Raw genomic sequence first — 524,244 nt, 5'->3', positions numbered from 1 at the left:
CGAGCTGGACTCTGCAGGATCCTCTCCCTGCTTCCCCTGAGAGTTGTCGATTGGGGGTTTGCCTGCTTTCAGGGTTGCCGAAAGCCGAATTCCTTCCCTTTGCCTCCCTCTGCACGGATTCTGATCCCACACAAGTCTTGTAGCTAACAGGGTTTATTCTTGCCAGCTTGAATTGTGGATTCAGAAGAATGCCTTGTTTATGGAGATGTTATCCGTGGATTTTTGGTTGGCTCTCCCAGTTGCGTTTTGCTGCCATGGTCGTCTTCCCTCACTCTACTAATTTTGCTATATATTACATTTATTGTCATCCAACCCTAAATCTTTTATTATTTACCCAAATTTTCTTTATAACCCAAATAAACTACACCTCTGAACTCTTTTTTTTTAAGTTTATTAATTTTTTATTTTTTGTGAGAGACAGAGAGCAAGTGGGTGGGGGGGGGACAGAATTCTAAGCAGGTCCCATGCTGTCAGCTCAGAGCCTGAAGCGAGGCTCGAACTCATGAACCTCGAGATCATGACCTGAGCTGAAACCAAGAATCTGAAGCTTAACTGAGTCACCCAGGCGTCCCTACATCTCTGAACTCTTAGCAGCTATGTCTGTCAGTCTTTTCCCTTGGGTGGAGAAACTGCCCCAACCCCTGCTATAAGCACTGAGCCTGACTCTAGTTCCTGACCTAGGCTGAAGTACTTTTTGTCTCCTAAGTGCCTGGCTGCCTCCCCTGCATCTCTACTAGGATCCTCATAGCCCTGAGGCTTCAGTCCTACTCATGACTTTAGGTTTCTATTTAGTTCAGGGCCACAGAGATTACAATCTTGTTTTTGAGCTCAGCACTATCATTTTTTTGTTTTCTTCTTTGTGTTTTATCTATCCCTGCTATGTGTTTACAGCAGAGGGAGTGCCAAGAGAGCAAACTCACAGAGCCATCTTGACTCAAAGTATCTCAAAAAACATTTGAATGCACAGTGCACGGTGAACTGATGAGCCACTATGGGGATACAAAAATGAGTAAGAAAGGCTCTCAGTCTCAGAGAGATGAAGAATCTAGTGAAAGAAGGTGACCCGTAACATGCCACCATGAAACAGACTGAAAACTTCTCTATGAGAACTGGTTAGTAGAGCTGGCACATCCCAGGAAGACTTGTGAGGGGGCCGAGGAGGGCTCCTCAGAGGTAGTAGCTTTAGAACAGCTCATTTAGAGATATGGTTGTGGGAGTGGATGTGGCAGTTTGGGGACACCATCTGTGAAACTGGAGCACAGGCTGCCTTGGTGGAGTGTGGAGGATGTATTGAAGGAAGAGGCTGGAGGTTTGAGCACAGACTGTGGAGTTCACACAGACTAAGTTCCAGTCCCGCCTCCGCCACTAACTAGAGGTATGAGCCTGGACAGTGCACTTCATCTTTCTGAACCTTAGTTTCATCTATAGAAAGGGAATAGAATATCCCCTGCCTCAAAGGGTTATAAGGAGTGTAACTGTTGGTGATGTATATAAAGACACAGTAAACTCTTTTTTAAAAAGCTTATTTATTTTGAGAGAGAGAGAGGGAGGGAGGGAGAGAGAATCCCAAGCAGGGCCTGAACTCATGAATTGTGAGACTGTGACCTGAGCAGAAATCAAGAGTTGGACACTCAACTGATTGAGCCACCCAGGTGCCCCAAGACATAGTAAACTCTTAGTAAGTAGTACTCATAACTATTATAAGCATTATGAAGGGTCTTGAATATTATGCTATTAACTTTTTTAAAGCTTTGTCAAGGTATAATTTACATACAATAACAAACTGAGCACTTTGCCATTTACTAGTCCTCCTTCTGTTCTCTGGAACAGTCCCTGGAATATTACCCAGACTGTAACGTCTCCAAAAATGTCTACTTGTTAATCTCGGGAACCTGTGACTATGTTAGGTGGCATGACAAAGGGGAATTAAGGTTGAAGATGGAATTGAGTTTGCTAATCAACTACCCTGGAGATGAGCATATTATTCTGGATCGTCTAGTGGGCCCAATGTAATCAAGAGAGTCTATGTGCATAGAAAAGGGAGGCAGAAGAGGGAAAAATCAGACTGTGTGAGATGACTTTGCTGGACATGCCTTTGAAGATGGAAGGGGCCATGAGCAAAGGAGTGTGGGCAGTCTCCAGAAACTGGAAAAAACCAGGAATCAGATTCCCCCCTGGAGCCTCTAGGAAAGCAGCCCTGCCAACACCTTGACTTTGACCCAGTGAGACCCACTCTGATCCTCTTTCCTCCCAAACTGTAGATAATAAGTGTTGTTTTATTTTATAACAAATTAAAAAAAATTTTTTTTAACATTTATTCATTTTTGAGAGACAGAGCAGAAGCAGGGGAGGGGCACAGAGAGAGGAAGACACAGAATCCAGAGCAGGCTCCAGCTCTGAGCTGTCAACACAGAGCCTGATACGGGGCTCGAACTCACAAACAGGGAGATCATGGCCTGAGCTGAAGTCAGAGGCTTAACCGACTGAGCCACCCAGGTGCCCCTATTTTGTTTTATTTTAAAGATTTATTGGGGTGCCTAGGTGACTCAGTCGGTTAAGCCTCCGACTTCAGCTCAGGTCATAATCTCGCGGTTCGTGAATTTGAGCCCTGCATCTGTGCTGACAGTGCAGAGCCTGGAGCCTGTTTTGGATTCTGTGTCTCCCTCTCTTTCTCTGCTTTCCCTCCCTTGCTCACGTTCTGTCTCTCTCTTGAAAATAAACATTAATTTTTTTTTTTTAAGATTGATTGATTGATTTTGAAGTAATCTCTACACCCAACATGGGGCTCAAACTCACAACCCCAAGATCAAGAGTTGTGCACTCCACCCACTCAGCCAGCCAGGTGCCCCAGAAGTGTGTTATTTTAAAACACTGTATATTCCTAGTAATTTGTTGTAGCAGAAATAGAAAACAAGTAGAGTCTTGAATAACTGCTTGTTGACTACCTGAATTAATGAATCAAGGACAACTCTACTACCTTTTTCTTATAATAATCCTAATTTTAGAAGAGAGAAAATTTAGTTTGGATCATGCCCTCTCCCCGTAAGCTACCCATATCTTAAATAACATGGACTTCTTGGGGTGGTGCTAAAGTGATTTTGAGGTTGATTGAAGAGTAAGTGTTCGTATTCCCCCAAAATTCCTATGTTGAAGCCTTATTCTCAATGTCAGAGTATTTGGAGGTGAGGCCTTTAGGAAGTGATTTGGTCATGAGGGTGGAACCCTCATGAATGGAATTCGTGCACTTATAAAAGGGACTCCAGAGAGCAACCTTGATCCTTCCAGCATATAAGGACACAGCAAGGAGATGGCTGTCTCTGAACCAGGAAGTGAGCCCTCATCAGACACTAAGTCTGCTGGTGCCTTAACCTTGGACCCCCAGCCTCCAGAACTGTGAGAGATAAATTTCTCTTTTGGCTTTTGGCTTGGAGGAGGCAAAGGTAAAACTGTCTTTGGTTGTCCCGAATCCAGGTGCATCTGACACCAGCCGCCTCCACCATGCTGCCTAAGTTCGACCCCAATGAAATCAAAGTCGTATACCTGAGGCACACCAGTGGCGAAGTCCATGCCATGTCTTCCCTGGCCCTGAAGATCAGCCCGCTGGGACTGTCTTCAGAAAGCGTTGGTAATGACATTGCCAAGGCAGCCGGTGATTAGAAGGGTCTAAGGATTATAGTGGAACTGACCATGTAGCACAGACAGGCCCAGACTGAAATGGTACTTTCTGCCTCCGGCCTGATTGTCAAAGCCCTCAAGGAACCGCCAAGAGACAGAAAGAGGCAGAAAAACAAGCACAGTGGAAATATCACTTTTGATGAGATTCTCAACATTGCCCGAAAGATATGGCACTGACCTTTAGCTGGAGAACTCTCTGGAACCATCAAAGAGATCCTAGGAACTGCCCAGTCTGTGGGCTGCAGTGTTGATGGCCACCACCCTCATGAAATCATAGATGACAGCAATAGCAGTGCAGTGGAATGCCCAGCTAGTTAAGGGCTACAAAAGAAAATATTTCAACAAAAGATCACTTGATAACCAATGGAAAAACAAACAAACAAACAAATTTCTGTTTCTTATGATGGACCCAGTCTATGATACTCTGTTATAGCAGCACGAATGGATTAAAAAGGCGTTTGGGGTAATTCCCGATTGGATGCACCATTAATATAGTAATGATTTGTTTTATTTTTTTTTAAGTTTATTTATTTTGAGAAAGAGTGTGAATGAGGGAGAGGCAGAGAGAGAGGGAGAAAGAAAATCTTAATCAGGCTCCTGGCTGCCAGCACAGAGCTTCACACTGGGCTTAAACTCACAAAACTGCGAGATCATGACTTGAGCCAAAACCGAGTCAGACACTTAACTGACTGAGCCACCCAGGTGCCCCAACATGGTAATAATTTAAACCATATTCCCTTTGCTACACCTCTTGGTGGGCCAACAGAAGGCATGCTGACCCCCACAAAGCAGCTTGCTTTCTTCTTCCCTCTGGGTGACTTCTTGGGCAAGGGTTCTCAAAGAGGTGGAGGGAACAACAGCTGGGTAATCTTACAAACTATAAATACCTACTACCCCCTTCTTTCTTGCCTCCCCAAGGAATCTTCCCTTCCTTCTCCTCACCCTCCACCCCTTTGAGAATCATCTTATTTTTTTTTAACTTTTTAATCTTTATTTATTTTTGAGAGAGAGAGAGACAGAGCACAAGCAGGGGAGGAACAGAGAGAGGAGACACAAAATCTGAAGCAGGTTCCAGGCTCTGAGCTGTCAGCACAGAGCCCGATGCGGGCTTGAGCCCAAGAGCTGAGAGATCATGACCTGAGCCGAAGTCAGATGCTTAACTGACTGAGCCACCCAGGTGCCCCAAGAATCATTGTCTTAAAGCAAATGCTATATGGGCAGAAGGGAGAAGTATACACATAGGGATATGCACAGAGAATTCTTCTGAATTAAAAAAATCTCAGAAAAAGAAACAAAGACCTCATTCTCATTTAGAGCTTGTTCTAACTCTTATCCTATGACTATGTTCAAGCTGTTGACTTTTTCCATGGCCGGATCTTTCCCAGAGCACACAAAAGCCCCAGGAAGACTGAACCCAGCTGTGAGTTTCTTACCTTCTGTTCCTTTCTGTGTCACCTCAGATCCTGGGAAGACCAGGATCTGTTAGCTAGTTTTCCACCTGAATGCTAGAGAACCCTCTTGTCTTGCTTGGTACCCAGTCATTCCCGTTTTGCTTTGGGCAGAGTTTTGTGTCCCAGAGTCTGGAATTTCATTGTGCTATGTCTTATCTGGGTCTTTAGTAAATGGATCGCCTTGGCTTCAGGCTTATCTTGCAAAAACCAGAAGCTTCCTTGGCCCTTTGCTGGGGTTGCCAGGATCAGGACTTCCTTTACTGACCCCTGTTACCTCTCTGACTTGAAATACCCTGTCTATAGTCCTTCTACCCCAGTACATCCTAGTCCTGTAAACAAAAAGGACTGTAGATAATCTTCATGTTCCTTCTTAGCTCTGTGATTCTGGGATTCTTCTGTCTCTACCATGTTTTCAAGTCAAATTCTTAATTTTTTGGATGAAGAAGTCATATCTCTCCACTACATTATTCTCACTCAGTCTGCAGCTTATTTTCTCTAGAAGTTACTGCTGTCAGGATAATTGCCATTTTGCCCATGTCTGCACCATACAGTTTGCCTTTAGGGATCCCAAATACTTCTACCATCATTATTAATTGGGTAAAAAACAAAAAACAAAAAACCTTCTTGCCTTTTAGATTTGTCTTTTAGATTATCTTCTCTTAGCTGCTCTGGCAGTTCCTTTGTTCCAACCCCAAGGATGGTGATTCACACAGCTCAGGTCTAGCTCATGGTCCTTAGTCCTGCCCATTCACTGGTGCAACTCCTTTTCTTAGCTGCAGACATCCACTCAGTTGGGGTGAGGAAGTGAAAAATGGACTCCATAAGGCCACAATGTTACCTTTTATAATGCATATTTTTTTAAACATTCTTGAAGACATTCTTTAAAAGTTTTTAACATTTATTTATTAAAATTTTTAAAAAATGTTTATTTATTTTAGAGAGAGTACAAGTAGGGGAGGCGCAGAGGGAGAGGGAGACAGAATCAGAAGCAGGCTCCAGGCTCTGAGCTGTCAGCACAGAGCCTGACGTGGGGCTCGAACCCACAAATCGTGAGATCATGACCTGAGCTGAAGTCGACGCCTAACCAATTGAGCCACCCAGGCGCCCCAACATTTATTTGTTTTCGAGAGGTAGAGTGCGAGCAGGGGAGGAGCAGAGAGAGAGGGAGACACAGAATCTGAAGCAGGCTTCAGGCTCTGAGTTGTCAGCACAGAGCCTGACGCGGGGCTCGAGCCCACGAACTAACCGTGAGCTTGTGACCTGAGCTGAAGTCAGACGCTTAACCGACTGAGCCCCCAGGTGCCCCTTCTATAATATTTTAAAACAAATGTTAAACCAGAATGTAATCAGCTCCCAGCACCAGAAAGGGCATCTTTCTCCACAAGGAGAAGGTGTGTGCATGTACCCACCACTGTTGGTCTTAAGACAGCATTTTGGCACCACGCAGGAGTAGAAGTTTGCAGATGATGTGTTCAGCCCAGCACTGTCCCTTCCTGAGATCCTTGGGAGTACAGTAGCTTCTCTTGAACCATATTCCTTTCCAGCAGGAAGTTTCTGGGCTTTTCCCATTGCTACCGTCAAGAAGTAGCCTGTGTGCCTGCCAGTCTGCAATCCCAGCACCGACATCCCTCTCACCAGCACCGTCCCAGGGAGCTCCTGATTATGCTCAGGGTTTAATGGCCCTCGAGGGAGGCCACATTGGACTCCTTGTAGGTTTAGGTTATGTTCTGTGTTAGCTATGAGGGGTCCCAGATTCAACCTGATTCCAATTCAACATTTCTAGGGGCTTAAAATCAATTCTGCCTGTCTGTCGTTGGGCCAGAGATTTTTCTAGAATCATCTGGACTCCCTTGAGTTGCTGCCAACAGGCCAGCAGGGAAACTCCAGCCCAGCCCAGGTTGACTGGCCCTGGGACACCAGTGTGGTATCCTGTGGTGTCTTCCACTCACCAACAAGGTCAACCACAGCCTGTTCCTTGTGTTTCAGAGTCCTTACAGTGGAACTGTTTGGTTCCTGCAGGAGCACAGAAAGAAAACAGTGAGGAGGAGGAGTGGGGAGAGAAAGACTCATGCAGAAGAGGGAGAGGAAGTGAGTGATGCTGAGGGAGGAGAAAAAGGCAAACAGCAACAGCAGCAACAGCAGGAGCAGAAAAAAAATAGGAATGTGAGGGCGGGAGGGAAAGGCAGAAAGGCAGGGTTCTGCTCATAACAATATTAACCCAAATTCCTGGGTAACATTTTACAGTGACCCATGAAATCTGTGTGAGAAAATAAGGAAGGAAGCTTGCAGTTTTAATTAATGGTAAAGCCTAGTGTTTCCATGGTCCCCATCCCTGGGAAGATCTATGGGCTAACTTCCCGGGTTTCCTCTGCAACACCCTTGGCAGCTCAGAACTGGGGAGACTAGCAAAGCCAAGTGGCTTTGCTGCACTCCTGCACCCCCATGCAGGCAGAGGGTCCCATGTCACAAGGGTTGAGATACCAACAGCTCTCTGAAAACAGTTCACTTTGTCTCTTTCTTTCTTGACTTTTCCCTCTCATTCTGCTTTGTGTCCTCTTTTGTGGACCCTCTTGACTCGAGAACACTTTCTCGGCCTTTTCACTAGAGTGCTGCAAAGATTGGATCCGCTCTCATAAAATGCTTTGCATATTGCAAATTACAACAAAGGTGATCATTGTGATGGCTGTAACCTAGGACGAAATTGCTTCCTCAACATACAAGCTGGCAATCCCTCAGTCTGACTGTCAGAAAGGGTGCTACTGGTATGTTTTCAGAATTTCTCGATCTCCTAAGCCAGTCAGAAATGTTAATAAGAACTTGGAAAACAATGACCTGTTCACTGGGGTTGACATGAAGTTTGTCCTCTCAGTTGGTCTTGTTTTTGGCTCTCTGGACAATGGTCCACCTTGCATGTTCACAACTCATAGCCTTGCTCTCCCTTCATTTAGTTAAGCAAGTATTCTAGGGCCAAATTCCCCAAGAGCTATGGATTCAGGCTCTGCAAATCCATTTAGAATAAGTCTAGTTGGGCCCAGAACATCTGGACCCCATATAAATACCGAGTGAGTATATATGTGTGTTAGGGGCATTAACATGAAATTTGTACAGAAATAAATAATGGAGTAGGAAGGAGGGCTTTCTGTATGATTCTGGTGAGATGACTCTAACAACAGGAGAGTAGAACAAATGACTGAGAAAAGAAGAGCTGATCTCTGGTAGAACTGTAAAGACCAAAATCTATGTAGCTACGCAGTGACTAAGAGGGAATGAAATACGACGTAAACACTCAGGCAGAGGGTTTTAGCCTGTCCAGGAGCAGAAGTAACAGGGGAAAGACAGCCTTTCATAGTCTGTAGGTATCTTCTTCTGCTAGGAGAGGCAGACATTTGGTGGGTCTTCAGGGCAACATAGATGGTTACTGAAAAGACATGAAGAGAGCTTCAGGTTAAACGGCACAATCGCAAGTCATCCTCAATCTGTGATTTATTTGCTCGTGTGGATGCACAACAGCTGTCTCTGATTAGAAACAGTAATTAGAACACTGCCTTCTTCTGTTTCAAAAAGTATTTGCTGACACGTGAGAAGCCCCAAGGACTGCGGCTTGATAGCAGTGGTAAGTTGTTAATGTAATGGTTTTGACCTTCTCAACTGGTCTGCTTTAGTGTCAGGCAATGCTTATCTTTACCAAACCTTTGCAAAGTACCGTTAGAGAAACTGTAGGCTTCTTTTTCCAGTAAAGGACTAGATGTTGCCATTCATCACTCCTCTTGTGTCTGTCCACAAGGAACAAAGAAGTAGGTCAAAACTTACCTACCCATCAGTCCCTTTGAACTGGCCTCTGCTGGAGGTCTCTCAAATGGCCACAGTTCGTTCTTTCCACCTCATTGTAAGGAACTGGCCTTCCCTCCGTGTCCACCAGGAGGAGTCAGAGAGCGTGCCCGTCTGGGCGATGCCCGGGGCAGCCTTGCTTCCCTGGGTTTGCAAAACTTCCCCCTGCTTCCTTTCTCGGACAGCAAATGCAGAGGTTAGTGAGCCTCAAGTTTGTTTTCCAGAGTGGGGAAGAAGGAAATGGGGGAAGGGAGCAGGCATATCAAAATGCACTTCCAGAACAAAAATGATTTCTGAAGCACATGGTGCTACCGAGGGAGAGGTGATGACAGCCTCCTCCCATTTCCGGAACAGCTCCCAGAGTTGTCCGTGGGCGGATTCACATGACACATTCTTACACCCAATTCCATTCTGTGCTGTGTTTGCTCCTTGTTCGCATCTCAGGAACAATGGATCTGTACATCTTTGTATCTGAGTTTGATTCCCAATTGGTTGTATAGCTGAATTCTAGGCTTCCCGGTTTGTAATGTATTTATGCCACTATTTATGCTTGTGAGTCATGAAAACTCATCAAACTAGCTTTACCTGTGCATGTGAACTGGAATATTGAATTGTGTGTATGTCCATGTGAACCGGAATACTGAATTGTGTATGTCCGTACTTCAAAAGAATTATTTATCATTAAGAAGTTGCTATTCTTCACAATGTTTTCGTGTGAAAAAATATTGCTGGAGGAAGTAATAGCAATGATGCAAATTTGCCTGGAAACTATTCTGAAACCAATTTGCCTTTCTGTGAAGTACAATTTGGGTTTTGGCATTTTTTGATTGATGTCTCTATATGAGGAGGTTTTTGGCTTTTTAGTGTTGCTGCTTTTCTGTTCTCACTCCTCTAGGAATCTTTGCCAACACACCACTGACATTTGAGGAAGAGAATAGAGACAGTTTGGCTTCTTGTAAATTTTTCAGTTTCCTTGGTGATGTAAATAATTATGGAACATATAAAAAGTTTTCAGCAAATTCAAATTTGGTTTTGAAAAAGCAGGTGCCGGAGAGCCTGGGTGGCTCAGTCGGTTGAGCGTCTGACTTCAGCTCAGGTCATGATCTGGCAGTTTGTGAGTTCGAGCCCCGCATTGGGCTCTGTGCTAACAGCTTGGAGCCTGCTTCGGATTCTGTCTCCTTCTCTCTCTGCCCCTCCCCCACTTGTGCTCTGTCTCTATCAAAAATAAATAAAATATATTAAAAAAAAAAAAAAGAAAAAGCAGGTTTGTTACCTGTGATAAGGGCTGCAGGAATGAGCTCAGCAAGAAATTATCTTTTCCTCTTAAACTCACTTTATTATTTTTATTAATGTATGTTTATTTTAAGAAAGAGAGAGAGCAAGAGCAGGGGAGGGGAAGAGAGAGAATCCCAAGCAGGCTCCATGCTGTCAGCACAGAGTCCGACTCAGGGCTCAATCTCACAAACCATGAGCTCATGATCTGAGCCTAAACCAAGAGTCAGATGCTTAACCGACTGAGCCACCCAGGCACCCCTGAGACACCAATTCTTTTAAAAAATTTTTTTTAATACTTATTATTATTTATTATTTTGAGAGAGAGAGAGAGAGAGAGAGAGAGAGAGAGCAGGGGAGGGGCAGAGAGGGAGAGAGAGAAAGAATCCCAAGCAGGCTCTGTGCTACCAGTACAATCTGATATGGGGCTCAAACTCACCAACCATGAGATCATGAGCTGAGCCAAAATCAAGAGTCAGATGCTCTTGAGCCGACTGAGCCACCCAGGCGCCCCTGAGACCCCAATTCTAATGGCAATATAAAACATGCTCTTTACGAGGTTCAGTAAAATTACCCAGGTGTGCGGGTGGCTTCAGGCCCAGCTCTGATAGGACAATTCCCTGCCATTTTCAGCTTTACTAGGAGACTCCTGTCCAATGGGTAGACCCAGAACCCAGGAACCTGAAAAGAAAGGCCGAATCACCTAAAACTGAGTGAGCAATTATCCAGATCTCAGATGTGGATTCTTCAAGTGGAGGAGTTCTCGCAGGAGAACATAAGCGCCTGCTTCTCTGGGAGAGGTCTGATTTAACAGTGCCCTCCTCAGTAGCATATTTTTCACTCTGGCTATTCTAAACTTTCTTATATTCTTCAAGTCCCCAGTTTCCCTATTTCCTTCCTTTCTCACCACTTCCTCTTTTAATCTTGCCAAATTGCCTTCCTCCACACCTCGTGGGGAGAAAAATGAGCTCTGCCATTTATTACCTTTTTCATATCGTTAAAATTACCTCACTTCTCAGGGACTCTTTCTTTAATTGTTAATGGGGATAACAACAGAACCCACCTTATGAGGTCGCTGTGGGGATTAAATGAGTTAATGCATAAAAATTTTTAGGCCAGCGCCATGGTGAATGCTTAGTAAATGTTAGCTCTTAGTATTACTGAGAAGACAAAGGTCAATACCATGAACTCCATCCAAACTCCTCTCCCCCTAAAAAATCACTGTCACTATCCATCACCACCTCCTTCTCCTTACCTCAGAGGACAAGACTAGCTTATTGTCTAAGTCTGTGCTCTCCACCCGTGTCTGGATTCCATCGTTTCCTATCTCCTCAAGGGAACTGGTTGGATGAATTCTTTTCTCCCTCACATGTTAAATGGATTCCTTTTTCCTCACTCCCTTTTCTCATTCTCAAACAGGCTCAGGTCTCTCCTAGTTTAATGTTTATTTATTTTTGAGAGAGAGTTGGGGAAGGGTAGAGAGAGAGGTAGACAGAGAATTGGAAGCAGGCTCCATGTGTCAGCGCAGAGCCCAACTGGGGGCTCAAACTCCATGAACTGTGAGATCATGACCGGAACTGAAACCAAGAGTTGGACGCTTAACCGATTAAGCCACCCAGGCTACTTTCTATTTCTATGCTATAGTCTTTTACATATGCTATTCCTTTGCTTAGAACCCTTTCCCTCCCTCCCACAGTCAACTTCTTCTCTTCCTTGAACAATCATTGCCAACTGCCTTGAGCAGGTCAATTCTACCTGCTATATATATTTCATAGGAGTATGTTCCTCTTTGCAGTATTCATTATAAATTGCAATTTTATATTTATTTAAAGAATCCTTTGATTTGTATCTGTCACCTCAGTAAGTCTCACGAAGGCAAAAACTATATGTATATATTTGGGGGGGGGAGCGTCATTGAAAAATGAATACAATTCTGTATCTCTGTTTGTAACACTGTTTCACTCTAATGTAATAGTATGACACCCAATGTGGCTAAGACAAAATTCATTATTTTTCTCCCCAAACCAATTTCTCCTTCATACTTACCCATTTAAGAATGCTTCCTTGGGGCACCTGGGTGGCTCAGTCGGTTAAGCATCCAACTTCAGCTCAGGTTGTGATCTCACAGTTTGTGGGTTTAAGCCCCACATTGGGCTTGCTGCTGTCAGCCTGTCAACACGGAGCCTGCTTCGGGTATCTGTCTTCATCTCTCTCTGTCCCCTCCCCTGCTCACGCTCTCCCTCTCAAAAAATAAATAAAAAACATTAAAAAAAATTTTTTTAATGTTTCCTTATTCTCTAGGGCACACAGACTCAGTTTCTTGCAGATATTCAGTTCTTTTTGCTCTCTTGTCTCCAACGTTTAGGACCCTTCAAATCCTCACTTACGCTGGATTCTTTTATAAGTCCTTGTATTCCAGCCTTTGGTATAGTGTCCTTAATGCTCAGTAAACATTTGTTAATATCAGATTTTGGGGATATCTGTAATGAAGAAAATGGTTGCAGCCATGATGTTGGGTGAGCCTTTAGAGACTGCCAAAAGGTAAGAAAGAGAAAGAGAGGGAGGGAAAAGCAGATAATGGAGGATGGCAGTGGATGGAGACTCAAGAGACACCTAACCACAGAAGGCTGGGAAACACCAGTAAAATAATGAAAGGAGCCCCTGGCTAATGTATAATAATTCATTAATCATTTACTGAGCATCTATTACCTGCCCAGTACTTAGATTATGGTGACACAAAAATGAATCAGAAGTTTTCTCTTTCCTGGGGTGCCTGGGTGGCTCAGTCAGTTGAGTGTCTGACTTTGGCTCAGGTCATGATCTCACGGTTTGTGGGTTGGAGCCCCACATAGGGCTCTGTGTTGACAGCTCAGAGCCTGCAGCCTGCTTTGAACTCTGTGTCTCCCTCTCTCTCTGCCCCTCCCCTGCTCACACTCTGTGTCCCTCCCTCTCTCTCAAAAATAAACACTAAAAAGAAAAAAAAAAAGTTTTCTCTTTCCTGAAGAAAGTCAGAGTCTAGTAGAGAAACATGTAAACAAAAACTTACACTATAATGTGACAAGTATTATAATAAAAGTTCTCACAAAGTGTTCTTTGAGCAAGAGCAGGTGGTGACTAAGACAGTCTCAGCACAGGGATAGGGAAAGGTGGGTGTCACAGGATGACTAGGACTTGAGGAGCCTGAGATCGGGGAATGACATACCGGGAGGATAGAACAACATCAATAAGCCGGGGCCCGTGTGGAACTGCAAATCATTTTGTTTAGCTTTAGTGTAAAGGTTGGGAAGGGAATATCCTGGGAATTCAGGCTGGGGCTACTTTGTGAAGAGTGCCTCAGCAAGTGAGGATCTTAGTCTTTATATTCTAGTTAATAGAGAATCATCAAAGTTATTATTTTTGTTTACAACAACTTCATTAGGTGTAATTTATATGCATTATAATATATAGATTTCAAGTCTACGATTCAACAGTTTTGAGATATATATATATATATATATATATATATATATCCTTATAACTGCTCTTCCAATCAAGATATAGAACATTTCCATTTCCATCATTCCTGAAAATCCCCTTTTGTGTTTTGCAACTGATCCCACTTCTTTCCCGAGGCAACTAGTGATATGATTTTTATATTACCATATGTTTTGGTTATTCATTGATATGTAAAACACCCCCAAACCTAGTGACTTAAAACAATAAAAATCATTTATTGGCTCAAAATATTGTAACTTAGTTAGGGTTTAGTGGAATCATTGTGTCTCTGCTTTCTGTGACATCAGCCAAGAGAGCCTTGACTAAGGTTGGAGAATCCACTTCCAAGATGACTCACATGACTGGCAAGTTGGGATTGGCTCTTGGCTGGGAATGCAGCTAAGACTGCTAATAAGGGACTTTGTTTTTCTTCCACACAGCTGTTTGAACTTCCTCACAGTATGGGTTCCAAGAAGGAGGAACTAGAAGGTGCTAGTCCTTAAAAAAAATATATATATATATATTTTTTTTTAATTTTTAAATTTTTAAATAATTTTTTAATGTTTATTTATTTATTTTGAGCGAGGGAAAGAGTGTGCACTCGTGCCCCCTCCCCCCATGCACACACAAATGGGGGAGGGGCAGAGAGAAGGAGAGACAGAATCCCAAGCAGCCTAAGTGCCATCAGCACAGAACCCAATGCAGGGTTTGAACTCACAAATCATGAGATCATGACCTAAGCTGAGTATCAAGAGTCAGATGCTTAGCCAACTGAGCCACCCAGGAACCCCTTATTTATTTATTTATTTATCTATCTATTGTCATCATTATTATTATTTAATGTTTATTTTTGAGAGAGGGAGAAAGAGACTGCAAGCAGGGGAGGGGCAGAGAGAGAGGGAGATAGAGGATCTGAAGTGGGCTCTATGTGGGGCCCGTACCCACAAACTGGGAGATCGTGACCTGAGCCGAAATTGGACACAGCACACTGAGCCACCCAGGTGCCCACTTTTTTTTTTTTTAATTTTTTTTAACGTTTGTTTATTTTTGAGACAGAGAGAGACAGAGCATGAACGGGGGAGGGTCAGAGAGAGAGGGAGACACAGAATCTGAAACAGGCCCCGGGCTCTGAGCTGTCAGCACAGAGCCCGACACGGGGCTCAAACTCACAGACTGTGACATCATGACCTGAGCTGAAGTCAGACACTCAACCAACTGAGCCATCCAGGCGCCCCCAGGTGCCCCCTTTTTAAAAAACTTAAAAAAAATTTTTTTAAAGTACTCTCCACCAAGATGGGACTCGAACTCACAACCCCAATATCAAGAGTTGTGTGAGACAGCTAGGTGCCCCTAAGCTGCTAGTCCTTTTAAAGACTTAAACCCCAAATTGGTACAGCATCACTTCTGCTGTATTCTATAGGTGGAAGCAGTAAAAAAGCCAGCCCAAATTCAAAGGGGTGGAAAAATAAATCCCACTTTTCAGTGAGGACAGTGGCAAAGAAGTCGGGTCATCTTTTCCCAGTATATCATAGATTAGTTTTGTTGGTTCTAGAATGTCACATAAATGGAATCATATAGTGTGTATTATTATAGTTCTGGCTTCTTTTGTTCAGCGTGTGTTTTGAGATTCCTCCATGTTGTTACATATGTCAGTAGTTCATTTTTTTTTATTGTTGAGTAATAGCTCACTGTTAATCAATGTTTATCCATTTTTCTGTTGATGGACATTAGATATTTCTACTTTTTGGTTATTTTGAATAAAGTTGGCATAAAAATTCTTACACAACACTTTTTTTTGAAGATATATGTTTTCATTTCTTTTGAGTAAATACCAAGAAGTTGAATTTTGGGTCATAGGATAGGTTTATGTCAAAAATTTTTTATTTTATTTTATTTTATTTTATTTTATTTTATTTTATTTTATTTTATTTTTAAAAACATGTTTATTTTTTATTTTTGAGAGAGAGGGAGTTGAGGAGTGGCAGAGAGAGAGGGATGGATAATCCTAAGAAGCCTCTGCACCGTCTGCACAAAGCCCCATGTGGGGCTTGAACTCACAAAGCATGAGATCATGACCTGAGCCGAGATCAAGAGTTGGATGCTTAACCGACTAAGCCACCCAGACACCTCTTTTTTATTTTATTTTTTAAGTAATCTCTATGTCCAATGTGGGGCTTGATCTGAAGACCTCAAGATCAAGAGTCACTTCATCTACCAACTGAGCCAGCCAGGAACCCTAGTATATGTTAAAATTTAAGAAATTGTTGGGGTGGGGCGCCTGGGTGGCTCAGTCCGTTGAGCGTCTGACTTTGGCCCAGGTCATGATCTCGCAGTCTGTGAGTTCAAACCCCAAGTCAGGCTCTGTGCTGACAGCTCAGAGCCTGGAGCCTGCTTCGGATTCTGTGTCTCCCTCTCTCTCTGCCCCTCCCCCGCTCATGTTCTGCCTCTCTCTCTGTCAAAAATAAATAAACATTAAAAAAAAAAAAAAATAAAAAGAAAGAAGTTGTCAGGGTGTCTGGATGGCTCAGTCGGTTAAGTGTCTGACTTGGGCTCAGGTCATGATCTCAGAGTTCTCGAGTTTGAACCCAGCATGGGGCTCTATGCTGACAGCTCAGAGCCTGGAGCCTGCTTCATTTTCTGTATCTCCCTCCCTCTCTGCCCCTCCCCATGCACACTCTGTCTCTCTCTCAAAAATAAATAAACATTGAAAAAAAGGTTAAAAAAAAGAAATTGTCAAACTACTTTCCAAAGGATTTTACCATTTTATACTCCCAGCAGCAATGTATGAGAGTTCCAGTTGCTCTAAATCTAGCCGACACTAGTTATCAAGTCTTTTTTTTTTTTTTTAATTTTTTAAAAGTTCATTTATTTATGTTGAGAGAAACAGAGCACATGAGCAGGGAAGGGGCAGGGAGAGAGGGAGAGAGAGAGAATCCCAAGCAGGCTCTGTGCTGTTGGTGCAGAGCTCGAACTCACAAACTGTGAGATCATGACCTGAGCTGAAGTTAGGAGTGGATGCTCAACCAACTGAGCCACCCAGGCGCCCCCATCAAGTCTTTTCATTTTAGACACTCTAGGAAGTATGAGTGGTATCTCATTGTAGTTTTAATTTGTATTTCCATGACAATAGAATTTTGCATCTTTTTTGTATGCCTATTAGCCATTTGTAGATTTTTTTTGTAAAGTGTCAGTTCAAGGTCCATCTAAAAATATATTATGTTGCTGTCTTATTATTGAGCTATAAGCCTTCTTTATATGTTCCAGATGTTTGTTCTTTGTCAGATGTCTGTATTGTGAACACATAATGGATTGGAAGACAATATTATTAAGGTATTTGTTATTCACAATTGATCTATGGAGTCAATGTAGTTCCAATTAAAATACCAGGGGGGTTTTCGGGGCACCTGGGTGGCTCAGTTGGTTGAGTGTCTGAGTTCAGCTCAGGTCATGATTTCAGGGTTTGTGAGTGCGAGCCCAGAATTGGACTCGCTGCTGTCAGTGCAGAGCCCACTTTGGATCCTCTGTCCCCTTCTCTCTCTGTCCCTCCCCTGCTCATCTCTTTCTCTCTCAAAAATAAACATTTATGAGGTGCCTGGGTGGCTCAGTAGGTTAAGCAGCCGACTTCGGCTCAGGTCATGATCTCGCAGTCTGTGAGTTCGAGGCTCGTGTCGGGCTCTGTGCTGACAGCTCAGAGCCTGGAGCCTATTTCAGATTCTGTGTCTCCCTCTCTCTGACCCTCCCCTGTTCATGCTCTGTCTCTCCCTGTCTCAAAAATAAATAAAACATTAAAAAAATTAAAAAAAAGAATAGGCAATTAAAAAAAATAAAATAAACATTTATAAATAAATAAATAATAACTAACTAACTAACTAAATAAATAAAATATCGGGGGGGGGGTTCATAGTAATTGGCAAGCTGGTTGTAAAAATTATGGAAATACAAAGGACCTAGAATAGTCAAAACAGTTTTGAAAGGGGTGCCTGACTGGCTCAGTCAGGAGAGCATCTAACTGTGGATCTTGGGGTTGTGAGTTTGAGCCTTGAGTCAGGTATAGGGATTACTTAAAAGCAAAACAAAACAAACACACACACACACACACACACACACACACACACACACACAATTTGATCTCAAGACTTACTATAGAGCTACAGAAATCAAGGCAGCATGGCATTAGTATGTGGAAAAATAAACAGGGCAATGAAACAAAATAGAACCTAGAAATAGACCCAAATGTATGTAGTCAATTGATTTTTTTTTAAGTTTATTTTATTTTGAGAGAAAGAGAGCATGTGCATGGGCAGAAGCAGAGAGGGAGAGAATCCCAGGTAGGCTCTGTACTGTCAGCAGAACCTGATGACATGGGGCTCAATCTTAGGAACCGTGAGACCATGGCCTGAGCTAAGATGGGGAGTTGTAAGCTTAACAGACTGAGCCACCTACACACCCCTAGTCAATTGCATTTTGAAAAAAAGATGTTGTGGTAGGCAGCCTCTAAGATGGACCCTAATGATTCCTGCCTAACACCCTTATGTGATCTCCCTTTGAGTGTGGGCTGACAGAAGTGATAGGGTGTTACTTCTGGGGTTAGCTTTAAAAAAAGACTGGGGCGCCTGGGTGGCTCAGTTCGTTAGGCATTTGACTGTGGGCTCAGGTCATGATCTCATGGTTTAGCCTCAAATTGGCCTTTCTGCTGTTAGTGCAGGACCTGCTTGTGATCCTGTGTCCCCTCCTCTCTCTCCCCCTCCCCTGCTCAGGCTCTCTCTCTCTCAAAAATAAACACTTGAAAAAAATAATAAAATAAAAATTAAAAAAAATTAAAAACAGAAAAAAGACTCTGGTTTACATCTTGGGCACACTCTTTCTATCTTGGGTGGCTTGCTATTGGTAAAGAGCTAGCTGACATGTTGTAAGGCAGCCTTGCAGAGAAGCCCATATGGCAAAAAATCAAGGTCTGCCCAGAACCACATGAATGAGCTTGGAAGCAAACTCTGCTCCTTGTGAATCAAATCAAGCCTTTAGATAAGCTGCAGCCCTGGCCAATAGCTTGCCTGCAACCTCATGAGAATCTTTCTTCCAGAGGCACCCAGGTAAACTGTGCCCAGATACCTTAACCATAGAAACACTAAGATAATAAATATTTGCTGTTTTAACCTGCTAATCTTGGGGGTAATTTGTTACACAGCTATAGATAATTAATACAGGGGCCAAAGTAATTAAAAGGGAGAAAAAGTCTTCAATAAATAGTGTTGAATCAACCTGATATTTTTATGAAAAAAAAACAAAAAACAAAAAATAAAGACTCAACCCTACCTCACACCAAACACTAATATTAATTTGAGGTAGATATTAGACCTAAATGTAAGGAGCACCTGGCTGGCTCAGTTGGTAGAACATGTGACTATTTGGGGGTCGTGAGTTCGAGTCCCACAATGAGTGTAGAGATTACTTAAATATTTTTTAAAACTTCTGCAAAAAACACAGAAAAAAATCTTTACAACTTTGGGTAGGCAAAGATTTCTTAGACAAGATACAAACTAACCATTAAAGTAAAGGTCAATAAACTGGACTTTATTAATTTTTTTCATAAAGGTTATTTATTTTGAGAGAGAGAGAATGGGGGGTGGGCAGAGAGAGAGACGGAGAGAATGAATCTAAGTAGGCTCCATGCTCTCAGCACAGAGATCAGTCAGGGTCTTGAACTCATGACCTGAGCTGAAATCAAGAGTTGCATGCTCAACTGACTGAGCCACCCAGGCACTTTATCAATCGTTTATTTATTTATCATTTTATTTTTATTATTTTCATTATTTTTAATGTTTATTTGTGAGAGAGAAAGAGAGAGCACACACAAGCGGAGAAGGGCAGAGAGAGAGGGAGACACAGAATCTGAAGCAGGATCCAGGCTCTGAGCTGTCAGCACAGGGCCCGATGTGGGGGTTAAACCCAAGAGCTGTTAGATCATAACCTGAGCCAAAGTTGGACGGTTAACCAACTGAACCACCCAGGTGCCCCTTTCAATGGTTTTCACATTAAGGCATTATACGATGAGATCTGTGCTTCAGAAAAGGAACTTAAATCTGGGAGCAGTGTAGAGGACTGTCCGTCTTTCTGTCTGTCTGTCTCTCTCAGACACACAAATGCCCAATACTAGTAATCATTAGAAGTGGTCAAGTCCAGTGAATTAAAATGGTAAATGATTATCAGAAATATCAGTCTTAGCTTATATATTCATTCATTCCTTAATTCTATCAACAAATATCTTCTGACTTTCTTTAAAAAAAAACTGTGTTAAAATATATATAACAAAATTTACCATCCTAACCACTTTTTTTCTATTGTAATAAGCATTTTTAAGTGTATAGTTCAGTAGTGTTAAGTACATTTACATTGCGGTACAACCAGTCTCCAGAATTTTCATCTTGGCAAAACTGAAACTCTGAAACCCTTTGTATGAGAACTCCCCATTAGCCCTTCTCTCCAGCTCCTGGCAACCACCATTCAATTTTCTGTCTCTATGAATTTGACTACTCTAGATACTTTGTTTAAATGGAAACACTAAGTGTTTGTCTTCTTGTGACTGGTTTATTTCATGAACCACAATATCCTCAAGATTCATCTATGTTATAACATGTGTCAGGTTTCCCCTCCTTTTGAAGGCTGAATAATATTCAACGGTATGTATATACCACATTTTGCGTATCCATTCATCTGTCCGTGAACATTTAGGTTGTGTCTATCTTTTGGCTATTCTGAAGACTGCTGCTATGAATCTTGGTGTACAAATATCTCTTCAATATCCTTTCAGTTCTTGTAAGTATATATTCAGAAGTGGAATTGCTTGATTGTATGGCAATATATGTTTTTTTTTTTTAATTTTTAAAAATGTTTATTTATTTTTTTTTGAGACAGAGCATGAACTGAGGAGGATCAGAGAGAGAGGGAGACACAGAATCTGAAACAGGCTCCAGGCTCTGAGATGTCAGCACAGAGCCTGATGCGGGACTCGAACTCACAGACTGTGAGATCGTGACCTGAGCTGAGGTCCGACACCCAACAGACTGAGCCACCCAGGCGCCCCTGTTTTGTTTTTTAGGAACTGCCATACTGTCTTCCATAGAGACTGCACTATTTTACACTTCTACCAAAGATGCACAAGGGTTCCAATTTCTCCATATCCTTTTTGTTTTTAATTGGGGTGCCTGGGTGGCTCAGTCGGTTGAGCATGTGACTTCAGCTCAGGTCACGATCTCATGGTCCGTGCATTTGAGCCCGGCCTTGGGCTCTGTGCTGACAGCTTAGAGCCTGAAGCCTGCTTCAGATTTTGTGTGTGTGTCTCTCTCTGCTCCTCCCCTGCTTGCACTCTGTTTCTCTCTCAAAAATAAGTAAACAATAAAAAAATAAAAGAGACTTTTCTTTAAATTTTTTTTAATAGTGACCATTGTAAGAGGTGTGAAGTGGTATCTCACTGTGTTTTTGATTTGCATAAAAGAATATTGACTTTGAGCATCTTTTCATGTGTGTATTGGCCATTTGTATATCTTCTTTGGAGAGATATCTATTCAAATTCTTTGCCCATTTTATTTATTTATTTATTTATTTATTTATTTATTTATTTAATTATATTATGTTATTTTTAAAAATATGAAATGTATTGTCAAACTGGTTTCCATACAACACCCAGTGCTCATCCCAACAGGTGTCCTCCTTAATGCCCATCACCCACTTTCCCCTCCCTCCAACCCCCCATCAACCCTCAGTTTATTCTCAGTTTTTAAGAGACTCTTATGGTTTTTGTCCAGTTTTTAATAGAGTTTTTGTTGCTGAGTTGTAGGAGTTCTTTGTATATTCTGAATATTAAACCTTTATCAGATATATGGTTTGCAGATATTTTCTCACTGGCTGTGTTTTATGTACCAGATAATTTTCAAGATGCTGAGAATACAGAGGAGGCTTCCATTCTCATGAAGTTTGCATTCTCTTGGGTAGAGATAGAAGGAAAACAGTAAAATAGATAAGATACTTTGAGAAAATGAGAAATACCATAAAGAAAATAAAATGGGGTGAGGCGTGTTTGGCTGGCTCAGTAGGAAGAGCATGCAACTCTTGATCTTGGGGTTGTGAGTTCAAGCCCCACATTGGGTGTAGAGATTATAAATAAACAGACGTTAAAAAATTAAAAGAAAAAAGAAAAGGGGTGATAAAATAAAGGTGACCAGTGGGTGGAGGCAGTCCACTTTAGATAGGGTAATCAGTTAAGACCTTTCTCTTAGAAAAGCTCTCAGTAATATTTTTAAAAGATCACTTTGGCTGGTCTTTGAAGAATGATTATGTGGTGAGGGGAGATGAAAAGCAAGGTTCCAATGACTGTTCTTTCTTCAGGCTCTTCTTATTTATTTATTTATTTATTTATTTATTGAGAGAGCTCACACATGCATGAGCAGGGGGAGGGGCAGAGAGAGAGGGAGAGAGAATGCCAAGCAGGCTCTGTGCTGTCAGCGCAGAGCCCCGACACAGGACTTGATCTCGCAGACTGTGAGATCATGACCTGAGCTGAAATCAAGTCAGATGCTTAACCAACTGAGCCACCCACGTGCCCACAGGCTCTTCTTTTATACCATAATCAGGCAGTTGTCCCTCCTATTCTCCTGTTTCTAAATTTGTATTACATCGCGGTCATTGGCAATTGGAGTCTAACAAAATGGATTTTGGTCACTTGTAGCAACTCCCTCCATTTCTATGTCATTCAGTGTGTGCTAGATTACATGTGTTAATGGACAATCCCAAATCTCCGTGTCTCAGAACAATACAAGTTATTTCTTGTTCATACTACATGTTCTCTGCTAGCTGGCTGAGGGTATTTGCTCTGTGTCTTCCATTTTATGGGCCCAATGCCCATAGCGTAACCACCAGTTGGAGCATTGTTAGTAGCTGTGGCCAATGGAAAGAGAAAATGGGTAAACTGCACACTGGTATTTAAAGCTTCTTCATAGAAGTGATACATGTCACTTACACTCACATACAAAAGCAAGCCCTATAGTCACTCTGAACTTCAACAGAGCAAGAAAAAAACAATTATATCATGTTCTAGGAAGTTGAGGGAACCAGAAATATTTGAAAATAATATAAATGTCTACTAATACTTCCAAGATCTCTACTAGTACTCCTCAGCACTCAGTAAAATATCTGTCCAAAACTTCCAGACCATATAATTCCCTACAGAATATAATTAGATATATTTACTCATATTAAAGAAATTTATTTCACTCATTTTTATAAAGAGCATTCACCGTGTAGGACATTGCAAACCTTTTACTGGTCTCTTGTAAAAACGGTACAAGTGACACGTTTTGTATTCTGAAATCAACTTTAACTTGCTGTTATCATTATAATGAAATATTTATATTTATATTTGTAGCATCTGATAAAGATAAGGATTGAACTAATATAATGGTGGAGGAAATGGAAATTAGGGTTTGGTCTTAAAAGATGTTTAAGTATTAGAAGTAGAACTTTTTGACCAATTGAATGTGGTAAACAGATGAGAAGGAACAGATAAGGAATTATCCTTATAATTCCATTAGGAGGTTTCCTAGACCGAGAGACTTACTGGAATGGTGGTGTAATTGCCTATGTAAGGAAAGGCAGTAGTAGCTGGTGTGTAAAGTGAAGGGATGGGTAATTAGTTTCACTTAGGAAATATTAAATTTCAGATGTCTGTGGGAAACTCGCTTCAGCTAAACCCTCTTTTTGTTAGAAACGTATGAAGATACTGGAAAAGAAACCATTGGAAGGAGACTGGGAAGGGAACATCTAAAATATTGTGTTATATAAATGAAGAGCAAATTTTGAGGGTGTCTTCACTCTGAGGTATTTAAATGTAAACAATTTTTAACCTACTTGAAACAAAACACTCCTCCACTCTCTAAGTGCCCCCTCCACTCTCTTAAGTATCTCTGTATCATCATTATTTTACTTCAGTAATGTCTACAGTTCAGCATTTTAACATTAGTTAAGAGAAAAAAAAAAAAAAAACTTGAAACGAAGGCGGGAGATAATGTAACAATATGCACCAACAGATGGGCAACAGTCACCGAAGTCTAAAAAAGATCTGCAGTGTAAGAATCTGTTAGTGTGCCTCTAGCACTGTCTAGGGGAGAAACAGAATAGTGGAGAAAAAAGGATTCAAGAGTGTGCTGTTGGACAGAGTACAGGACACTGGTTAGAATACAACCTTTACAATTAACTAGTAGTCACATTTACAGAATGCCTCCAATGCATCAGGGACTGTGACAGGTGTTTTAAAATATTTTTATCTCAGAGTAGCTGGGTGGCTCAGTCAGTTAAGCATCCGATTTCGGCTCAGGTCATGATCTCAGGGTTGTGAGTTCGAGCCCCACGTCAGGCTCTGTGCTGACAGCTCAGAGCCAGGAGCCTGCTTCAGATTCTGTCTCCTTCTGTCTCTGCCCCTCCCCTGCTCAAGATTTGTGTGTCTCTCTCAAAAATAAATAAACATTAAAAAATTTAAATATTTCTATCTCAGAATCATCATGACAGTCGAAGAATAGGTGTGACTGCCCCCAACCTGCAGTTAAAGGAACTGAGGCTCAGAAAGTTAAAAAACCTGTTCAAGGTCAACGTACAGTAAAGGAGAGATATGCAGGTTCACCCAGATGGGTCTGACTTCAAGGCCTGGGCTCTTTCAACTATAGCCAAAAGACCCCAAACTTGTGCATCAAAATCATTTGGAGAACATATTAAAACACATTTTCCAGTTTCCCACTCAAGATCGTTTCAGGAGATGGTAATATTAGTATAGTACTTTGTTCTCATGGATGTTGTTAGGATTGAATGTAATCAAGTATATTGGAGTGTTTTATAACTTCAAGTTTAACATAGTTTTGCTTATAATTTAATGGTTTTAGGTTTTTAAAGATTTTTTAAAAAAAGTAACCTTTACACCCAAGGTGGGACTCAAACTTACAACCCCAAGATCAGGAGTCACGTGCTGTACCGACTGAGCCAGGCAGGGGCCCCTTATGGTTTTATTACATGTAATCATCTAATTCCCTTTCTTTTGATTTTATAGTCAGAAAACAATTTTCTTTTCTTTTTTAATGTTTATTTTGCAAGAGGGAGAGTGACTAGGGGAGAGACAGAAAGACACGCGCGCGCGCGCGCGCGCGCGCACGCGCACACACACACACACACACACACACACATGCACACACACAGAATCCAAAGCAGGCTCCAGGCTCTCAGCCTCTGAGCTGTCGGCATGGAGCCCCACATGGGACTTGAACTCAGGAGCTGCAAGATCATGACCTGAGCCAAAGTCAGACACTTAACTGACTGAGCCACCCAGGTGCCCCAATACTTTTCTGATTAAATAGGCTTATTGACTATCTTGAAACAAGAAAAAGGTGCCCAAACTGTGTTTTGGCTCAGTAACCACATTGTTAATTAATACATTTAATTTCTACTTTATAAATCAGCACTCTTGTCAGTCTGACCAGTGCTAGTCAAATTCCCCAGGCTTAATCATCCCTTTGTTAACTGAAAAAATAGCTTTGAAATCAGAAGAGCTGAGGACAGAAGTTCATAGCAAAAGAGATATGAATTGTTCTAGTTGGGGGCTTTCTGGGAGTAAAATATCAGGGTTTGGCCTGGAGGTCAGGCTGTGAATACTACAAAATTAACTCCTTACGATCTAAGACCACCTTTTTTCAGTATTAGCGGATGGTGTTTTTCTTGGTTGCAATACACCATAGCTAGAACAAGTAGAACCAGAAAATGTAATATGGCCACATCTCTAGCCCCTTTAAAATGCCTCCTGCTCTGTCCACCCCCCACTTTCCCCAACAATAGCTGTAAGGTTAGCAAGAAAAGTCTGGTCTTCTATCCTAAGAGAAACTCCAAGCATTATTTCCACTCCCTAGGGGGATTTGCAGTTAAGTTCTACTTAAATTAGCATTATTTTCCACTGACCATAAAAAGCTGGTAGTTTCATTGTAGGCAAGTACTCTCACTGTGTGTTTGTTTGTTTTTTGCAATATTCACAAAAGCACTCAGCAGGCACTAAATGCACGCTCCATGAAGAAAGGTTAAGCGGTTTCCCCAAGACCACAGAAAGGGAACAAGTGAGGGAAGGGGGCACTGAGAGTGCCTCTTCACATCCAGTCACATTTCCATAATTACTGAAGTCGCCTCATTCCCAGCCCAAGAACCAGGCTTTCAAGGGGACATGAAAGGAACACCCTGGAGGTGAGAGCCAGGAAATCGGGAGAGGTGCCTTTCCCGGCATGCTCTGCAGCACACTGAGGGGCGCCAGACGTATCCCGGCGTGCATCGGGGAGCGCCCAAGGGCGATGGTTCTCGGCTCCTGGAGAGGCACGCGAAGTTAAACCGGTAGGTGTGAGCTTACTTAGTTTTGAGACCCGGCTTTCTCGTTTCCCCTTTATGAACGTAACTCCAAAGCGGCGAAAAAGGAGGTCCTTTAACTACCCTCCCTTTCCGCGTGCGAATGACTTTCGGCGCCGCTTCGAGCACGGTGCCAGGTGATTAGCGGTTAGGGGTGGGCCTGAGCTAAACACGTGACCAAACCTGGCAGCCAATGACTAGCCGGGTGGTCCGGCAGCGCGAGGATTCCGGGACCCGTGAGCGGAGCGGCGCGTGGGCCCGTTCCGGTCGGCCCTGGCAGGTACGCGCAGGCGCCTTAGTTGCCACGCGCCCCGTTGGTCCCACGCGCCCAGTGGCGTGTACTTGGCGCGAGGTGTTAAGAGTCTGTTTGGGTGTTTTTGTGGGGGGGGTAGGGGAAAATGGGGGGGCAGTGGCGTCACGTGGACGCCACAGCCAATCGCAGGCTGAGGCGCACCCATAGCTTTCCCCGGCGCCCCGGGGTGCGACGTGTTCAATGAGGTTCGGCTCAGTCCTCACGGCGCGAGCGCTCTTTCGAAGCGCGTGTGCAGCCTGTAAAATCTGGCCACGGGTTTTCGTTGCGTCCTGCCCTTCTGTGAGCACGGACGACAAGTTCTCGGCAAAATGGCTGCTGGAAAGAGTCGCCTAGCAGGGGGAGCGTTGGGGCCGCGTGAAGGTCACATGATGAGGTTGGCAGCGCGTGCTGCTGGCGCGGGGAAGGGGGAGGGTGGTAGGGGAGAGGCGTGGCCAGTCACGTGCCTTTGACTGAGCCGACCTGTGGTTTTCTTTAGCGTCTTTGCTGCGGTCTGATCCGTCTGCTTTTGCTCCTCCCACTTCGAAGCGTGGCAAGCCTCGGCGAGAGGCTGTATGGTGTAGTGGAATGAGCTGTGGTCTGGGAATTAGGGGTTCTGGCGTCTAGGCCTTTGGCTTCTTTCGTAATGATCAAGTCCTGTTGCCATTCTCGGCTTCCATTTTCTCATTTGTATTCTGTGTAGGATTTTTTTAAGTCCTCCCTGTGGTATGTGACCTCTGCCTAATCCCACAGTGTTATGCAGATAACAAAAGAATTAACAACGAAATGAGACGAGCCTGTCTCCCCACAAGAAGAACCCCCCCCCCCCACTATCCCTTCCATTACTGCAGTGATGTAGGAAACCTGGAGGTAATTTCTTGTAATATTTTGGGCATATTTGTCCATGTTTATCAATTGCATTTATACTCTGTGCCTTCCCACTCAGTCATCTGAAAAGTAGTCTGTCTTTTAGAGGGCTAGTCTATGTGTTTCCTGGAAAGAAATCAAGAGGTAAGTAGTATTGTTCTTTAACTGTGGAGCTTGGAAGCCAGTAGTTAGAAGGGATTTGCTAATGCCCCATAAGACTGACTAGAAGGACCTAGAAGTCGTCTTCTCCACTTGGTTGGCCAATATTTGTAAAATTGTTGAGGCTTCCTTGCCACCAGCCTTTGATGTTTTTCATGGTTTTCGCTCCCAGCTCTTCATTTTACCAAGGGTCAGGGCTTTAATGAAATGAGGCAGACATTAATTATGTATTTTTCATATCACTTCTTATGTTTTGTCCTACCCTTTGATGTATCTTAAAGGGCCTTTGAATTTTGTGGGAGCACAATCTGGAAAACCTTTTTTGAGTAATCTTTATAACAGTAGTTACCATTTTTGAACAATTATGATAATTAACATCTTTTTAGCTTAATACTTTATATATCTTGATTCATTTACTTTTGTTAACAAACCTATATAATGTGGGTACTATTTTCTCCATTTTACCAACAAGGAAAATAGCGACAGAGATTAACTTGAACTAGCTCATATGGCTGGTAATTTCACAGAATTCCAACCGTATTACCTTTTGAAAATTTGACAGAATGATTATAAAGTTCATTTGGAAGAATTAATCTGTAAAGTAAGAATCATTTTGAAAGTAAAGTGTGTGTGTTGGGGGGGGCTTGTACTAGTGATTATACAAATAAAACTGATAAAACAGCAGTAGGTCTGCAATAGAGTAGTGAAACAATAATAAATTTAGAAGTATATAAAGCTATTTAGTATTACAAAGATGGCATTTCACATTAGTTGAGAAGGAATTTCAAAATTGTGTTGGAACATTTGGCTGTTTGAAAAGAAAATAAAATGGAATCTTAAAATGTATATGAAATCAACGAATTAAATATTTAAATATAAAATGTGAAGTCAGGCGTCTGGCTGGCTTTGCTGGTAGAGCATGTGACTCTTGATCTTGTGGTTGTAAGTTTGAGCCCCATGTTGGGTTTAGAGATTACCTAAAAATAAAACCTTTAATAATTTTTTTTTAAATGTGTGTTTATTTTTGAGAGAGAGCACGCACGCATGAGTGGGAGAGAGGTAGAGAGAGGGAGGCACATAATCTGAAGCAGGCTCCAGGCTGTGAGTTGTCAGCACAGAACCCAAGGTGAAGTTCTAACCCATGAACTGTGAGATCATGACTTGTGAGCCAAGGTCAGACACTTAACCAACTGAGCCACCCAGGCACCCCAAAAATAAAATCTTAAAAAAAAAAAGTGAAGTCAGAGGGTTACTACTTTAAAAAAATGGGTAAACATTTTTCCAATCTTGAAATGGGATGAGCTGTTTTAAGCATGACTGTAAAGGCAGAATCCATAAAATGGTGGATATTGTTTGAATTAACAATGTGTAGTTGGTAAAAACATTATGAAGACAAATTTATTCGCTTAGTATTGGTTTAACATATTTATGGAGTGCTTACCATGTGCCAGGCATTTTCTCAGGTGTAGGGGATCCAATGATGAGCAATGCTAGGCAGATGGTGGGGGGGAAATTTTTGCATCATGTGTTGGACTTACAAGTATAATCTTAATATATCTAGTAGATGGGCAAAAGACGTGACTAGATAGATCACATACATAGAGAAATGAAAATAATAAAGATAAAAACATTATTTTTCATTTATAAACAAGTAACACAGAACAACTTGCTCCACTCTCCCCCACTTAGTCTGGCAGGTTTGCATGTATGTAATAAACTGTTAATATTGTATTGGCATAGGAGTGAGGAAATTCACACACATATGCTACAGTTAGTGCATGTTTATCTTTGAATATCCTTTTTGAAGGGCATTTTGGCTATCCCTATTGAAAGCATTAAAAACCTGTGTGCCCTTTGACTCACCAGCTTCTCTTCTTGGTTAATTTGTAAGTTTGTAAAGATGTTTATTTAAGAGTTGTCTTTGTAGTATTTTTTATAATAGCTAAAATCTGGAAAAACTTAAATGTTAAATAATAGGGGATTGGTTAAGTAAATATGGTACTTTTATAGAGGAAAATACCTTATAGCCAATAGGCATGATCTAATGACTTAAAAGCATATATTTTGTTAAGTAAAAAAAAGTTATGAAATTATATGCAGTATGATCACATTTTTGTATGATTATGCCTATATGTGTCTACAAGTCTAAAATTTACATAAAAGTCTGAAATGGCATATATCAGGGGCGCCTGAGTGGCTCAGTTGGTTAAGCGTCCGACTTTGGCTCAGGTCATGATCTCACAGTTTGTGAGTTCAAGTCCTGCATCAGGCTCCGTGCTGATAGCTCAGAGCCTGGAGCCTGCTTTGGATTCGGTCTCTTCCTCTCTCTCTGCCTTTACTTAGCTCACACTCTGTCTCTGTCAAAAATAAAAATAATAAACTGGCATACATCAGGGGCGACTGGGTGGCTAAGTCCATTGGTTAAACATCCGACTTCAGCTCAGGTCATGATCTCGCAGTGAGTTTGAGTCCCGCATCAGACTCTGTGCTGACAGCTCAGAGCCTGGAGCCTGCTTCAGATTCTGTTTCCTTCTCTCTTTGCCCCTCCCCCGCTCATGCTCTGTCTGTCTCAAAAATAAATAAACATTAAAAAAAATTAAAATGGCATACTTCAAATGTAAAGTAATGGTGATTTCATTTGCTTGGTAGGGTTTTTGTATGAATTTAAAAGAATAAACATTTTCTTAGAACCGTTTTAGATTTATAGAAAAACTAAAGACAATGTAATTTCCATATATCCAACACCCAGTTTTCCATGTTAACATCTTATGTATGGTATATATGTTATAAAAAATGAACCCCAATGAATATTGATTTATTATTAACTAAAGTCTGTAGTATAAGATGTCATTTTTTAATTTTTTAACGTTCATTTATCTTTAAGAGAGACAGAGTGCAAACTGGGGAGGGGCAGAGAGAGAGAGAAAAGAGAGACACAGAATCTGAAGCAGGCTCCATGTGCTGAGCTGTCAGCACAGAACCTGATATGGGGCTGGAACCTACGAGCTGTGAGATCATGATCTGAGCTAAAGTTGGACACTTAAATGACTGAGCCACCCAGGTGGCACCTCTTTAGTTTTTATTTTTTTTAAGTTTATTCATTTATTTTGAGAGAGAGTGTGTGTGTGTGCGACCACGGGAGGGGCAGAAGGAAAGTGAGAGAGAAAGAATCCCAAGTTTGATGAACCCAAGTTCAGTGCCGAACTTGAACCCAGAAACTGTTGAGATCATGACCCGAGCTAAAATCAGCTGAGCTCGAACCCAGGAACCATGGAATGGTGACCTGAGCCAAAACCGAGAGTTGGACACTTAACTGACTGAACCACCCAGGTGCCTCAGATTTCTTTAGTTTTATCTAATGACGTTTTGTTTTCTTTTGTATTTTTTTAAAGCTTATTTATTTATTTTGAGAGAGACAGAGACAGCATGAGTTGGGGAGGGACAGAGAGAAAGAGACAGAGAATCTTAAGCAGGCTCCATGCTGCCAATGTACAGCTCCATGTGGGGCTGAACTTATGAAACTGTGAGATCATGACCTGAGCCTAAACCAAGAGTTGGGCTCTTAACTGACTGAGACACTCAGGTGCCCCTCTAATGTCCTTTTTCTATTCCAGGATACCACACAAAAAAGTTTTTTAATGTACCAATGCTTTTTATTATTTAAATTCCAGTTGGTTAACTAACACACAATGTAATATTAGTTACAATATAATGATTCATCAGTTCCTTACATCACCCCTGTGTTCATCGTAATACTCCATCACTTATTTAACTATTCCCATTCCCCCCCCCCCCTTCCCTTCTGGTAACCATCAGCTTGTTCTCTGTTCTTGGTTTGCCTGTCTCTTGTTTTTTGTTTTTTCCTTTGCTTATTTGTTTTTGTTTTTTAAATATCTATTTAATTAGTCTCTACCTACAGTGTGGAGCTTGAACTCACAACCCCGAGATCAAGAGTTGTATATTCCACTGACTGAGCCAGCCAGATGCCCCTCATTTGTTTTGTTTCTTAAATTCTACATAATGAGTGAAATCATATGGTATTTGTCTTTCTCTGACTTATTTTGCTTAGCATGGTACTCTCTAGCTCCATCCATGTCATCATAAATGGCAAGATTTCATTCTTTTTTTTATGGCCGAGTAATATCCATCGTGTGCATGTGTGTGCGTGTGTGTATGTATGCCACATCTTCTTTTTTTAAATTTTTTTTAAGGTTTATTCATTTTTTAGAGACAAACACAGAGCATGAGTGGGGGAAGGGTAGAGAGCAAGGGAGACACAGAATTCGAAACAGGCTCCAGGCTCCAGGCTCCAAGCTGTCAGCACAGAGCCCGATCTGGGGCTCGAACCCACGAACTGTGAGATCATGACCTGAGTGGAAGTCATACGCTCAACCAGCTGAGCCACCCATGTGCTCCTCACATCTTCTTTATCTATTCGTCAATCATTGGACACTTGGGCAGTTTCCATAATTTGGCTATTGTTGATAATGCTGATATACTAATTCTTTATTATTGGATGAAATTCCAGGGAAGAAGGTGTGAGAGGGGAAAAGGAAATGAGGTAGGGAAAAAGTGAAAACAAATAAGGAATGTGCTATCAAGATGGCTATAGCTTCACTGCAAACAAAGCTGATTGCTTGATCTTCCAAGGCATCTCCAGAGAGTTCACAGGAAGTTATTGCCTTTTAGCACCATTACACAGCCACAATACTTTGAGTAATTATGTCTCTTTGAGATCCTTTTAGCTATGATAGCTTCTCAGACTGTCTTTTGGCATATGAAAATTTATTGTCATGTTTTTACTATCAAAACTTATCATCTTGATTCTTCCTTCTGCCTTTGTACAAAGCAAAAAGAGAGACATTGGCTACTTTGACAACCATAACACAAACTCCAGGAATGTCACTGACAGCATGACCTTTGTGACCAAATCCCACAATCGGAACCTCATCATTTTCTTCAATAAAATTCAGACAACCATCGTTGGGTACAGGGCTGTGATTTTTTTTTTTTTTTTTGGTCATTCTTGATCAGCTGGGCTCTGACATGCTTCCTGATGGCAGAATTTGGCTGTTTGGCTTCAACCTCTACTTTTTCCAGCACAATTCCCTTTGCATGGGAAGTGCCTCCAAAAGGGTTGGCCTACAGGGCTGTGCCCAAATGGGCTTGCTTGTACTGTTTACCATGCCACTTCTGATCCCCTCTGTGGCAATGGAGCTTCTTGGCAGTATGAAGACCATGACATTTGCCCATTCTGCCAGTGCCATGGGCCTGAGCAAAAGAACTCAGAATTTATTTTTGATAATCTTGACAGTTTTGAGGCATACTGGTCAGTATTTTGTAATGTGTCCCTCATTTGGGGTTTGGTATTTTTCTCATTATTGATTGGGGTTAGAGTACAGACTATCAGTATGACTTATTACTCTTGGTGTTGACCTTCATCACCTGTCTGTGAGTTTTTTTTAAAGCATATTTTGAAATACGTTTTTTTAATGTTTATTTTATTTTTGAGAGAGAAAGAGTGGAGGAGGAGAGAGAGGGAGACAGAGGATCCAAAGCAGGCTACATCCTGACAGGAGAGAGCTCAATACGGGCTCAAACTCAGGATCTGTGAGATCATGACTTGAACTGAAGTTGGATACTTAGCTGACTGAGCCACCCAGGCACTCCTGAATTTGTTTTTCAAATGTTTGCTTTTCTGTATTTCTTTTTCTGTACTTTTTCTTAAAAAAAAACAAACACAAAACAAAACAAAAACCAACTTGTGTTACTTGCAATGCAAAAAATGTTATAACCTTCTTTATGGTTATATCTGTCAATATTTATAGCATGTATAATCAGTACATTGAAAATTCTGATAATGTACAAAGAGGATAATGGAAGTTATAGTCAAAATAACTGAACAAGTTGCTGACAGGGCTAATTATAGAAAGGAATTAAAGGCATTAGTATAGTATGGCTTGTTTTAACAGTCTTTAAACTATTTTATATCTCTGTTCTAGGAAGAAAAGCCTGATAATCGTGAAATAGATCTAAATCCAAAAGTGGGGAAGCAATTAGTTATGCATGACAGGAGAAAAATATAAATAAGATCAGGGGCACCTGGGTGGCTCAGTTGGTAAAGTGCCTGACTCTTTGTTTTAGCTCAGGTTGTGATCTCTTGATTAGTGGGATCAAGTCCTGCATGGAGCTTTGTGCTGATGGTGTGGAGCCTGCTTGGGATTTTCTCTCCCTCTCTCTCTCTCTGCCCCTCCTCTGGTTGCATACTCTTTCTCAGAATAAAAAATAAATTAAAAATCTTAAGATTAGACCAATTAAGTTAATTTGTTCATTCAACAACAAATAATGAGCCCTGTCGTATGCCAATGATTATACTAAGTCTAAGGATTGAACAGTGAGTAAGTCCTTTCTCTTATGGAATTTATATTCTAGTTAGACACTAATAAATAATATGATTTCTGATATTATAAAAATGCTGTGAAGAAAATATTATGAGAGAATAGTGAGTGGTGGTGGTGGGTTTGGTGGTTCTTTTAGATAGGTTGTCAGGTAATGTTTCTACATTATCTCTGAACGCTTGAGCATAATATGAAGGCTTGAGCATAAAGAGACCTGAATGATAAGGAGTGTGCCATACCACCATGGATCATTTCAAATGGTGTGAGAGAATACTAATGCAAAGACTGAGGTGAGAATCAGTTTGTGATTTTCGAGGAAGTACGAAAAGGCTAGTGTGCTATAGTTGGGAGATTCTTGCTGGAGTAATAATTGGAAGTGGTGGTGGTGAGATACAGTGGTAGGAAATGATACTGGGTAGTTGGTGGTTTCAAATGGTATAGAGTCTGGTACACCAGAAGGGCTTTGTATTTCATTCTAGTGTGATGGGATTCATTGGACATTTTTTTTTTTTTTAATTTTTTTTTTTCAACGTTTATTTATTTTTGGGACAGAGAGAGACAGAGCATGAACGGGGGAGGGGCAGAGAGAGAGAAAGACACAGAATTGGAAACCGGCTCCAGGCTCCGAGCCATCAGCCCAGAGCCTGACGCGGGGCTCGAACTCACGGAGCACGAGATCGTGACCTGGCTGACGTCAGACGCTTAACCGACTGCGCCACCCAGGCGCCCCTCATTGGACAGTTTTATAAAGAAAAATGACACAGCCTAATTTATGTTTTAAAAAGGTCACTTTGACTGCTATAGAGATAAGAGGGATAGTAGGAGACCATATAGGAAGTCACTGGAATGGTAAGATGCAGTATGATGGCTTGGATCAGGGAGGCAGTGATGCAGTGAGAAGGGGTCCGATTCAGGGTACATTTTGAAGGTAGAACGAATAGAATTTGCTGATAGGTTAGTTGTGGGAGGTGAGAGAAAGAGGGAATCAAAGATGATAAATTTTTTAGCTGTAGCAACTGGTGCCATGTACAGAGGTGAAAACTAGAAGGAGTTAGTTAGTTTGGGGTTTACTATGAAGAGTTGAATTGGATAGTGTTGAGTTTGAGATATTACTAGATATCTAGTAATAACCACTGAGGAAGCAGTTGACTGTTTAAGTCTGGAGCTTAGAGTTAAAGTCAGGTCCGTGAATATAATATACATTTGGGATGCCATCAGTATATAGTGGTTTTTTTTTTTTTAATTTTTTAATGTTTATTTCTTTTTGAGAGAGAGAGAGACAGAGACAGAGCGTGAGTGGGGAAGGGGCAGAAAGAGAGAGGGAGACACAGAATCCGAAGCAGGCTTCAGGCTCTGAGCTGTCAGCACAGAGCCCCATGCGGGGCTCGAACTCACAAACTGTGAGATCATGACCTGAGCTTAAGTCGGACACTTAACCGACTGAGCCACCCAGGTGCCCCTGTATATAGTGTTTTAAAAATATGGGTCTCATAAGATCAGGCAGGGAGTAAAGAGGGCCAGTGACTGAGCCCTGAGACTCTGTTGAAAGCATGGACAGAGGAATAAGTTATACTTAGATTTCTTTTGTATCTTCATCACAATACTCAGCTTTGTCTATATGGTACAGTATTAAATCATGCCTTTAAGATGATTGTAATATGACCTCTTTCTGTTTTATGAACTGATTCTGCAGATTTTTGTCACTGCCTACCTGAAGATTTCCACTTTGTGTCCATTACCTGGGAGCATAAATTCCAACTTGCATAGCTTTCATACCAGACCCATCATTGTCTAACTCTCCCTCTCCCTCCATATCCTGCCATGCCCAGTGTGCTCTGCTTGTGTATAGCCCTGCACTTGCCAGGAGTACTCTTTCTCCTCTTCTTACTTTTTGCCTCAAACTCCTGCTCAGTCTTCAATGTCCAGCTTAAATTTGGTGCGTAATTTCCACAGAAGTTGTCTCCTCGCTGCATGGTGCTTCTTCAGCTCTGTCGTTGGTACTTTAATTTATAGCAGATCACCAAATCAGTTGATATTTTGACTGGTTTTTTTATTCATTTGTTTTTTTTTTTCAGTGCTTAGCATGTGGTAGATGTTCAATCATAATGCTTTGAAAAAGATTGGAAGTTTTGTTTTGGGAAAAGAGTAAATAATTACAACTAGATCTTATAATGCACAGTAGTATAGATTGTTAGCTGAGATTTTCAGGATTTTTTTTTTAATGGTCAGTTTTTGGTTTTAATGATATTGTGATAGAATTTAGCTAGTACAAAGTTTAATGAAATGGTGTCAGAAGTCTTAATTCAGAGACATTTTAGGAATGTTTTAATCTCTAGGGCTGAATAATGCTTATTTCTCTGGAGGCGAGCTTTTATAATAGATTCTTCCTTCACTTGCCTACTTTCCCACCCACCTTCTCAGTAGTCAGGAATTCTATTTTAACATTACACGTGTACTTTGAGCTCTTTGCTAGGAAGAAGCCTAATGTAAAAATCCAGTAGAATCAGCAGTACTCGCCCCAGGAATGTCCATTAAACTGTTGCATAGAGGGAGGCTTAGTGGTGTAAATTGTAGGTGTGAGGGTTTCAGTCTGTGAGCTCAAAGTAGGGTTAATTATTTTGTCATTCAGTCCTAAGCATGTATTGAACACCTACCATATATGGGCACTGTATGAGGTGTTGTGGGGGACTCACAAAAGAAATAAAAGACATGGTTCTCTGCACATGAATATCTGACAACTTAGTGGAAGAACTGAAACGTAACATTAAAAAATAATCTTAACAAGCGGTGTATCATTAAGTGCAAAGTACTGGGGTATAAATCAAGGAGTTTGCATTTCTTAAGTACATAATCATATTCTCAGGGTTATATGCAGTCTTATCTTGCATCAGTTTTCAACATTTTGATTTTCAAACTCTGCATTTTCTCCTATCCTTTAACATTTTTAGTTTCATTAAGATACTGATTTGGCTCTTTGTTGGATATAACAAAAGCCCTATGTTGGAAGAGATTGTCCTGCCAGTACTTGGATTCAAGCATTTTATTTTTTCATGTCTGCAAAGAAAATATTATACATAATTTAAAAAAGGTAGAATGTCGTTTATCCTTTATAAGTGTGACTGTGGCATACTTTAATAGTTGTTCTATGTGTAGGTTTTCCTAGACGTATTTTTCTATCTAAAGGTGGGGAGAAGATTATAGAACATAGGAAACAAATTTTGTGGGTATGTGAATAGGAGTTTAAAAATACTGATTTTTGTATTTGGATTACAAAAGCAGTTTTATAATTCAGATTTGAAGAATTAAAAAACCTAGATAAACACAAAGAAAGAGATAAAAAAAAGTTTTTAAAATATTTTATTTTTTGCATTCAACGTGGGGCTTCAACTCCCAGCCCTGAGATCAAGAGTTTATGCTCTCCCGACTGAGCCAGCCAGGCACCCCAGGAGATAAAAATTTTTAATATGCTATCACTGTTAACCTTACTGATATGCATCTAGGCTTATTTTATTTTATGCCTTTTTGTTTTAGTGGAAAGTTTTGTTCTTTTAGTAAATAAAATGAATAACTTAGATACCTTTAAAAGCAAGCGGCTATTGTCTTTCCATAAGGTTTATCTAATCAGATTAGTCTCTACACAGTTCTTCAGTGACTTCTCAGAATAAATGGAATCAAGTTGAGACAAGTTCAGATTCTTTAGCTTAGTACATGAAGCCTGCTACTGTATAGTTTATGTCATTTGCCATGCTTCTCCCTCATACATAGCTTTGATTTATCTGTACTACATGTACTACTTTCAGGCCTGTGGACAGGGGTTGGCAAACTTTTTCTCTAAAGGGCAAGATAATATTAAACTTTTTTTAATGTTTATTCATTTTTGAGAAAGAGACAGAGACAGAGCATGAGCAGAGGAGGGGCAGAAAAAGAGGGAGACACAGAATCTGAAGCAGGCTCCAGGCTCCAAGCTGTCAGCACAGACAGCTACCGCGGGGCTCAAACTCATGAACTGTGAGATCATGACCTGAGCTGAAATCAGATGCTCAACCAACTGAGCCACCTGGGTGCCCCTTAAGCTTTGTGGGTCTTATTGTTTCTGTCACACCTATGCAACTCTGCTGTGGTAGCATGAAATCAGCCATAGACAGCATGTAAACAAATGATTATGGCTGTGTTCCAGGAAAACTTTATGGGCGCCGAAATTGGAATTTCATTTAATTCTTGCATGTCATAAAATTTTATTTTAACTTTTTTTTCAACCATTAAAAATGTAAAAACCATTCTTAGTTTGTGGGCTGTACAAAAACCCATGGGAGAACATGACTTATAGGGCTGCAGTTTGCTGACCCCTGCTCTAGTGTACCAAACTTGCTGTGCCTCTGTCTTACTCAGTACCTCCTACGTTCTGTATTCTTCCCTAATGTGACTGTTTTGATCAAAACTACCTTAGATGTCGTAATCTCAGTGAAGTCACAATTTGTTTTAGATCTTTTTCTGGTGATGGAAATATTTTGTTCAAACCTCTGTCATTGTGCTTATATACTGCTGTATTTTTTTTTAAATTGTAGTAAAATATATATAAAATATACCATTGTAACCATTTTTAAATGTACAGATTTTTGACATTAAGTACATTCACATTGTTGTGCAACCAGTCACCACCATTCGTCTCCAGAATTTTCATCTTTCTAAGCCGAATCTCTGTATTCAGAAAATACTAGCTTACTGTTCTTTCCCTCCAGCCCCTGGAAACCACATTCTACTTCTGTCTCTATGAATTTAACTACTTTAGGTACCTCCCATAAGTGGAATCAGGCAAAATATTTGTCCTTTTGGAACTACCTTCGTTTAGCCTAATGTCTTCAGGGTTCATCCGTGTCATAGCATGTGTTAGAATTTCTTTTTAAGGGTGAATAATATTCCATTGTATGTAGATACCACATTTTTTTTTGTTTACAGCAGAATCTGAAGCAGGCTTCAGGCTCTGAGCTGTCCACATGGAGCTTGACACGGGGCTCAAACCCATAAGCGGTGAGATCATGACCTGAAGTTGGACACTTAACTGACTTAGCCACCCAGGCCCCCCTCTGTTTTCAATTGTTATGAGTGTATATCTAGAAGTAGAATTGTTGAATCATATTGCTTAATTTTTTGAGGCACTGCAGTGGTTGAACCATTATTATTGATGTTTTAAAATACTTTTTTGGGAATAATTTTAGATTTATAGAAAGGTTGCAAAGATCATACAGGATTTTTGTATACCCATGACCAAATTTACTCTAACGTTTACATTTTTTTCTTTTAAATGTTTATTTATTTATTTAGAGAGAGAGAGAGAGAGAGAAGTGCAAATGGAAAGGAACAGAGAGAGAGATCGAGAGAATCCCAAGCAGGCTTTGTGCTGTAAGTAAAGAGCCTGATACAGGGATCCATCTCATAAACTGCATGATCATGACCTGAGTTGAAATCAAGAGTAGGAAGGTCAACAGCTGAGCTACCCAGGCACCCCTCCCCTAATGTTAACATCTTACATTACTGTGGTACATTTGTCAAAACCAAGAAACCAATATTGTTATATCACTGTTAGTAAACTCCAGACTTGACTTGGATTTCATTAGTTTTTCTATTAAAGTCCATATTCTGTTCCAGGATCTAAATGAGGATACTGCATTGCAGTTAGTCTGTATGTTGTCTATTATACTTAATGTGGAGAGTGGTACATAACAAAAGGAGAATGTTTCTTGAATAAATTAATCACCTTTTAATTTCTCTCTCTCTCTCTCTCTCTCTCTCTCTCTCTCTCTCTCTCTCTTTTTTAATGTTTAGTTTTTGAGAGAAAGAGCGCAAGTGGGGCAGGGGCAGAGAGAGGGGACAGAGGATCCAAAGCAGGCTCTTCGCTGACAGCAGCGAGCCCAGTGTTGGGCTGTAACCCACAAATGGCGGGATCATGACCTAACCAAGGTTGGTTGCTCAACTAACTGAGCCACCCATAGGTGCCCCCTCCCCCCCCTTTTTTTTCTTTTTTAAAGTTGATTTATTTTGAGAGAGGGAGTGTGTGTGCAGGGGAGAGGTAGAGAGCGCAGGAGAGAGAGAATCCCTAGCAGGCTCTGCACTGTCAGCACAGAGCCTGATGAGGAGCTCTGTCCTACAAAACTGCAAGATCTTGACCTGAGGCAAAACCAAGAGTTGGATGCTTAACTGACTGAGCCCTCCAGGGGTCCTATAATTTTTCTCTCCTTTTTTTGGAATGTTCATTAACCTTCCTTTAGGTTTAGTTAACTGATTTATTTTCCCTTCTTCCTTTCCTTTTCCTCTACCACCTGTTTCTAAGGCCCATTCCAATTTTTTTCACTATTTTTGAAGAAAAGTAATCATGGTATATGGGGCAAAGACCATTAACTATGTACTCAAATTTGCTCTCCCTTTTTTGGGGGCACACAGCTAGTCAGATTTCCCCAATCACTATTGTAGTTTGAGTAGATCGCATGACTTACTTTCTCTAGTGGAATGTGAATGGTAGTGGGCCTGACCTCCCTCATGTGTTCTTTTGTTTGCCTCCCGTGGCTATATGGGATGTAACATCTGGGACAGCCTCGGAAGCCTTGTATTCAAGATAGAATTGTTGTCAGCCTCAGTCTTGGGATGACTCTGGAAGGGAACTGGCTTAATTAATGATCTGAATATTCACTCACCAGACTGGTAATTGGGGATCTCTTTGTGTAGCCTAGCCTAATAAGTATACTGCATGCCTACTTTTGATTTGGATTTATATGAACCTTGATTTTTTTTTTTAAAGTTTATTTATTTTGAGAGAGAGAAAGAGCAGGTGAGAGAGCAGAGAGGGACAGTGAGAGAGGGAAAGAGAATCCCAAGCAGGCTTCATGCTGTCAGTGCAGAGCCAGTCTTGGGGCTCGAGCCCATGAACTGTGAGATCATGACCTGAGCTGAAATCAAGAGTCGAATGCTTAACTGAATGAGCCCCACTAGGGGCCCCTGAACCTTGAGTGTTGATTTAATTAGCATTATATAATTATATTGGGAAGACTAGGGAATGGGAAGTGTGCATGTACATGGAGATGTGAAGAGGAAGGAGAGCTAGATCTCATATGGTGGGAAGTTAATAGTGCCTAAAACTGGAGAAAAGAAGAAAAAAGCATGTAATGATAAGGAGGTGTCCTTATTCTTGATTCTTGATTCATGATTTCAAGAATCAGCCATGAAAGTTGAAAATTTGACCCTGGGAATTGGGAAATTGTTATAGTGGAAGATAACTGACTTTTGTAAAAAGCCATTGTATGTATTATCTCTTTAGTCTCTGTTCATGGATAACTTTGATAAAACAAAACAAACCGGATTGAAGATCCGGGTAAAGAACAAGAACAAAAAACCCCAGATTCTGAGTCTTCTTTACAAAGCCACAAAAGGCTATCAGTCACTTTTTGCTAAATATATCTGGTGATAGCTTACCACTTTGTGATAAAACTTGTATTATTGTTGTGTGGTTTTAGAGGTCAGGGATTTTTCCTTGTACTGACATGACATCATCCGTCCAGAAACTTCCATTCCAGGACCCTCTAGAGCATATGGAATATTTTATCCCTGCTTCCATGACATCCTTCAAATGACCCTTTTACATTATCTTCATAAAAAAAATTATCTTCTCACATCTTAAATTTTCTAGGCAGTGATAATGAAAATCATTTTTGATTTTGAGACCAATTATCATCAAATCCTTGCAAATTCTTGTGGACTGTTCAGTGGCTCATGACTGATTTTTGGATGTCGATTTGTTGGTTCTGCATAGACTTTCCAGGAATTTGAGGAAGTTCCTCTGGGCTTGGTGGTGCACTCTCACATGCCACAGAATTCTGTCCTTACCAATAGCAAGGCAGTGTTCTGAAGAGAGCCCAGGTCTCCTACTCTCACCTCAACACAAATTCTTTTTATACTTGAGGTTTTGCCTGGAGTGATTGGATATGGCTTGTTTCTTTCTTATTTAAGCATGTTAGTCCTAATGTTGTGGGCTGCTACTATCAATTTTGTCATCCTGCTGCAAAACCAACAGCTCACTGCCTATTCTGCCCACATTCCTCTGGAGAAGGAAGTGATGGCCATTCTGGTCCTTTGTTGCACTTACAGCAAAGGCTGGATATAACATGTGTGAAAGAATAGAAGAATAGTTAGTAAATTGTAGTATTAAAAGTAGAAAATACAGGGGTGCCCAGGTGGCTCATTTGATAGGGCATCTGACTCTTGATCTCGGGGTTGTGGGTTCAAGCACCACACTGTCTTGAAGCCTCCTTAAAAAAAAAAAAAAAGAAAAAGAAAAAATACAAATTAAAAGCTCTGTAGCAACTTGGAAAATATGTTCTCAAATTAATGGTAAATGAAGAGTAGAACCCCAAGTGCCAAGATTATTGCTTTAAATTATCAAAAAATTAAATATATATAAAAAATATATATGTGCATATGGAAATTCAGAGTTATGGTTAGTGGTAAGATTGTAGGTATCTGAAATTATGTTATTTCTTGTTTTATTTTTTGTGTTCCTCTCTAGAAAGTAAGCTTTAAGAGGGTGAGGGATTTTTGTCCCAGAACAGTTCCTGGCCTATAGTAGTTTTTCAATAAATACTTGTTGATTATTTAATGAATTAATGGCTTTAATGTTTAATGCTCTGGTAATGCTTATTAAAATTAAACACAAAAAACTAAGAAAATTGTCAATGATTAAAAAAAAAACTTTTTAAATGTTTATTTTTGAGAGACAGAGTGTGAGCAGGGGAGGGGCAGAGAGAGAGGAAGACACAGAACCTGAAGTAGGCTCCAGGCTCTGAGCTGTTAGCACAGAGCCTCACCTGTGGCTGGAACTCAGAAACCGTGAGATAGTGACCTGAGTGACCTGAGTGAGTGACCTGATAGTGACCTAAAGTCACACGTTTAACTGACTGAGCCATTCAAGTGCCCCTCAATGATTTCAGTCTTCGTTTAATACATTGTAGGTTCTGCATATTCTCACCACCTTTACTGACCTCCTTTGGTCCTCTTAAAACATGATGCCCCAAGGGATACCTCAGTGCTTCAGTCAGTTAAGGGGCCAACTTCAGCTCAGGTCATGATCTCACAGTTCGTGGGTTTGAGCCCCGCGTCGCACTGACAGTTCAGATCCTGGAGCCTGCTTCAGATTGTGTCTCCCGCTCTCTCTGCCCCTCCTCTGCTCATGCTCTGTCTCTCTCTCTCAAATATAAAATAAAACATAAAAAAATAAGATAAATGTTAAAAAAGATGATGCCCCAAACAATATATTAGTCCAGATTTAGGCAAGCCGGTTTAGCATATAAAGGAATTATTTCTTCTCAGGATCTGGATGCCATACCTCCATTGTAGAGTTTTTTGCAGATGTGTCCCACTGTTGGCTTATATTGAACTTAATTTGTTGGTATTTAAAATTTTAGTTTTGCTAGGAGCATCTGGCTGACTCAGAACATGTGAGTCTTGGTCTTGGGACTCTTAGTTTGAACCCCATGTTGAGTATAGAGATTACTTGAAAATAAAATCTTTAAGAGAAAAAATTTAGTTTTCCTAATACATTTTATAAGAATTGCTAACTCTTTCCCCAGTGTTTTTACTTGCTGATACACTAGAACTGGCCAGCTTGCTTTTCATGTATTTTTGTCTTCCCTGTTCACTTTCACTAGAAGTGGTAATAAGTAGTAGAACATTTGGAGTGCCTGGCTGGCTCAGTCGGTAGAGCATGTAACTCTTGATCTTGAGGTTGTGAGTTTGAGCCCCATATTGGACATAGAGCTTACTTAAAAAAAAAAAAAAATTCAAAAGATGGGTAGCCAGAGAATAAAAGAAATAAAACCTCTGGAAATTTACACATTTTACAATTATTCTCCAAATAATTTAATGATGACTATATGTTTCCTAGGGGCCTTCTTCAGAATTCCTGAAAAGGCAGGAGGTAAGTACCTGGGTAAAAATCAGAAACTGATCTCTTGGGCACTGTCTTCAAGTGACATTGCAAACCTGTTTTTTCCCAGGAAAATGCGAATTATAGTCTTATTCTGATTTCCCAACATTATATTCAAATTCTTGTCAACTCCTATAGGCCCTCCATTTTCCTGGTTGTCATTGATTTTTATATTCATAGACTAGGGGTTGGCAAATTTTTTTTGTAAAGGACCAGATAGTAAATATTTTAGGCTTTATGGGCTAGAGGGTCTGTGCCTCAACATTTCAACTGTTCTCTTGTATCAGAAAAGCACCCATAGGTGATACATAAATGAATGAACATGGCTGTGTTTCAGTAAGACTATTTATAAAAACAAACATTAGACCAACCAACCAACAAACAAACACTAGGCCAAGTAGTTTGATGACCCTGATCATAGACCTTTTACCATTCATGAAGATAGAATAATAGAAATCTAGGTTGGAAGTCATTTTCTTTCAGAATTTTTGAAGTTTTTATTTATTAATTTTGAGAAGGGAGGGGCAGAGAGAGGGGGAGAGAGAATCCTTAGCAGGCTCCGTAGACTGTCGTCGCACCCATAGACCTATGAGGGGCTCCATTTCATGACTTTGAGATCATAACCTGAACCGAAATCAAGAGTTGGATGCTTAATCCACTGAGCCGCCCAGGCGCGCCCCCCCCCCACCCCCCAGTCTGAATGCCTCTTAACAGGTTGCTTAAATTCTCATCACTTTCCTTATCAGTACAATAAGGAAAATAAAATCTACCTCAGGCCTTTCTGAAGATTAATGAGATTAAGAATGTAAAGTGCTAAAAACAATGCTTGGCATATAGTAAGCACTTACTAAATGGTGATGTAATCATCATTTTACAAACTGAAATGCCTTTTTCAGTGGTTTTGGCAGGATTCCTATGGTGTGGAGTCTTTTTTTTTTTTTTTTTTTTTTTGGTGGAGTTTTGATTTCATAGACCAAAGTCCGGGATAACTTGAAGTGTTTGTTACTAGAAGATTTTAAGGTAAAGGAATGGGAATGGGATAGTCCTATAGCCCTGAGCCCTTTCTCTCTAGGGAAAATAGAGAAAATAAGAGTCACATAGAATTTGGTCTCAAGTCGTACTCCCTGAGTTAGAGAGGTCAGAGTACACGTGTACCTTTCTCCCCGCTGGGTGACCTCTTACCAGGATTATTTGTGTTAATGTCAATCATAGTGTTTTCCAAGCTGTTAAGTGTATATATATTTTCAAAATGAAAGCTTTTCAGCCCTGGATGTTACTTTTCAGTTGTGTTTTTTTTTTTTTTTTTTTTTTAAATTTTGTTTTTCAACATTTTGAATTTATTTTTGGGACAGAGAGAGACAGAGCATGAACGGGGGAGGGGCAGAGAGAGAGGGAGACACAGAATCGGAAACAGGCTCCAGGCTCTGAGCCATCAGCCCAGAGCCCGACGCGGGGCTCGAACTCCCGGACCGCGAGATCGTGACCTGGCTGAAGTCGGACGCTTAACCGACTGCGCCACCCAGGCGCCCCACTTTTCAGTTGTTTTAAGGTGTTATAACTGCCTTTTAATTTTATATAGTGCCAGTTCTTGCACCCAGCATTTTATATTGCCTCTGAGAATTTAAGATAATTAGATCAATAGAGGTAACCAATATTGGTGCCATTTGAAACAGCAGATTTTTCCGGATTGAAATATTTTTATTTTTTTGAACATATTTCATTTATTTACTACTGATAACAGTATTTTTAAATAACTCATTTGAGCAGGTTATTTTTCTTGGAGGTAACATTAATGGAATGGAAAACCTCTATGAATTAATATGCATAAAAATTACCAATGCTATGACTAAGTTTGATGTATTTAAAACAATTATGTCAGTGATTAGGTGGCATAGTCAGAAAGTTATAGCAATATGTAATCCCAAGGAATCTAATAAACTGAGGGAAAATGGAAATACTTCACTGATCAATAATATTAATTTATTGGAGCACTTGGGTGGTTCAGTTGGTTAAGCTGAAATATTTTTATATAGAAGCATGCTTTATTTCCTAAAATTCTCCTTAATTTTTTTTTTTTTTTTATGACATTTGCCTTTAAAGTGGCATGCTGGTAAATGTGGATAAGATCAGACTTCTGCATTGTCTTTAGGGGAAATAGGGAATCATAAAAAGTGTCTGTCATTTAAACATTTTTATTCTGGGGGCACCTGGGTGGCTCATTTGGTTAAGCATCTGACTCTTGATTTTGGCTTGGGACATCGTCTCATGGTTTGTGAGTTTGACCCCTGCGTGGGACTCTGTGCTAGTAGCGCGGCGCCTGCTTGGGATTTTGTCTTTGCCTCTCTTGCTAGCTCGCTCGCTCGCTCTCTCAAAAAGAAGTAAATAAACAAAAGGTTTTAATTTTGATGAGCTTAAGATTATGAGATACATCTGCCTTACATTAAAACGTCAGCAGCTTTAAATTCAGCTGGTTACTTTACTAGTGTTTGGTCCAAAGGTGTGAGAAATTCATCCCCATTCCTGGAAAAATAACCTACTTCTATCCCAGGCATTGTGTTAAGCGCCATTATCTAATTTAATTTCCTAAGTGGTCTCTTCGTCCTGACCTTGGTTTCTTACAGTATAATTTTAAAATAGCAGCTAGACAGGTGCTGTTAAATCAGAGATGGCTGTTAAAATGCTGTTAAAGTCAGGTTATGTCATGCTGAAAACCCTCCAATGGCATCCTATTTCTAGCAAAATGAAAGCTAAAATCTTTGCAGTGGCCTGTAGGGTTCTATGTTGACCTGGTCCCCTCTTAACTTCTCTGACCTCCATCTTTTACCATTTACCCTCCACTCTGCCCATCTCCTTAGCCTCCTTGTTTTTCCTTGATCATGCCCTTTCATTTCTGATGTCTTCTGTCTGGACCTGCATGGCTTGTTTCCTCAATTCTTCTATGTCTTGATTCAAATTTTGCTTTTTTTCCCTTTCCCTCTTTTCTTTTTGGTTTCTGTAGTATTTATTACTAGATAACATATCATATATTTATTTTGCTTGTTTGATGTTTCCTTTATTAACATTTAAGTACCACAGGGCAGAGATTTTTGTCTGTCTTGTTCACTGCTGTTTCTACATCTCATAGAACAATGCTGGCATACAGAGTAAGTGCTCAGGAAATGTTTGCTGAGTGAGTGAATAAATTGCCACAATACTGTGACGTGGGCACTGTTACTGCTTTCTTTCTGCACATGAAGAAACTGAAGGCCAGAGAGGTTAAATAATTTGCATAAGGTCACAGCATTCTTACCCTGCCTGCTGAATGGCTTTATCTCCTATTATATCTCACCATGTCTTCCTTACCTAGTCATAGACACTATTTTTGTGTGTGTGATTATCATGTACCTATTCAAGCTTCTGTGCCTTTCTTCTTGTTATTTCCTCAGTGGGAATTTTCTTCTTTCTTGCTCCCTACTTAGGTAGAACTTTGCAGAAAAAAATGGTGATTTAGAGAAGAGTCAAGGGTATGAAGTTTGGGGAGGTGGAAGAATGAATGCTGTGAACTAAGGTCATATGGTGGGAAACACATATAGTGTCAGGGAGAGTTTGGCTAGAATGAGATTTTGTTTAGGGGTGTGATAGAAGGTACAGTTAGAGAAGGGGAGAGCATTAAGGCACTGTTACAGGGAACTTTGAGCTTCTGACTAAGGAGTGGGTGTTTTTATCTTGTTGCCCTTGGAAGGTTTTTCATCAGAAGAGTGATAATGCGTAACACTGCTTTTATAAAAATGTTTGATTTTGCTGTAGTGATAAGAATGGCTTAGAGTGGGAAGAAGCTAAAATTAGGAAGAAGATATAGGAGATTATTATAGTGGTATAGTCCTGAAGTGAGGCAGTAAGGGCTGAAATTGAGAAGTGAGAGTGGAGGGGCTTCTGGGTGCTCATTTGGTTAAGGGTCTGACTCTTGATTTTGGCTCAGGTCATGATCTCATGGTTCTGGAGTTTGAGCCTCAAGTAGGTCTCTTCTCTTACAGTGGGGAACCTTTTGGGATTCTCTGTCTCCCTTTCTCTCTGCTCCTTCCCTGCTCACCATCTCTCTCCTTCTCCTATCTCAAAAATAAATAAACATTAAAAAAAGAACACAAAAACTTAAGATCCCCCCCCCCCAAAAGAAGTGAGAGTGGAAATTAAAGCACAGAGATGAGATAGTTAAAATATGGCTTCTAAAATTCAGATTCCTTGTTGTGGTCTACAACATGCTACATGATCTTACCTTTCTCTATCTCTGCAACCTTTCCTCCTGCCACCTTTCCTTTCTAAGGTGTAGCCACACAAGCTGTTTTTTTTCTTTGAATGGGCTGTTTGTCTTCACTTCAGTGCCTTTTGGACTTACCTTCTCTTTGCCTTGAGTGTTCTTCTCTAAGTCTGGTTCCTTCCTGTCATTCAGTTCACAATTTAAATCACCTCTCAGGTCTTTCCTGATAACCAGGTTTAAAGCAACCTCCCTTATTGCTTCATTGTTTTTTGCTATCACCATAGTATAAAATCATTACTTGGTTTTAAAGAAAGAGTTTTCCTGGCATATTTTTTTTTTCCTGAGCATATTCTTTTAATTTTTAAAATTTTTGGGGTGCCTGGGTAGCTCAGTGGACTGGTTAAGCCTCCGACTTCAGCTCAGGTCGTGATCTCGCAGTTCATGAGTTCAAGCTCTGGGTTGGGTCTTCTGCTGACAGCTTGGAGCCTGGAGCCTGCTTTAGCTTCTGTGTCTCCCTCTCTCTCTGCCTTTCCCCTGCTCGTGTTCTGTCTCTCAAAAATAAATAAACATTAAACAAATCATTAAAATTTTTTAAAATTATTTTTTCTTAAAAAATTTTTAGTGTTTATTTATTTTGAGAGCGAGAGAGAGAGCACAGAAACGGGAGGGCAGAGAGAGGGGGGACAGAGGATCCGAAGCAGGCTTTGTGCTGACAGCAGAAAGCCTGATAGGGGGCTCAAACTCAAGAACTGTGAGATCATGACCTGAGCCAAAGTCAGACAGTTAACGCAGTGAGCTACCCAGGGCCCAGAGAGAGAGAGAGAGAGAGAGAGAGAGAGAGAGAAGAGAGAATCTTTTTTTTTTAATTTTTTATTTAATTTTTTTTTTAAATTTTTTTTTTTTTCAACGTTTATTTATTTTTGGGACAGAGAGAGACAGAGCATGAACGGGGGAGGGGCAGAGAGAGAGGGAGACACAGAATCGGAAACAGGCTCCAGGCTCTGAGCCATCAGCCCAGAGCCTGACTCGGGGCTCGAACTCACGGACCGTGAGATCGTGACCTGGCTGAAGTCGGACGCTTAACCGACTGCGCCACCCAGGCGCCCCGAGAAGAGAGAATCTTAAGCAGGCTCCATGCTGCTGGTGCAGAGCTTGATGCAGGGTTTGAGCTTATTATGAATCTTGAGATCACCGCCTGAGCCGAAATCAAGAGTTGGTTGCTTAACCTAATGAGCAAGATCAGTATAAAGTATGATCGAAGGGGAGTATTTATGGCAGGAAATGATGGGAAATAAAAGATGAAGGGACTTTTTGAGACCACTGTGTGGGTTATCTTGAAAATCAGGACACCTCTCTCACTCAAAATAGATCAACATTATAAAAAAGTATGAGGCAGGGGCGCCTGGGTGGCTCAGCTGCTTGACTGCCTGGCTCTTGATTTCGACTCGGGTCATGATCTTATGGTTTTTGAGTTTTGGGCTTTGTACTGACAGTGTGGATCCTGCTTGGGATTCTTCTCTCTCTCCCTCTCCTCCTTCTTTCAAAATAAATAAATAAACATATATATATATATATATATATATATATATATATATATATATATATAAATATAAAGAAAATCAGGACAGTTAATGGACACAGGTTAGATGAAAAGAATTCATTTATTTAACAAACTTTGTATTGAAATAAAATTTCAGAAACATACAGGATCATTCTTTGAGGTGGGTGAGTAAATTTGCAGCAGTATGGTTTATTCATTCTTTACAAAGGTTATTTAACCTTAGCTGATCCTTATACCAGATTCTTTTCAAAGGAGAGGATAAAGTCCTTATCTTCACAATTTTACTAAAATTTTACCTATAGTGCTTCTTTATTTTTGGTGGTAGATAAACATAAAATTTACCAATTTAACCATTTTTAATAGTACATAAAATATTTACATCATTGTGCATCACTACCATCTGTCTCCAGAGCTGTTTTATCTGTCCAAACTGAAACTCTGTGACCATTAAAACCACTAATTTTCCATTCTCTTTTTTTCTAGGTCTTGGCAATTACCATTCTGTTTTCTGTCTCCATGAATTTGACTTTGCTGGGTATCTCATATAAATTGAATCATATAAAATATTTGTCCTTTTTTGCCCAGCTCATTTTACTAAGCATAATGTCTTCAAGATTCATTTCTGTTGTAGCACGTGTTAGAATTTTCTTGCTTTTTAAAGCTGAATATATTCCATTGTATGGATATACCACATTTTGTGTAGGTATTCATCAGTGGACATTTTGGCTACTGTGAATAATATTGTTATGAACATTGCAGTAGAAGTGTCTGAGTTCCTGCATTCAGTTCTTTTAGGTACACGCTCAGAAATGGAATTGCTGGATAATTTGGTAATTCTTTGTTTAACTTTTTGAGGAATCACCAATTGTTTTCCACAGTAACTGTACCATCTTATATTCCCATTTGCCATGCACAAGGTTCTAGAATTGCTCCACTTCCTTGCCAACGCAAGCAAGTTATTTTCTGTTTCTTTGATTATAGTCTTAATGGGTATGAAGTGGTAAATATCTCATTGTGGTTTTGATTACTAGTATTTTTATAGGAATTGCATGAGTCTGTAGATTGCTTTGGATGGTATAGACATTTTAATGGTGTTCTTCCCATCCATGATCATGTGTACTACCACTTTTTTTTTTTTTTTTTAAGTTTATTTATTTTGAGAGGGAGAGAGAGTGCATGTGAGCTGGGGAAGGGCAGAGAGAGAGGGAAGGAGAGAATCCCAAGCAGGCTCTGTGCTGACAGCAGAGATCCTGATGTGGGGCTCAGACTCGTGATGAATTGTTAGATCATGACCTGAGCCGAAGTCGGATGCTTAACTGACTGAGCCACCCAGGCAACCCTGTACCAGGGTTTTTAAATCTAGTAAATTTTTAAATCTAGTAAATCTAGTAAATCTCTCAGTTGTCTTCTGGGTATAAGCAAAGGCTCTTGATAATATATCACTACCACTTAGTTTATCACATGTTGATATAAATAGTGGTAGTAACTACCTTGTTATTAGAAGATTGTCATTAACTATTAAGTTATAATATAGGAAGCCACTTAGTTGGGATGACGGGCTCTAATTTTTCATGTAGATTTTTTTTATGATATGATCACCATTATAAATTATCCAAATGTTACATAATCTCTATCTGGAAGATGAAAATTATCATTGTATTTGTTTTCCTTGTTTTTTCTCCCAGTAGGAGGTATTTTTATTATATTTTCCAGTTTTGACCAGGGGTATGCTTAATAGTGGTCACCTTGCTTTTAACCTCTATTTGCTTTCTCCAGTTCGTTGATGCAGATGGACTTTAATGATACTAATGTAAGCCCTTCACTTGCTCACTTTAGCAGTCCCATAACCTTATGGTCACTCTGAATGGAAATATTTTCTGCTGTGGTTCACCTGATAAAAAGATGAGTCAAGGGGCGCCTGGGTGGCTCAGTCGGTTAAGCGTCCGACTTCGGCTCAGGTCATGATCTTACGGTTTGTGGGTTCGAGCCCCGCATCGGGCTCTGTGCTGACAGCTCAGAGCCTGGAGCCTGTTTCAGATTCTGTGTCTCCCTCTCTCTCTCTGCCCCTCCCCCACTTGCGCTCTGTCTCTTTGTGTCTCAAAAATAAATAAACATTAAAAAAAATTAAAAAAAAAGATGAGTGAAGTCAGTTACACTTTTGCCTAAGATAGAATATCAAGTTTTAATTTTTCTCTAAAAGAAATATGTCATAGGGGCTCCTGGGTGGCTCAGTCAGTTGAGCATCGTACTCTTGATTTTGAACATTGTACTCTTGATGTTGGCTCCTGTCATGGTCTCGAGGTTTGTGGGATCAGGCCCCACGTTGGGTTCTGCGCTGGCAGTGTGGAGCCTGCAAGATTCTCTCTCTCCTCTGTCTCTGCACCTTTCTATCAAATAAATAAATAAACAGAAAAAAACCTCATTCTCTTTAAAAATAGGAAAAGAAATACATGATAAATATCTCTAGAAACATGAAAGCCCAAAGCAGTTAACACTAAAAGCACTGAATAATGTGTTAATAGCTACATTAAAAAAATTGTTTTTAATGTTTATTTATTTTTGAGAGAAACAGAGAGTGGGGAGGGGCAGAGAGAGAGGGAGACACAATTTGAAGCAGGCTCCAGGCTCTGGCTGTCAGCACCAGACCCAATGTGGGGCTTGAACTCAAAGACAGTGAGATCATGATCTGAGCCAAAGTCGGACACTCAACCGACTGAGCCACCCAGGCACCCAATAGTTACATTTTTAATCTAAGTACGGAGTCATTGTAAGGGTTGCCAAACACATCTGGTAATCTGAGCAATTATAATTGTGTACCTCCAGAGGAAGTGTGCAGTGACATTTGGTATCACTTTTTGGAATTAGCTAGAAAGAGTTGGTGTGCTCAGTGCAAAATTTCTTCTGTCTTCCTGACAGTATACATTTAAGTGACAGGCAAAATGTTAGCCTAAGCTTACAAACTTCAGAATGGAAATCTAGATGATAAGGAGGTGAGCTCCTTAAAGAACTTTTTCACTTTTTATACTCTATGCATGTTACAGAATCTGGCACCTAGTAGGCACTTAGAAAACATTTGTGAAATGAAAGAATGTGAATGGTCAGTTGCTTTCAAACATTTCTTCAATCGGGTAAAATGGCTTGTTCATTTTTGGTACCCCCCTTGCCAGGCATTTAATTTGTCTCTTCCTCTGTTCTGCTAATCACTGGAACATTTTTCTACATTACAAGACTTGTTGACGTCATTTGTTGTGTCCTTTAATAATCCTTTGTCTCTTCTTTATCTTTCTTTAGTCTTCATTGTCACCTCCCCCCCCCCCTTTTTAAAGTTTATTTATTTATTTTGAGTGAGAGAGAGATAGGGAGAGGGGGAGTAGTAGAGGGAGAGAGAGAATACCAATCAGGCTCTTCATGATCAGTGCAGAGCCCAACACGGGGCTTGAACTCATGTTCAAGATTATGACCTGAGCTGAAATCAATAGTGCATGCCTAACCAACTGCACCACCCAGGTGCCCCATCTTTTTCCCTTTTGAAAATAATTTTGCTGTTGTTCTAGAGGAGATTAGGTGGGCAAAGAGAGAAGCACATCTGACTAGTCCACTGTGTGTTCAGTTTTTATTAACATTCAGTTAACATTTTAAACATTAAAGTTAACTTTTTTAGAGAGAGAGGGGAGGAGCAGATAGAAGGAGAGAGATTCTATCCTAAGCAGGATCTATGCTGTCATCACAGGGCCCAATGTAGGGCTCAATCCTATGAACCATGAGATTATGACCTGAGCTGAGACCAAGAGTTGGATGCTTAAGTAACTTAGCCACCCAGGTGCCCCTATTCAGTTAACACTTTAATATAAGCATTTTCCAGTTAACCAACATCCTTCTAAATTGAGGAAACATACCTTAAATTTTTACTATTCCCTACTATTGGAAACTTGGGTGTTAATATTACTGTTTTGGTAAACCATAATAAAAATTTTGGTGCCTAACCCTAGGGGCACCTGGCTGGTTCAGTCAGTAGAGTATGCGACTCTTGATCTTGGGGTTGTGCATTCAAGCCCCACATTGGGTGTGGAGCCTATGTTAAAATAAAGATTAAAAAAAGTTAAATTTTTTTTGGTGCGTAAAACTTTAAGTTTCGGGGTGTTTCCTTAGGAGCAATACTTAGATATAGCTTCTTGGTTGGAGGATATGAACATTTAAAGAACTATTAAGTAAAACTGTACGTGTTTACTGTTGAATATTTGAAGAATGTAGGAATATTATAAAAAAATTGAAGTCAGCTTTAATCGCACAATGCTGTAATATAACCACTGCTTTAACATTTTGGTGTATTCCTTTCTAGAGATCTATAGTGTTTATCTTAAACGTTTTTATTTTTGTTAAAGTTTATTTATTTATTTTGAGAGAGAGCTAGCAAGAACACATGAGTGGGGAGGAGCAGAGAGAGAATCCTACGCAGATCCTGAGTCGGGGTTTGATCCCAAGAACCAAACCGTGAAATCATAACCTGAATTGCTACTAAGAGTAGGATGCTTAACCAACTGAGCCATGTAGGTACCCCTTCACATTTTATTTTTTATAAAGATTTTTTTTTAAGATTATTTATTTATTTTGAGAGAGACAGAGATAGCACAAGTGGAGGAAGGGCAGAGATGAGGGAGACAAAATTCCACACAGGCTCCGCACTGTTAGCACAGAGCCCGATGCGGGGCTTGAACCCACCAACTGTGAGATCATGACCTGAGCTAAGTCAGACACTTAACCAACTGAGCCACCCAGGTGCCCCCAAAAAAATGAAAAAAAATTTTTTTAAATGTTTATTTTTGATAAGGAGAAACAGGGTGTGAGTGGGGAAGGGTCAGAGAGAAAGGGAGAACCAGAATCTGAAGCAGGCTCCAGGCTCTGAGCTGTCAGCACAGAGCCTGACACAGGGCTAGAATTCATGAGATCATGACCTGAGCTGCAATTGGATGCTTAACTGACTGAGCCACCCAGGTGTCCCAAGAAGTGTGTGTTTAATTAGAGTGAAACTCTTGTCTTGTGTCTACAGTTAATCTCCTCACATTTTTTCTTAAATTCGTTAGGCTTTTGTCCCCACTGCTCCTGTAGAGTTCTACTTTGTGACCATTTATCTCTACATTGCTAAATCCATCAGTCATTCCTCATTCCACATGGTCTGTTAGCAGCTTTGCCACAGTTAATTACTTTCTTGTTCTTGAACCTAACCATTTTCCCCACTTGCTTTTCCAGGACATCACATTCTCCTAGTTCTACTCTTGTCTCAGGGTCTGTCCTTCTTGCTGTGTGCTAGTTCTTCCTTACCTCCCTCCTTTCAATGTTAGAGTGCTCAGGACTCACACCTTGATTATCATCTTAAAAAAAACAACAACTTTATTTTGGGGCACCTGGGTGGCTTAGTTGGTTGAATGTCTGACTGTTGGTTTCATCTCAGGTCTTGATCTGAAGTTTGTGATATCAAGCCCTGAGTCAGGTTCTATGCTGACTGCATAGAGCCTGCTTGAGATTCTCTCTCTCCCTCTCTCTCTGCCCCCTCCCCCTCATGCACGTGCGCATGTGCGCTCTCTCTCTGTCTCTGTCTCTAAATAACCTAAAAAGAAATAAATTAAAAAAAAATTCTTTATTTCCTACTGAGAATTGATAGGGCATTTGTTATGATGAGCACTGGTATTGTATGTAAGTGATGAATCACTGAATTCTACTCCTGAAACCATTATTGCACGTATGTTAACTAAGTCGAATTTATTTACTTATTATTATTTTTTTATCATTTATTTTTGAGAGAGACAGAGCATGAGCAGGGATGGGGCAGAGAGAGAGGGAGACACAGAATCCAAAGCAGGCCCCAGGCCCTGAGCTGTCAGCACAAAGCCCGATGCGGGGCTTGAACGCACAGACCACAAGATCATGACCTGAGCCGAAGTCGGATGCCCAACCGACCGAGCCACCCAGGCGTCCCAACTAAGTGGAATTGAAATAAAAATTTGAAAAGAAAAAAATAAAAAGAGGGGTGCCTGGGTGGCTCAGTTGCTAGTGTCAGACTCAATTTCAGCTCAGGTCACGGTCTCATGGTGAATACATAGAGTCCTGAGTAGGGCTCCACAGGGCTTCCACTGCTTGGAATTCTCTCTCTCTCTCTCTCTCTCTCTCTCTCTCTCTCTCTCTTTCTCTTTCTCTCCCCTTCCCTCCCTGTCTCTTTCTCTCTCTCTGCCTACCCTGCTTGTGTGCTTTCTCTCTCTCTAAACAAATAAAAAAAGAAAAGAAAAACTACAGAAAAAATAAATTCAAAATAAGAAAACTTTTTTTTTCTCAGCTTATTTAGTCTCTTACACAAACGACTTTTGAATTTGTATCTTCAGGTTTGGCCTTTTCTCCTAAATCTGGACTCTTGCATTCAGTTACCTACCCAACATCTCCAGTTGGATGTCTAATAGGATTTTAAATTTGTCCAAAACTGAACTCTGACCTTTTTCTACCTCCAAATCACCCCCTTGGAGCAAGCAGTCACATGGTACTCAAGCTGTGGTTACCCTGTCTTGACTTAATTTATTAATTGTGTGTGTGAATAGCTTACAGAAATGGCTTAGAATTAGAGGGCAGTTAAGCCTTGTGGCTTAGCATACTCAGAAAATATGTGCAGAGATACTCAGGGCCTATAGTGGACGTTAGGTAATCTTCGTCTTCCCCCCATTACCCCTTTGATCTCACTTTAAAAAATTTTTTTAATTTTTTATTTTTGAAGGAGAGAGAAACAGAGTGTGAACAGGTGAGGGATAGAAGAGAGGGAGACACAGAATCTATTGCAGGCTGTAGATTCTGAGCCAGCAGCACAGAGCCCTATGAGAGGCTTGAACCCAGGAGCTGTGTGATCTCATTTTCAATTGTTGTTCCTCTCTAACACTGTTCTTTAGCCTTAATGCTTCCTTGTTATCCCTCAAACACTCCGGGAAGGCCTCCATCTGCAGGCCTTTGCCTGGAATATTCTCTGAGATATGGCTTACTCTCTTCTTTATTCAAATGTCACCTTCTCAGTGAGTCCTTAACCACAATGTTTAAACTTATGATCCTTTGCAGTGCTGCTAATCTCCTTTTCCTACCTCATTCCCATAGCACTTAGTCACCATTTAACATATATATTTTTTTATTTAATTTTATTTGTCTCTTCTCCCTATCCCCAGACTAGAATCCTGTATAAACAGTGGGCGGGACAGTGACTTTTATCTATTTTGTAGACTCTTGTATCCTCTGGTACCTATAAAAGTGCCTCACATGTGGTAGAGGTGACTCTTGAGTGTTAAGAACATAGCATAATGTTATTTAAAAAGTTAATGCAATAATACCTCATGCTCTTCCTTTCTGACGGGGGCTGGCACAATGGCTCCTGCAAGGAATGCTGGTGAGAATAAGAAGGGCCATTCTGCCATCAATGAAGTTGTTACCAGAGAATGCATTATCACCATTAACAAGTGCATTCATGGAGTGGACTTCAAGAAGTATGCCCTTTGGATCTGCAGTGAGCATGGAGTCTGCTTAAGACTCTGTCTGTCCCCCTATCCCTTTCTCCCTTGCTCATGCTCTCTCTAAAAAAAATTAAAAAAAAAAATTAAAAAAAAGTGTGCCCTTTGGACCCTGAAAAAGACCCATAAATTTGCCTTGGAGGAGATGGGAACTCCAGGTGTGTGCATTGACACCAGGGTCAGCAATGTTTGAGCCAAGGGAATAAGGAATGTTTCTTACCATGAACTGTGTGTGTTTGTCCAGAAAACATAGAATGAAGATTCACCAGACAAGCTCTGTATATTGGTTACCTTTGTTCTTGTGACTACTAAAAAAATCTGCAGATAGTCCACGTAGACGAGATCTATCTGCTTGCTGGTTGTCAAAGTTACAAGACCACACTTGCGTGCACATGCATGCATATACACAAACCAAATGCAGTTTTAGAACATGAGTAGAAATATATCTAGAATAGTACTAGTTCTTGATTTGGGGGGTTTCAAAGACATTTTTAAAATTTTATGAAAGTGGGGCACCTGGGCGGCCCAGTCGGTTGGGCATGGGACTCTTGATTTTGGCTCAGGTCATGATCTCACAGTTCGTGAGTTTGAGCCCCCATTGGGTTCCGTGCTATCAGCACGATCCTGCTTGGGATTCTCTCTCTTTCCCTCTTTCCTCTGCTCCTCCCCTGCTTGTTCTCTCTCAAATAAACTTAATAAAATTAAAAATAGCTTGCTTGCTTTCTAAACTTCTTTATTTTTCCATTTACTTATAAAGTTATAGATTTATGGATGTATATAATTAGTATATATGTGTATATTTTCTTTATTTTCCATGTTTGTCTTAGTTTACATAACTTAAAATTTTTAATGCAGTCAAATCTGTATTTTCTTTGTTTCTAAGCTTAGAAAATGGTTCTATCTTCTTCTCCTTCCTGCCCAGAGATTTGATAAATATTCACTTTTGTTTTCTTTTAGCTTTCTCCTCAAAGAATGAAAGGGTGTGTTAAGACCATAGTGTTGAAGGGGCACCTGGGTGGCGCAGTCGGTTAAGCGTCCGACTTCAGCCAGGTCACGATCTCGCGGTCCGTGAGTTCGAGCCCCGCATCAGGCTCTGGGCTGATGGCTCGGAGCCTGGAGCCTGTTTCCGATTCTGTGTCTCCCTCTCTCTCTGCCCCTCACCCGTTCATGCTCTGTCTCTCCCTGTCTCAAAAATAAATAAACGTTAAAAAAATTTAAAAAAGACCATAGTGTTGAGGAAATCATAGGCTTATAGTTAGAAACTGAGGGCATGGAAGTGGCAGAGATTGTTCAGGGGGAGTTTTTAGCCAAAGAGAAAAGGCTGGGACCATGGCGGGGGCCTCAGAAGAGAACCAACAGGTAGGTACGTAATTTGCAAATGATGTTAAAAAGGAAGTCAGTGGTAGGAAAATGAGAGAGGGACATAGCAAGAGTCCAGGAGTGATGCAAGTTTTAGGAGGGGTAGAGTGATCAGTAGTGTCATTTAGGTTAGGACAAAGATTGAACACCTAAGGATAAAAACTGAAAAGCGGTTATTGGATGTGGCCACTAGAAAATCACTGGTGACCTTTAATATTTTAGTGAAGAGATGAAAATGCAGTACAACTCTTAAGGGTTTGGCAGGGAAAGAGATTGGGTCACACCTTATGGGATAGGAAGAGTTGAGGATTTTTTTTTTTTTTTTTTTAAGGGGAAGAGTTGAACATATGTATAGAATGTGGAGATGTAGTTACAGGATAGGGAGATATTGTGGTTTGGAAAAAGGAGTTGATTCTGTGAGCAGTTGAGGGTTCTAGGCTTAAGGGTCTGGTAGGGGACTAGTTTTAGAAAGGAGAGATACCTTTTCCTTTCAGATGGATAGGATGGAGGTAAGTGGCTGAGGACATAGGACTAGGAGAGAGAAAATTTGGAGGTGATTGTGCCTGATTGCCACTTTTTAGCTATGTGATTATAATCAGTGAACAACTTAGGTTTTAGTTTTCTTATTGTAGAAGAATATTAATGCTTGCCTTGACTGTTTTATAGAGAATGTGAGTTAAAAATGAAGAACGTATATGTTAAAATGCTTTAGAAACTTAAATGCTATACAAAACTATGGCTTATTGTTAGTAAAGTGTTTTGAGAAAGGCATTTGCTTTTTAAAAGTATAGAGTATATAAAGCTTACTAAATCAAAATGTTTGAAATAGCAAGAAGGTGCTGAGGATTCTGGTGTTGTAGGACCAAAATGTGAGAGTCTTAGGCCTCTCAGTCTTTGTCTTCTATCTGGAAAGGTTTCTTTGCAAGGCAGGAACATGTTTTAATAAGAACTGCTGCTGATATTAGCACTTGAAATCATTTAAAATGTTGATGGTGGGAATAATTCGTGGAAAATGTGCGGGAAGAAATCTACCTAGAAACAACACGAAGTGAATTTTTCAATGGTTTAAGTTTGGGATGAAAAGGCAGAAATTCTGAATTTTCATGTGTGTCTTCTGCTTGTTCACTTCTGAAAATTTTTGAAAAAACTTTTGAAAAAACCGGAACTTCAAGTTTTTATGAAGTCTTAAAAGATTTGTTGCCTCAGATTTATTTGTGCTTAGCTTTTTTCCACCATTTTTCTGTGCCACCATAATGATGCACATGAATGTCCTGGCAGATGCTCTTTACAGTGTTAATTAACAATGCTGAAAAGAGAGGCCAACACCAGGTTCTTATTATGTCAGGCTCCAAAGTCATTTGGTTTCTAATGGTGATGCTGAAGCATGGTTACATTAATGAACTTGAAATCCTTGATGATCACAGAGCTGGGAAAATTGTTGTGAACCTCACAGGCAGGTTAAACAAGTGTGGAGAGATCAGCCCCAGATTTGACTTACAACTCAAGGATCTAGAAGATGGCAGAGTAATTTCCCATTCCGTCAGTTTGGTTTCATTGTACTGACACCCTCAGCTGGCATCATGGACCATGAAGAAGCAAGTTGAAAAAACTTCAAGTTTTTATGAACTCTTAAGAATCTGGTGCCTTGGGGCGCCTGGGTGGCTCAGTCAGTTAAGCATCCGACTTTGGCTCAGGTTATGATCTCATGGTTGGTGAGTTCGAGCCCCGTGTAGGCCTAGAGCCTAGAACCTGCTTCGGATTCTGTGTCTCCCTCTCTCTCTGCCCCTCCCCTGCTCGCACTCTCTCTCTCTCAAAAATAAATAAACATTAAAAAATTAAAAAAAAAGAATTTGGTGCCTCAGATTGATTTATTCTTAGCTCTTTTCCAGTTTATCTGTGTTCTCATGGCATATAGGTGTGAGAAGTAGGGGAGATGATTCATTTTCAGAAATACCAAATAAAAGCTGTGCTATCTAGTTAACAGTGGGTTTACAACCTATTGGAAATATGTACAAGTCCTGCCCACAGTAGAGACCCAAACCTTAAAACAATTTTTTTAATGTTTATTTATTTTTGAGAGAGAGAGCGAGCACGAGTTGGGGAGGGGAGAGAGAAGGGGACAGAGGATGTGAGGTGGGCTCTGTGCTGACAGCGTGTTGTGAGGCTCGAACTCACAAACTGTGAGATCATGACCTGAGCTGAAGTCGGATGCTTAACCGACTGAGCCACCCAGGCGCCCCATGTCCCAAACCTTTAGACACTTCACTTCCTGGTTCTTCTCCCCCTGTTTCTCAGGCTTATTTTAGTGGGCTTTGCTATGAGCATGTGCTAAAGAACAAATGGAAGAGGGACTGAAAGTCTCTGTGTCACCTCAGGGAATGTACATTTGTTCCAATCAGACTACGTTTTACCTTACATGGGCATAGGTGACATTTGGGTTAGGCTGTAATCTCTGTAGTACTCAGCCAGTGAGGAACCAGGGGAGGGACTTGCATGCTAGGAAATAAATTGTAACTGCCCTGAGTATGCCTGTCCATCAGGCACCAGCTCTTGCAAGAATGTTGATTAAAGCCTCCCTTCACTGTGCTCTGAGTCTTCATGTCCCTCCTTTGATTGGGTCAGTGGGCTTATTTCTAACACAGGTACAGGTATTTTTTTTTTTTTAATGTTTATTTTTGAGAGAGAGCAAGGGTCAGAGAGAGAGAGGCAGAGGGTAAGGGAGACAGAGAATCTGAAGCAGGCTCCATGCTGTCAGTGCAGAGCATGATGTGGGGCTCAAGCTCATGAACTGAATCATGAGATCATGACCTGAGCTGAAGTCAGACACTTAACCAACTAAGCTGCCCAGGTGTCCCTACAGGTAAAGTTTTTATGTGTAGGGAGTCTATCACAAGGTATTTAGTAAAAAAAAAAACAATAAAAAACCCAAAAACTTTGCTTTGTGCTTTTCTTAGCACTCTAAGTTCAGTTACCATTTCCATTCCTTTGCTCTTGCTTATCATCAGTCCTGGGTTTTTGTTTATGATTTCTGAGTGCTGGGGATGACTGGAGAAAACCATATAATTGAGCTAATTGTTCCATTATTGATAGATGTTGCTTAGTCTGATTTGGCCCTTGATGTTGCAGTTAATTGCCATGAACATTTCATGGGATATTGACTCTTACTCATTCTCTTGACAGAAAAGTTCATGGTATTGTTTCATTTTGTACCCTTATTAATTTATTAAGATATATTTGAGTATCTACCATATGCCAGCCAGTATGCTTATGAGTTGAAAATTTTAAGAGGGAAACAGTAACAGTGCCAAATACAGTACATTGGTATAGAAAAATAGGGGCGCCTTGGTGGCTCAGTTGGTTAAGCGTCCATCTTTGGCTCAGGTCATGATCTCTCATGCGTGTGAGTTTGAAACCCACGTTGGGCTCTATGCTGACGGAGCCTGGAACCTTCAGATTCCGTGTTTTCATCTTTCTCTGCCCCTACCCCGCTCACGCTCGCTCTCTCTTAAAAATAAATAAAAATTAAAAACAAATTTAAAAACAAGAGAAAAATAAAGACAGGAAAAATGTTAATTTGACTTGATGATTATGAAGTTGTGGTGACCTGGGGTGCCTGGGTGGCTCAGTTGGTTAAACATCTGACTTCAGCTCAGGTCATGATCTCTCTGTCTGTGAGTTTGAGCCCCTCAGTCAATGAGGAGTTATGACTAAAGGACCAGAAGATACTAGTGATGAGGAGAGGATATATCTGGAACATGGGGTCCCATGGGGGGACCATAAAGGAGGGGAACATGGGGACCATAAAGGAGGATGATCATGATCTGGAAGCTGCAGTAGAGAGGCAAGTGAGTGCCAATCACTGCTGGCTCTGTGGGGGTATGGACTGCAGTAAAGAGAGAGCTGTGAGAAAATCTTGATGGGAGAGCCAGGTTTAAGTGAAGGTAAATAAGTAGAAGGAACATTGTTCAAAAAGGTTGAGGGAGTCTGGGATTTGGTAACAAGAGAATGATTATTTTCTTGGGCATAATGGAAAAGATTTGGGCAAGTGATATTATGGAAGGAACCAGGGCTGAGGATATTTAGACAAGAAAGGTAGATCACGGTGGGGATATTACTGCCTTTGCATGTTGGAAGTTTTTGATTGGGCTCACTTGTCTGAACTTTGACACAAATTATTTTGATACTGAAACTGGTTTAAAATATGTGACTTGATCGCATAGAGGTGATAAAGGCTTTTATAAAGTTAATGGTAAGGGTAACAAAGGCCATATTCTGGGTGAGAGATTTCATATCCTCAACAAAGTTGAAGTCCCTCGTTAGGTAAAGGCTCCCAGGAAGAATGTGGTCAAGGGCTGGTTGTGTCCAAGGATTCCCGTGATGCTTGTAGAAGGGTTATAAGCCCATGCTGGGGTGGATGTCGTGACAAGGATCATTTTAGAATAGAGTGATTGTCAGTTTAAAATTGAATGGCTTGTGTATGTAAACTGGAAGCAAATGGAAATGAATAACTATGGTTTTAGGATGTTGGGATATGGGTTAATTTTTAAATTTAATTTAGTATATATATTTTTTTGGTGCTGTGACTCGGATTGATTTAAAAATAATTTTTTTTAATGTTTTTGAGAGACAGAGACAGCGTGAGCAGGGGAGGAGCAGAGAGTGAGAGGGAGACACAGAATCTGAAGCAGGCTTCAGCTGTCAGCGCAGAGCCCGACACGGGGCTTGAACTCACAAGCTGTGAGATCATGACCCGAACTGAAGTCAGATGCTTAACCGACTGAGCCACCCAGGTGCCCCTACTTTTTTATTTTAAAATGTGCTAGAATTTTTGAAAAAAATTAAAATTAAAGAGAAGTGAATATGGATTTTTGGAGAGTTTTTTAATTAAAAAAATTTTTTTTAATGTTTATTATTTTTGAGAGGAGAGCACGCGTGTGTGAGTGGGCAAGGGGCAGAGAGAGAGAGGGAGACACAGAACCTGAAGCAGGCTTCGCGTTCTGAGCTGTGAGCACAGAGCCAGACGAGGGGCTCGAACCCACGAACTGTGAGATCATGACCTGAGCCTAAGTCAGATGCTCAACCGACTGAGCCACCCAGGTGCCCCAGGAGAGTTTCTTTATGAATTATGAATCTTGGTTGCAAGTGACCAAAAACCCAAACCAAATTGGCTTGAAAAGAGAATACTTTGTCTTAGGTTACTGAAAAGTCTAGGGAAAGCACTGACTTCAGGTATGGCTTTTGTAGTTTAGATGATGTTGATGTTGTTAGCAGGACCTAGTCTCTTTCCTTTTCTGAATTCAGATCTGCTCTCCACTATGTGTTGATTTGATCTTTAGGTTTCATATAGCAGTAGGGTGACTAAAATAGCTCTAGTTGTTGTCTTTCCAGTTCTGGTGTAGTAGAAAGAACTTCTCTTCAATAACTCAAAAGTCCCATGCTTGACTGTCATTGACAAGATTAGCCATGTGTCCATCTTTGATCTAGTTATAGCTAGGGGAATGTGATGCCCTGATTTGCCTGTATCTGGGTGACTAGTATTTGTAGGTTTGGATCAGTATCTCTCCTGCTTTGGACCTCTTTATGTACAGAGGAATAGTCTTCTATGTCTGACTTTTCCTCTAGGTCTAGATTGCTTCTGTTTTAGAATAATCTGGATATCTGAGATTTTGTTAAGTTAGTATTTCTACAACAAATGCAGTCATTACTGAGCTTTGTTAAAGACACAGTTGCAGGTACTTTTGGCAGTTCCTTAGATGAATAAACCTAGTTTTTGTTTTCAAGAAAGTGATGGGTTATTGGTGTATGTTATGCTTCTTTCCATCACAGGTGACAAAGAGATATTTGGATTTCTTTAAGAACTGGATGTTCATTTCACACATCCACATGGTAAAAGGGAGCCTGGAATGCCATAATTAATCCAGGAAAAACAGTTTGGATCCACACCTCAGACAGACTGGAATATATGTAGTTAAGGAACTGGAGGAATCCGTTGAAGCTATAGAGAATATATTTTATTATAGCCTTTTCAGCATGTGAATTTGTCATTTTTCCCCTGCATTAGAGTTTCCTTTCCTCTACTCTCCTCCCTTCCCCTCCCCCTCCTCCCCTCTCCGTCTCCTCTACCCCTTCCTCTCCACTCCTCTCTTCCCTGTCCCCTGTCCCCTCTCCACACAACATGGGCTTGAACTCAGGACCCCGAGATCGGGAATTGCATGCTCTGCCATCTGAGTCAGCCAGGCGCTCCTCTATTGGGTTTTCTTAATGTCTCTTTTGGTCTCTGGTTATACCATTCCTGTTTCATTCATCCCCTGACTTCATCCTTTTCTTTGTATATGCTTTTCCTTACCTTGTGTCATTTCATGTATGCTTTCTGTTAAGTCCTTTTCTCTGGAAATGGCTCAGATTCTCTTCTTGATTCCTACCTATGCAAGTCCCTCCTACTGCTTCCCATTCAGTTGAGAGAGAGAGAGAGTGCATTTGCATCTAAGAGAATCTGTCTGTCATATCTTTTGGGCTAAGCTCTTAGCAAGCTCTTTCCTCCTAGGCTGATGGCCATTCTGCAGGATTGGTAACCTTTTGGGTCAGGTGCATGCCTGTGTGCCAGGGTTGTGTGGAATTTATATGGAGATTAGGAGATAACAGGAAATAAGAGGCCACAATACAGCTCCTTAACATGCAGGGGGCTGTTGGTGGAGCTTTTACCTTAAGGGGGAGCTGTGATTTTGTTGATCAATCTGGCAAGAACTAGATTATTTAGAAGAAGGCCATTGTTTATGTCAGCGAGGGCATCCAGATAGGCTCCATAAAGCACTAGACTTCTAAGAATGAGAAGATTTCTGTAGGAGGAGATTAGGGAGAATGATGTTGATAGACTATGAAGACAGGGAGAAGATGCTATAGTAGTGGAAATTGTAACTACAAAATGTTCAGGTAAAGTATAGGGCATATAAGAAAGATGAATCCAGAATATTGAGGTCTTGTTTATGCTAAAGCTAAGGAGTTTAGGAGGTCATTGTTTAATTGTTTTGAAGTTCTCACTAACCTTAAAATCACTATGAGAATTTACAAATGAATAAAGTTCAGTCTAGAGAAGTGTTGTAATTCATTTCTTGCAGTTAAGATGGTATGACATTTGAATTTGAATTTTGTGACATTAGTATTCTGTTGTTAAATATTTATTTATAAAACTTCCGTGATTTAAAAAAGTTTTGATATAATTCACATACCAAAAAGTTAACCAATTTAAAGTACACAGCCAGTGATTTTTAAGTGTATTCACAGTTGTGTACCCATTCTCACAGTCAATTTTAGAACATTGTCATAACCTCAAAAAGAAGCCTTATTCTCATTAGCAGTTACTTTCTATTTCCCCCAATGTTCCCAGCCCTGGGCAACTACTATTCTACTTTGTATCTGTATAGGTTCATACAATGTGAGGTCCTTTATGATTGAGTTTCATGTATCATAATGTTTTCATGTATTACCATGAAATACATGGTACATATGTACCATGGTACATTACCACACCATACATATACATATATATATATATGTGTGTGTGTGTGTGTGTGTATATATATATATATATATATGTATATATATATATACAGATATACATATGGTTATATTTTGAATTTCATTAATTAAAAATTTGTGGAAATTTGTTTTTTCTCCTGTTATATAAGTACGTACATAATACCCTATTTTGCCTTTTGCTTCACAAAGCCTAAAATATTTATTATCTGGTCCTCTACAGAAGACGTTTGGAGCCCTTGAGTTAAAGCATTATCATTAACTGATAGCTATACAATGTTGGACATCAATGAACTTTTCTAGGTCTTTGTTTCCACATTTATAAAAAAAAGAGGGATTGAAGAAAATCTATATGGTATACCTTCCAAATCTAATATTCCAATAATAATAGTACCTTCTGTATTCACTTCATATGATAATATTTTGAATGAGAGCTTAGGCCAGTTTATAAAGTATGAAGAAATGTTCTACTACCCAAAATATGAAGAAATACTTTATTAATACTTGATCACAGAAGATGAAGTGGTTCTGAGACACCTGGCTATACACATGCAGAGGAATGAAGTTGGACCCCTACCTCATACCATATACAAAAATTAATTTAAAGGGGTGCCTGGGTGGCGCAGTCGGTTAAGCGTCCGACTTCAGCCAGGTCACGATCTCACGGTCTGTGAGTTCGAGCCCCGCATCAGGCTCTGGGCTGATGGCTCGGAGCCTGGAGCCTGTTTCCGATTCTGTGTCTCCCTCTCTCTCTGCCCCTCCCCCGTTCATGCTCTGTCTCTCTCTGTCCCAAAAATAAATAAAAAACGTTGAAAAAAAAAATAAAAAAAAAAAACAAAAAACAAAAAAAAACACAAAAATTAATTTAAAACAGAACAGTGATCTAGGGGTACCTGGCTGGCTCAGTCGGTGGAGCATGAGATTCTTGATCTTGGGGTTGTGAGTTTGAGCCCCATGCTGAGTGTAGAGATTACTTAAAATCTTCAAAACATATATAATCTAAGCATAAGCTTTAAAATTATAAAACTTTTAGAACAGGGAAAATCTTCATGACCTTCGCTTTTGGACCCTATTAAGATACTGAAAAGACAGTCCACAAAATGGGAGAAGATATCTGCAAATCATGTATCTCATAGTGGATTAATACCCAGAATATATAAAGAATTCTTACAGCTCAACAACAGCCAAAAAAGCCAATTCAAAAATCGGGAAAGGATTTGAATAGACATTTCACCAAAGCAGATATACAAATGGTCAATAAAAGCAAATGGAAATATGCTCAAAGTCATCAGTGATTAGGGAAGTGCAAATCAAAACCCTAATAAGATACCACTTCACTCACACTAATATGGCCATAATCAAAAAGACAGCTACTAACAAGCATATATAAGTATTATCATATGGTATTTGTCTATCTGACTGATTAAAGTAATGTGCTGAAGTTTATCCATGTTATTGCAAATAGCAGGATTTCTTTCTTTTTTTTAATGGCTGAATAGTATTCATACACACAAGTATATAGTCTACACATACACACCCAAGTATGTATCACATTTTCTTTATCCATTCATCTGTTGATGAACACTTGGGTTGTTCCGTATCATGTATATTATAAATAATGCTGCAGTGAACATGGGGTGCAGATGCATACCTAGAAATGTATATGTATATGGAAATGGAATTACAGAATCATATGGTAGTTCTGTTTTCAGTTTAAGGAACCTCCATACTGTTATCCATAGTAGCTGTGTCAATTTGTAGTCCCACTAGTAGTGCACAAGAGTTCCTTTTTCTCCACGTTTTTGGTGGCGTTTGTTATCTCTTGTCTTTGTGATGATAATCATTCTAACAGATGTGTGGCATGGGAATGGACATCTTGCATGTTATTTTAACTCGACAGCATGGTATATGTATATAGTTTGACATTACTGGTGATTTAAATCATGTTAATTTTCATTGAAAGGACTTTGTTGCAGTACAAGTTTTGTAGGTAATCACTTTTGATATTAGGTTGAATTTATTGAGAAACATTATCAAGTCTATAGGAAAAGTTACTTTTTTTAAATGACTTTGAGAAGAGCTGCATTTTTAATTTTTTGTAATGTGTATTTATTTTTGAAGGAGAGAGAGACAGCATGAGCAGGGGAGGGGTAGAGAGAGGGAGACACAGAATTCAAAATGGGCTCCAGGGTCTGAGCTGTCAGCATAGACCCTGATGCGGGGTTCAAACTCATGAATCATGAGATCATGACCTGAGCCAAAGTTCAATGCTTAACCGACTGAGCCACCCAAGTGCCCCAGGAAAAGTTAATTTTTAAAGCTGTTTTGGAGTTAAGTAATAGTAATTAAGGGTAGTTCTTCTCATTCAGAAAAATTTCAGCTAGAAAAAATTGCAGTAAAGCTTAACCACTGCTAAGCCTGCCAACTTCTTAATGGTAAGGCAATTGGGATATTCATCTACTTCTGACAAAAATTCATGGTATAAAGGACAGTTAAGTCCATGAGAACAAAGTTAACTGTTTCCTCACCAGCGTTAACTATTGATACTACTGGTTGAGTAACACGTGATAGGTGTTTTCTGCAGACTGTTTTCTGGTGAATATTGCAGTGAATAACTGTAGGCTTTAAACACCCTAAATTTTCATGAGCTTTGTAAATTTTTCCAGTTAAGACTTTTTTCTGCCCACATGTATTTTTACCACCATCAGTTGTAATTCATCTTAGCTGATTCTACTTCAGGTTGTACTGAATTAGTGTTGTCCCAGAATCTTTGAAAATATTCTTGCCTATTGTTGTTCCATGCAGATTTTTCATACAAGCTAATTGTAATTACTTAGTTACTTCAATTAATTACTGTATTAACATCTCAAATAAATGATAATAACTGAGAAGTATTGGTAACTTTTGTTGATTCATCAAGAACCAAGGTAACACTCAAAATCATTTGCCTTGAGATAGTGTGATTACTTATTTATTTATTTATAAATTACTATAAATAAATAATCAATCTCTACACCCAATGTGGGGCTTGAACTCACAATCCTAAGATCAAGAGTTGGATGCTTTACTGACTGAGCCAGCCAGGTGCCCTGTTTCTTAATCTATAGAATTTTTTTTTATTCTTTTTTTTTATGTTTTTATTTGTTTTTGGCAGAGAGCCAGCGAGCGTGAGCTGGGGAGGGGCAGAGAGAGAAGGAGACACAGAATCCGAAGCAGGCTCCAGGCTCCGAGCTGTCAATACAGAGCCCGATGTGGGGCTCAAACCCATGAACCATGAGATCATGACCTGGGCCAAAGTTGGACGCCTAACCGACTGAGCCACCCAGGCGCCCCTAGAGTATATATATATATTTTTTTACTGACACAGCTACCACTGTCTTCAACTCTTAGAGCTATTATTCTTGCCAAAAGGCTTGTAATCTTAAATAAATTTATTTTTATAGATGCATTTCTTTGGCTGCTACAAACATGATTTAATTAACTCACTGTTGATATAAGATGCTTTCCTTGTTTGGCTAACAAATGAGCCACTCAGAAGTTTACTTTGATTGCATCTTCATTTTTATTTTTGTGAAGAAATTCAGCTGTGATGAGATCTACTATTTAAATTTTCTAATTTTTCTGACTGTGTTTTCCTGTGAGTTGGAAATATTGTGCTGAGTGCTTAGTCTGGTAATGTTGATGTAGATAGATTATATTCTCAGCACAGCTGTGGTGGCATTGCATGATAAACATAATGCTTTGCTATCTAATTTGATAATAGAATTATCTGTACTTCATTGTATTATGATATTTGAAGCTCACTTTTTATCTTGTTTTGACATGAAGGGTATGCTCTAGTAATGAAAAAATGGGGGCGCCTGGGTGGTTCAGTTGGTTGAGCGTCCTACTCATGATTTCTGCCTGGGTAATGATCTCATGGTTAATGGGTTCAAGCCCAGTGTTGAGCTCTGTGCTGACAGTGTGGAGCCTGCTTGGGATTTCTCTTTCTCCCTGTTTCTCTTTTCCTCCCCCCTGCTCATGCGCATGAGCATGTGCTCTCTCTCTTGAGCGAGCTCTGTCTGTAAATAAACATTAAAAAAAAATGTATGGGGGCGCCTGCGTGCCTCAGTCGGTTGAGTGTCTGACTTCGGCTCAGGTCATGATCTCGGGGTCTGTGAGTTTGAGCCCCGCGTTGGGCTCTCTGCTGACAGCTCAGAGCCTGGAGCCTGCTTCAGATTCTGTGTCTCTCTTTCTCTCTGCCCCTCCCCCACTCATGCTGTGTGTGTGTGTGTGTGTGTGTGTGTGTGTGTGTGTGTGTGTCTCTCTCTCTCTCTCTCTCTCTCTCTCTCTCTGTCAAAAATAAATAAACATTAAAAAAAATGTATGGCAGTAAGTATAGTGCTTGGGAAGCTTTCAAGTTATAACTTCCATCACTGTTATTTCTAGTAGTGTTCTGAGCAGCAGCACAAAACCATTAGAATGCCATATATGGTTTTGTAAATACAGAAGTTTGGCCTTGTAAAAGCAGCAAAGACAATATGTAAATAAATAAATGTGGCAATGTTTTAATAAAACTTTATTTATGGACACTTAAAATTGAATTATGGGGCGCCTAGGTGGATCAGTTAGTTAAGTGATTTCTGCTAAGGTCATGGTCTCACAGTTTGTGAGTTCAAACCCCACATTGGGCTCTGTGCTGACAGCTCAGAACCTGGAGCCTGCTTCCGATTCTGTGTCTCCCTCTCTCTGCCCCTCCCCTGCTGGACTCTATCTCTCAAAAATAAATAAACATTAAAACTTTTTTTTAAGTAAAAAAAATTGAATTATAACTCACATTATGAAACATTCTTTTGATTTCTTTACAACCATTTAAAAATGTAAAAACATTCTTAGCTCATAGACTGAACAAAAACAGGCTCTTGTTGGCCTGTGGGCTGTAACAGTTTGCCAACTTCTCCCTTAACCCAAAAGAATAAGTTTAATGGGAGGAAAATCATGCTGATGGAGTTAGGTCTCTGAGAGAAATAAATCATTCTTATCTTATTGACAATCCTTAAATCATACCATTTCAACTGGTTTATGTCAGGATTGATATCTCCTTAGAAGAGAAAAAAGAAAAGATGAAGAGATTAATAAGAGTTTATGTAGTTTAGTTTTTACTTATTTAAGAAAAGACTTGTACAATTTTGTGTTCTTAAATTTTAATTTTAAATTTTATTTTATTATTTTTTTAATGTTTAGTTTTGAGAGAGAGAGAGAGCATGCAAGCTGGACAGGGGCAGAGACAGAGGGAGACACAGAATCCAAAGCAGGTTCCAGGCTCTGAGTTGTCAGCAGGGAGCTCAATGCGGGGTTCAAACCCACAAACTGGGAGATCATGACCTGAGCCAAAGTCATATACTTAACCCTGTGCCACCCAGGTGCCTCTGTGTTGTTTTTTTTAATGTTTATTAATTTTTTAGAGCGGGGAAGAGAGATAGCAAGTCAGGGAGGGGCAGAGAGAGAGGGAGACAGAGGATCCAAAGCAGGCTCCTCACTGACAGCAGCGAGCCCTATGTGGGGCTGGAACTCACAAACCACGAGATTATGACTTGAACCAAAGTTGGCTTCTTTACTGACTGAGCCACCCCAGGTGCCCCACAATTTTGTGTTTTTTGTTCTTGCTTCACCTCTTAGATTTCTGAGTTTCTAATCGTAGGCTTTTTTATGTGAAAATATTATACGAATAGGAATTTTCTTTCCCCATAAGAAAAATGTTTTAAGATTTTTGACTTACTAGTAAATGTAGAATAAATTTAAAAAATGGGATGTACTTATCTTAGTTTTATTTGTAATTTTAATTTTGACTGATTTTGCACAAGATAGAAAATGAGTAAGTCTTTATATTTGTAACTTTCAGTTTCTACAATTCTTAACAAATTATGAGGTTGTAGAAACTTCAATAGAGTGGTATGAAATTGTAAGTAGATGGAGTTTATCCCCAGGGATGATTTAGAAAAACTAGGTATACTCTTATTATAGGTATCGTACAAAATCCTTTATGAGGATTGGGTGAAAACCAAATAATACTTTGTTCCTTCTTATTGTGTGCAAGTGTGTGGTAGTGATTGTTCATTCTTTTCAAAAAAATTTTTTAAATGTTTTTATTTTTGAGAGAGAGAGAGCGCGCACACGCGCTTGAGCATGAGTTGGGGAGGGGCAGAGAGAGAGGGAGACACAGGATTGGAAGCAGGCTCCAGGCACCGAACTGTCAGCACAGAGCCTGATGCAGGGCTCGAACTCCCAAACCATGAGATCATGACCTGAGCTGAAGTCGGACACTCAACCCACTGAACCACCCAGGCACCCTTTTAAAAAAATTCTTTTAATGTTTATTCATTTTTGAGAGACAGAGCACGATCAGGGGAGGGGCACAGAGAGAAAGGGAGACACAGGCTCCAGACTCTGAGCTGTCAGCACAGAATGTGATGCAGGGCTCGAACTCAAGAACTGTGAGATCATGACCTGAGCCAAAGCCAGGTGCTTAACCTACTGAGCCACCCAAGTGCCCTGGTTGTTCATTCTTTATTGTTAATTTTTAAAAATGTATTTTTGATAGACTATTACTAGCTTCACTGTTAGAGGTGCATTAGATTAATCAACGCCTTGGAAAGATAAGAATCAGTACAAATGTGAGTTTATGTTTTGATGAAGTTAGCTGTATAAATGAAAGTGATTTTTGATTATTTTACTGATTTTTTTGGTAATAAACTTAGCAATTATATGGATTTCCTATTTTCTTGATTTTCTTAAAAGATATTTTATCTAAATTAAAAAACAAATTTTTAATGTTTATTTTTGAGACAGAGAGAGAGCATGAGCTGGGGAGGGGGATAGAGAGGGAGACAAAGAATCTGAAGCAGGTTCCAGGCTCTGAGCTGTCAGCACAGAGCCCAGTGTGAGGCTCGAACTCATCAACCGCAAAATCATGCCCTGAGCCGAATCGGACCCTCAACTGACTGAGCCACCCAGGTGCCCCTTATCTAAATTTTTAGTATTTTATGTTTTTATTTATTTAGTTCTCTTTATTCATAAAGAATATTTATTGCTGAAAGATGAGGCACCCTGCTGGTTTGATTGGTGGAGCATATGACTCTTGGTCTTGGGGTTGTAAGTTCACACCCTAAATTGGGCATAGAGTTAACTTAAAAAAATAAAATCTTTTTTTTTTTTAAAGAATATTTATTGCTGATAGAACTTTAAGATTATATCTAATTCATGGAAGTTTAGCAACTGAATTATTACAGGGTCCTGGTTTTTAACCAGTTGGAATTACTTTGTAAATAACTATTTCTGAAGAATTTTATATACAGGATGTTTTCTGGATAGTTTATTGTTAATGGCTTTAAACCTTTGTGAATAAAACCTTTTTCCCCCCAATTGTGCCTGTCTATTGTTAATTTTTTTTCATCATGATAAGTGTACTCTGTAATCCCATCTCCTATTTCCCCATACCCCCATCCACCTCCCCTCTGTTTAACCATCCATTTGTTCTCTATAGTTAAGAGTCTCTTTCTTAGTTTGTGTCTCTTTTTTTTTTGCCTTTTGCTTGTTTGCTGTGTTTCTTAAATTTCACATATGAGTGTGTTCATGGGGCATATGTCTTTCTCTGACTTCTTTTGCTCAGCATTATACTCTCTATCTCTGTTCATGTTGTTGCCAATGCCAAAGTTTAATTCTATTTTATGGTTGAATAATATTCCATTACTATATATACCACATTTTTATCCACTCCTCCCTTGATAGATGCTTGGGCTCCTTCCATAGTTTGCCCATTGTAAATAATGCCACAATAAACATTAAGGGTGCCTGTATTCATTTGAATTAGTGTTTGTATATTCTTTAGGTAAATACACCCCTTAGTGAGATTACTGGATCATAGGGTAGTTCTCTTTTTAGTTTCTTGGGGAAACTCCATATTACTTTCCACAATGGCCACACCAATTTGCATTCCCACCAATAGTGCAATAGTTCCTTTTTCCCCACATTGTCTTCAACACTTGTTGTTTCTTGTGTTTTTTGATTTTAGCCATTCTGACAGGTATGAGGTGATCTCTCACTGTAATTTGAATTTGCATTTCCCTGATGATGAGTGATATTGAGCATCTTTTCATGTGTCTGTTAGCAATCTATATATTAAAAGACTTTTTTGGGGGGAGAGATCAAACCATTTTATTGAGGGGCTTTGGAAAAAGTTTGAAGGGGAGGAGGACAGTGACGTTCGATGTCCTCTGCCTGGCTGGCATCTTTCCAGCTATCTATTTAGAGAGTGTGTATAAGTGGAGGAGGGGGAGACAGAGAGAGAGAGAGAGAGAGCGAGAGTGAGAACGAGCCTGATGCTGGGCTTGATCCCATGACCCTGGGATCATGACCTGAGCCCAAATCAAGAGTCAGATGCTCAACTAAGTGAGCTACCCAGGAACCCCAAGACATTTTAAGTTTAAGTGGAGAATGGAGAAAACAACTTTAATTTTCAGGATGAATTTAAAAGACTTAAATTTAGGGTTTTGTGACAATTTTTATAAATTGTTATATATAAGTGTCTTGGTTATTGTAGAAAAATATTTAAATATATGTACATCATATGATGCAAGTAAAAGACACAGTTTTTGCTCTGTACATCAACTTAGAGTGGTTAATTAATTTTTAATTAATAAATTAAAAAATTTATTTTTTGATAGAATAAGCAGGGGTGGGGCAGAGAGAGGGGGGGAGAGAATCCCGAGAATCCCGAGCAGGCTGCACACTGTCAGTACAGAGCCTGATGGGCTCAAACTCAAGAACTGTGAGATCATGACCTGAGCAGAAATCAAGAGTTGGACGCTTAACCTACTGAGCCACCCAGGCTGCCCTGGAGTAGTGAGTTTTGAAGACTCAACTTTCTTTTCTTTTTTCTTTTTCTTTGTTTTAATGTTTGTTTATTTTTGAGAGACTACAAGTGGGAAGGGGCAGAGAGAAGGGGACAGAGGATACGAAGCAGGCTCTGTGCTGACAGCAGCGAGTCCGATGTGGGGCTGGAAGTCACGAACTGTGAGATCATGACCTTAGCCAAAGTCTGATGCTCAACCAACTGAGACACCCAGGCACCCCTAGAGTGGTGATTTTTGACGAATCTTGACTTTTCAATCTGTTGTGCTAAGTTTTCTAGTGCAAAATCTTTCTTGAGACTAATTCTTTTTTTTTTGTTTTGTTTTGTTTTTGTATTTATTTTTGTGAGAGTACAATGGGGAGGGGGCAGGGGAGGGGACAGAGGATCTTAAGCCTGCTCTGTGCTGACAGGCTGATAGCATCGAGACTGATGTGGGGCTTGAACTCACAAACCATGAGATCACCACCTGAGACTCACCCGACTGAGCCATCCAGGTGCCCCTTAGACTGATCTTTTTAAAAGTTTATTTTATGTAGTTGCTTTAAAAATACAGTACGTGACTAATATTTTTAAAGTTATAAGTTAATTTGTTAAGAATTAAACAAGGGCACTTGGGTGGCTCAGTCAGTTAAATGTCTGATTTCATTCAGCTCAGGTCATGATCTTGTGGTCTGTGGGTTTGAGCCCCTCATTGGGTTCTGTGCTGACAGCTCGGAGCTTGGAGCCTGCTTCAGATTCTCTCTGAGACCCCCCACCCCACTTGTGCTCTGTCTCTCTCAAAAATAAACATTAAAAAAAATTTTTTTTAAAGAATTAAACAATGGATAGAATACCTGGGTGGCACAGTTAAGTGACTGATTCTTGAATTTGGCTTAGGTCATGATCCCAGGATTGTGGGATCGAGCCCACGTGGGGTCCATGCTGAGGGTGCAGCCTGCTTAAGATTCTCTCTCTTAAAAAAAAAAAACAAAAATTGAACAATGGCTAACAGTTATTGGGGGCATCTAGCTGGCTTCGTCAGTAGAGTATGCAACTCTTGATTTTGGTTGCCTTGTGTTGGGTATAGAAATTACTAAAAAATAAATAAACTTAAAAAAAGCAACAATGGCTAAGTTATAGAATGAATGTTCTGTGTGGCACACGTACCTTGCTCTCTGCTTTAAATTGATTTACACTTTATTTAATCCTCTTAATAGGTCTTTGATGTAGGAACTGTTGTGTTATTTCCATTTTAAATATGATAAAACTGGGCACCTGGCTGGCTCAGTGAGAAGAACATGCAACTCTTCATCTCAGGGTTGTAGGTTTGAGCCCCACGTTGGGTATAGAAATTACTTAAAATCCTTAAATAGTTTTTTTTAATGTTTATTTATTTTTTGAGAGAGAGACAGAGACAGAGTGTGAGTGAGGGAGGGGGCAGAAAGAGAAGGAGACAGAATCCGAAGCAGGCTCCAGGCTCTGAGCTGTCAGCACAGAGCCTGATGTGGGGCTCGAACTCAAGAACAAGATCATGACCTCAGCTGAAGTTGGATGCCTAACTGACTGAGCCAGCCAGGCACGCCTAAGTAGTTTTTTTTTCAAATGTTTATTTATTTTTGAGAGGATTACTTCCAATCTTTAAAAGAAAATAAAGATGAGAGTTGCGTTGGTGGCTCAATTGGTTGAGTGTCTGATTTTGGCTCAGGTCATGATCACAAGGTTCATGGGTTCAAACCCCATGTCGGGCTTTGCGCAGGCAGCTTCCAGTCTGCTTTGGATTCTCTATCTCCCTCTTTCTGCCCCTCCCCCACTTGCACATGCTCCTGCTTTCTCTCTCTCTCTCAAAAATACACATTAAAACAAAAAGATGCAAAACTGAGGCACCAGTAAATTAAGGAATTTGCTTAAGTCACACAATCAGGAGTGGTAGAATTGGGATTCACTGGGACTCCAGAATCTTTGTTCTTAACCACTTCATGGAACTGCTTTGGTGTGTCTGCTGTTATCCTTCTTTTTAAAGCTTTAATCCCTTAAAATGTGCATTTCAGAAATCCTACTCAGAGAAATACCGTTACTCTTTGGAGTCTTGGTGTTTCTTCTGTTATTATTGCTCAACCTTATCTGTCTACCCTCCCATAACTTCTCCTCTTTTTCCAGTAGTGAGAATTAGTATAGATCAAGGGTAAATAAAACTAGTGAAATAGGGAAGCCAGGGGTCGTATTAGTTTTGGCTCTTGAGGAAAAAAGTATAAAAAGTTTTACATATATATAATTACTGAAAACATTAACTTAAAGATAAATGTCTAATTATCAGAGACACTTCCAAACAACTAACAAGCAGAAACAAAAGGCCAGGACCCTTAAATAACCTACCTTTTATAAACACCAATCTTTTCTCCCCTGTTGTTAGGTGGTGAACATTTTAGCAAGTTAGTGTCATATTGTGTCATTCCAGGTTACTGGAAAATTACTTCAGTAATCTGTGTGTGTACATTGGTTAGGGTTGTATTTTTCACGTTGAATCAAAAAAGTTTGAGAGGGACGCCTGGGTGGCGCAGTCGGTTAAGCGTCCGACTTCAGCCAGGTCACGATCTCACGGTCCGGGAGTTCGAGCCCCGCATCAGGCTCTGGGCTGATGGCTCAGAGCCTGGAGCCTGTTTCCGATTCTGTGTCTCCCTCTCTCTCTGGCCCTCCCCCGTTCATGCTCTGTCTCTCTCTGTCCCAAAAATAAATAAACGTTGAAAAAAAAAAAGTTTGAGAAATACGTTTATAGTGTATATAATACCAAATTTATTTTTTAATTTTCTGAGTTCCGTGCAGACTCTCTTCCTGTACACTTTAGTTCTTTAGGTTTGTTAATCTCATTTGATGAACTTCAGGTAAAAATATTTTGATGTTCTCCAGATTTACTTTTTTGCTAGCCCCTCTTCTCTTTCAGCTCTGATGGTTCTTATTTATTTATTTATTTATTTATTTATTTAAAAAAAAAATTTTTTTTTAACGTTTATTTATTTTTGGGACAGAGAGAGACAGAGCATGAACGGGGGAGGGCCAGAGAGAGAGGGAGACACAGAATCGGAAACAGGCTCCAGGCTCTGAGCCATCAGCCCAGAGCCTGACGCGGGGCTCGAACTCATGGACCGCGAGATCGTGACCTGAGCTGAAGTCGGCCACTTAACCGACTGGGCCACCCAGGCGCCCCTCAGCTCTGATGGTTCTTAACTGTTTTTGGGGGGAGATCATACACTCCTTTGAAAATCTTATAAATCTTAATGGACTCGCTCTAGAAAATTGCTACCATACATACGTTACACAAAATTCTCACAATTTTGGGAGTTTTATAAGACATCCTCCCCTAAGATCATTTATGGATTGATTAGAGTGCCATCTCCAGATGAGCTCTCTGAACAATTTAATATAATTCTTCCAAATACATCAATGATTTCCTAGTCTTTATCTTCATATGTGTCTCTCCAGAGCACTAGACCCTGATATCCATTTACTTACTGGTAATCTGGATGTCCTCTTGCATACTCTAATTTGTTCATGGGCTATTTTTATGTACTTATTTTTTACTGAAGTTTAGTTGATACACAATGTTACATTAGTTTCAGGTGTACAACCTAGTGATTGGACAAGTTTATACATTATGCTCTGCTCACAAGTGAGCACCAACTGTAGTCATATAATTCTATTATAATACCATTGAGTATGTACTGTATGCCATACCTTTTATTCTGGTGACTGATTCCATAACAGTAAGGAACAGTTATTCCATAACTCCAAACCTGTCTTTCTCATTCTGCACTATTCTAGTTTTATTTATTTTTATTTGAGAGAGAACATGAGCAGGAGAGAGAAAGAGAAAAATCGTAAGCAGTCTCCAATGGAGGGTTCATTGCCATGAACCTGGGATCATGACTTGAGCCCAAATCAAGAGTCAGACACTCAACTGATTGAGCGACCCAGGCCCCCACTACTTTTTATTTTAATCCATGAAACTATGTGTAGTTCCCTTGAACACATTCTTATTCTTTGAGACATTCTTTCCTCCTTAGCTTCTGTGAGGCTACTCTCACCTATTTTTTTCTTATTTCTGTAACATCTTCTCTTCCTCCTCCCTTGATTCTACTTAAAAAAATTTTTTTTGTTGTTAATGTTGGGAGCGCCTGGGTGGCTTGGTTGGTTAAGTGTTGGACTTCAGCTCAGGTCGTGATCTCACGGTTTGTGAGTTTGAGCCCCGTGTCGGGCTCTTTGCTGACAGTTCAGAGCCTAGAGCCTGCTTTGGATTCTGTGTCTCCCTCTGTCTCTGCCCCTGCCCCGCTTGCTCTCTCTCTCTCTCTCTCTGTCTCTCTCTCTCTGTCAAAAGTAAACATTAAACATAAACATTAAAAGAAAATGTTTATTTTTGAGAGAGAGAGTGAGCGAGCAGGGGAGGGATAGAGAGAGAGAGAGAGAGAGAGAGAGAGAGAGAGAGTCCAAAACAGGCTCCATGTCTTGAGCTGTCAGCACAGAGCAGATGCGGGGCTCGAACTCACAAACCTTGAGATCATGACCTGAGCCAAAGTCAGATGGGTAACCGATTAAGCCACCCAGGTGCCCCCTCTTTGATTCTGCTTATACTGCTTATCCTCTAAATGTTTATTTTCCCAGGAATCTGACCTTAACCCTTTGAGCTTTTTTCACTATATACATTTTGGACGAACTTTTCCAAATCCCTGGCTTCACTTACTCCCTAAAACTTTGTATATAACTAAAGTTCACACCTTTACTATCAAATACCTATTAGACGTTTCCACTCAGATCAGTGGTTCCTAAATACTTGGGGGATTACATATCTCTTTAAGAATTGGATTAAAGAGGGGCTTCTGGGTGGCTCATTCAGTTAAGCATCCAACTTCGGCTCAGGTCTTGATCTCTCTGTTCCCCAGTCAAGCCCCACGTCAGGCTCTGTGCTGACAGCTCAGAGTTTGGAGCCTGTTTCAGATTCTGTGTCTCCCTCTCTCTCTGCCCCTCCTGACTTATACTCGGTCTCTCTCTCTCTCTCTCAAATAAATAAACATTAAAAAAAAATTAAAGGGGCGCCTGGGTGGCGCAGTCGGTTAAGTGTCCGACTTCATCCAGGTCACGATCTCGCGGTCCGGGAGTTCGAGCCCCGCATCAGGCTCTTGGCTGATGGCTCAGAGCCTGGAGCCTGTTTCCGATTCTGTGTCTCCCTCTCTCTCTGGCCCTCTCCCGTTCATGCTCTGTCTCTCTCTGTCCCAAAAATAAATAAACGTTGAAAAAAAAATTAAAAAAAAAATTAAAAAGAATTAGATTAAAGATAGATCTTTCTCCCCAGAGAAGTACACACGTACCCCAAATTTTGCATACCAGTTTGGGATGTTCATATCCCTCGCCAGAGCTCCTCCTTGGACTCTGTAGATATCTGTCGTCTCCTAATTAATTTTTAGAAATGTTTGTTTATTTTTGAGAGAAAGATGAAGTGTGAGCAGGAGAGGAGCAGAGAGAGGGAGATACAGAATTCAAAACAGGCTTCAGGCTCAGAGCTGTCAGTACATAGTCGGATGTGGGGCTGGGAATCCTGAGCCAGGAGATCATGACCTGAGCTGAAGTCGGGCGCATAACAGACTGAGCCACTCAGGTGCTCCTGTGGTCTTCTAATTAAGTTGTGACCTAAGATGGTCCTAAGCTGCCTTAAATTCAGCATGTCCAACATTGACACAATCATCATTGCCTCTAACTCATTTTATTCTTACCCTCTCACATATGCCTCTAAATATAATCATTTGGCTTTTAATTATGTACTAATTTATTCATTCTGCAAATATGTGAATGCTTTATATCTAACACAGGGTCTAAGTATATAGCATTTTTTATTTTTTAATTTTATTTTTTATTTTTAAAAATTTACATCCAAATTAGCATATAGTGCAACAATGATTTCAGGAGTAGATTCCTTAATGCCCTTTACCCATTTAGCCCATTACCCCCCCACAACCCCTCTAGTAACCCTCAGTTTGTTCTCCATATTTATGTGTCTCTTCTGTTTTGTCCCCCTCCCTGTTTTTATATTATTTTTGTTTCCCTTCTCTTATGTTCATCTGTTTTGTCTCTTAAAGTCCTCATATGAGTGAAGTCATATGATATTTGTCCTTCTCTGACTGACTCATTTTGCTTAGCATAATACCCTCCAGTTCCATCCACGTAGTTGCAAATGGCAAGATTGCATTCTTTTTGATTGCCGAGTAATACTCCATTGTATATATATATACCACATCTTCTTATCCATTCATCCATCGATGGACATTTGGGCTCTTTCCATACTTTGACTATTGTTGATAGTGCTGCTATCAACATGGGGGTGCATGTGTCCCTTCGAAACAGCACACCTGTATCCCGTGGATAAATGCCTAGTAGTGCAATTGCTGGGTCATAGGGTAGTTATATTTTTAGTTTTTTTGAGGAACCTCCATACTGTTTTCCAGAGTGGCTGCACCAGCTTATGTTCCCCTGAGTATATAGTGTTGAACAAAACAGACATAATCTGTTTTCTCAAAGCTTACTCTATAGCCTAGTGATTAAAATCATGAACTTTCGGGGATGCCTGAATGGCTCAGTCGGTTGGGCATACGACTCTTGATTTTGGCTTGGGTTACGATCCCAGGGTCATGGGATCAAGCCCTGAGTTTGGCTCTGCGCTGAGCATGGAGCCTGCTTGAGATTCTTTCTCTCTTTCCCTCTGTCCCTCTCCCTTGCCCATATGTTCTTTCTAAATTAAAAAAAATAAAAGCGTGAACTTTGGGTTCAAACTATGACTCCTTAGTGCTTTATGACTAACAGTAAATTATTTAATCTGTCTATACCTCAGTTTTATCTCTGAAATTAGGATAATAGTAGTGCCTACTTCATTGGTTGTTAGTATTAAATGATTTAATATGTGTAAAATGCACAGTAAATGTTAGCTTTTATTATTTGTGGAGGAGATAGACATTAAATGATCCTAAATATATATATTGATGAAGGTCCTGAAGTAACAGAACAGGGTACTGTGAGAGAGAATTTAGATTTGGGGGTAGGGATACCATTGCTACAAAAGTTGGATTTAGACAGACCTGAAAGATGAATGTTAACTAGGTAAAGGTTTGTGGAGATTGGAAGCATTTCAGGTAAAAGAAAAGGTGGTGCGAAGGCCTGAGGTAGTAAAGTGTTTGGAGCATTTGATAAATAGAAGGTTATTGTACGTGAAGTAAGGTAAATTAGGGGGAGAAAGATGTGAATACACAGATCTGTAGTCCATGTTATAGAGTTTGGATTTTACTCTGAATGAAATGAGAAGCTAATGGGAGCTTATGAATGGCAGAGACAGCTTGAACTGATTTATCTTCAGAAAAGGTCACTTGATGCTGTGTGGAGAATGGATTAGAGAAGAGCTAGAATGAATGCCTAGAGATCAAGTTAAGAGTCCATTGGGTGGGGGAAAGAGTCTGTTGCAGTAGTCCAGGTAAAAGCTGTTGACATTTAGGACTAGGGTGGCAGCAATGGAGGTGGAGTGAAACATTTGGATTAGAAAAAATTTTTAAAAAATTTTTCTGTTAAGTTTGTTTATTTATTTAGACATGAGCAGGGGAGGGGCAGAGAGAGGGAGAGAGAGAAAATCCCAAGCAGGCTCTGCACCATCAGCATGGAGCCCAGTGTGGGGTTCAAACCCTGAAACCGTGAGAACATTACCTGAGCTGAAATCAAGAGTTGATTGCTTAACTGACTGAGCCACTCAGGTGCCTTGGTCTACATCATCTTAAGCAGTGGCCATAGGTAATTTTCTTAAAACACATGAGTTTGAGTATGTCCTATATCTTCTTATAATCCTTTGGATGACTCTTTTTTTTTTTGTATAAGATGAAGTTCCCAACTCTTGATTGCTAGGTGTACTGTATAAATAGGGTTCCCTTTGCCTTTTCTAGTCCTTATAGCTTTGCTTCTCTACAGATCATGGGCATTTTTAATTGTAGCCATGTTACAGTTATTGTGCTTCCTGAATGTGTTTCCTCTCTAGTTCCTCTGTCTTCACCTAGGCTGCTTTCTGTCTCAAATGCTTTTCTTCTGTACCTACCCTGCATGTCCTCTTTCATGCCTTACTAATTTCTACTCATTTTTACTTTCTCAGAATTCTTCTCTAACTTCCTCGGTCTAATTTAGCTGCCCTGTTTTTGTGTTTTCATTGTACCCTGGGCAGAGAGCCATATTTACTAATAGGATTCTTCATTTTGCTTTAGTTTTTGTTTATTGATGATTGGTTATAGGAGTATTGGGTGTCTGATAATTAATTGCAAGCTCTTGAGGGTAGGAAAGTCTGTCTTTGTGTTCTAAGATCTATACATGATGAATGCTCAATAAATGTTTGACTTGAGGAATTAGTGAATATTCTGGTCTTTTATATAGCGTGCCTTTGTACAAATTGTTCTCTGTTTAGAATGCCTTTTCCTTTGCTTTGTCACCTTCTGCACATCCTTTAACACTAAGCCTTACCTGATACCTCGGTGACAGTTCCTCCTTCCACCATGCTTCTATTCTATAGTTTTTCTTTTCAGTACCCTGATAAATATTTGACAGTACAGAGTAAAGATCAAATGTCCATTGATAGATGAATGAATAAAGAAGATGTGGTGTATATATGTATACACACACACACAAACATACACATGGAATATTACTCAGCTATAAAAAGAATCAAATCTTGTCATTTACAACATGTCTGGACCTAGAGGTTTAATGCTGAGTAAAGTAAGTCACTTAGAGAAAGACAAATAGAATATGATTTCACTCATATTTGGAATGTAAGAAACAAAACAAATGAGCAAACAGAAAAAAAAAAGAGCCAAAACCTAGACTTTTTATTAAAAAAAAAAAAAAACTTTTGTTTTTGAGAGAGTTCAGGAGGGGTAGAGAGAGAGGAGAGAGGCAGAATCCCAAGCAGGCTCTGCATTGCCAGCCTTGAGCCTGAAGTGGGGCTCGAATTCATGAACTGTGAGATTATGACCTGAGCCAAAAATCAAGAGTCAGACATTCAACCAACTGAGCCACCCAGGTGCACCAAAACAGACTCTTTAAAAAAAAATTTTTTTTTTTAATGTTTATTCTTGAGACAGAGACAGAGTGTGAACAGGGGAGAGGCAGAGAGAGGGAGACACAGAATCTAAAACAGGCTCCAGGCTCTGAGCTGTCAGCACACAGCCCGACGCGGGGCTCAAACCCACAAACTGTGAGATCATGACCGGAGCCGAAGTCGGATGCTTAACCAACTGAGCCACCCAGGCGCCCCCAAAACAGACTCTTAATACAGAGAACAACCTGGTGGTTGCCAGAGGGGAGGTGTGTGGGAGGATGAGTGAAAGAGGTAAAGGAGATTAATAGTACATTTATCTTGATGAGCACTGAGAAATGTATATAGAATTGTTGAATCATTATTATTGTTTGCCTGACACTAATATAGCATTGCACGTTGATTATACTTGAATAAAAAAATAAATGTTTGAGTGAATGTATATCACGAGCATCATGTAGTTGTAGATTGAATAAATATTTCCTAAGTGTCCGATTGCATTTCACAGTGTAGGTTACTTCTACATGGTGCTAATCTTACCTGTTGCATTGACTTGTACTTCGGTGTTTTATACAGGCAGTCCTATTTCCAAATTCTGGATAATTTTTACAGTTCTTTATTTACTGACTGTATAGATGTTACCTGCCATGTTTCCCTTTCTCTCTCATTAACTTTATTTTTACTTTATGACCGGCCTCAAAAGTCCACTCTTCTTTGTAACCTTCCTAGATTCCCTAGGTTGTGTGTGTTCCTACAGTATTCCTAGAAGGCTTTTTCCAAACTGCTAACAACAGTATTGCAATGTGATCATAGTGTGTCTTTATCTAGAACTTGAGCTTCTTGAAGGGACTTATTTTTATTCATTCCTTTAATCCTTGTTCAGTGCCCAGTTGGTGCTTAACAAATATTTATTAAGCTGATTGTATCCTTATTTATTTTATTTGTGCTTAGATAACCCAGAGAATGTTGGGTAGGACTAAGTCTTGGGATGAAAAATCTTGTCTCTGTTTAATTTCTATGATTCATGGTCTATATGCAGTAAAACCTTGGTTTGTGACATAATTCATTCTGGAAACATGCTTGTAATCCAAGGCACTTGTGTATCAAAGTGAATTTCCCCATAAGAAATAACAAAAACTCAGATGATTTGTTTCAGAACCCAAAAATAGTCCTATAAAAATGATTACGATACTGAAAATACAAAATATAAAGAAAAATAAATTAACCTGCACATACCTTTGAAAACCCTCATGGCTGCTGTGAGGGAGACAAGAGAGAGGAGGGTTACTGTGGAGCATGACTTTAACTATCACTGCTATCTGTTGGCTCAATGGAGTCTTTTTTTTTCTTGCAGCTTAAACAAGGAACCTGTCCAATGACACTTGCTTTTGCCTCATTTTGAGGATTTCATGGAAATGTGACATTGCATTGTCATTAAACAGACACATTGCTCGCACTGCTACAGTCTTACTCAGGTGGTGCTTTTTTATTCAGGTGGTGCTTTTCTACAAAATTTTGTACCGTTTCTCACATTTTACACATCTCCCTAATCTCATTTGAAGGTGAGGGTTTCCTCCGCCTTTTTCTCCTCCTCCTCTGCAGATGAGATTCAGACATAGACTTCTTAAAATCTTGCAATTTCGGCTACTTGCATAATACCTTATTCCTACTTCTTGATGATTTCTTCCTTAAGCTCCATTGTAATCAACTCCTTCTTACCGCCTTTTCAACCTGTTTCTGCCTGGGGGCCATTGTATATGCTTGCACAAATGTTGATTACAGTACAGTGTTAATAAACTCTTGTCGTATACTGTATTTAATGTAATTGGCAATAAGACAGCAGAGGAAAGGGTCTCTGTATGCAGGCAGCCTGACCTAGACTGAAGCAAAGCATTCCTAAGCTTACTCTTGTATGGAAAAGCAAAGGACTGTCCATAGGTGCTTTGAAGCGACAAAAAAATACAGTAGTGGCAGTTGTGAGCACCCCTTCTAATGTCCCGAAAAATCTGAATTCTGTCAAACACTGCGGCGTGAGACTGAGCATCCGAGCATGGGAGATGATCACCCGCAACCCCTCAGAGAGAGAGAGAGAGAGAGAGAGAGAGAGAGAGAGAGAGAGAACCATTGGTTCAGTTGTGATCATATGACACTTGGCATTGTGTACTACTCGTATTGCAAGTCATTGCTCATTTTTCAAGTTAAAATTTATTAGAAATGTTTGCTCATCTTGCGGAACACTTGCAGAACCAGTTACTTACAATCCAAGATTTTACTGTATAAGTAATTTGGATAATGTATTCAAGGTGCTTGAATAATCTTTATATTCTCTATTTCAATACAGCTTTCTCCTCTTCTTTAACAGGTGTTCCCTGCCCTCCAGTGGTTATATCATGGCTAACATTTTTTAATAAACATAAAGGTTATAAAATCCTTTTATGGTGTTTATTTTTAAATCATATTGAAAATCCCATTAGGTTTAATTTTCAGGTAAAACAATGCAACCCCCCCCCCCCGCCATTTTCCCATATTCTGATATGCCTAAAGCCCAACTTAAACTAAGTATAGCTTAACCTGCCTATTCTTTTGCCACAATGAGCCACTATGTGTCTCACAGTTTATTTTTTTATTTTTGAGAGAGCGTGGAGAGGAGAGACAGAGAGAGAGGGAGATACAGAATCCAAAGCAGGCTCCAGGCTTCACACTGTCAGTGCAGAGCCCAACTCCGGGCTTGAACTTACGAACCCCAACATCATGACCTGAGCCGAAGTCTGACATTTAACTGACTGAGCCCCCCCGGGTGCCCCGGTGTCCCACAGTTTTGAAGTATGTAGTGATTAGTTCAGAAGTTCACTCAGTCTGACCTTGGTTCTTGGTTTCACTACATTGTTCTCATGTAGCTATGACAATGTTCTAGCATCTTGCTTCCTTGCAGAAACTATCATCTTGTTTTCAGAAACAATGTCCCTTCCCCCCCCCCCCCCCCCCCCCCCCCCCCCGCCTCCCCAGCACACACTCACAGTAGCTTGCTAATCGTGTGGCTATTCTTCAGTGTGGATTGCTGTATCTCCTGGCTAATATCCTTTTCTTTTCTGTTACTGATGAGGAGAAGCTGACTCTTAATTTATTGGCAAGGTGACTTATACCCCATCCTATGCCTTTTGTAGGTTATTTTTTCTCAGAAGACCAAATCTTAGCTATCTAGGGACGCTGATGGCCTGCAGTTATTTCTAAATGCTTGCTGCATAGTTTTCAATAGTATATCATGAAATAAAGACAATGTAGTAAATTTTTCATGTATCTAAATTATTAAAAATAAAAGATTTATTATGAGCTGTACTTCCTAGATTTTTGGTCTTAAAATACCCATTATTTTAAGAAAGAATGGTAATAGTAGGTGGGATACTTTGTAGCATAAAAATTTCGGTCACCTTTGATGGTCAACTAAACATTTTTTTTTTAAGTTTATTTATTTTGAGAGAGCACCGTGTGTACCTGCACACGTGCTCATGACCGAGGGAGGGGGAGAGACAGGGTAGTGTGGAGCCCCATGGACTGACAGCAGAGAGAGAGCCTGATGTGGGGCTCCATATCATGAACTGTGACCTGAGCCAAAACTAAGAGTCTGAAGCTTAACTGACTGAGCCACCCAAGCTCCCCAACTAAATCTTTTTTGAGGGGAAATTTAGTGATCTCTAATGTCCCAGGAGTCTAGGAACTGCTGTGTTGACCATAGATCACTTCTCTGAAGCATTATGGTCTTTCATGTAAAGTAAGTATGGCTTCTTTTACATGCATTTGCAGACAGTTTTTCAGTGATTTTTTTCTGTCATAGGCTTCTTTATTTTTGCCTGATTCCAGCTGTGAAATTTACTTGCTGTCTCTCAGTCCTCTTTGGCTAGTAGTTCTACTTTCTGTTTTTGTAAGTTCTCATGTGTGTTTTAAATCTCCATGCAGCTCTAAGCTTAGGTAAATTTCTTCCTGTTTTTCCTTTTATGCTTTCCTAGATAAGATGTTTCTTTTAAGAGCTTAGTAGTACGTAGACATCTTTTATTGTTTATATTTCTTTTAGATCCATTCTTTTTTATTTTGTAATTCATCTGAAACTAGCTTCTTTTTTTAAAGTTTATTTTGAGAGAGAGAGCATGTGTGCATGCATGTGGGAGTGGGGGAGGGACAGAGAAAGAGGGGGGGGGAGAGAGAATCTTAAGTAAGCTCTGCACTGTTAGTGCAGGGCCCAGCTCGGAGCTAGAACCCATGGACCCTGAGATCATGATCTGAGCCGAAATCAAAAGTAGAGGCTTAGCTGACTGAGTCTTTCAGATGCCCCTGAAACTAGCTTCTTAAACTTTATTTATGTTACCGATTTCTGACATTTTTCTTTTAGGTCTTAGTAAAACACATTCACTTTTACTAAGGTGTCCTTAAAAATTTTTTTTAATGTTTCTTTTTGAGAGAGAGAAAGAGAGCACAAGTAGGGGAGGGGCAGAGAGAGAGAGAGGAAGAGAGGATCTGAAGTGGCCACTGTGCTAATGGCAGAGCCTGATGTGGGGGCCAAACCGCAAGATCTTGGAGGTTAAGAAAAGTTTTCTGAGGTGACCTAGCTTAGGCATGAAGGGTGGGTAAATAGCAGTTAGGTTTGAGGCATCGGGGAAGATCTTAGCAGAGAGGAAGAACATGATTATATGGGCTTAAGATAGGAGGCAGCAAGGGGCAATGGCATTTCTTAATGAAACTGAGCTGAAGTCCGACACTTAACTGAATGAGCTACCCAGGTGCCTCACCAAGGTATTCTTTATTTTATTTATTTAATCAAAAAAAATTTTAACATTATTGAGAGAGAAGAGAGAGAGATAGAGAGAGACAGAATATGAGCATGGGAGGGGCAGAGAGGGGAGAGAAGACAGAGAATCTGAAACAGGTTCCAGGCTCTGAGCTATCAGCACACAGCCTGATGTGGGGGTCAAACTCACAAACGAGATCATGACCTGAGCTGAAGTCGGATGCTTTAACTGACTGAGCCACCCAGGTGCCCCTCCAAGGTATTCTTTATTTCTGAAGATATTTACTGTGTTTTTTTTTTTTTGTAGATGAGTATATACAGATGGCAGTCTTTGTTACAACTTGTTGCTTTTATTATCAGATGGTAAATTATGGAATCAAAATATTTCTTCCATTGCAAAGAATTTGCCTTTGTTGGTTTTCTGAGTAATAGTCATTTGAAGACCATTCGGGCAAAAAACAGTCAATAAGTAATTAGACTTTCCTAGGAAAATATTCTTATCTCCAAGTATCTGTCAAAAATATTTATCCATTTCTCTAAGGAGAAATAATTTCTCTAAGGAGAAATAATTCAGTGATACTAGTTTTGTTGTTATTATTTTGGTACTAGTTTTTTCTAATTACAACTGTACCCCTTTGGAAAACATTGGTCAAAGCAGAATGCTTGTTTGCATATGTAACATGAGTATGGTTAAATGATATATTATGATCCTGTTTTCCAGACCCTAAATTGTTGGACATTCAGTCAGTATTTGATACTTGCACGGAAAACTGGGACCTGTGATTTCATATTCATTTATTCAACAGATAATATGTGTTTGCTGTTTCAGGCATTGGGTTAGGTACTGGAATAGAGTTGATCTAACAGTCTAGTGGGCAAGACATTAATTAATACATAGTTTTAAAAATAGTTAGATTTGTGGTAGGTGCTAAAAGAAATATAAGGTACTGTGAAAGCATGTTACAGGGAGACCACCTCTGATCTTGGAGGTTAAGAAAAGTTTTCTGAGGAGGTCACCTAGCTTAGGCATGAAGGGTGGGTAAATAGCAGTTAGGGTTGAAGCATCTGGGAAGATCTTAGCAGAGGGTGAAGAACATGATTATGTGGGCTTAAGGTATGAGGCAGCAAGGGGAAATGGCATTTCTTAACGAATGCTGATAACATTCTGTTATGTTTCTGTCCTCTTTTACATCCTTTTTTTTTTTTTTTTTAAACATTTTTATTTTTTTTTTTTTAAATTTTTTTTTCAACGTTTTTTATTTATTTTTGGGACAGAGACAGAGCATGAACGGGGGAGGGGCAGAGAGAGAGGGAGACACAGAATCTGAAACAGGCTCCAGGCTCCGAGCCATCAGCCCAGAGCGTGACGCGGGGCTCGAACTCGCGGACCGCGAGATCGTGACCTGGCTGATGTCGGACACTTAACCGACTGCGCCACCCAGGCGCCCCTAAACATTTTTATTTTTGAGGGACAGAGAGAGACAGAGTGTGAGCTGGGGAGGGGCAGAGAGAGAGAGGGAGACACGCAGTCTGAAGCAGGCTCCAGGCTTTGAGCTGTCAGCACAGGGTCTGATGTGAGACTCGAACCCACCAACTGTGAGATCATGACCTGAGGCGAAGTCGGATGGTCAACCAACCGAGCCACCCGGGCTCCCCTATCCTCTTCTACATCCTTAACGTCTCTCATCATTTTTTAAAACATGCTTTTCATCACATTACTATGCTGGTTAAGAAAGTTTTAAAGCTTTTTATTTAGTACATTGTTAGCTCCTTGAAGGCAGGATTTTTGCCACTTTAAAACAAAATTTTTGTTTTAATGTTTATTTTTGAGAGAGAGTGAGTGAGTGAGTGAGTGGGAGAGGAGCAGAGAGAGAGGGAGACACAGAATCCAAAGCAGGCTCCAGGCTCAGCGCAGGGCTCATACTCATGAACAGTGAGATCATGGCCTGAGCTGAAGTCGGGATGTTTACCCGTTTGAGCCACCTACGTGCCCCACTTTTTGCCACTTTTAATTCCTTAGTCCAGGTTTCAGATATTGGAGCTAATCATATTTTGCCCCTAGATAGGAGTTGGTTTTAGTTGCAGTGCTAAATGGTAGGCAAGGATGGGGTTGTGTGTAAGCTAGTATGATTCTCTTTTTTTTCCCCTTGTGCCTACTACACAAGTTTATTGCTAGTGAAGGAATTTTTTTGTAAAAAGCCATTTTTGTAAACTAGTCTGTATGTAGCTGGTTTTTATTGTGTTAAGATACTGTAAATAAGACCACAACCCAGGGATTTTGGGGTATGTGTGGGTGATGGTTTGGTTTAAAGATTTAAGATGCTCAAGACCGAAGATTTTAGTCATTTTGAGAATAGTATGTCACTAGTAGATACTGGAACTGAGTAAGTTGGATCTGAATAGATTGGATAAGGAATATAGTTTGTTATTTTTTAAAGTGGATCCTGTTAAGTTGTGCCGACTCTTCAGAGTTCTGGTTTACACATCTGAACAGTGCATGAAATGCTAGTCTTTCCTCTATCCTCAGCATATACAAGGCATTCAAATACTTGAATAGGAAAAATGTGCATGTAAGTGGAATAGGGCCTTTGTGTTTATAGAGCAATCTCGGAATCAAATTTGTGTTTATATTCCATGTATTCTCTGTCCCTACCTCCCTTAATATTTAGTAAAATATCTTTGAAAGCTCAACCAAGGGAAACCAAGGGAAAGATTTTTATATTAGGCTGGATGAACAAGGGTGAGCTATGATAACTGAAATGAGAGAATTTCTTTTTTTTAATTAAAAAAAATTATTTTAGGGGTGCCTGGGTGGCTTAGTCAGTTGAGTGTCCAGCTTCGGCTCAGGTCATGATCTCATGGTTTGTGAGTTAGAGCCCGCGTTGGGCTCTCTGCTGACAGCTCTGAGCCTGGAGCCTGCTTTGGATTCTGTGTCTCCTCTCTCTGCCCCTCCCCAACTTGTGCTCTATGTCTCTCAAAAAATAATTAAATTAAAAAAATTAAAAATTAAAAAAAATCATTTTAGAGGGAAAGCACCAGAGCAGGGCTGGGGTGGGGGTGGGGATGGGGAGTGGGGAGAGAGAGAATCTCAAACAAGCTCCACACTGTAAATGAATAGGCTGACTGGAGGCTGGATCTAATGAACCATGAGATCATGACCTGAACTGAGTTGGATGCTTAACCAAGTGAGCCACCCAGGTGCCTGAAATGAGAGAATTTTCATAGCAAGGTGAAACTCTGGAGTGTCAGCTTTAGCAGTTACTTAGCTTGGCACTCTAAACACTTGGGTTGTATAAAAATTCCCTTTAAAGGAAGAAGTTCTTTTTGTTGTTGTTGTATTTTGAGAGACATTGCTCATGTGAGGGAGGGGCAGAGAAAGCAGGAAAGAGTGAATCTCAAGCAGGGTCTTCACTGCCAGTATAGAGCCTGATGTGGGGGCTCATTACCATGAACCATGAGATCATGTGCTGAGCCGAAATCAAGAATTGGACACTTAACCAACTGAGCTGCCCAAGCACCCCAAAAGAAGTTCTTATATATATCTATGTATCCAAAGAATACAACCAAGGACCCAAGTTTGAGAAACACTGCCTTAAAAGTTGAGTTTAGCCGTTTTAAGAAGGTACTTGAAAAAGCAAACCAAGAAGTGGTTACTTGGTACTAGCATGTTAAACCAAAAATGGGCCACTGAAATGGTGTGCAGTATCATTTTTAGACTAAATGAAAACAACATAAGTTCTCAGATTTTTTTTAATGTTTATTCATTTATTGAGTGAAAAAGTTCATGTGCTCATGAGCAGGGAAGGGGCAGAGAGAGAGGGAGGGGGAGAGAGAATCCCAAGTAGGCTCCTTGCTAAAAGTGAGATCATGACCTGAGCCAAAATCAAGAGTCAGATGGTTAACCGACTGAGCTACTCAGACACCTGCTCCCCTGTTTTGTTTTTTTTTTTTTAAGTTTGAGAGAGAGTGTGTGAGCATAAACATGTGCACATGAGCAGGGGAGGGCAGTGGGAGGAAAGAGAAAACTCCAGGCAGGCTCCATGCTCAGTGCAGACCCTGATGTGGGGCTCAATCCTACAACCTTGTGATCATGACCTGCACTGAGGTCAGGAGTCGGTTGCTTAATCAACTGAGCCACCCAGGCACCCCTCAGATTCTTGGTGGTACATCTCTAGACCTTTACAGGTTAGGCAGACCCTACTTTGAAAAAACTATGGGTAGTTTTATCTTTTCCACTAGGAGATCCAGTGCTGAATCTTCAAAATATGCTGGTGGTTTGAAAAGATCTGGCATTGCATAATGTTTGCTTGTTGTAGGGAGGAAGAAAATCTCCACTTTCCCTGTCTCCCAAGATGTTCCTGAGATTCTCCAATGAGTGATACCACTTATGTTAACTTGTCTCTTTTGGGATGTAACTACCACTGCATATAGTTGTTAACCAGTAATCAGTGATTTACATCTTAGAATCAGATGCTTTAATGCTAAGTCAACATATTTTATTTCTCACTTTAATTTTGTATGAGGAAACCTTAGACCCTTGAGAGGAAGGTATTCTTGGAAGAAGTGGGAGATTCTGACAAGGCAGGAAAAGAGGTTTTTGGGCTCAGGGAAGAGGAGTAAGGTGTCAAAGAAACTGGCACTTTTCACTTTTGCCTAGGATCTTGCATATTATTCATTTGTTGTGCTCATGATGCTGTTGACAATGCCTGAATGGGGATTTCAGAGGATCTTCAGAAGCCTGTAATCTTTAGCCTACACATTTTCCAGTCCATACTAATTCCAGAAGTTTCTTCCTATGGTGCAGCAGAGGGAGTGCCCAATGAAGAGAAAAAAGACCCTTCTTCCTAATATGCCTGGAGTCCAGCTCTGATCAGTCCTGTTGGGATAAGCCTCTTCCTCTTGGCTCCTTTCTTTCAAATCCCTCATTCTTCTTCATAGTGTTTTGTATTAAGTCATCTAGCAATTAATATGTTCCCAATTCTTGCTAATTCTTCTAAGAGTGAAAGAATAGTTTGGAAATACGGACCACAATTTCTACTCTTAACTACGGACTTCTATTTTGCCTCTTCTAAGTTTAAACAACTCTCCCTTTTTACTTGAGTGTTAGCAGCTCAGAAGAAAGAGTGGCTGATAAGGGGTAGGGAAGAAAAAATAATTTTTGAAGTTTGGGAGAAATACTGTTCCTTAATTATTAGTTCAGCAGTGGCCTGACATAATATTCAGCAGTGTTCCCTTTGCACTTCATAGGTTAAATATCTTGAACAAACAAAAACTGAAAACACAGGATCAAGGCATGAAAGCTTAATCTGTGGTGCAAAATTCTTGTTTCCACCTTTTACTGTTTTATTAGGACAGCTTTCATCTTTAGATCAGGCAAGTTAGTGGCAACTCTTCTTCCTTTCCCATTTGGTAACGGAGTTTTCGGTCTCCTTCCTACTTTCCTAGTGTTCTTCGGTCGTGGATATTGCAGACTCAACCACCCCCGTCTCGGTCTTTTCTTCAAGGTTTCCCGACGGTCTGGCGCTATCCAAACCTACAGCACATTGGGGAGGACGATCACGGATTCTTTTGATGAGCTCGGGAAGCCCCCCGGGGCTGTGGAGTCAGATGTGGGTGGGGCTGGGTGCGGCAGGGGCGGGGCCGCCGAGGAGCCCGAGGGAAACGGTGGAGGGCACTTTTTTGAGAAAGCCCGCGGGCGCAGGTTTCACGGTTTTCACGAAGCCTTCGTGTGTGAGGCTGAGGGAATTGGGGTGCCTTCTTCCTCCCTCGCCTTTCTTGATTCTGGAAGCTTCATTAGGCTTTTATCGGTTCCTGGGACCCGGAAAACCAGCGGCTTCAGCTCCAGGGGCGGGTCCCAAGGGTCTTGTCGCTGCTCCGGGGCCGTTTGGCCTCCTGGTGTTGGGGGAGGGGCGAGGGAGGTGCTGCTCGCGCCTCCTTTTGCGCTTGCGCGGTGGGCTCTGAGCGGGTAGGAGCGCGTGCGCGGTGACGTGGACGTCCGGTGCGCGCGCAGGCTCTTCAGCTGGAGCGGACACACGGTGTGCGAACCGAACAGAATAACCCGCCCCCAGCGGGATGTGAAGGACTACGGATGAGGCCGGCCACGCCCCGCACGGTAACTCTCGGGCCTGGGTGGAGGGCGTCCTTTTACTACTGGCCCGATTGGAGTTTTTCGAGAGTTTGAAGCGCTTGTGGATTTGAACAGCGTGAGAAGCGTTCCTTGTGCGATCTTCGCACGCCCCAGCCAGGCCCGGCCTTGCGCGGGGCGCCGTTGGCGCGCGCCTGTGGCCCCCTGAGCGAGGCTGCGCATGTCACCTCGCGCGCGTTCCCGGCCTCACTTCCGCGTCGCGCAGCAAACTCACTGGTAACATCGACGCCAGAGAGAGCGGCCACGAGGCGGGCGGGGTGAGAAGCGCCCTTGGCGCGGCCCTGCCCTCGCGTGCGTGGGGTGCCGCACCGCATGGTACGCTCCGCATGATGACTTTCAGCGCGGCGCGGGGCTTTAGGTCGAGAGCTCTGCTTGTGCGCTTTGCATTTTAGAGCTCAGGTCTCGGGGTTCAAAAAACTCTGAGGGAAACGGTGCTGACGTCGCTTTTTAAGGAGCTGTGTGCAGCTTTTTGACACCTGCGTAAACGTCTCTTTAGCTTGTAATTTCCGGGCAAGTTGTTTGAGGCAGGACCGCGCGTGAGTTTAGTAAGGAAGGCGAGGAAGTGAGCCGTACGGGAGTGGGAACTCGGTAAACAAAGACCGGTGGCTAGTAAGTGCAGAAATGAGGGCGGGGAAAACAGGTGGGAAGAGCAGGTGTTATTTTCCTTTTTCCTCCGTGGGCAGCCTTTGGTTAGTTCTCTGTTTATGAGGTTTCCCGCGTTTGTTAAATCGTCAAGTAGGTGTCTGCTCTCAGTGGTAGGTGGGTCTGGGATATAACTAAGTTTATTTGAGCGCTAGTAACCAAAGTTGAGGGATGTGTGTGCGAAGAGTATGGAGAAGTTAGAGATCATTTCATACCGGATTAAGAGTGGAAAATGGTAATGTCTTTGAAGATTTTTGCTTTGCTTTGGGAACCCCGGGGATGCCTCCTTCTGGGGAGGGTGCAAGAAGGGGGGATGAGGGAGGTCTCAAAGGAGGGGGTGACTGATGGCAGAACGCGAGTGACCAAGGTACACCTTCTTCTGAGGGAAGACCACACTCCCAGGGTTCGCCTCGCCGAAGCAGACACGTGGATGAAGAGAACTCTCGCGCCCACCCGCGCGCCACCAGTGGGTGTTGTAAAGCTTCTCAGGCTTCTGCGGTGTAATCCCTGGCAAATACTGCCTGTTCTGCCTCTTCTTTTTGGGCACGACGCCGCGGCTAGGCTGCAGGGAAAGTGCCTGGAGGCGGCGTGACGACTGCTGGGAAGGGGGCTGGCCGGAGAGGGCCGGGTGGCTGGTTCTGTAGTCTCCACGGTAACAGAATGCGACTGGATCCCGCGGAGCGTTCGGCAGGTTCCGGCCGGCGGCACGTGATCTGTCGGGACTCTTCTCCGGAAGAGCTTTCCTTGCGGCATTTTTTCACGTGGTTGTCGGCCAGCTGGCCTCTGCAGTTAAAAAGCGGTGATTGTGGGCCCTTGATAGTCGACGGCGACTGCTCTTCCTGGGGACTGGCAGGAGCCCTTTTCACTTACAAGGGTATGGGGTCAGTGTTGGTGTTTCTTCCAAATGTGGTTATGTTTCCAGCGGTTATGTGGGTAGAGTGGGTTGAGTTCAGCTAACAGAAAACACATGTTTAAGACGAGTAAATTCAGTGCCCTGGGTACTCAAAACAGGGTGGCTGTTTGATACTATCCGTTTCTGCCATAAAAGTTCTTCAAATTCTGCTTATGTAACTGCTGGGACCTGAGAACTTGCTAACCCTTTGTTGTTAAAGGACCATTCTTAGGAATAGAAAATGTTCCTGTAGTTAGTATTAACTAATGGTATTTGGGGAGAGAAGGAAGGGGGCATACTCTCAGGCAAATACAGTTCTTGCCTTAACACCAAAGCATTTCAGGTAGTATTTGCGATTTCCTTTACAGGGCTGTGGTAATGATAAAATGCCCAGGATGTTGTTTGGTCTGGAGTAAGTGCTTACTAATCAGATAACTATTAAAATCAACCTAATGGTGAAGAATTGGTGGTTGGCTATTTTACTGTTTTTGCCACCATTTGCTGTCATTTTTTTAAAGTAATGGTATTTTGATTGGGTGTTATTTGGGTGGGGGAGTGGGGTGGGGCAGGGAGCAGTACATGAATCATTGAATTGGGTAACTACCTAATGAACTGTTGTATTTTGTAAGTTGCAGGAGGGTCATGGCTCTTGTAGTTAAACATTTCCCGAAGAGGTCACTGGTGAAAAGACTTTTAGGGTAGGGACTCTGAAATTCTAACAGTTTGTTTATGCCACTTGCCACATTACTTACCTGAAAACAACATTCTCTCTGAAAGCTTGTGTGTGTGTGTGTGTGTGTGTGTGTGTGTGTGTGTGTGTGTGTGTTCTGATGGGACTTATTCAGAATGTTAGAGTATTTGCCATCCACAACTAAACTTACTTCCTGGGCTCGTTATTATAATTTTATTACGTAGATAAATGCTTGATATTGAAAAGTTGAACTGAGGTTTTGTTTTGTTTTGTTTTTTGTAATTGTCTTCCTTAAAGCGTCTAGAGAGCCAGATATAAGGTATTTTAAAAATCTTGCCGGGAATAGATTTATTTCTGCATGAGTAACCTGATCCTTCCTAAAGTACATTTGATTTTTGTAGTTGGTTAAAGCCTTAGAGTGTTATATATGTGTCTGAAATAGCTGAATATATTGAATTGACTATCCTTTGATTATAAGATCCTATATAGTATCCCAGAAGAATAGGCATGCTTATATTGGGAGTCTGGTATGGAGGGGCACTTGGGTGGCCCAGCTAGTTAGGTGTCCAGGCTCTTGGTCTGATCTCAGATCTTGATCTTAGGGTCTTGAGTTTAGGCCTCTCATTGGACTCATCCCTGGGCATGAAGCCTACCTAGAAAACAAAAAAAAAAGATTGGTATGGAGTAAGAACTCAATTCCTTTCTCCCATATCAGTAGCAGTGTATAGCAAAATCAATCAATCAATCAATAAAACGGAGATTGTTTTGGTCATAAAGTAGGTCTTTGGTTTTTTAATGCATTTTAACTAACTCATGGAATACTTTGGAAGGTTTTTTCAAAAAAAACCACTTGGACAAATCACTAAGTCTGAAAATTATTTTTCCTGTTTTCATACACATTTTTACATTAAAAAAATTATGTTATCTGTGCACAGAGTTGAAATAGGGCAGGCTGACTTTTCGGTACTTAATTTTTTTTTTTTTGTTTAGGCAAAAGGAAAAATCTGAAATGTGTTTATGTGAAGTTAGCGTAAAATTTACTTCAATGCATTCTGTAACACTAAATGGGATTTCTGTCAGTTGAATATTTGACATGTCATAGATTTTTAAGAGTGCTTTTTTAAAGCACTAGTTAAAACTTCTTTGCCCTAGTTTTACCTGTAATCTGAAAACCAAGATTTTAATTTTAGTATTATAGACGGTAATGTTTAAGAAATTCTAAACCCTTTTTAATATTCATAGGTTTGGAATATCTAAAAAGATGTTTAGGTAGTTCTTTGCCACTAAGTTCTTAGTTGTATTAAGTAAATGTACTTAAGAATGTTTTACATAATTGCTCACAAAAATGGTGGTTTGTAAAAAAAAAACTTTGAACGTTATCAACTAAGTATAGGAATTTGCAGTTTGAATTACATGCTTTTGTACAGGTATTAGTTTTTGTGAATTTTCTAAACCTTATTTTTTAACGTTTATTTTGAGAGAGAGTGCATGGGGGGGTTGGGCACAGAGAGATGAAGAAGGAGAGGGGTTGGGGGGGGAGAGGGAGGGAGGGAGGGAGAGAATCGTAAGCAAGCTCCACATTGTCAGCGCCTGGAGTCTGATGTGAGGCTCGAACTCATGAACCGTGAGATCATGACCTGAGCTGAAATAAAGTTGGATGCTTAACCTACTAGGCCACCTAGGCGCCCCTAAGCTTTATTAATTTTATAGTCCCCTTATTTTTTACTTGTAGGTCTATTTTAATTTTGCTTTATCAGTCTCTGATGCTGCCTAAACTTACTAGTTTTAGGAAACCAGTGAACTTAATTGCCTTAAGCCTGAGGCAGCTTTTGAAAAGAATCACCCTAAATTTTCTCTCTTAAAAAAATAAGCTCTAAATGAGAGAAGAACTTGTTTTTTCATCTTTCCTGGGTATTAGTGCTTTAGTGTAAGGAAGTGGGATTCTATTTTTATATTTAGCCATAATAGGAAACAGTAGCCAACCTTTTTGAAGTCTTGACTTTTAAAATATCTATTATCCTTAGGCTAATTGTGAATATTTTAAGTTTTTTGGTCATGTGGCCAGTTCTCTAAAAAGAGGTAAAGTTCAGATCATATGATTTTGCTGCTTGTCAGTAGCTCTGATGAAAGATAAAATTAGACTTTTTAATTAAAGTGAGTAGCATCAATAAAAGGCTGATTTGATTAATTAAAATTACTGACCCACTTACGCAGGAGTAGTGATGTAGCATCTTTTTTGTGTAAATGCTAATTAGAGATAACTTTATATCTTGTAGAATATTTAGGTAATTGAACACATCAGTTGAATTTAACAACCTGACATTTCTGTATAACTTTTTATTGAGATATAAATCACGTAACATAAAATTCACCATTTTAAAGGGTACACTTCACAGATTTTTAGTTACTGAACATTTCTGTCACCCCCAATAGAAACCCCATACCCATTAGCAGTTGTCCCAGTTATCCCTCTGTCCTTCCCCTGGCAACCACTAATCTACTTTTCATCTCTGCAGATTTGCTTGCTTTAGACATTACATATAAATGAAATCATATGTGTGGGATTTTATTTTATTTCATTTCATTTTTTAATGTTTCTTTGTTTATTCATTTATTTAATAATAATAACACAATATGAAGCAGGCTCCCTGCTCTGAACTGTCAGCACAGAGCCTGATACGGGACCCGAACCCACGAACTGTGAGATCATGAGCTGAAGTCAGATACTTAACTGACTGAGCCACCCAGGTGCCCCCTTATATGTGGGATTTTAGTTAAATAAGGACTAATTTTAATTATTTTTCAAATATATTGTATGTTCACAAGGTAAAAAATTTACAGTGTTACAGTATGTTTTTTCCCACCCACCCAGTTTTCCCTTGATATAGCCAACACTAGTTCTTTTCCTATCTGTATAAATACATACATACTCTAAGCAAATACATACTCTATTCTTTCTTTAGCTTTTTGTTTTTAATTTTATCAGGAAGTGTAACATAATCTATAATTCTTTGGAACATTTTGCCCTTAATATATCTTGTAGAGTATGAGTCCATAAAACTTATACATTGTTTATGTTTGTTTATTTAATGTTTATTTTTGAGAGAGATGGAGGCAGAATGTGAGTGGGTTGGGGCAGAGAGAGAGGGAGACACAGAATCCGAAGCAGGTTCCAGGCTCTGAGCTGTCAGCACAGAGCTCGACATGGGGCTCGAACTCACGAGCTGTGAGATCATGACCTGAGCTGAAGTCGGACGCTCAACTGACTGAGCCACCCAGGCACCCCTGTCGTTTTGATATTTTCATGTTGCCCTGTATCATAGAGATTATGTTGTCTTACAGTCACAGCATCTGGTTAGATGAGAATGCTGGTTGATTTACACCCTTTCCAACACCTTACCAAATTTTTACTTTTGCTGGTGTGATGGGGTAAAAAAAAGTGTCAGGATGGTTTTAATTATGTATGTCTCTTATTCTGACATTACGTTTTCACAGGTATTTTCTTTTATACACTTTTTGATATAATACAGTACTGCAAATGTCTTTTCTATCTTTTATGATTAGTTTTTCTCTAGTTTTATTGTAAGAATGCAGTATATAATACATATACAAAATATATTAATCAATTGTTTATATTATGGTAAGCCTTCTGTCAACCATGGTTTATTAGTGATTGAGTTTTTGAGGAATCAGAAGTTACACACAGGTTTTCTTTTATTATTTTTTTTAACGTTTTTAATTTATTTTTTAGAGAGAGAGAGTGAGAGTGCAAGTGGGGGAGGGGCAAAGTAAGAGGGGGATACAGGATCTGAAGCAGGCTCCACACTGACAGCAGAGAGCCTGATGTGGGGCTTGAATCCACGAACTGTGAAATCATGACCTGAGCCAAAGTTGGATGCTTAACTGACTGAGCCACCTAGGCACCCCCATATAGATTTTCACCTGTGCATGCAGGAAGGGGAGGTCGGTGGTCCTAATCCCTGAGTTGTTCCAGGGTCAACTGTAATTACATTAAAATGAATTTTAAAAAGATAATTCAATAATCCAAAGTGAATGTCAGTACATTGATAGAAAGGCAGAACCAAAGTCTTGAAAGAATTTAGGAATATGTTTTGGGGATAGCATAATTATTCTTGTATTTTTAACTAAATAAACGTTTACTTGATTAAAGTGCTTTTGTTTTTTTGTTTTTTTTGTTTTGCTTGTTTTGTAGGCTGGGAAGTCTGCTGTGACTATGTGGTGACTACAATTATCTTACTACTGAGTTTCCCACTGGAATCATGGAGGAGAAACAGCAGATTCTATTGGCTAATCAGGATGGTGGTACAGTGGCAGGAGCAGCACCTACCTTCTTTGTCATCCTAAAACAACCAGGAAATGGCAAAACTGATCAAGGAATTTTGGTTACTAATCGGGATGCCTGTGCTTTGGCTAGCAGTGTGTCATCACCAGGAAAGTCTAAAGGGAAGATTTGCCTTCCAGCTGATTGTACTGTGGGAGGAATCACTGTCACCTTGGATAACAATAGTATGTGGAATGAATTCTATCATCGAAGCACAGAGATGATTCTGACCAAGCAGGGAAGACGCATGTTTCCATACTGTCGTTACTGGATAACAGGTTTAGATTCAAATATGAAGTATATTCTTGTCATGGATATATCTCCTGTGGATAATCATCGTTATAAGTGGAATGGTCGCTGGTGGGAACCAAGTGGGAAGGCTGAGCCCCATGTTTTGGGGAGGGTTTTTATTCACCCAGAATCTCCCTCCACAGGTCATTATTGGATGCATCAACCAGTATCTTTCTATAAACTTAAACTTACCAACAACACACTGGACCAAGAAGGGCATATCATCTTGCACTCTATGCATCGCTACCTGCCAAGACTTCATTTGGTGCCTGCAGAAAAGGCTACTGAAGTGATACAGTTAAATGGCCCTGGTGTCCATACTTTTACCTTCCCACAGACTGAATTCTTTGCAGTAACAGCTTATCAGAACATTCAGATTACCCAGCTGAAAATAGATTACAATCCATTTGCTAAAGGGTTCCGGGATGATGGGCTGAATAGTAAGCCCCAGAGAGATGGAAAACAAAAGAACAGCTCTGACCAGGAAGGTAATAGTGTTCCCAGTTCTCCTGGTCAGCGGGTCCGTCTTATAGAAGGTGAGGGGTCAGAGGTACAGCTAACAGATTCAGATCCTTTATCAAGGGGTCATGAAACATCAGGCAAGGGTTTGGAGAAGGCTTCTCTTAATATAAAACGGGACTTTCTTGGCTTCATGGATATTGATTCAGCATTGGGTGAAGTTCCTCAATTGAAACAAGAGGTTACTGAAAGGTAGGTTAACAGCTTTTCTATTCTTAGAGATAAAAAGGAATATTTTGGATTTAACATTGGTTGTGTGGAGTGCTGACTTGAGATATTGATAAATGCAAGCTACTATAAAATATACCATAGTGTTTACATTTTGTGAAGTGACAGCTTATTTTTTTGTAATGAGTATCAATTGGGTTCAGGATTTAGAATTATAGGCAAATTAGATGGTATTTCACAACGGGAACCTTTTGCTCATTTAGATTTAGAGTTTGAGAATATTTAGGCTTAGGATTTTTTTTTAATTTTTTGTATTTCATTTTTAATTTATTATTTTTAACGTTTACTTTTGAGAGAGAGAGAGAGCGCACGAGCGTGCGAGCAGGGGAGGGGCAGAGAGAGAGGGAGACACAGAATCCAAAGGAGACTCCAGGCTCTGAGCTGTCAGCACAGAGGCCAATGTGGGGCTTGAACTCACAGACTGCAAGATCATGACCTCAGCCGAAGTCTGACACTCAACCGACTGAGCCACCCAAGCACCCCTGTTTTATGTTTTTTTAAAAAATATTTTTTAGTAATCTCTACACCCAACATGAGGCCCAGGCGTCCCTGGATTTTGGCAATCCTAATAGGTGTATAGTAGTATCTCATTATCTTAATTTGTAATTCTCTGATGACCTACAGTGTATGTCTTTTTATACACTTAATTTGCCATCTGTATGTCTTCTTTGGTGAGGTGTATGTTAAGGTCTATAGCCCGTTTTAACCTTTTTTTTTTTTTTTTTAAAGCATTTGTTCATTTTTTGAGAGACAGAGACAGAGTGTGAACAGGGGAGGGGCAGAGAGAGGGAGACAAAGAATCCAAAGCAGTGTCCAGGCTCTGAGCTGTCAGCACAGAGCCCAATGTGGAGCTTGAACCCATGAACTGTGAGCTCATGACCAGAGCCAAAGTTGGACGCTTAACCGACTGAGCCACCCAGGCGCACTTGTAGTCCATTTTAAAATTAGACATTTTCTTAAGTTTTAGGAGTTTTTTGTATATTTTGGAAAAGCAGTCCTTTATCAAATGTGAGTTTTGCAAATATATTCTCCCATTCTGTGGCTTGTTTTTTTTTCATCCTCTTGATAATTGTCTTTCACAGAGTAGTTTTTTTATTTTTTAGGCGTTTTCTTATTTTATGAAATTCAGCCTATCAATTATTTCTTTCACGGATCTTGCCCTTGGTGTTGTTTTTAAAATGTCATTATCATACCCAAGGTCCTGTAGGCTTCCTCCAATGATATCTTTCAGAAATCTTACAGTTTTGTGTTTTATATTTCAGTTTATGATCCATTTTAACTTATTTTTTGTGAATGGTGGAAGGTCTGTGTCTAGATTCAGTTTTTTGCATGTGGATGTCCTGCCATTCCTGTACCATTTGTTGAGAAGATGATCTTTGCTCTTTTGTGTTGTTTTTTGCTTCTTTACCAAAGATTGGGTGACCACACTTATGGGGGTCTATTCTATTTATTAAAAAGTTTATTTTCATTTATTTATTGAAGTTTATTTTGAAAGTGAGAGCGTGAGTGAGTGGTGGAGGGGCAGAGAGAAAGAGAGAGGGAGAGAGAGAGAGTGTGAGTGAATCCCAAGCAGGCCCTGTGCTGTCAGTGCTGAGTCCCACAGGGGGCCCAGTCCCAGTACCCTGGGATCATGACCTGAACTGAAACCAAGAGTTGGACACTTAACTGAGCCACCCAGGCACACCAAATTCTTTTTAAGTTCAAATCCACATGTTCATTGCTGGTATATAGGAGAGTGCTCTTTTGTATATTAACCTTGTATTCTGCAACCTTGCTATAATAGCTTAGTAATCCCAGAAGTTTTTTGTTAACCTTTCGGATTTCCTACCTAGATGATCATGTTATTTGTGAACAAAGGTAGTTTTCTTTATTAAAAAAAATTTTTTTTTAATGTTTGTTTATTTTTGAGAAAGAGTGAGAGAGACAGACTGTGAGCCAGGGAGGGGCAGAGAAAGAGGGAGACAGAATCTGAAGCCGGATCCAGGCTCTGAGTTGTCAGCACAGAGCCCGATGTGGGGTTCAAACCCACGAACTGTGAGATCATGACCTCAGTTGAACTTGGACACTTAACCGATTGAGCCACCCAGGCACACCAAGGCAGTTTTCTTTCTTTCTCTCCAGCCAGTCTATATTACTTTCATTTTCATTTCTTGTTTTATTGTACCAGGTAGGATTTCCAGTGTGATGTTGAAGTGTGAGGGGAGATATCCTTGAACTTGGGAAAGGTTCTAGTTTCTCATATTTCATATGATGTTAGCTTTAATTGTTTAATGGATATTCTTAACCAAGTTGAGAAAATTTCCTTCTAATTTTAGTTTACTCAGTTTTAATCATAAATGGGTGGTGGATTTTGTCAGATGCTTGTTTTCAATTTTAGTGATATGGTCATCTGAATTTTCTTTTTAAGTCTGTTGTGATGGATTACATTAATTGATTTTCAAATGTTGAATCAGCCTTGTGTACCTGGGATACATCCCATTTGCTTATGATGTATAATTCTTATATGTTGTTGGATTCATTTTGCTATTTTGTTAAAGATTTTTGCGTCTGTTCATGAGAGATGACGATCTGTCATTTTCTTAGAATGTCTTTGGTTTTGGTATTAGGGTAATGTTGGCCTCAGAGAACGAGTTAGAATTATTTCCTCTATATATCATCTGGAAGAGCCTTTAGAGAATTGATTTAATTGCTTCCGTAATTGGGAAAATTCACAAGTGAATCCATCTGGGCCTGGTGCTTTCTGTTTTGGAAGGTTATTATTGATTCAGTTTCTTTAATAGAGGCCTATTCCGATTGCCTATTTCTTGTGTGAGTTTTGGCAGGTTGTTTTTTTTTTTTTTTCAAGGAATTGGTCCGTTTTCATCTAGTTTGTCCAATTTGTGGTCAGAGTATCCTTTATTATTTTCTTGATGTCCATGGTATCTATAGTGATATACTCTTATTATCACATTGTATATTTCTGATTGTAGTAATTTGTTTTCTCTTTTTATTTTTTCTTATTAGTCTGGCCAAGGGCTTACTGATTTTTTTGATCTTTTTAAAGTAGCAGTTTTTGGGTGTTTTCTCTTCTCCCAGGTCAGTTAAGCTCTAATAAAAACTTAGTAGGTTAGGCTCTGGTTAACTAGTTTCTCTAGAGGTCAGGCCTCATTGTTAGGAACAGAGTGCTTCCCCCTGCACTGCTGGGTTTTCTTTTTTTCATGAGAGGATATTTACTGTGAGCACCTGGTCTAGCTCCTGGAGGTAAAACTCATAAAAGTGTGAGGGCCCTTCTGTGAGAGTTCCACTGGGGTTTTTAACTTTCATATTTGTTCACACTGAGCCTCTAGCAATTTGTTGGTTATAATTCAGGTTTTTCTACTCCAGCACTGGTTCCCAAAATGGTTTTTACTTGTCAGTCTGTGTTCTACTAAAGCCCTGACCCCTGTATTCACCTATCTCAGTAGTTTGCCACTGTGTCTTCACCTCTCTTATGGGTCCAAAAAGAGTTGATTTATTCAGTCTATTTAGCATTTTACTTGTTTAGGACATAGTGGCAACTTCCAAGCTTCCTAACATGTGGAACTAAAACCCAGAAACTTGCCTTATTTGGAATGTTGGAGCACAAGTTTGGCAGAAATAAATCCCAGGTCAGTATTTTTCCTTTACCTTCCCTTTCTCACTGAATACAAATCCTATTAACAATTACTATTCTTTGAGTTTGGAATCCCCATGTTCATGAGTTTCCCTTGACTTGTTTATGGACAAGTCAGTGCTTTGTGTTTTCTAAGAATTGTTGTTGGAGTGAATGCTACTCAATTTACAGTTTTGTTTTTTTCTTTTTTAAAAAAAGCTTTTTAAAATGTTCATTCTTGAGAGAGAAAGAGAGCATGAGTGGGGGAGAGGCAGAGGGAGAGAGGGAGGCAGAATCTGAAGCAGGCTCCAGGCTCTGAGCTGTCAGCACAGAGCCTGACATGGGGCTTGAACTCACGAATCATGAGATAATGACCTGAGCCAAAATAGGATGCTTAACTGACTGCGCCACCCAGGTGCCCCAAGTCTTGTTTTTTTCTATCAAGGGAAAGTTCTTTTCAGTTTTTGCTTATCACTGGTATTTTTATAGTTGTAACTAGTGAATGCTGTCTATAATAGCTGATTTTCCAACCATAGTCTAATCATAATCACCCAACACAATTAAAAATGAATTTGAACAGTTTGCCCTCAGTTTACCTTTTTTTATTTAAGTAAAAATTTTTTAAAGTTCATTTTTATTTAGTTTGAGAGAGGAGAGAGAGAATCTTAAGTAGTTTCCACTCTCAGCACAGAAACCAGTGTGGGGCTTGATCTCATGAACTGTGAGATCATGACTTCAGCTGAAATCCAGAGTCAAGAGTTGGATGCTTAACCAGCTGAGCCTCCCAGGTGCCCATGATTATTGTAATTTTTGTGGTATGCTTTGAAATAGAGAAGTATGTTTCCCAACTTGGTTCTTTTTTTTCAAGCTTGTTTTGGCTATTTGAGATCCCTGGAAATGCTGTATGAAATTCAGCTTCTACAAAAAAGACCATTGTGTTTTTGATAACTGTTACACTATATCTGTATGTTGCTTTGGGTAGTGTTGTTACCTTAAAAGTGTTATGTTTTCCAGTCCATGGACATGGGATATCTTTCCATTCAGGTCACTTTTAATTTTTTTAATGTTTATTTTTGAGAGGCAGAGGAAGGGCAGAGAGAGAGGGAGACGCAGAATCCAAAGAAGGCTCCAGGCTCTAAGCTGTCAGCACAGGCCCGAAGTGGGGCTCGAACCCATGAACCATGACATCAAGACCTGAGCAGAAAAAGTCTTAGGCTTAACTAACTGAACCACCCAGGCACCCCTCTGTTTAGGTCTTTAATTTCTTTCAGCAATACTGTATACTTTTTTTTTTAATTTTTTTTTAATGTTTTTATTTATTTTTGAGACAGAGAGAGAAAGAGCATGAGCGGGGGAGGGGCAGAGAGAGAGGGAGACACAGAATCGGAAGCAGGCTCCAGGCTCTGAGCTGTCAGCACAGAGCCTGACGTGGGGCTCGAACTCACAGACTGTGAGATCATGACCCGAGCTGACGTTGGATGCCCAACCGACTGAGCCACCCAGATGCCCCTACTGTATACTTGTTAATGTAAAAAAGTCTTTGCTTCCTTGGTTAAATCTATTCCTACATATTTTACTCTTGCTTTTTTTTTTTTTTTTTTTTTTTAAATGTTTATTTAGTTTTCAGAGAAGAGCACAGGGGATGGGCATAGAGAGAGGGCAACAGAGGATCTGAAGCTGGCTCTGTGCTGACAGCAGAGAGCTCGATGCTGGGCTTGAACTCATGGAACCATGAGATCCTGACCTGGGTCAAAGTCAGAAGCTTAGCCAACTCAGCCACACAGGCGCCCCTGTATTTTATCCTTTTTGATTGTATTGCAAATAGGATGGTTTTCTTAATTTCCTTTTTGAAAAGGAAATTGCTGTGTTTTATATTGTGTATTGCTCAGTATAAAAACGTATTCATTCTTACATGTTGATTTTTGTATCCTTTGCTTTGCTGAATTTATTGATTTTCTTGCTATGTGTGTATTTTTTAGAGTTTTCTATATATAAGATCATGTTATCTATGAATTGACATAGCTTTATTTCTTTTCCAAATTGAATGTATATTATTTCTCTTTCTTGCCTAATTGCTGTAGCTGGAACTTCTAGTACTATATTTAGAAGTGGTGAAAGCTGGAGCATTGGGGTTTTAAATTGGATTTTGCTAAGTTGGTAAAGTTGATCATCTTTTTATATACTTACCAGCCATTGGGATTCCTCAGGTGATCATAGATGTGAGAGTTTTTTCTTGGACACCATTTTTCCCCTTTGATTAGTTTGTTTACCCTTTGGCAATACCCATGTTGTTTTAATTAGTATAGCTTTGTAATGGTAGTTGTCTGACTTTTAGATTCCACCTAGGGTCCTACTCTACTCCACCTTTTAAAAAAATTAGTCATTGTTCTTACCTGCTTTGATGTGTTTATTATTTTGTCTCTATTGCAGACATTATTCTTATAAATGTTGGAATGCCTTTCCCTCCAGTTTTGCCCTTATTTGTCAGACTTTTAATTTTTTAAAAGTAATTGGATACTGTTACTTCTCAGTTTAACTCTTCAGAGTCTACTGATTGCCTTAAAAGAAAATATTAAGTAAAAATAGTATTATTTTGTTTCAACCCCAACTATTACAGTCTGCAGTTTAGTTCTGACATTAACAACTGAGCTGGTGTTAGTTTCCACAAGTTTGAAGACATGGTCCCCTAGAAGACTGCCCCTACTTCAGATAGCTGCCTTAAGTGGTGTCTCCAAGTTACTTGGACTTCTTAACATTTGGCTGCAAATTCAGAGGTTCTCATGAACACCCTCAGGCTTACTAATTCCCTAGAATAACTCCATAGAACTCAGGAAAGGACTGTATTTATGACAGCAGTTTATTATAAAGGATGCAGATTAGAATCATTCATATGAAGAGATAGAGAGTGAGGTCAGGAGGGTCTCAAATGTAGAGCCTCCATGCTCTCTCCTCAGGAGACCTGTAGGGTGTGTCACCCTCCTGGCATATGGATGTGTTCACCAACTAGGAAACGCCTTTGAGTTTTGGTGTCTGCTTCAAGGTTTCAAGTAGGTGTGGACTAAGTCACTGGCCAGGTGATTGAACTTAATCTCTCCAGTGCCCTTCCCCTCCCTGCAGGTCAGGTTGCTTTGTAGCCCCAATCCTCTAATCACAGGGTGGGTCCTTCTAGTGACCAGTCCCCATCATGAAGCTTTATAGGACCTCACTGTTGAGCTACCTCATTAGTGTAGTCTTAAGTGTGATCCAGTGGGCTCATGAATAATACAGACACTTTTATTTATTTATTTTTTTAAGAGAAAGAATAGAGTGCCCACACCCATGCATGGGGAGGGGCAGAGGGAGAGAGGGAGAGAGAAAGAATCTTAAAAAGGCTCCATGCCCAGAGCATCTGATGTGGGATGTGGGGCTCCATCCCTGGACTGTGTGATCATGACCTGAGTGGAAATCAAGTTGAATGCTTGACTGACTGAGCCACATAGGCTCCCCTAGCAAAGACACTTGTATCACTTAGGAATTTCCAAGGGTTTTATAGAAACTCTGTGTTAGGAACACTGGATGAAGACCAGACAAGTTCATTATATGATAAGTATATACACATAATTTAAAAAGCTTAAATAAAACCACATGGTGAAAAAGACACTCTCTTGCTTCATTCCTCTTCACCCCCTACAGTTCTTCCTAAAGGAAATTTGATTTTTCACTTACAGTCATTTCTAGTGATATCTGTTTCTGTCTAAATCATATGCAATGCCAATTAATTATCATATTTACATGTTATCCAAGTCTTTCAGTTTTTCTTCCCTTGTCAGTACAGTCATCACAAAAATATCCATTTTTAATGCTGTGATACAAATTTTCTATACTGTTTAGCCAAATAGTATATCATAAACACATTTTCTTGTATAATTTTGTTTTTTAGTAATTGTTACCATATTTTTTCTTTCCCTTAGTTTTCTATATGCCTAGTGGTAATTCTTTTCAAATTCGTTTTAAAATTTATTTTTTATTTTTCTAATGTTTTTATTTATTTTTGAGGTAGAGAGTGACAGAGCATGAGCAGGGGAGGGGCAGAGAGAGAGGGAGACACAGAATCCGAAGCAGGCTCCAGGCTCCGAGCTGTCAGCACAGAACCCGACGCGGCCTCAAACTCACGAACCGTGAGATCATGACCTGAGCTGAAGTCGGATGCTCAACCAACTGAGCCACCCAGGCACCCCAGTTCTTTTCAAATTCTTAAGTTAAACTTGAAATTTCTCAGTTTACTTAGACACGCACACACTTTTCATCTAATTAACATAAATTTTTTTTGTCTCCTGAATACTATCTTGAGTTGCTCTTGTCTGCCTTTGTCAAGGCAGTTCTGAACTAGTTCTGAACTAGTTCTCTGAGACTGTAAAGGTTTGGGATTTCACTTTGCTGTCATCCTATTGACTCTTCATTTAACATTGTTTTATATAGGTCCTCCTATTTCCTGTATCTTCAGTTGTCTCTATTGCTTTGTGTTCTCTTTTTTTTGGTCAAGTACATCTTTTTGTTCCCTCAGAAAGAATGTATGGTATGTAGAATTTTGGAATATTTAAATAAAATCACTTCTGATGGAAATAGTAGTGTCCTTTCAACTTGCTTTGCCCTTTTCAAACCCTTAGTTTTCTTCTTGCATGGTGAAAAGTAACTTTGTTATATCCTCCTGCTTTATATATTTGGTTGGGTATAGAGTTCTTTGCTTGAAAATGTGTTCTTGTGTTCCAGTTACCTGTTGAGAAGGTTTTTTTTTTTTAATTTTATTTTTTACTTTTTAAAATTTACATCCAAATTAGCATATAGTGCAACAATGATTTCAGTAGATTCCTTAATGCCCCTTACCCGTTTAGCCCATCCCCCCTCCCACAACCCCTCCAGCAACTCCTCCAGTAACCCTCAGTTTGTTCTCCATATTTATGAGTTTCTTCTGTTGTGTCCCCCTCCCTGTTTTTATATTATTTTTGTTTCCCTTCTCATGTTCATTTGTTTTGTCTCTTAAAGTTCTCATATGAGTGAAGTCATATGATTTTTGTCTTTCTCTGACTGACTGATTTCACTTAGCATAATACCCTCCAGTTCCATCCATGTAGTTGCAAATGGCAAGATTACATTCTTGTTGATTGCCGAGTAATACTCCATTGTGTGTGTGTGTGTGTGTGTGTATATATATATATATATATATATATATACATTGTATATATATATATATACACCACATCTTTATCCATTCATCCATCGATGGACATATGGGCTCTTTCCATACTTTGGCTATTGTTGATAGTGCTGCTATCAACATGGGGGTGCATGTGTCCCTTCGAAACAGCATACCTGTATCCCGTGGATAAATGCCCAGTAGTGCAATTGCTGGGTCATAGGGTAGTTCTATTTTTAGTTTTTTGAGGAACCTCCATACTGTTTTCCAGAGCGGCTGCACCAGCTTGCATTCTCAGAGGTTTTTTTTAGTAAGCTGTGTGCCCAGTGTAGGGCTTGAACTAACAACTCCAAGATCAAAAGTCTCATGCTCTAGGAACTGAGCCTGCCAGTCCCCCCCAACCCCCGCCTTGAGAAGTTTGATGTCCTTTTGATTCCTGGTCCTTTCATGCTCTTAACATCTTTTGTTGATCTCTCATATTATGAAATTTCACATTGATAAGCTTTGGTGTGGTTCTCATTGTTGTGTGCTGTGTTTTTTCAATCAAATTCATGTTCTTTAGTTGTAGGAACATATTTAGTATTATTATTCTGGTAAATTTTCCACTTCAGGTTTTCGGTTGGATGTTCAATCTCCTGGATTACTTTATATGGTCTTTTTTTTTTTTTTTTCCCTGTCATTATCTTTTTGCTCTACTTTACATGAGGTTTTCTTGATTTAATATCTAACTTACTGAAGGCTTTTTTTTTTTTTTTTTACATTTTATTTATTTTTGAGAGAGAGAGAGAGAGAGACCGAGAACAAGTAGGGGAAAGGCAGAGAGAGGGGAAGATACAGAATCCAAAGCAGGCTCCACACTCTCAGCTGTCAGCACAGAGCCCGATGCGGGGCTCCAGCTTGCAACTGTGAGATCGTGACCTGATCCGAAGTCCGACGCTTAACCAACTGAGCCACTCAGGGGCCCCACTTACTGAAGTTTTTATTACAATCATGATTACAACCATGTTATGGTTTCTTCAGTCGGTTGAGCGTCCGACTTCAGCTCAAGTCATGGTCTCAACGGTTTGTGAGTTTGAGCCCCATGTCAAGCTCTGTGCTGACAGCTTGGAGCCTAGAGCCTGCTTCAGATTCTGTGCCTCCCTCTCTGTCTGCCCCAACCCACTCACATTCTGTCTCTGTCTCTCTCAAAAATAAACATTAAAAAAAAATCAGATTTCTATTATTTTTAAAAATTTTATTATTTAAAAACAATTTTTCTTAAAGTTTATTTTTGAGAAAGAGAGAGAGAGAGCATGAGTGGGGGTCGGGGGGAGAGGCACAGAATCCAAAGCAGGCTCCAGACTCTGAGCTGTTAGCACAGAGCTGGACTTGGGGCTCAAACTCATGAACCTTGATATCGTGACCTGTGCCAAAGTTGAACGCTTAACTGATTGAGCCACCCAGGAGCCCCTGATTTTTCTTTTTTTTAAGCTTATTTATTTATTTTGAGAGAGAGAAAAAATCTCAAGAAGGCTCCCCAGTGTCAGCACCGTGCCTGATGCGGGCTCCAGCTCAAGAACTGTAGGATCATGACCTGAACCGAAATTGAGTTAGTTGCTTAATGAGCCACAAGCACCCTAGGTTTCAATTTCTTAATTTCTTTCTTTCTTTCTTTCTTTCTTTCTTTCTTTCTTTCTTTCTTTCTTTCTTTCTTTCTTTCTTTCTTTCTCTTCTCTTCTCTTCTCTTCTCTTCTCTTCTCTTCTTTTCTTTTCTTTCTTAGTTTATTTATTTTGGGAGAGACAGAAACAGCGTGAGTGGGGGAGAGGCAGAGGAGGGAGGGGGTAGAGAGAGAATCCCAAGCATGCTCTTCACTGCCAGCACAGAGCCTGATGTGGGGCTTGAACCCATGAGATCATGATCTAAGCCAAAACCAAGTGCTGGACGTTTAACCAACTGAGCCACCCAGGCACCCTAACCCAGATTTCAGTTTCTAGGAGCTCTTTGTTTTCTTCTGCATTTTACATTTCCTTTTTCCAGTGGATTTCTTTTTTCTGTTAATCTAATAACCAGTTTTGTGGAAGGCATTATGTTATAGTTTCTTCTAAGGTGCATCAGTAGTTACCTGTACATATGTTTATAATAGCATCTATTAAGGAACATGTTGTCTCCTTGTATGTCTCCTGTACTGGTGTGTAAATTCCTTGAATGTAGTGACTGTGCTTTATTTGTTTTGGCAATAATCCCTGTGCCCAAGAAAATATAATAGCATGTTTTAGGTGCTCAGTAAATGTTGACTGAGTTTTATCTGTAGCACTTATAGCTTTTTAAATGTGTTTCAGAGTGATGGCACATATCCTATTTATTTGTTGCATTGATTATTATCAAAAAAGTAATCCTTTTTTTTAAATTGTACAAATTGTTGGTTTTGCTTATATTCTTGCTTAAATAATCTTTCACCTAATTTATTTGGATAGAGGCTTTTTAGAAGTATGAAATTTCAGGGTTCTTTGCAAAATCCTCCCACCAAGACAAATTTTCATGCATTATGCATAAAGTTTTTATTGGAAGATAAGGAGAGATCCTTTCTGAGAACCTTTCTAACTGAACAAGTTTAATTTCCCAGGAAAATGTGAAAGCAATTACTGCAGTAACAGCCAACATCTAGCTTCATAAAGTTCTCTGCTACTGAAAACAAAATTCAGGTGGTGTGACTAAGGGAAAAGAAAATACAGATTTTTTTCTACATCGTGGAAGTTATTATCTTGAAATTGAAGATAGAGAACTTTCATTAAATGTTAATCCTCAATTAATTGATAGAGAATGACATTTTTATATGAATTTATTTAAAAATTGACATAACAGGAAAAGGAAAAAGAGGGCTTGTTTTGCTTATTAGCCTTTTAAAAAAAGATGAAACTGGATTGCAAAATTATAAATTTGTTAAAAAGCCTTGAGTTGTCCCTTAAAACGGGTGGATTTTATTTCTTGTGCTTTTGATTTTAGCCATTCTGATAGGTGTGAAGTGATAAGTTTATGGCTTTGATGTACATTTCCCTGATGATTTGTGATGTTGAACATTTTTCTTGTGTTGGCCATCTGTAGGTTTTCTTTGGAAAAATGTCAGTTCCTGTTCTCTGCCCACTTTTAATTGGATTATTACGATTTTTTTAGTGTTGACTTGTAAAAGTTCTGTATATATTTTGAGTATTAACCCCTAATTGGGTATATTGTTTGCAAATATCCTCTCCCATTCTGTAGGTTGTCTTTTTATTTTGTTGATAATTTCCTTTGTTGTGCAAAAGCTCTTTATCTTGGTGTAGTCCCAGTAGTTTAATTTTGCTTTTGTTTCCCTTACCAACGGAGATGTATCTAGAAAAATGTTTCTGAGATGATGTCAAAGAGATAACTGCTTGTGTTTGTTTTCCTCTAGCAATTTTATGGTTTCAGGCCTCACATTTAGGTCTTTGTTTTGAGTTTATTTTTGTGTATGGTGTAAGAAAGTGTTTCAAGAAATTAGTGTTGGTGAGGATACACAGACAAAGGATCCCTTGTGCACTGTTGATGGGAATGTATGCTGGTGCAGCCACTCTGGAACACAGTATGGAGTTTGTAAAAAAAAATTTTTTAATAGGATTATCACATGATCCCTTAATCCTTTTATTGGAGGATTACCCCCCAAAATTGGATTACCCCTCCAAAAATGAAAATACTAATTTCAACAGATATGTGCTACCCCTATGTTTATTGCAGCATTACTTAACAATAGCTAAGATATGGAAAGAACTCAAGTGTCCATTCAAAGATGAATGGATAAAGATGTAAATACATACAATGGAATATTACTCAGCCATAAAAAAGGATGAAATTGTGCCATTTGCAATAACAAGGATGGATCTAGAGTATATAAAGCTAAGTGAAATAAATCAGGGAAAGAAAATATATGATTTCACTCAAAATTTAAGAAAGAGAATTTCAGAAAAGAATATAGAAGGAAAAAACCCTAAAAACCAGACTCTTAAATATAAAGAACAAACTGGTGGTTGCCAAGGAGAGGTTAGTGGCAGGAAGGGTAAAATAGATGAAGGAAATTTGAAAAAAGGTGTGGATTTTATGTTACATAATTTATAAATAAAGCTGTTAAACAGGTAAAGAAAAAGCCATTTTTCACCACTTAAGTGAAATTTTTGCAAGGGAGAAGTTCAGACAACTTCAGACTTCAGACAGATGTTCAGACAGAGCTTGGCTTGGGATTCTCTCTCTCTCTCTCTCTGCCCCTCCCCCACCTGCACTGTTTCTGTGTCTCTCAAAAATAATTCTATAAGCTTAAAAAATAAATTGTATGGGGCGCCTGGGTGGCGCAGTCGGTTAAGCATCCGACTTCAGCCAGGTCACGATCTCGCGGTCCGTGAGTTCGAGCCCCGTGTCAGGCTCTGGGCTGATGGCTCAGAGCCTGGAGCCTGTTTCCGATTCTGTGTCTCCCTCTCTCTCTGCCCCTCCCCCGTTCATGCTCTGTCTCTCTCTGTCCCAAAAATAAATAAAAAACATTGAAAAAAAAATTAAAAAAAAAAAATTGTAAACTGTTGTATTCTCCCAGGTTTGTGCAAGATTATTCATTATGTGTTAGATTTCATCAGGGAATCCATGGAGTTTTCATTTTTGGCAGGTTTCAAATCACAAATTCAGTTTCTCTTTTCTGTTTCATTGACCCCCCGCCCCATTTTTATTTCCTTTTTTTTTTACTTGCTTTTGGTTTAATTTGCCCGTGTTACGTTAGAATGGGGGTTAGCTGACTAAGACCTCGAGAACCATACCTAGCCTGCCATTTATTTTATATCGCCTGCAAACTAAGATTTTTATATTTTTAAATAGGGAAAAAGTAAAAGAAGAGTAATATTTTGTCACCTGTGAAAACGAAATAGAATTCAAATTTTGGTGTCCATGATTTGGAATCCAGTTGTGCTTACTTGTTTACATATTGTCTGTGTTTCTTTTATGTTACAGTAGCAGAGTTGAATAGTTGTAACAGATTGTATGGACCTCAAAGCCTAACATTTTTACTGTCTAGCACTTCACAAAAAAGTTTATCAACCCCTGACTGTTATAATTGATTTAGACCTTTTATTTAAAGGTATAAAATTTCCTCTGAGCATTGGTTTAGGTACCTTCTGCAAATTTTGATATGTTGTATTGATACTTAGTATCGATTTATAGCTTGATTCTCTTGTTAGAGAACATGTAACTTAAAACCTTTGAAAAAACAAACCTTTGAAATACAAATTTATCATATCTTTGCTTTATTGTCTAGCATATGATTAGTTTTGGTTAATACTAAGTGCACTCTTGGGGCCCCTTGGGTGGCTAAGTTGGTTAAGTGACTTTGGCTGAGGTCATGATTTTGTGGTTCATGAGTTCTAGTCCCATGTCAGGCTCTGTGCTGACAGCTCAGAGCCTGGAGCCTGCTTCAGATTCTGTGTCTCCCTCTCTTTCTGCCACTCCCCTGCTTGCTTGCTCTCTTTCTCTCTCTCTTTCAAAAATAAATAAACATTAAAAAAATACTAAGTACACGCTTGAAAATTTATGTATTACGTAGTGTTTGGTAGTTTTCTCAGGTAAGTATGACAGTATTGTTCATTTCTTCTTTCTCCTTAATTGTCTGTTTGTCCGTATGTCCTATCGGTTACCGAGAAAGGTGTGTTAAAATCTCCCACCAAAGTCATGTACTTGTCTGTTTTTCTTTTCAGTACTAAAAATTTTTTGCTTCAAGTATCTTGAAGCTATATGATAAGGTATATATACTTTAGGATTCTTGTCTTTTGGATGAGTTGAATCCATAAAACTTTTACAAGGTTCCTCTTTATCTTTGATGATAATTATTTTTAAAGTCTACTTTGATGTTATTGAGCCACATTGGCTTTCTCATTTTGTTGACCTGACTTATCTTTTCCCTTCTTCCACTTTGAATCTGTCTCTTTCTGTCCTTATATTCAAATTGTGTGTGTGTGTGTTTAAACAGCTTATAGTTGGAACTTTTTGTTCACTGTTAAAATCTTTTGACTTTTATTTAGGATATTTTGTTCACTTACATTTATTTTTATCACTAATATGGCTAGTTTTTAAGTATTACATCTTGACAATTCCATTTTTAAATTTTTTTTTTTTTTTTTAACGTTTATTTATTTTTGAGACAGAGAGAGACAGAGCATGAACGGGGGAGGGGCAGAGAGAGAGGGAGACACAGAATCGGAAACAGGCTCCGGGCTCCGAGCCATCAGCCCAGAGCCCGACGCAGGGCTCGAACTCCCGGACCGCGATATCGTGACCTGGCTGAAGTCGGACGCTTAACCGACTGCGCCACCCAGGCGCCCCGACAATTCCATTTTTAGAAGTTGTTTTATTAGTCTGCTCAGGTTGACATAACAAAATAGCATCAACTGTGGCTTAAACAGTGAAAATTAGTTTTCCAGCAGTTCTGGAGAATGGTTTGGAACCAAGAGAATGGTTTGGCAGGGTTCTATTTCTTTTGAAAGCTCTCATCCTGGCTTGTACATCGCTGCCTTCCAGCTTTGTCCTAATGTAGTGTGGGGAGAGATCTTTCCCTATCTTTATGACATTATTTAACTTTAATTACATCTTCAAGACTATGTACAATCATATTGGGAGTTAGAACTTTAACATAAGAATTTGAGAGGGACACAGTTCAGTGCATTGCAGTGTTTGTAAAGATTATAGTGTGTGTCCTTATTTTAAAAGTGGAATTCAATTATAACAGGACTTGGAGAGCTAATTATAAGCATAGTTCTTACAATTTGTGTCTTTGTATATATGTTATAAATTCCTCAAACACTGTTACTTTATTTGCTTTAAGCAGTCAGTAGTCCTTTAAAGAACAAATGTTTTATATTTACTCACATCTATTTTTCATTCATTCTTGGATCCATTTTCACATTGGTTCATTTCCTGTCCATTCAAAGAACTTCCGTTAGTGTATATTTTTAACTTCCTAAAAATTGAGATTAACTCACTGCCATAAAATTCACTCTTATATTTATTTATTTTTTTAATTAGAGAGAGAACTTGAGCTGGAGAGAGGGGCAGGGTGGGGGGGGGGAGAGAGTGAGAGAGAGCATGCACACGTGCGTGCGAATATTTCAAACAGGCACCACTCTCCACATGGAACCTGACGTGGGGCTTGATCATGACTGTCAAAATCAAGAGTTGAACTTGGACGCTTAACCTTACGAGCCACCTGGGTGCCCCAAAATTCACCCTTTTAAAGTGTACAGTTTAGTGGTTTTAGTATACTCAGTAGAATTGTACAGCCATGACCAGATACTTTGGGACATTTTCATCACCCCAAAAAGAAAACTCCTTGCCCTCTGTTAGTCATCACACCCCATTTTTTTTTGCATCCCCTCCTCAACCCCACCCCATCCACACACAACTGTCCCCATTTTGTCTATATGGATTTGTCTGTTTTGGACATTCATATAAGTAGAATTATATAATATGTGTGGTCTTTTATTTAGCATAACATTTTGAAGGTTCATCCATGTTGGTGTGTGTCTATGCTTCATTTCTTTTATCTCTGAATGATAATCTTGTATGGGTGTGGCACATTTTACTTAATTCACTCATCAGTTCATAGACATTAAGGCTATTTCCACTTTTTAATTTTTATTTTTTAGTTAATTTTAAAAATTTTTTATTTTTACTAAAAAATTTTAAGTTTATTTCAAGAGATATGGTGGGGGAGGGGCAGTGAGAGAGGGAGAGAAAATCCCAAGGAGAGGCTCTGTGCTATCCTTGTAGAGCTAAACATGGGACTTGAACTCCCAAACAGTGAGATCATTACTATGAGATCAAGCGTCACATGCTTAACTGAGCCACCCAGGTGCCCCCTACTTTTTAGCTACTATGAATAACATAAGCCCATTCTTTACCCACTGTATTGTTTTGGCACCTTCGGCAGTTGAAAATCACTTAATATAAATGTGCAGTTCATTACTAGACTCTGAATTAAGTTCATTTGAGCTCTGTGTTTAGTCTTATGCCGGTATCGTCACACTGTTATGCTTATTATAGCTTTGATAGTGAGTTTTGAAATTGGGAAATACAAGTTTTAGAGAACTTCATTCATATTTGTCAAGATTTTTGGGGTTATTTTGAGATCCTTGCATTTTCATGTGAAATGTAAGATCAGCTTTTGTATTTTTATACAAGTTCCAGGTGGGATTTTGATAGGAATTGTGTTGAATCTGTGGATCGCCTTTTAGGGAGTACTGCTGTTGTACCAATATTAGGTCTTATAGTGCATACACACAGGGTATTTTTTTTTTTATTAAAGTTGTCTTTAATTTTTTCCAAAAGTGTTTTTTAGTTTTCTTTGTACAGGTTTTATACTTTTTGGTTCAGTTTATTTCTAAGTAATTTAATCTTGCTGCTTGTATTGTAAATGTAAATGGAATTTTTTTCTCTTGCATTTGTGATATTTGTTTCTCATTTGTAGAAATAATGTCTGTCGGTGTATTAGTTTTGGATCTTGTAGTTTTACTAAACTCATTTATTAGTTCCAGTAGTGTTTTAGCGGTTTTCTTAGTATTTTCTACATACAAGATAATGTCATCTGTGAATAGAGAATTTCACTTTTTCCTTTTCAGTCTGGATATTTTTTATTTCTGTTTCTTTCCTGATCACCCTGGTAGAGGCCTTCAGCACAATTGAGTCTAAGTTGCAAGAGCTAACATCCTTATCTTGTTTCTGACCTTAGGAGGCAGTAGTTCTTGTACAGTCTGACTTGTTTCAGCTGTTAGAAAATGTCTTTATCTTTGAAGTCTTCTTTTGTTGGATACAGAACATTAGGTTGATTCTTTCATTACTTTATGATGGGTATCAGTCTATTGTTTTCTGACTTAAATTGTTTTTGGTAAATAGCTCATCTTACTGTTGTTTCTCTACCATAACGTGTCATTTTTCCTCTGATGTTTGTAAGGTTTTTCTCTTGATCTTTAATTTTTGGCAGCCTCCTCCTTACGCGCCTAGGTATGGCTTTCTGAAAGCCATTGTATTTATTCTTCTTGGCATTGGCTGAGCTTCTTGGATCTGTGGGTTAAAACTTTCACTTTTGGAATATTTTTTTTTTTAATTTTTTTTTTTTAACGTTTATTTTTGAGACAGAGACAGAGCATGAACAGGGGAGGAGCAGAGAGAGAGGGAGACACAGAATCTGAAACAGGCTCCAGCTGTCAGCACAGAGCCCAACGCGGGGTTCGAACTCACAGACCGTGAGATCATGACCTGAGCCGAAGTCGGCCGCCTAACCGACCAAGCCACCCACGCGCCCCAACTTTTGGAATATTTTTGTTCTTTTTTCTCTCCAAATGCTTTCCTTTCTTAATGCCTCTTAAAAAGTGCAATTACTGGTATGTTAGGTCATTTGATGTTGTCCCTCAGATTTTTGACCCCCCCCCCTTTTTTGGTATCCTTCTTTTTTTTTTTTTTTTTTTTTTTTTAAATATTTATTTATTTTTGAGACAGCACGAGTGGAGGAGGGCTAGTGAGAGTGAGGGAGACACAGAATCTGGAGCAGGCTCCAGGCCCTGAGCTGCCAGCGCAGAGCCCGATGTGGGGGCTCAAACCCACAAACCACAAGATCATGACCTGAGTCAAAATCAAGAGTCAGATGCTTAGCCCACTGTACCATCCAGACCCCCTTAGGTGATTTGCTTAATAAATTTCAGCTCATTCATGGATTCAGATGTGTTAAGGAAAGGATTGTGCTCCTCTGTGATAGGAACTTGGAATCTAAGTGCTGGGAGATTGTAGGTTCTCATTTTCAGGCCAGCTTCTGCATCACCACTTGTTATTCTGGGGGCGGGGGTGGGGTGGGGGGGTGGTAATTGGTAGGAATAAGGACTAGTTTTCTGTTTGGGTTTCTCTAGATTCTAGTCTGCCCATTCTCAGGCATTGAAAGTTTGACTAGTTCCTCTGTGTCAGACTAAAGATCCTTTGTGTATGACTGCTTTTTTTCTTCCTTCACTTTTGCTTCAGGCAGTGTAAATGGTACTCAGGGTTGAAAGCAGTAGTAATCTGCGGGTCTCTTAGAGAAGGCTGGTCCCTGTCTAGAATTTAGTTTATTTGCATTTGTGACTGTAGGTCTTCATTGCCTTTGAAGAAGAAGAAAAAGATTTTTTTTTTAATTTATCTGGTGTTTTCTAATTGTTAAGACACAACTGATTATCTTTGTAATCTTCTGCATTCTCACTGGAAGTGGAAGTCTTCCACTGAAGCATTTTTGAGTAAGGTCAAACGATCTTAAGTTGTGCAAGAAATGAATAACTGTACATTGTTTTATGGTTGCTTTTGTGTATTTGAGATAAATGAAAAATTTTACCAAGATAAGTGACTCTAATTGGATTAGTGAGTAGTATTAACATGTCCTCAAGATACATTGGTACAATTTATATGCTTTCATTGCATATAGGAAGGGGAAAGTAAAAAGATGAATTTTTTTTTTTTTGGTGATGAATTATAAACACTGAATTTACCTGGGTCGAATGTACTTGACTTCAGCTACCCTAACCTTTTATTTAGGAAGAGTTAATGGTTGATTCATTACATTGAAAGTGAGTTTTTCCGTTTCAAAGTTGAAAATAACCTGGCAACAACATTGTGAATATACTAAAAAGTACTGCTGGCTTGTACATTATTAAATGGTTAAAATGTTATGTTTTGTTTTTTTTAATTTTAAACATTTATTTATTTTTGACAGAGAAAGAGAGACAGAGGATGAGCCAGGGAGGGGCAGAGAGAGAGAGAGGGAGACACAGAATCCGAAGCAGGCTCAAGGCTCTGAGCTGTTAGCACAGAGCCCGACGCAGGGCTCGAAGCAAGATCATGACCTGAGCCGAAGTCGGACGCTCAACTGACTGAGCCACCCAGGCGCCCCTGTTTTATGTTTTTTTTTAATATTTTATTTTTTAGTAATCTCTACACCCAACATGAGGCTTGAGCTTAAAACCCCAAGATGAAGAGTCACATGCTCTATCAGCTGAGCCAGCCATGCTCCCTGTTATGTTTTATGTTTTATGAATTTTATCCCAAAACAAATCAAGCAGTTTGAAAGTACTTCCCTGTTGTTTATTGCAATTCTTTTTTTTTTTTTTTTTTTTCCTTTTAAGAGAGACCGTGCCAGTGGAGGGGTAGGGGGGAACAGAGGGAGAGGGAGAGAGTGAGGGAATCTTAAGCAGTCTGCACACCCAGCATGGAGCCTGATGTGGGACTTGATCTAACATCCCTGAGATGATGACATGAACTGAAATCAGGAGTTGGACGATCAACGGACTGAGCCACCCAGTTGCCCCCATGTTGCAATTCCTTTCTTTTTTTTTTTTTTTTTAAGTTTATTTATTTTGAGAGGGAGAGCGTGTGCATGGGCACAAGTAGGGTCAGGGCAGAGAGAGGAGAGAGAATCTCAGGCAGGCTCCTCACTGTTAGCACAGAGCCTGATGCTAGGCTTGAACTCAGGAACCATGAGATTGTGACCTTTGCTGAAGTCAGATTCTTAAAGTGACTGAACCACCCCAGGTGCCCCCTATATTGTGATTCTTTATTTATTTATTTATTTATTTATTTAAAATTTTTTTTTCAACGTTTATTTATTTTTAAGACAGAGAGAGACAGCATGAACGGGGGAGGGGCAGAGAGAGAGGGAGACACAGAATCGGAAGCAGGCTCCAGGCTCTGAGCCATCAGCCCAGAGCCTGACGCGGGGCTCGAACTCACGCACTGCGAGATCGTGACCTGGCTGAAGTCGGACGCTCAACTGACTGCGCCACCCAGGCGCCCCTTTTTTTATTTTTAATTTTATTTTTAGTTTTGAGAGAGAGAGAGAGAGAGAGAGAGAGAGAGAGAGAGAGAGAGAGACTGAGCATGAGTGGGGGAGGAGCAGAGACAGAGGGAGACGCAGAGTCCAAAGCAGGCTCTAGGTTCTAAGGTGTCAGCGCAGATCCCAATGTGAGGCTTGAACCCACAAAATGTGAGATCGTGACGTGAGCCTAAGTTGGATACTTAACCAGCTGAGCCATCCAGCTGCCCCACATTTCTTTCTTTTTTTTTTTTTTCAATGTTTGTATAATTTTGAGAGGGTACACGTGAACGGGGGAGGGGCAGAGAGAGGTGGGGAGACAGAGGATCCAGAGTGGGCTCTGTGCTGAGAGCACAGGGCCCATCCAGTTGGTGGCTCAAACTCATGATAATGGAGCTTGAAATCACGAACTGTGAAATAATGACCTGAGCCGAAACCAAAGAGTTGGACGTTTAACGGACTGAGCCACCCAGGCACCCCCCTCTCCCCGCCCCATATTGCAGTTCTTAATTGTAGTGGACACTGGTTTGCTCTTTATTGTCAGTGGTTAATTGATGTGTCGATTAGTTCTAGAATTTAATTTTGGGTCAGTGCCAGCTGACTTTCAAAATTGAGTGTATTTGAAAAATAAGTGTTATATCTGAGTTTTGATTTAGTGATACTGTACTCATTTTTATATATTTTTTATGAGAAATTGATGAAAGTTGTAAAAGTGTGATGGTGGTAAACTGCTTTTGAGAATCTTGTTAAGTTACACTTTTTTTTTTTTTTGATGAATGGCTCATAAAATCTTATGTGTTGCTTGGTTTCCAGTAGTCTCTCTTTTTTACTCCTGAGTCTTACTGATAATTTTGCCCTTTTTAACCTCCCTCCCTTGTCTCTTCAGTCTTGTTGCCAACAATTTTGAAGACGGCTCCCATGTAACATCACCATTAGACCCGGATGGAAACTTCAATGTTGTTATTAAAGAGGAACCTGTAGATGATTATGAGTATGAGCTTGCTGAGTGCCCAGAAGGGGTAACTGTAAAACAAGAAGAGACAGATGAAGAAACAGATGTATACTCAAACAGTGATGATGATCCTATATTAGAGAAACAGCTAAAGAGACACAATAAAGTTGATAACCTAGAAGCTGACCATCCGTCTTCTAAATGGCTACCCAATAGCCCATCAGGTGTTGCTCAAGCTAAAATGTTCAAGTTAGACGCTGGAAAGATGCCGGTAGTCTATCTGGAGCCCTGTGCTGTCACTAAAAGCACAGTGAAGATTTCTGAGCTCCCTGATAACATACTTTCCACATCTCGAAAAGATAAATCTTCTATACTGACAGAATTAGACTATTTGCCTACATACGTTGAAAATTCCAATGAGACTGACTTCTGCTTAGGCAAGGAATCAGAAAATGATCTTAGAAAACATTCACCAGAACTTGGGGTGGTACAGAAGTATCCCTTACTTAAAGAGCCTCAATGGAAATATCCTGAGATATCGGACAGCACTACCACAGAAAGAATACCTGACAGTTCAAAGAATTCTGCTGGAGACTCATTTTTCGGAAAAGAGGACTTGGGCAGAAGGAGAACAACTATGCTTAAGATTTCAACAGTCACCAAGGTTGTGAATGCTAATCAGAATACCCCTTCAAATGTCTCTGGAAAAAGAGGAAGGCCACGAAAATTGAAACTTTCTAAGGCAGGGAGACCACCTAAAAACGCAGGAAAGTCTTTACCTTCTACAAAGACCACTCCTATAGGTCCTGGGATTACCTTTCCAGATGTGAAGCCTGATCTGGAAGATGTGGATGGTGTTCTCTTTGTTTCCTTTGAATCAAAGGTAAGATCATTTTCAGCTTTCCTTCTAGGGTCAAATAGTGATTCTTGAATTATATACTAGTTGATAAATAACTCAATCTAGTTCTTTCAAATGCAGCTATTAATGTGAGGGTATATGTGTGCGGAGAGGAGTATCTCCAGAATGTTCGGTTTTATTACAAGGCACCACTTAAGATATTTTGCTTGAATGGACTTAAATAATTATGTATACTTAGATCTCAGTTTTTAATTTTTATACTGTGTTTAGCTGGAGTTTAAAAAATCATTGGCTCCTTGTGGCATTTACATTATCATGGACTTTAAAAAGCATAAATACATGAAAAGTTGACTAAATGTTTTGGGATACCCCATCCTCTTATACTCATCAATAACAGAGTATCCCTGGAGAACTAAATGTGGTCTTATAAATACTGTTGTCTCACACATGGATAGTTTCTTTATTTTACTCCCAACTCTTCAACTAGATTATTTTTCTTTTAGGTCTTTTTAGGAGGCTGGTATTTCAAAATTGGCTTACAGAGATGTTGAATTCTCTTTAGCTGGTCTTTTCCTCTTTCCTTGTTAATTGCTGAGTATGCAATATATATAAACTGTAGGAAATCAGTATGTAAATTGGCATAAACGTCATTTTATGTCAGCCGAGCATATTCAGAGTTTTTGACTTCTTTTTTTCCTTCTGATCATTTAAGTACTATTAGTATAGAACACTTAGAAGATACCAGAAGTATCAAAAAACATTCCTGGTTTACTTTTAAACTTTTAGAAATGATATGAACTTTTTTCTTATTTTAAATATAGGAAGCTCTTGATATTCATGCAGTTGATGGCACAACTGAAGAGCCCTCTAGTCTTCAGGCATCAACCACAAATGATCCAGGTATATATAATAGTATAAAAGGAGAGATACTTCCGATTTGGCTCTAGAAATGAAAGATAAAATGTTAGTTTTTCTTTAATATATAGTAGTTTATGTCATTGTTTGTTTTCTGAGTAGGTTGCAGAGCAAGAATTTCCCAGTTGGAAAAGGAATTGATAGAAGATTTGAAGGCCTTGCGGCACAAGCAGGTGATACATCCTGGTCTTCAAGAAGGTAATATTGTCTAAAAAAATATACAAGCCAATTTTCAATTTTGTTCTCTCCTTTCTCTCTCTCTTTCCCTTTTCTCCTTCCCCCTTTTCCCTGTTTTTACTCCTCTCCCCCCATCCTTAATTTCATTTCTTTTAGTGCCTCTCTCAGCTTGTGTTTTTCTCTGATTCTTACTCTTTTTTTTTTTTTTTTTAATTTTTTTTTTTTTCAACGTTTATTTATTTTTGGGACAGAGAGAGACAGAGCATGAACGGGGGAGGGGCAGAGAGAGAGGGAGACACAGAATCTGAAACAGGCTCCAGGCTCTGAGCCATCAGCCCAGAGCCTGATGCGGGGCTCGAACTCACGGACCGTGAGATCGTGACCTGGCCGAAGTCGGACGCTTAACCGACTGCGCCACCCAGGCGCCCCTCTGATTCTTACTCTTAAGAACATGTCAATATGCTTTTTATCCTAACAAAAATCTTTCCAACTCTGAAGATACTGTCTGTGAAGCATATAATATCTTATGCATGTAAAAAATGTATCATACTAAGAAAGTGTTTTCTTTTCTCTGTCTTATAACTCCATATTTTCTTCCCTCATTCTCATTTGTAAATTTTAGTTGTTTTTGCTTATGTGTGTTTTCTTTTGAGGGCAGGGTTCTACTTATATACTTAGTAATATGTTTAAGTGTGTAAATAGAATACTTTCTCATTGTGTGGCTGTAAACATATTTTGTGTATTTTATGTACTGATTGGGACTTTAAATATTTTACTGTTATATTTTATTGTAATAAATTGTCTTTGGCTTTTATTATGTTGCTTAGTCCTGTATTAAAAAAAAATTTTTTTTTTTTTTATTAAAAATTTTTTTTTTTTTCAACGTTTATTTATTTTTGGGACAGAGAGAGACAGAGCATGAATGGGGGAGGGGCAGAGAGAGAGGGAGACACAGAATCGGAAACAGGCTCCAGGCTCTGAGCCATCAGCCCAGAGCCCGACGCGGGGCTCGAACTCACGGACCGCGAGATCGTGACCTGGCTGAAGTCGGACGCTTAACCGACTGCGCCACCCAGGCGCCCCAAAAAAAAAAAATTTTTTTTTTTTTTTTTAATGTTTGTTTATTTTTGAGAGAGGGAGAGACAGAGTGCAAGCTGGGGAGGGGCAGAGAGAGAGAGGGAGACACAGAATCCGAAGCAGGGTCCAGGCTCCAGGCTCCGAGCTGTCCACACAGAGCCCGACGCGGGGCTCGAACTCATGAACCATGAGATCATGACCTGAGCCGAAGTCAGATGCTCAACCAACTGAGCCACCCAGGCGCCCTTTAATCCTGTATTTTAAGAATGAAATCTACTACAGTAATCCCTCTCGACCCTCTTATGTGCAGTCTCTCTTTCCATGGTTTCACTTACTAGAAGCAGATGATCCTCCTTCTGATGTATCGTCAGAAGGTCATTAGTAACCTAATGTTGTGGTACAGCACCTACCTTATTCACCTCACTTCATCACAATTTATCATCAAACATCATCACAAGAAGAATGTTGAGCACAGTGTATTTTGAGAAAGACCACATCCACATAACTTTTATTCGAGTTTATTGTTATAATTGTTCTATTTTATTGTTGTTTTCTTTTACTGTCCCTAATTTATAAATTAAACTTTATCATAGATATGTATGTATAGGAAAAAACATTATGTATGTGTGGGTAGGGTTTAGTACTATCCGTGGTTTCAGGCATCCACTGGGGGTCTTGGAATGCATCCCCTGTGGATTAGGAGGGACTACTGTGTATTTATTACCATCATAGTAACTCTGACTTTCCATTTACCCTGTAAGTGAAAGATTGTAAGCCATGCCTCAGTTTTTTAGCTTGTTGTATATCTGATTTTAGGTGTGCTTCTTGGAGTAGTTTATTCAGTTTTTGACTATTAGTTTTCCTTTCAAAGGAGCGTCTAGTTGATTTACATTATATAGCACATCACTTATATGAGAGTCTAAGCATTATATGGTAACAAAATGATTTATGAAATGATCATTCAATTTGTAAATTAGCTCATAATACTTGAAAAACTTCTGCTTTAATATGAGACTCCTTGTGACAGTGTGATCTTAAGGTGTACAAATCTCAATCCAAGTGATAAGGACTAGGTACAATGGATTTTTAATCGACAGTTACAGTCCAATCATAGTCTTACTGGTAAATAACATTTATTATAATTTATTGTCAGCTTTCATATATTTTTTTAAAGTTTATTTACTGATTTTGTGAGAGGCAGAGAATGCAAGCAGGGGAGGGGCAAAGAGAGAGAGGGGGACAGAGGATCCGAAGTGGGGTATGTGCTGACAGAGTTGCAGGGCTCAAACCCATGAACTGTGAGATCATGACCTGAGCCAAAGTCTGCTTAACTAACTAAGCTACCCAGGCCATACCTGTTGTCAGTTTTCATTTCTGCTGTTATATTTAATATTCTTAATCTCTGTCAGTTAATTTGTCTTTTATCTTTTTTCTTCCTTCTACTTGGATTTTTTTTTTGTTGTTGTTGTTAGTTATGTACTCTGATAATGTATAAATACCTGTCAACCTTACCTTTGTTTTAGTCTTAGTGCTAGAGGTAAGTATATTCAGTGCTACCTGCTGGTCTTTTTGCTTTGGTTTGTTTGCCTATTAATTCCTGGCTGGTTAAGATTTGAGTTTGTTTTTTCCTTCCCTTACATGCATTGTAGTCAAATCTAACGTTTTCTTCTCGGTGTTGGGGGTTCAGAGTCAAATGCTCCTGGAAACTAAGCAGGTTACCCAAATGAAAGAAGCCTCATTTTGTGGATGAGGTTGGACTGTGGCAGTCTAGAGCACAGGTGCCTCTTCTATTTTTTTTTAAATAATTTTTTAATATTTATTTGTGAGAGAGAGAGTGTGAGCTGGGGGGGGGGGGGGGGGGTTGGTGGTGGTGGTGGTGCGGGGTTGGCCAGAGAGAGGGAGACACAGACTCTGAAGCAGGCTCCAGGCTCTCAGCTGTCAGCACAGCCCAACACGGGACTTGAACTCACGAACCGTGAGATCATGACCTGAGCGGAAGTCAGATGCTTTAACCGACTGAGTCACCCAGGTGCCCCACAGGTGCCTCTTCTAAAGGGGCAGTCCCATCTGTAGATTGTTGTCACATGGGAAGGTTGACCCATTGTTTTCAGAAATTGTCATTGTTCAGTAGACTGAAATCAGCATATTTGTATAATGATGCTCAATTTCTAAATGATAGAAGCTGATGTTAGATTTTTTTTTTTTACTAGTTAAAAACATTTTTAAGTTTATTTGAGAGAGAGCGCAAGTGCGAGAGAGAGAGTGGGGAAGGGGCAGACAGGGAGAGAGGACATCCCAAGTAGTCTCTGCACTGTCCCCACAGAGACTGATTTGGGCCTCCATCCCACAGACTGTGAAATCATGACTTGAGTTGAAATCAAGGGTGGGACATGTAACCGACTGAGCCACCCAGGCACCCCTCAAGTGTATTCTTAGTTTTATTTTTTTTTAAACCATTAAATCTGTAGTCTATATGGTACAATTCATAAGGTGTGAGATAGAGCTCTATTTTGGATTTTTTTTCTCTATTTTATTTTGGCAGATATCCCGGATTCCTCATCCTTTGCTTCTTAAGACTTAGAATTTCAGAATAACTTCCGTTGGCTAAGTATTTGTAGTAACTGAGTGATGATGCCAACTCCAGGTCCTTTTAAGGTCCCTTTCTAAAAATTGATGATTCAAATAATTTGTTAAGTTTCAATTAAATAATGTCATATTTCTTTGCTTTTCTAGTAACTGTGGAGTTTCATTATTTAAGAATTTATTTTTTGAGAGAAAATGTGTGTATGAACAGAGGAGAGGGAGAGGGAGAAAGAATCTTAAGCAGGCTTCATGCTGAGCATGCAGCCTGATGCCGGCTTGATCTCAGGGCCCTGAGAGCATGACCTGAGCCAAAATCAAGAGTGGATGCTCAACCAACTGAGCCATCCAGGGGCCCTTCATTACTTGTTATAACAAAAGGACTTAAAAAATCTTTCTGAGCTGAAAACTTGAAACACGTGAAAAGACTTTTGAGCTTGCTTTGAAGTTGTGGAAGACATATTAAGCCTGAGAAGGTGTTACCGTTTTTGGTGTTAGTTTTGTTGCTGAAATAAGAGTCTTAATTTTGTTTTCCACAGAACTATATTTTTTGTCTCTCCTATACTATCTTCACTACATCCAAATTGATTTATTTTTTGTCAAACTGAAATTATCATCAGTTTTTGACCTTTAAAAGTACTTTTTGTAGAAGCATTTCTCATTCATTCTGCCAAGTCAGTTTTATGTCAATTTCATATTTTTAAAATTTTAGGTAAGTTTTATATTTGTAGAAAAATTAGGAACATAGAAGTTTCCATATACTGTTCATTCAGTTTTCCTTATTATTAACATTTAACATTAGTATAGTGCATTTGTTACAGTTAGTGAAATGGTATTGATATATTAGTATTGACCGAGGTCCATACTTCATATGGATTTCCTTACATTTTTGGTCCAGGATTCCATCTAGGAAATCTCTTTTAGTCCTCATGTCACCTCAGAATCTTGGCTGGGACATTATTCAGATTTTCTTTGTTTTTAATGTCCCTGACAATTTTGAGGAGTACTGGTCAAATATTTTGGAGCATGTCCTTCCATTGAGATTCATCTGAATTTTTTTCATGGTTAGACTGAGGTTATATGTTCATAAGAGGAAGATCACAGAGGTGAAGTGCCATTCTCATCCCATCATACAAAGGGTACATTTTATCAACATGATTTATCATTGACCTTTCCATTGACCGACCTTTGGAAGGAAGTCACTGGGAAGCCCATATTTAATGAGTGGGGAATGATGTTCCACTTCCTTTTTTTTTTTTTTTTTTTTTTTAAGTTTATTTATTTTGAGAGAGCTAGAGAAAGAAGGCAAGTAGGGGGAGGGGCAGAGGATTCCAAGCAGGCTCCATTCTTTCAGTGCAGGGGCAGATGCTGGGTTCAAGCTCAGGAACCATGAGATCATAACGTGAGCTAACATAAGAATTGGATGCTTAATCTACTGAGCCACCCAGGCGCCCCATATTCTACTTTTTGAGGATGGAGTATGTGGATAAATTATTTGGAATTCCTCTGCCCCAGAGATTTATCTTTTTTCCCCAATTTAAAAAAAGTTTTTATTTCCAGTTAACATCCTTTGTTATATTAGTTTCAAGTGTACAACTTTTATTTATGTATTTAAACTTTTTTAAAGTTTGTTTATTTTGAGAGAGAGAGAGAGAGCACAAGCTGGAGAGAGAGGGGAGAGAGGATCCCAAGCCGACTCTGTGCTATCAGTGTCAAGTCCGACATGGGGCTTGAACCCACGAACTGTTAGGTAATGACCTGAACCAAATTTAAAATCAGACACTTAACTGACTGAGCCACCCAGGTGCCCCCAAGTGTCCAATTTAGTGATTCTGCAATGCCACACATCATCCAATGCATTGTACAAGTACACACCTTAATCGCTATCACCTATTTAATTCACCCCCTCCATCCCCCTCCTCTCTGGTGACCAGTTCTTTATATTTAAGAGTCTGCTTAAATTCTCTTTCTCTCTCTTTTTCCCTTTGCTCAATTGTTTTGTTTCTTAAATTCCACATACGAGTGAAAATATATGGTATTTGTTATTCTCTGACTTACTTTGCTTAGCATTATACTCTAGCTCCATCCATGTTGTTGCAACCTGTTTATCATATCAATATTAATTTTTGCCAGTTATAGTGTTAAATTCCTTTATGGCAGTCTTTCTAGAGCTCTATGACTCTTGATTTTAGTTAAAAATACATTCTTAGTGTAGTGTTAATTAATGGTTAATTGGAGTTTTTCTTTTATATGTATCTGCCTTTTTTAAAGTTTAGTTTTGAGAGAGACAGAGGAAGTGTGGGGCAGGGGAGGACAGAGAGAGAGGGAGAGAGCAAATTGCAAGCAGCTGACAGTTTGGAGCCTGATGTGGAACTCGAACTCAGGAACCATGAGATCATGACTTCAGCTGAAATCAGGAGTTGAATGGTTAACCAACTGAGCTCCCCAGGCTCCCCTATATATCTGCTTTTCTTTTCTGTGTTGTTTAGTTATGTAGGAGTTAATTCCTCTTGAGTGTGTTTTTGTGGGTACTTTATATTTTAGTCGGTTTAGCTGGGGCAGGCTTTTTTTTTCTTTTTAAACTACAGTTTATCCTAGGTGACTGCCTTTGAACCTAAAGTGTAGCTTTTTTTTTTTTTTTTCAATTCTGTCTTTATGAGTCTTTTTTTGTAATGGTGTGATAATATGTTTTTAAGAACTAGCTCCTGATCTGGTGAAAAAGCAAAAACATTTAGGAGTATAATTTAGTTTAAAATGTCATATGTGGAAAGAATTTTATGCTTTTTTTGAGATATGCTTTCTGTGAATTATTTAGTTATGTTATGCAATGTAATCTTATAGGAAACCAACTAAGTCTATAGGTCTCATGTATGTGTTAATTGGGGAAGGATTTTCTTGCAGGACAAACATTTCAGGATAGTACAGATAAGCTAAATTGGGAATTACTTTGAACATTGTCTCTGTGCCATTGACTTCTCTACTTTTATGACTAAAAATGGATACGTTTATTATTTATTTATTTATTTATTTTTAATGTTTATTTTTGAGAGAGACAAAGCACGAGTGGGGAAGGGGCAGAGAGAGTGGGAGACACAGAATCCAAAGCAGGCTCCAGGCTCTAGGCTCTGGGCTCGAACTCACAAACCGTGAGATCATGACCTGAGCTGAAGTTGGACACTTCACCGACTGAGCCACCTAGGTGCCCCTGATATGCATATTTAAAATAGGTGTGCACTTTTTGTGGTTTTTAGGTCTTGCTGTCTCTTTTGGGGGTAGGTGGAAGTTTAAGATACAAGTAAACACAGACAAGAAAAGAGGAAAAATAGTTTCTAAATTTGATTGTGTGGGTCTAGATTTTGCATGTCTACCTACTTGGTTGTGTGGGTACATTTTTTATCAACTGAATTCCTTTCTTTTTACCATCAATGTAGGCAGCTGTTCTGGCTTTTTTTTTTTTTTTTCCCCCCCCAATAATGAGTATTTTTCTCTTCTCAAAGCACTGGGGTATCTCATTTCATCCATTTTTAGGATTCAGTTCTCATTTGAATTTCTGGCAGTATCTTGCTCTTTGGTTCCACTCTGCTGTCCCTTCCCACCTTTCCTAGTTAATTCTTATTCTAACCTAAGTGTTAAACCTTGTGTAAAATTTTACTGTATTCCCTTGGGCTTTTCAAATGTCATTTCTTTTTACTTACCTCTCTTAGGACTTATTTACCCTATTTTAACTACTAATGAGTCCATTGGGAGAATGACACTTAAAGCTCTTTGAATTTTGGGAAATGTCTTTTATCTCTATTACCATTTGTATTACAGAGTATTTCATAGAAAAGGTGCAGTAAATACTTAAAACATAAAACCCAGTGTGGTGAATTGATATTTTACTGATGAGGAAGCAAAAGCTAAGAGAAATTTAGCCCAAACACAAGATTAGAAACCAGTTGTTTTGACTCCTATTCTTATTTCTCCCTGATTTGTTAGAAACATGAGGAAAGAATATTTTATTTTTTGTTATTTCTTTTATTTTTTTTTAGAGAGAGAGAGCACTCGAGAGTGAAAGAGAGAAAGAGTGAGAGAGAGGGAGAGAAAGAGATCATCTTAAGGAGGCTCCATGCTCATTGCAGAGCCAGATGTGGGGCATGATTCCCTGACCCCAGGATAATGACCTGAGCTGAAATCGAGAGTTGGATGCTCAACCAACTGATCCACCCAGGGTGCCCCTATTTTAAGTTTTTTTTGTTCTTTTTCTTTTTTTAATGTTTGTTTATTTTTGAGAGAGTGCAAGTGAGGGAGGGGCAGAGAGAGAGAGAGAGGGACACACAGAATCCAAAGTAGACTTTAGGCTCTGAGCTGTCAGCACAGAGCCCGATACGGGACTCAAACCCACTAACTGTGAGATCATGACCTGAACTGAAGTCAGACACTTAACTAATTGAGCCACCCGCATGCCCCTAAAGATTGTATTTTTAAACAATCTCCCTACCCAGTGGGACTCGAACTCATAAACCTGAGATCAGGTGTTGCACAGTCCACCAACTGAACCAATCAGGTGCCTCTGGAAAGAAAATTTTATTAAAAAAATTTTTTTTAATATTTATTTTAGAGAGAGAGAGGGGGGCAGACAGAGTGCGAGCAGGGGAGGAGCAGAAAAAAAAGAGAGAGACACAGAATCTGAAGCAGGCTCCAGGCTCTGAGCTGTCAGCACAGATGTGGGGCTTGAACTCACTAACCATGAGATCATGACCTGAGCCAAAGTCAGACACTTAACCGACTTGAGCCCCCCAGGGACCCTGGAAAGCATATTTTATTGATGTTAATGTTATCATGTCATGTGATTAACTAAAACAACAACTATTAATTTTAAAGAACTGGACTTAAACTAAAACAGAATCGCGATCTAGCAATCTTCTGTTCAGATAAGTTCTGTGTGGAGGATACCCAAGTTGCCATAAGAATTTGTGGCTCATAACCTATCTAATGCCTTCACCTTTTAGGGGACCAGTAATATGTAAGCCTTTTGGAAACCTGTACCTATGATTTAAAAAAATTTTTTTAGGGATGCCTGGGTGGCTCAGTCAGCTAAGTGACTGACTTCGGCTCAGATCATGATCTCGTAGTTCGTGAATGTGAGTCCCACATCGGGCTCTGTGCTGACAGCTCAGAGCCTGGAGCTTGCTGAGATTCTGTGTCTCCCTCTCTCTCCTCCTCCCCCACTCACACTCTGTGTCTCTCTCTCAAAAATGAATAAATACTAAAAAAAAAAATAAAAAAATTTTTTAAAATTCTGTGTATTTTGAGAGATAGAGAAAACACTTGTGTGTGAGAGGGGAAGGCACACATAGAAAGGGAGAGAGAGAATCCCAAGCAGGTCCTGTGCTGTCAGCGTAGAGCCCAACATAGAGCTTGATCTTAGGAACTGTGATATTGTTCATGATGTGAGTCGAAATCAAGAGTCCGATGCTTAACCTGAGCCACACAGGTGCCCCTGTACCATCACTTTTTTAATGGCTATTACTACAATACAATACTACAATACTTAATACTTTGAACTACTTCAGTTTTGTTAACATTTAAGGTAAACACTTTTCTGCACAATAATATGAAGCCAATAATTCACAAATGAGGAAATCCAAATTAGAAGATTGTCACTAGTAACGGAAGAGTACATATTTAAGAATAATAGGATATAAATTTAAAGCAAAAGATTGGAACAAGTTTTTTTAAGTCCACTGATATCAAATGTTGTAGAGAAACGATCAGCAAGAGTTCTCATGCACTACTTACTGGAAGGCGTGTAAATTGAAAGTAATTTGGCATTATCTAGTACACAAGTTCCTAACCTAGTACATTTTGGCACAAGGTTATCTATGATTTATGACAGATAATATGTTCTTGAAATAGTGATCTCAGAATGGCCAGGCATGACCAAGGGTAATTAATAACTATAGAGCTAGTTGCCTCCAGCTACAAGCATCCCAAGGTTTATCCCAGTTTGTATAATTATCATTTTCTTATGTGCCATTACACCAGAAGGATTCAGAAGAAGTGTATCATTAAACTTCTTAGCAGTAAATATCAGACTCCACTCTACAGATGATATAGATGAGTTTATTAAGAAGTGTCAGATGATTTACAGAATCTTCTGAAAGGCCAGAGAAACAGACCCTAGGACTGTGCAGTCAGGAAAAATGCTCACAGTACATTTGCAGACTGCTCATATAGGCAGTCCCACAACAATGGACAATCACCACCATTTCAGTATAGACACGGAACACAGTATACTTATAACTAGGACCTTGGGTACTTTTACCTCTAAAAAATCCTTGGCCAGAGGCACCTGGGTGGCACATTTGGTTAGGCGTCTGACTCTTGATCTCAGCTTGGGTCATGATCTGAAGGTTTGTGAGTTCGAGCCCTGCATCGGGCTCTGGACTGAGGGTGCAGAGCCTGCTTAGGATTCTGTCTCTCTCTCTCTGCTCCTTCCTGTTGGTGCGCGCGCTCTCTCTCTCTCTCTCTCTCTCTCTCTCTCTCTCTGTCAAAAAACAAACTTAAAAATTCTTGGGCAAACACTGTTGCCCTCATTTACACAATTCTGCAGAGTATCTCTTCATGGTGTTCTCTCCTAAATTGAGGTCTTTCATGGGAACACCTGATTGGCAAAACCTGGGTTACATGACTGCATGCAAACTGCAAGGGAAGTTGTAAAGTGAGTTTTTAAAATACCTGCCTTGAAGAGGTTGGAGTTAATGGGTAAAACTATCTGCTAGAGGAAGGGTATTCAAAATATTTTGGGCAGCCACAAATATGTTGAGCACTCACAGCATTCAATACAATTGATAGATGAACAGACCCCATTATATAGCAATTCCATTCCTGGGCAAATGCCACAAGGAAAAGCTAAATGCATTAGGGAAGGTCTCACACATGCTCACTTGTACACAATATGTAATTACACTGTAAAGTATTGTTTGTAATTTTTTTTTGTTTTTGAGAGAGGGAGAGAGGGTACAAGTGAGGGAGAGTCCGAGAGAGAGGGAGAGAGAGAGAAGCGGGGCCCACCTGTAGTGGGGCCTGAGCTCACCCGATGCCAGACTTGAACTCATGAATTGTGAGATCATGTCCAAAGTCAAGTCAGATGGTTAACTGACTGAGCCATCCAGGTGCCCAGTAATATTATTGTTAAAAGTAGGAAATAAATAGACGAAGGGGTGTGTGAGATACAGGCTTCCAGTTATGGAATGTGTAGGTTATGGGGATGAAAAATACAGCATAAGAAATACAGTTAGTGGTATTGTAACATTGTCAACTATACTCTAATAAAAAAATAGGAAACAACCTAATTCTCATCTCCAGTAGAGTGATGAATAAATTAGGAGTACTATATATTCATAATCTGGAGTAGTGTACAGCTCTGAAAATAAATGATCTAGAGCTAAATCTGTCAACATGGACAAATCTCAGATCTAATATGTTAAGCAGATAAACCCCACAAAATTATAAAAGGATATGCTAAATAAATACTTTCCCAAAAGATTGCCTCTTAAGTAACCACAAATAAGCCATAATATTTATAGGCTCAGTTAACCATTAGTATCATTGATAATAATTAGGGGATTTTCAGCCATAATTCAGGCCAGAAGCTTAGTATGTGGCCAATTTGTGTTAAAGGCCCTAGAAAGTCTCTGGATCACAAAGGGTTAAAGCACAAATGATCTTAATTTTACTATGTTTATGTATTAGTTATCTATTGTTGCTTAACACATTGCCATAAAGTTATCACACATACTGTCTCAGTTTCTTTGGGTTAGGAGTTTGGCATGGCTTAACTGGGCCCTCTGCTTCCTGTCTCACAAGGCTTTAATTGAGATGTTAGGTCTGGTTTCTCATCAGAGGCTTGACTGGGGATGGATCTCCTTTCATTTTCTGTCAGGTTGTTGGCAGAATTTATATCATTGCAGTTTTAGTAACATGCACTCATATTATCACATACACACTATTCACACACATCCTATCCTTTTGGCCACATTCCGCCTATTAGAAATAAAGCCCAGGCCCTACCCAGACTCAAGGGAGGAGAGGAGAGGATTACACAAATATGTAATACCAGGAGGTGAGGATCATGGGTCACTTTAAAGCCTGCTGCCACTTTTTGATTTTATTTCATTTCTGCTCTTCCCTCTCTCCCTTTATCTCTAGTAATATCCCCTCTCTCCACCCCAAAAGTTAAAAAGAAACAAAACCAAAACCAACCAGTGTGATTTGTGGTTCTTTTTTCTTGTAGTGGGCTTAAAATTGAATTCAGTGGATCCGACAATGAGCATTGATCTTAAATACTTGGGAGTACAGCTGCCTTTGGCTCCAGCCACTAGCTTTCCTTTCTGGAACCTTACAGGAACCAACCCTGCTTCTCCTGGTGAGTGTGTAACATTCGTAAAGTCAACGTTTGATATAAATAAAAAACTACCTTTGTTTAGAGACATGTAAGATGCTATTCTTTTTTTTTAATTATTATTAATGTTTGTTTATTTTGAGAGAGAGAGTGTGTGCACCTCTAGGATGATATTCTAAATCTTTTACCTAGTGGCGTAGTCTTAATGGTTTATACATTTCAGATTAAGTCTTAGTGAATAATTCGGGGCACCTGGGTGGCTCAGTTGGTTAAGCATCCAACTCGATTTCAGCTCAAGTGATATCACTGTTCGTGAGTTCAAGACCCACATTGCAGAGCCTGCTTGAGATTCTCTCTCTCCTCTGTCTCTGCCTCTACTGCACTTACACTTTTTCTCTCAAAATAAATTTAAAAATAGCCTTAGTAACTAATTAGATATTAAATATTGGTTGGTTTGAATTTTGGTCATTTTTTTTTTTTTTTACTTTTTCTTTTATAGATGCTGGATTTCCCTTTGTTTCTAGGACAGGGAAGACCAATGACTTCACCAAAATCAAGGGATGGAGAGGAAAGTTCCATAGTGCTTCTGCATCTAGGAATGAAGGTAATCAGCTTTTTAAAAAAATTGCAAATATGTTCTGAAACATGTGGCCAAAGCATTGTGTTAAAAGTTAAGTCATGGTTGTTTTTTGTCCTCTCTTCTTTACATGCTTCAGATAAACTGAAAATAATTGTCTTGCTGATTTCTGTTCCTTCCCATGTTCCATATCCCTAGCCATGTCAGGCTTAAATAATCCCTGTACCCTTTTTAAATTGCATTTCTTTTCTGTAACTCCTGCAGTTCTGGTAAGTGTCATTCTCAAGTATTATTTCATAACTGTGTACTTAAGAGCTGTAGAGTGATTCCTTAAAACATTACATTTCCAAGTAAACTTCTAATCCAAACATTTCGACTATATGCGTATTGATCTTTTTTAGTGCTTTTCCCACTGCTCTTACTTGCAGTTTACATTCTAACCAGATAAATTTACCCTGTGTCCAAAATAGTTTTCTCATCTTTGAATTCTTGTACATTGTTACAATAATATAATGCTTGTCTGTCTACTACACTTGCAGGTACTGCAATCTGTTAATCTGTTAATCTCTTGGTGTTCTGTTGAGGTTTGATTTACATACATTTTTTGCTCTTATGTTTTTACTTAAGTGTGGTTTCTCTCAAGGTTATAAGTTGTCAAAGGTTGTAGACTCTTTCAGTTAATTATTACTATTGTTAGCACTTCACAAAAATTAATGATAAATATATGTAATGAGGTAATTTTAGGTAACAGATTTTAATGTAATTAATGTATGATTCAATCTCTTCACTTGGTTTTATATTTTTTTCTTCCTTCTAAGGAGGGATAGTTTGGAAGATTCAGTGGCTTGTAACTTAATGCTCTCAGCCTTTTTAAGTGTATTTTCCTAGAGATCTAAAGATTGGCCCTATTTTAAAGTATCTACATCTCTTTATTTCTAGGTGGAAATTCAGAGGGTCCCCTGAAAAACCGTTCTGCTTTCTGCAGTGATAAGCTTGATGAGTACTTGGAAAATGAAGGCAAGCTGATGGAAACAAGCATGGGTTTCTCTTCTAATGCTCCCACATCTCCTGTGGTATACCAGCTTCCCACCAAGAGTACCAGCTATGTACGAACACTTGACAGTGTACTAAAGAAGCAATCTACCGTTTCCCCTTCTACCTCCTATTCTTTGAAGCCTCATTCTTTGCCCCCTGCCTCTCGAAAGACAAAGTCTCAAAACAAACAGGCAACTCTCAGTGGCCGAACTAAATCATCTTATAAATCCATTTTACCATACCCTGTTTCACCAAAGCAGAAACATGCTCATATGATTCCAGGAGATAAGGCTGCCAAGAATTCTTCAAGTACTATCTCAGAAAATCAGGTGAATAACTTTGTTGTGCCAACTTTAGATGAAAATACATTTCCAAAGCAGATTAGTTTGCGGCAGGCCCATCAGCAGCAGCAGCAGCAGCAACAGGGAACTCGCCCTGCAGGCTTGTCTAAATCTCAAGTGAAGCTAATGGACCTGGAAGACTGTGCACTTTGGGAAGGAAAACCAAGGACCTATATCACTGAAGAGCGAGCAGATGTATCCTTAACAACTCTACTTACTGCTCAAGTAAGTATCTCTTGTTTCCCAGAAGCATATTAGTTTATGGTTGGAAAAATTAGGTTAGTGTGGGGCACTGGGGCTGGGCTTTATGGCAGGAGGATCAGCATTTAGTTACCTTAGTGATAAATAAGGAGATTCTGTTGTCTTCCATATTTGTTATTCTTTCTAACTAGACACCCCAGTGTAGATCCCCTCCTGCCAGTAGAGGGAGACAGTACATTTGTGGTTTTGGATGATGTGTCTCTCCTATATAAAGTCATCTGGCCATTCTGAAAGTCTCTAATTTCATATTCTAGCATGTGGGCAAGTACAGTTGCTTATTGTATTAAAACAGCTTTGAAAGTTCTCCTTAAAACATACTACATTTCAGAAAATTAAAAAATACTATAAACCTATGGAGAAAAAGCTTTTATAAAAGTTTTATAAAATTTTATATTAAGACTTTTTCACTTATTATCGATTCACTTATTTTAGAAGCCTCTGGTGTGTGTGAAATGGTACAATAGCAAGTGACTATTTTTTTGTCATGAAATTTGTGTACCTTACCTTTCATTTTTAAATTCTGTGACTAAATTCCTGACCTGAAGATGTTGGGATTGAATACACAATGTGCCCTTTATTATTAATCATTTTTAAAGACAGTTGTGCACATGTTATTCTATCCATTTTTGATTAGTTACTAAAAAGCACATGTCAGCAAACTATTTCCTTAAAGGGCCAGGGAGTAAATATTTTAGGTTTTGTAGGCCATACACACTCTGTTGCAGTTACTTGACTCTGTGCTGCTGTTATGCTGTAAACATGATGTGTTTCAGTGAAACTTTATTGATGAAACAGGCCAGATTTGCCTGTGGGTCTTGTCCACCTCTGCCTTAGAATATTATGTGTAATTTCTATTGAGAATAAATTCATCATTGTTGCTATTTTGGCTCATAATTAATTAAAATATTCTCTTGTCTCTGCTATGCATTAAAATGGGAGATTGTACGCAGTCCATGAGTTCGAGCCCTGCGTCGGGCTCTGTGCTGACAGCTCAGAGCCTGGAGCCTGTTTCGGATTCTGTGTCTCCCTCTCTCTCTGCCCCTCCCCTGTTCATGCTGTGTCTCTCTCTGTCTCAAAAATAAATAAACGTTAAAAAAAAATTTTTTTTTAAATGAGAGATTGTTCAGAGTCCTGGTTACATTCATGTTTTGTCCTTTAAATCTACTGCTAATCTTGTGCCATTAATACTGAGTATTCAGAGTCTGAAAAGACAGACCAATATATGACTTGTAAGCTGTTGGTGGTATGGGAGCATGATTTAATCAGTTTACAATTTTCTGTTTTAACTTTAGGCATCTCTCAAAACTAAACCCATCCACACAATCATAAGGAAACGAGCCCCTCCATGCAACAATGACTTCTGTCGATTGGGTTGCGTGTGTTCCAGTCTAGCTTTGGAGAAGCGCCAGCCTGCTCACTGCCGCCGACCAGACTGCATGTTCGGATGCACTTGTTTGAAAAGAAAAGTTGTACTTGTTAAAGGAGGATCCAAATCTAAACATTTCCAGAGGAAGGCTGCTCATCGTGATCCAGTATTTTATGATGCTTTGGGAGAGGAGCAAAGAGAAGAAAGAGAAGAGGGAGTCAGGGAGGAGGAAGAACAATTAAAAGAGAAAAAGAGGAGAAAGAAGCTGGAATACAGTGAGTATTAATTGAGAATTAAAACACTATAGTTTCATTTTTTAGAAAAGGTTGGTTATTTCAAATGATACTGTTACTTTAATCCTTTAATCTGTGATCTAGTAAGAATTTTGAGAAATTCTCATCCTTAAATGTTCTTTCTTTGTGACTTATATGATAACATAAACACACATGGACACAGACACACACCTTTCTTAAATATAATTTCTTAAATACAATTTTTCTTTTGTGGATAGGTTTTTTGTGCTAAATTTGAATCATTCTCTCATTTGGACTTCAGAATGCCTTTAAGTTTCACCCGTTATTGTGTTTCCCTTCTCTTCCCATGTTCTTTCAATATATAGGTGATCAGTATAATAACATAATTTTCTCTCCATTCCCCCCCACCCCAGCTTTTATTGAGGTATAATTGACAAGTACAATTGCATGTACTTAAAGTGTACAACATGAAAGTTTGCACATGTATACTTTGTGAGATGATTACCACAATGAAGTCAACTAACACATCTCATTATTTTCTAAAAGAAGAAATTTGCAAGAAGACTCTGGTCCTTGTTGGAGCTATTCACCATGTGATAGGAGTTTTGGGGATAGGAGAAGGGCATAATTGAGTTCTAAGCGTTACATACTATTTTGAAATGCTGATTTTTCCTTTTTCATAAAATATGTAGACCCACCAAGTTACATATTATACCATCCTTGATTTTTTCCTTCTGTATTTTTTTGTCCAAATATATTGAATATAGGTTTGCCATGTAATCGAAGATTTTTTTGCTTGCTTGCTTGTTTGTTTATTTATTTATTGGAGAGCATGAGTCGGGGAGGGGCAGAGAGGGGGTCAGAGGATCCGAAGTGGGCTCTGTGCTGAAAGGCTGACCCCAGTGAGCCTACTATGAGGCTTGAACTCTTGAACCACTAGATCATGAACCAAAGTCAGATGCTCAACTGACTGAGCCACCCAGGTGCCCCGAAGATTTTTTTGCTTCTTAGATAATTAGGGGACTGACACTCCCCTTTTTGGCAGTGTATATTTACATTTGCTATTGCTTGTCATATCAGTGTAAACGTCAATCACAGTGGATGTTTAATACTTGAGTATATGTTCCTCCAGGATTTTCTGTTAATACACTTGTGTGCATACATAGGGTCTTATAGAAATGAAACTACTGTGTATGTGGTATTATAACCTTTATAAATTTGCTATCATAAAGTTATGTTCTATTTTCTGTATCAACAAGTATAGATCTATATTAGAATTTTAGCTTTAATAGCTTCATATTATAGTCCTTATGTTTGGACATTTAGCCTTTTTGTATTTTATTGTAAACAGTACAGTGTTGAACATTCGTGTTCATGGTAGGCTATTGAAAGTGGAATTCCTGGGGCGCCTGGGTGGCTCAGTCGGTTAAGCGTCTGACTTCAGCTCAGGTCACGATCTCGTGGTCCGTGAGTTTGAGCCCCACGTCGGGCTCTGGGCTGATGGCTCAGAGCCTGGAGCCTGCTTCCGATTCTGTGTCTCCCTCTCTCTCTGTCTCAAAAATAAATAAACATTAAAAAAGTTAAAAAAAAAAAGTGGAATTCCTGTGACAGAGAACTTTAAAGATTTATAGATCTTTCTAGGGTTGTACCAAGAACACATTTACCATTAGTTGGATAGTGCCAATTTTTCCATACTCAACACTGGATTTTTCTCTAATGTTTATTTATTTTTTTGAGAGAAAGAGTGCCAGCAAGGGAGGGGCACACAGGGAGAAAAAGAATCCTAAGCAGGCTAGGCTCTGTGCTTGTCATCACAGAACCTGGTGTGGGGCTCGATCTCATGAAACGTGAGATGGGCCTGAACTGATAATCAAGAGTGAGACACTTAACTGACTGAGCCACCCAGGTGCCCCTAAGATTGATTTTCTTTTTCTTTTGTTTTAAATGTTTATTTGTTTTAGAGAGAGAGCACAAGCATGAGCAGGGGAGGGACGGGGGGGTGGGGGGGAGATACAGAATCCAAAGCAGGCACCAGGCTGTCCACACAGAGCCCAGCGTGGGGCTTGATCTCACAAACTGTGATATCATGACCTGAACTGAAGTTGGACGCTTAACTGACTGAGCCACCCAGGCATCCCCCTCAAATTGATTTTAAATCCTTCCTAGGCAAAGTGGTTTCCCTTTAAAAGGGTTTAGGATATCTTCTTTATTCTTTAAAAAAAAAAATTCTTCTTAATGTTTATTTTTGAGAGACAGAGAAAGAGTGTGAGCAGGCAAGGGACAGAGAGAGAGAGGGAGACACACAAATCTGAAGCAAGCTCCAGGCTCTGAACTGTCAGTGCAGAGCCCAACGTGGGGCTCGAACTCATGAACGGCAAGATCATGACCCTAGCTGAAGTTAGACATTTAACTTACTGAGCCACCCAGGCACCCCTTCTTTATTCTTTTTTTTTTTTTAATTTTTTTTTAACGTTTATTTATTTTTGAGACAGAGACAGAGCATGAACGGGGAGGGTCAGAGAGAGGGAGACACAGAATCCGAAACAGGCCCCAGGCTCTGAGCTGTCAGCACAGAGCCCGATGCGGGGCTGGAACTCATGGACCGCAAGATCATGACCCGAGCCGAAGTCGGCCGCCTAACCGACTGAGCCACCCAGGCGCCCCTCACCCCTTCTTTATTCTTAATGGTACAAATGTCAGAAAGATGCGTTTAGATAAAATCTTCTTAAAGTTATTACTGCCTGCTATTCAGTGGAATCTTTTAATCTGAAATTTCATGTCCTTTCGAGATACTTTTTTCCATCATTTGTTTGACTCTTTGCTTTCTCATTTTCTTCCTCTACAATTCCTCTAAATCATCCATAGTTGTTTTTTTTTTTTTTTTCCTTACCTGTCTTTTTTCAAAACAGACTGAAAAATTTCTTTGTCTTCTAGTTTTCCTGTATAATTTTGTTTGGCTTTGGTCTCAGTAACATTTTACCTCTAAGAACTCTTCCTTATTTCTATTCCTTTTTCATAACAGTCATAACAAAAGTACTTTCTCTCCTTTTCTCATCTTCCCTAACAGTACAAAAAAACTCATGGCTCCTAGAGCATAATAAGTCATGTTTCTTAATAATGTTCTATACCAATGGGAAAAACAAAAAATACTATGATAATTGGCTGGCTTTTGGAGTTTAATTAAGGTTAAGGATAAGACACAGGGCAAATGCATTAACCAAGAAATCAAACTAATAAATCCTACAGATAACACAGTTTTCATATTTATGTGGCTTCTGTAACTTACTCTTGTTATTTTGAAATGGAAAAGGGTTGCCGTAAGTGCAAAATGGGAGAAAACTCATTAAGGAGATATAGATAGAACTAAACTAATAATTCTATATTGTATTTCATTCTAAACCTTTTGAATCTTATTTTTATAAAGATCATTTAGGTATATGGAGGCAGTATCTTATTTAAACACTGAAATAGCAGTTAGAATAGCCTGGCACTGTTTATAAAATAGGCAGCAGAGACTAGAAGAAGACCCAAATGTAAATATTTTTCAGTTTACTAAATTATAGGTGACATTTTAAGCCAGTATGAAAGGATTTATTGTCAGTAGGTAGTGGTACAACTGGCTAGCCATATGGGGGAAAAAAAGATTCCCTAGTATAAATCTCCCATCAGATAATTGCAGATCATATTAACCTATTTTTAAGTCCATTTATTAATGTATTAGTATTTTTTTAATCTTGAAGATAAAGACATTCTAGCAACACTCTATATGAATGAGATCATATGGTATTTGTTTTTCTCTGACTTCTTTTGCTTAGCATTATACTCTCTAGCTCCATCTAGGAAATGGCAAGATTTCATTTTCTTATGGCTGAATAATATTCCATTGTGTATATATATATAGATACCACATCTTTACTCATCAGGACACTTGGGCTGCTTCCATAATTTGGCTGTTGTAAATAATGTTGCTGTAAATATAGGGGTGCATGTGTCCCTTTGTATAGTATTTTTGTATTTTTTGGGTAAATACCAGTAGTATGATTTCTGGATAATAGGGTAGTTCTATTTTTAACTTTTTGAGGAACCTCCATACTATTTTCCAGAGTGGCTGCACTAGTTTGCATCACCAACAGTGCAAGAAGGTTCCTTTTTTCCCCCCACATCATCTTCAACCCTTGTTTCTTGTGTTTTTGATTTTAGCCATTCTGACAGGTGTGAGGTGATATCTCATTGTAGTTTTGATAGCATTTCCCTGATGATGAGTGATGCTGAGCATCTTTTCATGGTCTGTGGGCCATCTGTATGTCTTCTCTGGAGAAATGTCTGTTCATGTCTTCTGCCCTTTCTTTAATTGGATTATTGGTTTTTGGGTGTTGAGTTGTATCAGTTCTTTATATATTTTGGATACTAACCCCTTTATTGGATAGGTCATCTGCAGGTATCTTCTCCCATTCAGTAAATTGCCTTTCAGTTTGCAGTGCAGAAATTTTTTTTTGAATTTTTTTTTCAACGTTTATTTATTTTTGGGACAGAGAGAGACAGAGCATGAACGGGGGAGGGGCAGAGAGAGAGGGAGACACAGAATTGGAAACAGGCTCCAGGCTCTGAGCCATCAGCCCAGAGCCTGACGCGGGGCTCGAACTCACAGACCGCGAGATCGTGACCTGGCTGAAGTCGGATGCTTAACCGACTGCGCCACCCAGGTGCCCCCAGAAATTTTTTATTGTACTTTTATTTTTACATTTGAAAAATTTTTTTTTTAATGTTTATTTATTTTTGAGATAGAGAGAGACAGAGCATGAATGGGGGAGGGTCAGGGAGAGAGGGAGACACAGAATCTGAAGCAGGCTCCAGGCTCTGAGCTGTCAGCACAGATCCCAACGCGGGGCTCAAACTCCGGGACTGCGAGATCATGACCTGAGCTGAAGTCGGATGCCCAACCGACTGAGTCACCCAGGTGCCCCACTGTATTTTTATTTTTAAAAAATATTTATTTTGAGAGAAAGAGAATGTGAGCAAGATAGGGGCAGAGAGAGGGAGAGCAAGAATCCCATGCAGGCTCCACACTTAGCAGAGAGATTGCCATGGGGCTCTGTCTTCACGACCACAAGATTATGACCTGAGCCAAAATCATAAGTTGGTTGCTCAACGAACTGAGCCACCCAGATGCCTGCAGAAACTTATTTTGATGTAGTCCCAGTAGTTTACTTTGTGTTATTTCCCTTGCCTCAAGAGACATATATAGAAAAGTTTTGCGACAGCTGATAATTACTGCTTTTATTGTCTTCAAGGATTTTTATGGTTTTAGGTCTTAACATTTAGGTCTTTAATCCATTTTGAGTTTACTTTTGTTTGTGATGTAGTTTAGGAAAGTGGTCCAGTTTCATTCTTTGACATGTAGCTGTCTATATGTTTTTATGTCAGCACCATACTTTATTAATTACTACTGCTTTGTAGTATAACTTGAAATCTGGAATTATGATATATCTAGTTTGGTTTTTTTTTCTTTTTTTTTTTTAATTAAAATTTTTTTCTTTTTCTTTTCTTTTTTATTTTTTAAAATTTACATCCAAATTAGCATATAGTGCAACAATGATTTCAGGAGTAGATTCCTTAATGCCACTTACTCGTTTAGCCCATCCCCCCTCCCACAACCCCTCCAGTAACCCTCAGTTTGTTCTCCACGTTTATGAGTCTCTTCTGTTTTGTCTCCCTCCCTGTTTTTATATTATTTTTGTTTCCCTTCCCTATGTTCATCTGTTTTGTTTCTTAAAGTCCTCATATGAGTGAAGTCATGATTTTTATCTTTCTCTAATTTCACTTAGCATAATACCCTCCAGTTCCATCCACATAGTTGCAAACGGCAAGATTTCATTCTTTTTGATTGCCTAGTAATACTCCATTGTATATGTATATACCACATCTTCTTTATCTGTTCATCCATTGATGGACATTTGGGCTCTTCCCATATTTTGGCTATTGTTGATAGTGCTGCTATCAACATGGGGGTGCATGTGTCCCTTCGAAACAGCACACCTGTGTCCTGTGGATAAATGCCTAGTAGTGTAATTGCTGAGTCATAGGGTAGTTCTATTTTTAGTTTTTTGAGGAACCTCCATGCTGTTTTCCAGAGTGGCTGCACCAGCTTGCATTCCCACTTAATTAAAAAATTTTTAATGTTGGGGCGCCTGGGTGGCGCAGTCAGTTAAGTGTCCGACTTCAGCCAGGTCACGATCTCGCGGTCCGGGAGTTCGAGCCCCGCGTCAGGCTCTGGGCTGATGGCTCAGAGCCTGGAGCCTGTTTCCGATTCTGTATCTCCCTCTCTCTCTGCCCCTCCCCTGTTCATGCTCTGTCTCTCTCTGTCCCCAAAATAAATAAACGTTGAAAAAAAAAATTAAAAAAAATTTTTTTAATGTTTATTTATTTATTTTGAGAGAGTGTGTGGGAACTGGGGGCAGGGGCAGAGAGAGAGAGAGAGAGAGAGAGAATGAATGAATTCCAAGCAGGCTCTGTGTGCCATTGTAGAGGCCAATGTGGGGCTCTAAGTCAGGAACTGTGAGATCCATGACCTGAGCTGAAATCAAGAGTTAGATGCTTTCACCTCTTTGGTTAAGTTTATTCCTAGATATTGCATTGTTTTTGGTGCAAATGTAAATGGATTTGTTGTCTGTCTTTTTTTAAAAAATGTTTTATTTATTTCTGAGAGAGCCCAAGCAGGGGAGGGGCTGAGAGAGAGACAGGGACAGAGGATCTGAAGCAGGTTCTGTGCTGACAGCAACGAGCCTGATATGGGGCTCGAACTCACAAACCACGAGATCATGACTTGAGCCAAAATCACACTTTCAACTGACTGAGCCACCCGGGTGCCCCTGGATTCCTCTTCTTAATTTCACTTTCTGCTGCTTCATTAGTATTATATAGGAATGCAACAGTTTTCTCTACATTGGTTTTGTATTTTGTGACTTGATTAAAATCACTTATTCTAGTAATTTTTTGATGAAGTCCTTTGGTTTTTTTATATATAGTATCATGTCGTCTGCATATAGTGAAACTTTTATTTTTTCTTTACCAATTTGACTGCCTTTTCTTTCTTTCTTTTTCTTTCTTTCTTTCTTTCTTTCTTTCTTTCTTTCTTTCTTTCTTTCTTTCTTTTTTTCTTTATTCTTGAGAGAGAGGGTGTGAGCAGGGGAGGAGCATAGAGAGAGGGAGACACAGAATCGGAAGCAGGTTCCAGGCTCGTCAGCACAGAGCGTGATGTGGGGCTCAAACTTAGAAACTGCGAGTTCATGACGTGTTTCACGGCTCATGACGTGAGCCGAAGTCGGACACTCAACTGACTGAGCCACCCAGGCGTCCAGACTGCCTTTTATTTCTAAAAAAATTTTTTTAATGTTTATTTTTGAGAGAGAGAGAGAGAGAGACCAAGTGTGAGTGGGGAAGAGGCAGAGAGAGAGGGAGACACAGAATCTAAGCAGGCTTCATTCAGTATTTGAGCTGTCAGCTCAGAGCCTGATGCAGGGCTTGAACCCATGAACCTGAGATCATGACCCGAGCCAAAGTTGAACGCTTAACCAACTGAGCCACCCAGGTGCCCCAGCGGCCTTTTATTTCTTTATTTTACTTAATTGCTGTGGCTAAGACTAGGACTTCTAGCACCAAGTTGAATAAAAGTGGTGAGAGTGGACCTCCTTGTCTTGTTCATCACCTAAGGGGAAACGGTCTCAATTTTCCACCATTGAGTATGATATTGGCTGTGGGTTTTTCATATAAGGCCTCTATTATGAGATATGTTCCCCCTAGATGTACTTTGCTGTGAGTTTTTGTCATGAATAGATGTTGTACTTTGTGAAATGTTTTTTCTGCATCTTTTGAAATGATCATAATGGTTTTCATCCTTTGTCTTATTGATGTGATGTATCATGTTGATTGGTTTGCAAATATTGAACCACCTTTGCATCCTGGGAATAAATTCCCACGTGACCGTGGTTTATGTTTGTTTTCAATATATCATCTGATTCTGTTTGTTAATACTTTGTTGAGGATTTTTGCAACTGTGTTCATGAGACAGATTGGCCTGTAGTTCTTTTTTCTGTGGTATCTTTATCTGGTTTTAGTATCAGGGTGGTAATTGACTTCATAGAATGAATTTGGAAGTTTTCCTTTCTCTTATATTTTTTGGAATAGTTTGAAAAGAATTAGCATTAAGTCTTTAAACATTTGGTAGAATTAGCCAGTGAAGTTATCTGGTCCTGAATTTTAGTTTTTTGGGAGTATTTTGATTACTGATTGACTTTCATTGCAGTTAACTGGGCTTTTAAAATTTTCTATTTCTTTCTGGTTTAGTTTTGGTAGGTTACACGTTTCTAGGAATTTATCCATTTCTTATAAGTTGTCCCATTTGTTGTCAAGTAAGTTTTCATAATATTCTGATACAGTTGTTTGTATTTTTGTGGTGTTGATTGTTATTTATCCCCTTTAATCAGTAGTTTTGCTTATTTGGGTCATTTTTTAATTTTTTTATTTTTTAAATGAGTCTTGCTAGAGGTTTATGAGTTTTGTTGATCTTTTCAGAGTCAGGTCTTGGCTTCATTGGTCTGTTCTTTTGTTTTTGTTTTTTTTTTTTTTGAGTTACTTTGTCATTTATTTTCTGCTCTATTCTTTCTTATTTCCTTCCTTTTGCTAGGTTGGGTTTTATATGTTGTTCTTTTTCTAGCTCCTCTAGGTGTAAAAGTTAGATTGTTTGAGATTTTTCTTCTTGAGGTAGACCCGTGTTCCTATAAACTTCCCTCTTAGAACTGCTTTTGGTATACATTCCAGATTTTGGACCACACTGTTACACTGGATGTTTGAATTATTTTGAAAACCTGATTCGGGTGGGGATCTGGTGAATGTTCAACTTAGAGCTCTCAGCCAACAAAATTATAAATCAAGTCTGTGCTTAAAGATATTTTATGGGGCGCCTGGGTGGCTCAGTTGGTTGAGTGTCCGAACTTTGGCTCAGGTCATGATCTCAACGGTTTGCGAATTTGAGCCCCACATCGGGCTCTGTGCTGATAGCTCAGAGCCTGGAGCTTGCTTCAGATTCTGTCTCCCTTTCTCTTTCTCTGCCCCTCCCCTGCTCATGCTCTGTCTCTAAGAAGTAATAAATAATGTTAAAAAACAAAACAAAGATATATTAAAACATATAATGATGCATGAGGTTGGCTTCTTAGAAACTTCTTGGAATTTCTTGAAGTTGTGCTCTGGAAAATGAAAAAGAAATTCAAGAAGCAGGAGATGACCTTTAGTGAAGAATGGACCCCGTCTAAGATGGGAAAAATGATCTTAGGATGACAACTACATAGCAAGACAAGGAAGCAACTAGTCTGATATAAAGTGGAAAATAATAAGATGCTGAGAAAACTATCTTTAAGGAGGTAATTGATTATTTTAAGAAATAACATGGTTAAGGCATGCCTGGGTGTTTCCATTGGTTAACTGTCCAACTCTTGATATTGGCTCAGGTCAAGATCTCATGATTCAGGAGATTGAGCCTGAAGTTGGGCTCTGTGCTGACAGCATGGAGCCTGCTTGGGATTCTCTTTCTCCCTCTCTATCTCTCTGCCCTGCCCTGCTTGCACTCTCTCTCAAAATAAAAAATAACTTGGATAATTCATTGTTAGGTGAAGGTCATGCAAATGATTTAACTTTTGAAAATAAACAGTATAGTTCATCATTACCATAACATACTTAAAAAAAAAAAAAGATGTTATCATTTCAGTAGATATTTTAAGGAAACACAATTAACACTGGAAGTTAAAGTTTGTATAGGAAAATTATGGTTCCACTATAAATCAGTAATTTTTTTTCTTTTTAAGTTTATTTCTTTTTGAGAGAATGAGAGCATGTGCACACCAGTGGCAGGGGAGGGGCAGAGAGGGAGGGAGAGAGAGAAGCATAAGCAGGCTGCACACTCACAGGGCTCTATCTCACAAACCATGAGATCATCACCTAAGTTGAAATCAAGAGTCAGTCACTTAATGGACTGAGCCACTCAGACTCCCCTAAATCAGTATATTTTTTGGTAGAATTTTGAGCAGTCTGGAAGGATAGAGGAAAACGGAATCTGTTCATCTGGATCAGGTGAAAAAATTTGGTAATATAGAAGTACATTTCCTCCGCTAAGGGATCAGTCACATTAGTTGACTCTGCAAGGATTAATCACATAAGGCATACTTTTGTAAGCTAATTGATTTTTTTGTTTGTTTTTAGAATTGATATAAATGAATATCTAAAAGTCTAAATACAGTTTTAGAACAGAAATTAGCAATATAAAGTAAAAGTGTAGCAGACACAAGTTGAGAGTTTTAGGAAGCTAATTTCCTTATCTTTCATCACACTGAGTCTTTAGCTACTGCTAAATCATGAAGTTGAGGACAAAATGTTTAATTTAGGATTACTGAAATAACCACCAAAACGGAACACAAATGTAAAAGTAATCACTTGTAGGGATGTGACACTGGGTATGGTGTAAGACTTGTTTTTCATTTTTGTTTTCTTTTGTACAGTTTGAGATTTTTCATGTTTATGTATTCATTCTGTAGCTAATGTATAAGTTAAAAGTTAATATTTACAATGCATGAAATTGAGGCATTTAATAATACATTTTTTCCCCTTGTAGTAGACTTAAAGATTTTCTGCTAATATTGGTCCACTAATCCATTGGTGTGAACAGAGGGAAATTACCATTATTAAACAGTCTTTATGCAGAGCACTTGATAGGGTTTATATCATTTAAATCTTGGAACCTTTTATAAGAAGGTTTTTTCCATTTTATAGATAAACTAATTGAGTGCTTAGGGAATTTATGTAACTCCTTCCCCAAGGTCACCTTGGTTTTAAGGGAGTGGTAGAGATTTGAACCCAAGTTTATCTGACTTAAAAGTCTTCATGTTATTTTCCTACTGTATGCAGTATGACTTTTGAAATTTGGCCTTCACTTGATTATCATATATTTATGCTTTTGTTTGGTCAAAAAATGCTGATGATGTGAAGGTACTGTGCTTAGTTAGCTACTGTGGGTGGTACCAAGAGAAAGGATAAAACATGGCATTCCTGCTTTCTTAGCCCACTTAGAGTTTTGTTGGAGATGTGTATCTACAAGTTACCTATGTAAAGGGAAGATCAATAAAATTGCTATCTGTAGCCAGACTGATTAGGAAAAAAGAACACACAAATTACCATTATCAGAAATGATAAATGATATTACTTACAGACATTCAAAGTTTAATAAAGGAACAATTTTATTACAGTAAATTAGATGAGATGGACAAGTTTTTTGAAAGACACAAAGCTACCAAACTCACTTAAGAAATAAGTAACTGCCTGCCCCCATACTTGTGAACTTGTAGGGAAAAACTCTACAGTAATGACTCTAGGTCCAGATCCATTCACTGATGAATTGTCAAAACATTCAGGAAGAAGTAATGCCTATCTTATACAAATGCTTTCATAAAGTTATCTCATTCCATGAGACCAGCATTACCCTGAAACTAAAACCAGCAAAAGACATTACAAGGAAATGGCAGAGTAATATCTCTCATGAACATATGTAAAATTATAAATTCAGTTTTAGCACATACAATCCAGGAATGTATTTAGAGGACAGTATATCCTGATCAAGTGGGATTTACCCCAGGCTTGCAAGGTTGATTATCCATTTGAAAATAATCAGTGTTGTTCACCATTACCGTAATAGACTTAAAAAGTGTGTGTGTGTGTGGGGGGGGGGAACATATTAACATTTCAATAGATATTTTCACAACTTGACAAACTCAGTTGACAAATTTCTGGTAAAAATTCTTAAGCACATTAGGAATAGAAGGAAACTTTCATAGTCTGATAAAGAGCAGCTATGAAAACCTGTACAAGCAACATATTAATCATGAAAGAGTGCTTTCTTCCAGTGATTAGAAATGATGAAGAATGTCTTCTTTTGCCTTGTCTATTTAATATCATATTGGAGGTCTCAGCCAGTGGGGTAAGGCATGAAATAGAAAATGTATCCAGATTGGAAAGGAAAAAGTAAAATTGGCTTTATTCATAAACAGGAAAATCCTAAGGAATCTACAAAAAACCTATTAGAACTGTGTTAGTTTAGCGAGTTTGTAGCATACAGTAATATCAGTAGACTGTATATTTATATATATGGTAGTAACAACTGGAAATTGAAATAAAAAGTACCATTTAGAATAGCATCCAAACAACTCAAACATTTAAATATGAAGCTGACAAAAGTTGCCTAAGACTTTTTTAAAGAATTTTTTTTTTTCAACGTTTATTTATTTTTGGGACAGAGAGAGACAGAGCATGAACGGGGGAGGGGCAGAGAGAGAGGGAGACACAGAATCGGAAACAGGCTCCAGGCTCTGAGCCATCAGCCCAGAGCCTGACGCGGGGCTCGAACTCACAGACCGCGAGATCGTGACCTGGCTGAAGTCGGACGCTTAACCGACTGCGCCACCCAGGCGCCCCAAGACTTTTTTACTAAAAACTGGAAAACCTTGTTGAGAGCACTTTTAAAAGACCTAAATAAATGGAGGGGTAGACTGTTGTTATACATCCGAAAACTCTTTTGGTAAGGTAGACTTTTCCACAAATTAATATTTAAATTTGATGCTATTCCAGTCAAAATCCCAGCAGGCTTTTCTTGTTAGAAATTGGCAACTTGTTTATAAAATTTATATGGAAAAGTAAAGTATTTAGAATAGTCATTTGATAAACAATTTTGATAAAGGCAAACATAGTTGGTAGACTTAGACTATCTGATTTTAAGACTTACTGTAAAGCTGAAAAGTAATTTGGGTAAAAAAAGACATAAGGATCAGTGGAACAGAAGAGAGAATTCAAAAGTTGTTACACAAAAATACAAGACCAGTGAGTTTTTGACACAATTCCGAGTCCTTTTAATGAGGAAATAATGATCTTCCCAACAGGTGGATCTGGAGCAATTAATTGGATAGCTAGAAACAGCCCTTCCCTGCCTCCAAAAATAAAAAGAGAACCTCAATCATAACTTTACATTATAGATAAAAATTAGCTCAAGATCTAAAAGTTAATGTCTTAAATTAAATATAAGTGCTTTAAGCTATACAATGTCTAAAAGAAAATAAAGGGAAAAAATCCTTTGTGACCTGTGGCTCATAAAGATTTTTAGAATAGGACATCAAAACCACAATTGTAAATGTCAAAAAGTGTAATGAAATTGAAAAAACTTGCTCTTCAGAAGGTCTGTTCAATAAAAGAGAAGCCATAAACTAAGAGAAATACTATAAAAAACATGTAGCCAACATAGGACATGTATCTATAATAAAAAATTCTTAAAACTCATTCAGAATACTTGAAAAACTCAGTAAGAAGGCAGTCAGCAGAATTTAAAAAATAGAAAATTGAAACACTTAACAGCAGATATATAGACACTAGATCAAGCACGTGAAAAGATGGTTGTCATCAGTCATCATTAGGAAAATGCTTATTAAAACCATAAGGTAGCCCTCCTCCCTGATCAACAGATAGCTACATCTTCTGGTGTAGTGACAGCTGTGTCCCCAAGACAGGATGGGAAAAGTCAGTGTAAACAGGTATCAGAGGGCCTCCTTTCAAGGGCAACCTGGGCTATACTGAGGACCAGATTGTTTTCTGCAACTTTAACCCTCACACCCACGCTTCCACCTTTGATGCTACGGGTAACATTGCCATGATTGACCGCTTTGCCAGACTCATTTCCTGTTATGAGAATAAATTTGGCTACGGTAACTGAGTGGTAGACGTTATGGTATGCATGGCTTCTAAGGAATAAGAACCTCCTGGACCAATAGCTCCAGCAAGATCTAGAAAAGAGAGGTGGGGAATCCTTGCCCCAACTCATCCCCCAAGATGCTGAGAATCTCCCGATGTCTGTACAATTTCCACCTCTGATCCCCCGAAGAAGAGGAGGGGCTTAGGGAATCCCTACCATGTTATATACTGTGTTATATATATTAAAGCCTATTGTACCCAGCCAGAAAAAAAACCTACAAGGAGATCCTACCATATACCACTAACTGGCTAATGTTACAAAGAGTGACCATCCCAAATGTTGATGAAAATATAAGCCTTTGGAACTCTTGTGCATAACTGGTGGGAATGTAAAATGGTACAGTCACTTTGGAAAACAGTTTGCTAGTTTCTTAGAATGTTAAAAATATGTCTGTCAAACAATGGAGTCATTTCATTTGTATGTATTTACTCAACAGAAGCGAAAGTGTATGTCACATAAAGTCTTGTACATAGGTATTCATAACTGTTTTGTCTGTAATAGCAAGAACATTTGAAACAACCTAGGTGTTCATCAACAGGTTAATGGATAAAGACATTGGTATAGATAGAAACAATGGAATCTTACTCAGCAATAAGATGAAACACTATTGATACACACTCAGGAACAAGATCAATCTTAGAATAATTACACTGAATGATAAACACTTGGCTTCAATCTCACCCCCTAAAGTTAACATTTTTATTACATCTGTGTGAAAAAGAAATAGAAACTAATACATAAATTAGTGGTTGCCTGGACAATGGTTAGGATGGATGTTGGACTCAGAAGGAAAGATGGAGGGATTACAAAGAAGTTACCCAATTACAGTTACAAGGAGTTCTTGGAGGTGTGATGGTTGCCTTCACTATCTTCATTGTAGTGATGGTTTCACAGGAGTATATGTATGTCACAGTTCATCATGTTGTATATGTGGTACTAAATTTATCAATAAAACTGTAAAAAAAATAGGTTTACTTATATAGGAGTATTGAAGGCTGTTGAATACTGAAAAATGGAATTTATTGTACAATCTATGTTAAAGTTTTATATACCTTTACGAAGGGGTACCGTGTTATTTAAAATGATGTGGAATATTTCAAAACACATTAACAACATGAAAGAAATTTTCTATCAGGAAATGCTGTAAAGCTGATGAAAATTCAACATCCATTTAAAAAAATTTTTTTTTAAAGTTTATTTATTTTGAGAGAGCATGCACACATGCAAACAGGGGACAGGCAGATAGAGTGTGGGAGAGAGAGAGAATCCCAAGCAGGCTCCATACTGTCTGTGCAGAGCCTGTCATGGGGCTCCCATCTCACAAACCGTGAGATCATGACTTGAGCCGAGATCAAGAGTTGGACACTCAACTGACTGAGCCACCCAGGCACACCTCTGTTTTTATTTATTTTTATGGTGATAGAATGCACTCAACATAAACTTTACCATCTTAACCAGTTTTAAAGGCACAGTTCAGTGGTACTACATATGCTCACACTGTTGTGTAACAAGCATTATCACTGTAACTTTCCTTATGTTTTGAAGCTGAAACTGAACCCTTTAAAAGAATAATTCCCCATTTCCCTCTTCCCCCAACCCCTGGCAAACACCATTTTACTTTTTGCCTTTATGATATTTGGCTACTTTTAGTACTTAATTTAAGTGTAATCATTCAATATTTGTCTTTTTGTGATTGGAACACTGGACATTTGAATCTAATAATGTGGTAACTCTGGAATCAGATTCTCCTCCTTTCCCAGGGTTTATTTATTTTGTTACTGCTTTTGTTTTGTTTTGATTGTTGTAGGTAGTCTGTGCTAATGATCATCTTGAAGTATATGTAAACTTGTGTTTTCAGATCTTCTCTGAGCCTTTTTGTTGGCATGCATAGTCACTATCTAATTTTTCTTGTATTTGCAGTTGATTTTGAATGTCCTTGTCTTTAATATCTGGCTCTTCAAAGGGGAAAAAGTGAAAATTGATGGGGGTGAAGGGTGCTGGTTCCTTGGAAGTCACTTAAGACAGAAGAGGAAGGGCTTGCAGTATTGCGGGGAGGTGCAACAATAGTGGCTGCCTACCTACCTCTTTGCACCTCTGATCAGAAGCAATCAGTGGTCAGAGCATAGACCCCTGATGGAGGATAGGACTCTCTTTGCCCACTCTGGCTCCCTCGAGCTTTGTGCAGGCTACTTCAGGAACACACGTGCCACTGCCTGCTAAGTGACTGGACGATAATGAAGATGGGGAATGGGCAGTTGCTACTGTGCTAAGAACTGAAATTGACCACAGTTAAGGACCATTTACTGTCCCAAGTCTTGCCTCGGAAGTTGCAAGCCTCCAATAGACTTTAGGATTCCAGAATAGTTACATTAGGCAGATTTTGCCTGTGCAGTTGTTTATATATGGGCAGATTTCCTGGTGCTACCTGTTCTTTCATCTTCCCAGAATCCTCTCAACATCCATTCTTTATTTTTTTTAATGTTTATTTTTGAGAGAGAGTGAGCGAGATTGTGAGCAGAGGAGGGGCAGAGAGAGAGAGACAGAGACAGAATCTGAAGCAGGCTCCAGGCTCTGAGGTGTTAGCACAGAGCCCGAAGCGGGTCTCGAACTCAGGAAACGTGAGATCATGACATGAGCCAAAGTTGGACGCTTAACCAACTGAGCCACCCAGGCACCCCTTAACATCCATTCTTGATTTTCAGGGGTGGGTAGCAAGTGAAACGATATTATAAAGATGTCACTTCTCATTTTTATTTGTAATTTCATTACAATCTAATCAAAATCTTGACAGAGTTTTTTATGTGAAATTTGAAAAGCCAGTTCTAAAATTTATATGGAAATGCAAAGGACCTAGAGATAGCCAGGGTAAAGCCAGGGTAATCTTGAACAATGACAAGGTGGCAAAGTTTGCTGTATTGGATATCAAAACTAATAAAATGACCACATGTAGTACAGGGTGATGCTGCCTTGAGTATAAAGTAAATAGGTCAGTAGAACAGAATGGAGAGGATACAGTGGATTCAGATATATATATATATGGACACTTAATTTGGAGGAAATGGCAGAGGAATATGGAAAGGATGATCTTTTAAAACTGTAGTAGCCTCATTGAATATCCACATGGGAAAAAGCCAAAACTTCATTTATTTACTCATTATACATAGAAATAATGTCTGTGAGATTATAGACCTAATTGTGAAAAGCTAAATAATCCAACTCTTGTAATATACAAGAATATATGTATGATCTCACATTAGGAAAAGATTTCAGTATACTAGAAGAAAATAATCATTAAAGATTAATACACTTTATTAGTTAAAAATGAGAAATTCATATCTTTAGGACGTTAAGCAAGTGAAAATGTATGGTACAGTGAGAGAACAGATATTTGCAATATCTGACTAAGGACCTATGTCCAGAAAATGTAGAGATGTCTGTATATTAATGAGAGTTAAACAGTCCCATAAAAAATAGTCAAGGGGTGCCTGGGTGGCTCGGTTGAGCGTCCAACTTCGGCTCAGGTCATGCTCTCTCAGCTCGTGAGTTCGAGCCCTGCATTGGGCTCTGTGCTAACAGCTCAGAGCCTGGAGCCTGCTTTGGATTCTGTGTGTCTCTCTCTTTCTGCTCCTAATGTCTCTCTCAAAAATAGACATTAAAAAAAAAAAAAAACACTTTTTTTTTTTTTAATAGTCAAGAGTTTTAGAGGTACTTCATAAAAAAGGATGTTGAACATCTCATTCTTGGTCAGAGAAACACAAAGCAAATCCACAGCAAGATTCCATGGCATGCCTGCCAGAATAGTTAAAATTAAAATTTTATGATGGAAATGTTAATTGGTATAACCACTTGGGAAAATAGTTTGGCAGTATTTTCTAAAGTTGATGATTCACATGCCCTAGATTTAATTGTTCGCAAAGTAATCAGCAGAAGTACTTTTTTTAGGTGTGTGTGTGGTACCATGATTCATAGAAGCTAAAACATGAAAACAACCCCAGATATTTTAATAACATTAGAATGGATAATAGTATGAATAATCAGAGTAGTACATGACAGTAAAAATAATTACATAGGTAGCTGGAACAGCATGGTTGCATTTTACAAATAATATGTTGGGTGAAGAGGAAGTGTAGGCAGAGTAATACATCTCTGTGGTTACATTTATATAACTTTCAAAATTGGGCAAAATTAAGCTGTGATATTAGGGGTGTGTTATTTGGCTTAAAAAAGGAAAGTGGAGAGGAGGCTATCATGTAAGTGATTCTCCTATGGAAAGGAATTGTGACTGAGAAAGGTCATGCAAGAGCTCCTGGGGTTGTTGGCAGTATTTCATTTCTTGACCTGTATAGTGTTAACACAGGTATATATTTGTTAATATGTTTTAAGTTGTATATACCTTGTTTTTGCACTTAATTGGGTATTACATTTTACAATAAAAAGGTTTAAAACACATACAAAAATGGAGGGAGAGAAATATAGTATGCTGATTACTAGCATAGCAGTTTTCTAGGACTTAGCATAGCAGTTTTCTAGGACTTCTGTATCTAAAACTGTTCATTTATGGCACAACTGCTATGGTCCCTGCTAAGAGTGACAGGAGGTAAGATACAATTAAAATGAAGTCCCATGTCTAAGAAGTTACTGTCAGTTTGACAAAACAGGTATGTGGTAAATATATAGATATGTATTTACTGTAATTTTAAGTGCCACAGTAACAATTGTGCCATAATGTTTTAAGTGTCATGAAGAAAGGCTTATTGAGAACCTGGAAGACAGTGATAATGCTAGGAGACCTTGGTGAGGTAACATTAGGAGGTATTTGAATAGAAATTAGGGGATACGATACCACTTTTCTTCATAACAGGTTTCTGTTCTTGGCTCTGGATATATGCCATTCTGGTTCTCCCCTTAATTCTGCCTTTGGTAGCTCCTTTTCTCCTGAGTTTCAGGTGAAGGGTAGGAGGATCACTAGTATATTGTGAAGGGGAGCAGAGAAGTACTGTTATCTTGGATTCCAAGCTGCGTAAAGGAAGCAAGTGGACAGTGGGCTGATGAAGTATAAGGAATTGATTTGTTCTTTGTGGGGAGTCTGTCCATTTTCATGACTTCAGATGTAGTCTCTGCCATTGACAGTTCTGATTTTTTAAAGTTTTTATTTATTCACGTAAGAAATCTCTACACCCAGTGTGAGGCACAAACTCACTACCCAGAGATCAAACTCACATGCTCTTGGGACTGAGCCAACTAGGTACCCCAGCATTTCTGATTTTTATTGTGTGCCCTGTTTGATGATGTTGCTCGCACTTCAGTCTTTCATGTCCTGAACAGAACTGAACTTTACCCTTCCCAATCAGCTCCTTTTATGAATTCTCTTGTTTACAATAAGCACACCATTTTCCCCTTTGTCTGCACTTCAAATTTTAGAGTTGTCTTTGATTTCTATGAGGAATTAAGATATCTTAAAATATTTTAAGAGGTTTCTTCTGAAATACTGTGCTACCTATTTTGTAGCCATTTTCAAAAGAAAAAGTTGAAATGGAACCTTTACTTAGTATAATCCTTACTTACAGAGGCTTAAAAAATCCTTAAAGAGATTGAAAGCTGTCAAAGTCTATAGTGTTTGCCCTGAAGGCACTTTTATTTTTATAATAGAATTAATATGTGTATGAAATAATTAGCAACACTAAACAATAAAGTTGTTATCTAATTAGTGGTATAGCCTTTGTAAATACCCATTTCCATTGTGAAGGCATCCCTGGTTACCCTTTTGAAAAGTGCAACACTCCTCCCTCAAAATACGTAGTCCTACAATAATAATCACTATACATTACCACTTACTTCCTGTCTGCTTTTTTTCCCCCCTCATAAGCACTTAACACAACCCAGCATATTTTCCTTATTAATCTTGTTTATTGCCTGTCTCGCTGTCTTCCCCCAACTTAAATGTAAGCTCCATGAAGCCCAGGATTTTTGTCATTGTTGTTCATTATCGTACCTGCAAAGTCTGATACATAGTAGACATTGAAATACATCAATATTTGGGTGTTAGAAGCCTTTGTGAATTATGTGATAAATGAATGAGGTTATAATAGTTGGATAATAGATGTTACCTGAAACTAGGTTTGCGTCTTGTTGGTTGTCCACCCAAAAGACACAACCAGGCCAAAGAACAGGGAAAGAAAAGGTTTTACTTGTAACAGGTAAGGAGAACAGCAAGAGTATGTTTCCTAAAGTAGTGTCCACTCAAACAACAAAATTGGGTAAGTTTTAAGCTAAGGGCACATGCATATTTGTGAATGGGGCTTGACAAAGGAGAGTTCTGTATAGAATTGGGGTAAAAGTCATCCTTCATGGACAGAATCTGGGTCCTAGTTGGTTGAAGCCATGAGGGTCAGCAAGGGTTGGCATCATCAATTCTCTGCTCCAGTTAGTCTGCTTTCAGAGTGCTCAAAGGGGTTTAAATCCTGCAAAAACAACTCAAGAATGTGCTATAGGTCAATGTTTACTTTTGAAACAACACTGAGAATTTTACCATTGATACAGTTCAGCTGTTTCCTGGTCTGGTAGAGACCAGCTTTTGCATTCACTTCGTTCCCTTAAAATCCTTAACTATGAGGTTTTTGCGATTCTTTGTAGTTCCAACCCCTAGGAAATTCTGCAAGAAGTGTGCATGGGCAAGTAATGCTGATATGGCATAGATCACAAAAATGGGTGGGGCCCTAAAATGACTTATGTTAAGAAAGCCATGTCTGTTCTTTTTTCCTCCAGGATCCCTAACCTTATCTACCTACACAGAAACAGCTATAACTAGCTAAATAATTGGGTCAATCACTTTCTAGCTCGGAAGATTTTATTCTGTTTTAATCTCTACATACTCAACATTTTGTGGTTATGCTCTGAATGATGTTAGCCTTAGGAACCCTTTAGATAGTTGTTTTTTAGGGGAGTCTTAATATTCACAACAAATATACTTTATGAAATCAGGTTGCAATTTCGATTTCTGCTTTATTATGAAAGATAAATTGAGCTAAATACTTGATTTAATTTTTTTTTTAATGTTTATTTATTTTTGAGGGGGAGAGGGGCAGAGAGAGAGGAAGACAAAATCTGAAGCATGCTCCAGGCTCTGAGCTGTCAGCACTCAGCCTGATATGGGGCTTGAACTCATAAAACATGAGATCATAACCTGAGCCAAAGTCGGACGTTTAACTGTTGAACCGACTAAGGCACCCAGCCGCCCTGAGCTAAGTATTTGAATTAAATGTGAATGCTACTCAGTCAACGTTTTATGTTACTGCAGGCAAAGATTTTGGATTTTAGGTTTGGAACCAGCTACATTCTCTCTGAGGACCAACCATTAAAATGCAAAATACAATTTTGGTTTCTCTGCTGCTATCTTTGGGAATGGGAAGTTTGCTTAGAGAATAAAAGCTGGTTGCCTCTTAACCTAGATCCTCCATTTAATTTGATTAAGTAATGATACATGTTTTACTTTGTGTAGACCTTCTTGACAGTATGATTTCATCTCTGGTTCCATTGCTTTTCCATTGATCTATTTTTGCTTCTTTGCTGAGATCAGGCTGTCTTTTGAATACATGTTGTTACCAGAGGGCACAGTAACAAGCTGTGTCTCTGGAGCCAGATTGACTGGGTTTGATCCTGGTTCTGCCTCTTGTTGTTGGACTCCTGAACCTCAGCTTTGGCAAAATGGGAATAATAATGTCTCTGGGGCTATTGTGACAATTAAATGAGCTAAAACATAATTAAGTGTTTAGAATAGGTGCGGAGTAAGGTTCAATAAATATTTGTTTTATTTATAAAATTAAAGAGTGTAGTATAGAATGATTTTTCCAGGATAACAGAAGGCCTTTTCTGATCATGCTAAATCTAATAGCATCTGTTAACTCTTCATTCCTTACCCTGCTATATTTTTTGGTGTGGTGCTTACCATTACTTGATATTAAATGTTAAATTTGTTTTCTCCTACTGGATTGCACACTCTGTGAGGGCAAGAACTTTGTTTTCCTCATAGCTACCTATGTTCACTCTAGTGCCTAAAACAGTATCTGACTTAAAATAGGTATTCAACAAATATTTGGTTAATAGATGAATAAATTAAGGTGTATGATGGCAACTAAAGATTTTTTTAGGGGGCATCTGTTAGGTTGTTTTCAGGAGTTACTGCTTTCTGTGAGGTAGAACATTTTGTTTTGGCGGTGCCTGTGAACTTCTGTTGCCAAAGGCACCTGAAATCTCATTCTTCTTTTTGTTAAGCTATATGTGAAACAGAGCCTGAGCAGCCTGTTCGACATTACCCGTTATGGGTGAAAGTAGAAGGTGAAGTAGATCCAGAGCCAGTTTATATCCCAACGCCTTCTGTCATTGAGCCGATGAAGCCGTTGTTGTTGCCTCAGCCAGAAGTTTTACCTACTACTGTAAAGGGCAAACTGCTCACTGGAATTAAACCTGCACGGGCATACACTCCCAAACCCAATCCTGTGGTAAGCCCAGAGTTTCATCTTTTATTGCAAGCTACAAAAATTGTTTGTAAAGATAATGGATTTCAACCATATTTTTGGTTTATATTCTGTGAATCATTTTGCTTTCAAGTAATATGTCTGTAAGCCATCGGTCTTTCTGATTTAATCAGCCTAATTGCTGGCACAGAGATGTCATAAAAGTAGAGTGAATGGTAGTAATTCTTAAGGATAGCCAAATCTCTCTTCAAGAAGATCATAAAAAGTTGTGGGTTTTTTGTTTATTTTGTTTATTTTTTTTTTAATTTTTTTTTCAACGTTTATTTATTTTTGGGACAGAGAGAGACAGAGCATGAACGGGGGAGGGGCAGAGAGAGAGGGAGACACAGAATCGGAAACAGGCTCTAGGTTCTGAGCCATCAGCCCAGAGCCTGACGCGGGGCTCGAACTCCCGGACCGCGAGATCGTGACCTGGCTGAAGTCGGACGCTTAACCGACTGCGCCACCCAGGCGCCCCTATTTTGTTTTGTTTTTAAACATGACCAGCAAATTTTTAAGGGAGAGGGAGAAAAAAAGCCTTCTGAAAAAACTTCTTATTCCAATAGTGTAGAATAATTAATTCAGATATACTACATATTGTTAGTGGGAAAGCATTAAGAAAAGTTTTAAGAAATAACTCATCTTTTTAAGGCTATTTTTTTAATATACAGGTAACAGTAAAGTTCAAGATTTAAAATAATTGTTGGCATATGACTATGAAGATTGATAGGTCAAAGAACTGATGGTTCTGTTAAGAGCTTAAGCATTTGTGATTATTAAATCCATTTCAGTCTTCCCAGTCCATTAAATTGACGAAAGATGCTTTAGTACAATGCTATTCAGTGTGGTCTCTGTGCTGGTCTCAGTGCTGATCCAAAACTATTTGTTATGAGTGTGATGAAATACCTCTAGAAAATGAGAGTAAATATTTAGAAACTTAACAGCAACTTGAAGAGTAATTTTATGTGTATTAAATCTAATACTAAACAACTTGGGCTTGTATTTTGCATATCTTTTGTTTTTCTAGAAACTTATTTTACAAAAGGATCAGTCTGTGTTGGACTGGTAATTAAGAAATAATCCTTCATTGCAGATAATTGGAGAAGTGCTACTCTAATGGAATGTCTCATTTCTTGACAAAGAATCAAATCCTTTCTGACTTTGCAAGATACAGCCCATAATAACTGTACTTCTTAAAATTTGCATTTAAAAATTTCAAATGTTGTAACAGAAAGTTTAAACATCTTTTTCCTTTTGGAGGCTAGCATATTTTTTTCCTCCAATATATGGAATGTTTTGTTGTATGGAATTTACAGATTCGGGAAGAGGACAAGGATCCAGTCTACTTGTACTTTGAAAGTATGATGACTTGTGCTCGTGTTCGAGTATACGAACGGAAAAAAGAGGAACAGAGACAACCGTCACCATCACCATCCCCATCATTGCAGCAACAGGGCTCATGTCAGTCTAGTCCCGAGAACTGTAGTGTAAAGGTGAATTACTTACTGCATAATTTGTCTTTTTAAGTTCCGTTACCCTGTTGCTGGTATTAGAATTTACCTTGCTATCAGAATAATTTAGAGTAATTCTTGGAGGGCAGAGAAGTCTTAACATGATGTGCTTATCAATTTGTTTCTCTGTGTATCTGTTCTAGAGAATAGTCCCTTAAAGTTAAAGTACTAGTCTTTCTGATGCTGAAGTAATTTTTAAAAGTTCAAACATTTGTTTTTTATTAAATTATTTATTTGTAATCACCTGGATTTATATCTTTCTGCATTAGTGAATTTTCTAAATAACTGAAACTTGTTCCATTAAACATTAAATATTTTTCCTTTACTGCAATGCACTATAAAGTGTGGTGTAAATTTGATGACTCCATCACTGTCACAGGACATTAGAGAGCAATACTTGTTTTTGCTGAGGGTTGTACAATATTGAAAGTAATGCAGCTGTACATATAGATGTGAAGCTGTTGCCACTTAAAATCTTTCGCTGTTTCAGGCTTCTTTGAGAGATTTAATGTTTATGTTCTTGTCCCTATTGATAATAATTATGTGTTGAAGTATTTGTGTTATTCCTTTCTTTAGGAGCCTGATTCTGAACAGCAGCCCTTGAAACCAATCACCTGTGACCTAGAGGATGATTCTGATAAATCACAAGGTCTGTATGAAAATTAAGTCTCGTTTTAGAGTAATCGTGGGGGAGGGGGGGGGGCATATACCAGAAGTACCAATCCAGAATATTTTTACTACCCCTTTTTTTCTATTAAAAATAGATAAGTGTTTTCCTATTGTTTGGTCTGTTTATCACTCCTAAGAAAATTCATTCATGTTGATATGGTGGGTTGTTGCAAGAGACATTTAAGATGAGGTTTTTTAAACCTCTTTCCAAGCCTCAGCAACATTGGCATCATTATTGAAAATTTCCCTCAGGCTCTCAGTAGCTGCTACAGTGGGGGAAAGGAGGGAATATTACTGATTTATCTACCAAAGGCTAGAATTACTGTAATGGGAGGTAGTGGCTATGGCATTACCTACTTGTTTTTAGTTTTGCTTCTTAACAATGATTTTTTTTTTTAAATGGCTTGATATACAAAATGATAATGTTTTTATGTCACACTGAGATATGTGGAAAAGACTGCTGGGGTGGAGAGAACCTGCTTGAGAACACAACCGCCTTGAAGTCTGAGGGGATCTGTATCCTGACATACTTGTAATGAGCACATTGGTTGGGAGGCTCTGCTGTAGAAATCTAGATGTCTAGTAAAACAGACATCCAGTTAACATGTTGCTACGAATATAAGTACCTGAATGATCTGCATACAATGTAGAAATGGTGCAATCATATCTAAGAGGCACAGAAGTAATTCAGAAGTATTTGCAGTAGAAACTATAGGTAGACCACACTTGTTTTTGTTTTTTTTTTAAACTACAATATTCTCTCTTTTGCTGTTCTTTAGGATTGACTCTACCCATCACATATTATAAAACATCTTGCAAGTATCTTTGCTTTGCTGTATGGATAGCAGAACAGTAAACTATAAATATTTTTAACCTTGGTTATGGGTCATGCTTTGTTTGCAACATAACACTTTCTTACATAATAGTCATGGCATTTTGAGCACCTGGGAGGCTCAGTTGGTTAAGCTTCTGACTCTTGGTTTTGTCTCAGGTCATGATCTCACAGTTTTAGGAGTTGAACCCTGTGTCAGGCTCTGCGCAGTGAGTTTGAACTCTTGTGTTTGTCAGTGCAGAGCCTGCTTGGGATTCTCCCTCTCTCTCTCTGCCCCTTTCCCTGCTTATGCTCCGTTTCTCTCAAAATAAAGACATAAACTTAAAAAAAAAAAAAAAAGTCACAGCTTTCAGAACAGTCTCAAGGTGGGACTCCCTTTTTTTTTTTTTGGAGACCGCAGGGGTCCCTGGGTGGCTCACTTGGTTAAGTGTCTGACTTCAGCTCAGGTCATGGTCTCACGGTTTGTGGGTTCAAGCCCTGCATAGGGCTCTGCACTGGTGGTGCGGAACCTGCTTGGGATTCTCTCTCCCTCTCTCTGTCTGCCCCTTGCCCACTTGGGCATGCGTGCACTCACTCTTTCTCGCTCGCTCTCTCTCTCAAAGTAAACTTAAAAAAAAAATTGTTGGAGACCCCAGACAGCAGAGTATCTTATCATAGTCTGATTCTCTAAAATACTTCTTTTTCTTGGAAAAGTCCCAAATTTGTGAGTGTTAAATTACCACTGAAAGTACGTGGGATTCAGACACTGGGCAAGTTGTTCAATTTCTATGCCCTTGGCACTTTTCTGAGAACTCAGGGAAAATAAGAATTTTTCAAAGTTCAGTACAAAATTCTGTGATGCAGAAGTATCTTTCAATTCTTTATCAGAAAGAAGCTGGAAGTCTTCCTGCAATGAAGGAGAGTCCTCTACCTCCTATGTGCATCAGAGGTCACCAGGTGGTCCCACTAAACTGATAGAAATCATCTCAGACTGCAACTGGGAGGAGGATCGGAACAAGATTTTGAGCATCTTATCCCAGCACATCAATAGCAACATGCCACAATCACTTAAGGTGGGCAGCTTCATCATTGAGTTGGCTTCTCAGCGAAAGAGCCGGGGTGAGAAGAACCCTCCTGTTTATTCTTCTCGTGTGAAAATCTCTATGCCATCATGTCAAGACCAAGATGATGTGGCTGAGAAATCTGGATCAGAGACTCCTGATGGTCCATTATCCCCTGGGAAAATGGATGATATCTCTCCTGTGCAGACAGATGCCCTGGATTCAGTAAGGGAGAGATTACATGGAGGCAAAGGTCTGCCTTTTTATGCAGGGCTCTCTCCTGCAGGGAAGCTTGTGGCCTATAAGCGTAAACCCAGTTCAAGCACATCTGGGCTTATCCAGGTGAGAATTATCTTTAATCTGGATGTAGCACATTTTTTTACTTAGGTAACATCTTGATTTTTCAGAGCCCTTAGTGGGCTTTATATCATTTATCTTTACATTTCCTGGGAACTGGGTGACAAAATCTTCTCTTTTTGTAATAGGCCTAGTTTAGATGCATACCTAGAGTGAATTTTTGGCACATTTACAAATAGAAATGTAGAGCCCTGTTTTAGCTTGTGATTTTAGGTCTAGTCTTAGAAAGTTCCTACTCTTACAACTTTATTCCTTGGGATCTAGTGATACTTTGACAACTAAGCAAGGATAGTAAGGGGTTCAGTCTAGTTTTTTGTTATTATTATTAGCACATAGCTTTCAAAACAAAACAAGGTGAAATTGGTATTTAGTAGCAGTATATGTTCAGAAACTTGGAGAAGATTTTAATTTTGTAGAGTGTCACTCAAATGTATAAAATTTAAAAAAAATTGAGCCACAGTTTACTTTTTTTCCCTTTATTTGGTCCATAGGATTTTTGCTAATCACTGTGTAATATAAATAGGTACTTGCTGTTTAGTAATTCAGGCAGGTTATGTTAGTAAAAGTACACTGGCATCTAGAAAATCTTTGCAAAGAGAGGTTTTGAATTAAAATGTAATTATAGTAAAAAGGTTTTCTCCTTGCTCAGTAACATTAAATGCACTTTTATATCAGAGTAGCAAACGTATATGACATTCTTGCTAAGGTTACTTGACTTTACTAGCTTGACCACTTCCCTGGGCTAAGGACTATTTCGTTAATAATATGACTGATAGACTTAATTAAAAACCTTTTATTGCAGTTTATTCTTGATGGTGCTACATAACTGCTTCTGTTGGTCTTTCTTAAACTCCTAATAATAAGAACAGTGTTTTCTTCTTCGTTTATTTATTCATTGATAATTTTGAGAACAGAGACTTATCTGAGCTCATTTCTAGTGAGACTTGACCCACTGAAATAAAGGTATAGAAATTTGTGTTCTCCTCTCCTGTCTAGGACTCAGACAGCCATCATAAAATGTGAACTTGCATAAGCAGTCAGGTCACTGTAATGGAGACTTTGGGAAAGCTGTTGAATAGTCTTCAGAGCAAGTCCCAAAGGAGCAAATAGGGGTATCTGGCCTAGACCTCTAGAAACCCTGAAAAATGATAGTAAAGTTTCCTTTAGTCTGGAAAGATCACCTTCTTTCTGTCAGACTCAAGGCAGAGATGTTCCTAATCTGTATGGGAATAATCACAGTTTCATGTACATAGTGAAGAAACTATTTTGTGTCTTTGAGGAGAGAGTGGCTTGTTTTAGCTATTCGCTGTGCTGATTTCCTATTAATTTAGAGACTAGGAGTTTCTCCACCACACTTCACCCTCTCTCCCTTTTAAATGATGGGAAGGAAGGACAGAAGAGGATGTCTTCTCTAGTCTAGGACTTTGAGAACATGGGTAAGAAACTTGGGAAGTTTTTGTTCTTTATTTTTTAAAACAATCTTGCTGCCCCAGATGGGCAGTATCAACTCAGGCAGTAGAGAAAAATCTTTTTTTTCTTTTAATTTTTTAAATGTTTGTTTATATTTTGAAGAGAGAAAAAGACAGAGAGAGAGAGAGAGAGAGCGAGCGAGCGAGACACAGAATCCAAAGCAGGCTCCAGGCTCTAAGCTGTCAGCACAGAGCCCGACACGGGGCTCGAACTCATGAACTGTGAGATCATGACCTGAGCTGAAGTCAGATGCTTAACTGACTGAGCCACCCAGTCGCTCCATGGAAATGAAAAATCTTTGTTTCAGTTATTGATAACTTTCTTCTGATGGTTCAGTGATTGTTTTTAAAGTTATAAGTGAGTTTCTCCTAGCATGTATCTTGAGCTCAACTTTTGTTCAAGAGATGACAATATCTTCAAAGTTGAGTTTTTTGAAAACTGAGGGGACCTTGTAGCTTAGGTATTATAACGATGGTTTTCTTATAACTTAAAAGTAGACTCACTGTTTATTTTGCAAATATGAAGGATGCTTGAAAGGACCCTTGTGAGAGGGCTTCATTATGCCTCCCTGGTTTTTTTCAGAGAGATTCTGTGAAACACAGTTACTTAATTTTTGCTGATTGTTAATAGTTTAGCCAGAATTGCTTATTAAGTAAAACAGTTGGATGATTCATTAGATTTAATTGTATCTCTCGCATATGTAAGAGCAGATATGATGAATTTTTAAGATTCTGTTTCCAAACTACCCAAAATAAAGATGAGATTAGTTCAGAATATCAGATGGCAGCTTTTTTTTTTCACCTTCTAATAACTCAGATTATATGACAAGTGGAAAAAGTCCATTTCTTTTTCCTTTTACATCTGAATAATAGACTTTTAAAACCTTGTAAAAATGAAACCCCTGTCAAGGGAGATAAGTTAGCAAGAGAATTTTATCTTTACAGAATTTCTCTTTGCCACTTGTTTCAGGTTAATGGTAAGAGTTACCCGCAGGCTAAGTTGCTATTGGGACAGATGGGGGCATTGCATCCAGCCAATAGGCTAGCTGCTTATATCACAGGCAGGTTGCGACCCTCAGTCCTGGACCTCTCAACCCTCAGTACTGTCATCTCCAAGGTAGCATCCAATGCCAAGGTGGCTGCATCCAGGAAACCACGTACCCTGTTGCCTTCAACATCCAATTGCAAAACGGCATCCTCCTCCGGCGCTACAACAAATCGCCCTGGGAAGAATCTGAAGGCATTTGTCCCGGCAAAAAGACCAATTGGTAAGTTGGACTGTATGTATGTTCTAGAAAGGCTTGTGACTTGGTGCTTGACCAGTGGATACAGGTATGGAGTTTGTGAAAATGAGAGAAATGTAGAACTTGGCATTATTCTTATTCTTGATGTCTGTCTTGCCTGAATTTTTTTTCTTTTTGGTAACTTCCCTGATGACCTATGATACTAGATAAATTGAATTGTAGTTAAAATTATTTCCCAAGTTTTAGACTGGTTGTATAAATATAGAAAAGACTTAGATTTTTAATTTTGTTTTCAAAAAAGCAAAACATATTCTTAACTACTTAACTCAGTGTTTCTTTTATGGGCACTGGTACTTTTGTAACCAATCATATGTATGTTCCTTGAACTTACGAAACCAGGGGGGTAGCAAATCAAAGTGGGTTGAGTTAGTGGTATAGGCTTAGAATAAAAGGTTCTTGTTAAACAGAAGCTTGGAAGTGTTGCTTTAATGTATTCATCCCTGTTCAATGAATGAAAACCTCTTTTGTTTAACATTTCAGTGCTAGAATCTGTTAATAAATTACCTTCTTGAAAGCATTTGTGTTTTCAGTATTTAGAGTATATATAGTCAGTTTATTGAATCCTTCTTTTTGTTGTTTCAATTCTATTTAGGATTATTAAGTAAAAGCTTCCGTTCTGTATTCTTATTCCTCTGACGGGAAGTTGAAATCTCTGGCTGAATGCTGGAGTTGTGTGAAGATGGAGGACAAGCATTGTATGCCTTAAAAAGAACCCATTTTACCTTTAAAAAAAATAGCTTTTACTGGTGATTTTCAGTCCTATCTTGCCCTCTTTTGAAACTGTCTTTATACATTTTAGAAATGTGTAAACTGTAACTGTCTAATAAGAGGATAGCAATAATAAAGAGGTGGAGGTGCTAGGACAGGAGGAAGTGGTGGAAACCTGTTTTAAAATTAGAGTTAGGGCAAAAAATCTTAACTTTCTTCACTGTTTTAGATGGTGAAGTTGTGAGCTGTACATTATCTTTTTAGTGTCCTGGCAGTTCGGCTTTATTGCATAGCCAAAAGAATTTTAGCAGGAACACACAATTTTAATCCTTTTCTTAGTATTATAAAGATTTGGTTTGGGTTGAGGGAAGTGTTTGATTTTTGTGGGTGGAAATTGGCACGTATATTGCAGATAGGTAGTACCTGTAAGAAATTGACCCAGTGGTGCACAATAAATGTTGATAAACACAATCACTAAGAGGATAAAATATGAGAACTGAAGATTTTTGACCTGCAAATTTTTATTTGCAGCGGCTCGACCCTCTCCTGGTGGTGTGTTCACACAGTTTGTGATGAGTAAAGTTGGAGCCCTGCAGCAGAAGATACCTGGAGTTAGCACACCCCAACCCCTAACAGGGCCACAGAAGTTCAGTATCAGACCTTCTCCAGTAATGGTCGTCACACCTGTGGTTTCTTCTGAGCCAGTTCAGGTGTGCAGCCCTGTGACTGCTGCTGTCACTACTACCACCCCTCAAGTATTTTTAGAGAATGTTACTGCTGTGACACCTATGACTGCTATTTCTGACGTGGGAACTAAAGAAACTACTTATTCTTCTGGTGCCACCACTGCAGGGGTTGTTGAGGTTTCTGAAACTAATGCCAGCACCCCTGTAACACCTACCCAGTCTACAGCCACTGTGAACCTTATCAAAACGACTGGGATAACTACCCCTGTGGCTTCAGTTGCTTTTCCTAAGTCTTTGGTAGCATCTCCTCCAACTATAACTCTTCCTGTTGCTTCCACTGCCTCCACCTCCATAGTCGTGGTGACCACAGCTGCATCTTCCTCCATGGTGACCACACCAACTTCATCTCTGGGCTCTGTTCCCATTATACTCTCGGGAATTGATGGGAGTCCACCAGTGAGCCAGAGACCAGGTAAGGCCTAGATGTTACTAGCTGGTTTACCATACAGCTTTGTATTTAACTTTATGGGTTTTTTTTTTTTAATGTTTGTTTGTTTGTTTATTTATTTTGAGGTGGGGGAGATAAGAGCTGGGGAGGGGCAGGGAGAGAGAATCCCAAGCATCCTCCATGCTGTCTACACAGAGCCTGACATGGGACTCCATGTCACAAACAGATCATGACCTGAGCTGAAATCCAGAGTCTGACTCTTAACTGACTGAGCCACCCAGGCACCCCAACTTTATTTTGGAGATAAATTGAACAGCCTTGACATGTGGTTTACTGGGGTTGGAGATTTTCCCAGGAGAATGAAAATACTAAAAAATATCATAATGGAAATGTTGGCTGAAGGATACTGAAATAATGTATGTGGAAGTTGAGCTCTGAGCCAGTAGAGCAGCCATCAGGTTGGGCACAGGAGGAGGTGCACTGCTGTGTGTTGAGAGCTAGGAGTGCACATCTTTTGAGTAACCCTAATGTAGGTGTTCCTTTTTCGGGGGGTGGTGCTTCTTTGTAATTAAAAAAGCGAGATCAGAGAGCTTCTCCCATGCTTCAGCCAAGCTAAGGGCTTTTTCTCCTTAAGGTTAAAATTCTAGGTCCTTTTGCTTAGTAAAAGTCATTTGTGAATCATCCCAACTCTCATATACTACTGATATTATTCTACTACTTATTATTATATATGAACCGATTGAGATTGAAATAAGGCATATTTATTTGTTTAGGAATGTATATGTTTATCAACTTTTCAGTTAAAATTTTTCTTAACGTTGCCTTAGGTTAAGTGAATTGGAAATAGGACTATCCTACACTTTCGTAATTATTATTTCCTAATTGAATCCTAATTCAACCAGCTAAAATAAATGATTCTCTTAGTGGACTCAAAGAGAATTACTATGTAAAAGAGTGAGAGACTTTATAAGATTTAAGGGGAAATAAATAGCCAGCAGTAAATCTGTCTTGGTTATTGATATTTTTCTTATTAAATACTGCCTTTATTGACATGGTCCAAATTTCTGTTGATAGTTCAGAAATGAAGTGACTTTGGAATTAGTTTATAGAAAGGAGGTCTTTTCAAAGTTTAATTGAATCACAGTATTAAATATGTTGTCTTCTGCCTTCTCCCCACATGTAAACATATAAAAACTGGTTAGCTTAATAGGTAATTTCGGAAGTGAGATCATTGTTGATTGAGTTGTTTTAATTTCCTGCTGAATCTCAAGGTTTATATCTTGTCATTTTATCATATTTTCTAAACAGTATGGGTTCTGATCTTTCTTTTTAATTCTGTCATGAAACTATAGTTTAGCTTTTTGTAGTTCATTCTCAAGATTTCAGTCACTCAGAATATACATTCATGTATTTTGCTCTGATTTTCATTTGTACTATTACTATTACTATTTTTATTTAAATTAACTCCTTTGTTTACTTAAATGTATTTTTCAAAGCAATTTTTCTGTAATTGGAAACTAACATTACTTGTGGTAACATAGGGTTAACTCTATACCTTAGAAACAATAATAATAAAAAGAATTACATTCTAGGTAGCTACCATTTGTTAACATGTGGCTTGCACTCTCTCTCTGTTAGTGAAGAAAGCTAGAAAATGCTGATGTGATATCAAAGACTGGTGTTTGCTTCTGTATGTTATCAGATTAAAATTGAAAAATTACTTTCTCACAATGTGATATGGTGTTATTCTATATTCATATACCACCTAAAAATACCTTCTCTACTACCAGTTGAGGAAATAATTAATTTTAACAAATTTTCTTATCTGCTCTTTTTTTAAATGGAGTGGACTCAGATAACTGCTACTTCTAAATGTGTGTAATTTTGTTCTGGGCTCATAAAAAAGGATCCCAACTCAGACACTTAGACATCTGTAACTTTTTCATTTAACTTCCCTTCTTTTTCTCTTTTCCCTTCTCACCCTCACCTGCATTTGAATAAACAATCACATATTTAGTGTGTGTATTTTAAAGGCTGCTTTCAGTCTCTGGGCTGGAGTACTTTGGATTTGAATCACTTTCTAAAATGTACCTTGAATAGAAATGGTCAGGAAATTAAGAATGCTTTAACATTCTTCTTACTTCACATGAGATAGATGTTTTTTGTTTAAATTGCACACTTTCTCTGCCATGAACAGTTTGGTCTTTGTGTTTCATTTCATTTTCAAGAGTAGTTCTGGATCTTCTGTATAATTTGTCCTGTAAATGTTTGGAGCGTAACTTTCTTTTAGAAGTTTGATATGTTTTGTGGGCAGAGCGCCTATCTGATAGAATATCACATGTTAAGGTGATTTGTTTGGTTTGTTGATTTTTCTCATTAGTGATGAACTGAGGAAAATATTTATTAATGTTAAGTAAGTTAAACTAATTTCATTGGTGATGTAAAATTGGTTTTATTTATGCTTACTATTACTGTTATTCCTACCTTTTTTATCCCCATAGCCAAAAATCTGTCTGTAGATTATCCCTACTATTTTTTTCCATGTCTTAAGTATTTCTAAATAATCTCTTCTAAACATTAAAGTGCATCTTTTGATACTATCAATGGTTTGAACATTTTTTAAGTTCACATCTTCTGCATTAAATTTTTGCTTTTTCTGTTTGTTTTAAAACTATTCCTTTGCCTCTTCCTAACCAGGCCCTATATCCCTGCTTTTTTGATGTCTCTCTTAATTTCATTCCATTTTGGGGGGGGGGGGGTATGTATTTTTTTTTCCTTTTGAAAAATAATTTACACATATCATTACACTTTGGTTATTTGTCAGTGAATTTTAAAAACGAAGGAGTTTTTTTTATACCTCATGACTTTTAGTCCTTGACTTTATCTTACTTGAGTATGACCTAGGAAATGAAGTCATAAGTCCAGTAAGTGTGTTAACAGCCTGAATTTTAAGGTTAAAGAAGAGAATTTTATCTGAATGATCTGTTTAACTTTAATGGGAATCCAGATTTAGAGGCCTGCTGTGTTTTTCGTTAGGCCAGAGACATTATCTCTGTAAATGCATTTCATGACAATTGATGCTTGCTTGCTTTTTTTTTTTTTTAATTTACCATTTTGAATATAAGGCCCTATAATGTCTGGTTGATAATTAGATTTTAAGATAAATTGTTCTCAGCCATGAGATTATTTAATATATGATAGAGGTACAAGATTTCACCAACTATATAATTCATATTAGAATTTATTTGTAGGGTGGTCAGATCCCATGTCATAATAATTTTTTGCTACATGTATTAAAGGAAAATTCTGATGTTTTCATTTCTTGTTTTTCAGAAAATGCCCCTCAGATTCCAGTGGCTACTCCCCAGGTCTCTCCTAACACAGTGAAACGTACTGGACCTCGATTATTGCTGATTCCAGTACAGCAAGGTTCTCCTACTCTTAGACCTGCCCCAAACACACAACTTCAGGGGCATCGGATGGTCTTGCAACCTGTGAGGAGCCCAAGTGGAATGAATCTATTCAGGCATCCTAATGGGCAGATTGTTCAGCTCCTCCCTTTGCATCAACTTCGAGGCTCTAATACTCAACCCAACTTACAGCCTGTCATGTTTCGGAACCCAGGTATAAATTTGGAGATCTTTCTAATGAATTTTTCTTTGGTGGAATCATTTAGCCATATGACTTGTTAATACACTAAGATTTTTTAGTCTCAGAGTTAACCTGTCCAGAAAGAAAAGCACTTGTAAGTCTTGATGTGAGTAGTGGTAATTAAAAAAAGTTTTTTTTTTTTTCTTCCCCTTTTACCAGGCTCCGTGATGGGAATCCGGTTACCCACTCCTTCCAAACCTTCAGAGACTCCACCATCTTCTGCTTCGTCCTCTGCTTTCTCTGTTATGAATCCTGTAATTCAGGCTGTTGGGTCTTCTCCAGCAGTGAATGTTATCACTCAGGCACCATCATTGCTTTCTTCTGGACCTAGTTTTGTGTCTCAGTCTGGTACATTGACCCTGAGGATTTCCCCTCCTGAACCACAGAGCTTTGCAAGTAAAACAGGCTCTGAAACCAAAATAACCTATAGCTCAGGAGGGCAGCCTGTTGGTACAGCCAGTCTTATTCCTCTCCAGTCTGGTAGTTTTGCTTTGTTACAGCTCCCTGGACAAAAGCCTGTTCCCAGTTCCATTCTTCAACACGTTGCTTCTCTTCAGATGAAGAAAGAGTCCCAGAGTGCAGACCAGAAAGATGAAACAAGCTTTTTAAAAAGAGAGCAGGAAACTAAGAAGGCCCTGCAGTCAGAAGGAGAAACTATAGATTCTGAAGCTAATATAATAAAGCAAAACTCAGGAGCTGCTGCCTCAGTAGAAATCCTGAGTGATTCTTTAGGAGATGGGGGTGATAATTTGGATGAAGAATCCCTTACAGAAGAAGGTCCTATAACTGTTAAATCTTCTGAGCACTCCTATATCACTGGGTCACACATAGGTGAAGACTATAAAGATGGAGATGAGCTTGGGATTCGAAATCATAAGAGTTCCAAAGAAAAACGGACTGTTCTAGAAGTTAAGACCATTTCCAAAAAAGCCAGCAATGTGACAGTCCAAAGTGCAAGTAATGTACAGCTTAAAAAGCTTGGTGATGTGAAAGTGGAACAGCAGAAAGGGTTAGAAAATCCAGAGGAAAACTCAAATGAATTTCCAGTCATCTCTAAGGAAGAAAGTAAGCTCGAATTATCAGGGAGCAAAGTTGGGGAGCAGCAGTCTTTTCCACAGCCAGAGGCCAAGGAGAAGGGATGTGGAGACTCTCTGGAGAAGGACAGTATTAGGGAGAGGTGGAGAAAACACCTGAAGGGCCCTCTGACTCAGAAATGTGTTGGAACTAAGCAAGAATGCAAGAAAGAGGCAGATGAGCAGTTAATTAAAGAAATAAAGACTTGTCAGGAAAATTCAGATGTGTTTCAACAAGAACAGAGCATCTCTGATTTACTTGGAAAAAGTGGAACTACTGAAAATGTCAGAGTTTTAAAAACTGAATGTGATTCTTGGAGTAGGATTTCTAGTCCTACAGCCTTCTCCATTGTTCCAAGGAGAGCTACAAAAGGGAGCAGAGGGGAAGGACGTTTTCAGGGTCACTTACTGCTGTCAGGAGAACAGATAGAACCAAAGCAAGAGAAGAATGGTGGACGAAGCAGTGCCGACTTGACTGTTTTGGATTTGGAAGAGGAGGACGAGGAAGAGGAGAATGAGAAAACCGATGATTCTATTGATGAGATTGTGGATGTTGTTTCTGACTACCAGAGTGAGGAGGTTGATGATGTAGAAAAGGTGGTGAGCCCATTTTTGTTGTGACTGAAACCTCAAGAATTTAAATGATTTATTAGAGACAGTAGCTTTCCCAGAAGATCACTAAGACCTGATACATTGAAATGGATGCCTAGGTTTAGATTATGATTAAATGACTTTATAGTTTTTAGGCTGTGTCAGTCAGGTAACATTTATTGAGCTTATATTGTTCTTTGAGACTTGTCTACTAGTATGGGAAGGCTGGCTTATTCCTTTGGGGGATAGATGCTTGAGAGTCCCTTTCAAGTTAGGTTTTAAAAAAAATTCTAAAACTACTACTCTCATTTCTTCTCAGTTTTTTTTTTTACATTTTCCATGTGAAGTGACTATAGCCTATCCGGTAGACATATAAAAAACTGAATGGGTGACCTTAGAACTTACCTACCTGCATTTAGAGAGATGTTTTTCTTTTTGGAGAAAAATGAAAAATACCATGCAGTATTTTAATATAATCCTGCCTTCAGTTATTTTTTTAATTATCTCCTAAAATTAGTTTCTAGAATTTATATTCTGAATTTGCATCATTTTCCTTTGTAATATGACCTTTATAATTTCACAAAATTTTTCTGAAGCCATTTTTGTAGGCTTCCTATTTAAGGTTGTAATCCTACCTGAGAAGCAGTATGATACAGGGCAGGAGTTGGACAAACTTTTTCTGTAAAGGGCTGGATTGTTAACATTTTAGACTTTGCAGGCTGGATGGCTTGCTGTTGGAATTGCTCAGTTGCTGTTATAGCATGAAAGCAGCCATAAACAATACTAAGTGAAACAGTGTGGCTGTATTCCAATGAAACTTTCATTTACAAAAAGAGGTGGCAAGCTTTGATTTGCTGATGCCTGACAGTGGGGTTTGATGTAAAACATAAGGATATTATAGCCAGCTGCCTATAGGGTGCCCTCAAATCTAAACTGTGTCCCTCTCTTTAGGAGCAGATAATATGGCCCTTTGTGGTGATTTTCATGCAGTTGGTTGTTTTAGAATCTCACTTCCATGAGATTCAGCCTCTGTATTATCTGGTCTTTCTCTGTTAATGCCTAACTGCCTTAATGCAGATAAAATATAACAAAAAGACTCCTATTTTAAAACTCTAAAATGTTTAACTATTCTAATGTTCCTATGTTGGTTTTTTCTGTACCTCAGTCGTCTCATTTGTAAAATGAGGATCTAGCTCTACAATTAGATGATTGTAATATACATTTGCCTTATCTATCTGTAGCCTCATCTTTTTTGAGGACAGGTACCTGTAGGTAGCTGAAGAATCTGAATTCATTGAGTTTAAGAATTACAGTTCTGCTTTTTGCAGACTCTCCCATTGTAAGTCAGCCTGGGTAAGCATCAGACCAAAGACAGTCCAACTTTAAAACCAGTGAAAACTATTGCTATCAGTAAAACTGACTTATAATAGAACTTTTATTGTGTCTTAATCAAGGGTGGCATTGCTTGGATTTCCTAATAGGGAATCTGACATACAAGGTACAGTGACCTTTTTCAAAGTAAGGGCATTATATTAAATGATCTCTAAAATCGAAATTCTACATTGTATTTTTGCACTTGTGTGACACGTTATGATATCTTTGTGCATGTGATTATTATATTGGAATAGTGTAAGGAAAGTAGTGAGTAGCCTATTTAATTTCAGTCTTCCATTGTGAAGTTTATTGGGTATTATTTACAAAGCCTGCAGTTAAAGTCATGCAGTAGGCAGACATTCTTCAGTTTAAATATAAGGCATTTACCTACATTATTATTCAAACTCTTTAGATTCTGTCAGGACACTGTTGATTTAGCTTCCTAAAGTTAATATATATTATTTGTATTGTTTAAATTCAATATACATTGTTGAAATTGTGCTTAAATTGGGAAACATAAATGATGACTTGCATTTAGTGTCTATCAGCTTATGGAACCTATAATTCATGGGGGTAAGTAATTTTTCCATCAAGTGTAAACAGAATTAATGAGGTTATTGGGATGCTTCGTTTTGAGTTGTGTCTCTCAGGTATACTACAATTATAGATAACATATTCCTGCTTTAGTTTCTGGCATAGTAAACACTACTTTTAAAGGTGGACTTAAAAATATCTGTAGATCCCAAAATACGTATGTTCTACTGTTTACATAAAATACACAATAAGCTTCCATGATAGGTGCTCAATAAATGCTTACTGATTGACTCTTTTTTTGTATTATCAAGTATGACAAGCTTGGGGTTTTTCCGTACTCGAAATTCTTCAAAAGCTATCCTTGTGCGGGATTGAGAGGCTTAGAAGACTGGGCTGCATTCTCTATTCATATCTGCATTGAGTCTGTCTTTGTGGGTGATAACAGGGTTAGCCATGAGGCACTCTTTTTTTTTTTTTTTTTTTAATGTTTATTTTTGAGAGAGTGAGACCGAGCGTGAGGAGAGGAGGGGCATAGAGAAGAGGGAGACACAGAATCTGAAGCAGGCTCCAGGCTCTGAGCTGTCAGCACAGAGTCTGATGTGGGCTTGAACTCATGAACCGTGAGATCGTGATCTGAGCTGAAGTTGGATGCTTAAATGACTGAGCCATCCAGGCACCCCAGTCCTGAAGCACTCTTAAAATAGAACCTGAATTTTTCTCGTTTCTCCTTTTCCATTCACCAGATTTTACTTTATTGCTCATTAATCTTAAGATTTATGAAGCTTTAATATTTCTGTAACCTGAATTTTTCCGCTAGAAATAACACTGAAGCATCAATATAGTCTAATAATGTCTGTCTAGTATGTATCTATGATTTTTAATGCAGTGCTTGGTTGTTAGTTTTAACATATGTTGTCTTCATAACTTAATTCCTTCTTACGATTAACAAGTTTATGATCACCTGTATTCATGGTATAAAGTCAATGTTGGGCCCTGGTTGATTTTATAAGGGGAGCATTCAGTTGAAAAGTTTAGGTGTGCTTACTTCCCAATATTTTATTGACTTTTGGAATGCTTTATTTCAGAATAACTGTGTAGAGTACATTGAGGATGATGAGGAGCAGGTGGACATAGAGACTGTGGAAGAGCTCTCTGAGGATATTAATGTTGCTCACATGAAGACCACAGCTGCCCAAACGCAGACTTTTAAACAGCCGTAAGTCTTAATTTCTCTTTGGATTTTTGTTTTTTGTTACTGTTTTTGTGACCATAAACAAAACTAAATGTTCCGTTTAGGAACTCTGGGTAACTGACCTGGTTCCTTTGTTCCTCTAGCTTTTTTCTGACTAGTAGATGAGGAGGGAGCTGGAATTCAGAGGTAATTAACTTGCCTTGGTTATTGCTACAAGACCATGTGTGAATGTGAATAACCTGTGTTTTTGGAGCCTGACACGTTGGTATTAAAATACTAGTTTTGTATGTAGCTATTTAAGCTTGGGCAAGTCGTTAATCTGAATCAGAGTTTTTACTGATTAAATGAGGAAAATGCTCCCAATTTGAAGCGTTCTATAAGATAATATATGCAGCTGGAGTAACTGACACTAGCGGACTACTCAACAGAGGTTAGTTCCTTTATCTTTTAAGAATAGGAATTAAATTCTAAATTTGGTTACTTTACTAGTTGAACAGGTAAGATACAGTTAGGAAAATTTTTACCTGTTCACATGATGAGACCAAAATACAGTATGATGACTTGCTCAGGAAAGTTTATTCCATTAGTAAGCCTTGTATTGGGGATTGTGGGGTGTGAGAGAACGATGGAAAAGAAGACAGGAGTTCTTATTGTGTGCCAGACATTGTGCTTTTTTCCTGGTATCTCATTCATGATGTAAACTAGCCCTGAGTTGAGAAAGAGTAATTCTTTGTCTCTGGTGATGCTGAGAAGGTGTAAGGATAGAGAAATAGGCCTAGTAATTTTCTTCATTCCAGAGCTATTTGGAGGCTACTTCATTTGCCTACTGGTTAAGATTGAAATAGTTTAAGTCTTGTAAAAACTTATTTAGGTTTAAAGTTAGCAGTATTGCTGGATAGAAGTTCATTTATACTAAAATTGATTTTCTGAACATGAGCAACAAACAAAAAAATGTTATCCAAAAGATGCCATTTATAATAGTAACAGAAAACCTGTTAGGGAGTATTAACAAAACCTTTGTAAAACTTCTATAAAATGTTATTGCAAGACATTGAAGATGAATTCAATAAATGGAGAGAAAGAATAGTACACAAAGAGCACACACTGTAAAAGAGCGGATTGGTAAACATTTAATTTTCTCTCTGTCGGCACACCATGAAAACAGTGAAAAGACAAATTCAGACTAAGGAAAATATGTTTGACATGTTTGACAAAGGATTAGTATCAAGGACATGCAATAATTATTTAAGTCCTTAAGAAAAAGTTGATGGAGTAGATAAGTACATAATGGATATTACAGGCAGTTCACAGAAGAGGAAACCCGGATAGCCAATAAACACATACAAATTTGTTCAAACTCACAAGTAATTAGAGATATACATGTTAAATCACAGTGGCTTCATTAATTCAGATCCATAAGATTAGCAAGTAATTGCGATTTCTGATAGTACTGTTGTGTCTAGTTGTGGAGCGATGGGAACATACTGCAGGTGGAAATGTAAATTGGTGCACTTTGGAGAGTAGTGTGACATGACTAAAGTTGACTTCCACACACTTCTTCCACTCAGCAATTCCACTCCTTGGTATGTATACCCTGGAAAAGTTCACATGTATGTACAAAGGGACATGCATGGGACTGTACATTGCAGTATTGTTTGCCATTGAGTAAATTTGGAAATAACCTAAATAGTTATTAGAATTCTGAAAAAGAAATTTCACACTTTGAAAATTCACACTTTGGAATACTGTATAGCAGTTAAAATGATTGAACTAGAACTGTGTATCAATATCTTAGATGTAATGTTGAGTGAAATCAAATGAAGAAAGATTCACTATATTGAGGGGGGTGCCTTAGTGGCTCAGTTGGTTAAGCATCTGACTCTTGATTTTGGCTCAGGTCATAATCTCTTGGTTTGTGAGTTTGAGCCCTACATCAGGCTCTGTGTTGACAGGGCAGAGCCTGCTTAGGATTCTCTCTTTCCCTTTCTCTCTGCCCCTCTCCCCTGCATCCCCCCCCCCCCCCAAATAAAAAAGAAAGATACACTATAGTGTATAATGTTTAAAGTGCTACATAATATTACTAGTAAAACTGCAAAGCTATGCATGGTAAAAACTCCTTTTGGGAGTGTTCACCTATGAGAAAGGAGAGGAAGGAATGTGATTGGGTGGGCTGCACATAAGATCTCCTGTATTTTTGAGATGTTTTATTCCTCAGGCTGGGTGGTAGTTACCTGGTTGTTCATTATGTGTTTTGTTGATATAGTTTTGTATGTATGAAATATTTTATGTTTGAAAAAGTAATTAGCTAGCAATTGTAGGGACTGTTTGGCACAGAGGAAAAAAAGCATACTGTTGAATTAAATTATATTGCCACATATATATAGGGCCTTGGCAAAAAGAAGCTGGTTACACTTTAAACAATTTGGGATGGTTTTGTTTAGTGTAGCTGTGAAATAGGTCTTGGGTTACTATTTCAGTAAGACATTGGAAAATATTGTCTTTACCTAGGTGCCGTACCCATATCTCTGCAGATGAAAAAGCTGCTGAAAGGAGTCGAAAGGTATTTACAGTATGTTTAATGACAATTATCTAATAAAATTGATAACATTTGTCATTAGGGTTTAAAATAATGTTAGTTATATTAGGTATGACTTTTTTCATGGCAATTTTTTACCAGTGAGTTAATAGAATCTGCTCCTTTTTCTTAATGAAATTATAGTATTAAAATGCTTCCCCCCCTTTTAATTTTCTACTACTCCCAGATGATAGAATATTCTAGAACAATTAAAATGGTTATGGAGTTGATGAAAATTGACGTGCTTACTTGAAAACGAATCCTATACTCTTAATTCTTTGTGTGATGTGAAAAAAAACCTGGCGGTTTTTTTTGTTGAGATTCATGATTTTCAGTATCCTAAAAAATTATTCTCTGAAATGATGGGTAGCAATTCATGGAGCCATTAAATTTGGAACCTCCTTTGATTTTCTTAGATGTCATTATACCATAATTAATCAAGGGTTTTTTTTTTTTCTTTATCCTTACTAACATTATGAATGAAACAGAGTTTGATTATTTAAACCATTTTCCAGTTGTTACTCTGTCTTTTTGATTTAAGTGGTAAAAACAATTCTGGAGATTGGGGTTGAGGTGGAAAGTGGTATTTAAGTCTTTTCAGAAACCACTGGGTGATTAGTCTGGGTTTGTTTGGGGGGGGGATACATAAATTACATTATTGTAATAATTTTGCATGTATTACTATATTGTATTTTTTCATTCATCCTAAAATATTTTCAGGTGTAAGAATTTTCATTATAGCTTGTATTCACAAGCCATTGTTTATACCCTAATTATTATTACATGTAAATCATTTGTAGTGTTTTGCTATATTTAAACTTGATATTAATTTTCTATCTTGTATCTTTTTATTTTCCCATACTATATAATGCACAAGGAGTTTGACTTTAGGGAGACCATGATTTTATATAAGAGTTTTGGAGTACTATCTGGATTGTGATAAAGGCCAACGGTGTAAAAAAAAAAAAAAAAGGGTAATTAGAGACATCAGAAGGGGAAAAACAAAACCAAGAAACTGTAGAAGACAGGAAATGTCATTATTACTCGCTTTGAGTAGTAGTCACATTGTCTTAATATGGTAGCCACTGTTAATAATTTTTTTCAAACTTCTATAATCTGTGAATAAAGTATGGAAGACTTGCAGTTTTGAAAAAATGTGTAAGTAGAAATGACAAATTGGAAGGTTAAAGAAGAGAAATAGACGGAAGAAGACGTGGAAGGATATGAGTGCTTGATATCCTCGTTTTACAAAGAGACACTGTTGATGAGAAGTTGAGATAGAATTATACTCAAGTGACAAAGGGATCAAGAGAAGAATTAGAATTAATGATACATCTATATTAGGAAGATGGGATTGTAAGAGGTGGGACAGTGGTGTGAGCTAAATCTTGTGCATAGCAGAGAGTAGATAGATAGCATTGAAAATTAGGAAGTATAAGCTTGGGGCACCTGGGTGGCTCAGTTGGTTAAGCGTCCAACTTTGGCTCAGGTCATGAACTCATGGCTCATGAGTTTGAGCCTCACGTCAGGCTCTGTGCTTACAGCTTGGGGCCTGGAGCCTGCTTCAGATTCTGTGTCTCTCTCTCTGCTCCTCCCCACTAATGCTCTGTCTTTCTCTTTCTCTCTCTCTCTCTCAAAAATAAATAAACATTAAAAAAAAAGAATAACCTAATCTTGTTTCTTACATAGAGTATAGATTTAGGAACTAGAAAAAGCCTAAAAGAAACAGAAAGTTGTTGTTTTTAAGGATCCAGATACATGTATAGGGCACAGTTGGTTTTCATTATAAGCTCTTCAAATATTTATATTTAAAACCCTATATGCGTCTATTCTTTTCAGTGATAAGTAACTTGTAAAAGTGAAGTAGAATAAATAAGAGAAAGACGTCTAAGGCATACTGAGGGTCAAGAAGGACTTTGCTGAAAAATGCAAAGTTTGACTTTTAAATGTTAAGTTTTGGAGGATAGGGTGGGAGGAATGGGTGCAAGCCACCATCTGTCTGTGTAATGGCAAAGTGGTGTGAGATTGCATAGTGTGTTTTGGAAACTTCTCGCACTTTGGAATGGTTGGAGAGAAAGGTGATTTAAGAAGAATGATAGTTGATCGGTCACCAAATTGTAAATGATCTTAAAGCTTTTAAGAAAAATATTTTAAACCTGTTTTCCATCAGTTAAGATTCTGTTGAAATTTTTATGTAATTTGTGTCATGAAAAAAAGTTTTAATAATAAATTACTTGCATAAGCCTTTTTTTAGATTCCCTTGCCTCACTTTCTCCCTCATTTGAGAACAATTGAAATTTGAGCTGAAAAGTGATTTACACTGTTGAAGTTAGATTTGCAGCAGGATAGACTTATAGTAAGATGACCAATATTGAAAGGTTGTTAACAACAGTCCAGACAGAAGATGCTGGGTATCTGGTATGGAACAGAGCCATTTAGGATGGAAGAAGAGGGCAGGTACAAATGAAAGATAATCAGGTGGCTATCTTTTGTTTGCATAGGCTCCACCAATTCCTCTAAAACTGAAGCCTGATTACTGGAGTGAAAAACTACAGAAAGAAGCAGAAGCTTTTGCTTATTATCGCCGGACACACACTGCCAATGAGCGTCGCCGGCGTGGTGAAATGAGGGATCTCTTTGAGAAATTGAAGATTACATTGGGATTGCTTCATTCTTCTAAGGTTTCCAAAAGTCTCATTCTCACTAGGGTAAGTGTTCTGTATAAATGACCGACAAACGAGAATTTGACAAAGAGAATCTTCTAGAGCTACTATGAGAAAGAGAATCATCACCCTAAGAGGGAGATTGAAGTAGAGCTTGTATTTAACATTTGAATGTGGACTAGTGAACTCCCAGCAAATCCTGTAAGGAGAAGAACCCTTAAGCTGCTGAGTCAAAGTAGTTTTTTATTGGAAGTCAAGTTCTTTTTTTTTTTTTTTTCCAACGTTTATTTATTTTTGGGACAGAGAGAGACAGAGCATGAACGGGGGAGGGGCAGAGAGAGAGGGAGACAGAATCGGAAACAGGCTCCAGGCTCTGAGCCATCAGCCCAGAGCCTGACGCGGGGCTCGAACTCACGGACCGCGAGATCGTGACCTGGCTGAAGTCGGACGCTTAACCGACTGCGCCACCCAGGCACCCCGGAAGTCAAGTTCTTAATCGGCAGAACTATCTTAACTTCAGATTAAGTCAGAAACTCTAGTTGACTCTAGAGTTGAATCTCTTTTGGTGTTCTCCATAGCACTAGAACAGTTTACTACAGTGAAGGGCACAATGTAAGTGATATTTTAACATAGTTTTTAACAATTGCCAGCCATTTTAAAAGGAAATCTGAAATATCTAAGGTAATTAAATTGCTTTTGAGTAGAAGTTGGAGGAGTATAAGGCAAACATTCATATTCCTGTAGAACACAGTTATTTCAGCCAGACTTTACTTAGACTAGGAGGTGATTTTATTTTTATTTTTTAAGATTTTTGACGTTTATTTTTTTTTTTAACGTTTATTTATTTTTGAGACAGAGAGAGACAGAGCATGAACAGGGGAGGGGCAGAGAGAGGGGGAGACACAGAATCTGAAACAGGCTCCAGGCTCTGAGCGGTCAGCACAGAGCCTGACACGGGGCTCGAACTCACGGACCGTGAGGTCATGACCTGAGCCGAAGTCGGACGCTTAACCGACCAAGCCACCCAGGCGCCCCAACGTTTGTTTATTTTTGAGAGAGCGAGAGAGAGAGAGAGAGAGAGAGAGAGAGAGAGAGGCAGACTGCAAGCAGGGGAGGGGCAGAGAGAGAGGGAAAGACAGAATCAGAAGCAAGCTACAGGCTCTGAAATGTCAGCACAGAGCCCGATGCGAGGCTTGAACATGAGATCATGACCTGAGCCAAAGTTAGACGCTTAATCGACTGAGCCACCCAGGCACCCATTAAAATTTTTTTTTTTAAAGTTTATTTGTTTTGAGAGAGAGGGAACAGGAGCGGGGTAGGGGGGACAGAGGGAGGGAGGGAGGGAGAGAGAGAGAGAGAGAGAAAGAAAAGAAAGAAAAGAAAAGAAAAAAGAAAATCCCAAGCAGGCTCTGCACTGTGCTCCAATGTGGGGCTTGAACTCACGAACCTCAAGATCATGACCTAAGCTGAAATCAGGAGTCAGATGCTTACCTGACTGAGCCACCATGCACATGCCCTGTAGGAGGTGATTTTAAAGTGATTATTACAGGCGCCCGGGTGCCTCATTTGGTTGAGCATCCCACTTTGGCTCAGGTCATGATCTCCTGGTTTGTGGGTTCGAGCCCTGCGTTGGGCTCCTGGAGTCTGCTTTAGATTCTGTGTCTCCCTCTCTCTGCTCCTCCCCTGCTTGATATCCCTCCCTCCCTCCCTCCCTCCCTCCCTCCCTCTCTCTTTCTCTGTCTCTCTGTCTCTCTCTGTCTCTCTCATCTCTCAAAAATAAAATCTTAAAAGGAAAGTAAAGTTGATTAAAATCAAAGCAGAGTAAAATGTTTTATATCTCCTTGTAGTAGTAGAAATACCTGTGAACCACTCAGTGATGCTCTTTGGAAATAATCATGTTTCTTAGAAGAATAAGCCAGAAAACCTCCTGCAGTTTAACAGATAAGTTTCCGAAGCATCAAGAATTGTTTCAAATGACATTATAAAGTTTTCTAAAATACTTGTCAAACTTTTTTCATTAAAGAAATTGAGTAGGCCTTACCTGTTCTTAGGAAAGAGTGAATCAATTTACATGACATTAATTTCTTGTTTGTAGGCATTCAGCGAAATTCAGGGACTAACAGATCAGGCAGACAAATTGATAGGACAGAAAAATCTCCTGACTCGAAAACGGAATATTTTGATACGGAAAGTATCATCTCTTTCAGGTGAGATATGTGAATGATCTCTGGTAAAGAATATAATATAACGTCTTTAGTGAGGAGTAATCCTTAGTAGACTTTTCAGATATTACTTAGTTTATGGCTTGGTTCCCAGAGTTAACAGTAGAGTTACCTTTTGATTGGGTGAGGTGTTTCTTCTGGAATATAATCATTCTTGCTTTCCATAATTTTGGGGAATATAGTTAAATCAACTGGATTTCAGTTGACCCTATTTCTCATTATGTGGGGTCACATAATGAGCCGTGTGATGGTTTATTCCTTATCAACCTATAGGTAAGACAGAAGAAGTGGTCCTGAAGAAGTTAGAGTATATTTATGCAAAACAACAAGCACTAGAGGCACAAAAAAGAAAAAAGAAGATGGGATCAGATGAGTTTGATGTGTCTGCCAGAACTAGCAAACAGCAGGAAGGATCTTCTGCATCATCTGTAGATGTTGGACAGATGTTTATAAATAACAGGAAGGGGAAACCTTTGATTCTTTCCAGAAAAAGAGACCAGGCCACAGGTAGGAGGGACATGTTTTGCTTTTCTTAATGTAGGTGAACATCAGTTTAATTCAGTGGACTGAGTCTTTTTTTGGCCATAATTTTAGATTTAATTAAATGAATTAAAGATGGGTTGTATAAAAAATATTAACCACATTAGATTTTAGTTTCTAACTTTATACATTCAAGTAAATCCTAAGAAGTTACCAGTATGGTAACCTGTAAAACCTACTTTTGATAGCAGTCAGGTTATTCTAATGTTTCAGCGAGTATTTTTTTTTTTTTAATTTTTTTTTTTTTCAACGTTTATTTTTGGGACAGAGAGAGACAGAGCATGAACGGGGGAGGGGCAGAGAGAGAGGGAGACACAGAATCGGAAACAGGCTCCAGGCTCTGAGCCTTCAGCCCAGAGCCTGACGCGGGGCTTGAACTCACGGACCGCGAGATCGTGACCTGGCTGAAGTCAGACGCTTAACCGACTGAGCCACCCAGGCGCCCCTCAGCGAGTATTTTTTTAAGTTGTCATCTTTTCAGACTTTAATACGTAAACTCTTGATTTCCCCGTAATTCTGTTCACAAGTTGAGGAAGTTTGGGTCTTTATTTGTCGTGCTGAAACTAATAAATTGAAATTAAAAAAAAAAATCAATTTTGTTGAATCAGGCTCCATTTTCATCAGATTGCCCATCAATCAGTTGCTGTTAAGGAGCAAAAGTAAATTGGTTTTAAGTTCTTGTTCTCTCCTATCTTGATTTTGGAAATGAGGCTATATTGATTTTATATTACTTGTTTATATTCTTAGAGAATAGTGTATCCTTTTTTACTCTTTGGGTGGCCCATTGTATCAACCAGGATATCTAAGAGAAAAGTAGTGATGGATACTAAAATATGAGTTAGTTTTAACATTGCAGATTCAAATGATGTTATTGCCATGAAAAGATTTTAATGATCATTTTGTCTAGTCCACCTCATTTCATAGATGGAAAAGCTAGAGGTTTGAGAGCTAGAAACTTAAATTACTTTGTTAGAGGTGTATAAGGAAAGCAAGCCTGGGGATAGGATTTTGCATGCCTTTATCCTGATTCACTGTCAAGACTATTGGGACCATTGGTTCCTTAGCTCTTTTCCTCAACATAAGTTCTGTCCCTTAGGAGAATCCGTGGACAGATAACCCATTACACAGTGAAAAGTGGTCAAAAAATAAATTCCCAGTTGAGGTACCCTAACTAAATTTGAAATTTTACCCTTTGCTTTTTAAGTCAATGTGTGGTTTTAGGGATATTGCCTCGGCTTCTAGGCTATACTAGCATTAATTGCAGACCTTTTATCCTTAACCAATTTCTCATTTTCCTTACAGAAAATACCTCACCCTCTAACACTCCACACACCTCTGCCAACATCGTGATGACTCCGCAAGGGCAATTGCTCACCTTAAAAGGTCCTTTATTCTCAGGACCAGTGGTAACTGTTTCTCCTGCTCTCTTAGAAACCGATCTGAAGCCTCAAGCTGCTACCAGTGCTGTGGCTCAATCAGGTATGTTGTAAGTATTGTCCTCTATGGGTAGTAAAAAAGTTATCCCTGATATCTCACTGTGAGAGAGAAAGCCTTTGAATGTGTTCTGTAACGATAAGGTCTCTTATGTTTGCATGTGCCTTGGAAAGAGATGACCCTCTTTTAAAATTTTTTTTTTTTTTTAACGTTTATTTATTATTGAGGGACAGAGACAGAGCATGAGCAGGGGAAGGGCAGAGAGAGGAGGAGGCACAGAATCCGAAGCAGGCTCCGGGCTCCGAGCTGTCAGCCTAGAGCCCGACGCGGGGCTTGAACCCACAAACTGCTAGATCATGACCTGATCTGAAGTCAGACGCTTAATTGACTGAGCCACCCAGGCGCCCCTGACCCTCTTTTTAGAACATGTTTGGCTCTATTGATTTTTTTTTTTTTTTTTTAAACATGGGATTGGGAACTCTTTTGTGATTTTTAGTTAATTCTGAGTAGGAAAAAACACTGAAAATATTTGAAAGTAAAAGGAAGATGAGGAGTCATTGTTTAGTTTTTGGCATTGACAAATACTTACCAATCTTATGTGGTATTCTGAGATGGTGCACTCCTAGGTTACCAGCCAGATTCAATTTGAGCATGACTCCCTTTTGGGGATAAGGAGTAGAGTTGGAAAGGAAGTCTCACTTTGATGATTTAGGTTTCAGGCACCTAAATTTCTGTTAAGGCAGAAGGGTATCTTTATCAGTACTAATATTGTTAAACTCATTCTGGAGTGGTCATCTTTTCTTTTACAGTGCTGCCTCTAGGGCTTCGTTTTTCCCTCAGAGTAGCAGTTAATTGGGTGAACAGAATCAAGATGCATGTCTGCCTCAGTATAAAGAATTAACCGGGGAGCTTTCCTATAAAATATTAAATAAAACTTTTAATATCAAAGAATATTAACCAGTCCTTTGGTTAGTCCTTTTACCTATTTTCTTAGGTTGTTTTTTTTTTCCTTTTTTTCCTAATGTTTATTTTTGTGAGTGAGAGAGAGCATGAGTGGGGGAGGGGCAGGGAGAGAAAGAGGGAGACACAGAATCCGAAGGACGCTCCAGGCTCTGAGCTGTCAGCACAGAGCCCGACGCGGGGCTTGAACTCATGAACCACGAGATCATGACCTGAGCCGAAGTCAGACGCTTAACCAACTGAGCTACCATGCGCCCCTACCTATTTACTTGTTAAGCTAGGTCTCCATAATTTGAAGAACTAATAGTTCCTTTCATCTTTTTGATAAAAGTAAACTGGTGAATTTTGACTACCAACTTTCTGAGAGATCTCAGGTCATTGGGTATGAATGAGAGAGGAATGCTTACTGCTGTAGAACTAAATGAATTTTTTTCCCCCCCCAGAAAATGACGACTTATTTATGATGCCAAGAATTGTTAATGTGACATCATTGGCCACAGAGGGAGGTTTGGTAGATATGGGTGGCAGCAAATATCCTCATGAAGTTCCTGATGGCAAGCCACCTGACCACCTGAAAAGTACTGTCAGGAATGAAGATAACTCCTTTGAAGATTCGGGTAGAATCTCTTCCAGAGGCAACCATAGAGATGGCAGAGTGGCACTGGGTCCAACACCAGTTTTTCTGGCAAATAAAGATTCTGGTTTTCCACAAATAGTTGATGTTTCCAGTATGCAAGAAGCACAAGAGTTCTTACCCAAAAAGATTGCTGGTGAAATGAGAGGTATTCAATATAAATGGAAAGAGTGTGAATCTAGACGGGAGAAACTGAAGCCAAAGGAGTCCACATTTCATAAATTGAAGATGAAAGATCTCAAAGACTCCAGTATAGAGATGGAACTGAGAAAGGTAGCATCAGCTATAGAGGAAGCAGCGCTGGATCCCGGCGAACTGCTAACTAATATGGAAGATGAGGATGATACTGATGAGACACTGACTTCTCTGCTCAATGAGATTGCCTTTCTTAATCAGCAACTAAATGATGACTCTGTTAGCCTGGCTGAACTGCCCAGCTCTATGGATACGGAGTTCCCAGGGGATGCTCGACGGGCTTTTATCAGTAAACTTCCTCCTGGGAACCGAGCGACTTTCCAGGTTGGCCACTTGGGAACTGGTTTGAAAGAGTTGCCTGATGTACAAGGGGAGAGTGACTCTGTCAGTCCTCTCCTCTTGCACTTGGAAGATGATGACTTTTCTGAGAATGAAAAACAACTTGCAGAACCAGCATCTGAGCCAGATGTCCTTAAGATTGTTATCGACTCTGAGATAAAGGATTCCCTCCTTTCTCACAGGAAAGCCAGTGATGGAGGGAAGAGTACTTCTGGTGTCCCTGCAGAGCTTGAAAATGTGTCCTCACCTCCCATCCTACACATGAAGGCTGGCCTAGAGAACAACAGCACAGATACTTTGTGGAGGCCTATGCCAAAGTTAGCACCTCTAGGTTTAAAAGTAGCTAATCCTTCTAGTGATACAGATGGTCAGGGTCTCAAGGTGATGCCTTGTTTGGCACCTATAGCTGCCAAAGTTGGACACAAAATGAACTTAACAGGGAATGACCAGGAATGCCGGGAGAGCAAGGTGATGCCTACATTGGCACCTGTTGTGGCCAAATTGGGCAACTCTGGGGCCTCACCAAGTTCTGCAGGGAAATGAACTTTCCTGTCCTCAGGCAGAAGCCAGGCTATGAGGGAAACCTCCTTTCTCTGTAGGCATCTGTTTATTTGTGTCATGGAACTGTGATCCTTGACTTTGATGCAGTGGATGATGGTAGAGAAAGGGGGTAGGGTGCTGACCTCGGTATAAGAAATTACTACTATGAAATTCTGATCATGTTAAAATGTGTTACCTCACTTGTGGTGCTGGGTCTCCTCATCCTCTCTAAGAAGATGTGATCCATTACTGAACACGAGGTGCCCCTCTTACCCAAGGAATTCATAACAAGACTCTAGGTCCATAGTGGTTCCTAGTTCTTCCCTCCCAGAGAAAAAGCTGCTTGAGACTTTGCAGTTGTTATGGGCTGAGTTGTAGTGGATAGCTATTGTTTATGTGGCTTAAGTCTGAAATCCAAGGAATGTGATGCACTCGGGCAAAGGGATCCAGAAGAGAGTTTTTAGTTGGTGGTTCGAGTAGGGTGAGAGAGGATGGGTACCATGGAATACCAAAGTGAAATGCTTTGTGTCATTCAGCAAAATATTCTCTTCTGTCATATCCCAAGTAGCTTCCATTTCCTTATCTTTCAATCAGAATTACAAATCCAAGCCTTCTGGTAAAGTAGGAATGCTTTTAACTTTTATTACTGAGGTGATTATTTTCAGATGTTAAAATACTAGCTCTCCCTTACTGTCTGAGTGTTGAAAAGACATTTCACGGTACCAGGGGTTTCTACCTGGGATACATATTTTGGAAGTAGGCATGGAGGGAGCCCTCCCCTTTTCACATATCACATCACTCAAGAGACAGCTAGAATGAAAAGCATTCCCTGCCCAGACCGGAGACCGCGGCCAAAACAGAAAAAATTGTGGGGCTGGATATTTCCCAAATCAAACCAGCCTCCTGGTGCTTGAAGGTTTCATTCACTTTTACCTGCACAGGATGTAAAGGAAAGAAAAGTCACAGTAGGCACTCTTTACCAGGGAAATGAGGCAGTATTTGAATCACAAGATATATTTTTTATTACCTGCTACCATGGATTCAATGATCTGTAGAGCTTTTTCACTCGTAAGCTGTCAGGGTATGAAGGACTGACAGCCTGTAAAGATAAAGATATTTATATTTTTGTATAGTTGTTTTCATAGATTTCTCAAAGGCTGAAGTTTTCAACCTAGAAGATGAGATTTGTATTGAGTATAGAAATGATGTTTCCTATCTAGTTTGTAAATAATCATGGTGCACTTGAGGGGTCTCTTAGAAACTCCTGGGGGCAAGAATCACTATTCTGAAAATGTATAGATTGGGATTTAGCTGCTGCATTTTGCCTTTCTTAAATAATTATATTTTGGAATGTAACCCCTGTTCTGTCTTCATTGACAGGATTTGCTTGTGTTGTGAAACACTAACACAAGAGCTTCCAGTGCCTGGGCTGTGCCTAGGTGATGCTATTTCTTCTACATCCCCCTTGCCTTCTTTATGCCAAATCCCACTCAGCAGATCTTCAGATGTAGGTTGTTGAGGCCAGCTTTGGAATAGTTCTAGCCAGTGAATTAGTACTTCCATGGTTGGTTCCCTTTCTAGTAACTCTGGTAATTAGATTGAAAAGGGTGGAAAAATTTCCTCTGCAATTGCAGTGGGAGCAAATTCTTTGTTGTCATTGTGCTACTTGCCTTTCTAGACCTGCTCATCAGCATTCAACCTTCCCTCCTCTAAAAGTTACTGAAGAAGCTTGAAGTAGGTAATGAGTGCCCCTTAGCTTCTCATTATCCCTCCCACTATTTACCCAGCAGAGTTCATTCAATGCCTTAGCCAAGGAGTCCAGCACCTGTCTCCCCTGCTAATAATTGACCTTGGAGATCCTAGTATTTTAATCCAGGTATAGCAGTTTCCCATTATTAACTTGCTTGTCTCGTCCTCACATTTCCTCCTGACTTCCCAAGGCTCTTGTTAATGGCTTTTGAGGGTCAGCCAAGGAGAAGGCAAGTGAGTGAATAATCCTCAGGAAAAGAAGGACCATTCTGCTTCTGAACACTTTTCCCTTTTTAGAAGAAAGTAAAGAGGTAATAATCAGTTCTTAATGCAAAGATATTTGACTCTGTTCATGAGAGATGTACAAAGATGGAAATGAGAGATGATTCCAGGTCTGCAAGAAGGCTGTAGATGTCATTACAAACTCCCAGGATAATGGTGTTTTCAAGACCTCTTAGAACGAGTAAGTTGTGAAGGCTAATTTGAAGGAGGGCTCTATCTTCAGAACAGTCCGGCAGTCTTGACAGAAATCTCAAATCTCCAAAAACTCCTACCCTTTAACCTTACCCCAAGAGAAACTGATCTATGAAAATGACATGTGTGATTGTGAAAGATGTAGTTGAGTGAGAGGAGTTGAGGAACTGGGAGGATAGTGAGCTCTCACCCTAACACTATAAGAAGCATGATCTCAGTAGACCAATAATTCGCCTTTTTATACATCTGTAAATAAATGGAATGTTTTTAAGAATATAATTATGTCAGATTTAGCCTTTTCTTTTATATATTAAATATATATCTTTCTTTTTCTGCTTTTGAAAAATGACTATTTTTTTAGAAACGTAAGAACAGAAGTTTGGTGAGTGGAAGGCAGAATGTATAAACTTGAAATAAATCAGTTATAATAATGAAAGGAGGACTTGGTGTTGGGAGGTTTGTGCTGAGTTGGAGTAGAGAAATCTAATACCCGGAGTCATTTGAGAGAGGTACCACTGAAGTAATTTTATCATAGGAATTCCTTACTGTTTTCAACGTTTCTGACCTGCCATTTGGAGAGATTTTTGCTAATCCTTGTAGCATGTTTTACATGGAGACTTCAAAAATTTCCACAAAATGACAGCAAATGTTCGTCTCAAGAAGTTGTTCAACAGTGAGGAAAGACTAGCCTCATAATACCAATGTGTGCAAGGTAATATATCTGTTACCTTAGAGAATAACAGGACATAAACACAATCTCAGGGGCTAAGGACAGATGTTTTTAAAGCAAGATATATGTTAACTAGTATCACGATTTACAAAAGATTTTATTTATTAAAGGGGTCCTTTAGACGTTGCACTACTCTAAGATCACATGGTACAGTGTTTTGTGTTTGTTTTTTTTTTCTCTTCTAATTCTAATGGTTTTAGATATTAAGAAGGAATGGGATCAGGTGAATTGAGAGGTAAATGCACTTTGCAGATGGGTCTGAAAAATGGTGATAACCCTTGTTCCTCATGCCCACATTAAAAAACAATGCATAGAGTAGGCTGCACATTTTCAGGTACTTCTGTAGAGAATGATGGATAACAAGAATCTGAGTACATTTCTTGCACAAAATGGTTGATTTTGAAGAAAGTGGTTGTAAGGGCATCAGTACTTCATGTTACTGTTGTATTACCTCTAATGAAATTTTACATAAATATGAATGGCTGGAAACAGAGGAGATTAAAGCTGAGGTATACAAGACTCACTGCCATTTGGAGAAAAAAAAGATCAGTCAAAAATGCATTTTTGAAACTAAGAGGGAAATAATTTGATATATACAACTTTTAAGCTGAGGCATAACTGACTGAACTGCTCTGCAGAGATATACAACCATTGAGTAATAGTGTAATGGAGGCGTGTGTGGAGGGTGAGAAGGCTAAACCACAAAATGATTTGGGAATTTTGAGACAAATCTAAGCTCTACTAAATTCTTCTATCAATACAAACTCTGCTATTAGAAGAGATTTTGTTAAATAAGAAAGCAGTCTTGGAAGCATTGTTTTGAGATCCATTCTGTTTCCAACTGCAAGCATCAATCTCAGCTGTCCGACAGTGCCTTGCATGTAAAGGTGCTCAATAAATAATTGAATTGATGAGCAAATGTTTACTCCAGCCTGTTAGTTTTCCAGGGTCTTATAATTGCACCTTTTTGCATGTTAAGCCTAGGGTGAATTTTAAAATCTGATCTAATGAGCATAGTGCAAAACAGACAATTGTATACATCCATTCCCAGACAGAATTTTAAAATCTGACAACCATGTATGTTTAGGACATACACAAGCAGAATAAAAAGTGAAATAGTGTATGGATGGTGAAATACTTAATATAAGGGTCAACTGCATTTGGAGGGTGGGTTGGGAATTATTTGGAAAAAAGGGAAGAATGGTTTTATTCACACTGGACTTGGGACTGCTATTTTCTGAGGAATTAACCATGGGAACAGTCTAGATCCTATTCCCATATTGACTATTCAGAAGCTGCAGGGTACCTAGACAATAAATGTACTAAATGGTGAAGAATTGATAATACGTGGTTTTGGCCTTAGACCGGGAGTACCCAGATTCTAGACTTAGAATATCTCATTACACTGTTCTCAGTTTTATCACCTCGATCATTTTAGACAATGAAATTAGCTTGGATTTGCCTCTACAACTTGAGCTTCAGATGAGAGTAATTTGGGGAACATTTTCTCTAAGGGGGTAAACCAGGGTACCTTTGGAAAGGAAATGACCAATGACACTTTGTAAGCCCATTCACCTGGCCACAAGTGGTAAGTGAGAAAACCAATAGTGGACACAAAAATCTGGAGAGAATTAGGGAGACTCTTGAGTGTGGAGGCAGCAGTTGGTGGGGCATGTAGCACACAAGTAAGGACAGCAGGTGGCACTATTTATTAGTGTTACATTGGCTGCTACCCCCTTGGAGGTAAAAGTAGCAAGAAATTTAAAGAACCGACTCCCCATTTAATACTCTTGGTGGTTGACCCTTGCTTCTTTCCTTGAGATTTGAGAAGTAAACGTGAAAATCCCATTTTGTGTGTAGTGGAAGGGTAGGAAACCTCATGCCATCTAGGTGCCTTTCCTGATTTTTGTTTCAACTCGTGAGCTTTGCGGATCTCATTTTTAAGTACATGGCTACCATACACACAAGCGCATACCTCTGCCAAATGGCTATACAAGGAATGGGTTTAGGGGTCCTAATCCTTTTGCTGACATGTCATCTCCCCCAGGGGTTCCAAAGATTTGGATAGGGTGAGACATATCCGTGTACGTTTTCTCTGGGGCCCAAGTCTTTTGGCTCACATTAGCCTTTCCATAGGTAATTTCTTGAAGTAGCAATGAGGCCAAAAGGCTTCTAGGAAATAAACTCAGGTTGAGACACCTATGGAATATGAGTGTTTCTGTGCGCGCGCCACTCCGCACCCCCAGGATGAGCTCGAAAAAATGTATCACTAAATATAGTGCCAACAAGCTTGACCGTGACCTCGCCAAAGCAACAGTACTAGGGAAAAGGAGCAAATCTTGACATGAACAAATAAAAGATCCGGAGCAAGAAAGTCTGTTAACTCCAGGTGAGAGAGCGTGGTGAGACATTGGAGCCTAAAGGAAACATGTTATTTCATAGGCACATTTCACTTGTCTCTCCCTTCCCTCGCACACCTGAAGCTCAGTTCATGGCTGTCATCTCCCGCCCCTTTTTCGATCATGGCCAATCAGGTTGCCCAGTTCAAAACACTTCTTAGCGATCTTAAGAGCTATTCAGGAGTCATTTGCACGCAGGTCTACGCGCCGGGAAGGCGGTGAGCAGAAACGATTCTAACCGCTTTAAATCCCAGCGCTTGGGGTCGATGGGAGCAGGCCCTTAAAGCTGTACCTCAATCTTGTAATTTTGAGCAAGGAGTTGGTTTTGGCTAAGGTCTCTCGGGCCTCTCAAATGCCAACCGCAGCACCATGGGGGCGTGGTTAATGTCTTGTTGGGACTCAGGGAAGTGCAGTTCTCTGGAGGACGAGGCCTGATAATACCATAAAAGGCTGGTTGTCTCACTTCTGAAGGCACGTTCGTTGACCTTCCTTTAGGAGCGATACCCGCGATTGCCCTGTGCGGAACCCTCAGTTCTCGAGTCTTGTCTCTGCTTCCTAGCTTCATTGGCTCCGCCTCCATAAGCCTTACTGGTCCACTCTCAGAACGCCCTCCTGGATGCAGACCGCACCCCCTCGCCTCGACTCCGCCTCACCAGCCCGTAGGTTGGCCCAGGCAGTAGTTCGCGTTTTGAGCCGTTCGTGCCACCATAGCTGCTGCTGCTGCTGCCGCCGCGGAGCTGAAATCGCCGAGCGCGATGCCTGAGGGCGCTGTGAGCGGGGTGGCCCCCGCGCCCTGGGGCTGGTGAGGCTGGGCCCGAGCGGGGGCGCTGGCGAGTAGCTGGGGCTGCTGAGGGAAGTGAAAGAGAAGGGTCCAGTCTCCTGCGGAGGGCCAAGGGTCGGGGTGGGGGAGGGAGGCTCCCGTGGCAGAACCGGTTGCCGGGCCACAGCGAGCCCCGCCGCGCCGAGTGTCCCCACGGCCGCCAGCTCAGGTGTCCAAAGCCCCCGGCGGGACTCCTCAGTGGCCTAGGCGGCCTCCTTCTTTAGACACCGCAGTTGCCATGGGAACAGTTGGGCATTAACGGGGACCAGACCAACCACTAGCCCTGCTAGGGCCAATCCCATCCCTCCGGCTAAACGCCTTTGGCAGGCGTGGGCCTGGCATTTCTTTGCAGCTCAGGCTTTCCCCACCCCCCCCACTCCCCCCTTTTTCTGGGTTTGTCCTTCAGATGTAACAAACAGCGCTGTGCTAGAAGGCAGGTATGAGAGAGAGAGGGTAATACCTAGAGATAATAGCTGCAGACACGACTAGGCAGAAGGTAAGGTGGCCTCTGCCATCTCAGGTCAGTGGGAGGGCATACTGGAAGGACCTGTGGAGTGGGAAGGCAGTGCTGCTTTTGAGACAAGTCCCAAGATTGGGCCAGGAACTGTCCCCTGGGGCTCCTCATCATGATGGCTGTGGAAGGGTCAACCATTACCAGCCGGATCAAGAATCTACTTCGATCCCCATCCATCAAATTACGCAGGAGTAAGGCAGGAAACCGGCGAGAAGACCTCAGCTCCAAGGTGAGTCCTGGTATTGGGAAGCACCCCTTTCCAAGCCTCCCCTCCTCTGCTCCGTGTTCCTCTTTTGCCTTCCTCTTTCTTAGGAAAGAGGAGAACTAGAAGCTCCTGTTGGCTCTAAAGGAGCAAGTGTGCCCATTTCTGCCCCTTAAGAAAACAATGATTTGGTTTTAGGTTAAAGGAAGCAGCAGTGGGCATGGTGAGATTTCTCCATGAAGACGAATAGGAGGAAGGCAAGCTGGATTCAGTTGTGGCCTCACTACAAACTAAGTCTGTGCTTGGGGAAGCCAGTTCATAATTGATGACTCCGTTTCCCTTCTTGGAAGAGGGTAGTGGGACCACATATCCTGTGAAGGGCTGAGTTGTGACTAATGTAGCTGCAGGTGTTAGTGTCACAGCTGAGGTTATGCAAGACAGGAGTAGCAGAATGAACACCTAGTTTGAGGAATTGATTTGGTAAATGCGTTTGCCTGGGGTCAAAACAAATTTATTTGCCTTTTCTAGAAACCTAAATTAATTTAACTGGAGCCTCTTGGCTTCTTAGGAATGATAACATGCAAGGAGCCTGGTATCTACCAGTAAAACAGACCTCCTGGTTTGTCCTTGAACAATGCCTATCTCATTCACTCTCTGCCAAGAGCCACATCCCACCCTGCTGCAGAAGTTCCTCAGAGGCCTAGTCCCTTTCCATCCCCTCACTTGTCTGAGTATTGGCTTTATGCTTTCTTCAACTTTGTTGAGCCTCCACAATTTTGGGAATACAAAAGTAGACTAAATTCATTTAATCCCTAAAAGAATCTGGGACTTTGTTCCCACAGGATCAGATTAGACTTTTGTGTCATATTAGCAGCCTATAAACACAGTAGCCTTGTGTGGTGCAGGATTGCTACAGGGAGAGGCATTTGAGACAGCAGCATTTTACTGCCTTGCCTGTATCTCTTCAGAGATGAATAAAGCCAGTGAGGAATGATTTAGAGTACTAATATACAACATGGCAGGATTGTAGGAGGACTTAGTTCAGATCTCTGTCCTTTAGCAGAACCTTACTTGGATTTGGTCAGAGGGAGAACAGCTTTCCTGTATGTTTCAGCAGGATGTTTCAATTCAGTTGAAATTGGCTATAAGGTTCCATGGCAGTGGAGATAGTGACCTATATTAGGAGTCTAATAGGAGTTCATTGTTCGTATTCTGCAGAGGTAGGAGTATGTGCCTGGAACTTAGACACTGTCTTAGATTTGACAGTGTTCACTCACTTACTATGTTGGATCATTCTTAGTGCTGCAAGTGCTCTTATTCTTGGCTGATAACTTGACAGTGACTACCACTATTAGAGCAATCTTCTCATATCTTTTGACCTCTTTTTCTGGCCAAGAGTGGTATAGGTAGTAGAAATGTATGATGGGAGTTTATTCTTCAGTGTTAATACTGAAGAATTAGTAAGTAAGTTAGTTAATAGTAAGTAAGTAAGTTAATACTTACTATAATTTTGGTCTGGAATCCAGAAGGTACTGTCACCATTCTTTAAAACTTCCCGTATCACTCATCACTAATGCATTCAACAAATGCTTATTGTGTGCCTGTTATGTGTGGAATCAGTGATGAGTAAAATATCCTGGCCATCCAAGAGCTTGTGGCTAGGGGCACCTGCGTGGCTCAGTACCTTAAGGGACCCTTGGTCTCAGCTTAGGTCTTGATCTCAGGGTTGTGAGTTCAAGCCTTGTGTTGGGCTCTGCCCTGGGCGGGAAGCCTACTTAAAAAAATAATAATTCTAAGAGCTTGTGGCTAGTCAGACAAACAAACAATTACAACATGGCATGTTGAGTGCTTGTCTTAGAAGTAAGCCTAGAGGTGTTAAGGGCAGCACAGGGGAGGGATCAGCTTAGGGCAATTAGGAAAGACTTCAGAGAGCTTGGGATGCTTGAACTGTGAGTCCTGAGGCAAGAGAGGAGGAGAAACTCTCTAGGAAGACAGTGAAAAAGAGAATCCTTGTGGCATCACCATTAAACATCCCTGTTTCAAATAGGAATTCAGTGGTTCTGACTGCTTTAAATGGCTTTGTTTGTCCTAGAGCTGTGAATGAGGGGAATACTTAGCTGAAGTTGAATGACTCTTGAATAGTCTGACAGCAAGAGGGCTTATGTTTCTTTTTTAGCACCCAAAAGTATTTGCTGTCTTTGTGTGCCTAGGACCCTACAGATGCCTGACCACCCCCCACTCCTTATTGAAGACTCTACCTAAGATGACTCTAAAAGCCTGCCCTGTAGCAGTCCATCTAGGATCTGATGTATAAAGCTTAGTGAGCTGCTCTAATGTGCGTTGGCTGTGGGTAATCATGGTAGCAGTCAGAAAGCTTGTGATTCACAGATAACTAACTCTGAAATAAAATTTGAAGACCAGAAGACATAGGCCTTTGAGGATGGTTGTAGGGGGCAAAGAAGGTGGTGACAGAGGGCCTTTATGGAGCTCTTACCTCAGATAGCCTGCTGCTTTGAGTCATATTGTTCCTCCTGTCTAAAGTAGCCTTTTCACCAAATTCTCCACTTACTTTTAGATCCAACTCTATATTTGCTGGAGCCATAGAGCCTTCTCTGAGTAGCCCCGTACCTTGGGACCAATCTCTAATTGTTCTTTTATGTATGTCTTCATTTCTTTCTTTCTTTCTTTCTTTCTTTCTTTCTTTCTTTCTTTCTTTCCTTCTTTCTTGTGGAATTTTAAAATATTTATTTATTTTTGAGAGAGAGAGAGAAACAGAGAACAAGTGGGGGAGGGGCAGAGGAAGGGAGACACAGAATCTGAAGCAGGCTCCAGACTCTGAGTGTCAGCACAGAGACCCAAGGCAGGGCTTGAACCCATGAACCATGAGATCATGACCTGAGCTGAAGTTGGAGGCTTAACCAACTAAGCCACCCAGGCACCCCTGTATGTCTTTCTTTTTACTTTATAAAAAACTAAAAATTTTTTTTTCAACGTTTATTTATTTTTTTGGGACAGAGAGAGACAGAGCATGAACGGGGGAGGGGCAGAGAGAGAGGGAGACACAGAATCGGAAACAGGCTCCAGGCTCTGAGCCATCAGCCCAGAGCCCGACGCGGGGCTTGAACTCACGGACCGCGAGATTGTGACCTGGCTGAAGTCGGACGCTTAACCGACTGCGCCACCCAGGCGCCCCTCTTTTTACTTTTTTTAATCCTTATTTATTTTTGAGAGAGAGAAAGAGTGTGAGTGGGGGAAGAACAGAGAGAGAGGGAGACACAGAATCCCAAGCAGCCTCCAGACTCTGAACTGTCATCACAGAGCCTGACAGCGGGCCTCAAACTCATGAACTGCGAGCTTATGACGTGAGCCAAAGTCAGACACTTAACCAACTGAGCCACCCAGGTGCCCCTGTGTGTCTTTATTTCTTATGGTCAAGGGCCTTGCTTTTTATTTCTTTCACATCACAATATAGTGTAAGGTATGCAGTAAATACTAAATGAATAAATGAATGAAAAGAATAAATGAATGATGTCAAATATAGTGGGGATAAACGTGGAATTCCAGAAGAATAGGAAATAATTAGGAGCAGATTTGTGACCTCTTTAAAGAGAAATTGAAATTAGGAGTAATGTTGAAAAAGAAGTAGAGATTTAGCCTATTTAGGAGTGAAGAGCCCAAGTGAGAAGGGGAAGTACATATATGCAGAAGGTAGTGCTCATGAAAGACTTTTTAATTCAGGAGAGACCTAGTTGAAAATATGGCTTAAATATGGTTAGAAGCTTGAAATGAAGCCAGTAGAAGTGGGGGTTGAGAGTATTGACTGAGAAATGGGTAATTGAGAGCTGGGATTTGTATTAAACTTTCTCTAAGGGAAGGAAGTCTCTGCACTGAGATAGAATTGGAGAAGAGTAATTTGAGGTTTTATGCCAGATCTGCTGAGTCTCGATGAAGTGTAACTCAAAGTTATCAGTTGTAAACACCTTTCAGCTTCAAATCCTGTACAGTTGTCAGTTCTGCCTTTCATCTCAGCTGAGGCTGTGTTTTCCTTCAGCATGTGTGTGCTCCGGGGAGCTAGCCCTCCCCCTCTTTTCTTCAAGCTTCCGGAAGATTTTTATGTGGAAGGAGCTGGGTCGTTTTTCTGTTTTAACAAAGGACAGAAATGGAATGAAGCCGAGCAGGCATGATTTCATTGAGGGATACAAAAGGATTGCCTGTGCTGGAGAGCCGTTAGATTTTGAAAAAGTAAGTGAAGAGGTTTTGAAATCCTCCTCCTCCTTAATAGCCATTTATCCAGTCTGGGGTATGTATTATTCCTTTGAAAACAATGGGCAAGATGACTTGGAGCTTTCTTCTAGTTCTCTGTTTTTATGGATACAGCTCTAATGTTTTCTCTGTCTCATTTTTCCCCACAATTTGCTCATGTCTCATTGTATGGTGGAGCCTTTTCATACGTGGCTCTAAGAAGAGTTTGTGTAGGGGATTTTCATGGAAGAGAAAAAACTGGCAATAATCTAATTTTCGCTTTTGCTTAGTGTTTGAGTCCAGGTATTAGTACTGAAACTTTTTTTATTATTAAGTTTATTTATTTATTTTGAGAGAGAGTGTAAGCATGAGCGCAAGCATAAACGGGGGAGGGGCAGAGAGACAGGGAGGGAGAGAATCCCAAGCAGGCCCTATGCTGTCCATGCAGAGCCCAACGTGGGGCTTGATCTCATGATCCTGAAATCATGACCTGAACTGAAATCAAAAGTCAGACACTTAACTGACTGAGTTAAGGTGCCCCAGTCCTGAGACTCTTTAATCTGCCTCCTTGGTGGTGGGGAAGCATTTTCATTTTCAAAGCATTCATGGATCAGTGGTTCAAGCTTGATGGCTCTCGACTTAGGAGAGGAGTCAGGACAGCAGTGAGATAGGATATTTGTGCAGCATTTCAAAAATGCGTATTCCTGGGCCCCATTCTAGCTATATGGAATCAGAAGCTCTGGGAATAGAGTTTAGTGGTTGTGGATATATTAAGCTCCACCAGAAGTCCACTGCTGGGTTACGAACCCCTGGCTTAAGTGCTAGGACCCCGAAGTCTGTTGGCTTCATACCCAAGTCCTCATTGAGGCTTCTTGAGGGTATAGAAAGCTAGTCCATTAAGTATACTCTTTTCCTTGAATAGTTATCTCCACTGTGTCTTAGACGGATTGCTCTGTAAACTATTATGTCAGAGATAGATCTGAGAGAACTGCCCTGTTGTAGGGTCAGATATGAGGAACTGATAATTGCCTTACTAAGACAGATCAGCAGGAATTTCCTCTGTGGGCAGGAATAGGAAACTTTATGATAATATCCCTGAGTCCTGGCCAGTTTTTTATGTCACCATTCCACTACCCACTTCCCTTGGCACTCATAGGAACCCAGAGTTTTTAGTGTTTAATACACACTCCCTGGGCTCCCCACCTACAATTAGATGACAAAGGATAGAGGGCCCCTGTGGGCAGGAGCCCTGCCGCTCACCAGCCTTTGTGAATGACCTTGGGCAACTTCTTGCTGAGTCTTCTGTCACTGATATATTCCTCAAGTAAGGCTTGTAAAGTGTCTTGAGATCCTCAAAACAGGTGGTGTGCAATGAAAAGTGTGAGGTGTTCTCCTGGTTTTGTTCCTTTGATCTCCGCTTCATTTCTCCTTCCGGTGCCTGCAGCTGCCCTCAGCCTTCAAAGTGATTCTCACTGGAGAGAGAGAGGATTCTTCTCTCACCAGCCCAACTCTTCCTTTGCTGTCTAAAATAGCCCAGGCTGTAAGTTGTCTTGCAAAGCCTTCCCTCATCTACTTGGTCTCACTCATTTCAGAGTCTGACGGCACTGCTGCTTTCCAAGTTTCTTTTCCCCCCTCACTTGTAATTTAAGGCAGGTGTCCCCTGTTGGATCAGTTTGAGTCACTGTCTTATTTCCTGCCCATATTTTGAATGTCTTTGGGGCCATTGGGATTTCTCTGCCTTCACTTCTGTCTTCTCTTTGTCACCTGTGTGTTTTCATTTCTTGACTCGTGAGAAAATGTTGGTAGAAATGAGCCATCAGCCTGACTTCTGTGACCTCTCTGTCAACCCACTGAATCTAAAGTTGGGCTTGTGGCTGTTATCACTGCCCCTTTGTTTGGAAGACAGTCCAGGGCTTGAAATTTGGGACTTTGTTTATTCAACTAAGCCTCTCTGGGAACGTGGTCTGTTGCATTGTTGTTCTCAGAGTATCTGTTGGTTTTACTCTATGGCTGACTGCAATGTTGGTAAGAAAACAAGCTACAGTGTTTTCAGTAGGATTTGTTGTATTATACATCACATTCCCACTGCTACAAGTTAAGTCTCTCCTCTGGGCTCCGTTGTTTAATGCCGGACAAGGCCAGGTTTTCTGTCAGCTTCCTTTTACAGCACTTGTCAGTAGAGTTGTGCAGTGAGAACCCACCTGCTTGGATGTTTGCTGAATCGAGTCCACATTGTAGGTTTTTTGTTTTTTTTTTTAATTTTTTTTTCAATGTTTATTTATTTTTGGGACAGAGAGAGACAGAGCATGAACGGGGGAGGGGCAGAGAGAGAGGGAGACACAGAATCGGAAACAGGCTCCAGGCTCTGAGTCATCAGCCCAGAGCCTGACGCGGGGCTCGAACTCATGGACCGCGAGATCGTGACCTGGCTGAAGTCGGACGCTTAACCGACTGCGCCACCCAGGCGCCCCTGTAGGTTTTATCTTAACTTCTGTTACCTCTTAAAATTAAAAGAAAGCTCCGGTAGGGGAGGGCCAGAAATAAAGTGAGTATGACAGACACATTGGGCACTGTGGATCTTTAGGGTTGGTATTTTTGAGTGTTCACATTTCCCACACCTTGGTTTCCTTCTTCCCAACAGTTATATCAGCAAGTCTACAATGCTTCTTAATTGGCTATATCATTTTCCTCTTGTTTTGAAGGGCACTTACAGAAGACTGAGTTCACATCACAGGATGGGTATCTCCTCTTAGACTTCTAGGGAGTAAATTCCACCCCCTCTCATTTTATCACACAGAATGTTTGTAATGCTTTTTGTTGCTTCTCTGGTCTATAAAACTGTTTTTTTTTTAGACTAGATTTCTAAGTTTATATACTTTAATCTCTAACTAAAACTGGAATGAAGCTGAAGATGGTTTCCCTTCCCTGCCCCTGCTTTCGTAGCTGAGATTTAAATTTACTTAAGATCTTGGAACACTTAGTGAAACCACATGGCTGATTTTTTTTTTTTTCCACTGTGTCACATTCTCTTTTGGAGGAATCCTGAGAAGGGAGTTTCTTAGGTTCTCCTGGATTTGAACATTGCTTCTCATTCATGCTGAGCGCCCTACAATTTCTAACTTCCCATATGTCTCATCACGCTTTGAGTTTGATATTCCTTTAGTGGTGCCTCTGCTCATTTCCCCATACACTCAGCTGACTCTGTTAAAGGTGCTGGCACTTCAAAAACAAAACACACTTTAAAAAATTATGAAGGGGGCGCCTGGGTGGCTCGGTCGGTTAAGTGTCCGACTTCAGCTCAGGTCATGATCTCATGGTCCGTGAGTTCAAGCCCCGCGTTGGGCTCTGTGCTGACAGCTCAGAGCCTGGAGCCTGTTTCAGATTCTGTGTCTCCCTCTCTCTATGCCTCTCCCCTGTTCATGCTCTGTCTCTCTCTGTCTCAAAAATAAACAAACGTTTAAAAAAAATTAAAAAAAAATTATGAAGTATAGCAGATACAGGAAAGTTTGTGAAGTATTATAATATAATATTGTATGTAATTCTAATATAGTCCCCCACGTAATCACCACCCAAAGTCAAGAAATGGAGCACTACCAAGGTGTTGGCAGTTTCTGAGGATGTGATGCTAACAGTGTCATCAAGGTAGGTAAGGGTGGAGATGAGGTTTATGTGTTATGTGGTTAATATGTTGTTTTTTTTTTAATTTTTTTTAACGTTTATTTTTGAGACAGAGAGAGACAGAGCATGAATGGGGGAGGAGGGTCAGAGAGAGAGGGAGACACAGAATCCAAAGCAGGCTCCAGGTTCTGAGCTGTCAGCACAGAGCCTGACGCGGGGCTCGAACTCACGGACCGCTAGATCGCGACCTGAGCCAAAGTCGGATGCTTAACCGACTGAGCCACCCAGGTGCCCCTAATATGGTTTTTTAACTTAAATCCCAAGGTCTTGATCTTGACTATGTTTTTGCTTTTCAAGTTTCTTGTTTTTCCCCATCCATTATGAATTTGTGCTATTCAACATTCTCAGGCAGTGTGCTTACTGGAACCACTTTTTCCAACTTCTGTTGTCAGTGCTTCCTTTCCTTATCTTACTCTCCTAAAATCATACTAGAAATAATAATACTTGTAGTGGTAATAATAACTAACATTTATTGGCTTTTGCTATGTATGTACTGTGCTAAGCATTCTACATATATTATCTCATTCATGTTTTACATCACCCTACAATAAACACTGTCACTGTCACCATTTTGTAGGTGAGGAAACTGATGCTGAGAGGTTAGGTGGGTAGCTGGTGGTTACATAGCCAGTAGGTGGCGGGACTAGGATTCAGACCTCGGCTATCTTAACTACAAAGCCTACCTTAATCTTTTTTTTTTTTTCTAAATTTCTTTCTTTATATATATTTTTTATGTTTTATTATTTTGAGAGAGAGAGAGCACATGTGCATGAGCGGGGGTGGGGTGGAGAGAGAGAGAGAGAGAGAGAGAGAGAGAGAGAGAGAGTCCGAAGCAGACTCCACTCTGTCAGCACCAAGCCCGATGTGGGGCTCGATCCTATAACTGTGAGACCATGACCTGAGCCAAAATCAAGAGTCGGATGCTCAACTGACCGAGCCACCCAGATGCCCAGCCCACACTTAATCTTGATTCTGTGCCTCTCCCAGGGAGTCTTCATGTGCACAGTGTGACACTGAGCATATAAGTATGCCTAGTATTGCTATAGCCAAGAGTTGCACCCTGCGTTCAGCTTGGAAAAGGGCAGTACCTGAAAAAATACACCTTTCCCCCAACTTTCCCCATAAAAGTTGATATAATGAATTTCTCAGACTGTTGTGGAGTCATCACTTGGTAACCCTCCTTTATACCTCTACATCCTTGCTTTTCTTCTCACCCCAACTCCCGATTTTCACTCCTTGCCTTGTGGTACCATTAGGAACAGTTCAACTTGTGGTTCTGTGGGTACGTGAATGTCAAGTTGACAGGGTGCAGTTTAGTGGCATTAGATGACCTTAAGCTGAAAGTAGTTGCTGCTTCTCTCTGGGGTTGGAGCGAGTGCAGTGGAGACCAACAGATGCCTTGCTTGTTTGGGTGTGTGGGATTCATGGCCCTTGAACCTGTCTTGCCCTTAGTTGGCAGTTGATTGTGTAGCTCACACTCCTGATTACTTGCTAGTTCTACCTACCCCAAACCTCTCCTTTTTCTCTGTACTCCACCTCTTTGTTATTCCTGTGCCTGTCCCTACTCACAATGACCGTATCTTTGAAGCTGTGGAGAATCGCTGAGTTGAAATGCCTATGTTCTATGGGGAAAAAACTGGATCTAAAAATGCCACGTGCCGGAGCCAACCTGGATGATGCCAAATGGAGTTCAGTGAACATGAAAAAGAGCAAAAATGAGGTCATTTGCCCACCTGACTCTGGTTGAAAGGCTCCAAGTTTGCTTAGTTCCTTGAGCAAGTGTCTTGCCTCACCTCATCTCAAATTTGTATTATTTTGATTTCTTTTCTCAAATAGGCAGTGATGATAACATCATGGGTAAAAAAGCACGGGATCTTAATACATGCTTTCCTGCAGCTGCCCCAGTTAGTCTGAGGAGAGGAAGCCCCAAGCCAGGTGGATTGGGTGGAGGGCAGCCCACAGGCAGTTTGTGATCATGGGGGAGGAGCTCAGAGCATGCTCAGAAACTCTGACCCTTGCCACCTCTCAACTGCTGCGTTGGAGAAAAGCAAGCAGCTGCTTGTCAGAACTAAGTATGCAACAGGCAGGCTATGGGCCTCCCTCTGTTAGTTACCCTGATGCTCATTGGTCAGGTTCTGTTTGGGAAAGCACACAACATCTAAGATTGTTTTCATATGACATATAACCTGTTGCGGACTTTTCTAAACACGTCCTTTCTCCTCATGATGTCCTTCCTTCCCCAGGCTTTTTGCAAAGGCCCCACAGCAGCTGTCTTAGACGCTTTCCCTCATAGCAAACCCAGAACTGGCTAGCGAACATGGTTTCTAAGAGTTAATGTGCAGACAGAGGAGTGGGTAGGGGCAAAAGACAGTGGTCTTGTTAAAATGCAGATTCAGATTCAGGCCTACCCCAGAACTCTGCAATTTTACCAAGCTCCCAAGTGATGCCTGTGCTGCATTTCCTTGAGCCAGCCATATATTGAGTAGTCAGGCGTGTGTGTGCATGTGTGGGGGAGGGAGCTGGCTTCTCTCTCATTTGTAAAATTAGAATACTGATGGCTTCCTCCTTGGGCTGTTGTGAGGATTAAAGGAGATTTAATGAATGTGAAAGCACATTGTAAGGTCTAAATAAGTTTATAGCTGTTAAGGGGTTGCTAATATTATCAGGGTCCATGGATTTCTAGAATATTAAGGAATTTTTTTCTAATTTTCTGGCAAGATTTTATTCCTTCAAGTTTCCGTTTGTGAGAAGTTCTTTTTTGCAGGTTCAGCCTCTCCTGTTCCAGCATTGAATCATCCTCCCTGTGTAGCTTTTTATTGTGACCTATCCTCAGTACCTTTTTCTTGCCAATATTCTAACTTGTATTAACAATCCTGACCAAAAGGAAGGCTTTGCAAATATTTTTTTTTATACAAACGACTGTGTAATTTATTATTTCAGGGCTATGAATATGAGTTTTGGGAACTAAAAAAGTCAAACCAGTAAACCACGGGTGGATGGGGATGAAAGTCCTAATTTACCTAATTTACTATGTCTGATGAGAAACCACTGGAGTGATGAGCGTATTTTTTAAGAGCAATAGCTTCTCTAAAGATAACTTTTTTCTTCTTTGGGAGCCAATTCATTTGTATTGAGAAATAATTCAGGAAATGAATTAGTCCTAGAGCTTCCTTTCAGACTAAGAATTCAAAGGCAGAGTGAAAATGTGTTAATTTTATAACCCATTGTTTTAAGTGTCTAATGTAATAAGAGTGAAATATTCTCTTTAATGTTTACTTAAAGAAGATATCCACAAAGATGTGGGGAAACAAGTGCATTCGTACCCTTACACAGTTGGTGAGAGCGCACACTGATCCAGCCTTCCTAGAGGGAAGTTTGGTAATATCCATTAAGAGAAGAGTTAATAGATTCATATCTTTTGATCTAGCAGTTACAATTCTGGGATCTGTCCTAGGGATCTGTTCTATGCAAACATTCATACCACACAAACGTGTATATAACTGCTTTTTTTTTTTTTTTTGGTGTTATTTACAATAGTGTAATCTTTGAAATAATTCAAGTAACCATCAGTAGGGCATTGGGATACATCATAAAATGAAATACCTTCACCTTCCTGAAAAGAGGTCAGTCTATATGTACTGATGTTACTGATGTGAAAGGGTATTCAAGATATATTAAGTGACAAAAAGCAAATTGTATAACTGTCTTTTATGTTAATGACTATTTATATTTTTGTTAAAACATGTATGTTAGTATATGCATAGAAAAATAAGTGAGGCTATAAATACCAAACTGTTGTTAATATTGGTTACCTCAGGGAGGGTTAGTAGATTATGGTGGACATTCACTGTCTGCATTTCTATATTTCTGTAATGTTGGAAATTTTTACAGTGAGTCTGTATTATTTTTGTAAGTAGAAAAAAAAACCCAATAAAGATAAAATCCTCTAATTGAAACATGTGTATTTCATATTTAAATCTAAAAATTTAAATTTAAAAATCTATGCTCATTCAAGCACAAAATTATGCACAAATGTGAAAAATATATGTGAAATAATAATAAACTCGGGTTTTTTTTTAAGTAATAACAGGACATAAAAATGTTTTCTCACAAATTCATCATTAACTTGTTGAATTTGAAATAATCCATTGTTTGTATCTTCCAGAAATATTTCCTTGGTTAGCTTTGGTAAACAAAATATTTTTTAATACTTTCTGAAGTGCATGTGCTTTCTGAGAAGATTTTTTACACAAGAAGTATAGAGAAACACAAGGAAGAAAACAAATTCATAATTTCAACATCCAGAACAACTGCTTATAGCTACATCCATTTCTGAGTATAAAGGACAGGTAAAACTCTTTTAAAATAATAATATTATCACTTTTATTTAAAAAGTTATCTCTGATGTTTTTAGACTTAGTCTTTAATTATAATTTAAGTCAGATTTGTGAAGAGCCATGCTGTGCGTGTATTTACTGAAGTCAAGGACAAAACAGTTTTGTTTGTAATCATTTAAAGCACATGGATTATTCCATTCAGTCCTTCCCCAGTCTTTCTGGAAAGGTATCAAAATCTTGCTTCCTGCTCCACCTTCTAGGGCTGGCTGTGAGAGATGGGGAATTCTCTAGGAGTTTAAAGAACTTACGGGGTAAGATGAATCGAAGACTTTTCACAAATATTTTTAAAGCATTAAAAATAGACTCAACAAATACATAGTAAACACTGTGCGCTGTGCTATAAGCATGGAGTTGTAGATACAGCCTCTGCCTCCCAGGAGACTAGTAGGAGAGAGATGACAGATCCATAAAGAACTTCTGTACAAGGTACTAAGTAGCACATACCATCTCTGAATGATGCAAATTAAGTGCTTCTGTAAGAGTACCAATGAGGGAGGAATCATCCTGGCCAGGGTGATCATGCAAAGAGTCACAGGGGATGTGATATTTGAGCTGGTCCTTGAAAGGAAGGGTAGGATTTCAGTAGGGGGTGGTGGAAGGGAAGGGCATTCCTGGTAGAATAAGAATGTAAACTAAAGCCCCAAAGCACCTTTCCAGAATAGTGAATAATCCAGATTGACAAATGCACATGATTCATATAGATGAGTAGTAGGAAATAGAAGAAAGGTAGGATCAGTTGACAGAGAGCTGTGGTTGCTAGGCTAAGACATTTATAATTTATTTAGTTAGCAGTAGGAGCCATTGAAAGTTTTTGAGCAGGGGAGGGACATGATCGAAGCTCTGCTATAGAAAGATTATTCTGACAGGTTGAGGGAAGGGAGGACAGGGTCTGCAGTAAGGAAATTGATTAGAAAGCCATTGCTATATATAGGAATGTGGTGCTGAAGGCCTAATCCAGGGTGTTGGCGTTTGGATTGGAAAGGAAGTGAGCGTTTTATAGAGAATAACATGTTGAAGAAACCTTCTTTCTTCCCAGGGGAGTCTCATGGCACAAGTTGGCATGATTACCGGGGTACCAAGAGTTCTCCCCATTCTCCTTTTTGACCCAGATTACGCATTCACTTCGCACACTTAGTCCAGATAAGGAACAGTTAGTATTTTCCCTGGTTACAAAGTTTGGAAACCATGAGATTAAGAAAACTCAGGCGTGTAGAGTTGGTGAATGAGGAGGGATCAGACCCTTCTTCAGATGATCAGATTTTTAGTTCACAAAGCGTTGTTTGTGGTTCTGGTCTTGCTGTAGAGAGGACTGACTCTAGAGAGGAAAAAAACTTTTTTCCCTTGTTCTCATTGCTTAAATTGAGGTACCTTCTATCCTTGCCTTGCTGATAACTGGAAGAGAGAGAGAAGTGCCTGCTCTGTACCAGGCACTGTGTTGTTAAAGCTGCTCTTTGAACTTGGGTGGATGCTGATGGTTTTATTATAATTGAGTGCTTTAGCTAGAGGCCCTGGTTTCCAGAACTCAGATTTGAGGTCTGATGCTGCCCTCACCTTGTCCGCCATTTGCATACGAAATTGGATTCTCCTGCTTCTGATATTGTAATGTCCGTTGCCTGGGAAGTGAGTGTCAGCTGTCCATGTTGACTGTAGGTTCTAGTGCTGGCTGGACATGAGCAAGCTGTGACCAGGTGGGATACTCTGACATTGGAAGACCTCTATTTCTTTTTCTCTGCCACCATTCAGTGAGGAGAGGTCATAACCCATTTTTTAGATCCATTTTGGCTACTGATAAAACACGCTAATTAAAAAAATTTTTTTGATGTTTATTTATTTTTGAGAGAGAGCTCAAGCAGGGGAGGGGCAGAGAGAGGGAAACACAGAATCCAAAGTAGGCTCCAGGCTCCTAGCTGTCAGCACAGAGCCTGACACAGGGTTCAAACTCATGAACCATGAGATCATGACCTGAGCTGAAGTCAGACGCTTAACCGACTGAGCCACCAGCCACCCCAAGACCTGCTAATTTATAGGGATGCCTGGCTGACTTAGTCAGTAAAGCATGCAACTCTCAATCTCGGGTTGTGAATTCAAGCCCCACGTTGGGCATGGAGTCTACTTAAAAAAAAAAAGAAAAGAAAAAGACTGGCTAGTGTTTTAAAATATGTTAAAGGTAGCAGGAGGCGACCTTATTGCCCTCTGCATCCTGTGCCCTCTGCCTTCTTCCTTGGTTCTCAGACCTGTCCCTGATGCTACCACAAAGGCATGGTGACTTCTCATTTACTCTTTCACAGATTGCACCATTTTGTTGGTTTTGGGGAAACTGAACTTCCTCCTCAGATCACCAAAGTTTCTGGAACCAGGCAGACAGACCTAGATCTAAATCCTGGTTCTTGCACTCACTACTTAACCTGATTCCTTCATCTATAAAATGGAGATAATACTAGTCCTTTATAAAGTTGTCAAGGGTATGGGGTGGCTGGCTGAAGCATGCAACTCTTGATCTTGGAGTCATGAGTTCAAGCCCCATGTTGGGCATAGAGCTTACTTAAAAGAAAAACAAACAAACAAACAAAAACTTGTCAAGGGTATTCAATGAGATAATCTTGTAAAGTACTTAGCACAGTTCTTCTGCAGAGTACACATTCAGTGAAGGATAGCTCTTACAGCTGTAGATCCTGTCTCTGCATAAGACCATTCACACCCCATGGGTCTGGATATTCTTTTATTTTTATGTTTATTTGTTTACTTTGAGAGGGAGTACACGTGTGTGAGCACAAGTGAACACCAGTGGGGGATGGGCAGAGAGGGAGGGAGAGAGAATCCCAAGCAGCCTCTGTGCTGACAGCGGATTGATCTCACAAACCCGTGAGATCATGTCCTGAGCTGAAATCAAGAGTCAGACACTTAATTGATTGAGCCACCCAAGTGCCTCGGGTCTGGCTATTCTTGTGAAAATACTTGGAACGTTGTTTCCTTCTTAGTCCCAGGAGGGACTGAAATTTGGAAATAAGAAGGCAAAATGCTTTAAGAGTTCCCTACCTGATTATTAGAGCCCCTTGGAGAGCTTGAATATGCAGATTCTCAAACCCAAGTCTATATCTATTGATTGAGAATCTTGTGGAGGCAAGGGATGGAGATAGGGCAGGATTGATATCTGAAAAAAAAAAACAAACCCTGTTAAACCCTATGAGTAATTCTATCGGTAGGCCAGGGTTGGGAACCTTTGTTCTCTAGTCTTCAGGGGTTTATGGCTAGAGGTCACCTCCTCCCAAGCGGTGGCAGATTTACCTTCCTAGAAGCTGAGGCTATTTTAATCCCAGCACCAGAGAATTGGCTCAGCTCCAACGAATGCTGAACTCTAAGCTTGGGAGCCTGGTTTTTCTGTCATATTGGAAGTTATTTGTTTCTGGGAGCCTTTGTGGTACAGACATTGGAACTACAAATCGGCCGGACAGGATAGAGACCAGGAGCAGAGTGAAGAGGCAAGATGTGTTCTACAGTCTTGGAGTGGCCATCGTGTCCCTTCCTGCCTCTGACCAGATGGCACTTTGGACTCTGAAGGAGCAGAAGTGAGTGAGCTTGGGCATGATACCCGCCTCCCCGCCCCCCCTTCCCAGGCTAGTCACTGGGTCTCCGTCCAGCTGGCTAAGTCTCTGCACAAAGCCTGTCGGCCTTGGGCTTCCTCTGTGGCTTTTACATAAGCAGCAATTCTCAGAATCTGGTTGAGAATCTGCTTTGTGAGATTAGAGTGTAGTGTGTGGGCAAGAGACAAGCATAGTTATTCTTAACCTTTGGGAAGGGAGGGAAAGGCGGAGAGTGCTCTGCCATGGACAGGTCTGTGGACATGCTTGTTTATAGAAACAGCAAGCCCATGGTTTGGCTGGAATGACTTCTAACTCAGGTATTTATAACTTGTATTAGTGGGATTGAGAGGTGGAGAAAGAGAGAAGGGGGAAAAAAGAAATTGGTGGCAACAAAACACGGCAACAAACACAGAGATCGACTTCCTCCCAGTTGCTGGAGTTTCTTTACCAATTTGAGATCAGCTAAATCCTAGATGACCCTGGTCTTTAGTGGCTCTGGCCTCTTAGTTCTCTTTCTTAAGGGAGCAGCTGCTGACTTGCCATCGAAGGCTCCCTGTAGTGGCCTCTCATACTAAGAAAAGAAGAGCAAATCCAAACCAGTCATTAGTTCATGGGCTCAAGCAAGAAGCCCTTCTCTAGCAGTGCCATTGTCTTGGCTCCACAGACTGGATCTTCCATTGACTAGTGCCTCTGCTCTAGCTCTTGTGGACTGATCGGATCTAGGGATGAGAGAGAAAGAGAGAGAGCGAGTAGAAAAGCTTAGACCGCCCTGCCCAGGGTTCCTGGGATCACGTGTTTAGAGATTTGGGCCTCTTGGGACTTTGTGCTGTGTGCCACCCGTGTGGCAGATGGCTCTAGACTCTGGAGAGTCCTTTTTGTGCCTCTTCCACTTCTTTTTGGCACTTCTATCAACTACCCCTCTTTTCTGGGAGCTCTCCCCTTCCCTGGCTTCCTGGGTCTCCTGCTTTCTCTCTAATTGCCTAGCATCCCTACTCTAAAGATAGGTGTTCTCCATGGTTCTGTCCTTAGCCTCTCTCTCCCTTCCCATCTTCTCTTGTACTTTCAGTGATGGTTTTCACCTCCATGTGAGTATTTCTGAGATGCCCATTTCTAGCCCTGATCTCTTTCCCAAGCATTTAATTCCATGTTTATGTTGCTAAAGTGAATGTTTGTGATTCCTGCTAAATATCCCTCAAGTGTCTTAGATTTAGCACGTCTAAAACAGACATCCTTGGCTCCCATCCTTCCTCCTTTGTCCAGACCCAGGTCTGCTTTCTGATCCTGGCACCATTTCTTTTCATGTTCCCTGTCTCTGAGATTCAGAATTTGAGTCTTCTGTCTTCTTCCTTCACAGTTGTGTGGTGGCCATGCTTGCCAATTCTATTTGCTTTATTACTTTTGAATCCATCATGTCTTTTCTGCTCTCACTATCTTCATGCTAGTCTAGATCCTCATTACTTCTCATCTGAGCTACTGTAACAGCCTTCTAATTGGGCTCCCTGCCTGTATTGTCTCATATACATCATCGCCAAAACATAGCTTTGATTGTGTCTCCAGCTTGATACCCTTCAGTGGCTTCCCAGAGCCTACAGATAACCCCACTTAGTTTGGCATTCAAGGCCTTTCCTGGTCTGGTTACAGTCTACCTCTCCTGACTTACTCTCCTAACACAGTCTGCTTTCATCATTGCTCACCTGCTCTGTTATTTCCTTCTGCCAAACTTTCGTTCATGCAGCTTCTTCTACTGAGAATTCCTTCTCTCTGTATTTCCACCTGTCAAGATCCTACCCTCACAGCAAGCAAGGCCATGGTCAAATACCATCTCACCCTCCAAGAAAGCTTCCTTGTTTCCCTTCCCTGATCCTGTTCAGAAATCATTTCTTTTCCTCCTGTTTGAGCACTTTATATAAATCTTTCTTATGACCCTTATCACATACCAGATTGTTTTATATTTTCCCTAATGGATTTTGAGAGTAGAGGGTAGAAGCTATGTATTCTTCGTCTTTAGATCTCCCATAACATCCTCGTGATTTTCAAACTTTTTTGAGAATGACCCACATTAAGAAATACATTTTTTTTCAACTTTTTTTTTTTTATTTATTTTTTGGGACAGAGAGAGACAGAGCATGAACGGGGGAGGGGCAGAGAGAGGGAGACACAGAATCGGAAACAGGCTCCAGGCTCTGAGCCATCCGCCCAGAGCCTGACGCGGGGCTCGAACTCACGGACCGCAAGATCGTGACCTGGCTGAAGTCGGACGCTTAACCGACTGCGCCACCCAGGCGCCCCTACATTTTTTTTTTAAAGAGAGAGAGAGAGCGTGTGCACAAGCAGGGGAGAGAAATAGAGGGGAGAGAGAGAATGTTAAGCAGGCTCCATGCTCAACATGGAGGCCGACGGTCATGACCTGGCCAAAATCATGAGTCTGACGCTCAACCGACTGAACTACCCAGGTGCCCCAAGAAATACATTTTATATTGTGACCCAGAACACACACATCCCTAAACAAAAGTTTCATGATCAATACTTGCCCTTACTACATGCCATGGGATCTATTTTGTGTTCTGTTCTGTTTATTCATTATGCACTAAATCAGTCAATTTCGAGTCTCATTAATAAGCTGCAATCTGCACATTGGAAAATTTTATTCTATCTAGTATGAGTGACTGCCCTGTCTATTGCCTTTGAGCCACCTGTTTTTTCCATCTACTTTAATGAGAGCCAGAAGAGCACTTAAACAGTTGGCTTTAGGCTTTCCTTCTCTCTTGGGAATAGGCTATTATGAAGTTATCCCTTTATCTCATTAAGTTGAGGGATAATTTTGCTTTCCTTTTTTCTCTCAGGAGGATACAATACTGTCCTGCCTAGTACATGCTGGGAGTGGTGGGCATTCAAGCCCTCCTTTGCAGTATATCTCTAGTAATTCTGCCTTCCTGCACCCTCACTTCTGGGGACAGATGACACCCTGTCTCAGGTTGGTGTAGGCTTTCCTCCATCTCAACACTCTCTACCTGCTAAAGCAGAGGCTGGGTCGCATCTTGAGTATTTTCTCTGCTTCTAGGCTATGTTTTGCCTGTGGAGGAGATCACTGTAGATTATGACGTGGGTGCTCTCTTCTGAGTTTTTACTTGTGCATGAAGCAATATTCCTAGAACTGTGTGGCTGTGTCAGGGTACCAGCTGCCTGGAGCAGTCGTATCCCAAGTCACTGGACATAATCAGTTACCTGGACTGGTGTGTCTTTTGGGCTGTGTTTCACTGGCATTTGGGCTGTGAGGGTTTATAGCTGAATTTTCTGTTAGAACTTTAGGCCCCACCCCAGACTTTGAGGATAGCTATTTTCTCATAGGACCTCTTCCTTGCCTCTGTTTCTGAAGTGATGCTGAGGCCGCAACTCTCACACCAGTGAGCTTGCTTCCTTACGTGGAAGAATGCTATAGTGTTCACGAGGGACTAGGTCACTGGTTCTTAATGTATGGTCTGAGAATCCCTGGCGTCCCCTTTTAGGGGATCTATGGGATTTCCCCCCCCTTTTCCAGTTACATATTCAAATGAGGCCAGATTTTCTTCATCTTCACCTAGAATAGCATATCACAACAGATTGAATGCAGATGTAGATAGGAGAATCCAGCTGTTTACTATTAAACCAGACATTAAAGAGATTTGCAAAAATGTTAAATAGTGCCACTCTTCTCACTGAATTTTTTTCTTGTTTCGGAAAACAGTGTTTTTTATTTTTTTTTTAACATTCGTTTTTGAGACACAGAGAGAGACAGAGCACAAGTGGGGAAGGGGCAGGGAGAGGGAGACACAGAATCAGAAGCAGGCTCCAGGCTGTGAGCTGTCAGCACAGAGCCTGATGTGGGGCTGAAGCTCATGAACTGTGAGATTGTGATCTGAGCCGAAGTTGGATGCTTAACCAACTGAGCCACCCAGGCTCCCTGAAAATAGTGGGTTTTTTTTAAATTTTTTTTTTAACGTTTATTAATTTTTGAGACAGAGAGAGAGAGACAGCATGAACGGGGGAGGGGCAGAGAGAGAGGGAGACATAGAATCGGAAGCAGGCTCCAGGCTCTGAGCCATCTACCCAGAGCCCGATGCGGGGCTCGAACTCACGGACCGCGAGATCGTGACCTGAGCTGAAGTCGGACGCCCAACCGACTGAGCCACCCAGGCGCCCCAATAGTGTTATTTTTAATAAGAATATTAACATGTATGGATTCATTATTTTAAAATGAGTTAACAAATATTTTAAAATATTTTCATTATAATTTCTAATATACTGATAAAAACAAAAGCTCTTTGGGGTCCTTGATAATTTCTAAGAGTATAAAGAAACCAAAGAGTGTATGAGACCAAAAAGTATGAAAATTGCCAGGCTATGTCATTCTGTGGTAACAAAATCACCTCAAAAATCTCCCTGGCTTAACAGATAGCTCATTTCTTGCTCATGCTCATATTCAGTGTGTATCAGCACAGGGACTTTGTTCATTAAAGTTACTCAGGGCCCTAGGCTGAGGGGGCCCTAGCCTATCACCTGCTGCCATGCTTAGCAGTCAGGAGAAGGGATACACACAGTGGTTCTTGAAAGCTTCCCCTGGAAGCGGCATGTCAGAGCATTGTGCAGTCTTGGAAGCACTTAAGTGAGAAACCTAAATCAAACAAAAACTCATATTCTTGAGTTCTTTGTACCGTCTCCCCCAACATTGTTGGGTAAGTGTCAAAACACCATTGCTTAAGGATAAGGAGAAAAGTCAAGGGTGTGAATTATAGAATGATGTTGCTTGTGAGGTACTGAATGCCATGCCACGTCCTAGACCCTATCTTTTCTCTCTTTTTAACATTTACTATGTGGGGCACCTGGGTGGCTCAGTTGGCTGAGCGTCCAACTTCGGCTCAGATCATGATCTCGTGGTTCGTAGGTTTCAGCCCTGCGTCAAGCTCTGTGCTGACAGCTCAGAGCCTGGGGTCTGCTTCAGATTCTGTGTCTCCCTCTCTCTCTGCCATGCGCCCCTTCACACTCTAGCTCTCTCTCTCTCTCTCTCTCTCTCTCTCTCTTTCTCTCAAACAAACAAACAAACAAACAAAAAATGAATAAACATAAAAAAAGACTCCTTAAAAAAATTTACTATGCAATATTTAAGACATATAATAAAGACATATGGAATCATAGAATGAACGTGTGCCCACCATCAGCTTAAGAAATGAAATACCTGTACCATTAAGCTCCCTTTGTGCTCATCCTCATCTGCATAGTAAGACAGACGGTAAGTATGTGGACAGAAATATAATCAGCGTTGGGTCTGTACCTGAATTAAGTGCTATGAAGAAGATAAAACAGGGTAAGTTAGGTATAGAGTGATAACTGTAAAGCTAGTTCGGAAAGTCTTTTCCTACGAGGAGATCTTTGAGCAAAGACCTGCGTGAATTAGCTGTGTGAATAGCCAAGCAAGGGAAGAGCATTTAAAAAAAATTTTTTTTTTTCAATGTTTATTTATTTTTGGGACAGAGAGAGACAGAGCATGAACGGGGGAGGGGCAGAGAGAGAAGGAGACACAGAATCGGAAACAGGCTCCAGGCTCTGAGCCATCAGCCCAGAGCCTGACGCGGGGCTCGAACTCCCGGACCGCAAGATCGTGACCTGGCTGAAGTCGGACGCTTAACCGACTGCGCCACCCAGGCGCCCCGGGAAGAGCATTTTAATTGCGGGAATAGCATATGCAGAACCTGAAGCTAGAATCTGCTTGAGGTGCTTCAGGCAGCCAGGGTGGCTGAGGTGGTGGAAGAGGGGGAGGGTGAAGGAAACGAAGTCAGACAGGGAGCCAGAGGCCAGATGATTCAGGGTCTTATAAACAGGGTAAAAGTATTTGAATTTGAACTTAAGGATGAGAAGCCCATGGGCTTTGAGCTGAGTAATGACGTGATCTCATATATTTTAAAAGAATCACTGTGGCCTGCCATATTGAGAAAAAGACTCTGGGAGGCAAGGCCTGAAGCGGAGAAAATATGTGGGAATTATAGCCGTAGCCCAAGTGAGAGATAACAGTGACCTGAACTTAGTGGTGTCTTGTTGAATGTTTATAACCTCTCTGAGGGGACAAAAAAGAGCCCTGGTTTGTAAATTTGCTGATTTTCATGGTGTAAGTACTCCCGCTGTGTTGATTTCAAGCTGTCAACGTGCTGTCACTGAAACAGGAGGTGGGAGGGCACCCGGGTGGCGCAGTCGGTTAAGCGTCCGACTTCAGCCAGGTCACGATCTCACGGTCCGCAAGTTCGAGCCCCGCGTCGGGCTCTGGGCTGATGGCTCGGAGCCTGGAACCTGTTTCTGATTCTGTGTCTCCCTCTCTCTCTGCCCCTCCCCTGTTCATGCTCTGTCTCTCTTTGTCCCAAAAATAAATAAAAAACGTTGAAAAAAAAATTAAAAAAATAAAAATAAAAAAAATGAAAGAGGAGGTGGGAAAGGAAGTGCACCGTCAGCTGTCGTGAGCCAGTGGAAGCTGGCTTGAACTTGGGTGTGGTTAGCTGGTGGTATGTTTGCAGGGGGCGCTCAGGTCTGTCATTTGTTATGGTAGAAGGGAGCTGCGCCACCTTTTTGGAAGGAGAGGATATGGAGGTTATGACGGGGAGACAGTCCATTTATAATTTCCGTTGTGCTGGGCCTTTTAAAATAAGCCTAGATGTTGGAGGCCCTGCAGGAGCCTTGGACTCTCTGAAATCCTTTGAAAGTGGAGTTCAGCCCAAAACCTCCCTGCAAACAGGAAGCTGGTTTGAGTTAGAACATAAAATAAAAACCAGCTGATGCCCCTGAATGTTTTTCCCCTGCTCCTCCCACTCCACAGAGCCAAAGGAAACTGCCTTTTTGTTTTTGGATAGTTGTTCAGAAAGTCAGAAAAAGCCAAAAACCATAAATCCTTTGAAAACAAGCCAACTTTTGAGCCCAGGCAAACTCCTGCGCATGGGGTTTCCTAGCCCGGATGTCTGTCCCACTGCCAGGAGTCCTAGGAGGAAAGTGCGTGAGGAACACAAAGTTGCCAGAGATCAGAGCCTGGAGCCCAGGCCCAGCGGGAAAAGATGGTCTGTAGCAGGTTTCTCCAACTGGAGCTTCCAGCCCATTTGTAGGTCATGAAATCAATAAAGTGGGCCATGACCAGAATAATTTTGTAATGAAACAGAGTGTAATAGAAAATAAAGTATATCACATGCAATAAGAGTAAGTATTATTTTGTGAAACTTTGATTTCGTTTTTATGCACATGCACACATGTACGTGTATCTATATACTGGGCCATAACATAAACTGTCTTTCTTACTGTGGCTTGTGGCCAAAAAATATTTGACCAACACTGGTCTTAAAGGTGTGAGTAACTTACATCTCCTTCCTGCTTTAGCTTGCTGTTGAAAAGTCCAAGCTAGTTTCAGAATGAATCTTCTGTGGAGCTGGATCATCTGCCCACAAAACACCTACCCAAATTCCTGTCAGAGGGAAGGAAAGCTGAGAATCAACAGACTGGTCTGATTCTTTGGGACCAAAGCTGAGGCATAAAGGAGGGATTGATGCAAATTTGGATCCAAAGGACTTGCCTAAAATGATTCACTGGAAGAGAATAGAAGTTGAGCAGCCTTTTAGCTCTCTGCGCTTGATTCTGCTGACCTTTTCCATTTTTGTGGGTAATGCTAGCCTTGGGTTCCTCTCTCTCTTTTCTTCTCTCTCTCTTGTAGGCAGTTGGTACAGCAGGGATGTTTCTGAGAACCCCTCCTTCTGGGTTAGCTGGAGGCACAGTGCCAGGATGGGGAGTGGTGCCCTGAACTGAGTGTCCCCTGGACTTCCCCAGGGGTATTTGTGCTCTCCAGTCAGTCTGCCTGCTGCTCAGCCCGTTCAGAAAGGTGACTGGGTGCCAGGGCATCATGAAGCTGAGAAAAAGTGAGGAAGGAGGCATAAGGTAGGGCGAATGACCAAGAACACAGAGAGTAGGGGACAGTTAATTTATCCCACACTAGGTTTAGTGCTTCAGGTAGGCCCATGGTAACTGACAAGTCTGGTGCTTGGCAGGTGGCTGTGGGTTGGTATAGTGCCCTGGGAATAAACTGCCTCTTTCGGTGAGTAGACATGTATTGGAATTGCTGGTCCACATCCCCAGGAAGCACAGAAGACTCTTGGGGACCTTCCTGGGGAACAGGCTTTAACTATAATGTCCTAGGAGATTTATTTTGGTCTTTGGCCACCATAGGGGATTTCTTTCCAACTAATTCAAACTAAAATGGTCCCTGGAGATAAGAATTTATACCATCCCTCTGGAAGGATTTTGAATTCTCCAGCTGAGACGATAAGAGAGGAGGAGAGATCCTAAAGCCACCTAATTGATTCTGGGTTTCCCCTCTCTAGAAACTGCCCTGGACTAGGAGTAGACCACCCTGCTACAGACATAAACACCTCTGACGTGTTTCTGGTTCACACCACCTAAGGCCTCCGAGACTCGTAGCAGAGCACAGTCTAGCCTGTTTACATGACCTTTCTGCATTCAGATGCCTATCTCTTTGAGTCAATGGAGAGACCAAGGACATGTCTGGGGAGGGCCAGTGCAGCGAGTCCAGACTGTACTAGAGGGTACTGGACCTGGAGTGACAAGCAAGATGTTCTGTAGCAGAGAGTGAGGTGGGGTGAGAAGAGGCTCCAGGGCAGCCTGAATCTCCCATGGGATCATCTAGCAGAAAGGCCAGTGAACTAATTGAGGTTAGTCCAGTGTGTGCCCCGGGGCTGTAGCCAGTGTAGGGTAACAGTATGGATGGTGAGAGTGATTGTGAATGTCCCATGTGGCCATGTCCTATCAGAATCTCTGAGCACTTTACACATATATCCCTTGCATCTCTGTGGGAGTTGTGGCTTAATAATAATAATTAGAGCACTCTGAACATCTGTGCTTTGTAAAATACAGCATTAAGCCATGTTTCTGTCTCTCAGGCGCATAGTCTGAATGAACTGGCAGATGTTGGTGGGGGGAGGTGCAGTTCTCTGATGGAGGGGAAGAACACGATGGGATGCAAAGATCAGGGATCTTATGAGTCACCTAATTGCTACCTAACATTCCTCTGACTCCTCATTCCTCTGACTCTGACTCTGATCAGAGTAGCCTTTCTTTCATGCCTGCCAAGGCACAAAGATTAGTAACCTCCTCTGAATCTCATAGACAGAAGAGGCCAGTGTGGGGACCCAAGGCTTTATCTTGTAAATGGAGCCTTCGTGGATTGGGGGAGTGCTTGTTCCTCCGTGGCCATGAGCTGAGCTTTCGCACTTCATTTTATTTCCCATGGTCCCCACAGAGTGAGCCCTCTTAAAAGCCTTCGGTACACACTGGCTGTTCCCCATGTGGTCAAGGGGCCTGTGCCAGACCAGAACCTGGAGAGGTCAGTGGCCCCATTCTCTTGAAGAAAGCAGTCGGCATTTGCTGGACGGTCGTGGGTACCTTCAGTACCTCCTTCCCAACTTGGCTCTGTCCATGTGTCACTTCTCTGTCTTGCTCTAACAGGTGACCTTGGAGAAGGTGCTTGGAATAACAGTGTCTGGAGGCAGAGGACTTGCCTGCGATCCCCGATCCGGTTTAGTTGCCTACCCAGCTGGGTAAGTAAGTACATTGGAAGAAGTCTTATTGCATGGGAGTTTAAAGCCCTGCTAGTAAACCTGTGAGGGCGGGCAGGGGTTTTTGGTATCTTTTGGGAGACGTGTCCTGGTTACTGTTTTGGTACCACTTTTGTAAAGGAGTTACAGAGCCAGGTAAAGTCTCTCTGTTGAATGTTGTCCTTGTTGCCATCCTGTCGTGCTTTTTGGCCATCCACCCACACATACAGAGTCACACTTTATCTTACACGCAGTTCCCAACACCATTTTTAATATCTCCCTTCTGGTCACCTTCGAAAACAGCTTTATTGAGTTGTAATGTACCACACAATTTGCTCATTTAAAGCGTAAAATTCAGTGTTTTTTTTTTTTTTTTTAGCATATCTACAGAGTTGTGCAACCATCACCACAGTCAATTTTAGAATATTTTCATCACCCCAAAAAGACTACATACTCATTAACAGTCACTCTCCATTTACCCCCAAGACCTGCAGTCCTAAACAACCTCTAATCTACTTTGAGTCTGTATAGATTTACCTGTTCTGGATATTTCATATAAGTGGAATCATTCCATATAAGTAGAATATTTGGCTTTGTGTGACTTTTTTAACTTAGCATAATGTCTTTAATGTTCATACATGTCATGGTAGGTATCAGTACTTTGTCTTTTTATGGCCGAATAACATTCCATTGAATGGATGTCCCACATTTTTTCTGTTCATCAGTTGATGGGCACTTGGGTTGTTTTGACTTTCTGGCTATTTTATGAAAAGTACTGCTTTGAACATTTGCCCATTCTCATCACTTGGAGAGATGTCAGTGCCATGGGAGAGCTGTAAGGTTCGGCCTCCTGGGTGACTCATTTGGTTAAGCATCCAACTTTGGCTCAGGTCATGATTTCACGGCTCATGAGTTCGAGCCCCACATCGGGCTCTGTGCCTGCTTCAGATCCTCTGCCCCCCTCCTCTCTCTCTCTGCCCCTCCCCTGCTTGCATTCTCTCTCTCTCTCAAAAAGAAATAAACATTAAAAAAAAAAAAAAAAAGGAAGAAATAAAGGTGGAGTTTTGGGGCTGGTGTTCTTTCCCTTGCCACCTTTTTACTCCTCTGCTCCTGCAGGTGGGAACCCTCCAGCCATAGTTTCTTTAGGCTTTTGCAGAAGTGTTTCTTTTGGAGGCTTGGCAACTTTGCTGCTTCTGGGTCTCTCTGTCAACCCCTGTTCCTTCCAGCAAGGCGTGGGAGCACAAAAATGGGAAGGCCACACTGGTCTCCCTTTCTTCCCCCACTGTCAGCTTGGGAGTGCCAAGTTTCCCAGTGTGATTTCCACAGCAACTCTTGTACTTTTTGTACCACTATGTGATTTTCTTAGTTTTATCATCTCATCTAAAATCTACTTTTATCAAGAACTTATTCTGGGGGTGCCTGGGGGGCTCAGCCAGTTAAGTGTCCAACTTTGGCTCAGGTCATGATCTCGTGGTTTGTGAGTTCGAGCCCTGTGTCAGGCTCTGCGCTGACAGCACAGAGCCTGGAGGCTGCTTCGGATTCTGTGTCTCCCTTTCTCTCTGCCCCTCTCTAGCTCACACTCTGTCTCTGTCTCTCTCTCATAAATAAATAAACAGTAAAAAAAAAAAAAAAAAAAAAAAGGAAAAAAATAAAATTTATTCTGTGCCAGACACTTTGTTAAGCACTTTGCAAGGAATGATTTTATTTAATACTTAGAGCAACCCTGTAAAGTTGATACTGTTATCCCATTTAGAGAAGGAAACTAAGATACAGAGATGTTAAGCGGTTTGCTCAAGGTCACACAGCTAGTGAGTGTCTGGTTGGGATTTCAACCCAAGTAGTCTGACTACAGAGCTCTTAATCTTAAAATGGCATGGGGTGGGGGAAGATCTGACTTTCTGCTTATTTTTAAAGGTTGCTTTTCGTGTAGCCGTCTGCCTGCCGTACGAATGAGAAGAGCCCAATTTATGGGCATCTCAATCTGTGCCAGGGAAACTTCTGTCCCTGAGTCCTCGGGCCAGTGTCTCTCCTGAGTGGCCCTTTGGCATTTGATGTATGCAGTGGGGGTGCTGTGGGAGCTACACTGGCTTTACTCTGTAGAGGCTGAGCTGGCCTCCTTCTCCCCGACCAGAAGCAAGTTGATGAATGACCTCTGTTGCTGCCTACCCAGTGCAGCCTGCCTCAGGGGGATTCCACCCATGCCTGCCCCTGCCTGGGAAAGCTGGGCTCCTTCTTGTTGGAGATGGGGTTGGGGCTGGATGTGAGGTAGGCAGGAAAGACCTGGGCTGCTGCTTGGTACGTGCTGAGCCTCGCGTGCCTGCCCTAGGGATTGTGGATGCCTGCTCCCCACCTCTTTACCCCATGCCCCTGTCTCCAGGCCTGGTGCCTTTAAGGATGTGTGCTTCTGTTTGTGGGCAGGTCCCAGCCTGGCATGTGTGCCTGGCAGTCATTAGCCTTCCAGGTGGTATATGGAAGCTTCCCTTCTGTGACATCTAGTAGGTTCCCTCAGTGTGCTTGGCTTGGGCCAGCCCTGGGCAGTGACTGCCGTGATCTACTCCCTGACCTTCTACATTCCTAGAACTTCAAGTTCTCCTTTTGTAAATGGCGTCTTTTTGAGTGTTTTCATTTTGCTGTGGGCTAGAGCTCCCTGTTGCTGCTCTGGGGTGTCTGGGGACCACCAAAGTGTATGTGAGCCAAGCAGGCTCTTTCCCTTCTTCTTTTCCTAGCTGGCGAGCCTAACCCCACCCCCACTCTCTAGTTCCTACTGTGCTTGTTGCTCTAGGAGCTGCTCAGGTATCCTAGAAACAAGAAGAAAAACAAAGCTCAGAAAAGTCTCCCAGAGGCCTAGAGGCAAATATCAAACCAAAACAAAGTTTTCTGAAAGGAAATGAAACAGCTCCAAGAGGGTGGGGTGGAGGGGGATGTGTGTCAGGCAGAGGTGGGTGAAGTCTCTGGGCAGAGACCCCTCAGTTTTAGTGGCTCCTGCCTCTCTTCTCCAGAGTCCTCCTCCCTTTGCTGTTCTCTCCACAGAAAGCCTACCCTTCACCTGTCACACTTCCAGCCCCCCTGCTGCAGGAGGCCAAGGGGTCCCCAGATAGCCTCTTTGAGGGATTCAGTTTAGTTGAACATCCATAGTTGATTTGGGCCCCTTCTGGCCTAGTGGAGGATTTAGGGGCTGTAGAGCCCAGCATAGTCCCCATTGCCACGGTGGGAGCCAGTCAGTTCTGAGAATGGCTTTCCCTTGACTGCCAATGCCAAAGTTCAGGGTCTGGCCTGGGTGACTGCTCTGGGCAGGGCAGCTACTGAAGTGGAGGTGTCCTGGAAAGATAACCTGCTCTTTCCAGCAGCCCAGAGGAGGACTCTTGGTCGCTTTAACTGGGGAGGAGGAGGGGAAACCTATATTTCCTGAGAAGACCCTCCATTCCCTCAGCCCATATTGGAAGTTATGCTGAGGTCCCCAGCTCCAAAGCATTGGACCAGGTATGATACCACAAAAATCTCTCCCTGAACTGCTGAAGGAGCACAGAAGTACCTTTGTACTGTCTGTGGCAAGCCCTGAGTGGGGGTTTGCCAGGGAGTGTGTGGGACTATGGAGAGACCAGGTGGCCACGAGAGAAGATGCTTGGACTTTGTGCCCTGGTGGATGTGAGTCTTGTGTGTGAGGGGCACTCACAAGCATCAGTCTCCTCATTGCCAGTCTTCTGGTTGTTCTGTAAGTCTCACACCTGAAACTGAGGCCCCTTACTTCTTCCTCAAATGGTTTGGTCATAGATACCTTCATTCATTTGTTCAGCAGATATTTGTTGAAAACCTGCTCTGGGCCAGGTGGTATTCCAGGCACAAGGTATATAGCCATGGATAGAACAGGAAGGGTGACTGTTTTGTGGGGTTTAGGTTCAAGAGGGACAGGCAGACAGTATGCATGTAAACAAATAAATGAGCAAGATAATCACAGAGATGGTAAGTGTTCTGAAGAAAGTAAAGCTGAGTGACGGAAGGGAGAGTAAGTGAGTGGTTAGTGGTTTGTGTGGCGGGGGATGGGGCCGGACAAGGGGCTACTTTAAGACTGGGTGGATAAAACTCAGTGGGAGGTAGAATGCAGCTGCTGTCTGAATGACAAAGAGGAATGAACACATGAGGATCTGACACCAATGTGGACCAGGTGGAGGAAATCTCTAGTGCAAAGGTTCCAGGGAAAGGAGGGATCGACTCACTTGTTTGAGGAGCTGAGCAGTGGCAGTGGTGGCTAGATCATAACGAGTGAGAGAAAGGTGGTCAGACACTGCACTTTGACCTGGCTTGTAAGTCTTGCAGCCCACGGAGATTTACCTTTTGTTCCAGAAGGGGATATGTTTAGAGTCCTCTGGGTAGAGAGAAATGCACTGGTAGCTCTACACAGGTAACCATGTTATTCACTGGGTTATTACCATCAAGCCTTTCTCGTGTTTTTGAGGAGGGACTTGTAAAATGTCCCAGAAACAGAGATGCCAATGGATCTCATGACCTGGCCTAAGAGGATTACTTATTTGGAAGGTATTGGATTGCAAGTACCTAAAGAGGACCATAACTGAGGATGCCTTCGGAAACACCCTCATTCATTATCTCTTAGAGTAATTAAAGCTATACAATTTTCCAGAGGGACAGTTTATAATTCCATTCCTGGCTGAGGACCCTAATGAATCACTAGTGCCCAGCAGGTCGTGTATGGGATGCCATAATTGGGGTTCCTGTTGTAAGTGCTGACCCCCTGGATAGTGCTTTCCTTGTTAGTGGTGTACCAGAGTACCCTTCCAGAAGACGGACAGCAGCACCATGCTGGTAACTCTGTCCGTTGTCTTCTTCAGTTTCCACAGCAATTCCGTGAGGTAGATATTATTCTTTCTGTTTTACAGATGAAACTGAAGGAAACTGAAGTTCAGAGAAGTTAAGGAATATGCCCAGGATCACACAGTATGCTAGTAGATGGGTCTGCCTGACCCCAGTTTTCTTGTTGTTTCCACCATCATACTGCTGCCCTCAAGTGTTAGCCCTAAAAGCTTAGGGGAGAACCATGCACCTGCCCCAGGTCCCTAGTTCTCAGTTCTGCTAATCAGGAGGTTCCTTGGCTTTGAAATCTGATAGCTACTGACTTAAAGATATATTCACTCATTCACAAATATTTATTGAGTGCCTATCTTCTAGGCCCTGGGGATGTAAACAAAACGGACAAAAATACCTCCTTCACTGAGCTGGCAATCTAGTGATGCAGATAGATCTCTTCCCTCCCAAAAAGTTAACTTTACAGAATATTACAGGTTGATGTGTGCTTTGGAAAAAGTGTAAGCAGTGAAAGGGAATTGGGAATGGGGGTAGGGTATGAGGTTGTAATGTTAAATAAGGCTAGAGAGTGACATTTGAGTTAGCCTTGAAGAACCTCTTGTCCCTCTGATTTTACCTGGTCTGAAAGAACTTCAAGGCACAGGGTCACTGCTTGAATCTACTGTGTCCTGCTCCCTGTATGTGCTGCTGTGTTTGTTGCTCATCCCATGGTTCTTTCATTTCTGCCTTCTGGAGGATGGTTGGTAGGAGGTGGATCCTGTGGGAATGCCTGGCTCTTCATGATGGCAGCAGGCTTGAACCTGTCCAGAGAAGGGGTGTGTTGAGGGCTTGGCCCTTTCTGGTTCAGAGGAGTTCCTGGGCAGTGGGCCCAGCACCTGGTACTGGTGCTCCACCACGTGACTCCCGGGCTGAGGCCCCAGGGGACTGAGGCCTCACTGTCTCCTTGCACCTGCACCCTGGGGTTCTGCATTACAGGACTCAGGCAGGCGGTTGGGCCAGCCCAACCCTTGTCATGGATTCTAGCCAACAGTGCTGCAAGGGCACACATGAAAATGACTGCCTGTTGTGCTGGGTGAGGTCAAGGGCCCAGGAGGCCGGAGGCAGAGGGCCAAAGACTGATGCAAACTGCACCCCACCCTCTTCTTCCCTGCAGATGGGGAGCTTGCTCAAGGTCAGAGAAGACTGAGGTGGCTCCCACATCAGTGTTGTTGGGAGGACCTCAGCCAGTGGGGCTAGTGGGAACCTTGGATGTCTTTGCCAAGTTCTGCCGTCATTTCAGCACCTGCATTATTGTCCCCACAAGTGGAGCTGTGACCATGGGGTTGGTCTCTTTCTTCCTCTATGTTGGGAGGTTTCCGTATTTGAATAATTAAAAGTTTCAGTTTAGAGGTCTATCTCTTGTCTATCTCTTGCATGTTTCTCTCCTTTGCTTAACTCCTCAATGACGTACCTGAGATTTTTCTAGGCTAATGGTGTGTGTGTGTGTGTGTGTGTGTGTGTATGGCAGGGGTAGGGGGTGTTTAGAGAAGGGAAGGGTTGCCTCACAGTCAGTAATCTTTCTCTCTACATTGTGTTTTTACACACACATGCTGCTCTCTTTCCTTCCCCCACCATGGAGCTGAACTTGCCAGGAGGAGGAAACAAGATGTCGTGGTCAAGCAAGACTCAGAATTTGTGTTTGGTGACTTGGAAAGCATTTTAAGCAGTCCAATGCACTGCCCTTGGAAAGTCACGATGCAGCTTTAGGATGATGGGTTTAAGGGAAAACTCAAAAGCATATCATAGAGCCCTCATCACCTACCTTTTCTGGATTTGGAGTGTGGTCAGCTGGAATATGTGTCGGGTCAGGTTGAGTCAGATCAGCCCTCAGCTGAAGCCCTTTGCCATGGTTTATGTATAGCTATCAGAAAGCTAGGTAACCTGTAACCACTCAGACTAGAAGTCCCTGCTAGAGAGATGAGCCTCCAGAGACAGGCCTCCTCAGTAGGTCGGCACAGATAATAAGAAAGTTAGAAAACATCAGTTGGGTGGAAAACTTGCTAGGCTTTTCATGATGGTGGCAGGCCAGGGTGTACATATGAGTAAGTGAGTGAGTGTGTGTGTGTGTGTGTGTGTGTGTGTGTGTGTGTGTGAATTTTTGCACACTGAATAAAGTATTAAAATCCAAATATCTAAATCTGTGAACTTGGAACTATAACTGCTATAGTTTTCATCTGCCCTGTTCTGATTTTAAAAAAATTCTGTAGCCCAAATCCTTTTTCCCCTCAAAGTGCCCCACTCTTCTTTCCCTTTTCTCACAGGCTCCTGTCCAAGCACCGTGCATGTTAGGTCAATGTGTTTCCCCTTCTCTCACCTTCAACTTCACTTTCCTCTTCTTTCCTCCACTCACTTGCAGTCTGCACTCCTTAGAGCACTGCTTCTGGAGTCCTGACTCTCTTCAGCTTTAGCTGAGTGGCCTTGAGCCAGTTACCTCACTGTTCTGATCTCGGTTCTCCATCTGTATAGTGGGGAGAATTGTACCAGCATCACAAGGTTGCTGTAAGGATTAGCTAAAACCAGACATCTAGGCTGCTTGGCAGAGTGCCTGCTACTTAGAAAGTGCTTGATAAATGGTAACTCTTATTACTGAGCCCTGCTGCGTGGAGAGCAGAGGACCGGCTACTAAAGGAGTTCATGTTTAAAGTTCATGTTCAGAGTTCACTGAAACTCTTGTGTGGTGCATCTTAACTTAGCCAGGAGATGTCACTTCCATTTTCTTTCCATGCTTCTGTGCTGCTGTCCTAGACACTTGAGGTGATTTCTCTCCATGTTTCCCCCATCCTTTCCTTGCTACCTTCTAAGCTTGTTATCCCTTAAATGAATGAAGATGCAGATATTTTCTTTCCCCAAGCTTAATCCTGCTCTCCTTTCTTGGCTGCCTTCCCAGAACAAAAAATAAAGCTTTCTTTGAAGTTTTTACCATTACTGAGGTCCTAACAGGACTTACCTCCATTCTTCCAAAGGAAAAACCTGGCATAGTCTCTTAGCACCTCTTCCCCCACTGCCAGGAGCCCCCTTTCAGCTTCCTTTCCATGCTTAAGGAATAGTAATATTAGCATTTGCCATTTGCTTGGCTCCTACTCTGTGTCAGAAAAAATCATTTAATCTTCACAGAAGTCTGATAAGCTAGATCTGAGTGTCTCCTTTATTATGGATAAGTAAACAGGAGTGTGCCTTACCCAGGGTCCCAGGGCTGTACATGCCAGAACAAGGGGTAGAACCCTGGTATCTACCTTCAGAGCCCACAGTGCCCCTCTGGCCCCACACTGCCTCTGAGGATCCAGATGTCCTCAGTCCCTCCCTCCATAGAAGACAGGTGGGGTGTGGAGTAGGGAGAGCTGGGCCTACGGATGCCCCAGAAGACCAAGCTAGTGGACCAGGGGAGGCATTCTTCCATTTAATAAGTGGTTTTTGAACAACTGCAATAGGGCAGCCTCTGCTGGGCACAGGAGACAAAGCTGTGAGCAGAACCAGACCCAGTTCTCATTCTCACGAAATGCACAATCTGGTGGGAGGGTCGTTAAAATAAGTGTAAAGTTGCAGCAGTGATAAATGTTACAAAAGATTGATACACTCTACTTGCTACAAGAGCACTTGCTACTGAGGCCATTTGACCTGAGATCTGAAAGAGGACTAAAGATTAACTAGTTGGAAAAGGGAGAGAAGAATGTTCTAGATAATGGAAACAGTTCTTGCAAAGGAGCACAGCAAGTTAAAGAGAGTGAAGGAATGTGGTTGGAACATGGTTCATGGTGAAGCTGAAGGGTGGGCAGGGGTCATACCACCCAGGGCCTTCATGGGCACTTTAAGGAGTTTGGTTTTGGAAGCCCCCCAGGGATGATCGTCCAGGAGTGACATGATCAAATCAGACACTCACGTGTGTTTGATGTAAAGAGCATTGAGAGTCAGGAGACCTGGGAGTCCTGGATCTGCTCTCTATAGGAGTTTTCTGAGCCTAGGTTTCCTCATCTCAAAATCCTGGAGGGTTGGACTCAGTGATGTTTAAAGTCACCTAGCACAGTGCATTTAATTAAAAAAAAATTCATGTTTATTTATTTTTGAGAGTGAGAGAGAGAGAGACAGAGTGTGAGCAGGGTAGGGACAGAGAGAGACGGAGACACAGAATCTGAAGAAGGCTCCAGGCCCTGGGCTGTTAGCACAGAGCCCAATGTGGGGCTCAAGCTCATGAGCCATGAGATCATGACCTGAGCCAAAGTTGGATGCTTAACTGACTGAGCCACCCAGGCGCTCTGCACAGTGCATTTAATTCCTTCCGTCCTTCCTTCCAGCTCTAAGGTTCTATGAGTCTGTTTTGCAGGAATTAGGTTCCCTGTATCCTGGACTGCCCGTAACAGAAGCTAGGCAAGTGTGCATGGATGTGTGTGTGTGTGTGTGTGTGTGTGTGTGTGTTTGGGAACAGGGGAGAAAGAGTGATGCGGCACAGAGTTTCCAAGGGCCTTTGACTTTTGTCATATATTTCAATCCCTATGACATGGCATTGCACAAGGGAAGCAGGAGACTAGAGATTGGTATAAAGAGAGAAAGGAGAAAGGAATGAAGAAAAGGGAACAAGGTAAGATGAGGAGATGGGGAGAGAAGGAGAAAGCAAACAGCGAGGATTGATTTGGGGAAGGGGTCAGAAGAGAAGATGATGTGACTCAGGAATTCCAAGGCTTCGTTGCTCAGCCTGGCAGTTCTGGGCATATCTAGTACCTCAGAGATTCTGGTGACCCCAGAGATTACTTGTAGAATTTGCATATTGAAGTGGTTTATGGAGCCTAACGTGCCAAGCACTCACTAGCAGCCTGTACTTGCCTTTGCTTCAAGTTTTAGCAGGCATTGGAGTTCCTATTAAACAAGGTTGGGTCTGGGGGATGTCACCCTCTGCTCAGTGTCTCCCCATGTAGCAGGCTTCAGGCTTGCTCCTGTCAGCTACTTACAGTACTCATGAAGTAGTAAGGTGGAAGGGGCAGCGGGCCCAGGCCTGCTGACAGTCAAGGAGCCTAAGAGAGAGCACTGCCTGCCTATGGCTTCGGGCTTCCTGCTTTGACTCCTGTCACCTGGCCTCCTCTCTGGAACTGCCTCTGGAAAGTCAGTCTGAACCTGATCCCATCCAACCTTGCTGCCTGGTCAGAGAGGGTACTCCCACCCTTCTCTGCACAGCAGGCAGGCGGGCGGAGTTCCAGATTGTCTTCTGGCAGTCTGGAGTGCCCTTCTCAGGCTCTTTGCCACAGGGGATTCTCAGGGCTGGGCACAGGAGTTCCGAGGCACTGAACAGGCCTCCCCAGGGCTCTCTCTGCCCCTCCTTCTAGTCTTACTGAGCCTTCCAGCAGCTCTGGCCTCCTGCCTCCCACCTCCTTCCTCATCTGGCACGTAGAGAGTATGGGGCCAGCTCCTGCCGGGTACACATGTGGGCTCACACATGAGAGGCCTTACCCCTCCTTGGAGCACAAACTCTTGTCATACATGTGGCTCTAAGCCTGTAAACTGGCTGCTGCTGTGCTCAAATCACGTGTACTCTTCCCTCCTGCACCCCTTCCTGGGCTCTGTGTAAGGGCTGTGGGAAGGCCTGTGTCCTTGCTGCCCTTTGTGGGTATGGCCAGAGATGTTACTGGTATTTAGGGACCTGGTGGGATAGGCTTCCAGGGAGCCTTCCCCCTCATGGGGCTGCAGAGATAGGCCCTTGTGAGTGGGGAAGGGAAGCAAGAAGAGGTTGCCAGAAAGCAGTTGCCCTCAGTAGCAAGCAGAACCCCTCTCAACTTGCACTCCACAGCTCCCTGTGCTGAGTGATGGGAATTCCCAGGTGGCCTGGGTGCCTCCTAGGGGAGCTGTGGCTTGGAGTAAAGCCTGTTGTCTCCCCTATCTCCTCAGGTGTGTGGTCGTGCTGTTCAATCCCCGGAAACACAAACAGCACCACATCCTCAACAGTTCCAGGTAAATGGGGCTGGGCCCTCAAGGAGCACCTCCATTTCCTGGGAGTTGTGAAAAGGGCACTGTCTGGGGTCTTTGAGGGTCTGAGGACTGGGACCTGGTTGGGCCCAGGATCAGATAGCAAAATGCCACTATGTGTGCCATTAGTGTCTGCTCACCTTGCCTCTTGAGGGGACTCTGTGGGAGCCAGGTTTAGGCCAGGCTGTCAGTGCCCCTCTGAGCCTGCCTCATATCCTGCAGGAAAACCATCACTGCCCTGGCCTTCTCTCCTGATGGCAAGTACCTGGTCACTGGAGAGGTGAGTGAGGATCGGGGCTGTAGTCCTCTGAGGTGGGTGGGTGGCCTGGCCTCAGCAGAGAGCTACAATCCTAGGCCTCGTTAGGGCTGCTGGCACTTTGGCTTCCTGAACAGATGCTAAATCCTAGTCTTTGCTCTGCCTGAAAACAGTGGTTCTTAAACCTTAGTGAGAATCACCTGGTTTGCTTGGTGAAGTACACATTGTCAGGCCTGCCACCAGGGTTTCTGAGTTTATAGGTCCGAGATGGGACCCCAAAATTTACATTTCTAACGAGTTGCCTAGTGCAGATTCTGCTGGTTTGGGAAGCAGGCTTTGAAAAACCACTGCCTTAAAATATTCCTTATCTCCAGAGGCCCCCTGCTGGGCACATAAGGGATGCCTCTGTGTTCTCACGCTTACAGGGAGGCAGATGAGGCAGAAATAGGCATGAGTGGTAGTGGTTCTCAACCCTGGAGACCCATCAAGAATCACTCAAGGAGTTTTGAACAAATACAGAGGTGCACACCCTGACACAGATATTGAACAAAATCTGGGCTGTTTTCTTCCTGATGATCACTGTCCTGAGATATTTATCATGTTTTTTAAAATACCTTTGCCCCATAATAGCGCTCTCCTCTTGACTCTTGGCCAGGGGTCATTAGAGAGATTTTATTGAGTAGCTGGGGGGGCGGGGGATGAGAACCCCCACCCTGAAAGGCTTGGGGCGTCTGTATGCCTCTGGCCCTCACTTCCAGTTCTTGCCTCCCTGCAGAGTGGGCACATGCCTGCCGTCCGGGTTTGGGACGTGGCTGAGCATAGCCAGGTGGCGGAGCTGCAGGAGCATAAATATGGCGTGGCTTGTGTGGCCTTCTCCCCTAGCGCCAAGTACATTGTCTCCGTGGGCTACCAGCATGACATGATTGTCAATGTCTGGGCCTGGAAGGTGAGTAGACTGGGCGGGCTGGCCTGACAGCCTCATGGGAGTTCATGGACCAGTCAGGGAGCCAGGAAGCTGCTGATCTGAACCCCTTCACTCCACTCTGCTAATCTCAGTCTCATTCTAGAAAATAGCCTGAAGCAGAAAAGAAAAACTGTGTAGCCAGGTGTGTTGGTAGAAAGGGGCTAGCTTTATGCCTTTGAGGGTCTACAGAGGAAATGAATCTCTTCAGCTCCTCTAGAAAGAAATTCTTCTCTCTCCCTTCTTTTTCTGACCAAAAAATCTTGGAAAGGAGCCCTTTTTAAGTACAAATCCTATCTAACCCCTCCTCCTTCCTTTAAACCTCTTTCTTCTTAGCCCCAAGAGGCAGAATTTTGATTCTTCCTTTGGCTTTCCCTCCAGAAAAACATTGTGGTGGCCTCCAATAAGGTGTCCAGTCGGGTGACAGCAGTGTCCTTCTCTGAAGATTGCAGCTACTTTGTCACTGCAGGCAACCGGCACATCAAATTCTGGTACCTCGATGACAGTAAGACCTCAAAGGTGAGCTGCTGAGGCTGGAAGTGGCCCAGAGCCAGGGCCTGCTCAGCCCACCCCAGGAGACCCTGTTCACTTGGGCCCCTCTCTGCTTACCGAGCAGCCATACAGAAGTTCTGGGTGAGCCAGATGCTGTCCGGGCCAAGGAGTAGTCTCAAAGAGTGAGGGGGCCTTGCTGCTTCCCCTCCTTCTCCCCAGGGTCTAGTTTGCAGGGGCAGGCTCTGGGGTGGACAGGTGGCAACTGTGGTGTGTCTCCACAGGTGAACGCCACTGTGCCCCTGCTGGGCCGCTCAGGGCTGCTGGGGGAGCTGCGAAACAACCTGTTCACTGATGTGGCCTGTGGCCGAGGGAAGAAGGCCGACAGCACCTTTTGCATCACGTCCTCAGGGCTGCTGTGCGAGTTCAGCGATCGGAGGCTTTTGGATAAGTGGGTGGAGCTGAGAGTAAGCACCTCTGTCCCAATGGGTAGGGGCTGCCCGTGTGTAAGCTCAGGGGAGATCTGATGCCTCTGGCTCCATACCAGGGTCTAGGCCCTCACGCATGCAGGAGGGGACCCCAGGAGAGAGAAGCTTGTGGGAGCCAGAGCTTGGCCTAGTTCCAGCCCTTGGAGATCTCTATAACTGCCTCCTCTCTGCTTTCTCTTTCCATCTTTCTTTCCTCTGCTTCCCTCTTCTCAGAATACAGACAGCTTCACAGTAAGTGGTACCTAGACCCTCCTGTCTTTCTCATGCTGTTTCTTTCTCTTTGCTGGGCTTTTCCTTCTTTGTCCTCTTTGCCAAAACTTCTCGTGCCTTAGAAGGGTCCCTGACTCCCATCCCCCAATTGCACGTGGCTGTAGGCCCTCTGGCCACCTGCTGCTGGAGGGAGGGGTATCTCTAGATGACAGCTGAGGGGCTCAGGCCAGAGCTGCTGGGGAGCTTTTTCCTCGCCTCTGCCTTGGCTGGTCCTTCCTCTTGGCAGGTGACTCTTGAGGAGGGGTTGGGCAGGTGACCCTTGCTGACCTGAGCCCTTCTGCCTGCAGACTACTGTGGCCCACTGCATCTCTGTGAGCCAAGACTACATCTTCTGTGGCTGTGCTGATGGCACCGTGCGCCTCTTCAACCCTTCTAACCTGCACTTTCTCAGCACGCTGCCCCGGCCCCACGCCCTGGGGACAGACATTGCCAGCGTCACTGAGGCCAGGTGAGCTGTGTGGGCCCCCTGCCTCCATTCAGAGCCTCACCTTGGGCCCAGCCTTCCCTGGCTGTGCTTCAGGAGTCAAACTGAGGAGTGTATCAGTGCCCCCATGATTGCCAGCACCACCTCTGTAGACCAACAGATTTGGGCTTATTGATACTAGTTGCAACCGAGGAGGCTGCACACCGTGGGAAACTGGCGAGTGTCTTAGGAAGGGGGGAGGGTAGGTAGGGCTTATCGTAAGATTTGGGCTTGTATTAGATGATTTTAGGAATGGTTCAAGGTGTTGAAGTTTTGCTCTGGTTAGATGCTGTCAGGAAGTTCAGGCAATTCTACAATTGGACTTCTTAATCATTTTTATCTAAAAGGTGGAAGGGAAGATACGGGGCTAAAGCTGTAATTGGTAAAGAAGTAGCATTCAATCATGATAGATGGGAATGGAAATGTACGGTCATTTTGTGGTTTATACAGTGACGTGTGTTTATCCGTCCTCAGACACAATTATAGAGGGGTCTTGTTTTTGTTCTGTTCCATCATGGCCGCAGAGGTACCTTGTCTGACTTTCGTGTTCTCTGACACTGTGTTCATCACGAGAACACTGAGGTCCAACAACTAGTGCCAGGTCAGGGGTCACCTCCTGGCTGACAGCTGTCAGAGACCTTTTTCTTTCTCAGGCAGCTGCCCCCTGCAGGTCTGGAGAGGGCTCCTCATGCTCCCTCTGCTCCTTCCTTTGTTCTTTGGCTTCTGTTTTCATTCTTTTTAGTCCTCCATTTCATCACCTCCTCACTCACTGTTTGCCCTGTCCTCTTCCCCACAGTCGCCTCTTCTCTGGAGTGGCCAATGCCAGGTATCCAGACACCATTGCCTTGACTTTTGATCCTACTAATCAGTGGCTGTCTTGTGTATACAACGACCACAGCATTTATGTTTGGGATGTGAGGGACCCCAAGAAAGTGGGCAAGGTGTACTCAGCTCTGTACCATTCCTCCTGCGTCTGGAGTGTGGAGGTATGTGGGCTGGGCTGGCTTGGGACTGACCAGGTTTGCTGGGGTACCATTGTGGGGCAGGAGGTGGGGATCCCTGAGGATGCCTTCATATTCCTGCTGCCTCCTTTTTTCTCCAGCAACATCCCTGTGTATCCGCATATCTTCATGGGTCCTGACGATTGAGCTTGAATTTTACTGCTTATGTATCTCAGGCTTCTTCCATTGTATCCCTGTCTATCCCCAGCTTTGCCTCATCCTGGGCTGGGTGATCTTGGACAAGTTACTGAAATTGACTGAACCTCAGTTTCCTCAACTGTAAACTGGTGTACCTGATTACTCCAGTTGTCCTAAGGATTAAATGAAATGATATAAGCGGGAGATGTTGAAGAGTGCCTGGAACATAACGGGAGCTTTGTTAAGGTTTTTGCCCTTAGTGATAATACAGAGTATCTAATAGTTATGGCTTGCTTCCTATGTGACAAACACTGGGCTAAGTCTTGGCCAGCATCCTCTCTTTAATCGCATTCCCTTCCATCTCCTTGGGCAGGTAAAGGACTGCCCCCTACATGGAGATCTGACTTTGTTCCCTCTGCCCCTCAGGTCTACCCTGAAGTGAAGGACAGTAACCAGGCCTGCCTGCCCCCAAGTTCCTTTATCACCTGTTCCTCAGACAATACCATCCGCCTGTGGAACACAGAGAGCTCCGGGGTACACGGCTCCACCCTGCACCGAAACATCCTCAGCAATGTGAGCCCTGAGGCCTTAGGGCATCTACTCCCTACTTAATGCCCCCATCCCCTCAGCTTTCACACCCCCTTCTCAGGAACTGGGTCCCTTCCAGCTCTGGTTTGGCTGGGCTCTTTGAGCCAGGGGTTTATCTTGTCCAGCATTCTTCTCCCTTTGCAGCTGTACTGGGTCAGGCCTGCCTAATTCACCTGCTATTCTGACATGCTCCCCTAGGACCTCATTAAGATCATCTATGTGGATGGGAACACTCAGGCCCTGCTAGACACCGAGCTGCCCGGAGGAGACAAAGCTGATGGGTCCCTGATGGATCCCCGTGTGGGCATCCGCTCTGTGTGTATCAGCCCCAACGGACAGCATCTAGCTTCTGGGGACCGTGTAGGCACGCTCAGGTAATGCCAGGCCTGGAGTGGTACTGACTGCCTCCCACGGCACAGGCCAAGGGAGTTAGGTCCTGAAGGACAGAGCTTTAGAAAAATTGGCTCTGAAAGATTGGGGAACAAGATGTCTATATACACGAAAAGATAGTAACTTTACAATGAAGAAACCCAGCAGAAACCATCCTAACCAAGTGAGTAAACTTAACATCCTCATGTCAACCTCATGAAGCCCATAATATGATGTGCTAAGATGGACATAGCATGGTTTCTGTGGTATTCTTGCCCCAAATGCATAAACTCAGTTCAATCATGGGAAAACATCAAGCAGACTAAAACTGAGGTATGTAGGACAGAGTAGTCAATACTTTTCTAAAGAGTGTTGAAGAGTGATCAATACTCCTCAAAAGCATCAAGGTCATGAATGATAAGGAAAGACTGAAGAACTGTCACCAACTACAGGTGATAAGGAGAGACAACAATTAAATGCAATTTGGACTCTTGATAGGATCTTGGATCCAGAAAAAAGGCTTTGTGGAAAAACTGGTGAAATTCAAATAAAATCCTTAATTAATTAATTAATACTACTGTACCAATGTACATTTCCTGCTTCTGGTATTTGAACTGCCGTTAATGTGAAAATTCTCTATACTCATTGCAATTTTTCTCTAAACCTAAAAGTTCAAAAATAAATAAAAATACAATTTTAAAAACAGGTTAGAAGGAAGGTATAGCAGAGAATGGAGGGTGAGCCTCTCCTCTGGTAGCCTGTCAACACCCTCTTCCCTCTCATCTTTGCAGAGTGCATGAGCTGCAGTCCCTGAGTGAGATGCTAAAGGTGGAGGCCCATGACTCAGAAATTCTATGCCTGGAGTACTCTAAGCCAGACACAGGTAAGAAGGATGCCTGGGATCTAGCCCAGAACGGCACAGGGCCCCTCCAGTCCTGCTAGTGCCACTTACGTCCATCCTGGCTCTTGGATGCGGGACTGAACATCGTTTGAATCACTTGGTATTGCAGGTTTAGAGGAGGACAGCTCCATGCCTACTGCATGGTTCACTTGTCTCAGAGTTAAGGGGCTCAGTTCCTGTGGTCCTTTTGCCGGGCCCACATAGGGGTTTGCTCTGGGCACTCATGGGCTGATAGAGTTCTTTCAACCCCAGGTCTGAAGCTGTTGGCGTCAGCGAGCCGGGATCGGCTCATCCATGTGCTAGATGCTGGCCGTGAATATAGCCTGCAGCAGACGTTGGACGAGCACTCATCCTCCATCACTGCTGTCAAGTTTGCAGGTGGGGGCAGGGCAGTTGAGACACATCTTGCCACCTACCACCAGTGTCTTCTACCCCTATCTCCTGCGTCCATGAGAAGGGTGTGCCAGTTGCAAGGATGTGTGGGACAGCAATTGGGAGGCCTGGAGCTGGATGGGAAGACAGGTGGAATGTCGACTATCAGTCTAGGTGACTGTGAGCCAACCAGGTTGGCTGAGGGCAGAGAGAACAGAAAGCTTAGGTTTGGAGGAAGTGTCCTGATTTAATTGGTTGTCCTGGTCATGTGGAATAGTTCAGCAGTGGGGCAGTATGGAGGGAAGGCAGAGGAAGGGCTGGCCCCCTTGTGGTGAGAGCTGTGGTAATAGCTAGGCCCCCCTCCTCCATAGCCAGCGATGGGCAAGTCCGCATGATCAGCTGTGGAGCAGACAAGAGCATCTACTTCCGAACTGCACAGAAGGTGAGGGTATGGGGCTTCCCTGAATAGGGCAGTGGTTGGGGAATCTCAGTCGTTCCCTGAGCTGAGATTGTAAGAGGTGAAGGGAGGCGAAAGCCGGGCTCTCTGGGCCTAGTGAGCCCACATGTTCTACCCCTTCAGTCCGGAGATGGAGTACAGTTTACACGGACGCACCACGTGGTACGGAAGACGACCCTCTATGATATGGATGTGGAGCCCAGCTGGAAGTACACGGCCATCGGCTGCCAGGACCGAAATATTCGGTGGGCGTCCCCTTCTCAAACCATCTAACCACCTTCCTTTGTGACCTCCACCCATGTGACCTGAGGGGTCAGCTTTAAGCAGCTGTCTCCCCATTTCTGTCTTTTTGTCTAGGACTTTGTACCCCTTGAGCCTGTAGAAAGAGCACTTTGCCTTACCCAAGAGGTGGTAGCCTCTTTGGTGTTGGGGAGTGGCTCTCAGAACAGGGCTGGAACTGAATGCTGGGGTCTCTGTCATCCAGGTGTGCTTGATTGTGGCCTCTTCTTCATGTGAACAAGAGTGTTTCTTTACAGGATCTTCAACATCAGCAGTGGGAAGCAGAAGAAGCTGTTTAAAGGATCACAGGGTGAGGACGGCACTCTCATTAAGGTAAGGGCCCAGCAGGGTGGGCTCTGGACCAAGAAAGGAAGGACAGGGGTAGTGGGTGGAAAGGGACTGGTGCTTCCCTTGTCCTCTGCCAGCTGTGTGTCCCACTCCTCAGGTGCAGACAGACCCCTCAGGGATCTATATCGCCACCAGCTGTTCTGACAAGAACCTCTCCATTTTTGACTTCTCCTCAGGCGAGTGTGTGGCCACCATGTTTGGCCACTCAGGTAAGTGTTGCCCCAATAATCTACGGCTGGAACTTTACTCTTTCCTCCTTTAGTTTCTGGGGACCTAGCAGAGCTACTCGCCCCACCCCTCCCACCAACCATTGACCTCCCCTGTTGGGACAGAAGCTTGGCGGGGACTTTAGAGTGGCTCATAGGCCGTATTCTTTGTTCCTCACAGAGATTGTCACTGGCATGAAGTTTAGTAATGACTGCAAACATCTCATCTCTGTGTCAGGGGACAGGTGAGCAGAAGCCAGCTTCCCTGAGACACAGATTTTTCCTCTGTGCCACACATATACCCAGCTCCCTCCCCTCTTTTCACATCAGTGATGTCTCTGGGAAGTAGGGCTGAGCAGGGGTCTTTCTTGGCTGGGCCTGATGTGGTGCTAGAGGGTGGCCCTGGTTTTCTCGACAGCCCATGAGGAAGGGGAACTAGTGGTGTGCTACCTACCCCAGGCCCTACCCTACCCCTCCCTCACCCAACTCTGTGGCTCTATCCAGCTGTATATTTGTGTGGCGCCTGAGCTCTGAGATGACCATCAGCATGAGGCAGCGTCTGGCTGAGCTGCGCCAACGTCAGCGAGGGGGCAAGCCACAAGGACCATCTTCTCCCCAAAGGGCTGCGGGTCCCAACCGGTGAGAACAGAGTATGGTTATGGGCGAGTGGTGGGTGGGCATCTAGACTGCTTGCTGTGATCTCCGTGGTACTCCTTTCTGCTCTGGACTTGACATTCACCTGTACCTCCCAACTCCTGTACCCCCCCCCCCCCAACACACATTTCTTACCTGAACACCCATAAAGGTTGGCCTCTACCTGCATTGAGTCTCCTCTCTCCATGACCTTCCTTGTCTTGGACTTAGGCATGAGGCCCCATCGATGCTGTCTCCTGGACCAGCTCTGTCATCAGACAGTGACAAGGAGGGAGAAGATGAAGGCACTGAAGAAGAAGAACTGCCAGCTCTGCCTATCCTTGCCAAGGGTACCAAGAAAGAGCCAGGTGTGTGAAAGTCTCATGTAGGGCCAGAGAGGCACCAGTTGGCACAGTGGCCAGATATGCCCTTTCTGGTACTGTGGGGGTGAGATCAGGGTGAGCTGAGGAAGCCAGAGCATCACTGTGGCCACACAGGTATGGGCTGATGTGGAGCCAGGGCTCTGGGTGGGTGGGCTGGAGATACTCTCTCTGACTGCCTGTCTCTGTCTAGCCTCAGTGCCTGGCCCAGTCCTGCCCCGAAGCCTGTCCCACTGGGAGATGAGTCGGGTGAGTCACCATCGTTATAATGCCCTTCCAAGGTTATAAGAGGCAGAGGAAGGTGAAAGTGGGCTCTCTAGGCCTGCCCACATGCTGCACCCCTTGAGTTTAAAAAAGGGCCTTGTGGGAGAGTCTGAGCAGCTTGACTGGTCCCAGGTTACAGATGATGAAGCCTAGGGGTCTCCCTCCTGCAGTCTGGGTGGGGTGGCCTGCAGGGGTGAGTCGCCACTAGAAGAAGTGCTCCACTTGTTCAGCTGTCTTGAGGCCTGGGAGTAAACATGAACAAAGAACAGGTTGAGGTGGGGAGTAGAAAAGGGGTGTCCGAGCCAAACTGTTAGAACTGCAAGAGGGGCTCCTGGGTGGCTCAGTTGGTTAAGCGTCCGACTCTTGATTTCGGCTCAGGTCACGATCTCATGGTTCATGGGTTCGAGCCCTGTGTCGGGCTCTCTGCTGTCACTGTGGATCCTGGTTCGGATCCTTTATCTATCTTTCTTTCTGCCCCCCACCCTCTCAAAAATAAATGAACATTAAAAAAAAAAAGAACTGAAATTCAAGAAAATCAAAGATGCAAAGAATAGAAATCTGAAGAAACTAGTTTTTTTATATACATATATAATTTATTGTCAAATTAGTTTCCATACAACACCCAGTGCTCATCCCAACAAGTGCTTTCCTCAGTGCCCATCACCCACTTTTCCCTCTTCCCCAGCCCCTATCAACTCTCAGTTTGTTCTCAGTATTTAAGAATATTTTATAGTTTGCCTCCCTCCCTCTCTGTAACTTTCCCCCCCGCTTCCCCTCTCCATGGTCTTCTGTTAAGTTTCTCAAGATTCACATATTAGTGAAAATATATGGTATCTGTCTTTCTCTGACTACTTTTTTCTCTTAGTATGATACCCTCCAGTTGCATCCACATTGCTGCAAATGGCCAGATTTCATTCTTTATTATTGCCAAATAGTATTCCATTGTATATATAAACCACATCTTCCTTATCCATTCATCAGTTGACGGACATTTAGGCTCTTTCCATAATTTGGCTATTGTTGAAAGTGCTGCTATAAACACTGGGGTACATGTGCCCCTATGCATCAGCACTCCTGTATCGCTTGGGTAAATTCCTAGCAGTGCTATTTCTGGGTCATAGGGTAGTTCTGTTTTTCATTTTTTGAGGAACCTCCACACACTATTTTCCAGAGCATGGAGGAACTAGTTTTAAAGACCCCACGTTAGGAGGTAAGCTCAGAACTTCCAGAGTAGTTATTTGGAGGGAAAGGGCTGTGAGAGGACTGGGCAGCTACTTCAGGGCAGCCAGAGGCGGATACAGACTTTCTGAGCAAGCCCCACAGCAACCTAGCCCTCACTTGGGCCACATCAAGACTTCAAGGGGCAGCGCCTTCATTGTTAGCAGCAGCTCCATGGAATAATAGTGGCATGGTGCCTCTGGTGCCTTCTGACCAGGCCAGGGGCTCAAGGCTGGACTATTGGTTTGTCCTTGGTGCTGTGAATGGACTTAGAACTGTCTTCTGAGTAAGGGATTTTGTAGAGATTCCCAGCTCCAAGGTGTCCATGACACCGGGCGAAGGCTGAGACTAGAACATCTAAGATAGGACGTAGAGTAAAGCTAAGAACACGAATTCTAGACCCAGACTACCTGAGCTGTAACCTGCAGTCAGGCCCTTACTGTCTGTGGGACTATACAGGTTACCTAAGTCCCCTGTGTTTCAGTTTTCCCATCTGTAAAAATGCGGAGAATAATACTACTGACTTCATAAGGTGGTTGTGGGGATTAAGTGAGCGAACACATGTAAATAAAATGCCTGGCACACAGTAAGTGATATATGAGTGTTCACTGATACTATTGTATGGTGGTTGTTAACTTCCCCCTCCTCTGCCCCACACCAGGCACAGGAGACGGTGGAGTTCCTGGCCCCAGCTCCTGTGGCCAATCAAGGACCCAGAAGAAGGAGCCGCTGGGCTCAGCCAGGCGTCGAGCTGAGTGTCCGCTCCATGCTGGACCTGCGGCAGCTGGAGACACTGGCCCCAAGCCCTCGAGACCCTAGCCAAGACTTGCTGGCCATGACCCCGTCTTGCCCTGGGAAACATGGTCAGCAGGTCCCTCCTGAGACCTCACATGCTAGCCAGGTGAGCCAGCTTTCTCCCAGCAACCTAGAGATCTCCAAGCAGCCTTAGGCAGCCTTATGCCAACAGCTGGGGCCTGAGCACTGGGCCATCTATGCTTGCTCTGCTCCTGTGGCACATTGGTAGCCTGGACTGCAAAGGTTCAGGCTGGCTAGGCTGTGTGGTGTGGCGATTGGGGTGGTACCCTTTGCCCTGGGCCAGGTTTCTTTAAGGGCTCATGATATTAAGTGGTGGCTGAAGGTTGACAGCCTGGAGTGTGACAGAATATTGTTATTCCAGAAGCTCAAGAACAGTAGCTGGAGCTATCCTCAGAGTTGGAATATTCAGCTTCCCCCAGAACTTATACACACCAAATCCTTGCCCACCTCCGCCTCTTTTCTCAGACCTTTTCTCATGTCAGCATCCTCAGTAATGCCCCTTTGTGTGTTCCCAGAACGAAAAGCCCCCTCGGCATCAGGCTTCCCAACCCTGTTCCTGCCCCCACATTATTCGATTGTTGTCCCAAGAGGAAGGGGTCTTTGCCCAAGATCTGGAGCCTGCACCCATCGAAGATGGTATTGTCTACCCGGAGCCGAGTGACAGTCCCACCCTGGATACCAGGCAAGGGTCCTTCCCTCATCAGACTTCAGAGGCTATGCAGTCTTCCCTTCCTGTGCATTCTTTATATGGGAGGGCTGGCCCAGGATACTCAGGGCTTCCCTGCCACTTCGCCCCTGCCTCATCCCCAGTCCCACTCACAGGTTGGGGAGAAGGAAGCCAGATGTCTGGTGGGGCTGCTCACCCCTGCTAACTTCCTCTTCTTTCCCCTGCTGGCCCTCCTGAAAGTGAGTTCCAGGTGCAGGCTCCAGCCCGAGGGACCCTGGGAAGAGTGTATCCAGGCAGCAGGGCTTCCGAGAAGCACAGCCCTGACAGTGCCTGCTCTGTGGATTATAGTAGCAGCCGCCTTTCCAGCCCTGAGCACCCCAACGAAGGTGAGGCTGCAGCTTTGAGGGAGGTCAGTGGACTGAGGTGGGAGTGGAGGCTCTGGCGACAGGTTGGTGCAGCATGATGCTTCTGTCCCTTCCCCACATCCAGACTCTGAGAGCACGGAGCCCCTGAGTGTGGATGGCATTTCCTCAGACCTTGAAGAACCAGCCGAGGGTGATGAAGAAGAGGAGGAAGAAGAGGGAGGCACTGGCTCCTATGGGCTACAGGAAGGCAGTCCCCATACTCCAGACCAGGAGCAGTTTCTAAAACAGCACTTTGAGACTCTGGCCAATGGGGCTGCTCCAGGTGTGGTCAGAGGGCCAGTATGTGGTCACTGTGGTCTTCTCTCCTTCCCTCCTTGCCTGGATGAGAGGGAGGGTACAAGGGTAGGCCATGCCCTGGGTTACCTTCTAGGGGAGGCAGGATGTGGCACCAGGGCTTGCTTCACTTCATAATTTCTGTCACCCGGCAGGGGGCCCAGTCCGGGTACCAGAGAGGACAGAGTCTCGGAGCATCTCTTCACGATTCCTGTTGCAAGTGCAGACCCCCCCACACAGGTACCTCTCCCCACAGCAGCTCTTACTCTCCTACAAGGAGCTCTGGCTCACTTGACCCCCCGGCCCTCCCCAGAGGGCCAGTCCTGGCTCTGGGGCAGCATGCCACCCTCCTCTCTCCAAGGCTGCTATCTTCCCATGCTCAACAGTATTTTGCACTCCCAAGTTTGGGACGGCTGGCCTGCTGGCTTTGTGCCGTTCCTTCTCTCCCAGTGCTTCTCCTCATGTTGACAAAGGGGACTCCTAAGCCTCCTCTGGGCCTTCTTCCACATTTCCTCCCTGTAGGGAACTGTCTCCATCTTCCTCAAGCCTGGCGCTGCCATCGAGACCAGTCCAGATGCTGCAGGCTTCGGGTGAGCAGCTGAGAGGCAGTGGTGCCAGTCCTCCAGGAGCACCCCCAGAGGCAGAGCCCTCCCCTGGAAATGGTGGCCCCCAGCAAGCAGTTCCTGTGCTTTTGCCACGACGCCGTCTCAACCCGGATAGCAGCTGGTCTCCCAAGAGAGTGACTGCAGCCAGCCCCTTGGGTGGACTCCAGAAAGCCCAGTCTGTGCAGAGCCTGGTGCCACAAGGTGAGGAGCCTGGTGGGCTCAACTCCAGGGTGTGGGGAGTGTGGAGCGCATGAGCATGCTAGAGGAAGGAGGGCCTGATTTAGCTCTGATGTGTCACTGTGCTTGCCACTGGGTATCCCTTAGTGGGTATGTGTGGGGCATAGCAACTCTTAGGGAGCTGAGTCTTTGCACCTGGGATGTCTTCCTCACCACCTGACCTGTATATCTCTGTCTTCTCTGCAGATGAGGCCCCTCCACCAGGTCCATTGCTCTTACGGGAGATGGAAGCCCACGCGGGCCTGCGCTCCCTGCCACAGGCTGATGGCCGTCTTTCTCAGCCTCACTCCTACCAGAACCCCACCACCAGTTCCATGGCCAAGATCTCCCGCAGCATCTCTGTTGGGGAGAACTTGGGGCTGGCAGCCGAACCTCAAGCTCCTGCTCCCATTAGAGTCTCACCGCTCAGCAAGCTAGCCCTGCCCAGCCGGGCTCACCTGGTCCTGGACATTCCAAAGCCACTGCCTGATCGTCCTACCCTGGCCACCTTCTCACCTGTTACCAAGGGCCGGGCCCCTGGTGAGGTGGACTGGCCTGGCTCCCCAGCAGGCCTGGGAAAGGCTCACAGTACATCTGAGAGGCGGGCCTGTTTGGGGGAGGGTGCCCCTCCCAAGCCTAGGACAGAGTGCCAGGCTCAGCCTGGGCCCAACAGCCCCTGTGGCCAGCAACTGCCGGTCAGCCCCCTCTTCCGAGGCCCTGAGAACTTGCAGTCCCCAACCCCTGAGAAGACTCCCAGCCCCATGGAATGCTCAGGGGCAGCCCTGAGCCATGACTCAGGTGTGCACAGCTCTCCAGCTCTCATCTCCTGCCCCATCCTCTTTCTCCTGTCTCTGCTGTCTCCTCTCTGGCTCCATCCCATTTCTGTGCATCCAGCCTCTGGTGTTTTTGTCCTGTCTGCCCCTGTCTCAGTCCATAAGTCACACCCCTGATGGTGAGACACTCCTGTCAATCTTCATGATCTCCTTGTGACCCATTTGACCCTTCAATGCTTCTGGCCCCTGGGGCTGGGGCTGGCCCTCCTCTCTGGACCTCGCTTTCTGTGTGGTATTTGGGGGAGGGGCGTTGTTGGGGAGGAAGGAGGCAAGAAAAGGGACAGTGGGCAAGTGGAGGTGGTGTGATCCTACAGGTAGGCCTCTCCTGCAAACAGTGACCTCTGGGTGGGAGGCCTGAAAGGGCAGCTTTGCTGGGCCTTACTGAGTTGTATCTGTCCCTCCCAGAACCAGCAGTGAGCCTGGAGCAGTGCGAACAACTTGTGGCAGAGCTCCAGGGCAATGTACGCCAGGCTGTGCGGCTCTACCGCTTGGTACGTGTTGGGCACCTACCGTGGGGGGAGACAGAGTGCTAGCTGTGTATCCAGAACAACCATGCTAAGGCTCTTCCACTGACAGATGGGTGGAGCAATCAAGAACATTCTGAGCAGAGTAGCTGAGGGAGGTAGAGGCCATTAGGCCGGGGCTCTTGAATTGCGGACCTATTGGCCCTAAGAGCTGGAGACTTTCTCAGACTGGGGGGGTAAGGGTGGAGAGACCATCTGTCCTAGTTTGCTCAGGACCATCCCAGTTTATGTCTGTTGTCCCAGTATAATTATTCATTGTATCCCTTGTCATATTCAAAAACTATTTGGCCAACTTAGACATAGGGGCAGTCCAGCAGGGCCTTCTTTGGAGGCAGGCTAGACCCAGATGGGGCCCCTCCCCTTTATACATCCATTGACAGGATGTTCCTCCACTGTTCCTCCAACTCACTTCCTGGGTCCTCCTGCAGGTGGCTGGCTGCAAGACGCCCTCAGCAGAACAAAGTCGCATCACCCAGCTCCTCAGAAACACCTTCTCTTCAGTGAGGCAGGAGCTAGAGGCCCTGGCTGGCGCAGTGCTGTGCAGCCCGGGTGGGAGCCCTGGGGCTGTGGGGGCTGAGCAAACACAGGCCCTGCTAGAGCAATACTCAGAGCTGCTGCTTCGGGCTGTGGAGCGGCGCATGGAACGCAGACTCTAGTTCCAGAATCCTATTCCAAGTGAATGCTTCCCTTATTCCAAACTGTAGCCCCTGCTCCACTCTCCAAAACCTGTGGGGATGCTTGGAGTGGATCGCAGGGATCAGTGCTCAGAGGGAAAGCAGTTTTCCCAGCTACTCCTCATGGGGCCCCTGTATTTATTAATTTATTTCCCTGACTGTCGCCTCACTTTCTTGGAACCCCTGCCTCCACAGCCCCTTCAGTGGCTCATGCAGGGTAGGTCTTAGATCTTTGTCATCTTGGTGCTGTGAGGAGTAGGAGGGCAGCCTGCCCCATCTGGGGGAAATCGGGAAGGGCTGGCCCTCTCTTCTTAGAAGCCATTTGAAATTACTGCAGGGATCAGCTCCCTGGGGTGGAGCACACACAGGGTATTTGGTGGGGTGGAAGTGAGAGGCCACGTGGCATTCAGTGCCCTTCAGCCAACAGCGGAGCTTCACCTCTACCTCCACTTCCCTTCCCACACCAGCTGTACTCCCCTGGCTGCCAGAGCAGGGGGTTATGTTTTCCCCACTTCCTGGCAGTTGTGTAGGGCAGAGCCCTCTAGTCCTCCAGGGCGTTCCTAGCCATCAGGAGGCTTGAGTTGGTGTCAAGGCCTGAGCCCCCACATTCCACTCCCATTCCCCCTCTAAGAGAGCCCTAGCATTATCTCTCTCCCTGTGCCCCCTTTCTCTCCTGGCCAGAACTTGTGGAGACAGCTGTGGGATGTTGCTGCAGGACAGTAAAGCCCTCTGCTGGGCAAACATAAAGCCCTGGCCTCCTCTTCTTAGCCCCTTGGTCTTCTCTATCCTTCCAACCCTTGTCCCCAGCAGGCTCCTAGACCCAGAGGCCACCTTCTCCTTGCATCCTGAGTGATGCCCAGTCAGAAGCCTGTGTTAGAACTTCTCTCATGGTTTACAGGGCACCAGCCCACCTTCTAAGGACCTTAGCCACAGAACTGTACACACACACACACACACACACACACACACACACACACACACGTTGAGTGTTTATCGCTAAAGTACTTGGCTGGCTGATGTGTGCCTGGTTTCCCTTCATGTACTACTCCTGCTTCACCACCCTGGCTCATATGCAACTATCAAGGAGCACAAAAAGGACTGGAATGTAGTAACCTGAATTCTGGATTCTTGGTGTCCACAACCTAGCTGATGTGAGATGGCTTGTTGGTTCCTGGTTCAGGTGGAAGGAGCCTCCTCAAAGGCAGTGCTGGGCACCCACTATGCTCTGGATGCTGGAAGTTGAGGGGCACGTGGGAGTGCAGAAGGGGCCAAGAGACACATTGGAAAGGTGGTAGGTGGGACAGGTACGTAGTAGAGGGCAGGGGGTAGATTAGAATTAGAAGGGCAGTTGTTAGGGGTGAGGGGAAGGAGATAGGGTACAGTGGGCTAAGGTAGAGTAGGACCAAGTAGTGAAGCAGTGGTTGAGGAATTGGGGTGAAGAACACGTGTCTCTGGGCCCTGCTGCTTCCTTCTGCCTCAGGTAAGTCAGTGTAGCTTTCCTGAAGCTCCAGGCCACAACAACCTATTCTCCCATGGACAGGCCCTGGGGCCCTGCTGGTTCAATAGGCAGCAACTTAGAAAGTTGGTTTTTGTAGAGTGCCCCGCTCTTGTTTGCATCAGCCAGAGTGCACCAGAACAGATGAAACCTAGTTCACCACCCCCACCCCCCTTCTGTACTACTACCACCTGCATGGCCACACTGCAAAGAAGTCCTGGCCCCAAGAACCCCTGCAGCCGAGGGTGGACCCTGGCAGGGCTGCAGCTGCCCTTGTGAGGGTTAGAAGTCTACTACCACTCCCCCAACCGGCACAACAGCCACAGATCAGACCCGGGCCTGGCTCTCTGGTCTGGGCTCTTGGAGATCCTCAGCCAACCAGTCCTTCAGAGGAGGGAGCTAACACTATCGCTAAGGTTTGTGAGAAGGTGGCCGCCCTTTCCCTACCTCAGCTGAGCGCTTAGGTGGGAGAGGGGGTCTTGTGGCCGCCGGCGCCCGTCCCCTTCTGCATGTCTGAGGCCACCGGCAACTGCCCCCCCCCCCCCCCCCCGCCCCGAACAGATTTTCCCTGACCCAGTTTTGAAAACCTCCTTATTTATAACTTTTATACTTTGTTCAGGCCATGGGCGCTTCCCTCTTCCCGAGGTCTCACGGGGCAGGGGCCGTTTTTAACTCGTCCATTTGTATTGATGTATGAACTCATCAATAAACACAATCATTTGTTAAATCTGGGATGCCAGCGAGTGCGGCAGGCTGGAGACGGCACAGCTCCTCTCCCGCCGCTTGGTTAGCAGGGTCCGGGTGCGCTGGGGGCGGGGGAGAGGATGGCGCTCCAAGGCCGCGAGGCTCCGCGGCGGGGGGCGGGGCGCGGCGGGGCGGGGTCTCAAGGGGAGAGCGCGTGGCCGCAGAGCGGCGGCGGCGTCATGGCGGAGGCGGCTTTGGACGCGGTGCGGAGGGAGTTACGAGAATTCCCGGCCGCCGCCAGGGGTGAGTGGGTTCGCGCAGAGGCTGCGACCGCCTTGCGTCCACCGCCGGGCTGCCTCAGGACGTGGGCGGGACCTTGGGCATGTGGGGAAGCAGAGTCCGGAGTCGTGTGCGCCCTGGCCCTCCTGGGCCGCCGACACCACATTTCCCCCTAGTTCGTGTTTTCAAGGAGCGCAGACGCTCGTGCACCTAACTCGTTGCTGGCCCCACTCGGATCACTCGTCTGCCCCAGCCTCGCTCCTACCCCCGTGCTGGGGCCTCAGCTCCCCTGTTCCGGTGTTCGCAGGTCCTCGTGGCTTCCTGGTGTGTCTTGATTCTACTCCCAAGGTTTGGGCCAGTCTTCACCCTGGTGTATTTCCCACGGTCAACCCGCTCGGCATAATGGGGCAGCCTTCTGTTGCCTGTCGTGAAGTCTTGAGGTGGTCAGGTGTTCCCTTTCAGAACCCCAGCTGGAACGCTTTATTCAGGAACATACTTCTCCAAGGTGGTGCAGAGCTTTGGGAGAATTGTCGGCAGCTGTACAAGTAATCACTGGCTCTTCCCCTGGTTGGTTTTTATTTTGCTCCTTCCCTCATTAATTAACACGGGCACAAGGTTTAAAAAGCAACGGATTTATAATGTGAGGTAAGCACCCCTCCCATTCGAGGCCCCAGTTTGAATCCTTCCAGAAATAATGTTTATATCTACACATACACACACGCAGCAATATATATATTACCCTTCTGTTTACAACTGTTAGTCTGCTAAACACTTTTTTGCACTATTAGGTATCTTGAAGACCACCCCATATCCTTCTTCCGCAATCTTTTTCACCTTGTGTACTTGTGGTAATTTACTGAATTAGCCTATTATTGATAGACATTTAGGTCATTTACAGTCTGTCTTTTTGCTAGTGTTGCAACAAATACTAGGAGCACCTCAATACTAAGCACCTCAATGTGTGAGGCTCTGATCAATGTGTTTAGGATACATCAGTGAATAAAATTTCTGCCCTCCCATACCTTACATTCCAAGTGAGGAGACAGATCATTAACCCTAGTCACACTAAATGAGTAATGAGTAAATTATATAGTAGAAGAAATGGATTAGAAGATAAGTGTTGTGGGGGAAAAAATTAAAGCAGAATAAGAGGTCTCAGGCCAGGAGTTGAGTGGAGGATATAGGTTGAAATAAGATGGTCAGGGTAGGTAGGCTGCCTTGATAAAGCCACATTTCAAGCACAGGCTTGTAGAAAGGGAGTGAGCTGTACAGACATCTGAGAGAAGAGCATTGCAGGTTGAGGGCACTGGGGCAAATGCCCTGAGGTAGGAGTGTGCCTGGTGTGTTCATGGAACAGTGAACCTGGAACCTGGAACATGCCAGTGTGCCTGGAGCAGTCATTCTGCGCATGTGTGAATATTTTTGTTGGTTAAGTTTCTAGCAGAAGAATTGTTGGGCCAAAGGAATTGTTTGAATCCCTTTTGAAATCCTCTCACATCAAAGCCTCAGAAGGGAGCAGTAGTCATTATCTACAGGAAGTCTTTTAATTGGTGAGGCAGTGAAAATTCAGTAATGGCAGGAAATACAAACGGTGAAAAGAAAGACAGTTTCCACGCATTTTAGGAATTCCAGTGGGAAAAAAAAGAATTCCAGTGAGAATAATAGATTTACTGAGCCCCAAATCACCCTCCCAAGATGACTGCTTTTGATGGACTGGCATGACTGGGAAGGCCCTTTGCCAATTTGCTCTCCCTTGCTCCCTTATCTGCTTGGCAAGTACCATCTTACCTCTCTGGCCAGTGAAGCAAGCACATGTTCCAGCTCTTCCCTTTTATGTTTTCTTGGGCCTACCAGGGTCTTCCCACCCAGTTCTGATTTTTGAGCTAAAGACATTTACTTTTCAACTGAATGTAAAGCAAAGATGACTGGCATGGAGACCTCAGAGGTGAAAATTAGTGCAGTGGCTGCCCACTGGGGCCAAGACATTCAGGCTAGATCTCAAGGATGAAACAAACAAAGCAAAGCCCTGTGTACCCTTTATAGAAGCCAGGAGAAAGGCATTCCCGTTTGTGGGAGCAGTAGGAACAAAGTTTGGCACCACCTGAGTAGAGAGTGTGGTAAGGGGCAGGCACCAGACAGGAGGAAACCAGACTGGAAAAGTAGGTTGGGCCTGATCATGTATCACCTTGAATGCATGCCAAGGCACATTATAATTTGTAAGGAGCAGTGGTAAGCCATCAAAGGATTTTTTTTTTTTTTTAACTAGGGGTATGACAAGATGAGATTGTATTTTAGGAAGATGATGGGGGCCAGGGTGAGGGATGCTTTGAGAGGGAGTGGAATGAAACCTCAAGGAAACCAGTTAGTTCACTGCAGCGATCAGCCAGTCAGGAGATGTTGGAGACTTTCTTTCAACCATTAAGCCAGTATTTGTTGAGCACCTGCTGTGTGTTAGGGACTATTCTAGGTCCTGGGGGGTATACCGATGAACAAGATTTGCATCTTTACCCTCATAGAGCTTACGTTCTATTCTAGCAAGAGAGATCAATAAACAATTTGGATGAGTGAGATATATAGTATGTTAGGTGGTGATGAGTGAAAGAAGGAAAAAAGGAAGAAGTGTAGGATTGTTGGGGACAGGTTACAGTTTAAAAGGGTGGCCAGGGAAGGAAACCTCACTGAAGTGACATTTGAGGGCCCAAAGGAGGTTATTTGAATATGGATACCAGCAGAGGAAAGAAGAAGGGGGTGGTTGGTAGAATCAATAGGACTTAGAGACAATCCATAGGGGTGGACAGAAGTGAGGGAGAAGGAAGAGCCAAAAAGAATAGATTTGTGAGAAGTGATACAGGGCCACTATAGACATCTGTGCAGATGGCACACTGCACAAGTATAAATGCACATGGTAGCCTTGGATCTTCTGAGGATGGTGATGCTGTTCAGGAAGATCAAAAACACAGTTCAGCCCTTACTTTTCCTCCTATGGTTTCCTGTAGCATCTTGTTTTCACAGTTAGGTTGTAATCTTCTTGAGATGGCAATAGGATCATCCCTTGATACTCTGCATTGGCTAAACCAAGTACTGAGTACATTCTAGAGCTTGGTAAGTATCACTGTTGGAGGGTGCTTTCCAGAGCCTGGCTCACCCACACCAGCCTGTGGCCTTGGGGCCTCAGCACCACTCATTCTGGAGTTCTATGTACTGCCTCCATGTTTCCCTTTCCTAATGGATGCCATGAGGTTGGACACTGCAGAGTGGGAAAGCTGTGGGGTTCACTGTGTAGGGCTGGACATGGTCCCAAGGAGGGTGTGGGTTGTGGGCTGAGCACCATCCCCTGGTCCATCCTGGTGTGTTTGTGGGTGCTTCATGCTGTCTGCCTTAAATGCTCTCCTCAATTTTCAGTTCCTGGTTGTCCAGGGTCCCTTGGTCATCAGTGGGCATTATCCAGGGATAGTAGTGTGTCTTGCCCAGGGAGGGCATCTTCTACACAGGCATTGGGGCAGCAACTGGGTGCTGTTGGGTTCATAACCCCACCCTACCCCCACCCCTTCTTTCCCTCAGAGCTCAGTGTGCCTCTTGCTGTGCCTTACCTGGATGAGCCCCCCACTCCACTCCACTTCTATCGGGACTGGGTCTGCCCCAATAGGCCTTGCATCATCCGCAACGCCCTGCAGCACTGGCCAGCTTTGCAGAAGTGGTCCTTCCCATATCTCAGGTGGGGGCTGCCCCTGGGGGGATGTTGGGTGATACTTTGTGGTATTTGGACATGGGCTGAAAGTCCTTTCCTCCAGAGCCACAGTGGGCTCCATAGAGGTGAGTGTGGCTGTGACCCCTGATGGTTATGCGGATGCCGTACGAGGGGATCGCTTTATGATGCCTGCTGAGCGTCGCCTGCCCCTGAGCTACGTGCTGGATGTGCTAGAGGGCCAGACCCAGCACCCAGGAGTCCTCTACGTGCAGAAGCAGTGCTCCAACCTGCTCACCGAGCTGCCCCAGCTACTGTCTGATCTAGAGTCCCACGTGCCCTGGGCCTCCGAGGCACTGGGTGAGTGGAGGCAGGGGCTGGGCAGGGAAGAAATGGGAAGGACAAGCAGGAGTCAGCCCTGCTTGCTGCTTCTTCCTTTGGTGATGACTTGGCCCATACTCTTGGCCCCTCAGGTTCAGGTGCTATGCACTAAATGCTCAAGTCTCCAGGCCACAACTTTGTTTTTGTTTTTGTTTTTAATTTATTTATTTGTTTTGAGAGAGAGAGAGAGAGAGAGAGACAGACAGACAGACAGCGTGAGTGGGGGAGGGGCAGAGAGACAGGGAGAGAGTGAGAATCCCAAGCAGGATCCACAGCCAGTGCAGAGGCCCACACGCGGCTTGAACTCATGAAACTCCAAGATCATGGCCTGAACCAAAACCAAGAATTGGATACTTAACTGACTGAGCCACGCAGGCGCACCTCCAGGCCATGACTTTGCATTGAACTACTGGACATTGTCACCCTTCTTCTCCCACAGGGCAGGAGGCTCCTTCTGGAGCTGGCCCTCCTCTGCCCCTTCTCTCTGTTCTCTCCCTGTGAGCTCCCTGGCTCCCCCAAGGTTCTGGTGCAGCATCACTGTATGGTGGTTATTCCCAGCCTGGCCTTCGAGGATGGTCCCTTTTGACTTGATCTCTTACCTCTGACCTGCAGGAAAGATGCCTGATGCTGTAAACTTCTGGCTGGGGGATGTGGCTGCAGTGACATCCTGTAGGTATCAGGGGAATACAGAGGTGGGGGAGGAGGGAAGAGGAGGCCAAGAGTGGAAGGTTGGGTCTGGACGGAAGTTTGACTGTTTTCTAAGATTTATTCTGGGGTTCTGGGGTTTGGGTGTAACAGCGCCTCCTGATAGCTCAGATTGGGGAGGGTCCCCATGGCAGTGGGGCGTGGAGGAGACTGTTTCTTCTAGGTCTCCAGAAAGCTCTCCTGAAGGGCAGCTAGGTCGGGGTGAACTCAGGAAAACTGTTTGCTTGGATTCCCCCCTTGGTAGAGATGAATGTCAAGCAAATGTCAAATCCCTGATGGAATTCTGCCTGACTCCTTGGCATCCCCTCGAGCCGGCTTTGACTTTGTGTGATCTTCTGTTACACCACCTGTCACATCTGTCTTGTGGTCATTTGTCCCCTCCTGTGTCCTGCCCCTCATAACCTTGCCCACTGGGCCTTCTTTGTATTGGCAGTACATAAGGACCACTATGAGAACCTCTACTGCGTGGTCTCTGGAGAGAAACACTTCCTGCTACATCCACCCAGTGACCGGCCCTTCATCCCCTATGGTAGGGGACTCAGCCCTCAGGGGCTGGGGGACGGGTGGCCCAAAGTAGAGGGAGGGCAACAAGGGCCCTGGGCAGGCTGGTGTGCCAGGCCGGAGGTGTGGGCACGGTGTTTCCACTGCACTCAGGGAACAAGGGGGAGGAACTGGCAAGCTGCAGGCCACTTGAGTGTCCCTGTACCTTTCTCCTTCTGGTTTCAGAGCTATACACACCAGCAACCTACCACCTCACTGAAGAGGGTTCCTTTAACGTGGTGGATGAAGAGGCCATGGAGAAGGTATCTGCCTTGTTCCTGGGACCTGGGGAGGGAGAAGGGTAGGAACCGTGTCTCTGAGAAGGCACAAAAGAGCTGGAGAGGTGGCACCTTAGTCTGAAAAATCCCTAAGTCTGGGCCTTCCCAGTGCTGAACAGGGCAGAGCTCATGGTGTTTACCTTTGGAAGGGACAGAGCTGGAGGGCCGGGGGCTTTGGGACTGTTCCCTGGCATCCACTGTATCCCTAGGTACCCTGGATCCCCCTGGACCCATTGGCTCCAGATCTGGCCCGGTACCCCAGTTACGGTCAGGCCCGGGCCCTTTGCTGCACCGTACAGGCCGGTGAGATGCTCTATCTGCCGGCCCTGTGGTTCCACCACGTCCAGCAGTCCCATGGCTGCATTGCTGGTGAGGAGCTGCCCAGTAGGGCTGCTGGGGGATGGGTTTGGGAGGCAGTAGGTTTGGAGGGGGACCTTCATGCTGAGGTCTCCATTCTCCCCACAGTGAACTACTGGTATGACATGGAGTATGACCTTAAGTACAGTTACTTCCAGCTGCTTGACTCCCTCACTAAGGCCTCAGGCCTCGACTGATGGAACCCTGGTGAACGTTGCCAACGACAAGTGGTGGAAAAGGTCGTGTCCCTCCCAGGCCAAGTCACTTCCAGAGGCAAACTGGAGTCAGAGTCTGCTGACTCCTGGCCCAGCTCAGCTTGGAATCTGCATTGGAGGATTTGGGGAGGTGATCTGGAGGTCCAGGAGGTGCCAGGCAGGTCTGGGTGTGAGCTCCCAGGAAGTTACCACACAGGTGAGGCAGCTGCCTGTACTGGAGGAGGAGTGGGACTTCTGGTGCAGCCTCTTACCAGCACCGTGGGCGACTTACCACCTTGGAGCATTGGTGTCCTGTCTGTAAAACAGAGACAATGATGGGTCCTACCCCATGGGGTGTTGTGAGGCTTGGAGAGAGATCTTTAAGGACCATAAGGGGCTGGCACAGAAGAAGTGTTCAATAAAAGGTGGCTTTGATTCATATGTGCTGAGACTCCCTCTTGAAGTTGCCTTCTGTGGTCTGGTGAGGGCTGGAAGGTTCAGGTAAACATTTCAAGGTGACCCTGATTGGGGGTGAGGCCTGGGTCCAGGCTTGGGACTGAGGACCTCTGCTGCCAACTCCCATGATAGCCACTGCAGCCCCTCTCAGGGCAAGCGGGTCTCATTTTAACTCTGGTGCAGACCTCCCTGTCTCGGCCTCTAAAGCTGTGCCTAGCTTTGCTCTGGCCTTGTTTGCTCTCCTCCACCTCCAGGGAAGCTGGTGGGGTCTGGTGCCGAGGGTCACCCCTGTTTCTTCCACAACAAGCATAGGTAGGAGGGGACAGAAACCCCTGCCCATCCCCGCCTCAGGGTCTCCACACACTCAGACTCCCTCCCTCCCTGCACCAACCCAGACCTGGAAGAGCCCCTTTCCCGGAGAGCCACTCAGAGGCCTCATCATCCTAGCCACCCAGCGCCGAGGGTGGAGGCAGCCAGGCACGGGGCTTGGGAGGGCTCTTTCGTGAAACAAACCTCGCCCCTGCCAGGCGGTGATGGACCTGGGGCACCCGCTTCACATTAGCCAAGTGCTTCAGTCAGGGCCGGGCATTCCTGTCCTACAGGCACCGGAGGTTGTGAAAGACCCTGTGACAGGGGACAAGGCTTATCCACTTGGTGCTGCCCTGGGTCCACTCCCTGCTTTCCAGATGTCAGTGGCCCTTCTAGGTCCAGGCACAAGAGCAGGGTTGGGTGGGGTAGGTGCTGATGGTAACGCCTAGAGGGAATGGGTCTTCATGGGTGGTAGGCCCCCATTACAGGGGCCATGTAGGTTTAAGGTTCCTCATTTCCTTGACAGGTGGCTTGTCCTGGAGTGAGTGTGAGGCTTGGGTGGAGCGGAGGCGGTTGGGAGGGACCAGGGAGGAGCTTGGGGCCAACTGGCACATTGTTGGCTCTGCGTTAAAAAGCCGACAGTCTTCGGTCCTGCGCCCACTGCCTGTCATTTGTGGCTCTTGAGGACTGTCTGTCTCATGGCTCTGGTAAGACCTGCTGGGGCCCTGGGCCCCCAGGCTGACCTTTGTTCCCTCTGGGGTCTGGTTAATGCTGATTCTTAAGAGGAGCTGTGAGTTTCTCCAGGTGTAGAGAGGGGAGTTTGCCAGACTTGGTCCAGGGTGGTGAGCAGAAGCCAGGGAACGGGCTGGGTCTTGGGATAAGGGTCATCCTGAGTTCTTCCTGCCCTAGAGATGGGCTCCAGGCAGAGTTCTCAGGGCCATGGATTTGGGCTACTGTCCTGGGGTCCCAGAAGGAAGTGGCTGCTCGGGTGCTCTTGACTCAGTTGCTTGGAGGGTGGGGGCCCCAGGGCAGACACTGACAGATGAGCTTCCCCGGCTCTGCCCTTCAGCTCCATCCATCAAGACCCTTCTGAGGCAGGGCTGAAGGCCAGGATTAGTTGGCACAGGCTTTCCTGGCACACTTGCCATGGTTTATATCCCTAGACTCATGATTGTGGGTTTGGATGGACCTGCTTGGGGGTCCTCTTTAGCCTGACCTGTAGCACCTGGAGGACTTGAAAACCTGTGTGTGGTCTGAGTTGCTAACTGCTGTTCATAGTCAAACAGAGAGCCCATTTCCAGAATTGAGTCCTGGCCAGGGGTGGAGAGGCTGAAAACCAACTCTGTGTTCCTCACTTCTACCTCTCCAGATACAGGGTTTGCTTAACCAGAACATGCCTCCGTTTAAGCTGCTCAACCAGGGGAGCAGCCCCACCAAGGGGCCCATGGCCAGGCTGGGTCCTGACATGCCTCTTCCCCTCCCTCTGTAGCCTTATATTCTGCTGTTTCCCCCTCCCCCCTGCCCGCCCCATCACGGGCCTCCTGCCAACTAAGACCGCCTCAAGGCAGCTTAGCAAGGGGTAGCTGGAAACGTGGGGTGGAAAGATTTAAAAGACACTAAACCAGTAGCTAGAAGCAAGTAAGCTGTGGGGTAGAGAGCATGAGTCGAGCCGTCCTGGTGCAGTCTTGGCCCTGGACCTCAGGCAAGTGACTATGTAGGCTTTCTGTCTTTCTGTGCTTCAGTTTCCTTGTGGGATTGGTCATAATTAGTCCCTACACACAGCATAGTTGTGTGATTAAAGTTAATGTACATAAAGCCCTTGGGCCAGCGCCGGCCCAGAGTGTTGTGTAAGTGTTGGCAGGCATCATCAGTAGATACCATAGCCTCCTTTCCATTTAGAGCTCTGATGGGTGGAGGGCAGCCATGTGGCTGGGAAGGGCTGATCCCTTTGGTTCAGAATTAGTCCTGGAGGGGGTACTCTGGCCTCTTCTTTGGCCCTTGTTGGCTTTGGGCCCAGCAGCCTGCAGCAAGCCTGACCTGTCCCTCCTCTGCAGGCAAAGGTGCCTGGGACCTGCCTGCTCACCATTCGTGTCCTGCAGGCCTGTGGCCTGCCCTCGAAGGACCTAGGTGAGTGCTGGGCCCAGGGAGGACAGTGGTTCTGGAACTGGATTCAGACTGGGACAGGGCAGTGGGAAGAGATACAAGTAGGGCTGGGCGTGAAAGGGTCCTGGAGAGGGTGTCGAGAGGAGGTGCTGGGTGGAATGTGGGATTGTGCCTCAGCTTCTTGCTCTTCCTGCCTCCCGACTCAGTCCCATTCTGAGGGTCTCCAGGCCTCCCAGGGCTGCCTATAATGGAAGGTCATGGCCTCTGGGAAGCTGGGCTGGGTAAGGCTCTTGGCTGTCAGCAGGCACTTGTCCCTTCTTCCTGCAGTAACCCCCTCTGACTGCTATGTGAGTCTGTGGCTGCCCACGGCCTCTAGCCATAGGCTGCAGACACGCACGGTCAAGAACAGCAGAAACCCCATCTGGAATCAGAGCTTTCGCTTTCGAATCCACAGCCAGCTCAAGGTGGGCCAGGTGTCAGCCCCTGCCCTGCCCGTTGTCCCTGCCAGCCCTTGCTTTCTGCCATGGCCCCACTCACCTTCCTACCCCACTCCTCCTTCCTGCAGCCACTTACTCTGTTCCCTTCCAGAATGTGGTGCAGCTGCAAGTCTTTGACCAGGACCTTCTGACCAATGATGACCCCGTGTTGTCGGTGCTATTTGACGTGGGGACTTTGCGGGCTGGGGAGTTCCGCAGAGAGAGCTTCTCACTGAGCGCTCAGGCAAGGCTGTGCCCAGGGCAGTGGAAAGCCTCAGCCCAGGGAGGGGAGATCCTTTGCAGGGGAGCTGGGTACATGGCCCTCTTTTCCAGTGAGTGGTCCAGGCTTCCGTGGCATCCAGAGGCTACTGTCAGGCAGGAGTTGCTGTCCACAGGAATAATCCCATCCTTGATCCTCTTTCTTGGCCCCTCAACCAAGGGCAGCTTTTGGGAGCTACCCAGAGAAAGTGGACAGAGCAGGGTGGAGTTGGACATTGGCTCTCACCACCTCTCAGGCCCCAGCAGCCCCACTTGGCATGTGTGTTGAAATCTACACTCACAGTCCTCAACCTCTCTAACTTTGTTTTCTTCCTCTCTCCAGGGTGAGGAGCGGCTAGAAGTTGAATTTCGGCTACAGAGACTGTGAGTCAGGGGCCACTGGGCACTTCTTGGGTGGGAGTGCTTCTTTGGGGGAAGGGCAGAGTCCAGTGCACCCAGAGCGTGCCCAGAACTGACACTCTTCCCTCTGAGACATCCATTGGTGGTAGAGGAATGCCGTGGCCCTTTGAGGGGTGAGAACCTGGGAGCCTGGACTTGCACTGAGGGTCACTGGTATCCTTTTCAGGACAGACTGTGCTGAGCAGCTTGTCACCAATGGCATTCTGGTGGTAAGTCGAAGCCCCTCCCTCATGCCATCTGCTATCCCCCTTCCTGAAGCTTGGGCCTCCCTTGGAGATTCATGGGTAGAACTGAGTTGGGGGGGGTCCCTGGGATTTTGGTTCCTTAAGAGGATACAACCTCAGGCAAATGGTTGGTGACTCAGGGCCAAGGTAATGAAGTGCTGAGGACCAAAACTAGGGTACTGGGAGGTGGGGGCCTCTAACAGGGCAGGGGTTCAAGTCTGAGGGGCTTTTTTAATGACTCAGGCCCGGGAGCTCTCTTGCTTGCATGTTCAACTGGAGGAGGCAGGGGACCGGAAGGGTAAGTCTCCCACCTACCAAGATAACCCCCAGCCCTCTGCCCTTGTCTTCCTCTTTCTTTTTTTTCTTTTTTCTTTTTAATTTTTTAATGTTTATTTATATTTGAGAAAGAGACAGTGTGCCAGTGGGGGAGGGGCAGAGGGAGACGGAAACAGAATCTGAAGCAGGCTCCAGGCTCAGAGCTGTTCTCACAGAGTCTGACTTGGGGCTTGAACTCATGAACTGTGAGATCATGACTGGAGCCGGAGTCGGACGCTTAACCAGCTGAGCCACCCAGGTGCCCCTTGTCTTCCTCTTTCTATGGGGATCTTAGAAGGGACCTTACATTAGCTGCCCTAGACTTTCATAGGCAGTGGTAGAGATTAGGGGCAAATCCATGCTGGGGCTCCCCAGGACCTGTGTCCCCTTAGTCCTTGGAGAGGCTGTGATGGGGGCTCCATCTCTGAGCCTTGGCCTGTGGCAGTCCTCCTCCTCGGGGTGGGGTGGGAAGTACCCTTTAGGCCCCTTATGCAAGACACTCTTGGGCCTTTGTGGGCCAGGATCTTATTCCCAGCCCCTCTGCTCTGGTTCCTATTTCCAGAGTCCGGGGGAAGAGTTCAGCTCATGGTTCCTGGGTCCTGTGAGGGTCCGCAGGAGGCCGCTGTGGGTGCTGGCTCCTTCTGCTTCCATTGCCCGGCCTGCTGGGAGCAGGAGCTGGATATTCATCTGCAGGTAGTGTGCTGCTGAGGTGGGGCCTGCAGAGTCTTTCTCCCTCTTTCTTCTAGCCGGTCCTTCTGCTCATGCTGAGCCCCTCACCCCCTCACTCCCTGGCAGAATCAGGCACACTGGGAAGATTATGGGGTCGAGGTTGGCCTCTTGTCCCTCTTCCTGCTGCTGCTTGTCACTCCCTGGGGCAATGGGTGAGATCGCTGCTGGAACAGAAGTGATTCTTAGGTTTTCTTTCATCCTTCCTACAGGATACCCCCCAAGAGCACCTGAAGGTGCCCCTGAGGGCCTTGCCCTCTGGGCAGGTGGTGAGGCTTGTCTTCCCTACGTCCCAGGTACTTGATCACCCGGAGGAAGAATGCCAGAAGCATAGGCAGGGCTGGGCCCCATGCCTTATAGGGGGCCTGCGGTGGTAGGAGCTTCAGTCTTAGGGCCATGCCCTGCACAAGTGCTGAGCCAGGTTCTGAGGAGAGAGGGGTCCTCTGAGCAGAGCTGCCTTGAAGCCTCAGACCTTGTCCCTGTGGAGATGGCCGGAGGCCCGAGGGAGCATGGGAGCATCATAGGGTGTGGCTCAGGCCAGGATGAGAGGAACATGGTGGCCAACTTTTGTGACTGAAGTGTTCATGGTTTTTAGGAACCCCTGATGAGGGTGGAGCTGAGAAAAGAAGACGGGTGAGAGCCGGCTAGTCCCGGGGAGAGGGCGTGGGGGAGAGCAGGCAGGCACCTGCACTTGAACTTGAGGCACAGAGAGGGCCAGGAAGCCACAAGAGAGAAGTCATGCTCCCTTTGGGTGGTGGCGATTGTGGGTGGACCATAGCTAATAATCTTCATGAGACAAGAGAAGTCACCCACCCTGGCCCTTCTTCACATGCCTGGAAGACTAGCCACGAAGAGGTGGGAACACTGTTTCTTGTCTCTGCTGGAGTCATTTTTGGGTGGGTAATGGAGAGAAGCTGAGAGGTGGAAGTAGATCTGTGGTGGTGGGTCCCACCCGGGGGCCTTTTTAGGCACCAGCATTTATAGTTGTGGGAATCCATTTTCTTGCATTCCCCAAGTGTCCCCACCTGGGTCTAGGTGCACCTTTTCTCCATCATACCCACACATGTCACGCTTCTGTCCAGACATGGGCAGGAGTGTGGTTTGGGGAGAGGAGAGAGAGATTGAGAAGTGGGCTTCTCAGGTGAGGCAGACCCGGCTTCCTTTTCTGTAATGAGGCCGGGAGCTGCCTGATGGTTCCTTCCTTCCCACCCAGACCCAGGGAGCTGGCTGTGCGGCTAGGCTGCGGGCCCTGTGCCGAGGAGCAGGCCTTTCTGAGCAAGAGGAAGCAGGTGGTGGCCAAGGCCCTGAAGCAGGTCCTGCAACTGGATGAAGACTTACAGGAAGATGAGGTCTGTGGGCTGGGCTGCCTTGGATGGGCATCCTCAGTCTTCCTCGAGCCCAGAGCTGACTGTTTCCTAACCAGACCGGAACTTGGCCCTGCCTCTTACCTACCTGCCCTGCTGTGCCTCCCTCTCACTTGATGTTCTTGGCAGCCTGATGCCATCAAATGCAGAGCATTGCACGAGGCACCTGGAGCTTATAAGCTGCCCCATTGGGCTAGCTTTCCTTCTCGCTTTTTTTTTTAAGTTTATTCATCCATTTTGAAATGGAGACAGTGTGAGTGGGGGAGGGGCAGAGAGCAAGAGTCCCAAGCAGGCTCTGTGTTGTCCTCACAGAGCCCAACAAGGGGCTTAAACCCATGAAACCGTGAAATCGTGACTTGAGCCGAAACCAAAAGTCAGACTCTCAACTGACTGAGCCAGCCAGGCACCCCCTTTCTCATTGTTTCTTGATTTTTGGTCTGGTCCAGGTTTTGGGACTTGGGTCCCATCTGACTCATCAGTGAGCCATGTAGCCTGAGGGCAGCCTGCTGGGGTCAGATCAGCTTGGGACACCTTCTAGGGAAATGACTTCTTCTAATAAGAGGGAAACGGGTGGATGTTTGGGAGACTACAGCCCTGATCAGACCTTGACTGACCTGGCTATCCTCTCTTCCAGATCCCCGTGGTAGCTGTTATGGCCACTGGTGGTGGGATCCGGGCGATGGTTTCCCTGTATGGGCATCTGGCTGGCCTGAAGGAGCTGGGTCTCTTGGATTGCATCTCCTACATCACAGGGGCCTCTGGCTCTACCTGGTGAGCTGGCAGCACGTTGAGTGCAGGAGTTTGGGGGTGGCAGTCGTAAGGCTGTTGTGGACCCCATAGGCACCTCCGACCTAACTGGGAGAAAGGATGTGCCAGAGAGGAACATGCTTGGGGGGACCTTTGGAAGGTACCTGCTAGTCTGTTGTTCTAGGATAGAGAGTCCGAGGTATGCGATGACCTCCTGGGCTTTGGCTTTCCCAGGGCTTTGGCCAACCTCTACGAGGACCCAGAATGGTCTCAGAAGGACCTGGCAGGGCCCACCGAGTCACTGAAAACACAGGTGACCAAGAGCAAGTTGGGCGTGCTTGCTCCCAGCCAGCTGCAGCAGTACCGGCAGGAGCTGGCCGAGCGTGCCCGCCTGGGCCACCCGCCCTGCTTCACCAACCTGTGGGCCCTCATTAGTGAGGCCCTGCTGCACGATGAGGTACAGGGGGGCGGGTGTGTGGCCAGGACATGGTTCAAAGATGGGGAACCGCCCTGGGCAGCAGAGATGGGAAAGGCCCCAGGCACCAGAAAGCACAACTTTAGGTTCAAATCCTCTCCTTCTACCAGCCCCATGACCATACTCTCTCAGACCAGAGAGAGGCCCTGAGTCAAGGCCAGAACCCTCTGCCCATTTACTGTGCCCTTAACACCAAGGAGAAGAACCTGACCACCTTTGAATTTGCTGGTGAGTAGCCCCGAGTGGAGACGTGTGATCTCGCAGCTGGCAGGGTGCCTGTGTGTAGGAGATGGGTGTTACACCCTCCCCTTCTGGGCCAGGTCCCATGCCTTCCAGAGATTATTAATCATCCCACCAGAGTCACTCAGGCTTTGGGATGGGGGTGGGCCTTTAGGTCCATGCTCAGGGTGCCTGTAACCAGCCTGAGCCTCTAGGTCCCCAGGCTTCCCTGGTGTGAAGCCTGTGGTGGTTGAGGATCCTGGAGTACTGAGCCCCGCAGTGAAGCTGTGTGGTCTCCTCGCAGAGTGGTGTGAGTTCTCCCCCTATGAGGTTGGCTTTCCCAAGTACGGTGCCTTCATCCCCTCTGAGCTCTTTGGCTCTGAGTTCTTCATGGGGCGCCTGACCAAGCGGCTTCCTGAGTCCCGAATCTGCTTCCTGAAAGGTGAGAGGCCTGGGAGGTTAGGGAAGCGGAGATAGAGGGGAGAACGGGCCTGGCGAAGATGGCAGCCCCCCCCCCCCCCCTCCCCAAACCCACCCTCAGCTCAGTCATGGGGATGCTTCCCTGTCTAGGATGGGCCGTGGGCAAGAGTCAGGTTGTGATTGGGTGGGGGCTCTCTGCCCCTCATGTCCTTTCTGTTCCTCTTGTGTCCCCTTTCTCAGGTATCTGGAGCAATCTGTATGCAGCCAGCCTCCAGGACAGCTTATACTGGGCCTCAGACCCCAGCCAGTTCTGGGACCGCTGGGCACAGGATCAGGCCAATTTGGGTGGGTGCCTTTGCTCCTTGTGAGCAAGTGGAGAGGCCCCCACAGGGGCTGGATCTGGAGGATGGTAGGGGTGGCTCTCAGGCCTTTGGGAGTCTACAGAAGCTGGGGTAAAAGTTTAGGGGTCCCAATTTCCTAAAGGATGCCCTACTTTCCCCCTTGTTAATTGAGCAGACAAGGAGCAGGTTCCTCTTCTGAAGATAGAAGAGCCTCCCACGGGGACCGGCAAGATTGTTGAGTTTTTTACTGACCTTCTGACACGGCGCCCCCTGGCCCAGGCCACACATAATTTCCTGCGTGGTCTTCAGTTCCACAAAGACTATTTCCAACAGCCTTACTTCTCCACCTGGAAAGGTATCTCTTCTCTCTCTGGTCCCAGCTTTCCATGGTCTGCCCATGACCACCTGAGCTTTGGGTCCCTGGTCCAGACATCCACACTCTCCAACCCGTGGGCCCCAAGCTCCTTTGAGCTTAGTTCACTGGGCTGCTTGGATCAGCTACCCTTTTTCCTCTCATTTGTGGATCAGGGCCCATCTGTGGCATCTTGGGAAGTGACAGGCCTACTTTTGGTGGGTGAGAAGAGGGACCAGAGGGCAGAGTCGGATTCTGCCAGTAGCAAGGAGCTAGCATTAGGCCAGAGGGATCTGGTGGCCTCAGCACCAATGATAGCTGCTTTTCCCCCCCATTCCCTCAACTTTTCCAGCCACCAAACTGGATGGGCACCCCAACCAGCTGACACCTGCAGAGCCCCATCTTTGCCTGCTGGATGTTGGCTACCTTATCAACACCAGTTTCCCACCCCTTCTGCGGCCCACAAGGGATGTGGACCTCATCCTGTCACTGGATTACAACCTCCAAGGAGCCTTTCAGGTGAGCCGGGGGCAGACGTGGGAGAGCTTGCTGCCTTAGGCCTGGCCTGACATCCTGGCTCCTGCCTCTGGGGATGTCTGCCTTGGAGTCTAGTATGTGGTCCAGCTTCTCTGAGGGGCTGTGACACTCTGTGAACAGTGTCCTATGAACTGTGGATCCTGTGAATTTACCACCAGGGGGACTTATTCTGCTCAGGAAGCCAGATGGAGAAGGAGCTGGTGATGCCCCTTTGTGGCACCTGCCACCTCCATTCAGTCTAGACCTCTCGATCCCTCTGCTCTGAGTTTTTGTGTTGGTCCGGTGAAGGTTTTTGCAGAACCTGGGAGCAGTTAGCCCCGCGCAGCTGAGGGGTTGGAGCCCCTTCCTCAGTCCGGCCCAGTGCCAGAGGTTTTGAGTTGGTGTCCAGGTCCCACGCATCTCAGCTGACCCCCACTGGCCCAGTGTTGGGGCCCAGCCATCTGACACCACTTCTGCTGCCCTGCAGCAACTGCAGCTCCTGGGCCGGCTCTGCCAGGAGCAGGGCATCCCTTTCCCGCCCATCTCCCCCAGCCCAGAGGAGCAGCGCCAGCCTCCGGAGTGCTGCTTGTTTTCTGATCCAGACCGCCCCGATGCCCCAGCGGTGCTGCACTTCCCTCTGGTGGATGCCTCCTTCCGGGAGTACTCTGCCCCTGGTGAGCCCCTCCATCCTGTCTCTCCACAGTGCACCCCACCCCCCTCCCCAGTGCATGTCCTGTCCCTGCCCTGCTACACTGTCTCCACTAGGCATCCAACGGACACCTGAGGAGAAGGGGGCCGGAGAGGTGAACCTGTCTTCATCCAACTCTCCCTACCACTACTCGAAATTGACCTACAGCCCAGAGGACATGGACAAGCTGCTCCACCTGACACATTACAACATCTGCAACAACCAGGAGCAGCTGCTGGAGGCCCTGCGTGGAGCTGTGCAACGGAAGCGTCGGCAGCACCGGCCGTAGTGATGGCGCTGCCCCCGCCGGGACTCCCTGCTCCCTTCCCGACACTTTGTCAGACTCACTCCCTGTCCACCTGGGTGTTCTGGGTGAGTCGGGGAGAGACCGTCATCACCAACAGTTCCAGAGCCTCCACAGCATGGATGGCCCTGCCCTGGCCCCCTCGCGCTCTCAGGGGCTCTGCCAAGATATGTGCCTGGCCCTACCCAGATAGGGCCCTGCAGCCACCAGCACCCTCTCCACATACTTGCAGGTAGGTTGAGGGTTTTAAAAGGGCTGAGAGCCCTGTCTCCTCAGGCTGGAGGTGGTTTCCTCTTCAAGGAGAACATTCAGAGGTGGCCAGAGGTAGACCTGGGGGCTGTTACTGACCATATTTGCAAAAGTGTTCAAAGCTATGTGACCCTTTCCCTTGCTACTTTGAATAGTTGTACAGAGTGAAATAGAGCGGTTTATGTATCACAGAGGATCATATAATGTGAGATGTTAATGGGTTATCTGTCGTTGCTGCCAAGAAGAGACAGGTCATTCCATGTTCCTGGTTGCACATAGCAAGGACTGGTTTGAACATCTCCCCAGGGGTACCTCACCGAGCTAGACAGCAGGTCAGTCCAAACCTCCCCTGAAGAGAAGGCCATGTCTGCCCTGCTGAAGCCACGCTCTCCAAGCAGGGAGGCAGCCATTTTGGCCTGGGTAGGGGTGGGGGTGGTGGTGGAGGGAGTCTCTGCTACTGGAGCCCTGGCCGTGCACAGGTGAGCAGACTCCCTGGCAGTGACACAGCACCCCTGTCCCACGGTGGGGATGGCCACCCCCAGGATCTGAGGAGCCAGAGGCAAGTCCTAATGGCATAACCTCAGCAAGTTGTGACCTTGGTGAAGGCTGCCTCTTAACAAGGAACCGTCTGTTCCAGAATTTGGTCCTGAGGGGCCTGGCAGCACCGTCTCATTCTGTTCCCCTAGAGGCTGTCCTTGTTTGTAGCCTCGAGGTTTGGTGCCATCTCAGGGTTTGCTTCAGGGCCCAGACCTGTTGGGAGAACAAAGCAGCAGAGTGAAATTAGGGCCTAGCCTCCCCAGAATCTTTGTCAAGCACTGGTATGCAAGGGCTCTGGCCTCCCTTGGAACTAATGTTGACGTGGATCCTGGAAGCTGACAGGCAGCTGCAGGACTGACAGTGGGGTATGGGGCATATGGGAGAGGACTGGGTCTTGTGGCCGAGCTCCCTGTGTCTGCTCTCACCCAGTGATTCTCGGGCCCTGTCCTGAGCATGGGGCTAGAGTCACAGGAGAAGAAATGATTGCCCTGGTAGGCTTAGAAGCCACCATCCAGGATGAAGCCTATTCCTTCAGCAACATGTGCTCTGAAGCCTAAAGTGGAGCCCGAGGGCCCTGCGGGACGGGCTTGCAGAACTGCCAGAGACCATACCCGCGGCTGCCCTCCGCTGTGCTGTGAGTGCCCCTCAAGCCCAACAGGGTGGGGTCTGTCTCTGTGCACGGGCATGACCGCCTGGCTTCTGGCCCACTCTAGGACAGTAAGGCTTTCCTTTCTCATTGGAGCAGGGAAGGGCAGGCAGAGAGCAGGGTACGGCTGTCCTGCAACATGGCTTCTGTCTTAGGAAGAGGAGACCAAGGGGTGAGAGAGGTGGGAGCCCTGGAGGACAGAGCCAGGCAAGCTTTCTAGCATGTGCAAAGGGACCCCTGAGGGGCCTGTACCTTGGGCTTGGCCTGGGCAGGAAAGGCGGTGGGAGCCTTGGGCAGGTTCCTGGGCAAGGCCAGCAGCCTGCAGCAACTCCATGGGCTGCAGCTGACCGTCAGCACTCACATGCGGTTCCCTCACTGAGGTGGTCAGGGGCCAGCCTTGGAAGCTGTGGGGAAGAGGAGCCTCAGGGCCTGGCCTCTGTTGCCATTACTGAGTGAGCAGAGGTTTACACCAGGTGAGGCGGGTGCTAGGGTTTTCTATTGCTGAGGGTCTCAAATATGGGTGTTACCCCTCACCCTAGCAGTGCAGGTCTGAGTCTCTGGCTCTTGGGCTTGAGAGGGCAGCATCTGTGCTAGTGATGGGGCTTAGGACTCGCATCTGCCCGTATACCCAGCTGTCCTACCTGAGCGAGGCGGCTGTCTTGGGCGCCCTCTCAGCAGTGGGCTCAACAGTGAAGCCCAGAGGTCTGGCTCGGTGCTCCAGGCTCAGACAGTGGGCTGCAGAGCACAGAGAGAACAATGGTGAGCCTGGCCCAGATGCTAGGCTCTGCAGACAGCACACTTCCCTGCATGTTTGCATCTCTGTTGAAATCCTAACCCCCAGGTGATGGTATTGGGAGGTGAGTAGGTCATGAGGGTGGAGACCTGACCAAAGAGTAACCTTGCCCCTTCAACCAAGTGAGGACACAGCAAGAACTAGGACACCCACAAGACGACTCTTACCAGACATGCAGTCGGCTGGTGCCTTGCTGTTGGACTTCCCAGCTTCCAGAACTGTGAGAAATAAACGGTTCTTGTCTGTAACCTGCTCAGTCTGGTATTTTTGTGAGAAGCAGCCCACACAGACTAAGCTACAACTGCTGCAGGAGGCTCTGTACACACCAGGAGGGGTGGTGCAGGCCCCCCAGTGCACCCCATCTCCTAGAAGGCTGAGCACAGGTGGGCTAAGAAAGGCTCAGCCTGGAGGAGATCCAAGATCCCTTTGGGATTCTGGAAGGACAGGCTCAGAGAGATCCCAGGGGGCCAGAGACTGAGGAATGGAGCCAAGAACCCAGAGAGACTGGGAAGAACAGGAAGGGACTCCCACCTGGGCAGTGACATGACCGGAATACACTGTCCAGGTGGAGCCTGTCAAACCACATGGACCAAGAGATTCCCGGTGCAGGGGTGCTTTCCAGGCATCCCTTGTGATAGAAGTGGGTTTGGCCGTTGTCCGTAGATACCCCAAGGGCAGAACATTCAGAGCTATTTGAGGACTGAAAGGTTCGAGAAGGTCCCAGGGTCGCACAACAAGCCTAGGAACACTTGGGTGTCAGAGAGGCACACTCCACAAAGGGGGTGGCAAAGGACCAGGAGGCAGCCAACAGGTCAAACATGGCCCTACTTCTACAAATTGTGTGATCTTGGGCAAGTTGTTTACCCTTTCTGGGCCTTAAATTCCTAGTATCTTTTCTCAAAGTCCCACTTACTTCTCCGGCTGTAGAGAGGATGGTACCTCTATAGCCTGAGAGGATGTAGGAAACCACAGCCTGGGGTCCAGGGAATCCGTGCCCCAAGTCCCACCCCAGGCTTGCCCTGGTGCCTACCTGCCGTGCCACTCAGGGCTCGATGCCAGCTCCAGGCATGCTGTTCTGATGGTGCTGCATACGGGATCTCCACCCCACTGCTCAGCCTGCTGGGCAGAGAGCCATGGGTCAAAACTCTGCCTCCCATGGGGGGGACCCCCTACCTCGAGCCTCTTGGCTGCTCTTGTGAGGCTGTGCCTGCTGGGTCAGGATGGCTTGGGGCCATTGTCTGTCTCTCCATGTGGCCCTCACCTTATGGAGAAAGCATATTTCCTGCCACTCCAGTACCTCAGCCTCTCACACTGGGCTCCTGTGAGATCAAGGGTGTCCATGGGGGCCACGTTCTGAGAAGAGAGGTGAGAGGGGTCACAATGGCCATGTCCACTCTTCTCCATGGGCCTCTCTGTCTTCTGCCTTGCCTGTATTCCACTGCCCAGTACTTCTGCTGCAGTCTTCTTATCCCAGAAGAGGCTCAGGGAACTGCCCCCCAGGGTCCCACAGCAGCAATCCCAGGGGCTTGAGCTGGGCTGTGGAGAGAAGGGGGTGAGGTGACATCAGCCGAGCTTGGAGGGGAGGCTGCAGCCTGGCCTTATCAAAGCCTGACCGTCTATCTCCAGAGGCTCCCAAGCAAAGTCCTGGACTGGTCCAAGGTGTCCATGGGGAAAAGGGAGCCAGGGAATGACATGTAGGGAAACCAGGAAGAGGAGGAAGAGGGACTCGCTCCCCACCCGGGGGGGAGGGGGGCAGAAGCTATGAGGTGTCTTAAGAATGAAACTATCTTGGGGCATCTGGCTGGCTCAGTGGGTACAGCATGTGACTCTTGATCTTGGGTTTGTGAGTTCAAGCCCCACATTGGGTGTACAAATTGCTCAATAAAATATATAAAGGAAAAAGAATGAAACGGTCTTAAGACTCAGGGGTGTGGGGCCAGGGTGCCAGGCCTTGATGGCCCCTCGAGGCCCAAGTGGTTCTGTGGAGGAGAGCTGCCTGGAGAAGGAATCTCCTGGTACTGACCTGCCTCTCTGCAGGCCATTGCTGCTTGAGCTCCAAAAATCCTTCCATGGTGGGGGCACCCTTTGCATCCTGAAAGTCCAAGAAGGGGCCCAGGAAACATCCAGCAACAGAGGACAGGACCCCTCTGGAAGGTGGGCTAGGAATCTACCCCTTTTTGACCACTTCATTCCTGGGGAATCTCGGTTCCTCTGCCTGGTGTCCCCAGCCCCCAGGGCCTCAGGGCTGGCTGTGGGGTGTGGGCCTTACCCCTACAGCCCCAGCCCCACTGGGCTCCTGCTGCCTGGCTGCACATTCCAGGAAAAGAGTGGTGGCCAAGGGTGTGTGTGACCCAATGGGGACACCTGGCTGCAGGTCCCTTGTCTCAGCCAGCTGTACTGGCCCCCAGCTTCCGAGAGGCCTATGCTGGAGGGAGGTAAACTGGTGGCCAGCACTCCTGGGTTTCAGCCCTGTCCCCTGCTGCAGCAGCTTCTGTTCCACCTTGGAAAGGGGAGTAAGGTGAGCCAGATCAGCCTCTGCCGCCCCAGATCCCTCCCACCTGGAGAGTCCCTATCTCCTCATTGGGCTTCTCTTCCCACGTCAGCTCAGGAGACTTCCCTGTCATCCTGGTCCATGGTGGGGCTCTAACCTACCAGGACATGGAGGTGACAGGGCCCTGCAGCTGGCTGGGCAAAGAACAGGTTTTCCTGGGGGGTCAGATATATGGGCTCCGTTCATTGGGGAGGTCCCGACTCTCAGGCTGAGACCAGGATGCTCCCACTCCCAGTCCTCAGGTCCTTAGATCCCAGTGTACGCTCACCCCAGCCTCCACTCACCCCTGTCTCCCTCTGCAGTTGGGCAAACTTCTCTTGCTGGGCTGCCAGTGACTTTTCTAAGTCATGGTGTCCATGGAGCAGCAGCTCCACATCAGCCACCGAGTGCTGGGGAGAAGTAGGTCAGGGTGAGGCCCGGCTCCAAGGGGCACCAAGAGCCGCACCCTCCCCGTCCACAGCCTGGCTTGGCTGTTCAGGGAGCAGAGGAGGACTAGGACCTGCCCTTGGCCACAGCTGCCATCGCGCAGCCTGTCAACGGTGGGGCCTTGGCTCACCCCGCAGTTGGGGTCCAGCAGCAGGCCCTCTCGGGAGGCCAGCCAGGCCTCGGCCTGGTCCAGCTCCTGCCGCAGCTTCTGCAGGCCCCAGTTCTCCTCGCAGCGCTCCTGGCGTAGGGCGCAGGCCTCCGCCAGTGCCTGCAGCTGCCCTTCCAGCTCCCGCAGACACCCTGTCACCTGGTGGGAAGCGGCGCTGTGGGCCAGATGCTGGAGCAGAAGCCCCGAGGCACGGCGGGGCTGGTGCCCAGCAGACAGGTCCCGGAAAGGCCCAGACCCTTCCCCTCTCTGCTTCCCTTGCCTGCCTTCTCCTCCTGAGGGTTTCCATTCCTGCTAGGGGTTCCTTGGGTTGTTGGGCTCCCTCCCCAGCTCAACCCCTGGCCCACCTTTGTGCTCCTACCTCGGGGGACATGAAGTGGCCACTGTCCACCAGCTGCTGTCCTTCCTGCCGTATGTCCTGGGCCCGAAGGCAATATTCCTTGATTTCTTGCCCCAGCTCTTCCTGCTGCACCAAGAGCTGCTCGGCCCCCACCAGGTCCCCAGCCAGCTCCTGTGATGAAGCCAGAACCTGCTTCTCCTGAGCCCATGCTCTGGGGGCAGGGAGACAAAGCTGCTGTCAGGGCTGGGAGGGAAGCCTCAGGAAGCAGGGCAGGAGCTGGGCACGGGACAGGGGAGTCTAGCTCCCTGAAGAGCTGGGGTGACCCCCACCCCGCAGGGCAGAGCTGAGCCAACAGCAGGGCAGGGTGCCACTTACAGCAGTTCCCTACAGCGGCCGAGGAAGGCATGGCCCCGGGCGGCCTGCTCCAGCTGCTGACCCTGCTCCTGGGCCTTCACGTCCAGGGTGGCCCAGGCATCTTCCATCTTGGCCACCTGCTCAGACAGGCCCACCCGAACCACAGGGTATAGCTGGCCCAGTCTGCAGGCCTCCATCCGCATCCGGGCCACCTCCTTCTCCATAGCTGCCAGCTCCCTCTGCCACCAGAACACATGATCAGGCCTCACCCTGGCAGCCCGATGGATGCTCTTCATTTGGTCCTCTCTGAGGAGTCCTGATCCGCTTCCCGGACTCTCCCAGGCCAACTCCACTCTGTTCCACCACCTGGGCAAGCACCTCCCGGCTGGGAGGGCCTTCTCTTCCCCCCTCTGTGGGCTCCCTACCCACCACCTGCAGGGAAGGGCTCTGAGGGGCAGACAACGGGCACGGGCCCTCACCTCCAGACACCTGTGCTGTTGCTGTAAGGTCTGCACCGATGACAGACTGTGGCCACAGATGTCTCTCGCCATCAGGGTGACCTTCTCCTGCATCCAGCCCTGGAGCTGGGCCACTTCCTGCTCAAAGCCAAGAACTTCACAGGCTGTGGCCAGGCTCTGTGAGAGGAAAGAGGGCTTGCTCTGAGTTGAGCTCATTCCTAGGACCTTTTCTCGCTGGAGACATGGCCTTGTGGGCCACGTCCTTTTAAATAAGAAGGATCAGGGCGCCAGGGTCGTTCAGTTGGTTCAGTGTCCCACTCTTGGTTTTGGCTCAGGTCATGATCTCATGGTTCAAGGGTTTGAGCCCCATGTTGGGCTCCGTGCTGACATTGCAGAGCCTGCTTGGGACATCATCTCCTTGCTCTCTGCTCCTCTCCTGCTCACACTCGCTCTGTCTCTCTCAAAATAAGTAAATAAATACATAACTAACAAGGACCGTGGGCTTGGTGATTCAGGCATGACCACCAGGTACAGAAAACGTCCTCAATGTGGCAGGTGCTCAATGAATGTATGATATTACTGATGACGTGGCAGGGCCTCAGGGGGCATTCTGTGACAAGAGGGTCTTCGTTGTACAAATCACCAGAAAGGCAGAAATGGGGCCTCTGAAGCAGGGGGGGAGGGGATGGGTCCATCCACGGGGGAGGAGGGAGGAGTTTGGTTTTCAGGGAGTGGCTAGGAGGAGAGGGTCAGCTCAGGAGGCTGCCGAGGCTGTCGGGGGCTCGGGGGGCAGGCTGCTTTCACAGAAGCAGCTGTGGCTGACCCTGGTTGTGGAAACAACAGTGAAGCCATCACACGGGGCACGTAGGTTAGGAGAGCGAGGGAGTGTGCCGAATGAGCCAGCTAAGTGCCAGTGGTTAAGGAGAGATCAACGTGGGATGTATCTTAAAGCCTGAAGCCTATGTTTAGGGAGGCTTTGAGGGGATCTGAAGCCGGCCACACCCGCGTTCTGTTTCTCCCTGGAGGTATGAACTGCACCAGCAGGAAACCAAACTGGTGGAGAGGGCTGGGGTGCCGTGGAGGTGCAAGATTTTGAGACTTCCCATCTGCTTAGTATTGGGATTAGAGGCAACTACCTCCCTCTACACACACACACACACACACACACACACACACACACACACACCCCTGGGCGGGCCTGCTTGTCCCTGGCTCAGGCAAAAGGGACAGGAATATCTGTGCACTCGGTGCACTCACCTGTGTGCGGGCTTTCATTGCCCTGTCCAGCCTCTCCCAAGTCGCCTCGATGCGACTCCTCTGGGCTTGAATCTGAGGCTTGTGCCTGCGTGCTGTCCGCTCCAGGGAGCCTGCCAGCTCCCTCAGGGCCTGCACCTTAGCCTGGCCCAGGCTCTGAACTTCGTTTCTGAAAGCATCAAACTTCTCTTCCAGCACCTGCGAGAATACAGTGCCAGGGAGGGTCACTCTGGAGGTGGTGTCCAGGAGCACTTGAACCTCATGAAGGGCTGGGCGGTACCTGCCAGGTCCCTCATCAGTATCGACTGAGGCAGTGGCTCAAGTCCCCGGGCTCTGGCTCTAGTTCCCTAGGGATCCTCCCAGAGCCCGGAGACTCCCTACTTCCCCTCAGCTTACCCCTTCGCCTCCCTCTCACCCAAGTGCACACTTTCTTTGCCCTTGCTCAGCAGTCTCAATCCACTCTTCCTAGGTTTGCTCATGAGTGACTTGCCTTGGCAGCCTCCAGGTCCTGCCCGTGGTCCTGGGACTCAGCGGTGGCCACCTTGCTGGCCAGCCAGGCGTCGAGGAGCAGGGCCTCCCGTTCCAGCTGGTGGAGCTGTAGCTGCTCCTGCAGACCCTGCCGCCTGCCTTCCACCCTCTGCAGCAGCCCCGAGTGGGCCTCCCTCGCTGCCCGCATCCAGGCCAGCACCCTGGGGCTGTGGCAACAAGGACAACCCAGCTGGAGCCCTTCTTCCCTCATGTCCCTCTGTAGGAAGCACCCTCCCTGCACTGCCCACCTTTCTGGGTTCTGTCTGCTCTCAAGGAGAGCTGCTGTCTGCTGTAGCCTCTCAATTCTCACGCTGAAGCCCTCTAGGTCCCTCGTGGTGGCCTCCAGCTGCCGCAGAAAGGCGCGCGTGGCCTCGGCACTCTGGCCCACATCCTCGATGTCCAGGACACGGCCCTGCTCTTCCAGCCAGGATTCTGCCTCCTGGAGCTGGCGTGGCACAGAGGAGGTGTTCCCTAGGTGCTGGCCTCCAGGGCTCCCAGCTTGGAGCTCATAGCCTCAACATTCAGAGCAGGGGTTCTCACCCTGGCTGCACCCTGGAATTATCTGAGAGCTTTTACACTCTCTGTGCCTGGCTCTCAACCCTAAAGATTTCTGGTTTGGTCTGGAATGGAACCTGAGTATCAACCCGCATTTCTTACAGATTCCAGGTCACTCTGATACAGAGCAATGGCTGAGAGTCATTGGTTTAGAAGAAATGGCACATGCACTAAAACCAAACCCAGGGAGGGGCCTGTGTTCCGGATAACATGCAGCATCGACAGCTTGGGGGCAGGGGAACACTTAGGGCAGGTAAGTGAAGATGCACAGAGAGCCTGGAGCCCCACGTGGGGGTTACCTTCCAGGCCTGTGTACGCTCCGGGTGTCCTCATGCCCAGGTCCTGCCCTTTTGCATCTCACATCGGCCCCTCACCTCTGTCAGGAACTGCTGGGCCTCCTGAGCCTGCTGTAGCAGCAGCCGCCTCTGTGTCACCTGTGCCCGCAGGGAGCCCATGGCATTCTCCAGCTGCTGTACCCGGACAGCCACGTCACAGGCCGAGTGCCCAGCCCGCACTAGCTTGTGTCCTGCGTCCACCACGGCCTGAGTCAGGGACTCGTGGCTGCTGATCTCACTCTCCAGGTTCTGTGGAGGCGGAGGAAAACATGACCAGGATGCTACTGGACGCTCCTCAGGGGGCCCCAGAGTTATGCTAGAAGCCTCACAGTCTCCCACAGACTCACCCCCAAATTGTTCCCTGTCCATATGGCCAACAAAGAACCTAGGGTACCCCCAAAGCCCTGCCAGAGGCACAGAGCTCCAAGCACCACTGGCTGGCTGAGTGGTGTGCTCAATCTGAGGGCAGCCCCTCCCTGCTCTGGGGGGGGATGGTTCCCACACCTGGTGCTTCTCTTGCAGGTGCCACACGGCGCTCAGACTCTGCCCGCAGTCCTGGGTGGCGGCCAGAGGCAGCCTCTCCTGCACCCATGCCATCTCTTCTTCAGCATCCCTGAAGAACTGCGAGAGGCGGCTCCGAGCCTCCAGGGCCTCTCTGCGCTCCCGCAGGGGCTCCTGAAGGCTCTCAAACCTGCAGCAGTGGAGGCGGGGCCAGGGCAGGTAGGGGCCATGGTCATCAGTGTCAGCACCAGACTGTGGCCCAGAGCTCACCCACTCCGTGCCCCTCAGTGTGGGGTTAGGGGGAAGCCCGGAGGAGAGCAGCTGGAGGGCAGGGAGGAAGGGGCAGGGAGGAGGATGCATGTGCCCGGACCTACCTCCGCAGCAGCTTCTGGGCCCGGTCTTCCAGATCTGGGGCGAGGCAGTGGCCTTCCCGTGTCAAGACCTGAGCCTGGCCCAGCAGTAGCTGCACCTGCCCGGCCTGCCTGTCTACTGCCGCCTCCAGCCCGCCCTGAGCCCCCAGGAGCTCGTCCAACCCGGGCTGGTCCCGGCCCGGGATGGGGGCTCTCAGCGTGACCTCCACAGGCTCCAGCCAGCTCTCCAGTTCTTCCACACTCCGCCGGAGACGCAGGGCCTGGGGCAGAGTGCGAGGTGGGCACAAGAGGGAGAGGCCTAGCGCCTCCCCCACACACACCATGGTTCGCAGGGCCCACCTCGCAAGCTTCCTGAAGTGTGGCCGCCTTCCTCCGGCTGTTGGCCTGCAGCCTGTCCCAGAGCTCTCCCAGCTCCTGCAGCCGTTCCCGGATGGTCTCTGAGGCTGGGTGGCCCTCCTGCAGCAGCCTCTGCCCCTCCTACAGCAACACAGGGCACACTTCATGGACCCAGCACTGCCGGTGCCCCGGGACTTGTGCTGGCTTCCACCGCCAGCCTCAGGGCTACGGGCTGCATGCTAGCCGTGCGATCTTGGGCAAGTTCTGTAACCTCTCTGAGCTCATGTTCCTTATCCATATGATGGGGATGACACTGGTTGTTCTGTTTAAATGTTTTGTTTAAAATATTAAAAATTCTTAACAGGACCCTTAACATGACAGGGAGCCAGCCTGGGGTCAGGACCTGCTCTCTCTAGGTGGGAGACGGTAAATGGAAAAGGTGCTACACTTTGACTCGTTTACCCACAGGACTGCTAGCTGTGCCTTTCTCTGTCCCCTGATGTCTTTCCCAGAGAGCTTTAAAAACTATCCCATCAAAACGTCATCTTTAAAAATCTTGAAAAGGCACTATTTTTGGAGAGGGTGCCCCAGGAAAGCTTCTGCTTCTCGCTACATTTTGGTGCTTAGCATGGTGGTTGTATACAGAATGCACTCAGTGAAGGTCAGCCATCTATTACTATGGTTCAGAGCCACTGCCGGGGCTCTGTGGGGTCGCCCCGTGCTCTGGCCTGCAAGACCGTCCCATGGCCCCCAGGGCCTCACCACCTGCAGCCTTTGTTGGTGGTGGACACTTGCGTCGAGCTCAGCCTGGAGACTCTTCTGCTTCCACAGCTGTGTCTGCAGCAGAGCTGGGTTCCTCCAGCCCTCATCCAGGGCCACCGAGTCCTTCTCCCTCAGCCACATGGCCACCTGGACACATAAGGAGGACCAGGCTCGGCTGCCTCAGGCTCTCCCCTTGGCCCAACCCTCTGGGCTTGCCCTCTCCTGGGGGCGGCTCCTTCCCCCCCACAACCCACACCCCAACCCCAGGCCAACCTCCAAGGAGTCCTGCAGGAAAGTCTGCAGTTGCCCGAGCTCCTCCAGCTGGCGGCGACGGCTCGCGGCTCGCTCTATGAGCGCCTCTTTCCTGCCAGGAGGAGGGTCTCGTGGGTCCTCAGGTCCCCTCATTGGGGCTGGGGTGTGTGCGTGCCTTTCCAGCCTGTGACAGCCCTTCTTATGCATCAATACACCCTGAGGCCGGGGTCTCCTTTGAAATGGAGCGCCATTCTACTTCCATCTTCACTAGTGTCTGTTAGGGGCTGAACCGCGTCTCCCACATTCTTATGTTCAAGTCCCAATTCCCGGTACCTCACAAACTGACTGCATTTGAAGACAGGGTTTTAGGGGCGCCTGGGTGGCGCAGTCGGTTAGGCGTCCGACTTCAGCCAGGTCACGATCTCGCGGTCCGTGAGTTCGAGCCCCACGTCGGGCTCTGGGCTGATGGCTCAGAGCCTGGAGCCTGTTTCCGATTCTGTGACTCCCTCTCTCTCTGCCCCTCCCCCGTTCATGCTCTGTCTCTCTCTGTCCCAAAAATAAATAAACGTTGAAAAAAAAAATTTAAAAAAAAAAAAAAAAAAAAAAAAAAAAAAAAAAAAAAGAAGACAGGGTTTTAAAGAATTAAGTTAAAATGAGATCACTGGCTTTGGGCCAATCTCTCTTGATCTAAAAGTCTGAGAAGCTGGATGAGGTAGAGGAACCAGATGGGCTTTTATGAGGAAAAAAAGGCAGAGCCTGTGTCTCAAACTGTGCCAGCTTCACTTTTAAAAAATTTTTTTTTATTTTTGAGAGAGAGAAAGAGACACACAGAGACAGAGCATGAGTGGGGGAGGGACAGAGAGAGAGGACGACACCGAATCCGAAGCAGGTTCCAGGCTCTGAGCTGTCAGCACACAGTCTGACATGGGGCTCAAACTCACCAACTGTGAGATCATGACCGGAGCTAAAGTCGGACGCTTAACCGACTGAGCCACCAGACGCCCTGCCCGCCGCCCAGCTTCATTTAAATGGACACCGGAAATCTGCCAACCTGCCTGAGTGGCAAGTGCCGTGCTCAGGTATCAGGGGTACCTTCTCAGTCCTCACCACAACCCTCAGAGGCAGGTACTGTTACCCCCTCCTTGTAGACCCGGGACTCCGTGAGGAATCTGCCCCAGTCCCACCATGAGTGGGCAACACACAGGAGCTTGGGACTACCCGGTGCTGCAGGGCCAACGCCTAACCACTATGCTCGGGTCCTGCCATTTCATGTGGCAATTCTCCAGTTTCCCAGTTCACCCTTCTTTGTACAACTCCCTTTTATCTCCCCTGGGTGACCACATGCTGTGCTGGGCAGGAGTGCTGGGGGCTTATCCCACCCACAGCCCGGAGCCAGAGGTACCTCAGGAGCAGGGCCTGGCACTGGCCCAGGGCCCTCTGCGCCTCTGGGTGCCCACCCCGCTGCAGGCTGTGGGCTGCCGCCTCCAGGGCACTGATCTTTTCAGCCTGTGCCTCCAGACCCCGCTCAAGCACCTTGTGCTTCCACAGGAGGGTCTCCACATTGGCCGAAGGGTCCTGGCGGGAACAGGGAAGTGGATTCTGTCCACAGGGCTGCGCCTCCCATCCCAAGCTCTCTGCTTTCCCACCTACACCAAACACTCACCCACACGGTGAGCACTCTGCCCCGACACACCCCTCCAACTCCCCAAGGCCGGATGTGGCTTCAGGACAGGGATTCTCAGCCAGGGAAGGAAGGTACTAGGGATGAGAGCCGCTGTCACAATTTGCCAGGCAGGTGGAGCTTTTTCATGTAACAAGAATGCTCCCTCCTCTGCGCTCCCGGTAAGACTGGGTCAGCGCAGGACAAGCTAGCCCCCAGGTTTTCTGAGGTCTCCCCTGAGTCAGGTTCGCCTGCCACAGGGATTGGGACAGAGGTTGGAAGAGCAAACCTCGGTACAAGGGAGTGAGGAGGGCAGAGGTGAGAAGTGCGGGAAGGAGCCAAGGATGGGTCTAAGGCCAGAGGCTCACCCTCTAAGCTCCCATGACATCCCCGTGGGGCCTAGCCCCAGGCACACAAGAACTGCAAACATGCATGGGGAATAGACTTTTCAGTGACCCCTTCCTTGGCCTGAGGAGCTTACACAGCACCGGTTGACGTGACCCCTAACACTGCTTTTGTAAAGCCCCCTCACTCCTGCTGGCACCTACCCCCAGAACCTCACTAGCTGGGCAGTCCTCCCGGCTGCAGAGCCAAATTTCCACCTGCTCCATAGAACTCAGAACCAGCTGTCAAGAAAGGAAAAGGCAAAAGGAAGTGAGCAGAGGGTCCAATTACTGCAGGTGGACCTATTTGTGCCCAGAGGAGACAGACCAGGGACCAAGAACCTGGTTCAACAGAATGAGTCCACGGCAGGCAAGAGCTGCCTGTGCAAGCTGAGTGGTGGGTGCTAGGTGGTGGGAAAAGGCCCTGGTATGGCAGCCTTTCTGGGTTTGGCTTTGACCAGGGGCAATGGGGGTAGCGCCCAGCCCAGGGGTGGGGGCAGGATGGAGGCTGCCTACCTGGAGCTCCAAGGCCTGCTGCAGCTGGTGCTGGTGCCCCTGCCAGGCCCTCTCCAGGGTGTTCAGCTCCTGGTCTAAACCAGCCAGGGCCTGGAGGATGTCGGGGGTGGATGGGTGCCCATCTGCAAGCAGTCGCTGCCCAGTGCTTCGGGCCAGGCTGAAGCTGTCTCTCTGGGAGTCCAGCTCGGCCTGTAACAAGACTAGGTTCAGATCCGGGAGGCTGAGGTTCCATGAGTGGGAGGGAGGAGGCCCAATAGGGAGGGGAGAGGCGGGAAGACAGCAGACTGGGTGGGATGGAAGAGGAGAAAGGCAGAGGCAGGTGAGGGAGAAAGAACCCAAGAGAAAGTTGGGATGAGTATACCGGAGAGGGTGGGGAGGAGGCGAGGTCCCAGGATCCTGACCCTCACCTTGAGCTCCCAGTGCCCCGCTATCATGCGCCGGGCCTCTGCAGGGCTGCGGGGGGGGCTTTGGGCATCCATCTCAGCCCGCAGCCTCCGGGCCCAGACCAGAAAGTGCTGTAGCGCGGCTTGCAGTTTCTGGGCTTGGTGCAAGGCATCCAGTGACTCCTTCCTGCCCACAGGGTTCATCTGCTAGTCCTGGGGCCTTGGAGCCCCTCTCCCCCCCACCCCCACATGTGCTTTCCATCCCTGAATCCCCTTAGCCAGAGAAGGGCCCACGGGCTGGGAACGAATAGAGTGACAATACCAGCGGTTATACGAAATGGATGGAGGAAGGCGCTCAGGGGAAACCAGGGTCGGGGAGAGTAGAGACAGATGTTGCAGGGGCTGAGTCTGTGAGGGCAGTGAGACAAAGAGGCCTGGGGGTTTGTACCGCTTCTGGGCCCCACTCCGGAGCTGCCACCAACTGTCCGTCATCTCCCTCTGCTTGTGGCTGAGGCTATGGGCTGCCCCAGGGCTTCTCTGGCAGAGGCGGCCCACCTCACACTCTAGGGACTGTGGGGGAAGTCAGACTCAGGGGCTGGGGCATGGAGGCAGGTTGCACTCAGGGGAGCCCCGGCTGCAGGAGGGCCCCAGCCAACAGGGGGGGGTACCCACTCTGCTGGCTTTCAGGTACCGAAGCCCTCCTGCCCTGTATATGCCCACCACGGTCCCACAGAGGAGGCACCCCGGGCCTGGGCCCACCTCCATACCCAGATGCACACCTCCACCTGGGCCTGGATGAGGCCCATTTCCTGCTCCAACTCCTTGTGTTTCCATATCAGCCTCTGCACGCTCTCCGGATCTTTCCCACAGTCCAGGGCCTGGACCAGGGCGGCCTGGGAAGGAAAGCAGCATTATTGGCTTCGCCTTTGCCCCCGCTCCTCCCTCACTGCAGTGGGTCACCGGGGCCGTGGGGTTTCTGTGTGAAAAGCAAGTACCCAGCCTGATTCCCTTCCCAGTGCCTTCAACTGACCAGAGGCCCCTTCCTTCTGTGAAGGAGGAAGATTCCCAGGAGAGACTAGGGGATGGAGTTTCTTCTGATCCAGTAATCTCTGTTTGTGGGGGGAGCCTCCTGTGACTCATATTCCTCTGGGGAGAGCTAGGCATGGACAGACAGGACAGGCCTGGCTGGCTAGGGCAGGAACTGCAGGAGTAAGGACAGCAAGGCAAGAGCCCTTTGCAGGCCCAGAACAGGGCACCATCTGCGCCACACGGGGCTTCCTGGGAGGCACACAACCTCACTTTCACCTCTGGCAGCATCTAGCCCACGTTTCTCCGTGGTTGCTGATGGGCTCCGGGGCAAACCTCCTGCATGCTTTGCACTTGCTCAGGGACAACAGAGGGAAGGGTGCATTGGGGGTGGTGGCGCTCTGGCCTCTTGACTCACAGCGTTTCTGGAAGCCAGGTGGGCCAGCCTCCAAGCCTGCAATGGGGGCTTCTGGGGCCGAAAGTTGACATCCTGAGAGCCCCTGGCACAGCCCCACCCCCACCGTGATGGACCCCTAGCAGTATCTCCCTCCAGTAGCCCAAGCTGAAGAGAGAGAGACCAAAGGCGAGACACATGTAGATTCCCGGTAAGCGTGCCCCCAGGCGGCTGCTGTGGTCTTTCACTACTTACCTTTTCCCCAATCCGCTCAGTGAGGTCATCCAGCTTTCCCGACAATGTGTGTGTCTCCAGGGCCCCTTCAAGCTGCTGCTGGTACCGGAGTAGGTTGTCATGGAAACTCTTCCACCTGGCAAGGAGGGTGTAAGGCTGAGTCAGGTGGCCCTCCAGCCCCTGCCTCCCTCTCCTAGCCCCACCGCCTCCCGCTCCAGGACTGGCCTGTTGTTCAGCTGGTGTCGCCGCTGGCAGACGGTCTTGACTTGCTCAGGGCACAGGTTCTGGAGCTTCCGGGACAAGTCATTGATGCTCCTGATGTGGGTGTCATCCACTGTGTCCTGTGGGGTGAAGGCACTGGCAGCACCCATCCCAAGCCCTGCCTTGGCAATGCAGTCAGCGCGTGGAGGGGCTGCCTGGGCCCGAGAGAGGGCGAGGAGCAACATGTCTGGGGAGCGGAGACAGCTGCACCCCATGCCAGGTGCAGTGAGCAAGATGCACTTGGGGCCTGCAGCCCCGGTGTCATCTCTAAGGCTAGAAAATATGTTCCTGGGTCAGAACTGGGCAGGGCGGGTGGGCAGACACGCGGTGACTAACAGAAGCTTTTAAGTTAAAACACAGCTTCTCAGGATGAGAAAAGCAAAGCAAGGGGTGGAATGAAATGGTGAGCGTGGGTCTCCTTGTGTTGGAGTGTCTCCACCCCTAGGAGTCACCAGGCTGAGGCTGCCACTGCTCCGACACTGAGAGGGGTTTACAGGTCCAGGGGGAGAGGTCCCTGGCAGGGAGAGGGTTGCAGGTGTCCTGCCCCTAGGAAAAGCAGCTTGAAGAGCTTAAATTTCCAAAGCACTTCCCTAGGAAGTGTCTCATGCGAGCTGGGCAGGGAAGGGGGTTCCTCTCCTACAGATGCCAGAGCAGAGCTTAGAGGCTAACGTGACTCATCTGTGGCAGAGCCAGGATTTGAGCCCAGCTCCTTGAGTCTCTCTGGCCCTCTTTCTACCCCAGCGTCTGTCAAGGTGGCTGTGAATTCCACCACCAGAGAAGGGCAGCATGGGTTGGGGCACTGCAGCCTGTCAAATGTCATACACACTTACCTCAAGAGGGAGGAGGTTAGCATGTTTGGTCTCTAACACCTGAGTAGGACTACATTTGCCTAAGTTCTTTCATCTATTCCACATAAGAGAAATAGATTTTGGGGGTGTGTGTGGGGGGTGCGGTGAGGAGAAGGTGAGGGGCTGAATGAGGGGTCCCAGCAGCTGCAGCTGAAGGATTACCCACTACGTGCAGGCACATGCGCATTTTTTTTTATTTTGAAGTAATTACAGATGCACAGGAAATTGCAAAAGTAGAATGGAAAAGTCCCACGTACTCTTCCCCCATCTACCCCCAAGGGGAACATCTTATATAACTGTGGCATAACATGAAAACCAGGAAATGGACATTGTAACTTTTTTTTTTTTTAAGTTTGAGAGAGACAGAGACAGTGCGAGTGGGAGAGGGGCAGAGAGAAAGGGATAGAGAATCCCAAGCAGGCTCCGTGCTGCCAACCTGGGGCTTGAACCCACAAAACTTCGAGATCATGACCTGAGCAGAAACCAAGAGTTGGACGCTTAAGTGACTGAGCCACCCAGGTGTCCCTAGACGTTACAACTACTAACCAGACTACAGGATTTATTCAGAGTTTGTCAGTTTCCACATGCATGTATCTGTGCGTGGAGGGGGGAGGGAGGAACAGTTCTCTGCAGTTTTATCACATGTGTAGATTTGGGTAACCACCACCACACATACATGCTTCCTTTAGGAGACAGGTGTTATCCCCATTTTAAAGATGAAGAAACTAAGGCTTGGTGAGATAGGGGGCCTGGCTAAGCACATGCAGATAGTAAGCACCGAGCTGGGTAAGACCCACGCGGGGTCACTACTCTGAGCCTTTAAGTGGCCCTTGGGGATGAGTTGGCTGACCTCTGCCCCGCAGGGCCCCCATACCTGGGCCCAGACTCCTCGGAGCTTGCGGAGTTGCTTGCGGAGCTGCAGACAGTGCTCAAGGTCCCGGCCCAGGTCGCCCATGTCCACCATCGCCTCCTGCCGAGGCCGAGAGGTGAGGGTCTGTGGGAGGCGCTCTGAGTCCCAGCCCCACGTGTGCTCAGCCCCTGGGGGCAGTACTGGGGCAGGTGGAGATTTGGGGAACTTCCTGCTGGGGCTCCCGCCTGTCGGCAAGCCAGGGAGCTGCAGGCCTGGGGCTCCTCACCCCCACCTCTCAGCCCCTCAGCCCCACCTCCAGCTCTGTCCCTGCCTAGCTGCATCTCACCGTCTCCTGGATCCAGGCATCTGCAAGGTCTGCTTTCTGCAGAAACTCCAGGAAGTTCCGTTTGTTCTCCAGGTCCTGGCCCCGAAGAGCCACTGCCTGCCTTAGCTTCTGCCAGTGTTCCTGCAGGACCCACAGCCTCTGGGAGACTTCTCCTACCTGAGGGTGGCTCTGTGCCACGAGAGCCTCGCCATCCTGGAAGACAGGACACCCGGAGAGCTTGCCTGTCGCCCCTCCCCATGCTTAAGACCTTTCCCTTGGGCGACCGAGAGTCCACACTTTGGGGTAGGACTGGGGCCAAGGGCCTGGCTGTTACCTTGGTAACAGAGATTATCACCTCCTCGTGGGCCTGGACTTCAGCCTCAAAGGCCTGGTGTTTCCTCAGATGTCTCAAGTTATCTTTCAGGTCCCCGGGACGGATTGGCTCTTTCAGCTGCTGGACTCGCTCCTGGATCCAGACCTGAGCCTGGTGGGGGTGGGGACGTGTCCCATAATGCTGATACTGCTTCAGTCCACAGAGATGTCCCACATATCTACTCTCAGCTGTGCCCAGGTAGTTGACTGCTGGCCCCAAGAGCTGAGCTAGGCAGTGCCTGGGAAATGAGATCCAGTGCTTCTAGCCCAGGAAGACACGTACCAGGCCCGGCTGGTGCCCCGCCCCAGGGAAGAGGTGAGCAGGGCCCTTGGGTGGGAACTCATTTTGGAGGCGAGGCTGGCTTTTTCTTAGGCCCTAGATACTCGGTTCCCTGCCCCTTCCTCCTTTCTTCTCTTTGCCCTAGCCCTCACGAGCTCAGGAAGCAGTGGGGTCTCTGCTCATAGTGTCTCTTAATCAAATGTCCTGGGTCCCAGCAAGGCCTCTGCGAAAGCCATTTGACCTTCCAAACTTCAGTGTCCTTATCAAAGGGGTGCGGTGAGGCCCAAATGAACCTATGAAGGTGAATGTCATCTGTACACTGTAAAATGTGGCCCGAGCAAAAGGCAATGGGTTGGAGGTGGCCCTCTGACCTGGGTCACGGCCGTGGTGAAGCCAGTCAGCAGCAGAGAGGTGTGCAAGGCACGACCCCGGCTCTCCGCCAGGTCCTTCACTCGAGCCCGATGCTCTAGCACTGTGCGGAGCCCATCCTGCACCTTGGGACCCCCAAGGGTCTTCGCCTGCTCACACAGAGCTGCCTCCTGCGGGGCAGGATCAGAGACACAGTCCACTGCTTTCTCATACTGGGAGGCTGAAGCAGGGGCTGGCTCACAGGGAAGCCTTTCCCTCAGCTCGACATGGCCCAGGGCTGGCTGGTCCTCCCAGAAAGCCAGAACCAAGTCCCACAGCTACACAGTGACCAAGTCATGTGGAGCCAGGTATCCCTGCTGTGCCCCTCATCCAACTCTGCTCAGTCAGTTCCAACCAGGCACCCCTACTACTACAGGCTGCCCCCATACATCAACATTACCTGTGGGTATGCACCAATCACTCCGTGTCCCCCATTTACAACTCTCCAAAGTTCCTGGACTCTGCCTCCTTTCCCTCCAGTCACCCCCAATTTCTGACCATGCCAAGTTCTCTTTGAATCTATTACCTGCTCATCTTGGGCAGTCAGAACTTTCTGGAAGATCTTGTGTTTGTGCACCAACTGCTCTGCCTCTTCCACTGAGCTCCCCAGGGCACTGGTTTTCAGGGAGACCTGGATCAGCCCATGGAAAAGTCAAAGAGGCCCTCAGGGACTGTCCACACAGCTGGGGCTCCCCACCCCCATTTGCAGCCATCTGTGCTAAGGCAGCACACAGCCTCTGGGCCTCCTATCAGGGAAAAAGCCAGGGTCCCGGGAATCAAGGAAGCCAGTGGAAGGGAGAGGAAGCAGGAAGGAGGGAGCATGGGGATGTGTGCTACAGGGTGAGGGGGACCTGCCTCTTGGGCTGTGAGGATCTGATCTAGGAGGGTACACTTCCTGAGGAAGATCTGCTCCTGGTACATGGCTTGTAGTTTCTTTTCCTTCTGCTCCCAGGCCTGGAACATCTGTTCCCGCTCATCCTGCAGGCCTTGCAGCATTTCCTGGACCTGGGGATGTGCATGTGGGGAGCCTGCGTTGGGGAGAGCCGCATGGACAAGATCGAAGCAGGTCCTGAGGGAAGGCGCTGAAGGGAGGCTGGTGTGGCACAGTGGGGCAGGGTGTGAGGTCATCAGGCTCAGACTAGGTCAGGGCAAGCTGGGGGGCATCAGAAAAAGGGGCCCACCTCCTTGATGGGTGTCCCTGCAGCCAGAAGCACCTGCTGGCCCAGCTTGGAGGCCCTCTGGTGCAGTTCATCCCGGGCTTCCAGCTCTGCCCGAAGCTGTTGGTGGGCGACGAGTTTTAGAAGGCCACTGCTGGGCTCCCTGGAGCTCTCCTCTCCCTGCAGCTCCTGCCACGCTCTGGCCACCCAGGAGGTGTATTCCTGCACCTGGGTCCCCAAGAGATGGAGAGGGAGAGTGGGGTGAGATCTGGGCTGGGTGGCAGAGAACCGGGCTCTGAGGCCCAACTACAGTCTGCCCAGATGTACTCAAACATCAGAGTAACTGAGCTGTCCCAGGTCAGAGCCTCAGGTGAGGCTCATGGGGCCTTTTGTCACCAGGTTCCTCTGCTGTCGTCCAACCTAATCCTTCCAGGTCCACTAAACATCTACATTTGCCAGACTCATCACCCTTTGCTTTTGGTGCCCCTCCTGCTCAGAAACTCCTCCTCCCTTCTCTTCCAAGCCTCACCTGCTCTTCAAGGGCCAAGGCCTTGTTTGTCTCGTGAAGCCTTCCCTGGCACCATGACCTCTTGCCACTCACCTTGTCCTCTGGATTTCTAATTTAATACTTATAACCTGCCTTCTGTTGATGTGTGTACACATCACACAGAGCTAGGGGGGCCTTGGATCTTTGTCCAAACATCTCATTGTGTGGATGAAGAAGGGTCAGTGACACAAAGTACAGAAGTTTTGCAAACTCCAGGTACTCACAAATAGGTATGTTGATGCTCTTCTAACTCATGTCCATACTGGGTTCCCCTCTAGAGCTGGAGGACCTCGTTTATGATGCACATGCACCATTATACATGCGTGCGTGCAAGCGCGCGCGCGCGCGCGCACACACACACACACACACACACACACACACACACACACACACACACACACCGCCCAAGAGTAAGGAGCCCTCACTGATCTGTGGAAACGGGCCAGGAGGCACGCCCGCTGCAGCTGAGTCCTGCGCTGCTCCGAGTATAGCTTCAGGGCCTCCCAGGACTTCACCAGAGCCTGCTGCCTCTGCTGCACCGCATGGGCCTGGGGTCCCCTACCCAGCTTCTGTACCCTGCTCGCAGTCTCCAGCAGTTCCTGCAGCTGGGGTCAGGGTGGAGCATACGGAGGGAAAGGTCATGTCCTCCTAGAGGCTGAAGGGCCAGCCTGGCCCGCAGACTCCTCCTTGGGCCATGCCTGGACATGCACGGTAGGCCCAAGTGGAGGCCCCGTGGGAGTGGGGAAAACCCAGGGGAAGAGACAGGCAGGCCTGAGTGGCCTGTAGGGGCCTGAGTGGGAGAGGCCGTCAGGCTGGCTCACCTGCCGCCCAGTGCTCAGGAGCTCATGCTCCAGCTCCTCGTGTCTCCTCAGCTGGGCCTCCAGCCCACGCAGGTCTGAGGCCACATCATTGGGGAGGCTTGTGGTCTTCTCCTGAGGAGAGGAGATGGCCAAGGTCATCAGGAACAGAGGGTGGGGCACCGAGGCTGGGGCGGATCCACTTCTAGAAAGAATTCCCTTCCTCCCTTCAGGATCATACCTGGACCTGCCTGAGGGCTTCCGACAGATCTCTGTGAACTCTGAGGGTGACCTCGGCATCTTGGAGCCGGTGGCCCTGGGCCTGGGTCAGCTCCCGCAGCTCTGACCAGGAAGCTCTGTGCCCAGGTATGTGGAACAGCAGTAGGAGGTCACCCATTGGCCCGGCATCTCTTTCCACCATTAGCTAGTCTGGTCAGCCCTCCTCTTCTCTGGGCTGCACCCGGGACTGGCCCAAAGCTCCCCTTTATAACACCCTTCCCTGCCACGGGGCCTGCCTGCAAACCTGCCTCCCGGAGCCTTTCTAGCTTTACCACGAATTCAGCCCTTCACCGCTGCCATGCTTACTACTTGATTTCTATGCTTTGTGGTACTTCTTCCACCTCGTATATTCCAGTCTCAGTATGTCATTCAAATTATAAATATTTGAGGGCAGAGGCTGCATCTTCTCTCCTTTTTTCATTTACTCAGCCCACTCTCAATGAGCTCCTAAGGCTTCCACCATGGCCAGTGTCCATGTTGGGGGTCATGGACAAATCATGGCGTTGCCTCAAAGCCACAGGCTGCAGGGAGTGGGGCACACGAGCCAGGTGGCAGGTAGGCAGACTGCACAGCTCCTACCCCGAGTCCTGGGAGCCAGTGGTTTGGAAAAGTGTCCCTGGGGGTCTGGGCAGGACTTCCTGACCTGCACACCCAGCCTTGCCTCCCTCCACAGGCCATGGTCACCCGGGGTTCGCTCGGCCTCCCTGGGACCGGCTCCCTCTCCAGATTCCTTGGGGGCAGGCAGAGCCAACATGGCCCCAGAGCATCTTACCTGCACTTTGCACTCCAGAAACTGCCCACACTGCTCGCTCCCCCCAAACCCGCACCCCTGGCCTAGCCCACTGGCCACTCACTGCAGGTCCTGCTGCCTCTGGTGGGCGTCGGGGGCAGCACGATGCCCAAGCTCCAGCAGGCTCTCTACCAGCTGCTGGCAGGTTGCCACCCGCTGGCCACCCAACTCTACTTGGCGCTGAAACTTTGCAAACTTGGTGTGGAGGTGCTGAGGACAAGAAGGGAGTGGGTGACAGAGTGGCCCCCTGCTGGGGAGGCAGCAAGCAGCCCAGGAAGCAGGTGCCTCATGACCGTCGGGCAATGAGGGGTTGGACAGCCACCGTGCCCGCACACTCTCCTCAGAAGGCCTGTCCTCAGCCAGGGCTCATGACCCCCGTGGCCCCCTTCTCCACAGCCCCGCCAGGCTGTCCCGTTGCCCTCAGTCTCCCGCCACAGGCTATCCACCGAGCCCTGGCCTTCCTCTCACCAGGACGTGCTCATGGTCTTCTCCGAGGCTCTCCCCTTCCCTGGCCACCTGCTTCTGGCTAGCCAGCCAGCTCCATAGCTCCTCGGCCTCTCCCATGAACTCATGCAGCTTCAGAGTCCCCTCCAGCTCCCGGCCCCTGTAGGGACAGCCCGTAGTTCCCACAAGTCAGTTGCATAATTCCCCCGGGGCAGCTGGCCTGGCTGAAGGAGGGAATCTGAAAGAGTTTATTCATGGTCTCTGCCCAAGCCTGTCGCTCTGGATTCAGGAAGAATCCAGCCTAAGAAGGACAGTGCAGGGCAGCGGAAGGCGCACATGTGGGGAAGAACAGAGCGTAGGGAGCCAGGGGCTGAGTTCCACTGGGCCTCCCTGAGGACTTGATGGAAGGAGGTAACACACAACAAGGACTCATCTGACGCGTCTCCGTGGGCCTGGGGCCATGGGTTCCTTCCAACTCAGGGTCACAGTACAGGAACAGTCAACTGGGGCTAGACTCCCCGTACCCAGAGTGGGTACGGTACCCCTTACCGTGTGATTGCCAACGCCTGCAGCGCCTGCAGCTGCTCCCGAAGCCTCTCCCGCACCACTTCCAGCTGCTCAGGGGCCCCGGGGCCAGTGAGGGTGTGGGCCTGCTGGTCAAGCTTCTCCATGGAGCTCCAATAAAGAACCAGCTCCTGCTGTAGGGCCTGCCGGTACACGTGGACCCGTGCCAGGCTCGGGGTGGCTCTGGGTGGCTCACTCATGTATACATCCATCTACCTACCCATCTGTTCCCCCACTGATCCTCATACCCATACATCTACCCATCTACCCACCCGATGATCTACCCATCCATTCATCCCCAACCCATCTGTCCAGCCATGCGTCCACCATCTACCTACCCGATACTGATGGAGCTCTTACTGTTCCATCAAAGTGAAGACATGATGGTGCCCTCAGAGGGCTCACTATTTAGCAAGGAAGGGTATATGCTGGGTAATTGGAGGGAAAGGGTAAAAGGCTGGCTAAAAGGAAGGGAGGACACAGGAGGCTCTGTACTATACCCCAACAATACAGTCTACACAGAGGGAAAGAGGTGAGTGAGCTGCCCAGGATGCCTGGGACACCAAAGCTCCACGAGGTCACAGCTCCAGGCACACCCCGTAGGAATGGCTGAGAGTCCTCAGTCACAGGACACGGAAACACTGACTGTGAGGGCTATACAGAAAACAATGCCCAGATAAGAGGACATTTCAGTGCCATCCAGAGCCAGCACTGCTGCAGGATCTAATGCTGTGTGACCCTGAGAGTCCGATTCCAGAAAGGAGGAGGGTGGTCCAGGCCTCTCTCCCTTTAACTAGAGAATGCTTGTGGGGGAAGGTAGGTTTCGGGAGGGCATTTAGTTAACTCAAAGAATGACATTCAAAGTGTGTGAGGGAGAATTCTGCGGAAAACATGGAGAGGGTTAGAACAGGTGACCCCAAGCGAGGACAAAGTACTGGGGCAAGAGAGGAAGAAGAGAAGGCAGAGAAATCCTGAGGCTACAGGGGTATAAACTGGTCAGGGGACTACAAAAGGGGGCAGGGGTTCTTCAAAGTGTTGCCTCTGAAGAAAGGGAGCACTGGGGAGGAGCAAGGGTCTTGCATGATTTGGGGTTGGGCAGGAAAGGAACTGGCCGTGTTGTCAGGAAGCAAGAGCAGGGCTCTGTGCCTCTTAGTAGTAGATGTGCCTTTTGGGAATGTGACAACCCTCTCCTCGTGGCTCATTGACACCCTAGTGCAGACTGTGCGGAGGATGCCTGGAACATGGTACCTGGTGCTTCCCAATGAGCCTGGAAGTGGCTGCCTTGTCTCCACCATAGTCCTGACTGCTCACCAGTGGCCATTTCTCCTTCACCCAGTCCTCCAGCTCTGATGCAGCCAGAAAATACTGCCAAGAATTAAGCTACTTCACCTTGACGATCTCACATAGGACCCTCCACCACCCCTTGTGGACATGATGCCAGGCTCTCCAGCAGCCAGCACAAAGAGGGTTCTGTGCCTACATGGGGACCACCCAACCTCCTGGGCCAAGGTTCTCACCACTGATCCAGTGCCCCAAGAGTCCCAGTCCTGCACACCTCACTCACAGAGTTTGCCTCCCTTATGCCACTTCCCCTGATCCTGTGAGCTCTCTGCATCTTACCTGCTGGACAGCAACAGCCTGCTGTAGGCACTGGGCCTGCACCTCACATGTCCGCTCCAGCTCTGCCCAGAGGCCTTCCAGCTTCTGGCACTGCTCCATGACGCGCTGGGCTTGGGGGTGACCCGAGGCTGCGAGACTCCGTCCAGAACCCAGCACCCATTGCACCTGTCCCTGGTGGGCTTTCACCTCTGCCTGGAGCACCTGCCACAGAATAGCATGAGGAGATGCCGCCTCTGGGGTTCCCTTTGTCACGGGGTGCCTGGAGCGGAGCCGTGGATGCGGCTCCGGGCCCCACCGAGACAACACTCCTGGGCAGGGGATAACTGAGGGCAGAGACTTGGAAATCAGGACACCCTGAGCAGTGACAGAGGGCTTCTAAGGTCTAGGAATGGGATGTCAGGGATCCCGGGAGAAGATGGGGGGCGCTACCTCATGCTTGTGGCAAAGTCTCTGAGCATCATTCAAGCATCCGGTGGAGCTGGTGGAGCTGGCTCTGGGCATGTGCTCAGCCACCCAAGTGAACTCCAGGTCGCTCAGCTGGTAGAACCGGTACAGCTCAAGTGAGGCCTGCAGCTGTACGTGCCGAGTGGCCAGATGTTCCTGCAGGGACTCGAATCTGGGTGGACACAGAAGAGATGGCGGATGCTGGGAACAGACGGGGACAAGACCCTCGGTGCTTTGTGTAGCCCAGCCAGGGACTCACGAGGAACAAAGTAGGGATGGGGCAAAGCCTCAACTGGTGAGGGGAAAGCGGCTGGAGAGGGCTCAAGGCCCAAGCTTTCACCCAGATGACCTGTACTACTTCCGATTTGGGGTGCTGGGCATGCCTAGCTGGGGTCTCCGGTCTTCCTATCCCAGAAACGACCCCTCTCGTAAGGGACAGAGATTTGAGGAACCTCAGGTCCTGCAGATGCCACCGCAGGGCTCCCTGGGTGGAATCAATCCTCACGTTCACATGGTGGGGGTGGCACACAGCGGGGTGAAGATGGAACAAGCAGGCGGGTACCTCTGCAGGTACTTCTGGGTCTCTTCCGTGACGGTCTGGGAGGTGAGTCCCCGCTCTGCCTGGGCGACGAGGGCAGCTATCTTGCTGGCCAGCGCCTGGCTCTCGCTTTCCAGTTGGCAGTGCTCTTTCTGTCGCCGCCGGCTTGAGCCCAGGTCCTGCCCTGGTTCTGCACTCTGCAGAGCCCCCTCCAGCTGCTCCATCTTCTCCTTGGCATCCTGAGGAAGGTGCAAGGTGCTGCACTAGCTCTGGAGTACAGGCATGCAAGTTTGTGGACTCTGACACCACACTGCTTGCAGCTTAACAGATTCACCGAGGAGCTGCTGACTCTACTGTTGTCCACCTCCAGCCTTCCCCCTGAGCCTCATGACCACTCCTGTCCCCTCATGCTTCTTCCTCCACGGGGATGCAAGTTGCGCTGACCACACACATGGGGTACACAGGAGACGATTCTATATTGGCCTACAGGAGGGCAAAGCCAGGCTCAACTTGCCATAGGCTAGAGGCCTCTTAAGACTGCAGGACTTCCCAGGGCTAATCCAGAGTTAGTAGAATACCCCAGACTCCTGCTCCGCAGCCCGCCCCCCCCCCCCACCCCGCTCCTGTCCTGTCTGCTCCCACCCTGCCTGGCTCAGTGCAGGCTTAGTCTCCTTCCCGTGCCCTGTCCCTCCAGCTGACCTGCAGCAGCTGCAGAAGCTGGGCCTGCTGCCTAGCTCTTTGGAGCTGGTCCCCACGCTCTGCCATCTTGTGCCTCAACTCTTCCCACTTGTTACTCAGGCCCTGGAGGCTTCCCTGCACATCTTCCTGGGCATGGAGCCTGCTGCTCAACAGCTGTCTCCCAACCTGGGGTGGACGCAAAGACCAAGGGAGTTTCGTTGAGTTGCTGGTACCATGAGCGGCCACAGCAGGCTGGACCCAGGTGGCAGAGGTGGGGGAAGGGGTAGCTGGCTACAGGCTGCGTTCCACAGGCTTCCAGGGCTCAAGAATTTCACGTGGCCCCAAATCTGGACAGAGGGGAGAGGGCTTTCCTCTGATACCACCAAGTAGAGCAGAGCTGAGTGGGGGGAGCAGACATCAGACTATGGTAGAGAAGGCTTTGTTCAGGTAGACGTAGCAGGCATTGGAGCTGCCCTAGGAACTGGGGGTGGGCTGGGCTGGGCTGGGCTGAGCTGAGGTTGGTGGGGAAGAAATGATGGATACTTTCTGGGCTGGTTTGGGTGCCAAGACAAAGAGGTACCCAGCCGAGCAGAGGAATCTGGGGGATCCTAAGTCTGAGGTAGCAGTAAAGAATCTGAAGGGGAATTCTGGGCTGGGAGTCTGAGGAGGAAGAGGCCCTGTGCCCTGTGTCCACTGCCCCCACCTGCTGCAGGGCCTCCATGTGCCCGTAGGTGGCCAGCAGTGCTCGCTCAGCTGCTCTGTGCAGCTTGAGTTGCTGCAGGATGTTGCTGGGCTCTTGGGAAGGCCCATGTGCTGCCATCAGCCCCTTCTCCTCTATCCACAGCATCAGCTCTGCCACATCCTGTTTCCATTCCTGCCCAAGAACCAGGAGAAAATAGGTCTTACAACCAGGTCTGAGGGGGAGGGGTCTCACAGACTCCCAATGGCCCAGATCCAATCCTAGTGTGCAAGGTGGGGGCTGGGGTTATTGCTCCCATGTGGAGACAGGGAAGCTGAGATCAGGACGGAAATGTTTCTCCCTCACATTACTCCCTCATAGTAGGAAGATGCCCGGGGACTGATGGCCTGGGCCCCATGGTGTCCTATGCCCAGATAAGAGGAGCACTTGAGCAGTCCCCGCTCCCCCAGCTCACATCAAATGATGTGTGATCATTTCTCTCCTAATAGGCTTATGGTAGAGGAGGCCTGTGGACTGGTGCAGCTCTGAGCCCCTATGGGGGCTGAGCAAGTATCCGGCAGAGCCTAGGTCTGCAGCTGGTGCCCGTGGCCCATGCATGAGCCTAGAGTGTGGCCAGAAATGATGGGGAAGGGGCACAGCCAGATGAGGGATGGCAAGGAGGTCTATCAAGACTTCGGGTCCAGTCTTGACTCTGAACAGTGTGGCCTCAGCTTGTTTTCTTCATCAGGAAAAATCCGAGCCATGATGCCTGTCTCACAAGAAGCGCTATGAGAGTCAACGACCTAACATGTGGGAAAACGCTTTGGAAACTATCAAGGGCTCTGCAGAGCGCACAACTGTTAGTGCAGTGATAGACTCCTAGGCACTCCTCTTGGGGAGGCCTCGTGCACCTGGGCTGGCCCCCTCACCTGGAGCTGGAGGGAGGCCAGCAGCTGCCTCTTCCTCTGCTCACTCCTCTCCTGGACCCCGGTCCACCGTCCCTGGATGCTCTGCAGCTGCTCTCTGACCCTGGAGGCCGGGTGGAATGGGGGAGGGTCTAGGGAGGGCTCCACTCTAAGGCCCACCGCAGCCCGGGGTGCACCCTGCCGCTCCTCCACTCCCCACACTGTACCCCGGCCTCAGGGCGACAGGCTTTGTAGGCTGAAAAAGGGTGGTAGGCACTGCCCAGACCGGCCTTGCTCACTTGCGCGCAGCAGGGTGTTGGCTCTGGGCCAGCTTCTCGCCACGTGCCCGCAGAGCCTCTGCTCGAGGCCCAAGGATGCCCAGCAGGTGTCCAAACTCTTGGTGCTGCTGCAGCAGGCTCTGGGCCATCCCCACATCCTCCTGGGGGTGCAGAGACCTGGGGTCATGCTTGGGATGACAGGGGTCAGCACCCTATCGCCCACTGCCATCCCAGAGCCACCAGCACCCCTCCACCCCTGCCTACTGACTTCAAAGCTCCCTCCAGTGATGGGGAAGCATCACCACAGCCCTGTATTCCAGACTTCCTACCCCAAGGTGGTCCTGCCGCAGGAAGGCCTCGTGGCTGGCACAAGTGGCAGTGAAGTCATCTACATCTCTGCCGAATCTATGCAGCTCCAGCCCCTCCTGCAGCTGCTGCCGTCTCTGCTCCCAGGCGGCCTGCAGTCCCCAGCCTCGCTGGCTCAGGAGCCTCAGAACACGGGCCACCTCTTCGGAGTCCGGAGAGTCCGAGGCTGCAATGGGCTGGCCCTGGGCCTCCAGCTGCTGCAGCCTATCCAGGACGACAGGCAGAAGGTCAAACCCCATCTCCTTCTCACCCCCCTTCCTCCCCTCTCACTGGGTCATTCATTTTGGAGCTCTGATAGAAGGGCAGCTGGCAGGAGGTCTGAGGCCGGTTAGACCCCTGGTTCACTTGTTCCATGGGGCAGCTGTGCCCTGGCCCACTAGTGATGCACAGAACGTAACAGGCCTAGCACACTACTGAGGTCTCAATACTTTCCTTGCTCCCGGTTTGTTACACCCTTGCTCCGGGGGACCATCCCAATGCCGATGCAAAGTCAAGTAGAAAAATCACTCAAACCGCATACATGCCTGACTGCAAGGCCACTGCCAGCCCATGAGTATTTAGAAAGGGCCCACAGGCACCCAGCTTGAAGGCTCCACTTCCTCTGAGCTGATGCTGCCCTGAACCATTCGTAGAGTCTTGAGCACAAAGGACGGGATGGATTTAGTGACCACTTGGCTACCTGTCAGGGTCTCTCATGCAGGGCACAGCCTGTAGACTGTACCGGGTGACCCTGCCTGTCTGAAGACCTGTAGCATCATCCCTGCAGGAGGAGAGGCCTTGCCATGCTGAGGAGTTGGGTGTCTTAGTCCCATGGGGGGAGGGGAGGGGAGGGGTTCCTGAGCCATCTGACTCCAGGGGTTCCCATTCTGGTTACCCAGAATTGCTTGGGAGACTAGGCTGTCCTGATTTCAAACAATCCATCAAGTTCACCTGGATGGGGTATGGCCAGGTCTACACTTGACAGAACCTTCCAGGAAGTTCAGATTCTGCCCTGCATCCCTCCCTGAAGCATTCAGGATGCCGGACCAGTTGGTTACATCCCCCTCCTTCAAGCCTGCCCCAAGCACCTGTTGGACACCAGCCTGGACTACAACCCTGAGTGATGCCCTGCTTCCTGCCTCTCCCTCTCTGATGTCCTGCCCCCACAGGCCTTAGCCAGCCTGAGGCACATCCTATCCCGCCTCCCGTCCGGACCTCTCCTGCTGCAGCTGTATCTCCTCCAGAAGGTCTCTGTGCTCCATCAGCAGCCTCTGGGCCGAGGCCATGTCCACCGCCTTCTCTTCACTGTGCAGCTGAGCCCAGACGCCCTCTGCCCACAGCAGCAGTTGCTGGCTGTCCTGTAGGAAGCTCTGCCGTGTCCGTGCCTCGGCCTGGGCCCTGGCCTGTCGGGCCACGTGCTGCTGTACCTGCTCCAGCAGCCCCTGCAGCGTCTCCACCTGTCCTCTCAGGCACTGATTCTCTGTGGGGCCCGCCTCTTCAGCTCTGGGAGATGGGGCCCACGGCCCAGTCAGTGCCCTGCCCTGGTGTCCGGGCTCAGAGTCCCCAGGCAAAGTGGTGTTGACTCTGCACTCCTGCCTCCCCCTCACCGTGGGACAGCAAGCCTGTGTGGCCTGCTCTTTCCCCATGAGCATTTTCTCACGCCGTGTCCCCACCTGTGCCCCTGCCCTTCAGACAGCACATCCAGCCTGTGCTCCAATTTCTGTCCCATTCCTCATGCCACAACCCTGCTCAGTCCTCCCCTGCCTCCCAGGGCCCGAACCCAGGCCGTACTTGATGGTGATCCTCTGCAAGTGGTACACGCTTCTCTCCAGTACCGGCATCTTCTGCTGGGCCAGCTGCAGGACGCGGTGGCTGTCCTCTGACTGCCCCAGCTCCAGGGTTTCCAGCCGGAGTATCAGGTCTCGCAGTTGGACCTGTGTGGATCTGAACTTGTGCAGAAAACTGCACACGTCCGTGGTGCGTGCCAGCTGCATTTCCTTCTCTTTCTTCAGGGCTTCCAGCTGCCCCCACCTGAGCAGAGCGAACAGGGATGTCTCTGTCACAGGGACATCTCCACAGCCATATTGGGGCCACGGCTGGGGATTCACACAATTGCTGCTGCCGGGCTGCCTGTCCCTATGCCCTCTCCTGACATGTCCGGTGTTTCCTCCTGGCATCTCCAGAGGCACATCAGCAGGCGTGCAGGCCTAGGCAAAGCATCCAGCCTATCTCCACTGCTCTGTGCTCCCTCCGTCTTACCTCTGGCTCAGTTCCTCCTGCTGTTGCTGAATTCTGGGGGCATCTTCAGGACACCTCTGCTTCAGCTGCTCAGCAGAGCTGCTGACCTCAGTCAAGCAGCCCCTTCCCACAGCCAGGGCAGTGAGGAAGTTCTGGGGAAAGGAAGACCCAGGCCCTGAGTTTCTTCTCTTCCCACACCGCACACAAGACTACAAATGACCTGATATACTCTGCTGTGCAGGTGTCTGAGCAGCATCCCTCTGGAAGGACTGGGGTCTCTGTCCTTAAAGGGCTGGGAGGGCCCTTTAAAAATTCAAGGCTAGGTATCCAAATTATAAAGCAAGAAGTAAAACTGTTATTATTTGCAGATGACGTGGTATTATATATAGAAAACCCTAACGATTCCACCAACGAAGTGTTATAATAAATGAATTCAGTAAAGTTTCAAGGTACAAAATCAATATAAAGGAATATTTTGCATTTCTATACACTAATAATGAATGAATCACCAGAAAGAGAAATTAAGAAAACAATCTCATTTACAATTGCATTAAAAAAAAAAACAACAACCTACGAATAAGTAACTGAAGAGATAAAAGACCTGTACACTGAAAACTTCGATTAAAGAAATTGGGAAAAAAAAAACCCACAAATGGAAATATATTCTGTGCACATGGATTAGAAGAATTAACATTGTTAAAATGTCTAAACCACTCAAAGAAATCTATATATTCACTATAATCCTAATAAAAATTCTAATAGCATTTTTCACAGATATAGAACAATCCTAAAATTTGTATGGAAATGCAAAATCCTAAAATTTGTGTGGAATAGCCAAAACAATCTTGAGAAAAAAAAAAGTCTTTCTCAAGACATCAGTTAAGGCATCACGCTCCCTGATTTCATACTGTATAGTTTACTATAGTAAACTGTAGTAATTATTTATAATGATCAAAATAATGTGGTATTGACATAAAAAGACACATGGATCAGTGGAACAGAATAGAGAGTCCAGAAATAAACCCATGCACATACAGTTGATTAATTTATGACAAAGGAGCCAAGAATGGGGAAGAGATAGTCTCTTCAATAAATGGTGTTGGGAAAACTGGACAGCCATATGCAAAATATGAAACTGGATCCCTACCTTACACCATACACAACAATAAATGCAACACCCAAAACAAATAATCTGCTTGCAAAACAGGCAGAGGACCTGAATAGACATTTCTCCAAAGATGACATACAGGTGGCCAACAAACACAGGAAAAGATGCTCAGCATCACCCTTGATCAGGGAAACAGATCAAAATGACAACAAGATGTCACCTCACACCAGTCAGGATGGCTGTTTTCAAAAAGACTATAAATAGGGGCACCTGGGTGGCTCAGCTGGTTAAGCATCTAGCTTCGGTTCAGGTATGATCTCATGGTTCATGAGTTTGAGCCCCACGTTGGGGTCTCTGCTGTCAGTGTGGAGCCTGCTTCAGAACTTCTCTCTTTCTCTCTGTCCCTCCCCAGCTTGTGCATACTCTCTCTCAAAAATAAATAAAAAATTAAAAAAAAAAAAGGGTTAGAGGGACTCCTGGGTGGCTCAGTTGTTTAACCATCAGACTTCAGTTCAAGTGATAATCCACAGTTTGTGGGCTTGAGCCCAGCATCGGGCTCTGTGCTGACAGCTCAGAGCCTGGAGCCTGCTTCGGATTCTGTGTCTCCCTCTCTCTCTCTACCCCTCCCCGGCTCACACTCTGTCTCTGTCTCTCTCTCAAAAATAAATGAACGTTAAACAAATTTTTCTTAAATAAAAGATTAAAAAATGGCTAGAAATAAGTGTTGGCAAGCAGGTGGAAAAAAGGAAGCCATTGTGTTGGTAGGAATATAAACTGGTACAGCAACTATGGAAAATAATACAGAGGTTCCTCAAAAAATGAAAAATAGATCCAGCCTATGATTCAGCCATTTCATGCCTGGGTATTTAATCCAAAGAAAATGAAGACACTAATTTGAAAAGATAGCTACATCCCCATAGTCATAGAGGCATTATTTACAATAGCCAACATATGGAAGCAACCTAGCGTCCAGTGATGGATGGACAAAGAAAATGTGGCAAAGGGGTGCCTGGGCGGCTCAGCTGGTTAAGCTTCCAATTCTTGATTTCAGCTCAGGTCACAATCTCACTGTTTGGTTCGTGAGATTGAGCCCCCAGTCTGGCTGTGTGCTGATTGATATCAGGGAGCCTGCTTGGGATTCTTGCTTTCTCCCTCCCACTCTGCTCCTACCCTGATTGAGAGCTGGTGGGTGTACACATGCTTTCTTTCAAAATAAATAATAAACCTTAAAAAAAAAAAAGAGGGGCACCTGGGTGGCTTAGTTGGTTGAGCGTCTGACTTTGTCTCAGGTCATGATCTCATGGTTCGTGAGTTAGAGCCCCACACCAGGCTCACCAGTCCACTTTGGATCCTCTGTCCTCCTCTCTCTCTGCCCCTCCCCTACTCATGCTCTCTCTCTCTCAAAAGTGAATAAACATTTATTAAAAAACAAAATCAAAACCAAATGCGATATACATATATACCACTGTACAAAAGATGGACCTTGAGGGCATTATGCTAAGTCAGAGATAGATAAATACTGTATGATCTTACTTGTATGTGGGATCTAAAAAGCGCCAAACAAGATAGATACAGAGGACATATTGGTGGCTGTCAGAAGTGGGGAGGTGGGCGGTGGGTGAAATGGGTAAAGGGGGTCAAAAAGTGCCAATTTCTAGCTATAATGTAAGTAAGTCATGGGGATGGAATATATAGTTTGGAGACTATCGTTAATAATCCTGTGTTGCATTTTTGAAAGTTGCTAATAGAGTCCATCTCAAAAGTTCTCATTACAAGAAGACAATTCTGTAACTATGTGTGGGGATGGATGCTAACTAGACTTACTGTGGGGTACATTTCACAATACACACGGACATACCATTATGTTGCATACCTCCAACTACTATCAGGTTGTGTATCAATTATACCTCAATAAAAACAAAATAATTCAAGGCCAGATCCCTTGCTTCTTCTTCCCAGACAGGACTACAGTTAACATGGAGAAGTAGGACACAGGAGTGAATAACGGAGAGGCAGGAGCAGGCGGGGAGGAAGAAGGACAGGAATACGGAAAGGCCGCAGGGCCAAGCAGCCAAGACGCCCACCTTGGCTCCACAGGGGCAGTACCTTATACTTGAGCCGCGTGGCTTCCAAGTCATCCGCCTGGGGCTGCAGCATTTGGAGCAGTGCGGTCTGGTTCTCCAGCCATGACTGCAGCTCTCCACATGAGTCATAGAAGCCAAATAGGGCCACTGCCTCCTCCAACTGAGCTCTGCGGTGCTGAGGAGAGGCCGGCCCAGAGGTTGGGGCAAGGGCCAGTTTCCCCCTAGGGCACGCAGAGCAGGTCCCCCTATCCTTCCCCCCAGGGCGAGAGAAGGCCCCTGCCCCACTGCTGGGCCCTGTGCCCTCTGTTGGAGGTCCAGGGGAAGGAGCTGACAAGCTTGATATCAGGTCAAGGGCCCGGGTAGAGTGTGTTCTTTTGATCTAGCCCTTGGCTCTTAGGGACAAGCCACATTTCTGTGGGACCTGGCTCTGCCTAGCCCCGCCCTTCTCCCCTCCAGGCTCTCCTCCAGCCATCTGCCACTCCCAGCTTCACTTCCAGGCTCCAGACACTCTGGTCTTTACTCCTCCAGGGCCTCCTGCCTGCCTGGCTATAGGTACTGCCCAGGGGATGGTCGCCCCCATCTCTCCTGCCCTCCCCCTGTCTTTGCCTGCTCTCAACCTCTCCTTGTTCCAGTCACAGCCTAAATGGCCTCCCCTCAGAGATGCCCTCCCTGACTCCCAGCCTGACCTGGGCTTCCATCACACCCACCGCCATCTAATGACCTGTTTCTCCTCTTCTCTGCCTGTGTAAACTCCTTGAGGGCAGCGAGCACGTCCAGTCAACTGCTCTGTCTCTGGACTCCCAGTTCAGGGTCCAGTGCAGAGTAGGTGTTCCATGAACATTTCTTGAACAAGAAGTGTTAGTTACCTTTGCCAGGGCCCCCAGGCCCTCATAGTCCTGGTTCAAGCAGTCCTGTGTCTGGAGTATGGTGTTAGGGTCAAAGTCAGGGTCAAGCTCAGCGGAGAGGACCATCTTCTGAGTGCTTGGGGGCCCAGAGTGGCAGGAAACCTCACTCCAGGTCCGGAGGTTCCTCGGGCCTTCCTTTGGAGAGCTCAGGGCAGATACCACCTGTGCTGACAGGACACAGGGCAGTGTGTCCAGAGGGGACTCCCCTAAACACGAGGCTTGGCAGGGTGGGGCCAATGGTTGTACCTGGGGTGGTTCCAGGAGGAACCGGATTAGTGCATGGACTGGTGGACAACATGAGCAAAACCAAACTATCCTCGGATGACTTCTACAAGCATGCAGACAAGATTCCACTAATCGGACTGGGGCAGCCAATAAGAAGTTGCTGAGGAGGGGTGGGGCACCCCCAAGCCTGAAGCTAAGATTCCCAGGTCAGGGGCCACAAAAGCCCTCCCATTTCCACCCTGTGTGTGTGGTCACGGGAGACGGGGCATAGTGCTCAGACCACATGTGCATTTGGTGCTGGAGGCCTGTAGTTCTGGGTCCCTGCCGTCCCACACGTACGGTAAGCGACACTTGGGTTGCGGCCGCCCGTGCCTGCTCGTCCAATCGCCGTAGCTCCGTCCCGAAGGCGTGCAGGCTACGCTCCAGTCGCTGGTGGTGCAGCAGCAGGGCCTCTGCGGCCGTCTGGTCCCGCCCGCGGGACGCGCTCTGCAGAGCCGACTGCTGCTCCCGCAGCCACGAGGCCGCGTCAGCCGCATCACTGAAGTACTGCGGGCAGGAGGGCAGGCTGGGCACGGGCCGACCCCACACGCCTGCCCGGCCCCCCGCATCCGCAACCTAACTACCTCCTGGACGAGCATAGCCGCGTGCAGCCGAGCGCCCCGCCTAGCTGTGGAGACCCGGAGCCGCTGCCACGCGCCCTGCAGTGCCTGGGCCCGCTCCCTGGGGTCTGGCCGCGTGGGGTGCCCGCAGGCTCCCAGGTCACATCCCCTCCGCACGAGATCAGTGCACATGGCCTGGTGGTGGCGGAGCTCGGCTTCCAGGGCCTGGCAGGGTGCAGAGCTGGGTGAAGGAAAGGAAAGGGAAGGGCCAGGTGGGGACTGGGGCAGGGCCCAGGGTCACACGGACCTTGTGTTTCTGCAGGGCTGCTCTGATCTGGCTAAGGTCCCGGCCCAGGGCTTCATCCTCCACCAGCTGTTCGTGCTCCCTCAACCAGGTTTCCTCCTCCTCGCAGTTGTGCAGGAACTCTGCCTGCTGCAGGGTCTGCTCCAGCAAGGTGCGCCTGAGGGGTGGCAAGGGGCACCAAAGGGACTGGGGGGGGGGGGGCTCCCCACCAGGCTCAGACACTCCCCCTTAGATAGGAGTTTTCTTTTTCCTGATAACAGGGGAACAGAAGACTTAGAGGTGAAGGTCAATGTGGAGGAAGTTGCCAAGTCAGCAGTATTTTAACCAGGGCAGGAGGTAGATTGGGTTCCAGAAAAGTTCTAGAGAAGGTAGGAGAGCTGGGTGAGCTCTTACCGGGCCCTTAGAAGAGACACCAGGCTCCCGTGAAGCTGGGCCAGTGCCTGGGCCTTGGCCTGCAGCACCTCCACAGTAGTACCCAGGGAGGAGTCCCGCTGCGAGGTCTGGAGGCCAAGATGGCGCACATGGGCCCCGTGGGCTGAGACCTGGGCCTCCAGCAGGTCATGCTTCTGCAGGAGCTCCACTGTCTCAGCCAGCTGCTGCCCACAGGCCGTGGAGCTGGCCAGCACCTGGCCAGGGATGGACAAGTGATCACCGCTGTCCCAGAGGGCTGGGTCATAACGAGTGTTGATGCTGTGTCACCCAGGGGCCTGCTGGTCCAGGGCCCACCTGTAGCTCCTTGAGCTGGTTGGAGGCAGTCTCCACCTCCTGCAGCAGGCTCAGCACAGCTTGCAGACCTGCCATCTGCTTCTTCTGCCCTTGGAGACGCTGAAGGAGTTGCTCCCAGCGCCCAGTGATCTCCAGTTGCCTGGAGGATGTGAAAATAAGGGGTGGGGTGGGGTCTTCACTGAGCTGGGATAGGGAAGCCACCTTGGGGTCTACACCTGGTGGGGGTGGTTGGCTGTCATGGAGGAGCCTGAGCCCAGTGACTGGGGGCTTGGAGCATTCTAGCCTATGGCTGTCGGGGCACTGTGTTCCTGCTTCTTAAACACAGGCAGAGAAGCTAGATGGAGGGTCTGTGTGGCTCAGGCCAACAGGGCCCCCAAACCTTTCCAGTCTCCATCTCTGATGATAGCAACTCCATCCTTCTAGGTGCCTGGGCTAAAGGGCTTGATAACTGAATTTCTCACACCCTGCATTTGATCTGTCTGTAAATCCTCTTGGATTCAAAATATATGCAAAATCCCACCATTTCTCATCACCTGCATTGCTTCTCTGGCCTAGATTATTGCAATAGCTGCATAAGTGGTCTTTGCTTCTGTCCCTTCAGTCTGTGCCTGACATGGCATCCAGAACGATCGTTGTCGAACAGGAGTCAGATTGTGCCACTCCTTCATTCCAGCCCTCCCATGTTGAATTCCCCATCCTTCTGTGAGTAAATCCCATCTTTACTGTGTCCTACAGATCCCAGCATGATCTCTACCCCCACCCTTTGCCCTTGTACCTCCTTGACCTCAACCACTACTTGTTCACTTTGACCAACAGTGGCCTCCATGCTATTTTCCAAACATGGCAGGCATGCGCCTTCCCTATGCCTGGTATAGTGTGTCCCCGTATCTCTACAGCTGGCCCCCTCTTCTGGTCTCTGCTTCTTCCTGGTCTTTGCTCAAAAGTCAATCTCCTCTGGCCACCTGATCTAACCCCCGCCCCCCATGTTGGCACCTCATAATCCCCCCCCTTTTTTTTAAAAATTTTTTTTTCAACGTTTATTTATTTTTGGGACAGAGAGAGACAGAGCATGAACGGGGGAGGGTCAGAGAGAGGGAGACACAGAATCGGAAACAGGCTCCAGGCTCCGAGCCATCCGCCCAGAGCCTGACGCGGGGCTGGAACTCACGGACCGCGAGATCGTGACCTGGCTGAAGTCGGACGCTTAACCGACTGCGCCACCCAGGCGCCCCTCATAATCCCCTATCTTGTTACCATTTTTTTTTATCACTATTGCACGTACTATCTATCTATTTTAATTTGTCTGTTTTCCTTAGTAGTGTGTAAGCTCTGTGAGGGGAGGCATTATGATTTCTCCTCCTCACTACTAAATCTCCAGTGCCTAGAAGTGTGCTTGGGACGTAGTAGACAACAAATACTTGTTCAGTGAATGAGTTGATAAGAAGTATCTAGAAAGGGCAGTGCTTTACTAAAAAATGGGGAATTGAGGGCGCTGGAACTTCAGGCATCAGTGGGAGTTAGATCTTTTAAAGAGAGCCCTGAACCTATAGATCAGACCTCTATGGCCAGGAATGGGCACAGGTAAACATAGGGATATGATAGGAAGGCCTTAGCTTGTTTTGAGGATGATTTCCGCACCCCAGGCTCACCTGCGGGCCACATCTGCCCAGCCATGGTGCTGCTCCTGCTGAAGGATGTCTGCGATCTCGGCCAGGGCCTGGAAGCGCCCCTCCTGGGGCAGGATGCTGGCCTCCAGCATGCCCAGTCTCTGGGCAGCTGCGTCCACTGTGGCCAGGCTGGCTGGTGGGGCGGCAGCTGTGGCCTGGTCCAACATTTGCTCTGTGTCTGTCAGGAAGTTCTCCCTGAGGGCTGCCTTGCGCTGGAAGCGCCGGGCCAGGGTTTCCAGCCGCTCTAGCTGTAGGATCCTCCGCAGCAGGGCCTGGCTTCTTGAGGCCTCTGCCCGCTCCAGGACTGCCCAGCGCTGGGACAGCTCTGCGGGGCCCAGGCCCTCGTGAGGCAGGAAGAGCCTGCGATTCTGGGCTCGGAGTGCCGTCTGCAGCCGGAAGAGCAGGGCCTCTGTGGCCCCTCGCTGCTGCAGCCGTGGTGGCTTCTCCTGGGTGCGGAAGAAGGCAAAGGCCACCAGTAGCTGGCGCATGGCAGGCAGGGAGTCTGGGAAATCCCGTGCCTCCAGCTGCACCTGCTTCTCCGCAATCCAGCGCAGCAGGTCGGCCACCAGCTGCTCGTACTGGGTCTGCAGCTCCTCTGTCTCCTGGAGCTGAAGCAGGATCTGGGGGAGGCACGGGAAGGCCTCGGGCAGCACCTCGGGGCAGGCCCTGGAATGGAGGTGCTCCCCTTTTGGATGCTCGGTGACTGCCAAGGTTGCCCAGGTGGGTGGAGGCTCTTTCCCCTAGCTGAGGTTGCACTAAAGTGGGGTCCTCCCAGCCCCCAGAGAATCAGGTTTGCCTGCATTGCACACTTAGACCCAGGAGTGTGGGGCACCCGCCCTGCTTTCCTCCATCTTATTTTACCCCATTTGGCCTCACTTCTGGGGAGTACTATTCCTTTTCTGAGCCACCTTTCCCTTTCCTGAGGCCCCCACATCCCTAAAACAGCTCAGAGCCCTTGGCCTGGATCTTCTCCCCCATGCCCAACCGAGACATCAACCCTGAGAACAGCCTCCCCAGGCTTCCATGCCTGCCGCCGTGCCCAGAGAGTATGAGAGCCCCGAAAACATGGACTGCGCCCAGCACAGCTGCTTCTGTGCTTGTCCTTGCAGAGTCTGGCTCTCTGAGCCTTTCAATCTCATTAGGGGCTTAACAGCCTACGAGCAGGGGGAGAGGGGAGGGACTGGAGAGGATGGCGCTCACCTGGCTTTCCCTGTTTGCCAGGCACTGTGCTCACACTCCCAAGCACTCATAGCAGCCTTCTGTCACCCCAAGCATTATGGGCTCCAATGGACAGAGGATGCACGGTAAAGTTAGGGGACACGGCCAAGGCCACACAACTAGGAAGTGGCAGACGCAGGCTTTAAACCTAGGTCTGACTCCAGAGCCCATGCTCATCTCTCCTCGAGGCCACCTCTGCTCTTTCACCAACCTTAGCGAGTCTCCTCTGGATGGTCTGCTCGTGGTGCAGGCGGGAGAAGTGGTGGTAGTAGAGGGAGACGTAGGTCATGATGGAGCGTTCATCGGGCTGGAGAGCAGCCACGTCCTCGGGGTCCAGCAGTTGAGCAATGCCCAGCTCCTGCTCAGCTACGCGGAAAGCCAAGTCGAGGTTGTGTAGTGGGCGCTCGGGGCGCAGGGAGCAGTAGTCAAGCAGGTCTGGCCTGGACAGAAAGCAGGCAAAGCTCTTCACCAGAGAAATTTACTGCTTGGGTTTAAGTGGACTTGTTACAAAGGCAAGCAAGCTCCTATTGGCCACCCGGGTATTGGTTTCCCCTGCCGGTAACCTGAGACCCTAATGAAGGAATAGGGCATCTGTAGAGAGAGGAGGGCTAATTTCGCTCAGGGGCCTGGCTTGTGGGTAGGGAAAGAAGCTCAAAAGGGCAGGTACTTGCGAGGGAGAGGACTGAGAATAGAGTCAGCGATGACACAGACATTGGAGAAAGGCAGGGGTCAAGGCAAACCTGGCCAATTCCATGAGATTTCCTAGGAAAGGGCGAGGGCCTTGGCCATCAGCCATCTCTACTCCCAGGCCCAGGGTTCAGGGCCCAGAGGGATGTGGGAGATGAGCAGGTTGAGGACCCAAGCCCATTCTCGCTAGTTGGCTTGGTGGTGAAGACCTCCAGGAGGGAGGCTGAAGCCGGCCTCAGGCCAGGTCAGGCTGGGAGGGTGCTGGGTCTGCTCTCCCTCACGCACCTGTGTGCATGGATAAGGGCACTGAAGCCGAGTCCGTCACTCCAGCTGCGGGAGAAGTCGGTGATGTTGACATTGGCATAGCAGGCCGTCTTCCGCTGGCACCAGACCAACAGAGCTTCCTTGGCAGACAGCAGGGCTGCGCTGGCCCCAAACTCCTCCTGGAAGGGCAGGCAGGATGGTGGGTCAGCATGCGACAGCTGAGAAGGCAGTGGAGCCGGCAGGCCGCCGGAGAGGCGGGTTAGGCCTGGTTGTGATCCTTCTCCCCCCGCCGCCTGGAGGCAGGTGCAGACTGCCCTCTATTCGGAGCACCTGATTTTACTTGATTTCATTTGTGGTGGGCAGGGACTGGGGCTGAGAGAGAAAGCTTCTTCTTCCAAAGAAGTGTGTTTCTCGGCCCTTCTGATGGGTGGGGCATTGTGCTAACTGACCCTGGGTCCCAGGGAACTGAGGCTGGGGTTTGTTAGACTGGCTCCAGGTCCCCTTGGGCTGCCTTCCAGCCAGGTCCAGGGCCCATGCACAGGGCTCTCCACCACTCGCACGCAGCCCTAGGAAGCCGGCACTATTTCCACTCTAGGGATGACATGAGGAGGTGCAGAGGAGTATTTAGGAAGCTCCCCAGCATCCCTCCACCGACAGGACAGGGACTGGCCTGACCAGGAAAGGCTGGCAGCTCACCCGTCTACTGCCTCGATGCCTCACACGGCTGCTGAGGGTAGAGTCTGTGTTGCTTCTTCACGCTGGGCAAGGATATCTTCACGAGGTTTCAATCCCCTCCCACCCTCCTTGTTCCTCCTCCTAAGAATTTCCTTTGTTCTGTACTCTCGGGTCCACCTGCCCCCACCCCTGCCCCACCCTCTCTCTTCTCAGTGCTTCTTTCCCACCTCCTTTCTCCCTTCTACTTCCCCTCCAGCCTCCATTCCTGCCTCAGTGGTACTCTCCTCCCCCCACTCCCTCCCTCACACCCCAAAGTTCCTTCCCTTCCCCTCCTCCCCCAACTCGTGCTTCCTTTCATTTGCTCCACTTCTCCACCAATTCCTATTTATAAACTCAAAATAGCAGGGCAGGCTGCATCTCCTCTCTTGCCCTTAGGGCCCTGGAGCTTGGGTGGGCAGCAGTGTAGGGTGAAGTGTCCAGGTCTAGAGCAGATGCCCTAAGCAGCTGGACTAGGCTGGCAGACACAAACTAGGAGAGGTTCTAGGGATGGGCATGGGAGGGAACAGAGTCAGTCTGGTCCAATTATGTCTGTTTTTCAGGGAGCAGAGCCTGAGCGGTCAGGGAGCAGCGTGACTGGTCAGGAGATGATGCACCTGCTGCCCCCCCAGGGAAAGGGCAGCTGGGGCACCTGGAGCTGGCTTGGGGGACCAAGGAGGAGAGGGTAGCTACGTGAAAGGGCTTGAGGCCAGCTAGAAATTCATCCATCCATTCAGTCATCACATAGGCCCTAGGCTCTGGAGACACAGCCAGGCAAATCTCCTGTTTTCCCGGGGCTCACAGTCAGATCATGGGCTTCAGGGGTCCTCCGGGATTTGAGCCAGATCTGTGGCTTCTTTTCATTCGGATTTCATCCTCTAGGTTGGCTTTTCTAACGCATTGGAATTGAGTCTTAGGTGGGGTTTTGGAAACCCCAATTGGAAAAGTTATGAAAATTGATAAATATAAGGACTTTATGTTTTTACTCTTTCCAATTCAGTCCTGAGAAAACAACAGCTAGAACAGAGGAGGATAGGGGATGGTGTCTTTGGTCTTCAGGTGACTGGGGATTTGGAAACTTCTGGAATTGGGATGCTCTCCACACGTTTAATTTCTCCCAACAGCATATTAGAGGTGTAATGGAAGTTACAGGGTTTCGGTGCCAAGTAGGGAACAACCAGTCAGGAACTGGCACTGTTGTCACCAGGAAAGGCAGGCACTGGCAGTCACCTCAACCCCCTACTTGTGAATGGCTTGTCCCAGACTGAAGTTTGTGAACCTAGTTGTCACTTCAACATATTACAGTCTCTCTGACATTCTCAATCCTTTGCCCATGGTTGAAGAGTGGGTATTAATTGTGTGAATGCCAGGGTCTGCTGTGGGGACCCTAAGAGTCAGGTGGAAAACTCTGTCCCCAGGGACCTGAGGGGAGGCTGGGGCTGGGCTGGGTGGCTGGGCGTTGGGGGCTGGGACGTACCCTGTCCAGGCAGATTTGGGAAATCTGGAAACGCAGAATGATGACCCAGATGAGTCCCAGGATGAGTGTCTGGTCTCCATCCACGATGTTCTCTGGCCCAATGAGGGGTATTGGCACCTGTGGGCACAGTTGGCTGGGCTCAGCTGTGAATCCCATGTGCCAGAGGAGTCTCAGAGTAACCGAAAGTCCAGGGCACCACCTGTTGCCAGATGGCAGGGTCCTGGAATCTGTCCTGCCCCAGGACGTCCCCAAGCGAGAAATAGGCAGGGCACAGGTGAGGCAGGTGAAGCTTTTCTAAATGGTTGCAGCTTTGGACTCAAGTCCTCCTGGGAAAGACCCCAGCCTGGTGAACTGGGCTGGACCACTGGGGTGGGGAACTCCCTGTGTGTGGTCTACAGGTAAACACGGGCCAAGATCGGTGGTTCAGCCATGGGGGCTGGAAATGAGGAGTCATAAATAGTCAATAAATGAACTCAATAGACCACAGCAGCTGTCTGCCTCAACCTCTTAGGGCATCTTGGAATCTCCAGAGGGTGCTTGGGTCCTTGGTTCCCACTTCAATCTCAGCCCTCTTCATTAGTGTTCCATCTCCTGTTAAAACGGCAGATTCCCAGGCCCCACCGATTACTCTCTTGGGCCAGGGCCCAGGATTCTGCATTTGGACAAACACCTCGGGTTCTTCCCACGCACTAAAGTTGAAAACCTGCTGCCCTAGATCTTGCCACATGGACAGGGAGGAGGAGCAAATGAGGGGAGAAAGGAACAGAATAAACATCAAAGCTGCACGGGACCTGGGCCCCTTTACCTTCTGGATCCATCTTCCTCTCCTGGATCCCAGGGCTCCGAGGACTGTAGGATTCTTGCAGTTCTTGGGATTATTAGCACAGGCCTTGGGGCCTTTGTACTGGCTGCCCCTGCTGTCTGAAAATATTCCCCCCAGTAGCCACATGGCTACTTCCCTCTTCTTCTAAGTCTTTATCAAACAGCACTTTTTCAATAGTACTTTCAATGGCCACCTTATTCAAAATCACAACCCAAGGACTAATTCCTCCCGCTCAAACACACATGCTTGGCCCCCTCACCCCGCTTGGGTGGGGATCTTGGTTTTGTTCCCTGGTGTCTCCCTAGCAGAACGTCTGGCATATAGTGGGTAATGGATAAGTATGCATTAAATGGAGAAAGTAGAGGAGAGACTCCCATAAGACCTGGCGGGAAGCTGGCTTCGGCCAACCACCTGCCTGGTGGCTGAGGCTGCATCCCTGGGTACTCCCGTGGGTATGCTTTGTTGTGTCTGTCTGGTCTCTGAAGGGCCCACCCCATGCTCAGCCTTCTCCTGGCACACCTGAGCCCTTCTGCGCTCACCTCAGCTTGGAGTTGGAGTTGGAGCATCTGGTCAGTGGGGTGTTGGAGTCTGCTCATACCAGCTTGGGAAGGCTGATCTTCCTGATTGGTATTTGGTGATACCCCACCGGTAGCTTGGAATCAGCCGTGGTGGGGGTATCAGTGCCACAGAAACCGGCAAGTGCTACAAACGAGGGCTTTTATTCCCTCTGCCCGGAGAGCTGATTGTTAAACATTTACCGGCGCCTGGTGACCTGGGTTAAAATCAGTTGTCTTCCCTGAAACTGCAGACCCCTTGCAGTCGGGTCTGGGTTTTGCTGATTGTGGTCCCCAGAGCCTGGCATGGAGTGTCCAGCAAATGACAAGGTCTCCAGAAATGAGTGCACCCCACATCCTGCTACTCATCAACCCTGTGTTGGGGTAACAGTATGTACAGTGGAGGCAAGCTGTCACCTTCACAGACTATGCATCAGTGACATGCTATGTATCAAAGCTCGGGGGGAGCTGCAGAGCCTCTGATGAGGGCCATGGGGCTCCTACTCTTCCCACGTACCTGGAGGGGAGGGGGCTGGTTCACAAGCTATTGTCCCTGGGGCCAGAAAGAGCATGGCATTCTGTGACTGTCAGCTGTCTGCTCCTCCCTGTGCTTGGGGACCGCAGTGCCCCTGTTATTTGCTTTGGTTTCTTACCTCCCTGGCCTCTCTCCAGCATGCCAGGCTCCCAGGGGCTATGACTTCCAACCCAGGACTTAAGTGACACTCAGGTTCAGCCCAGCCAGTTCGAGCTCAGTGGCTTGCAGCCTCCAGGAACAGCCACCTCATGGGTTCAGTCCTCGAGGCCAGGAGCCCTATGGGCTTCCCAACCTGGTTCTCAGTATAAATGACCCTTGTCCAGCCCCCGACACTGGCCATGAGGGTCCTTCCATGTCCCTGGAGCTTTTGCCTCCTTTTAGTGACTATTTCTTTGGGCTCTTTCTTTCAGGAGACTCTGCCTCCCTCCTATTTGCTGTGGTCCCTCGCTGCTAAGTGATCCAGCTTCTCTAAGGAAGACCTGCACCCTCTGCTGCCTGGCTCAGTTTCCAGGGTTCTTCTCCTATGTTCTACCCTCAGCCTGCCTCCCCCAACCCCGCATCCAGGATCTGCTGGCCCACTTACCATGGGTCTTGCCTGGTAAATTTCCTTATTTAGGAAAGGAGAAGTTAAAAGTACACGGAATCTGCCTGCTGAGAATTCTCTGATTCCCTCATTTCAGTCAACAGCATATTTCAGTCCCGCCCACGGGGATGAAGGCTGTTTCTGCTCCCACCGGTTTGGGGGCCTTCTAAACTGGGAATACTGTTCAAGGAAGGGCTTTGCTTTCTGCATCTCTGTATCCTAGCTGCTATTCCCGGATTCAGGCTCCAGATCTTCTGCTCTGCCCTGGCCAGCCCAGGAAAGAAGATCTGGTAGTCCAGCCTGTCCCTGCTGCCCACCCCAGCACCTGGCCCAGAAGCCCTCTCTCCGGTGCCCACCTTGGCCCTGAGGAAAGCCAGAGCTCGGCTGCTGTTCTCCAGGAAGTGTACTCGCATGCGGCCCCGGCTGGGGGGTGGCAGGGCCTCCCCTGAGATGAGTTCCAGCAGCCGCAGTAGGTGGGTGCCATCGGCCAGCTCTGTGTACAGGTTCTGGATCTTGATGCCCACCTGGGAGGGGTGGGGAAGAGGCACAGGGTCATCCCCCCTCACCTGTCTGGCCTATCCCAGGACCTGGGAGGTACAGCCCAGAGGGTCTTCCTTAAGGAAGGAGCACCGGACTCATCTGTGTTTTGGGGTCTGCGAGACGTCTCAGCCACATGACCTCACAGTGGGCCCCCAGAGGCCACTGACCAGGGAGCTGGGGGGACAGCAGAGGACGGCTGTGGGACACAGCCAGCTACACTCACCCGGCCGTGCTGGAAGATGTTGTTGATCCAGTTGGTGAAAGTCTTCTCCTGCATCCGCATGTGCTGTGCCTGGAGCTTGCGAATGTGGCTCATCTCATACGCGGAGTCCATGGTGGGACAGGGCTGGGAGCACTACCGTGGGGCTCTGTGGCTGGTCCCCTGCTTCAGGCACCCTGTAGCCCCAAGGAGCTGCTGGGGACTATGGGGCTGACCAGCCCTGGGGCCTGCAGCCTTATGGGGACAAGAGGCCGCTGGATATTTCTCTGAGCTGGAGATGTTGAGGGGCATGGAGGTTGGAGGAGGAGCGTGAACTGTCCCCACATCTGATGGTGGGGGGGGGGTTGCAGCTTGGGGCCCAGCCAGGTAAGGTCCTGGGGTTCCCAGCTGGTGCCCTGCACTTGAGTGCCTCTGAGCCCTTTGCCCCACCCCACTTTCCAGATTCTTGGGACCACAGGGATGGGCTGCTGCCCCTTGGGATGAAAAGCGCAGGTAGAAAGGAAACAGGAAACTGCTCACCTTGGTGTTGTCTGTGCCTGGAAGGAGACCCTACTGGACGGATGGAAATGGCAGATAGCAGGGGCTGTGTGGGGAGGGAGAGAACCACAGGAGAGGCCAAGGCTGGAGCTGGGGCCACGCCATGGCCCTCCTCTTGAGCGAGTGGGGCAGGGGTGACGGCACACAGCCGGCATTGTCCTCCCACCTGCCAGAGGGCATGGCCCAGACTGGGAGGGGGTGGCTCAGGAATGCTCCAGACTGTTGCTCCAGATCTCCTCCTTCATCCTCCTCCCACCTCAGATGCCCCCAATGTCAGGTGGGGGTCCTGGCTGTCAAGATGCAGAGGCCCATGGGATGGGCCTCAAGTTGGCTCTGGGTAAGAGTGCCGTGGGGGTGTTACAGTCCAGGTAAAAGGCATCCAAATGGCAGAGCCTCTGGTCAGAAGCTTCTGCACCCACGGTCTGGGACTGCCCTTCTGCACCCCTGCAGGGCCTCTTTGTGAGCACCCACAGGGGTGGGATGGGAGGGATGCTGGGCCATAGCCCTCCCATCCTGTCCAGGGGAATGCCACCATAGATGGAGGAGAGTCCTTGGACTCTGGGCTTGGCTTTCCAAGCCCTGACCTGGCCCAGGGCCAAATGGTGGGTGCTCCCTCATGCCCAGGGGCCACTTTCTGAAGTGAGCTCTCCTCTTGGGAAGGAATAACTTGGAGCTGCAAAGTCTGTGGAAATAACAGTCTTCCCCAAAGCCAGAGACACAGTGTTCACTCTTTGGAGCTTCACGGTGAGGCCCCCAGCACCTGTGCTTCCACAGAACTGGCTAAGGCTCATGGCTCATGGCTCAGGGCACGAGCTGTGGAGGCAGGGGGAGCCTGCAGGCAACTCTCTTTCCTTCCCTGAGCAATCTTGAACTGCATGCCAGAGAGTTCTAATTTGAGTGGCTTCACAGAATGTCTGGCTAAACTTGGGGTAATAGTCACTGGTCTGGGGTGGGTGTCTGTAGGTTCATCCAGCAGCCCAGGAGACTCTGAGAAGAGGCTCAGGCCACTGTCCCTGACAGCCAAGGACAATGAGAGGAGCAGCATGGCAGCCTGCCCTTGACAGTTGAGCAGGACAAAGCACCCTGAAACCTCAGGCCCGTGGCTGGGAGTGAGAGACATGGTGCTCTTGTGGGGGGGGGGGGGGTGGGCAGCTCCCCTGCATCTGGGAGTAGCTTCCTCCTCTACTGCCCTCCCCCTGTGAGGTCCCTCCTGCCACTGGCTGGCATCCTGATGTTGGCATGAGCCCGGGGTTCTTCCTCGCTCATAGCCCCAGATCCAGTCAGTCCTCTGTGGGGGGTGCTCCATGCTCCCCAAGAGCTCCAGGGTCTACCCTCCTGCCCCGTCCTGCACTGCCCCTGCAGGGCCCCATCACCGTCCCCTGCCTCATCACTCTGCCTGCACATCAGCCTATGCACCGCCCTCCCCCGCCCTCCCCCCCCCCCCCCCCACCGCCTCCCCGTTTACCTCCCAGAACTCAGCCTTGCTCATACCCATGAAGACTCCCCATTGCCTGAACAGGACCAAAGCTTGCCTGCCCACATCTGGGCTTCAGCTGCTCTTTCAGCTTAGAACGTCCCTTCTGTTTTCATTGTCCACATTCTCCTGTCCTATCAGCCCCAGTTAAAATCCTGTTTCTTCTAGCAGGTTCTCTGCCACCTGCCCCCTCCTTCCCAGCTTGTTTCTCCTCCTATGGAGACCCTTGGCCTGGGGCATCTTGTATGATGTGACCACCAGAGGGCAGGCTGGAGCGCATGATGCTTTGCACACAGAGCTCAATAGAGGTGGTTGTATTCGGTTGTTGAGTGGCGCTGGGGAACTGCATTTCTTCCTCCTGAGCTTGAATGCGGCTAAGCCACTGTGTGTGCAGCAAGCACTGGCTCCTCTTTTGCTGTAACTGATTGCAGCCCCTGCTGAAATGAGAATCCCTTGTTAGTACATAGTTTTGCATTATTCATGTTGCAAATAACTAAAATCTCAAGTCAAATGTAAACAGTATAAAAGGAATGTATTGGCCCAGAGGTCTGAAATGTCGACAGGAGGAGGACTTTAGGTGAGGAGTTTATTTTTTATTTTCTTACGTTCATTTATTTTGAGAGAGAGAGAGAGAGCACAAGAGAGTGCAGGGAGGAGCTGAGAGAAAGGGAGAGAGAGAGAATCCCAAGCAGTTTCCGTGCTGATAGCTCAGGGCCTAGCTCGGGGCTCTATCTCCTTAACTATGAAATCATGACCTGAGCTGAAATTAACTCTGACACTTAACTGACTAGGACTAGGCACTCTGTTGCCCCAGGTGAGGTTTGATCCCCAGTTCAAATGAGGCCACCACAGGCCTGGACTCCCTCTGCCTTTTTCAAGGCTTCCTTCACCTTCTTGATCCAGAGGGTGGTTGCTGAGAGCCTAACCTCTCTCCCCTGTCCCCAGTCTCTGGGAGCCCCTCTCAATGCCATTTATATTGTTGTACCAATAGGCTTGCTTCTTTACACTGCCTGGTTCAAAGAGAGAACACCCCCTCAAGAGCTGGAAGGGAAGTCTGAGGGGCTTGGCTCTCATGGGCTTGAATTGAGGCCACATGTCCATTCCTGAATTTGTGACCAGAGGATGAAATACTCTAATTGGCTCAAGCCAGTCAGGACCCACCTGGAGAGGGGTCTATTTCACCCAAAGCTTGTGGCTCAGACTGAGTGGGGGAGTGCTCTGAGAAGGAAATTCCAGGTCTGGGTCACCACAAGGGTAGATGGGTGACAGCAGGAAAAACCCAGGTGTCTGCTCTGGGGATGTGTATCTGCACCTGTGAGGTGACAAGAGGCAGGAACAGTGCCAGCCAGGGGGCTCCAACCCTAGCACTACTGCAGCTTCAGGCGCAGGGACTTGCCTCCAAACTGGAGAGGACGTCGTGGCAGGTGCTCTCTCCTTTGAGAATGCTCAGTGATGCCCTCCCTAGCCTCGGAAGGGTCTGTCTCCGTGGTTCCTCCAGTCCAGCTTTCCAGTCATCCTCACTTGGGGCTTGGTCCTGGACCTGACCTCTGCTGGGGAGCAGATGGAGTTGCTTTCCGGATAAAGATGGCCCATTTTGGGGAATGTCCTGGCTTAGAGGACACGGGAAGAGTGGGGGTCACAGGGATGGTGCGCAGCAGGAATGCACCCTCCCCCTAATGCCTTGGATCCCTGCTTTACTGCTGAGACAACTGCCACACAGTCACGGGAAAGCCAGAGCCAATGGAGGAAAGCTAGTGAATTTTTCACAAGTTTATTGATCAACAGATTGTGTCTTTTTTTATTTGACACCTGGAAACAGGATTACAAAAAAAAAAAAAAAAGCATTGTGTATTAACTGCATTGGCTAATTGACATGTAACCTGATACACTCTTAAATTAGGCCCATGTTCACCTGGATAAACTCAGTGGTTATCTGTCCTAAGAAGGTTATTTCTCTGCTACATTCCACGGAGGAAATACACAGTGCCGCTGTTAAATGCTTCCCTTTTCTTCAAGACAACTCGTCTGGGGTACTGCTCTGGGAGTACCGAAGGCGTGTAATGGTGCAAAGTGGGGAGGTCCCAGTGGTGGCAGTCGGGCCATGACTGGTGGTGAAACCCCACGCTGGACAACGGACTGCGGTACGAGACCTTCCTGGTGTGGTGGAGAGGCGGCTCCCGGGGGGAACCGGCGGAACATGAAAAAGGGCTGTGCTCAGCGGCAGTGGGGCCAAGGTTCTGCTGAGGCTTCTCCAGTGGGCTGAAAATGGGCAGGGGTTGAGAGGAGGACGGGAGGCATTGGCTTCTCCTCATGTGCTCTCTGACCCACCTGGAAACCCAGTCCCGGACACACAAGAATTCAGCTCCTCAAAGGCCCGCCATCCTGCAGGAGGAGTCACACCTCCAAATCCAAAGATGTGATTGCTGCATAATGACAAGGGCTCCAAGGGGAACCCAGTCCAGCCCTGGAGGGATGGGGGCCAGCTAAATGAACGGCTCTCCCCACCGAAGAGCGACCAGTCCTGGGCCCTGCATAACGCAGTAAGGAAGGTATCGGTGTACAATGCTGGGCTGGAGCCTGAGGCTGGAGCAGGTTGGGTGTCCCCATGTCACCACGAAACTGGAGGTTTTTGATAGGTCTTGGTGCAACGTTTCTTTGCAGATAGGTTCAGGAGGGCCTCATTAGTAGGCTTACGACTTGGAAGCTGTCTTCGGGAGGATCAGCCTGAACTTGCTTTTTCTCTTGAACTCAAGGCTGCAGAGGTTTGTGTTATGCAGCATCTTGTGAAAGCAGAGTTTCTGCCGTGGAATTGTGGAGAGCGTGGGGAGTGTCACAGCACTAGAGTTTACCTGCCTCCACTACCCCGCCCAGCTGCAGACACTCCGGGGAGGGGGTGCTTTGAAAACTGGGTGGTGTGGGGAGGGCCACGTGCTGGGTCAGTGTGAACAGATTCGGGAGGGCTCTGCCGTCCCCCAGCCCTGCTGCACGAGGAGGGGTTCTGGACGCAGACTCCGGGAACTTTGTGCGGGTCCTGGGAAGATACGGGTCCTCAGCCTTAGCAGCCATCCCTAATGTCCTCCAGGGACATTGCTCTTTCCAATCAACTCTTCGTGATGACTGACTTCATGTTGTAAGAGATGTTAAGAAAAGTGGGCATGTGACTTTTTTCTTTCTCAGCAGGGAAAGCATGCAGCTGCCTGATGTTGTCCCACCTGAGCATATGGGGTAGGGATCACAACACCACCAAAAGAAGTTTCCTTTCCTGTAGAAAGCAGACACCTCAGTCTGCTGGTCCTCTAATATAGTTTTCCCGTATGTCTCTGCACAGACGACACTTGGCCATATCTGCATATATGCATGCTGACAAGTGTCAAGAACACATACTCATGTGGTGTATGTATGTGTATGTGTTTATATATGACAACTGAGAAGATTAAAGGAGCAGGATAGTTCTGAGTGGAAAATCAGCTAACCTTGGCACCTCTAAACCTTTGGACCGATGAATTCTCTCTTTTCTGTTTTGCCCTTTGGTGGGCTCCCTTGTGGGTACACCCTGGGGCAGTCCTCACGCGTTCACCAACCCATCTGCTAAAATGAGAGTAGTGACATTATAAACCTCTATAGGTTTCTAATGAGTTTAAAAGTGCTCATTAAGACTAAAAATCATATTATGAATTTATTTCTCTTAAAATGACATTATTTAAAAAGCGAACTAGGGAGTGCGAGGGCTGGCATCTGGATAAATACTCCCCCCCCCCCCAAAAAAAATTGACTCTTAATTCTGCACTTCTGACCCTGATATCACAGGTAACATCAGAAAAAAAAAATGTGGCTTTTGGAAGGCTCAGGCGGGACTGTTCTGACTTCATTTCACTTCGGTGCTGGTGGGGCCCCATGCCGTGCAGCCATCACCATTTTGCGCCTCTCTTTTTTTAATTGCATAAATAATGATGAAATGAATACCCAAACTGCAGCCCACGAAGGAGGGAAGGTGGTAGTGAGCATTAACCACTTCCATCTGACAGGCAGTGGAGTGTGTGGACCAGAGAGGTTTATACCAGGACTCAGACAGAACACTCAGGAATCCACGTGCGGGATGTGCCCCAATCCTGCCTTGTGAGGGGCATGCATGGTTTGAACCTCACAGCCTTTTAAAGAAAAAGGTTTCATATGAAAGATGCCATCCTATTTGTATAAAGGCTTTTCCTATAAGAAAGAAAAACTGGACATAATAAAGATGCCTATTTCTTTCTTTCTTTCTTTTTTTTTTTTTTATAAAAATAGCGTCTAAAGCTAGAGAATGACCTTTTCTACCTGACACCCTGGGGCAAGCTCACCTCTCGTTCCCTTGTGTCCCTAGACCGAGCACGCTGCAGGCACCAAGACATGGTTTTGCTGAATTTAAATCCTGTCATCGTCCAAGGGGCCTTGGGGACCTGTCACCACACTGATGACTACAGAGAACCACCTCATTCCTTTACTATAGTTTGAATATGATAAATAGACTTTGCTACAAATTACTGGACAGACCAGTAAGAAAAACCAACCTTCAGACTCCAGTATGATTTGAATACTAGAAATCTTGCCAAGGGCTAATAAAGGTTCTGATTGCCAAATTCCTAACCAAATGCAATTTTGCTGGGAAGGGCCCAGGTTGGGGGAGCCCTGGGTGGGCTAGTCAGGGGGTGTCGGGTGTCACAAATGCTCCCTGCTGGCCTGGTTGCCTGTGCTGCTAGAGCCTGCAGGAGGGACGGGGGTGCACACAGGCAAAGGGGACTCTCCTTTCACACCCAGGGGAAGCAGTCTTCTCTTTGGTAGGCGGTCTGGAGAGAGCAGAAACGCTCTGTGCTCTGTTGTTTTCCACTCTCAATACAACAGGAAATGAAATAAATAAGATCAACTTTGCTCCTTCTGGGTGCCCTCTAAGGGACAGACAGGGGCCAAGGCAGGTGCACAATGATGTGGTCCAGTGCGGAAGGCTCCCCCTGCTCCAGAAAAGCCCCCGGCTCACTCCCTGTGGCTCTCTGGCTGTGCACAGCCCGCTTCCACGTCTAGGTCTCTCCAGGCCTCGGAGTACTCTTTGGTCAATTTCTCTTTTTTCTTAACCCTTCAATCTCCTTATCCACACCCTCCTCCCAATATTTTAATAGAAACTCGGGGAATTTTAAAGGTGAAAGAACCTCATCTAGTGTCCAGTGTGTGCCCTCCTCATTCCATAGGTGGGGAAACTGAGGCACAGAGAGGGCAGTGCCTTGGGTAGGGTCAGTGAGTCAGCAGTGGCACGGGCCTCAGGCACAGGTCCCTGATGCCTACCCCCCCGCTGCCTGCCCTGTGAGCGGCCCACCCCTCAGTCGGCCTTCGGCAGGGACTTCCTGTGGGAGGGGGGCACAAGGTGGGGGGGCAGGCTGTTGGGCAGCTCGTAGCCGTCGAGCTTGATCTTGATGAGGTGCTTGGCCAGTGCGAACTCCTCCTCATCCAGCATGCCGTCACAGTCACAGTCCGCCAGCTTCCAGATCTTGCCCAGGACGCTGTTGGGCAGCTTGGATGTCACCATCTCCTTCTTGGCGTTGACGCCCGATATCTTGCCATTGACAGGCGACAGGGTATAGAAGAGCTCGTCGTAGACGGGCTTGTCTTTGGCCACCACCCATTCCTCCTCATCGGCGCCCTCCTTGGCACCCTCCCCGTAGCCCTGGTTGAAGGGGCCCTCGGTGGTGCCGTCGAAGGCGCCGCCCTGCACGAGCTGCGTGGGCATGCTCATCTCCTCCTGGCTGATGAGGTGCATCAGGGACGAGATCTTGCTGCTCAACATGTTGTCCACTGCCTCGATCAGCTTGGGCTTCAGCGAGTGGAATTTGGTGAAGTCGTAGTTCTCGAGCTGTTCCTGCAAAAGGAAAAACCACAACTTGGTCACATGCCCTTTCTTCAGGAAGCAGATAGGGTCGGCTGTTGTCATGGGGGACGCCAAAACGCCGGGGCAGTCGGGGGGGAGTCCCCGCAGACCAAAGAGTTCAGCCAGCTACGGGTCGAGGAGGCTGACGAAGTCATCCAAGCAAATGCCACCAACAAAATAACAGTCGTAGCTGAGCAAATCCAACATTTATAAGAACAAGCCAGGAAGGTACTGGAAGATGCTCGCAGAGATGCTGACTTGCACCATGTAGCTTGTAATATAGTAAAAAAACCTGGCAACATTTATTACCTTTATAAACGGGACAGTGGTCAGCAGTATTTTTCTATTATTTCTCCAAAGGGGACAAGTTGTCCATATGACCTCCTTGGCACCTGCAAGCTACAGCATGACTTGTCCTGGACTCCGTATGAGGATATTGAGAAGCATGATGCTAAAATCAGCATATTGGCCAGCCAGTGGCCCTGCCTCCAAGCACTGAACCCGCCTTCCAGGGACTGACTGACTGAGAGAGGTCTCTGACAAACAGCTCTCACAGCAAGGACTTATCACTATCACCTCCTTGTTGCCCTGATTTTCTGCCTTGATGGGAGGGGGCATGAGAATTGAGGTCTTGTGGGGGAATCATAAACTTGAAAGGAGATACTGTGTGTACATAAATGCTGTCATAATCACTTTCATTTCCGATGGTAATGAATCATATCAGTCTCTTTTGGTATCCTCTGGGTTACTGGTACCCAACCAGTCACTTTCAGAGTATTGGCCAGTAGACTTTCCTTCTCCTTTAACTCCATCTGTTCTCCCGTAAGTCAGAGCATTGGAGACAGAGGGGTGTCTTCTACCCACATAAAGGTTGGCAAGGCTTTTTCCAGAGAGGACTGTTTTTAGTCTTTTTTTGTAACTGGAGGTGTCTGAGATTGGGTTGAGGTTGAACATGGCAGGGGGAGGGGGAAAGAGAGGGAGAGAGGCAAACCATAAAACAGACTTTAACAATAGAGAACAAACTGAGGGCTGATGGAGGGAGGTGGGTTGGGGATGGGCTAGATGGATAATGGGGATTAAGGAGGGCTCTGGTGATGAGCACTGGGTATTCTATGTAAGTGATGAATCACTAAATTCTACTCCCGAAACCTATATTACATTATATGTTAACTAGAATTTAAATAAAAACTTGAAACTTAAAAAAAAAAAGGAAGCAGATAGGGAGTGGGATAGCGGGAGTCAGAATTCTCCTCTAAGTAGACATCCCATTCCTGGGCTGTTTCAGAGCTTTCTCTTTGGTGGGGACCCCACATCTGAATTCACCAGATATAGGAATGGTTTTCAGAATAAGAAACAAGATGCATGGAATGCAACTTTTTTTTTTTTTTTTTTTTTTTTTAATAGTAGCTAATCTTTGGCTAGTGGCCACACAAGTGATAATCCTAGGGCTTTTAGGTAAACTTCCTTCAACCTTGCCTTTTTTTTAATTAAAAAAATTTTTTTTAATGTTTACTTATTTTTGAGGGAGAGACAGAGTATGAACCCAAGAGGGGCAGACAGAGAAAGGGAGACACAGAATCCGAAGCAGGCTCCAGGCTCTGAACTGTCAGCACGGAGCCCAACATGGGGCTCGAAGCCATGAACTGTGAGATCATGACCTGAGCCAAAATGAAGAGTTGGATGCTTAACTGACTGAGCCACTCAGGCACCCCTCCTTTTTTTTTTTTAAGTTTTTATTTATTTACTTTTGGGGGGGGCAGGAGAGAGGATCTGAAGCAGGCTCTGAGAGGACAGCCTAGAGCCCAATGTGGGGCTTGAACCCATGAATCGTGAGATCATGACCTGAGTGGAAGGCAGATTCCAAACCGACTGAGTCACGCAGGGGCACCTTGCCTTTTTTTTTTTTTTTAAGTGCTCTAGAGATTTAGCATTTTATCTTTTAAGGTGATCTTATGATACACTTCTGTTGGTCTTTACAACAATGCTGGGAGTAAGGAAGGGCAACTTTGAATAACTCTGTTTTACGGACAGCACACAGGGTGGACTAGACCCCATGGCTCCTGCCTCTTGACTAATGCTCTTTGTACTGTAACATGAAGCTTGTCAGAGGGACTGATTTAGGTAAAACAATTATTTAAGGATTTTGTTTTTGGATCAGTTAAAAAAATGTAGTTTAAGGTACAAATAAGTAAAAGTTGAAACTGCTAAGTAGGAGAAGAGTAGAGATGGGGAGGGCAAATGGAAATCCAGCCAATAGAGCTGAGTATCACCAGCCAGCTCAGGGCAGGTCCAGGCTCCACAACCCAGGAGAACAGGCCCATCAGCAGACAGAAGTGCAGAAACATGTGCACTGGGGAGGGTCCTAGGACAACAATTGCCTGATTTAGAGGAGAGCTGACTATAGATGCCACACAAGCCCTGTGGATAGCTCTGTAGAAATAGTCCCTCCTACTCTGGTTCTCCTTGGTTACCCATCCATCCATCCATCCATCCATCCACCCATCCATCCATCCTTTCTCCATTGACCCATCCAACATTTACTGGGAATTTGTTATTGCCAGGCCCTGTTTTGGAGCCTGGGGATAATATAACCATGAAGAGCCATAATCTCTGCCCTCAGGGAGCTTATGCTATAAAAGAGGGAGAACGTTCTAGTTTTCTAGTTTTTTTTAGATCCTTCTTTCAAGAAGGACTTGGCTTAGCTTACAGTGAAAATATGGTAACATGAAATAGAAGAAAGTCGTTAGAAATGGAAAAGCTAAGGGACACCTGGGTGGCTCAGTTGGTGAAGCACTGGATGCTTGTTCTTGGTTCTTGAGTTCTGTGTCGGGCTCTGTGCTGACAACACAGAGCCTACCTGGGATTTTCTCTCTCCCCTTCTCTCTCTCTGCCCTTTCCCAGCTTATGTGCTTTCTCTTTTAAAATAAGTAATCTTAAAAAAAAAAAAGAAATGGAAAAGCTAAGTAATTAAGACAGAGAGGAAAGGGACCATTATTACATCAGACATCTAAGGTGAGAAAAGTTATTCTCCTCAGCTGCCAGGGGGCACACCCCCTCATTGTCTGAGGGAACACACCACCTGTTTGTTGCAAGAAAACAAACTTTGTCTGAATTGTGAGAGTTACCTGTGACTTTTTATTATCTTTGAAAAATGTCTTCAACAGCAGTTTTGCCAAATAAATGCAGAAAATTCCAGATATGCAAGTTTTTATATGGACTTTATGTAAAGTATTTCTGTTAGGAAAATTCTAGAAGGCCAGCAAGGGGCCATCCAGGTGTACAATTTTCTGGAGACGAGGCAGGGAGACTCTTGAGTAAAAGGGGTTTCATATACCCCTCAGACCTGACTATTCTGGGGAGAAGTAATGTGATAGGCAGGGAGGGGGAAAAAAAAGCAAAACTTTGTGCAATCATAAATATCACACTTTTTTGTTGTAAAAATTTGGGGAAAAACTGATAGACCAAAAATGTAAATCACTTATAACTCTATCACCCAGCAATAACTTCTTAAAAAAATTTTTTTTAATGTTTATTTTTTGAGACAGAGATAGAGACAGAGCGAGCGGGAGAGGGGCAGAAAGAGAGGGGACACAGAATGTGAAGTAGGCTTCAGGCCCTGAGCTGTCAGCACAGAGGCTGATGCAGGGCTCGAAACAATGAACCGCGAGATCATAACCTGAGCCAAAGTTGGATGCTTAATTGACGGAGCCACCCAGATGCCCCCCAGCAATAACTTCTGCTAATGTTTTTTGAGCACACATTTCTAGCCATTTTTATAAATATACACATGCACATAAACACACACACACACACACACACACACACACACACACACTTTAACTGAACTAAGACCACACTGCTTGACAACTTGGATTTTTAAGAAAAAATGTATCTCATCTTTCTGTGATAATAACTTTTATACAATCTTATTCTTCATCTTAATAGCTATCTAATATTGAACTGTACAGCTGGGCCATTTTGCCTTTACCCTGTCCCATGTGGTTGGACATTTAGGTTGTTTCCAATGGAGAGTCAAAATTGTGGTCTCTAGAGTGTACCAGCAGGGCAGACATCCTGTGCTGTTGTTTAGAAGCAGAGCCTTGAGCTTCACATGGAGGGACAGAGCTGAAAGCCAAACAGCTTGACAGACCTCTAGAGAGGTGCCTCCAACAGTCTTCTTCTCAGCAAACTCTGGGGCCGTCAGGTCTCAGTGTGGTGTGGGCTTGGTTTCTAGACACATTCTGATTTGTGTGTCGCTATCCTGACAGACCGGGGTCACCTGCAATTCACTCCAAAACCAGCTCTAAACAATGTTACCAACACTTTGGGCTCTTATGGCCAGTATCTCAGTCAGCTGGGGGAACTGAGAAGAGAAAGCCCAGGAGGAGAGAGCAGGCAGCCTACACAAAAATCTGAGTGCTGCTGGGGTAAACAAGTCTGGATTCCCCTGGGTGCATAGACACCTACCCTATTTCCTCATGAATGAGCCTGCGCTCTGGGCGCACACAAAGCTCCTGTGTCTGGCCAAGCAGACGAATGAGGGCGGTGTCTGCCTGAACTTTCCACCCGCCTGCAGGGTTCGCGGATTCAGACTATAAACCTCTGGAAAGCTGGCAAGAAGAAACGGCCACATGTTTGTAGGGGTGGACAGGAAGTAACAGCAAGCAGCCACCCTTGCCCGGAGGGCACATAGGAAATCAACCCTAAACTCTCATCCCTGGGGTACCCCTCACCCCCAAGGCCTGACCAGGGAGTGTGGGGTACAAGTTAAACCACTGCCATCTCTGACCCTCCACCAAGTTCTCTCCAAAACAGAAATCTTTTTATTGGGATGAATACACACTGGGGAATTTAAAGATTTATCCTTCAACAGTTGTATCCATCAAAGCCACTGAGCCCTGGATCCTGGAACTTCTCCCTCCCAAGCTACAAAGGTCAGTTCCCAGCCCAGTTGTCGCTGGGCTATCTCTTGCCCACTTCCTCCCAGAATTCACTAGAAGCAGTTCTCCAATTTACAGGTGGGCTGAGCAGGTGGGGGACGGCTCTGCTGCCCTCTGCTGTTGAAACGCTGCCACCTCATCAGCTGAGGGGGCCAAATTCTCTGAGGGCAAGTGAGTCTGCAATAAAAGTGGCTTTGCTAGCATTCTCCTCATTCTCCAGTCTGCACCTATCAGTGTGGTAAATCACATTCCCTCGCAAAAGGATGCAGGGCAGACACAGGCTGCTTCACCAGCAGGTCGTGGGCCTCTCCCAGCACTGGGCAAAAGCCTTCACAATACACTCAGTTTATCGCTACAGCTAAGAGTCACCCCAGCCAGCCTGGTCTGTGAGAGCACAGGGAGAACAGAGACTTAAAGCTGGCATTGGCGAGCTCTCTGAGTGACCCTGAGATGTGGAAAGATCATAAAAAAGTGATCTCCACACTTAGGTCCCCAGTGTTGTCCCAGATGTAGTCGATGTGAGCTTAAACACCTGTGTTGAAGGGGATGTCAGATGCTCAACAGACTCAGAGATGACAGAGGCCCTGACCCACACCATCAAGCCCCCAAAGCTTCCTGGGTGACAGAAAACTAGCTGGAAGTATCAGGCGATGGTAAGCATGCCCTATGGGCTCCAGGCCTGCCTTGTTCCTCGAGGAGTCCCTGAAGGGACTGGGGTGGTGTGACTAGGGCCTGGCCACTCTCCCATGAAGGAATCCCTTCCAGATTCCAGGGGCTTGCTCTGAAAACTGCTGGTCTATTCATAGGTCCTGTGGCTTTCTGGGTTAGGTCAGCGTCTGAGAAATTCACTACCCTACTGCCTGCTATGATATAAACACGCACTAACTTCTCAGTGAGCTCATCTAACACCTGTTCGTTGGGCACCTGCTACATCCCAGGTGCTGGTGGTATGGCAGTGAACGAGACACAGATCATTGAATGCCTCATGGAGATACAGCTTTATGAGGGAGACGGCCACTGTATAAATAAATCAACTGCTTGGAAGCGCAACAGTGTTAGTGTCGTAACAAAGAGCACATGTCCTAACAGGAGGCTTTGCTGCCAAAACTCCATTGCCGGCCACAGTCATCGTGGCAAATACTGTAATCCAGCGCAGGGATTTTTGTTATTTGTTCACTGATTTATTCCAGGGACCTAGAACAGTGCCTGGCCATGGTAGACTTAATATTTCTTGGTGACTGAGTGAATGAACACAGGTGAATGAGGATACCTGTCAGGTGGCACTCCTTGCATCAAGTCCTAAGGCACTCAGGTGTCTAATGAAGGGGCTAAGGCCTCTCCTGAGATGCTAGAAGAGGGGCACATGGCTTCCTTGTGTTCTTCCTCAGGGACTGCCCTTCTGCTCCAGCTGAGAGGCCTGGGCTTCCTCTGACATGGCCAGGCCCAGGCTAACATGGTCATGAGAAGCTCTCGTAGCGGTTTGCTACCTGCTTTATGGGAGTTCCTCTGGGGACAGGTTGCAGGTCCTGAAAGGAGGCTTACGGTGGCTTCCTGCTGGGCTCAGTGGTGCCTCAGGTCTTTGGAGCAACATGTTCCTGTGGGTGGCAGGCTAATGAGCCACAGAAGCCCCATTAGGCCAGAGTACACATGATGTATTTATTCATAGCTTTCATTTCAGTCAAGGAACCAATTTCCTTTAAACATATCTGAAGGATGTGAGGTGCCTGGGTGGCTTAGTCAGTTAAGTGTCCAACTTCGGCTCAGGTCATAATCACATGGCTCATGAGTTTGAGCCCTGTATCAGGTTCTGTGCTGACAGCTCAGAGCCTGGAGCCTGCTTCAGATTCTATGTGTGTCTGTCTCTCTGTCCCTCACCTGCTCACGCTCTCTCTCTCTCTCTAAAATGAATAAACATTAAAATTTTTAAAAAAAAATATCTTAAGGATGCAAGGAAACATGTCCCCTCAGTTTGGTCATGTGGTGTAGGGCATAACCCAAGGGTGTGAAGGTGAACCCGCTTGGGAAGACTGCTCCAGAGGCCCCAGTAGCCCAGCCATCTTGTGATTGGAAAAAAAAACCCAATTCTTCCTCTGAGTACAGGGATACCTATTTCATTTCAGGAAGAAAAAAAGATATTCTGGATTTATTCTGAAGCGAGCTAAGTCATATCTGTCCAGAGCATATATTCCACATGCACTTAGCACCCTGAACCCTGCCATCACAAAAGGATGACCCACTCCTATGTTAATGTGTCCTTTACAGAAAGTTTACATTAAAAAACTCCTCAAGGTCAAAGCTTCCCCTCCTGATGCCTGTTGATCTTTGCCTCCACTCCATGATCTCTCCTTCTCCTACGCCCTCCTGAGGCAGCCAGGCAGCTCACAGGCCCACCTTCCAGCTGTATATCTCCAACGACTCTTCTTTCAGCCCCGTCTTCCTCTGTGGCTCAAGGCAAAAGATGAGAACTAGAGATCTCCAGGGTATAGCCAGCATTGCAGGGATGCTCTGTTTGGCCTATGTAGTACTTTTTGAAAGTCTGAGCTAAAATTTGAAAACCAGGGGACTTTACGCACAAATCTAGATTTGCAACTTCTCGTGAACCATCCAGGCCTATGTTCCCACAAGGCGGTGGCCATCGGGGCAGGTCAGGCCTTCTCCACCCACTGAAGCAGGGCACAGACGTCCCAACCGGCCCCCGTGGTGGGTCCCCATAAGTCCTCATTGTACTTGCAGACTCGTTTTCCTCCTGCGAGAGTCATATTTCTCAGAATCCACATCTCCATCAAATGTGGGAAAATGAGAGGGTCAAAGAGGGCAATGTGGGTTTTCTTTCCCTGGTCTGCTTTCCAGAGAGGACTGTGGCCTCTAGTGCAGACAGGTCCTTGCAGTGGAAAAAAGCTGGTTAGTCTGGCTCTGTGAGGAGCCAGGTGGGTGGCCTCACTTGGGAAGATATGGTCAGCATCGATGTGTATATCTAATACCACGGCAGGGCGGTAGACGCACTGGTCAGGCCAGGCTGAATGCAGCACCCATTCAGGCTCATCTGGGGCTGCCCAGGCACAACTCAGGGAGACCCTAAAATCAGGCCCAAAGTTGCCCAATGCTGACTCGTAAGCACAATCTTTAGTGAGCACAACTTGCTGTGCCCAGGGAAGGCCAGCCATGCCCCAGGAGCCCTCGGAACTCTGATGAGGGCTCTGAGCCTGCAGAAGCACTGTTGCCTGAGCATGTATTAATTACCACAGTGCCTCGCAGCGCACGCTTGCGGAGGCTGCCTGGGGTGACCTCTGAGGTTAATGGCAGTTCTTGTTACCTTAAGGTTCTGGGATTCCCCAAAACAGGTGTCACTTAATGCCAACACATGGCCTGAGAGGGATGCTCATCTGATTTTTTCATGTGACCTAAATTTACTTCTTGAAATGTGTCCCTTTTTGGTTAGTTTTGGGGGCCAGGCAATCTCTGCTTTACTCTCAGAAGCCTGTTCTCATGGATCACCATTAGGAAGATGCATTCATGGCGTTCTCTATCCTAAACCAGGAAACCCTAATGTGGACCCAGCAACCAGCCAGACAAGGTCACATTGATGTTGCAATAGGCTCCCAGTACCTGCATTGCCTTGACCTCTGGGAAGTCCCCGGCAGAAATCTGGTATTCTCGCTGCAGCTGAAGGTAGATTTCTGGCAATCTGCTGATAAGCTCTCTCTTCTTGTTTTCCTTTCCGAATACACTTGGCATTTCCTTCTTCAGGTGGCTGATGATGTAGGCATGTACCTGAAGGGGTATATGTCAGTAAGGACGTGTTACTTAGAACTGTACCAGAAAGACAAACAAGATGGCATCATAATACATAACAGGCTCCCATATTCAGGGCCACAGCCCTCAGGACAGGAGGGTAAGGATCTGGGTGCGGGGGGGTGGGGGTGGTGGACGTGGTGAGACACAAAGGACACATTACAAGTCTGTTTCTGGGCATGTAGAATGTGAGGTACATGAGGGACCCCCAGATGGCGCTGTCTAAGGGTGCCTGGAAAGAGGGCCCCAAGCTCCAGATAGAGCTAGTCTGGGTGCTGGATTTGAGAGCTGGGGCAGAGGTGGTGACCAGAGCCACAGGAATGGTTGTGACCACTGAGGGAAAGTGAGCCAAGAACCCCCTCCCCCCCAGAAGGACCGGGATGGGGAGGAGCCAGAAAAAGACCTCAGGAAGTGGAATGTGACAGATAAGGGCTGTGGGAGGGGAGAGTCAGGAAGAGATGACACCTAAATTGGGTCCTGAAGATAGGTAGGAGGGCTGTGGCTGTCCAGGAGAGGGAGAGCATGGATGGCGGTGTGGCAGTAACACAACAGGGGCCGTATTTGGGGCAGTGCCGTGTATGTGGCTGCTACACATCTCAGAGGCGGGGAAGTAGACCACTGCGCATGCCAGGAGCTGTGTAGGATTAGAATGAGCATTGGCTAACCTCACGTGGTGCTGATGGGCTGATGACGTTTCTGGGAGACCAGAGAGGCCAGAATAATGCCATGAGTGCCCTGCTTCCTAAGTGGGCTGGTGGTGCTTGCCTGGGGATAGGATGGGGCGACAGGCTTGGGGAAGGTCTCTGGCACAGTTCAGTTGTGCCTGAGGGGCTATTCCGTGTCTGCGTCTATGCAGAGAGTGAGCGGGGTGGGTGGCGCCTGGGCTGAAAGACTGGTGATTAACCACAAGACCTAAAAGAAAGTTTCAGCAGGGCTGGTGCCCAGGGGCACCAGGAAACGAAACTGAAGACTGATGTAAATGTCTGATCTGACGTAAATAGTTAATCTGCATGGAAATCTGTACCCAGTGGACAGTGAGATGAGAGAATTCCTGTAATCTCCCCATGGAGGGTGTGAACTCTGGGATCTCTACAGGTGGCACTGAAGGAGCCTAGCTGGCTCAGCCGGAGGAGCATGCAACTCTTGATCTTGGGGTTGTGAGTTCGAGTCCCATGTTGGGTATAGAGAATACTTAAAAATAAAATCTTAAAAAAGAAAAAAAAGATGGCACTGAACTCTTTTCTGCACAGGACTAGCTGCATAGGACCACCTTCCTCTAGGAGAGGAACCCCTGGGGAAATGAGGCGGAGGCTCCATAAACCCTGATCACCTGGCACTAGCAGGACCAGGACTGTCACCCGAGGGGTGGTGAACCCCCCTTGGATGGCTCTGCTTGGCTGTGTCACCCCCTTCCTTAACATTTCCACTCTTTTTAAAATTTTTTTTTTCTTTTTTTTAAAGTTTATTTATTTATTTTGAGAGAAGGAGAGATTGCATGAGTGGGGGAGGGATGGAGAGAGAGAATCCCAAGCAGACTTTGTGCTATCAGCATACAGCCCGATGCAGGGCTCCAACTCACAAACTGTAAGATCATGACCCGAGCCAAAATCAAGAGTCAGACGCTTAACTGACTGAGCCACCCCGGTGTCCCTTTTTAAAAGTTTTTTAGATGCTTATTTAACTTTGAGAGAGAGAAAGTGCAAGCAGGGGAGGGGCAGAGAAAGGGACACACAGAATCCGAAGCAGACTCCAGGCTCTGAGCTGTCAGCACAGAGCCCAATGAGGGGCTTGAACTCACGAACTGTGAGATCATGCCCCGAGTGGAAGTCGGGTGCTTAACCGACTGAGCCACCCAGGTCCCCCGAACATTTCCACTCTTCTGCTGATTTCCAACTTTAGGACGTGAAGAAATGTTCATTACAAAACCTCTGTTTGTGTATCAGAATTCTACAGAGTAATTTAGAAGTCAAGAAAATAACTAAAAATAGGAACGGATGAAAAGCAGAACAGTGATTACCAAAAGAAAATGACTATGCAGCTAGGGAAAATCCTATTAAAGAAAACAGACTTCTGTAATCTTGTGGAAGAATGGAAATTGAATAAAGGGGATAAGCAGAGACATCCTCTAGCTCAGCTGAGAGCCTCTGTGTATGGACACACACTGGGCACAGCCAAAAACATTCTGCTACTTAAAATAAGTATGTAATGTAAACGCTGACATGCTCAGACCAGACAATGCTAACTTTCCCATCTATATAAAGGTCATTTAACAGAAACACACAGTGTCCTGCCTGGCTACTGATCACAAGTACAGATGAGAAGAGATGTGTCTGAACCTTTCTGTTACTAGTAAACTTATTTACTTATTTTTTCACATTAAAACAGCTTAAAATTTTTACATGATTCTTTGGGATAGAGAAACCCCAAATTTGGGAATCCTTTATTTAGAGTGTTGGACTTTAGCTGCATTCCTGAGGGTATGATGAATAAGTGGTAAGACTAGTAATTTCCCTGCCTTGGACAATGAATGTCTGGCTCAGTTTGGTGGGGTTGGGGTAAGGCCGTGGCTAACATTGAAGGACTTGGAGGGTCTGCCACACTCCAGTGGAGAACCAGCTGCTCACCAGCCATCCTTGTGTCATTTCCTTGGCCTCGGTCCTACTGGAACCTCTGGACTGGGCCTATGGATACCTCTCTCTTCCATGCGCAGGCCTGCCCCACTCTGGAACCAGCCCCAACTGAAGCAGGAGGTCCCAAGCGGCATAGTCTACTATCTACCAGGGCTTTTTACTGAACCCCACCCCAGATCCCAGCCCGGGGGCTGTGCCAGACCCCTGCAGGGCTCCCCAAGCTTTCCTCACTACCTCCTAAGGTGAGCCTTTTGAGTTGCCAGGCCTCTGCTCAGGGAGGCTGACTCCCCACGCAGCCCCCAGCTCCAGTAGGATTGGCACCAGTAGGACTGGCACCAGTTTCTAACACTGCTTCACTTGGCCTGACTCTGGGTGATGTGCACCTGCCACAGTTCTCCACCCACAGCCTGGCACCTGCTCTCTCACCTCAGCCCTCATGGTGTTCATTGGCTGATGACCAAGGCTCCCGGATGATGGGCTGCCATTGGACACCAGACCTCCGGTGCCCTGACAGGAACTGGCCGGTTCTTGCACCAGGCCCCCATTCTTTCCTCCTTCCACTTTGTCTGGCACTGAGTCAGGACCCTCAGGTACCTTGTTCATGCTTGCAGTCTGCTCTCAGCCTCAACCTCCACTTCCAGAATGTTCTACTGGCCTATTTTGTGAGAGTCTCCTGTTGTGCTGCCTCTGCATGGCCAACCCCTCCTGCCCTTCCATGGACATCCTAAGACAATAACATAGGGTCAGATACTATTGTACGGGCCCTGCCTTTAAGAAGCTTATCAAGTCATAAGGTAAATTATAATCCTTAGAGTCATGGAACATTAAATCTGGAAGGGACCCCCTGTACCTAACTGAACTCCTGGTTCCAGGAAATTCATATGACTTACTCAAGGTCACAGAGCCAGTTAGGAGGTGCAAAGCCGGCACTGGCATTCAACTGTCTCATTCCTGTCCTTACAGACTTAATTGCTTTCTGTGGGTATGAATTAAAAAATGTTACTAAAGGTGTTGGAAATCTGGAATTGAAAATGAACTGTGTCCTATGGGACAACAGTGTGGGAAACTGCGACTTGAGGCTTTTGTTTTGGCTTAAGCCAAAAACTTTGGCTTTTGATTGTCCCTAACTCCCAGGGACACCATGGGAAGGGCATTTAGTCTCCCTCCCCCCCACACACACAAATGCATATATTATGGCACACAACACTATGAACACCACATAGGATGTGGGTGAAGACGGCACTCTTCTGGCAGGATGGCACCTTGTAATTTTCTAAAGACTTTTGGTAAACAGAGGGGACAGCCTGGAGGCTCATTCCTGCCCTTCTGTGTCAAAGAAGTCTTTCCAGATAAACACAGGACTGAGGGCCAGACCAGGCGATGGTCCTGGGGAAGGAGGTGGAAACAGTCTGAAATATTTTCCTCTTTATAATGACAGAAAACTAACTGAGAAGAAGGGGGAAAGGAAAGACAAGAGGGAAGAGAAAGAGGAGAAGGAGAGGCATGATGAGACCTGGGGCTGGAAGGCCAGGTTCACGCCCTGCCACCCCTGCCTCTTGTTGAGCAATGCCAGGTGACTCTAGCCCTCCACCTCAGCTTACTCATGCACAGACTGGAAGTTTTAACTCCTACCTCACAGGGTTGTTGGTATGAGAATCAAAAGAGATCATGGACTTGGATACACCAGAAAGAGGAGTAAAAATGTTGCTTGTTATTGCCTAATGGCCAAAGACCAACAGCTGGAGGGTTCGTAATGCCAGAGAAGGCTTGTGGTTCTTTAGTTCTTACTGAATAATGAATAAACTCTTACTGAGTTATTAATAGTTACTGAAAAGTTAATAAGTTCTATGTATTTGAATAGTAATAGGATGAATCTGGGTCCCAAGAGCTTCATTCACAAGTCAGTGACATTGAACTCTGGTTGGCTTTTGAACATTCTTATGTATAAAACTGGGAAAGCCCCACTTCATCCAATGGTGATGACTGAGGATAGATCAAGTGGATCACAATGTCAGTTTCTTTATGGGCTATAACTCAATGAGCAAAAAGAGATGTCCTTCCCTTTATTATTAAAAAAATTTTTTTTTAACATTTATTCATTTTTGAGGGACAGAGAGAGAAAGTGCATGAATGGGGGAGGAGCAGAGAGAGAGAGGGAGACACAGAACCTGAAGCAGGCTCTGAGCTGTCAATACAGAGCTCCAAGCAGGGCTCAAACTCACAGACCGCGAGATCATGACCTGAGCTGAAGTCAGACGCTTAACCGAATGAGACACCCAGGTGCCCTGAGATGTCCTTCCCTTTAAATATACATGGATTTATATCTAGTTCACATATATACTCTGCTACAATTGCATTAACTGTGTCCAGTGACAAGTGTTCATATATATCCAAGGTGGAGAAGCATGTACTCAGAGTGATATTAGATATATCCATCCTGGGTGTGGAGGGCAACCCCAGGCAGCGAGTGCTGGAAGCTTCCAGTGCTTATGGTCAGTAGGAGTGGAAATCCTCATGGAATTTGGGGAGCAGTTTGGAGGGGAGGATTCAGGCTGGGAGAACATGGTTCCACACTATGTGTAGGTCATACTATGTGACCTCATCTGTTAGCTAACACAACCTGTTGGAGACCTGCATCTTTGTAGGCCCAGCTTAAAACTTGCATAGAGCATTTAACATCAGGGGATCAGCATATTTCAAAATTGGGCTTATGGGGATATAGAAAAAATCAGTTAATGCAGTAGAGACCCAAAAGGTGGACCCATGGGGTAGTAAGACTGTGAGACTGTAAGAGGTAGAAAAAGGCAGCTCTTGGTTCCCATGGAGCAGGGGGTTTGTTAGTCTGTTGCAATCAAAGCTGGCACCCACAGCACCTGATTCTGAACAGCTTAAAGGGGACTCAAGGGGGCCCACCCACTCACTCATTTGAGGTCAACCTTCAAAGACACAGGCTTCCCTACATGGACACAAATACTGACACACATACCCACAGCTGACGGAGCTATTTTTAAAAGTCCCTTGGTAGGCTAAGCATTAGTGGGTCGCCATCGGCCACCGTAGAAGGATTTTCACACCTTAGCCTGGGTCCATTTGGCGAATTTCAAAACATCTAACTTCTCTACAGAAGGAATTGGCAGTGCAGACAGATTGGAAAGCTGGGCCCTGGGTTTTACACGTGACTGGAGAACACGCTTTGAAGACAAAACTAAGTGCCACAGAGCTAGGGTGAACCCTGAAAATCACTGACCTCTCCTTTTCTTTCTCACTTTTAGCTGTTCCTTCCTTAAATGTTTTTTTTGTTGTTGTTGGGTGAAGATCTGTAAAGGGGTGGGAACTTTTCCTACTCTTGGGCAATGTTTATAAAGGGTGGAGTCCTCACTTTTTATTTTTGTTCGTTTATTCCATAAGCATTATTATTTGGGATTTGTTTGCAAGAGTCTAATTTCCCTACTTTGGCTATTTTAATTATAGCTGAATAAAACTGAATTCTATATTTTAAATACTTTTTTGGGCTTTCCCAAAATAGCCCAAAGAATCATGAAATGAGCTTTGATTAGCATTTTAGATTGTAAACAGTCTTCAAAAAAGGATGCATATTGATATCATGAAGATGTGATCTTTGAGGTTAACCAAAAAACCCACTCTAAGGTTTTCTCATTCCTTGAAATAGAGAGTTGTGAAAAAAAAAAAAAATATATATATATATATTAAGAAGAAGCAGGGAAACCATTACATTTCAAGAGATCTTTGGTAAGAGTGCCATTTTTCAATTATTAAAGTGTCCTTTTTAGGACACCTTGAGTTTGATCACTGTGGAACCCAGCAGGACATTAGTGATAACACTTCTTTACTTCTGGATGGGATGTGACGTCTGTTGAATTAAGGTGTTCTATAAATAGATACAGGGCACACCCCAACCCAGATCTGACATCTCTTAGGTGACATCTGAAAACTTATCCTTCGCATGTTTTCAAATTGTCAGCTTGATGAACCCCTAAACTTTGCAGGGTTCCTGTGGATAAACAATTTTATAGAATACACAGAATGGCAGACTAATGCAGAAAGTAAGGACACGATGAGAAATTATAGATGTTGTCCACTCTGCATTTCAGGTAAATGGTTTCCAGACCAAGGAGTCAAACTAACTACGGCTTGAATTTATATTTTACAACTTATGGGCTGTAAGGCCTTGGGCAAGTTACTTCACCTTTCTGAGCTACAGTTCCCTTGCATGAGAAACAAAGATAATGCCCAGCTTTGTGCAGTTATTGGCGGGATCAGATGAAATAACACATGCAATACAAATTGTAGAGCTTCTGGAATACTGCAGACCCTCAGTAAGGTTGGCTTACAAAACCGGATCAAGAGAAATAAAGATCAGTATACCAAAATCAAAGAGCGTTTTCCTGAAATACAAACGCTAAGAAGAGAAAAACTCAGGCGACTGACTCCTTGTCCATTTAGGCAACAAGTTTACAAATGGCCATAAAATCGCAGATGGTGTAAAGCAGATGACATTGGTTAGTGGCTAAGGCCACTGCGTTGAGTTCTGCTTCTTATCTGCCTGAGAGTGTTTCCTGTCCCCCTTCGCAGGATGGTACCGCCCAGCACACTGGCACTGAGAGGCTCAGCCTGGAAACATCCCTACTTCACACATTTTCCTTTATGAAAAGGAACAAGCCAGATACTATTCTTAGGAAGAAAAAAAAGACAAGCTTTTTTCCTAGAAGTAAGCTCAGCAAGTTGACCGCCCCTGCCCCCCACCCCCTGCATCTACACAAGGCTCTCATTATTCCCAGTGTCAGTACAGAGCAGCATTCTGTGGCCACGCTGATCCATTCAGAGGGCCTGATGCTCAAGGAGGGCAGAGAAGTCCCAAGGCACTTGGCACGCCCAGTGAGCTCTTTGCTCTTTATTTATGTGACCGAATACAGCTGCGTCTTGAGTCACTAGGCCTTCAGCAGTGACTGGTAAAATAGAAATGTCCATGGGCATTTATAAATAGTTAAAAAAAATCTTGAAATCTCCAAAGCTATCACATGATATCTCTGCTTTGGTTATAAAATAATGTTGGGTATTGTGTATCCTGAAGTGTAAGTTCAGCTGTATCAGCTGAAGAAGAGAAATATCACATGCTAAGGGGTTACCAAATGGGGAAAAAACAGACTTCCTGCCACTAAGCATTAGGCCCAGGACTAGCACACAAGAGAAACCAGCAAAGCTGCAAATAAGTGGATTTACAAACTGGTTAGCACCACTGCCTTGCAGAACTGGAACAAGGTGGCTGGAGCTCCAGAAAGGAAGCAGCCTGGAAGAAAGGATAAAGAATGGTGGCTCGCGGGTGCACGGTGACTGGGAATCAGCTGGGCGATCCAGGAGTCCGTGTGAGCATGCTCCAGGAGTGATGGCAAGCAGAGAGAAAAAGAGCAGATGGAGGTCCTACATGTGGAGCTGTAGCAACCGGGGAGGCATCTCTTTGGCTATAGAGAGATGCTGCTGGGTGAGCATCCTGGCATGAAGATAGAGGCTGCTGGGCAATGATGAGGAGGCGTTAGAAGGCCAATCGCCTGCCCGCCTGTCACCCTCAGAGAAGGCCTCTTGCCTTTCCTGGCCAAACCCCCTCCTCAGAGCATGGTGTCCACACCTCAATCAGCACACAGCTCACCACTCTGTAATGGGCGGTTTGGGGCCTCCTCTTCTACCATCCAGGCTCCCCAGTCCCGGCCCAGGGGTGCTGAGCAATACAGACTGAATGAGGCAAGGGGTAGTGGATTCTAAAAGGCTGGCCTGCTGGACCCCAAGGCCAGACCAGAAGTCACTCTCTGTGCAACAAGAGGATAAGGGAGGGGACATGGTTTTTTTGCCACCAGAAGACAAAGGGGGAAGTAAACTGGAAGTACCCTGACCAGGGTATGAGTGGATTTGGAGAGGCAGGCCTGTGGACTGGTTTCAGCGGACACGACAAAGGCACAGGGCGAGGCTGAGAGCAGGAGGGCTATCTTTTGGTTCTAGTGTTGTTACTCATGGATTAGATGACTCTGGAGAAATCGTTTATTCTACCTCATCCTTCTAAACTGCAGGAGTGGATAGACCTCTGGCTTCGAAATGTGGCTGGTTATCAGAATCACCTGGGGAGCTTTACACACACACACACACACACACACACACACACACACACACACACACACGCACACACTCACATATACACACACAGACATGCACAGACACACTTGAATCAGAAGCTCCTGGGCAGGGCCTGGGGATTTACATTGCTTAAAGCTCCAGAGTGCTTCTGATGATCATTGAGACTAGACAAACTCTGGGGGCACTTACAGCAGTAGAGGAACAGGATTTTTTTTTTTAAAGCCCCAACATGGGGCTAGAACTCACAGCCATGAGATCAAGACATGAGCTGAGATTAAGAGTCGTACACTTAATCTCAACTGAGCCACTGAGCCACACCAACTGAGCCACTGAGGCGTCCCAAAGGAATATGATTTTATGAAATGTGCACACAACTTTTAAAGAACCGTCTTTTTTTCCATACTTTTTCTTAGAGGAGTCATGTGCTGTTCTCTCTTCAGAGACGTGACAGAATCAATGACAGTACTCGAGGGTGGTTACCAGATGACCACTTACCCTGTTGTGTACCCACCCCTGGGGCTGCTGAAAGGTTCAGCTACAAGGTGGAAGAGCCCAGAGGCCTGGCGGGCATGCTTACAGGCTCCCAGCCAGAATGGGGATGGGGTGCCACCCCCAAAGCAGCACACTCCATGGGCCAGGCTGAATCTAGCTTCCTGCCTGGCTCCAGGCAGTAACATCGGGTTCTGCGCCTTAGACCCAGGGTGACTAATGCTGGCATCTCAGCACCATACTGGTCCCACCAATGCCACCCCTCTGGTTCAGCTGGCTACATTCCCATTGGGCTAAGAAAATAGCAGCTTCCAGGTGGTAAGTGCATGATCCCTCCTGTGTGCTCTGCAAGCCAGGTCACCCTGAATCCTCACAAGCACCCTATGATGTGCTTTTACTGGGTCCATTTTACAGATGAGAAAACAGGTTTGGAAAGGTTGACTCATTTGCCTAAGACCACAGAGTAGGAGCCAGAACCTAAACAGACGTACTGATCTTGAGGCTCCCTTCTTAACCTCTTCTGTGCTCCATTCCTGAGGTCCCCTAGAATGGAACCTCTCCCATCCCCACCTTCCCTCAGAGAGGAGAGAATGGGAAGCATCCCCTGCTGCCCACCGTGTCTCCTTGGCTCACCTTGGCCAGCCTCGCTCGCTTGATGAGGTCATTGAGTTTGCGCACGGCCGCCTTCTGCGGAAGGCTCTGGATGTCTCTGAAGAGGTCCTGGGCCTCGGCCTCGAAGAGCCGGCGGTTATCAGTGTTCTGTAGGGGCTGTGCCCAGAAAGAGCCGATGTAGACTCGAAGAACCTCGGGTGTGTTGATGACCTTGCCCAGGGACCACATGAGGGCCCCGTAGACGCGCATCAGCTGCTGCGTGTCCACTTGGTCGGCCTTGTTCAGTACCACGCGGATCTTGTCATCTTGGCCGCGGAAGGCCTTGATGGCCTCCGAGAACTCGTCTGAGATGTCCAGTTTGTGAGCATCGAACAGCAGGATGATCCTGTCGACTCGCTCTGCAAACCACTGTAGGACCTGGCAGAAGTCATAGCCTAGGTGGAGAGAAGGGCACGTCAGTGTGGCCGACTGCTCAGAAGACGCATTTACTAGCAGAGCTGGGGACTCACTGGTTCTCTGGCAGCTGCCAAGGACAGAGCACTTCTTTCCAAGGAGGCAGTGGAGGCTCCATGGACTGAAAATCACTTCAAATGAGTCCCCTGGGGCTGGATGCATTCAGGAGATAATGCTGAGGACCCTAGGAACCCTTCCCTGGGAAGAAACAGGAACTGAAAAGGTGCTCATGGGCACTTTGATTGGGCATCGCTTACTTCCTTATCTGTCATTTCATTTAGTCCCCACAAGTCTCTCATTTCACCTGGTACAGTCCTGGGGATGAATGGCAAATTTGATCAATGGCTCTGTAAAACCACAGGCCCTGGGTCAAAAGTTCTCCCTTCTACCAAAGTCTCACTTTTCTGAAAGAAGCAGAAATGGTGAAGGAAGAAAACCCGGGGGCCACTTGAGGTCTCATGGGGGGGTCTAGTAAGCACAACAAAAGAAGAATTATCTTCTCCTAAGTTTTTAAGAGTGTTAAGGAGGCCAAAGGTTGGCATGCCCCAAACTTTGACCAGTATTTATCATTTGGACTATTTATATCTTAAGTAAGTTGTAAATATTAAAAAAAAAAAAATCATGTCTCACAGCCATTGTGTGAAATGTCTTTTGCCAATTTCTTTTTAAAAATGGCTAGGCCCACAACAGACTCTGTTTAGTTCGGTTTGGCCATGTGCCAGTATACTCCAAATCGTGCAGCTACATAAACACTCCTCACAGGCCATGGTCAAGGCCTGTTTTGGGCATCTCCCTGGGGAGGCAGAGGCCCATGAAAAGCAAATAAGAGGAGACTAGTGCCACCAGGTTTATTTATTTAAAAAATTTTTTTTTTAATTTAACATTTATTTATTTTTGAGAGACAGAGGGAGATAGAGCATGAGCAAGAGAGGGTCAGAGAGAGAGGGAGACACAAACTCCGAAGCCAGGCTTGGAGCTGTCAGCACAGAGCCTGACACGGGACTTGAACCCACGAACCGGGAGATCATGACCTGAGCTGAAGTCAGACGCTGAACTGACTGAGCCACCCAGGCGTCCCGACCAGGTTTATTTTTAATCTCAGTCTGATTAGCTGTGGACTCAGTCTCAGTGCAGCCCAGTTAAAGCCCAGATGGCAACTTTCCTGACTCCTATTTGGTGCTATCACCCCTTTTAATAGATTTTGAGAACTCCCAAACACACATAAAAGTCTCGAAAACAATATGATGAATGCTGATATACCCAACCCATAACTTTAATAAATTTTGACACTTGGCCTTGTTTGCTTCAGATACTTTAAAGAATTTAAGTCTACTTTATTTATATTACAAAATACTCATACAGCAGTGAGGATGAATTGGATTTTCACTTGTCAACACAGGCCAATCTCCAAAAGACTGGTGAGTAAAAAATCAGGTTTCAAAAGAATGTGTACAGTAGGATAACATTCACTTAAAATGTTAAAAAAACAAAGCAATACTCAAGAGCCAATGGTTACATACTATACAAACATACAAAAATATTAATACCAAATTTGGGATACTGACTGACTCTGAGGGATCTGAGGTAGATAAGAATGTGTCTAGGGAATGATCTATTTTCAAAAATAAAGGGGGCCGATTGACTAAAGTTTCCATAAATTTGAAGAACAGGTGTAAGGGGAGTAGTTGAAGAAAGAAAGGATTCAGACACAATTTTAATAAGGAAAACAAAACATTCAGAAATGCTGAAGCCCCCCGTAGACCCCTCCCCAAGCACATCCCCCAGAGGAAAGCACCGCCCTATATATGGTGTTTATCATCATTACATGTTTGTATATTTCCCGTTTGTGCTTTTCACTTCTCTATTCTGTCTTTCCTGGTGGCACTCCCTGATTCCCTGGGGACAAGGAAGGCAAAGGTAATTGTCAGAATGTGGGCCAGAGTTTATTTTGATCACTATCAGTAGTCAGGTTAGAACAGAGGAAGATCAAAGACCTACTGAACGGGGTCACACTGTAGTATGTAAGGGTTCAGAGTCAAGATTTCACTCTGAGCTCTGTCCCTGCAGGGCCAGAACATAAGGCCTCCCAAAGTGGTTCTGTCATTTGAGACAGACTTGGGTGCCAGAGAGCCCCAAACCCCAGGTAGGAGACCCTCAGCAGGTGAATGATGATGCTATGCCCTGGTAGTCAGGTAAGATGTTTTGGAAGTGACCACTAGAAGGAGCTGCATGTGGACACTGGAGTGGATGCAAGTTGAGTTTTGCTGAACACCCTTCCTATTGGGAGGGGTGGGGTCCCCCGCGCATCACAGAAGCTGAAGGTGTGGCAGACAGTCCCTTGCCCCACTCGTTGGCAGTCTGCGGTACAGGCAGGTGATCTAGAACCAGAGAGTCATCTCCTTCCACCAGAGGGGGGTGTTAAATCTTGACAGAAGGATGCAAAGCCACAGGGAAAATGAGAATTTATTCATGGCAGAGGAGCTGAGTTGACAGTCCAGTGGTGGTGGATTCCTAAGCTAGTTTTCGAGACTAGCTCTCCGACATACCCATTAACTCGGTGAACAACCTGATTTTCTGCAAATTTCCTTTTCTGCCTCAGGTAGCCAGAATTAGCTTCTTTGATTTGCTACCAAAAACCACGGCTGGTGCATAATTTTCTCCACATGTGAGTATTTCTGTTCAGAAATACTCTTACAATCAGTGCCAAGAGAGACTTGCCACTCCCCTCACTGTCACCACTGGCACATGTGTGAATTTAGCCATGGAGACATGCATCTCTTCCTCCAAGGACCGCCGGATTGAGTGGCTGGCCTTGACATTACCACGGATTTAAACTTCCACTTAAATTTGGGCTCCTATAGTTATTTTAAATGTCTTTTTAAAAGACATCACTCCATGAAATAAGTCAGTCAGAGAAGGACAGATATTATATGTTTTCACTCATATATATGTGGATTTTGAGAAACTGAACAGAAGACCATGGGGGAGGGGCGGGGGGGGGAGTTACAGAGAGGGAGGGAGGCAAACCATAAGAGACTCTTAAATACAAACTGAGAACAAACTGAGGGCTGATGTGGGGAGTGGGGTAGAGGGGAAAGTGGGTGATGAGCAATGAGGAGGGCACTTGTTGGGATGAGCACTGGGTGTTGTATGTAAGTGATGAACCATGGGAATCTACCCCCAAAACCAAGAGCACACTTTACATACTGTATATTAGCCAATTTGGCAATAAATTATATTAAAAAAATATAAAGATAATCTTCATTTCGAAAAAAAGAAGAAGGCAAAAATCACACACACAAAATAAAGAAGTCAAAGACATCATTCCAATACTTCATGGAAATAAAAAGTTAGTGGGAATAGAGCTGCCAGATGTAAGTTTACTGTAAGTGAAGCCATTACTCATCTTTGGAGGAATGGCTGCATGGCCACATTTTCTTGTTTTAAAGTAACAAGGAGAGAGGTGCCTGGGTGGCTCAGTCAGTTAAGTGTCCGACTTCAGCTCAGGTCACGATCTCATGGTTGGTGGGTTCAAGCCCCGCGTCGGGCTCTGTGCTGACATCTCAGAGCCTGGAGCCTGCTTCGGATTCTGTGTCTCCCTGTCCCTCTGCCCCTAGCTTGCTTGCACTCTCTCTCTCAAAAATAAATAAACATTAAAAAAATTAAAGTAATGAGGAAAACTTAAGGTACAGGTAGATAGAAATGTATTCTATTAGTCATCATGCAGGTGTAAAAGGATTATTTGTTACATATTAGGGAGTATAATCAAAGGTGAAGAAATCACTAAGTGTCTCAGACACTAAGTGTCACTAAGCAAAGAATTACCACAGCTGGGAGAGGTTGGTCAGCTCATTTTTCTTCCATGCACACTTGTTGTTATTATTATTTTACCATTTTAACCATTTTTAAGTGTACAATTTATTGGCATTAAGCACATTCACATTGCTGTGCAATCCCCGTCTCCAGAAGTCTTCATCTTCCCCAAATGAAACTTAAGTACCCATTAAACATTAACTTCCCTTTCCTCCCTCCCCCCAGCCCTGGCAGCCACCATTCTATCTTGTCTTTATGAATTTGACTACTCTAGGTACCTCATATACCTGGAATCGTACGACATTTGTCTTTTTGTGACTGGTTTATTTCATTTAGCACAATGTCCTCAAGGTCCATCCATGTTGTAGAATTTGTCAGAATTTCTCTCCTTTTTAAGGCTGAATAGGTCTTGCTCAATTATTCTTTGTGATTTAAGATAGGCACCAAGTACCTATCTACCAAAAAGTTCCAGCTGATTTTATTTTACTTTTTAAAAGTTTTCTATTATTTATTTTTACACTTATTTATTTTTGAGAGACAGAGTGTGAGTGGGGGAGGGGCAGAGAGAGAGGGAGACACAAAATCCGAAGCAGACTCCAGGCTCTGAGCTGTCCGCACTGAGCCCGACGCAGGGATCAAATCCACAAACAGTGAGATCATGACCTGAGCCTAAGTCAGATGCTTAACTGACTGAGCCACCCAAGAGCCCCATTCCAGCTGATTTTAAAGAAATGACTTCAAATTAATGATGTCATTTAATCTGCCCGCTGAAGGAAAAGTGACTCAGAAGGATCTATAGATCATTGATTCTCAAGATGTGCTCTTGTATTAGATTCATATAAGGCGCTTGCCAAAGTTTAGACTTGTAGACCCCTCCCTAAAAGCACAGAATCGGAATCTCTGAGGCTGGACTTGGTGATGTACGTTGTGCAAACCCTCCAGATGATTGCCATGTTTGGCGGTTTCAGGACTGAGTACCAAGGCATGGGATGGTACAGCTGTGTCTACATTATTGTTGGTCAGCAAAACACATTTAAAGTAGTTTCTTTTTATTCTAAAAAGGTACCAATAGATGGTTAGATGGTGCATCACAGAATTGAGGAAACATGGAATTTAAATCTGCTTATTTGAAGATGGATTTTTAAATTAAAAAAAATTTTTTTTTTAATGTTTTTATTTATTTTTGAGAGACAGAGTGTGAGCGGGGGAGGAGCAGAGAGAAAGACACAGAATCTGAAGAGGCTCCAGGCTCTGAGCCGTCAGCACAGAGCACAACGTGGGGCTCAAACTCACAAGCCGTGAGATCACGACCTGAGCTGAAGTCAGACGCTCAACCGACTGAGCCACTCAGGCGCCCCTAACATGGATTTTTAGATTTAGGAAAGTTATCCTGTCTTTGCTCACACTGGACCTTAGTCCCGGTGAGCCCTTCCCCTCTGGCTTAGGATCTAGAAATCTAGCCTAAATCCTTATCATCCTTCAAATACACCTGGCCAAACCTTGATTCAGTTCCATGTTACTTAACTTCCTTAAGCTCCAATTCTCTCATCTGTAAAATCGAGCTGTTGAGTAATTATATGAGAAAATGCTCTTAATATGCTCAGTATAATGTTGGGACTTTTGTAAACTCTCAGTAAATATAAGCTTTTATTATTGTTTCTGTGCCCTCCCCCCAACCCCAACCCCTGCTTTAGGTGAACTCAATTGCTTCCTCATCTGAGCTCCCTGAACCTCTTGCTTACACTTTATAATCAGATGGATGTATGGGTCTCTCTCATAGCATCATAAATTCTTTAGCCGCAGGGGCCATGTCTTCCTCATGGTCGCACAAGACATGGTTAAGAGTATGGGCTTTGTACTGGCCTTACTCTTTTTCAAAACTTAAAAAAATTGAGATATAATTGACATATAACATCATCTTATATTAGTTTCAGGTGTCCTAAGAAATCTCCTGACAAAGTGCTTCCAATTAAAAACAGTAACAACAACAATAAATCCTGAGTCAAAAGCAGTTCATAGGAAACAAAGGGAAGGCAGTGGTCAGATTTTTTTCTTTTACTGTCGTTCACTTAGGATAAAAGATTTTTGAGGCTCCCCTTCCTAACCTGTTCTTATCTTCCAGTGGGGGAAAGATCTAGGCACCAGCAAAGAATACGGAAAGAACCAAACAAACAACTGCAGTGAAATTTCCTGATGATAGTATATATATGGATTTCCTCATTCTATAATTTCTAAGAGAATATTATGTGCTTACACGCATGATTTTCTATTACCAAATCATTACTCAGAAACTTAAAAAAATAACCTAGTGGTTTTGTTTACTGAACTTGTGAGAATACATTACAAGTTATTTAAGATAGACAAGTCAATACATCATTAATGATAGGAAACTCTATGATCAATTTGTAAAGAGGGCCATGCATATTTCTGCTTTAACCGGAAGTATAAGAGTGATCACAGTTGGAAAGTTATAGACAATAATAAGAATAATGGGTAGTGCTAATAATATGCTTACTAAGGCACTGTTCTCATCAGTATACATATATTCATTTACTTAATCTTCACATAAGTCTAGGGTAGGCACTATGACTATATTCATCAAGATTACTGTTTTTGCAAATACATATTTCTATACTATGTAAAGTTAATGCAAATTAAACACAATTAGAAACAAGGTGGTAACTAGGTGATGGATGTGTTAATTAGCTTAGTTGTAGTAATCGTTTCACTATATATGTACATTAAACCATCATATTGTACATCTTAAATACAGTTTTTGTTTGTCAATTATGCCTCAACGAAGCTGGAAAAAAAGAAAAAAGTACAGGCTTTGGACTCAGCTGCCTGGGGTCTAATCCTGGCTCCATCACTTACTAGTTTTGTGAGCTTGGGCAAGTTACTTAACCTCTCTGTGCTTCATTTCCTCATCTGTAAAAATGGGGCTAATAATGGCATCCACATACCTCATGGGGCTTTGGAGTTAACATACGAGAGACATTTAGAATCATTCTGACATCTAGAAAGCTCTCCAAAAGCTTTCAAGTTATCTACTGGTTATTATTTTTTTTAACGTTTATTTACTTTTGAGACAGAGAGAGACAGAGCATGAATGGGGGAGGGTCAGAGAGAGAGAGAGGGAGACACAGAATCCGAAACAGGCTCCAGGTTCTGAGCTGTCAGCACAGAGCCCGATGCAGGGCTCGAACTCACGAACCGTGAGATCATGACCTGAGCCGAAGTCAGACACTTAACCGACTGAGCCACCCAGGCGCCCCTCTACTGGTTATTTAAAAGACCTTTGTAACAGGTGCATGGTGGGAGCATAATATATGTTGAAAGATGCCTGGTTGGGACAAAGCATAGTCTTCAGCCATGGAGAAAACACAATTAATTAGGGGAAAGGTGACAGGGCAATGATGCTTGAGCAAAGTGAAAGAATCAGTGTTCAGAAGACAGCTAATGAAAGACACAACTGAGCACAGAACTGCCCACATTTTGTAGAGCTGCTGGACCCTCAAAGATCCAGAGGCCTTTCTTTTCTTGTTTGTGAAACAGATGGAGTTCTACCAGTTGGTCTTAAAGGCCCTGAGTTGCTCCTAAAATAAAGCTATGATTCTAATCACAGACACTCCCTGGCTTACAAAAGTCCTGTGCATAGCCAGACTGGCCAGGATAACCAGAGCATACACTGGACCCAGTGGGGGGAGAGTAATGAATTTTCGAGAAGATTCTGTTACAGAGGGTGGTCAGGTCGCTATCATCACTAGAGTTCAGCCACACTATGCTAAGGGGGTCTGGGAAAGAGCTACCACTTAAAACAAAGTTGAAAACCAGTGGCCTTGAGACTGAACAAAGCCCTCGGCTCTATTTTGTTTGGCCTACATAGTGTCTTTACTTTTGGAGTTGACTGTTTTTGGTCCAGACACGCACTGTTATTTTTTACAGATAGCCCATTCCACCTGGCACCCACTTCTGAGTGGAAATACCACAGCTCTGACTCAGACCAACCTTTGCCTCTGAAAAATCACCCCAGCTCCTGGGCTCCTGAGAGGGTCTTGTAGCTCTCCAGAGAACTGTACCATCTGAGGTCACAGGTGTTTCCCCCACTGGGCTGTGATCACCCAAGGGTCGGGGGCCTTTTACCCTGCTCTCTACAGTACCAAGACAGTGCTCACCAAGACCAGCCCTCAGCAAATGCTTCCTGAAGGACTGTTTTCTGTGGAAAACTGTTGCAAATTCCCCAAACTGGCTTTAAACAACCTTTTGGGACACCTCTCTCTCTGGAACTTAGAAGTGCAATAAACATTTTGAAATTTAACAATACATTTTAAATGAAAAGTCAAAAGTGGATGAACTAATAATGATCAAATGTCCAGGATGTGCTTGGAATGGTTGCTGAGGGACATATGTCTGTAGAACAAAGGCTGCTAGCTTTATCCATAATAGCCCCAAACTGGAAACAATCCAAATGTCCCTCAGCAGGTGAACGGATAAACTGTACAGTGGAATACCGCCCAGCAATAAAAGGAATGAGCTACTGACACACAGCCGCTCGGGTGAATCTCAGAAACACCATGCTGAGTGAGAGAAGCCAGACGCTAAAGAATACACACTGATAGGAAATTCTAGAGCAGGCAGAGCCAAGCTGCAGTGACTGGGAGCACATCAGTGGTTGCCTCTGGCTGAGGGCGGCTGGGACTGACTGCAAAGCGGCACAGACAAAGAAGAACTTCTCAGGGGGATGGAAAGTTTCTATTCCTTGATGATGGCAGTGGTTACACGGGTGTGCATTGGTCAAAACTCACCAAACTGTACAATCAAAATGAGTGCATTATTATGTTATACTTCAATCAAACTGACATAAATAAATGCATAAGAAAGGAAGGGAAGGAAGAGAGAACAAATTCAAGGCTGCTAAACTTATTTAAAGATACACATCTCCACAAACTGCTGAATGGACAAGGAAGTTGAAATCTGTTCATCAAGGGGACTGCACAGTGCATCTTGCTGAGCATAGCGTTGAATTTAACTAAAGCAGGAGCCCTATGCTTTGGTTGAAATCAGTCTTCACCAAAGAGGTTATTGTAAAATTTGGCTCATCCACTGGAACTTTGAGAATTGTGTAATTTCACAAGTGTCCTACCTTCTGGCCAAGGTGATAAGAAAGTTTCTCACAGTGACGGGTCAGGGATGAGAATCCGTTTCAGCTAGGTAGAATGCAGCAGACCCTGGGATACATTCAAGTGTGTGTGTGTGTGTGTGTGTGTGTGTGTGTGGCGGTAGTGCATGTATGTGTGTATTAATGAGTATGTAGGAGGGCACAGGAATCAATATCATAACAGATTGTCCCATGGTGCTCAATGTATTTTTAACATTTATTCATTCAATTATAGACATTTCAATTCTATAAGACTTTTTTTTTAATGTTTATATTTATTTTTGAGAGCAAGTGGGGGAGGGGCAGAGAAAGCAGGAGACAGAGAATCTGCAGCAGGCTCCATGCTGTCAGCACAGAACCCAATGTTTGAGCACAGCTCAAACTCATGAACTGTGAGATCATGACCTGAGTTGAAATCAAGAGTTGTACACCTAACTAACCGAGCCACCCACACGCCCCATCAATTCTATAAGACCTTCTAATGGAACTTTTATTCGTCTAGAACAAAACAAGAGATGTCATCAATCCAACTGGTTAAAAATGTAGTTTCTATTTGCAAAGGGACCCACAAGCTATATAGCTGAGAAAGAGAATTTGTCCTGTGGAAGATCCCAGCTTGGCATCCTGGCTCCACGTTCTGGGAACAAAAGGAGGGGGCAGGAAGGAAGGGGCCACTTCTATCCAATCAGGGGCTTCCATCACAGCCCCCATGGAAACCATGGTCTCCATCTGAAGGCACCCACCAGGAAATGACACCTGAGATTAGAACAGTTGCCCCCTGGCTCAGGTAAATATAGGGCGGGGGCCCTGAGAAAACAAATTTGGCAGTCTGTTTTTAATAGAACAGGAAAAGAAAAAATGCTTAAGTTCCTTCCCAGAGCCAAGTTGCTAATTACATGAGTTTTAAACAAGATGTGTGTCAATAAAAGGATGCAAGATAATGCAGGACAGCCAGAACTGAGGCCAGGTTCCTCCTGCCCATGCCCCTGGCCCCATTCTTGGGGTGGGCAAGGCCACTTGCCCAGTTGGACATGGCCCAATACTCTGCTCAGACCTCTCCTCTTTGGCGGGGCACTGGCCTGCCCCTTGTAGAACTAGCAGCTCCTGTCAAATGCCAGGTCCCTCATATCCCTACTGCAGCTGTTACTGGGCTGATTTGTTTGTGTAACACTAGCCTCTCTCCCAGAAGTCCCTTAGGTGTCATATCCATCTTTGTGTCCCTCCAGCACTTAGTCGATTGTCCAGCACAGACTGTCCACACAGCCATTGTGAATGTGCCGGTGGTGCCTCTTAACTGTAGTTCTTGTCCCCGGGATCCTTCCCTTCCAATCTCGTCCTCACATGATTCCCACCCCTTCTCAGAACTCAGAGACAATCTCCAAAACTTTGGGTGCCCTGATTCCTTCTAGAGCAAATGTTTACAAATTCTCCATGACTAGTCACCACATTACCCCTCCAGCCTTTTCTCAGGGGCTCTTGCTAAACCTCACCCTCCTCTCCCCATAAACCACACTGGGCTCTTTGCTGTTCTCCAAAAGCATTCTGCAGCCCCCTGCCTTTCCACCTTTGCCCAGACTTTCTTTAGCTCCAAATGCCCTGCCCCTTCTCCATCTCCAGCTACCTATCCCTCTGGGACACCTCTCACCTGAGTAGAATGGATCCTCTCTCCCCATTTCTTCCTGAGAAGATATGTGTTCTGCCGCAGCCCATCCACTACACTAAATTATTAGCATCCTGAGAGCAGGGACCAAGTCTTAATCATGCTTGGAACCCAAAAGCCCACCACAGGATACTTTGTACTATCTAAATCAGGTTCCCTGCGACATATTCTTATAGCACCAATGATTTTTCTTTCATAACCCTTATACTTTCCAATGATATATTTATTTGGTGATTATAAGACAGAAAGTCTATGAGGGCAGAGACTCTCTCATTCCATTCACCACTGTATACCCAGTACTCAGTACCTACTATTGAGTGTAGTAGGTATTCAAGAAATTTGGTTTATTCCTCCAAAAATGAAAATCAGAACTACCATATGATCTAGCAATCCCACTTCTGGGGATTCAGAAGAATTAAATTCAAAAGAATTTAAATCAAGATCTCAAAGAGGTATTAGCATTCCCATGTTTATTGTGGTACTATTCATAATAGCCAAGATATGGAAACAACCTTAATGTCCTTTGGCAGACGAATAGATAACAAAAATGTGGTTTATACATACAACAGAATATTATGCGGCTTTATTTTTTTTTTTAATTTTTTTTTCAACGTTTATTTATTTTTGGGACAGAGAGAGACAGAGCATGAACGGGGGAGGGGCAGAGAGAGAGGGAGACACAGAATCGGAAACAGGCTCCAGGCTCTGAGCCATCAGCCCAGAGCCCGATGTGGGGCTCGAACTCACGGACCGCGAGATCGTGACCTGGCTGAAGTGGGACGCTTAACCAACTGCGCCACCCAGGCGCCCCATATGCGGCTTTAAAAAAGGGAGATTCTGCAACATGGATGGAGCTGTAAGACATTACACTAAGTGAGATAAGTCACTCACAGAAGGACAGATACTGCATGATTTTGTTTACATCAGGAATCTAAAATAACCAAACTTGGGGCGCCTGGGTGGCTCAACTGGGTAAGTGTCCAGCCTTGGCTCAGGTCACAACCTCATAGTTTCTGAGTTTGAACCCTGCATTGGGCTCTGTGCTCACAGCTCAGAGCCTAGAGCCTGCTTCAGATTCTGTGTTTCCCTCCCTCACTCCCTGCTCCTCCACTGCTCGCTCTCTCTCTTTCAAAAATAAATAATAATAATAAAAACATTAAAAATAACCAAACTTGGGGCACCTGGGTGGCTCAGTCGGTTGAGCGTCCAACTTCAGTTCAGGTCATGATCTCACAGTTTGTGAGTTTGAGCCCTGCATCGGTCTCTGGGCTGACAGCTCAGAGCCTGGAGCCTGCTTTGGGTTCTGTGTCTCCCTCTCACTCTGCCCTTCCCCTGCTCATGCTCTGTCTCTCTCTCTCTCTCTCAAAAATAAATAAACACTGAAAAAAAATTTTTTTTAAATAACCAAACTCATATAATCATAGAGTGGAATGGTGGTTGCCAGGGGCACGGTGCAGGGGAGGGGGATGGGACGTTCTTAATCAAGGGGCACAAAGTTTCAGTTAAGTAAGAGGAGTAAGTTCAAGAGATCTGCTGTATAAGATGTGCCCAGAGTAGGGGCGCCTGGGTGGCACAGTCGGTTAAGCGTCCGACTTCAGCCAGGTCACGATCTCGCGGTCCGTGAGTTCGAGCCCCGCGTCAGGCTCTGGGCTGATGGCTCAGAGCTTGGAGCCTGTTTCCGGTTCTGTGTCTCCCTCTCTCTCTGCCCCTCCCCCGTTCATGCTCTGTCTCTCTCTGTCCCGAAAATAAATTAAAAAAAACCAAAAAACAAAAAACAAAAAATGTTGGGGGAAAAAAAAAAAAAAAGATGTGCCCAGAGTTAATACTGTACTGAACGCTCAAAATTTAAGAGGGTGGATTGCATTTTAACATTATACATATATACACATACATACATACATAAATAAATAAAATATGAAACAGTAAAATAAATCTGATTAACAAAGTGAATTAACTTGAATGAGAAGTGTAACTGATTTTTAGCACATTAGAGGGTTTAGTTGCTTAAATAGTTCTGTGGGTTTCTAAAAAAAGAGCTGTTACTAATTGTAGGAAGTACAAATCATCTCAAAATAAACATCAGATATCTGGGATTGCTCAGGTATTAAATATATATTTTCAAAAATAGTCACTGTTAACAATAGCAGCCACTTCAGTTAAACATGTGCAAGGAGTCCTTGCATCATTTCCAGGCTGAGTTTACTCTGCAACTGGAAAAGGCTGTTTCTGAAAATGTGATTGGGGGTAGGTACAGAATGATAGCAAAAAATTAAAGACGGCAGTCAATATGACTGAACTCTCTCAATATTCCTGCACTGCCCCGAGAGCTTTCTATTAGCACACTCTCCATAATCCTCACAATAACCCCATGAAACAGGTGCTATTATTGTCCCCCTTTTACAGGTGAGGATACAGAGAATCAGAGAGGTTAAATAACTTACCAAAGTCACACAGCTATTTCCTAAGAGCCATGTTTCAAACCCAGGCACTTGCATCCCACAGCCTATGCTTTTATCCATGAGCCCAACGTGGGGCTCAAACTCATGAACTGCAGGATGGTGATCTGAGCCGAAGCCAGATGCTTCACTGACTGAACCACTGAGGCTCCCCCTTTGTGATATTTTTAAAAGTAGTTTTATAAGTGTTCTACAATAAATATATATTATTTTTGTAATAGGAATAAGCAGACTGTAAAAATTATTCGTCCATATGTGACTCGGATAACAATATTACTAAGGAAGGTTTTCCTTTTCTTCTATAATGGCGTTTCTACCTAGGGTCTGGATTTCTAGCCTTTTCCAGCCTGTCACCATCTCAAGAAGGCCTGTGGGTTAAGTAGTACCTTTGCCACTACACATAACCTCCGGGGGAAGAGGCAGTCCTCCATCAGCTGTACTTGCCTGAGCCATGGAAACAAGCTGGTAAGGAGAGGAGTCACAGACACTTTGCTCTTGCTGGCCTCTCTACTTCCTTTCACCCCTAGCCAGCTCTCCCCACAAAGCTGATCAGATGTGCAAGTGGTTTGGGGGTAAATAGGGGCGGGGAAGGGGTCGGCAGTGAGTGGGGGTCCAGGCTCCCGCTGGGGGTGGGGAGGGGCTGATACTAAACCCTGTCCTGGAGAACCAACAAGATAGCCAGAAAAGAGAAACAGACAAACTCCGTGACCTCCATATCTGCACACACTGTGGAAGTTCAATGAACTCCAAGTGTTCAACTGGTAGTGGCCACCTCTGAGAGACTATAACTGGCTACAAGAAGATCCCTGTGGTTACAGAGCTCCCTGTTTCCCTGTGCCTGGCCTGAGGGGGTTTGGCCACTGAACATTCCACAGTTTAAATAAAACCAAGGACCAAATCTGTCCTTGGATGGTCTTGGTGTTGTTTATTTTCTATTTCCTCCCCCAACTCCTTCTTCCTTTGGAATTTAGTCCAAAACTCTGTGAACTAACTTATCAGGGTCTGTTTCCTCCTAAAATAAACAAGCTAACCTCATAGCCTGTCTCTTTTTCCTCTGGGGATGTTGTAAAGATAACGATGGGACAGATGGGGGCCATGTGACCCTGAAGCTCCTTACATCAAGGATCACACCATAGGGCAGACAGGTGGGGAATGGAGAAAGGTTCCATTTGAGTATTGGGCCTGATGAATGCTGTGGCATCTGGTCATGTGACCAAGTCAAAGGGAAAATTGGGTTTCATATCTTGTTTTCCTTATCAGGCTAAAAGTTAGGTTAAGAAGCAGGTCCATTTAAAGAGGAATGAGCCCTGGAAAAAGACAGCAACATTATGAGGCATTTTAGGCTCTCTGCTTACAGAGGGAATTTGCTGAAAATTGACCAAAAAAATCCTACAAGTTCTGGAGCCTGGTTCAGCCATTTCACTTTGCTGGGCCTCAGTTTCTACATATATCAGATGGGTTAGTTGATCAGTAAGAATTCTTTCCAGATCTTAAGTTAACTATACTAGGTATCAGCTAGTTACATTACCAGCATAAGAATGTAAAACCACTCATGTGGCTATAGGAATACTCAGTGACTACATCTAATGATAAAATTATCATTAATTATGAAAATAATCATTAATTAAAAACTTGTTACTTGTTAATTTGGCACCCAACTGCAAACAACTTTAGGCTGGAAGAAATTACCAGAGGAAAAGTCACAGAATTGGAGGCATTCAAGAATGCTTAAGAGATCATCAGATCCAACCTTCTAATAATACAAGTAAGAGAATCCAGGAATCAAGTGTCACACCCATGGAGACTGCCCATTCCTCATTTTCCAATGGAGGCAAAATGCCAGTAAGACACAGTCTCCACCCACGCGTGATGAGGCTAAATATTTACAAACACAGCTCCTACCTCGACAATACATCTTGTCATTTCGTGGTTCAGAAGGGCAAAAAGACAATATTTCTCCAAGCTACCATTTTCTAAAGAGAAATGTTAAACCAAGAATATGACAACTGGTGGGGTCAACAAACAGTTGCAAGCCACTTTTGACCCTCGATACCCTGCCCTGCCCTTTTCCTCCTTTTAAACAATTCCAGTGTTGCGTGAGTGTTCTGTGAGCATTTGGACAACAGCCAGTCATGAAGGCCAGTGCCAGCAGCTAAGTTATCAGCTAACCTGCTCCTAAAGCCAAACTACCCAGAGGTAGTTATTTCTGGGTTTATGTCACAGATAGAAAGACAGATCAAGTCAGTGGGGACCATATTAATCCACACTGGGTTCTTTACTTAAAAAATGGCTCAATTATTTTATTAAATAAAAGTACACGTAGTTACCCAATGCTGTTTCAAAATGGTCAAATGCCTCCAGAAAGGAAACACCTTGAAAATATTTGTAAATATGCAAAGGTGCTCAACCACACTGATAATAAGAATGAAAATTAGAATTATAATGAGATACCATTTACCTATTAGATAATGCAAAGATAAAGGGAAGATAAGGGGAGGGGAATCAGTAATGCCCTGAGTTGGGGAGGGTGTGTGGTGTAAACAGGCACTTTTGTATCGTTGGTGGGAATGTGAAGAGGTACATCTTCTAGACAAGGCATTTTGTCAGCAGCTAACACAGTAAAAAAGACCACAGTTCCTTTTGACTCAGCAATTTCACTACTAGAAGTGCATCTATTTTTTTTTTCAATTGAAGTATAATTGACATGACATTGAAGTATAATTGACATTATGTTAGTTTCAGGTATACAACATAGTGATTTGACAATTCCATACAGTACTTTTAACCTCTGTGACTTATTTTATTTTTAAAGGTTTATTTATTTTTGAGAGAGAGAGAACATACGTGTATGTGCAGAGGGGCAGAGAGAGAGGGACAGAGGATCTGAAGCGGGCTCTTCGCTGACAGCAGAGAGCCCGATGTGGGACTTAGACTCAAGAACCATGAGATCGTGACCTGAGCCGAAGTCAGATGCTCAAAGGACTGAGCCACCCAGGAGCCCAGTTTTTAGAACTGGAAGTGTGTACCTCTTAATTCCCTTTATCAAGTTCACCCATATCCCACCCACCTTCCCTCTGGCAACCAGTTTGTTCTCTGTACTTAAGAGTCTGTTTGTTTTTTGTTTGTTTTGTATCATATAGTTCCATTTGCACCCTACTGTGCAAACTATATATTTGCACTGTGTGCAAAACTATATTCTACAGCACTGTTTGTAACAAACTGCCAATGATCAGAAATGGTCTGGATGCCATCCGTCAAGAGGATACCAGCTGTTAATTTGGGCACATCTACACGATGGACAAAAGAAGCAGCTCTAAGGTCCTGACACAGACGCGCTCCAAGATTTACTGCTAAGTGGAAAATTCTTGGTGCAGAGCAGTGTGCAGGACTCTCCTGCTCTGGGAGGAACCGAGACACTGCTGGCAGAGTTTGCTCTGGAAGAGGAACTGGGGGTGTGGCTGGGACACTCTTCACCATCTAACTTCCTGAAACTTGAATTTTTCATCTCAAATATGTACACACACTTGTGCAACATGGCGCTATACTGAAGAAGACTACAGAAAGGTGAAATGCTGAATGATGGTCTGATTTGCACTTTACTTTGTGATTTGGATTTAAGCAGGAGGTGGTTTTGTGAAAGAGGCTAAAATAATCCTGGCGAAGTGGAGGTTTCTAGAGGAAACTATGTCATGGAGCGTGTGAGAAATATCCCCAGATACCAGAAAGAAGATTATGGAGAAAAGAATTGGAAAAGTGACAAGAGCTGGGGCCCTTGGCCACAAAAGGACACCTTGTCCAGGTCACTGTCTTCAGCAGGTTTTCCCAGCTCCCTTCCTGGGCTGCCTTCCCCGGGCATTCTTTCCATAGGCCTATTGTCAAGTTCACATATTTCCTTTATCGTTCCCTCTCCGTTTTGGGTTTCCTGGAAAAGCAAGGTCCTTGCCGGACTGAGTCCCAGTACCTGCACTATCAGCTCTCCCTGGGAAAACGTCGGAGCACGTGGCCGAGCTAACTTGCACGCTCCGTCCATCTATTCTGGGACCACCCAATTAATTCCATGAAGCGAACAAAGCTAAACCGCTGCCGAATGGTTAATAGTTGTTATGTCACTTTATCCTCAAACAGCCCTGGGAGGGAGAATTTGGTCCCTTTATAAAAGCATGAACTGAGGATCCCACAGTCAAGTGGGGGTGCCAGGATTTGAACTGAGGTCAGCCTCCGCCAGGGCCCACAGAGAGCTTGCCTGCATCACACCGCCTCCCTCTCTGCTTCCCTGGGAAACAAAAATGCCCCTATTTTCAGCATGCATCTACATCCACTGGCTCAACAGGCCTAGCCGCCTAGTGCCAGTGCGTGAGACCTGACTTCCGGCCACACTCTGGGACCTCTCGCACAATGCATGCTTCATTACTAAAGTCTGTGGAACACTTAGGTATTTACACCAATTATTCAGACCCTCACAAGATCTAACTCTGTGAAGAAAGTATGTTTCTTCCCATTTTACAGAGGAGGAGACTGAGGCTCACAGAGGTGGAATAACTTGCCCAGGTCACCCAGCTGGTAAGTGGAAGTGCCAAGGGAAGTGGAAAAACGTCACAGGCCAGTGTTGCTCCTCACTATGCAGCTCCACCTTCACCTATAATCCTGCATTTTCTCATTTAAAAATTTTTTAAAAAATATTTATTTTTGAGAGAGAGAGAGAGGGAGAGAGACAGACAGTGTGTGAGCAGAGGAGAGGCAGAGAGAGAGGGAGACACAGAATCCGAGGCAGGCTCCAGGCTCTGAGCACCCCCCGATGCAGGGCTCGAACTCTCAAACCATGAGATCATGACTTGAGCCAAAGTCAGATGCTTAACTGACTGAGCCACCCAGGTGCCCCTATTCCTTCATTTTCAATCTATCACTCCCACCCTCCAGTCTGGGGGTCTCCTTTGGTGCACAGTGACTGTGGGGAGAGGGCTTTTCCCACACATAACAATCAGGATGGAGGTTACATGACAAGAATGTCCTCACTGGGCACCTGGGTGGCTCAGTCAGTTAAGCATCCAACTTCAGCTCAGGTCTTGGTCTTGTGGTTCATGAGTTCAAGTCCCCATCAGGCTCTGTGCTAACAGCTCAGAGCCTGGAGCCTGCTTCGGATTCTGTGTCTCTGTCTCTCACTGCCCCTACCCTGCTCATGCTCTCTCTCGAAAGTAAATAAACATTAAAAAAAAATAATAAAAAAAAAGAATGTCCTTATTATAGCAGTAACTTTTGAACATCTGAAAATGTAAATAAGAAATCTCTTCTTTATTTTTCTTTAGAGGTTCCTAAAACTCCTAACTTTCAAAGAAGTCTAGAGATGTTGGGGGTGCTCCTACATGGAGTGAAGGCACAGGCAGAGGACAGCAGTGTCAGGCCAGGACTCCCTGTCAGATGCCCAAGAGGCTAATGCAACAGCAGTCACCGGATCGCCCAGGGACCACGGTGGGGCGGGCAGTTACTTCCGCTTCCTTTCAAAGCCCTCGCCTGGGAGGATGTTGGTTAGTTACAGAGCCCAGCTGAGTGCTGAGCTGCCCCCACCCCATCCAAGGACCCCACCCTCACCCCATCCTCCATCCTGGCCTCCGAGAGGGCGGCGTTCACACTGAAATACAAATGTGGGGCACAACTCAAGTCCATTTTGGTAGGTTTCCCAACTTTGTAATCATCTCTTCTTTCACTTGGCTTGGGGGCGGGAGAGCACATAGGAAAGGGCAGACTCAGCACCACCGCAGATTCCTAAAGTGGGGATCTGCCTGCAGCAGAACTCCTGGACAGGCTGCTTTCCAAGCTCCACTGCACACTCCCCCATGGTGTTTGTGCTGAGGCCAGAAGTAGCCTGTTAACAAGTTCCCTGGAGCCTGAGTATCCCAGCAGGAGGGTTTCATTGCATCATTTGGACTCATCAGCTCCAGGGCAGAAGGGGGATGGAGAGATGGCGACCTAAGGACAGGTCCCACCGAAGAAGAAATGACCATGACAACCAGGGAAGAGAAAACCAAGCAACCAAACAAACCCAAAGGAGGGGAGTGGCAGACCCAGGGCTGGTTCTGTTACTGCTCAGTACAAGAACTCCCAGACGCTCAGAGCAATAATTCTAGGTAATCAAGAAAAGGTTAAAAAAGTTAATCCCTCAATGGCTTCTGATTTCTTTCAGAATAAAATTCATGTGCTTCCCTCAGGCCAGCAGCTCACGCCAGTGGGCCCCCCCCACCCCCCCGACCTCAATGCCCACCACTTCCTGGCTACTTAACAAGCCTCTAGCCTTCCCTGGACCTGTCAGGTCTTACCTACCCTTGGCCTTTGCCTACAATGCCCTTCCTCCAACTCCCTGCCAGGCTAGTCCTTTTACTCTTTAGGTCTTAGCCTGAATGCCACCTCCTCAGAGACACCTCCCCTGACTCCCCATCTAAAGTAGGATCACCCCTGCTGTGGGACTCAGCAATTACTTTCTTCAAGTCTTTGTTTGAGCTTGCATTTGTTTTGTATTTCTGCTCATCCATTGCCCTCCCTGGTGTAGACTGCAGGAAGGTGTGACAGGGTCTATCTTGTTCTATTAAAAGTGCCTGATACCTGACACATAGTATGTGCTTAAGAAATGGACCAGGAGATGGGGTGGCTCAGTCGGTTGAGCATCCGACTTCAGCTCAGGTCATGATCTCATGACTCGTGAGCTGGAGCCTCGCGTCGGGTTCTGTGCAGACAGCTTGGAGCCTGGAGCCCGCTTTGGATTCTGTGTCTCCCTCTCTCTCTGCCACCTCCCCTGATCATGCTCTGTCTCTCTCTCCTTCAAAAATAAACAAATATTAAAAAAAAGAAAAAGAAAAAGGAGAAATGGACCAGAAGGAACCCAGCAGAGTTTGGTGCATGGCAGACATTCAATATAAGAAAACCTCTTTCGCTTTCTACTATCCTTTGAATGAGAATGCAGGGCAGTGTGTATGGGGTCTCCCAAAGACTACCATCAAAAATCGCTGAAGGTAAAAAACCTAGGAGGTTTGGTGTTTGTAGGGGGAGTGCATCAATGACAAAAACATGCCCCATCTGGTATCCTTCCCCAGTGCTGCCTTCTTGTGCATGTGTTTGTGTGTATGTGTGAGAGAGAGACAGAGAGAGATTGAGAGAGATGTTCTCCTGGTTTGTATCCTTGTCTCCTGTGGTTAAAAGCACACACTCTGGAACAAGGCTGTCTGGTTTGAATCCCACTCAGCCACTTACTAGCTGTTTTGATTATTAGTCACTTTAAAACTAAGTGGCGTAGGGGTTGCCTGGGTGGCTCGGTCAGTTAAGCATCTGACTCTTGGTTTCAGCTCAGGTAGTGATCTCACAGTTTCATGAGTTCAGGTCCCGCATCTGGCTCTGTGCTGGCAGTGCAGAGCCTGGTTGGGATTGTCTCTCTCACTTGTGCTGTCTCTTTGTCTCTCAAAATAAACTAACTTTAAAAAAAACTTAGTGGCTTAAACAACAACTTATTACTTTCTCAGGTCTGAGGGTTGACTGGGCTCAGCTGGGTGGTTCTAGATGGAGGAGTGTCATGAGGTGATAGTCAGATGGTAGTTGGGGCTGGAACCATCTGAAGGCTCACCTGAGCTAGTTGTCCTTGATGGCTTCTTCCCTCACACCTCAGCTAGGCTAGAGGCGGCCTGAGCCTCCTGGCCTCTCCATGTGACTAGTCTGGGCTTCCCTCACAGTATGGTGGTTTTGGGGTGGTTAGACTTTTTAGATGTCAGTTGGCTGCACATAGATCCAGCTGGAACTTTCAGGACTTCTGAGTTAGATGTGGGGTCATGAAGCATCACTCTTGCTGAATTCTCCTCAAAGAGTGAGTCCGAAGGCCACCCTAGATTCAAGGGGAGGAGACTACATGAGGGCATGAATATGTGGAGGTACAGTTCACAGTGGTGGGGGTGGTGGGAGGATGAGGCTTCTTTTGAGAGAAGCTACCACCCTTCTGGAAAGCCGTTTACCTCTTTGTGCTTCAGTCTTCTCTCCTATGAAATATGATAACAGCTCCTACCTCAGAGCTTTCATGAGGAGCAAATGAGTTAATATTATATGGAAAGCAATTTACAATGCACTGTGTAAGTATTAGCTATTATTATTATTACTTAAAGGAGTAAGGAGCAAACCTTTTCTCTGATTAACCTCTGTATCCCAATGTCTATGAAAGGTTTGATGATCATGAGTTGCTCTCTACAGGATAGTAAGATAAGTGACCTTCTCTCCACCAAAAAAAGTTGTTTTTCATTTCAAAGGCTAGGTAGGTTTGAAGTTTTGGTAGAAGCAGTCGTTCCTCGCGATCCAGTGTGCATTTAAAATATTCATAAAAACTAAAAATAGTTACCAGGGCTTGGTAAATGCCATTCTGAGTCACAGTGATGACGGGCTCCCATTAGGGACAGAAGCAGCAACACTTGTGGTGTGGAATTTCCTGTGGCAGCGGCGGAAAAGGAGCCATGAATGCGTTTGTCAGCAAACTTCCCCGAAACAAAAAGGAACCAGGATTTCCTGTTGGAGGCCCAAGAAACGAGTGATGTCCAAGACCTCACACCCCAACTGGCCTTAGCACTGGCCAGAAAACAGGATCTGCCAACAAATCATCGGTGGTCAGCCCCATTCCCTGGGGATGGACCCTTTTTTTGCTGCCAAATTCAAACAAAGCTCTGAAACAAGTCATTGAGCTCAAGCTCTAAATATAAAAATGGCTTCATGAGGACATAGGTTCTCTTCTACAGAATTCTTTAACATATCAACCCTTTACCTCACACTCCTCAGTGTTTCGTGCGGCCTTCAGGACAAAACCCAGTCTCCTGTCACACGTGCCCACTCACCACACGCCCATGTTCCAGCCACATGCACAACTCATGTTCCACCAAAGGACCCCGGCTCACACATCTTCCCCTGTTCTTGCACACACCCTTTCTGCTGCGTGGGAGAGGGTAACAATAGTAAGGAAGGGCAGCCACGGTTACCTTTCTCTTGACTATGAATCAGACAGGTGCTGTGGTAAAAGCTTCACTCCATCATCTCATTGTGTCCATACCCTATCTCATAAGGCCCTGAACTTGCTGGCTGATGAACTCACTGACTTACCTGGAAGCTCTGATCAAGAAGTGCTGTCTCATAAGGTGAGATACATATAGATCAATGAAATAGAATTGAGAGAGCAGAAATAAACCATAGGTCTAGACAACTGATTTGTCCTTTTTTTTTTTTTTTTAAGAGAGAGAGAGAGTGAGCATGAGCAGTAGAGAGAGAAAGAGAATCTTAAGTAAGTTCCATGCCCAGTATAGAACATGACGTGGGGCTCAATCTCATGAGATCATGACCTGAGCCTAAATCAAGAGTCAGATGCTTAACTGACTGAGCCACCCAGGTGCCTTACAACCAACTGATTTTCAACGCGGGTGCCACGACAATTCAATGGGGAAAAGTATTGTCTTTTTAACAAACGGTGCTGGGACAACTGGATACACACATGCAAAATAATCAAGGTGGACCCCAACCTCACACCATAAATAAAAATTAACTTAATATGGACCAATGACCTAAATGTAAGTGCTAGCACTATGAATCTCTTAGAAAAAATATAGGATTAAATTTTCATGAGCTTGGGTTAGGCAAAGTGTCAAAAATCAAAACAGATAAATTAGCTTTCATTAAAATGAAAAAATTTTGTGCTTCAGATGATACCATAAAGACAGTGAAAAGACAGCCCAGGACATGAGACAAAATATTCTCAAATCAATATCTGACTAGTAGAGAGGATACATAAAGAATATTAAAACTCAACAATAAAAAGACAAACAATCCAATCAAAAATGAGCAAAGAATCTACATACACATTTCTTCAAAGAAGATCTACAAATGGCTAACAAAGCACATGAGAAGATGTTCAACATCATTAGCCATCAGAGAAATGCGAATTGAAACCACAATGAAATACCACTTCATACCTACTGGGATGCTTCTAATCAAAACAACAGTGTTGATGAGGATGGAGAGAAACTGGAATGCTTATATTGTGCTGGTGGGAATGTAAAATGATGCAGCCTTTTTGGAAAACTAAGCCATTCCTCAAAACATTGAGTTACCATATGACCCCAAAATTCTGCTCTTAGGTATATACCCGAGAGAATTGAAAATGTATGTTTTCACAAGAACTCGTACATGAATAATCATAGCTGCATTATTCAAAATGGCCAGAAAAGTGGAAACAACCCAAATGTCCATCAATTGATAAATTCATAAAATGTCACAGAGCCATACAAGGAAATGCTACTCGACCATAAAAAAGGAATGAAATACTGATACCCATTACAACATGGATGAACCCTGAACACACTGTGCTAAGTGAAAAAAGCCAGATACAAAGGCTACATATTGTTTGATTCCATTTATATGACATGCCCAGAATAGGCAAATCCACAGAGACAGGAAGTAGATTAGTGGTTGCCAGGGTCTAGGGGGTGGGGGAGAATTGATAGTGATTGCTAATGAGTACAATGAGTTCTTTTTGAGGTGATGGAAACATTCTAAAATTGGTTGTGGGGATGGTTGCACACCTTTTTAAATATATAAAAAAACTATAAAAATATACATAAAAAACATATATAAGAAATATTTAAAAATATTTAAATATATAAAAAAAACCACTACTTGTTAAAAAAGAGAGAGAAAATGCAAAAGAAAAAAAAAAACAAAGGAAGAAGGAGAAGAAGTATCCTTTCTCTTAGCAGCTTCACTGACTACCTACCGTCCACTACACACTGGGGGGGTGGTGGGGTCCCCTACTCATTGAACTTCTTTACCAGAACTCCTGTAACACACAGGATCAGAGTAGTTTCTTTGCAGGTCCATCCACCCCAAATGAGTATGAGCATCTGGGCCAAGGCCTGTGTCTAACTCATTTTGAATCCTGGCATCCAGGACAGTGCTTAGCACCTCGTGTATAATCTGTATAAATGTGTGTTAAATGAATATCTCTAGCATGCCCCTAACATTACCCATCACTTTTCATACCATCACTTCTTCTAAAATAAAAAAAAATCAAAAAGATCACACACACACACAACGTCTGTTATTTTAAAATTTTCTTTCATCAGGGGTGCTTGAGTGGCTCAGTCGGTTAAACATGCAACTCTTGACTTCAGCTCAGTTCCTGATCTCACAGTTGGTGAGATTGAGCCCCATGTTGGGCTCCATGCTGACAGCACGGAGCCTGTTTGGGATTCTCTCTCTCTCCCTCTCTCTCTCTCTCTCTCTCTGCCTTTTCCCACTCACACATGCTCTCTATCACTCTCTCCAAATAAATAGACTTTAAAAAAATAAAAAAAATTCTCTTTCATCTAATATTTTTTAAACTGGATGATCAATTAGAGTGCTATCCCTCTATGGCTAGAGGGACATATGGTTTCAAAATTTAAAAGTTAACCATCAATAAAATAACCAAGGTATGTGGGGAAAAAGGTAGGAACACTTATCTAAAAATAGAATATTCAGTCCCCAAACAGCAAACTCTACATTTCAGATAGCTTGACAAAAATTTGTCCTACTCTATGAGACAGAAGACTTCAAGAGGTGAGAAACCAATATAAACCAATATAAAGGGTGATTAAACTCAGCCTTTGAAAACTCCTTGGCCTTCAACAGTAACAACAACAATAATGCAATAATATGATGCAAGTAATAACAGCTAACATGTATTGAGCACTTACTGTGTGCTAGGTGGGGCACTGTTTTCTGCTTTCTACGTATTAACTCAATTACAACAACATGATGCATGAAGTACAGTTACCTTCCTTTTACAGAGAGACTCACAACTTCCCCGAGGCCATGCAAGTGGTGTACATGGCTGAGCCGAACTAGACCCAGGGAGTCCATTTCGATTGTCCATGCTTCCCACTATACTACATTCAGGACTTCAGTCCCTTGACTGGACCCAGGAAAGTGATTTGTTTGATTCTGGGTTTACAGACTGGTTGATGTAGGCAACAGAAAAGACCTCAGGGAAAAAAATAAAATAAAATAAAATAAAATAAAACAAAACATGAATATTCAGGACCTGAAATCCATGTGTAAATATCTGACAGCTGAATATCTATTATATTATATATTCCTTATATATCAGGTGGGACATATCTGAATAGACAATGTGGTCAGTCCAAACTTGTAAAACCTTGCCCCACCCCACTCGGAAGACCGGTTTCCTCTGAGCTTTCAGCCACAGTCAGCTTGGAGAGTAGGGCAGCTCTACCTCAGCCCCTATTGTTGAACTTGGTGTCTCATCTGTTTCCTTCCTGTACCTCATGACTATTTACAATGATTTATTAATTCACCCACCTGCTGATCTTATCAGACCCTCCCATCAGAATTTAAATTCCATAAGGGCAGTGACCATGTCCATTTTTTGTCCTGCTGTTGGTTGAATGGGTAGTAAGTGTACTGAGGTGACAATCTGGTGCATCAGTGACTGGCTGGCTGACCACACTAGGCAGCAGCCACTCCAGGCAGGGGCGTACCTTGTTCACCTTTATGCTCTCAGTTCCTAGCTTGGTTCACGGCACATAAGAGCTTAATACATCTCAGAGGAACTTGTTCCTTAATGAACTGCTGTCAATCTAGTGGGCAGTCTCTATTGGTGTGCCTCAGAGCTTGCTCTTTCTTGAGCCTCTCTGCCCAACTTCTAGATCCAAGGGTGAAGGTCCAAGGACATGCTGATGAAGCCTGGGAATGCCCCGAAGCTGGGAGGAGCCACAGTGGACAAGGAGAGGACCTAAGAGAGCATGAACTGTGGTTAGACCCAAAGCCCAAGAAACAAAACAAAAAAATCAAGAAGCCCTACATCAATCATGGGGTGGGGAGTTGGGGACAGGAATAGCACCTATGAGGGCCACGTGTCCAGTGAGCTCATGTCACCGCAATCTCTGGTGTTGCAGAAAAGCTGGGATGCTCCTGAGCTATATCTCATTCTTTTAGGGAAAAGACTCCTTCCTCTTGTGTATGTGTCTGTTGTCCCCCTGGGCCCTGTGGGTCCCTAAGCCTGAGAGAGGAAGTCATTTTTATCAGGCAGCCCTAAATATTCTCTCTCCTTTCTTGGGCCACCTTCAAAATCTGGCTTTTTGTCTTCCAACTTCCAAAGGCCTGTTAAATAGGAGTGTCTGTACGCTCTTGATTACAGTTTCTTTGTATCTTTGCTATTTTTCCTGCACTTTTATTAATTAATTCCAGGTTGGATTTGCACATCCCCTTTCCCTGGGTCTGTCGGGTCTTTTGTGATATTATGTTTTGGGAGCTTTTGCTGAGTTGTCAGACCCTTGAAACTGCTTATTCACATATCCTGTCATATGTCTTCAGATGCCTTTTTTTAACCTTGAGGGCCTTCCTTTATGTTGCTAAAATCAAGAGGACTTTAGGGTGTCTGTATGTAAATACTAAAATATCAGTCAATGATTTTTGAAGCTAATGTGATTGTTCTGTTATTTGAAGCACAGTTCGATTCCTTCTGTTGAATGTACTACCATAATTTATTGTTTACTAGCAGGACACCTTCTGCCCTTTTATTTTTTCCTATCTACTCAGTTGTATTTATTGACTTATAATGAGAAAGGTTTATACAGTGAAGGACTTAGACATCAGAAGAAGAAACTCTCAGATTTTTAATTGACAGGGTGCTGTTCCTGGAGGAACAGATAGGTTTGTTGGAAAATTAAGACCAAGAGTTTTTTCTTTAAGAGTTATTTAGATTTTTTTAAAAATTTATTCATTCATTCATTCATTCATTTTTGAGAGAGAGAGAGAGGCAGAGAGAGAGCAGGGGAGGGGCAGAGAGAAAGGGACAGAAAGAATCCCAGTCAGGCTCCACACTGTCAGCACAGAACCCGATTCGGGGCTCAAACTCATGGACCATGAGATTATGACCTAAGCTGAAACCAAGAGTCAACGCTTAACCGACTGAGCCACCCTAGGGTCCTCCAGGCACCCCTAGAGTCATGTAAATTGTTAAAAGAGGACATTTGTGTTACTTTTGTTTACCAAAGTGAAGTCTGTTGAAGGTATCACAAAACCTCATGCTTTCAGGAAATCACAGGAGTAATTATTCACTGCCAAAACAGAGCCTCCACATGCTTACATGCTAAATAGATGGGCAAGTACACCAGGTGCTCCATTAGGTTTCTTTCACAGTGTTCTCCTTGTCAGACCGGGACATTATGATGAGAACCAGAACCCAGAGGTTTGTACCAGGAGTTGGGAACACACTTGTGTTCATGCCACGTCTAGAAATAAGTCCTAGATGATGTTTAGGTTCAGCATGAATAAACAGTATTTTGGAAAGTAAACAGGCCAGGAGCCAGAATAATAAGAGAGTAGGAATGAAAAGAAGGATGTGTGGGTAAGTGTGCTCTCTTTTCTCATCACATAAAGTCAAAAACCTGGATGTTGTCATGAGGGGCAAAAGATGTTTCCTGAAAGTGACCCGACTCACATTTTACTCATACCTTTCAAGCAAATAATTTAGAAAATCTTGAGAATCCAAACATTCTTTTATTGGCTACAAGAAAAGAATCGGGAAAAGCTTGTAGGACTTTTAGGTAGCTATTACTTGATTAGCATAAAATGATTATAAATATATCAGAACATTTTTTATCCATGCATGATGGATATTCTTTATGCCAGCCAAGAAAGCTACAGTTTAATCACGGAACTCAATCCTTTGTTCCTAAAGATTTTCTGCTAACTATAATTAAACCAAGGAACATCTGAAGGATAATGGGTTTACATATGGAGTATACTAAACATTGTTTCAAAATCAATTATCCTGGTGGGTTTTATTTATAGAGCTTCCAAACAGATTTAGGTAACACTCCCCCCAAATGTTGACTGTGCATTCTTGTTTTACTGTGAAAACCCAGCAGGGAGGCAAGGGGTCCAGTGATCTGATTTCTAGGGCCGGTGTTAAGATTCTGATGAGGACAAGGATGGGCTGAGGCACATTCTAGTTGGTAAAGGTCACCTCTTCCTTCCTTCCTTCCTTCCTTCCTTCCTTCCTTCCTTCCTTCTGTCTTCCCTTCCTCCCTCCCTCTTCCTTTCTCTCTTTCTTTCAATCTTCATTGCCTATTTTACCCATTCCCCCATTTGGGAACCATTGGTTTGTTCTCTATAATTAAGAATCTATTTTTTGGTTTCTCTCTCTCTCTTTTTTCTTTTACTCATTTGTTTCTTAAATTCCACATATAAGATATGGTATTTGTCTTTCTCTGACTTATTTCATTTAGCATTATCCTCTCTAGCTCTATCCATGTTGTTGTAAATGGCAAAATTTCATGCTTTTTTATGGCTGAATAATATTCCATGGTATATATACGCACCACATCTTCTTTACCCATTCATCTATTGATAGACACTTGGGCCGCTTCCATAGTCTAGCTATTGTAGATAATGCTGCAATAAACATATGTGTCAATAAACGCATGTGTCACTTTGAATTACTGTTTTTGTGTTTTTTGGGTAAATACCCAGTAATGTGATTACTGGATTGTAGGGTAGTTCTATTTTTAATTTTTTGAGGAATCTCCAAATTGTTTTCCACAGTGGGTATGCCAGTTTGCCTTCCCACCAATGGCGCACGATGGTTCCTTTTTCCCCACATCCTCGCCAACACTTGTTGTTTGGTAAAAGTTACTTCTGACATAAGAGTGGATCTGCCATGTTTTGCCTCAAACCTGAGACCACAAAATATGAACTGTCATGTAGAAATGTCGAGTGTTTCTTCCCGTCACCTACGACTTTGGCTTAGAGAGGAGCCATGACTGAACACTATGTCCTCCTTCTGATCACAATTCTCCCTCTACTCAGCACCAGATACAAGGGAACCAGAGTTATGTCAGGAGACAGGAATGAGCCAGGAAGAATGGAGCTGTGGGTGAGGTGAGATTATATTACTGAACCCTGTGTTGAGAGTCCCCATTTTTGCTATCACCACTAACACATCAGGATTCCTTCCTATAGCTGCACCCTCACTGACCATCTGGTCCCTAGAGCTCTGGACGCCTGGGCAACACCGTGGGGGTTCCTGGAGGATGCCAATGATGATGTGGAGCCAGCTTGTCAGTTCTAGTCCCGCCTTCCCATTCGACTCCCAGCAAGGTAGCACAATGCTTCACCACTCCATCTGCCATCGGCCTTTTCCTATGCTGATGGGGAGATCTCTGGGTGTGGTACAGTCAGCACGTCTTCCTGGGGGTGCTCAGCAGTCACCGGCCCCTCACCGCCTCCCCCGCAGCCTCACCGCCTATCCAGCATGCTCTCACTCTCAGCCAGGGCTGCAGAGCCCTGCAGCTAGAGGGTGGACCCACAACATCTTCAGCTTTTGGCGACTGCCTGAAGCACCCATCCTCTGAGCCTATTCTCCAGAAGTAGCACCCTGTCAACAATGTTTACTGTTCACTCCCCAGATGTCAAGCTCAGTCACCCATCTGCCTAGCAGCTGGGGAAAGAGTTCTCGTGATCGTTGGAAGGCTCTGCTTTCCCAGGGGAGTGAGGGCACGTGCGGTTTACTTTGCCAGGGCCGAGCTTCTGTCAGTGTGTGAGTATGAGCAGGTTTAACGTAGACAGCAATTCCCCCAGGATTAGCCTGGTGCAGACATACAGCTCAGCACACAGTGGCTGTTCTCACACTGCTATTACAGATACGCACCTAAAGAGACTTTTTTTTTTCTTTTTAATTTCAGAGAGAGAAAGAGTGTGCGTGCGTGAGGGAGAGGAGTGGAGGGAGAGAAAGAGAATCCCAAGCAGGCTCCATGCTTAGCACAGAGCCTGATGCAGGGCTCGATCACGACCTGACCCGAAATCAAGAGTCAGAGGGTAAGATGACTGAGCCCCTAAAGTGGGACCTGCTTGTTGAGGGTTAATTCATCAACTGCACCAAGGGACAAGGAGAAGGCACAGCAGCTGCTACCTTTCCTCTTTTACAGACAAAACACCCATAAGGAAGTCAAAGCCCCGCTAACAAAGTCAATAGCAGATGTTCCAAATGTCCTGCGGGGTCACAATTTGTATCTGCCACCTCATCCAATGTTGACATAAGCGACCAGTGAAGGTGGTGGTGTGATTTATGAAGCTGGACGGATGGAAGCAGGAGGAGTCTGAATCAGAATGTAGCACTGTCTGCAAAAGTGTCAGCTAAAGCAGCTCTAAAGCAGTATAGACTCTTTGGAGTTAATGTGCTGAAACTGACTCCAGCCACCAAATGTCCCAAACACAGTCTGGTACTCAAGCTTGGGAACTTCAGCCACAGTGCAGAACGCTGTCATTGTTTGCAGCTCTCGGTCCCTCCCCACCAGCTGCTGTATCTGTCAGGGTGGCAGGGTCCGCCGGAACACTGCCCGCTTGGAACCGTATGTGCTATTTCTGTGCACAGGATGTGAGGAAGTACTGGGCCAGGATATGAATCAGATTCCTATAAAGTGTTAAAAAGAACTGGTCTTCAAAGCATCCTGAAAGCATCACCCCACGCTACACTACTATAAAGAATCTGTAGTCTGAAAGACACTTGTAATTGCTCAGCAAAGAAGAAACCCTGAAGAATGCGGGTGATCAGAATTGGCCAAGTGGTAAATGCAGTAAAACATGGATGGCTCAGAAAAGCTGCGGGACACGGGTTTGCTTTATTTTCGTTTTAAAACAAAACATTTCATCTGCAGAGCAACTTTTATGGTGCCAAAGGAGTGGTCCTAAACTGGCTCTTAAAAAAAAAAAATCTATTGGCATTGAGGCACAAAGGTACAAAAATGATGTCTATCTGTGGCACTATTTATAACAGTGAAAGATTATTAGCCATCACAAGATCCACAAATTGGTTAAATACACCATGTTATGTCCCTTTGATGGAAACGAAACAGCTGTTAAGAGGAATAAAGTAATTTGGACATACTGGCATGGAATGATGTTTGTGAAAGACCATTACGGCAAAAAATCAGGTGGTAGAAAATGTGCTTGGAAATCACATTTCTGTTAAAACTAATATGTTCGTATATGCACAGGAAAAAGTCTCTAAGGAGCTGGAGAACACCAGTAACAATGGTCAATTGTGGCAGATTTTGTATGTCCCTATTCATTGCTTGAATCCTTTATAACAAACATTACCTTTATGACAGAAAATATAACTAACAGACATTTATGAGAAAAGAATAGTATTATGCTGGGTTTTTCTATAAGCAAGGTACTTGGAGGCCTCAGGGAGGCCTAATTGCCCACGGAGTCCCTGACCGAATGGGTGAAGGCCCAGTAAAGCGGTCCTGAGCTCTCTGAGAGTCCGTGGAGGCTGCAAAGTCAGCATTCCTGAAATGCCATGAGAAAGGAGGGCTTGCAGACCTTGGGAGCCTTTCTTTACCCATCTTGGGACCTTGCTTTCTAGCTCCTGGGAGTGTCCCCGCAGCCTACGTAGCTGTACTTCTGCTTCATTAGGGCGGGGGGAGTCCACTGCCTAGCCAGAACCCTGGGCCATGACCCCAGACAGGTCACCGCTCAACCCTGGCACTTCTAAACACAGTTTTACTGACTTGCTATTCAAGGAGTTGTGAAGACTTATCAGGGACAAGTGGAAGCAGCAATTCATCTGCTCTGTCTTTTCCCTCCTAGCAAAGCCTTGAAGGACTAGACTTTGTTTCAAGGGCCAGGGGCACCTGACCTGCCTCTGTGACTGCGGGAATCCAACCTAGCACCCTCCCGGCCAGGCATCTCCTCACTGTGAGCAAGCTATGTCCTCGGGGTCGCCCCTGATGGCCCCTTCTCCAGGAGGGCGGGGGAGAGAGCAGGCCCATCTGTTTAACCACAGTGCACAGGGCTAGACAAGGTTAGGGCTTAGCCTTGTTTTCAGGTGGCTGAAGAAGCCCAAATTCACCATCCTTAACAAGCATTTTCTACTCTCTCTTCATCTCTGAACACCTTCTAGTCTCTCCTTCCCCACTGCAGGCCTCCCTTAGGTAGTTCCTACTCACCCTCCAGGTCTTGGCTCAAATGTCACTTCCATGGGGCATCTTTCCCAACACCCCAAGGCCAGGCCAGGTCCCCTTCCACCCTCTACACGAGGCCCTCATCTCAGAGCACTTATCCCAGTTCTCTCTCTCTCTCTCTCTCTTTCTTTCTTTTTTTTTTTTTTAAGTTTATTTATTTATTTTGAGATAGAGAGAGAGAGTACAAGCAGAGGAGGGGCAAAGAGAGAGGGGGACAAAGGATCTGAAAGGGGATCTACACTAACAGCAGTGAGCCCGGTGAGGGGCTCGAACTCACGAACTGAGAGATCATGACCTGAGCCGAAGTCAGACACTTAACTGACTGAGCCACCCTGTCACCCCTCAGGTCTCATTTTCTGTTTCCCTATGACGACTCGATTTACATCTGTCTTCCTCATTAGAACATTAGCTCCTTGAGGGCAGAAACTAACCATACCTGTTTTTGCTGCATCCCCAGCATGCAGCACAGTGTCTGGCTCCACAGATACCAATAAGGGCTGACTCATCACAGGGGTGCCACAGAGGCCACGGGCCATGTGCCAACAGGGAAGGGAGGACGAGCAGGGGAAGGGCTTCTCTCCCTGGCCGTGACTACCTACCTCCTTTATTCCCATGTCTAAGGGAATGGTTAGTAGTGATATGCATGTCCCCTCTGAGAAGATTTACACGAGGTAGGCACTAGTGGCAAATGGCAGTGTTTAAAGGAACGAAGAGATTACCAGAAAGTTTTTCAGTTGAAATGAGAACCTTTGATGCCATGCATCCTGGTGGCTTCTCAGAGCCCTACAGCTCTGGACACCTGGGCTTCCCAGGGCTGCTGGAGGCATCCTGGTTGGGGGGGGGGGTGGGGTGGGGTGGACAGAATCCGACAGAAACAGAAACCCTCCCCTGGCATGATAGCAAGCCTCAGCAGCAGCAGAGGAGGGTTGGGACAGGGGTGGGCACTGACCGCGGCTGATGCGTTGCTTCTCCCCAGACAGGATGCCGGGACTGTCGATGATGCTGATGCTCTTCAGGACCTGATTGGGCAGCTGGGAGCACATGAATCTGGAAGAAAGGGATCAAAGGTGGGATCAGGAACTACATATCTCTGAGCTCTGAAGAGTTCCTTGGCCTCTCAAGGTTACCAACATGGTCTGTACAGCGGGAACTTGCAGGGCATTGACAGCACCTCCACTGGGGCCATGGGGACGGGATGCCGGACCCTTGGGCAGGTGTAGGAAGGTGCCTTTGGTACCTGCTGCCACCAGCCACCAGATCCTTAACTGTTAATTTTGATTTGAGCTGACATTTGCTGAACACTTAGATGTTTACAAACATCGTCTCATTTGTTCCTCACAGGAACCCCTTGAGGAAGAAATTCCTGTTACCATCAGAGAAGGTAAGTAACTTACTCAGCATCACTCAGGGCTGGGCCTTAAGCCTAGGTTAGCTTGACCCAAGCCCGTCAGCCTCGCCTGCCCCTTCTCCAGGCTGCTCCTTGGCCAAACATCCCGGGCTTCTCCTCCCCGGGGAATCTCATGACTCCTCCAGGGTCACTGCCCACTGTCCAAGCTCCCTGCCCGGCTGCTGCCCACTCCCTACTGGGACAGTAGAAGTACCAGTGGCCTGGGGGCTCAGCATCCAGGCCGGTGCCCATATGGCTTCAGGCCCAGCACAGGGCAAGCACCTGTGGGCAATACCCCAAATCCTCCAGGTGCTTTGGAAACCAAGGGATACCCTAAGAGTGGACAGAGTGGCAGGGGCGGGGAAGAGTCCTGGCCAAGCATCTCAAGCCTCTTTCCTTGGCCCTCACTTGCCTGTCACCGTCTCTTGCTTCTCATCCCGATCCTCCTGCTGTCAGCTGCCCTGGTTTCGGCCTCACGGAAGCAGAGGGGAGTGGAAGAAAAATATGGCCTGTGGGTCAGCAGACTGGGTGCAGGCTCAGCTCAGGCTTTGTCAGAAATTTGCTGTGGGATCCTGGACAAGGGCTTCCCAGCTCTGGGCCTGTGTCCTTATGTATAAATGGAGACACTTGGACAGGGACTGGTGAGGTCCTTTTTAGCTGTAATACTGAGTAACTCTAGAGTAGCAGAAGGAAACACTTTGATACTTTTTCACCCAGGCAGCAGGGCTCAAGGTGGCTCTCTGGTAGGCACTGTGTCTGTTCTAAGGCACACACTGCAGATAGAGTGCCTCCCCTTTTCCTGTATTGTAAATGGCTAACTTCTGGATCTGTGGGCAGAAAGCTGGAAAATCCTCTGTGAAAGCTCAATTCTTCCATTCAGGGGAACTGGTGGGATCACTCAGAAAGTAAATATGCTGGGAATGCAGGACAGGGATGCCATGCTGGCCTTCACAGTGCACACGTGGCCGGCACAGCCCCACGGGGAGGGTGGGGGCGCAGCCGCATGGCGAGGGGTGGGCAGTCCTGAGCAAGAGGTACAATTACTGACATTTCAAATCAGCTTGTTTTGAAGGTGCTCAGGACAAGTTTCCTACACATTCTTTCCTACCTTTTCAAGTCAGCCCAGGAAAATGTAGGAAAAGATACTATCATCATTTTGCAGCTGGAAAAATTGAAGCACAAAGGAGTTATGACATCTTGAGGTCATATCGTTAATGCATGGCTGGCTGGAGACCACAGACTAATATTTCTGATGTCAGCTGAGTAGAACTGAATCCATAAAGTTAAAAAGCTCACAACGTTAAAAATCAAGGGCCAAGTTAATTTAAGAAAAGCCCCTCATTTCTGATTTTCTCCTGCCCATCGTGCATCCTCCAGACCTGTAAGGAAACCCCACTGCCCAACACTGGGAGAGCAGACCCATGAGAATAAAGTACACAGAGATCATGAAGCATTCATTCTTTGTAAGTTCACAAAGAAAAAAAAAGTAAACCACCGCATGTAATGCTCTAGAATCGAGGTAGGAACAGAGTTCTGAGCACATCCGCGGTAGACCGCGTTTCTTGTCAGTAACGATTCAGTCTCTTACCACAGTCCCATCCTTTTTATTAGATGGCTTGAGGTATTTGACAGTGCCGAAGAATCGCACATATGCGAAACTATTTTACGTAAAGTATTCCTGTGAGAGGCTGACCTTTCTCCAAAACCACAAGCTCACACTCAATATCAATTTTTCCAAAACACAAAACCCCTAGATTCTAGTGTGAAGGTAACAGAGGGATTCAAAATTTATAAACTGTCCACTCCCTCTCTGCAAAGTGACAAACTTTCGATAACTCCCCTGCCTCCTGACTCAACAGCAGAGACAAAATCTGTGAGCCACAAACCAAGATGTGGTCAGATGTGGTGACATTACCACACAATAAACAAGACAGCAGGCTGAGTGGCCCACAGGGGTAATTGCAGAAAAAGGGAGGAGGGGGAAGAGGAGGGAGGAAGGAGAGGGGCAGGGGAGAGGGGGGAGAAGATGGGGGGTGGGGGGAGAGGAGCAGGGAGTTCTCCAGGAGCATCCTGAGAGGGCATGGTTGGGTTTATGTGTGTAAAAGCAGACTACACTCCATGAAAGAAAGCAAGGAAGCCTCGTGGGGGAGGGGGAGGGACTGGGGTGATGGTGGTGGGGGTGGGGGGCAGGGGTGGGGAGGTAGGGGGGAGCACAGAGCAGAAGTCAGCTTTCAGACCCCCATGTGGGGGCAGGCCTCATACACTGGGGTTGGAACCACACATATTTTCTTAAATAATTATATTGTAACCAGAAAAAACCCTAATGCAACACTGTTACAACAATCTTGTCTAACTTTTCAGCTTTAAGAAAGGAAGGTAAAAGCCAAGGTTATTTACTGGGTGTCTTCTCCTCCGCCCTCCGTCAGGCCTTTCTTGTTTATGTTTGTGTGCTGAAATATTCCCAATCACAGATTTGCTATCCCAAGATGGATTTCCTACCCTTGCCAGAGTGACTAACATAAATGTACCTGTGCCTTGCTTTCTACATTTCACACAAAAGATGCAGACATGTGCTGGCTAAGCCCAGGAGCCTCACAGAAGCCGTTACGGAGTGTTTCCTCATTCACGGCTGACCTGATGCATCTTGTTCTGATAAGAGGAGGGGAGGATGAGCCCAAACCCTGTGCTTGATCCCCATTCCCTGACACTCCCACACCCCAAAGGCTCAGGGGTAGCAGAAAGGGGGCTAGATAAAGGAATAGTCTGGGCTATAAGGTCTTGTTGCCTAGTAAACCAAGGAAGTGAGAGGATCAGAGATTTTTAAGTTGCCTCTAAATGCTAGCATTCCAATTCGATGATCAATATTTAAAAAGAACCAGGCAGTGCCCTAATACTGCTTTTGGTTTCCAAGCAATATAGGGATATCTAGCAGTCACAGTAATAATAAAATGGCACAAACATTTACTGCCCACTCACTATGTATCAGGCAATGCTCTAGATACTTTCTGTAGACACTAACTCATTTAATCCTTGCCACAACCTGAGATGTAGGGGCTGTGCACCGCCATTTATGCAGGAGGAGACTGGGGCACATGCCAAGTCACATGGCCGTAAGGGATGGAACTGGTATCTAACCCACTAGTTTGGACTCAGGCCCAGGTTTTCGACTACTAGGCTGCTACCAGCATTTCGTGCATTTGAGCCACTGCTCTGTGCCTTATCATAGAGGGCGACATTCCAAAACAAGGGAGTGACGTGCTGTAGCCCTGGAACTCCCCACCCGAGGCTCCCTTGTGACTTGCTCTGGGCCCACTGCTGGAGGGCCTGGAAGCAGAAGCCCTTGCTTACTCATGTTGTAAGCTCTAGGTGTCTGAGCAATTCTACCAGCCCGAGAACCCCCAGGTTGTCATCAGGTTCAAATAAATGGATGCTGACAATGGAGAGAGTATCGTGCAGTTTCAAAGCATCTTCTTCAACCGCAGCTCACTCACTGATTAGAGTAAGGCATAGTAAACAGCACACCAGACACGAAAAGACTTTGGCAACCAACTCATGATAATTGTTACATTAAAATATCATAGTTCTTGTTACATGGTCCTATCACAAACAGCTGATATAACCTTCCAGGAAGAATTTCACATCCAGACTATAAAAAGCCCACAGTTACCTCTTAGATTGAATCTTACAGAATTACCACTGTTACAGAATTACTTACATCTTTTACAAGTAAAAGATGGTGGAGTATTGGCAATTTCATGTGGTCCAACCTAAGGATGGAAACTTTTCTAAACCAAGCCTCTCTTTCCTGACTCCCACAGCAGGGAATGCCAGGTGCAATGCATCAGTGCTGGGAAAGTCTGCCTGAGTCCAGGGACAAAGACTGGTTTTCTGGAATGTCAGGACCAGGCCGTACAGGCAGCTGCCAATGAAGAACTACGGTTGATGACCTGGCAGCTATCACAAATCTTGAGGTTAAAGATTAATGGGAAGTGCTTCAGGGGGACTATTATGGATAAGCATGCCATAAAACAAAGAAGTAAACAAACAAAGCCAGTTAATCACTCAGATTAAAAAAAAAACAAACAAATTTGCTGGTGATTCTTGGCAAAAGTCTATTTTCCTTAATCTCTGAGGCTAAATTAGCTGACAGAGCCAGCTTGTATCTGGACTGATGCTGTATACTTGAACTACATCTGTTAAAAAAAACTCCCAGTGGGACTAAGTGACTATGTAACATTCATATATTTAAAAAACAAAACAAAACAAAACAAAAACCTCCACTGCTAAAGTCTCATTTAATTACAGAGAGGCAAAAAATACAATATAAGTCCAAAATTACACATAAGTATTCTATTATTGCTAAATCATCATGCAAATGTGAGATAGTGGGGTTTTTGTTTTTATCACCACCATCATCAGGACTGGCTAAATGGACGGGAGCACGGAAGTACCCTTCAGATTCCTTTAGCTCAAAATCCCTAGGGCCACTGATAAAAGTTACTTTTCAAAAGGAAACAGAGGCAATGAGGAAGTAAATGAGATTAAGAATTTCTTCTGTGGATAACTACAATTATTTTTTTAAGTTTATTTATTTTGAGAAAGAGAGAGCATGAGCAGGGAAAGAGCAGAGAGAGAGAGAGAGAGAGACAGAGACAGAGACAGAGAGACTCCGAAGCAGGCTCTGTGCTATCAGCACAGAGCCCTATGTGGGGCTTGATCTGGGATTATGACCTGAGCCGAAACCAACAATTGGACACTTAAACTACTGAGCCACCCAGGCGGCCTGTGGATGATTACAATTTAAAATTAACACTAAACTAGATCCTAAACGAAAAACAATGTCTGCAGCTATCTGGACTAAAAAACAAACAAACAAACAAACAAACAAAAAAACACAACAAAACAAAAAAAAAACCCAAACCACCCTGTTTAGAAAAGTAGATTAACAGAAAAACATAACATCCAATTCAAAAGCAGACTGGTTGGGGGGAAATGTCAGATGCCAAATGTGACTTCTAGAACTGACCAAAATACCCTGGAGCCTCCCAGGACTCGTGCCCTCGGGTGGGGCTGGTTGTCCATCTGCTCCTGTGTGAGCTGGAACTGCCTCCTGATAACAGGCTGTGGAGCCATTCCCACGAATGGAGCAGCTCCACGACAGGCCTGACTGTGGAATCCCTCTCGAAAGTAAGGTAGCGTGGTGGAATTTCAGAATGTTGCATTGAAGTTGTTTTCAGGGGCGCCTTGGGTGGCTCAGTCGGTTGAACGTCCGTCCGACTTGGGCTCAGGTCATGATCTCACAGTTCGTGAGTTCGAGCCCCACATCGGGCTCTGTGCTGACAGCTTGGAGCCTGGAGCCTGCTTCGGATACTGTGTCTCCCCTTCTCTCTGCCCCTCCCCTGCTCACGCTCTCTTTTTTTTTTTAAGTTGTTTCCATAGAACTCTTGTTGTTCTAGACTCAACTCCTTTTACTGTTTGAGTATGGAATTTCTATAATTGGAAGCTGCCTTCTGGGAATTTGTCTTCTTTTCTCAAAAGTGTACGTAGCCCCTCTGTTGCTTTCTTAGAAACCAGCCTTACATGTTGAAATGCAGGCTGCACTGGCTCGCTTAATGCTTTGAGGCTGATGTCACCTTGTGAAGTGCTAACTAACCTCTTTTAAAGATGCCCTTGGGGGCAGATCCTCAAGCCAATGCCCCATAGTGAGAGGGCCAGGGTAATGAGACCTATCCCGTGGGTGATGGTAGTTGCTTGGTGGGTCTAGGGAAAAAATTCTCCCCTGTGGACAACCAATTCCCATTCCTACTAAGTACGGTTATTTTGACCTCGTTCCCAGAAAGTATGCTGTGTAAAAAGAAGTTTGCCTGCCTTTACAGCTAGCCTTGCTGGTGTTCCCATAGGGATGCTGTAATTACATACGTACATTTGAGCGCCCTGTGCTAACTGATTTAAAAAAATGTTTATTTAGTTTGAGGGAGGGAGGGGGAGGAAGAGAGAGAGAGAGAGAGAGAGAGAGAGAGAGAGAGAGAGAGAGAGAATATCCCAAGCAGGCTCTGTGCTAGCAGCACAGAGCCCAGTGTGGGGCTCAATCTCATAAACCCAGAGATCATGACCTGAGTCGAAATCAAGAGTTGGAGGCTTAACAGATTGAGCCACCCAGGTGCCCCAAATTGATTTTTTCTTACATAAGCCTGGGGGAAACAACAGCACTGTTGTGTGGCTATGTCTTAGTCATACTGTTTACTCTTAAGTGCGATGAGGTACATCCCTTACACGTGAGCCTCACATATGCCTGGCCACCAGCATGGCTAGAACAGAAACTTCTTTGCCAGGGCTTCATGAGGTGGAGGGTGGTAGGAGCGAAGAGGAAACTGAATTCTAATCTTGCCTCTGCCTTTTCTTGGGTAAGTCATTTTACTTCTTTGCTTTCAGTTTTCTCATTTGTAAAACAGCCATGGTAGCATTGTTTTATTAACGCAGGAAAAGTAGTGTATACGAAATCATTTATCTCTAATTTGGGACATAGTCATCACCTTTATCATTATGGTTAGTGGTTATATTAGGGACAGCCTTAAAAGTTAGGGAGCAGCAGGCAGTGATTCTCAGTCCAAATGTCATGCCATTCGGCAGTTCGGTGGTCACTAGTTGGGACTCTGGGCCATATGGCCTGAGCTCCAATCCCAGCACTGCCGCATATCAGCTGAGTGACCCTGTGGAAGTTAGATGAACTTCTAGGCATCAATTCTCCCTGTCTACATTGGGGATAATAGCAGCATGCATGTCACAGAGTTATGGTGACGATTTACAGCTAATATACAAGTAAAGTATCATATCTGATACCCGGTAAATGTCATATATTATTTGCTAGTAGTTTTCTATGTATTCTCAATTTAATTAACACTTGATTATATAAGGCATGGATTATTTTCAGCAAGTTTTAAATCTCAGATAATGGACCTTGCCATTCAAAATTTTTTTTTTTTTTAAAAAAAAGTTTATTTATTTTGAGAGTGAGAGAGAGAGAGAGAGAGAGCGAGCGAGCACAAGTTGGCTGGGGGCAAGAGAAATGGAGAGAGAGAATCCCAAGGAGGCTCCACACTGTCAGCACAGAGCCTGATGTGGGGCTTGATCTCATGAACCATGAGATCATGACCTGAGCCAAAATCAAAAGTCAGACCCTTAAATGACTGAGCCATCCAGGCATCCCCCCAAATTTTCTTAAGTGCTTCTTTTCCATACTCTCCATACTCAGATATCTGCTGTAGGTTTAGGACTTGAAAAAAGATAAATTTGTTGGGAAAGCAAATCATCTGCCAAAAGAAAACAAGCCAACAGCCATTCTTCCAGTGTTTTCCTTTGTGAATATGGACTCCATAAAATAGTAATTTGAAAAAAGTGGCAGCTTATTTCTTTTTTAAGCCTTTGTTGGGCAAAAAGAGAGTAAGACTAAAGGCAGTGGGAATGAAACCACAGGATCCCAGGCAATCTTCCATGGAGAAGGACTTTGTGCCCTGCACTTTCCAGGCCTCTGGAAACATCTGGGGCCAGTCTTGAGACAAGAGGCCTGGCTGTAGCCTGCTCTCTGACCAGGATGCCCCGGGAGGCCCTGATTGGGGAGCTTCTTGCCCCACCTCCCCTCAATTGTCTCAGGAGACCCTCTGGTGCTCTCCCACCTGGGTTCTAACCCCTACTTCTCCCCCAGGAGAGGCTCTGGTGGCAACCAAGGCTGTTCTGGAGATGAGGAGGAAGTCCCTCCCAGAGCATCCTACGGGTGGAAAAAATCATCTGGACAGTATTCTGTAAACCACTGTCAGCAGTAAGATGGAATTTCTCTTTGAGCCCATCTACATCATCTGTGCATTTCTATTTATCCCACTGCCATGCTCTGTGGCTGCCATTTGGATGCCTCCTTTAATTTGTGATAAGAGCATAAGAAAGCCAGTAGAGCCCAGTTTTTCCCAGAGGCACCTGGGCTGCCCCTGGCAGAGCCACCTGGGCTTTTTGTGCCTGGGCACAAATTTATCCCCTCGTCCTTGTGAATGGTGCCTCCTGGAGCTGGGTGATGGGTGCCTCAGCCTCTGGGAGGATAGCAGTTGGCTGGAAGCCTTTATTCTTATTTTCTAAACCATCTAAAAAGAAGTATAGTTCAGGACTTTTGTCTGTCAGCTCTTCCTAAAGGGGTTGAGATGACCCCTCCCTGGCTTGGCACCCCCACAAGCCCACTCCCCCAGAGTAACCGGTCTAAGGCAAGAGACTCATAAAAGAGGGGAAGGGAGAGGTGAGGGGTATGGCAGGAGAGAAGAAAGGGAAAAGGTTTAAAAAAAAAAGCTAGGAGTGACAAAGAGAAGGAAGGAGAGGGAGAGAAGAGCAGGTCATGTCCAAGAGCGCACAGCTGCTTCCAGGACACCTGCTTGCCTCCACATCCCTCTGTATCACTGGGAGATCTGGAGAAGGGTACAGGATGGTATAAATAAAGCTCATCTCCAGTTAAGACAGACTCTGAGGTGTCCCATGACTTCACATCTGTAATATCATGAGCAAGTAACAAAATGAACTTTTCGTGTGGTTTTACCTTTATTTCCCCTGCCCTTGCCTTAACGAGTAAGGAAGCAGCTCAGAGTGAGGGAGTGAGAAGCCTAAGGGGCAGCCAGGCAGGCAAGGTGACCTGTCCTGGAATAATCAACAGGCTGAACGTGGGGGTCAGGCGAAACCCAGGGGTCATCTGGGTTAGGTTCTCTGTGCAGGACGCCCCAGCATACCATGCCTGAGAGGTGGCCATGCAGCAACCGCTTAACATTGTCAGTGATGGGGAGATCACTTCCTCACAAGGCAACTGGATCCATTTCTGTGCAGGTGAAACTATTAGAAATTTATTCCTTGTACTGTGCAGCCTTACAATGTCTAATCCTGGGGATTAGCTCTGTCCTCTGAAGCTACCCAGAATGGGTGATAAATGATCATTTTCTATGATAATCTTTCAAATATTTGAATACAATAAGCATATTCTCTATAGCTTCTCTGTTCTAGAAGAGACATGCTCCATTCTGTTTTTGAACCTTTATATGTAATTGGCAAGAATTCAAAGAAAAGGTTTAAACAAAGGTTGACCAAAGATAGCAGTTTGCTGGTCCTTACCGATTCAGGAAAGCATTTCCAAAGCGACTAAGCTTTCGGAAGGGCTTTTTGGGGTCCACGACTAAAGCGTTGCCTGGGGTGCTGCCCTCAGTCTCCCCGTACATCACAGCGATGAAGGAATCGGTGGTGGGCTCTGGGCCAATCCTCATGCCTGGGAAATCTTGCTCCAGTAAGTATCTGGGAGGGAAAAAGAAAAGAAACTTGGCATGTTGTCACAAAGCAAGAGGCCAGGAAGCTTCCTGGGGCTACCAATTTTTAACATAATCATTTAAAGCCCTAGGAATATAGACCCCAAGAAAAGGAGAATGACTGGCATTTTACTCTTTTACTAATGACAAATTTTCAAAGCTTAAAATTGACAACCTAAGTCTCCCCCCACCCCTATAAGAGGCTTTGTAACGGGTCAGACATCTTGTAGACTTCCAGGAGCTTCTGAAAATGTACCTTTCCTTAGCACAGTTCCCGTTTCAGGTTCCATGGGCACCATAGGCACCACCCCAGGGAAGTGTACCCAGCCAGCTCCCGTTGCATCCTGCTAGAGCCTGCTCAGGACCAACTCCGTTTGGGAAGCGTTCCTGTCCTTCCAGTGTGGTGGGCACACCTCTGTGGGCCCAGGGCACCCTGTGCCTGCAGCCATCATAGTGTTTACCAGGGGCACTGGACTTCTTTGTTTGTGGGCCCTTGCAGGCTGGCCCGTGTCTATGGCTAGATGCCTATTCCCAGCACCCAGCACTGCACCTGCCCACAGAGGGCACTCAGTGTAGTGAATGAAATAATGAACCCTCTCCCTCTTTGTCACTAGCAATCAATGTAGCCGTCACATCCCCCCTTGTGCATTTTACAGCTCCCTTGGGTTCCTGGAGGTCATGGCCATGGAAGATGATCTCCAAAGAATTCAGCAGCAACAGAGGCTGCTATGGGCGATGGGGTTGAAGGAGGCAGGGGGCAGGGGTTCAGATTAAATACTGCCAGGGCCATTACTAGCCTTATGTGCGAATTGGAAAAAGATGCTCCTTCCTCCAGGTAGACCCAGCCCTGCACTAGGATTTACAGCTTGGCAAGCTAGCTGGATTCCACCCCCGCCCCCACATGCCCCTCTGCCCAAGTGCCTTCATGTGGCTTAACCTGTACAACTGCACACAGTGGGCCTAGCAAATATCATTGAGGGCTCTTATTTTAGGGGGCTGAGAAGACCAACCCATGTGATACAGGCCAAAGACTGGCTCAGTGATTTGGCTGGGGTTGTGGCAAGGTAGCCAGAAGTAGAGTGGTGGGGAAAGTCTGCTTTCTGTGGGAAATGCTTGAGCCCTAACACAGCTCCCCTCCACCACCAGCACTTCATTCAGCTGAAGCCACTCAGAGCCCTTCCCTGCCTCCCTTGCGACCAAGATTTCCTTTCCACGAGGAAGGAACACACTAAAGAGTAGTTATGGCAGGGAGGTGAGCAAACACTATTCCCTCCTTCCTTTGCAACCAAGAGGAACATGAAGAAAAGAGTATTTTGGAATACATTTCCCTCATTCCCAAGCAACAGGTGGAAATGCAACAGCTTCAGAGAACACTCCACAGTGACTGTCAAAAATTCTGGGGTGGGGGGGAGTGGTGGAGAAGAATCCCTGTTTGAGGTGATTAAGGCAGAGCCATGTCCCAGCCCCTCCAGGGAGATGATCCGTCACCCTGCACAACTTTCTCCAGCTCCCCAATCCTGCAGCCAACAATCTATTTGGTCCTAGCCTGGAGTGCCTAGGCATTTAGGCCCCTAGTCCTAGGGGTGCCTGGGTGGCTTAGTCGGTTAAGCATCTGACTCTTGGTTTCAGCTCAGGTCATAATCTTATTGTTCATGGGTTTCGAGCCCCTTGTTGGGCTCTGCGCTGACAATGCGAAGCCTGCTTAGGATTCTCTCTCTCTCAGCCCCTCTTCTGCTCACGCTTTCTCTCTGTCTCAAAAGAAATAAATGAACTTTAAAAAGTAAAATTAAGAATAAATGTCCTGACTGATCAAATTTTGGCCCAGAACCTGTGATTTTATTTCCAGGGATAGAAGGAACTGCATTACCAACTGTCCAACACAATTTTGCCATCTTTCTAAGAATAAGAAATTAGGCCACCCCTTACACTTACGTTTTTTATGTAAACAAAATTGAAATTCCTTAGCGATCTTAGCAAGCTATATTCTAAACATCTAATTGATTTCATTGCTAGTTTCAATGTCATCCAAAGTTTCTATCTTTCTGTGAAGTTGTGGAGCACCAGAATAGATAACATTTAAATATGTCCCCTACATTTTGAGGAAATGTGAAAAACAATCGGATAATAGCACAGCATTTACCAAATACTCACTATTTATGTGGAGTACAAAGGCCCTCCACATGCACAGTTGTTCAGTTGTTCTGAGTGTTGTGATCCCCGTAACACTCTGAGGTGGGCATATTTTACAGTTGGGAAAACTGGGGCATCAGAAAGGCTAAGCAACTTGCCTAAAGTCACACAGTAAGTGTTTCAGTGGAAATGGAATGCAGGCAGGTGGACCCCAGGTCTTGTGCTGTCTCCAGATAATGTTTAATTAAAAAAAATTTTTTTTTAACATTTATTTGTTATTGAGAGACAGAGAGACACAGAGCATGAGCAGGGGAGGGGCAGAGAGAGAAGGAGACACAGAATCTGGAGCAGGCTCCAGGCTCTGAGCTGTCAGCACAGAGCCTGATGTGGGGCTGGAACCCACAAATCACAAGATCATGACTTGAGCCGAAGTCAGTTAACCAACTGAGCCACCCAGGCGCCTCTTGTTTAAATTTTTTTTAATGTTTGTTTATTTCTGAGAGAGAGAGAAACACAGCATGAGCGGGGGAGGGACAGAGAGAGAGGGAGAACACAGAATCTGAAGCAGGCTCCAGGCTCTGAGCTGTCAGCACAGAGCCTGATGTGGGGCTCGAACTCAAGAACTGCAAGATCACGACCTGAGCCAAAGTCAGATGCTTAGCCGACTGAGCCACCCAGACGCCCCATCTCCAGATAATGTTTAAACCTGGGTTTGAGCTGGTGGTTTGCTCAGAGATGAGGAGCACAAGAGGGGTTCAGGGCCCTCATGCAGAGGGTGGCACTGGCCACAGGCAGCACCATCTTGTATCTCCTCAAAAGTGAGAGATAAGAGCTCTCCCAGCTGTCTTCCGGCATGGTCCTGGGGCTGCCCTAACAATGAGGGGCCAGCTCTCCCCATTCTCCCTAGAAAAAAGCTGCACAGAGAAGGAGCTACTTTTCAGAACATGTTCAAATTTAATTTTTTAAAATAATTTCAGAACTTTTTCAGGCACCTAGTAGACTAATAAATAAATACGCTTAGGAACAGAAATGTTCATGTTTACAAATTCTTGTGAAATTCCTCACAAATCTTAGAAATACTGGTGGAAGTCAGCAACAGCATCTCACGTTCTGTGAAACTCCAGCACTTGTAGAGTGTACGTAGAGTGTGTGGATTTCACATACACACATGAATGTGGAATTTAGGTTTTACAGCTCCTCTGGGATCTCAAGTCTGAAGTCATTCATCAGCAGAGCTAGAATTCAAGTCCAGAGCACACCCCTCCCAAGTCCACTTAGACTTCAATGCCCCAAGGCCTGGATGAAGCTATATGCCAGGAGATCTGAGATCTGTGGGACAGAGGAAGGAGGATGACTGAGGAGAGGAGCCAGGGCTTAGAAGAACAGCAGCCAGTGTCACCAGGCTCCCTGCAGCACACACAGTTCTCACAAAAGGGTTATGTTCAAGTATTGGTTTGAAGCTTGACAGGCACTGTCCCATAGAATCAACGTTAACAGCAATGGCTGGCTTGCAAAGTTCATACACACCAATAAAATAGGCAAAGCAGTCAAGAACTGTAGCACTACCTTTTGGGGGAAAACCCGATGTTGAGTTCCACGTTGGGGGACTCTTTGCAATCTTGCCCCTTCTCACAGCCTTCCTAGGCATGGGCAGGGGGAGGGCCCTCCAGCTCCAGGACCAGGGAGGTGAGGATGGGGCTCAGGCAGGGGTGGAGGGGCCAAGGGATGCTGTAGTTCAGCTATGGGTCCTCAGTGGGGCAGTAACTCACATGTAAAGGTGTATAAGTCAGGCCATCATCGCCAAGGAGAGTCTTAAACACTTCCTGATGTTTTGTTTATATAGAAGCACAGGAATCCCCACTAACTTTGGAATAACAGGGGTTTCAGTGAAAACCCTAAAGTATGAAATTGTTTAAAGAAAAGTGGGTGTAAAAAAAAAAAAAAGAAAAGCAGGTGTTTCTTTTTTTTTTTTTTTTTAAGTTTATTTATTCTGAGAGAGACAGAGACAGCAGCACAAGTTGGAGAGAGAGAGAGAGAGAGAATCCCAAGCGGATTCTCTGTGCTGGCAGTGCAGAGCCCAATGCAGGGCTCAAACTCACAAAAACTGTGAGATCATAACCTGAGCTGGAACCAAGAGTCAGAAGCTTAATCTACTGAGCCACCCAGGCGCCCCCTTACTTTCAAGTCATGATGTGATCAGAGCTAGAACTTCCTAAGTAGCAACCCTACCAGACGGAACTTTAATACATTATTTTTCAAGTATACTTAAATATACTTTGGTATATATTTGACAAAGAAATATTTGCCTTCTACAGCAGAGAAGCAGAACTAGGAAGAGGTATTGTATAGCTTGCTTACATTGTTAATTCGCTTAGTGATACTTTCTCCCACAGATAATCAACAGCCAAAATTCAGTGTTTAATTTCATTATGAAAGCAATACCAATTAAAGACATAATGTATTAACACTGAAAGAGCTCATAATACTCAACACTAGTGAAATAGTGTAGTAAAATAAACACCTTTGTATATAATCAGGTGGTCTAACCTCACTGAAAAGAAATTTGATACTTTGTGTCAAAAGCCTTTAAAATGGGGATAGTTTTACTTTTTGAAATCTATCCTTAGGAAAAATACTAGATACATGAAAAAGATTTTTGGGTGAAGATATCCACTGCAGCATTATCTGTAATAGCAAAAAACTTAGAAAAAAAAATTGTGTTCTCTTTCCATGGCTCTCCCATAATATAAAGTTCACTTATTGTATTTAAGACTTCATATTCCCTATGTCCACCTGGTAGAGTTATGCTGCAGGAAAGCAGGGCTTTTAGTCTCTGTTGTTCACTAATGCTTCGCACTTGCTTGGAACAATTTCTGGCACACGGATGAGGTAATGAATGCTTGAGTGTCTGATTCCACTGGCCTTTATACCACCTTTTCAATAGGCCAATGCTATTCCCACCTCAGGATGGCTTGGAGGGCCCTCCCGCAGATATCTGCATGTCACATGGCACTTCCCTACCCTGACAGAGTAGCCTCTCCAGTCTGGTCCCCCTGCCCACCTCCCCATTACCTTCTCAGAGCACTTATCAGTAGCTGACATTCTGTCATGTTCTTGTTGGCATGTCACTGTCCCAGGACGTTAGGAGCACTTTGAGAGATGGGCCCTCGTTCGTCTGGGTCACCACAATATCCTAGCATTTAACATGGTGCCTGGCACATAGTAGGTGCAGAACCAGTGTCTGGGGACCGACCAGCTTTCTCCTCGCCCTCATCCAGGTGGCCATCTGGCTCTGGCCTCCGTCCCTCACTTTCCTGCCTCCTCATCACACCTCGTGTGGACTCTGGCCACTTAGTTCTGCCCAGCTGCCTCCCAGCCTCCCTCTCCCCCATCTGTCCTGCAAGATCAGATTCCTTTTCTTTCTTTTTTTTTTTTTTAATTTTTTTTCTCAACGTTTATTTATTTTTGGGACAGAGAGAGACAGAGCATGAACGGGGGAGGGGCAGAGAGAGAGGGAGACACAGAATCGGAAACAGGCTCCAGGCTCTGAGCCATCAGCCCAGAGCCTGACGTGGGGCTCGAACTCACGGACCGCGAGATCGTGACCTGGCTGAAGTCGGACGCTTAACTGCGCCACCCAGGCGCCCCTCAGATTCCTTTTCTAAAGCACCACTTTAACCCGACAGCCTTCACCAACAACCCAGTCCTTCCTGGATGACTTCCATTCCCCCCACAAGCCACCCCCTTCTGCCTTGCCCTCTGGGTTCTTGCTCCTCAACTACTACAGGCTCTGTTCCCTCCTTGATTAGTCTCTTCCAGGGAAATTTCTGCCCCTCACTTCCCTTATTTCATTCCCTCTGTTTGGCAGGGAATCATGTCTCAGGGTCTCTACTCTCTATCCTACTTACTCTGTCAAGTCACTTTGCAAAACATCTCCTCCTGTGGGCAGTCTTCCCTCCCTGAGCACTCCAGGACCTTTTTTTTCTGGCCACTCCCCAACTTCCCTTCTCTTGGGAGCACCTGGGATTGGTGTTATTTGTGGGCCTATCTCTTCTTTCCTGATAGGCTGCCATTTCCTTCAGGGCGCACGATCTACATACTCAGAACTCTGGAGCCCCAAACTCTCTTAGGAATCATTTGGCTCAACCCTGGGTCTTTATAGATGAAGAACCTGTGGATTAGAGCAGGCAATGACTTGCTGGTCAGACTCGCTCTGTGCAGGGCTTGGAACCTGGGGCTCCTCCCGCCTGGCCTGAGGCTCTTTTGCTTTTACACCAGGCTCAGCCCCATTGCTCTGGGCTTCCACACAGCCCCCCTACAACCCTATGTAGGACCTGTCGGATACATGAGTTAATATATGACACTCTAAGCTGACTTCCCACAGGAGTTTTACATTGGAGGGTGGTGACACTCAGATACACTTATGTCACACTGCCGGGCAGGCAGGCACAATCCTATGCAGTGAGGGAACTAAGAACAACCAGAACACAGAATATCCGACACGAACAGCGTGAGAAGAAATCGATGAGGTACAAAACCAGCCACCTTGAAGAGTCTGAGTGGATCCCGAGGTACGATGTACAAAAACAGGTCACCCACAGGCACAAGGCTGACCAGCTGTGTTAAACTTTGACATATCAGAGGCTTTCTCAGAGCTATAAGCTCCGGAGACTTGGTGGTGTTATCTGCAAAAACAAGAATTCAAAGGAACAAGAGGCCACAGGAAGACCCTAGAAGAGCATCACCGTAGTTCAGAGCCAACAAGCCCACTACACAGGCATCCTGTGCATTAGATGGATTTTTTTTTGTCCCAGGCTCCACCTTGTTCTCCTTTTCCTGTGTTCTCAGAAAGGGCTGCCACTTCCAGTGGTGATTACTCCAGGAGTCTCGAGCCAAGCCGTCAACGTGGAAAAAGACAGACAACTGGGATTCCAAGTAGCTGGAGGGAGGGGTTGGCGGGGAGGATGGGAGATCTGCCATCTCCTCATCCCTGTTTGTGGAAGACCATGGCGTGGCCTTGTCCCAGTGGCTCCTGGGCACACTGGCCCAGCCTAGGTTCAAGGAGCTGATCTCATGCAAGAGCATATGTGGGCAGAGTCTTTTTCCTTCTATTGCTTATGTTAGAAAAAAAAAAAAGATTTTTAATGTCATAGGAAAAAAAATGTCACTTGTGACAAGGGGAAAATAAATCTTCAGGACAATGAAAGTCCCTCAAAGTACTCTTCTCAAAGACGGGCTTAAAAATGGGGTGCCTGGCTGGCTCAGTCAGTAGAGCGCACAACTCTTGATCTTGGGGTTGTGAGTTAAGGCCAATGTTTGGTATAGAGATTACTTTAAAAAAATAAAACCTTTTGGGGCACCTGGGTGGCTCAGTCGGTTAAGTGCCCAACTTCGGCTCAGGTCGTGATCTCACGGTTTGCGAGTTCAAGCCCCGCGTCGGGCTCTGTGCTGACAGCTCAGAGCCTGGAGCCTGCTTTGGATTCTGTGTCTCCCCCTCTCTCTGCCCCTCCCCTGCTCATGCTCTGTCTCTCTCTATCTCTTAATAAGAAATAAACGTTTAAAAAAATTAAAAAAATAAAACCTTTAAATCTTTTTTTAAGAACGACTGAAAACAAACAAACAAGGTGCATTATTCAATGATAGACTTCCAAAACTGTAGCTGCCAATTTTGTCTCCCCTGGGTATTCATCCAGGCATTCTGTCTAGGTTCTGACTTATCCTTAAGATAATAGAAAAGGCATTAATTATTTTAGTAAGACAGTAGTCTCCCCTTACAGAAGGAATACATTCCAAGCCCTGCAGTGCATGTCTGAACCCTATATGCACAATGTTTTTTCCTGTTACACACACCTATGATAAAGTTTAATTTATAAATTAGGAACAGTAAGAGATTAACAAAAATACCAAATAATAAAAGAGATCAGTTATAACATTAAACTGTAATAAAATTATGTGAATGTGGTCTTTCTCTTTCCCTCAAAATATCTTACTGTACTATTCTCACCCTTCTTGTGATGACATGAGACGATAAAATGCCCATGTGAGAGGAGGTGAGGTGACCGAACGCAAGCATTGTGACACAGCATTAGTACCATATGTCAAAAGGAGGATCATCTGTTTCTGGACTGCGGTTAAGTGAAACCACAGAAAGTGAAAGAGTGGATAAGGGGTTGGGGGGGCTACTGTATACCTAACTTTCGAGGACTTGTTATGTGAAGTCTTTATCTGAAAAGACTATTTTATCCTAAGCACTTTATGGGGTAGGTTCTACTTTTATCTCCATTTTTACAAGGAAAAAATTAAGGCTTGCGTACGTTAAGTGGCTTTGTAGAACCTAGATTTCTTACTAGTCCCCCAAAAGCACTACCTGCGTGAAATCAGAGCTTGAGAGGCTGAGGGAGCCTGCAACAGGTTACAGGAATGAGCTCTGTGAATCATAGCAGATATACAAGTCTAAGACTTTTTAGTAAGTATTCAGTAACCAACTAAGCATTCTAAAAAGTAATATGCCACATCTATTTGGGGTGTTTAACGAGCATTATTTTTAAATTCTCAAACCAAAATCTAGAGAAATGGCCTGTGTCATGATGAGATTTTTAGGAATGTTTGTGCATACATTGGCATCTGTAGATAGTTTAAGAGTTCGGTTCACTGATAAGGACTGGGACTTTTTTTTTTTTTTTAATTTTTGTTTATTTTTGAGAGAGAGAGAAACTGCGAGCAGGGGAGGGGCAGAGAGAGGGAGACAGAGAATCCGAAGCAGGCTCTGTACTGTCAGTGCAAAGGCTTCAAACCCAGGAAGTGTGAGATCATGACCTGAGCCAAAGTCGGATGTCCAACTGACTGAGTCACCCAGGTGCCTTGGACTGGGACATTTTTAAAAAGAGCATTCAACTAACTGCAACAGTCATTTTTTTCTTTCTTTTGAGTATTAGTTACTAAGGCTTTCAGCCAAATAGATGTGAAAGAAATATATAAAGCACAGCTTTTCAGTTCAGTGGAGAAGCAGTTGTATTTTCTTATTTTAAAATCCAAGCCTGTGAGTTTAAATACATTTCAGTTTAGAGTAAGTGTTGGAAAGCTTTACATAATGTGTTCTTTATTGATAGTACTCCATCTACCATTTCACTAGGAGAGTAACCGAAAAGAAAGGGTTAGTCCTTCAAGTTTGATTTGTGTTGAATCTAGAAATGATGTTTCTAAAGCAGTTTCCTTTGTTTCTCTTCATGCTCAATACCAAGAAATGGAAGAGAGAGAGAAGAATCAAACGTGTTATCGCAAAAGTCTTATAAAATGGTCAAGAATATATAATGGTTTCCTAGTAAGTTACCACCACCACCACCACTTCTGGATGCCACCAAACAACAGATTATTATGAAACCACACTGTACAGTTTGTTTATAAGGCATTTCACGCGTGTTTTATCTCTTCAGCCTCACTGTGGTTGGAGCAGGTGTTTTAGCCCTGCTTAGGACAAGGTAAGCAGCTTGCATGAGACCGCATTAGCACAAGATGATGACTACTTTTAACATTTTGATATATTTCCATCCAGTCATTTTTCTGTGAATTGCCTTGTGCCATCAGAAATTACTTGAAAACAGGGGCACCTGGGTGGCTCAGTCGGCTAAGCGTCTGACTTCGCCTCAGGTCATGATCTCGTGGTTTGTGGGTTTGAGCCCTGTGTAGAGCTCTGTGCTGACAGCTCAGAGCCTGGAGCCTGCTTCAGAGTCTGTGTCTCCCCGTCTTTCGGCCCCTCCCATGCTCATGTTCTGTTTCTCTGTGTCTCTCAATAATAAATAAACGTTAAAAAATTAAAAAAAAAGAAATTACTTGAAAACAATTTTTTAATGTCTGCATACTATTCTCAGATGAATTTCCTATATCCTTACACTTGGGCATTGATATAGCTTCCCATTTCTTGCTATTATAAATCATGCTGAGATAAATATCACAAACATCTCACGTCGTTCAAAATTTTAATCTTTTTGAGTTACTGAAAAACTAAGCCAGGCCAAGCCTCGTTTCCATTTTAAAACTCTATGTCTTCCTTAACTGTAAAACCTAACTTTTATTTTCATTTTTGTTTTTCCCTTAGTTAAATCATGGACATCTTACGGCCAGGGCTGCTTGTTCAGATGACATCATCTTTGAAACTGCTGTGCCTACGAAGGAATCTACATTAGCCTGTGGGATCAAGAAACTGGAATTTGCTGGATAAAGCTGTTTCACAGTTCTATTTTTCCAGCTATGAATGCTATTTAAACCATGCAGGGCTGAGATGTGCTTAAGGCACACTGCTGTCGAACATGTGCCTGTACCTGGGGCTACTCAGGTCTGCCTTCCATGCTATTCTGGAAGGAGGGCAGGAGAAAGAGAAGGAAAGAAAGGGAAGGAGATGAAAGGGAGTGGAGGTTCACTGGAATAAAAGGCAACATGCTTCTCCATTTTTTACAGTCCTGTTAATTTTTCCAGTCATTCATTTGCTCATACATGAAGATCTGTTAAGTGTCTTCTATGTTCGGTGTTGTAATTTATGAATGTGATGACAGACTTTGTTTAGGTTGATCTGGGAGCACTGGAAAACTACATGAGGAGGCTATAGAACACAGCACTTCCCAAAGTTACTTAACCATAGAACCCTTTTTGAACACCTATTAACAATCTCCCATAATTGCCTTTCATAGAACACAGGGTTAAAGGTAAAAGAAAAAAGCTCAACATCTGTTCTAGTTTTTTCTTTTCAAGTGAAATTCTTTTCAAATTATAATAGAAAGATAATTTCTTAATGTGATTAATTTATAAAATATTAAACCAATAACTAACATCATATCTTAGGGTGAAATAACAAAAGCACTATCATCACAATTAGAAGCTTGATATGGATGTGGCTTCCTAGTACAATAAAAGATGAAACAGGCGAGGAAAAAAAGTAATCATGAATATAATCGATACAGCTGTCTATCTAGAAAACCCAAGAGAATCTACTGAAAATGTCAGAATAACTTCAATCAAATGAACAGATACAAAACAAAAATGTGTAAAAATCAGTAGCTATCTTGCATACTTGCAGTACCCATCTAGAAAATATAAAGGAAAAAAATCTGATTCATTAAGAGTGAAGGAATATAAAACACCTAAGAACGCATTAATAAGAGTATACAGAACCTCTATGAGTAAATCAAACACCTTTCTGAGAGGTATAAAAGGTCTGAGTAAAAGCCATGCTGAGTTCCTGCTTGGGAAGAGCAAATACCAAGATAAATGCAGTTCCAATACAAATGGATCCCAATGGGATTTTCTGGGAAGAATCTAATAAAGTAGTTTTAAAGTTCTTCTGAAAGAATAACAGGAAATGATGATTGACAGTATTTAGAAAATAGAGAGAAATGAGATCAGAAGGGTCTGTGTTACCATTTAATTAAAGAATGTTTTAAAATGACAATCCTTAAGACAGTATGGTCTGGGCATAAGACTCTACCAACAGAACAACACAACAGGAGAGAAAGGTTCCAAGAGATCCCAATATAACTCATTGTGTTTCCAAGTGGATTAAAGAGTTAACTATTGGAAAGATTTTTTTAAATTTAAGGATTCTGTAATATTTAAGGATTTTCCAGGGACATCAAAGACATCATCAAGAGGAAAAAAGTATTTGAGTTGACCACAAATATTAAATATATCTCCATGTCAAAAATGATCATAAAAAATTAAAAAGGCAAAGCTCAAACTGGAAAAACATAATTATGACAAAAGACTAAGAACCATTATTGAGCAAAACATTTAAATATCTACAAGATAAAGTGTAGTTGGGGCGCCTGGGTGGATCAGTTGGTTGGGTGTCCAACTTTGGCTCAGGTCATGATCTTGCGGTTTGTGAGTTCGAACCCGGTGTCAGGCTCTGTGTGGACAGCTCAGAGCTTGGAGCCTGCTTCGGATTCTGCACCTCCCTCTCTCTCTGCCCCTTCTCTCTCTCTCTCCAAAATAAATAAACATTAAAAAAAATTAAAAAAAGATAAAGTTTAGCACTCCAAATGAAAATTGGACAAAGTTCACAAATAACTCTCAAAGAAATAGAGATGATGACTACACATTTTAGAAGTTCAACTTCACAGTAAAAAAAAAAAAGGCAAATTAAGAAAAATTTTTTCCTATCATGTTTATTTGTTTTTAATAATAATGCATAGTTTTACTGACAGTTTGGTGAAATAATAATCTTCATATTAGACTCTGTGGTGGGAGTCTAATTTGGAATAACTCTTCTGAAAAAGGAACATATGTATATAGACATAGTCAGAATAAAACATGTAAAGTTCTATTTCATGTGCAACCTTGGATGGCAAGTAACTTGTTCTGCAAGTGTTCTGCAAGATGAGCAAAGATTTCTAATAATTTTAACTTGATAAACGAGCGATGTCTTGCAACACAAGTAGTATGTGATGCCGAATATGACATGATCACAACTGAACCAATGGTTTTTGAAATTCGCTTTGATATATAAGTGCTTTGGATTACGAGCATGTTTCTGGAAGGAGTTGTGTTCGCAAACCAAGGTTTTAGTGTAAAATATGTATTATTTATATGTTATATATATGCATGTGTATATGTATGTGTGTGTGTATATATATATATATATATGTATGTATGTATAAAATCAGGAATATATATAAACCTGAAAAATATTTATACCTTTTGATGTAGTAATTCATACTCAGCAGAATAGGCTTTTTTCTAACAGGAAAAAAAAAACAAAAAAACGAGATACACAAAGATTTACAAGCCAAGAATGTCCACTGCAATATTATAGATAACAGCAGAAAATTAAAACAATGTTCCAAGATGTATGATAGACTAGGGTGCAGTCATGAAAGCTATTTCTGAAGATTACTTAAGAAAAAGTTTATCATATCATATTAAGCGAAAAGGGCTGTTTATTAAATTGCATTTTTTGCATAATTACCAGTTTTGTAAGCATGACTTCCATGTCTTCACCTAGGTCATTTGTTAAAAATGTGAACAGGGGCGCCTGGGTGGCGCAGTCGGTTAAGCGTCCGACTTCAGCCAGGTCACGATCTCGCGGTCCGTGAGTTCGAGCCCCGCGTCAGGCTCTGGGCTGATGGCTCAGAGCCTGGAGCCTGTTTCCGATTCTGTGTCTCCCTCTCTCTCTGCCCCTCCCCCGTTCATGCTCTGTCTCTCTCTGTCCCAAAAATAAATAAACGTTGAAAAAAAAATTTTTTTTTAAATGTGAACAGATGGAGCTTGGACCACTTGCCATAGAAGGGCCATCAAAGTGAGACTCTCTTCTGGGTTGAGACTGATCTACTTCTCAAGCTTAAATGGTTCAATTATCATGATTCCATTAGTTGAACCTTTGTCTTTCAGTGGTTCCCAAATATTTCCTGCAGGAAACTACCTAAGAATTACTCTGAGAGGTGGTTTATAAAAACCAAAAGCAAACCAAAACAAAAATAGGTTTTTGACCCTCTCCCACAGAGATTCCAATTCAGGAGGTCTGGATTAAGGCCCTAGAATCTGTTTTTGGTCTCCCAGTGATTCTGTCCAGCAGCCAGATCCAGGAACTGTAGCATTCTAGTTATACTTTTCCAAGGTTTTGAAAAATACTGAATGTCTTCTAGAAGTAAGCTTCTAAATGCGAGTTAAGGAAGAGAATTTCATAATTAAAAAACAAAAACAAAATACATTTCCCCTTACATTTCTCCTAATCCTGTGGCATGGCTGCCATTTGTCAGGTAGATGATGTAACAAGTGAACAATAGGTTAACCTGCAGTGTCTCCCAGATGTGATTACTGCCACCGATACCACATTCACCCTGTCCTGGCACCCCCACTCCCCTGCTCTGAGTCCTGCCCCTTCTTAGGTTTCTGAAATACCAGCTACTCCCTTTCTATAGGCCCCTTCCATCTACTTATAATAGGCTTTCACTGGAATGCCCCAGACCAGGGCACGGCTCCTCCCCTCCAGTACCCAGTTGCTGAGAGTTTTCTATATTTGACACTTTGCCTCCCACTCATTCCTCAACCCACCGCCACCTGGCTTCCATCACCACCACTTACTGGCATGGCTCTTGCCAAGGTCACCCTGGCTCCTGATGGCTAATCCACTAGATCCATTTCAACCCTTTTCCCAGAAGCATCTGACCCTGTTGACCACGCCCCCTCTTTCTGTGGCGTTTGTGAGGGCTGCCTGACGTCTCATCTGTTGAGCAAATGCTTTTCTTTTTTGTAGCAGCACCCTGAGGAGCCACCTTTCCCCCCTCTTAGTCCACATGGTTTGGGGGCTGACCACCCCACTGCAGGCATGGGTATTTCATTCCCCTGGCTTGAGGAATTGGTTCATGGATGGATACCAGGGCTAATCAATGAGACTCAAACCTAAGACTGTTGCAGAAACCGTTGGGAAAAAGGTTCCTTTTATCCCCTTGGGGTTGCTGAGCTGGCAGGACATGAGTCTGGATTTGGAGATGGCCAAATGCCCACCCCAAACTGCCATGAGGAGGAAGCCAACATGAAGAAGGCAGCAGAGCTGAGAGACAGAGAGACCAGATGGCGCCACTCAGAGTCCTAGGCCAGGCCTGAAACCAGCACACCCCGGTCTCATCGGTTTCATGAGACAACATACCTTTTTACTTAAGCCTTTTTCAGTTGAGCTTCTGTTAACCACAAGGAAAAGAGCCCTACAGTGGCTCCAAATTCCCATCTTTCCCTGGCAGTGACTCCACCTCTCTGGTGCCTTGTCCCCATGTCTCCACAGTAACTCTTCCTTTTACTCCCAGATCCATATGTCCAACCCCTCGTGGACTCTACACCTGGGTGTCCACTCCAACATGGGTTTAAATGTAAACTCAAATTATGCCCCCACTCATCCTCTCCCTGTGTCCACATCTCAGTGAATAGCTCCACTGCCCACCCAATTATCCAAGAAACCTGGGCCTCATCGTTGACACTTCTTGCCCTCATTTCCTGGTCTCGTTTGGGCAGCTAATTCTGGCTCATTCCTCAGGGCTCAGCTTTTAGGCTGTGTCGTCAGGGAGGCCTTTTCCAACCTCCAAGCCTGAATGAAGGGTCCTTCCTATGCCCCCCTCCCAGCCTGCACTTCTAGTGTCATAGCTCTTGTCACTCAGAGCCCTAATAGCTTGTGGATTCTTATCCATATTCCCCATGAAACTAAGTTCTGGGATAGCCAGGCCCTTCCTGGAAACCAATATTATTTGAATAAATGGACACTAGGATATACACGTATGATCTTATATATTATAGATAGTCCATTCTTCTGTAAAAATCAAATATGTCGGCATTTCAGAAAGATCCACAAAGGTCATGGTGTTTGGCAGAGAAGACTATCGCTTCCAGGGGCCCCAGTGCCTAGCTGACACTAAAACCACTAAACTGGGCTCACGGTGTTCCCTTAACAGGATTTTCTTGGTAAAACTAGGCTGACTCCTAGGGAGTGCCTTCACTTCTCTTTGCTTTAATAACTGAGTCTAGAGCTTATCAAAGGGATGAAGTAGAGCTTTGTTCTTTAATAGAATCTATGCTCCCCTTTTTCTGAAAATGGGGCCATTTGCCTGCTTCAAGTTTTCTGATACTCCTCATATTCTTCATAACTTCTTAAAAAGTACCAAATACAGTTCTTTGAGCACAACTACACGTTCTTCCTAAATGGTCCTGCCATCTGTTCCCCAACCTGGGTATGTACTGGGCCGTGCCTGTGCAGCCCCTGGAGGGTTCCTCGTCCCCTGGGCTTGAATCCCCTCAAACACCACAGGGCTCCCTTTCCTGTCTCTGGATCATTTGTTTTTGAGAGAAAAGGAGAAAAAAGATGAGTTCTGCTTTCTGTGAAAGTTATAGCAAGAGTCCCAAGAAGTGGGTCTATCACTTCCTGATTCTTTTTCTTGTTCTAATCCTACCAAAAAAGGCCTTTTATTGCCCAAGGCATTTTTGCCTTCCCAGCCACCAGCTTCTTAATGCTTCAAACTGTCCATAAACTTTGTTTTCACATTTGCATATGCAACTCATGCCCTCTTTCCCCTCTAGGAACACTATATTTAAGTGATATTTAAAGTTTTAAAACACAATTACTTTATCAAGCATTTTATAGGAAAATATTATACTTTGATTTTACTAACTTGAGTGTTAGGAAGAATGAACATGTTTATACACTGACAAGAATATACAGGGGAAAAAACATATTGTGGGGATTGTGTGATAGCTATTTGTACTCTCAATTCCTTCATGTCTACTTCTCAGTTCCTTTCCTTCGTGTGTTCTTTTTTTTTTTTAAGTTTATTTCTTTATCTTGGTGAGAGGAGTGGGGTGAGGAGCAGGGAGGGAGAGAGAATCCAAAGCAGGTTCCATGCTGTCAGCACAGAGACCAGCTTGGGCCACAAACCACAAGATTATGACCTCAGCCAAAACCAAGGGTCGACACTTAACCAACAGAGCTACCTAGGTGTCCCAGTTCATGTGTTCTTTTAGCTTATTCCCACTTTTTGTGGCTTGCCTTCTTTCTGGCAACCATTTTTATTTTAAATTATTGTATACACATGCAGAAATTACCTGACTGGAACTAACTGCAGAATTATGGAAATTAAAGAATCACAGGATTAAGAATTAAAGAAATCACAGGATGCTGAAATCACAGGATGGAGATACAATTTATATACTACCATAAAGCTTACCCTTTCAAAGGGTACAATTCTGTGGCTTTTAGTATCTTCACAAAGTTGTGCACCTAGTACCACTATCTAATTTCAGAACATTTTCATCACCCCAAGAAGAAATCCTGTTCCCATTAGCCATCACTCTCTATGCCTTTTGCAAAGTGGATATCCAATTGTCCACCATCAATCATTTGTTGAAAAGAATGTTCTTTCTCCCATTGAATTGTCTTGGAACCCTTGGAAAAACAAATTTACCAGACATACAGGTTTATTTCTGGACTTTTGATTCTATTCGGTCATTCTATGTCTATCCATATGCTATTATCATACTGTCTTGTTTATTGTAGCTTTGTAGCAAGCTTTTATTTATTTTTTAAAAAAATTTTTTTTCAACGTTTATTTATTTTTGGGACAGAGAGAGACAGAGCATGAACGGGGGAGGGGCAGAGAGAGAGGGAGACACAGAGTCGGAAACAGGCTCCAGGCTCTGAGCCATCAGCCCAGAGTCCGACGCGGGGCTCGAACACACGGACCGTGAGATCGTGACCTGACGCGGGGCTCGAACACACGGACCGTGAGATCGTGACCTGGCTGAAGTCAGACGCTTAACCGACTGCGCCACCCAGGCGCCCCTGTAGCAAGCTTTTAAATGAGAAAGTAGGAGAACTCCAATTTTGTTCTCTTTCAAGACTGTCTTGTCTATTCTGGATCTCTCATGTTTCCAAATGAATCTTAGAATCAGCTTGTCAATTTCTGTAAAGAAGGCAGTTGGGATTTTGGTAGGGAATGCACGGAGTCACAGATCACTTTAAGCAGTACTGCTCTTCTAAAAATATTAAGTCTTCCAATCCATGCACATGGATGTCTTTCCTGTGTTTTGTTGTTGTTGTTTTAGGTTTTCTTTAATTTTTTTCAACAAAGTTTTGTAGTTTCCAGTGCATAAGTTTTACACTACTTTTGTTAAATTTATTTCTAAATATTTTATTCTTTTAGATATTATAAATGGAATTATTTTCTTAATTTCAGATTGTTCATTGCTAGTTCATAGAAATATAACTGATGCTGTATATTGATCTTATATCCTAACACTTTGCTGAATTTCCTTATTTTAAAAGGTTTTTTTTTAGGATTTCCTTAATCCTTAAGATTTTTTATACATATGATCATATCCTCTGTGGAAAGAGATGGTTTTACTTCTTTCCAATCTACATTCCTTCTATTTCTTTCTCTTGTCTAATTGCTTTGGGCTCTACCCTTTTAAAGCATATACAGTTTCTTGAGTGACTTCCCTCTTTTCTCCTCATTAGAATAAATTTTGGGGGGAGGGACAGGATATAGGAGGAAGAGAGAAAATGGAGCTCTTTGAAACCAAAATATGCAACCATGGCTTGATTTCCAGTGAGCCTCACATCTTCTCAGTGGAAATGTCTTCCTTCACAGCAGCTGGGCCCAGGAATTTTCTAGGGGAACCTGTGAAATCTGTTTTCCTCAGATTTTGGATGCAAGTCTGACTGAGCCCAATATCCACCCTTCCTTGGCTGTTATGTAGTCTAAGACAACATGGCCACTTTCCCCCATGCCAGTCTCTTCTCCTTTTTTGGCCAACTCTTTCTTGCTGGTTAGAGGTAGAGTGAGCACCCATGGTTTCTCTCATAGCATTCTCTGTCTTCTGAGAAATAAAATTGTCAGTAGGACAATAGGTTTATCAGCTGCTCTGCTTCTATCCAAGGAGACATTGACAAATAGCTCCATTACATCTGAAGTCTCCTTCTGGGCCAGTTTTGTGACCCATGTTAGGAGGGTCTACCAACTCTCCCTCCATACACATCCAAAAATAAGTGTAGTTTTTGGCACTCAGGCTCTTCATCCACCCCATCTAGAAGACGTTTTTATTAGAACAAGGCACACATTTAGTTTCCTCACTCCAGACGAAGTTCTGGCTCACCACGTTTTAGAGGAGCTCTTACTTCTTCCCAGTCATGGGACAAAAGGAAGGAAGAGTACAGTTTTATTAAAGGTATGCAATGCACACCAAAAGCCTTGCTGAATGGCTTTAGAATGAGAGAAGTTTCCTTCCTATCAGTGCAGGCTGTGTGTTACCAGTGACCTCTCGGGATATACAGGAAGCCAAGTGGATGAGAATCTTTTACTATGTGGATAAGTGCACCCCACAGCCAAGTATGAACTTCTAGTGTTCAATGGCTAGTAGCAAACAATCCAGCCACTGACCAGTTTCAGAGAAAAGACAGCCATGGATGCAAGCAGGATCCAGGATGGTCAGCACCCTGGGCCAACCCCTCTGCTTCCCAGTGCCAGGGAAGGCTCTAGAGAGGAGCTGCCCTTTCATTTGGGGATTTCCTCCCAGGAGTTAAATCTCTCCCTCCTAGCTCCACTATGAAACCAAACTCAGGTCTCTGGTGCCTCACCAAGTTTCCTGTCCACCTTGATTTCCTTCTAACCTCACAGGTCCAGTTTATGCCTACTGCCTAAGGACAAAGTCACTTAGGTAAAGGAAGGTCTCAAAAGCAAGTGACTTCTTGGTAAGGTGACTCCTCCTTCACCCTGAGGTCGCACATGGCTCCAGTACCTGAGAAGTGGTCCATTTGGATGATGTTGCCAGGAGTCAAATCTCAAAATCCTTCTTAAAACTATGCTTAGCTATTCCACAAAGCTCCCTTCAAATGATGAAAAAGAAGAGTGAGGCTATGAGAGCAGAGAGATGGCTGCATCACATCCAGGTGGGTACAGCACCAACAGGGCTCCCTGATCACACACAGCACAATAAAGCCTCATGGCAGAGACAGACAGGAGGAGCTGCCCAGGGTGCTGTGCATATGTCACTGCTAATGTCTGCAATTATTGTAATTACAATGCTAGCTCCTTATCTTTGACCTGTATATTCCAAAAGGCCCACCTCCCACTCTTGTCAGTCACAATACTTCATTTTCCCATATACTTAAAAACTGGTTATATTACTAAGACCTTAAAGGTATTGTTTGTCATCTTTCAGGGTACCAGTGACTATAACAATTCTATGGTTTGAGTGTCTGGGGTGATATACTGAATACTATTTTCACTTTATTAACAAGCACCAAATAAATCAACTTAAAAATTATTTCCCTCAGTCTTCCTTTACATTCACTTTACTATCTAGAACGATATTTCCATAGAGTATATTTGCTTTGCTCATTTCATTCATAGTGTATCTGTAGGTCTGGATTGAGCATATTTCCTGTAGTGACAAGCACTCTATTTGTAGGAACTATTTAGGTCACTGGAGTGGAGAAAAAGAGGCCGCTATTTAATAGAAATGGCATATATCCAAATATAGATGCAGTTTTCTGAACATCTATTGAACATCAATAATGATGAGATTGTTACAGTTTCCCAAACCCTAGACCCAAACCTTAAATGATTAGTCACTTTGTTTTAACTGACACAGGGTTTAACCCAGGAAAACAAGTTTCCTAACCAAAGAAAGTAAGTCTTAAAAGTATCTTACTTCTGCTTTAGAAGTAACACAGTCTCTTCAAAAGGCAAGTTGTTTCAATGTAAATTATTTCCCAACAAAAATCGCTTCGGAGGAAGCTATATGATTTGAACCCTAGCGCATGCACAGTAACTGCTTTTAGAGACAGAGCGAGCATGACAAATATTTTCAGTTGTCAAGGGAGGAAGGAATGACCCACCTAAGAAATGGAAACTAACGAATAGTAATATGACACTCCCCCTTGGTTCCACTGGGCGCTAGCTGGGGCTGCTACACACAGCTAACTTACTTTGGTCGGATAAAGGCGAGGCTGTGCAAGAGCTGAATAAAAGCGGCCTCTCTACCCACTGGCCCCAACAATGTGTTGGGGGATGGCAAGCAAGGACCTCAAAAGAAAGGGGCACTGGAAATACACTCTACTGTTGTCATTCATTCATTCGTCATGCGCTGGGGGCTTAATTCTCCAACTATGACTCAAGAGCCCATTCTGATACCCCACACCTCTGTCCCCATTTCTAGCCCTAGGCCTCACTCGCTCATCAAGAAGATGCTTATTATAGCTTCGCTCTTCTCCCTCCCTTCCCCGGGTCCCCAGGCCACGGTGACAGGATAAAGCCAGCCAGAGGAGTGCCTTCACAAGAGCAAGGAAAGAAGGCTCAGAGTACACAGTGAAGGGGTTCCAGGGACCTTCCTGCCAGCGTGGGGTAGAGCCAGCCCCTTCTGGGGCGGCCGCGCCCCGGGGCGAGGCTGCGGGCACCTGGGCACCGCGCTAGGGGCGGGAACCTGAGGTCACGCCGGAGCTGGAGAGAGAAACAGCAGCGAGGGGATTCCGCACAGGGGAAGTGGGCGCTGCAGGATGTCCGAGGGCTGCGGGACGCTGGTAACAACACGCGCACACGTGCTGAGGACCGCTAGCACCTAGGTGGTGGGAGCAGGGGTCCCGGCGGCATTGAGGAGCCGGCGGGGCGGGTTACCTGATGAAGGTGGTCTTGCCCGTGCTGTACTGGCCCACCAGCAGGATCATGGGCTTGTTATCGAAGTCGGCGTCCTCCAGCGCTGGCGAGTGGAACTCGTGGAAGCGGTACGCCTCCTCCAGCGGCAGCACCTTGCGCAGGTAGAGCGAGCGCAGGCCCCCAGTCACCGTCTGCACTGCGTCCGCGCCGCCCGCGCGCTCGCGCCCGCCAGCCTGCCGCCCCATCCAGCTGAACATCCTTATGCAGCCGGTCTGCCCGTCGCCGGTTCGCTCCCCTCGCCCACCCTCTCACACCCCGCGCTCAGTCCCCGCTCAGGGCTCGACCCTCCCCGGCTGGCACTGAGCAGCTCCGGCCCCTCTCGCCGCCGCCCGAGCTGGCCCCGCCTCGCGCCGTCGCAGCCAATCGCTGGTCTCTGCGTCACGACAGCTCGTTTACTATTCAGAAGGCTCTCTCAAGTCCTTCCTCATTGGGCCGCTGCCAGCGCGTCTCAGCCAATGGAGAGGAGGTTCTTAATGAATTATTGATGACGGAGTCCGTCGGCGGACTGGCAGGGGAGAGGGTGTCTCCACAGCCCCGGGGCTCAGACTGGTCTCGGAAGCGCCCCCTTAGGTCGCCGGGGCCCCACCTCTGGCCAGGTGGCGTCGGCTTCCGGGCAAATCTGAGCTGGCAAAAATGAGCCTCCGGAGGCTGCTGAGTCTCCTAGGAAGTTTACTCTTCCCAGGCTTATGAAACTGGGGACAAAAGTTCGGAAAGTTGACAGACAGGTTCTTTCTACTCTCTGGAAGGTTATTATTTACATATTTTGTTAGTGAAGAGATCTTGACTCAAGGACATACTGACAATATTTGACTAAGGGGAAGAAGACTCCAATCTGCTTGGGTAGATGTTTCTCCTACTTCACGCTGCCTCCACTAAGTTCTGGATGAATTGAAGGCCTCTTGCCCATAGTTTTCTTTATTTGATTTTCTGTAACATTAAAGATTTAATCATCATCCTCATTATTACCACCTAATTACCACATGTTGACATGTAAAAGAGTTACTGTTGCCTCTTAGTTGTCTCTGTTTCCAGATTAAAAGGACGTATCAACATTGAGACTGGGAGAAGCAATCAGCCATCACTTCTGGCAACAGCTTGAGAATATTTCTCAGTTGTTTTAGAGCATTTCTCAAATGTCACCCACAGAGCCACCTGCATATAAGAATAACCTGGGATACTTGTTAAAATGCAGATTTCAGGTCATCACCCCCAGACCCACTGAGTTAAAATATTGAGGAGGGATGGAGCTCAACAAGTGCTCCCAGGTGATTCTGACGTACCCTAAATTTGGGGGAAAATGATGCACAATAGTACTTCTCTAACTTGATAGAAATGCAGATGCTGATTCCGGGGTGTGGGGCATGGGTTGAGACACCAGACTGCGTTTCTAATAAGCTCCCAGGTGCTTCCAATGCTGCTTGTCCATGGGCTATACTTTGAATGCGAGGGCTGTGGTGAAGAGAGAACAGGACTTGGCATCAAAAGACCTGGGTCTGAATCCTGATTACATATATTAATGGCTATGTGGCTTTAAATGCAACCAGCTACCTCTCTGCCTCAGTTTCCTTGTTTGTAAAAGTGGGAACTCCTTTGGAGTTGCTGTGTGGATTAAATATTTAGAGGAAGCTGTATGTAACTAGGGAAGTGAAAAGAAAGCCAAAGGAAAATGAACTTAGATATTGTCTCATGTCAAAATAAAACAAAGATTGAAATGTGAAAATAAAGGAAAACCATAGAACTACTAGAAGAAGGTATTTGTGAAGATTTATAAAATTTTGAAAGGGAAAGCTTTTCTGATCAAAACCAAATACAGAAATTATGAAAATAAAGGTTGACAGGTTTGTCAACAAAAAAGTAACAGCTTTAGTGTATTAAAACAAACAAACAAACCCATATAAACGTACTGTTTACCATATGATCCAGAAATTGCACTCCTTCGTATTTATTCAAATAAGTTGAAAGCATATGTCTGCACAAAAATTGCACATGGATGTTTATAACCCTTTATTCACAATTGCTAAAAGTTAGAAGCAACCAAAATGTCCTGTACTAGGTATACTTCACTATGGTACAACCAGATGATGGAGTATTATTCAGTGCTAAAAAGAAACACTCTATCAAGCCATGGAAAGACATGGAGAAACCTGAAATCCACATTACTAAGCAAAAGAAGACAATCTGAAAAGGCTACATGCTGTTGATTGTAACTATGTGACATTCTGGAAAAGGCAAAAATATGAGGACAGTAAAAAGATCTGTGATTGCCAGGGGTTCAGAAAGAGGGAAGGGTGAATAGGAAGAACAAGAAGATTTATAGGGTAGTGAAATAATTCTGTACGATAATGTAAAGGTGGACACATGTCATTATACATTTGTCCAAACCCATTGAACATATAACACCAAAAGTGAACCCTAAAGTAAACTATGGATTTTGGGCGATAATGATGTGTCAGTGTAGACTAGGTTCATTGATTATAATGAACTGTGGTGTGGGATATTGGTAGTGGGAGGCTATGTACTGAGGAGGCAGGAGGTGCATGGAAACTCTCTGTACTTTATGGTCAATTTTGCTATGATTCTAAGACTGCTCTAAAAACTTCTATTAAAAATAGTATATATAAAAAATAAATTCATAAACAAAGGTAAAAGGCAAAAGACAAATTGGGAAAAATATTGCCAGACATATATAAGAAATATATTTAATGAAGGATATTAGATCTTTAAAAAGCTACCATAAAATTATTAAGAAAGAAATGAATACTCCATTATAAAATAAGCAGAGGACATTGACAACTAACAAAACAAACATTAAATAATCCTAACCTCCATTAATGATCAAAGAAACATAAATTAAAAATAAATAGGTAACATTAAGAATGGTAGACTTTTGGGGCACCTGGGTGGTTCGGTTGGTTAAGTGTCAGACTCTTGATTTTGGCTCAGGTCATGGTCTCATGATTCGTGAGATCGAGCCCTGAGTTAGGCTCCACACTGACAGCACAGAATCTGCTTGGGATTCTGCCTCTGTGCCCCTCCCCTGCTTGCACTCTCTCTCTCTCTCTCTCAAAATAAATAAACTTAAAAAAGAAAAAGAATGGCAGACTTTTATTTTTTAAAGACAATGCCTAATGTTGCCAAGAGTGTAGAAAAAGGTACCACCTCAGACACTGCTGGATATGGTGCAAACTGGCACTTTTCTGGAGTCCATACTTATCCAAAATCTTGAAAATGCACATTCAAGTCTTCTGCAACATCATACTTAATGGTGAAATAACTGGATGTTTTCTCTCTAAGATTAGGAACAAAGTAAAGATGTCTACTCTTATCACTCTGATTTAATGTTATACTAGAGGTTCTAACCAGTATCCAGAAAAGCAAAGCGTATTCCAGGTTAAATAAGAAGAGGTAAAATTGTCTTTATTTGCAGAAGATATGACTATTTATGTAGAGAATTCTATGGAACCTACAAAAAAAAAAAGCTACTAGGACTAATAAGTGGGTTTAGGAAGGGTACTGGATAGAAGATACATATACAAAAATCAGCTATGTTTTTGTATACTGGGAGTGAGTTGGACAGTGAAATAAAAAAAATCAATGTCATTTGTAATAGATTCAAAAATATGAAATACTTAGAGATAAATCAGATAAAAACTGTACAAGGTGTATACACTAAGAACCACAAAGCATTTCTGAGAGAAATAAAAAAGGCCTAAATAAATAGAGATATATACCATATATCATGCCTATGGATCAGAAGATTCAATATTGTTAAAATGTCAATTTTCTCCAGACTAATATATAGATGTAGTGCAATCCCAGCAGGCTTTTTTTTTTGTAAGATTGACAGGCTGATTCTAAAATTTATATGTAAATGCAAAAGACCTAAAGTAGCCAAAATAACTTTGAAAAAATTAACAAAGTTGGATGACTTATGCTACTTAATTTCAAGACTTATAAAGCTATGTAAATTAAGACAGGTGGTATTGGTAAAATGATAACAAATAGAGTTCATAAATAGACCCACACATATATAGTCATTTGATTTTTGACAAAGTGCAAAAGCAATTCAATGGATAAAGGAAAGTCTTGTAATCCATAATGCTAGAACAATTGGATATCCCATGCAAAACTATAAACTTTGATCCATGCCTTGCACTGTATATAAAAATTAACCCCAAATGACTATAGACATAAAGGTAAAACTTAAAATTATGAAACTTCTAGAAGAAAACATAGTAGAAAATCTTTATGACATTATGCAGGGAAAGGTTTCTTTGGTGATACCAAAAGCATGATCCATAAAAGAAAAAAAATTAATAAACTGGGCTTCATCAAAATTAAATACTTCTGACCTTTGAAGGATACTGTTACCAGAATAACAAGGCAAGGCAAAGAGTAGGAAAATATATTTTCAAGTCACATCTATAGTAAAGGGCTTGTATCTAGAATATAAAAAGACCTTCTTAATTCAACAGTAAGAAACAATCCAATTTAATGGAAAAAATATTTGAACAGGTACTTCACCAAAGAAGATGTATGGGCAAATAAGCACATAAAAAGATGTTAAACATCACTAGTCATTAGGAAAATGCAAATTAAAACCACAACAAGATGCTACTACCTCCCTATTAGAATGCCCAAATGAGAAGACTGATCGTATCAATTGTTGGTGACAACGTGGAGCAACTAGAACCGTCATACGCTGATAACGAAGTGTAAAATTATACAACTCCTTTGGAAAACAGTTTGACAATTTTAAAAAGTTGTTTTTAAGTTTATTTATTTTTGAGAGAGAGAGAGAGAGAGAGAGAGCGAGCACACATGCATGCACAAGCTGGGAGGGGCAGAGAGAGAGGGAGACACAGAATCCGGAGCAGGCTCCAGGCTCTGAGCTGCCAGCACAGAGCCCCACGCAGGGCTCAAACTCACAAGCTGTGAGATCATGACCTGAGCCGAAGTCGGATGCTTAACTGACTGAGCCACCTAGGCACCCCAGTTTGGCGATTTCTTAAAAAGTAAAGCATATACCTACCACACGACCCAGCGGCAGAGGAGCATAGGGAAGAATTACAAAAGGCATAAGAAAAGTTTTGAGGGTGAAGGATTTGTTCATTACCTTGATTGTGGTGATGATTGACAGTTGTATACACCTGGCCACATTAATCAAATTGTGTTCTTTAAATATGTATGATTTATTGTGTATCAATTATACCTTTATTAGTTGTTAGAAATACTCATACTTCTAGACTCAGGAATTTTATCCTCAGGAAATAATCAATGTAAAGCTTTATCTAAAGAATGCTTATCAGGGGCGCCTGGGTGGCTCAGTTGGTTAAGCGGCCGACTTCGGCTCAGGTCATGATCTCACGGTCTGTGAGTTCGAGCCCCGCGTCGGGCTCTGTGCTGACAGCTCAGAGCCTGGAGCCCGTTTCAGATTCTGTGTCTCCCTCTCTCTCTGACCCTCCCCTGCTCATGCTCTGTCTCTGTCTGTCTCAAAAATAAATAAACGATAAAAAAAAATTAAAAAAAAAATAAAATAAAGAATGCTTATCAGCATAACACTTGTAAGAGTGAAAAGCTATAATTAGATGTTCCCCCATGGAGGATTAATTAGATAGGTAATGGATTCCTATGCAGTCTCTGAAAGCTGTGTCAAATAAAAAGAATATTAATAACCTGGGAAAATACTCAGAATATATTTTTAAGTGTAAACAAGGCAGATTACAGAAGTGAATACATTCAATTACTATGGAAAACAATATGGCAATCCCTTGAAAAATTAAAAATAGAACTATATGATCCAGTAATCCTACTTCTAGGTATATATCCGTATATATCCAAACAATTTAAAAGTAGGATCTCCAAGAGATACTTGCACATCCATGTTCACAGAGGCAATATTCACAATAGCCAGGAGGTGGATGCAACCTGTTTCCATTGATGGATGAATGGATAAACAAAATGTGCTGTATATATAATGAAATATTATTTAGTCCCCAAAAGGAAGGAAATCCTGTCACATGCCACAATCTAGATGAACTTTGAGGACATGATCCTAGGTGAAATAAGCTAGTTACAAAAAGACCAATAGTATATGATTCCACTTATCTGATGTATCTAAAATAGGCAAATTCACAGAAACAGAAAGTAGAATGGTGGTTACCAGGGGCTGGAGGGAGGAGGAAATGGGGACTTGTTCCTTGGTATAGAGCTGCAGTGTTGCAAAACGAAAAAATTCAGGCAGTCACAACAATGTGGTCATAGTTAACACTATTGGACTGTGCACTTAAAAATGGTTAAGGTGGCAAATTTTACATTATGTATATTTTACCAACAATTAAAAAAATGAATGTATAGCAGTTTTGTACTATTATAAAAAAAATTAAGGCATCTAAGGAAAATTTGGGAAGGATAAACCCCAAAATAATAATGATCTCTGGGTTTTGGTATGATAGATGATCTGAGTTTTCTTCTTGATACACTTCAGCATTTTTATTTTCAGATTTTACACAAGAATCATGTTCTTGTTTTATTTATCTATTTTTAAATGTTTATTTATTTATTTTTAAGGGAGACAAAGTGGGGGGCAGAGAAAAAGGGGAGACAGAATCCCAAGCAGGCTCCATGCTGTCAGCGCAGAGCCCGATGTGGGGCTAGAACTCACGAACCATGAGATCATGATCTGAGCCGAGGTCAAGAGTCAGACACTTAACTGACTGAGCCACCCAGGCATCCCTCATGTTCTTGTTTTATAAACAGCAATAAATTTGAAGGAAGAAAAAATTATTGCCTTTAATCTTTAAAAACAATAAAAGTTCTGAAAGAGCCTGGCCCAGAGAACACATCATAATGTCTTACTCTTCTTCCTTCTCTGTATTCATAAAGCTCAGCCCTGGTTTTTGTGTTCTTGATCTGTCCTCGGTGGTGTGGGAGAGAGACTGGTGCTTCCCACAATAGTCATTTTGCGTCCATTTGCAAGTTGTGATCCTCTTTCTAGTTATTATATATATATATGTACATATATATAATATATATATATATTTTAATTTTTTAATGTTTATTCATTATTGAAAGATAGAGACAGAGCATGAGCAGGGGAGGGGCAGAGAGAGGGGGAGACACAGAATCCAAAGCAGGCTCCAGGCTCTGAGCTGTCAGCACTGAGCCCAAAGAGATCATGACCTGAGATCATGACCTGAGCCGAAATCGGACGCCCAACCGACTGAGCCACCCAGGCGCCCCTTTATATATTTTTAAGTTTGTTTATTTTGAGAGAGAGAGAGAGAGCAGATATGAAGGTGGAGGAGGGGCAGAGAGAGAGGGAGAGAGACAATCCTACTACCAGGCTTGATCTCAAGGGCTGTGATATGACCAGAGCTGAAACCAAGAGTCGGATGCTTAACTGACTGAGCCACCCATGTGCCCCCGGTTTTCTTTCTTCAGACTAAAACAATCCCAATTTCAGTCAACTTTTCAAATGAATCCAATTGTGGTTTTTTTCAGGTTAAATCTTATTTCAGGTAGTTTTACAGGGAGTGACATTAGTTACCTGGATTTTTGTTGTATTAAATAATTCTTGGGTGCCTGGGCGACTCAGTTGGATAAGCATCTGACTTTGGTTCAGGTCATGATTCTGTGTCTCCCTCTCTCTCCCTCTGCCCCTCTCCTGTTCATACTGTCTCTCTCTCTCTCTCTCTCTCTCTCTGTCTCAAAAATAAATACACATTAAAAAATTAAATAATTCTTAAAATAAATATTTTGGTAAGACTCAACAACTCTCTTTGCTATATGGAAACTTTATTTCTTTATTTTTATTTAAAAAATTTTAAGGTTTATTTTTGAGAGAGAGAGAGAGCATGAGCAGGGGAGGGGCACAGAGAGAAGGGGGGACAGAGGTACTGAAGCAGGCTCTGTGCTGACAGCAGTGAGCCTATGTGGGACTTGAACCCACAAACTGTGAGATCATGAGCTAAGCCAAAGTCGTACACTTAACCAACTGAGCCACCCAGGGGCCCCATTGTATTGAAATTTTAATTGTAATTCTTGTGGAAGCTTTTTTTTTCCCCTTCATCTTGTTTTCGGTAATTTGACGTTCACGAGGTTTGCTCTAGATTGTGTTCAGTGATTGGCTCTAAATGCCTACCAAGTCCAGTGTCTTATTCTGATACTTTAAATTCCAGAGTGGTTCAAGGCCTGAGAGACACATGCTGGAGAGATTAGAGGAGGTACTGTGGCCTGGGAAGATTCCTCTTCATTCCCAGACACATCTCTCCTTTCTCTGTGGCCACTTAGCCAGGTCACTGCTGCCACTTGGAGATATAGCTTATAGGACATGCAGGTAGAGATGTCCTGTAGATACTTGCAGTAAGACTGCCAGCTGCCTCTAAATTGTCCTTCTGTTCAGAAACAGAACTCTCATTTTCAGCTGGACCCATTGCTGCCCAGGTAAGAACAAAATTTTCCAGTCTCTCTGCAATTCAGTATGATCACAAGACCAAGTTCTGGAGGCTGATATGTTACCTGAAGGATGTGTGGGACTTGCAAGAAGTCTCCTTTAGAAAGAAAAGTGTTCAATTTTGCTCTCCCCTTCTCTCTTGTAGCCTGGGATATAGTTATGATGGCTGGAGCTGCAGAGCTCATCTTGGACCGTGAGACCAAGGACTATGTACGGGATGGTAAATCAGAGCTAGAAGGAGCAGAATCCGGGATGAATCATGGAAGCGCCGTGCCAGCCGTGGACTGCCTCCCTTGGGCTTCTTTTACAGGCATGTGTTTAAGCCACTATTTGTCAGGTCTCTCCTAGTCAGAGATGAAAGTAGTTCCTAACTAACACTGAATTTGTTACTGGAAATGGAGTCTGCAGTAATAGAACCCAAAATGTGACATTCATTTAGTGCTAGAGAGGGAAAGTCAACATTAAGGATTCAATTATTGCAGGCTGGGATTTCAAATATAGCCACATATATTTTTTGACATGCCTCCTCTCAAGAGGAGATGTTCTTTAATCTTATCAAGAGGGATGGATCTTTGTCCCCTCCCCTTAAATCTAGGCTGGCTTGTGAAAGCTTCTGCCAATAGAGTTACTGTGGAAGTGAGGGTATGGGACTTCTGACACCAGGTCATAATATGCCATGCACCTGCCACTGTGTGACATCACTCTTGGAGCCCTGAGCTGCCATTTAAGAAGGCTGATTATCTTGAAACCACCATACTAGGGAGGTCACATGAAGGTGGACTACAGTCAATCAAATGGAAACTGTCCTTCATCCCTCTCCGCCCTCCCCACTCAGGCATCAGACCTGTGAATGAAGGTACTGTCTCAGAGGCGGATCCTTCAGCTCCAGCTATTCCAGATCCCAGCCATCTGAGTCCTCCCCAGGCAGTCCAAGTCATTTGTGCTGAGGCCCCACACATGTATAAGCGTTGTCCTTGCTGTGCCCTTTCTGAATTCCTGACCCACAGAACCTGTGGGTGTCATAAAATGGTGGTTATTTTAGGCCATGATATTATGGGTTTTTGTTTGCTTTGTTTTTGTTTGTTTGCTAAGCAACAGATAATTGGAACAACTGGTAATTCTCATTATCTTGTTAAGATAAAAGTTTAACTTTCTGTCACAGGAAAGAAATTCAGAGCTAAGCAGACCAGGGCTAGTGTGGTGTGTTCATTGTGGATGGCTGGAGCTCCAGCAGCCATATTGGACCAGGAGGCAAGCTTGAGGATGGCAGAAGAGCTGAAAGGAGACTGGGTCTCCAATAAGAAAGAGAGGAATAAATTTCTTCTATCTTCTTTAAGTCACTCTAACTTTTGATCTTTTGATTATATAATAAAAAGTAGGGGCACCTGGGTGGTTCAGTGGGTTAAGCATCTGACCCTTGATTTTATTTTATTTTATTTTTTATTTTTTATTTTTTTAATTTTTTTTAACGTTTTATTTATTTTTGAGACAGGGAGAGACAGAGCATGAACAGGGGAGGGTCAGAGAGAGGGAGACACAGAACCTGAAACAGGCTCCAGGCTCCGAGCTGTCAGCACAGAGCCTGACGCGGGGCTCGAACTCACGGACGGCGAGATCATGACCTGAGCCAAAGTCAGCCGCTTAACCGACTGAGCCACCCAGGCGCCCCTGACCCTTGATTTTAGCTCAGGTCACGATCTCACAGTTCCTGAGATGGGGCCCTGTGTCAGGCTCTGTGATGACAGCGTGGAACCCACATGGGATTCTCTCTCTCTCTCTCTCTCTCTCTCTGCCCCTCCCCTGCTCATACACACACTTTTTCTCAAAATAAATAAATAATTTAAAAAAAAGTAATGCTAACTGGTATGGAATTTGAATACATGAATCAAGAACTTAGGAAACTGGTTTGGCTAGAGCTAAAGGTTTGAGAATTTTCAAGATGGAAGTGGTAATTGAAGTCCAGGGTGTCGATGCGTTTTCCTAAGGAGAGTATGGAGCGAACAGAGAGGAGAGCTGAGGAGAGCACCCCAGGGGATACCAGCAGTTAATGGAGAGCAGGGGAGGTGAGACCAGAGGAAGGGCTGAAACGTGGGAAGAAATCCAAGATGGATGGGTGTCCAGCAAATCTGGCCCCTTCCCCCTAGGGGGAGCCTGGCTGGCAACCCTTAATGCGTGCCCCATGTGTACGCAGCTAATATGGAACTTTCCCTCTGTTTTGCAAGGCGCTGTTTTTATGAAGCCCTCCTACGTGGGACCAGAAGGAAGCTCCTTGAGGTGTGGGGTCAATTGTTAATCGTTTTTATTGTCCCAGGGCCTACAACAGTGACCGGCATGTAGCGAGAGGGTGATAAATATTTGCAGGCAGGTCTGAATGGAACGGTTGTTGGCAAGGAAGCTGTGGGAAGGGAGGGTTTCAGGAAGGAGGAGTGGTCTGCAGTGGCAAATATTGAGAACAATCAAGTAAGATAAGGCCTGTAAAGGGCCGGTGCCATTTGGCTCAGTGTAGCTGGTAATCAGGGCATTGGCGACCTTGGGGAGAAGTGTTTTCGTGGGGAAACAGGGACAGAAAACATCCGCCGTGGGACAGGTTGAGCTGCGTGGCAGTATGGCATCCTGGCCGGTCTCCTGGGAAGGTAAAGGGGAGACAAGCAGGGACGGACACTGGAGGAGAGAGGACTTTTATTTAATTTTTTTCTATTTAAGTATATGACGGACAGAGAGCGGGGGGTCTGAGGAGGGAGCCTCCCTGGCCTCCCCACCACTGTACTCTTGCCTCTGTCAGGGTCGACGACACTTTGTCCTTACCCCTTGTGCGGTCCTGGCTCCTCTCCTGCTCTGTGACGTTGCCGGCATTGTTTCAGAAGTGAAGTCACTATTTAATTTCTCAAATTCATATAAAAATCTTGTCATGTCCCCCCCCCCCCCCCCCCATCCTGCCCTGCCCCAATTCAAATCTAAGTTCCTGGAAAGCAGAGGCTGTTTAGTGACCGCTGTGCTCCTTAGGTGCTCAGCTGGGGCCGGCTGCCTGTCCTTCTGCTCGCTCAGTGCTTCCTGAAACCATCTGAACCTCAAAGGGCACCAGGCGGCGAGAGCCGGTGTCCCATTGGTTGCCGACATGGCTTCCTAAAAACAGAAGAAACGGCGACCTACTCACGCTGCGGGGTGGCTGTGGTGTGTGAGAAGCCCAGGCGGGGACAAGGGCAGGAGTTAGGCATGTTTTGCAGCACCAGATAATGAATGAAGGTGAGTCAACGGCGTTTGCCCACATGGCCATTTTATTCTGTGCTCAAATAATACAATGGTTTTATAAGCCTCACACTTTGAGGAATCTAAGGCAGGGCTGCCTTCATCTTATAATAACACACAGGTCTTGTGGCCTGACCTACTCTGCTAATTTAAGGAGAGCCCGTTTGCTGCAGATGGAAAGAAAAGATGTCAAAGTGGAGGCTGTTGGCTGTTCTGGTGGAGGAGACGGGTGGCGTCCTGGGTCGGCATTATCTGGGTGGGGACCGGTTTTGCAGGTCTGGAAGCCTTGTTTACCAGTGGTTCAGGTGAGCTGATTAATTCCTGCTTTCCCAGCTTATAGGAGAGTATGGCGTGAGTCCACGCCGCTCAAATTTAATATGTGTAGCCATTATGGGGATGAGGGTCTGGGGGAAGGGCAGCAGAGAGGAGGTGAGAATCTCCTTAAAATGCAGACTCTGATTCAGCAGAGCTGGGGTGGGGCCTGAGGTTCTGCATTTCTAACCAGTGGCCCACCAAGGATGTATTTTGGAAGTTGCTTTTTCTAAACTTTCGTTACTTATCATCATCCATCTCCTAGCAACCAAAGGACTGCCTATGGGAGCATAGAGGCCAAGAAAGAGGGCCCTATGTTCCATGTTTGCTGGGACCACGTGCCTTTCTGGGCACACCTTCCATCGGCCTGGACATCTCAATGGCTCAGGTTATACAGTTCTTTAGTCAAGTTCCCAGCCTGATGGGAGACCTGGATACTTTGACTGGGCTTCTGTGTCCTGGGCCTTTCCCCAGTGATTTATCTGCAAACCATCTACAAGGATGGGCTTCTTCCTCAGGGCTAACCGAGTCCTTTAAAGGTTGATCCTTCCTAATTTCATTCTTTTGGGGGTGACTCTCCAAGAGGTGGGACGTGCTGGCCATTGTGTTTACCTGATAAATAAGAGGAATCCCATTTAGAAATAAATAATCCCATCTGGAAACCAGAGAGGAAGGTGATAAGAGAATTCAGCGGTGCTCCTGGAGCAGGTTGGTCAGCGAGTGCCAGCCTGATGCCTGAATCCATTTACCTACTCAAACTTCCCTCAGATGCATCCCAGATCCTTGTTCCGTGAACCTGAGCTGTAGACTGGGGCTTTGCCTGGCATTTCATTGGAGCTGGGGGCCCAGATGGGGCTGCGTGGTTGGGATCTCAGGAATCACCAGTCCTGGGTCTCTGAGTGGCTGTAGGGGGGCTGCTGAAACGCATCAGTCACCTGTTTGGCTTTGTTGTTGAAGAGACCAGGCTATCTAGCACTCTGTCTAGATCTTCTAGCATCACGGCATCTATTAATACCCTGATTCATAAAAATGAAAACCACAAAATATCATAGCCTATGAGAATCACAAGAACATAATTGCCTTAAATTTAAAAAAGTTGTTTTTCCAGAGAACACAGAGTGTTCCTCAGGTCCTCTTGTGCACTCCTGGAGGCCCTCCGTGCCAGGAGGCAGAGAGCAGTAGAGTCGAGAGGGCTTTGAGCTCCACTGTGCAGGCTGAGTTTCTTAGGAACTAGCCTCTTCTTCAGGCCACTTTGGACATGTGTGGGAGCCTGTGGCTATTGGGCCCTTTTCCCTGCAGGGAAAGGTTTAAAAAAATGCCTTGGGTATAAAATCCCAACACATGTCTGTGTTATCTTCCTTTGTCTCCTTCTCTCTCTCTCTCTCTCAACTTTTAAACATGTTTATTTCTTTGATAGAAAGCCAGGGCCAGCCTGCCTGCACCCCTCACCAGAGAGCAGAGCTGGTGTGCGGGCCAGTCAGCCCTGATGGGCTCCGTGCCTCTGACCATGGGAGCAGACACAGGATCGGTGAGGCTCCCTAGGACTTAGGAGGGACATTGGCTCTTCAGGCATTTCTTCTTCTCCACCGCCAGTCTCAGGGCCTGAAAGAGCTTGTCTTTGTTATTCAGGATGTTGTACTCAGAGAGCTTCACCAGCTTGTCAAAGGCGGCCTCTGTGTATGTCAGCTCCTTGGTAGCATATGGAGTTTTGGGGCCATAAATGTCAACGTGGCCCTGCTCCAGCTCCTCGGGGCTCCTCTCCACACCTGGAGGTGGCAGAAGGACTTGCTATACATGGAAGGTTGTAATGACTTGTTTCTGCATCTCTCCCTATGGCCTGTCTCAGCCCACACGGGCGCACACACCTGCATGAAAATGTGCACACACATGCACACACACGCACATGCACACCTCCAAGCTCCTCAGGGGCAGGGATGTGACTTGCACATCTTAGGGCCGCCCAGGCATGACACAGTGCCAGGCACACAGTTGGATGTCAATAAATGCTGAATGACTGAAAGAGTAGAAGATGGCATTGCTGGCTCATGGGGGGGGAGGGGGCTTTCTTTCTTCCTAAAGCCACGGTTGACTCAGATTAGAGCTAAGCCAGGCTTTCCTGTTAGTAAAGTCAAAAGACTGCACAAGTCTAAAGATAGGAGCTCCTGGCCCAAAGCTAGCAGGTGGTGGGAGCCAAGCTCAGAGGTGGCTTACCTGGGGCCTTGTACTTCTGGAAGGTGTCATTGATGAGTGGGAAGAAAATCACGATGGGAGCATCAGGTTCTTGGGAGTTCTCCATCAGGTAGCACTCCTTGAGATTTTCGTCCCCCTCTTGCACTTCGTATTTGGGGAAGGGGATATTCTGCACAGAGCAGTACTCACAGGTTTGTTTCATGGGCTGGAATATCACAAGAGGACATGTTTGAGTATTAGGAGTGGTGGGGGTGGGTAAGAAACATGAACTTCTTAGATCCAGCTTCCTGATTTCCCCTGCTAACAACTCAGGTCTCCAGCTACTCTGCCTGTTTGTGCTATTTTTAGAACAAAGAGCCTGAGGCAGTAGGTTGGTCTGTGTCCAAGTGAAAGCTCCTTCTGAAAGTGGATGGAGCCCTTTCAATGATGCTTCACCCAAACACAACCTGGGTAGATGGGGGTGGCAGCCTGAGGGTGACTGGAGCCACACCAGGGATAGCCATGTCTGGTCAGGCTCCTGTGCGATGTGCATGGCCCTGGGAACTGACAAAGGGCCGACTCTGAAAAAGCATCTTTATAAACATGATGTCACAGAAAGAGCAAGTGGGCTGAGAGTATCAGAATCCCCTTCATTCTGCCCCCTGTTCTAAGCTCACTAGTTGTGTGATAATAAGCAAGCCACTTCTACTCTCTGTGCCTCAGTTTCCTAAACCTGTAACATGGGAATAATAGCAGTTTTGTCATTGTCTCAAAGGGCTGGTATAAAGATAAGGTGAGAGCGTGTGTAGGAAAGTACATTGTCACTCATTGACAAACTGAAGTCATCGTCATTGGTGTCATGCTTTATCATTGGTCTATACTTCCCTTTCCTGGGTTCAGAATAGGACTGTATGAAAGTAGACCAAAAAACAATTTCTTTCCCTTAAAAGGCCAGAACTTTTCAAAGGTAAATAGAGAAAAATAAATAAAAAACCTCTGGTCCTGTTCTTAATATAATTACATGGAGGGTCATATTTTCTAGGGAAAGGGGCAATGTGATTATTTTGAAAATAGGACATCATAAGCTCTCAAAATGGTACAAAACTTTAGAATTGACTGGACTCTATTAAGGTCATTTTTAAATTTTTTTTTTTTTTTTTTTGCAGCTTAAGAATTGCCAAATACAGCAAATGCTCAGATAATAGAATTGCTCAGAAATAAAATTAGAACTCGCTCCACGAATCTACTTAAACCTCACACTGCATGTGGAGGTCAGCTGGCTGCCCTCCCCTGAGGTTTGGACAGCCAACCTCATATCAGGCACAGAAGCTTGAGTTTCTCCGATGCTAAGTCTTTGGGCCTGCGGGGAATGCGTGTTCTCCCATTTCCCAGCTTCATGGGGCTCATTCAGTGGCCTGTCTCAGAAGGGGCACAGTGCTCTGCTCATGCAGACTTTCTCTGTTACACTTGCCTTTGTCTGGGACCCAGCACAGTAATTGAGGTGGATGATGAGGTCGACTTTTCTCTCAGGCCTAAGGAGGGGCGGGTAGCTGGAATTGACAAAGAATGCAGTGTCCAACAGGCACAAGTGGTTCACGGACCCCGTCAGCTGGTTTGGGAAAGTATCTAGCACCGTGTCTGAAAGCCAAGATATCCAGTTACCATCATGCACTGGCACCATGATCTCAGGATGGTCACAGGCACCTGGTAGGGACCTAATACCCTGCCTGGAGCTCCTTCACCTGGGACTGGCCCTCCCACCCTCCTGCTTGCAGCCAGGATGCCTGGTGAGTCACAGTGCCCTGTTGGGGTGGACTGATGAAGAACGGCATTATCTTGGGGCTGTTGCAAATCTTTTATGGGATACACATAGAAAACCTACTCTGACTCAGCCACATTGCTTGTGGGGTTTCAGGGGTTTATAGGGTTTACAGGGTTTACACCCTATAAATCAGTACAGACCCTGGGCTCAGAGCTGTCCTTTCTGCCCCGGACAGTGAGAATGAGGATCATCAGGCCAGGCCAAATCAGCCATTTGCAGGCTGCGGACAAGTAAAATACAAATGATGGTGGCAAGTCAATCTTTGAGCCTCAGAGGCGCTGGGAGACACACTGAGTTGAAATTGCACAACCACAGTTTAAGACCTGGCTCTGCCACTCGCTATGTGGGGGATTCTTGAGCTGGGCCATCCCTGCCCACCTCTAAGGCACCATTCACACTAAAAGGTGCCCCCAGAGCACAACTGAAGAAACTCAGGGCCCACATTTCCCCACCAGGGTCCCAGCTTCTACGTGCTGAAATTGTTGTACAGAGTCAACTAATTAAATAGGAGCACTGCTCCACCTACCGTTCACAGCCTCACCAAACATGGAATACACCATGGGGATAGACTGCCACCCAACCCGATGAACGTGGTCAGGGGGATTTTGTCATCCTTTCTCCAGGGCAGCCTCAACATGCACTTCCCCTTTATCCAAGCAGAGGCAGGCAAGCAGCCAGGACGGGTTACCTCTCCACATGGAGAACTGGCTGTTCTGGAGGTAGTCGGTGTGCAGCTGCAGCCCCAACAGGAAGTTGTGGAACTCAGACACGAAGGACCTATGGGTGAGGATGCTGCGGAAAGTATTGGACAACCAGGACCCTGGGATCACCACCGCGGTGTCCAAGATGTTGGCATCACATTTGGGGATTTCAGGCAGGAGTGGCTCATCTTCTGCAGGGGAGAGGGAGGAGAGAAGGCAGGTCACAAGACCTGGGGTCCCCAGATGGCCCAGGTGAAGCCATGCATTGTTACCTGGCACCCAGAGGTCAGCCACTGTAAGTGCAGCTCATACCTTCCTTGCCTAAGTTTTAAGGCCTTGGCCAGGAGGACCCAGGCGAGAGAACAGGGGAAGCATAATGGAGATGAGGGGTGATGACAGGCAAGGGGGGCGGGGTCCCAGAGAGGATAGGGAATCTGGAAGAGCCACCTTTAACTTTGCTCATAGATCCCTAACCCCTTAGTTCTCCTGGGCACCGTGCCACTCTGCCAGCCCTTCCCCCACCCCCCCTCGGGCCACAGCTGGCCCCTGAAGCTTGTGAATAGGCCTCGATGGCTCTCCCCTCTGGGCAGGGAAGACCTAACCCTAGCTGCCTTCTCATCTCTGCGAACCCGAGGTGATGCTAAAACACATGGCAGGTGGACTGGTCCTCAGTTTGTGATCCATCCCTCCCCCCATCGCCCAAGCAACAGGGGAAGCCAGTGGGTCACCCACCGATGTCGTGCACTTTATCCCTTGTCCACCTGTGGAAAAACTCCTCTGAGGTATGGGACAGATTCCAGGCATCGAGCAAGTTCAGGGAGAAGATGCTGCTCCACAAACCTAGGGACCAAGGCCAGCCGTGAGCAGTTCTATCCCAGAGCCCCCACCCAAACACTGACTGCTTCTACCTTGGCCTTGATGTTCCCTTCCAGTCAGGCTGCTCAGGAGGTGGGATAGACTTTGATTTCCCTCTCCCCACAGTGCAACTGGACACATGGGACTGATGAGGGCTTGCTGGCAAATGCAGGAGGGTCACATGCTCAAGGATAACCCAAATCGGCAGCAGCACCCAGGACAAGATCCTGGGAGAATAGAGCAGGCCTCGCTGTCACTCCTCTAATTCAAAGGCGGGGCCTGCCCAGCATGGGGCCGGAGGCGGGGGTGGGGGGTGGGGGGTGGGGGGTGGGGGGTGGGGGGTGGGGTGGGGTGGTTTTCCCAGCATGGGGCGGGCGGTGGGGGGTGGCCTGCCCCTGGGCCTTGGATGCCAGGAGTCACCTAGCATGTAGCACATCCTTGACTCTGGGATCCTTTTCATCAGCCGCCCCATGAAGAACTCGGATCCGAAGAGCTCAGTGGGGATGAAGGCGCCGTACTTCTGCAGGCCCACTTCGTAGGGGGAGAACTCGCACCACTCTGCACACGAAGCCACAGGGCAGGGTGTCAGTCTCAGGCTTGGACAGCCCCGCCCCCCTCCTCACCGCTTCTATGGGGTCCTGGACCTCGTGGGGCCTGGGGCAGGGAGGCTGCAGTTCCCTCGAAGGGCACATGGGGGCGCCCGCGACCAGCCTCTGCCGGCAGGGCACGACTCTACTTTGTAGCCTGCATTGGCTCATTTGCTCCACCAATTGGATAAAAGGAGACCACAAATGACCTCGAAATAGGGCAGGTCTCTAGAGTCCCTCCTTCTGGGCAGCTTAAGAAATATGTAGAACCTCTTCCCTATCCATCAAACCTCTGCTCCTAGAAAAGCCACAAGACCCCACCAGACTGATCCATCTACACAGAAGGGGTAGTAAAGTCAATTTCTTCAGTTGTCAGTGCAGTCTTTTGATGTAGAGGTTGGCAAAACTATGGTGGTGGGGTATGTGTGCTGGGTACCTTTGCTTGCTGAGAAGGGACCCCCTTATAAATTTCTAGCCACCAGTGTTACCTCTGAAATCCTGGTTGCTTACATCATCCTTGACATTGATGGTGAGGTAGATGGGCAGGGGGTTCTGGCCCTGGGATAAAGCAGCACGCTGATCTGACAGTTTGCATTCATTTCTCTGTGGGGGGTGGGGGGAGAGGGGATGAAATGGTTAAGGAGAAGAAGCAAAGCCGCCTGGAGGTAGTGCAGAATTAAGGGGACAGTTTGGACCTCTAGCAGACCATTTCCTGGCTCCTGAGCCCAACAGACCTCTGTCCAGGTCCCAGCTACACCGGTCAAAGCTGCTCTTAAAATGCACCCGTAGAATGTTCACCCACGCTTGAGCTATTCACCATCCCAGACATATGGACAGGAGTGGGACTGAATCTGCCGTTTAGGGCTGTCCCTGGGAGTCCCAGGGTTCTCCTTGTGTCTCAAGGACCAGAGAATAAAAAGGTAGGGGTGGAAAAGGCCACCATTGTCCCTCTTCATTCCCATAATTTCCACCCCACTTTAACTCGAGCAAGTCCATTTTTCTTATCTACTTGGCATGCCTCTCATAAAATTTGTTTGGGAGGGGAAAAAGAGCTGCTTAAAAAAAATTAAATGAAAGGCTTGGAAAACTGTGTACTAGATGGGCCACAGTCCCACTTAGTCCCCAGAGATCTGTGTTGCAAAATCAGAGTGGGAACCTGCAGATCAGCCAGGGCCACAGGCCACTTCCCGAATGAATCAGCCAGTATAGACAAGGCCAATTGAGGTCTTACAGGCCCAGGCTCTGACCCTAGACCCTAAGCAGCTGCCTGCTAGGTGGCTATCCACGGTTACTCAAGTGTGTGAAGGCCATTGAACCTGTGTGAGATGGTAAACATATGTGTGGGACAAATAACACCTGGGCCTCCCTTGAAAGGCAAGCAGCGTGCCTGTCATAGTGGCCCAGAGATCTGGGCATGGCAGAGCTGACTGTCCTGGAAGTACAGAAAACTATAGCCTCAGAGAAGAACCCAGTCCCAAGGGAAAGAGGCTCCTGCCTTGGCCAGAGCGGAGGAGCACAGATCTGCCAACATCAACCCTAGACTTGCTTTCCGGGGAAACTGGGCTCCTCCCGCACCAAACGCCAGGCAACACTCATACTTCCGTTGTCAAAAGCCTTGGTGCTTTTTCTCCTCAGCACATGGGGCACTAAGTAGAGTTAGAATTATTAACTACCACTTGTTGAGATAATTCCCATTTAAGGAACAGCACAGAGCAGGACCAGAATTTAAACCCCATCCTGCCTGAATCCAAAAGCCAGTACCCTCAGCTTCTGCCTGCATCATAAGGACAGATTAGATGGTGGGTAATCAAGAGGGGGACGGTGGGTGGGATCCATCAAAAGCTTTGGGCACTGGGCACCTGGGTGGCTCAGTTGGTTAAGCATCCAACTCTCCATTTCAGCTCAGGTCATGATCCTAGGCTCATGGATCCTAGGCTGATGGATCCCAACCCGTGTTGGGCTCTGAGCTGAGTGTGGAGCCTGCTTGAGATTCTCTCTCCTCCCTCTGCCCCTCTCCAACTGGCACCTGTGCTCTCTCTCTCTCTCAAAATAAATAAACATTTAAAAAAAAGCTATTGAGTGCCTCAACTCTGAACCCCCTGACATGCAGGAGGCACTTAATTTTGTTGACAGAAAAAAACGAAGGAATAAATGCATTCTGAAGATGGGATTCAGGTAATCCTTGGTTTCTCAAATGTTTGGGTTTTCTGGAAGAGGGAGCCTCCTAGAAAATAATTTGCCATCCTTCTGTCTCCTGGCAAGTTCTATTTTGAATTCAGAACTCCTCAGATACCTTTGGGAGCGGGGCAGAGAACCACGGGTCTGGATAGAAATTAGGTGGAAAGTTCTGCTTTAGGGCCAAGCAGCAGCCAAAGTTGGCTCCTCCCTGGGGCCTGTGCAGCTGGAAGGGTCCGGGTGTTAGGTGAGCTCACCCTGATGTCCAGGAACACAGCACCCCAGGGGATGCCACTGCTCTACCACCACCCACATGGCTCTCACAGCATCTGAGAGCCCCAGCACAGACTGCTTCCCTTCTTGGGCATGTAGTGCTCTGATTGTTAGATCTCAGGGCAGAAGGAACCTCCTTGGGCCCATCTTCCGTGTGGTAGCCATGAGAAGGAGCATTGCAGATCTTCAACTAAGGACCTCAGCTGCTATGCTCTGAAATCCATGACTGAGTTTGTGCTGGGGTCACACTTCCCACTGGGCTGCTCCCAGCCCCTGACTGACATCAGGGATACTGAGGCAGGCCCATGCACACCCATGGAGGGCATGAAACTCCTCTGACAGATGACTTGTCCAGAAGACTCTCCAAGAGCCTTGCTGAACCTTCTGGACCAACAGTCTAAGATGCTTCCACCCACCTCTTCTTCCCTCTTTCCTCCACTTGGGGTCAGACTTGTATCACAGTCTGATCACTCGCCAGTCTCCTCCAGGTCCCTCCCCATTTTCTCTCCTGGTGTCTTTCGCATGGCTCTCAGAAGACATGCTGTTCTCTGCAGGACTGTACCTACACCATCCCCACCATGAGGGTCTCAGTCATACCCTCACAGGGTATGTGTAAACAATCCCACCGTCTTCTTCCATCGTGCACTTGGGCACCTCATGCTTCCTACGGTCCAAAGATGAATCTGCAGGTCTAACCTAACTTCCTTCCGCTGAAATGGAAGTCCAGACTCCCCCTCATGAAGAAAGAGAGCTGGACATCAGCCAGGGCAGGTCGGACCCCAGGAGAAGCTGAGTACCTACCTCATCCCCCAGACAGGCCTCAATCAGAAGGCCCCAGAAATCTGTAAAGGTGACCTTGTAGCCTTCCTGACTGCGCTGCCGAAGCTCCTCCTGGAATTTGCAGAGCTGGTCTGGGAATAGGGCAGGCATCTTGTCCTTGACCACATGCCTCCGTGCCTCAAATATGGCCGGCTCCAGGTTTTTGGAGGACCAGTCAGGATCACGGTACAAGGTAGCCATGGTCCTGGAGACAGATAGGCATGGGGAGAGAACTGAGCCAGCCCTGGACCAATCAACACCAGACCCTGGCCAGAGAGAAGGTGGACAGGTCACGGGAGACCCTGACCAACCAGGTCAGAAGCCTGGAGGAAAGGGGTGAATGTTATTATTCATAGTCACAATGGCCACCCTTTCCTGACTGCCTACCACATGCCAGGTAGAGCATGTTGCTTAAGAATGAAGACTCTGGGGGCACTTGAGTGGCTCACTTGGCTAAGTATCTGATTCTTGATTTCAGCTCAGATAATGATCTCATGGTCCATGGGATCAAGCCCTGCATTGGGCTCTGCACTGACAGCATGGAGCCTGTTCGGGACTCTCTCTCTCCCTCTCCCTCTGCCTCTCCCCCATGCACTCTCTTTTTTCCCTTTCTCCCTCTCTCAAAATGAAGAAAATAAACATTAAAAAAAAAAAAGGCGAGGACTCTGGAACCAGGTCTTCCTGGTTCAAACCCAGACTCTGTCACTCACTAGCTGTGTCATCTTGGGCAAGTTATCTAACTGCACCTCACATTAGTTTCCCCATCTGTGGAATGGAGAGAATTATGATAATTATACCTAACCTCACAGAGTTAATGTGAAGATTATACAAGTTCATGCAATTTAAAGTGGTTAGAACAGTAGCTGGCACAAAGTAAGGGCTGGGTCGTGGAGCGGTGAGGCCAACATTTGAACCCAGGCGTGGCTGATTCCAAACCTTGGACTCTTTCCACTCTGCCACATTAATTCCCATAATTATGATGCCGGCTAAAGATTTATTTCCCCTTCTTCTTAACTTATATGTGGGCAGTGGTAAAAGAGTGAAACAAACACAGGGATCCCCCCAGCCCTGGGTTTTTGCCTTTTCATGGCCTGGACCCAACCTTTCTGTCTATGTCAGGACAGGACCCAGGAACCCCATATCCTACAGGGACCTTGTCTGTGGCTTCACTGTTATCTGAGCAGTGGTCTCTTCCTTCACAGGGCTTGTTTCTGGTCTGGGAAGGTGGGGGTTAGTCGAGAGATTTCAACAACAAAAAGAACCCTACTCTCCATAAGATTCATTCTTACTTTTACATGTTTAAAAAGCTTTCAAAACCATTATAAATGATTGATTTAAAAATTAAAAAAATTTTTTTTAATTTTTTTGAGAGACAGAGAGAGACAGAGCATGAGCGAGAGAGGGGGGCAGAGAGAGACACACACACACATAGAATCCTTAGCAGGCTCCAGATTCTGAGCTGTCAGCACAGAGCCCGACGCAGGGTTTGAACTCATGAACTGCGAGGTCATGACCTGAGTTGAAGTCGGACCCTTAACTGACTGAGCCACCCAGGTGCCCCTAATTGTTTTTTAAAACAATTTATTTGATTGATTTTAAAGAATACTTTCCAGTGCTTCCCCAGCCCAGGAGACCTTCCCCCTTCCCCCCTTCCCCTTAAGTTCCTCCTAGTCTTCTTCTTGGCCCAGCAGGGCCAGGAGGATACAGCTTCCCCTCCACCCTGATGGAAGTAGGATTTATCTCTTAATGTACCACCCATGGGCAATGCCAATAAATGTCAGCTATCCTTCTGTCCCATCTGGGCTGAAGCCTCGGAGTTTCTGATGCACCAGCAGCCCTTGGTTTTCCTAGGGCAAGTTCATATCCACTGCTCAAATGGAAGTTACCTAGAGCTCCTCCAGGATGAGGGGCCCAGCTTGGGACAATGAGGGCTCAGACGCCCATTAGTCCCTGACAGAAAATGCAGTTGTGGTCACGGGGCCCCTGCCGCCTTGGACCAGGGCTGTGTTATGGCATTAGTGAGCCTCTTCCACCATAAAGACATTAAAAATTATGTTTTATGACTGCTGTATAAAAACAAATATAATAATGTTATTTATTAAAACATTTCCTTCATCCTAGAAGTTCTTCTTTTTTTCCTGATCTTAAAAGAAAGTAAAACATTTTTGTGGGCTTCTATAAGCATTGTGGGCCCTAGGAACTGTGACTTCCATGGAGAAGTGGATGTCACGCTGGCCTCACCTTGGGGGGCTCGCTCTCCTTGCTCATCAGCAGAGAGCAAGGAGGTAGGAGCCTGAGGAAGCCGCCAGGGCAGAGGGAGGGGCGAGGATGGGGGGTGGGCAGAAGTGTGCGCAGCCAGAGCTGGGCCAGCTCCACCCAGCCTGGGATACTTGGCATGGCTGGAGAGGGCACTGCATCTTCCCGGCAGGATGGGGTCAGTGGCAGCAGTGTTTCACTCACAGCTGGCCACCGTGCTCCAGGGTCCCTGCCACAGCCTCAAGGTACCTGGTACTGGGAGAGGCTCTCACAACTACCCCACGGGGTCAGTGCCATTGTTATCCCTACTTTACAGATACAGAAACTGAGACTCAGAGAAGTCGAGCCTCTGCCCAAGGTCACACAGCTCTAAGTGCTAGAGCTGCCCAGTCTTTGTGAGTCCCTCTACCTTGGGGTGGGGAGAGCTTCACCAGAGACCCCAGGCCAGCCCATCTACTGCTTTCTCTGGGCCCCACCAGACAGTGGCACCCAGCTCCTTACCAGGTGGCCCCTGACAGGCCAGTGATGTAGCTGGAACAGTTCAGGATGTTCAGCTTCTGCAGCCCCAGCAGGTGGCCGTACATGGCGGTCATGGATCTTGCTCCACCCCCAGTGGCCATGATGGCTATCAATGGTACCTGGGAGCATAGAGAGGCAGACTGCTGAGGCAATGCTGGGTGGGAGATGACATGGAGTGACAGACAAATGCTTAGAAAGAACGATGGAGGAAGCAGAGCTGGCTACGGACAGCCAGAGTGAGGCTTTGGGTGGCCTGAAAACGGCCTTTCAGAGTGATGGGCCACCCGGTAGGTCTAGGATTAGATCTTTGCTCCAAAACCAACAGTTGGTGAGGGTCTGAAGCCTCACACAGTTTGGTCAATCAGAACATCATGGCCAGAAGAGTTCTTAATGCTGTTAGTCTAGTCCTCAGTTAACAGCCGAGGACACTGGGGTCCAGAGGGCCGAGTAACTTGCTTCAGAACCCAGCTGGTGTGCGATTCCCTAATGGTTTCCTCTGGAGAAGCATATGATATTAGGACACCAGGCCCAGACCCGGCACACAGTATGTGCTCAGTATATACTATAACTGATAACAGCAGAAATCAATGAATTGTTGATGTGGGAAGGAGCAGGGGTGTCACCTCTGGGTTTATATAGGATTAATATGCCTTGCAGTTTTTCCCTAAAGATGGGAGGGCAGGGAGGAGGATCTTTGCCAAGATGTACTCTGTCTTTGAGTGGGGATTGTAAGATCCTTCTGTCGCCTCAAGGCTCATCACAGCCCTCCGCAGGCATGAGGTCTTCATCCTCTCGCCCAGGGTCAGCGGCAGGAGTCCGCACTTGCAGGGTGACCTGCTGCCCAGGGGGGATGTGGGCCTTGGTCCATACCAGCAAGGTGACAAAGGCTCTAACAAAGGCACACTGTCTGCCCCATGGGAAGAAGCTGGGCCAGTGAGGGGAAGCTGCTTCTCTGGGGCTTCTGCCTGCTGTTCTTTCTGGAGGTCCTGTATCTGTGCATGTTTGCGGGGAGGGAGAATTGAAGAACAAAGCCCAGAGCCTTTTGGGGGGAGGTGTTAGAGCTTCAGATGTTTCCTGGCTGCGAGGGGCCATTTTGTTCCTGTGTAAGGACCTCAGGACCTGTTAGTGCATGGGGAGGGGCCACTGGGGCTCCTTCCTTTCTGTCTCCGCTTTGCCCTCCCTTCCCTTTGCAAACACACAACTGAATCACCTCCAGCACAGCCCTCAGCTGGGCACCCAGGAAAGGCAGTGCCAAAGCCACCCTGGGGCAAAGGAGGGCTTGGGGGGTGGCTGGCAAGGAGCAGTGTTGAAGGACCAGCTCAGTTCAGAGGGGGACTAAGCCTGGCCGGCAGACCTCTGCTTACCCACCTCGTCCGTATGCAGGTCTTCCTCCAGCTGCAACACCTGTTTCAGTGCCTCGGCCACCACCACCTTCCGCTTCTGCAGAAACTCCAGCTCTGCCTGGCATAGGCTGAAGCCCAGCCGCACGTCAAGCGTCTGGGGGCTACGGGGACAGAGGGCCTTGGCTAAGTGGTCCTATAGGTTTCGCTACTATGGAGAAGACATGGCTTTGGGGTCAGTTGAACATAGGCTTGAAGCCTGGTTCTGCCCTATACCACCTCTGTGACCTTGGGCCTCTGCCTTCTCATCTGTAAAATGGGGCTAACCGTGCTTAACTCCCATTCTGTCTTCAGCACTTAGTGAGACTGACAAACGAGCAGCCCCTAAAGCCTTACGTGATGCACTCTAAACAGGTCCTCGACAAAATCAGGGACTCAGTGAAACCCTGCCTCCTCAGCACGATTTGGAAACTCCAGAAAGGCTTCCCCCCGGTATCTTGAGGGATACCACCAGGTTACTTGAGGTTACCCCCAGGTAACCTGAGGCCAGATGTGGGTAACAAGGAGCCCTGAGATCCTTGTGGCCAATCCCTGTGGTCCAGGCTCTACAGTAAGGGATTTCCTGTGGAGATCTCATTCTTCGGTAAGTTCTTCCTGCTCCTGGAGTTAATACTCTTTCTGTGTGTTTGTGAAACTGACAAAACCCTTTATAGTCCTGATGTTACCCTATCACCCCTACAGGTCCACAAGGCAGGTGGGGCAGGAGCTCCTTCCGCATGTCCAACAGTTGCCTTATTTTTATCACATCCCTGCCCTGGACAAGTTCAGGCTCCTGGCCTGGCAGTCAAGACCCTACCTGGTCTGTCCAACCTCACCTTTTACTACTTCTTAGAAGAGGTCTGTTGACTCTCAGAGCCCAGAAGTAGTCCCAGTTCTGAGCCTTTGTGCAGCCCTTGCCTTCACCAGAAGCTTCTTCCATCTGCCTACTTATATCTCTTGTGTTCTCAGGTTCAGCTCCCCAGGGGCTCTGGGTGAAGGGACCTTGACAATTTCTGACCTGAATCTTACTTAGCCGCCTGACTCACTAACCAGATCACATGTCCTGGAAGGCAGAGCCTGGGAGCTCTGCCGTTGTGTTTCCTCCATGTCAAGCACAGTCCTAGAGACACAACTGTGAGGAAATAACTCCTTCCTTGGCCTCGACAAAAACTAAATAACAAAACAACAGCAGTTGATATTTGCTGAGTGTCCCCCTTGTCAGACAGATCACTGAGTACTTCACATGTGTTCTCTGGACACGTGTTCACTGGATCCTCAGAGCAAGGCAAGAGTGGACAGTATTCTTGGTTTTGCTCCAGTTTACAGATGAGAAAAACTGAGACCTAGAGACGTTAAATAACTTGTCCAAGGGCTAATCAAATTGTAAATGGTCACTTGATATTTGACAAGGGTGCCAAGACAACTTAAAGGGGGAAAGAATAGTCTTCTCAACAAATGGGAGAGGGACAACTGGACATCCACATGCAAAAGGATGAAGCCAGATCCCTATTTCCTGCTGAATGTATACAATAACTCAAAATCGGTCATAGACCTAAGTGTGAGAACTAACAGTATACAACCCCTAGAAGAAAACATGGGAGTAAATCTTCATGACCTTGGATTAGGTAACGGTTTCTGAAATCTGACACCCAAAGCACAGGTGACAAAAGAAAAAATGTAGATACACTGTGGACTTCACAAAGTTAAAAACGTCTTTGCTTCCAAGGACATTATCAAGAATGTAAAAAGACAGGGGTGCCTGGGCGACTCAGTTGGTTAAGCATTCAACTCCTGATTTCAGCTCAGGTCATGATCTCACGGTTGTGAGATTGAGCCCCATTTTGGGCTCTGCACTGGGCATGGAACCTGCTTAAGATTCTGCACATGCATGCTCGCTCTCGCTCACTTGCTCTCTCTCACTCTCTCTCTCTCTCTCCAGATAAACAAGAAGAATGTAAAAAGACAACCTCCAGAATAGGAGAAAATATTTGCACATCATATATCTGATAAGGGACTTATATCCAGAATATAAAAAGAACTCTTACAACTTAACAATAAAAGGTAAATAACCAATTTTAAAAAATGGACAAAGTATTTGGAGAAGAGACATTTCTCCAAAAAAGATATAAAAATGGCCAAAAAGCCCATGAAAAGATGCTCAACCTCCTTAGCCATCATGGACATGCAATTCAAAACCACATTTTACCCCCTAAGATGAATAAGAGGGGCAGACAGAAAGAGGGTACTTTACCAGGGTGTAGACTTCACGTGTAACTCACAGTTCTCACCCTGGGAAGTGAAAGATGAACAGCTTTGCAGAGACAACTTAGAGCCAAGTGGTCCCAACTGACAAAGTGGAGTCTCACCATACTGTCCACTTCAACTTGACTCAGCACACACATGTGCCCACAGATAGGTACATACACACATACATGCACGCACAAGCTCCCCTCATTCCCTCTTCTGGATTCCCTCTGCGATCCTTCTTTCAGCCTCTACACATTCTCTTTGGTTCCCTGCTGCAGCTTACAGCCTCCTACTCCTCCAAAACTCTTCTGTCCCACCTGAGAGACCCCCACGCATCACCGCCCCCCAGGCTCCCCCCATCTGTCTGCCGCAGGAGCTTCGGGCTAAGCTGCTCAGGGGCCCCTTCTCACACCCGGGCCCTTACCACCGGCAGGGTCACCGCCTGGCCGTCAGGAAGGCAATCGAGAGGCTGGCAGACAGGGCTGTTCTTGCGCGCACAGCAGCAGCAGGGCTGGAAGGATAGGCGGGTTCTGTGAGGGGGGTGAGGGGCTCCTCTGGCAGCCCCATCCGCACCGGTGCCCTACGCCACCCCCACTGCCACTGGTCTGTACCCCACAGCTCCACTGGCTCTTGGGCACTTCCACGTGCATCTGGGGCTGGAAGTACTTGGGGTAGTGGAAGCAGGCCAGGTTCGGGCAGCAGGGCTCCTGGCAGTGCGAGACGCGCTGGGTGTGCTCGAAGGACTCCTTTACTGTCACCAGGAGGTCCTTCACTGGAAGAGAGGACAACGGGCCTGAGCCCCTAGAAGCCCCTTCCCCCACCCCCAGCCTGGATCAGGAAAATGCCGAGCTGGAGGAACCCAGGACGGGGGTTTACAAGCATCCAGGGCCCTGGTTAAAATGCCTCAGAGTCTCACTCTGTAGGGCCACGCAGATCCCAGGAATCTGCAATTAACAAGGCTGTGTGTGGTGCTGACAAATGAGGTTCCCAGAAAGCCCTGAGATACTGAGTCCTCTGGACTGGTCCCCCTCCTACTACATTGGAAGCAGGACCTCACCGCGCTGCCCGTTCGGGCGTGTGGGTCCTTCTCCCCCACCCTTCCCCATGTCTGTGTGCCCAGGCTGCTCTCCTCTCTTGGGACAGGACTGGAAGACTTGAATGGGGGAGATGGGATGGCACGGTGAACTGAAGAGTCTTTTAATTGTGGATCTCTTTGGTCCCTGCCAGCCATAAAATTCTAGGACCCTCCATGAATTATAATCTGACCAGAGGAAGGGGTGCAGCTAGAGGGGCCCTAGGTGTTGCCAGTGCCTGCCTGACCCAGGAACCCCTGGTCTGGCAGGAGTGCATTGCAGACCGGTGTGGGCACAGTGGGCAGGGATGTGCCTCTGACGTCAGCCCAGGGCGCTCATCAGGCCTGAGAGGTTTTGAGGGTCATGTGGGCACTTGGAAGAGCATGCTCCTTCCAGAGCAGGGGAGGGGGCGGGGTTCATGGCCCCTGAGGGTGGTGTGATCCCGAGGAGTCCCAGCCAGGCTCAGTCCTGACTGAGCCTAGGGCAGCGGTGGGAAGAAAGACTACCTGTTCCCCCCTCCACCCCCCTGCAGCAGCGGGGGTCAAAGGACTCACTTTTCCTGCTCTTCTTCTGCCTCCTGCATTCTGCATGAACCTCTAGGCAGGAGACTTGTCGAGACTGAAACAAAGGAAGGGAGAGTCCATCTGGTCACACGCTGCGTCCTCCCTCTGCCAGGCCAAAGGGAGGAGATGAAGAATGAGGGGATAAATTCAGTGCTGGGCTGATTTGGGGCTGACTTCAGGGAACAATGGTGCTGACCACATTTTCTGAACCCAGTCAAGGTTTCTCATTTCCTTAAGAGATGGAGTGTTTGAAAATGAAGCTGTCCTGAAAAATCTAGGATGTAGGGTCACCGTTTACTAGGGGCCATGTTCTCAGCTACAGGTCAGGGATGGAACCTGAGGGATTTGGTCCAAAATAAAAAGAGGGAACATTCCACTGTGAGCTTTGGAAGTGAGAACTTCCAACAAAACATTCTTCTAAAAGTCAAATTCCTTTACCACGAACTCCCAAAGGCTGATTTGGCGGTGGGGTGGGGGGTGGGGGGGAGATCTTCTTGAATCCTAAGTCTTTAGATGCATTTAACTGAGATGTCTGTACCAAGAGCTGAATTATGAAAATCTTTTAAATACTGAGCTTGTGCTTATAGAGGAATCGGAGCTGGGGGGAAATGGGACAGAGACGGATTCTGGGAGGAGGCTGCTTCCAAGTGGGTGCTTTTACTGGGGAACCTCCCAAGGGGAGGGGTCATCCTTGTGGGACACAGGATGCTGGGCCAGGGTATGGATGCCCCAGCTCCCTCCTCCCCAGAAGCAGGGGCCCAGTCCCTGCCCCACCCATCCAAGCCCCCCATTGGCCTGCTTTAGTTAGTCTGACTCCTGGCGGCCTCCGGGACAGGGGCTCAGCTTCTGTTCCCCTGGGAGCAGCAGCCATATGAGGCCTCTGGAGCTACAGGCACCTGGAAGGACAATTACCACCAGCACGCCGTTGGTGACGAGGGTCTCAGGTGGAAAGGGACTGGAAAACAAAATGAGAACTCCCTGTCAGTTATAGCATTCTTGCCTGGTTTCTCACAAAGGTGTTGAAAAACCTAAATAGGGTCAATAGTGAAAATTTATGAAAAATAGCAGCTTAAGAAACATTAGCTCTGCGGGTTGTCAAGGAAAAAAGTGGCAAACATTTTAAATAGAATAGGAAAAAAATAAATGTATAGGATGGAAGGAAAAGAGTTCCTCTTTTCTTTCTTTCTTCCTTTATTTCTTTATTTCCTTTCTTTTTTTTCCTTCAAGGATAACGCTTCTTTATGCCAAGCTGTAGGGAACTATGAGGATAAATAGGTAGCAGCAGGGAGGGGCCTGAGCTCACCAGCTGCAACAGATGCAGTAAATAGTTCTGGTGGCAAAAATGACCCATTCTCCTGTCTGCACTTTATTTAATTAATGCATTTAACAAACACTTATGACCCAGCTAGAGAGGGGCCTGGTGAATATGAAATGTCTTCATGTTATAAAGTCAGGAACATAAGCCTCCAAGGTTACAATTAGTCTAGGGGAGTCCACAGCCTCCCTTGCCAAAATTAGGCCCAAGATGACTGTGTCTCCAGATCAACTCTTATTACCAATTGTGACATGTTTCATTTCGCAAGCTATAAGGAATTTCCCCCCCTAAAAGTCTTGTTAAATCAAGAACTGGAGGAGAGAGCCCAGATTTTCTTCAATGGGAAACAGTTGATTTTGATTTGTCAATCAGCTGTTGATGGGAAATGAGGCACCCCAAAGAGTTCCAAGAGCCCCTAGGCAGAGGACTGTTGGAGTGGAGTTTGATAAGCCTTCTTGTTACCCTCCCCCTGCTCCTCCCCCTGCTCCCCTCTGCTCCTCTTTCCCCTGCAGATCCTAAGATGGCAGGGGTGGCAGTGGGGTGGGGAGGGTGCGGTGCTCAGCTCTACCAAGGCTATGGAGAGGAGTCAGCTGCCCAGTTTGCCCAGTCACAAGGCACACTACCATCCTGAGCAGACTTCTCCCCTCCCCTTCCCTTTCCCTTCCCCCCTCCTCTCTTTGTCCTCTTCTCTTTCCTATCTTCCAGCTCTGGGGCCTAATTCTACTTGAGTTCCCAGCATAGTCGTATCTCCAAGACCTGGGTCATTTTCCTAATTGAAAATGTTGGGAAATAACCCCATATGTTGGGCCTGAGCATCCTCTTGATGTGATTCTAGAGTTGGGTGCAGAGGGGGAGAGGCTGCTTCAGGCCAGGGTTTGGGGGAGCTTATTCTAATAATTTGGGGTTGAGGATGAGACACCCTGGTCCTGACCTCTTTCTCAGCCTGGCATCTACGAGGCCCCATCACCATGTGGCAGGAATTCTTCCCAGAGGCCACTCTCAGGAATGCAAGGGAGCTGAGGCAGGCAATTTGGCCAGAATTCTTAATCTTTGAAGCCATATTGATGTCAGTAGAATAGGGTGAGTGGGGTGGGGCCCGGGCACCTATAGTATTTAGAAGCCCTCAAGCGATTCTGATGCACCCTGTGGGGTGTCAGGGGTAAGCGTGGAAGAGGGGAGGGCAGCAAAAAGGCAGACTAGGCTCTGAAATGCTTGTGACTGGAGCCAGTGGGGAGTGAGGACTTCAGTGGGGTCTTATGGGGCTGGGACCTACTCACCTCTCCTCCAGCAGGAACTCTACCTCCAGCTCTTCCATGCCCTAGCAGAGGGATAAAAGGAAGGCAGCTGTGAGCTGGGGCTGTACCTGTCTTCCCCAGAACATGTCCCTTTAGCTTCTACTCCCCGCTTCCCATTGCTCTCCTGACTTCCCAAGGGGCTCAGCACCTTGGGCAAAAGAGAGCTGAACTATTGTCCCCTGTAAGCTCAACTCTGAAGGATAGGGACTCCTTCCTTCATCTATTCCTTCCCACCTCTTGTATAATTTCAAGAAGTTGTGACTTCATTGGATCTTAATTTCCCTGCCAGAATGTAATTCAGGCAAGAGCAAGGATACTCATTCTCTGCTGTGTTCCCAGTGCCTGGAACATAGTAGGAAATAAAGTTCTGTTGAATGACTGAATGGGTAATATCCTGGTCTTTTCCAGCTCTTTCTCTGATTTTCAGCTTTACTCTTCTTTTCCCTCATCTGTCCCCTGTTCCCTGGGCCATCCCAACAGCAGGACTTGGAGGGAAGAAAGGGAACCAATACTTATTACACCTCCATTTTGTACCGGGAACAGTGCTAGGTGCCTTAAACATGTTTTCCCATTTCAATGTCACAACGACCCTAAGTGGTAGGTATCATCATTGCCATTGGATAGATGAGGAAACAGAATACAGAGGAATTAAATAAAATCTGCAAGGTTACACAACTATTAAGAATAGCACTGGGATTGACCCAGCAGTACTATCTTTTCCTCACTTGGTGACAGAGAGAAGCCCATAGAGTGGCATCATAGAAATAACCAGCTACTCCTCATGAGGCAGAAAGCTGAGGGACTGGACACCTGCACCCACCTCTGGGTTGAGTGGGAACTTCATATGGGTTTTCTTTCGGAAGCAGAGCTTGGTGAGGTCATAGAGGACTGTCAACAGGTGGTCATTTGGTGTCACTGTGTCTTCATCACAGATGCTCAGCTCCAGCACGTTCTAGGGGAAAAGGCAGGGTGCAAGTCTGGTTACTGTGTTTTCATGGACCCATTCCCTAGCAAGGAGGTGGGTTTGAGGTCTGGGGAACAGCATGCAGGTCCCTGCCCAGGTATGAGAGACTTTTGTAGGGGCTGGTGGGGGATAGTCTATACCCTCCTTTCCAACTCTCCGAAGACTTCCTGACTCTCTGCTCTGATTCTCCTGGATAATTTTGCTCTTTTGCAAGGTTGGGAAGGGTCTGTGAAGTATGAGGGATGTCATTTCACCTTTGGGAATGATGGAAGTGCAGAACAAGCAAAACCATTCCCAAGTCATAGACTGTGTTCAGCACTGGGACCCCAGTTGCTGAAGACAGCCCATTAATTACTAGAAAAACCAGTTCAGGGAAACTAACACCTTAACACTCCAGGGGAGTGATGTGACAGGTTACAGTGATTCTCACACTTGATGGCCTTGGGGTGAGGTATTTGAACTCTATACTTTGGTTTATCAGATCCTAATAAGGTCTTATGAGTGGTCCCAAAGCTATGTTAAGAGTTGAACAGCTGCCCTGTCATCTGGCTGAACACTGAGGTCAGTGGTTTTGGGTGACATGGATTAGCCTCTGAGGTCTCTGGTTCCAAGGATCCTGGGAGATGTGGGTTGGGGCTGGGTTTTCCTCTTTGGTCCCTACCAGGTGGACATAAGGTGGTCCGGAGGTTCCCTACTGAATGAGATTTTCTAGAAACACAGACATGCCCCACAACCAATCCCACATATTCATATGAACAGCCCCATAGCTCTTTAGACAAAGGAAGTTCAAATTCTGCTTTCAAGATGGCAAACTGAGCCCATGCCAAAAACCATATATATGATATGGTTATCAAAACCATATGTATGATAGAAGAGATATTTTTATAGTAACAGTATAAAGTCCTTCTTGAAAGTTAAAAGGACTCATCATGAACCAGAAATAAAGAATCATCCTAAAATGTGGAAGCAGTAAGCTGGAGATGTCAAGCCTCAAGTATCCCAAGACTGGGGTCAATACCTCCATGATGAAGCCAAGTTTGTTTTAAGAGCACTCTGCTTGGGATGCTCAAGGGAGAATTCTCCCATAGGAGATGCGAACGCAACTTAGAATCATCATATATCTGAGGAAGGCCAACACCATGAAACAACTCAACAAAGGAAAGAACAGACACTCAAGGAATTAGAAATAATAAAGCCTTCTAAAAAGGATTTAAGATAAGGTAAACCCTCCAGCTGGAATTAGACTGGCCTTAGACCTAGTGAATAGAATGGCCCTTCCCCTCCATTAGTTTCCTACTTGGAGCATGTTCTGGAAGCACACTCAGTTTTGTGGCAGGGAGCACCAAGTTCCAGCAACGATCAGGTAGAAGGACAGGAGAGAAAGGAAAGAAGGTAGAAAGATAAGTAGACCCAGAGGGAAAAACACGAGGCAGGCCTAATAAAGGAGTGGGTGAGCAGAAAGATGGATTGCTAAGAGGAGGAGAAGTAGGTGGGAGGAAAATAGACATAAGAAGGACACATAAGCAACAGAAGGATAAGCAGTCATGGAGGAGAGCAGAAATGTAGGCAGGACTGACAGGTGTTGTCCTCCAAGTCTCACCTTCACTTGGCTCTGGATCTGGAAGCTGAAGGTTTCATTCCACTCTGGGTTTGGGCAGTTGGAGATGGTCCTAGTCCTCAGCCTTTCATGAGAAGCGGTGGGCAGCCAAAGGCTCACAAAGCAGTCTGTCTGGCTCACTGTCCAAGGAAGACAAGGGTTGGGGGGAAAACTGGGGAATCAACGCGGGGCCAGAGAGGAGAGTGTAGAATCACAAGGAAACTTCAGGCAAGTCACTTCCAGAGCAAGCCCTTGTCTCAGCTTTAGCCTTTGTCTACCCTCCTGACTCATGGGTCTGGATCTCCAGAGACCTTTGTCCCAGAGGTCTCAAGAAGGCCACAGCCTACAGGCTAGAAAATTCACAGAGGGGGATTCAGGTCCCACTGGATTCTTCTCATGGACACTGAAGGCTTCTGGCTCTTTTCAGAAGCACCCTAGCTTTTTGAGCAAATGCTTGCTAGATTGGGACAAGGTATGGCCACACAATTTTTCCTCTGCCAAGGGAAGAGCTGAAGAACCAGCCCCATAAGATCCAGTTTAGCCCTTGTTTAGCCAAGGTACCAGGGAAACCAAAGTAGGGCTCTACTCTTCCTCTGGGCTGGTGACAAGCAAGGATTAGAAGGAGCACAGTCTGGGGCACCTGGGTGGCTCAGGTGTCAAGCTTTTGACTTTGGCTCAGGTCATGATCTCATGGTTCATGAGTTCGAGCCCTGAGTCAGACTCTGCACTGACCTTGCCGAGTCTGCTTCAGATTCTGTCTCCCTCTCAGGAGAATCTAGAAGCAAGGACCACAATTTAAATATGACTTAATGTCTCAACTGCAGCTACCAGGCTCTTCATACCTACACGAGTCTCCCAGCATGAGGAAGGTGACCCAAGAAGCCCTCACATCTGAGGCCATATCCTTTTTTTTTCTTCTTTTTTTCTCATTTGAAATGAACAACCCAAGGGTGATATTACTGTATGTGCTCTGGAGAAGGGACAAAGGCTTTATTCTTAAAAGTCTCTCCTAAAGTAGAGGAATGCTTCTCAGGTCTTCTAGTTGGAACAGCAGAAGGCATAGGGCAAAAAAAATAGCAGCCTAGCCTGGTTCCCTCCCTCCATTCTACCTGGGAGGAGGGAGGAAGAGGTGCCATGACTGCCTTGTCACTCTCCCGGCAATCTGCTGGAGAAATTCCCAGGGCACACACCAGATTTTTAGGAAATGATAAAAGGCAATACAATCTCCAGTGTCAGAGAGTCCTCTACTTGGTGAAGCTAGTATGAAGATAGGAGTTTTGTTCTGATAGGACTGATCCAAACTATTTCGTAGTTATTATTAGTAATGTCCTCCTGGACTGACTGGTCTCATGCTGTCACTACACTGAGAACATTATCAGAGGTAAGAACCACAGTTTATATCATAAGCATCCCTAGCTTCTGATTTCATCTCCAATGTCTGATTAATCTTTGAGGGCTGGCCATTCAGTGAATTGGAATTCATGGCTCTCCTCCCACCCAATAAAGGTAAGATGACACTGCTTTTAGAGGCCATAATCAGATAATCCAGAGGCAAAGAATGACCAAAACCCAGAGGGATGCAGAGAAAATGATGATCCCTCTGTGCCCAGCCTACTCCTCCTCATGTCAACTCAGGTGTCTGGCCCAGACACCAAGTGTTGTCCTTGGCTCTCACATGGCATCAGTTTAACTCCTCTGATCTCACCAGACCACCCACTTCTTACTTGTACTGCCACTGCCTTGGTGCAGGCCACCATCACCTCTGCTGCCATTTCCCACCCTTCTGCTGGCTAGCCTCTTCAGATTTCAGGAAGAGCCTCTTCTGGAAGCCTCCTCTGAGCCCCCACCTCTGGGCCAGGTACTCCTCCTAGCTTAGAGCCTCTTCTCCTCTCCTGGCAGGGCTCTGGTTACACCACACTACAATGCATCTGTCTCCACTGCACCTTGAACACCAAGAAGGCCTGGAGTCTGTGTTTTCGCACTTGCCAGACATTTGCTGAATAAATGAATTGAATGGAAAAGCCCAACTTCCTGCTTTAGAGCACAGTATCAAATTCTGGACTGAGGCACCACAGATATAGGCATGTAAGCTGATGTCCAATTGTCTATAGGGAGACTCCCCAGGATCTCCCGGGACCTCTCTGTTGGCTTTTCCTGGACACTCGTCATTCCTCCTCAGCCTGAAACATTCTCCTCAGGTTTGCCTCCCGTACAGTAGGAACCTGCAGGCAGGGACCCCACCAACTCTATACCTATCTGCTTAGCATGATTTGATTGACCCTGTAAAGGCCCCTTTGCCTCCAAAATCCCTTTCCTATTATCAGTCTATGCTTATCCCATTAAGCCCATGAAATAAAATCTCAGTATTTTTGGCCTAAGGTTTAAATCTCTAGTTAAGATACAAATACTGGAAGAGACAGGATTGATCAGACACCCACACTTCAAGCACTGATTTGTTTTTCAGTTATTTCCACAAGAATGGGAAGGAGAGTGAAATCCTGGGGAGGGAGAGATGATTTGGTGGAGCGAGGCTGCCAGGGGCCTGGATGATAATCTGGAGCAGGCATCATTATCTGACTATAAGGAGAGTGACCAGCATGTTGGCAATAAAGAATAGTTAAGCAACACTGACCCAATTCTGAGTATTTCAGGTACTGCAGGGGATTTCCTAGGCATTGATAGGTTTTGATCCTTGTTCCTTTTAGAGTGACAGAGGGCTTGGTCATTTGAATGACATGCTTCCTTTCCTGGAATGTGGGTGGCAAAGATGACTCAGTGAGATCTACAGATGTTGAGAACACTGTCTTCCTAATACCGCTGGAGACACCTGCCTCACATCCCTTGAGGTACTGGTTTGAGTTTTAATTTTCTTTTCCCAAGAGGAATAACACCTCTTTGGAGCTAGGAGGTTTCTAGGTCCACTCTATCCAGTCCTGGCTCAGGGCTGGCCAGAGCGCACCTTGACAAGGGAGTCATCACTGAATCTCATCCCTTTCAGGCTCCTTCAAATCATAGGAAACTCAGACAGACACTAGAGGGCTGAACCAGAGTGAAGCTCAGTTTTGATCTAAGCTAGAAGGGAACAGTTTGGGGCAGGAGTAATCTAGGACCCAGAAGATATCAGGATAGTTGCAAACCTCATTAGACAAGGTGGCAGAAGAGCCCAGCCTAGGTCAACTGTGGAGTCTACAGGAATGTGCCCCAGGCTGGAGCCCCCAGATGTATGCCTTCCACCCTGTTCCTCAGGAGAAATGAGAGAAACATAAACAACAAGGGGTTCCCAAAAGGGGCCTGGAAACTCCCAAAGGCAGCTGTGTGCCAGAGGGGTGTGTGGGGAAGGGGAAGAGGAGGGTGGTGGAGCCAGACCTCAGCCCTCTTGTCTGGCTGCCTGCTCTCCCATCTCCCCACCTCTGGGATATGTAGAGGATGGGTGTGGCAAGAGAAGACAGAAGAAAGGGGCTTGGACAAAGGGAAGGTCTGCACACACAGGTGCAGGCATGCCATGAGAGCATGCAACCTGTGTGACCCGAAGGGTTGGGACACACACACCCTAGGAGTGGAGGCAGGTGAGTGCAGCTGTGGGCATGTGCAAGCTGTGGGTATCCCGGGGTGGGGGGAGTGGGTGAACTCTGCCCAGGGGTGCGTGAAGTGTCAGTGACCCACGGTGGCATTGGCAAGAAAGGCAAAAGAGGTGGCCAGGCCCCGGACCCAGGGAACCCTTCTCTTCAGACCACTCTCTGGTGGCCTGGGAGGTCCCAAGGAGCCTGAGGAGAAGTCTCTGGGCCTCCTGCCAGCCTCTTGGCAGAGCCAGGCCCGACTGGACACTGGCTGGAATTGCCCCTGTTGGCATGGGCTCTGGACACCATGCCCTCTAGGGGGTCCAGCTGGAGTCCTTCATGACCTCTTAGCTTTCCCTGAGCCCCAGGGCCCTCCCTCCTTTGTTGTACACACTCCTGCCTGCATTGCTACAACAGTTTCCCAGCAAATTAGTCAGCCTCTCCCCACCTATGCTTCAGCACAATCTGCATATGACCTCAGGAAATCATGCAATCCCTTCCTCAAGAACTCAGGTGCCCTATCACTTGGATCCCCATCCCTTCTCTGCCTGGCCCTAGCCTCCTTCCCCTGCTCCTCCTCCCTCTACCCCCCAGAGTCCAGACCTGGAATCAAACACTGCTTCCACCATAGGCAATCATTAGACCTCATATGCAGAGTGGGCCTCAGCACTACCCTCAGGTTGTGGGAGAAGCATATGTTGTTTTGAGGCCTGCCCTTCTCCCTCCCCACCCCCACTGGCCACAGGTGTCATGTGGCTCCTCTACCTCCCTCAGGATTGCCCCTCCTGCAGATGGGGCTCCCAGGACCTCTGGATGCCCACGCCCTGCCTCTCTCAGACCCCAGGCCCTCAGAGCAGCCTTCCTTAGCTACTCCTGGCTTTCAATGTCCTCCTCCAGGTTTAAATTCTACCGTGACAAGGTTAGAATGCCATTTCCTGCTACTAGTCTATAATCACTTTGGGTGTAAAAGTCTTCCCTTGTTAAAATGTATACTTGGTGTCATGGCTGTCGGCATTCTTTGCCCCCCTGAGGCTCTTGAGTCTAGCTGAATCCCAGGGTGAGGGCAGTAGGAGTAAAATGGAGCTTTGAGGAAGCCTGGTGGCTCTTGTGAGTGCGGACACCCCCACAGCCAGGGGGCCTTGACACAGAGCTCTCTCCTCCTTGAGGGCTAAGCCTCTCTCTGGATGGGGTAAGTTGAGGGGAGCACAGGAAGGGGATCTGGGCTCTTCTGCTTTCTTGAAAAGACAAGCATGAGGGGAGCATCTAGCCCACCCAGATGCCTTGATTTCCTATTGAAGCCAGACACTTCCCAGGGCCCCCATAACCTGGAATGCAGGAGGGGCTGGGATGAGGGTGAAGTCAAGGCTGTAAGAAAACACTGCACAAACAGTGCTGGTGAGTCAAACCACATCCATGGGGCTACACTGCAGAGCTGGTGCTATGTGGCCTCCACCATGAACCCCAGAACCCAGTTTGGGATCCATGTGCTGAGCAGGGGCACGGAGACTAGGCTGGCAGAAGGGGCTCTCCTTCTTCTTCACCCCTAATAGCTTGTAAACTCATGCAGAAGCAAGAAGTGCCCGGTGTGGGAGAAGCTGCTGGTCCCACAAATGGGTGTTAGGGAGTGGGGAGTGGGGAGGAGAGAGTGAGGCAAACAGTTTTCTCAGACCCAGGAACCCTACAGGGGCTGGTAGTGCCAAGGTTACAGCTAGGAGGGGGGCCTGGAAAAATGATATCAACCCCAAAGTCTGAAATACAACCTGAGTGTAGCAGACACCCTGCCCCCACCCCCCACACAAACACCTCTGATGTTTCTCCAGCCAGGGCAGGACTCCTTCCAGGCCCCATACGCAGAGAAGGAGGGAAGACCGGATACTCACCCATATCAGCCTGCCGGACATTTTTCATCCGGATGACCTTCACTGTCAGCAGGTGGCATGGAGAGACCCCATCCTATGGGTTGAGAGGACAGAGGACTCATTCTTCAGGTGATGACAACTGATAGAGCAGCTCAAGCTGGACACAGGCTCCCACTGTTCAGACCCAAGATGTCTCCTCACAGTCAGTCCACATTTCTGTGCTCTTGAGGACACTGCTGGTCCCCAAGACTGCTGAGGTGAGGGGTTTACTTCTCTCCTCACTAGGAGCCAGCACACCTTGGAAAGGGATGGCTTCATGCCTGTTCTGTTCATGTTTCTCCTGTTTGAATCTCACGATTTGAAGCCCCTTCCCTGAGAGTTTTAACCAGGCTTAGAGGAATCTGTTTACCATCCACTCCCAGCCTGTGCCCATGGAAGATGCATGGAACTCCTCCATCTGACCAAGTGACCCTATTTAAAGAGGCCTCTGAAGAACTTATCAAACTCAACACCCAAAAAACAAATAATCCAGTGAAGAAATGGGCAAAAGACATGAATAGACATTTCTCCAAAGAAGACATCCAGATGGCCAACTGACACATGAAAAAAATGCTCAACATCACTCATCATCAGGGAAATACAAATCAGAACCACAATGAGACACCACCTCACACCTGTTAGAATGACTAGCATTAACAACTCAGGCAACAACAGATGTTGGCGAGGATGTGGAGAAAGAGGATCTCTTTTGCATCATTGGTGGGAATGCAAACTGGTGCAGCCACTCTGGAAAACAGTATGCAGGTTCCTCAAAAAGCTAAAAATAGAACTACCCTACGACCCAGCAATTGCACTACTAGGCATTTATCCATGGGATACAGGTGTGCTGTTTCGAAGGGACACATGCACCCCCATGTTGATAGCAGCACTACTGACAGTAGCCCAAGTATGGGAAGAGCCCAAATGTCCATCGATAGATGAATGGATAAAGAAGACGTGGTATATATATATACAATGGAGTATTACTCAGCAATCAAAAAGAATGAAATCTTGCCATTTGCAACTACATGGATGGAACTGGAGGGTATTACGCTAAGTGAAATTAGTCAGAGAAAGACAAATTCATATGAATTCATACGAATTCATATGAATTCACTCATATGAGGACTTTAAGAGACAAAACAGATGAACATAAGGGAGGGGAAGCAAAAATATAAAAACAGCGAGGGGGACAAAACATAAGAGACTCTTAAATATGGAGAACAAACAGAAGGTTACTGGATGGGGTGTGGGAGGGGGGATGGGCTAAATGGGTAAGGGACATTAAGGAATCTACTCCTGAAATCATTGTTGCACTATATGCTAACTAACTTGGATGTAAATTAAGAAATAAATTAAAAAAAAAAAAGAGGCTGTGAGTTAGGACCTTTCACACTCCACATAGTTTGCCCTGTTGCCAAAATCATATTACACCTTTTTAAGAATATGCAATTCTTCTCTATTTAAAATATTGCTGGGGTTTTGGGAAAAACATAAAAGTATGAAGAAAAAGAAAAGAGTCTCCAGCATCCCACCACTCAGATCACTATTTTCACTTTTTTGTTTTTTGTTTTTAATGTTATAATCACTTTTATTTTCAACTCAGACTGTATAAAGATAGTTTATCTGCCTTGGTTATATTATCAGAGATAATAATATTGCAATGACTAACATCTACTGAATATTTACTATTGGTCACTTTTCTTACATTTTTAAAAACAATTTTAATCTTTATTTATTTTTGAGAGAGAGAGAGGGCACAAGCAGGGGAGGAACAGGAAGAGAAGGAGACACAGAATCTGAAGCAGGCTCCAGGCTCCAAGCTGTCAGCACAGAGTCGGACACAGGGCTCAAACCCACAAACCGTGAGATCATGACCTGAGCCGAAGTCAGATGCTTAACCAATTGAGTCACCCAGGCACCCCTTCCTTACATTTTAAAACCTTCATTAAGACCTTGAGGTCCTGCTATCTTGCTATGATTGAGGTATTGCTATCTTTTTAAATTGAGATACAATTGAGATATAACGTATCAGTTTTAAGTACATAGCAAGATGAGTTGATATACATATATACTGCAGTATGATTACCACAACGAGTTTGGTTAACGTCCATCACCACACATAGTTACAATTATTTTTTTTTTCTCGTCAGGGGAACTGTCCGCGTTTTGATGTCTGTCCTTCCAGCCTCTTCTGGGGCTTATTCTAAACAGCAACAATAGAACGAAGCCTGGGAAGGCTGCTACTTAGAACCTGAGATAGATGTGTAAGTCAGACTTCAGGTCCCTTCCTCCTCAGTTCTCAACAGCTGCCTCTGAATCAGAACAAAAGCCAAACTGACAGTCCTCTACAGGTCTGAGGAATCCTTTTGTGAGATTAACTCCGAAATATTGGAAATTCTTACAGCCCATAACTTGATCTAACAAGATTCTGTTTTGAGCTGGGTGGCTCGAGGCAAAGGCCACATACACCACTTCTCTCCTGGTTTTGGAAATATGGCTGTGGCTGTTGGCCATACCCACTCTGGGCATGATGGGCTCCTCATTTCTCACTCCCCAGCTGGCGCAGCGGGTGTCCTGGTATGATCTTGTGAGGAAGCAGGAGTCAGTTTTCACCCAGGAGAGCAGTTCTGGCAAAGCCTGTTCCCAGTGGCCCACTTTCTCAGATGGCAACCAGAGTTCAAATGTGGGCCACCCACCAGAGGCCTCAGCTCAGGCAAGGGTCAGTCCTCAGGGACATTCCCTAGTATTGAAGGACTCTCGATTATCACAGCCCTTCTTCTGCCTCCAGGAGGGCTGCCCATAGGCCTGCCTGACCCCCCTTCTGTCTTGTCTGGAAGGGAATGAGCACTCACAGCTTCCCGCAGCACCTCACTCGAGGTCTCCCTGCCTCCCAGGGAAAGTCCTCCGCTATCTAACCCTGATGCCTTCCGGTGAGGTTGACCATCTCTTCGCATTCTAACTCAGCAAGGCTAACAACACCAGCTACTATCCCTTGACTGTGTGCCACATGCTAAGCGTTATGTGTGTAATCTCTATGTTTCATATTGCTCAATCTTTCCAACACCCCTCGAAGCAGTTATTATTAGCCTCGCTTTACAGATGGCGAATCTGAGACTAAGTCCTTTGATGGTGGGCACTCAGCTAGAATCAAAGGAGCCCAAGTTTGAATCCAGTTCTAATTCTTAAGCCTGTTGCTCATAATCATGATCATACTGTCATCTTACTTGAAAGCAACACTTGGGACACCTGGGTGGCTCAGTTGATTAAGCGTCTGACTTTGGCTCAGGTCATGATCTTGTGGTTCATGGGTTCGAGCCCCACATCGGGCTCTGCACTGACAGCTCAGAACCTGGAACCTGCTTCAGATTCTGTGTCTCCCTCACTCTCTGCCCTCCCCTGCTTACACTCTGACACTCTCTCTCAAAAATAAACATAAAAATTTTTTTTAAAAAGGAAAGCAACCATTAACGTTCAACGCAGAGACACGTGCTGCTTGGCCCTCACCTCCTCCTCCTTCATCTTTTCCTCTTAGAACCTCTTTTCCTAACAGCTTCTTCTTTTCACTCTGAATTCCCTCAAGGCCCTCCAATAATCCCCAAACTCTGGTAGTCCTTCTACCAGTAATGCTTTTATTGGCTACATTTCTGCCAATATGTTTCATGATCTCTTTCTTTTTTATTTTTTTAAAGTTCATTTATTTTGAGAGAGAGAGAGAGAGAGAGAGCGAGCAAAAGTGGGGGAGGGGCAGAGAGAGAGGGAGACAGAGAGTCCCAAGCAGGCTCTACGCTGTCAGCACAGAGCCTGATGTGAAGCTCAAACTCACAAACCATGAGATCATGACCTGAGCTGAAACCAAGAGTCGGATGCTTAACTGAGCCACCCAGGCGCCCCTCTCTCTTTTTTTAAAGAGCCAGTATACACCGAAGTGTAAGGGTTCTTAGAGGAGTTCTGCTTCCCAGTAGCCTAGAGGGCTCCTTCGTGGTCTACCTTGAGTCTCAAATCACAACTTCTAGCTCAAGAATTTGCAGGAGAGACTCAATTCCAAAGGGCTCTACAAACTACTCTGACATCTTTGCCAGCAGAGAGACAGCACGTGGCAGGGAGTTTGGGAGACGGCCCAGAGGGGCCATGCTGAGAGGTAGGCAGTGGGAACATGGGATTCAGGTCTTGGGCCCAGATGATTCCAAGAACTAGGTCTGAGAAAAATGACCTTCTTGGATAAAAATGAATGTAAATATTTTGCTCCTGGTATAACCAGCTGAACTGGAGTGGTGCTAGAGATAAGCAAAACTTCATGGCCCCAGAGATAATTGATCCAATTACCAAGATCCAAGAGAACAAAGCACAAAGCAGATGGGAGCCAGAAACCGGCAACGTTATGGCAAGTTCATGGGGCAGGTTATAGTGTGGTAAGGGTAACCACTTTAGGGACTTGGATAAGCCTGTCCCTCGGACAAGATACCTTGGCTGGTTATCACGATGAAATCATAGCCACGGCCAGAAACCATACCAGCTGGACCGCAGCCCTGCAGCAGGGATGGACATCAATCCTTCGGTTCATGGGGCCATTGGGGGATCCTGGGTAAGGAGCAGGGAGTACTCAGGGGGTTGGAGCTCAAGGCAGAAACTATTTGGCAAACAGTGCAGAAGTGTATTCGGACGCATTAATAACCTACAGGGAGGGCGAGCCTGCTAGTTTTCAGGGAAGCCATGTGGGAGAAAGGGCTCTATTACTCAGGCTGTGGTCACACACACGACTCCAGCTCCAGCCTCCTCCCTGGCCTTGGTTCCTGGGGCTGATCCCTTCAGGACCCTACTTCCCCCTTGAGACCTACGTAGGACAGGGGGATCTCCTGTGGAAAAGATGTTGCCCTCAGGACTGGCTATTATGCAATTCAATAGTACCCCTTCCCACGCCCATCTTTATAGGTATGACCTTGGCGGAAGTTGGGAGCACAACTCACCACCCTCCTCCAGCATGCCAGGCCCTGAGCCTGTGCTGGCTACATCGCATCTGCTCTCATTTAGCCCTCCAGCCACACTGTGGGGAAGGTGCTGCCATCCTCACTTTGTAGGGGACAAGACTAGGTTTAGAGACACTGCATCTCACACAGGGACACACAGCCCAGAAACGGCAGGGCCGGGACTCAGGTGCAGATCCACCTGACCACAGGGCAGCACACTTTCCATCCACCCGGAGGCTGGCTCTCACCGAGAATTAACCAAAATGGCTCAAAGCTTGCTCCAGGTCACACACTGGACTACTTAATAGCAGAGGCAGGAGTAGGCCCTTGGCTCTCAATTCAGGGCTTACCCTGCACCCCAGGTCTAGCTGTCACCACAAATTAGTCGGAAGAGTGGTTACAGATGGGATCCCAGGGACAGGCTCCCAGATGGGGGTGGGAGTTGGGGAGAGGGTCTGACAACCCTGTTTCAGAGGTGGTGGGTGTGATACCCATCCCTGGGCCAGGCACACCCTAACTAAACCAGCCCACGAGGTCTGGGGTGCGGGAGAGGGGAAGACAGCGCGCAGGGAGCCTGTGGGCCATCTGTCCCCAGGGCTTCTCAGGACAGGCGTGGCTGGTGGTGCCACCTCCTCCTCCCCAGTGAGCTGGGTGTAGCCTGTTCCTTGCAACACCTGTATCAGAGCCCCGAACAGCTTGGTGATCCCTCCCCGGATGCGTGGGCCCTCCCTAAGACGACACCATTGGGATGGGGACTTTATGGGACCTCAGAACGTTTCCCAGCTAATCTGAGCAACATCCCAGACCAGGGGGTTCCCGGGAGGAGCTACCATGCTGTTTTCCCTTTTAATCACACAGGCTAGGTGACAGGTCACGGCAAGAAGTCCAGCTCTGAGCCTTGCACCCTCTGGGACCTGAGAGGAACAGGCCCAGTCCTCAGCTGCTTCACTCGCCCTGTCCCTTCTGTGGAAGCTCTCCCCCAGCCCAGGTTCCACAGGCTCAACCAGACTGGGGAGGCAGGAACATGCGCTGACCAGAGGCTCTTCCAGCTCCTTGAGGTGCTGTGGGGGAAAAGTGGCACATCCCAGGAGGTGATGTCTATCCTGGCCAGGGCAGCGGGGCACCAGGCACCATGGAGCTCAGAGCTCCCCTCCTTGGGCTCATTGGAGCTGAGTAGGGTCTCCATCTCCCACCCCAAAAGGACAAGATACTTTCAGGGCATCACTTGCCTCATTCAGTGATTCAGTGTGGGCTGGGGGAGGGAACCCTGAGGAGGGGAATGAGGAAGAAATTGCTACTGAAAGTCCTGGCCATGGCGTGCCTATGGAAAACTGGAAGCTTGAGGTAAATGGGAAAGCTGAGGTGGAGCTGGTCTGGAGCCCTGGCAACCCGTTCCTTGAACCCAGGGTTTCTCTACGAGGCTATGAGGAATCGGATGGACCCAGGAGTCTTGACCACAGACCCAGCTGGGCTTCGCGGCTAATGTGACAGGTTGGCAATGCCACGGATCCTCATGGGATACTGTAACACACACTCACAAGGCATGGCAATTTAGAATGACCGTAGAGTAAATGTCCACTCACAGCTAGGACAGGCAAGTGTAGATCCACCCCTGGCAGTGCTGAGCACCATCTATCCAGGTGCTGTCTTGGCCCCAGATGGCTCTGGGCCACACCACAGCACAGTGTCGAGCCTGTGGGTAACCCCAGCTGGGCCATCCCCCCAGGAGTTCCAGCTGGGCCAGACCATGTCCCCAGGCGCTAGGTAGGGCTGCTGAGCCTAGGTGCTCCATGTCTCCGGAGTCTACAATGCTCCCAGCCCTCCCTGTGCCTGTCTCCTGCCCTCAGCCTCTGCCCCACCTACCCAGCACTGCTCCCTCACCTCCAAGGCGCAGGGGGATGAAGGCTTGCCATCTTCTGCCTGGTATAGGTCTGGTAGGTAGTGGGAGAGCCAGGCGGGCATCTGCCTCTGGAGCATCGTGTCAGCTCTCCAGCTGGGTGGCAAGATTGGGAATTTATATTCTGACTCAGAGCTCCGCCTTCTGGACACCTCTCTGCTGTGGCTGGGATTGCATGGGGAGGGGTTAGGGCGGGTAGGCAGATGGGGAACAGGGGGTCTAGATGTGTTTACATCAAGGGACCCTGAAGAGTGCAGATCTTGGAAATGCAGGAACCAGCAGGGAACTCTGGCCTTTGGGGTCAGCAGTCTGCCACCCCCAGAAACATACCACCTGGCTGTCCAAGGAAACAGGGTGGCAAGAAGAGGATCCTGGACCCTGACAACTTTAGGATTAGCACAGCCATGATCTGGGAAGGCCCTCTTTATTCAGCTTATCAAGGTCATGGCTCAGAGATGCCCTTCTGGGCATCTGAGGAGATGGGGGGAAGGTGCCCTCCCTCCTAACTCCACTGAGTCCCACAGCTTGGTGCCCAGGAGCTGTGGGCAGGGACTCCAGGGAGGCAGAGACCATGGTCAGGGCTCCCAATGTTAGGAGGAGAAAAAAAAAATAATTGCCTCAATCCTTGGTGAGAAAAGGGTCAAGTACAGGTGTCCCCAGCTCTCCCTCCTGGGAAGCCAGGTGCAGAGAGGGTGTGCCCAGACTGTCTCAGGACAGCTTAGAGGATGCTCCCGCCCCACCCACCCGATCCCTATCTCTGGCCTAGTGGTAGGCTCATTCAGGGGCCCAGTGAGGTGACTTCGCCTGCTCGGTTGCCCAGCTGGGTACACTGGGAGTTTCCTGCCTGCGCTGTTGCCTGAGGCCCCACAACCGGCTTTTCTGGCCCACATATTAAAGTGATTTTGTGAAATTGAGGGTGAGATCTGAACACAGGGCTGACCAGGCCCAAATGCAGGGATGAAACTTGGATAGTGGTATCTGTGGGACCTCTTTCTATGCCAGGTAGAGGTGAGGTGACTCCCCCAAGGACCCAGCAAGGATGAATTCCTCACCTTCCCTCTTTCAAGATGCCTTCAGTGCCTGTCCCTTCCTTCCCATCCCATCAGTGGCTTCTGTCTCTCAGCCTCCTCTGCCTCTCAGGGATTCATGCCCCCTACACCTGGCTGGCCAGTGAGTTTTGTAACCATCCCTTCAACTGGCCATTCTGCTCCAATGCATCCAATGCTTATCCATTCTTTGTCAACGAATTCTGGATTCCAATACCTTCCACAAAGCAAATAAAGCCCAGAAACAATCCTATGTATATATGGAATTTTAGTGTATGATAAAGGAAGTCTTGCAGATAGGGATGAAAGGATGGACTATTTGTTATTGGAAAACCTAGCTTGCCCTGGAATAAAATCACTAGATCCCAACTTTATAACTGTACAAAAACCAAATTCCAGACTAATTAAAAATCTAACCATTAAAATAAAACCATAGAAAAGTTAAAATAAGGTATTAGACAACATTAATATAATATTGGGATGAAGAGAATCTTCCTAAATAAGGTACAAAGCCTAGAAGCCAATAAAGACGTATTATCAGATTTGAATATATAGAAACAAAATTTCAGTAAACAAAATTTTGCTTCAGTAAAGCAAAAACGTCACAAGGAAAGCACTACCTCTAAAGTATATCCCCAATATTTTCCTCTTAATAAATATCCATGGATAATGAACTCACCATTAAAAAATAATGGTAAAGAAGAGAGTCTTGGCCTGCCAGATTCTAAGATAAAGTACAAAGCCACACTTAGACAAACAGTATGTCACTGGCACAAGAACCAGACCAATGGGACAAAGATAGAGGGATCAGAGACATGCCCTGATATTTAATGGAACTTAATCAATGATAAAATTGGCGCCACAAATCAAGAGGAAAAGAAAAGCTTTTTAACAGATGACATGGACCTGAGTGGCTCGCTAAGTAGAACAAATTAAACAACATCCCCATTATTGCCATATTTAAAAAATAGGCTGTAAATGGGATCAACACATGAAATGGAAAACCATAAGGCTAGTTGAAGACAATGTGGGAGAATCTATTTATGGGGGTAAGAAGGATTTCTTAAACATTTGGAAACCAGGAACCATAAGGCAAAAAATTTCTAAATCTCTACATAAGGATTAAGGATTTCTGTCAACTAAGAACATGCAGAAAAAGTTAAAAGATAGTTGACAGAATGACAGAAGATATTTGCAATGCATCTGCAAATCACCAAAGGATCACTATGTAGCATATACAAAGAATTCTTATGTAATCCACAAAAAAAAGATGGCTGTGCCAACATAAAAATAGACCAAAGATTTGAACCTGCAGTTTATATAGGAAGGCAATCCCACAAAGCTAACAGGTGTTTGAGGAGATGCTCAAAATCATCCGTAGTCAGGGAAATGCAGATTAAAACACCATTGAGATTTCACTGCAGCTATTAAATTGGAAAACACCAAGAAAGTTGAATAATGGTTGCCTTTCTGAGGAGAGAATGGAGAAGGGTATGTAGGTACAGGGAAATAAGAACCAATCATGAGGGCAAGTATGGGGCTCACGGGACCAAGGAGGATACACTCCACATCCTCAGAGGAAATTTTTTCTCTCCAGCTTTTCCCCAGCTTCGCTGCCATTGCTCTGGTGAAAGCCTTTGCCTTTACTCATTGCAACAACTGCATTAGCCTACCTGGTCTCCCTGCTTCCTCTCTTGCCTTCCTATAAGCCATTCTCTACAGAAGGGCACAAGTGGTCTCCTAAAAACACCAGCTAGATGATGTTGCAACCCAGAGTAAAACCCTCCAGCTTCTGGTTGCTCTCATTTCTTGCCATGCCCTGGAAGGACCCGTGTGGTCTGGCTGCTCACATCTGTTCCATTCCTCCCCTCACACGTGAGTTCCAGCTCTACTGGCCCTCCACACCCGGAACATGGCAAGCTCTTTCCCACATCAGGGATTCTGCACTTGCTGTTCCCTCCTGATGTCTTTGACACTGACTCTGTGTGTTACTGCTCTTTTTCATGGTCATGGATCTGCTCAAATGTCCTTTTTCTGCAGCTCTTGCCTGACCACCCTCCGTAACATGTATGCTTCTCGCCTACCTGTGTGTTTCTGAGTCACTCTGCTTATTTGATTTGATTTAATGTATCATATCTTGGATTATCTTGTTCAACTATTCTTTCTGCCTCTTTCCTTTAAGGGTAGAGACATTGCTTGTCTTGTTCATCATCTGGAAACACCTAAGCCCACCAATCAAGGAATGGTTTGATTGCTAGGGCACATTCACACACTGGAATATTACGCAGATGTCAACAGAAATGAAGTGGCTCACATTTGCTGAATGTATAAAAAGTGACAAAGTCTATTCTACCTATGAAGTAGATATTATTATTATCTCATTAAAAAAAGAATTGAGGTGCGTCTGGGCGGTTCAGTCAGTTGGGTGACTGACTATGGCTCAGGTCATGATCTTGTGGTTGGTGAGTTTGAGCCCCATGTCAGACTCTGCGCTGATAGCTCAGAGCCTGGAGCCAGTTTTGGATTCTGTGTGTGTCTCTCTCTCTGCCCCTCCCCTGCTCACATTCTATCTTTCTTTCCTACAAAAATAAATAAACATTAAAGAAAAAAAAGAATTGAAACACGGAGAGGATGAGTAAGTTGCTTGGGGTCACCATGATAAGTGACAGGGCTGGGATGCAAGTCAGTCTGACTCCAGAACTTCTGGCTCTAACAATATACACGTTGGGAGATGTGTCTTAATATGTTGAGATGTGTCAGGACTTCTGGCCAACAGGCTAGACGTGGGTCCACTTCATGATGAGGAGATACAAAATGATACAAAATAAGCATAAACAAAACAAGAAATAGGGGCACCTGGGTGGCTCAGTTGTTTAAGCATCTGACTTCAGCTCAGGTCAGGATCTCAAGATTCATGGGTTCGAGCCCCACATCAGGCTATCTGGTGCCAGCACAGAGCCTGCTTCAGATGCTCTGTCTCCCTCTCTCTGCCCCTCCCCTGTTCTCTATCTCTCTCACAAAAATAAATAAACATATAAAAATATATACATATTTTTAAAAACATTATAAGAAAGAACCTTCATCCCCATGTAGATAATACTTATATCCTTAGTTCTGTCAGTAGGTCTGGCTCACAAGTATTTTCTGTTCTTCTTCTTGGTAACAAAATGTGAAGGTCCAGCTGAGTGCTTTGCATCCTCAAATTACTTTCATCCACAGCTCCACATTTCTCAATCTTGGGAAGGTCCTGCTACTAAAAGTTGTGGCTTCTTGTTTCAACTAGATGACAGGTGTTATTTTCCAGCTCCTGACTCTCTATCACATAACAAAACTGGCTGGAGCCTTTCCTACACTGCATTTACTTTTTGTCACTGGTTTACCTCTGTGAGGATAACACTGACATTGTCTCAAACCTGACTGAACATGGTATAGTTCGTTAAGGGTCTGGGCTTTAAAGTGTCACAACTGCATTTGAACACTGCTTCTACCACATATTAGCTGCATGGACCTGGGTAAATTTATCCTTATAAACTTGAATTTCTCCATCTGTAAAATGGAAAGCATAATGATTTCTACCTCGTGGGGTGGTTATGGAGACTAACTGGGATGAAGGTCTTAGCATGTGGCTGACCCTCAGTTAGCGATGGTTTTGCCACAAGAGGTGTGATACACAGCAATATCAGAGACACCAAGACATCATCCATGCCCAAGGAGCTACAAACTAATTGGGTGAGACAGGAAGATCACAAAAGTGGTCTCAGGATGATCCTATCATGTATGAGGAACAGAGGTGTGAAGATATGCTGTTCAGAGAGCATGACCACCCAGGGCTGGGAAGGTCAGAAGAGGCTGTGTGGCATAGGAAGAACTTGCACTTGCCTTTGGAGGAAGGCTAGGGACCTGATGAATAAAGCAGGAGAGGGCATCTGTGTCAGGAGAGACAGCATGAGCAAGGCTATAAAGACTCAGAAAGGAGATGAAAGGAGGTGAAAGTAAGTCCTGGATATCAAGTACAAGAATCACGATTGTTTGTTGGCAGTGGTAACTCATGGAAAGTTTCTGAGCAGAGGGTATTTAAGAAATATAGCAAATCCTGTTCCTATGGGTAGAACAGGTGACCATCAGGACCGTGTGGTTTGGGTGAGTTGGAAGGCAGGTGTGCCTCTCTGATCAGCCTAGTGTGGCCCCTCAGGGCAAGCCATGGTCTTCAAAAGGCCCCTGATAAATACCTCTCCCTCTTCACCTGTGAGAAACGCTGCTGGGTCTCACCCTACCCAAATGCCCTATGGGCTCCAGTGCCATGCAGACTGCCTCAGATTTTCTAGCTGTTACTCTGGACCTAAGAGGATAGGACTTGGGAAAGAAAAAGACCTGCTTGTCTATGGAGGAGGGGGAGGAATCCAGAGCAGGCTCATAAGTCTTCTCTTCCTCTCCCTGCACACTTCCCTTTCGCCTTGCTATCCCACAAGCCTCTTCTGCCAAGCCTAGGAAAACCCACAGGGCAGATGTGTGGGGTGGGGAGCTCCTGGCTTCTCCCACAGAGGGATGACAAGTGGCCCTCACTTTTCTTGGTCCCAAGATGGCTGATCAAGCATCCCCAAACTCTGCCAAGTCTCTTGACATCATCTCCTCCACCAGGGCACGGTGGTGGCAGGGGGAACCCTAGACTCCACAGGGAGAGGATTAGGGGAGGGTTCAACCAAATTCAGCTATGAAGTAATGTGTCAGGGTGAGCTTGGACTGGTGCTGTTGTTTTATAATTTTTTTTATTAAAATTTTTTTAATATTTATATATTTTTGAGAGAGAGAGGTTGAGAGAGAGAGAGAGGTTGAGAGAGAGAAAAAGAGAGAGAGAGCACAAGCAAGGGAGAGGCAGAGAGAGAGGGAGACAGAGCCTGAAGCAGGCTCTAGGCTCTGGGCTGTCAGCACAGAGCCTGACACGGGGCTCAAACTCACCAACCGTGAGATCACGACCTGAGCCAGAGTCAGATGCTTAACTGACTGAGCCACCCAGGCACCCCTGGTGCCATTGTTTTAAGAACTGTATCCGATGGTTCGAGTCTATCCCATTCACTGGTGCTGTCTTTGGACTGAATTTGGTTACAGCCAAGTTCTAGCAGAGGAACATAATTCCCCACAGATTCCATCTGGGTCAAGCCCCTGAACCAAGGTTCTGCAGTCACTTCCCGAGAGCCGCTCCCCACCACGTCTCAGGGCAGAGGACAAGGGGATGGGCGGTGTTGGCCTGCGAGGGTCTGTGAGCAAGAGGTGTCCTCATGCTAATTCCTGGGTTTGACAGGTCCCAGCAGAGCTGAGGAACGCCTTCCTCCCTACTGATTTCAAGGTCAGTGTTCAGGCATGCGCTGTGGGGTGGCGGACAGAGCCCTAGACTGGAAACCAGGAGCTGTGGACTCCAGTTCCAGCTCTGCAGGATGATACAAAACAAATGGATGCCTCTCTCCACGCCTCACTTTCCTCTTCTGTAAAATGGGAGGTTGGACTAAGTGAGTCTGGAATCCTAGGAGTGGTGCCTGGAGTCTGTATCTTTTCATTATCTCCAGTGAGTCTGAGACATAGCTACGGCAAGACCACAGAACCAGGGAGCCTCAGCGTCCCTTCTGGCTGCTGCCTTCAGGGGTCTGGCCTGCCGTGCTGCCTACTGAGGCTTCACCATGCTTGGGCACCAGTTCAGACTGAGAATAAATGGGGAATTCTCAGGGTCCTTCTGAATAAGCTATGATAGACCCCAAACTGTAAACACAATGTGTTTGATGCCAGAAATGAGGAACAACCAAGGATATGGTCAGAGAAGTGCTGAAAGTGACTAAAAATAGACTGATATTTGGTGAGGGGGATGGGAGACATGAGGAGGACGCTGGGGGTGAGTGAACACAGAGCCTATGGCCTGTTCTCAGCAGGATCCAGGGCTGGTGACTCCTCTTACCACCCCTTCCCCCAGTTGCAAGTGTGAGGAGTGTGGTGTGTGCCTTTGGGAGGGGATGCACATGTGCTCTCTCTTGCGGGGAGACTCCGAGCCCTCACTGGAGAATAAAGTCCTGTCACACCAGCCTGGATTAGTGTCATCCGCCCCTGGGGGTCCTGGAATGTGACCCTAATGACCCATTTCCAGCTGTCCCCACAGCCTCAGCCCTGCTTGCCCTGCCAGACTCAGGGTTCATGTAAGCCTTATAGCTGGTTCAGGCCAAGTACCCTGAGAACTAGGATGATTTTGAGGTAGTGATCAGGGTTTGAGTTAAAGAATTTGCACTGAGGAAGTGGAGAGTGGCTGAGCTGGCTCTCTGACACTGCGGTGACTTCCAGGGCACTCCCACCTGGCTTCTTGCCCTCCACTGCCCTGCCCCGCCCTCTTACAAGCCCTGGCTGGTTGGTGGCTAGTGGGCTCCAGGACCTGGGAGAGCAGAGGGGAGCTGCCAGGAGGATGCACTGGGGCAAAGGGCATTCCTGGAGGTGGAGCTGGGGCTGGCCCCTGGGCCTGACTGCTATAATCTAGGCTGCACCTGGGCGAGCCTGAAGAAGTGGGTGAGCCAAGCACAGCAGGCAGAAGGGACCCTTGGGTCTGTGAGGAGCAGAGAGGGGTGGGAGCCCTTTCCCTGCCTGGGAGCAGTCTGGAAGAGGCGCCTCTTGCTGTTAGCTGGGTCCTCCAGCTCTGTCCACAGTGGGCCCTGGAGGGGGCTGGGCTTAAGCCTCTCTTGTCCCCAGTGCCTGGGAGCCGGCAGCATTGCAGCCATCTCCTGCCACGTGCAGGTGCCACCTCCCCCCTCCCTCTGTGCACATGCGTTTGTAGGGGTCTGGTGAGTGGGAGTAGGGTGTTCCAGTCTTCTTTCTGGTGATGCAGATCCTCAGAGGGAAGGACTCTGGATTCCAAGAGTCCAGACCAGGCCCCTGTTGTACCTGGATTGCCGCCTTCAGCTCCTGTCTGCTATAAACAATAACTAAAGACACACTTATGGTGACCAACTGACCCAGTTGGCCAAGGAATGAGAGGTTTCCTGGGACAAGGGACTTTTAGTGCTAAAACCTGGGAAAACTAGGATGATTGGCTAGATTATTTTTAACTTTTCTTGAAAATATTTTTTAAAGCAGACACATACCTGGCATGCCAGACCTGCAGTCTGTAATTATTTGTATCTATGAGTGTTTATAAGCACTCCTAGGCTTTAAAATTATTTGAGAGGAAATAATTTGATTGCATTCTGATTTTATTTTGGAGTATATGAACAAAATCTATATGGAACAATTTCACATATTCAAGCCAATTCTGAGGTTAAGGGGTGATTGAGTCTGTATATGGGATCCTAGTATATGGACATAATGCCCCCTAGAATTCCTTTTCCCGTCATCTGATAAAATAACACTGGGGATCTTATGGAGCTGTCAATCATGGGGAATCTTCCTCCTTCCTCAGAAGTGCCTGCCTCTACCACCAGTGTGGCCAGTCAGCATCCCTAACTTCTTAGATTCACTGATTGGTTCAGGAACAATTAGATCTCTCCCCCCCTTTCTTCTTTTTAGGATTATGGGTGGGTGGGGTCGTGGTGGTGGTAGTGGTGGAGATTAATGAGATGGAGGGAAAGAGAGCTCTTACTCTTTTATCTAGATTATGAACTCTAAGGAAGATGTAAACTTTGAGTTACTGTCACCACATGGAAGGATTCAGTATAAGAAACTAAGCTGACATAGGGGCACCTGGGTAGCTCAGTTGGTTGAGTGTCAGACTCTTGATTTAGGTTCAGGTTATGATCCCAGGGTCATGGGACTGAGCCCTGCATAGGGCTCTGCACTGAGCATGAAGCCTGCTTAAGATTCTCTTTCTCTCCCTCTCCCTCTCCCTGACTTATGCTTTCTTTCTTCTAAAAGTTTTTTTAAAAAATTAAAAAAAAAAACTAAGCTGACATAGAAAAAGCAAAGTTGAGAGATAGGGAGAAAAAGGGAAAGTTCTGAGAATGTGTTCTGGACTACTAAATTCAGCCATGCCTGAAGCCCTCATATACCTTGGACTTACCAATTACACAAGACAATAAAGGCATCCCCACATCCAACCCATCTTATGCTTATTTGAATCCAGCTTCCATTATTCTGCACTTGTGGCTGAAGGAATTCTGGCTAATTTACCTGACCACCACCTCTGTGGCAAGTCTCTATTTGGGACTCTCCATTAGGGAGAGGGGAGGGGAGAACTACCCCAGTGTTGTGTCCTCTTCTGTCTCCTGAACTGAGTCCCTTATGCCTTCAAATTAGGAAAACCAAATCTCCTCCAGGACACATTGAGGGTGGGAGGTACACGTATGTGCTTTTGTCTTCAGAGGACTGTTTGGGGGAAAATGGGATGAGAACTCTTCCAAGTTCTTTCTCTCATCTGCCCCAATCCCTCCCCTTGTTCCTAGGATCTACAGAGGTCTCTTGTTGGTCTTTAACTCTGCAAGTCACCCCTATAATACATCTACCTCCCACTCACATACCTATTGCCTTTGTGACACCCCAGCATAGGTAAAGCCTTTCCAAGTCATGGGAGGAGTGATGATCGCCTTCACCACTCCATTTCAACACCAGGTAAACTGGGATGGAAAAGAGCATTGGTTACTGTTGCTGCCTAGAGCTGGGGCAGAGGAAGCTCACCCCTTCTCCTGGCTAGGGTTGGAAACAGGCAGCCATCCTCAACCTGTGAGTAAGGCTGAGTTGACGGAAGGGAAAGGCAGGCAGGATGGGGCAGGCCCACGAGGCAATGCATAAGAAGAAGCAGGTGGCAGAAGGACCACAGGAAATGGAAATAGTATCCTAAGCAGGCTGGGATAAGAATTCACAAATGAGCTCAACATTTGACTTTTGGGATGACCTTTTAACCCAAAGACATCCAGCTGCAAGAGGATGGAAGGAGGGAGGAAGAAATTGCTTCCCAGTCCAAATAAAACAGCCTCCCACAAAGTACATCTTCCTAGCTTAGCCTATAATTTCAGTTTCTCCTTTTAAAAAAATATTAAGCAATTTTATGACATGCAAAATGTATAAAGAATAATAAAGTAAACATCTATGAATCCACTACTCAGAGTAAAAAATAAAACAGTGGTAACATAGTCATTTCCCCTCTCCTCAGGGGAGAACCACAACCCTGGATTTCTAGCCATCATTCCAAGGCATTTCTTTATTCTTTTTCTTTAAAAAAATTTTTTTAATGTTTATTTATTTTTGAGAGAGAGAGATAAAGAGAGGGTTAGCTGGAGAGAGGTGGACAGGATCCGAAGCAGGCTCTGTGCTGACAGCAGCAAGTCAAAGGTCGGGCTAGAACTCATGAACCATGAGATCATGACCTGAGCCAAAGTTGGACACTCAACCGATTGAGCCACCCAGGCGCCCCTCTTTATTTCTTTTCTAAATATGTCTGTATTTCTATTTGGTATCACTTTACATGTTTTAGACTTTATATAAGTGGTATCACATAAAGGATATGCATTCTACAGTAAACTTGGATTTTTTTCCCCCCAACCAGATATTATGTTTACAGGATTTGCCTATATTGGTAAATACAGATCTTGCTCCTTGATTTTTCATGGCTGTAAAGTACACCACAACTTATCTGCATGTTTTGTGTGATGGACATTTAAGTTGTATCTAAGTTTTGCTATTACTGTATTTCATCAATTCTAAGGCATGCGTTTTTCACATTTAAAAATCTCTGGATTAAGAGATACTTATTGAAAACAACAATGGGAAGGTGCATGGGTGGCTCAGTTGGTTAAGCATCTGACTTCAGCTCAGGTCATGATCTCATGGTTGGTGAGTTCGAACCCTGCATTCGGCTCTGTGCTGACGGCTCAGAGCCTGGAGCCTGCTTCGGACTCTGTGTCTCCCTCTCTCTCTCTGCCCCTTCCCTCCTTCACATTCTCTCTCTCTCTTTCTCCTTTTCTCTCTCTCTCTCTCTCTCTCAAAAATAAACATTTGAGAGAGAAAGAGAGAGAAAGACAGACACAGAGACAGAGCATGAGCAGAGTAGGGGTAGAGAGAGACAGAGTCACAGAAGCAGGCTCCAGGCTCTGAGCTGTCAGTACAGAGCCACACGAGGGGCTCAAAGTCATGAGCTGTGAGATCATGACCTGAGCCAAAGTCAAATGCTTAACCGACTGAGCCACCCAGGCTCCCCAACATAAAAAAAAAATCTTTTTAAAAACAACAATGGGGGCGCCTGGGTGGCGCAGCCGGTTAAGCGTCCGACTTCAGCCAGGTCACGATCTCGAGGTCCGTGAGTTCGAGCCCCGCGTCAGGCTCTGGGCTGATGGCTCAGAGCCTGGAGCCTGTTTCCGATTCTGTGTCTCCCTCTCTCTCTGCCCCTCCCCCGTTCATGCTCTGTCTCTCTCTGTCCCAAAAATAAATAAATGTTGAAAAAAAAAATTAAAAAAAAAAAAAAAAAAACAACAATGGGTTATACTTTAATTGGCGATATTTTCCCTTAGTGAATGTTATACCTTAGATTCAATGAAGAATAGTGCCAAAAACACTACAGCATTCCTGTATGTGTTGTGTTTCTTTAGTGTATATCCCCCTGGAAGTAGAAATTGCTTAGTTATAAGGTATATTACCAACAATTTTGCCAAAAATTGTTCCCCAGATATTGCCAAATTGTTCCCCAAAGTATTTTTACTGATTTATACTCCCACCACCATGGAAAAGGGTTCCCATTAGTGTATACCCAGGATTATCAACTGACTTTCTGAGTTTTGTTAATCCAGTGGGTATGAAATGGTATCTCATTGTGGTTTTAATGTGTATTTCCTGATTATTAGTAATCTTGGGCATCTTTTCAAGATCCTTTACTTTCTCTTACCCATATTCTTGGGACTCTCTATTGATTCCCCTGCCTCAGTCCTCCTTCACCATAGTCAAACCAACCACCATCAATATTTATCAGGATACAACAGGAATTATCAGAAGCTATAAAATTATTTGTGCCCAAGTAATTCTACTCTTGGAATTCTTGGAAACTCACACTGAGAGAAGAAAATGCTACATGCTTAAAAATGTTAATTGTATCTAAATTTTTAATGGTTAAGAGTTGAAAATCATCCCAAAGTTCAATATTGGTAGATATTTTAATAAATAATGGCATATTCCTATGATTAAATTCTATGCAGTCATTAGAAAGAGAACTATAGGGGCTTCTGGGTGGCTCAGTCAGTTAAGCGTCTGATTTTGGCTTAGGTCATGATCTCACTGTTTGGTTCATAGGTTAGAGGCCTACATCGGGCTCCTCACTGACAGTGCTGAGGCTGCTTGGAATTTTCTCTCTCCTCTCTCTCTCTGACCCTCTCCCACTCATGTGTCCTCTCTCTCAAAATAAATAAATAAACTTAAAAGAAAAAGAAAGATAACTATAAAAAGAGTGTATGTACGTGTCTGTTTGAACTTAGGGCATAAGGATGGCTGATTAAAAAATAATCAGGGGCGCCTGGGTGGCACAGTTGGTTAAGCGTCCGACTTCAGCCAGGTCACGATCTCGCGGTCCGTGAGTTCGAGCCCCGCGTCAGGCTCTGGGCTGATGGCTCAGAGCCTGGAGCCTGTTTCCGATTCTGTGTCTCCCTCTCTCTCTGCCCCTCCCCCGTTCATGCTCTGTCTCTCTCTGTCCCAAAAATTAAAAAAAAAAAAAAATCAAAAAATTGTAAATTTTCCTATAAAAATCATAACCACAAGAGAAAATGAGATCCCATGTACAATAGCAATGAAAGTATAATAAGTAAACCTGGGGCAAAATAAATAAGAGATTTACATGTGAAAAAAATGATAGCATTACAAATTAATAGGGGAAAAGATGGATTATTTGATATTATGTTGGAAAATTACTTTCTAAAAAAAAGTAACTATTTTGCCATCTGGAGAAAGAATAAACTGGATCCATACCTTACTCTTTACATTAAAATAAATTAGTTATTGCTTTATCATCATTAGTTAGGAAACAAGACACAAAACTGAGATGCAATGAAGGAAACAAATTGATAATTCTGACTACATACATATTAAATTTCTCTGTGTCAAAACAACCATAAATAATAATAAAAGGCTAATTTGTAAAAATATTTGTCAATTTCATGAAGGGGGTAATTTTCCAGTAAAGAAAAAGCTCTTTAAAATATTAAAAAGCAAACAATGCAATAGAAAAATTGATACAAGATACAAACATCATGGTACTTATGCATATTTCAGTACCTCCCCAACTTTGGTAAACGCTGGAATCACCTGGAGATCATTAAACAAATATTGATGCCTGGCTCCCTGATATCTGATATAATCGATGTGACATGTGAGTTGGACATTGGGATTTTTTTTTTAATGAAATTTATTGTCAAATTGGTTTCCATACAATACCCAGTGCTCATCCCAAAAGACATTGAGATTTTTAAAAGCTTCCCTGGTGATTCTAATGTTCAACAAAGTTGGGATCATTGGAATATGCAATAAGCCTATAAAAGATTACCACTAATAATAAGAATGTAAATTAAAACAACAAAGTGATTCCATTTTTCATTTATCAGATTGGCAGGGGTGAAACGATAAAGCTTCACGTTGGTCAGGGTGTGGGGAAGACTATAAGACTTTGATGATAGAATGTAAATTGGCATAGACTTTTTGGAGGGCAATTTGGTAATCTTCATTAATATTTAAAACTTGCATGAACTTATATTCTGCAATTCTATTTCTAGGAATTTATTGTACATAAACTCTCACACAAATCCTCAGTGATGTTCAATGTAACATTATTTCTGTAACTGCTTTTCATTTCTGTTGTTGTTTGTTTATTTAGCCTAACAAGGGCTGTGATTTAGAAGCCATTGATGGATGGAGATAGTAATCATCCCCTTCTTAATATATCCATGGCATTTGGGCCTCGGACATTGCTGAGTGGAGCTGGGTAGTACTCTCTTCCTTAGGAATCTCATTGCATCCATAAATTTAAGTAGAAGCAAAGAAGTCTCTTGGTGGAAAAAGAAGGTTGGGACCCTAACCTCTTTCCACTGGGTATTGAAATTATTGAAATGTGTATGATGAACTGAGGAGATCTTCAAGAAAACCATTGAGGCCAGATGGCAAGGAAGGACAATGGGAGTCCCAGAGAGGAAACGCCCATAAAGATGAGAGGAGGTTGGACCAGTGTCTAGGACTCAGTTTTAGGGCTTAGTTTATTGGAATCTAAGGTACAGGAGTAATGTTGAGACTCCTTTGCTCACCTTGCTACGATGGGTCTATTTGTGGGGGAACAGATTCCCTGTGTGTGGGGGGTTGAGAGAACCTTATTACCAGGTGATAGTTGGTAATCTGGTAACTTGGCTGGGGGCGAGGGGGTTCTCTTCATTAATCCTGTCAGGGCAGGTGCATTCCTTAGTCTGGGCAAGTCAGCAGAGATACCTCTGAGGAGAAGTCTAGAGTCAGCAGACAAGTGAGAGGGAAACTGTCTCAGTGACAGGGACACCAGCCTGGGAATTCTGAGCTGCTTGGAGTAGAATCTTGGGGAAATAGTGCTATCTCTCTGCCAAGCTGGCAAAGAGGAGAGAGGAATCATTGTAATTCGGATATTAATGGCATATTTTCTAGGCTTTGAGGTAATACTCATAGCATCAAAAATTGGCAGATATGATCATGCTCGGATGGTGTGATAATTGTAGCCATTTTTTTAATCTTTTTTTTTTTAAAGCAAAGGAAAATGATTACCATTTGCTGATAGGTAGGAAAGTTCTTACAATACGAGCTCAATATTGCATGTATACATATATGTATATGTAAATAATACTGATTTCTATGTATGTATGTGCGTAGAAAAAAGAACTCAAAGGAAATATATCAAGGCTTCAAGAAGTTATCTCTGGATGATGAGATTATTGGGAATGTTTATTTTCTTTATTAAACTTAAAATATTTTCTAATGTCTACACTGAACAAGTGTTACATGCTCTTGGTAGTCAGAAAACCAACTTTTAGAAAAAGTAGAATTGTTGTATGTTAGGTAAATAGATAAAATGATATATGTTAAATAACATGTTATATGTTTAGGAAAAAAAAGAGACAGGGAAAGAAAACTGCTGTATTTCATGCTATGTGCCAGGTCACCATACTAGATATCTGCATATGTTAACTGTAAAAAGTACATAGGTATATTCTTTTATGCATATTCTCTGAGAGCAACAGGAAGCACTGAGTAAGGACAGAGTCAGGCAAGTCTGTTCGGGGGAGGAATTTTTCTTCAAGTGCTCAGAGGCCCTCTCCTCCTCCTCCCACCTCACCATCTGGATCCTCCTCTTTCCCCCAGCTGGGCCATCCACCAAGGGATAAGGCAGAGAGCAAAGCCATGGCTCATGGAAAACTTAACCGAAGCAGATAGTGGAGCCCAGGACAGCAGGGTCCTGAAACTGCTGAATATGGAAACTGACTCAGGGTATGAAAAGAGCTGTCAATTAGAGAAAAGGATTGCATTGATGTGTCACGCCTGATGGTGGAAATGGGCCTTTGTGGGTGGGTAGACTTGACCTCAGTGTAAGTAAGAACTTAGTCATATGGGAAGTATTAAATTTCCATTGCTGGAATTATCCAAGGGGTACTTGCACAGAGGAGATTCCTCTGTTGTGCAGGAAATTTCTCTAGAATCTAGATGGTCTGTTTCAGCTTTGAGATTCTGTTACTCTCTATCCAGCCTTGCCCTAGATCCAGGGCACTGTTTGTTAATCCCTGCAGCCACTTGACAAGCCTATGGGAGAGGCCTTCCGACAGTCACACATATAAGCAACTCCAGTGGTGGGAATTTCACTAGGAAGAGAGGGGAGGGAGGGGCAGGGCCAGCCTGGCCTGGTGGGGGAGATATTAGGGGAAAGTGGACCTTTGGGCCCCCATAGGTCAAGGTCTATGGGTGGCCATCCATTCCACCGTCCTTATACCCAGCCCTGGCACTCACCTTGCAGGGCGACTTTGACAGAAATACAGAACTTTTGTCCTGCACAGCTCTCACCTGCCCACCGACACACCCTCATAAGTAGCAGGTATTAACATAGCACCTGCAATGTACAAGTGGAAGATACCAGAACCAAACCAAACCAGCCATCAAACAAACAACAACAACCACCACAAAGCAAAGAGGCCACTGACAAAATACAACAGCAACAAAATTTCACAGGCCAGCTAGAGACAACACCAACAGACAAATGTAGAGGAAAGAAGAGTTTTGGAGTCAGAGAGGCTTGAATCTGCATCTTGGCTGTGACACTGACTCGTTGGGTAGCATTAGGCAATTACTTTATCTCTCTGAGACTCATTTTCATGATCTGTAAAGTGACGTTAATAGTACCTATTTCGCAGGATTGTTGTCAAGAAATGCACACGCACGTATGCATACATGGCACGCAGAGTCTGGCATGTCATAAACCTCAACAAATTATAGCTATTCCTATTTTTATTGTTTTTGCTATGAAACAAATAAATTGGGAAGAACCAGCTATAAGTGCACTCGGAAGGCAAAGAACCTACAGATCAGTTGGAGCTGGAGAAGTCAAAGAAAGCTTTGTTCATTGACGGCAATGTGCTTTAAGCACCTATTAGTGCTAGGTGCCATGCTGTAGGTTCTGGGTGTCAAAACAGATGCGGCACCTGCTCTTCCGTGATGTACACTTGCTAGGCAATGAGCAAGAAGTAGAAAGGAATTTATAGTTATAAATTGTGATAAGTCTGATCAAGGAACAGCACAGGGTGCTATAAAAGACACTAGAAGTGGGGTGCCTGAGTAGCTTAGTCGGTTAGGCATCTGACTCTTTTTATTTTTTAATGTTTATTTTTGAGAGAGAGAGAGAGTCAGAGTGCGAGTGGGAGAGGGGAGAGAGAGGGAGACACAGAATCTGAAGCAGGTTCCAGGCTCTGAGCTGTCAGCACAGACCCCGATGCAGGGCTTGGACTCATGAACAGCGAGATCACGACCTGAGCCGAAGTCGGATGCTTAACCAACTGAACCACCCAGGTGCCCCTGTGTCCGATTCTTGATTTCAGCTCAGGTCATGATCTCACGGTTCATGAGTTCGAGCCACACATCAGGGTCTGTGTTGACAATGCAGAGCCTGCTTAGGATTCTCTCTTTCCCTCTTTCTCTACCCCCACTCCAATTGCTCTCTAAGAAACTTAAAAAAAAAAAAAGACACTAGCAGAGGGTACCTGATTTTGATTGTGGGAAGAATCAGGGATGACCTCTTGGAGGAAGCAGACTTTTTTTTTTTTTTTCTTCACATTTATTCAATTTTGAGACACAGAGAGAGACCGAGAGCACAAGCTAGGGAGGGGCAGAGAGAGAGGGAGACATAGGATCTGAAACAGGCTCCAGGCCCTGAGCTGTCAGCACAGAGCCTGATGCGGGGCTCAAACTCACAAACTGCAAGGTCATGACCTGAGCTGAAGTCAGATGCTTAACTGACTGAGCCACCCAGGCGCCCCACTGGAGGAAACAGTCTTTAAGGTAAACCTAAAGGCAGATCAGAGTTCGTCCCGTGTGGGCTGCAGGCACAGCACATGCAAGGTGCCGAGAGGTGGTAAAAGCTGGCGCATCTAGGAGCTGAACATGTGTGTCTGGAGCATCGTAAGTAGGGAGTGATTGGGTGAGAAATGTCTGGGAAGGTGGGCAGTTGGCTGAATCACATGAGGCCTTGAAAGACTTGGTAAGGATTTGGTATTTTATCCTGAGGGATTGGATGCCACTGACGGATGTTAAGCAGAGAAGTGATGTGAGGGAAATCACTGGCTACCGTGTGGGGATTGGAGGGGACAAGACTAGAGGTGGGAAGGTGAGCTGCGGTGGTTCAGATGGGAAATGGTGCCTTGAGCCAGGGTGAGGGGCAGAGATGGACAGAAGTGGTGAGATGCTAGAGGGATTTCGAGGCAGATCCTACACGGTAGGAAGATGGATTAGATATGAAGGGCAGAGCAGGGGCGTCCAGTGGGCTTCAGTCACCCGGCCAGGAAAGGTGTAACCATAGAGGTGGTCCTGAAGGGCGATCCACCAAGTAGCAGAGTAGAGGGCAGGTGGGGAGAGACTGGAGAACTGAGCCCTGAGCTGGGCCTGAAAGAGGCCCAGCAGGAGGATGGAAGGGAGAACATTCCAGGAGGGGAAGCTGCAGAATCCAGGAGAAGAGCTGGGAATGAGCTTGCCTCATGCCAGGTGGGCGGCACCGGGCGGCACCGAGTCAGTGAGCCCTGCCAGGAGAGAAGGGTGGGCACGGGGCCACAGGGCATGTGACAGGAACAGGGAAGCAGCAGGGGTGGGGCCCGATTTCGCCAGGCCTCTGGAGCCAGGAGGTATCAGCCTTGATGTCAGAGATAACGAGAGCTGTGTGGGCTCCTAGGCCAGCAGCCAGCCAGCTGGCCAGGCAGCGGCCCATTTCTCAGTGCTCCAGGTCTATGCCAGACAAGACATGAATACGTGGCACAAAATTTGTGCTTTTTACTGATAACCTACTCTGATGATAGCGTGGGACATTTATAGAGAAAGTCTCTGGGCTCCCAGGACACCACCTCCTCCTTGGCTTCTTCCAATCTCACTGGCTGACTGTTCTGTCTGCCCCCCCTTGCCAGCTCTTCTGCCTCCACCAGGCATCCCGAAAGTGGGAAGCAGAGCTCACAAACTCATGCCTCTTCTCTTCCGTCTCTTCATCCCATCCTTTGGAGATCTCATCCAGTTCTGTGGCTTTAAAAATCATCTATACTCTGCTTTATGTATTAAACGGTTTATCTTCCTACCCTATCTCCTGAGTACCTGAGGCTGCCCACCTGACATCTCTACTTGGGTAAATAACAGGCATCTCAAATTTATTTACGTATTTATTTTTTTAATGTTTATTCATTTTTTGAGAGACAGAGCACAAGCAGGAGGGGGCAGCAGAGGGGCAGAGAGAGGGAGACACAGAACCCAAAGCAGGCTCCAGGCCCTGAGCTGTCAGCACAGAGCCCGATGCAGACCTCGAACTCATGAATTGCAAGATCATGACCTGAGCTTAAGCTGGTCGCTTAACCTACTGAGCCACCCAGGTGCCCCAGGCATCTCAAATTTAAAACTTCCAAGGGCCTCCTGGGTATCTCAGTCAGTTAAGCATCCAACTCTTGATCTCTGCTTGGGTCATGATCTCGCAGTTCATGAGATCGAGCCCCGCATCAGGCTCTGTACTGACAGTGCTGAAATCTCTCTGCTTGGGATTCTCTCTCCCTCTCTTTCTCTCTCTGCCCTTCCCCTGTTCACTCTCTGTCTCAAAATAAATAAATAAACATAAAAACAACAAATGTCTGAGACAGAAACCTCCAGTCCCCTCCACCTCAACCTGTTTCGCACTTTTGTGAGTAAGTGTACCTTCCACTTGCTAAGGCAAAAACCTAGGAGACATCACTGATGTCTTATTTAGCATCCAATCTATCAATAAGTCCTGTAAGTTCTGCCTCCTGAAAAATCCAGAATCTGTCCACTTCTGCTGTCCACCGCCACCAATCAATCCTCCACCATTTTCTCCTGGACTGCAGCTAAAACCTCCTCACTTGTCTCCCTGGGTCCCCTCTTGTCTGCCAGGCAGCCCATTCTCCACAGACAAGCCAAAGTGATCCGTGTAAAACACAAATCAAACAAAGTCGAACTTCAGATTAAAACCTTTCAGTGGCTTCTCACTGCTTCAGAATGACACGAGAGCCACCTCCGTAGCATCTGGGCCAGCCTAAGACTCTGACCTCATCTTCTACCACCAACTTCTCCCTCTCTTTCCCTGCTCTCTGCTGCCCCAGACACATTGGTTTTCTCTCTGCTTCCAGAACAGATCAACCTTGTGCCCATCTCAACAGGGCCTTTGCCCTTAGCATTTGCTCTCTCTGGAACATTTTCCCACCATTCTTCTCACTGTTCGGGTCTCGGTTCAAATGTTACCATCCTACTGAGGTCCTCTCCTTGCTGCCAGTCCCTCATTATCACATATTTTGTTCTGCTCTCTGTGACATGGATATAGTCATCTATTTACTTATTGTCTATCTCCCCCATTAGAATGTAAGTTTCAGGAGGGTTGGATCTTGTCTGACCTGCTCAGTGCTCTGTCTCCCACTCTTAGGACAACACTGGGAACACAGTAGGAGCTCAATAAATATTGGTTCAACCAATGAATAAGTGCTCCAGATGTGGTTCCTGGTCTTCTCGAGATGAGAGAGGCGTAACAAGCCACGGGAAGAGTTACCTAAGAATCCAGTGCAGGAAGTGGTGACTCTGAAAACTGATTCAAAGCTAGTCTGATAAACTGATTTTTGCTGAAGTATTGTTGGATGACAATGTGCTACCTAGTAATGCTGGCCTCTAATGGGGATCTAGAAAGAAAAAGGTCTAATCCATATGGTGGTCCTAGAGGGAAACCCTTCAAGGACTAGAACAGGGAGCAGATGAGGAGCTATTTGAAAACTGGTGGGTGCTCCCCAAGGACTGAAAGGTTACAGGAATGGTGGGAAGGGTGTGGGGCAGGGAGGTTGAGGGAAGCACTAGGGTGGGAGCCTTGACCACTCTTCACTTGTGACTCTGAGAGGAGTCACTGGCAGGGGTCCTGGTGATTGTATGGGGCAGTCAGCCTGGTCAAGAGGTAGAGTGGTATGCTTGGGAGGATTGGGAGGATTGGTCATCCCCCCAGCAGCCCTCAGTCGCCTTGCGTGGTGGAAGCTGGTTGACAACCACAGCTATGATGTGGGGCCTATCGGGTCCAGGCAAGTGAACCCAGGGTCAAGGCCCAGGATGGACCCACCAAGCTGGGGCCAGAAAGAGGGTGAGGTAGAGACAGGCCTATAGGAGGCAAAGAGACCAGTGCTCCTCATGAGCGAGGTGCAGGCCCACAGGAGGAAGAGGCTTATGGCTGCAGAAGTCAGCCTGGCGCCATTGCTGAGAATGTAGCTGCCAGAAGGATACAAGAACCTTGACTCCTCTCCAGTCACTGAGCCTCTGTAGGAAGCTCACACACTCACCCAGAGTAGAAGCTGGTGGGCAGATCTGGATCCACTGAGAATTACCTACAGACACTGTTCAATTTTTGTAGCCCACTAAATTACCAACGGGACTTACTTATTCAAGGTTTTCTCTTCACTAGCTGATAGGTGGGGCTCCTCAGGAAGGCCAAATCTACACATTCTCCCCAACATTTATGACCCTGCTCTGCCACAGTGCTAATTGTGCGGTTTGAGCACCTACTCTGTGTCAGAGACCCTGCTAGGTCCTTGTCCACTCTCCTCGGGATCATATTAATAGAAACATCTTCCAGCTCAGGTCTCCCTTGGACTGACGAGGTGTGTGACCTCAATCCCGCTGAGCCTCGGTCGCATCAACAAACAGAAATGCTAATCCCTCCCCCAGCAGAGCGTCAGGCACTTGGAATGCACTCCGTACACAGGTGTAGTTGTTTTAGTTAACAGCTCTTGGGGTCAAGGAGGCAGGTGAGGACAGGTAAGGGAGGGTGGGGGTGAAGGGATTCCTCTGGGAAAGAAGGAAATCCACAAAAATAAGCTTCTTAACTCTATGGTGATGCAGGTGATCTTATTCGGAGCCAGCAAAGTCGGGGTAAAATTTAAGGAGCTAGGAACCTTCTAGCCAGGAACGCAGACATACCTGAGAGCCCCCAAGGGCCGTGGGAAGCAGAGGTGGGAGACTGGGAGTTTCCAGGTCCTGTGTGTGCTCAAACTCACCGACATTTCTTTCCGACCTGCTCTCTTCAGCCCCCTGTAGCTCCTGTGGGGCAAACACATCAGTTCCCAGGCCCGGACAGCTTTCTGAGCTCTGGAGAGTCATTAAGGCAGCGTCCCCTTCACTGGGGCTCAGCACAGGCTGTGTGGAGGTGGGGCTAGTCCTTCATGGCGAGGTGTCTGAACATCCTCAGGAAATTTGAAGGGAGTTTTGCAAGAACGTGGAAGCAATGCCATTGGATTCCTCCCGAAGATAAATAAGCCTGATGAATTATTAAGGAGGTGAAAGAAGTCAGGGCTTAGCTAAAAGAATCCCACATTTCTGTGAATATTTCAACCACTCCGGACCTATTTTGGCGAAGAGACTGTTCTTGTGTGAAAAGCCTGGAGGGAGCTAGAATTACGCTCACCTAGGGCGGCTCTTGGTTAAGGGAGGCCTGCCTTTCTGAGCTCGGATCCAGGCTCAGAGATAGCTTCTCACAGCTCAGCAGCTATTTTTAACGTTGTGAAACTCAATATGTCAGTGGGGAGGGCAGGAGGAGGCAGGGCTGGAGGCGAAGTGGCTGAGGCTGTCTGGCCCCTGATGGAGGCGAAGTCACTCTCTGGCTCTTGGCTGACACCCCTCCATCTCTTTATTGAGCCCCGAAAATAGATACCTGGCCTGGTGTTCAGGGCTGACGGAGGGGGGTACAGCCCAGAAGAGAATTTAATAATTTAATCTGTCTCTCGTTTGAGCTCTTTCTTTGATTTAATACAGATGCTGTGTCTGGCAGCTGAAAGAGAATGCATCATAGCTCCGTGGTAAAAATAAAAACACTAAACTAAAAACAAAACCCAAACCCTTGGTATGTTCTGTTTACAAGTGCTTTAAAACGTACATTCAGGGGCTCATTTGGTTAAGTGTCTGCCTTCGGCTCAGGTCATGATCTTGCAGTTCGTGGGTTCGAGCCCTGACTGGGCTCTCTGCTGTCCTTGCAGAACCCGCTTCAGATCCTCTGTCCCCCTTTCTCTCTGCCCCTCCCCTGCTCGTTCTCTCTCTCTCTCTCTCAAGTAAATAAAAAAAAGTAAAATAAAATGTACGTTCAAGGGGTGCCTGGGTGGCTCAGTTGGTTGAACGTTGGACTCTTGATTTCAGCTCAGGTCATGACCAGGGTAGTGGCCATTCAGGCTTTGCACTGCTTAGGGTTCTCTCTCTTTCTCTGCCCCTCCCCCACTCACACACTCTTTTTCTCTAAAAAAATTGAATGTACATTCAAAATGTGTGTCTTTTCATGTCTCTCTGTGTTGGCTCGCAGCGATCCAGCATCCTCTCTAGTTGGGACACCCCATGAGCTCCCCCGTTTCAAGTCTCTCTTTTCCGAGGCCGTGGTTTTCCAGTGGAGACTGTCTCTGGCCTAAGCAGCACTATCAGAAACCCAGCAGCAGGGGTGCCTGGGTGGCTCAGTCGGTTGAGTGTCTGACTTCGGCTCAGGTCATGAGTTTGAGCCCTGCGTCAGGCTCTGTGCTGACAGCTCAGAATTTGGAGCCTGCTTCGGGCTGTGTCTCCCTCTCTCTCTGCCCCTCCCCCACTCACACTGTCTCTCTTTCTCTCAAAAATAAACATTAAAGAAAAGAAAAAAAAAGGAAAGAAACCCAGCAGCAGCCAGACCACAGTCCAACTGACTAGAGTCGTGTGTAAAGTGTCACTTTTCTGTCTGTGCTGGAGAGTAGCACAATTTGCACCCACCTCTCCCCACCCCAAATCTGCCACATGGCATGAGGATTATTTCAAGCTGAAAGGCAAGTGAGGAGAAGCAGATACAGGAAAAGCTCTCTGCCCTCCCCTTATTTGCCTAAAAGCAGGACATGCATTTACAAAGGTGTCCTTCCTCCCCTGTCCACCAGGGAGGATGGAAGTTAATCAGGGAAGGCAACACCAGATCCTCAGCAGCACATTGTACACCTTTTAATAATAACCTTGAGGGGCGCCTGGGTGGCTCAGTCGGTTAAGCGTCCGACTTCGGTTCAGGTCATGATCTCGCGGGTCTGTGGGTTCGAGCCCCGCATGGGGCTCTGTGCTGACAGCTCAGAGCCTGGAGCCTGTTTCAGATTCTATGTCTCCCTCTTCCTCTGACCCTCCCCTGTTCATGCTCTCTCTCTCCCTGTCTCAAAAATAAATGTTAAAAAAAAAATAACCTTGAACAACCTAAGTATATATAATTTTTATTTGTCAATCATATCTCAATAAAACTGGCAAAAAAAAAAAAAAGAAAAAGAAAAAGAAACGAGTCAGGAGGTGACTGGGCAGTGTCCCTAGTGTCACAGTAGTTGAAACTGCCAGCCACTATGGTGGCTTATACTTGAGTCCTGGAGCCTCTCCCTGCAGACCCTCTGGGGCATTAGTGCTGGTGGGGCTCCCCCTCCCCACCCTGGTGAGCAGACCAGAGGAGCCCTCACACCTTTCCCAGATCTGTGTCAGGGAGTATCTGAATGTGTTTTTCTTTTAGAAGTGTTTGAAACAGGCACCTACCTGGGTGCCTCAGCCGGGTAAGCGTCCGACATCAGCTCAGGTCATGATCTCACCGTTTGTGAGTTCGAGCCCCCCATCAGGCTCTTTGCTGACAGCGCCGAGCCTGCTTGGGATTCTCTCTCCATCCCTCCTCAACTTGCACTTTCTCTCTCTATACAAAAATAAGTAAATAAATAAAAAGAAATCTTTATAAAGAATGTCTCCAGGCTTCCCTTGCTTAGTCCCCTGCAAAATCCACCTCCTACATGTTACAAATAAAAGGCAAGCAAACGAACTTCAACCTCTGCCAAAACACATGTTCTTGCCCTGGCAGCTTGTGTCCAGAAACCCCTGAGGGCCCCTGGGCCCCCTCCCCACCAGTCCTGCAGAAGGTCCCATTCCCCTGAGCTGCAGCGTGGCCCAGGGTTCCTGGTGATGCTGGCCCAGAATGGCTTAGATCAGCATTGTTCCTAACAGAAAATGTGTTCTAAACTTAAATATATACACAATTAAATATTTATAACGGCTCCCCGTCCGCACCCATTACAGCTGGTCTTGCTGTGCTCATTTCTGCCTATGTGGCCTTCTCCCTCATGTAAGGAAGGGAATGTGTTTGGGCAAAGTGTGCCGCCCAGGACAGGGACTTGATAAATGCTGATGAGAAAGGACACAATGGGAAAGTGGAAGATGATTTGAAGACATAACAGCATTTAAGGGCGAGCGGTGACAGAATAAACTGAGGCAGTTACTAGGGACAACATATGTGGCCCCGCTGTGTGGCCTTAACATGCATCTGCTTTACAATGTGGAGGAAGTTTTGACTTCGTTCTGTTAAATATAAGCATCTTAATGAGAAGTATACTAGTGTTGATGAATTTTTTTCTAGAAAATGCTTTACGAGGGGCACCTGGGTCCCTCAGTCTGTTGCGCCTCTGACTCTTGATTTCGGCTCAGGTCATCATCTCACAGTACGTGGGATCTAGCCCCAGTGTGGGGCTATGTGCAAACAGCACAGAGCCTGCTTGGGATTTTTTCTCTTCCCCTCTCTCTGCCCCTCCCTGGCTCATGCTTGCTCATGCACTACACACCCCCCCTCAAAATATATAAATAAACACTTTTAAAAAAAGAAAAGAAAATGTTTTATGAAAAAAAGCCTAAAATTGATAATAGGAGTGGGAAATGGAAATCAGAGAAGGGGAGGTGAGGCTTATATCCCTGTCCTGTTCCAGTTGCTTATAATGGGAATGTATTTTTAAATTTACATAACAATACATAAATTTATGTAAATTTAACATTTTAAATAAGAAAGGGAAAAAAGTACTTTTCTGAGCAAATTCAATCAAACCAATTTAATTTCTTGATCGATTTTTCAATAGAATAATATTGAGCTGGTTTTCTATTTACTTTCATTAGAATCAAGTCTTTTCAGTGGGCCATGAAAATTTGCCTATTATAGTGGCGGGCAGGACGAGGTTTTCCTCTACTTGTCTTAAGTTCTTGGCTGGAGCTCCAGAACAAATTCAAGGCTACTAGAGGGGAGGTGGGTGGTGTGGGTGATGGCCATTAAGGAGGGCATTTTTCGGGATGAGTACTGGGTGTCATATGTAAGAGATGAGTGAATCACTGGGTTCTACTCCTGAAGCCAAGACTACACTCACTTGAATAAAAAAAAAAAAAAAAGAAAAAGACAAATTAACAAGAGAAAAACACAAATTGAAATAGGTTAAAACACAAAAAATAAAAAAACACGTACAAGGGAACCCTCACAAGAAAAACGAAGATCTAAAGAAATAGAGCCAAACACTTACAGACTAAGTTGGACAAAGGGTAGTAAGTTGTGAAAATGTGGCAAGATAAAGGGGCGTGAGCTAGGGCAGTTAATCGTGGAAAAGTAACTAGAAAGATAAGGTTTTAAAGCATATTTTGTGCAAAGGTTTACAGAGTGATGAGTATGCTCTGTGTACTTTCCAGTTTACGACTTCATGCCTTTTCATTTTTAGTTTTATTTATTTATTTATTTTGTCATCGGGCAACGAAGTCCCCTGGTGGTGGCTGCCTGAACTGTAACCATGCCTCTTAGAAGTTAATTGTCTGCTTTTCAAACCAAGCATTGTATCAAGTGTCACAACCCAGGATGTAATTTTGACTTGAACCAGAGACATTTATATAAATAAAACTGCTCCGTCTTAATCTCACAATCAGAACACAGATCCATGTCGAAAATAATGATAAAACATTAAAAATAACAACTCTCATTTATTGAGTACCTGTGTGTCAGATATTAGAGCAACTTCATCACATAGAGTGTGCTGTGTAATCCTTACAGCAAGGCTATGACATGGTTATTGTTTCCTTTTAGAGTTGAGAAAACAGACTAACAGAAATTCGATAATCCTCTCACGACTCCAGAGCTTTCCCACAATCCTAGTCTCTAACGCCTTCTACAATGGGAGGCGCCTCACTGTTCATGGCTCACTCAAGGGTCATTCCCTCTAGACCGGACCCTTCCCTAAGGAGGGCTGGAGCTGGAGAAGAGCCTGTGCTTCCTTCTGTGGCTCTCAGGTGGGAGGCAAATGCTTCTAGCTCTTCTTCCCACATCTCTCTCTGCTGATGAGGGAGAGACACGCACTCCCGCTTTCTCTTGTCCATTTACACAAGGGGGACACATTTTTTTATCAGTAGAGCCTTAAGACATTTATTGGGTCATGTTGTACTAGTGGATGGGTTAATACACCTAAAGGTCAAGAGTCATGTGGTATTTTCTCCAGCTCCCTGCATCAGCACAATGTCAGCTCAGCCTGTCCTCTGTCCTGCTTACTGCTCATGACCAGGTGTTAGGATAACAAACTTTTCCTGGTATGCTCGGATTTTCCACATTTTTGCACTGAAGTTCCCAGGTCCCAGGAACTCCCTCAGTCTCAAGCAGGGTGACTTTCCCTTCCAGTCCTGGGCAGTTTGGACCCAAATTGCAACACAGATTCAGCTGTTCTAGAGCCTGTGGGGAGATGAGACATTCTTTAGGCCTCCTGGTTTGTGACATGTCTGCCAATCCAGTAGCTACTAGAGCTCAGCACTGGGAATGAGAATTATGGGGGGCTTGTTCAGCCTCCAAGGATGGGCTTTGGCAGTACACGGGGTGGCCCAGCATGTGGTTTCTGCAGGAGTCCTGGGTTCTGATCCTGGCTCTACCTCTCTTGCTGGCTCTGTAGACTTGGTCAAGTTATTTCATGGACTCTCTACCCCCCAACCTACACAGTACCTACCTCTCACCCCACAACTTACTTCTCAGAACAGTACCTACCTCATGGGGATAGTGTGAGAATTAAATAAGAAAATGCAAACATTTAGAAATGTTCAGCTCATGAGCTTCCAGATCAGGTGTGGAAACACCTTCCTGTTGGCTGCTGTGATGGCATCCCGGATATTGATCCTGGCTCTTCTATTTATTTTTATTATGAAATGTTTCATAATACAAAAGAATATATATCATGCGCACTCACATATTTGATGTCAAAAGTCATAAAACACATATGCCCAAGTACTCACCACCCCTACCACTCCAGCTGGTGACACAGTATATTGCCAACGCTTTTAAAGCTCCTGTGTGTCTCTGTGTAATCATAACTTCCCTGTAAGCATAACAACTAATCTGAATTTGTGTTTGTCATTTTCCCAACTCTTGTTGTATGTTTACTACGGATGTATATATCCCCTAAGTAATATACTGCCAAGTTTTCGATATTTGGGTACTAATCCAAATGCAATCGTACTTTCTTTTTTCACTCTACGTCGCGTTTTTGAGATTCATCCACGTGAATGTGCAAAGCCATAGTTCATTACTTTTCCTTGCTGTGTAGTATTCTACTGTTTGACTTATTTATCCATTCCCCTATTGATGGCCATTTGGATTTAGCTTTTTGGTGCCATAAATAGTGCTGCCACAGTCTCATATATGTGTCCTGGGCATGTGTGCACGGGTTACTCTAGGGAATATACCTGATCCTAAAAGTCTTCATTGATTGCCTAGAAGCAAAGGCCTACTTTTTCTCCCACCTCAGGGTTCTGAATCCAACATTCTCCTCTCCATTAAACTCTCTCTTCTTGTATATTAGGACTCATGACTGTGGGCAACAAAACTCCCCACTCAGGTGAGATTAGGCCAAAAAATGGTGGCTGGGTTGGGGGAGGAATTCATTGGAATGAATGACTGAACAGTCAGGAAGGGGACTGATTTAAACTTGGACTTGACACGGGTGACACAGCACAGTGTCTCTACCTCTGAGCCTGATTCCTGTCTTCCCTCCATCCTCAGACAGGCTCTTCCCTCCTCAGGTCCAGATGGTGGCACTCACTTCAGCCTCACATTTGCCCAGGTTCAACTCCAGTGGGAGAAAGTGCCCACATCTGTAGCCCTAAAAAAGTTTCTTGGTGTCTCTCTGGCTGGCCATATACTTGCCTCTAAGCCAGTCTCTGTGGCCAGGGGAATGCAGCATGCTGTTCTGAGGGCCAGACCAGGCCACAGGACCACCGTGGCATGAGAGCTGTGGGAGAGAGTCCTAAGCTCGTGGGCTGAATGGGGGTGAGGGGTGAGCCTCACAAGGAAATGGGTACCGTCCCTAAAAGAAGGGTAATGACCACAAGATAAACAGTAAGTGTCCTGAGCTTGTCACATGACCTTGGACGAGTCACCATCACATCCTCAGGTGTTCTCTATCTTTGGTAAGAGTGATGAGCTAAAAGGTCTGAGAGCTGGTCAGGCCTGTGAACTCTGTGTGGGTTCTGGAAGCCTGGTGACTCTCCTCCTTGCTACCTTGTGCCTTTTGAAACCACAGCTGGGCCCGACTTCCTTAGAACTTTGTAGGTCAGCATTTGTTGCTCCCGTCCTCCAGAGCATTTCCCGAGTTTAATGCTCAAAAATGCCAGGCTGTGGTTCTGAGCACATTCCTGTAAGATAACTCACCATGGGACGGTTTCTCAAACCAAGCCCACCACAAAGCCCAGAAGTCTAAAGCTCCTCATCTTTCTCACCACCCACGGTTCTTTCAGGCTGCAAACTCTTTCAGCATCTTCTTTGGATCTTCACCCCCAGCCCTTATATCCCTGAATCTGATCTGTCACAGAGTTTGGTCATTTTCATTCCCTAGAATGTCCCTCGGGCCCCCTCTGTGGTTCTCCTTGCTTGCTCATATTGATGAAGCCAGCTGCCGTGTTGTGACCTGCCCTGTGGACAGGCCTAGTGACAGAGAACCAGGGGACACCCCCAGGCCAACAGCCCATGGGGACCTGAGTTTGCCGGCTTAACCTGTGTCAGCTTGGAGGCAGACCCTTCCCCAGCTGAGCCTTGGGCTGATTGCCGGTGATGGCTTGACCCACAGCTTGAGTGCAGAGAACCAGTTACATCATGCCTAGACTCCCAGCCCACAGAAACAGAAATGAGCTCCAGGAAACAGTTATCAAGAAATGGAGTTGGCAGGCATCCTGGTCTTCCTGAACTGTATGGAAATTAGTCTAAGATTTCACCATTCAGGATGACAGGGCAGTTTTTTTCTTTCTAATAGATACTGTATTAGTCAGGGTTATTCAGAGAAACAGAACCAACAGGAGATACATATATAAACATATATATGAGAAAGAGAAGGAGGAAGGGGAAGGGAGAGGGGAAGAGAGAGATTGATTTACTGTAAGGAATTGGTTCACACAATCATGGAGGCTTGGTGAGTCCAAAATCTGCAGGGAAGTTGGCAGACTGGCAACTCAGGGAAGAGTTGCAAGGGGTCCAAATGCAGTCTGCCAGCAGCATTCCCTCTTGCTATGGTAGGTCAGTCTCTGTCCTATTAAGGCCTTTAGTTGATTAGATGAGGCTCATCCATGTCGTGGAGAGTAATTTGCTTCACTCAAGTCCACTGATTTAAATGTTAATCTCATCACCAAAACACTTTCACAGAAACATCTGGAATACCGTTTGACCAACTATCTGGGCATTGTGGCCCAGCCAAGTTGACATAGAATTAATCATCACAGATACTCTATATCTGGTTAAGTAAATGCCCTTCCATTCCTAACATATTAAGAGCTTTTCATAAATCTTGCATTTGTGTTGAATTTTATCAAGCAATTACTTGTATACTATTATTCTCATTTGGTCTATACCTTGTTAAATCAAATTTAACAGGAAAATAAAATATCCTTCAGTTCACTCTTTGCATCCCCACTGCCACAAGCCGTGTTGGTCAGAGAGCAGATTGCCGGCACAGACCCAGGAGCAGTGACGAGGCAGCTTGGAGGGCCTTCCTGTCCCTGAGACAAGCCCTGGGTCTGGGCCTTGCCCAGGAGGGGCCCACAGGCTGCAGGAAGAGCCTTGCACAATCCACATGGAGACTGTGGGTGGGCCTGACAGCTGCCTGAGTTGTAGGCCTCACTTGGATCAGGATGGGGCTGATGAGACCTCAGGTAATCAGGGAGCCTGGGGTAACAGCAGCTAGTTGGGAGGTGGTGGCAGTGGGAGACAAACCTGCTTACACGCACACATGCACACTCATGCATCAGGGGTGGCCTTGAGCCTCAGTCCAGCCAGCTCTGGGACACACAGAACTCTGGCTCTCTCTGGCTTTAGCGAAAGCTCCCCAAATGGAATAAGCCTTTCTTTCTTTCTTTCTTTCTTTCTTTCTTCCTTCTTTTCTTTCTTTCTTTCTTTCTTCTTCTTCTTTTTTTTTCCTACTTGTGCCCCTGTCAGTCCCCAGAACATAGGTGCCCTGAGTCAGCCAAACCTCAAGGTTGAGAGAAGAGTCCTCCAGACTACCGAGTCTGCCCGGGACTTCTGACCCCACTTGCAAGGGAGTTACCAAACTGCAGCTTGAGGGAACATCCCCTTTACAAGACAGCCCTCGTGACACCAGCTGGAAGTTCAGGGGTCCCGGGATGACCCTCACTTCAGATCAGCTGGCTACCAATTCCAGGGTCCCCAGCACCTCAGCTTTGATAATTGGCCAGAATGACTCACAGAACTCAGGAAAGATCTCTACTTAATATTACCATTTATTTGACAGTGAGAGGATACAGACTGAAGCCAGCCAGAGGGAGAGATGCACACGGCAGAGTCTAGGAGGGGTCTAAACACGGAGCTCCCAGTCATGCCCTCCCCACACAGTCATGGACCCGATGGTGTTGCCCTCATCCACCACAGTGTGTGACAATACCCACAGAATATTACCAACTAGGGAGATTCACCTGAGCCTTTGTGCAGAGTTTTTCCTGGGGCTTGATCACATACTGCCCATGTGGCTGACTTTGGTCTCCACTGGTCTGTCAGGCTCATGGCTTTAGTCCCAGTTCTTCTAGTCCCAGTTCTTAGGCAGCAACTAATACCGACTGTTCCAGAGTCCCCATCACAAATCACACTATGAGGCTGTGCAGCGGCCAGATTCCCAGGCAAACAAAGACACTCCCGTCAGGCAGGCCATTCAAGGGATGAAGAGATCACTGCTCAGTAGCCCAGAGCAAAGGCCTGACCTCTGTTCAGGTATGGTTAATTCTTCATTGTACAGTAGGACATGCCATAAAGTGAGTACCCAAACATGCAGTGTGGTGTGACAGCCTGGCTTGATTTTAAAGCCTCCAGGGACGCCTGGGTGGCTCAGTTGGTTAAGTGTCCAACTTCAGCTCAGGTCATGATCTCACGGATCATGGGTTTGAGCCGTGCGTCAGGTTCTGTGCTGACACCTCAAAGCCTGGAGCCTGCTCAGGATTCTGTGTCTCCCTCTCTCTCCTGAAGTATTTCTTCTTCCCCCACGCATTCTCTCTCTTTCTCTCTCTCAGAAATAAGTAAGCATTAAGAAAGAAAGAAAGAGAGAAAAGAAAAGAAAAGAAAAGAAAAGGAAATCTCCAGTTCCAGTGCTGGCTTTGCACTTTTGAGTTTAAGTTACTTAACCCTTATTCATGCCCAACAAAGTTGGAAGGCTCACAATTGCTGATTTCAAAATGGACTACATACTACAGCCATCAAAACAGTGTGGTATAACATCAGGATAGACAAACAGATCCATGAAAGGAGCACAGATAGACACCCTTGTGTTCACAGATAGCTGATTTTTCAGTGAGGGTGTCAAGACAATTCAGTGGGGAAAGAACTGCCTTTTCAACAAATGGTGCTGGAATAACTGGATATCCACATGCAAACAAGTGAAGTTGAACCCCTATTTCACACCACATACAAGAGTTAACTCAAAATGGACCAAAGACCTAAATGTAAGGGCTAACACTATAAAACTATTAGAAGAAAACATAGGTGTAAATCTTCATGACCTTGGATTAGACAATGGTTTTTTTTAAATATGCCACCAAAAGCACAAATAGCAAAAGAAAATATAAATGGCACCATCACAATAAAAAACACTTCCATGCTTCAAAGGATATCATCAAGAAAGTGAAGAGGCAACCCATAGATTGGGAGAAGACCTGCAAATCATATATCAGGGATCAGGGATTTGTATGTAGAAAATATAAAGAACTCTGACAATAATAAAAAGATACATAATCCAGTCAAAACGGGCAAAAAGATCTGAATAGATAAAAGAAGAAATGCAAAAGGCCGACAGTATGTGAAAAGAGCCTTAACATCATTAGCCATTAGGGGAATGCTGATAAGATACCAAGATACCACTTTGCACCCACATGGACAATTAAAATGCAAAAGGCAGAAAATAACGAGTATAACAAGTGTCAGCAAAGATGTGGAGAAACTGGAACTCTCGTGCAATGCTGACAGCAATGGAAAACGTTGCAGCAGCTTTGGAAAACTAGCTGGCGGTTCCTCAGAAGGCTAAGCAGAAAATTACCATAAGACCCAGCAATTTCACTTCTAGGTATACATGCAAAGCAATGAAAAACACTGTCCACATACAAGTGTGTATATGAATGCTCATAGCAGCATTATTCATAACTGCCAACAAGTGGAAACAACCCAAGGGCCCATTAACCAATGGCCATTAGGTGAAGTTGGGCCATCTACACAACGGAAATGCATTCAGCCTTGGAAAGGGGTGAAGCAGAGATACCTGCTACAATGTAGATCAATCTTGAACATATTAACGCTAAGTGAAAGAAACCAGACGCAAAAGATAGGATTCCATTTATATGAAATAGAATAAGCAAATCTGTAGAGACAGAAAGTAGATTAGTGGTTGCCTAGGGCTGGGGAGGGAGGGTTGACGTTGACAACTAAGGGATGAGGGGCTTCCTTCCGGGGAAGTGAAAATCTTCTCAAAATGATGACGGTGGAAGCCACACAAGGAAAAACCACAGAGTCATATGCTATAGATGGATGAATTATGTGGTATGTGGATTGTAGCTCACTAAAGTTGCTTACAAAGAGTATAAAAGGAGGATGAGAAAAAGGAGGAGGGGACGAAGAGGGGACTCTCAGGACATACTGTGATTCCTGATGCCCGGAGCCACCTCTCAGTCAGGCCATCCCTTGCCCTGCTTGTCCCCACTCCTAGTCTCAAGCCTCAAGCCTGTACCCCAAATCTGTTCTGCTCAGCATGAAAGTAATCACACATGCACTTCTGTCCGGTCGGACCAGCTATTCTACACTCTGGTCTGGTGAGGAGCTCACTTTCAGCTCCTCTCAAGCCAGCGATGAAAGTGAGGGAGAATTTGGGTTGTGAGACTGGCTGCCAAGGAAGCCCAGGCCTGGGACAGCCCAGAACTCCAGCCCAGTGAGGGCTGGAGGGCTGTGGCTGTAGCCAGCTGTGCTCGGGTTAAGCCCTCAGCCCCTGGAGGGTCTTCAGGGTGCCGGGTCCCTGAGCAGCCTCAATTCTGTGCTGTTGGAGGCCTGGCCCCCAGGGCCCGGTGTTTCACGGCCATCCTCAAGGCCTGCAGAATGGCATCCTGGCTGTTCCGTACATTGTAGTCACTAAGCTGCAGCAGGCGATCAAAATCTTCCTCCTTGTAGGTCATGTTGAATAGGGAATAGGGTGAGGCGGTCCCAGTGAGATCCACCTGGCCAGCTGGGAGCTCTGTGGGGCTGCGTAGGACACCTGTCCAGAGAGGGGAGGGGTTAGGAGTAGGACCCAGAGGCCTCCAGGGGTGGGCAGAATGAAGCCTTGCGACTGGGCACAGGGGGGCGCTGTTCCTCATTGAAGGGGCTCCTTGCTGTCCTCTGCCCTCTGTGTCCTTTGCCCAGAAATATAAATGTGGCTAGTATATAAACACACTATTTTGAGATCTGAAGGGTTTGCTGCTCCCCACACTTCCTCATAGCAATGCACTTCCACTATAAAGGGAAACTCACAGTATCTCTCTTTATCACCTTCAGGGGCAAGGTGGAAACAGTGGGACAACAAAGTCAGGTCAGTGAAAGATTCAGCCAAGAGTCTGAAAACCAAAGGGATTTTTGCTTTGTAAGAACCAGTCTTTGTTGAGAGAGAAAGAGAATTCCGCAACGTGGGCTGAGCCTGTTAAGGGTAGAGCTGGAAGGTTTGGAATTAGAATGGGAACCAGCAAGCCAGGAATAACGTACAAAGGCAGAAGTTAAGTTTTCCCACCAGAAGGAGTTAAAGGTCTGACCCATTGGCAGGAGGTGAGGATTGGAAGGCCTGTGATGAGGGTTTACATTTCAGGGGCCCCAGAGTGGAGTCCCAGCTTCCTGAGAAAAGACGGCAGGCTGGGCTGGGGTGGGAGGGCAGAAGCCAACTGAAATCTCAGGTAGTTTCAGGGGAATCTGAGAGCAAGGGGCCCGGGGCCTCTCTGTCCTGGCTGTCTAGCGGTCCAACAATGTGGGGCCTAAGCACAGGTGGAGATGGCTGCAGACGGGGGGACAACGCAGACCTCTGGTACAGGGATTCCCACACCCCACCACGGAACAGGACTGCTGAGGAGCCCAGGTGTAGCTAGGGAGGCCGGGGGAGGGGTGCCTGGGGTCATGACAGAGGACAGCATCACAGTGACTGTGCCAACAGAGAGCCCCTGTGAGGATGCGGCACCCACAACAGAAGTCAGCACACTGCCATGTCCAAAACTGGGTGGGACTAGCCTGAAAACCCCCTCCCTTTGCTGGCTACAGGAGTGCTGGGAAGGACACAGGCAGTGCCTCTGAGGGTCCAGGCTGCCAGGCTGTTAGGAAGGGAGGGGATGCCTTACCAGGGGCTGAGTGGTCCTTGAAGGAGGCATTGACCAGTGGGAAGTGCAGCAGGACAGGGGTATCAGGGTGAGTGGGGTCTGAGAAGAGGTGGCACTCTGTTGGCTGGTGTTGGTCCTGAGGGTTGGGGTCCACTCGAGGGAATGGCAATCCCCGGGCCCGGCAGTACAGCTCAGTCTGCTGCAGTGTCTGGTTGAGGAGAGGGGGGCCCAGAGAGAACCAGCTACTTCCTGGCCATCCCAGGTCAGTGCTCTTGAAAATGCTAGGATAGCTCTGGCCCAAACTGACTGCTCAGTGTCAAGACAACCTGGTTCTGACCTGGGTGGGGTCTAGTGCCTTGGAGGGAGGCGAAGGATTCCAGTGGTCTGCAATGTTGTTTGGTTAAAATCTTTAGGTGAGGTATAGACCTAGCACCCTTGCTCCCACTTGGGATTCAAATCTGGGTTATTCATGGGGCACCTGGGTGGCTCAGTCGGTTGAGTGTCCGACTTTGCCTCGGGTCATGATATCACGGCTCGTGAGTTCGAGCCCCACATCGGGCTCTGTGCTGACAGCTCAGAGCCTGGAGCCTGCTTCGGATTCTGTGTTTCCCTCTCTCTCTGCTCCCCCCCCTCCCCCACTCATGCTGTCTCTCTCTCTCTCTCAAGAATAAATAAAAACATTAAAAAAAATTTTTTTTTAATCTGGGTTATTCAAATCCCAGAGACTAGAGAGCCTCAGTAGGGGACCCACTTCTGTTCCTAGGTACCCCTCCCCAGGGTACCTGGGGGGATGGATGTGGACAGGCCAGGGTCTCCTCCCAGTTCTGTCTAGCTGTTCTTCTTGAGGTGGGTGTGGTGAGCTACTTCCCATCTGCCTGTCCTGGGAGCCCAGGGCCCCAGCACCTTCATAGCCCTTCCCAACCAAGGACCCTGGCAGGAGTCTGTGGGTTAGAGCCTGTCACCCTTCCTTCCCCTTGGGGACTCAGGAAGTCAGGGCCAGTGGCCCAGTGGCCCTTTGCTTGCCCCTGGAGCATGGCCTGGCTGACAAGAGTATCTGGGGTTCTCATGAGGTAACCAGAAGCACCTTAAAGGGTGAGGATAGGGAGTAGTCGAAGGAGAGTATGAGGTCCAGTCTGCGGCCTGGCCGGAACATGGAGGGACAGCTGGTGTTGAGGAAGTAGCCGCCATCTACCAGGCAGAGCTGTGGCTCCTGAGGCGTAAGCTGACCAGGGGTGGAGTCTAGCTCACAGTCTGATGGGGGAGGCAGTGATAGTCAGAGGCAGCCTCTCCACCACAGATCATCTACCTTTCATACTACATTTACCTCCATGTCCCCTTCTAACTTCAGGAATCACTCCCTGAAAGCACACACCACCCCAGCCCTTCCCAAGACCTTCGCAGGCCAACCCCAGAAGGGAATGCTATGACCCCCCCTCCCCCCAAGTCCTCCCCCCCCCCCCCCCCCCCCGGTCCTAGCCATGGTCCATTTCCACCTGGGAGCCTAAGCCTGTCACCTGGGGATACACGGCAGGGGCCCTTACCTGCCCAGGTGGAGAAGTCTCTCTGGCTATAGTAGTCCTGGTGCAGCTGGAGGCCCCGAAGGAAGTTGAGGCTATGCTGGTGGAGCGGCCTGCCTGTCAGGAAGCCCTTAAATGCCTTGGCCAGCATTGTTCCGGGTTGCAGCCAGGAGGCCTCCAGCCGTGAGGTGGTCCTCACGGAGGCAGGAGACTCCTCTGGGTTCAGAGAAAGACATTGGTCCAGTGAAAGGCCTGGAAATGCCTGGCCCTGCCTCCCCTCTGATAGTGCCCTCCCCCAAGCACCTGAAGAGGAAGTAGACTCATTTCAGGCTCCTCGCACTGTCCCCCCTTTCTCACCCAGGTTCTTAATTTTGTCCTTGACATGCTGCTTCCAGGTGTCATCAGAGCTGATGAGGTCATACCAAGCATCCAGCAAGTTCAGGGACAAAACGTTGCTCCAGATACCTGAAGGTCAAACCCCCACCGAAGTCACCCTCAAGACTCAGCACCCTGCCTCCCATCACCTGGAGGGTGGGGACGGAAGAGGGGAGTCAGGTGGGCTGCCCCTGCAATGGCTTTTCCGCACAGCCCAACTCCAGTTTCCCCCACCTCCAGTTTCCCGAGTATGGGAATCATGTCTGGGCAATGAGGCCTGGCCCAGGACTGGCTAGAATCTTCCGAGTGACCACCACTCACCTTCCAGAAAACAGATCCGGGACTCAGGGAGCTTCCTCATCAGCCGCCCCATGAAGAACTCAGAGCCAAAGAGATCAGAAGGGACAAAGGCTCCATACTTCAGGAACCCCACCTCATAGGGTGAAAACTCTACCCACTCTGTAGGAATAGGAGCAAGAGGCAGGAATGAGAGGAGAGTGGGTTGAGGAGAGCCCCAGCTCTGACAGGGGCCAAAGACACTGCCCCCCCCCCCCACACAGGCCTTAGCCTCCTCTCTGCCTGGCTGACTCCTGGGCTCACCATTCTTCCACCCAGCCCCTTGACCACATCCCCACTACCCCACAACCACGAGAGTGGGCTCTGCTCCCTGGCTCATTAGCCCATCAGAACCTCTTCCCTTCCAGAAGGCTGAGAAGGCTGAGCACTCTGTGTAGGAGTTTCCTGTTTGAATCCTCTGAAGGCCTGCTGGGTGCACAGGAGGTATGCACATACGTGTGTGTGTGTGTGTGTGTTGGAGGGTAGTGTGGACAGAACTAAAGACTGTACCCTTGAAGTCCAGGGTCTCCAGATGGTTCTCTTTGACATTGAGGCTCAAGTACAGGGGCAGAGGGTTCTGGCCCCGCTCTAGTGCAGCTCTCTGTTCCGACAGCTTCTGATCCATCACCTGGGGTGGGAGGCATGAGGGCTTAAGTGAGGTAGGGAGCATCCTGGAGGCACAGGCTGAGGGGGAGGAGGCAGCTCCCCGCTGGAATTTGGGTGGCATGGGTGGGTGCACCCATCCAGTTTACACTCCCACCCTCATATTCTGACCAGATTCAGGGTTACCATGGAGGACTATGGAGGTTGTGCACTGCACATGTCTCAAAAGAATGCCATTCACAAGGACTACCGTGTCAACAGCAATACCCTACCCCTGCTCCTATGATTCCGTTGACCCCATCCTTATGGGTTGAAGGGTGGAGTGGATGTGGATCCTGACACATGGACACAAAGGCACACACACACACACATTACTTTCCAAAAAGGACACAGGAATCCCCTTTCAGTACACGTTGTAAGCTCTGTCGGGGGATGGGCTGCCCCTTCTAGATTCACATGAATGCATTTCAAGTTTCAGCCCTTCCAAAATGCTTTCCGGTCTTCCTTGCCTCTCCCTCTTCACCCCTTCTTTCCTGCTTTGCACAGTTGAAGTTGGACCCCGTTGATTAGTCTTGCCTCTGTTTCCAATTTTCTCTTCAATAAAATTCCAAGTTCTGCCTTGATGGCAAGGACTGTGGCTCGCCTTATTGAGGAGCCTCTGCAGAGCCTCACGGAGTTCTAGGAGCACAGAAAGGTCTCCCTCTATCCCGGACCAAGGATGCAAATAGGGTTCATTTCCAGCATCAGCAAGGTTAATGGCGGTGGCTGGCTGGAGCCCCACCTGGGGAACGAGGCTTCCACAGGTCCTGGCTGCTTCTGCCACACACAGACACACCGTCCCTCTCTTAGGCCCTCTGAACTGGAAGGCACCGCACTCAGTAGCCAGACCTAGGGGTTTCCCCAACTGGCCTATCAGCCCTTATGATCTGATTTACTTCGAGAATGTGCTAAATTAAACATACGTATTACTGGGTTTCCTCCTGAGAATCAGCAAAAACCACTTAGGAATTTGCTTTTTCTTTGGTCTCGCCAGGTTATTCTGATGATCAGCAGATGTACGTCCCAGGATGCTAGCCCTACCTTTCCAGTGAGGAGACCCCTCCCACACGCCCAGTGTACCCCATCTTCCCCCTGCAGCCTCTGTCACTGATGCATCATCTTTTCTCCTAGTTGTGCACTAGTGCCCAATAGGACTTTAGTTCTAGGGAAACCACAGGAAGAATCCCCAAATATAGCTTAAGCCCCTGACACTATTTGTCATACGTACAAGTCAGTCCCTCAGGTGTGAAGTGTGTATGTAGTGAAGAGAGGGGGAGCTTGATCAATACCTGCAATTTCCCTTCTCAAAGGGTAATAATTCTCCAATTCTCTTCTTTTTATTTAGGCATCCTGTTTGTCTGCTCTTTTGTCTGGTACGATGAGGGAAAATGTGTCCTTTATTTACTCCAGATGAACCATTTCTGACCTGGGGGAGAGGGTCAGCACACTCCACCATCTCCTGAAATACCCAGCCTTCCTCTTCCTTTTTTTTTTTTTTTTTTTTTTTGAGAGAGAGAGAGAGGAACAGAGAGACTGGAAGAGAGAGAACAGAGCAAGAGGGGGAGAGAGAATCCCAAGCAGGCTCCACACCCAGCATGGAGCCCCATGCAGGACTCAATCTCACCATTGTCAGATTATGACCTGAGTGGAAATCGAGAGTAGGATGCTTAACTGACAGCCACCCAGGCGCCCCTCTTTTTCCTTTTAATAGCTCACCAGGAAGTAGTGGCAAGCCTCTGGATCTCCAGACCCCCAGTTTCCAAATTAGCATCCCCAACCCTTCAGAGCACCACTCTGATGACTCAGGAGTCTCCCTGAGGTGTGGAAGCTGAGTGCAGTGTTGGCCATGGGTTCATGTGGTCTAGGCACTGCATTGGGGTGGGGGGGTGGAGGGGGCGGTACTAAAGGCAAAGTCTTTCTGTCTAGAATTGAAGAAAAACACGTAAGACCTTCTTAACTCAGGAAAACATGAGAAAAACTGAGTTTCTTCCTGAGGAATGGTGAGTAGATTCTAAGCAGTTCAGTGCTCGCCAGCAAAAGATAAAAGAAAAATGTGTTTTGAGAAGCACTGATTATAACTGGTATATTTTCAAGCAGGTTTTTACAAAACCACGAAAATATTATAGAAGTGTGTAGACTAATAACGTCGTTCTGTGTAAAGTTCAGGTTATACTATTTCTCTAATAATACTTAATATTAATGCAACTGTGATTTGTTATGGAGTTCTATTTTCTGACATGTAAAATGACTTTTGGAGCCATGGATTGGTATAGCAGGGAGATAATAAATGCTTCTACCCAGAAACTTAAATTTGAAATACATACTACATTTTTCTGATTAAATAATTATTTTAAAAAGCATGCAATGGGGGCACCTGGGTGGCTCAGTTGGTTAAGTGTCCGGCTTCGGCTCAGGTCATGATCTCATGGTTTGTGAGTTTGAGCCCACATCAAACTCTCTGCTCTCAGCACAGAGCCCACCTCGGATCTTCTGTCTCCTTCTCTCTCTGCCTCTCTCCTGCTTGCACTCCCTCTCTCTCTCTCAAAAATACATAAACATTAAAAAGTTTTTAAAAAGCATACAATGAATGTTAGCTTTAAGAGATAAAGCATGATAACTAAGAAAAAAAGACCATTTGAATAGCTTTAATATTGAAATAAAAATTTTAAAACCACACCAGTGCTCATTTTTAAGGACACATTGTTTGTTCAACAATATCATAAGATTTTTTTCCTGTGAACCAAAAAAAAAAAAAAAAAACAAAACAACCAAAAACCCCAAAACCTTATTAAGTTTGTCTTTTAAAAAAAGACTATAAACCTTGTACATAAAACCATGCACGAAGTCATTACTGGAGAATCAAAGGGTAATTAAATAAAAGTGTTCTTTATAGCCTCAGATCAAACTGCATTTTATAGCACATCATAAATAAAGTTAAAAGAAGCTTCTCCCAACTCTATAGTAACTATACCTCCACCAGACGGGAAAGCCACTAATAAAACACTGTATCCTCACACCAGAACATGAACTTAAATAATAGACCTAAACAATACACAGGATATATTAATAAAATAAAAATATTTCAAGTAATTACATTGGTTTTATAAATTTAATGCCATTTCAATAAAAATTCCAAAAATTTTCCCATGAAACTTGACTGGCTGATTGCATTACACGTAAAGAAGAGCTAAGGCCCAAAAGGAGCCAAGACAATTCTGAGAAAAACCAAGGTGGCAGGTGGGGGTAAGTCAGCCCTGTCAAATACCGGCATGTACTACAAATGTGGAGTCACTAAGCCAGGGTAGTGTTGGCACAGGGAATCGGCCCCATTCGAATGGAAGAGAGCTCAGGAAGGGTCCCGTGAGTGTGTGAGAGCTGACAAGTGAGACAAGTAGCAATGCAGACTTGTAGAGAAAGAAGAATCAACAAGTGGCATTAGGAAAGTTTGCTATCCATATAGAAAAAAAAAAATGGATTCAAGTCCACATAATACTTGAAGACATATTCTGAGTAGATTAAAGTCCTAATTGTGGAAAACAAATCTTTAACACTTTAATAAGGGTATATAGGAAGAGATTTTATAACTTTAGGAGGGAGAAAGATTTCTCTAGCAAGACCCTAAAAGCACAAACCATAAAGAACATAATGAGACACTGGATTATATTAAAACTATGTGTCAAAATCTAATAGAACTGATAAAGGATTAATATCCAGAAATGGATAATAATATATTAATATTCATTATTATTTTAATTATTTTTAAATATTATATTTATTATTTTTATATTTAAATTATATTTAGATATTTTAATTATTATTTATTAATTATTAAATTTATTAAACATTTATTAAATATTAAATTATATATTTATATTTATATATTATATATTTTATATGTTCTATTCTATACTTAGATATTATAAATTAAATACTAAATTAAATATTTATTGATTATTAATATTAATTACTATTAATTAATAAATATATCAATATCAAGGAAATGGAAAGCTATAACAAAATTTTGTATAGCACCCATAAAATGATCAAAAAATTAAAATTTTAAAGAGCACGTAAGAAAAAGAAACCATGATACATTGATGGTAGGGGTGTGAATTAATGAAGCCTTTTTGGAGAACAATTTGGAGAACGATTTGGCAATAGGTAGGAAAGCAAACGATACATGTGCCCAATGGCCTGATAAGTCCACTGCTGGGTGTGTATCTTCAAGACTCAGAGAGTCTCTAACATTTGTGCACAAGGGGACTTGTACAAAACCATTTGTACAAGTAACATTATATTTTTCTTAAGGATGTATAATAAAAGGTGTATAATAAGATAAACAATAAAAGTAAAGTATGTTATGTACTTAGGTTTTGTATTATACAATACAATAACGTGTAAGACCGAAGATATGAGTGTGATGATAAAGCCAAATTCAGGATGGTGGTTCCCTCTGGGGTGGGAGGGAAATGGGACTGGGGAGTGAGCCACAGGGGGCTTCAACTCTTTCTGTAACATTATATTTCTGAGGCTCGTTGGCGAGATTGTGCATATTCATTACGTTATTCTTTCTGCTTTATGCATTTTCTTATCAGGATTTTTATATCTTGATAATCTGAAGATTATCATAATATTTAAATAAGAAATACTGATTTTTATAATAAATATTTTTAAACTAATAAATACAAAACAAGAATGGTTGGTAATTTCCAAATAGCATTGTGCTTGCCAGCAAGAATAACATTTAAAGAAAAATTCAAAGCAAAGCCATTTTTGGCACTCATTCATTTATAAAAAATCTTTCCTGGTCAAACTCCTGATTCCCAAAAATAAGAAAGACAAGAATCCTTTCTCTGCTAATATATTTGATAGTTTACTTTTAATTATGAATGCTGACGATAACCTTTCGTGTTTTAGTTGTTCCACATACTTTAAAAGAAACGTTTGCATAATTATATGTGGTAAAACAATAGTGGGAAAAAAATCACTGATTTCAATATCAGTTAATGTAAGATTTAACAGTTGACTTACTAAACTTTCCTTAAAGAAGCAATGTAAAGGGGTGCCTGGGTGGCTCAGTCAGTTGAGCGACTGACTTCAGCTCAGGTCATGATCTCACGGTTTGTGAGTTCGAGCCCCGTGTCAGGCTCTGTGCTGACAGCTCAGAGCCTGGAGCCTGCTTTGGATTCTGTGTCTCCCTCTCTCTCTGCCCTCCCCCGCTCATGCTCTCTCTCTCTCTCTGTCTCAGAAATAAACATTAAAAAAAATTTTTTTAGAAAGAAGCAATGTAAAAAAAAAATGTATACCCTCAGTTTTGTCTTAATGGTGTTACAATAACAGTAAAGAAATATAATACCTAATACTTAATGCTTACCCTATCCCAAAGCACTACAGAATGCTCACAACAATGCCTTGAGGTGAGAACTGTTCTCACTAAATCTCCCCTCTCTCTCATCCCCCTGAACAAATGAGAAAACTGAGGCACAGAGAGGTTAAGTAACTTGCATAAGAACATATAGCTAGTAAGAGGTACTGAGATTAAACCCAGGGAATCTGGCTCCAGAGTCTGTGCGTTTAACACTGCCATGAAGATATAGAAGAAGAATACATTCTATATTGCAATATTGATAAAATAAAAATTGCTCAAGCAATCTCTCTGACACCCAAACATAATATGAGACTTTCGTCTCACTGCCGAACTGACTTTGGCATTGACTGGTCCCTACGCTCTTGAGAGATCCATACATTTCTATTTTGTGGCAATGAACTGAAGAATAGCCTGATTCAAAAAGGCAGCATCCCAAAGTAGGGCAGACACTGAGACACTGTGGTTCCTACTTCCTCTAACCACAGATCCCCATCTCCCTCAACCTGTACGAAATGCACACACGACTAACTGCAAGGTTGCCCTGGTCCCGCAGGTGCACACATGCCCTACCTGGCAAGCAGGTGCCCTACCTGGCCATGCAGCATGGACTCCAGCACGAGAGCCCACAGGTCCACAAAGGTCTTGGGGTGGCCCTGCTTAGCCCGCAGCTCCAGCTCCCGGCAGTAGCTTGCTAGGCGCTCTGGGGAGAAGGCCTCCAGTTTGCTCTTGGCCAGGTGCTCTCTAGCACATTTGATGGGCCCTTCGAGGTCCCCCTGTGACCACTCCGGGTCCCCGTAGAGGTGGGCCATTGTCCTGGGAGAATAAAGGGACAATATGGAGGGAGACGGAGGTCCAGCTTGGGTCACTGCAACACCTCCCTCCCACTTCTCCCAACATGGCATTCCTGCAGCTAAGGCCCTGCCCATCTAGAGAATGTGTCTCAGGGCTTTCTCTCAGATCAGCGCTGTCCAATATAATGTGAGTCACATAAGTAATGTGAAATTTCCTAGTAAGTACATTTTGAAAAAGAGAAGGCTAGTAAAAATTAATTTTAATAATATGTTTTAATTCAATATATCTAAAATTTGTAATTTCAACATGTAATCAACATGAAAAATTGACATAAATTTATATTTTTCAAACTAAGTCTTCAAAATCCTTGTGTATTTTATAATGCATCTCAGTTTGGACTTGCCATATTTCACGTGGTTGCTATCTACAGGTGACTAGCAGCTACCACATTGTATGGAACAGATCTAGACCCTACACCCATCTTCATGGGCCTGTCCTCAAGCCCTTTAAGATGCTGCATGTCAACAGCTATCACCTAAACTCCTCAGAGTTTACTCTTCTTTTACTCCTTAAAGTCACATTTCAGTAAGACTCAAAGGAGTGAATCTCTAACAGTGAAAAGCCCCACCTCATCATAGGCAGAGTCAGATACAGGGAGGCAGTGGTGTCTTCAGGCAAGATAGTATCTCTCCATCTAAATTTCTTCATCTATGCGTTAGGGGCAGTAAGAGAAACTACCCTAGGGAGTGTTATAAGGATTTAATGAGGTAACAACAATTAAAGAGAAGAGAGCTACCAATTTGGAGTTCCTGGTACTTATCATACATGTTAAGTGTTTTACTTGGGCTGTCCCATTACAGTCCTATGAAGTATGTACTACTATTACCCCCACTTTGGAGATGAGTCAACTGAGAATCAGAGGAAATAAGTTGCCCAGGAAGTGGTGTTGCAGAGACTCAAACCCAGCTCCTTCTGAATCAGCTGCCTTATACCTCTTCGGTAGCATGGAATGATGTCCTACAATGCCTCTCCCATGGCAGGACCTCTGTAACATCTACTTCCTCCCTTTTGAGAAAGTCACTTTTGGCACCCGTCAGACCGGACTGCTCACACCCATGTGGCTTCCTCACAGAGAAGGTTCCCCTGGTGTCTATTCCACTCCCCTCTGGGACCTGATCATCTATGTCTTCCAGTCCCCAGGGCCCTCACCATGTAGAGCCTGAGATGCCACTGAAGTAGGTCACACAGTCCAGGAGGCCCAGCTTCTGTAGGGCCAACAGGTGGCCGTAGAGAGACGTCATGGCCCGGGCACCTCCTCCTGTGGCCATTATACCCACAACAGGGACCTGGACCACACACAAAAATAGGCTGGCTTAGCAAGGACTCTGGATGAAACTACTTCCTGGCTCCAGGGAAGGGACCTCATGGCCAGGGCCTGATTGGAGTCGGGATTAGAGCTAGTACCCAGCCCCTCCCCCAGGAAGTGACAGATCTCAGCCCCGGACAGATCCCCAAAGAGAGTGAGAACCCCAGAGCTTACCCCCTTCACCACCACCCCCTACCCCACTCCATGTCCACTCCCATGTCTGCTGACTAGAGTGTCTAGGGAGGGCATAGGAATCGGGTACTTCCTTAAGGTCATTCCAAGGTATTGCACCCCCAAACCTCATCCTCCTGTAGGTCTCTGTCCAGCTGCAAGACCTGCTTGAGAGCCTTGGCCACCACCTGCTTCCTCCTGCTCAGGAAAGCTTTCTCCTCTGCACACAGATCAAAGCCCAGGTGCATAGCCAGCTCCTTAGGGCTGGGCAGTAGAAGATCCAAGAGTTAGGGGACACCGCATAGCTCAGCCACTGGTTGGCCAAGCCCACAACAGATGCCAAATAACCTCCCTTCTCCCATCCCCAAAGGCCAGCCTTTGCACAGCTCTCCCCTGCCCCATGATCATCCCTCACTGTCTCCCACAGATATGAATGTCCCTTACCAGCCCTCAGTCTTGAGCTGCAGCCTCACTTCTGGGGCCTGAAATCAAAGCAAGAGACTGAACTAGGATGTCTTAGACCCTGGAGGGAAAGTGGGTAGACCCTGGGGGCCTGGGCTCCCCATCTTTATTCTCACTGGCACTTCCCATCCAGTTGAAGCCACTTACGTTCGTAGCAGGAACGTTAATGGTCACCTCCTTTCCCATGGCCAAGGACCTTAGAGGCACAGTGAGGTGTTCAGCTGACTTGTCTGAAGTCCAGGCATTCCTTTCCAACCTCTGGAGGGAAATATTCATTCATTCAGCCAATCCTTACTGAGTGTCTAGAGAGTGATCCCGACACAGTCCCTCTCTGATAATATGAAAATAATCACAATATTTATAATTATTATAATTATGGTAATTACAATTACCAATTATAAAAATTCCTGCTAATATTTATGGTTCTAACTGAATTATGGTATGAATTTATAATGAATTAGGTAATGAACAGATGTTAGTAAGTGTTGTAAAGGAAAAAAAATGTTGTAAAGGAAATAAGCAGTGTGATATGATACAATAACCAAAGGTGGGGTGTGTGGGGTCTATTTAAGATGGGGAGTCAAGGAAGTCCTCTCTGAAGAGGTGCTATTTGAGCTGAGATCTAAAAGGAGAAAGAGGAAGTAGAGGATCAGACAGCCTTGAAAGGAGACAGAGGTAGAAGAGAGAAAGCACTTGGCATGTTAGAAAAGCAAGAAGAGACAAGTATGGCTAGAGCATCATAAAGAGGGGGAGCGTGGACCAAGATGAGGCAACAGAGGTGGGGCAAGGGCCAGGCCTTGTGGGCACAGATATGGGATTTTAATCTAAAAGCATCATTGCAGGAGCCATTGAAAAGTTCAGACAGTCTGACGAGGCATAACAGCCCCCATGCCCACTTGAGGCTCCTGGTGATTCCCTGTCTTGCCAAGGGCTTAGTGTCTAACTGGGGGAGGCTGGCAAGGCCACAGGAGCCTGGTGTTGGCCTGAGAGGGGCTCACAACAGCTGGAGCTGGCCCAAGGCTGGGAGAGCTCCAAAGCAAAGACCTACCTTCACATGCCCACTCAGTTCTGCCTCTTGGGCTGCCATGTAATGGAAGCGGAAGGATGCTGTGCCTAGTGCAGAGGTCTGTGTGTCTTCATATGAGCCCTTCAGCACCAACTCCAGCTCATCCTGATCTAGGGAGAAAATGGGCAGATTAGCACGAGTGGAACAAGAGCCAGGAATCCCGGCAGGGACCCAGGGAAATCGGCAGTGCTGCTTGAACTTGGCCAAGGCCTGGGAGCCCGGGCCGGTAGCAGGATTCTGGAAAGAGCCCTCCCCAGTCTTCTGGGCCCCACAACCCCCATGGGACTCCTACCTCCTGCTACATAGCCTCCTCCAGGTCAGGGGACCCTCCTGCCCAGAGGAGACTTGTTGCCCTTGTCCAGTGCAGGCAAGAAGAAAGAGGCAAGCTCTGCTCGGCTGCTCACCTCCCACTCTGTACAGGTTTCCAGTCACCCCATCTAGCAGAGACCAGACCTGGTTCTGAGCCACCCTCAGGCAGAAGCCAGACCTGGTTCTGAGCAGGCCTCACCTGTGACCGTGGCTGTGCTCCCAATGCTGACCAGATGGACATCCAGGCATGACAGTTCTCGGGCCTGGGGTAGACCACATCATGGGCAGGGGGCTCTGGAGGGAAAGCTGAGGTCTCCTTGGCTTTGCTCTCAGAACCCCTCTGTCCCAAATCCACCACACGCAGAACAGGAAGTGAGGGCCAGAGTGGGACTGGAGGCAGAACCCCTGACTCGAGACACCTCTAATCTGCTGCAACTGCCAAGTCAGGTGTTCTGGAGCAGCCAGGAGAGTCCAATCTCCACCCTGCACACCCCACCCCCCAGCTTTCCTAGATTTGCCAAACATCGGGGATCCTTGAAGGCCACCCAAGCCTCAGACACCGTTCTTTCTTCTCTGTGTTTCTCTGGACTCAATCTGGAGAGTGTGTTCTACCATAACTGCCCCCAAACAGTAGCGTGCAAACCACTGGTCTATGATTGGAGAAGCCTTTACAATGTTAACAATGAAGGTACCCCCAGCCTGTCCTCCTGTTGACCTGCTGGCCAAATGAGCCTGTAATGCCTTTCATTCTCTGTAATGCCTGTCAGCTGACACCCACAGTCCACCCGGCTCTTGTTACCGATGCTCTCCTGTAGACCTGCTGACTTTATCAACCCACCACTGGTCTCCATCACTCAGATAAAAAGCAGCTGCCTAGGTATGATGATTTTAACGTGCATTTGTAAAAGTGATACTAGCCCATCAAACAGGCACTTGCACAACCCTGAGGGTAAATGCTTTCTTCAGTTTGGGACTCTATGTGCCTTACCTCACCTTAGGCCCAGCCCTGCTCCCAGGTCATGGCTGTGTTGCTCACCTGTGAGCTTTGAGTAGAAAGTGCATTGGTTACCACTGCAGCTTTGTGAGCTTGCTCTGTTTTAGAAGAGCTGACCAGGACTGTCCAGTGTCTCAAGGAGGAGCTGACTGACCCCCTGACGCTATCCCAGAGCCCCCAGATTGGAAGCAACCACACTGGAAACTCCCTCTGAGCCTCTGCTACTTCAGTACTAACACCCCAGCCCGGCCTGGCCTTCATGACTCGCTCACCACCTTCCAAGGCTGAGAACTTAAGTCCATCATAGGTGACAACACTGTCAGGAACACCTAAAATTCCCCCAACACTCCCTCAGCCATCCAGCCTTGGGATACAACCTCCTCTCAGCAGAGCCTCAAACTCTCTCTCTCCATATTCCCTGAAGGCCCTGACCCCTCCAAGCCCCAGCCCCTGATCACAGCCCCGGTAACCACCTAGCTGGGAGGCCAGGGGTGGTAGTACCACAAGCCTCTGTCCCTGCCTGTCCCTTCTGCACCTCCTACCTCAGTTTCAGCTCTGGGGCCCCTCCCTCAGATGCCCTTACAAGCCTGAGGAGAGTGGTTACCACAAGGACGTTGTTGGTGATGAGGTTTTCTGGGCGTTCTGACCTGGAAAAATCAAGACATCAGGAGCTCAGCCTGGCAAAGGTGAATACTCCCTGCACTGGGCTGTCCCCTCACAGGCCAGCCTCCAGCCTCCCTGGGGCCTCCCCAGGGAGATGCTGAGGGACCCTAAGTCCTGGGTACCATTCATGAGGGGGGTGCTTCTGAAAAGTGCAAGGTGAGGAAAGAGAGGGACAGTGGGGCCAAGGAAGCAGTGACTTTCCTCTAAGACCCCCCACCCAGACTGGCAGGGGTGGGGACTGAGGGATGGAGAATCTGGGTCAAAAACATTTCCCTAAATAAATTCTGGGTCCTGAGACACTCCCCAGACTGTGTGATTGTTGCTCACGTTTTTTCCATCAGGAACTCCACGTCCAGCTCCTCCTGTCCCTGAAATCAAAGATAAACAAGTCATCAACATTTACACATTATCTTTGGAGTTGACACAGTTCTTTGACAATGCACTGTCTCATCTCGAACAGTGTCTCAGGGATGCACAGTATAACAATTCTTCCCACTTTACAGATGAGGAAATTGAGGCTTAGGGAAAGATGGTCTACCTGCCCAAGTTACCTACAGCTGATAAGTCTGCAGAGAGCAGGTCTCTCTTCTTGGCAGGGCTGAAGAGAGGGATGAGCACAATCCTCAAGAGGCTTAAGGACACCCAGGGCCTGTCTCCTGTTCCTCTTGTGGGGACCTGACCCCAGAACCCTGCCTTCCCACTCCTTACCTGCTGGAGAAAGAGCAGAGGCCTTCATAAAGCAGGCCTTGGGTACCACGGGAGATCAGAGGCAGTGAGCAGGAGTGATGGATCCCACAACTGCCCAAAGAGTTAGTTACACTGAGCTGTGTTTTGATGGACATTAGGAAGTTGTTCACCACTGAAACCTTCCTCCCATAGATGACTAAAATCCCTCCACGGAGTGATTCAGTCTGTAACACTCTAGTTAAGCCTTTTCCTTTCCTATTAATGTGTCAATCTCTGGGTGGGGTTGCCATCTTTCCAGAACGAATTCAACCCAGCAGCATCCCAATAGATAGGCAAAACTGTAACTTCCTCAGCCTGGAGCTGAGAAAGGTGGGGCCCAAGGGGATCCCCCACCCACCTGGGGACGCAGGGAGAAGGTCTTCTGGAGCAGCTGGCCAGGGAGGACTTCTGAGACGTCATAGAGAATCTTGAAGTAGGCATCATCCTCCGTGACTGGGTCCTCATCATAGACGTTTAGCTCCAGAATATTCTAGGGACCCGATAACAGCAACTTGACACATTATTTACTCATTACTGTACTTCACACCTGTTGAAACTTTACTTGATGTCCAGGGTCAGGAAAGATTTTTATCCCTCCATACTTTGTACTTCAAAATAAAAAGGATAGTAAAACTTCAAAGCAGTAAAAGGAAATCCAGCAAAGTTCCTAATCTCCCCCACCCTTTAATTGTTTTTTATAAAAAATAAAATCCTTTCAGTGTTTCCTCACCTCCAACCTCCCCCCAACCCTGCTGCCCCCACCGCCACCCCAGCTTGCTGGTCCCCCAGGGCACCATATGTACCAGGAGCTTCCATGCATTTATCTCATTTAACCTCACAACAACCCCATCAGGAAGGGATTCTTCCTGTCTCCCTTCCACACATGGCCTTAGAGAGGACCAGCAACTTGCCAGAGGTCAGACTCACAGCCAGCTGCTGGGTCACACATTCTCTCCCACACAGCCGTATCCAGGCTGGGAACAAGGACACCTCCCCAGTGTCTCTGACTGAGCCCTGGAGGGAAATGTGTTCCAAAAGAAGGATATAGCCTGTCCTTAGGAGGGTGGCCCTGGCCTTTACCTTGACCCGACTCTGGATCAGGAAACTGAAGGTCTCATTCCATACAGGATGGCTGGAGTTGGTGATTGTTTTGGTTTTAAACTTTGTCCCAGGTGCAGTGGGCAGCTGTAGGGTCACGTAGGGGTCTGCCTCACTCACTGCCAACATCAAGAGAACAGTGTCAGAGAGAATTCCTTACACTCCTCTCCAGGGGACTCACCAAGTTCCTGCCACAACCAGCCCAGCCCCCAGGTTCTCGCCTGGGCCTTTCCCATAGGGTCTGGTCATCTCTGCACCCCTGGAGCCCAGGAAACCATTACTCACACAGGTCAGCCCAGCCCAGGTTCCTGGCCTCCAGGACCTTCACAGTAAGCCGCCAGCAAGCAGAGGCCTCCACCTGGAGAGAAATAACAGACTATTCAGTCCTTCCAGCCCAAACTCGAGCCCACCAGTCTGTGCTGAGGTTTCTCCTAAGATGCTTCATGATGCTGCATGGCATTCTGTGGCCAAATAGCCTGTGCCCACCACTGTCCTCGGGGCTGTGGTTCCAGGCTGTAGCAGTCAAGGCATGGCAGGCCACCCAGGGGGTGGGATTTGTGGGATCCCCTCCCCTTCAGGGACAGGATTGCACAGTGCGGTGGTGAAAGCAGGGAAATGAGGGCCAAGGAATGGCCACCACACTGGACATGCCAGTTTGGGGTTGCCCCCCACCCGGGGCCCCCAGAGAGGGCAGCCCTGTGGTGAAGCATGTGAGTCTGCTGTTCAGCACCCCTCAACCCTCTGGACAGGACATGGGACTCGACACCAGGGAGGCTGGGCCCTGGGAAGCCCAGTCATCTGTGACAGCCATGGGCACTCACCCTCTCTTGAGTGTGAAATAGGAAACTCCAAGAGCATCAGGCCATTACCGTGAGCAAGAGGCCATTGTGAACTAAGGCACTGGGGAGGCCACATTAGCCCACAGACAAAAAGCCCAGTGAGGAGGAAGAAGGAACTGAGTGGGCACAAGTGCACAGGGGCAAAAGGAGCAGAGGTGGTGAAGGACAAGCAGTAGGCAAGTAGGATGCACCAAGTCCTGCTGGGGACAGGGCACCCGGGGGCTATCCTCACATCCCTACTGCTGAGGGCCTTACCACTGCCTAGATCCCGGGTGCCTAGGGTTTCTGTTCTTCTTGAGGCCTGGCTATGGAGCTGCTACTGGGCACCCTGCACAAGGTTCTTAACAGCAAGTCCCTGCGGGCTGAGGTAGAGGTGACACTGTGCTTGCATGATAGACATTTGGCCTCATGTGGTGGGGAGATAGTGCTGCGATGACACCAAGGAGCTTTCTTGCTTTGTGCCCTCCCACCATCAGTCCCTTCTGTGCCCGTGATCCAGAAGTCTCCTGCCAGGGCCCATCTCAGCTCTGCACAGACGCTGCCTGCTGGGGGCTGCCTCAGTGTCCACAGACCAGCTCTCTATTCCCACAGAGAAACTTAAAGGACAATGGGCCACAGCAGGGTCACTCAGGACCAGTGCCCTGTGGGTCCCCACATCACTGTCCTGCGCCTTCATGCTGAGTATCTTTGTCATTCCTGTCAGCTTTCTGGCAGAGCATACGTGATACCCACCCCCCCCCCCGACCCCGAACCCCCTATAAGGCCTACTTGTTTCTCCCTTCTTGGGGCTTAACTCCAGTGACACTAGCAACACTTTGACCCTACACGCCTTAAGCCAGAGCTTATAAGTGGTAGACATTTCATGGCTTTTTAGACACCTGGTTCCATGTCCTCCCTGCACCCAGATTCTATCACTGCCTGGACAGAGGAAGTGCTGGCTGGGGTCCTGGGGCCCAGAAGGGAGCTGTGCTTCCATGCCCCACTCCAGGACAGGGCAAGGACAGAGGCAGCCCCTGCTCCCCCTCATTCTCGAGGCCACAGCCTGTGGGCTGCTCTAGAGCCACATGGGGCTTCTAAGTGTCCCCAGTTGCTCCTTTCCAGCCAGTCACCGTGCCCAATTTGAGCATTGTTGCCCATTTCTCTCTCTGGTCACCAAAAGCCTCTCAATCGCAGAAAGCCCACTGTTCCCTGGCGGGATATTTTTCCAGGGTGAAACCCTATTTCTTGTCACACCTAAAACCGTCAATGTTACAGAGCACCAGAGGATGGGCTGTGTCAGTAATTACAGTGACTAGTTACTACTGAGGGAGGTGGAGTGGGGTGGTCAAGGCAGGCTCCCAGCCACGATAGCTGGATCTAAACCCTGGTCCTCTGCTTACTTGCTGTGTGACCCTGGACAAGTCACTAAACCTCCCAGTGCCTCCAATTCCTCATATGTAGTGGAATTAGTAGAGGCTAAATGTGTTAACACCTGTAGAATGCTTAGCAAAAAAGTAAAGTTTCTAGATAATTGCTCTTATTACTGTTTATTAAGTGCTTGTCATATTTCTAGGTGCTGTACTAAGCATGTTATGTATTCCAACTTGATTTATCCTCCTGACAACCTCCTAAGATAGTACAAGATAGTATTCTGCTTCCCTCCCATTTTACAGATGAGAGAACTGAGGCTCAGAAAGGTCAACTTGCCATAGGTCACAGAGTTAGTAGGTGACATAGTCAGGATTCAAACCCAGATCTTTAAGGCCAGAGCTCATATCTCCTGTGCTGTTCTACCTTCCCAGGACTTTGCTTCTTTGTAAAAGCATGCAACTTTCCCCCACTGCCCTGTGGATATATAGACAGCAGAATTTCATAGATTTGTTTTAGACCAATATGAATATTGAACTAACTAATAGGATTCTCCTGAGGGCACTGCGGCTTCCCCTTCCCTTTTGAAATGTCCTCCCATCTGAAATCATCCCATCAATCCTTAATTGATGACTGACCCTGGATGCTTATGGAGAGCTTCTCCAGCAAGGACCCCCAGCCCAGCTTCCCGGAAGATCCTGGGAGTACCTCCCTGCTGAGAGTGTCAGCCACTGTTTCTCCCAGGGCCTCCTCCAGCCTCCTCCCTATGGAGAGACTCAGTGCTGACCCTGGCTCAAGACAGGAGATATGACCCAAGGAAGTTTAAGGGGCCTAGAGTCCCCATATAGGGGTCTGGAGTATCTGTGACCATGGGGTCTTCATCAGGAGGAGAAAAATGAGCAGGCTGCCTTTCCCCCTGTTGGAACCCAGGGAGCTGTGTGGTAGAGGAGGTTGGAGAGAGGGAGGTTGGAAACTTCAGGAACAGCCTCAGGCCCCATGTCTCCTGAGTCATGCTGAGCTGATGCTCCCAGATCTCACAGCAGGCACGTTCCAGAGCAAGTCCTGGATGCTTCGCCTGTCCTGCCAGCTCAGCTCCTGCTGCCAGGGCAGGCTCCAGTTCCCTCTTCCAGCAGGAAAGACGCTGGGTGAGGCCACTACTGAGGCTGCCCCAGGAGCCGACTTGAAGGCTGAGGGTAAAGGGTCTGGTCTTGGGGACTCAGTCAGTCCCAACAACATCAGCTGCAGGAAAGGTGTTTTCCAGGCATGTGGGCCGACTCAAGCTCCCAGAGCCACTGCACCTTGAGCTTCAGTTTTGCCCCTGGGCTGGGCCTAGAGCAGGCAGAGGGTAGCAGGAAAAGATGCCCGGCCTTCCCCAGGGAGATGAGGATGAAGACAGATACTTCAGAAACTTCCACAGCTGTAGGCTGTAGGCTCAGGGGCTCAGGCTCCTGACGGGAGGAGCAGATTGAGCCCGGGCTGTCCAAACCCTCCACCACCAGCTCCTGCAGCCTTGGGTTCTTCCCAGCACCCCATCAAGGTGTTTTCACTAATGTGCACCTTGGAGGGTGTGGTCTTCTAGACCTCAGGTTGACACGGGCTGGGGCAGTGGGTGTCATCCTTCAATGGAGGGGTGTCTCTCTATCCTTCCCCAGATTGCCTGGTCCCTGGCCTGAGTCAGGCAAGTCTTCTGCAGAAACACCAGTCTGGAACTGCTGGACTGGATCTGACTCAGGCCTGGTCTCAGGGTCAAGGTTCCAGAGGCCTGGCAACATCTGAAGAATGAGGCAAATGCCTCAGGACAGTGTGCTTAGCACACTTAGCCCCTGTCATGGCCACTGCCTGGGGCACCAGGGGAGACCTGAGGAGCCAGTCCCTCTGGCCTTGGTCCACAGCAGAGGAAGACAAATCTGGGCTAAGGGGAAGCACATGGAAGGAGTGGGGCTAGTCGTTTATAGACCTCTTGGGCCTGGTTGCAGCCTCATCTCTTGGGCCCAGGAAGTAACTGGCAGCGGGTGGGGAGTTGGCCTGGCAGACCTCCTGAGACACACAGGGTGGTCCCTTGGCCCCAACCATTTCCAAGAAGTTCACTACCTGCAGTGGTGAACTATGGGCCTGGTGGGGTATCCTTTGGTGACACGTAGCCACTGTGTTCTCTGATGCAGCCTGTGAGCTTTTGTGGGAAGGAGGGTAAGAGCCTCTAAGGGGTCTACTGGCTGATCACTCACAGTGGAGAGGGAAGGGTCTGGTCTCCCAGGCCTTCTACTTTTATGAGAGCTGATCATCTATCCACCCCACCCACTCCCCATCCCCAAACACAGAATCCCTTACCTTCTACTTCCCACCCTTGGCCTCTGCCTAGTCTGAGACCCCAGCTCTGGGACCCAGGCCTTTACCAGAGGTCAGAATTACCCCGGTGTTAGCTATGTCAGGTTTCTCAGAATGCACCCTGGCCCCAGGCCCTGCCCTGAGCGATGCCCAAGGGCTTGGCAACACTGTTACCTGGTGAGGATGGCCAGGTGGTCCCCTAGTTGTCAGTCTTTCCATACTGACACTCCCAGGCTCCAGCTCCTCCCAAGATGCCAGCTCCCTCGCTGGCTGGCAGCAACTATTCCAAGGGAATGGGACTGTGAATCTGCCAGGCTCCGAGGAGCCATGATCCTATAAACAGGTTGGGGCTCCACCCCCCCAAGTCACTCCTTTAGCCTAGCACCTTCTCCTCTTCCCCAAGAGGCTGGGCCAACCAGCATCTCCAGAAACCTCTGGCAGGGCTCCAGGGCCCGCAGGTGGAGCACCCCTTTCCGACATGGAGCATCAGAATTGCAGATGCAGCAAGGAGGGGAGACAAGTCCTAGGAGCAGTGGCAGGAAGCTGGTTCCCCTGAGGCTGAAGGTCTGGGCCAGGGTAGGGACAGAACTGTGGCAACTGCACCCCAGCCCCAGCCTGAGCCAGATGAGCCTCTCAGGGAGGAGGGCCGAGCATACGAGAGGAGGGCTGAGCATATGAGAGGAGACAAGAGGCCAGACCTCCTCGGCAGCTCTCTGCTGCCAGGATCCTGGGGATGCTGGGGTGGCCAGCCCTGTGCAGAACCTGAAGAGCTCTGGACTCTTGTTGTAAGCCCCTCACCCTCAACTGTACCCTCACTCCTTTCCTTTGGCTAATCCTAGGAATTTAGAGGATTTCCATTAGACTCAAATGGCAAACCTACCACATAAAGGTAACAGAGACAAAGCAGGAAACTCTTAGACTATGGATACCACAGAAGAAGACTTTGTGAAGTCACGTGTTTAAACTTTTCAGTGTACACAGTGGCACGAAGTGTTCTCCTAAAAGGACGTGAATTCGGTGTTTTCACTGTCAGTTCACTATGTCATTTAACAATATGATTTGTTTTTCAAGGCAAGTGAAACTGAATTAATGTTAACTTAGCACAAATGGATCTAAAAGGTATTATTACAGAATTGGCAAAAAAGAAAAAAGAAAAAGAAAATTAATAAGTCTCAAAAAAGTGAAAAATAATTGAATGGGAAATATTTCTAATTTGTATGAGCCAGCTATAAAATCTAATGGAAAAGTCAATGTAAAACATAGACAGCTATGAATGAAGAACAACTTATTCCAAAGTGAGTCATACATGAAGCAATGCACAAAGACCCACAGCTGGTGAGTGGCAGAGCCCAGGATTATGCTCTCTGGACTAGAAGTCTGTGTCCCCTTCCCCAGGCTGGGCGTAGCCTAGCCTGGAGCCCACCTACCCTCCATGACCAGGGCCAGTCTCAGAGCCATCCCTGAAAAACACATCTCGCTGAGTGAATAAACATCTCCCTGAACTGATGTGGGCCTCATCTGGAACCACCAGATTGGCAGGGGAAGCTACAGAGGCAGAGCTGAAGCGTCAGCTACCATGAGGTAACCCCCAGTGTCAGCCCTCCACACATGCATGGCAGGGCCAGGCACCCCCACCTCCCCAGAGGACAGGGTCCCTGGGCTCAGCTCTTTGGACTAAGAGGAGAGTTTTGTGCTCAGTTTACTTCGTCTGTGCAGTATGGTGTGGTTGATGCTGAGCCTGGTAAAAACAATGGCATTCCTGACTCAGAGATTCTCAGCTTGAGCTAGGGCCCATGGATGGAACTTGGGGCACTCTGAATAGTTCCTGAGATTAGGTGCAGAATTACGTGGGTATGCGTGCATGAGAATGCTTCTGGAAAAAAGGCCTAGAGCAGCACTGTCTAATAGCAAAGTCATGCAAGCCACATACGTCTTACTAAACTTTCTAGTGGCCACATTTTAAGAAGTAAAAAGATATAGGAGAAATTAATTTCAATAATGCATTTATTTAACCCAATAATTCAAGGTATTATCAATTCAACTATAATCAACATATGGAATTATTAAGGAGATATTTTACATTTCTTTCATACTAAGTCTTCAAAATCCACTGCGTGTTTTACAGTTTATAGCTTATCTTTTTGTTCACATTTCCTAGGCTGTATTTTTCACCCCCCTGACTTACTTATTTTATAACTGGAAGTTTGTACCTCTTAATCTTCTTCACCTATTTTGCCCATCCTCCCAACACCCCCCCCCCCCGCCCCAACCACCAGTTTGCTCTCTGTATTTATGATTTTTGTTTCTGCTTTCATTTGTTCATTCATTCTGTTTGTTAGATTCCACATATAAGTGAAATCACATGGTATCGGTCTTTCTCCGTCTTGACTTATTTTGCTTAGCATAATACCTTCTAGGTCCATCTCTGTTTTTCCAAATGATAAATGATAAGATTTCATTCTTTTTTCTTGCTGGATAATATTCATATGTATGTTCATGTGTATATATACCACATATATTCATATGTATATTCATACACACACACACACCCCACATTTTCTTTACCTATTTGTCTGTTGATGGACACTTAGGTTGATTTCGTATCTTGGCCATTGTAAATGATGCTGTAAAAAACATAAGTAGGCATGTATCTTTTTTAATTAGTGTTTTCATTTTCTTCAGTTAAATACCCTAAAGTGGAATTACTAGATTGTATGGTAACTCTATTTTTAATTTTTTGGGGAACCTCTATACTGTTTTCTATAGTGGCTACACCAATGTGCATTCCAACCAACAGTGCACAAGGGTTCCTTTTTCTCCATATCCTCTCCCACACTTGCTGTTTTCTGTGTTCTTAATATTAGCCATTCTGAAAGGTCTGAGGTGATATCTCATTGTGGTTTTGATTTGCATTTCCCTGATGATGAGTGGTGTTGAACATATTTTCATGTGTCTGTTGGCCTTGTGAACGTCTTTTTTGGAGAAATGCCTATTCAGGTCTTCTGCCCATTTTCTAATTGTTCGTGTTTTTGGTGTTGAGTTGCATGTGTTCTTTATATATTTTGGATATTAGCCCCTTATCACATATGCCATTTGCAAATATCTTCTCTTATTCAGTTTTTTTGATGGTCTCCTTCACTGTGAAAAAGGTTTTTAGTTCAATGTAGTCCCAATAGTTTAGCTTTGCTTTTATTGCCCTTGCCTGAGGAGACAGACACCAAAAAATATTGCTAAGACTGATATCCAAGAGTTTTCTGCCTGTGTTTTCTTTGAGGAGTTATATGGTTTCAGGTCTCACATTCAGATTTTTAATCCATTCTGCGTTTCTTTTTATGTGTGGTGTAAGAAAGTGGTACAGATTCATTCTTTTGCATGTAGCTATCCAGTTTTCACAGAACTTATAGCATGTCTTAGTTCAGACTAGCTACCTTTGAAGTGTAATAGAGTGGCCACACACCTTGTTGGAGCAGGTCTATAGAGGGGCCACAGAGTTCAGAGTGGACAAGAGAAAATGAATTATGTGCCAAGATTTAACATTTTACTTAGTTCCTTTTCAAGGTGGGAAGAGGGAGGGACCAAGAACCAGGAAGCAAATTTGTTGGCACAAGTCCTGCTGATCTCCCCACACCAGACCTCTCTGCAAAGGCTGTGATTAAGGAGCAGGGACAGGGAGAGGTGGACCAAGGGGAACAAAGGTCAGGGTGAGAGGACAGGAGACAGGCAGAGGACACTTGGGGCCAGTCAGTCTGAAGCAGGGCCAGCAGGCGCAGCAGGATTTGGCTAAGGCCACAGGGTGCTCACCCAGGCCAGTGGGGATCCTTGGAGGATGGACATGCCTGTTTAGTCTATCAGGGCCTTACCCAAGCTGCCAAGCTGGAGAGGACCTTGGACACCTCCATTTTCCATTCTGGCATCCCTTCTCCTTTGCTGGCCTTCCCCTTTCCTTCCACTCTCTCTTCTCAGAGTTTGCTCTACATTCACAGGAAATGGACATCTTTTTTCTTATTCAGCATGCACAGACCCTTTAATTTTCCCAAACTGCCTCTGTGAAAGCAGCCCCTTCCCTACCCTCAACCGTGTGGGGAGTATTCTTCCACCTTTAGCTGCAAGAATGCAACATGAGGTGTACAATTCATTGGACTCATGACTCAAGTGGGTACAAACGAAATCCTGGTACATGAAGTACTGAAAGAGGCACTTTGTCTTTCCTGCTTCACAAGAACTTGGCAGGATATGAATCTGGAGCTACTGATGGTAGACATCCTGCCACCACAAGGGTAGGACTTTCAGAAAATGGAGCCAACAATAATAGTTAATGCTTAAGCAGTTCTTACTATATGTAGGCAGAGGGGGGTTTACTGTGAAACTAATGTTGCTTACACTGGGCCTCCTCTTGCACATGCCCATCCAGGGCTCTGAGAGGACCCCAGCACTAGGTCTTTGTGTTAACTCATAGGTATTAGTAAAATTTGCAAAAGTAAGCTTTCTAAACTACAACTGGATGAGATCTCTGGTTTCCCATTCTTTCATCTCTCCTGTTCACGTTGATGTGACTATGTATTTTTAGGATCTGGCTAAGGAGAAGGTGAGTTAGAGATAAAATTAATTTTGAGTTACTGGGACATAGTTATGTGGGTTGTAGTCAGTTTCATGTATACTGAAGTTACTGTTCACCTTTGTGGTTTAGGAATAGCTTCCAAAAATACTCCCACCTCCCACTGTGCAGGCTCATCTGGCATTGTGACACAGAGGTACAAGACTGGAGGTTGTTCTGAGGTATAAGAAGAATAGGGTAGAGGAAGAGAAACAAGATGTGAAATACACAAAGCCAGACACTAGTCTGTGGAAAATTCGTCCAGTCAAGACATATAAAATCCTAAGTGAAAGATTTAGTTTCCATTGACACCTGATGAAAACAGAGCCTCTCCTAACAGAGATGTTTTTAATGTCTGGAATGTCTTTTTTCCTTTATCTGATAGAAATCTCAAGAAATGGAAGTTACCATATTCCTATTCTAATGAGCACACCTACAATAGTCAGGTATAAGAGACACTTGAAAGATGCAGCAGATTTGATTTTTTTTTTCTGAAGATGGTTGCAACAATATCTCCCATCCTCCATGCTCTTCTAGATAGAACCTTGATACTCCCTCAACAAGACATGGGGGCAAATTCCCCTCCTCTTGAATCTTGGACTGCAGACTCTCTAAATAATAGGAGATAAGGAACTTGATACTGCTCAACTCTGAGGTTAGGTCATAAAATGTGAGGCAGCTTCTTCCACTGAGAGCCATATGAGATGCCCAAGTCCTCCTGAAGTTGCCCTGCAGGGAGGAAGCCAACCCCTGTGGAGAGGCCATGAGTGGGGACTGGACTCAGCAGTCCTGTCTCCAAATCCCCCAGCCCAGGTCCAGGTCTGGGGATGAATGAGCCTTCAAATGGTTCCAATCCAACTGTAGAGTCACCACCAGCCTGTGCCCCTTCTGAATTTTTCTTTTTAAATGTTTGTTTGTTTGGAGAGAGAGAGAGAGAGAGAGAGAGAGAGAGAGAGAGAGAGAGAATCTCAAGCAGGCTCCACACTGATAGCACAGACCCTGACATGGGGGCTCAATCTCATGAACCATGGGATCATGACTTGAGCAGAGATCAAGAATTGGACATTTAACTGGCTGAGCCATGCAGGAGCCCCACTTTCTGAATCTCTGACACACAGAATCTATGACCCTAATAAAGCGGTTGCTGTTTTATACCATTAGGTTTAGGGGGTTGTTACAGAGCCATAGTGACTAAATCAGAGGTTTTCCCAAATTTGCAAACAATCCTAAGTTTTATAAGACTACCAATGAAGAGAAGTGAAGCAGAAAGAAACTATCGATAATTAACTATATGACCAACAATTTTTAAGTTTACTTATTTTGAGAGAGAGAGAGAGCAAGCAGAAGAGGGGCAGAGAGAGAAAGAGAGAGAGAGAGAGAGAGAGAGAGAGAGAGAGAGAGCCCCAAGCAGACTCCACACTGTCAGCACAGAGCCAGCCAGACACAGGGCTTGATCCCATGAACCATGAGATCATGACCGGAAATCAAGAGTCCAACGCTTAACGAGCTGAGCCACCCAGACACCCCAGATCAACAATTTTTTTAAGTTTTTATTTAAATCCCTGTTAGTTGATATATAGTGTGATATTATTTTCAGGTGTACAATATAGCCATTCCACACTTCGACAAAACACCTGGTGCTCATCACAACAAGTGTACTACTCCTTAATCCCCATCACTTATTTTAACTCATCCCACTACCCTATGGCTAACAATTTTTAAAAATCCTCAACCAGGCTAGAGGGAAGATTGCTTTCTATTTGCTACGAAGAAAATGCTATTACAAAATTGGTGTTGAATAAAGAAGAATCAAAGAGTGTGCAACCAAACAGCAAAGGGAAAGGTATAGAGGTTAATTGCAGTTTTTAGAATAAATAGTATGTTATTTTTAAGATTTTGTGCTGTTTTGGCATTTATCAGCCTTTAAAAATTTTTATTTTTGTGTGATCTCTTTTATCATTCTAAATAAATACTTTTGCATCTAATTTTGTATCAAACTTCAGGCTCCTTGGAACATGGATCTAGGTCACATATCACATTGTTCAAAGCACTTTATAAATATATATATATAACATTATATGTATATATATACATACATATATTATTATATAATTATATATATTATATAATATTATATATTATTATATATTATATATACATAATATATTACATATTATATATACATATATACTATATATATACTATATCTATATACATATATATAAATATATATATATGTAACATATTTATTCATCCCCCCCCCCCCAAACCCTATAAGGCAGGTGTTATTATTATCCTCACTTTACAAATGAGGGAACTAAGGCAGGAATTGGTTGAGGGACTACCTCCAGATCACCCTGGGGATCTTGTCCAGAGGCAGTATTCTTAACCACCATTTATGATATGGTCTCTCTCCAGCAGAAGTGCAGGCAAGGAGGAGCATAAGAGAGACCCTGGATCAAGCCTTGCCTGAGGGAGTAGATCTAGTTCTGGGTTTTTCATTTGGGTCTCAGCTCCTCCATTACCTATTTTAACTCCAGGGAAGAAGGGTTCAGTCACTCCCCTCCCTTTCCCTTCCCCTAGAAAAGCACTCAGTGACAGTGTCATAGAGGAGAGGATGCACCTGACAGGGGTGGAGGTGGAGACAGAGCTAATGCTCAGCTGAGTCTCAATTCCAGGCAAAAGTCCTGAAGCAGGTGGTGGGACAGGTGGCAAGATATATCGTGTAAGGCAGGGATGACACATGCTTCAGCATTCAGCACTAACCACCATGTCAAGAGCAAGGCACAGTCAGGTCTGCTCTCTTGCCTCACAAGGAAGTGGTTATTCACTCTGTTGACAAAAGAGAAAGGACCATTTCCTGTCCAGGACTGCTCAAAACCAAACAGGGAAGAAGCACTGGTCGTTCTCTCCATTCTAAGGCTATTGGATTGAATAAGCCTCTCTCTACGCAATGGACAGGATACTACCCAGCCCATCCATTCATTCATCCAACAAATATTTATTGAGCACCTACGATGTCCCACTGATCCCCACCTGAGGAAGCTTCTGTCAGGCATAAATCTGTCCTCCACTCCATGTCTCTCAGCCAATGGAACACATCGGTGTCTCAGAACCTGGGACATTACACTGCAGGTTCTGGAGTGGTAGGGCAGGTATCTGACCTAGAATAGAGCCTCTGGAATTTCAAAATAAAGAGCCATGAAAGAGCTATAAACAAACATTATTCAGCTAATAACTTTTTCTGGAGGCAGTGGTAGCAAGTACATGAGCTTCAGGGTAAAGTTAACCAATAAGAACATTTCTCAAGAACTACTAATGTACCTGGACCAACCTCCCTTCAGGACTCCTCTGCCTCCCCCACCTGGCTTCCTCCATATTGGTCTTCTCTTCCTGGATTCCTCTTTTCATAAACTTTCCACACACTGGAGATATGTGTGAGCATTTTCAGTTTATCATATTTGTAACTTTTACATTTTAGCTCATAATTTTATTTATTTTCTTTTTTAAAATTGAAATTCAAGTTAGTTAACATACAGTGTTGTCATGGCTTCAGGAGTAGAACCCAGTGGTTCATCTCTTACATATGACACCCAGTGCTCATCCAAACAAGTGCCCTTCTTAATGCCCATCACCCATTTGGCCCATCCCCCCACCTACTTCCCCTCCAGCAACCCTCAGTTTGTTCTCTGTATTTAAGAGTCTCTTAAGGTTTGCCTCCCTTTCTGTTTTTATCTTATGTTTGCTTCCCTTCCCTTATGTTCATCTGTTGTGTTTCTCAAATTCCACATATGAGTGAAATCCTATGATATCTGTCTCTCTGACTGACTCGTTTCACTTAGCATAATACCCTCCAGCTCCATCCACGTTGTTGCAAATGGCAAAATTTTTTTTAAAAAGTCTTTTATACATTCCAAAACACAAGTCAAAACTAAACTGTTGTAAGCATGAATAAACCCTCTAATGATTTTTATTTCTCTGGGTTAGTTTATCTCAGTAGAAGACAAACCTTTCTCTAAACTTCATTGGTTTAGAGAATACCCCCTGACCACCACTGGATTTCGTGCGAGAACCCTACCCAGACCCCATATCCAGAGTTGCAGTTGTCCTGCTCTGCTACCAGGAGTTCCTATGAAATTTACTCTTCTCTCTCCACCCAGAACTGACTCATCTGAAATGTGATAGTTTTCCTGCAAACACCCAGCAAACCAATGACCCCAAGGTGGAGGGCTCTGAGACAATGATTAACTTGCCTGGGTTCAGGAGGGGTATATGGTATACCATGCCATCTGCAAGGCCTGGAGCCCCAGCCAACTTGACCCCTTCCTGCCACTGAGTAGGGCAGGCCCTGAGACTTCTGTCTCATGCCAAGAACACTTCCCTCCCTCAGGCTCCAAGGGAGCTGCAGTGAGTAACTTGGGATGGAACTGAGCGCTGGGGGTCAAGCCTGGGCCCTCATCACGCTCCTCAGCCACAGCTACAGTTGATATCTTTTCTCATGTAACAGGATTTTAAATATATATGTAAACGTGCTTTTAATGTTTTGACCCTTCCTCCTGCTCATCTTCCCCCTCTTTGACCAATGGCCTAATCTGGGATTAATCTTTGGGATAAAAAACATAGCTAGATATTAAAATATTATGATCTATATAAAATTATAATTAACAAGTTTCAGTAAGATGGCCTCAAAGTTATCAAATAAGAGCTGGCCTTATTTGAGGGACTCAGAGGAAACCAAGAAGTTTGGAAGTTTAAAGTTTGAAAGGTTTTTTTTTTTTTTAATTTAACAGTCAATTAACATTGACTTATATAGATTCCAAAAGAGCTTCTCCAGCACCGGGATTATTGGCTCTTGACTCCAAGACAATAACTTTGACATTCTGAGTTTCTTAAGAACATACTTCTAAAAAATATCAAATAATATTAGGTCTCTGTCAACTTTCTATTATTAAATATTTACCTTTCATATAGTGTTTCTTATTTTAAATATTTTTATTTAGTTCATATGCTGACCACATATATTTAATGTTAGTATTTATGTAAATGGAGGGCAAGGAGCAGTGGGGGCAGGGAAGCCAGTCATGCAGCAGGCTGACTACAGGCAGCTCAGCAGTGAGGGGCACACCAGTGTGGAGGGATGATACTGCTAAGTCAGAATGAGTCTCCTTTTCACCAGCCTAAAATCTGCTGACCCTGGAAAAGCTCTCAGTATTTGTTGGATCAAAGTGGCTTGGGGGAATGAGAAACAGAGACAGAGAAACAGACTTGCTCAGGTCAAAGGATGCATCCATGACAGAGCCAGGAATCTGGACTAGGATCTCTCATGCATGTACACATACATACTCTTTTTACACACATCATTTAGCTTCCAGAACAATGAGCCCATGTTTGCATGGGGTGGCAGCTGTACAACTGGCCCAAGTTCAAAGAGCCGACTGTGGATAATTAGGGAGGAAACTGTGCACACCCATCAACAGGAGCCATGCCAGCATGGGTCCATCACCCCATAGCCTTCAGGAGGCTGAGCAGAGAAGGTTCTGGGTTGTAAGAAGGCATGGGAGGGGCTGGAGAGCCAAGAGAAGGAGACAAAAGGATGGTGACTCAGAAGACAAGACCAGCAACTGAAAACAAAGTACCAGTATAGACATAATAGTGAGTAAAAGAAGACAGACACAGACGACTATATACTACCAGGATCTATGATTACCAGGATCTGGAACAGGCAAAATTAATCTCTGGTGATGGAAGTTAAAGTGTGGTTACTTTTGCTTGGGATTATTTTCTGAGAGGAGGCACAAGGGAATCTTCAGATGTGGTGAAAATGTTCTTTTTAAAAATTTTTTTTCTTTAATGTTTATTTGTTTTGAGAGAGAGAGAGAACACATGCATGAGTCAAGGAGGGGCAGAGAAGGAGAGAAAGAATCCCAAGTAGGCTCCATGCAGCATGGAACCCAGTGAGGGGCTAGAACCCACAAATTATGACATCATGACTGACTGAGCAACAAATATTGAGAACCAGAGAGGCTCCAGATTAAAAGGGTTCATTGAATACATGGAATAATAATCAACAACAACAACAAAGACCCTCACCAAAGCACATTATCATAAAATTTCAGAAACCTGGATATAAAAGTAAATAAAAAACACAAAACGGTCTTGAAGAGGGCATCTTTTGGGATGAATACTGGGTGTTGTATGGAAACTAATTTGACAATAAATTTCATATAAAAAATACAATGAAAAATACTATTAAAATATTTAATATAAAAACACACAAAAAGGTCACACACAAAAAACCTGTGTGTTTTTAATATAAAAACACACAAAAAGGTCACACACAAAAAATTACATTAATTATAATGTAATTAAACTTAACAGCAACACTGGAGGTTAGAAGACAATGGGAAATACCTTGAAAATTCAGACAGAAAGTGAGTTCCAATTTAGAATTTTATTCCCAAACTATCAGTTAAAAGTGAAAGTGGAATATAGGTATATACAAAAATACAAGTTCTCAAATTATTTTTACCTTTCTTATGAGCTATCAGAGTGCTTTCTAAGCCTTAAAGTACACATGGATCAGCTGGGGAACTTGTTATAATGTAGATTCTGATTCAGTAGATCAGGGGTGGGGTCTGAGATTTATCATTTCTAACAAGTTCTTGGGGTGATGCCAAAGCTGCTGGTCTATAGCTGGTGTCCCACCAAAATGAGAGAATAAACCACGAAAGAGGAAGGAAGTGGATCCAACATAAAAGCAAGTCAAAGGGAATATCCAGAACCATGCTGAAGGGAAATTCCAGGATATTACCTCTAAGGCAACCAGTAAATTGGGACATCAAAGAACTATCAAAAGGAGGAGGAGGTTAAAGAGGATAAAATAATGAAATTGATGAATCACCTGACATATTGAGAGATTTATACTTCTGGTGGAGAGTTTGAGGACAAATTCTGGATAGTAACATAGAAAACTAAGCAAATGAAAAAGAAAGGCAAGTATTAACTCCAAGGAAAACTAAAAGTTAAGACTAAAAGAAATATAATCATATACTACATAGTCAAATTAATATAAACAATATATATTAACCAAAAATTATAACAATATTGAGGGAGGGTAGGATAACAGAACTAAACTCTTATCTTCCATAGTAAAAAGACAATAAAAATCAAGAAGTAACAGTATGAGGATTGTTGTTTAGAAATATGGCAGTAAATACCAAAAAAAAAAAAAAAAAAAAAGCTAAAAGAATTCTAAGCAGCTGCTGCTAGGTGGGTTAGGGTACGACAGGAAATTAATTTTTTTTCATCAAAAGCTTTGTAAAACTATTTGATATATTAAATACTAAGTACATGAATAATTTTATTCAAAATAAAAATAAAGAAAATATTTGAATGTTTTGTCATTAATGATTTGTCATTAATAATAAACCACTTACAATACACATCACAATATATTGCCAGCCCCCAGGGGCAGGAAATATTTGGGGATACATCAATAATGAGTTCCA

The 524,244-nt window shown here is 45.1% G+C and overlaps 7 protein-coding genes and 3 pseudogenes across 33 annotated transcripts; 5 read left to right on the top strand and 5 right to left on the bottom strand.

Annotated features, from left to right (window-relative positions):
- The first annotated feature begins 3,434 nt into the window (after positions 1 to 3,434).
- On the top strand, positions 3,435 to 3,993 carry LOC125168807 (60S ribosomal protein L12-like; annotated as a pseudogene).
- A 22,049-nt stretch (positions 3,994 to 26,042) lies between these two features.
- MGA (MAX dimerization protein MGA) lies at positions 26,043 to 196,373 on the top strand. 19 transcript variants are annotated; one of them, XM_047864126.1, is made up of 24 exons: positions 26,043 to 26,108; positions 101,358 to 102,488; positions 124,037 to 124,985; positions 125,783 to 125,861; positions 125,979 to 126,074; positions 137,989 to 138,120; positions 138,596 to 138,700; positions 139,613 to 140,274; positions 141,603 to 141,951; positions 164,039 to 164,265; positions 165,597 to 165,773; positions 166,368 to 166,440; positions 168,160 to 168,674; positions 171,129 to 171,426; positions 172,702 to 173,328; positions 176,638 to 176,928; positions 177,115 to 178,628; positions 181,613 to 181,743; positions 184,228 to 184,279; positions 186,796 to 187,002; positions 189,053 to 189,164; positions 189,453 to 189,686; positions 191,022 to 191,198; positions 192,557 to 196,373. In XM_047864126.1, exons 2-24 carry the CDS (start codon positions 101,425 to 101,427, stop codon positions 193,822 to 193,824), a joined length of 9,339 nt encoding a protein of 3,112 aa, XP_047720082.1. In that variant the 5' UTR covers positions 26,043 to 26,108; positions 101,358 to 101,424; the 3' UTR covers positions 193,825 to 196,373. The 19 variants fall into 19 exon arrangements, with proteins under 19 accessions (XP_047720082.1, XP_047720080.1, XP_047720089.1 ...); XM_047864124.1 differs by lacking the exon at positions 26,043 to 26,108 and adding an exon at positions 26,304 to 26,400; XM_047864133.1 differs by lacking the exon at positions 26,043 to 26,108 and adding an exon at positions 94,462 to 94,886 and having other exon boundaries at positions 168,160 to 168,344; positions 171,276 to 171,426.
- LOC125168058 (40S ribosomal protein S23-like) lies at positions 32,241 to 32,688 on the bottom strand (annotated as a pseudogene).
- LOC125168057 (60S ribosomal protein L31-like) lies at positions 56,988 to 62,196 on the top strand (annotated as a pseudogene).
- Positions 196,374 to 199,091: 2,718 nt separating the features above from the next.
- On the top strand, positions 199,092 to 254,360 carry MAPKBP1 (mitogen-activated protein kinase binding protein 1). 4 transcript variants are annotated; one of them, XM_047864145.1, is made up of 31 exons: positions 199,092 to 199,975; positions 200,514 to 200,736; positions 226,130 to 226,221; positions 236,947 to 237,009; positions 237,247 to 237,304; positions 238,056 to 238,226; positions 238,623 to 238,760; positions 239,015 to 239,197; positions 239,776 to 239,936; positions 240,748 to 240,937; positions 241,517 to 241,663; positions 241,877 to 242,052; positions 242,839 to 242,930; positions 243,201 to 243,326; positions 243,692 to 243,762; positions 243,901 to 244,022; positions 244,314 to 244,389; positions 244,502 to 244,613; positions 244,792 to 244,855; positions 245,115 to 245,249; positions 245,475 to 245,611; positions 245,817 to 245,872; positions 247,767 to 248,006; positions 248,437 to 248,603; positions 248,829 to 248,974; positions 249,078 to 249,275; positions 249,442 to 249,526; positions 249,809 to 250,092; positions 250,315 to 250,905; positions 251,346 to 251,431; positions 251,893 to 254,360. In XM_047864145.1, the coding sequence occupies exons 2-31, from the start codon at positions 200,620 to 200,622 to the stop codon at positions 252,118 to 252,120; spliced, it is 4,512 nt and encodes a 1,503-aa protein (XP_047720101.1). In that variant the 5' UTR covers positions 199,092 to 199,975; positions 200,514 to 200,619; the 3' UTR covers positions 252,121 to 254,360. The 4 variants fall into 4 exon arrangements, with proteins under 4 accessions (XP_047720101.1, XP_047720100.1, XP_047720102.1 ...); XM_047864144.1 differs by lacking the exons at positions 199,092 to 199,975; positions 200,514 to 200,736 and adding an exon at positions 204,133 to 204,951 and having other exon boundaries at positions 249,123 to 249,275; XM_047864146.1 differs by lacking the exons at positions 199,092 to 199,975; positions 200,514 to 200,736 and adding an exon at positions 204,134 to 204,951 and having other exon boundaries at positions 250,315 to 250,647.
- Positions 254,361 to 254,519: 159 nt separating this feature from the next.
- On the top strand, positions 254,520 to 273,922 carry LOC125167560 (bifunctional peptidase and (3S)-lysyl hydroxylase JMJD7). 2 transcript variants are annotated; one of them, XM_047861838.1, is made up of 25 exons: positions 254,520 to 254,620; positions 258,158 to 258,311; positions 258,388 to 258,641; positions 259,275 to 259,331; positions 259,801 to 259,896; positions 260,094 to 260,170; positions 263,556 to 263,628; positions 263,932 to 264,068; positions 264,193 to 264,324; positions 264,682 to 264,722; positions 264,925 to 264,967; positions 265,226 to 265,280; positions 265,860 to 265,990; positions 266,236 to 266,319; positions 266,619 to 266,656; positions 267,237 to 267,372; positions 268,022 to 268,158; positions 268,369 to 268,591; positions 268,720 to 268,837; positions 269,133 to 269,270; positions 269,489 to 269,593; positions 269,765 to 269,944; positions 270,294 to 270,460; positions 270,945 to 271,131; positions 271,223 to 273,922. In XM_047861838.1, exons 1-25 carry the CDS (start codon positions 254,557 to 254,559, stop codon positions 271,432 to 271,434), a joined length of 3,039 nt encoding a protein of 1,012 aa, XP_047717794.1. In that variant the 5' UTR covers positions 254,520 to 254,556; the 3' UTR covers positions 271,435 to 273,922. The 2 variants fall into 2 exon arrangements, with proteins under 2 accessions (XP_047717794.1, XP_047717793.1); XM_047861837.1 differs by lacking the exons at positions 263,556 to 263,628; positions 263,932 to 264,068; positions 264,193 to 264,324; ... (14 more) ...; positions 270,945 to 271,131; positions 271,223 to 273,922 and adding exons at positions 260,395 to 260,554; positions 260,651 to 261,180.
- Positions 272,314 to 320,178, bottom strand: SPTBN5 (spectrin beta, non-erythrocytic 5). 5 transcript variants are annotated; one of them, XM_047861832.1, is made up of 69 exons: positions 318,856 to 320,178; positions 318,340 to 318,570; positions 317,933 to 318,100; positions 315,082 to 315,198; positions 312,915 to 313,072; positions 312,154 to 312,382; positions 310,707 to 311,344; positions 309,058 to 309,196; positions 308,725 to 308,957; positions 308,335 to 308,488; positions 308,052 to 308,252; positions 307,768 to 307,974; positions 307,165 to 307,449; positions 306,321 to 306,473; positions 303,128 to 303,258; positions 302,660 to 302,899; positions 302,084 to 302,371; positions 300,853 to 301,093; positions 300,545 to 300,684; positions 300,270 to 300,369; positions 299,365 to 299,535; positions 298,683 to 298,847; positions 298,008 to 298,222; positions 297,431 to 297,617; positions 297,002 to 297,202; positions 296,630 to 296,746; positions 295,367 to 295,524; positions 294,842 to 294,977; positions 294,438 to 294,583; positions 293,546 to 293,660; positions 293,329 to 293,439; positions 292,933 to 293,112; positions 291,985 to 292,188; positions 291,659 to 291,808; positions 291,330 to 291,434; positions 290,767 to 290,934; positions 290,078 to 290,227; positions 289,765 to 289,956; positions 289,443 to 289,538; positions 287,685 to 287,800; positions 287,481 to 287,595; positions 286,585 to 286,698; positions 286,254 to 286,375; positions 285,830 to 285,992; positions 285,423 to 285,611; positions 285,072 to 285,149; positions 284,266 to 284,438; positions 282,885 to 282,975; positions 282,612 to 282,758; positions 281,853 to 281,990; positions 281,517 to 281,773; positions 281,146 to 281,332; positions 280,681 to 280,890; positions 280,000 to 280,196; positions 279,714 to 279,918; positions 279,227 to 279,421; positions 277,991 to 278,146; positions 277,533 to 277,750; positions 277,179 to 277,368; positions 276,782 to 276,958; positions 276,510 to 276,614; positions 275,944 to 276,174; positions 275,698 to 275,766; positions 274,972 to 275,210; positions 274,705 to 274,793; positions 273,842 to 273,892; positions 273,523 to 273,616; positions 273,134 to 273,285; positions 272,314 to 272,448 (listed from the first exon to the last, which is right to left on the bottom strand). In XM_047861832.1, the coding sequence occupies exons 2-69, from the start codon at positions 318,448 to 318,450 to the stop codon at positions 272,381 to 272,383; spliced, it is 11,436 nt and encodes a 3,811-aa protein (XP_047717788.1). In that variant the 5' UTR covers positions 318,451 to 318,570; positions 318,856 to 320,178; the 3' UTR covers positions 272,314 to 272,380. The 5 variants fall into 5 exon arrangements, with proteins under 5 accessions (XP_047717788.1, XP_047717790.1, XP_047717789.1 ...); XM_047861834.1 differs by lacking the exon at positions 273,134 to 273,285 and having other exon boundaries at positions 272,317 to 272,448; XM_047861833.1 differs by lacking the exon at positions 272,314 to 272,448 and having other exon boundaries at positions 273,033 to 273,285; positions 307,165 to 307,365.
- A 1,924-nt stretch (positions 320,179 to 322,102) lies between these two features.
- Positions 322,103 to 409,741, bottom strand: EHD4 (EH domain containing 4). Its single transcript, XM_047862713.1, has 6 exons — positions 409,404 to 409,741; positions 387,944 to 388,120; positions 378,371 to 378,468; positions 344,869 to 345,281; positions 334,787 to 334,951; positions 322,103 to 326,231 (listed from the first exon to the last, which is right to left on the bottom strand). Exons 1-6 carry the CDS (start codon positions 409,637 to 409,639, stop codon positions 325,695 to 325,697), a joined length of 1,626 nt encoding a protein of 541 aa, XP_047718669.1. The 5' UTR covers positions 409,640 to 409,741; the 3' UTR covers positions 322,103 to 325,694.
- A 13,259-nt stretch (positions 409,742 to 423,000) lies between these two features.
- PLA2G4E (phospholipase A2 group IVE) lies at positions 423,001 to 478,271 on the bottom strand. The gene is made up of 20 exons (XM_047862712.1): positions 478,067 to 478,271; positions 449,502 to 449,574; positions 444,068 to 444,204; positions 442,324 to 442,455; positions 441,486 to 441,526; positions 439,806 to 439,848; positions 438,885 to 438,948; positions 437,869 to 438,029; positions 437,682 to 437,768; positions 437,262 to 437,299; positions 435,000 to 435,135; positions 433,614 to 433,750; positions 430,839 to 431,061; positions 428,078 to 428,192; positions 427,423 to 427,560; positions 426,880 to 426,987; positions 426,135 to 426,338; positions 425,096 to 425,262; positions 423,667 to 423,850; positions 423,001 to 423,221 (listed from the first exon to the last, which is right to left on the bottom strand). The coding sequence occupies exons 1-20, from the start codon at positions 478,244 to 478,246 to the stop codon at positions 423,001 to 423,003; spliced, it is 2,589 nt and encodes an 862-aa protein (XP_047718668.1). The 5' UTR covers positions 478,247 to 478,271.
- An 11,539-nt stretch (positions 478,272 to 489,810) lies between these two features.
- On the bottom strand, positions 489,811 to 512,361 carry PLA2G4D (phospholipase A2 group IVD). Its single transcript, XM_047863416.1, has 20 exons — positions 512,317 to 512,361; positions 507,917 to 507,989; positions 507,614 to 507,750; positions 506,892 to 507,023; positions 506,135 to 506,175; positions 505,749 to 505,791; positions 504,350 to 504,413; positions 503,824 to 503,951; positions 502,923 to 503,033; positions 502,758 to 502,795; positions 502,442 to 502,577; positions 501,986 to 502,122; positions 500,575 to 500,797; positions 494,485 to 494,602; positions 493,960 to 494,097; positions 493,621 to 493,728; positions 493,288 to 493,479; positions 492,831 to 492,997; positions 491,768 to 491,954; positions 489,811 to 490,665 (listed from the first exon to the last, which is right to left on the bottom strand). Exons 1-20 carry the CDS (start codon positions 512,359 to 512,361, stop codon positions 490,439 to 490,441), a joined length of 2,445 nt encoding a protein of 814 aa, XP_047719372.1. The 3' UTR covers positions 489,811 to 490,438.
- Positions 512,362 to 524,244: the final 11,883 nt, after the last annotated feature.

The sequence above is a fragment of the Prionailurus viverrinus genome, chromosome B3 (assembly GCF_022837055.1).
Source record: "Prionailurus viverrinus isolate Anna chromosome B3, UM_Priviv_1.0, whole genome shotgun sequence".
Lineage (NCBI taxonomy): Eukaryota > Metazoa > Chordata > Mammalia > Carnivora > Felidae > Prionailurus > Prionailurus viverrinus.
The sequence above is the reverse complement of the archived record's forward strand: the minus strand, read 5'-3'. Positions and strand labels throughout refer to the sequence as shown.

Bases quoted from the DNA above. Each gene is read 5' to 3' on its own strand.
- LOC125167560 (XM_047861838.1), top strand. From the start codon at position 254,557: ATGGCGGAGGCGGCTTTGGACGCGGTGCGGAGGGAGTTACGAGAATTC. The intron at 270,461-270,944 runs GTGAGCCGGGGG...GCTGCCCTGCAG, and splicing joins ACCTCCAAGGAGCCTTTCAG to CAACTGCAGCTCCTGGGCCG. The intron at 271,132-271,222 runs GTGAGCCCCTCC...TGTCTCCACTAG, and splicing joins CCGGGAGTACTCTGCCCCTG to GCATCCAACGGACACCTGAG.
- SPTBN5 (XM_047861832.1), bottom strand. From the start codon at position 318,450: ATGGACTCCGCGTATGAGATGAGCCACATTCGCAAGCTCCAGGCACAG. The intron at 287,596-287,684 runs GCCAGTCCTGGA...CCTCCTTGCCAG, and splicing joins CGACACCAGCTGAACAACAG to GTGGAAGAGTTTCCATGACA. The intron at 280,891-281,145 runs GTGTGGGAACCA...CCGCCTCCACAG, and splicing joins ACCTGCAAGAGAAGCACCAG to AACCTGGAGAGTGAGATCAG.
- EHD4 (XM_047862713.1), bottom strand. From the start codon at position 409,639: ATGTTCAGCTGGATGGGGCGGCAGGCTGGCGGGCGCGAGCGCGCGGGC. The intron at 345,282-378,370 runs GTCAGTGCCCAC...CTCTCCACCTAG, and splicing joins GAAGCAACGCATCAGCCGCG to GCTATGACTTCTGCCAGGTC. The intron at 326,232-334,786 runs GTACTGGGAGCC...TTCCTTTTGCAG, and splicing joins CAGAGGTCAAGGCAATGCAG to GAACAGCTCGAGAACTACGA.
- PLA2G4D (XM_047863416.1), bottom strand. From the start codon at position 512,361: ATGGAAAGACTGACAACTAGGGGACCACCTGGCCATCCTCACCAG. The intron at 507,990-512,316 runs GTAACAGTGTTG...ATTTCTCTCCAG, and splicing joins CACCTGGCCATCCTCACCAG to GTGGAGGCCTCTGCTTGCTG. The intron at 492,998-493,287 runs GTAAGGGCCCCT...CTCCCCCATCAG, and splicing joins AGACTTCTCCACCTGGGCAG to ACTGTGAGCTAGACTCCACC.
- PLA2G4E (XM_047862712.1), bottom strand. From the start codon at position 478,246: ATGACTCTCCAGAGCTCAGAAAGCTGTCCGGGCCTGGGAACTGATGTG. The intron at 437,769-437,868 runs GTACAGACCAGT...CTATCCTTCCAG, and splicing joins AGAGCCAGTGGAGCTGTGGG to CCCTGCTGCTGCTGTGCGCG. The intron at 423,851-425,095 runs GCAAGTGTAACA...GTGATATTCCAG, and splicing joins GTGCTGGGTCCCAGACAAAG to CCCATGAAACAAACCTGTGA.
- MGA (XM_047864126.1), top strand. From the start codon at position 101,425: ATGGAGGAGAAACAGCAGATTCTATTGGCTAATCAGGATGGTGGTACA. The intron at 125,862-125,978 runs GTATATATAATA...TTTTCTGAGTAG, and splicing joins ATCAACCACAAATGATCCAG to GTTGCAGAGCAAGAATTTCC. The intron at 138,121-138,595 runs GTGAGTGTGTAA...TTTCTTTTATAG, and splicing joins AACCAACCCTGCTTCTCCTG to ATGCTGGATTTCCCTTTGTT.
- MAPKBP1 (XM_047864143.1), top strand. From the start codon at position 204,655: ATGAAGTGTAACTCAAAGTTATCAGTTGTAAACACCTTTCAGCTTCAA. The intron at 244,023-244,313 runs GTGGGCGTCCCC...GTTTCTTTACAG, and splicing joins TGCCAGGACCGAAATATTCG to GATCTTCAACATCAGCAGTG. The intron at 248,604-248,828 runs GCAAGGGTCCTT...CCCTCCTGAAAG, and splicing joins AGTCCCACCCTGGATACCAG to TGAGTTCCAGGTGCAGGCTC.